The 543495-nt window shown below is 41.3% G+C and overlaps 6 protein-coding genes across 14 annotated transcripts; all 6 read left to right on the top strand.

The window, feature by feature from the left end:
* Positions 1-51611: 51611 nt before the first annotated feature.
* On the top strand, positions 51612-123203 carry LOC125903571 (gamma-aminobutyric acid receptor subunit pi). Of its 4 annotated transcripts, none has more exons than XM_049600565.1 (11): positions 51612-51739; positions 55011-55110; positions 71692-71781; positions 102300-102412; positions 105929-105996; positions 107463-107680; positions 111634-111716; positions 117805-117942; positions 118114-118266; positions 119734-119924; positions 120180-123203. In XM_049600565.1, the coding sequence occupies exons 3-11, from the start codon at positions 71729-71731 to the stop codon at positions 120540-120542; spliced, it is 1380 nt and encodes a 459-aa protein (XP_049456522.1). In that variant the 5' UTR covers positions 51612-51739; positions 55011-55110; positions 71692-71728; the 3' UTR covers positions 120543-123203. The 4 variants fall into 4 exon arrangements, with proteins under 4 accessions (XP_049456522.1, XP_049456521.1, XP_049456523.1 ...); XM_049600564.1 differs by having other exon boundaries at positions 51612-51805; XM_049600566.1 differs by lacking the exon at positions 55011-55110.
* Positions 123204-177563: 54360 nt separating this feature from the next.
* Positions 177564-420893, top strand: LOC125903568 (adhesion G protein-coupled receptor A3). 2 transcript variants are annotated; one of them, XM_049600559.1, is made up of 19 exons: positions 177564-178293; positions 197643-197714; positions 222434-222505; positions 226507-226578; positions 226758-226829; positions 227220-227383; positions 241411-241624; positions 261386-261550; positions 267209-267428; positions 267905-268054; positions 269550-269711; positions 270060-270293; positions 345030-345240; positions 345772-345980; positions 373854-373981; positions 384341-384464; positions 398942-399087; positions 414751-414846; positions 415077-420893. In XM_049600559.1, exons 1-19 carry the CDS (start codon positions 178076-178078, stop codon positions 416503-416505), a joined length of 4158 nt encoding a protein of 1385 aa, XP_049456516.1. In that variant the 5' UTR covers positions 177564-178075; the 3' UTR covers positions 416506-420893. The 2 variants fall into 2 exon arrangements, with proteins under 2 accessions (XP_049456516.1, XP_049456517.1); XM_049600560.1 differs by lacking the exons at positions 345030-345240; positions 345772-345980.
* Positions 420894-450181: 29288 nt separating this feature from the next.
* On the top strand, positions 450182-509687 carry LOC125903567 (kinase non-catalytic C-lobe domain-containing protein 1). Of its 5 annotated transcripts, none has more exons than XM_049600554.1 (31): positions 450192-450691; positions 457159-457357; positions 460949-461007; positions 465689-465835; positions 468357-468474; positions 468565-468704; positions 471367-471993; positions 473722-473836; positions 474121-474192; positions 474374-474435; positions 474532-474690; positions 477634-477711; positions 477878-477962; positions 478968-479160; positions 480877-481595; positions 482515-482653; positions 486709-486968; positions 489175-489530; positions 491091-491184; positions 491276-491373; positions 491456-491640; positions 493627-493737; positions 493920-494067; positions 495498-495653; positions 496160-496366; positions 496511-496593; positions 500105-500297; positions 502174-502296; positions 502662-502721; positions 503168-503325; positions 505008-509687. In XM_049600554.1, the coding sequence occupies exons 1-31, from the start codon at positions 450587-450589 to the stop codon at positions 505234-505236; spliced, it is 5478 nt and encodes a 1825-aa protein (XP_049456511.1). In that variant the 5' UTR covers positions 450192-450586; the 3' UTR covers positions 505237-509687. The 5 variants fall into 5 exon arrangements, 4 of the variants coding, with proteins under 4 accessions (XP_049456511.1, XP_049456512.1, XP_049456513.1 ...); XM_049600555.1 differs by having other exon boundaries at positions 450193-450691; positions 500144-500297; XM_049600556.1 differs by lacking the exons at positions 450192-450691; positions 457159-457357; positions 460949-461007 and adding an exon at positions 462915-463070 and having other exon boundaries at positions 505008-509686.
* Positions 509688-512785: 3098 nt separating this feature from the next.
* On the top strand, positions 512786-516063 carry LOC125903579 (pinin-like). Its single transcript, XM_049600578.1, has 2 exons — positions 512786-512852; positions 513893-516063. The coding sequence occupies exon 2, from the start codon at positions 514150-514152 to the stop codon at positions 514660-514662; it is 513 nt and encodes a 170-aa protein (XP_049456535.1). The 5' UTR covers positions 512786-512852; positions 513893-514149; the 3' UTR covers positions 514663-516063.
* Positions 516064-523888: 7825 nt separating this feature from the next.
* On the top strand, positions 523889-524921 carry vox (ventral homeobox). The gene is made up of 3 exons (XM_049600582.1): positions 523889-524219; positions 524327-524559; positions 524670-524921. Exons 1-3 carry the CDS (start codon positions 523949-523951, stop codon positions 524913-524915), a joined length of 750 nt encoding a protein of 249 aa, XP_049456539.1. The 5' UTR covers positions 523889-523948; the 3' UTR covers positions 524916-524921.
* Positions 524922-527080: 2159 nt separating this feature from the next.
* Positions 527081-527867, top strand: vent (ventral expressed homeobox). The gene is made up of 3 exons (XM_049601059.1): positions 527081-527135; positions 527240-527439; positions 527613-527867. The coding sequence occupies exons 1-3, from the start codon at positions 527081-527083 to the stop codon at positions 527865-527867; spliced, it is 510 nt and encodes a 169-aa protein (XP_049457016.1).
* The last annotated feature ends 15628 nt before the right edge of the window (positions 527868-543495 follow it).

Here is a 543495-nt window from a genome sequence, read left to right as displayed (position 1 = left end):
ATATCCACACTCCGAGTCAGGAAGGCGGTATTGCATTTACAAGCTGGTTGCCAACCGCCAGAAAACATAGAAGGAGAAGAATGCGAGACTTGTTTTGTTTCCGGTTCTACGGAAAACTCGCAGGAGTTTGTAGTTTTCACCAAAGTCTGTACATTTAATGGAAACACACAGGATTTGTATTTCTTTTAATGCACATTTCCCAATGATTTGAATCACTTTTGCATGGAAACATAGCTTATGACGCTTGCTGAATGTTCAAATGTCCCCATACTTCCAGACCTGAAGACTTACCAAGGAACAGATGCAGTGATTTTTCTTCAGTGATTCAACGAGTTCTGGTGTTGGCATCAGGTGTCTGGTACATCAACTGTTGTTGATTTTTTGGGGCAGAAAAATACCTGCCTAAAAAGAAAGTAACTAACCTTAAGACTATGTCAGATTAAATATGAAGTAAAATGAAAAGGCTTTGGGCTATGTCTGAAAGGTCAGATTGACAAATGTTGTTTTTTAGCCAACTAAGAAAAAATCAAACCACCTATGAGTGCAAGGATCAAACAGACGTTTCACTGTGCAGACCATATATTACAGTATCTGTGCCCAGTTCAAATGTTATCACTCTATTACGTAACCATTAGTAGTAGTAGTGGTTATCAGTGTTATAGATACAGGACAGAAGGTTTAGAATATTACTTTATTAGAGGGAATGGTGGATTGTGTGACATCTAGCTGCCAAGCTGCTGACCACTGTTTGAGACCAACAAACAACAATGGTTGTGCATTAGCGACACATTGAGGTGTTTACAGTGGCATTTTGGCTCCCAAATGAGGGTGTTTTATTCAGCGACCAGTTTATGTGTTACTGTCAGCCACTGGGCTCTAATGTGGTGTATTTCCTGTGTCTTTTGTGCCACCAAACATGGCTTTTAATAGCTATTCAGAAAAGTCTCACTCAGTACGTGTTCTTCAATCAACCTGTTTCATTGCATATTTTCAATTTGTGCATAAAACAATGAAGTGGAAATGCCAGTAAAGAAACAAAGAGTCCAAGCTGAGTTATTACCAAAAGTCTGACAAAGGTGAAAAACAAAATGCTACACAACTAGAATAGAAATGGTCTTAGCAAAAAAACACGACGTACATGAAGCATCAAACTGAAACATCACTTCAACAGAAGAGACAAAACATCAGATCTGGGTGGAACGATGAGGAGACTTTGACCATCCTCAAATTAATACATGAAACAAACAGTCATGCCATATTTGATTTTTCATCTTTTGAAGTTTGACGGGTGCTTTTTTAATCTCATCATCTCATTGCACACTCTTCTTCTGCAATGGTTTATTGGCAACCTGCTTGAGAATTCACACCACCAGCTGTTTATCTTGTTGTGCCCAAATACTAAAACTCACATAACATTAGTGAATGGAAACATGCATTAATTCACATTTTCTTTTGCTGATCTTCTGTAAATGTTGTCTGAATGAACATTTGGGAGAAAACTCGGATAGTGAGACATATGTGGCTAACATGTTGGAGCTCGTGGTATCCGGGACAATAAATTAGACCCTTTTGACTTTAAACTTTTGCCCCACACATGGTAACAATCAAAAATAGCAAAGCTGTCTCTCTATTTTTATCTAACAACTTTTCTGACGTCTAATGATCATTACAGCCTCACAGCGCTGCAGAATGCCTACACACTTTATTTCTTTAAGTTTCCATTTAAGTTGCTGAAGGCATCAGTCTGCCGATTGATCTTGTTAAGAGGTTCCAACACCTCCATCTCTAACCCATTCACTCAGCACATAGACAGGGTGCCGGTTGTGATTAGCCACACTGGGGTAACCCTTTGACAGGCATCAATAAACCACTTAAAGACACACGCTGGTCACACTTTTACCTCCCATCTCCTGCCGCCTAGCAGTGCTTTAGTACAGCTTGACCTGAACATAAACCTTATCTCATATTCATAGACATAACTGCACCATGAGTCACTTCACCAAGGGGATTATCACTCATGCTCGGTGACATAAATATTCTGTACTCTCCCCATTTACTCCCCATAGCCTCCCATCATCACGTTGTACTGTTTCTTAAGAGTTGTGCTTCTCTACAGCCTGATGGAGGGGTGTGATTAACGGTCTGGTGATGGGATTGGTATTTGAAATCTTTTAATCTTCTTGTCAGATGAGACAATAGTGTTGACGTTCGAAAGGAGTGGTATAAAGTATTGACCGCCAAAACTAGAGGATTGTTGTTGTATTTGGTATTTGTCAGCTTCACTGTGAGAATTTATAGTCAAATCTAAAACAAAGCAAAAGGGAAACAGACAGCCATTTCTGACAGTCCATCACAGAGCTATGCAGATAGACCTACAAGTAGTTAAGGCCATGTCAAAAGCACCTAGTACCTTACATAAGAGGCTTTTGAGTGACTGACTGTAATATGCTTACAGGTTCATTGTTTATTAATCTCTATAAACAGGTACCTGCATATGTATGCAGAATCTGTAGGCCATGGGACACGACTGGTATCAAAAGCTTTCTGATTTCTATTTGTGGTCCATTTGTTGTCCGAGTAGAATTAACTAATCACATTTGAGCAGCACGTAAACAGTCCGTGTTGGGAGGCTGTATGCATTGGCTGAAACGCAATTTTGGAACTCACAGGTTATGTCTGACCACGATTTAGCTTGTAACTGCATCCATGCGCAGATATCTGTGTGTAGAGATAAGCTGAAATGAAGAGTAAGTCTTTGCCCAGATATCCGCTTGTTACGTGAGATCTCTGGAAATATTGGCTGTTGCCCCCAGAGGCTTATTGTCATCAAACCGATAGCTGACGGGTTCCAAGAGTTCGACTTGCCCTGTAGACTGTGTAAAGTTTTCCAGCATCATGGCTGTTTATTTGTACCATGTTCAGTGGTAGATTAATCTCTAACCAGATTTTTGGTTTGATGGTCTCAGTATGCTTTCTATAATCTAACATCATACATCAGTTAGTTTTGACCAAGTGATGTGATTAGACAAGAAGCAGGGCTGATATAGAGTACATCAGTGGGACTATTAAGTATGCATGTATCACTCAGTTCTAAAGGTGTTCTAAACCAGTGGTTCTCAACCTTTCTCATGTCAAAGACCCCTACCTTAGTACATATTAGGTCACAGATCCCCATTTGATAAGATTTCAATTCAGGGATCTTGGACCAAAATGGTGACTCCTGTGACTCTCACTCACATTGGGCTCTCTTCTATAGTAAATTTAACCATGGTAATATACTATTTCTCAAGTTTCTGCAACATGTTCTCACTCCCAATAAAATATTGCTGTGTGGTCAGTAGACGTTCACGTCTACATATGATGCACTAGGTAACCTGGGTGCATCAGTTGTTGATGTTTCAGGATGCCATTACAATTTACGCCTGTTACACGCGTTGTGTCCTTTCAAAATACACCACTGTTTTTGCAGGACATATGTAGTTTCTACTTGTTACATTCATATAGTCTTTTTTCAAATAAACTTACAACATTGGTAAAACACCTCATATGTTTATTTCCTTTCGCGACAAAACATCATGGTTTGGCGCAACATCAATACAGGAAGTGAACACAGGGCTCCTGGATGAACACTGTTGCTTGCCGGTCCCATCCGTCGCCCCTGCTGTCTAGCCTGTGGGGACTTTCAAGCTCCTTAAATCACATTGTTATCCGGCAGCATTTCAAACTGATACTGGCTGGGGTCGTATTATACTGCCACACAACAATGTCTTTTTTTCTTTGGTGTCTGATGCCAAAATCATTAACCAGGCTCCAGTATTTGACGACTTCTGAATGAGAACAGATTGGTTTCTGGGGACCCCTGGAATTCCCTCAAGGACACCAGGGGATACCCAGACGTCTGCTTGATCATTCTAAACCATTAATTACATAATCCATTAATAATTAATGGTCGTCGTATTAAACTTTGCAACACAAAGATGAACATATTTCCACAAATAACATTTGAGTTAAATTAGGAATGGTTGTTAGACTCGGATGAAGAGAAAGAAAGACATCTGGATACTTCACTGGAAACCTCCAGGTGTGCTCATGTGACTTCGGCCGATGTCGCAGTACTGTTTGATCAAGCTGTTAACTCCTCAGAATCAAACATGCCACCATGCCATTTCGTTGGTGGAACAATAAACTGAAACACGCAGAAAAATGTGCATGATACAAGTAGCTGGCCTGTGGTAATGTTCCAACCATGCATGAAGTAGGAGTGTTTATGTGTTGCTTGGCAAAAGTCCATTTCCAGTCCAACTACGTAACAATTTGTGTTTGTGTAAATTATTAAATTAACAATGAAGTCATAACCAGTTTTGTTTACTACTGTACGGTTGAACTGTTGTATAAAAGTAATATAACACTCCAGGTTGTGCTGTTGTAGTGAATATCAGCACGGCTGTGAGCACAAGGCTAAATCACTGTTGTGCTTACATTCAGTCCAAGAGCACAACCTCAGGTGTGATACTGCTTAATTAGCTACCATATTCTTTGCTTGAGCTGTGGCCCAGTACTTCCAAAAGGACAATCATTTGCACAGCCAAGTGAATAATACCTCAAATATGTTGTATGCCATTATATGCCAGAATTTTTACTTGGCTCATTGAGTTCACTGCCTTTCATGTAAGACATATGAGAAATGTGTTTCCAAATGTGTCAGTATAACTGATACAGACAGGAGTGATACATGATGGCACAGGTGTTGGTTTCAGTATGATTCAGTGTGCCATGCTTTAAATTGCCTGGGTAAACAGATGCTTTCAATTCACCATTACATATTCATTCATATTATTCATGCTGGTATTCCAAGAACAGTGCACCCTCCTTGCATGCAAATTCCCCACAGTTAGACATCTTAAATACACTCTGGAGTGTTTCTTTATGGCAGGGCTGATAATGCTTTATAAATTGTAAGCAATGACAAGAAAAAGAAACATGGTTTAATGCACAGTGTCATGGTGCTTTCCAAATTCCATAGCTATCTGACTCGACTTTATCAACTGTGACAAAATCTGACACCATGCTTTCAAAAAAGAGATGAAACTGATACATTTTATGAATATTTCAGGAGGAACTTGTCATTCACAGAATGCTACCCTTGACTAATGAGACCCTGTATTTCATCATGCTGTTATATCAGTTTGTGTCTGTGTGTATGTGGTACTGTGCATGAATGTATCTCTCTTCTCAGGTGGCTGATGTGTTTATCCAGCCAGGTGCTGGTCCTGCCAGGATGTGGAGGGGGAGCAGCCTGCGTCTGGAAGAGTTGGATGAAAAGCAAAAGGACCCTCAGTGATATTTAATACTTCTGCAACATCGCCAAGCTCAGGTACCATGGTAACCAGCCAGAACCGCCCTCCTCCCTCTGACACTGTCCCATTTTATCTTCTTTCCCTCTATTTCCCTATTCTCACACTTAAAATCTGACTGCATTCTAACCCCTGTAGAAACACATGTATCAGTAAGCAACTGGTCATCAAGCAGTATCAGGCTGATAATTTACAGTACAGATATCTGCTTAAGAACTGTTGACATGCTACACTGAAGACAAAGTTCACATCGCGGTCACATTATGAAAGCAATTTCTGAGGGAGCAGCTCCCTTTCTCCCCCTCCTCTTCTCGCTCTTCACTCTTTCTCCCTTTTTTCTCTTTGATGATAAGAAAAGTAACATGTGCTTGAAGAAACTTATAATGCAATGCTGTCACAATATGATTGAAAAAAAGGAACAATCTTGTGTCAAAGAACAAAATTTAAAAGAAACTAATTTGGATCAGTCATAAGTTATATTTAAACATTTTGGAGGAAAGTGTAGAGTATTTCCTTTAAGCATTATTTTTCTTAAAACAGCCCGGTGCGCTGTCTTTTCTCTGTTGCTGCTTGGCTGTTTGCCCAACAGATTGGCTCTCGCCTCAGGACACACGCCAAAAAAAAAGGCTTCCCACTGGTCCTCACTGCATGATTATTCTAAATAGAGCAAATCACAATTTAATAACAGGAAAGTCAAAGTAAGTCCTAATAAACTTAAACTGCTCCCATTGTGTTTTTTTTCAATATTCCATATTATTCTTCAAAGGAAGGGCACTGGTATATTTGAATTAAAAAGAAAAAAAAATACAAACTCAATCAAAGCTGCAGGAAATCATGATCTAATATAAGAGTGGGATGGATAATGGAGATGTAATTACAGTATAGTCCTTTAAGGATATAGGTTGCACTTTACATTATGTGTACAGCACCAGAGCAACTGGCAAACGAATGCATTCAATGTCTTTAAGCCCAGCCCTCCATACTGCTGCTACCCCTGTCAAGCATTCCCTTCTCACATGGCACATATGGAGCTCACGGCAGGGACAGATTACCATAAAATTCTTAGTGTTTAAAAAAAGATGGCTACATACATGATATAATGCTAAAAGACTGAGGCTAAAACTACAAGTCCCAGACAAAAAAGTCAGCATCCTCAACAGCTGGTTATTCAAGACACAGAAATAAGAAACAAAGGTTACATTATGGTAAACTTAGTTCTATTAGCACAGGCTGAGCTCTCTACTGGACTTAATGGGCTCTAGTTTCCCGGCGCAGCGCAGGGTGGCACAGGGTGGCGAACCCCGAGCAGAGCTAGTTTCGAGCAGCGCAACCCAAGGCGCGCTCAGTTTGGTAGATTGGCAGACCGAGGTGCGCTGAGATGGGTGTGGCGGCACAGCAGGGGGAGGTGTCGACAGATCCAGCTTGGCGCAGTGACAGTTTCTTACCAAAAGCTTCGCCGAAGGTGCGCTTAAAGCTTGCCAGCTGAAACCACGTCAGCTACTGTCAGCGCAGGGGGAGCGCAGCCGTAAGCTGAAGTTTGGCTGACCGGCTGACAGTGCGCACACGTCACCAAAACCTCACAGGCAGGTTTCCAGAATGTCAGGCACATTAACGATGCAATAAATACCCAAAAAACACTATTCAATACAACTATCTGCAGTCAGCACATAAATGTATCTCTATATCGACTGTCCCGTCACATCTGATGTCAGATCAAAGGGGATTGGCACTGTTTGGCACGTTTGGCACGTTTGGCACGCGTAATGGAAACCCAACTTGATTTGATTAACACAGCAGCAAACTAATGAGTTCACATCCCTCTCAGCCAACCACAAACAGCCACAGCATCAGATAGGGAGTATATATTCAGCATCTGTCATCTTAGAAAAGTCAAAAGAAAAGAAACAGAGTGAGACTGCGAGAAAGAAAGAGAGAGCGTGCGCACGAGAGAAACGCAACAATGATTTACAATTGTGGTGACCTCCTCCCAGGCTACCTTTGCATCATCAGCCTGTGGAGGTCTGTTTGCAGTTCCGTATATTCAGACACTGCGAACTTGGACCTCCCGGACCAAAACATCAGGTTCCTCCTGGGAGAAGTTTGGCCATCTGACGCTGCTGCTCTCTTCTGCCATGGCGAATTGAGTAAACTCTCATTACGCCTTCGCGCAGCGCATTTAAGGGCGAGGAAAGGGGCTCATTTGATTGGTGTGATGTGTGTAAAACCCACTCCACGCCTTCTCTCCTCCCTCTTTCCGACTTGCGCAGGTAGGAGGGACGGAGGTGGGAAAGAGGAGTAGCTGCGCCAGGCACACGGTGTGCCAAACTTGCAAAATCCGCCTGGATTTTGTGCCAACTGGGTGTGGCCTCGCCACACCCTGGGTGTGGCCTCGCCCGGTCTGCGAAACTAGAGCCCATTGTGTTATACCCTCCTCCGATGACGAGCATACATTCGCCCACTGAAATTAGTATAAACGTAGCCAGTTAATCAGGATAAGTGGGCCCCCAAGTATATAAAGCTGCACACGCTGTCTGCAATCCTTCATCCTTTTCAGTACGGGCTGTAGGAGCAACAGGACCGCTGTGTAGAGGGCTCTGTCTATGTTAATAGAACTAGGGTTACAACAGCCCTTTTTACCCAGGGACTGCACTATGGGGCTGCTACAAAGTCCTGTCTTTATGCCTCCTTTCAGTTTTACACAGAACCAAATAACGGTTGCATCATCCTCTCCAGTGTGTGTTACATGCCAACATCGTGGAATCGGAAGGAGGATGATGGGTTTGACATTTAACACGACCACATCAGCCTCTAGTGTGACATAAAACATATGCGTCATAACATGACGTGATGTTGCATTAATGTAATAAATGCAACATAATGCTGATCTTGTCCTCTGCTTGGAGGGTAAGGAGCTCCTGAATCTCATTGTTTTCCCAATTTGCGGACTTGTAGCGCTGCTGTTCTTCTTTAAGTTAGTCGCTAACTGCTATTAGCTGCTTTTTAATTCTCTCACGGTGAGTCCCAAGCATAATATGTCGACAAAATGTCACACCCCTCCTGCCCATAGTCCTGTCCTGCTAGCTATCCTGTTTATACAGACACTGTTAAGGTGCTGTTACTACCTCCCATGGCCTCCACTCTGTCTCTCCATTCCATACCCTATGTACAGTATACGATATTCCCACCTTGAACAGTGTGTGAAAGTTATTAAGTTGTTCACTAAGGGGGTTAAGCCTTGGGGTACCCTTTGCCCCTGTCCTGACGCCTAGATTTGTGAATACAGCTTCATAACTTAATTTGTTTATAGTATATAATAGTGTATACATATAACTTGTATGTCTACTTTTTGTCAGTAAAACTTGCAAATATAAATGGACTGTGTGGTTATGGCATAGACTGTAAAGCTTAGTGACTTGGGTATTGCTACACTTTTGACCCTCCTGAGGTCAGTGTGCAATTACACACAGGCCTCCCCAAAATGCATGCACTCTGTTTAATCAGATGTTATTTTTCATATTAAGAGTTGTACAGTATTTCTACAACTTCCATCAATCAAAGTTGCTAACTATATTGGTGTGATTAATGTACTTGTCAACAGGGACATTATCTGATAGTATGCTTTGTTTGAAATCAATGTGAAAACAGTTGCTTGACTGTATTACAACCATAGTTCACACATCATACAGGGTCCACTTTCGGTTTAATTGCTCACGACTTGTTTTCTCTTTTGAAAAAATTTAAGTGGTTTGTGATAGCAGACACATGTAGGTCATTAAGGTCAAAGAATCCATGATAAAAAAGTGAAAAGTAGAAAATGTTATAATTATGGCGACTCCTCACAGCAAACAAGTTTTTTTGGAAGAACGACTTTAAATGCAGTTGGTTGTTCTTCTTTAAGTGGAAATATACCATCCAGTTGGTTCAGTATTGATGGACAGACAAGTTCTACAGCAGCTGCAGCCATCTTTGTTGTTTTTGAAAATGACTGAACATTGTTCCTCTTTGTGTCAAACACGTCCCATGTTAGAAAAACTATTGTGATTGGCCTGGCACGTCTCAAACTGCTGGAAATCTGTCCAAAATGGAGGGGGACCAGACATATCTGCCAGAGCACATAAAACATAAGCTCGCAGATTCGTCCAGTTCCCAGGCAACCTTGCCCCGCCTGTGGCACAAACACTCCTTGTGTGTGAACAGCTATGCGCCTTTTGGCTTTGACTTTTATGTTGGACCACTTCTTTGTTCTTTCAGAGAGGGTCCGACCTTCAGAGCTGGCAGCATTCGGTGCCTCCAGCACATGCTGCCAATCTGTAGCCTTTTTTTGGCATTTGTAGTGCCCACACGGTGTCCATCAAACAACATATTCTTCCTTGCCTCCCCAACAAGTACTTCGATCTCACACAGGGTGAAACTTCTTTTTTTAAGCCTTTTTCTCTGAATTCACCATCTTTCTCAACATGTAGTCAGTATTGATCACTATTACTCAGGGATGTTTCACTGACTGTATGGAGGATGATTAGGATTTATAACAGGAAATCACCATGGGGTTTGCATATGCACTGTTATAAATCAGAATATTTTTGTCCATATTCACTTGTTGCATCTGTAAGCAACTTTTTGATGTGAATTATATACACAGATTTAAAAATAAGATCCCTGGTATTTACAGTGAAGTCACTCCTGAAGCCTACTGTAGTTAAGGATGACAGCCAGGGATCAAAAAAAAAGAACAGTAGAGTGGAGGGGAGGGAGGCAGGATACCTCTTTGTCATCACATGCCCTTAGGATGGTCCCAGCTTTTTTACGGTTCACATGGCTTTTATTTCACCAGACTGAATGGCACAGATTAGGGCATTTCCCTCTCAATTCACAATCCCACTTGAGGGGAAACACTTTATGTAAGGGGACAGATGGGCTCTTATGCTCCTGAAAACCTATCCCCTGTGAGCCAAGACATCAAGTTCAACCTTACGCAGGCTATCCCCATCGCCTCCCTCCCTCCCCTCCTGTCCTTTGCTGTCTCCCTCTCTCATGTCCACACCCTCCATAACTCTGTCGCTCAATTGACTCTTTTGAGGAGCCTGCAGGGGGTGAGTGTTCTGAGCCATGCACGGCCCTATAAAAAGACCACCCCCCCATCCTCCACCCTCCTCCTCTTCCTACGACACACTGACCTTGCTGGCCAAGTGCTGACTGCTTGCTTCATCCAGTGACCCTTGCCAATTTTTTTTTCCCCTAAAGGTCATGCTGTCACTCCCTTACTTCTTCATTCAGTGTTTCCTTGGATCAGAGTTACTCTGGCTAAGCTGTCATGGTCCTGTCATGTTGCCAGCAAAGTCCGGTCATGACCCGAGCATCACACAGTTTCTTTTTAGGCTTTAGTCAGAGCATGCACAGGCTTGACAGCGATATAAAAAACTGATACAGATTGAAGAGACATACAGTAAGGCAGACTGTTGGCTGGAGTATAGAAGAATTATTTTTGTATTTCATATTGTGATAGAAATAATGCTGAACAAGTGTAAAAAAAATACACTTGAAAAATATGCAAGCTTTTTGCTTGGAACCAAATCAGACCAACTGAGCTTTTATTTATTTTTATTTATTTATTTTTTTTGATAAGAATTAGTTCAGATCCTTTGTGAAACTTGTGCCCGAACCCCGCAGATCCTGGGGGCTCAGATCCCAGCTTGATGCGTATTATGTTGTGGAAGGATGTTGAAGACACCTCCTGTGAACAGACAGCCTCTCTGCTGCTTACAGCAGATGCAAAGACATCAAACTGAAAACACTGCTGGCTATAGCCTATTAAACTTACATTGTGTACTTTTGTTTTTATGTTGCGCTAGGTGCCATCACAGATGTTCTCCATTTCAACTACTGAGAAAGGGGTGTTTTTGTTCACAAATGCTGAGCTGACTAAGATCACATGAACACAACCAAACTGCAGTTATAATGTTCTTGCTGGTGGTTTGGTTGTATGTCCCTGTACTGCATTTCCAAGACATTATCAATTACACAGTATGTTCTGGACTCTTCCATCTTTGTTTTCTGATGTACATTTAGGTGGTCCTCCAGAAAACGATTGTGCCTAAGCCTGAAGTTTATTTGAATCTGAATCGATCATTGTGGATAAAAGATAAAAACATTACTGCAGAAGATTTTCTACTATATGCATGCAATGTGTTTTTGACATCACAAGCTTAACGAGAGTTCAATCGAGGAGACTATCATCATGCTCATGATTTATTTAGGTTTTATTTCCTTTTGGGCTTTCAACTCAATCAGCTGACTAGTGGCGTTCACACTTCTTCCTCCAATCAGTTAGATCCACTACAACCTCTGTAAGCTGTCTATATCATCATCTGTCCAACTATAAAGTGTGTTCCTTTCTCTGCTACTGTCAGTTATCATTTCACAGTCCTATCTTTGGACCCCCGAGTGTTGTGTCGTTCACTTTTGGGTGAACAAGCTGACCTGAATCACTCTCTGAAATGATGCATTCATTTCTCAGTTCAGTTGAGCTCTCAGTCAGTTACAGTACAAGCAAAAATGCAGGGACCTACAGAGTGAGTGGTTCAGTGACCTGACTTCAAGATCCTCAAGGGTGACCGTTCCTGGTTGATTAGATGGCGAGCTGAACTGATTTTTCTGCCATATTTTAGTTCAGAGAGTAGGGGTCCTGTATCAGGTTGAGTGACCCAAAAAGGTGATTGGTGTTGGGTCCAGTAGGTGCAGGTGCGGAGCTCAAGCATTGTGAGGGAACAGTGCATGTTCGGTGATTTGCTCACTGTACTTTCAACACAGTGAGCCCTGGGTGAGTTGCTCAAGCCCGCCCCTCTCCCTCCCTCTTACTGTATGTGTTGAGGTCTCAAAGTAAGAGGTAGTAAACATGTGATAAAATACTCATTACTCCTTTCAAAAGTAATAACATTTCTTTACATATTACACCCTGCCAACAGTAATTCATTACACTACTCGTTATATCGCTTTCCCGTTACAACCTACAAAACTGGAAATTACGTATCTCCCCACAATTGTGTGAATGTCAGGTGCCGGTACGTGTGGCTAATGCTAGGTAGCGTGCAAATTATTATTATTATCATTATTTGTTATCTGGGGGTCTTCAGATGCCTGTGACAAGTATTTTCCCAAAGCTCTGCCTGAAAGACTGAGAGTCACACATGGAGCAACACACAACACACCCGACCACAAGCTTCATTATTTCTTTTTAGCTGCAGCTGCCCACGCATAAAATCCAGTTTTGGTTGTTTAGCCAGTGTAGCACTACAGCCGACCTCTGTGGCCAAGGAGGGCTCACCTTTGGTGGGGTGCATTTCCTGAAGCTTCATGTTGCTGTGCTGTTGGTCGTAGACGTTGTTTCAGACCAGAGGTTGGAGGTCATGTTTTCTGCAGTGGAAAGTTTTAGTATGACTACCCGCAGCAATAGTGTTCTTGTTATATTTCCTCCTAACAAAATCAAAGTATGGGAATATTTTCCACCCACTTAAGGTAAGCATTTCCATCTTCCAAACTAGCTTGCTGCTTTGTGACATGCCCGCACAGCGTGTCAATTACGAAAATGATTCTGGTGATTCAGTGCACTAAAAGAACTGCTTTGCCCATCACTAGGACTCACCCCCACTACTCCATTGCTAGTTTTCATCACAACCAACTGTCCAATTGATTCTTCATAGTGACCTCAGAGGAATTGTGCTCCACGTACATCCAGATCTTCAGCCACAGCAGACTGTTCTTCTCTTCTTCACCACACAAAGAAAGAGAGAAAGAGAGAGACTCCAATAAAACCTGGATTTTATTGGTATTTATATTGGTAATCTGGTCTCTAAAAGTTCGAGAGGCTGATGAATTTGGTCAGTCACAAAAGATTCCAATAGCGACAAGATTTTGAGGTGGGAAAAAAATGTCTTTAAGAAAATGCCTAAAACAACACTGCTTTATTTTCACCTCTATGCTGTCCATCTGTTTGCACAGCATATTCAAAACAGTCACATTTTGCCAGAATATGGATACATAGAAAGCTTCTGTGTGTTGTGCTATTATCCTCCAGTGGATAGAGTATCACTTAAAATCAAACAATACTATGAAAACTGCAATTTAGTTACCTGCTGGTTCTTAATTGGCAATCCTGTTTTATGTCACAATAGCACTTTCATTACATTTCATTGCACAGCAGGATGCAACCATTGTTTTCAGCTCAAACAGGAACCATGCCATTGGCATAGTTGTGGTATGAATATGCAATTGTTTTTTTGTGATTTTGTAGAAAAGATCATGTCATGTGTGATACAAACCATCCCCTGCCATCCCTTCTCATGGTAGCTGCCATAACACACTGGCAAAGTGACACTGGGGTTTTTCTGTGTGCTACACTTCTTTGAGTCATTCATGATGAAGTGGGGCATGATGTGTGACACAAATCTCAAGACAGCTCTCATGCCAAAGTTAGCTACAAAGGACAAAGAGCAAGAAAACCATGTCATTCAGTTTCAATGTAATGCTGGAGGAAAATGCTTCAAATTACAATTGCACAAAATTTGACGTTTCTGCTTATATATGTGTATGGGTGATGAAAAATGCCTTTGTCACATTAACAATCGCAGCATATTGTATTGTGACACATTCTACATTTGGAGTACAGGAAGGAGTGCAGCAAAAACAGCAGCATGCATACCACCAGCCTGTTTTTCTGTAAACATATCAGCAGAAAATATTTGCCATGCAACCCTGAGCAAATTAGAATTTCTCGCTCTCATCCTCTCCACTCTCACCACCCACCCTCTCTGTCCTCCTACCATATGCATCCCAAAATGATCAGTGAATCTCAGCTCCTGATGGAGCCCGTTACACTCACATGTACTCACACACACATTTTCTCTCTCGCCCTCTTGCTTTCTCACTAACACATAAAAACACGCACAATGCCACTCAGTAGTGGAGTGGCTATATTCTCTTTTACAAGTGAGAAAGCTGTGGGCTAAATGTTATTAATAAACGCTGGTATTGGACAGATCGTTTTCCAACCTTTCTTTCCAGCACATGCAGTGTAGATACATTTTTACACTTATTTACCCAATCAGGTAAGATGAATCCAAGCACATAGCTGGACACAATTTTTGTCGTTGAACAGCTGCCATTCATTCTCCTGCAGTCTGACCACAACTTTGACAGAGCGAGACCGCAACAGTAAGCATCCACTTTTAATTTGATTTTGGCAAAGTCTATTTAATCTTCCCTCAGCTGAGTGTTTTCATATCAGTGCTGTAATACCCTGCACTCTGTTTGCTGTCAATCGCTGGATGCACACAGAAGGACTGGATGGAAACAATTCCTCAAAAGCAAATTGCATTTCAAACCCTGTCACTGTTTTAATTGAAACAGCTCTCTTTGGTGGGATAGCATGTAATGTCAAGGTAAATCTTAACTTTGTAAAGTTTTTTCCATCTTGTTCTGTTGATGACATTGCTTCAAAGCATCACAGATCAACCGGACTGGAAAGAACAAACATGCTAAATAAAGTAACACTTAACCATTTGCTGCCATTTGTGATAGATGCAAAGTTATTGTTTGGCATTTTAAAGGCTAAAAATACAGTTTCTTCCTCAGCATCTGACTTTAGGTGACAGGGTCCTACATGATCATAGAAGTTAGAATATTACTGGAGATTTCAGCATTTGTGTTTTTCTTACCCAGCCTAGTATTCCCAGGAATTACATCCAATTCTGACAATTTTCATCCAATGCCGGAGTTTAATGCAAGTGCAGGAAACAGTGTGCTCTTTATGTAGTGAAGTGTGCTGGATGGGCTGTAGTGCATCAGACTATAATGTAGAAGACTAGAGTTTGTGTCCAATTACTAACGTTGTCTGTTTTGTTAAAGACATTTTTTCAACAGATAACAGGATCAATAGTTTTCTTATGTATGCAAATATGAAGCTTAGGCCAATCAGCTGGCTAACTTAGCGTAACACAAAGATTGGTGACAAGGGGAAAAGGAGCCTAGTCACCAGAGGAAGATTTTGGCATTATACATTTGCAATGCACAGATACATTACATTGTCACATATGTATCATCATGGGTGCAGATCTGATGACAAGTTTGGGGGGGACACAATCAGTTTTTTTTTTAAATTGCATGCATGCAAATCATGTCCACAGAGCGCTTGAGATTGCCAGCATATTTCATGATTTCATAGAGGCTCATCACCATCACCAAGTCATTCAAAAAGCACTACAAAGAGAATCATATGCTTACCTTTACTGTTTATTTCTCTTAAACAGCCAGTAGTACATGGAACCAGCCATCACCCTCCTTTTCACTGCTTCGCTGTTAGTTAATGCTACTTCTAGTTTCAGGTTCTCAGGCATGTTATGTCCACTCACGTTCTCATCTCTCACCTCTCACGGATTCCCATTTCTCCTCATCATCTTCCCTTTCTCCCAGTAATATAGGACTACTGTATACATTTGTTCAACTTCAATCATTTAAGCTATTTAGAATTGGGGGGGACAATTTGTGTTTTTCAGAATTTGGGGGGGGGGACATGTCCCCCCCATCCCCCCCGGGATCTGCACCCATGTGTATCATATAAAATTCTGAAGTGATGTAGTTTTGATAAAAATGTACATGAGCTGACTTTGTCATCAGGAGGTGGAGGGGATGGTGGATGACGTGACACCTAGGTACGACGACTGTCAAGCTGCAGTCAACTGTTGTGAAGTGGACTGCAAACTACTTACTGAAGCACAACAGCAAAACTTTTTTTTTTTTCTTTAGCAAGACACTGGAAGCATTTCCAGCGGTGATTGTGCCACCACAAGCAGCTGTTTCTAGCAAGACATTGGAAGCATTTCTAGTGGAAATTGTGCCATCAAAACCAGCTGCTTTTAGCAAGACATTGGAACAACTGCCAGTGGCATTTGTGCCACCAAAACCAGTTGTTTTCAGCACGACACTGGTTGTATTTCCAGCGGCAATTGTGCCACCAAAAGCAGGTGTTTTTTAGCAATATATTGGTGACATGTCCAGCAGTGATTGTGCCACTACAACCAGCTGTTTTTAGCAAGACACTGGAGGCATTTCCAGCGGAGATTGTGCCACCAAAAGCAGATATTTTTCAGCAAGACATCAGTGGCACTTTCCAGACGATTGTGCCACCACAAGCTGTGTGTTTTAGCAAGATATTGGCAGCATGTCCAGCAGCAGTTTTGCTACCAAACACGTGTGTTTTATAGCAAGACATCGGTGGCATTTGCAGCCCTGACTGTGCCATCAAAGCTGGCCGTGTTTTTAGAGAGATATCAACAGCAATTGCAGTTGTGATTGCGCAACCAAAAGCAGCTGTGTATTAGCAACACCTCTGTGCCATTTGCAGCTATAATTGTGCTACCAAACTGGCTGTTTTTTAGTGAGACATCAGCAGCATTTCCAGCCAAGATTTTAGCACAAAAAAACAAACATTTTAAACCAAAACATGATCTTTTCCTAACCATAACCAAGTGGGTTTTGTGCCTAAACATAACCACACATTAACCACAGCATTGTTGAAACATAAATATAAAACAGAAACATAAAATTTTAACATATCTGCCACATAATAAACAACAGATGTTACATATCCATGGTTTGCACAAACTTAAATGGGAATGGGAAATATGGACTTCACGTCAACCTCATGGTGATGACAGGACTCCAGGAAATAGTGTTAAGCTGCCCAACCTTACCCATAGTTTGTCTTTCCCTTACCTTAAGTGTTGTGTGGTTGGCATGTGCAGATATTATATCAAATGTAATTGTAGAAATACAAGACAAAATGTCAGCATTGAACTTACAGAAACAAGTCATTGAAAACCAATCTGTGTTTTTGTCCAACATCAATATTCTTGTCCCCTAATTAGGTTTGGGGTGAGCAAGGCTTTGTTGGAATAAGATGTCATTAAGATGTCATTCCACCGACCAACTACGTTACAATCAAATTATGTGAAGCAGAATTCAATGACAGTCATTCATGACAGTCTTGAAGAAACAAGTTAGACCTGAACTTTTCTCATTTCTAATTCTAATTCTAATTTATCAATTAATCATTTCAAACTTTTCAACAGCTGATCATTTTCTCCAGAATATTCCATTTTAAAAAGAAAATCTTGCGCTTTAAGTCTATATATAATAAACTAACTGTCACATTAAAAAAAAAACCAAAAAAACAAAAACATTAATAACTAAATTCACAACAGCAACAGCTAAGCCGCCACTTCTCCCCAGGCTGTAACTCAGGCATTCTCATTAAACATTTGAGAGCAGCTGCTGTTTACTTTGCTGTCACATATTGCGTGACCTGTTTGCGCTGTACAGAGGACTCTGCCATTGTCTGCATATGGCTGTGATTACCAGGCATATGCTTTTTCCAAAAACCTGCTGAACTGTGTCAGTTTGGCTCTGCAGTGTTTGTAGGACCTCGGACAGAGAGTGGGTGGGTGGCTGTATCTGTGCTGACAGAACTCAGTGTGTGGGTGACGGGGGAGAGAGAATGATTATTCCTGAGTGTCCGCTGGTGTTTTGCATTCTTCCACTTCTTTCCTCTCCTTGGGCTCTGCTGTGTATTCCTCCTAGTGACAGAGACTACAGCCCTGCTTGCCAAATGGCCTCGGCTGCATGTGAACTGCTAGAGACAGAGGCACACACACACACACACACACACACACACACACACACACACACACACACACACACACACACACACACACATTAACTTTCACTAGACTGATACCCCTCATCATTAAGGGCTTAGCTGAAATATTGCTTCGCATTTTTATTAAAGACCTGTAATATGGCAGGAGATCTGTCAATACATGAACAGATGGGGTGTTATATTCATGCTGTCTTCCATCTGCAATAATCACAAATTCTTACCCAACTTGAGCTTTTCTTTATTCGAATCATGGCGTGACAAAGGAAATCATGTAATAGGGGATATGTTTGAAGATAACATCTTGATGTCCTTTCACCAGCCTCAAGACAAATTTAATCTCCCCAAAGATAACTTTTTTTTTTTTTTTTTTTTTTTTTTTTTTTAATATTTACAATTGAGACATTTTATTTAATGAGTTCCAAAGCCGCAGAGTACATCTCCATCTACAGTGAGGCAGAAAAGTGTCTTCATTAGCAGAAGGATTTAAAAATATTACTTTTCTATTTAGTAATTTAATCTATCAATAAATATGACACGAACCAAATTCTCACAATAATGGGAAGAGGACCTGAATACAGTGAAGAAGATTGGCAGGAGGCGGTAAATATGCTGCAATCAACCTTCACTTGGGATAGACTCATGGAGATTCAATATAAAACATTACATAGACTCCATAAAGCCATTGTTACCCTCTTCAAAAAATCCCCAACCATCTCTCCCATTCACTGTGAGTGTAAAACAGACCTTGGGGCTTCCCACTGAGCAATAGACGGATATTAGACGTCTAGTTATTTTTTAGACCTAATTTCAACCGTCTGTATTCCGTCTATTTTTAGACGGAATTTAAACGTTGCACTTTAATCCAGTATTCGATAACTATTAATTAAAAAACCAGCTGTAAGGTGCATAACTGATCTCCTAATACTTAATTAAAATAATAATGATAGCCGTTGAGCGATATACAGTATAGTATAGATATAGTCGAGATTTAGACGTCTAAAAAACTTTAATTTCTATACCCCCGATAGACCAATTTTAGACTAGACGTCTAAGGAACATTTAGACGTATATTAGACGTATAATAGACCTAAAAAAAAACAAAGTGGAGAGATTTCAGAGTGAGGGGGGGCTGCCTTGGTCAGGCGCCCCCAGCGGTTGGGGTTTGGTTCCTTGCTCAAGGGCACCTCGGCAGTGCCCAGAAGGTGAACTGGCACCTCTCCAGCTACCAGTCCACGCTCCATATTATGTCCGGACGGGGACTTGAACAGGTGACCCTCCGGTTCCCAACCCAAGTTCCTATGGACTGAGCTACTGTAATTTACCTTAGAATGAGCCGTTCATACATAGCAAGCAGGTCCTCACCTACAGATATCACCATGTTGCACCACCATGTTTTTACGGTAGCCCAGAATGGACTAACCACTGGTTGAAATTAGGCTACGTGCTCCATATGGTATGTAGAGGAAGAGAGATGTCTGCAGATAACTCAGTTCCTGGTAAAACCCTCCCGAATTCCTGGATCTTAAGTTATCAGAGAAAAAAGGTAAGCACATGGTAGTAGGTTGGAGAAACACTGATTTGTAATGTCAAACTGCTTTATTCAGTAGTTTTGTTGGTTTAAATCACCAGGTTTGTTCATTTTGGAGTGAAAGAGACCTCTGTGGAAAAAAACTCTGGAATTTCTGGATCCAACCTGGTCTCACTCTGAAGTGCAGAAGTCTGGCACTTGGGCAGTGATTTGCAGTGTTTAATGTGGCCATGATCCTCAGCCAGTCACAATTATAGCTTAATGGCGGCCAGCTGCGTCAAGGGGAAACGCGGCGGGACAAGAATGAAAGTTAACCCCCAATTTCCACCAGATGCTGTTGGTTGCGCCTGCGCTCCGGCATGGCAGCGGAGCCGATAGGATTCAATTCTAGTCAATGTGTGTGTTTCCACCGGCTGCAGCTGTGCTGCGTTCCGGCTCCGTCTCAGCTGCGGCACTCCGGAGCCCTCCACAACAGATATGCAGGACTTCTATTTTTGCTGGACGCCAGAGCACAACGCAGCAATTCAGCACAGAGCAGATCGTGTGGGGCAGGAAGTCGTGCACAGAAACAAAATATAACATCCGGTTAATTTTCAAAATAAAATACAGTGTTCATGGCGGATCATATTTCCCTGCACTACACCTTGAAAACTACATAATGGGCAGAGGCAGGCCTGAAGTCAACAGGTCAGAGGACGAGGAGATATTAATCATGGAGGTGCACCGAGATGTCTTCCAGCGGAGCTGCACCGCTCCGCACAGCAAACGCAGCGGTGGGTGTTGATGGACGGCGGAGCACGCAGCGGATAACCAGCGCTGCCGTTCCGCAACGGACACGCATCCAGTGGAATTGGGCAGGGTGGGCAGGATCAGTGGTGGATGGGTCCAACAAACACCGACTTTCACCTGGGAGACCAGTGCGTGTGTCCTGTAAGATTATAAAGCCAAACCCTCAACCACGTGTTTATGTTGCCTAAACCCAACCACGCGTTTGTTGTTAAAGGAAAAAAAGAAAGTGTATTTTGAAAGAAGTCAATGCATCGAACAGACAGAACTTGACACAGTCTCCCAGAACATCAACAACCAACGCACCCAGGGTACCTCGCACGTCCTATCTGGATATGGATCGATCGATATGTGACAAGGTTAGAGTTAGAATGTGTTGCTCGTTCAGAAATAAAGAGAGCATACATTAAGTTATCAGAGAAAAAAGGTGAACAGACATTAGCAGGTGCCAAACATCATAGAAGAAATACTGGTTTTGTTAATGTGAAACTGCTTTATTTATGTTTTTACCAGTTTAAAGCACCTGATGTGGTTCAGCCGGATGCAACCTGCAGTCCTCACTGCTAGACACCACTAAATCTCCTGAAATCTTACACAATGTTCCTTTAAGACCGCAATGGGAAAGGATCCCCGGTTATTCCTACTTAAACTGCCCTCGAAAGAAGTAGCACTCTCCCATAATCATTTCAAATCACTCAACTTCTGCTCCCTGCTGGTAAATGCATCCTGTAAAGATGGGTTACAGATACTCCACCCACAGTAATGTTTTGGTACAGGGAGGTTTTTAGTGTTTTGTCTCATGAAAGTATAAGTGCGGTCCTTAGGGATAATGAGGGCTTATTTTTTTAAGATCTGGAACCCCATCCTAAATTATTTACCACCAGAGCTCAAACACACTCAGTTGAAAGGCCTAATACCCTCAGAGTGGAAACAAATTGTGCCTAATGGCCTCTTAGATCACCTTTTACCATTCACTATGACAGAGAGTCACAGGACAAGATACTGTCACTAATACTATTGAGTATCAAGTGTTGGTTTTAGCTTTCAGCAGCTTTAGTCCAAAAAGTACTGGAGCCAGCCTTTAAACCCATTTTCTTCAGTCCACCTCTGACGAATAAAAACGAAGATGGAAATCCAGTCAAAGCGCAGAGACAACAGAGTGGAAGGTAAGATATCAGCTGGAACAGAGACTTCATGCCTTGTTAACTCGGAGAATTTAGCAGACAGGTGTTTTGTTGTGGTGGAGGTGTAAGCTGTTTGTTTTTTTTTGCAGAAATAGAAACTCATGCGAGCTGTTAAGGAGCTTTATCCCCTGTTTCACGCCTCGCCCCAGCATTTGACATTCTTCTCAGACCTCTGTTTGTCTTGTGTCTTGTTGGGGCAGTAATGAAGTTTTAAAAGTATTTGACTGAATTGCTGCAAAGTCGCTTCTTCTTTTCAGTGGATTGCTTCTCAGTAGTCTCATGTGTGCACCAATGCTTCTTGTTTTTTTACTGAATTTGAGAAAGACAGCAAGAGAAGAAGGAATTGCCAGTATTCTGTTGTGCGTGTGCTAGAAAGAGAGACACTTATGCCACTTATGCAATACACACACGTACCTCCATCTGGGTGATACGTGTAGCATTTGTAAACAACATTCTGAGGTTAGTAAAGAACAGACACCATTGTTCAGGTGATTGAGAGCCCCTGTCTAATCCCATTTGTATGATAATCCTGGGGATTTCTACTGGTACCTGAACAGCACACATATCAAGGCATGAAAAGAATCTCCATAAGTGAGACAGTTGGTAAGGGTTATTAATGATCAGTGCTGCCGTAGGCTCTATTAGCATTATTCATTACCAGTGAGAACGCATCACTCACACAATACACTCATGAAATGATATCTGATATCTGTTTGTTTTGTTTTTTCAATCTTCATATTCTAATCTAACTCTTACGTTCACTTTTTCCTATGGCATGTTGTATGACCCTTGTATGAAAATGTTTCACATGTACATAATATATGTATGATAACATTAAAGCTGTGCTTATCAGAAATGTTGCTGTTAACTATGTATAATGTCACAGCCATCACTTGTAGTAACAAACCAAAATGGAATTATCACTGAGCAGTTCCCCTCAGCTTTATGAATTGTTTTAGTGTTTTTTAGCTATACTTACTTTGTTTTTGCAGCCCACAGATTTACTGTTTTGTTTTACCTGTTGTTTTTCCCTACTCTCAGTGTGCACTTCTGACCTGCCATAGAGTACATGCCATCGTCTTAGCGGGAGTGTTTCTATGTTTCCCGGGTTCTATGTTCCCCACTTAACCCTGCAAAAAAGGTTCTGTGTTCCCCGCTTACACAAAAAGGTTCTATGTTCCCCACTTAACCCTGCAAAAAAGGTTCTATGTTCCCCGCTTACACAAAAAGGTTCTATGTTTCCCGGGTTTTATGTTCCCCACTCAACCAAGCGGGGAACATAGAACCTTTTTTGCAGGGTTAACCGGGAAACGTAGAACCCTGGAAACATAGGGATGACCCCGTCTTAGCTCACTCAGTAGTTTTTCACTCACACCACCTCCCCACCATACCTACCTACCAGCCTATCACCTATCCACACATTTCCCGCTCCTGTCAGTCCACTGCACCTGCTTCATCAAGCTAACTCCACTCACCTGTGGATCATTACTCTGCCACTGAAAAGATTCCCTTATTCCAGATTGTTCTTCGCCATATCCATGTAAGAATTTCCAGCGTTTTCCCTGGACTGCTTCCCTGTTGCCGACCTCGCCTGCCTCTGATTCTCCTGCTTCGTCTGCTCCCTGGTAAACCACTCAGCCTTATGTCCTCAACCAAGAGCTCTGCTTCCACATTCCTGGTTTGTGTTTGCCTGTTCCCCGTGGCTGTATGGAGAGACTGTCACTCAGCTCTACGTTGTGAGTTTACCTGTTCTTCTGCCTGTGGTTACCTGTGCTGTGGATTACCTTGCTGTGTGTGATCATAGTTCTTATTCTTATAAGAGGAACCACGAGTGACATAAGTGTACTGCAATTGGTTCATAGAGTGTTGGAAAAAAAATTAAGGCAAAATATCCTGCATACGGCTTCTGACATCTTGTAATGCTGATGTCATTTGGAGCCAGAGTTTGCACAGTAGTGATCTCTGTGGTGTCAACTTTCCATCCAAACACTTGTCCAACCTAATTGCTAGCAGCACCACTGATTGCTAGCACACCGATGCCTATCTTGATGTATAATAACTAATTAAACCCAAACTTACCAGAAAATTAACACTTGAAAATACAGCAATGTGACAAGAAAAAAAATGCCAGAAACCATCTTTTGGAAAAATGTATTTGACATGTACTTTGAGTTTTTAGTTTGGCCCATGTCCCATCCGCTAACATTGAGGGGGCAGGCTTTATAACCTATACTGCGGCCAGCTACTATGGGGTGATTGTAATGCTTTGACTTCACTTTTGGGGAGTCATGCCATCCATCCATCTTTTTTTATACAGTCTATAGTTCAGACGCAAGTATAAGTTAATTGGCCAGTGCACCAGCAATCACCATTTTTAAAATCCTGTTAGCCATGTAAATAACAGATGACACAAAACAAAAACAACAGCGTGTAATGAAAAAAATGGACCGACAGTGAAGTCCAGGCTTTACTGAGCATATATGTGATGGTGAAAATACAAGGTGATTTTGATTTGTGAAAACAAAAATGATGGCTGGCTTAAGGCCAATTTCCACCAGATGCGTGTTGGCTGCGTCTCCGCTCCGGCACGGCAGCAGAGCCGATAGGATTCCATTCTAGTCAATGTGTGTGTTTCCACCGGCTGCGGCTGTGCTGCGTTCCGGCTCCGTCTCAGCTCCGGCACTCCGGAGCCCCCTGCAACAGATACGCAGGACTTCTATTTTTGCCGGATGCCGGAGCACAACGCAGCAATTCAGCACAGAGCAGATCGTGCGGGGCAGGAAGCCGTGCACAGAAACAAAATAAAACATCCGGTTAATTTTCAAAATAAAATACACAGTGTACAGGGCGGATCATATTTCCCTGCACTACATCTTAAAAACTACATAATGGGCAGAGGCAGGCCTGACGTCAACAGGTCAGAGGTTTTCAGATGTCATTTCACCCCGTTGACAACATGGACGAGGAGATACTAATCCTGGCAGAGCACCGAGATGTCTTCCGGTGAGCTGCACCACTCCACACAGCAAACGCAGCTGGTGGGTATTGACGGACGGCGGAGCACACAACGGATAACCAGTGCTGCCATTCCACAACGGACACGCATCCAGTGGAAATCCGGCATTACAGCATTCCCGGTGACCATAAGAATTACAGAAAAAAAAAGGACTTTCAAGGTTTGTAGTTCTCGGGGGGCTGCCCTGTAGGGAGTTCCTCCCAGGGAGTTCCCAGTACTGTTTCATCTAAAAATGCGTATTGTGAATAATTTAGCAGCCAAAGAGTTAGAGACTTCCCTCGGGAGCTGGTGGAGACCAACAGAGAGTTTAAGGGAGTGACTTTTGGACTTATCGTTGAAGCCAGAGCTTTAAATTAATGCTGATGTGGCTCTGTTTCTGCTGAATGTCGAAACAGGCATCTGTTGGGTAGCATGTTCTCGATGTCTACATTACTGTATAAGGTAATAATATGCCAGTGTTACATTTACAGCTTATTGCACTGTCCCCATGTGTTGGTGTTGAAAAGAAAAATATAGCTTTCACATTTGAATAAATGAGAAAATTACTTTGCAACAAATAATGGAGGTTTAAATTGTGCATCACAAGCCTCATCACAATGCCAACAACAGATCTAAACACAACAATTACAGATTCTGCTCTTGTACAGTGTCTTTTTTCATCTTTTCACACAATCTACAAGCATCAGATGAAGCTGTCTAAAAGAAATTTTGTGCTTCATTTAACATACTGTCACATTTGCATTCAGCAGCTTGTCCCACCTGTGCTTACCTGTAATTTTTTGGCAATGCTACTGGGCCTGCAGAAGAAAAACAGCAATCTAAATACTGCCGCTTAACAAACTGATATCTGTATGCGAATAAACACTGAATTTAGATACCACTTTAGTGCTCTGACTGCAGGGACTGTTTTATCTCCCCTTGTTTCCCCATATTCACTGTTAGCTATAATGCTATTATGTAACATATAATAGATGAATGCTTCACATGCTGCACTGTAGCACTTTTAACATTGGAACTTTATCAAAAGAAAGCCAAATCTGTTGATTTTCATATCACGACTCTCACAGATACACATGCTTAGACTCCATTAATCATATCTGGACAACTGTTTAGTAGCAAGCTGTTCTGGGGATTGCCAGTTTTTCTGCTATCGTGGATGTTCATAAACCAAGAAGTAATCACTCATAGTTTTTCTGTCTGCCATGCTCATGACATGATACTAATAGTGCTTTCAGAGTACATTTAATTGATTGTGTAGACTCTTAAGTGTTCAGAATTCCAAAACAGCCACATAGACTTTCATGGTAATATTAAACTAAAGCAGGGCAGAGGTATGTTCGGTGTATGTCACAGCATAACAGAAGTTGATATTCAGCTTCCATGCCTCACCCTTTCAACTAATTTCTTCTTTTATCTTAGTTGTCTGGGTGTCTTCACTCTTAAACATTTTTCCATTTATGTCAACTGCTTTCTGTTTGTCTAAGTAATTCATGTTTAATTGATCCTGACGACCCAAGACATGTATTAATCATCAGTCAGAAAGGAACTACAAATACCACACCTTCTGTGTACAAATGCACAAACTTTGTTTTCAGATTTCTCGTGTTTCTTGACCCACTTAAAAAAGATGCAAGCGGGAGACATAATATAATTGGCTGCACAAAAGTAGGTCACCCACTGAGCTTTGAAGAGTCAATTTATGGTGTTTTGGAGCCGTGGAAACTAGCTCCTCTTCATCGTGAACTTTCTAGATGTTCTCCCGCTCCCTCTTTAGCTTTGATTAAGCCATGTTTTGAAAGGAGAATCTGTTCAATGGTGTTCATGGTGTCGAAGAAACATCAAGTGCAGAAATCTCTCAGGAGGTGGACTCCCAGTAAGATGGATGGATATTACGGGAAAATTGTGAGGAAATAGCCTTCTGTCTTCAGCCTGGGGTAGCCCTTTAGCATCAATAATTTGCTGATAATTTTAGCTGGAATAATTACATAAAAAATTATGCAATGCTGCAGTATTCTAAACTAGATCTGCCCTCCCCTCCCATAGGAAGGATTTGTCTAATAACAGCTGCACCAGCTGTGGCTGTCTACCATTTGTCATCTCCTGATGATATTTCCTTTTAATGACTGATCTTCTGTAATTAGCGGTCACGACTGCAAATCTATGCTGTCCTTTCCTTGTATGAACCCAGAGCAGCCAACCTGATTTGGTTGAACCTGGAAGTAAAGAAGAATGGTCCCTCTGCTTTATTCTCTTTTTTTGTGGCGTTGCAGAAAAAAAAACAGCTGCTGTGTCCTGCGGCAGAGTTTGTACTGAGAGATTATACAGTGAGCCTCTCTGGCACTTGACAGGGCTTTGTAGTCTCCCACACATATCTGGATAATGTGGCAGACTTGCTAATCTGACATGGTGTACACCCCTGTCACCTGATCACTGGCAGAATCCTGATATTAAAAAGACAGCATCCCAATGTGAGGGAGACAGATGGTGAAAGAGAGAGACAATACATATGAGGAGAGAGAAAAAAATGGAATGAATCCCCAGACAGATGGTGCATGCATGATAGATGAGCAATGCAAGGCAATAAATTTTACACAGGGTGCAAGCTTAGACAGACTTAAACTTGCCCATTGCGTTGAAGTGATAAGCCATATGTTTAACTTTAGTTACAAGCTCTCATAAACTTTATATACAGTATACTACATTATAAACTCTCCAGCTTATGGAGAGGAGATTCTATTTTTCACTTTGAGCCTTGAAGACATGATGGATTATAACTACTGTAGATACGGGAGGTACATAAAGAACTCTTATTCATTTTACATGTTCCTGAGAAACTAAAGCCCTACAGGTTCCGCTAACAGAAAAGTATATCTCTGGTTGTCTACAGATTGCTGAGTTCCATGGAAGCCTTGAAAGGCTGCGGTAGGACGTTTTTCTCAGGGCCATTTCTGTAAGAAAAAACAAGGTTCTTCAGTGGCTGTGACCACAACTCTTAGGCCAGGCTATACCTGGCTGGGGTTGTAGCCATGGTTACACCTTATGGTTGTTTCTATGGTTATTCTATGCTACGCAAATGCTATGCAGATGCTACGCTATGACTATGGGTGCATTCACACCTCACTACTCCATGTCAGCCCACAAGGCATTTTCCAACTTTTTCTTTCTTAACCTTTGCCTCTCCTGGTTCGCGCTTTTGGCTTCTGCCCAAAATGCACTGCGAGATTTTGATTTGTTGTGGAAAATTCATAATCCACTGTGGTTGATTACTATGCCAATATTACAAAGAAGGATGACACTTTAATGGTTTTCTCCATTTTGTTTTCCATATCGAAGCTAACATTAGCTAATGCACTAAAAAGCTAGCGTTACGGAGAAATCCAATTTTCTTCTTAATACCTCCCCACTTTCTAATTAAGTGGACATGATAACCCTTAATACACATAACATTATTCATCCCCACAACAGTAAATATGTACTTTTTCCTTAACCTGATATGGTGTATGCTGCACATGCGAGCATTTTTGCTGATCGTCTCCATCCAGTCCTCTCATCTTATTGCATTTAACTCTAGTTGTTTTTGTTGAAGGGCTGTGGCAGCTGGTACGTGATCAAATTTAAGTTTTGAGCCAGGACTTCTATTCTAGCACCCGATAACACAACAAGATGACATTTTAAGACTCCTATGTAGCCTACAGCCCTGTGGCGAGTCGTGTTTTGCCTCCAGCTTATAAACTGACATCATTGTGATGTCGGCCCGAAGAAGCTCTATGGCTATGCTGTGGCTATGACTTTATGACTATTGGTAGACTGAGGCAAAAGTTGTAGCCACGGCTGTTTCTATGGCATGGCAATAGTTTTAGCTACGACCCTATGGCTAGGCTATGGTTAATGCTGTAGCTAGGGCTGGTCCAATGGCAATTACCATGATCAAGGCTAAAGCCGTGGATAGATCTGTTTCTTATGGCTGAGTCTTAAAGCTGCAGTAGGTAGAAAGCCTGAAAATGGTTGATTTGTGAGTCTCATCTGTGTTAGGTTTCATTCGTCTCCACCCTGAGCCCCTCCTACCAGACGAGCACGCGAGTATTTTTTCCTACTTGGTTCTATTTCTCCTTCTCTGGGAGCCTCAGCTCTCCCTCACCGCACAGCAGCCCACGATCCTGATTGTTTAGAGGCTGAACACAGAGTCATGGTGAGGTGCAGAAACCTATTGTTTGTCTCAGACCACTTCATTTACATTATGCTTAGAGGATATTATAAAATTTTTACTCAATTATACCAAAACAATGTTGCCTACTGGAGCTTTAATGTGTGGCTACCCTTTATAATACACAGTTACAGTAGGAGGAATATAGCTTTGTCAATTCACTCATCCCTCACAACTTCTACATGTTATTTACATACTTTTAAGGCATATGAGTAATAGACTTGGAATCTTAACAGCCACAGCCATAATCATACCATATCCATAATTACAGCAACAGCTTATAATCACAGCTACAGCCACAATGGTGGCTATAACCTACAGCCATAGCCACAGCCTGTCACAATCACAGCAACAGCAGCAGCCAGTTGTACGGCACTGTAGCTGTGTATGAATCCAAAAAGTTCAGGGTTATCACAGTTACCTTCACCACAGTGTTCTGATGATCTCATGTTGAGTTTGCCTATCCCTGATCATGTTCATACCCCTCTTACTGAAACAGTGAGGGCATGCTGTAATGACCAATTAAGAGGAGCCTACAGTATGTCTTTTTAAGCCTGAAATACTGTACTTGTTACATTGAAACTATACCGCTACAGTAAGCTGTTTAGTAACCTAGTTTGCCTAGTTGCTAGTTTGCCCTGCTCTCCTAGATAAAGATGTTATGTGTGGAGGACAGGGTCTTATTTAAATGTGTTTGATGTGCATGTAGGTCAGAGTAAGGCCATATACTGCTTCATCCCTGCTTAGAATTCGAATGTACAGATCTTTTTGCTCACAGCATGCGCTTATGCCTTTATCTCAGGGGATGCTGATAGCTGGCATAAGGCAATATTCCATGTATGGAAATGCAGCGAGACAGCTTTATCAGATTGTTAATTTTTGATACACTGTGGCTAGATTTAAGTCTCAAATGTTCTGTGAGCTTCTTTTACCTCCACAATCAAGCTGTTGAGCTTTTAAGGTACTGCATCAACTCAATAGCTTACTCTCCACAGGAAGAAGGCATTTGTTTCAACATTTTGACAAATGAAATCTCATAATAATACTCTGAAAAGTATTTGCTAATAACTCAGATTACCACATTACAGCAGCTTAAGTCAATCTTACTCAGATGAATGTTCAGGGAAAGCAATGTGAACTGAAACATAGTATGACTGCAAGATTTAGATGTCTCTTCTCAAGTATACCACAGTTTTTAGCCATACTAGCAGCATGGCCCCGCAGATTGCAGTGTTGGTTGGTCCACTGCATTGGCCCAGACTGTCCCACAAACACCACCATATCATTGACATATGTGCGTTTGAGTGAAATATTGGAGCAATGGATTGCCATAAAATTTGTAAATTTGTCCCCCACAAAATAAATTGTTTTCTGACTTTTCATTTTTGTGACAACATCAGATCAAGTTCATCAGATCAATATTTCACAGTGTTAAATTTGACAGCTATTTCAGATTTAGTCTTAGTCTTGAGATGAAAATGCTTATTAGTTTTGTGTACCTTTTTAGTAATTTTTATCCTTCATAGTTTTAGTCTAGTTATAGTTGAGAGTTAAATTCAAAAGGTTTTACTTGACAGAAATTCAAAACAGTTTAGTCAATGAAAATTAACTACATTTTAGTCAACTTTTAGTCATTATGTTTTTTGTACTGTATATATATATATATATATATATATATATATATATATATATATATATATATATTCTTTAAACTGATCCAGTTAGGCTAATTTAGATATCACAATTATCACAGTTTTTGACAGGTTTAAGAGATGATTTAAGAGCATACACTTAATGATCATCATTTGAAAAGCTCAACATTTCTCTTTTTTATGGTCTCAAAAACTTTGACACCACAAACAACTAGCCTGAGACAACAAGGGTTTGTACCCAGGTTCATTGTAAACTCTGACTGATCAGTCTCACTGTTAAGAAGCAGAAAAATAACTTAATTAAAAGCTGAATTCTTTCTTAATCCACAACATGTTTGTCTGGAGGTTTAAACTTGTGCCTCTCACAGAGTCAGTGATTAAAACTAAACTTTCAGTTCTGTGAGAGAAAACTGATCTGAGTTTAGACTGTTTTCTTGCAGCCCACTAACAAATAACTGAGACACCTGCATGCCTGTCGAACAGCATTAAACCATTCTCGAGGCCGGACTGAGTTGTGAAGTCTGGTGGCCAGTAGCTGCTTGCTCTGTGCCATTCAGTGGCTAGCGAAACATCCTGGCGCAGACTGTTTACTGGAGTTTGCCAGCCTGTTGCTCATGCTGCGTTTGAAGGTAATTACAAGCATGGCTGTTTTCAGCTTTCAATGTCTGACAGTCCACCACTAACATTTTCGCGTCTCGTCTCGTCAACGAAAATGAAACATAGATTTCATCTTAGTTTTTATTTTCAAGTTCTATTTTTAGTTCATCAACGACTCATTTTGCTTATGGAAAAAATGTGGTTGATGAAAAATTTTCGTTGTAGTTTTTGTCAACAAAATTATCACCAGTGTTTCACATCAAGAACTTCTTATTGTCCTCCTTCACTTTAAAATGTATTTTTTTTTATGTTTATGCTCCCTAAATTGTCTGACCTGTGCTGACTTGTATTTGTGCAAAGTTTGTCACTAGAGAGGTGTTTTCACGTTCCTCTAATGAAGGGAGTGATGTCTGTGCACTTCATTAAAGTCTGAGGTTCATAGCATTAGCATAGTGAAGGTTTTGACAGCAAACATGGTAGTGTTTAGTCGTTGGATGTTAACCAGACCCTACAGCTTTCTCCCACTATCTACCAAAGACCTCATTGTAGCAGAGGTATTGTATTAATCACAAATGCCAACAGAGTGTCGGCCAGTTAGCCTGTAAGCTAAAAAAAAATCAACAAACAACATAAATAAAAGATGCTAACTACACATAAGCCCCATTTCCACCAAACACTTTCAGTATGTGGAAACAAAAGTAATGCTTCAGACATGGTACAATTTTCTGAACAAAATAAAACAGACTGCAGTGAGAGTCTCTCTCAATGGGGTATTTAAAAATAGCGGGTTTATGTGTAACCCCCATAAATTAGACACATATCAGGTTGATTTAAAATGATAAGGTTGTGCATGTAGTTACACTTAAATTCCAAAAGGGGGTGCATAACGTCCACAAATGAGGTCAAAAGTCAGAAACAAAGAGGAGGAAAAGTAGGAAGTGAAAACGAAACTTAAAGTACAATGAATGCAGTGGAAACACTAGTGCAGCTTTTCGTAAGCAGAGTGGAGTAAATGTTGTTGAACCCGAACCGTCATCTGCGAGGAAAAGAAGACACAACTTCACTCCTTGTGATGCACTCTCTGCGGCGCTTTTCCTCCTGATGATATATTTCCCCAGCGATGGTAGAGTTGCACCGAATCCCATTCTGTGCATTCAGCCTCTCTTCTCGCCCGCTCAGCATCACACACATGGAGTTCCTCATCTGTATGCTCCGGCTAAACCAGGTATGGCTCTGGGTCTGTGTCCGCTACAAGAAACTCTTCAAAATCACGTTCAAAGTCGTCCATTGCAGCTTCTGTAGTCCGGAGATATTGCTAGGCTAAATAAACAGATGAGTTTTGTTTACAGGCTACGCTGACAGTCAGTGTGCGGGCTGGAGATTGGTGGAGCAGAGAGGGGAGGGCTGCCCCGCTGGGTACTGTAAGTGAGTATGTGTGTATGGAGTGTGTGTGTTACGCTAGAAGAGTCAGAGTTTGGGACGGAGTCTTTTACCCCCTGGAGTGTTACCGGAGTTTTTGGAGTGCTCAAATAAATGGGCCTTTTTCCCGAACGCTCCTCTGGTCTCCTGCTTGTGAGGCATTCATTACAATATCGTAAGATGGTTTAGATTTCTAAACAAATATTCACCTCGTCGCTAGATAGACCTACTCCTGAAAAACTTGTGCGCAAGGCTTTTGTCCCTACAAGGCCACTGTCATTTACCTGACGGGAGGGGTGAGCGAGTGAGCCCTGCAATCTGGAATTTGACCACTGATGTCACTGTTTTCAACCCATTTTACACACTGGCCCTTTAAGTATAACAGAAGGTGAACCAGCACAGTCTGAGAGAAGTGTTTAATTTATTTTTCTATAAATAAATGCACCCAGTTATTGCACAAAGTCGTTGTTGTGTTTTGCTTAACATCCTCCGACCAGAACCTAGATTTTAGACATTGTTGTTTTGCTATTACTCCCTTACAGTTAGTGTTACATATGCATGTAGTCCTTCTATAAGGCAAGCTTGGGGGTTTAGTGTTACCTAAGCCCGCTGTTCCGAATGAGAGTTAAGGGCAGTCCACACCAAGAACTATAACTATAAATATAACTATAAATATACAGTTTTAAAAATCGTTCTAAACTCAAGTGGAAGGCAGCGTCCACACTACAACTATAACGACAACGATAGCGGTGGACGATATCGTTCGGATCACTTTCAGAGCGATTTGATCAACGATAGAAACACTGACAGCCAATCAAAATCCATCCAAAATGACAGGTCGAGACGTTCATCACGTCACTACGTCACTCACAGACTCATTCAACATGGCGGACGACGTAGGAGAGAGGCTAATCACCGAGGTACAAAAAAATCCACCCCTCTATGATAAGAGTGAGCGACTTTATAAAGATGCGACCAAGAAGAGGGACATCTGGGACGCAATCGGGCGCACCCTTGGCAAGTGGTGAATGTTTTTGTTCACGGAGATAACGTGAACGTAGCGTTTATGAATAGCCAACGCTAGCTGTTATGCTAACTAGCATTACCTCATGTAGCTAAACATGAATGACAACAACTGTCTCTCCTCCTTATGATTATTATCACCACCGTTCACGGACCAAAATTAGGACCATTTAACGTTACCAGCTGAATGCTGGTGAAATATGCAAGTGGCTGGTAGATTTGCTGCGCTCATCCCTCCCCTGCCTATTTAAGGTGTGTTGACTGATTCACTTAGTCACCTAATGCACTGAGTAACATTACAAGTTAAGGTTCCAGAGTAAGTCACTGGCAGCTGGCCTAGCTGTTGCACAAGGCAGCAATACATACTTTCATTTTATAGTTACAGTTTACTAACTAAAAAAGCACTCAGAGGGGCGTCGGTGGCTTAGTGGTAGAGCAGGCGCCCCATGTACAAGGCTGTTGCCGCAGCGGCCCAGGTTCGACTCCAGCCTGTGGCCCTTTGCTGCATGTCCTTCCCTCTCTCTCTCTCTCCCCCTTCATGCTTAAGCTGTCCTATCAATTAAAGGCTAAAATGCCCAAAAAATATCTTTTAAAAAAAAAGAAAAAAAAAAAGAAAAGCACTCAGAGAGTGCAGACCTCCGCCAAGTAAGTGATATTCCCTCCTCCTCTGCATCAGATTTTGCAGCCTGCATCACAATTAGGTTATTTGCATCACTATCATTATTAGGTTATATATGCCTTCACCATGGAGACATTGTGGTGCATTTGTTTTTATTTTGTACCAACACAGAATATAATATGTTTTTTTGTATTTTTCACTTTCTTTTTTCCAACACAGAACATTAATTTCAACTTTAGAATTACAACAATATTTAGCAAGTAGAACAAGACGTGCTTTCCGGCCACCAGACGGCGCTATTTTCACCGTCTTAATTGCTGCTGAGGCTGTCAGACGTAGACTTTATCATTTTATCCATTTTGCTTCAACCGATCACCACCAAAATTTTATCATCTGTTCCTTGTCCCATTATCCACCTTTCCTGAAAATTTCATCAACATCCGTTCATAACTTTTTGAGTTATTTTACAGACAAACAAACAAACAAACAAACAGACAGACAGACCAACGCCGACGAAAACATAACCTCCTTGACAGAGGTAATAAAACTCTCCACGGTATGAACAGTGGTTACATGAGCCTCAAAACCAGCCACTACTCAGCCCTGAGCAAAAAATGGTAACGATACAGAACTGTTCCATTGGTACAATCCACAACTTTTCACAGTGGGAATGGAAAAAAGTGTACCGAACTGAAGTGTACCATACCGCACTGCTCGGTGGAAACAGGGCTATAGGATACTTTAAAATCTGTCTCAAGAGTGACTGTAATGTTCATAAACCTTATGCTGATAATGCAAACATTTCAGGATGGATGTGACTGTGGATGGTCTCCATCAAAATAATGTGATGGTATGGAGGCAACAGACATGTGGCTAGCGACTATAGTAACTGTATGGTTCATTTGAGAATCTTAAATAAATATTTGTGTAACGTACCTGTGAAACACTTTCAATAGCATTTTTATATGATCATGCTCTACAGATAAACGAGAGTAGAGGATGCTGCATTATCATGAAACAGGAGATTTTAGACAATCCATTATTCAGAGTTCACAGTCATTGAATCAGATCACATTCTTAATCACGCTGCAACATATTACAGAAAAACGGTGCTGCAGAGACAATGTCTGGCCCATTTAGGACATTTAAAGAAGCAAGATCAAGTTTGTGTCACACATTTAAGAATTCATTTTGTTCTCTCTCCCCCACTCCCCTAAGGGTGCTTTAAGAGAACAATGTTATAAAATTAATTTCTAATGAATAATATAAGAGTATTAAAAATGTTTTCTAAGATGGAACAATCCTTCCTTTCGTCTTCCCTCCCTCTGCAGCAAAATAATTTTTTTCAATTAGCTTTGATGTGTTTGAATTCCCGGCAAATTTCATGATTTAACATATAGACTTAGTCCTAATTAAATGTCATCATGTGACACAGCAACTTAAATTACCACTGACATAAATGTATCATCATTTTAATTGGGGCTGTCATATATAAAAGTCAGGGAAGGTGGGGGATCCATGGAGAATGCTGTGAGATAAAACTGATTCATTTATCTTCATGTAGCACATTCAAAGTAAGAGTCTTTGTTCACTTTACTTGAGAAGGTCATCATGCATTGTTTCAGGACAATTTGTATACACACAAACCAATACTGCAATGTTATATTTCGCAAGTAACCAAGGTCCATTAGTTTTGGTGGTCATTAATCAATGTGATTTCTTTATAATTGGTTGCTGCTGTGGTGTGGAATTCTCATTTATTGATAAAAGAATCTACATCGTTTTACAGCGTGAGCAGCTGGTGGAGAGTGTATTGATGCTTGTTGTGCATGTTCTGTAATTACTTGCAGAGCCACATACCGTAGATAGGCTACCCTAAAAAAAGACTCTTACTCTATAACCGTGCGGGTTATTAATCACACTTCACAGACATAAAGACAATTTCTTATCTGGAAATGTGTCCCTACAAGTGGCCCATCCCTGCTTGGATTTGAGTGTCACAACATGCTCTGAGAGACACACTTTCACAGAGACCATGCTACCTTATGAAAGCCAAGAGACTCCACGATGAGACTTTAATTGTTCACATTTGCTTTGAGCATATTTATATCTTTTTCACAAACTATTTCAGGTAACTTTGAACATTTTTAGTCACTTTGAAAAGCAACTTCAAATACACAGCGCAAAAACACAGTACTCTTAGACATCTTCTGGTATACTCTGGAATAATAATTCATGCTGTGAGTCAGAAGGTTATCAGCTTTTTATTTGCAATGCTTTATTCAAACCTCAGTTCGGCATTATTCATATATGCAAATGTCCATATGTCGTTCATAGATGTGACTGTACATGCAGCATGTTTGAGATTAATTACTGGACAACATTCACTGAATTTTCTGTGTGTTTGTGCAGCACACACGAGTTTATTCGCTTATGAATGCTTGTCTATAGTATATATATATATATATATATATATATATATATATACACAGCGTGTGTGTTTCTTGGCTTTCCCTCTGTCTCATGATGCCAGAGACAGTATGATGGATTCTCCCTCATGGTGACACTTTATGCAAAACTGTGTCCTAATTACAACCCATAAAAAATGTGGAGCAGACAGTCCCCGAATGCAGGCGAAGCAGACTGTGAAAAGGCGTGTAAATAATTCCAGTATAGCTGCAGCCCTCATCCATCATCATCAATCATCCGTCACTCAGTGACAAACAACACGTGAGTTACGCCCAAACCCTTTAATCTCTTCTGCATCAATGGTATTCTCTAGTTTCCTCAGGAAATTAGAGAATACACGTCTTAGGCGGCACAGTGGTGCAGTGGTAAGCATGTGTCGCCTCACTGCAAGAGGGTTCCTGGTTTGACTCCGGGGTGGGGGAGTCCTTCTGTGTGGAGTCTGCATGTTTTGTGTCAGTGTGGGTTTTCTACAGGTACTCCATCTTTTTTCCCACAGTCCAAAGACAAGCAGGCTGGAATCATTGGCCCTAGGTGTGAATGTGAGTGTGAATGGTTGTCTGTCTCTATGTATCAGCCCTGTGATAGTCTGGTGACCTGTCCAGGATGTACCCCAGTGGTAACAGAAATGGAATGACAGAATGAATGAATTAACATGTCTTCTTTGTAAATTATTTATTTTCTTTTTAGATTGTTTCGTTTAAGAGTCCCATACTCACCCTGGACAAAATCCGCCTGTCCATCACAGCACACAAGTCACTTACTCTGCATTCACGAGAATTTCATGACAGCTGTAAGATCATATTGAATTCTTAGTTGTCGCACAGGTGGAGAAGATACATGAAGTTAGTGAACTTTCTCAGTAATGTGCGATATATGACAACATTAACCTCATGTTAACTAACATTAGCTTGAACCAGCCATCGTACTAAGCTACTGGCAGAGGTGGGTAGTAACTAGTTACATTTACTCAGTTACATTTACTTGAGTAACTTTTTGGATAAATTGTATTTTTCAGAGTAATTTTAATCCAAAATACTTTTTACTTTTACTTGAGTTATATTGTTTCAAAGCAACAATACTCTTACTTGAGTACAATATTTGGCTACTCTACCCACCTCTGAGTACATAATTACATATATATATGTATGTATATATATATATATATATATATATATATACATACATATATATATGTACAGTATATATAAGAATATATTTGTGTTTCTTGTGCCTTGATTTATGTTATGTTTGTAAAGATTTAATTTATTTTTGTTTTAGTTAAAGGGGTATCATTTAAAATACATGAATTTGCAGATTATTATTTTTGATTGATTGATTGCGTTCATGTTCTTATTTTACAAATAAATCCGACGTTACTCAACAGTTACTCAGTACTTGAGTAGTTTTTTCACCAAATACTCTTTTACTCTTACTCAAGTAATTATTTGGATGACTACTTTTTACTTTTACTTGACTAATATTGTTATGATATAACATTGAAACCAAATATGATGTATTTTTTATATTTGTTAATGAAACACATACATGTGTTTATTTATTTAAAAATCCATCCACTGATGAAGGCCATGCTATGTGTTTAAAAAAGCTCTGGGATAGATATCTCTCTCTGGATATCTCCATACTGCTCGTCTGTAGTGATCCAAGTGTCCTGAAGCCCGGACGAGCAGTATGGAGATATTTTGTGGTTTAAATTATGTGTTTTTGGACGTTTTAATCTGGGGCGCCGTCAGCCTGCATTAGGTGGAGTTGTGCTGCTGCCAACTCCCCCCTGGGATCTCCGCAAGTGATGTGAGGACTCTAAAACTTCACCAGAGCCTCCCTCAGCATGAGGGTGAGTAGATAATGGCTGAATTTTCATTTTTGGGTGCAATATCCCTTTAAGATTGGACATTAAAGCTCAAGATGTTTTCATTTGTTTTTAATACATTATAAACTATGATTGATGGGAACATGCTGATAAAATTCCTGATGTTTGGCAGGTACATTCTTAACCATGCTCACCATCTTTAGTGCGTTAGCATGCTAACACACTAAACATTTAGTTGCTAGTTTGCAGGTATTTGGCCAAAAAAACAAAACAAAAAACAAATTATTTTTTACCCGACGATGGTGCTTATTGAAAAGTGAGGTGAACTTTTCAAATACATGTAAACATGTTCATCCAACTGAAATCAAATTTCTCAAAGCTGGACTAACACACCCAGATAATGTAACTGGAAGATAAATTCCTCCCGCATGTATACAGTGAATTGGACCCAAACTGGTCAAGGCGCTCTGTGCATGCTCCACAGTTTCCGGCCCAGGCTTTGACATGGAAGTTGAATGGCACTGAATGTGAAACAGAAGAAGAAGCCAGTAACAACATGGTGAAACCTACACCAGAGCCATGCATTTATGGACGGATGAGGAGACACAGTTCATGCTGTGTCAGCTGACAAATATTGTCAAATATTTTAAATATGTGGATAGGAGGAAAATACAGAATGGTGACCTGTTCAAAAAATGTTGGAATAGGTGAACCGGAAAAAGGTCCAATACTAACAAGCAGGCATATCACCACCTATTATAGCAGAGTCGGACATAGTTTGGTCAATAAATCGATTCCCCCCTTTGCTTGTATATTGGGACAAGGATAGTAGCCCACTCGAGCTATAACCATAGCTTGACTTAACTGTGCATGTAAATGTACTGACTCATTCACAAACATCTTGATGCTACAGCTCATCCTTGCATACTGTAATCTGTGTAGGTGTGACCGTGGCTTAGCGCTATGTGATGTTTCGTTGCTCTGACTGGTTGTAGGTCTGTCCAATTGTGTCCAGAGGCAGTTCTGTATCTATTGGTATGGAAATTGAAAATTAAGACAAACTCATTGGCAGTGGCAAATTGGTCTGATGATGCCAGGCTACAATATATGTACAACTTGTTTGATTGTCCTTAAATTGCCTGAGGTAAGAAACACTTAAGTTTCAAAACTCATACTGACACACAGGGTTTAAGAATGACAGAAAATGCAGGTGACAGTTGAGTGCAAGGCACAATTCCTAATTTAGAGTCAAATCTGAATTTTTATCCCAAGGTGAGGAGAGGAAAAGTGGAAAAGATCGAGTATTCTGCACAGGTCTGATACCTGCGGGCTGGTTCCTGGATGGCATTAGCTGAATAATACATTCAGTTGTTGGACAAAAAAACATTTTCCACACTATAGATCTATACAGACAATACAACAGTACTTAACAAAAGCTCTGCAGTAAATCCTACTTTACCTTGTATGATTTTTGTTGAGACTGATTTTTGAGGTTGTAGTTTGTGATTAAATTGCGCTGATAGTAAGGCTTTCTGCCACAGCAGCGTCTTGTTATTGTAACCTGATCAGATATTTCCATGCTGGTTCTCCAAGACAGTCCCTACCCAACATGTGATACATTACTAATGTTTGTTTGTCTGACCCTTTAGCTGAATGCTTGTTACACATTTCTCCTGGTACCCTCTTACTGTTTATTTCAGCAGCCGCAATCTCCCAGAAAACTGAAGCACCAGCAACAAACTATGTGCCAGATATCCAACAGAAAGTTCTCGCTCTCCCAGGAGATTATTAATGCACCGAACTTTTCTGTGCCAACTAGCAGTGATAGAAATACAAATATTTACAGAAGCTCTTTGAACCTGTGGATTCAATTCAGCTGTAACTTCCAGTCACTAAGAATAGAGTTATTTACACTTAGGCCCTGAACAGGCCGTGCTTCACTCCTTTGTTCTGTGAGTTGAAATATTTATTTTCCGGGGTTTGAAATCTTTACAGATACAGTAGAGGTGGCTTGGGTTTTAAATTTTAGTTGGCGTTAGCAGCTTATTATTTACTGACAGGCGCCTTACCTATAGCCTGGAGTATGCAGCTGATTTGCAACCCCTCTGAATAATATATGTGGGTATGAGCCAGTGGTCCTGAGATCTTTGTTTTCTCACACATCTATTTTTCAACTTTTTTTTGTCTGATATTCAGAGGGAGGGAGAGTGTGTGAGAGAGAGAATGAAAATTGGAGGAAAGAGACAGATGGGGGAGGAAGTAAATATACATACAAAGAGGTGCCAACAGTTCCACTCTGTCACACAAATGCTGCCGAGGTGCCAAAATTTGCTCAAATGCAAATGCTGCCCGAACAATAGTCCAGGAACAGCAAAATGAAACTGTCCTGTGGAACTGAAGCTGGCTCATCCTGTAGTGTGATTTGTCCTTTGCTGATGATGCTTGGAGCATTTACATACAAGCTCCGGTCTGTTTAAGGTCGCAGCTGGGATATGTTGTTTTAAAGCCTCTTCTTATGCTATTCATCAATATCCCTGCAGACATCAATGCACGGCATATTCAGAATGTTACCATGGAAACAAAACATGCTCTGCACGGACCAACAGTAAATTGTAAATTTGCCTTGGTATATTTTAGTGTTTAATTGGTCTACTTGTCAAACAAAACAAGCACATTGGGAGTGTACTTGCTAATATTGTTCTACAAAACTGAACTGAATGTTAATGTGTTATGTTAATATGTGGAAGTGAGAAAAGGACCAAACTAAGAATAAACCGCTCCAACTGCAGTTTTTTACCTGTTTATGAAATTTGTGCTACATGGTAATATGTCAGATCTACACCCTAATAACTTAGTGTACTTCGTTGTGTCTTTCATGCAATGTCTGTTCAATGGTTTTCATCATATCATCAGTGCAAGAGCTGGTAGAGATACTGCTCAAGGAAGCCTTGACAGAATGCAACCCTAGATATTCCAGTATTTTCTCTTTACCCACCCCGCCATCCTTCCATCCATCTGGCTGTGGCAAACACTGAAGTATTCGGTGCAAATCCAATGTGCCTTTTCTTCAAATACAACAGGACTGCATTCACACTGGATTTGCAGCGTAGTATGTCGATATGTGGATTTCAAATACTACCTTTTGCTTCCTTGTGAGAGTTAGATGAGAAGAATGATACCACCTTTATATCTGTGCATTGAACCTGCAATAACTGATTTTTTTGGTCACTTGGGGAGGGATATTGTGAATTCTGTTTCTGTCTACCTGGCAAATGTAAGCCCAATTAAGCCCAATATCAGTTTTGTTGTGGACTCCTTAAAGGTTCAGTGTGTAGACGGATGTATTGGCAGAAAGGGAATATAATATTCATAACATGTTTTCATTAGTTTATAATCACCAGCAACTAAGAATTGTGTTTTTGTTAGAATGAGCCAATTATATCTACCTTTTGGAGCAGGTCCTCTTCAGTGGAGTCCACCATGTTGTTTCTATAGTAGCCCAGAACTGAGAAACCATACACTGGCTGTAGATAGGGCCATTTGTGTTTTTGCCTTTTCATGTTGGCCACCATAGTTCTTGACACACTGGAGATGTTTCATTTGGTTGCAATCTGTAACCTCACTGCTAGATACCACTAAACCTTACACATTCAACCTTTACATAGATGCTCCTCTAGGTTCACCTGCAAGTCGAATAATTACACACATGGGTGGCGGGTAATGAAGGCTAGGGAAGGTTAAGCCTTCCCAAATTTTATGCTGGAAATCATATATAATTATGTGCACATTATATATTATGTGTGTGAGGTTGTCGCTACAGCTGCCCCCTGGTGATAATCAGCTGCGGCAGGGTGATTATGAGTAGGGCAGGCTAAAAAAAATAAAAAGCATTGTAAATAGCCAATCAAATCCTGTGCTGGCCACAATGGCGCAAAGCATTGTTGTGTAAACATCCGCCTGCCATTTTCATTCGCTTTGGCGCGTGATTTTTGAAAATGAGTCAAAGCAAAATGGATATACGGTCTTTTTTCAAAGCAAAAGATAAACATAGTCAAAGTAATTCAGAAGCGGTCGGCAGCACCGGCGACCGGGACCCGCCCGCGGCAGCCGCAGCGAGTGCTGGGTGTGGACATGCTAACCGCGGATCACCTGCAGCCACCTGCAGGCCTGTGAGGAGTGATCAGCCGAGAGAGGGATGCAGCCACGTGGCCCACGCCAGCCAGAGCTCTGGAGTCAATGCTGCTGGCGCTAGTAGTCTAACTTACACTGACTTGGGAGAAAAAGACAGTGGTCCTTCCCAGCCAATCCTGCCAGAATATCCCAAAAGAGATTTCGGGAAACAGAATGGCAGGGAGATCGATTTTTTGTTTCATTCTGGCGCTATGTATAATATTTGGTTAGATACTAGCCTTCCCTAACGTCAGGCTTACGCGCCGCCTATACTCACACAGAGCATCTGTCTGTTGCTTGATAGTGAACAGGTAGTGTACCAGGGGCGATTCTAGGATCAGAGGTTTAGGAGTGCTGAACACCCAGAGAGCTGCCCGGCCAGGCAAGATATTTTTTCACTGTTTTGTACATTTTAACTCAATTTCATTCCCACATTTGTGAAAGAAAAGCACAACACTTTTTGGGAAAGTCTGTGACTAAACCATCAAATCTGATAAAGGTTATTTAAATGCTGAGCCACAGCAAAAGAGGAATGGATTGGAATCATAAAAGAAACATATCGTAACCCTAATTTCTGGGGGAAGACAACTCATTTTGATACAGCAGCTCCTCAACATACACATAAACAGTATGCATGTTTCTGGAGTAAACCAGCCCCCTATAGTGAGTACCAAAAATAATAATAAGAATACTAATAAATAAAGTCCTCCTACTGCTCCTCTCTCTCTCTTTGTACTGTCAACCAAAAGTGTATTATATAAGTGTAAAGCTGTATTTTTGTTGTTAAAATATTACGTTTCAACCAAGTACTGTATAGTTTTGACACTTTTCTAGCTTGTTAAAAAGGACATACAGTAAAATAAATAAATAAATAAATAAAAAAATCTCTCAAATTTTAGGGGTGCTGGGGTTCAATTTAGGGGTGCTTCAGCACCCCCAAAAATGGGCTAGAAATGCCTATGTAGTGTACAGTGAGTTTTTAGGGTGTTTGTTGTTGAAGACAGCTGCCTGCTTCACCCCAAAATGATGCTATTAGAGAGTAAACAAAAACACATCAAGTCCTGTAACCATACGACCACAGAGGTTGGTAAATGCAGAACTTTAAGCCTTAATATAATGTAAACAGGTGAGTTATTAAAAATTCATTCCTGTACAGTTGTAATGAAGGGATAATTAGCAAAAGAAACGAAAATAGTTTTTTGTACCAGGCTGTAAACATGCTTGTTTCTGCTGTAAAGTTGTGCATTTTAACATGTCGATAGGGACTGACTGGCTTTTGGAGCCAGCCTCAAGTGGCCATTAGAGGAACTGCAGTTTTTGGCACTTCTATGCCAAAAAAGGGTGAGGGGGCTGCTGGGTTGTAATAAGCTGTTTGTACAAATGACCAAGTTAGGGGAAGACAGTTTCCAAAAACAGTAAAGTTAAGTGCCTCTTCTGGTTGCCTCATAGCTATGACAAGACTTCTTGAAGTTCCTACGTCCAGCTGTTGTTTGCTAAAAGGTAATAGTAGTAGCTTACCCCCAGCCTCTGGTCTTTATGCTAAGCTATGCTAATCACCTCCTGGCTCTTCCGTACTTAACACACAGACATCAAAGTGGCACTGATCTTCTCTTCTGACTCTTGGCAAGAAAGTGAATACATGTTAAACTATTTCTTCAAGAGAATTCTGCAGAATTTACCCCATTAATTAGGTGTTTTTTTTCTTTTGGAATGCACAAAATGCACACCTCCTTCAAGAAAACACAGGTGTTGGTGGTTTAAGGTCAACAGGCTGAAGGTAAGACAAATGAAAACATCAGCAAACCGCAGTCTGGGCTGAAGCTCATGTTCAGTCATTTTCAGTGCATTCTTAAGTAACCAGGGAACACCAGGGAAGAAGATCTCAGAAAAGACCAGATAGGATTGCGTCATCTAGAATTACATTTGCTCTGGCAATATCTCTAACCTACAGGGACAACAAGTCACTAACTCTCAAACTACCTTTGAGCCCTTGTGACTGTTTTTGCAAGCACAGGGTCATTTGTAACTGAGCAGCTCTGGATGAAGCAAATGTTTCTACAACGGTTTGGAGTGGAGAAAAAGAAACCGAAGGTGTGAGCGCTCAAAGTGGGATGGTCTCCAGTGGACTCGGATGACTCACATTTTAGTACAATAACTTCAGCATGATTCCACTGTAGGTGTAATATTTGCTCTCATCTTTTTATAGTGTTTTGTTTACTTCAGTCTCTGCAAAGTTGGTTTGTCAAATGGCAGTACTGTACTGTTTTGACTTGATGGATTTATATCTGTAGCAATTTTCGTTTGAAGGTAAAATCTAGAGTATCAAATTAACAAGCTGACAGACTGACAGGTGATGTAACCTCAAGGCTATTCTGACAGGAAATGAGATAAAAAGGGATGTTACTTTTACAACATAAAAGAAAGTTTTTTCCTTTCTCCAGGTAGATGTGTCTATTAGTAGCAAATCCTTATATTTGATGCTTGCCAGTCTGAATGTGTCTGGATTCTCTTTCTGCCCAATAAGCAATGTCAAGCTTTTCCTGGGTATGTGTGGGCAAACGTACGTGAGTAAAACAAAGGCAGAGAGAAAGACAAAGACAGGGAGCAGGGTTGAATGAGTGAGGGATCAAATGGGGAAAATATTTACACAGAGGAGTGAGAGATGAAGGATGTCACAGGAAGGGAGAAAGGGAAGGAAACAGGAAAATGTGTTGTGGGAACCAATTAAAGTTGTGCTTCTACCTGCTCCACGGATGCTTGAATTAGTAGTGTCTATGGGTAACTTTTACAAAAATGATCACCTTCTTATGTCCCTGTTTAAAATTCATTTCTTTAATAAAAAAAGTAAGAAAGTACGTACTTTTAATGACTCAAGATCCCTTCTAGCTATGCAAAATAAATGACATGCATAGTTTAACATTATTTAGCTGGAAAGTGACACGATTTTTTAGCAGTGCAATTACTTTCTCAGCTAATGACACACCATTGCAACATGCGTGTTCTGATTTATTCATCAACCCAGCACGGCTGTTTTGTGACACATCATTCTTGCTTTGTACACCGGGTTATTCCAGTTATCACAGCGCCGGTGTCGGGGAACACTTGACACAAAAACAATTTAATATGAACACACCAGAAAAATGAAAGGATAGAAACCTCAGGTGGAATGACAAGGCAGTCAGCTCCCTCTCTGACATCTGTTCCTGTGAAAGGAAAGCAAGGACGCCACTAACAGTTTACCCCAGATACCACAGTCCCCTCTGGCAGCAGCATCTGTCTAATGAGGGTGCACAGTAGCTCCTGTGAAGCCAGACATAACGGCGCTTTGATATCACGGAGTTTCCAACTTTTCAAGAAGGCACGACGTAATGAGGATGAAAAAGCTCAAATGCTAAAATGTAAGATGTCTCAGAGATCCAATGTCAAAAAATCTAATTCCACCAATCTGTATCCAGATGCTTCATCTCGTATTGCATTTGCAAAAATCTATCCGAGACTTTGCACGGGGAACATCTTGAGTGTGTGCTACTAGTCAATATTTCTTTGTCTAGTTTGCAGGGTACAAGCGAGCGCCGGGCATATAATGAATTGGACGTGGTTAAAGTTTAATGTGGTGGTTTTTGCTGGCTGCCCGTCAGGGGCTCCAACCTGACAATAAATCTAGAAGGTGTGACTGACAGATAAATAAGGGAAACTGTGGTCTTACGCCATTAAAGATAATCAATACTTCAACACCTCTTAATAGGCTACACAAGATAGTAGATAGATAGAACAAATTGTAAATGATTAATAGTTATATTGTTTATTTACTGTAAATGAATGCCAAATAAACAACTTTAAATATCACAATATGTAAAAATATCAATAAAAACTGGAATACAGCCATGGACAAATTATGAAACGATGGATATCTGGATAGAGACTTGTAAAATACCCCAGACCCTTCGTACATATCATATGAACACCAACTAACGACAGTGTTTGTTTGTAATTATTTTGAGTGTCATTGTGGTAATTTTCTGTCCCTCTATAGTCATTTACATCTCTCTGTAGTCATTCAGGGCCAGGAGCCCGAGGCCTGTGCCCGGTTGGCCACATCAGTAAAATATCTATGATACTGTTAAGCCAACTACCTATCACCTTCTGACCCTGCTCTATGGTAGGGTGCTCGACACTTTTGATGAGTGTTGTTCATCAGAAATGAAACAGTCATGCTTTGTTATCAATTAATGCTTCAGCAAAATGTTTTAAGTCTTCTCCATGGTAACCAAAGACTCCCTGTGTTTTCTTGTGGTCTGAGTCTATTGCTGTCACATTCAGTGAACCATCATCTGCACAGACAGCTGTTTAAAATCACACAAATATCAAGCTGTTTATGTTTTTAACTTACTAACCATATCTACGTTGGCTGATCAGCTCCCAGTCTGTGTGAGTGGCAGATTCCCCTCACTCACTACAGTAGGCTGGGAAATAACATCAATGAATCAGTAAATACAAACACTGTTGATTTCTTCCCGTGGTCGTGTCATGAAAAATATTTTGGCTGAGTAAATATCTGCTGTCAGTCAGCCTGGTGAAGGCAGTTTGACCTGCCTCTGTCCTCTCAGCTCGCCAGGAGCTGCTGCAGACATATGGCTGCTTCAGTGGAAGGAGACGCTGAATGCAGGTCAGAGTGGACACAAAACTACTATCTCTATGGGGACAATAGTAACACTTGCAACTACAACGCGTGACAAAATATGATTTTGGCGACATAAAATTGTTCAAGTGCACAATGTGACACTTTGTTTCCATCGAAAATAAGTCATTTCTGTTGAGCGACACCCTTCAAAAGTATCTAGCGCCCAAACATGGCTGTGTTCAGAAATACTAACTCTGGCACAAACTGGACTGTCAACAAATTTGGAAGTCTTTTGGAAAGTACCACTCAGTTTTTCATAACGCCACACTCTTGGAGCTGCAGGGCAGACTCTGGGCACACTGTCTGGGAGGATGGGGCAGCAAAGCACCAAGTGGAAGAAATGTGTAATTGACTCAAGTGTTCATTAATTCATGTAGAAATAGAACGCAAACAACAGGATTTACAAACACACACCCATATATCAGGCTTTATGGGGGCATTTAAGACAAGATAAGGTAAGGTAAGGTAAGGTAAGATCAGATCAGATCAGATAAGATAATACTTTATTGTCTGTTTGCACAGAAATTTGTCTTGCTTGGCTGGATGGCCAATCAGATTCTGGGGCCATGCCTCCCTTGAACACTCCCTTGTATGTGGCTGCACATGCTACTAAACCAGCTGGCTAACTAGCTTGAAACAATTGTGAGCTTAGTTTATTACTCTTAATAGACAGTGTTAAGGCAGCAGCCAACATTTGCTGATTTATTCAGTTACTTCTGCCACTTTTTGAATGTTTGAATGTAAAAAAAAAGTTGATCCTCACCTAGTGTGTTGGCTGGCTAGGTAGGTAGTATGCCTGCTAGAGGTCTGATACTGTGTCTGTGTATTGTGTTTATTTACAGCAGCAGCAGCAGTTGGTTCAAAATATGAATATGAAGTGACATCCAGTAAAGTTCATCAGGAAAATAAATTATGAAATAACATTTGACATATTTAATTTTTAATAATTTCCCAAGTTTCAAATTGTTAAAAAAAATTCAAATTTATTTAGATTTTTATTTTATTCATTATTGAAATTATTCTTTCTTACATATAGGCCTATATGACACAGTGATTTCATGTGATTATTATGTATTCAATTTTTTTTTTTTTAAATTTAATGATGAACTGTTTGCATGTCCATGGTTCTAAATTATTCCAAATATAAAGTCAAGATAAATCTCTGCTACATAAAATGATTGTCAGTTAAAAATAATGATGCTATAATAGTACAGAGATTGTTGCCATATGGATATTGATCTTCACCTATCCGAGTGAAGGACGGCTGATGACAAGGAACCAGCTCTGCAGAGCCTACCCTCTTGTGCGTTTGATAAATTGCGGATGAGTGATTTCTGAGGCTTTGCACTGAAATCCATCACGCAGATGGAGAGGGCAAGGTCACCTTGCAGCTGAATGAAAATGCTTTTTCAAATAGATGAATTGTTTAAAGGTAAAGATTGTATTTGTTGGAATGTTGCATAATGCATGGCCATGCCAATATCCCAGAAAGCTCTACTTGTTCTGTGGTCAAATGTTAAATGACTGGACATGACAGAGACTGTGGAGATTGAAACATTACAACAACTTACTTCACTGCCACACTGAAAAAATGTATCTTTACTGCTACATTTCTGTAAATACAGTAGAACTCATTGAATATGAATAATGTATCACACAGTTGACCCCTTGAGAGCTCAAGAGATCATTGGACAAATGCATAAAAGCTTTTGGTTTCAGGGTGCACCTTTAATCTGAGCTCCTCTGGTGACCCGGGTCTAAGTGATGGAACTCGGAGAACACAGCCCACATAAATCATGCATAAAACATGCACATGGCCATATAACCCTGGGTAAAACGGTTCGGTGAGAGCAGCAGCAGATGAATGAGGGCTCAGGTGGATGTGGGGAAATACCAGGATTCAAATGTGACAGAGAAGATGTAAGGGGGAGATTCATCACAAGCAGACCTGTCGTTTCAGCAAAAGGTTGAGAGCTGGGTGTCCTTCAAGTTAGAGGCCTCATCTTTTCACCTCTTACATGCATAAAGAATGACATGGGGACAGTCCCCGGTTGGAATTTCAAGGATATTCAGAAGCCTGTTACATACTACAAGTACAGCAAGTGAGGGCAGGCGGCAATCATTTCTGGATGTGAATTTTATGTCTTTGTTAATTGCCGGGATTGATGAATGGACAGAGCACTAACAAGATTTTAACAGTCATGACTATACTCTATTATCTTCTACTGTTCGACATAGAGTGTGTTTGAAAAAGTGAATATTTTTGCAGCCAATCTCACAAACTACTGGACCAATCAGCTTCATATTTTGTGTGCATGATTATGACTGTATGCTCAAGGACCTCTTGTGGTTGTGGTGATTCACAATTGTTGAAAAACCTGCTTTATTAACCGTTTTATACCGCCATACCGACTCCTCACTCTGCTTAACCGTCTGCTGGGGGCTGCAGGTTTTCAAGATATCAGCTCAGCTAAAAACAACAAGCCTTACCTAGTCTGTTGCGTGCCACATTTTGGCCTTTGTGTGGCTCAAAAACTGACATCCATAGAAAAATTAGGTCTCATTTTAAACTGAAGCATCTACAGATTAATGGCGCAGTACCTTGACTACAACAGAGCCTTCCCTGATTTATCGAGCTGTAGCATACAGACAAAGTTAATACTGCTAAAAGCCCAGTATATTTCACATACAGTGCCTGTTAGCAGGAGAACTCAATCTGCTCTGTGCAATGTGCCTCAACTTTGTCATAAAAAGATAAGATGCATATTTTTTTAGCTTCTGGGATGCCTCTGAAATGTGCCATGATGCGTCTGCTGGAATAACAAGAATTGTCTGGACGCAATCAGCTCAGGCATCTGCCTGGCAGAGATCTGCACTGTACTGAGTGCACTTTTCTGGTTAATATAAAGTCATATCTTAATATGATGAACAAAAATCATGGTCATGTATTTTCTGATATTTTTTTTTTCTTTGCAGTGTTTATGAAAACATACCAGGCACATTCATTCCCTTATTTATTTATTTTTTTAAATTCCCTAACATTCAAAATAGAGGTGGGAGAGGGTGGCATGTGGCAAAAGTGCAAGGCCAAATTCAAACTAATGATGTCACATCCACAGAGTCTGAGTTGCCAGGTCACAGCGCTTTTGACCTTTAGACTTTTCAGCACCCTCTGGCAAAAGTAAGCGTAAAGGAGTGTCAATGTTGCTAAAATGCCACTTCCCCTGACTGTAAAACTCTCTGTGGTCATTTTGCATAACCCAAAATATTGTTTTTGAGATTTTAAGTTTATTCACAAGTTCTTTGAATACCAAGACATTTGTATTAGATTTTTTTTTCCTGTTTTTCTCTCACTGAACTCAACCAACAAAATGCATCCAGTAAATCTCTGCTTCTTTGAAAATACAATCTATAGTGTAGCTCCATTCTGCTAATGCTTCAAAGATCCCTACAGGGAACTCATCCTGTTCTCTCTTCCTTCCACAGTATGGTCAGGGATCAAGGATCAGCTAGAGAGCAGCCTCCCTGGAGGTTGAAGCTAATACATCAATGGGTGGAAGGGATTCTTTGTCCTACTTAAGCATGCTTCAGCTGAGTGGCTTGAACCCTCTCCCGCTTGAATGGTGGTCTCTAGCACTCTCCTGCCCTACCATGCAGCCACTGAGTGGCAACAGTTATGGCACACGTGTGCTAAGATCGGATCAGATGCTGCCTGACTGACCGCCCCTCACGCCCCTTGGGGTGCTTTGGATGGAAGTGTTCCCGGTATACCGCGCAGAGGCAAAGAGGTGAGGCCTAAGGAAGGTTGTCGAGCTCCATCCATCAAGGGTCAACACCTTGGCACAAGGTCCTCCATCCTGACTTGTAGCCCCTGAGCGTTCTGCCCTGAATTTTTAACCCAACTTATTTTTCTCTCTAAGGAGCAGATTAGAAAGTATAATAGCTTGAAGTGCTGCTGTGAAGCGTTAAATGTGCACTGACAGGATTAATGTCACTTGATTTCTTCAAAGTACCAAAATAGAGAAGGAATGATAACATACAGCATGTGTTGTGTGTCATAATAGATTATTATTCCACTGTGATTCCTTTGATTTAAAATATGTGAATCGCTGTTGAGTGTTTCAGTCAAATACTCATTAAATTTCTGGTTGTCTCATGTGAAGGTATTGATGGGAAAAAAAAGCCTTAGTTGTGGCTTAAAATATCGCTTCCCCCCTCATACTGTAATAGAAGGGCAATGCACAGTCGACATCATCATGACAGATATTTTTGGCATTCATCTTGGGCAGCTTTGGAGACTCCAAATCAGCCGCGAGTCCATGGCGTGCGTCATTGCGCAGCGGCGCGTCCAGCCCATAATGGTTAATGGGAATCCGCTGACGGAGCACAACCAGTTGTTCGTGCGGGCATATGTATGCGCGGATCAGCAGGTGCTGTGCTTAACAAAACTGGATGGAAGTCACGGTTACAAGCACGCCGATCTGAGGGGACATTCTCACGGTACGGACTCTTATTTCCAGGATGCGCTGACATATATGACATGCTCACGGCGATCGGCAGTCACAGGTAAAGTTCGGATTTTAACTTTATTTTCCTGGATGTTTTTTTGTTGAAATGGTGGGCGGCAACCTGTTCATGTTTGCTGCGCCTCAAATTTTGGAGACGTTTGTCGTCTTGTCGTGCGCCTTTTTCCTCACCAGCGCGCCTTTGAATAGAGCGTGCCGTCTAATTCAGGCTGGATACAAAAGTCCGCTGATGATTTCAACTTTGAAGTATGGAGTGATCTTTTGTTTAAGTCCGAAAATATCCAAAAATATGTAAAAATCTTCATGCGAAGTCTACAATTTCAGGCGTATCTCGGTGTTACTTAACAGCCAAATGCATGGTTTGCCTCTGTGTGTGCGTGTGTGTGTGTGTATCCATACGCGCACACACACACGCTCCCTAAATCCTGCTGCTTTCAATTAATTCTGTCTGTGTAAACTGTTGGTGCACCAGTGCATAGATGATGCTCTTTCTTGATGTGATTGAGGGTTAGGAGGTTAACAAGTTTTTGCTTAACCACGCAAGCCACTTTGATTGATTTTTCCCCATAGGGACATTTTTTGGAGATTGTGCTCAGTTTATAATAGGTGCAACATTCCAGTATTCCAGCTGTGGTCAAGCTCATCAAGCAAACTGTAACCTTTAGGTGAGCACTGGAGGGATTTTAAGAATGATGGTTATCAAAGTGGCATGAAGATGAAGGTTATGGTATTAATTTAATACACACCCTTAGGGTGATGTGGAACCTGCCTTATAGTGGTGTCTTTATAGGAAGTGTGTGTTACCAGGAGACTAAATGGAGAATTTATCTGGGTTAAACACTACAGCCTGTAGACATTCACAAGCCAGTCTAACCTTGTGTATTAGATAGTTCTTATCAACGGTGGTGTCTACTTTGGCCAATCTTTACCCAGCAGCTCCACATCAGATAAAAACAGTTAAGCTGTCAAGTCAACAGACAAATGCTCCCAGCAATGCTATGATTCCACTCTGATAAAAACTAATTAAAATCAACGCTAACACTCCATGAAGCCTTGTGATGAGTTTCCCCAAGTCCTCTTCTAATTTCTGAAACTATATTTACCGCGATGATAATGCCTGTAATCAGCAGAATAAGCACAGACTGTAAGACGTACTTAATTGGTGCAGATTTTTGTTCTCTCTCTGGGTATAAACTGCCAGCTGCCTTTCAGATTTAGCTCTCACAGTGCAGGCCAGTCAACACAACCAGGCACGGAAAGGGAGAGGAATGAGATTTACATAAATAGAGTTGTGTAGAGATAATGGAAAGGCTCTCTGTTATCATCAAAACCCCAGAGCTGGGGGTGCGTTTTCTATCTCAGATAGACAACATAGAAGAATCAAAATATGGCAGCCTTAAACAACATATTGAAGTATTGGAGTGGCTTCGTTTTGAGTTTTCTCGTTCCGTATTGATTTATCCCCCTCTCCTGTTTGCTTCTGTTACCTGCTTATTGACTGCTTTCTGTGGTTTATTAAGCTAAATAGGAGCGTTGCCTTGTGGAGCACATCCCATATGACAGGTGCAGACCTTATGACCCCACTTTTTGTTCCGTTTGATATTTGGCACTGAATTCAAAACATTTTAGACTCACCAGGTTTGTTTGCAGTGCAGGTGCATCATGGCAGCAGTTGTGTCACTCTCTGCTTTTAGTCTCATGGGTTCTTGCCTTGGCTCAAGGGCACAGCGTCATGTGTCATCGGTAATACAATCTGATGGCCTAAGTCCTTCTGGTAATGTCCATTCTCGAGCTGTCACAGTGTCCACATGTGTCTTCAGATCGACTGGATTCCCCTCAGGCTTTTCTTTTCAAAGATTACACGTAATAACATGTGAAATGTGGCCAAAGCCCAGAGGGGTGGTCATACAGGACCAGAAGCTCGCAAACAGTTATATGCAGTGTGTGAATGAGTTATTTCTTGGAGGAAAAGTTTGACGTTATTGGTCAATATGCTTTTTCACTTTCGTTCAGAAATAGCATTCTATAGATTAATAATAGCCTCTTGGATAATGCTGGCATTTTTCTACCATGTGTATTTAGTAATTTGCAATGTCCCTTCTCAAATAAATAAAACTGCGACTAAAACTCAGAGTTTAACATATCTTGATACAACATTTTGTATGTTATCAAACAAATCAGTTACTGGTTTTGTTAGGTTTAGGAAGAGAAGCATGGTCAGATATCGTCACATTACGTACATGTTGTAAAGTTACATAGGTTAGGTTTCAGAAAAGAAACATGGATAGGATCATCATTAAGTACCTGAAGTTATGCACTTAATGTTACGTTATGTAATGTGATGATGTGACGATGTACCTTAAATAACTCAAAATTCCCTGGTTTCAAACAGGACATGAAAAGTAGTCTCCTGGGGTAAAGTCCTGTGTTTATGTGACCCACCACCCCAACCTGTCTCCTTACTTGGACTTTGGCACTACTTCCTTCTTTACTTCCATAGTGCATTGGTCATGTGATTACAGCTTTCATGAGTACATGGGTTGTATTTGAAATAGGGTACATTACTTCTGGCAGGTATACATACAAACAGTCTGCAATGTTACCTAACATAGAAACAGAATTCCTCTGTACAGTGACCCATGTTATAGCATGATTAGCAAATTAATTAATCTTTGTCTCTGAAAAATCACATTTTGTCCAATACTTTGGTTTGGTGTGTGGCTCTGAATACTCCAGTTTTCATGACCCTTTGCTGCTGTTGCTATGAAGAAAACGCCAGATATAGAAGCACAAATCAGAGCAGTAGTAAATTCCAAACACTTTGTTGTTGCAGCTGGGAATTCATCCAAAACTGAGTCAGAATCCAAAAGTGAATGAACTTTATCTTAAGATTTTTATAGTTTTCTCCACAGTGAACTTTAAAGGGATAGTGCACCCAAAAATGAAAATTCAGCCATTATCTACTCACCCATATGCCGACGGAGGCTCTGGTGAAGTTTTAGAGTCCTCACATCCCTTGCGGAGATCGGCGGGGGGAGCGGCGAGCACACCTAATGGCTGACGGCGCCCCAGACTAACGTCCAAGAACACAAAATTGAAACCACAAAATATCTCCAACATGCTCATCCGTAGTGATCCAAGTGTCCTGAAGCCCCGACATAAAAAGTTGTTTCGAAAAACATCATTTGAACTCTGTTTTTAGCCTCACTGTAGCCTGTAGCTCTAACTGCTTCTCTGTGCTCTAGGGCGCCGTCAGCCATTAGGTGTGCTAGCCGCTCCCCCCGCCGATCTCCGCAAGGGATGTGAGGACTCTAAAACTTCACCAGAGCCTCCGTCGGCATATGGGTGAGTAGATAATGGCTGAATTTTCATTTTTGGGTGCACTATCCCTTTAACTCCCTGACAATGAAGCCAAAACATCTCGGTTGCCCCCTGGTGGCTGGCTGGGGTATAGGTCATAGACCCAGCCCCCTCCAAGTTAGCAGACATGGGCCAAAATGAAAAAAAACAACAAACAAACAAAAAATAGCACAACTTCAATTGTGAAGTAACATTGTCTTGATGAAAAATAAATGAGATTTTTACATCTGGAACCAAGGGCGTTCGAAATAGATCCTTGCAACTTTGCAGCTCTATAATGATTAATTAGTTAGCGTTTTAGGTGGAGCTTTGGACAGAGCCAGGCTAGCTGTCTTTGTGCTAAGCTAACCCTATCCAATAACATTCTTCTCTTCTAACTTTTGGCAAGAGGGCCAAAAAGTGTTTTTCCTGCAATTTGGAACAATCCTTTAAACACCATCCCTACTTCATCATTATAACATCCATTTTATAGCTTTTCCATCTCCTCTGATTCCTCCTCCTCATCATCTTCACCACTATCATCACTGCTCTAATTGCAAGCCCGCAAATTCCCTCCCCATACAATACGTTTGAGCGGCAACACTGCTGACTCATCCCAATAATAATGCAGAGCGATGGACACTAGAGACCTGTCTGAGATGATGAGAAGTAGAAGTCACTCAGAGCCTGAATCAACTCGAGACTTCTAAACCCACAGATGAAACAGGGGAGGAGAGGCCTCCGCCTAGTTGAAGTCCATAGAGTCCCTAATGTTTCTGTGAGACGTTGCCCTGGCGTGTTTGAAAGAGAGAAGGAGATAGAGCAAGAAAGAAAGCAAGAGTGAAAGGTCTCTGTTGGGCTGTGTGCTGAGGAGTACACAGAGTAAAGTCACTTTTATAAAATAAGAAGTGTTGGTGAGACTGTGGCAAGAACCTTAAAGACCCTACACTGACAACATCACTTAGATTTTTTGATGACAGATGAAATTATTCTACCACACAGTGAAATACTCCATTAGTCTTTCCCATCACTCTCACATTAGGGATTCTTTAAGAGCTTTTTTTGTTCCAGTATAGTTGTGGAATTTCTAAAGAAATCTATGATAAGCGAACTAGACTGAAGTTTGAGTGCATGGAAGAGTACTTTCATGCTGTGTGTATGAAGCATATTGGCTGAAATGGTGTCAGAGTCAGATATTTTTAATTTTTTTTCCCTTTTCTTAGATTATGGATGGATTGTGGCAGAAGGCTGTATCAAGTTCATTAATTGTTGGCATATGTTTCACCATATCTTTAGTCACCTTTGTCTCATAGTTTTTCTCCTAGATTGAATAGATCAGTTACATATCATAAACTCTGGTGAAAAACTGAAAAAAATAAACTAGAGGAGCTCAAGCTGTTAGAGCAGAGATGGTCTAATGTTGCCAAGGCCTAGAAATTACCGATGCTGGTAGGTGAGATAAGACAATAACGTGCCATCTCTGGCTGAAATGCGGTCAGAGCTGATCCCTATGAGAGCATTTGTGTCTGCTTGGTAGCCTACTCAGTAGCCTATTTGCTGATTCCCTAAGTTGAGGTATCAAAATCAGTGTTGTAAACATGTGGATTTGTTAATGCTTTAAACCTGGACTGAAGGTTACAAAAACGAGCCATAAAAAACACGTAGCAAGGAACCCAAAATACTTTTCTTATTACTACCTATAATGATGTACGGGTTGACCTACAGTCAGCACCGTGGATCAGCTGGTTTGGTTAAGCTTCAAAATATGACAGTGTTCTGAGTACGTTATGATAAATTGAAACATTATGCAATAATCCAACTTCCACCCTCTCTTCACCTCTTTCTGTCTCTCTCACACAACAAGCAGCTTTATCATCAGCATTGCTGTGCGCAGGCTTTCCGTTATTCTGCTTCTGACCAGTAAAATCAGCTCAAGTCCAAACATACTTAAATCGCTTCACTCATAATGTCCAGTAAAAACTTTTCCCTCTGGAAATATATGCCTAACACCATGTCCTAGCAGCAAGCGTCTCTCTCTGTTCACACTGAATCAGCACTTCTGTAACGTCATGTAAACAAACCACAATAGTTATCAGCTGTGTGATCGAGATCATAGGCTTAAAATGCAACCAATTAAAAGATGGGTCAATAGGCAACTTGCTCTCTCTCTGGTACTTTTTAAAAGGGAAAACACACGTTTTGTGATATTTTCGGGAAATGATATCCATGGGTTCCATCCATCAATGATATCATGATATCCAACAGCAAGTTGGTCATTACCAGAAATGTTCAGCCCCAGTTGGCTCTCATATAGTTGATTGGTGCGTGCTTTAAAAAACCCTGAACCATGAATGACTACCACCTTCAGTGAATTATATTTAATTTCCCCCTATGCCTGAATTGTAAGTGAAATATTCACTTTATAGTGTAAAATAACATGGGAAAAATGTGCACATAGCATGCAGGCTATACAAATTTGGCTCAAAGCTCCCCCTTGCAATGTTTTGGGTTAAAAAAAAAGTAGTGTAAATAGGTCTTTTTTCCATTGCAAAAAAACAAAACAAAAAAACACTACTGCTTGCCTACTCACCTAGACAAAACTACTCAGTGTTTGTTTTGTAACTATTAGTAAAAGAGTGAACAAGGAAGCCATTTTGGACATGATTTGGTTGGCCTATTCGGTAAGTGTATTGAAAACTTGTTTTTAGCATGGTTAGCTAGCTGGCTAGCTAAGAGGACCACTTGTGTTAACGCTGAGATAAAAAATAAAATGTTGGCAAATGAATACAGCTGTTTTAACATGTGTCATGCTAACAAGTAATTACTAGCTTTTAGCTAGCAGAGGATATGTTAGGGTTAGTACATTGTTTACATATGCTCTTGTTTACAGAACAACGATGGCTAGCTAACCAGACACTATATCTATTCTGGATAATGATTTCCCTCTTCCTGCTGTAGCGGCTTTGGTTCCAGCTGGTTACACTTAAGGCAAAGAGCAGAAATTAGCCATGTATGAAAAGCTTTTCTGTTGTCATTTTGTCTTGGGTTTCATCAGAACCTTTGAATATTGAATGAAAAAGAAAAAGAAAACTTTTACTGCATGGATAATTTCAATAGCTGCCTCTAGTGTAACCAGTGTGCATCAGGGCCACTAGGGGAGATCAGGGGCAGTTGTAACATCTCAAATTGCACCAATCAGAAATGAGACAGAACCATGAATGAAACTCATTATGCATGTTAATTCATAATGCATTATGCATGTTAATGCATGTGGCATCACATGACGGCAGCGTCATTGACATGAGTCAAGTGCCACCCCCAGCACACACAGAAAGCATCGCACTGCGGGGCGTCAATTGGAATTCCTTTGCACACTCCACTCCACTAGGTGGCGGTAATGTGACTAGCTGGTTGCCAACCGCCAATTAGAACAAGAGACGAGGAAGTGAGTTGCTTAAGCTAGATGGTGCCAAAGTTCTTCTTCTCTGCTCTTCAACATAGCTGCTACCACGGGAGCTGGGAAGTGCAAAATAGGCTTTTCTCTGAACAAGAAGCGCTTTTTCAAGGGCAGTGACGCTGGAAAATAGGACAATAGTGAGAAGTGCTGTAAAAAGAGAATAATAGGGGCGTCTTTTTTGACGTGCGTCATACGGCGCCGGTGTGTTTTAGCCTTTATACATCTTATACGTCTCTAATAATCCCTGTATGCCTGACAAAGGACAAAATGATGTCTCATAGGCTGCTTGTCAAAGTGTTTCTGCCAGGACTCATCTTTAAAGTATTAAAGTATTTTTTTCCATCTACAATCTTCCTCATACGGTCTTAACCTTTTATGTCTATGAATAAATCTGTTTAGTTTTGATGACCATTCAGTTGTCCACCATTCAATATATTTGTCAAATATTAGCTCCATTGTTACTAGCCAGCAGGGTAGCTTGTGTCATGGGGGTACAGTCAGGATCAGTTGCAATTGACCCTCACACCAGCAAAATGGTGTCCAGCTTAGCAACGGCATCAAAATAGGTTCACTTTTTTTCTAATTATTTTAGGAAAGTGTTTTGTGTTCACTTAAATGTTTGTAATTACTGTGTTACCTATATATTTTGTGGCATAGATAGTCCAATAAATAGTCTAGTGGGAAAATATTTTGCCTCTCAATCTTGGGACCTTGGTTCAATTCCCAGTAAGAGCCAGTTTCTCATGCTTTTAAATCTTTACTGTCTGTAAATGGGAAGCTGTCTTGGACCCCCACTGTAGCTGTCTTAACATTGCCATATTGGCTGAAAATTACCTTATTTGTCAACTACTATTTCTGGTTTGTGATAGTTGTCTAGTATTGATACTCAGATTCAAAACCTGGTTTGAGCCATTTCAATTTTACATATTTTATAAGGGCCATTTGTAACATCTCAAACTGCATCAGTGAAACCCAAGGTAAGGTAAGGTTATTTAATATTTACCTGTGGGTACATTTGGTTTGTACTAGAGACGAGGTATGACCAACCTGATCTCACAGAAAAACCTGATCTCACAGAAATACGTGAAATGACCACGACCTCTTAACACCGCATTCCGTGGTGGCAGCACGTAATGGGTTGAAATTACGTGCTGCCACCATGGAAACAATGCCAATGTAAAGTCAATTAGGATCCTCTCCCGTGGTGGACACACGGGTTCCCTGATTCAATCACGTCACGTCAACCTCGTTTTCCTCAGTGATATCTTTAACATTCCTGTATACACACAAAAACGCAGAAGTGTCCTTGATAACTCAACAATATGACAGGTTAATGTCAAGGCCATAAAATAAAATAAATGTATTTTGCCAGCTTTTGATAACGTAGGGCTTTAAGAGCATTGTACTGTGGGCGGATGGGGCGCGTTTCACTACTTTTTTTTAGCTGCTGTCCGCTGTCTGTGGGCTTCATTCCATTTCAGATTGCCATCCGTCTGCCGTAACTGAATCCAAACGCCACTGATAAATAAATAAATAAATAAATAAATAAATAAGAAGATAAAAATAAGGCTGAGCATGGAAGAACCAGAGAGGAAACACCATCATATGGAGCCGTCTGCCCCTGGCAACCCAGCCACCCTCCACTCCACCAGGGGAGAGTGGACCCCAAGCCAGCGCCACAGAACCAGCGGCTGCCCCGCTGGTTATACCTCCAACCGTGGCAGCTGTCACACAAACCGCTGCTGAAAATTATACATTTTGATACAGGTAGGCTATATACATATTGCAAAACTCTGTAAAAGTACACCAAAACATATTTTCGTTTCCAAATATTTATTTGAAAATGAAACCATTCATACGGTCAATATAAAACATTTTGTTAGTAATAAAAAACAAATGTAATCTCAATGTGACCACGCCAGCTGGCGGGACTGTGGCTGAACCACTTCCAATGTTCATTCATTCATTCATTCATTCATTCATTCAATCGTGTGTTCAGTGTGTGTGTGTGTGTGTGTGTGTGTGTCAGAGAGGAGTATCAATAAAAAAAAGTAATTATTTTGGTGTTTATTTCTTTTATTCTTCCGTTTTTTTTGCTTAAAATGCATAAAATAGCCAACAATATTATAGACCAAATGTTAATCTAATTATTATTGTAGAATGTATTTAGCAAATCACCACTCTCAACTGGAGGCAGCAGCAAAAAAAAAAAAAAAAATTATAAAAAGCCGACAAGTAGCGTTAATTAATTGACGTGAGACGTGGAAGATGTTGTCTCCACAGTCTGTAATTTTTTTTTTTTTTGTATCATAACTTCTCGGAAATTACTCAAAAGTAGAATATGCTAAAAGTAAATACAATAATAGGCTAAATAGTATCTAAGCAATAATAAAGTGTCTAAACAATAATAAATATTATCTAAGTTATCTATTAGGCTACCATTCCACTCTGTAAATAGATTTTAAAATTTCAATATGATTTTAATATTATTTTTGCTTATTTCATTAGGATGACTCATGTTAGTAACTATCTTCAGTAAAAAAGATAAAAACAAGCAAAGAAACAAACAAAACTCATTTTATACACTGGGCCTTCGAAGTGCTCTCTGAAACTACACCTGGCATGGCTTGTGTCCAAAAAATGAAAAAATCTAAACTTTGTCGTAGAGCTAAACCAAATACATCATTGGAAAGGTCTCAACCTGGAGAGTAACATATGTCAGTATGAAGATTCTACATGGCTCCTGCTTTCAGCCATTGACCTTTGAACCTTGACCTCAGTGCATGTTTGAGGGCTTATAACTCAGCAACTAAAGGGGGTACAGACATGGGACCAACTGTTATAGAGAGCTCTTGACCTCAGCTATCATGTGAGTGTAGTCAACAACTGAGGGTGCTGTCAGATATGGATAAAATATGGATAAAATTAATTTTCACCCATTTAGAAATTAGATATTTAAAATCTGATTTCACAAATGTGTTTACCATCCCCTTAAAGTCCACAGTGTACTCTCAATTCAGTGTTTACAACTTCCAAATCTGGGAAAAACACTTAGATTTTTAAAAAACTACAATTCCCTGGGACCACGCCACGCAGTTTGATACATATCAGCAACATAGTTGTAGTTCTTCTGATTTGCAAAGTAGGGCTTTAAATAGGGTTGTAAAAAGATATATCTACTGAATAAATCTAATATCTAGTAAAGCCGAAGTAATTATTACACTGCACCTAGATGAACTATGTTAAGAAAAAAAGCAAGGATGTTGGCTAATCGTAGTTATTTTAGATAGTACTCTAAAGCAGCGTTTTTGGGACGGTAGTTTTTTTGCGGCTTGTTGTAAAACAGGGTTGTAAAAAGATACATCTACTGAATATATCAAATGTCTAGTAAAGCTGAACTAGTAATGACATTGCACCTAGATGAAATATGTTAAGAAAAAGTAGGCATGATGGTTCATTTCAGATATTTTAGCAAGTTCTCTAGAAACGGCGTTTTTGGGATTGAATATTTGAATAGGCTATAACAAATATCTAGAACAGCCGAATTATCACGTTATTATCAATATTATTATTATTGGTGGGAAATTATAACAGAGGAATGTATTTGCCGTTTTAATATCAAGGACACTTCCGCGTTTTTGTATGTATACAGGAATGTTAAAGATATCATTGAGGAAAACAAGGTTGACGTGACGTGATTGAATCAGGGAATCCGTGTGTCCACCACGGGAGAGGACCCTAACTGACTTTACATTGGCATTGTTTTTGTGGTGGCAGCACGTAATTTCAACCCATTACGTGCTGCCACCACGGAATGCGGTGTTAAGAGGTTGTGGTCATTTCACGTATTTCTGTGAGATCAGGTTGCGTATGACTCTTTAACAAACAACACTTTGGTAATTGCTCTCTGCCTGCCAACTGATGTCTCACACTTGATATGGCTAATTCTTCTTTTTAAATTAATTGTTTATTGGATATTAAATTGTTTAAACTATATCTATATTCTTGGAAGTTGGGCTAGTTGTTGTCCTTGCTATTTATATGAAGGTATTAAGTATACTGTTACAATTGCCCACATTTGTTGTTACAGTCCTCCCTGCACATGAGGGCAGATATAATATTTAACTTATAATGTTTCAATCAGTGTTGTGACTCAGACTCAGTGTAGAATACAGATACAAGTTACATAAATTAAAATTGTATCCCAATAGCTCACAAGGTTTTTCAGTAATAACATCAAAATATTCTTTTTTTTTTTTTTTTTACAATTGACCCTGGCTTCCCTACAACAGGAATCAATCTCTGTTATAACTATGGTGACTGGTTAGCTAGTTATCACCTGTTAACAATAGCATAAACAATGTTCTCTTACGCGAGCTTGAAAATCACTGCCATCATTCAGTAAGTAATGGCTATTATGAAGAGAAATGAAAATAACTGGGGTAAAGGGTGAATTTGAGTATGGACAAGCAGCTTAGAGGCCACAAAGGTTGACATGCTATTGATGTGACTCATCCAGTATGCCTAGAATAAGTACCTTGAAGAGCGACAAAAGAGAGAAAAGCCAGAGAATTAGATGAAGTGACTCAGTTCTGCCTGACACATCTTTTTATATTCGCTCCTGCCCTTTTCAAGTCAGCTTAAAATCAAATTGCCAGCAGTTGGAGTCACAGCTGAAAGACAGGCTTCACTTTGGAGGGCTGTTACCCATCCTCCCACATTGGAGTGTCCTTCATCACGATGGTCACTGAGCCTGGGCAGATGCAAGAGCAGATTTGACAGACGAACATGGGCTGAAGAGTGGAGATATCTGTGCATTAGATGAAACGCTGCCTGACCTGGGACGCTGATAAACCATGGTCTCATCTCCTAAAATAACAAGTAAGCAAATATTTAGTGCTTTGAAGATTAGGGTCAAAACTGCAGTCGTCAATAGCCAGCTTTCTTTGTGCACAGTTTTACATCTGAGTGTGTTTACAAGTACATTCTATTCTGAAGTTTTGTATCGTGAATGTTAAACAAGGCCACAAAAGCTTGACTGAAATCTGTAATGTATTCACTTTATTTATAAATCAAAACATTGTTGACAGACAGTGACAGATGAATTCAATTACAACTGATAGTGAGAAAACAAAAAATAAATTATTATGTGCTTTTCCCATTTACTGTTTGATCCATCAGCTCCATTCACTGAGTAACTGGGGCATATACAGACAATGATACAATCTTACGTCCAGTCATTTTAATGATGGAAGTCAAAAACTTTGTTACAAAAGGAGCACTGATGTGAATTTTGTCATTATTTTGCCACCTTATTTTGAGTCCAGGGGTGTGCTTCATTATGCTAACTTAGGGCCTGTGTCAGCATTGTGTTTTCTTCTGAGTGCCAGCATCTTTATGCATCTGTGCCGGTGATAGCCATGGCTGGAGGCATTATGTTTAGGCTAGTCCGTTCATCTGTCCATCCCATTCTCGTGAATGCAATATGTTAAGTTCACGTAAAGATAATTTCTTCAAATTTGACACAAACATCTACTACGACTCAAGGATCAACTGATTACACTTTGGTGGTCAGGGGTTAAAGGTCACGGTCACTGTGACCTTGCGTCTGTCTAATTTCATGAACCTGATATCTCAAGAAGGAGATATCCTTTTCCATTTGAGGGAATTCCCTCAAATCTGATTGTGCAGATCTTCTGTGCTGCCATTTGCTAATTTGGGTACTGTCTATCCTGAGATGTATGATATGTCAGTCAGACACTACAACAAATACAGAAAGTAGAGTATTTTGCTTTAATCTCAGTATACTTTGTAAGCTTGTTGTTGACTGTGTAGTAAACCCTCAAAGTAGATAGCTATGTGGACACCCAACTTTATGCCTCCTTGCGTCCTCTCTACTCTACTAGAAAACGGGATCACACAACATCAGTATAACACGTAATTTGTAGTTCTGCGTTGAATCGTTGTGTAGGTTACAGCATAGACTCCACGACGATTTGGAGCCTACGCTGTAACCTATGCCGTAGCCTAATGTGCACCTCCCCAGAATTGTAACTACGTGTCGCAGTGACGCAGACCTCTGGTCTGTTGTGGTATACTGAAACCATTTCCCTCAGGGGAAACAAAGCTTGTATTTACTTGTAGTTCACTGATAAGAAACAATAAATTGTGAAGACAGTAAAGCCTCCACTACAATAGCATTGTAAGTCTTGTGTGACTTATCCTTCAGGAATTTATACGTTGGGATTTATCCAGGTTTCATATGAGAAGAGGGAAAGATCGCCGGCTGCTAGGCTAATCTATACAATGTAAAATGCCGTACACTTGTGCTAATAATGTTAGCATGTTGTATTTGCTTAAAAAACGTGTTTAGTACAGGACAGTTGTTTTGTCAATGAACTTTGTGAGTTGTAATGGAGCAAAACTGTGTAACCCTAACCCTTTGTTAAATGTTGCTGTTGTCCCTGGTTTTATATGAGAAGAGGGAAAGATCGCTAGTTGCTAGGCTAATTTATACAATGTAAAATGCCATAGGCTTGTGATAATAATGTTAGCATGTTGTATTTGTGGGGAATATGTGTCCGGATTAACACAAGTGTTAATGCTGCGAGTTGTAGTGAAGCCAATTTGTGTACTTGTTTTTCAAACAGTCTCTATTAAGCCATGTTTATGTGTGTTTTGGGTGCGTTTTGAATCAACTAAACTTTACAGCACTTCACAGAAACCTCCGCTGCTGACTAGTGTTTTGGAGGTGTAACTGCAGAGTGACACAGACACACCACTGCAGAAGTAAAAATGCTCACAATGGAATAGGCGACGTGCGTAGGCAACGTAAGTAGGGTCTGCGCACAACCATCACAACCAAATCTCCTTTAAGCCTGCCTTCACTGGCTTCCTGTCTGTTTTAGGATTGATTTTAAGATTTTATTGCTTGTTAATAAGGGTTTAAAGGGTCTGGTGCCACCTTATCTAGCAGAATTATTGTATTTTCATACTCCAGTTAGGGCACTGAGGTCGACCGATCAGATGCTCCAGGATGTTCCAAGAAAAGGCCCTAAATGCCTTATCCTCTGTTGTGCTGCAATTTTCTCTTTTATATTTATCTTCTCTTCTGTTCCTTATTCTTGTTTGTTTCTGTATTTATCTGTTTTTATACTTGATGACTATTAAGCACTTTAGTCAATTGCGATTGATTTTAAATGTGCTCTACAAATAAAATTTGATTGACTTGACTTGACTCCCACCACCCGGTAATCATTCCCCCTGCGTCGCCATGGAGGATCTTCCAATCCCATAAGTGTACCTTGAGGAGAAGAGGAGTGAGGAAACACAGGTGTCACTTCCTCTCACCTCTCTATCGCACCTTGCAAGGAGGAGATAAGACACAAGTGAGGGAAGCGAGTGAGATACATAGGCATAATTAAAAGCACCTCATGACTCTAGCTGGTTAAAAGTCTGTTGCTGTATTATGTTAATTTGAGTGTCTTCTCACATGCAGTTAAGTTTTCCTTGTCTTGCACTGGGGTAAAAACTAATTTGGATCAATATGTGATGGGTGATGCTGTCATCTATGCACTGAAGCATGCAAATCATCTTTTTGCAGGATGCTCTCCAGAGTTCAATAATCCACATTAACCGCACATACTGTCTCATATCACATTACACCTTCCATCTTTTTCATTCTGTTGGTTTGTATTTTGAATGTAAAACCATTCAGATGAGAAATATTTTTACTCTACAACTATCCTCTTGACATTCCTTCTTAAAATATAAAGCGATATCAGATGCAGTCAAGCATTTGCATTGAATGCCCAGTCTAAGTTTTAAAAGGGTATCCCTCATGCCATGAATAGTTCCCCTGGTTATGCGCTGCGATGCACTGACTGAATTGCTTCCATATGAGTGGGCGTCATTCAGCCCTTTTAATGCATTACCAGGCTGCATGTGTAATCATTTATAATGGCAGTCCACAGTAGGGGTCCAAGCATAAAGTGCTGATAAAAGAAACAGAATGTCTAATACATGTAATTGAAGTATTTAACATACAAAATAGCAACTTGTAATTAGTATTTGCTGGAGCAGGAGAAAAACTGAACGTGGTCCGTATCAAAATATTTTAGAGCTCTGGATTCTCACGCTTTTAAAATGCTGAAAATACATTCCCACTAATTCCTCTAACTCTGCTGCCCGCTGAGTGCGTTTCAGTTTATACTGTCTCTAGCGCATCAGTCCAAAAGTAACACTTTCATATTTGGTTTTTAATATCCTTCATTGAGCTTAAATCACTGTGAAGTGGTGCACCCTGGGGTGTAAGTGGAGCATTCGCTCAGTCTTCTGTGACTGACAGGTCAGCCAAGAGATTGACGCAGTGGAAATACAGTATGATGACTGACCTTTTTTCTTGCTAATGTACAGCATTGAAAAAATATTGCTTTCGCAGCAGCTGTTAATTTGAAAGGAGTTTAAATGATTAGGCTATACACAATGGTAATATCCTTTATTATTCATTCAGCTCACTTCACTGGACTACCACACACAACGTGTACGATTGGGCTGCTTCCTCAAATGAGCAATGCATGGATTTTTTAATGTTAACCTCTCACAAGGAAAACATAAAGTCCAGTTAAATTCATTGTGCACTAATGCTACAGATAGTTAAGGGACTGTTTAACTTACTAATACTGTAGCTGAAGACATATCACCAAGAAACAAACAATAGCCCATGAGACATCAGTTTGTCAACTTGACTTCTTGTTTGTTGCGCGTTTGCTGCTCATTGACTACTGCTTTTGTTCTGTATTTTGTACTTTTGTACACTAACACTTGGTATCATTTGTATTTTGAATGAAAACCTTTCTTCCTTGCAACTAAATGTCAGCCCATCAAACTATTTGATCATGATTTTCAATCGTGACACCACTCCTACTGTGTTAAAGATTGTCCTGGTAACCCAGTCAGCAGAATAAATGTTGGCATTATCTGCAAACCACGGATATCTTACATGTATATGTGTCATGTGAAGCAAATATGTTAGACCTTTATGTTTCAATGTTCTGTTGTGACAACACTTTGGTTAATGTGTGGTTAGGTTTAGGCACAAAAACCATTTAGTTAGGGTTTGGACTTAAAATACCCTTTATTGTTGCCACAAACACAGCTGGAAATGTCCTGAACTGTCGTTACACCTGCTTTTGTGGTCTTAAATATCCTCTTTCTTCTAAAATTTGTGCGTGTTAAAAACAGGTGATAGACTCCTTTCCCATTGCCTCCTGATGAGAGGCTCAGTTCATATACATGCGATCTGAGCAATGTTACACACATCAAACATACAGCTATGACGTGGTTTAAAGACACGTACAGTGCCAACAGTTTTATTCTGGCGACTGGGCTGGTTCTGGCCAACCTCATCAGGCTGACATAAGAGGGTCGTTGCCTTGATTAAGCTCGCCTGGGCCTTCCAGGCTGTAAAAGCTGCCCCGTGTGTTAACTCTTTTTCTCCCTTCCTACAGTAGAAATCCACCCTGTATCATTGCCTTTTGCTTTTGCATCTTCAACACCTCCACAGCTCACTTGACCAACATCCATGCCTGGCTTTCATTACTGACTTTGTTAATCTACACAGTTCATAGTTCATTTCAATTAACCGTAGTTTACAATTATGTTTCTCTTAAGTATGACCTTACATAGACTCCCTGTTTGTCACATTTCCGGAGCCAGTTTCTGAAAAATGAGGGCTCATCCAAGACAATACATTGACTGGCCAATGTAAGAAACGCAGGCTAGTTTTAAAACAATTGGTCACACATTACAGCAGCAATTGGACTCCCAATTTAACAGGGTTTTCTTGTGGCTTAGAGTTGTTGTACAAAATGATTGATGAAATTGACGCAGATGTGATTCTTAGGCTGGGACATTTGTTGCACTGCCATCTCTCTCCCATCATCTCCTGTCAGCTCTTAACTGTCTCATAGTGTACCTGAAATAAAGGCAAATTACAGAAAATACCACAATGTCACATGTGATTGCAGGATTTATTGTTGCAGGATTATTTCCATGACAAAATGTGTGCTGAATTTAGACTGCACACATCATTCACATTAACAGAGTTGCTCATGAGTTGTAATGCATGGCTGTTGAACGAGCTCATCAGCAGTGAGTGACAACTTTAAACATTCCTGCACCTCTTCAGGGACACACTTGTCATTAATTGCAGTCCGTTTGACTGTGACAAAGTTGGCAGCAAAGGGACAAACAGAAAATTGCTCAGTATGTAGATAAGTCTTAATTGTAGCAGTTTGCAGTGTGTTTTGGTAGATGACTGCTCACTTGGCTACCAGAATTGTAGCTGGTGAGGTGTAGCACTGAGAATTAATGTCAGGAATGTCAGAAAAATCTAGTTTTGAACAGATGTATGTAAAATCAAAAATGGATATTGTATTTTGTTACTGTGATATGCATCTGTCCAAAGCAGACTACGTAAACTACCATGATTAATTAAAGGCATTACATAAATGGTAGTAAAGTCCAGTGTCAGTTGTACTGGTAACCCTAGCAGTGATAATGCCATGTCCACTGTAAGGAAGTAACTAGTTACATATAACAGCATTACAATTGCTTACCAAAATGTTGGTGTCTACAAAGGGGATTCAGCCAAATATGTTCTTTTTGCTAAAAACGCTTATGAGTGGAATGTAACATTCATTCTGTTGTTTTGTATTTTTTGCCGTGCAGGAATGTCTCCTTCTGACATATTTGGTCCTGTTGGGACATATTTGGGTGCAACACCATCATGGGTAGGATGGCTTATGAGGAGTTGTCTCTACGTCCAGGCAGCCTCCATCCATTTGGCATTATGCGCTGAAATTTTGAGAAATGTTTTTGATCAGTTTTCTTTTTGAAATTTGCATCACCTCTTATTTGCCAGTTAAAAAGTGCATTGTTCTTAAGCTAAGTTCCCTGTACTGTCCACATTACACAGCTTGTTATCTTGTATTCCAACACATTCTCACTCCGACCTCATCACATATCCACATTTTGTCACAGACTTTCCACGTCCAGATATTACGTGCAACATACCCTGAGTGCTTTGTATCTTGGTGTTCTGGGTGCTGTGTTGAGTTCTGCCTGTTACGTGCATTGTCATCTTTCAAAACACACTTATGTTTTCAGATGAAAGTTACCATTTGCATGCAGTCTCTTTCAAAATAAACACAGTATGTCAATACAACACCGAAAATTGACATTTTTTCTGTTGGGTTTAGGAAAAAAAAGTTTTGGCTTGGGATACGAACACTACTCTCCCAGGTGAAAGTCGATGTTTGTTAGACCCTTCCCCACCCCTCACGCCCGCCTTATTTGAACCTTGCTTTGCTTTAACTTTCGTTCTTGTCCTGTTAAGGAACTTTTTTTTCCATTGGTATCTAACACAAGTCACTGCTCAAGTGCCAGATTTCAAAGACTTCAGAGTGAAACTGGCTTGTGTATTCCAGAGTCTTTAAGTGGTTTTCACACTATATGACTGACCACTACGGGATCCTTCACCAAGAGGAATCCCTGATGAGTATGTCATGTGATGCATGGGTTGACCCACAACTTGGTTGGAGGGAGGTGCTTATGAAAAAATATCAAAGTCAAAACGTGACAAAGCAGCATCCTGAGTAAGTTATTATTAGAAATATTGTGTGCAATAGTCTGCCGCCCACCTTCTCCCATCCCCTCTCTCAGTCACTCTCACTGTCAAACACACACACACACACAGTGGAAAGCACTGCTTGTCTCTGTCCTCAACATGTGTCTTGCGCTGTCACTGGCCATAGCTCGCTGATGAAGTCCCCAACAGGTCCAGATATTCAGTATGCAAAATATCTGGGGAGCATCTGCGATGCATCTGCAAGGCTCCCTGCTCGCACCTTTGAATAATTCACATATAGCAGCACATTGTCAGGGAACTCCAAAAACTGTTGGCGAGCAGAAAATCAGGGCTTAGGCTGTGAAGTGTGAACTTGATGTGAGCAGTCTGCGACCAGCTGACCATGCATATTTATGTTTTTAGGATTTTTCAGCTTTACTGCCCAGTTTGCTGTAAAACATTTGTTAGAAAAATGATCAGAAAATAATCAAATGTAATAAGTCATCTTACTTTAATTGAGTAATTAAAATAGATTCATTGCTTATTACATTTTGAACAGGCTAACTAATAATCTGTAACTATATTTCAAAAGCAACCTTCCCAACACAGGCCATGTCTTACCTGCTACAGAACCACACACTGCGTATTATGTAACCAAAGCTGCAGCCAAAGATGTTACATTACCACCAAAGGGTGGTACTGTATTTCAAGCCTACTCCACTGTAAAGTCACTTCTAACACCACAGCCACGGAAGCTAACTTTCAACTTTACATTAAATATTTCCATAGCCCAGCTTGCCGTCCACATTAGTCAGGTCTCAGTGGTTAAGTCATTCTGGTCTCTGAAGGGTTTCTGTCTGCTTTCATCTTAAAAGAGGCATGAGGGATGGAGGGAGAGAGAGAGAGAGAGAGAGAGAGAGAGAGAGAGAGAGGGAGAGAGAGAGAGCATGGAGATATAGGGGAGAAGACAACTCTCTTTGAAGGAGACTGCTTTATTACTTTTCACCCAAGTCTGGAGCTTACTGTGCCAGACTTGGAGTCAGGGGGTGTCAGCAACAAGAGGTCATTGTGCTGTTAAGAGAATGTCCCTCAGGCATGTCAGTGCTGAGTCTTGCTATTGTGTGATTTAGAAATATAACTTCAAAAATTGTCCTACATTACAGTGTCCATGAGAGAATTTGTGAAAGATAAGTAAGTAGCACTGTTACCTGGGTGATAGATATCATCTCAGTAAAAAAAGTATTTGTGGAAGTGTGGACTGTAAAGATTAAAAATAGGGAAGGGGGCACAAACCATCTGTGATGTGTGCTAGCTGAAGACTCTGAAAAAAGAAAGTGTAGGAGTCACTTGAGCAGCACAAGAATCATCTTAAGTCCATGCTGAGATGCATCCATGGATCTTGGTTTTCGAAGCAAACACTATTCGTGTTTTCTGAATCTTCTATCATCACCTACATCTCTCTAAATTGCATGTTATTGACCTTTGTGTGCTTTTATTGCAGATAAACTCCACCTGGCATCTCCACTCCCTCGGTAGCCATGGCTTTCGCTGTATCTGGAGGGACCGTGTTCACCATCCTTCTCATTAGCAGGTAAGACTGCTTACGGAAATATACAACCACTGGGATCTGCAGCCACAAAGCTATCTTAACAGGCAGGGAGCATGTAATCAACTCATGTCAGTTTTTAATTTGTAACAACACCAGCACTTTGTATGCAGTGAGCTGAAGAGGAGATAGAGAGGTACTCAGTATTATCATTTTCTCGTGAACCATCAACACCAAAATAACAACTCCGCGTGCATCAGACAAGAAGCATTGAAATTCCATTGCCACGTTCACGGTGCTGCTGAGCGGAGACGATGCAGCAGGATCCAGCACCACATGTATCAGTCGTTGCATACAATTGGTGTTATAATCCCTGTAGAGGTCACACAGAGAGAATGATGGGATGTTTTGGTGCACATTTGTCTGTTACCGTGAAGAGATGCCTCTCCCTTTCTTACAGTGAATTTCCAGAGCTCAGAATGCACTTTGCACATTTTAGATAAGGCAAACCCTCTGGGTCTCACTGAATCCTGCTATAAGATATTCTCTGTATAGTGCAGCGCTTCTTTGTACAATTAGCTCTGGGATTAATGCGCTGTAGCAGGTTGCCTGCCACACGAGTATGTTGCCAAATGCATGCTTTTAGTGTACACACCATATGCCAGACTTTGACCACTCCAGCATTAAATTTATTAATTTATTACATGAATCTCTGAGCTTTCAAACATCCCATACAGATTATTTTACATTGATCATTGTCGTGTTTGAGTGAAGTCTCCTCTCCTGCATGGTGGATATTATAACACTGATGCATGTCAGTCAAGGCTGAGAGAGAATATACAATTGTACAAGTCATCTCTGTTATTTAATAATTTGTAAAATAAATAAATAAATAAATGTTGTTTTATTGTGAAAATATCAATTTAAAATGTAATTGTAGCGGCCAATATTTGCATTTTTTTTATTAAAGGTATACTGAGTTTAGGCATATTGGTTAACTGAGAATATACTGTGTACATTGTTAATGAGTTGCTCATTTTGTATTCAACTAAGCTAATGGTTTGCTACAGATTCAGTTCCCACTTCCAAAAACTTGATATTCACAAAGGAACTGAAACCCTGATCGTGAGTCTGACCAGGTACAAAGTATGTATTCAGTCTAATCTGTAGGTTCCTGCTGTATTGCAGTGGGTCTTGGCTCTGTGTCTCAGTTTGACTGAAACCAATTTAAGCAGACTCACTATCAGCACTGAAGACATTGATTGTATACTAACACTGGTAATTCTGGATGGAGTTTTATTATCCTTGGGTCTAGTCAGACCGGGTCAGAGTGTCCTCAGTTCTCTTTTAGTTGGCTTTGCCTTTGAATGAGCACCTGCTTTGGCCTGAGTTCCTGCTTGCAAGTGGAAAACTGAACAAAGTAATTTTCTTTCTGTGTCTCAGTGCAGCGACGTGCAGCCCACCATAAAAAAGGGCTCTTTTGGAAAATTTGAATTTAATCTAGTGACGAGTGACCACTGAGACTTGTGCTTTGCAGCATTTCAGCCTCAAACCTTTGCATATATGGAGGAAAAACTTTGACTTTGACAACTTTTTGTCCGTAAATGACATCCAGGAGGAATTTTAGGAAAATTTGTGCTATTTAAGGAGAAAATCCTGCTCAGTATGCGCTCTAAAATTCTTTTAAATTCCAGAGCTATACATTAATGCAACAATGCAATGAATCAGAATCTTGTTTTGCTTTTAACCTTTTTAATTTAGCGTTTGATAAACAAAAGCTAATCCTGTGTAATTTATGATGGAAATTCAGTGATTACAAATGTTAACAAACAACTGTATGTATGTAATAAAACTGTTGTGACCTCCATGACATTGTGTGTATGAAGACCCTGGAAAGATGATTTACTGTGACCTGTAGCCAATCAGCAAACCCTGCCAGCATGAGCTGCTCAGCTCACAGGCCTTGATAGCTCTGGTGATTTAGTGATTAGAAAACACTGCTTGCCAGTGGAATACAAATGTGCTACAACCATTTTCACTATATGGCCACATTATTGACCTGAACAGCTTTATGATGCGATCCATGACCTTGACGATGTTGAAACTGCCAGGACCCTCACCTAACAGCAAAGGAAAGCTTATAGGGGTCATGAAAGTCTCACATTCATCTAGCAGAACAGGCTCACAGGGACATAAATGACGTGCTTGAACTCTGTGGAAAGATTAATGTCTTGCTTTATGTTGAGGATACTGTACACCACCAATGCAGCTGGATTCCACAACACTTTGGCAAATACATAAGTGTCAAACTGGCCTCGGAAAACTTCCTCCGCTCTTGTTCTTGTGGCGCTCAGTGAAAACCCTGGCAGCGTTGGAGCTTTGTTTTACTCCCCGAGTCAAAAGAACAAAGCAAGAAATTCAAGAGGATCACAGCTGAGCTTGCTATTTAAAATAGAAAAAAAAGCTGCTGCTTAAAAAAAACTGAGTCTTTGTCACCTGAGGCAGTCAGCCATGGATCTGGCTGGCACATCAACATTCAATGGTGCAAACTACATATGCTTAAAGTAATTTTAAAGCATATCCTGTTAAGTTCTTGGATGTCTCGTATGCAGTTAACAATTATAGTGGTGGAAGATTCACCACTTTTAACTCTTAGTAATTTTCCTCAGAAAGAGGTAAACAAAAGCAGGTTGCTCATTTGTTACTGGTGACTGTCGACTGTCAGCTCAAAATGACAACTGTCACGTACAGATAGTGTTAGCAGTAGTTAGCTAGCAAATCAAATTAACACTAGCTCTATGAAAATTAGGTGAAAATTCCATCTCTGGCTGACTTTTTAATGTCTGCAGCTGACTTGTGTTAGAAAAAAGAACCTTGAAAAGCAGCCCTAAATAAGGTTTTGATGGCTACATACATGATATGTTTGATGCCAAAATACTGAAGCTAACTTAAGGTGCAGTGCAAGCTCTGTTTGCCATCAACTGAGCTGCTTTCCCATCAGAAGATGGTGAGGTTAACTGAGGCCCTGTCTACACATATACAAATATATATACATATATGTTCTCCAATGTTTTGGCCTCTTGTCCACATGAAAACAGAGTTTTAGGTCACTAGAACAGAGATTTTCTAAAATGCCTTTTAAGGTGTAGATTTTTCAAAACTTGGGTGGTGTTGCTTTGTGTAAAGACCATGCAAAGGGACTATAACAACAACTACAGACTACTAGTTTGTTTCAGTTTTGGGCAGTCTGCTCAACCTGATCACCCAGTGTTATTTGGTCCACCAGATATGATCAGGCCTGGTTGAACCAGCAGATTGACAGACAATTTCGGGAGTGGGATTGTTGTCAGTAAGGAAGGGAAGGAAAACTTTCACTTCTCCAGAACATCACTTCCATCCAATCATTGTTTTGAAAATGGTAGCATTACCTTGTGCACGTTGCTATCTTCACTATGATAGGAGACTGCAGGAGACAACTAACGCTGGCAAGTGTCTGAAGTTGTTTTTCTGTTGTACTGTGTTTGTGTGTTCATGAACTTGAGGCTTCCAGTCAACAGCTGTTATCAGTTAGAATGAAGTTAAACTGTTGCCATTATGCCTTTAAATGTGAGGATTTATTCACTGTGAGCTAGCAACAAATTAGCTCTCCAGGTCATACATTTTTAGTATTTATAAGTCATACTGGTGATTTGTGGAACAAAATGCAACTAAATAGTTGTGGTATGGAGCCCTACAGGTACAAAGACATGCGCTTTGTCTGCTCACACTATTGTTTAATTCATCAAGTTAAAGGGCTCTAGTTTCGCAGACCGGGCGCGGCGGCGGCGCAGCGCACCTGCGTTTCGCCAACTGGGTGTGGCCAGGCGGATTTTGTAAGTTTGGCACACTGTGCACCCTGGCGAAGCTACTCCTCTATCCCACCTCCGTCCCTCCTACCTGCCCAAGTCGTAAAAAGGGAGGAGAGAAGGCGTGGAGTGGGTTTTACACACATCACACCAATCAAATGAGCCCCTCTCCTCGCCCTTAAATGCGCCGCGCGAAGGCGTAATGAGAGTTTACTCAATTCGCCATGGCAGAAGAGAGCAGCAGCGTCAGACGGCCAAACTTCTCCCAGGAGGAAACTGATGTTTTGGTCCGGGAGGTCCAAGCTCGCAGTGTCCGAATATACAGAACTGTGAGCAGACCTCCACGGGCTGATGATGCAAAGGTAGCCTGGGAGGAGGTCACCACAATTGTAAATCAATGTTGCGTTTCTCTCGTGCGCGCACTCTCTCTCTTTCTCTCTCACAGTCTCACTCTGTTTCTTTTCTTTTGACTTTTCTAAGATGACAGATGCTGAATATATACTCCCTATCTGATGCTGTGGCTGTTTGTGGTTGGCTGAGAGGGATGTGAACTCATTAGTTTGTAGCTGTGTTAATCAAATCAGGTTGGGTTTCCATTACGCGTGCCAAACGGTGCCAATCCCCTTTGATCTGACATCAGATGTGACGGGACAGTCGATATAGAGATACATTTATGTGCTGATAGCAGATAGTTGCATTGAATAGTGTTTTGGGGTATTTATTGCATCGTTAATGTGCCTGACATTCTGGAAACCTGCCTGTGAGGTTTTGGTGACATGTGCGCACTGTCCGCCGGTCAGCCAAACCTCGGGTTGCACTGCTCGAAACTAGCTCTGCGTGGGGTTCGCCACCCTGCGCTGCGCTGGGAAACTAGAGCCCAAACTGTTGCTGTGGTGTCGTTAAACATGAGGATTTATTCAATGTAAGCTGGAAACAAACCAACAGCTCTCAGACCCATATATATAATTATATTTTCAAGTCACATTGGTGCTCCATGGTTGCAACATGGTAGCAGACACTATAGCTCAGGAGAAAGTAGTCTGGATGGGTGGAGAAGTGTGTGTGTGTGTGTGTGTGTGATGTATCATGTTCATGAGTCTTTCTTTTTGTGTGTGTCTGTGAGAGGGAGAGAGCCATAGGAGAAAGTGAGAGAACCGTAACGTCTCATGCAGGTGGCTTAACAAAACTGATGTGACAATTTAAAGTGGGTATTCCCAACATGGTCATTTTATACATCCCACCCCGAGTTGTAGTGTGTATGGAGATATTTTGTAAAATGAAGGTTGAATGGACAGTTTTTTTTTAACAGGGGGAAAATATCCAGGTTTTTTTTTAATATCTGTAGACGGGGCCTGATGCCGTGGAAATTTTAAAAAGGGTGAAGGAAAACTGAAGCTTTCTCTGGTGGATGCTATTTTTCTTTAAACAGTATCAGCTGCAGGACAAAACATACCACATTCTGTTTTGTGTACTTGCATAACTTTTTCTCTTAAGACAGTAATAAGGTCATTCCCAAAAGCAAGTGTTAACTAAAGTAAGAGTGACCCAGAAAATGGGTTTAGCGAGACAGTTTTTAAATGGTCCAAAAATAATCCAAAATATTCTTCATTCATTATCCGTAACCATTTATCCTATCCAAAGTATTAAAAATGTGTTCACTTAAGATTACTTAACTCAAGTAATCTAATGGGACATGTTACAGATTACATTTTTTAGGGCATGTATTGTGTAATTTGTAGTGGGATGCATTTTGATTTAACACTGATGAGGACTAAATGTGTTTAGCAAACATATTTCAGGTAGCTAGTAAAGTATAAACTTTACCAAATTCAGTAAAGAGCTGTTAATGTTAAGCTATCCATAAGAGTGTAAATACCATACACATGGGATGTGCTAGTCATAAACAGGACTTTTTCATGTGTTTCAGCATGAGGACAAATCAAAAGCTTTTCATGCATGCCATGGTTAGTTATGGTTGCTAAACTATAATTAATCAATCACTGTTTGAGGGAGGGGTTTTGCCTTAATAGTATAATCCATAATTAAGTCAAAAAATAATCTAAATAAATGATTCTATATAGCCGTCCTTGGATTTACAATAATCTGTAAAAGTCATTGTTCCAACAGCCACAGGGTAGAAAGGACATATTTATCATTTTGTAGCCAAACATAACTGCATTCCTCTGCAAGGCATTTAGCAGCCCACATTTACAAACCAGGCTTGATTTTTCATTTAATCTCTTTCAATAGAGGCTTAACAATATGAAGTAACACCATAATACTGTATATAGGAAGCGATGGTTTCACGGCACTGGTTACAGAAAGCATGGATAAAATTTTACTGAAGCCTATTACAGGCAGATTAAAGGCTTACAGTATGCTTTTCTTGCCTTTACTGGAGAGACACGACTTATTCCTGTATAGAAATCCATTCCATGTCAGCTTTTTTATTGATTGTCACTGGAAGGATTAGTGTAGCCCTATGCTGAGATAATTACATGACTGAATTGTCTCAAACCACCACAAAAGGGAACATTTCAGTGGCACATGAGGGGGGAGATCATCGGTTTTAGAAACTTTTGTACAATAGACTTTGTTTTTCTATATTAAAGTAAAAATAAAAAGTGTTTTAGAGTACCTTAGGGACTGTTTGTTATGTATGAGGGAAAAGGGAGAAGGGAGACATGTCAAATAACATTTTAAGCACTGGGGTGAGACTTAAATATGTTTATATTTTTATATTGGCTTAGCAAAGTGACCTGCATATTCAAATGGTTGTGTATTGTATTTATTTTTAAAACCCTCTGAACCCCAGCCCCTTGGCAAGTTTGAAAGGTATGTTTTCTTTAAAAATTGCCAAAAATAAAGCAATCATCATAGCCAGAAACATTGGCTCCAATGGCTACATTTGGTGTGAATATATAAAAAACTGAAGTTACACCTCAGCCACCATCCTATCCTCTGATGACAGCCTGTTCTCATTCTAAACTCGTCAAAAACCGCAGCGTGGTCAATGATTTCAGCGTCAGACACCAATGCCAAAGGCCACCTTTTGCAGTGGTATGATACAAATGCCGGCTGGTCGGATGGCACCTGTAGTGGCTGTATGATACCTGGACGGGTAGCGTCACTTAATATCACAGCCAGATAGTACCTGTCGTGGCAGTATGATACACCACTAGACGGTCTCAGTTGGAAACACTTCTGGTAACGACATAATATAAGGAGCTGGAGGGTCTGTGTAGGGTCCAACAAACCCTGAGGGTGCCAACAAGGTGTTTCACTGACATTGTAACTTCATTTTTTACTGTGTGCAGAAACTATACATTTCCTGTGAAAACTGAAGTATATGTCACAATGCATTTCACAGGTGTAAAATGACATCAACAACAAATGCAGGAGGATAGCTACTGTAGATGTGATCATGTCATATGTAGATGTAAACGACACTGACGAAGCTACAGTATTTGACGAGTTGGGATGAGAACCTGTTGCTGATGAATAAAGAACAATATGTGTCTATGAGGAATTGTTCAGGTTTTTGATTCAAAGGATTAGACAATGTCAGACCATGTCTCTTCATGCGGTTTGAAGGTATGTTAAACTGTGAGCTTCCTGGAGATCATATAAAAAAAATTGAGATTGGACTCCAACAAGTGATTTGGCACATTGATTTGGAAGAGTGATCCTCAATTTTACTACTTCTGACAAGTTAATGCTGGAGGCTGCTCTCTGATCTCACTTGTCAAGGGTCACCAAAATATAACGCTGATGTTTCAGAGCTGATGCCATGGTCCATTTAAAACTTGACTGAAAGACAAAATACACATAAGTTCAGATTTTAGCTTTTATACTGAGTGGCTTAAAACTGCAACCACAGTTGTTGCCATCATTGCAGCTGTTGCTATAGAAACGCGAGATAACCTGTGTTACTATATCCATTCGTTTGTAAGTGATTTTACTGAAAGTTTCAGGTTGGTGATGGAGGGTTGTTAGAAATAAGTTTACAGTTATTGACGGCTGAAGAGCTTCCTAGTCAGGTCAAGGAAAAAGTCTTAAATAGAGAATGTTTCAGCTTTTTTACTCAAAGAACCACAGTGCCTTTTCCTCAGAGTTAAATGAGGAGGCAATTGAGATTCTTTTAAATTTAACAAAATCCTCTTTTGTCTCTACTACAGCGGCTGTTAGAAATTCCCTTGCCTCGCCTATTTGAAATCCATCATTTATCACTTTGTGCAGCAGAGAGAACTGAAAACCAGTTTTTCATGTTCATTAAGTTTAATTGTAGGTCCCCTATCTGGAACAATATCTTCCCTCTGTTGGGTTCCTCTGCCATTTCCATTTTCACAGCGGTTTGTCATGGTACTATCGTCACATATATTTCCCTCAGCAAGGCATTCTCTCACTAGAGACCTGATTATTCTATACCGCTAAAATTTCTGAACCTCATTGGCCTCTTTATTTTGATGAGAGAAACTTGTCGTCAACTCCTAACAGAACACTGGGGAACAATAAAAACGCTTACTACCACTATGATTTGTGAAAGAATATGAGCGTTTCTTGACAGGGTTAAACATATTCTTCTGAGCCGAGTCATCTTTAACAAATGATATGATGTTAAATTTGCATGAGGAGTTGGTTTCAGTGCCTGCTGCAGATGACAAGTGACAGATGTTCCCCATTTAGAAGTGGCACATTTTTGGGCACATGATTTGAAGTCTAACGTTTTAACCACAAAAGTCATTTGAATATTGTGAATTTCATTTGCAAAGTTAGAACATGCATGCATTTATTCTGCTAATCCTGTTACTGACAATCCCTCCTGAGCTATGGTGCTCTGTCCATCCCAGTATCTCCAGGATTTATGTTCACATTGGAATATTCAGCACCTCACAATTTACACCCGGTGTCAATATAGGAAATAGTGTGCCCATTATGAAGCAAAATGAAAAGTTAGATAGCTGGGGTGAGTTGGCCAGTGGCATGTTCAACTTTCTTTTTCTCGGAGTTTCAACCTGTTCTATCTGTCACAGCTGCTTTGTCACACCCCTCAGCATGTTTATGTTGATGCCAAAAGCACCCTCAAGCATCTTAATGTGACGAAGGGGGCTTTCAACTAACTCCAATGTAAAGGAGATTGCAGTTCGTGTCCTGTGTGAAACCAAAAGTCCATGTTGTTTAAATGTGACAGAATTTACATATAGTCGTGCACTCATGTCAATCACGTTACGTTTTACGTCACATCACATTACGTAACACACATACTTATTATAACCCAAAACATGATGTTTTTTCTAAACCTAACCAAGTGCTTTTGTTGCCTAAACCAAACCCTAGACGTTTCACAGTGACAATCACGTTAGAATGTGTTTCAGGTGTGAGTCACATAGATTCGTTAAAGGGTGGCCTGTGCATCCCTATAAGATGCCAAGTGTTGGTATTTACAACCTCAGAATGAGAACGGATTGGGAGTTTGCACCCCATCGTAGTCCTGCAGTTTTCTTTTGCTTTTATTTTAACCTACCAGTAACCTACCAAACCTTACTCAGGTGTTTTCATTGCTGGTTGTTAGATTAACTTAACAGTAACTTAACGTTAACTAGCTAATTTGCCACAACCACAACTTCTCTCTAATTGAAACCATACCATTGCTCTGTTCAAATAGTGTAGAAAGATGGACTTGAAGATTAAATAACACAACAGACATTTTAACAGTTTTATGCTTTTACCCTAAAACGTGTCAAATTCACAGAAGTCTTAACCAGGAAAAATGTGTTGTGTATCACTTGTTTAAGTCGGTTGAATGCCACCTGTTCATGAGGAGGTGCATGTTCGTGTGAGTTCATCATTACCATAACACATCCACACCCCTTAAATTGCCAGTAAGGGTGCAAAAAGACATTGTGGGCAAATTATATTGGAGATATGAGACAGGAATATTACAGCCTACACTGTCAGGTGTAACAAAGGATGATACTGAACAATGCACCAAAGCCACCTGCATTACAAGGCAAAATAAGCCAATAAAAATCATTAAATCTGAAAACCCTCTCAATAAATTGACAAGACACAAGGATAATGATATGTTAAACAGAATATAGCTTCCATTCTGTTTTTGTTATATATTTGATTTTAATTGGGTTTCATCTCACATTTAAACTCCAAAATCATTCACATTATGATTGTTAATTGGGGTTGCCCTGTCCCTATGCTTCATTACAACTGAATATGGCAAATTATATCCCTTTTTTTCTGGCGCTGAACAAAATTGATTGCAGAGCCTATTAAATAAATCATAATTAACATGCTTCCATAGAGTATCACAGTTGTACAACTTTGCATTTGTTCATGTTTACTTGCTGGAATTTAATACAGCTTGTACATAATTTACAATATTTTCTTTTTATGTTAGAGAAACATGTTAATTCAGTGACTACCAATAAATTATATATATATTTCAATTAAAATACAAACTGTTAACTTGTAAATATTTGTCAAACATAATCCCAACATCCTGTATACACTGTACACACTTTCATATCCACCTACTTCATGTATGTACGCAAATTGTTACATTAATTGTTCTATATGTATTCCTTTGCACTATTGTTTGCCTGTTTACTGTCCTTGTTTAGCTGTATGTCTCCTCTGTATATGCCCATCCAGAACACCAGAAGAACAGAGTCAAATACCTTGCGCACTCTCTCTCCCTCTCGCAGTCTCACTCTGTTTCTTTTCTTTTGACTTTTCTAAGATGACAGATGCTGAATATATACTCCCTATCTGATGCTGTGGCTGTTTGTGGTTGGCTGAGAGGGATGTGAACTCATTAGTTTGCAGCTGTGTTAATCAAATCAGGTTGGGTTTCCATTACGCGTGCCAAACAAGCCAAACAGTGCCAAACGGTGCCAATCCCCTTTGATCTGACATCAGATGTGACGGGACAGTCGATATAGAGATATATTTATGTGCTGATTGCAGATAGTTGCATTGAATAGTGTTTTTTGGGTATTTATTACATCGTTAATGTGCCTGATATTCTGGAAACCTGCCTGTGAGGTTTTGGTGACGTGTGCGCACTGTCAGCCGGTCAGCCAAACTTCGGCTTACACCGGCTACGCTCCACCTGCACTGACAGTCGACCTGGTTTCAGTTGGTGAGCTTTCAGCGCACCTTCGGCGAAGCCTTTTGGCACGAAACTGTCACTGCGCCAAGCTGGATCTGTCGACACCTCCCCCTGCTGTGCCGCCACACCCATCTCAGTGCACCTCCGTCTGCCAAACTACCAAACTGAGCGCGCCTCGGGTTGCGCTGCTCGAAACTAACTCTGCATGGGGTTCGCCACCCTGCGCCACCCTGCGCTGCGCCGGGAAACCAGAGCCCATTGTGTTTTATATCGACGTGTACATATCTTTTCTTAATTTTTAGTTTATTTTGCCTTGTTACCTCCAATATCACTTCACCTGTGAACTCCTCTCTTGAAACACTGTTCACAAATGACCAGATTTTCCTGACTGGCTCAGTCCCGTGGTTTGATTTCTTTATCTGTGACATATACACTGGAGCGGTCAGCACTGCATCTCCTGCACCCCTTTTTGACAGCCATTGGCTGGCTTGGTTTGGTTTGGGCCATCAGCCAAATGCGGCAGGGATTAGCATTTCCATTACAACACGGCTACCCACTTCAAGGTGTATCTTTAAGTTATGCTGGCTTGTCTTGACTGATGATGTTTAAAAGCAGAGTGCTGATCCAAAATTCCCTGTTACTTTTGCTGCATGTGTTTTTCCATCACGCAGCAGGGCAGGTAAAAGAAGTTCACCTGTTGGAGGTGACCTGTTTTCAGAGGTGCAGTAAGAGCCTGATGTCTGCAGCTCTACATCAACTCTCTCTTTTACTCTTCCTCCCTGCAGTAGCATTAGACATGCCTTTATTAAAGAAGAGCTGCTAACAAAGTTCGGCTAATTCAGTGATAAACACATTTCATTTGTCGTAGATTTTTTACAGCAAAAGTCCCTCGTTATTTTGCATGTGAAAACTTTTATTGTGAAGCACCAAAATAAGGAAATGTAGAGTTTTTGAGCAGCAACATCACACAACTTCTAATACAGCTGATTGCAAACATAAAACATTAAAATAAAGCAGGTATCTAATATCAGGACGCAGGAGAGAAACTAAACTCCAGACCAGCGAGTTAGAAGTTACAAGCTACAAAAGTAGCTGTCACCTGCAGACAGAGGTGAGTACAGTCTTGCAACACACACGGCTTGTCTAAGGGGGAGAAGTGGGGTTGTCAACAGTAAGCTGTGGTCCTCTACCTGCTTAAAGGGCAGGCGGCCCAGCTTTTGGACCTACTTTGAAGAGGGTCCATCTCTGGCAGCTTGGTGTGGCACGATGCCTCTAAATTGAAAAATGTAAATTGGCATGGCATGGCTTGACTCAGAGTGGACAAAATTTACAGTGAAAAAGGCCCATTAGACAACATTAAATCAAAAAACTAAGGTGTCACTTACAGCCTGCAAGCTACCATGCCAGTGTGTGGATGTGATTTATTTTTTTTTATGAATTTATGAAGTCAGTATCCAATGAGAAAATTTAAATAGCTAAGCCCATACAGTATATACAGTATCTCTGCAACTCCCCCAAAGCTCCATTTCATATTACAAGACTACAAAGCTGGAGCTAGGGATAAGGCTCTTATTACCATGATAACACTTTGTAGTGTCATTTTAATTAATACTAACTGAGATCTTATTTTGGTCTTCCTTTGAGCTCCTAAAATCTCAGAGCTCATGTAAAAAAAAAAAAAAGAAGATTTAATAAAGAAAGCACATGCTCGCCTTAACAAGAATGTGACTGTAGCTGTTGACTTATCCCATTGGACAGGGACTCGGAACTCAAGATCACAGAGGTTTACTTTGTATCTCCCTCACCAACGGGACCCTCTTTCTCAAGGTTAGAAGCCACTTGCAAACAGATTGTCATGCGACTGGATGTCTCATACACCAGAGCTTTACAGGCTTCACTTCCTGATGATCCCAGGATAAAGTTCAAGAGTAACAGTGTAATTGAATCATTGTCTGAGGGCACGGAAAGTGCAAGCTGAGAAACTTCAAAGATTTTCACAGATTGGATTTTTACAGTCTGCCTGTTAATGTAATTAATTAATTATGATGTATAATGTAATTATGTAACCCCCATGATGGATGGTGTTGAATACCAGTGATTTCAAGGTACATGAAAAAAAATCAAAAATCAATTACTCATTGCATAACATTACTCTTTACATTACTTTCAGCTCTGTCAAAACATCTGCAGTATTTACCTGTTATAGAATTAAAAAACATGACATTAAAACAAGCAGTCAGCCTATGGTTTAAGAGAATTTAACACCCCAGTTGCCAGAAAAAAGGTTGGCTATATGTGTCTGCAAAATATGGATATGTTTTATTTACACATTATTATGTAGTGGATTCGTTGAAACTTTACATTTCAACAATGCTGTGGTTAACATGTGGTTAGGTTTAGGCACAAAAACTACTTGTTTATGGTTAGGTAAAGATCGTGTTTTGGCTTAAAATACAGTGCTTGGGGACACAAAGCCAGCAATAAAGGCAGCAATATCTTGGTAAAAAACAATCACTTCTTGTGGCATGATTTCCACCACCAGGTGCCACAAAACACTTGTGTTTCAAGCCTAAAAAGCTGATTGAAATACACAGACATGCTGCAACACAACACCCATATAAAGCATTTAAGACAGTGCAACTCTGGCAGCGGGCATGAGACGAGTGCAACCACAGCAGGTTCACAGGATAGTGCCTGCTTGTTGCTCTGCCTGTCAGAGAGCATGAGCCTCGCTACCTGCCCACTCACCTCTCATTGAAAATGAATGACGAGGTGTGTCAATCACTCCCCGTCTGACAAGACCTTAACACATAGCTACTGGAGGTCCGTCCAACACAGAGAGACCAAACTGATATCAATCATCCATCAACAGCATAGCTTCCGGTAAGACAGCAAACAATATGACATCCAAAATGACCATCCCAATAACACAGCCTTGTTATTACAAAAAAAAAAAAAAAATCACATTTCTGTGAGACATCACTGAGTAAGATTTCAGAAGATTCTATCAACAAAGGCTGGAGCTTATATACAATAAAAGGAAAAATGGAAGACAAAGTTCAGATGCCTTTGATAACTTTATTTAATCCTTCAGAATTTCTAGCTTCTGCTGTAGCTTAACAAGAAAACATGCTGTTGTCTCCACAATATCCCTCTCGTTGCTTTCAGTCCTTCATATCTCACTGTGCAGTACCTCTCGGGAGCTGTATGAACTTTTTACCTGATGGCGTCATGAATTTGAGTCTTCCATCTAGTTTTTAGTTTCTGCAGGCGTATTCTGACTAAACTCTGAAGGTGGCTGATTTAACTTATTAGCTTATCTGCTCAACGTTGTGATTTTGTAGTGAAAAGCTCCATGAAGAGGATCACAGTTTTTCAGATGGTATAGTGGGAATAACCTCCAGGTGTGCTGGTAAAGGTTTTGATGAATGCAATTGCCCTTTAACAGGAAAACCAAGAAAAGTCACATCTAATAAAAGTGATATTAATGATCCACACCTTCCAGCTCATTTACCAAAATAAAATGTAGCAGGTGCATTCAGGGAGAATTACTCTTGCGACCTGTTGTCACAGAGCACATGCTTCAGCTTTTCAAGCCAAAGTCCTCAATTCAAGGTTTCTTTTGCAGAATATAAATGCTTCACAGATAGCTGAGTGTGTGTGCTTTGTGCAGCATGGAGACTTAATGCAGCATGTAACTGTGATGATAGTTCTTCCTCCATAATGAATCCATCCAAACTTTGAAAAAAAGCTATATTAAACAAAATTATGCATTACAAATCCCTGCCTTAAAAATTAATCTGCACAATGATACAGTAGTAGGTTGGTGGCTTTTGGAGAATATAATTAGACTCTTATTAAACTTGCCCTGCAGATATACTCATTCTCCATACCTACCTTAATGTTTCAGCTCGGCAAAAACTCTATTAAGCGTTGCTTGACTAACCCTGGAATACCCTGGGGATCTGATTTAATGTGCTGTCTTATGGATGTGACGAAACTGCTGCCAACTCTTCTCAACTGTTATGGTCTTTGACAGCAGCTCCACTCACTTTTGACAGCCTTTAATTAGAGAGTTGGGGGTGGTGGAGGAGGTGTTTCAACCTGGACAACTGTGAACTTCAGTGTGTGGTTGATCTTCAAATGTCTCTGGCTTGACAATAGTGATTTCAGCCCTTTAACACACACCCTTATGAGTTTGGAAATACACCTTTGTTATTCCACAATTCAGTCCTGAATAAAGTGCTGGTGTGTTGTGCATCCAGATTTTGGTGCAGCAGCTCTTATTAGCTGTCTATTTTTATTATTTATCTGTATCCAAACACATTTCCCGATCCTGACATTAAACATTCAAAGATTTGTTTTTTTTCCGAGGTTGGATAAAAATGTCACACGAAACTTCATTGTTGTCAGTAACATGGTTGTTTACTATACGATAGCCCTGAATTCAGCATAAATTTGCATGTTATGTGTGAACAGGTTTGGTAGAGGCATCCATTAACATGCTTGTTACTCTGTTTCATCTGGCACTGAAAAGAAAACAGTTGATTATCCTGCTGATGGGATTTTTCTGGATGGTTAAATATTTCTTCATAACTAATGACATTTTCCTCAGTAATGGCTTAACTCTGCATGTAATGGGCAGGGAGAAAATGCTAAGAGTACTTATAGATTACCCAGAGAGGCATAAAATGTATCTTATATGATTTCCCTTAATGAAAATCCAACTCTTGGTAGGATGACGTCTACAGTTTCTGTCCATTGAACATTAAGTTTCTGTGTAATATCTCAGTCCATTTCATTCGATTAGATTTATGTTCTTTAAGCAAATATTTTAAGCAAATTTCAATTCTGTCCATAGTTCAGCTTAAGTTAGTAAGACTTCAAAACACATACGTGACAAATCTTACTACCTTCTACTACCACCCCAGCTTGCCTCCTTACAGACCACTTGGGACAGCATTCTAGTTTACTCCCATTGGCACACTGGTATTGTGATCACTGCCTTCCAAAATACATGGGTTTTGCATGAATTACTGGCTCATGATTATGTGGGATATATGCAAATGTGGGTGCATTACCTCTCTTAGGAAAACATACAAACAGTTTATGGGAACCGTCTGAATTTTGAATGCAGTGTCCTGGGGGAAAGTCCTGTAACAGAAAGTTGTGTTTGTACCGGTCTCCATATGCGGACTACCTCCTTCTTCACCCCTGTGCATTACTCACATGATCGCAGCCTTTCCAGTGAGCCTTGGCTCATGATTACATGGGATATATTTGAACTGTGGTGTATTATTTTTATAGGAATATGTACAAACAGTGCATGGTAATAGCCTGTGTATATTGTGCTTTAATAATTAGTACTCTGCGCCCTGCGCTTTTTCTGAAACCAGAACACACTAAACTAAATTGAACTGCCAGGGTTTAGACGGATGCCATGATCACAAAACACAATAACAGTCCCTTAATGACCTGACAGATGTGGGGTGTTGGGAACACAACTGAACAACAGCTTCATCAGTTGCTTGCCTTATCCTGCATAGTGTGTCTTAATAAAAGAAAAGCAGCGCAGCATTAGGGACACTTTATGATCTCCTGACTAACAGACAGCTAAAGGAAATATCATTAGTTTTGTAGGGAGGTTTGGTCATAAACCAGAGAATTTAAAATTTGACCCGATGGAAGCCGTAAAAGCTAAAAGGTAGAGGTGAGACAGATGAGACATTTCACCTTTTATTTACGTTTCACACAAAACAACTAATTGCTGGTCGTGCCACAGGAACTGTCAGGAGGTCACCAAAGTCTTTAGGGTGCATTAAGTACATTTCTGAAGTTTGAAAAAAACTTGAAATGTCATAAAAATGTTTAGAGGCTTGGCAGGGGTGAAAAAGTTGATGTACTGATTTAAACAAATGTGACAGAAGGCATTGGAAAGAGACTTGGTGAATATATCATGACAAAAATGGAGCATGTGCCTGAAATGTCAGTCAAGCTTCCACTGAAGAGACAAAAACATCAGATCTGTTTGACTGTAACCTTCATCAAATGAATACATCATGTTTTCTACATTGTTTTCCAGCATTTGAGATTTGACTTATGCCCTTTTAGCTACGTCTTCCCGTTGGGTTCTCTTCTTCTGCAATGGTCTAATGAAGATTTAACTGGAGATTTAGCAGCACAAGCTGTTTATCTCAATAATCCACTCCTAATATTTCCCCAACAGTGGATTGAAACGCACACTAAACTGACAGACGGGAACTGCCCATTGGTTCGACAGCCCATTGGTTAGATATCCCATTGTTCCAACCATATTAAACTCATTGTTCCTAAGTCCGTTCTGAAATCATCATGATGCCCTGTGGTTAAGGTCTGGTTAGGTTTAGGCACAAAAACCACTTGGTTAGGGTCAGGAAAAGATCATGGTGTGGGTTAAAATGAAAAATAAAGTGACAAACACATAAGCCGTGAGTCTGCTTCGCCTCAAGCCGGTCACAGCGCACCATACGCCCGCCGCGAGCCGTTCAGCACCGCGGACAGTTGGACTAATGGGATGTCGAACCACTGGGCTGTCGAACCAATGACATGGACCCCTGACAGACAGACCTTACCATCCTCAGAGCTGATAGCCTGGCAATAAGGAAACATTCTTCGCATTAGTAGTGTTGTCCTTTGGATGCACTCACACCCATGCAGGCATGTATTTTCAGACTTCCTTCATTTTTGCACCAAAGAAGAATGTGAAACTTGGATAAATTGCTTGGCTTCTCATGAATCCTTTTTTCAAGTCTTGTCAAACACAGCCGTCCTGTGAGTGTGGCACTGTCTCTAATTAAAACAGACATAATTCAGTCTTCCAAACCGGTCAGTAAAAAATGCGCTTAGTCAGTTCATCAACATGATGCTATACCTATAAATTGTATGGCTCATGGCTCGTTGAAGTCTGAGTTACCTCACGTCAGTTAAACCATCTTCCTAAGAGCCATTCAAATTTGCATCAGTGTTTTGCAGGCAGAGGAAATTGCATTATCTTGCAGAACTGGCCTTCATTTTCTTTAGCACTGATGGAACGTAGTAAGGGACCCGCTTGCCTGCATGACAACCCACAACCCACTCAGGAGACCGTGCACACATTCAATCAATTACTCATGGCTGATTCTCAGGCCACTATCTCGCTGTAACTGCATAAAGAGACGTGAGCAAGAGTTTGAATCTATAAACATCAGACTGAAAGCAGACCAGCAGTGTTGGCCACCGCCTGCTAGATTTGTCTCACAGCAGGCTCACAAAAGCTGTGTTCAGTCACTCTGAAAAACATTTTGTTGAATTGCACTTGTCAAATCGTGCACCGCTTGTTGTTTAGACAGCCATATGTGTGTTTTATCCTTTTATGTGTTTGTTTTGTTATTTTCTCTTTGTTGAGATGCAGTTTTTCAGTACAATGACACCTTCTTACTGTTGTTCGCACGAATAATACACTTACACACACATGAACTTTCACATCTTTGCAGCCCCTCGGGTGACAAACTACCTGTGGAGAGCCATGTTCATTAAAAACAGCAGCTGATGTACATGAATAACACAATTAACACACGGACATGCTGTTAAGCTTACACAAGTAATCCAGTCAATTTACTGTATGATTCAGGATACTGGTTCATTTCTGATTGTGCTGTAATTGATTAAACACTGTGTAGATATAGGAGGGCATGACATGTTGATAGTGCAAAGTGAGCAATACTTCAGCTTAATTGGCTGGGGGTGATGGAGCAGAGCACTTCATTGACAAATCTCACTCTGGCCCTTCAATAATCAGCAGAGCAGAGTTTCCAGGCCTGCATGAAATGTTAATGAAAACGAGGTCAGAATAATATAATGAAATGAGCAAAGCGCCATCTATATCTGTAATGATTAAGAAATGGTAGTTTAACATTAAAGTAGAGCTATCAGGATTTTTAAGCACATGCAGCCTTGTAATCCGGGATGAATGTAAGACAGGAATGATAAAAATTTTCCTTCCTCTGGTTAACTACAACCAGTTTGCCAAGATTATTCTACAGCAGGCGTCTTCTTATTTTTCTCCAAGTTTTGAGGCTATGAGACTAAAGTAGCCAAACCCGTACAAAAGTGCGCCATCTGAGACTCGTTTTTTTACGTAACAACTCACATGTTTTTTCGTGAGATTCAGTCTTATGAAGACAGTAAATGTTCAGTATTTGTCAGGAGGGAGTTCTTCAATTCTCTTATGTGGAGGGGCTTAGGGGAGCTGCCTGGGATAGCATGAAAGGGAGAAACAGCTGCTTTTATCCACAAAAGCCTGCGACATGAACTCAGGAGGACTTTCTTCGTGCTGCCTGCTTGCCTGCCTCTGCATCTCCGAGCCTGGAGTGGCTGAGGGGTCTGAGGGAGCCTCGAAAGTCCCTGATGAGCGAGAGAATAATCTCTGTATATGAGAGCAGCAGCGACTTTCCTCAAATCCCATTTCACAGCGGCAAAAAATGAATATTCTCAGCAAAAGAAGAAAAGAAGACATTTAATGCAACTTGACAGGCGAAGCATCCAGTGTGGAGCGAATGTTTCTAGCACACCTTGAGGATTGAGCTAATGCCGTATGTTTTACCTGTTCTCTCCAGCAGCCTGTCACCAGACAATGGATGCCTCCTCTGACTTACGTAGCTACTGTACCAAGGAAGTCACGAGGGTACCTTTCATGCTGGGAAGCAGTGTCATTTCAGCCCTGTATGGAGGGAAAATGAACCAATTTCTATGGCTTACCATTTGATCTGGGGCTGTGAATGAAGGCGCAAATGTCATTAGTTGTCACTTGAATATGAATGGGCTTGATTCTCCGACCTTGAAGGTCAACTGAGGACCTGCCTCATTTCATACGCTGTGTTGAATAGCTAATCATCATACATCCATGACCTTATTTAAATCATGATGACATAACCAACATAATTGGAACCCTCAAATTGTACCATTTAGCAAGTGTGATTAAGTGCTTTGTCTTACTAATTTGATTGATTGTAAAAGGGAGAATGGTAATTTATCCTACAGCAGAATCTATACAACTGATTGACTGCAACAAAGCAGGAAACTCAACTCAGGAAAAAGTATCAGGGGACCTGTGCGTGTGCCACTTTGAGGGAATGTGTAACAGAAAAGTGATGGAGCTGCACTCTCGTCTGATTAAATCCCACTCTTTTCAGCTGATTTGTACATGCCCCTGAATGGGAAATGGTTCAATCATAATACTCCCTGTGCACATACAGAACACACATGTTGTGCGCCTTTGTAAAGCTCGAGCGTCATGTCATGCCAATGGCTGCAGGGATATCTACAGCAGAGAGGAGGCTAGCTGTGGGAGTTTGGGGAATAAGAAATGACATGAATGAAAGAGAGAGGAGTGAGAAGCGGGTTGGAGATGAACGTGCTGCCGAGTGGGAGAAGGAATGGAAAAGGGGGGTCCACAGAGAGCGTTACTCAGCTCTCTGCAGGGGTTATGTTCAACTGAATTAATCTGTTGTGAAATGTGCAAGTGCTGCCTAGACTGATGCCTTGAGAGATTGGTAAGAAGAATAAGATTGGGGTATCTAGGGAGGCTATGTCATGAAACAGGATCTGAAAAGGCAAATTTCCCCACAGGGTTTAAGTTCTCCAGTCCAAGCCACCCTGTCACCCCAGTATTACTCTGTCTGAACCTATTTCTCCACCCACGCATCCCACATCAAAACACAAGACACATCGGCATAGCCTATAGGCCATCAAATGTATTCTGTGGTGGTGGAGACCGCTCATGGCTCTACCACATCAGCTGGCACAGGTCTTCCTTTATGTAGAGGCTTCCCCTATACTTCCTTCAACTATGGGCTGCCCCATGTTACTGCCACAATACTTCCTCATGTTGTAAAGATTATTTTAATAAGTGCTTTAGATTGGGTGCCTTGGAGAAGGCAAAATGAATGCAGCACCCTTTATTTTAAAGCAAGTGGTTTGGTTGGCTATGTGTCCATATTAAGACAACAACAGATACTGTATAGGCAATTGCTAGCAGGCTAGGTAGCATAAAATGAAGTAAGTGAAATGTTCACACTGGTTTGATATTAACAGCCAGATCGGACTGGACCGGTGTGCCGAATCTTACAGACTTGACTCAGTAGTTTTGTTTTTTTTTTTGAAGGTTTTCTTATATTCAGACAGAACAGGATGTAAGGAGATGTGTTTCACCTGCTTGAGACTCAAGTCTTCCTCAAAAGCGTCATCCGACATGCTGCTGATGTGTCATATATTAGCTGGTAGGCCTGACAGACCAGTCAGAGTCTGTCAGGCCTACCCCGCCTCACCGCGTCAACATACAATTCACACACAAAGAGGAAATAAACCGGACCATATCATTTCTGGACATGAACATTCACCACAGGGAAGACAGCAGCATCAAGATCACAGTTTACAGGAAACCCACTCTCACGGACCAGTACCTCCTCTGGACATCAGAACACCCCACAGTGCACAAACTCTCAGTTATCAGAACACTGTATGAACAGGCCAGCATCATAACCGAAGATAAAGACAGACAGGAGGAGGAAAAACACATACAGCATGCACTCACACTCTGCCAATATCCCAGATGGGCCATAAACAAAGGAAAACAACAAGTCAAAAACAAAGAAAAGAAGCAAAAAGAAAGGAAAACAAAACACACAAAGAAAACAGACGACAAAAACAAAAACACAATAACCATACCATATATCAGGGGGATAACAGAACCAATACAATGGATCATGAAAAAACATCACATCAATACAGCCGTGAAACCACACACAAAACTCCGTCAGCTACTAGTACACCCAAAGGACAAAATAGAACCGGACAAGAAATGCAACATCATATATGAAATACCATGCAAATCATGCACAAAACATACATCGGGGAAAGAGACAGCGGGGCGATTCACAAGGACACAAAAAGACAAAGCAGAACAGGAAAACCTCAAATCAGCCATCACTGATCACTGCAGAAGAAATAACCACATCATGGACTGGGACAGGAGCAAAATAATCGCATCAGAGACCAATAAATTCAAACGGTGGATAAAAGAGGCCATTGAGATCAGGAAGTGGGCAAGTGGCACCATCAACCGGGACCAGGGGGCGTACACCCTCTCACATACCTGGGATTCCCTACTCCAGAAAACAAACAACGACACGGGAGGCAGGGTAGGCCTGACAGACTCTGATTGGTCTGTCAGGCCTACCAGCTAATATATGACACGTCAGCAGCACGTCGGATGACGCTTCTGAGTAAGACTGGAGTCTCAGTCGAAACTGTCAAGCAGCTAAAACACATCTCCTTACATCCTGTTCTGTCTGAATATAAGAAAACCTTCAAATATTCTAAATAAGAAGACAGTATGAACCTTATCAATCTGACTCAGTAGTTGCTCTCGAGTGGAACATGACACCACAAATAGCATTTGACCATTTTCATGTTGCATTGAGTAACATATGAGCTCTCTGTCCACATTGAACGCATAAAATTAGGCCTATCAGCTGTGCACTTCAGATCAGATTATAGACATAACCAATTAAACAATTGGTAATAATAATAAAGTAGCATACTTGCTATCTTCCTATGTTTGTAACATTACTTTTTGAAACAGAAAACACATGTTTTATACAGTGATATTTACTGGAAATGACATATAATATAGCCAACAGCAAGTAGCCTAGCTTGTTATTAGCGATGGTCATTTACCTTTCAGCTTGCTGGCAAACTACCTCAAGCCAGCCGCCATCCATGTTGTTTTTGTCGTGAAATATGCCGGGATTGTTTCGATCATTTCTCTTTTCAATCTCAAGAAACAGCCATTTTTTTTATCAATTGCGGCCTTTCAAAGCAAGGAAGCCTATAAATAGGAACAGGGGGTGTGACAAAAGTTCAGCTCTAAACATCATGCCTCATCACCTGCAGCCAGTCAGGACACCTCTTTCATCGACCTGAAATCCAAAATGTTGCCTTATTGCTGCAGTTTTAATTTTCTTGACAGACTAACTCTGCCCTGCCTTGTCTCGTCACCCCAAAAAACACATGAAAGCCCGAATGAACAAACACAGCGAGCGCAGCTTTGCACCTCCCACAACTCAAGATCTCAACTGAAATTTCAGTCCCCTTCATGTTGCCGTGTTCGGCTCACAGCCTGTCAGACAGTGTGGTCTACTTTAGTCCATTCATAAACACAATATTCATCATGCTATCATATTGCTTATTACTAATGCAATACAAATTGGATTTAGCACTGTGACGCTGTTGACACAGGTTGTAGGTTACTTTTTAAAGTGCCAGAACATGTATTTCCCAAATCTTGAACTATTCAGCGGTTTGTACACAGTAATTAAACAACTTTAATCTTGTTCACCTACTGGTGACCAGTAAATCAACCCAATGCTATTGTGAATATCCTTGGACCATACACAAACAATGTTAAATCATGAAGTAGCTTATAGTTTGAGTAGTTAATTGACCAGGGACTTTTTACTTTTACTTGAGTAGGTTTGTCATATGGTAATTTTTACTTTTACTTTACTTTTTTTTAAGTAATTGTATTTTTTTTTACTAAAGGTTTATTGAATTTCAAATTTTTCAACAACAATCCACCTCAAAAGGCAAAAAAACCCAAAACAAAACAAAAAAAACAAGCTCCCCAAACAACACCAGACAGAAGACAGAAAAAAATGATAAATGAATAAAATAAGGACTGACTTATACTAATAGATAAAATAGGAGCAAAAACCATAATGATAAAAACAATAAACTGAGGTAAATCAAAATAACAGTATTAACATGACAAGTAAATGTGTCAGATGCCAACCATACCACAGTCCATAAAAGATAAGTGTCAAAAAGTGCCCATGTAATAGTGTTTTGATAATGTATTTCTAGTTCCATGACAGATCAAGCCCACAGATATCAGCTGCATTCATTACATCCCTGTTGAGCTTGAAGTTATGTATTAATCTGCTAGACAAATTATCTCTGTATATTTACAAATACACATAACATTTTGTAACAAACAAATCAATATATGAACACCAGCCTGGTACTTAGCAAGATCACTCCCCCTATGCCCAAATAAGAGTGTTCACTGCCCCCCCCCCCCCCCCCCCCCTTGTAGTGAGTGGAACAGCAGAAACATTCCCCATTTATTATATTATTCTACCTCATTTATTAGGCTATAGGATGAGTAATTGTATTTTTAATTGAGTAAAGATTTACCAACCAGTTCACTGTTTTAGAAAATATTACTTTATTTCCTAAACTGAAGTGAGAGTATCAGTATCAGTCCCATGTCAGTGGATATGAGCTGGAGCCAGGAAGCTTAGCATGAAGAGACACGGGGGGAACAGCTAACCTGACTCTCTTCAACACTTCAATGCTCACTAATATGTATCTCAATCGATGAACCTTTACTTAAAAAAGACATGAAATGAGGATCAGTGGTTGTAGAGTGATGTATATACTTGAACTATCTCTTCTTATATTGGTTCAAACAAGCTGCAACATGTAATTTGGTCAGCATTAGAGTTACTGTTGGGTGTATTACTCCCATGCTTGCAGTCTTAATGCTAAGCTACAGCAGGCTAATCACATGGCTGTAGCTCCATACTCACACAGACACGAGACTGATATCCATCCATGTATCTATAAGTATTTCCCAAAATCTTGAACTATTCAAGTTACACAGTAATCAATTAAGCATTGTTCTGGAGCTACTGGTGACCAGTTCAATAATTGGCAGTTTCTGATTTCTTCCTTTTTCTTTCATTGGTGATTACGGAGTATTTATAAGTGTTACTGGTGTTTTTATGCTAATTTCTCACTGTAGATACAGTTTAGCAGGCAGTCATATGATGGTTGTAATATTTTGACTAATTACCTTCATCATGGCACAGTGAAGCAACTCAGACATCAATTGTTGTGAGACTGAGAAAGACACGGGAAGACAAACGAGAGATGAGGGGAGAAATAATGATGAAGCTGGACAGGAGAGAGGCAGAGCACAATAAGCAAACCAAAGGGCTCATTACTGTGGATAGTCGAAGTCTCTGATCGTGACAGAAAGAGACAGACTGATCATTGTCTCCTGCTGGCACTTCCTCCCCACCAAGTTCAGAAGGCTAAGAAGCAATCAGTTGGGACTGTGTGATTCTGGGAGAGTTCTAGAAGATCTATCCTTTCTTTTTCCATTGTCATGTGTCTGTGCAGATAATGTAGCTGTTTCTAGTTCCATGACAGATCAAGCCCTCAGATATCAGCTGATGGCACGTGTTAACATTCTGTTGAGCTTGAAGTTAAAGTATTAATCTGCTAGATGCACCAATGAAGTTATTCTGCATCTCTTTAGTGTCACTGTAAGTGTTTGTTACTCTGGTATTTTTGCTTTACACATACCAGAGGTCACTTGCCAGTCACTTGGTTCAATGGGATTCAATAATGTTGATTAGCATGTCACAAATGGCAAATGTAATGATACAAACGATGCACTCATCCATCCATTTTAAAAATAGCTTGCTGTGTTCAAGGTTGTGAGGGGGCTGGAGCCCATCTCAGCATGCAATGGGTCAAAGGCCGAGTGCTCCCTGGACAGGCTGTCAGTCCTTATAGACAGAAAAACACACTCGTACCTACGGGCAATTCAAATATAATCTGCATGTGTTTAGTCTGTGGGTGGACACCCAGTTGGTGCATTCACATGATGAATTGTGAGGTGACAATGCTTTGGAGCCTCTGCATGTAAAAATTATTTTTAAATCAAAATAAGATCATACATCTACAAATCAGCGCCCCACAAATTATGTTAGGTAGGAAATGAAAATCTACCGAGGTTAGCTTCAGGCGATTTAGGTTACTGTGGTTAGGTTTAGGAAAAGACATACCTTAAAAGGACTGGAAGTCTCCTGGGGAAATTTCAGAAGGAATATCCCGTGTTTTGTGACCATTCCACGGGGACCACTTTTTTACTCCCATCAGCACATTGGTCACGTGATCGCAGCCTTACAAAATATGTGGATTATACATAAAATTTTTTGACCCATGCTTGTGAGGATATCTTCAAATTTTGGTATTCTTGATAGGCAGCCTGGTGGGCAGGTGTGTCAGGTCTGTCAGCTTGCATTCTGGGAAATTGTGCACTCCGCAGACTGTGCTTTCATCTGGGGAGAAAGGGACCCTACATTACATAAATATGAGTGATGTTTGTTTGTGTGAGTGCGTATGTGTGTGTACGGTGTAAATGTGTGTGTGTGTGGTCCCCACTGCGGCACGCAACCTAAATATCCTCTTGTTTTCATGATCATGCTGCCTTGCACATGAATAACAAAGAGGAGTTGCTAATATTAGCAGCCTGTGTGATTCTGGGAGAGTTCTAAGGATCTATCCTTTTCTTTTTTTCCATTGTCAGGGCTCAGTGGATAGCGACTGTTTGGCAGGTTGGAGAGCTGAGGTCTCATCCCCGTCTGCAGGTGAAGGTTTAGACAGCCAACAGTTAGAGAGTCTGGGGATTTACAGAGATGGATTGCGTGAGAGCAGGTGAAAGCTCTTAGCACACATCCTGGTCAAAGAAGCTGTGTTTCATTGTTACACTGTTAAATGCTGACAAACATCAAAGATGAACAGCTCTGTTGCTGTCAGTAAGTGCTGGGAAATCTATTCCATGATGTATGACAAATGTAGCTGTATGTTTCTGCATTTGCCTCAAATCCTACACCACTGCAGAGACTAGAATACACACATGAACGCTCACACAGTTACACAAATGCAAAACCATTTGTGGATGTAATGAGGGTCACAGAGGGTAACCCAGATTGATAATGCAGTGAGCCAAAGGCAGGGTGCTGCCACTACCATCACTAACATGGCTTTCCCATCCAAGTCAATTGCCTGCTGAAACAACAGGCTGCAAGCCATGTGAGTGAGACTTTATGCAGCATAGCAACAGTGTGCAGGGAGCGAGTTACCCCACTGTCTAAGCTGATTTGACACAGTCAGGTGAAACAAGTTCTGAGTTGTGTGGGGGAAGACTTTTTCTGTGCTTTTCGATTTTGCAGAAGCCTGTCTTGTTTAGAGGTTCAGCTCTCTGGCCGTGTGGTGGATTCATTCACCAGAAGAACAGCCTGTCCTCTCATGGGTAAAAAATGGAAAGGACAATTGATTCCTTTATACTTGGATTTGGACATTCTGGGCTCTAGTTTCGCAGACCGGGCGCGGCGGGGGCGCAGCGCACCTGCGCTTCGCCAACTGGGTGTGGCCAGGCGAATTTTGTAAGTTTGGCACACTGTGCGCCCTGGCGCAGCTACTCCTCTTTCCCACCTCCGTCCCTCCTACCTGCGCAAGTCGGAAAGAGGGAGGAGAGAAGGCGTGGAGTGGGTTTTACACACATCACACCAATCAAAAGAGCCTCTCTCCTCGCCCTTAAATGCGCCGCGCGAACTCCTATCTGATGCTGTGGCTGTTTGTGGTTGGCTGAGAGGGATGTGAACTCATTAGTTTGCAGCTGTGTTAATCAAATCAGGTTGGGTTTCCATTACACGTGCCAAACGGTGCCAATCCCCTTTGATCTGACATCAGATGTGACGGGACAGTTGATATAGAGATACATTTATGTGCTGACTGCAGATAGTTGCATTGAATAGTGTTTTTTGGGCTATTTATTGCATCGTTAATGTGCCTGATATTCTGGAAACCTGCCTGTGAGGTTTTGGTGACGTGCGCACACTGTCAGCCGGTCAGCCAAACTTCGACTTACACCAGCTGCGCTCCCCCTGCGCTGACAGTAGACCTGGTTTCAGCTGGTGAGCTTTTAGCGCACCTTCGGCGAAGCCTTTTGGCACGAAACTGTCACTGCGCCAAGCTGGATCTGTCGACACCTCCCCCTGCTGTGCCGCCACACCCATCTCAGCGCACCTCGGTCTGCCAAACTACCAAACTGAGCGCGCCTCGGGTTGCGCTGCTCGAAACTAGCTCTGCGCGGGGTTCGCCACCCTGCGCTGCGCCGGGGAACTAGAGCCCTATGTGTGAAGTGATTTTGTAAAGAAAAAAATACTTATCAAATCTACACTATTGTACCTTTCTATGTTTCTTTCTTTTTTAACCAACCATAAGCTGTTGGTTAAAATAGACTGGTTATTTTAGAAAACAAAAGGCCTAAGGCAACATTTTTAGATTAAGTGAACAATTCTAAGTAATATTTGTTAAAGGCCTACACATGGGTCAAATCACACTTTCTAGCTACGCTAGCATTAGAACCTGAAATATCTCCTTAACTACTGGATGGATTGGAGTGATCTTTGGTTCAAACAAACATAATCCCAAGAGGAAGTATAAATGACTTTGGTGATCCCCTGACTTTACCTCGAGCACCACTATGATGTTGACATTCTTTGGGGTTTTTTGTGAAATGTCTTGACAAATACTGAATGGATTTCTACTGAATTTGGCACAGATAATCAAGGTCAGAGAATGAATCTTAATGAGTGGTTTCTTGGCTTTTCATCTAGCACCACAGCCAACCATTTCTCATTCCTAGGTTGTCAAATACCAACACTTTGGAGTCTTATTGGGACGCACAAGATATTCTTTAGCATCTGTGTAGCTGTCTCCATTGTAACACATGGTTAGCGTTGTCATAGGGTTGCTTTTAGATTTAGGCAACAAAACTACTTGATTAAGTTTACAAAAAACATGATGTTTTGGATTAAATAAGTAAGTTACATACCTATGTAACTTATGTACCATTACGTTAAAACAATGTTTATTTTTGGTTTTACATGGGACACGAACAGTAGTCTCGTGGATGAAAGTCCATGTTTGTTTCAACCATTTAAGACATTTGCCCACCATATGCTGACTGAGTTTCTGGCTCTTTATACTATGTAAGTTGTTCTCATTGTCAAACATACCCATGGATGGATTTACACTGAGTGAGTTGAAAGCCCAGTGCTTCTCATATAGATGCCAAAGAGTGGTATATAACCTAGGAGTGATAACGGGCTGTGCTAGCAGGTTGATGTTGTTGGTTTAGAACAAAATGTCTCAAACCTTACTGGATGCATTGTCGTTTACTTGGAACAGATATCTGTGTTCTTCTCCGGCCATCATGAGGCTTAAATATCACTTGGTCCATCACTTTGGTTTATGAATGAAGACCTCCAAAACTAATGACATTACCATCTGCTTAACAAAGATGATGAACATGGGATACAGTACCTGGTCATTATCAGTCTGTTAGTATTGTCACTGTGAACATGTTGCCATGCTAACATTAGCATTCAGCTCAAAGCACTGCTGTGTCTAAGTATAGCCTTAAAGAGCTGCTGGCATGGCTGTGGACCTTTTAGACTGTAGCTTTGTTCTATAACATGCAATGAATGTGTCTCCCTACAGGAAACTATAATGGGTTACATGCAGGATTTTATCATCAATAAATTATTACATTTGTCTTGAGACGTTTCTATAATTAACATATACAAACAAGGTCATCACCAAGTAGAAACTGTGTACCACAGGGTCACAGATAGCAGGAAAGCTACGCAAATGCTTCACAACAAAAGGACATTGCTTTCCAGCACCTTGTGACAAGAAGTTTATAGAATAAACAGTGACACTGGCATGGGATTAAAACTACTAGTCACATAGATCCAAGTCCATTAACTTGTTTACAGTAATTAATGCACCAACATTCATTTTCAATAACATAGTGATGCTTTTAAACACGTGGCATGTGTGGCATGTTCACCCTAACGATGAATGACTGAATGTGTGGGTATTTGATGATGCTTTGTGATAAGAAAAGCATCCCGACTTGCTTCTATATTCTTGCTCTCCTTGTCACTCATTTGACTACAGCAGCATACAAGTGACAGAGGGGGCTCTGAAATGCTGCCAGCATATGGAGATGAATGTTTTCTGCCTCTGCACATGGCCTGATCTGTCTTGCCTCAGCCTCTCTTACATCATGGCACGTGCCCTGGGGCTTTCTCTACAGAGCCGGCGTTCTGTATTTAGAGCCTGATTTATGCACAAACACACATACCACTGGGGAAGACGCAATGAGTGTTCTTTTCCCCCGCCGCAATTGCCAGCAATATAATCATCTTCCCACACTTCAATGTGCCTTTAAGGATAGCATTCAGAAACAACAGGAAAACAAATCTCATGAAAGCAAATGGAAATTTTAAAGACATAACTGAATGGAAAAACAGAGAGATGGATGGTTTAAAATATTTTGAACCGGGTCAATTCAAGGTAATCAAATAATTAAAAGAAGCAGGGCTTTTATTTTGTTCTTTTATTCCTCTTCCATAGTTTTATAGATCCATGTTGCCATTTTAATCTCCTGTCTTTTCTCCCACTCAACATGGCTTCCAAGATTTGCTCTGGAACTCAATCGACACCCTGCAGACTCCCTGAATAGTGAGACGCTCGTGAAGAGGAATCCACCTGGTAGATGCACAACGGGAGGAGAAATGAAAAATAATTTTTTTTTTTATTTCTGTGTTTCCCTACCTCTTTCTTTCTCTCCCTGTCTTTGTTCTAAGGTTGTTAGAGAGCTCGTTGCTCAACGCAGAAGTGAAGGAAGGAGAGATCCTGCCTCCTACCATTCAGAGGCTGATGAAAGGATACAACAAGTACCTCAGGCCTTTCTTTGACAGTAAGGAAACTGCAGACACATGCAGCCATGGAAATGACAGAACACTCAAGGGAAATGTGTGTTCAACAGAGAACGAGAGGGGCTCATATTGCAGTTTTGTGCTTGCCTATCCCTTCTGAGTAATATTCGCTGACATTTAAATTTACTGCATATGTATATAATGACATGAGATGAAGTCAGATTTATCTTTGAAATTGGTTTGTCCCATGATTGTGTTTTATGTAATGAAATGATAATAAAGAAAAACAAACACTGATATGAGGCCAGTAAAAGAATGCATGATATACTTAGATCTAAATATCCATATAAATCTAAAAATATAATGTGTTAGTGGCTTAACCAGGATCCGAGCTGCTAATATGTGCTGTGATTTAGATTCCAATTTCCAGCAGGCGTCTAATTTTGTTCCAGTAGAGAAGCAAAGTCTATCTCAGTGTACGCTCTCACAGGAACGATATTATGTCATTCCCTGCAAATCCCTCGCCACCGTTATTGTTCTAGGCTCTGGGAATCCGTCACAATGTGATTATGGTTTGTTTACTCGCTGTATGATTTGTAATAACACCTCGGACTTTACCAAGGCGAATGCCATTCAGCATAATCACTCCCGCCTAGGAGCATACGTTTTGTACACACTGATGGCAAAAGCACTGCAAACACATGCATTCACACACCCACGCACATGTATTTGCATTGCACTGTGAGAACTTCCAATGATTTTATTCATTCCCTAACCCAGAAATGCTTCACCAGATATGTGACACTTGTAGCGCTGTCATCATGCACTCCTACGCTATGCTTTGTGTTTTTACTGCATTTTTAGCCACACATATAATGCAAGTTAAAATATTTTTGGTACAAGGTGCAGGGTTTTACTGCTTGTCAATGTCACCTTCCAGCCAGACAGCTGCAGGCACAGCCAGCAGGTTTGCTCAGTGCAGTCGGACCAGACAATTCTGGAGCAGATCGCCCCCTTACTCAAAACTTTATCATTATTTCTAATGCTGAAGTACTGTAAGGATTAGTTTGACGTTTTGGGTAATACGCTTATTCACTTTTATTTTTTTGCCCAGAGTTAGATGAGGAGATTAACACCACTCTATATGTTTGTAGGCTGATTATAAAGCTACAGCAGACAGTTTAGTAGAAAGACTGGAAGCGGTGGAAACAGTATGGCTCTGTCCAAAGGAAAAATTCAGACCGAAGTGTTTGGTTTTCAACATAGAAATAGAATGAGAGTAGAACAGACATTCCCATTCAAAACAATGTAGCAGGATGGTTTATGTGTAGCATTGCCACTGCAACTGTTGTAGCAGGCTTGTGGCAAGTCACCAATTCACAAGTCACAAACTCACTGAGCCGAGGTTTTGCAGTAATGGCCAAATGAGCAATGGACTAGTATGTTTAAACTATGCAATCTGTTGGGGCGACCTGCAGTTTAACTGGTAGCGTGTGTGCCCATACAGGCTGATTCCTTTGCAGTAGCCCAGTGTCACAGCCTAGGCTCAGTGAGCTTGACAAAGAGGGAGATCACACAAGATTAAAGTAATTAAAACAATATTTTTATTTGAAACTTAACCAGAGGGATGATAAATTAGTCTGTAGTCTGTGAACCAGTGGTGTTTGTAATATGGTATGGTGTCCATGAGGCAAAACATAAAGAGGAAACCAAACAAAAAGGCCTAGATAACCAAAGGCTCAGCATGCCCAGGTGGAATGATCAAGCTGATGGCTCCGTCCATCTCTACCTGCACACAACCTGCAAAGGTCAGGGCCATCACCCTCAGGTACAATTCAGACCTGTGGCCCTTTGCTGCTTATCACGTCGCTTTCTCTCCCACCTTTCCTGTCAAGTCTTCAGCTGCACTACCATTAAAAGGCAAAAACACCCAAAACATAATTATAAAAAAGTAATAATAAAAAATAAAAATACAATCTTTTAAAAGATGACCAAAGCTGTTATTTCCCTTTTTTTGCAGAAATGAAAGTTGTATCTAACTTCTTATCTAACCACCAGAAATTGAATGATCATATCTCCCAAAATGGTGACCTATCCTTTTAAAGCTAAGCTCCAGTAAAAGTATATGACTTAATTTTAAGTTTTTTGTAATTGTTTGATGCTGTGTGAAGGCATTAACTGTGAAGAAATACACAAACACTTGCTTACAGTAAATGCACGTACATGTAAATATACCCCCATACTGACAAACCTACAGTAGACACACACAAAGACATATACAGTATCTGCAATATGACAACAGGCTCATTAGACTTTCTCACAGAAATAAAGATTGATAAGTGAGCGTAGGGAGAACTGGGGAGATGAAACATAGGACAGCAGCAAAGTTACCCCTCTTTGATGGTGAATCAGGGAGAACTAATTCCCTCAAGGAGGTTCATACTCGACCGACTGCAGCTGTTGATGTGCCAGCAATGTGGGGTCTTAAGCGTTTTTGAAAAATGCTGTCCTTCAAGAACCTTTTCATTATACAACACTATGCTTTATTATACAACCCTATATCCTTATGCCTCCTCAGTATACCCTGGTACCTCATATATCTCAGTCACATGTACTGTAGTAGCCATCTGTATGTATTAGTGGTGTAACAGTACACAAAAGTGAGTGTTTAGGAATCACGGTTCAGTGCCACAGAGGATCTGTTTCATTTCATTTATTTTGAACTGATAGTAGCGCTAGTATCAAAGACAGATATAATCCTCCTGCTGAGAACTGAGGTAACATTTTGTTTACTGACAACTTCAGTAAACTGTTTTCATCATAAAAATAAGGGACACCTCTGTATTACACTGTACGAACACTGAACAAATGCTTCCCAAAAGGCAACAGGTCACAACAGGCTGTAAAACTAAAAAGCATCTCTTATGCTATGAAAAAAAAACAAAAAAAACCAAAAACATACATAGCATAATACTTGTGTGCATTCGGAATAGTCAGTTCCTTCCTTTGCTTTTATTTAACCATTCAAAGCACCCAAACATTCGGGTGATCACCACATCTTGGTGATGCCATTGGATGTGTGTAGGCATGTTCAATGTGTTACCATTTACATCCTCTTCACAGGTGGAGCAACACCATTACAGCATTCTTGTCTTCTACACAACTTTCCCTCTGTTGCTGGTGTAGCTGACCGAGAGTTCCAGCATTTCATTTGCACTTGCCATAGTTTGACTGACTCATACGCCAGTCAGCTTGTTGTGCCAGCCTCAGTGGGTGCTGCTAATGGCGTAGGGCTTAACATCTCTGGGCCGAACTCATGCCTATTAACTTTGGCTCCACATTACATGCATCAGTCTACATACCGTGTATTCCTCAGTGTTTCTGTGTGCACCTGACCTTGACCCCTGTTTCTTGACAGTGCGGTGCAAATATGCTAACCATTGATATTCATGCATTAACGCTTACACACACAGGTATATATTCAAATGGTGGGGAATATGTAATGTGTAGACATACAACAGATGAAACATCCAGCAATTTTTCATTCTTGTTTCTAGATGGTCCTGTAACAGTGGGTATGAGCCTGGACATTGCCAGCATTGACACCATCTCAGAGATCAACATGGTAAGACAATGATTTTCATGCACAGCAACAGACCCAGAACCACACAAATAATGTGTGTGTAGCTGTTCAATTTAGGGTTTGTTGTTTTTACCAACATTTCTTTATGCTCTGTTTACCTCACTTAACCTTTTTTATCCCAAGGCTCCAAATTGTGTTTTTGTTTTAGTTCCACTGATCTACCTCTCAAGTTCCAAACAGATGTATTACACCTTTTCACAATAACCATGTTGTTTTAAAATGCTTTGATGTGAATCGTTGCAGTCAGTATTTGCCTTGAAAAACCCATTTACACAATGCTTGTTTTAGAATTCTGGAGGTGTCAAATACCAAAGCTCATTACAGAACACTAATCCAACTAATCGGTGAAATCTGTGAGGGTTTAAGTATTAACAGGCAGTAAATATGAGCACATAAATAATACAAGCCAAAATCCATCAAGAGCAACAACAAGATGCAACTGAAAGTAACTTTTAGTCAACTTTTTAAGTCAGATCACGTTACTGAATCTTTTTACTTCATATGTGACAAGGGTCAATACATTTGTAAAGAAGGTGAATTGTTAATAAAAACACCATTCAATAGATCAGTCAGTAGATAAATGATTATTAATTGAAGTCATTTACAGCTTTTCAGATGTGAATATTTTTAGATTTTCTTTGTTTTCAATGACAGTAAACTGCATCTTTGTGTTTAGGACTCTTGATTGTGCAGAACAAGCAGTTTTAAGATGTCAACTAATGCTCTGAGAAATTGTGACTTTTGAATATTTTACAGACCCAACTATTAATGGAGAAAGTAGTTGGTAAATTAAATGATAAGGAATCCAATTGTTATTTACTGTACAATCAACTACTGACACAGGCAATAGTGAACCCCTTAGAGCCTCCCCACAACTTAGGAGTAAGGCTCAACCAAACCTGATATGCAAATGTTGCTTTGATCTCAATAACAACCCACAAGGATAGATTACAACAAAGCATGGTAGCTCACAGCACATTAGGACACACAATAGCAATAGGACACTGACATGTTGATTGACAGAAATACACCTGTCAACATCATGGGTAGCCTCAGTTTAACAGTGGACGAGATGATAGCATTCCACTGGGGCTGATTATTTCTTGTGGGTCTGAACATGTTTTCCCTCACAGCTTGTTGCCGCACAGCAGAAGAAAATGATTACGAAGCTGTACACAAAATATGTTCAGTGTCATAAAAACCTGAACAGACTTGCTGACGTGAAGCAATGCTGTGGATTACTATTGCTTGAGGCACAGAAGGGCTCAGGGACCTGACACCATCAATACCCAACAATGCAAAAAAAAAGCCACTGGCTGATTAATGAAATACGGATACATGGGAGAGGCCTGGTTTGCAAAAACCTCACTTGCTTGTCAGCATATTATTGACATGCTTGTTAAATTGTCAGTTAGCTCTGTTGTGACCTTTGAGCCTGAATCCTGCAGGACTACACCGCCACCATATTCCTCCGCCAGCGCTGGACGGACGAGCGCTTGGTGTTTGAGGGCAACAAGAGCTTGAGTCTTGACGGGCGCCTGGTGGAGCTGCTCTGGGTTCCTGACACCTTCATCGTCGACTCCAAGAAGTCCTTCCTCCATGACATCACCGTGGCGAACAGGCTGATTCGCATCTTCCCCAACGGGACCGTCCTTTACGCGCTGAGGTGGGATAACGAACAAGCGTAATTGTTCATTGGTTGTTTGTTTCTTTCTGCTCCAACAGACAATGAAAAGTAAGCCAGGGAATGGAGGAGAAATTGGCCTGGGGGTGGAAGCGTGGGTTAAATTTGAGATAATGTGATTGCGCAGCAGGGAGTTATGTCAATTCTATTACTTGGGTATTGGATTTTATGAATACAAGAGCATGTGATCTGTCAATACAAAGAGCTGTGGGCTATCAAAGCAACAGCAAGGTCCCGTTAGCATCTTTCAAGCATTGATTGCTCTGTGCGCAAGGGCTTGACAAGCTCTTGGCAAGCTTCTGAAACATGAATTACCTTGGCTTTCTGATTAGACACTGGGCCAAGCAGACAGGTTATAGACAGAGAGGTTAAAGATGATCCAGCAAGTGAATGTGTTGAGCTGTTTAAAGCCTGTGATGATGGGATTTACACATCCTACTGTATTTGGTCACAGGCTTTAACCTCAGCTTGTCTATGGATTGTATAAGAGCTGTCCGTGGTGCTGATTAGACCTTGATCTCAGTGGTCCTGAACTTGTTTTTACACTTTAGCAGTGGTTATACATGGTCTGGCTACACAATGAAAGAGAAAAAAAGCATCACATGGGAGACATTCTCACTGTTTTAATGGCAACTTTGTGACTATCATGGGGAGAAGAATGTACGTGGGTGTCATGTTATAGTAAATTGGGCTGGGTATTCAGGCTCAGTTCAGTCTGGCCTCACAGTTAATCATGTCTCTGCACACTGTAAACATCAAGAGGGCACTGCATTGCTCTCTGGTGTGTGAGCATGCCTGTCTGCAATTTTTGATTTACGCTTTTATTTTTAACAAGTGTGTGACATTGTTATGTACAGTGTGACTTCATTTGTTGATTTATGTTGTTCTGAATGTGTGTGCCTGCCCTGGTTGTTATGGACGTTTGCCTCCAGACAGAGAACTGCACAGTTTCTGGGCTTTAACCAGACAGAGGGGATGTGGAGGAGGGTAGGGCTTTACATTCCGAGAGCAGGACTAGTGAGAGTAAAACAAGCCAAAAAAAGATAGTCAGGAGAGGGATGGACACCCCGGGGAATTGGTGCTGTGAAAAGGGACAGAGTGAAGTGAGAGATGTGAGGTGTTGAAGGATAGGACAGCTGTGGTAAATGTTTCAGTGCTGCGCCAGGGGGATTACATGAGAAAGCACTGAGGTGATCGGAGTTAAAGGTTGAGCAGTTAAAAGGGCAGATTCAATTAGAATTACTGTGTGCTACTTTGATGGTACAGGAGGTCCGGTTCATATTTGGAATGGAAAATATCATAAAGCCAGAAATCAGTGATGTCAGTGAGATGGATTTTCTGAGGGTCCATCTCCACTTTCCCATTTTTAAGTCAGTTGTGCTGCAGCTCTCTGATTATAAATCTTGATTATGTGAGAAATTTCTAAGGAATTGTTCGAAAGACTTCCGAGTAAAAACATTCTAGTAAAACTTTGAAGCTCTGCAACTTCTTAGCAAAGTGTGATTCTCAAGTGCTGACAGCAGTGACTCCTATGTGTTATGAAATATGGATTTAAGGTATGTCTGTCTAAAATACTGACCCCCAAGCACTGAATCAATAGCAAGCCTCCAGAGATTATGTGTCATAGCTACATCACATCAATCATCAAAACTTAATACACACCTTGTCATGATTGAGACTGTTCATCATTAACTGTATCAAATTCTTACATTACTCAGTATTGGCAAGAGGAAAGCTTACAGAACACACTGTACTTCCCCAACAATTAAGTTAACAATATGAATACATGCAATTTAGTAATATTATTCATCAAAGCTTAAATAAAGCAACCATTTTAATGATTCTTATCTGTTACATGTGAATCAAATATATGTTTAATTGTCTCTATTGCTAGAATATGTAAAGTGTGTAGCCCATGCGTCTGCCTCACTTCTAACTGATTAAGGAGACCTCTCTTTAATAAGCCGAGACCAAGTCTTATCAATAAGGCATTTAGACCTAATTCATATCACTCACCATTTACAACATGACATCATTTACTCATATCATATTTATATATCATACATACTTATTTTATAATTTATATAAACATAATATTAAATTGTATTCAATAGTGTCTATGTATAAAAAAATAAATATATTAATGTCTGCATACTTTATTGCATACATTATATAGACATTACACATACTTATTTAGTTTAATTTTATTTATGAAGCCCAATATCACAGAGCATAATTTGCCGCAGAGGGGTTTTCAGCATAGGACATCCCTCTGTCCTGGGACCCTTACTGTGGATAAGGACAACAAAAAGATAGAAATCTCAGGAAGAGCAACAGGGGGGTGGGAGGTGTAATAATGGTAGAAGAATGACTAATTCAGTGTGTCATAGGAAGCCCCCCAGCAGACTAGGCCTACATTAGCCTAACTAGGGGCCGGTCCAAGGCAAGCCTGAGCCAGCCCTAACTATAAGCTTTATCAAAGAAGAAAGTCTTAAGTCTACTCGAATGTAGAGGTGGTGTCTGTATCCCAGACCGAAACTGGAAGATGATTCCATAAAAGAGGAGCCTGATAGCTGAAGGCTCTGGCTCCTGTTCTACTTTTGGAGACTTTAGGGACCACAAGTAACCCTGCACTGTCAGAGCACAGTGTTGTGGTGAGATAATAGTTTACTATGAGCTCTGTAACTGAGGAGAAGGATTCTAAATTTTTAGATGTTTGTGATATTGTGCAATTATCCTGTATATGAAAAAGGGTTTGTATACATATTGCCAGATCTATAAAGACCATTTCCATGGAAATGCATTGCTAGACAACAGCTTAGGTCCATGTTTACTTCCTGTCAGCTGATGTTGTGCACTGAATCATTGTGACCTTGCATGAACAACAGCAATCACTTCTGAGCAGACAACTGGTAGCTGATTACAACTGGGGAGTATGTAAAATTGGCGAACTCGTTTATTTCTGTTATCATTTTCAGCCATGACAGTAATGTTTAAAGACATATAGTTAAACACTGTAGTCCGACCCACCTGACGTTTCTGCTAGGCTTGTTTTATGTACTACTGCTAAATGATTGTTTTTCTCAGTGGTGTTTGGTTGCTTTGATATAAAAGCTTCAGTGCCCTGTCAGAAAAGGCTGTCTGACAGTAAGGTAAAGCTGTGAAAATGTTCTTAATATAGCATATACTTAAACTGATATACATTTTTTGGGGGGGGGTAGCCTTTGTAGGTGGATAAAAACTAACTCATTGAGGCAGGGTCTGCTCAGCACTGTTTGATTCCATGTACTTGAAGCAAGAATTTTCCACCTGCAAGTTATTGTAAATAAACATTGTGATCCAGTCTGTTCACAAACACTGCACAACATTCCAACAGGAAATACAAAGGGACCCATTTAGAATGCGCATGTTGTTTTTGTGTCAAGTTTGAAATGGTCTGTAAGGAAAGGGTGTACATAATGTATATAGTTGTTTTCATATTTCTTTTAAAAACCTGTTTCATTTTTATTCATCATTAAATCCCTTTTCCCCCTTTGCTTTGGGCTCCTCAGCTGCTGTAACAAGTGAATTCCCCCTGTGTGGAATTAATTTAGTATGTCTTATCTTAATTTAATTCTAAGACCAAAAACGGCATAATTTTTAGAATTTTATTACCAAAATCATACTGTGAGAGGCTTTCATACATACTGACCCAGATTTACAGTATGACATCAATGCAAAGCAAAGACTTCATTCTCCTTTTCAAGTGTTCTTCAGTCATGTGCCACAGAGGGCTTGATTCATGCATAATTTTATATCCACCAAAAACTAAGACAGCCAACTCCAATTCCATCCATCAGCACATTTTTTAACCATAGAACGGGGAAATAATATGTTGTAGCCACTGTGCTAGAATAACTGCAAAAATAACATTTATTACTTTTTTGTTTTTGTAGGATTACCACCACCGTGGCTTGCAACATGGATCTGACCAAGTATCCCATGGACAAGCAGACCTGCACACTACAACTGGAGAGCTGTAAGGACACTTCATACTTAATAAAGAAAATCCGAACTGTGCAGCTTGAAGCTGTGGCAGTGACTTGGTGGGTGGGCGTGATGTCAAATGAATCTGATCAAACCGAAGGATCAAACAGATCACTTTCTCTCATCTTCTAAACTGCTGGTGTGTGTACGTGCCTGCGTGCATGTGTGTAAGACTGCATGGTTATGTCACACAGCAGACAGATACTGCAGGGGCAATCCTGGTCATGATGGAGTATTCTCTTGCGTTATGTTTTATTGTCATAAATTACTGTCAAGAAAATGAAGATCAAGCTGGAGGGTAAGTCATACGAAAGTTAACTATCCCTTAAAGAAATGGTTCAACTGTGTGGAAAATATGCCTCGTTACTTTCTAGCCCAGAGTTATACATGTATGAGAAGATAGATGCCTCTCTTATGTCTGTCAGTATAAGCCCAAAGCAAGAAACCATTACCTTAGCCTTAAGACAGAGCTAGGCTAGCAGTTTGTCCTGCTTCTAGTCTTTTTGCTAAGCTAAACAAATGGCCTCCTGGCTCTGGTGCCATAGTTTAAGGTTCCCTGTGGAATTTTTGACCATTGGTCAGGCCTGAAATGGCTGATTTCACAGCAGATTTTCTAAAAAAAAATTGCAGTGCATGTTGCAATGTTTTGAGGTGTTCTTTTTATCATAAGATTTTTTCAAGCTTTTTAAAAAATACAATTTCATTAAATGCACATTGTGACATGATGCATTTTCAGAGCCAATGTTGACATAAAATAAAACAGACAGACATTAATAAAAATCTTTACAGGTCTAAAATGATCTCTTTTATACATTAGAGCCAGTCAGGAAGATCTAGAAGGCAACACCGAGGTCCATGAGGTTGAAACAGACCTACCTGATTGTAAAGACAGTGATCAACAGTAAAATTAAGCTACATTAAAAATAAGGCAGACACTGCAGTGGTGTTCAGCATCAGATGAGAGAGAAACCATCTTGCACCTTGCAGCTTCACCATCAGGTGAGGGGCAGCCTGTTGTGCCCTTCACAGCTTGACATTGGTTATACCACTTTATAGTTTGTAAAGTTAAAAAGCTCCAACAGTTACTCAGTGCAATAATATGTGTACAGTGTTCTAAAGTGGTCTGTTAAATTTGGTTGTGTGTTTGAAATGATAAGTGTCCTCAAAATGAAAGGTGTTAAAATTTGCCTGCTCCGTGCTGCAGGACAGGGCCCCACTCGGAGTAAGCTGCGGGGGGCTGCTTACACTGACACCGAATTGGCTCAACTCAGTCATTAAACCCAGTAATAACTGTTGGGTAATATTAGCTGTGTGATGCTAGCAGTCATCCCTGTCAGTGTGTGTGACTCTGTACCAGGTGCAGCAGTAGTCTTGTGATAAGCAGAGAGAGGGGCAAGAAGGGGCTGAGCAGGTCAACAAAATAAATGAGTTCTAAAATGAAATTAGATTTTACCCATTTTAAAAAAACTTATGGGAAGGTTGCGGTGACTGGACAAAATTGCAAAGTTGCGCAAAATTAACAGGGAATGGCTAAATTTGCGATTGCATCATGGCAAAATCCCGGAGGGACTGATTAGCAGCACTATGGAGAATTTTTTGAGTGTCTTTAAGCTATTCACACCCACCTTTACAACACATTATTATGGATCCCACAGCATGCTGCAACTGGCTAGCACTCATCATATTGATTCATTGAGGTTGGAGTGGTCAGGATTAGGCCAAAGAGGTCATTGTTAGGATTAGTTCTAGCCAATCCCAGATAGTCTCTCAGTCTATGTCTAAAATGATAAATGAGGACAATGGGTAAGTAGGTTAAGCAAAGGACTTTTGAACAGGAGACTGGGGTTTGAGTCCCATGTGTGTCACTATTGGCTTATTGTTTCTGGACATAGTTGACTATGTTGTTGAGTTGAATAAAGCTGCTGAATCCACACTGTGTACATAAACTGTAGTGGAATAGCTGAATTCACCCATTCATGTTAATGTTTCGACACTGCCAGGACACCCAGGGATATACTGCTGGGTGTAAATAGTCAGTGGTGCAAATAGCATTGTTGGCTACACACACCTGGGTGCTTCCCTCTGCCATGATGCTATATACACCTGGGTGTAAATAGCCACATTGGTTATTCGACCCCCGGCGCAAATAGCATTGTTGGTTACAAACACCTGGGTGCAAATAGCATCTGCCTTGTTTTTATATGTCAGTCCCCTTTCTTTTTGTGTCACGCACACGGTTGGTGGAAGTAACATGCAATGAAACATGGTTATGGGATAACAACAGGAAGGGAAATGAAGACTGCCAACAAACAAACATGGGTGTAAACACTGCATAATTTGATTATTCAAAAAATCTTCCACAGGGCTCCATAATACACAGATTTCAGAGCAATGTTCAGTGGATGACCTTCCCATAGGCAACATAGGCATGAGAGTAAATGGCAAAAGTTTGCACATGCCATAATCTTTTATTGTTTGATACATATTATTATTGCTAATTAGCTAACATGTTTGATTTGTAATTAGCTCTTATAGTTGTTTGTAAAAAACACAAGGGGAGGCTTGCCTAGGGTGCCAGATGTGCCAACGCTGGTGATATTCCCATCAACAAAAAGATTATTTCCCAAAATGTCGAACATTTTCCCCTGAGCCCTTAGGCAACATATTTTAAGGTTGGTCCTGTCCGTGACAACAAACCCACCTACATTTACAAATCCTTTAAACTCATATTGATATTTTAAGTATGGAAACAGCTGCCAGTAGTGTTCACTTGTTAAAAATTCTGAAATTTGTTGACATTTTCCTGAAATAAGAGGAGTGATTTGCCTAATTTTGACATGTTTTGATTGGTTTCTAGTGGAAATGCGGTGGCAGTATGTTTATGATGTTTATAATTAAAGAAAATTGCAATTAAGCTTAAATAAGGTGGCAAGATGGATTTTTTGCTAGTGCAAGGGATAGAGGAGGAAGACGTTGCCCCCTCCCCCCCATCTTCCCTCACTCTTCTGCCATATTTGCTTTCCAAGTCGCTTCTGCTCCATGCTATTAGACGACAGCCAGCCACGCTAAGCTAAGTCTGATCCCTGCCAGAAGCCCACCAGGACCTCAGTGCCAAATAAAACATTTAACGGCAGCTCCAGTCCCACTTAGCAGACAAAAAGACATCTGGAGGTTAAAGTTAGGTAACTGAGAGAATGATGGATCCATCCTCCGCTGCTTCAATAATTCCAGGCTAAATATCTGCATCTTTCTCTCTGTCTGTCTCTCTTTTCCACCCTCTCTTACAATCTCTCTCATCCTGCTGCTCCATCTCTGCCGTTTTCTCTCTGTCTCCCTCTCCTTTCCTCCTCTCCCTCAATCTCTACCTCCCTCTTGCTCTGTCCCTTTATGAAGATGTATATTCAAGGATTTATTTCTTTTAATGCTGTGCCAAAAGTGGATCCTCTGCACAGGAGGATGGTTTAAAGAGAGCGTCGTTGTGGGAGGGTGCGGGGTGTTTAGATCGGGATTGCGGTAAAATATTTAGTGCGTTATGACAGCAGAAAGAGTCAGAAGATATGACAGTCTTTTGTGATCTTTGCTTTATTAACTTTAGGTGGTAGCTCTGGAAAAAAAAATGTGGATATACTTGTTTTCAAGGGGCGACAGGGCACTGCAAGGTTGATTGTACCCCCATGTAACTCTTTCCATGCTATTGCACAGCATGTCACTACCCATTTGTGTCTCTAATTTGTACTGTAATGTCAGAGCTTTAGGTCAGGAAAATAATGAGTTCTTCCAGTAAGAGGAGTACAATGAGAGAGAAAACAATGAATTTTACAGGACCTTTCAGCATCGGAGTCAACAGTGCCCTTCGTTAGGGGCCTGCTCCCAGACTATAACTAACCTTGGTCAATTATACATGGCTCCATATGGGTTTATGTAGGGAGGGCAACAGCAAATTACTGAGCATCTCATGTACAACAGATCATAGAGGTGTATTTCAGCTTCAGCCAACAGCACTTCCTCCTACTTTCCTTATTCTCTTGCTCCCTCTGCAGATAAATGAGAAAAATACACCAAAGGTTGTTAATCACACCTTTTTGTCCTTAATAAATTACATCTTGAGAGCCATACCAGTTCTTATTAATTGATGTCAATGTAGCTATATTGTGCTATCAAAAGCACTGCCACACTTAGCCGTGGCATCTTTGACCATATTCATTTTGCATGCCTTCTCATTCCAAGATTTATTTGGGTTATCAGGGCTCTCGAGGGCCCAGTGCAATATGCATGATTAGTCTGTTATGGTATGATGCAAGAGTTAAGCTCTTCATCAGGACTCTTTGAAGATGTTAACATGGACACCACAAATGCATTTCCATTAGCAAATCCTGTTGGATCTCTGTGTGTCAAACTGTGTTAGAGTGAAGAACAGGAGAGTATTCTATTCTATGACTCTAACAACATACATGAAACATTAACATTGTCTTTGAAGTGTTTAAAGTGTCGTGTTGTTTAACAGCAGATGCAGGACTTGAGAGTTGCACAGTGTAAACCTTACCCATCTGCTTCACGGGGGTAACGTTACGTCTTGAACTAGATTTTCAAAGGTTTTCTCGCTCCCTTTGGTTCTTGCCAAATGTTCCTCTTGTGCTGAAATTTAGTATTAGAGGGAATTTACCACCTACTATGGGCTGCAATCCCCAACAACTCAACCATAAGAGGATCAGGCATTTGCATAGCTTGAGCAATTAACCTTCCCAGCTGTTCCCTCCATAGCTACTTTGGGGTTTAGTAAACTTATTAATGCTGTTTCTATATCATCATCATCATCATCATCATCATGGCAATAATTTGGAATTATAGCAGGTTTTGTAATGTGAAATGTTCTTGTCGTATTTCTCATCTGCACAAGCAAACAGCTGCTTATATAAACATCCAGCAGACATGGAGCAGCATTAGCATTCATTTGAAGTGGTGATTGTGCCCACTTGACAAATATAAGTCAGATATTCACTCTCCTTTAAGCAGGTCCAGTCGACTCCTGCAGGAAATATCTGGTTCTTTAGCTGCGAAATGCTCCGCTGTGTTAACCAGCTCGTCGCTATCTTTGTTTTACCACTATTAGCTGCTGAGTAGGTGGTGTACAGAGGGTTTATCAGAGCTTTTTTTTTTTTCGCTGAAAACAACTGTTTGCTGTCTGCAGCTAGGAATAAGGTCAATGAGAGTGGTGAGTCTGAACCAAAGCTTGCACCAAGTTGTACAACTGAGTGACACTTAAGGACTGGGATTGATTGTTGATTGTTAATGTAAAGTAATTAGTGCAGCTTCATTTTATTCATTCCATTTTAGCACCTGTCTCTTTAAGCCCCACTTCTGATAAAACCCACTCTGCTCTGACTGGTGAGCATTTTCAGGGCTTGTGTATCTCAGCATCTCTGAACTTCAGTCAGTGCAGCCGGTGAATGACTGTAATGGAGAATAGCGGCGCTTTTTAATGTGAAAAATCACTAATAAAAGCCTCTAAACACATGCAGACATGTTCCAGCAGGGATATGATCCTAAATAGGGGAGAAGTTAACAACATCAGCAAACAGGATTCCAGGTTTGCCTGATGTTAGCATATAGCTACATGTAGCAGTGTACTTGCAAATGGGAAATGACTTTGTATAGCAGCACTTTCTACTGTGAAAAAGCGTATCAACACAACACGACCTGTCCCAGCAAGAATATGATCGAAAATCTTGGAGAAATTAATAACACTGGCAACCAAGATTTCGGGTTTTTCTGACATTAGCATGTAGCTACACATAGCAGTGTAGGCTATGTCAAGTAGACCTTTGCAGTAGCATAGCTGTAGGATTCCATTACAAGCTGACATCAGCTTGTCTCGAAAGTAGAAAAGAGGGTTTTGCTCACAGGAATTACTTTTATGTTTGTTAACCATATTATCTGAGACGTTGGCCACAGTTAATATGAACATCCAACACTGTAACATTATACATGACAGAAAATAATGAAAAGCATAAGAAGTCCCCTTTAGGTATTTGCTGTAATCTTCCTCAGAAAGTAATTTCCATCTCTTTTCTCTCCTGCAGGGGGTTACAACGTCAATGATGTCATGTTCTACTGGACCAGAGGAAATGAGTCTGTCAGTGGTTTAGACACTCTACAGCTGGCTCAGTACACAGTAGAGGACCACTACACATCTGTCTCAGAGGCCGTTTATGAAACTGGTAACAATGCCCTTCAAAACCATTGCTTAATGTTATTCCCAAGGCTATACTAATGTTTCATCACTCATTAAATATTATTTTAAAAAAGAGCCCTTATGGGTAGGATTTCTGATTCAGAACACATTTTCTCTTATCAAGTACACTGACAGACTTTTGTCCCTCTTGTCAAAGGCAATTACCCGAAGCTGGTCTTCCACTTTGAGCTGAAGAGGAGCATTCTGTACTTCATCCTTGAGACTTATGTCCCCTCGAGCCTGCTTGTTGTCCTCTCATGGGTTTCCTTCTGGATTTCCCTGTCCTCTGTTCCAGCACGTATTTGTATAGGTATAAGACTAAGCATCCTTTTCTATACTCAAATGTGAAAAGCAAATGTCATACTGTTTTCATATTGCACCAGATCTTATCTAGGTATTGTGTGTCACTGTAGGTGCTATGTACTGTTGTTGAGAGATAAATATTTCACTATATTTCTCTTCCTCACCAGTTATCAGTAGTGTGTTTAGTACCAAACAAATGTAAGAGACTTCTACTCTCTTATGGGTGAACACAAATGTTGGTTTGGGTTTGATTTTAGAGGGCTGAGGGTTGAAGAGAGCATGTGTGACACTGTGTTATCGAGTGGGAACATCCAAACATAGATGTTGCATTGAATTAAATCCACCACTACTGCAGGGGCCTTTGAGAACACAAAGTTCCCAAAACAAACAAAACAACAAGATATGTTATTCAGTGGAGTGCTGGGTATCTGTGGTTACATGTCAAGGCTTGAATGATTCTTCCTATGGATATTTCTGTCAGCCAGCTGTGGCCTTCAGAAACTTTTTTTGCAGCCTGCTGTATGTGATATGGAATGCATGCATTATATTTAGATCATCTGTGGTGGACTGTCAGGTTAGGGATGACAGTTTGTAGAAAACTGCTGGTTGCATGACAATTACTGGCACCTCCTGGGTTTTTCAGGGAATTACGTTCTATAATCTGTGCTAGTGCTGTTAGCTAAATTTAGGAGAAAAGGCTTTAGGAAAAAAGGACTGACTTGTCAGACCTCAAGGGAGAGATTAAGTGATCTGCCTTATCTGCAAACAGGTGAACTCAGTGTTCAAGGAATTTTATGTTAATTATAGCTGCTGCACAGCGATGGGTTGGGTCCGGGCGTTTTTAGGCAATTCTGAGCAACAAGCAGAAGAATTGGAAGACATTTAGGAATTTAGCAACACAATCTGCCATTTGCATCAGCTGAGGCTTGAACTCACAACCTCTGAGACTAAGAATCAATTTCTATCTCCATCAGTGACAATTGATGTGTAGCTTCACAAATTGACTAAGCCAGACGTGCAGGTTTAGCAGCCGTCCATGCATGGAAAAGCAGATGTCAAACCACTGTAAAAAATTCAGTTATCTAAACAAAAATCTGAAAATACACATATTGCATCTAGACAGCATGGAGAATGCCATGATAATTTGTTTGTAACAATGATTGATTTGCTCCATAAGTGAAAAACTGATGTTTAAAATTGCCATTTTTACATGGCAATTTTAAACATAGTTTAAACATAGTAAACATAGTTTTTGTAGGACAGTCTGAAGATGCTCTGTAGCAAGTTTGGTGTCAATTGAGCAAAAATTGTGGGAGGAGATAGGTTTAAGAAGTTTTACAGTTTTTTGAAAAAAACAGTGATGAACTTCATAATTTTTAATAGGTTAACACCAAAGATATCCTTTAATGGTCTTTTGTGTGAGTAATGGACTAATCCATATTTCACCAGTGTCTCCTTGTGTTTTTTGTGCCAGGAGTTACCACAGTACTGACCATGACCACTCTGATGATGGGCGCCCGGACATCACTGCCCAACGCCAACTGCTTCATTAAAGCCATTGATGTTTACTTAGGGATTTGCTTCAGTTTTATCTTTGGAGCGCTCATTGAGTACGCCGTGGCCCACTTCTGCACCCTCACTCACACCGACTCACACATGCTCATGGTGAGACCCTCCTGGATATCCTTTGATATTTTTTAATTGTCATTGATGTTGTTGTGGTCCCAGTCATTGTCTTCATAATGGTGGTCATTGTCACCGTCGTCATCACCATCATTATCATCATCATCATCATCATCATGTCATCATGAGCACTCAGGGGTGAGTTGAACAAGTGCTACGAGTTCTCAAATTTAGATGTACAATTTTTTTTCCCCCGATTAAAAACTCATCTGTTCTTTGGTTCTCACTCTCTTGCAGTATTCCCACCATTTGCACGACCTTGACGACGAAATGAACGGCATCATCACCACCATCGCCAATCACAACAGGGCCAAGAGACGCAAGGAGGCTGCCGCGACTCCCACACCGGCCCCTGCCTCTCTAGAACTCACTGTCAGCCCGTCCAGCCCCTCGGGCAGTGAGCCTAAGCCCGAGGCATCGCCTCCGGAACCTACCAACTGGTGCCTCACTGCTCTGGCCACCGTCCGCAAAGTGCTTCGCTCCATAAATTGCTGTCACGTGGAGAACCCTCACCACATAGACAACTACTCCAGAGTCACCTTCCCCCTCTCTTTTGTCATGGTTAATCTGCTCTACTGGACATATTATCTGTACTTTTAGCGTCGGCTTGAGCGCAGCACGTGTCCCAGAGAGTGTGAGACGGAGAGTGTATGTAGTCAAGAAGTGTATTTTACTGTATGTATGTACAGTAAGTGTTATTTAGGTTTGTTTCAAGATGAGTGTGTAAAATTTCTGCATTTGGATTCATGAGCGAAGTAGCATACTTATATAGGGTTGTCTTCGAGGAAAAGTAATGGTTATAATTACAGCTCCATTTTTAAATATTGTATACTCAAACTGACAAAGTTTTATACAGCGGTCTTCTTAAAACTGGGCGAGATTTGATCAATGCTCATACAACCTGAGATGAAAAGAACATTGCTTAGAAAGAAAGACTTCGCGAGTTTGCATCTTTTTCGCTGTAGTATATTCATTTTAGGTCTATCACTGTGCAGGTTGTTACTGTTGGACGCACAGAAGATGGAGCTGTAATTTAAGGCTTTATGGCATAATATGCTAGCATTGCTGAGGGAGAGCAAAAGCCCGCTCCACTTTCATTCCCTGTTGTGATGGATTGATTATTGAACTTTACAACTTCATCTTCCATTTCTGCCTGCAGGTACAACATTTAGAGGGAAATAGCAAAAATAATGGATGGGAGACGAGAGACGAGGGAGCAAATAACTCAACGAGGAGAGTGTGTTAAAAACTATAAACCAGTCTCCCAAGGACGACCGCTTCCGTTCGCTGTTGAAACCTCTCTGTCTTCCGTGTCCTTCTGTGAGTTATTTTTAATTCACTGAGCAGTGCTGACTCTCTTTGCCTGCATTTATTTTTTTCATTGACACTATAAATGTAGTGGCCTTTGATCCCTTCAGTTGTATTTTGGAAATCTGGCCACCATAGACAGTATTATGGCACTTGTCATCTCACAAATCTGTTCTGCAGATTCACGAGGAAGGAAATGAAACTGAAACATGATGACCAATAAATTACACGGCATAAATATCACACCATGGAATTAATAATGATATGAATAAATAGAGTGAAATATAGATAAGATTTGAAATTATTTCTAAAATATTATTTTATTTAAAGGGGGCCTTTTATGCTTTAACATATTTTGTGTCTTATATATAGAGTTAGTGTCAGAAATTCATATTAAATGTAGTTAAAGTTTTAAATTTTGAGGTAAAAGTAAGTAAAAGTAATCCCTCTGAGCAAAATCCTCAGGTTGCATACCTTTCTGAACACTCCACTTCCAACGGTTTTTCAATACTCTGGCAACAGTTTGACACCAAAGTGTCACCGATTTCTTTATATGGTCATCTGCTCCAGGCATGCCGCTGCAAGTGCTCACATTATGTAGCCTTCACTGCTACATGTAGCTACATGCTAATGTCAGCAAAATATGTAATCTTGGTTGCCAGTGTTGGTAATTTCTCTTTGATTTCAGATCATATTCCTGCTAGAACATTGTCAGATTGTGAGGATTTTGGCATAAAAGCTTTTATTGGTGATTTTTCACAGTTCAGGGTGCCGCTATTCTCCATTACTGCAAGTACACTGCTATATGTAGCTCCATGCTAACAGCAGGAAAACATGTAAACTTGATTATCGATGTTGTACAGTATATTTCTCTCAGATATCGGACTGTATTCCTGTTGTAACATGTCTGATTGGGTTTAGAAGCTTTAATTGGAGAATTTTCATTCCCCAGGTGAAAGTACACTGATAGTGTACATATAGCTACGTGCTAACGCCAGGGAAACATGTAATCTTTGCTGCTGATGTTATTAATTTCTCCTCAATTTCAGATCATATTTCTGTTGGAACATGTCCGGTTATCTTAAGAATCTTTTACTGGTGATTTTTGTGGCAGGAAGTGCAACTATTCTCCATTACAGTCACTTCCCTGGCTGCTATGACAGTACAGAGATGCAAATATACGAAACCTGAAAATGCTGACAAATCAGAGCAGAATGGGCTTTTTCAGGAGAGCGGCTTAAAGAGACAGGTGTAACAGAAAGAGGGTGAATGCAGGTGTTCCAGCGCAGGCAGTGTAAGGAAAATGAAGTGTTTTTTTGTTTTGTTTTGTTTTGTTTTGTTTTTTTTATAAAGCATGTCAATATGTTCTATTAGAAACCCCAAATACAAGTATGAACCTGAAAATGGGCTTAATAGGTCCCCTTTAATCTTTTTTCTTTTTCATTATAGGTATAAAAATAACATAGTAATGGGATGAGTTTTAATAATAAATAACATTATTTTACTATTTATTGGTTGATTTGTAAATGTCACTTTATTTATTCACATGAGTTTGTATTTTAGTATGTTTCATTTACTTATTTAATGTGGGCTTTGTGTTTTATATTAACTAGACATGTGTAATGCAACATTGTGACATACAGGGCAACAACACCAAGACAGACACATAATAGTGATATACACAGCACTCTTTATTTGCTGCTGGTAGTGTTTCTCTGTCTTTGTAAAACTTAACACAGCAGTCAGACCTAGATGTGTTAGACACTGTAGAGTGATTTGAATATGAATGAAATGGCCAAAATATTTCAACAGGATGTCATCATCTGTGCATTATCCAAATGGAAAAAGGCCTGGATATGCTACACTTGAGGTTTCACTTCTCTCCTCAGTTTTTAGGCTGTTGTCATCTCTCGCTGTGTGACTATTGAGTATTTCAGTTCAGGTGATATGGTACGTTTGTGAACCAAAGAGCCAAAGATTCCGATTTTATTTCCTTTTTCTTTCCCTTTAGTTCTTCAACTAGGAGAATTTAAGTGCATTTTCAAATATCATGTTTGTTATTGATAGGATCATTCTGAAATAGCATGCAGTCAATGAGCAGATGAACATAACACTTTACATTTCAGACAGAAAACATGATTCAGTTTAAATACAGGGATGCATGTTTATTTATTGCTGTATTCAATTATTACTGTGACATATGCTCACTCATTCCATCTCATTTTTAAGAACTACCATTTGATGTGTATTAAACATTAGCTACATTTGTATCTATTTATATTTCATTGCCTTTTAATCTGTTTATGTTCCTATTTTATCTACATTCTTTCTCATGTTTAATCTATTTTTGAATATGTCATCAACTGACAAATGTTTTGATTGCTCTCCTTGCCTGATGATAATAGAAAAGTAGGATTTACTTTTGTTTCCGTTTTTTCTGCATGGTTAGCAAGTGCAACTTTACTTTCCTCTGCTTTGCTTGATTTGTTTTTTGGAGAATCATCATAAAATGCTCAACTGAGGCTGTTGAAAGGATTAGATCTGTGATTGCTAATGATGCAGCTTTGAATTTGGGTCTCATCTGAGTCCAAAAGTGCAGGATGTTTGAACTTCTGTTCTCATTTTCAGTTATTTGAAAGGATGAGTGATCAGTGACAGTGTTCATTTGCCTTTGAGCTGTGTCTGCTCAGCAGAAGTTGGTGAGCACCAGCCAATTGAAAAAGGTTAATATGATTAAACAGACAATTAAACAGCTTTTATACAATATTGCACCATGGTGGTAGTTTTGATAGTCATCTTCTCGGTGAACAGTACAAGAAATGAATGCCAATATGGAGCCAAAGAACCACAAGAGCAACCACAGAGAACGTTTTTTTTTTTTTTTTCACGTGGTGATGAAGTTGGTCCATACACAAAGCTTAAGGGTATCAATTGTCCGATGGCTCCACGGTCGCAACTACATTATCAGCGCTGGTTTGCTCTGAACGAACAGCATTTTGGATGGTTACAGAAAACCAAGGATGGTGATAAAACATTGTAGAAACAAAGGTATGACATTTTGGGCAACATTGCCAGAGCATTTGTGGAGCAACAACAGAAAAATGGAACATGGCTACCGTTGGAGTGCCCTTTCTTTCCTGTTGTGGGACATGTCTAATAATGCCTCAAGGTGATGTTGGCTACCAACCTCACAGTTCCTGGGACATCTTCATGTGAAATGTATTTATATACTGTAGTACCATGCTGATATAGGCATCGATTTGCTTAACCTGTTGTAAATAAATAGTAACACTGTGCATGATCATTTGGTGTATGAATATGAATGATAGCAATAAAAGAGGTTAATGTGTGTATTGGTGACACTTTATACATCTTACTTATTGCATTCATGTTAGATGTGAGTAAAGACGGAAAAGCAGATTCAAAAAAATGATAATTGTCCAAAATTTAAATTCAGGGGACAGACTAGTTAGCCTGCAGACATGCAAATGTGTGTGTTTGTGTGTTGCAGATGTTGAGGCAGCATGTCCCAGTGGGAGTGATGGAGAAGTGAGTATTAATTCCTTGCAGCTGCATTAGCTCTGAGTCAGCAGAATACAGAATGAGAGGATGATGTGAGATCATACAGTACATACCCACACAGAATTCCTTTATGGGTGAATCCTGTAAGATGTTTTCCTTAAAAAATGTACTAAGGCACTTTGCTCCTTGGCAGCTCCAAGTGAAAGCAAACATAGCTGAATTTTTCATTACTTGAAGTGTGTAGTTGTCTACAAACTAAATTTTATCTTATTGAGATGTTGTTGTAGCTGATCCCTGGACAGATTGATTCTTTAGTTGTTTATGTTCTTGGTCAGTCCGACCATCTACAGGCCATGCACACAGTTTGTTTTGTTCAATACGCTGTGCTGTATGGAAGCAAATAAGAGAATTTTGACACGCATTGAAAACTTAATATTAAACACCAAAGAATTCATAGCATTTAAATATTTTATTTTGAAACCGTATATCTAAATATATCTGTTCCAAATCTACCTCTTTTAAATTAAAATATAAAATTATCTGATTTGCAATTTCAAATTGAATTTTTTTTTTCACTGTTCACAAATTCAGAACCAAACTAATTTAAAGGCGCTGTATGTAAGAATGTGGCCAAAACGGTTACTGCACTCAAATTCAAAATACTGCCGCGAGTCGTGTCCCCCCCCCCCCCCCCCTCCCCTACAGATTTGAGGTTGCTGGACAGCGGCACGCTGGAGACTGATTTGTTTGCCCACAGGCAGCTGCCGTAGCAGGGCCGCGTCGCTGCGTCCTTGATCTTCGGTTTTCCAGTGGACCGTTTGAGCAAGTCCGACTTCTCTGCTGCTAACGCTGCTGCCGGGATACAGCTGAGGAGACTGCTAATGCTATGTACTGGGACACTGCTAATGCTGCTTGCCGTGCTGCTGTAGCTCAGTCGTAACTGTAACTGATGCTGAGACTCTACTGACTGCGTGACTGGTAGACGGCGGTGGGTGGCGCAACAGGCCAAAACACAAATTCAAAACATAAACATGTAAAAACAATTTTTTTAATGCAAATATTCTGGCTGTACTATTGCTGTCGGTGAGGTCAGTATGTTATATGAACATTATTCCTTAGTCTCTATGACATATTAGGATGATTTTACGACTGTTTGCTTTAGATTTCTTACATATAGCACCTTTAAGTTTCAGAATTAAAAAATCCAAAATAAAAATAAAAATGGACTTCTATTTCTGGATCTGATTTTAACCTGATTTTTTTAAAAAAAAAAAAAATCTAAATCAGATTTTAATTTCAAAGAGGTGAATTTAGAACAAATACGTTCAGAAACAAATCAATACATTTTTAAAGTAATGTTTTAATTTAAAGTTTTCAGTGGCTGTTAAAATTCAAATACTTATAGCTTTATTTGCTTCCTGGATTTGCCATACTAAAAAAGCAAGGAGGAAATATATAGTATAAACTTTTAAACAAAAGTTCACTTATATCGGCAAAGTCTGATTACATAGATATTGCACATTTAAATACGTTGACATGTAGGCTAAACCAGTGTCACAAGAAATCTAGTGTAATGAAGGGCCTTAATTATGAATGCCTTACAGCCTGTCAGTGTCACCTAAATTCAATGCCATTGCTGCCTGAAAGTTAAAACTGAAATGGAAATACTGTGTGCTCTAATGCCTTCTGTAATCCTCATACTGTAAATCCTGATCCTCAATCAATCTCTGTAAATTCAAAAATCCATTTAAAAAGAGATCATCGTTGGAACATGGCACATATCAAAGCTGCAGGTCTTCACCCTCTCAAGTATTCTCTACTGCAGATATTTAATGTGCAGCTTTGATCATAAATGGAGTGTCAGGTGGTCAAGGCAGTTTTCAATCATACCCTGTCAATATATGTAGTGCTGTAGCTATCCCTGCACTTCTCACATTCTCCTATTAATGTGCAGCTGACAAACTAATGCCTAATAGTATCCACTGCATATAAAAAAAATGACTGTCAGTTTCCTGAAATAGTATCCACAATGCACCCCGACATGTCATCATACAATAATAACAAGGCAGCCACTATCAGGCCAAAGCTCCACAATGTGTCCCATAAGGAGACAACCAATTCTCAGCCTAGCATAGATCAAACAGTTGGCTATTAACAGGTTGATTATTTACAGACAACACTTAGCCTAGTGATACCTGGTGATTCAATCAAATATCTTTAGATGTCTTAATAAGCAATATCCAGCCACTATGCTGGGTCACTGATCCACTTCTGATGTGGATGAACGCTCTTATTTGGTGCTACTTGATCTTGATCTCTTGAGCGCAGCTTTTAGTACAGCATCCTTACTGAAATTCTTTTCCAGGGCTATCTTGGGAAGCGACCTGGACTGGTTCTCCTCCCTTCCCTCTGATAGGAGTTCTTCCGTGTCACCTGTTCCCTATATGTCTAAACTGCTGCTATTCCTTGTGGTGTGCCACAGGGTTCTGTCTTGGGTCCTCTATTAATTGCGTTATAGCCTATATGCTTCCCTTAAGTCATATTATTAACAAATTTAAAGGCATCTCTTATAGCACTGGTGCACTGATGATATCCAGAAGCAGCCAATGACTCTTTTGAGCCTAATGAGATTTGCACAATCATCTGACTGGATGGCTGACAACAGCTCAACACAAATAAGACTGAGGTCCTAATCATTGCTTCAGATGGCATAGCTTCTGACACTGCTCAGTGTATTGTGTCCCTTAACTTAGCTATACAGTGTAATCTTAGAAATCTGTGTTATATTTTATCAGCATATCAAACTGTTAACCCGTACATGTGTTTTCCGTTTAAAAAACATTGCCAGACTCAGGTCTGTTTTATCACAACCTGAGCTAAAGATGATCCTTCATGATTTTATATTGTCCCAGATAAACTACTGCAATTACCTTTTCACCTCCCTCAGTAAGTCATCCATGGACATCTACCAGTGGTCTAGATTGCTGCTGCAAGGATGTTGACCGGGTCCAGCAGGACGACTCACATCACACCCATCTTATCTTCTTTAAATTGACTTTCCATCAAGTTCAGGAATCATTCTAAGGTTCTTGTTCTCACATATGGAGCCCTACATGCTCAGTTAGACACCAGAGCACATATCTGACCTGCTCCATCCTTATATCACCATATGTCACCGAGTGCTCTGACCAGGGCTTATAGGTCGTCCCTCATGCTCGACTAAAAACAAAAGATGTCTGTGGCTTTGAAGCTGTGACTCCAACACCATGCAAGGATTGACTGGTCTGTCTGTCATTGCGTCATCACAAAGACCACACTCCCCTCTGGAGGAAGATCAAACAGTTGGCTGTTAACAGGTTGCGTATAACAGACAACACATAACTGAATGTCTGATGATTCCATCAAATATATAAAAATGTCCAGATAAGCAATATCCAGCTGCTGTGTTGGATCATTGATCCTATTGGGCAGGGGAAAACTGACAAGACTCAACAGCAATGAACCTGAATTTCTGAAGGTATTGCGAACGGTCAGATTCAGTCAAGGTAGCAAGGTAGCATTATTAGACATGTCTATAAAACAAATGTTTGTTTAACAAGAAATAAATGCAATCAGTTGTGTCAAAATTAGGATTCAAACATATGTCAAATTGTATTGACATCTGATCTTCAGTTTTCTTTGCCTAAAAAAGGGGTGTGGCCTTGACGTTTTGCAAAGAACCCATAGACATATATACATAGACGCCGCATTGACTACCACTGCCTATTGGAGCTGACGTCCTCGCCGGCCGCCATCTTGGATGGGTCTCGCTTCGCCTCCACAGTGCATTCACTTCTACTGAGGAAGGAGCTGTAAGCACAAGTAAAATAGAATAACTCACTGAATTTTCAACTGATTTTCACGAGGTTTGATTTGTTACAAACGGCACACGTAGTTATGATACAGGATGCTTTCGTACATTAAAAAATGCGGGATTTCATGCTTTAATACTTTCTGCAGATAGCAACAGCGTGTTATTTAGGTCACAACACAGTTATTTTATTCACCTCAACCCTAGAGTGGGATATATATATATATATGTGTGTGTGTATATATATATATATATATATATATATATACATATATATATATATGTATCATCCTTTTTTCAAATTATCTTGACCACAGTCCCATTTTCATAGTTATAATACCAATACCAAAATTAATTTCAGTGTTTATGTAAATACTGAAAATGTTTTTTACTACTTTTGAGGAATCACAGCAGTCAGTGTAATAAGAATAAGAACTTTATTAATCCCCAAAAAGAAAATTTCAAAGAAGTCTGTAAGATCATCTATTTAACAAAGAATTATTAAGTCTGATAGCTGTGGGTATAAAAGAGAGTGGGTGTGTGTGAGAAATAAGAAATAAACTCAATCAACAATCAAGCTTTTTCTTTATTAAAATATATTAATACATTTATTAATATGCTATACTGTGTTTTGTATTGTGTATTTTGTGTTTATACAGTATTTATATGTGTGTGTATATATCTATGTCTATATATATGTATATGTATATATATCCATCCCACTCTGGGGTTGAGGTGAATAAAATAACTGTGTTGTGACCTAAATAACATGCTGTTGCTATCTGCAGAAAGTATTAAAGCATGAAATCCCGCATTTTTAATGTACGAAAGCATCCTGTATCATAACTACATGTGTGCCTTTTGTAACAAACCAAACCGCATGAAAATCAGTTGAAAATTCAGTGAGTTATTCTATTTTACTTGTGCTTACAGCTCCTTCCTCAATAGAAGTGAATGCACTGTGGAGGCGAAGCGAAACCCATCCAAGATGGCGGCCAGCGAGGACGCGCTCAGGCAGTCAATGCGGCGTCTATGTATATATGTCTATGCAAAGAAGCCTTATGTGATGGCCTCCAGGGCCAATGGGTGAGCCAGAGGGGAAAATGAAGAGGAGGTGCAATATTAGGACTTTTTTAATGAGCTAATGAGCTACCAGGTAATGTTTTCTATTTTACGTTTAGAAGCGCTGTTTGGTAGTTTGCTATCTCAAGGTAATGTTGCCTGCCCATGATTAGCTTGCTAGCTAGCTAAACTATTAGCAGACACGCTAATGTAGCATGGGATTTGTTGACCCATTCCCAAATATCGAAACAAAACAGTTACAGTACAGTTACTATAAATAAACACTGAAATTACATGCAGAATTGCTGCTCAGGTGTTTTGGTTCCTGCAGTAAGCAAATTGTCTTTTATCTATGAAAAGCAAACACAAAATGGTTGGTACTTCTCTTTGCAAATCACAAAATTAATCAATGTTGCATTTTAAAAAACATAACCTTTACGTGATCCAAACCCTGGACAAAAAAAAAAAACAGTATAAGCAAGGAATTGTGAAGAGGTTTTTTGCTTTTGATAACACAATAAAAGTTACTTTTCAAAGGTGATAATCTTGTAATGTAACAAACACTGATTGGAATGGCCACAAACAGCACAAACTATAGGCTTTCCTGTAGTGATGGTGGTTGTTACCTCAGAACCTGCCTCCATTTACCTGCCCTCCATCTGGAAAGTGCGCTGATTTGTGATGTCATATGCAAAGCAGCCATAAGCAATGTGTGCCAATACTCCTCTGAGGACTGAGCTGTTATTTGGGTTATGTACTTTGTACAAGAAGGACATCATCATCATTTGCACAAGGAAACTTTTTTGAGCCCAAGCAATTATAAAGTACAGTAAAATCTAAATGGTGTCAACCCACTGTCAAATATGTAAAAGTAATAGAACACATTGTTTGACTTCTAAAAAAGAGACTATAACAATCCCAATGAAATGACCAATGGCCCCTGGAGTGACTTTGACTGTAGACACAATGATTTTTACCATTTGCTGTTATCTTTTCTTACAGTCAGAGCGTATCTGTATCAGGGCTGTATGGCACTATGAAATATCAGTTACATCAGTGTAAAGACTGATAAGAGAGTCATATTGCGGAGTCTGTTACTCTCCCTGCAGCACAGCGAGTGTGAATGTGGTTTGAAGGAGCATGGCTGGGAAAGTTATCAAAGCATCAAAACAGATCTCAGGGTGGCAGATTCAGCATGAGTGAGACTGATATGGCACTGGTCTCATCAGAAAAGTCACACATAAATGTGAAATAATGGGTGCAGTCATTTTCTCCTCACAGTCCGTGGAATATCGATAGCGGTCCAATCAAACATACAGTAGCAGGAGTTAGAGGCCACGAGTAATTACAGTATTACTGAGGAGATAAATGTCAAAAGTCATCCAGAATATTGACACAGAATTGATAAGACCTTTTGAAAGCATGCAAGAAATTGATGCAGTTTAAGTTTATGTGTGTGTGTGTGTGTGATGGTGGATGATGGATTCTGGAAAGACTGCCTTAAAGCCATCCATAAGTATACCTGTGTGCAGTGGTGGTATGAATATGAGTACTATAAGTACATTCACTCAACCACTGTACTTGCACAACAATTTTAGGTACTTTAGGGTACTTCATGCTACTTTGTACTTTGTACAGATATTGTACATTTTACCGCACTACATTTGTTTTGATAGCCTAGGTACTTTACAGTATGAGATTAATAATGCAATATATAAATCATTTAATGAATTATGATATATTTATAGAGGTTGAGCTGGCCGACAGTATGTGTAAGTAATCATGAACATTAATGCGTCACTAATTATAAACCATTAATATAGTATTTATGATTCTGGGTCATCCTGTATAGTGAGCACTTGTAGATGTAGATGTATATGTGTGTATAGATAGATAGATACTATCTACTATCATATGTCTATACTGTAGTAGGGGAGAACAGGTATGGTTGTAACAGCAGGATGGTTTTAACAGCGCTTTCATCAGTAATGGACCCTGTCATCATGTGATAGGTTTATTGTATGACCACTTCTTTTCTGACATCGCATGGGAGGTTTTATAGCTGTGTGAAGAAATGTGCAGATTACAGTCAAAATACAAATTTTTAGGTATGAAAGTAGTTTTTAAATCAAGTCTATGCTTTAATTAGTACTTTTAGTGATGACATTAGAATTTCGTCACTTGTATAAGATTAGAGAGTAGTCTTGAGAATAAAAAGTGAGGCATTTAATCTTTGATAATTTCAAACTATCGTGCTGCTACAGCTAGCTAAACAATGGCTGACGGGGGTGGTGATAAATGTAACACCAATTTGAAAAAAGTGTAACAACTAACCCTAATGGCAACTAAACACACATCTTCCATCTACCTTGCATGCTTGAGTGTGAAAACCTGACAGGAGTGTGCTTGCACATGTACTAAAATCTGCAACAGATGAGGTGAGGCAAAGAAAGGCAGTAATGTCTGTCAACCAAAGAATACTCTATCTGCCATGTGATACTGAAGAAGAGGATCAACGCAGCTGCCCTGTGTCACAAAGTCTTCACTGTGCAGCAAGAGTATGTTGTGACTTGTACTTGACTGAGGCAGCAGACTTGTAATTTGGACTCACTCCACATGAGGTACTAAGCATCTGACAGGTACAGGTAAGCCCAGGCTGTTACAACTCTTTACAACAATGGAACTCTTTGTATTTAACATCAATCAATCAATATCTGTAATATAGTTGGAGAAGTTGGAAACACTGCAATGTGTAGTAGACACATAAGAATACTTTGTGATTAGATTTGAGTGCTCTAACACAGAAATTGAATGAGTTATAGATGTTGAGCCAAATGGTGATACAACCACACTCTGTCTCCCCTATTGCTACTTTTACTTCAGTTAAAGATCTGAGTACTTCTTCCACAGCTCTCCATGTGTCTTGTCTTGAGGCCTGCCAAATTACCCACTTGTTTTGATTGTGCCTACAGCTTTGATCATCAAACCCATTATTAAGCTCCACATGGCTGCTTTTAATATTAGAGAGTAAAAGGTGTGACGTGTCCATAGCCGGCTAATTCTGTAAACAGTCACACTACAAATTTAAATCAGTAAACCACTTAACCTTGTAATACCATAACATGTTCTTCTGACACAGCCAGCAGAGTGAACTGTGCTGCTCCGAGTCACCACGAGATGGCGGTGTGGAATCACATTTTACCATCAAATCCACTGCAGTGCAAAGGAGCTGCACCGTACAACAAAAGCGTGAGAGCATTGAGATTCACTCACATGTTGATGCACTGAGGAAGTATCAGCTGTTATCAGAATTTATTGACAATCCCCCTTTAATGTTTTAAGCAGATTACATGTGTGAGACTTGTGTTTCTTGTTCAGCTGTTGTTTGATTCCCAGTGTTGCTCTCCTGAGGGAGCTGCAGGTGACAGTCACAGGAGGAAACCGGAAAAAATGATACTCATTAAAATAGGTTCAGCTTGGGTGATGGGATCGTTTAAGCAGATTATAAAGCTGCAGTGTTGACAAGCAACTTAATGAATTTATGAGACTAAAAGATTGATCGACTGATTGATTGAATTCTGTAATATTTACTGATATTACACACAAAGATATTACTGCTTAATGCAAAAGAGCAAATTCTGAATTCATATTGCTGCTGCCTTAAAAGCAACAGTTGATTTTTTTATTAACTGTTCATTTGTAAACAATATCTTACTGACAGTGTGAACCAAAAACAAATAACACATTATTATATTATAAGCAGTCTAATTAGTGTGGTAGCACTTCTTCTGTGCAATTGATTTTCTCACCCATAACTTCAAAACCTTTTATGCTCTTTATGCTGTTCACTATCAGATACATGTGTATTTTGCACTGTTTCCTGTTGCATACTTCACACATTTTCATATTTAACAAGATGTCCCTGAACAACATGATAAATTAATGATACTTTCAATTCCTAAAGTTTTAATGCTTCCAGTAAACAATAAGTACATTACATCATGTCTAATTCTTGACGTATTAGTCACTTTGCTTCTGTTTTGGCAGCACGTAGAGCCGAACACCAGCCCAATCGTCAGAAGAAAATGTTGGCATTGTGCGCTTCTGCACACCACAAATACACTACATTTGCATACATATTCATTTGGAAGATGGAGGATGGTGTGACATCTAGGTGAGATGTCTGCTAAGCTGCAGACCACTGTTTGAGACCAACAAACAACCAAACCAGTTGTGATTAAGTGAGTTATTGCTGTGATTCAACAGCATTTTAGGCATGAAAAGCAGTTTTCTGCAAAGACATTGCTGCTTTTCCAGCTAAGATTATGCCCTTTACACCTGGTATATTATGCCCAAACAAGACCTTTTCCAAACCATGACCAAGTGGTTTTTTTTTTGGCCACCATGTTCATGGTGTTGAAAGGTAGTTTCATTTATCTGCTACATAATAACATGCAAATGTAATATATTAGTGGTTTGCAGAAATGTACAGTGCCAAAAAGAAACAATACTTCTACACTGCACTTTACATTACACTTAAGGCTGTCTTTATGCATGTAACACCACTTAAAAACATGAGCTGTTACGTGGCCAGCACAGGCAGCTGGAATGCTTTAATGTTTTCTGTGTAGACAGCCAATACAGCCAAATGAAAAGAGTGAGTTTGATATTATCAGAAATCATGCCAATCAGCGTCAGTGCACATTTTCTCAAGGAAATGCTTCTTCAGATGTTTTTACTGTTGCATTTTCCTGTGTAAACTGACATCATGAAAGTTTATAATCAGTAGCGTTGCTTTAAAGCTGTGGTGGGCAGTTTAATTTTGGTGTCATTGGGCAGTAATCCTATAATAACCTTAGAGCATTTTGTAATTCAAGTGGTCTGAGAGAAAACTTGACTTCTGCACCTCCTCTGGACTCTGTTTTCAGGCTATAGCTAACCCATGATGAGAGACTTTGGCTAATCACAGGTAATAAATAAAACATATGTCAATATCGGAGAAGCGTTTCAGAGAGAAGATGTTGCGAATAGTTTAGCCATCTGCTAACCAAAACCAGAAACTCATAGCTGCAGCTTCAAGTTCACATTTATGTTTCACAATATGTCCACCTCATTTCCCACCACTACAGATCCCATTAGCAAGAGAAAAGCTGCCAGCAATTCTGGAAGCAGACCCCCAGTCAGTGGCCACAGCAAACTGAATCCAGCCAGTCCAAACCCCAGCTTCAGGCAACCGAACAGCCTTGAGTCCCCGCCAAATCAGCAAACTTTCTGTTGCTGCCATTACACAGGTTAGACCTGATGCTGCAGCTGGCCATTAGCCTGCTGTGACACCTGTAGGGTTTGTTCAAGCTGAATATGAGCCATTTTAGCACTAACTTTTGGTTGGCACTATAGACAGTAGCAGTCCACAGCAGCAGAGAGTGAGGCGAACGGACTGTGGAGTGGCTAGCGAGCTGATTCTTGTCTCATTTGTGGTGTGATAAACAAAGAGTGGGGTAAGGAGGGGCAAATGTGCTGTGTGCAACTCTACAATGAAATAGGATAAAATAAAGCAGTGTATGGGAAACACTGGGTTAGTGTATGCAGCGCATGTATGTACCCGTGGTTGTCTGGAAGGAGGAGCATAGGACAGAGAGGTGAGAGTTGCAGGAGGAGGGTGTATTTTCAAATTCTGCCAATTTTTGCATTTTCCAGATATCTGCTTACCCCAGCTTAAACTCCTCGATTTGCATTTGAAATATCATATACTCAAATAAATGTCATTTTTGGTTCTAATATTATTGTGATCAAATGACAGTATAAGACCAAACTGTTGGAAAATGAGCTGAAAAAGCAGAGTTATAAAGGAGATTTCACAGAACATCAGTACCACTGTGAGAGAAAGGTGGGCATGTAGGACGTATATGTACCTGCGTGCACTTAATGCAGTTAATTTGACTGAGTAAAATTATTCACATATAGATTAAAACATAAAGAAGTGAAGAATGAAACTGCTCTGGCACAAGTGCCTGCAACCTGCTTGCAGCTACACCACTAAATATAACGTTACCCACTTCTTATAGCCTATTCCATGTCAATCAGATTTCCCTGTAATTTGCAAATTTGGACCATTGGGACCATTACCCTGCAAATTGAATTTCAATCAAACCTTTTAATCTCTTGGCGTTCAGCTTACTATGCTTAACACACTCCCAAGTTTTTCATAACACTAACTTGTAGGTCTGATGATGTCCATGGGGTATTTTAGAGGCTTTCAAAGGCTTCCTATAAAGTTGGATATAGATATTATACATGATATCTTCAGTTTAGTTTGATGCATACAGATGTAAAAATAGCCAAAAGAAACTCTAGGAGCCTGTTTTGTAATCATCTGCTATGGAATGGAAGCATCCTCATATTGTTAGCCTTACTGTGTGTGAAATCGTCATCATTTCACCACAGCTTTCCAGCTGGAGGACATTTCTCACATACCTCAGTTGTGGTATTAAAATGGACTGGATAAGAACAAACCGTTGAGGCCCATGTGGTGCTGTGACACACCACAGAAACTGTGCAGACTGTTTGACTTTTCATAGTAGGAAAAGCACAGGTGTTACTAATCACATCAACGATGGCCCGTTCTATTCAAGTGTGCTAATAAGCCATGACAGTGTGACAGTGAGCCGGCATGCACAAAACCAGGACTCTGGAACTTAAGAGGCTAAATGTACTGTAATTCAGCCATCATTCATTTTATTAGTAACAATTAATACTTGTTAAAAACTGTGTTTCCCCTACAGTGAAATGTCACAATGTGTTCTTTGAAAAATTAAAGGGACACCTCTGACCTGTAGTGCTTATTATCAGTCTGGATGTTTTTGGTGTGACTGCTGAGTGTTGGGGATATTGTATCGGCTGTAGATATGTGTGGTCTCTCTCAAATATACCTAAATGGGACTCGGCTTGTGCGACTCAAAGCCCCCCCCCCCACCCCGCGCCCAAAATCCACAGAACTTGCTGTGAGCAGTTTGATGTAGGAACTTTTTTCTTTTTACCCATCTACACCCACCAGCTATATTACTGTGCAGCGTGCATCTACTGCTAGCTCACCTAGCACCACTGAGCTAGCTTAGCCATTGATGCTTACTTCTCATGCTGTTACAGGCACAAGCCTCTCATCCATGAGTAGATGCACACTTCCTTCTACACCAACACATTCTCACTACAACCTCGTCACATTTCGATGTTTGGTCATGGGCTTTCCATGTCCTGATACAACTTGCAAGGTACCACAGGTGCATTGCTTGTTGATGATCTGGGACGCCATGTCAAGTTCTGCCTGTTAGATGCATTGTCTTCTTTCAAAATACACTTCCCTTTTCCCAGGAAGTTTATCATTTACACAGCAACAATAGCACATGGTGAGGTTTAGGAAAATAGAATAGGGTTTGGCTTTATAATCTTACGGGATGCAGGTGAAAGTCTGTTTGTTGGACCTATCCACCACCCCTCCTGCCCGCCCTCGTCAGACTGCGTTTCCCCCTGATGCCACAGAACACCATTAAAATGTAACAGCGACCGACCACATATCAAAGGTCGGTGTCTGATGCTGCAAATCACTGCCCAAGTGCCAGATTTTGACAACTTCATAGTGAGACTGGGTTGTCTGCACAGTGATGCAGTTAATAACGGTTTGGTAGAGAGAAAGTAGTTCCTATATGAAACTGCTCACAACAAGGTCTGTGATCTTGAGTAACTGGGTCATGATTTCTGGAAAGAGACATTGCTGTTGAGTTTTTTTAAATGTATTTTTTGACACTGTGAGCACCCCAAGCTGAGTGACATCTAGTTCCATTATTTTGGAGAAGGCAGACATCTCTATGGCCGATATCTCCAACACTGAGTGACTCGCATCGTAACATTCTAGACTGATAAACAGCACTGCAGCTAAGAAGAAATACATGAATTTTTGATTTGGGGCTGAACTGTCTCTTTAATGTAACATGGGGTGGGAGTAGCTCGGCCCATAGGTACCTGGGTTGGGAAACTGAGAGAGGGCTTCCTGGGCCCTTGAGCAAGACGCAGAACCCCCAACTGCTTGGGGCGCCATCCATGGGCAGGCCCCTCGCTCTGACATCTCCCTATTTACTGCATGTATAGGTCCTGTTGGTGCATGTGTGTGTACTTTGGGCCTGTGTGTATATGACAACAGAGTGAAAAACTTGAATTTCCCCTCTGGGATTAAGAAAGTATTTCTCCTTCTTCTGCTGTTGTTAATGACAGCGGTTCTTTTGTTTGGCACCAGCATTTTCTGCCACTTTCCATCTGTTGAGGGATAGATTGAAACTACTCTGTCACTCAAGAGGGTCCAACTGCACATATGGAGACCCCAGGCCTGTGAGCCAATGGGAGGAAAGTACGGTCCCAAATTGTGAGATCATCCTCTTCTCTCCCACAGAAGTATAAAAGCAAAAAAACTACTTTCACTAAATTGCTCACTGCTGTCAGTGAGAAATAAACAGTATCTGCTGTGTAAAGAATCAGCTGTTAGTCAAACAGAAATCTAAGAAAGCTGCACAAATAATAAAATGTTCAGGTTTTAGTTGGCAAACAAGACTTTATCCTCTATAAAGGCATTTGTAACAAACATTAGTATTTAATATTAGCAAAGAGCGGGAAAAAACAGGCACAAACTTAATGTAGATATTAAACGTTTGCCAGCTAATGTGCTGTTAAAAATGAGCTTGTTGCACAGGGCCACATGCTAACTTTATCCCTAAGGTGTACTCCATTGTTTTCCTAAATGAAAACATTTAGGAGCACACAAAGACATTTAGGAGCACTGTGAAAATCCAAGTTAAACAGTGTGTTACATATATATTTATACTGTGTGTGTGCTCCTTTTCCTTGTGTGCAATAATGATGTGAAAACCACTGAAGGACTGCGGAAATACCCTCGTATCCAGACGCTAGGCAGGGGCCTTAAAATATTGACAAACCATTTTAAAACATTGAAACAGATTTTTCAAAAAATTTGACATATTGAAAATTGGTTTTGAAACACTGACACAGTTTTTTCAATAAAATATGTCTAGAGCTGTTTAAAACATTTGACAGTTTTTTGGATTCACTGAAGCACTGAAACAACGTTTTGAAACATTGGAACAGTTTTTAAAATATTGACACTGCATTTTAATAAATGTGTTGGTTCTGCTGTGCTTTTACTCATTGTGTGTGTGTGTGTGTGTGTGTGTGTGTGTATACTATAATTGCACAAAACTTGCAGAATATGATGTTTTCGACTTGAAATCGTACAGTAGGGACATTTTGAGCCACTTTGCATAAAATCTATATGTTCTCTCTCCGCCAGCCTCAGTGGACGATGAAGTGACAGCGAGGGTCACAGTAGCTGTGCTAACATTGTTCTCAGTCGCCCTGTCATTACTACCTGCCATACTAACAATAATGTTTGCTGCCTCAGTAACAGTTTTAAACATATGAATCCCCTCTCATAGGTAGGTATGGCAAATTTTCTAATTAATGCAAGCCCTCTGTTCAGTCCAAAATGGCAGCGACTGCAGTGTTGCATTGATGAACAATGGAGTGTCCCCTCTTATCATTATAACATCTTTGCTTATAGGCTATCATACCAATACTTCTTTCAGTGCTGTTAACCTTTCTCTCACTTTATACCAGCTGTGTCATCCCAGAAAACTTTGTATGATTGGCACGTTGCTGCTTGGAATTGAGAGACTTGTAGTTTTAAACCAAGTAGCATCTTGGGGAAAAAAAAGATTACAGTAGGTTGTGATCTTAACCCGTATAGTGTGCTTCGAGGGATTTTCCAGTTCGCACAGATCTATTTTTGGGGACAAATATGAGTGAAATACTTGTACTGTAGAGTCGTGCGGTATATGGTGATTTTGTGTTTGTCAAACCTTTTAATCTTGAGCGGGAAGGAGTTAAAGAAAAAAAAAAGAAAATATATAGAAATAGAAATAGAAAGCCTATTTCTAATTGATAAAGTATCATCAATAGGTATGAAAGGGGCATTCTAAAAAGGCTCAGTTGTTTGCAAGCAAGGACGGCACAAGGTTTACCACTTTGTATAAAAACCGTGTGCGCAGATAGTCCAACAATTTAAGAACAACCTTTCTCAATGCACAATTGCAAGAGATTTATGGATTTCACTGTGTACAATCCATAATATCATCAAAAGACCCAGGGAAAGACTGAAAACCAATATTAAATGGCCTTGACCTATGATCCCTCAGCTGGCACTGCAGAAAAAAACAACATGACTGTATATAGGATATTACGACACGGGCTCAGGCCAATTTGGAAAACCACTGTCAGTAAACAGTTCATTGCTGCATCAACAAATGCAAGTGAAAGCCATATATCAACAACATCCAGAGATGCTGCTGACTTCTCTGGGCCAGAGCTTACCTGAGATGGACTGATCCAAAGTGGAAAAGTTGAAAACTGTTTTTGGAAATTATGTCCTACGGGCTAAAAAGGAAAAAGACCATCCAGATTGTTACCAGCGTAAAGTTTAAAGCCAGCATCTGTGATGTTGTGGGGGTTTGTTAGTGTCCGTGGCATCATGGGTAACTTGCACGTCTGTGACGGCACCATGAATGCTGAAAGGTATATGCAGGTTTTGGAGTAACACATGCTGCCACCCAAACGACGTCTTTTCAGGGACATCCCTGCTTACTCCAGCGAGACAATGCCAAGCCACATTCTTCATGTGTTACAACAGCGTGGCTTCATAGTAAAAGAGTGCAGGTACTAGACTGACCTGTCTGCAGTCCAGACCTGATTCTCATAGAAATATGTGGCCCATTATGAAGCGCAACATATGACACCAGAGAACCCGTACTGTTGAACAACTGAGGTCATATATCAAGCAAGAATAAATAAATTTCGCTTTTAAAACTTCAACAGTAAGCGTGTCCTCAGTTCCCAAACACTTACTGAGTGTTGTCAAGAGAAAAGGTGACGTAACGTACTGAGAAACACGCCACTGTCCCAACTTTTTTGAAATGTGTTGCAGGCATCAAATTCAGAATGAGCGCATATTTAAGAAAAAAACAATAAAGTTTATCAGTTTGAACATTACATATCTTGTCTTTCTATTGAAATGAAATGGAAATAGACCAGAAAGAATTTGCATGTCATTGCACTTGTTATTTACATGTTACAGAGCATCATAGCTTTTCTGATATTGGGGTTGTGTGTTACATTCTTCAACAGCGACAGGCCAACACACTACAAGAAGGAATATTTTGATAATTTTAATGACACAAATGATCACTTTGTTACATTACTGTAGCTGTCTTGCTACCCCTGTGAGTTCCCCAGCACAGACGCACAGGTTCAGCACTCCGTTTGAATGCAATACGTTTTTTTCCTGCTGCCCAGCACACAACAACAACAAAATCAGTCAACAACATGTCTCCCAGTCCATCCAGTCTTAAACCAAAAACTCAGACAGTGTCCTTCTCCTTGGTCTGGACTGCAGTCCTCTGAGGGCCAGCACACTACTGCATTAAAAGAGAGAGATGTAATCAGAGCAAACCAGCAGCTGTGTCAATCAACTCACCTGGTTCTACTCCCATGAGCCAACCCCCCCACACCTCTCCCCTGCATCTGACTACTAACCACACCCACCTCCACAAAGGTTTTACAGTAAGCACAGCCGGCCAGCCAGCATGAACACAAATGACTCATCTAAACAGAATGCAGTGTTAATGGAATTAATAAAACTTGTGCTGCTCCTGCAATGACATCCAAGTGTCTGCTTTGAAACAGGCCTCTACCAAAATTATGAAAAAAAAGAAAAAAAAGGCTCCATAAAAGGCTTGAAATACTTTTTTAATGATGCAAAATGTGCTCACTATCCACTTTGCTGTGTGGCAGGGTCACCATATGAAGAATTTAGGGTGCCACACACTGATTCTGCAGCAATTCAGGGAATTTTGACGGACTTTGCACCATTGTTTGATCATAACATTATGTAACTTGCAGTGGGTTATTGTGGTATGGCAGCATCTGCACCTTTTTCTTCTATTTACAGAACCCAAGTGCGTCAGAATGTGGTCACTTACCAGGTTTCTGTAAACTGAGGAAGTGGTTTCACAATTTCTGCTGTGGTTATCACGTCTCCCTCAGTTATTCAGTTCTACACAATCAAACACAACAGTCTTATCAGATGGGACTCTTTAGCACCAAATCTTATTGAATGCCTGCTCGTTTTCATGTGCAGCCTCAGAGCATGAACAAATCCTCATACTCACTGCCTCATCCACCTGCACACTGACACATTCACACATACACACAGACACACACCTTGCTCTATCTGCCCCCCACTTTGACCATCTACGAGATCACAGCCGAATGGCAACATTTAGCCTCTATTGAGAGCCCCCGTGCTGGGCATGCTGGAGTGATCCCTAATCTGCCCTGAGATCTGTGTTTCTCCCCATGGCCTGTGAGCACCATGTAATTGGGCTCAAATTGGAAGCAGGATCTGAGCTTGTTTATGTAACAAGCATTTGGTGTGATAAGGCCACTGTGCTGTCTGTCGCTCTGTCCGTTTGTCCGTCTCTTTTCCCTGTTGACTTGCATCCAAAGCTCCAGTGAGGCTCTGAAGCATCAGGAGTAGCCACATTATTGATGGTGTACAGTATCTAACAAACAATAGACATTAAAAGCAAGGAGAAGTGTGTACGGTCAGGTAGCTTCAACTCTGCAAGCTTTATGTCCTTATAATGTCTTTTTCTCTGTGTGTCTCTTCCTCTCCCTCTGAGTCTTCTTCCTCTTTAGCTGGATATTTTCTCAGAGGTTATTTTAGTGGAGCGGCTACGACCTGGCGGTGGATTTCAAGCCCATGTTCACGCGCTTGTTAAGCCTGTTCCTCTTGGTATGTCTCTCTGCCGCTCTGTCTGCCTGTATTCTTTTGTGTCTGACCTCAGAGATCTCGCTGAGAGCCCATGATGAGTCATAGCTCAGTCTGGAGCCTCTGCATCACAGTGGGGAGTCGGGAATACACAGCAGCGCCGGCGTTTTTACCAACACACACATGCACATGGATGAAGGCGGACAAACAGACAGAGGAGCAGGGAATATGACTGGAGGAGAGATTCACAAGTAACATGATGCTGCACTCGTCCAAATATGCGCAGACACACAGGGTATGTGGGAGAAGTGTGCGTGTGCATTTCAGATGAAGCCAGAGAGATGCTGCAGTAGAAGGATTGTTTTCAAAGGTGAACGCATTTGACAAGGTGTGAGCTCATGAGCCATACCTTCCAATTAAAAAAAAAAAAAGAAGAATATTCATGGACACACTCTCACACATGCATACATACACACACACTCACAGACATTGTTATTCATAATAATGCCTCATCCCCAGCAGCAGATTATCTTATTGTCTAACCCTGATCCTGTAATACGCAGCACTGTGACGTTCCTGTGATCTTATTCACTTTTGCTGGAATCGTCAAGAGCCCTCCACGTCCCTGATTAATTTCACTCTGCGCTGTGATTGAAATTCACGCTACCACCTAACACACCGCTACATTAAGACAGTTTCCGCTGTTGTATCCTTGCCATCTCTCACCGCGCAGTATTTGAGTTTCATCTCTCTGTGACTAAAGAGCGTGTTTTCCATTCTCCCACCCCTGCACCTCCCGAGACTGCAGTGGGATCTCAAAAGAACAGCATGCTGTGATGTATATTTCAGCTACTTCCTTCAGCAAACCCTATCTTAAACCCCCTTTTTTTTTTTGCTCCCGCTCTTTCTCTTCTCCCGCTTCCCTCTTGTGCTGCAGTGGTGGCTATGTAGTCGTGACATCGACCCTGAAAACTGTTTAGCTGAAGAGCTTCTGCGTCGGCGAGGCTCTTTTTTCATCTTAAACAAGTTTCCTCCGCTCCCCTGATCAATGACTTGGGTTTGAGCTATGTGATACCACGCATCAGAAGTGAATAAAGGGGTGCAGAGATGAGAACTGTCTCCAATTTACCCAGGTGAGCCTCACTGGGAGTTTGAATGCATGTGGCCTCCAGCAAGCGAAAGTGTAGAGATGAGTCATGATTCAGACACATTCTGGCATCATGCAAATATGCCACATGTCCTGCAGCAACACAATACAGTCCACAAATAATGCCAGGTGGTCTACTCACAGTTGCATTTACTAAACAAATCAGGTATTTAAACATGAAGCACCTGGGTCTCTGTTGTAGAACACACACTGCCTTGTGAACTCACTGTAACACTGCAGTATGACTGCACGGTAGCGAAAAAGCAATAAGCTTAAACCACCTTCTTGGATGTCAGCCTGCGCATGTCTTAGCACCTTAATACACACACACACACACACACACACACACACACACACACACACACACACACACACCTGCAGACCAAGTTGTGGCTTTAAGTATGGATTTAAAGAGGTGCTCCAGCAATTTAATATTGCACTTTCATAAAGTTGTGGGACTTGCAAGAGACAGATTAAAAAAAAGAACAGACAAAATTGATGCAGCAGAAGTCAAGACATTCTGACATTTAGTCCTTAGCACTGGTCAAGCTACAAAACCGCTGAATCCTACATTTCAGATGATGCAACTCAACAGCGTGTTTCGTTAGACCATCCCTGACTGATCAATGCCCACATCTAATAAACTCCGTGCTAAGATTTGAAGTCTCCCAGCTCGAGCTGAGATAACCCTGATGACATCACTGTGACATTGTCAGGGTTATTTTCTTCACATAATGCCTTCAGTGCTGCTGAAGACGTAATACACAGGCTGGGTTGCTGGTTGCCTGGTAACCTCATGGTGACGACAAGACTGCAGGAACTCACCGTACCTGGAGACAATTCGGCACAGATCCCTCCATAAAACAACAAAATGTCATTTTTACACTCTGGCTTTTTGTACAGATTAAACAGAATAAATACAGTGTGCTATTTGGTGAACTTTAAATGGTGCTGGCATGCAGATTTGTGTTCTCTGAACAGAGCCAGGCTCGCTGTTTCTCCCTTTTTCCAGTCTTTTCACTAAGCTAAGCTAAGTAACCCTTTGCTAAGCCACGCCCCTTTGTGATGGTCCGACAAGCTTGGAGGCTCCACAGTAACTAACTGCACTCCCTGAAGAAATATTATCATATTTTTGGAAAACTGAAACAGTGATTCGAGAGAGAAGCAGACAGAGGGGTCTACAGTCTGTGCTTGAAGGATATATCCAGGATGTCAAACTGACTCAGCAGCAACAACAGGTTAAAAAGACAAAGATAGTTAGAAGCCTAACTATAGGCTACAGATCACAGTGTAAAAGTAAACCACCACATCACTGCTGATCGCTACAGTGTTCATCTGCGCACAATGCGATGACACACAGCTGGTTCGATATAACTAAAATTTCCCTGCTTCCCTTCACTGGTTCCTGTACAGCAGGGTCAGACTTTTTTTTCATTGTTATAATCATTAACAAGCAAAAGCAGCATGTGTATACATTCAGTAGGCTATATCTTCAGTAGCTAGCTAGCTAACCCGACACTTTTCAGGGTCTGATTTTGGTTTTGAAACAGGGAAGAAACATAAATCTCCTTCCTACGTCTCCAGGTAACGAGTATCATTAATATACGACGTGCCCCAGGCACAACATTTAGCTCTAAATCCACAAAACCAGCCTGAAAATGAAGGAAATCTGAAATGACTGCATTCGAGTCAATGGAGAACAGCTGTGTGGTTATCGGACCCTGGTCTGAGCCATTCCAATACTATGTTATGATTGGCCAGTCCGCATCTGGGGGCGGGACTTAGCAAAGGGTCAATTGGCTGGGGTGGGGGAGCCCTTCTGTGCAGCTGCTGTCCATTGTCAGCATGGGTTTGTGGCTTACTTCCACAGTCCAAAGACATGCAGATTAATTGGTAACTCTAAATTGTCCGTAGGTGTGAATGTGAGTGTGAATGGTTGCCAGTCTCTATATGTTAGCCCTGTGATAGAATGGCGACCTGTCCTGGGTGTACCCTGCATCTCACCTGATGTCAGCTGGGATAGGCTCCAGCCCCCCTGTTATCTCTGACAGGATAAGAGGTTATTGAAAACAAATGAATGAATGACTTGAAGAATGAATGGAAAACTTTTATGACCTGGTCGTCATGCTGAAAACATCCAAGCCAAAACAAGCAATGCCCACTGGCCAGAGCAGACCTTCTCATGTTACAGCTAAACAGTACACTGAAATACGTTTCTGAAAACATTTGAGAAAAGAAATAGGCAATGCAGTAACACAATCTTGATTCATATTCGATCAGTGCTGCCTGGTTTGATCACAGTTCACGAGCAGTGACTGACATGATGGACAGCTGCATTAGAGACTCTGCAGCTCTGCTTGGTTGTTTCCAGCAGCAACAGTGGATTCTAGTGAATGCCATTAGAAGGCAAACATTAAACATCCTATTTCCTCAAAGCAAGATTGCCTCACCAATTATGGTGACATTATATCTTGTGCTTCCCTTGAACTTTTCCATGCATCTCTTTTCTGCAAAATCTAGATCTACATAGAAACATGGAGTCTATGCAGACTAAAGACTTCTCAAGATAAGAAAAAGGGCATCATCATTCGTCATCATTACACAAGTACTAAGACATAGTTAATCGACTACAAAAAATCTTTAAAGAAAATTAAAATTAAATTATAATACAATACTAGATTAGAGCACTGGTCCAAATGGATATTCTCTGAAGTCCACACACACACATTCCCACCACACACACACAAAGACCTGTACTTCCCATAAAGCACACAGTCACTGGCTTCTATTTTCTGCCTCTAAGTGGTCTTCCCATGATTCATAAGAGGCAAACTGAGGGATAAAAACAATCCACAGAGTCAAGCTCCTCCAGACGACTAGCTTTCAGTCTGAGGAGCTCTGTAGTAACTTCCTCTTGAGTGTTTACTGTACAGATCTTCATCTGTTTGATCCCCCAGTATCATCAAACTCTTTTAGACTGATTATGTTTAACTAAGAAGATCCTTGTAAGGACTTGAGGAAAAAGGCACACAACTCAAAAGATGCTCATAATGGTTGGGTAGCTTTTGATCAGCCTATTTTTGGGTTTCCTCTTTATACGCCAGGGATCTTGAGTGCCCTGTCGAATATGGCATTTTTCTTGCTTTTATTTCATTTTCTATAAAAGTTTTCTTGCATAAATGAAAACTGTCGTAGCGAGGCATCATGCCATAATGAAGATCAAAGTAACACATTTTAACAGAAGAGTGTTTTCATGGAATTTTGAATCCTCCTCTTTTCATAAATTTCAAACACATATTTAAGTTTGCTGAGGGCAAGCAACAGCATCTTTCATGCCTATGCAATTTTTCATAAAGAACCTTTCAAAATGGCTTCTTCCATGTGAGACACAGAGAGGTGTGAAATGTCAAGAGACTGAAAAAAACCCTCCCCAACAACAAAGAAAGCAATTCCACACCTGTGGAATTCATATGCCATCTTTGCTGCTCCACAGATACTGTTGAAATTGTCAGTGAATGCCGCACACAAGGGGGTGAGGGCAAAGAGTGGCAGCAGCAGCAGCAGTAGAAGAAGAAGAAGAAGAAGAAGAAAAAAAAGTCTATGTTCTTGAAATCTCTCATATCACATTTCATCGGCCGTCTGCTCCATGTGTTGAGCTGGAGAAAATGGAGAAAGTGGGTTTTTATGGCATACCCCTGTAGAGTAATCAGAAGCAGTGGCTAAGCAGAAGTGACAGCAGCGGTTTGGGATTAGGGTCAGTAGCTGCACACAGCTCGCTGCTGAGAGGGAGAGAGGAAAAGGGGAGGAGGGGAGGGTGTGCCAGTGGGCAGGGGCCAGCTGGCGGAGGGATGGCCTCAAGGCCTGGGTTAAATCAGAAAGTTTCGGTCCCATATTTATCTGAAATAACACATCTGCAGCTAAGGCTGATTAACCACCCACTCGCTTGGAAAGGGAGGTGCTGTGGTTTTTGACTTGTGTGCAGGACCGCGTTAATTAGCAGGTGTCAGAGGACTTTTTATAAAGTGAAGATTATGACAGGACCCTATTTCATTTTGGACTCTGTGTGACCTTGTGCTCATTAATGGGGTGCTGCAATCAAATGTTAATGCTCCTCTGGGTTTTTGGATAATGTTCGGCCCATAACCAGGGCGCTCATGTAATGCAGCCATAAACGCTAATATTTGGCTTTGGGTGACACTCGTGATGGGTCTAAATCCTTTTGCAATCAGTTTATTTTGGGACAGACACTGTACAAGTTCAAGCAAATGGAAAAGAGTAGACCACTCTGAGATTAGAAACAGCATGAATATGCTTGGTATTAGATACTCTTTCCTCCACCACTCTACTTACCTCCCAGTGTCTATTAGCCTTTATTTTTGTTATCTATTTTTTATTAAATCAGGTTAGTCCCACTGTGAGCACAATGACTTTATAAGGAAGAAGAATAAACTCTCTTCATGCAGTATAACAGACAAGATGGGACAAAATGAGGGAGACAAAGAAAAAGACACACAAGAGCAACTGAAACTGCCTCTTAAGAGTGAACATAATGAAAGCCTTGACAGTCTCCGATGCATTCACCCGATATAACCCTGACAAATACTTCAAATTTGGTATGACTAGTCGGTTTTTCGATGCAGAGGAGGCAGACTTTACTGTAAAAATAACGGCTGTCATCTAGTATTCTGAAAAACTCTGAGGTGTGATGTGTGCATTTTTAGCATCTAGAAATCATTACCATATTAAGAGAAATGGTGCAGGAAAAACCATATCCCCCTCATGTCCTTTATAAAAGACGCAATGATTATCCACATGGTGACTTTATTTGCAGACATTAAATTTGCAACTGCCGTGGGGGGGCTGTTTGGATGACTTGTCAACAAAGGACAGTGTTGGAAGAAGAAGAAATAAATGTTAAAGTCTGGCTTTCAGAGGTTTACTGCTGTTAACGTACAAAAGTATTATCAGCAAAAAGTGGCGTCCCTGAGGGTTGATATGATAGGTGCCCACCCCCACACCAATAGCCCCTTGGCGAAAATATTTGGAGGTTGATATTACTGTCTGTAAAATGCTCTGATATGTTCATTTTTTTAGATCTAGCCTCTCAGGGTAGTTGTATCTTGTGACATTAGACAACCAAAGGCATCCATTAGTATCAACCATGTCAGTGGCTTTCAAACTTAGTCTAAATTTTGGCGAGAGAACAACAGGCATTACCATTTTCAAAGGGGATCCCTTGAACTCTTAGCCTGGTAAGACCATCCTGATGACGTGAGCTCAACATTCTGTATCAGTTTGGGTGTGCTTTTTTTAATTGATGACGTTAAATACAGGTTGTCGCTTGCAGAACAGTAATGGTGGCTCCCAAAGCAGCAAGCGCTAACTTTAACATTAGTAGAAAACACAGCAATAAGTGAAGTTATTGCAGAAATAGAGTCAATAACAACAATTAAACAAGAACGAGAGCATGCACTCGCAGACGTTTTCACAAATTTGTGTTATTGGTGACTGTGAATGGGGGCAGCAGCAAAACATATTTTAGCCACATAAAAATATAACCAACAAAATCAAATCAACATCATTTTAAGTGTACACTATATTTAGTATATTTTCAGGGCTTCATCTTACCGTCAGGCAGCCCACTACAATGGGAAACTGACAAACGTATACTCTCATCAAAGCCACCAGACTCCAAAACACAGAACACGTCTCTGGTCTTCTGCTGCCCCTCAATCGGGTATTGTTTTTTTATTTATACAATTTATTGTCATCACATTTTATGCACGCATTGTACATATTTTTGCAATCTACTATGGATAAGAAAAGAAAAAAGATGACAATTTCTTTTTTTTTCTTTTTTTTGACAAGATGTGAGTAAGTGTACCACCCAGTGATATGTTAAACCAATCAATATAACAGCAAAAAACCTAAATAAATACTAAAAATACTGACATTTCATTTCCATGTGTTCAGTCAATCTAAGGTTCATAACAGTAAGAATTAAAAGCAAAACAAATCAAATACATCCTTGATTCTTTTTCCACCTAAGAAAATCTTATTTCATAAATCTATTTTTTCCTTTATCGAGGTCTCTCATCTACCTCAATATTAACAAGAAACACATAAATAAATAAATAAATAAATAAAATAAAATAAAATAAATATAAATAAATAAATGAAAATAAATAAATAAATAAATAAATGAAAAAAAAAATTAAAATAAATAAATAAATAAAAAAATAAAAATAAATTGGGTATTGTGTTCTTAATAAAGGTTTAGTCATGAAGGATGCACAGTGACGTCCTTACCAGGGCTTGCCTTGCGCCTGCCCCGGGCCCAGCCGGTGTCTGTGCAATTCTCGCCTTAGGAATCCAAATAAAAATGGGTGCTGTGGGTACCCATGAGTGTCCCCTAAACTTGCAAGGGCTTATTCCAGGTAAATGATTTGTTCCTACTATCAATATACTCCTTAAAATTAAAGCAGTATATTTGTCGTCTTAAGAAAAAAGGACAACCAGCCCCTTTTTATGAACAATGAATCACCTAACATGTATATACAGATACATAACACATTAAAACAGGATTGTTTTAGAACTCAAAATGTAAAGTGTAACTGTATTAGTCTATGCACATCAGCTAATTACTAATATTAACTGTAAAATAAGAAACCAAAGAATATCAGTGTGCAATTCTTTAACTCTCCATATTGACATGTTTTCGACTAGCCTATATGCTTCAGCAGCATAAGTGAATTCATTAAATTCAGTTATGGCTTTGGAAGCTTCAATGTCCGGAAAATGTTCTTAAATTATCAAAAGGATAAAGTACAGAATTAAATAATCATTGAAAAAGAAAGTAACAATATCATATGTACGTACATTCATTAGAGGTGTTAAATCATACATCCTGAATAAAAACTATCCACCACCTGCTGTCATTTGGACCGTTGCTACTGGCACTCGCTTGCAGACAGCTCAGAGATTTAGTTTATCTGTTTTTTTTTGTTTTTTTTTTCAATAATGAATTAAATGAAGAATGAAATGGTAAATTATTACTTGGAATCATTCCTCAACACCTGTAGAGCAACAGCAGCACAGAGCCATAAACACCCTGCCAGAGAATCTTCTGATCCTTTTCCTCTGAGTGTTTCTGGAGCTGGTAGCTGAGACTGCGTTAGAGCTGATGTGGGCGTCAGCGGAGTCAGCCAGTAAAGGTGCAAAAGGAGCTTTACTGGAGGAACTACTGACTGAAGCTCTCTCTGTTTCAGTCATGGGCACTGTGATTGAAGCTTCATCTGTTGTGAGTGCACCACTATCAGCTGAAACAATGTCGTACAGGTTGGTTGTAGAGGCAACAGTTGAAGCTTCTGAAGAGGCAGAGGTGACTGTAGCTCAAGCTCTGTCAGCTCTGTCTACTGGAGATGAATCACAGTTTTCTTTTGGCTCTCCATCAGTGTGGTTGTGGGTAACAGAGGTGTTGACTTTCTCTGTTGATTCCACAGCTGGAGAGTCTTCATCACCTTCCAGCTCGCTCAGCGTTATAAATGGATATATCAGAACTTCCCTTGGCGTGATTCACCTGTTAAGATTCCGATGCAACATCTCACGGAGGAGGCTGACAAACCTCATCCTGGCCTCAAAGTTCTCCTCTGGCATGGGAACAAAGTCAAATATTATTTGAATTAATACACTGCAGAGGGTTGGTGTTAATTCTTTGCTTGTACAGTAAAACAAGGGCCACCTACCATCACCAGGTCATCCAGATGGATAAACCTTGTTGAGAACACCTGTTCCACTTCATGCAGCTCAAGATGAAGTTACATACCTTCAGTGCTGACCCTGTGCTTTGTGCTGAATGCAGCTGGAAGCCAATTTCTCCTTGTGTCTGTATCTGTACTTCCTTCCTGTCCTCAACCTGATCTCACAGTGTTCCTGACATTTATTTTAACAAATGAATTAGTACTTAGTGCTTAGTTAGTACTATAGAGCCCACAGACTCCTCCTTTCTAAGTAACACTTCACTGTACAAAAGTCTGGTGGCTCAACCAACCTTCAAAGAAAAAAAGACCCTCAAAAAATAACATGAACTTTGTCACAAAGAGAGTAACCGAAGAATCGATGTGGCAACATTTTTCAACATTTACAGAAGGATCATGACATTTTGCAGTGTATGTGAGACTGTGCTGGTGTGTTTAGTCTCTCTCACCTGTTTGACCTCAGGTCCCTGGTGACTGCAGGTTTCTCTCTCTCACAGTTGAAAGGGACATTTTGATGTTTTGCAAAATTCAAAGCACATGAACAATTTCATTTTGAGATTGTTTTTGTTTCTCCTGTCTGAACAGATGATACTGAAACGATTTCTGACTGAGGTCCCAACTTATAAACCTGATGTGACTTTATTGACTTCTGTTTTATGAAATGATATGTGTAATGATTCTAACTGAAACTACAAACAATTAAAAAAAAACAACAACATTTGGGTTTTTAAGTTAAGAGACAGATGGATACTGGACAGACAGACACTTAACACTGATGCTGACAGAGTTGGGTTGGGGGGTGCTGGCACCAGACGTCAAAATGAAGTCAGATAGACTTTGGACTCTTGCACTGAACAGACGTTAAATTTTGATTTGAATGAAAATCAGGTTGATGATATTCTAAATATGAAATGATTTGGACGTTAACATTATGACGCTTTGCAGATGGATTTTGAAAGATGAATCAATGTTGATTTTGTAATGTTGTTTCATAAACTGGATTCAAGTCTTTCTGAAAATTTCAATGTTGATTTATGAGAATTGTGTTAACCTTTTTACAACCATCAGAATTAAATGTTGTTTTAATGCTGTTTTAATGTTGAAACAACTGACATAATTTCAACCACATTTCAATGCTGTGTGCCAGCTGGGGTATAACTTACAACTAAATGCTGTTATTCTCCTTTAAGATGGCACTGGCATGAGACATTTGGAACCATTTGATTTTGGTTGTTTAACAACACAACATAAAACCAATAAAATGTCAATGTCATCTGTCATCAGTATACACTGAATCTTGGTCACCTGATAACACAACATAAAGTCAACTTAATACGTCTAATTCTGTTGGTGACCAGCTGGGTTATATGCAGTTTACTGTTACCTAACAAAAAGCAACATCAATGTCATTCAGGCTATAAGGAGAGTCACTCCCCACTCCTCTCTTCTCTTGAAAGAGTTTAACCAACAATAAATAAAAAGTCACTAAAAGGCCACTGACTTTTGGCCAATGACAGTGCGTGGAAGTACAGTGAGGGCCTGCCCGCTGTTACTGTAGTGGGAGAGTGAGCGTTGAGTCTTGTGAATTGCGTTAGCATCATGCTGAACGAGGTGGATTATTTTAAATGCTGTCTATTGAGCGGGACCTCATCCAAAAATCATCAGACTTAAATGACTTGGTGATTAACCTGTTTGCATCCCAGAAAGGCCGTCGATGTGAGCTTCTCTTCAAATAAGGTAAGCCCAAGTAGGGCTGAGCGGTATTCGCGGTGACGGTAACTTAAACCGTTAACTTAAACATGAGCCGCGGTAGCCTACTGCTTTTGTGGTTACCGTCATACCGCAGTACTCCGGCTATGGTGGCAGAGCGGGCCCCGGCGGCTGGCACCTCCCTCGCTTTGCGATGGAGGTGGCCTGGCTGACCTCACCAAACCCAGGCCCATGGGAGATGGGGGCCCGGGAGCCACCAGCCCACCCTCTTCCCTCTAACGTTTATACATAATGTTAGTACGTTTGTATACACAATAACAGATGGATTAGCAACCGTTTTACTTGTGACGATAAATAGTTTCCATCCTAGACTTGTATGGCTTTTTAAATTGTTTTATTTAAGGTGTAAAAAAAGAAGAGAGAAGATGATACCGCGATATCATACCGTCACCGCATTCCCCCAAAATAATACCATGATATTGATTTTAGGCCCCAGCCCTAACCTCTTATTAAAGGAGCATTACTCCTTTCCTTTCTTTACCTTTCCTGTCTGTGTGTACAGCAGAAAATAATCAGTGTGTGTGTGTGTGTGTGTGTGTGTGTGTGTGTGTGAGAGAGAGAGAGAGAGAGAGAGGAGGGAGAGGGAGAGAGAGCCTGATGCATTAGCCGTCCCACCCAATTTCACCACGAGCCGCTCCTGCATATAGAGCTGGAACCATATTTGACATTTTTGGTTGATAATTGCTTGTAAATCACAATTGTCGTCAGCTAACTAATTTATTTTTCTGCAAACTAACTAATCAATTAAACAACTGTTCCAGCACTCAGTTAATTTGTATTTAGTTGCACACATGCATTAACCATATATTTTTTTAATTTGACAAGCTGTGTTTTCTTTTAATTTATTATACAGCTTTTAATAACTAGTGCAGAATATTAATGTTAGATTTCAGTGCTCCCTCACAGAAATTGGTGTGAGACATGTCAAAGTGTGCTCTTAGATCACATTGATCAGAGCAGTGTAGGAATATATGAATGTCGGATACTCGCATAAAAGGTCCCACCGGAGCGAAAACACAAGAATTTAATGATGCATCGGTGCAGCGTGGGCTGTGTGGAGACTGTAAGAACTGTGATTGGTCTTCTCTGGCAGCTGCATGCTGTCCCTTACATGTTTCCAGCAGTAGCGACTGTTTATCGCAAAGACTAATAACTTCGCCAACTTCGGAAAGCAATTTCCTCTGAAAGAGCAGGTTGAACAACCAAGTAATCTTCACCTTTTCTGTAAAGTAAGACACATTTACATTTTGTGATATAGCAGAGCTGTTCCCAGTGCAAACCTTCCCCTTGCTGTGATTGTCATTCTTCATGACAAAGTGAATACAAGCATGTAAAACTTCAGATATATAACAAATGCACAACACTGCCTGATAATGCACAACACATCCATCATGTGTTTCAGTGGCACGGCAACAGCCAGCAGGTGAAATACCTCTCCGCTTGCAGTGAAATGAACAGCCTAGTGGATATTGCAGAATTGGTGGAAACAAATGGGAGCTTTACTGTACACTGTAAACTGAATTGATTTTTTTTCTGTAAATACACGTAGCATTAAAGCTTGTTACAACACCCACAATAAAAGCAGTGGAGCTTTTTGTGCCACGGTGCTAGATTTAGTGGTACATGTGTTGGATTGCCAAAACAGGAAAAAAGAATCTAACAAAAACTGAAGTAAAGCTTTCAGAGTCTGTGTCAACAGTGAAAGGGCTGATGGAAAAACACATTTATCCTCTTTCGTCAAGACAAAAACAGAGTGATGACGGGTAAAACAGAGCTGATGTAGTCTACACATAGTCTCCTTTGTTTGCAGTGATGCAGCAGAAGTGTCATAATTATTTTGACAATAACACATTGATTAGTTGTCATTTCCTTGATACTAGTAAAGAGACAGTTGAGATTTTATTGACTTGGCAATAACTGACACCATCTTCTGCTGTTGCTGTAAGGAAAAAGCATATAAGATTAAATGTGTGACTGAATCATTTGATTCATTTTATGTGATACTTGGAGTGCAATACCTCGAGCCAAATATCATGTTTACATTTAAATCTTATCCACCCTCATGTGTTCTGACCCAGAGAAAACAAATCAGTCATCGCTTCCACGCCGGCTGTGTCACCCTTGACTGTTACCATCTCGACAGCAATCTAAGTGAGATTTGGCAGCCGCTGGGCTGCGCTTGCCTCACCTCGCTGAATCATGATGTATGATGTTTATATAGCCATAAAATCCCCTCCAGAACCGCAATGCTCACTGCTTCCCCTAATTAAGAGCAAGTAGATATAAACATAGACACAGCCTCACACAACGCAGGCACGCACACATATGCAAGGAGGGGAAATACACAATTACATGTGTGTGACTTAACACTCGCATAAACACACAGGCGGATACAGAAAATGACACAAAGATGCACACAGCATATTATATTATATTAGATAGATATCACAGTTAGTGAGCGTCAGGTTTCCAGCCTGTAAACATCAGCAGGAACATATTAAGATGGGACAGATGCCTCCCCTGGTACTCTTTATACTCAAACACACTAATAGGAAGTTGTTGATCAATACAGTGTAAATCCTTTAATATTCCCACTCAAGTAATACTACCTGCCTGTCTCCTCAATTCATTATATGGGATTGGAGGCATCTGGGGACAGTAAAAGCAGGGTCAGTGTAATATTTATAGGTGGGGATGGGAAGGTGTTGAAAGAGCTATGATTTTATTGTCAGAGCTTGCAGTGAAGTGTGTGTGTGCTGCACAAACACCTGGTGCAGACATGCCTTCATCACACACGCACACTCAAAGGAATAAGTCCAGCTGAAGAGCAGCCCTCTCAAGATTAACTTGTCACTGAAGCTGAGGGCAACAGTCCTCAAGGGGTGTCTTATCCGTGGGCAGATTGGCCCACTGGCTGCTCCTTGTTATTTAGTAAGCTCTTATCTGCCACTCCGGACCCAGGCAAGTCAAACCAGTATGGGCCCACATAGCTGCTATCTCCAATATGCTGCCAAAAAATAAAAACACTTGCAGCGTCATTCAATCTCAAAGCCTTAATTGTAAAGCAGCAGTGTTTCCAATGCAGCATGAACATAATCTTAAATAATTTTAGAAATGAGATATGTTTTACATTTCAGGAACTTTTGAATTGTGGATATTAATATAATGTGTTTGTGTTTTTCATACAATTTAACTGTGAAATTTGCATTCATACTATTTGTAAATGAAGTGCCATTTATCTGTTAATATCAGCCATTTATTTCAACCATGTGTCCATTACTCTTTGCAAACTATTTCACATCATGTATCTCTTTTAGCCTACTAATTGAAACTATCCATTACTTTTACCCAGGTATTTCACATTAATTATGTTTAGCCAACTACTTTCAACCATGTGTCCATTTCTTTAAAGGGATAGTTCAACATTTTGGCAAATTCGCCTATTGCCGTAATCCCTATAGTCATATGAGTAGGTACATTACCTTTAATTGTCAGTGCGTGCTGTTCTGAGATCGGTGGGACAGAGCTGCCCACTGAAATGGAGGTGAACGGTACAGGTCCCTCTCTCCCTCAAAACTAATCAAATACACCATCAAATGACTCCAAAACGCTCTAGTGAACAACACATGGCTTGCGCATTCCCCACGCTATGAAATAATAATGTATAATTAAGTAACATTATGACACATGAAGCAAATACTCGGAACTACTTTCATGAGTAAACCACTGGGCGGAGCGACACAGTGCGCAGCTGAGACAGTGCCGTTGTTATTGCTTGTAGCCATTTGTGGTATCGTCAGCTGGACGCACCAGAAGGTTTGAGGAAAGTTTACAAGTGTTTTTGTAAATCATGGTTTACACATGTATTGTAAAAGGTTGCAGTAACAAGCCGAAGGCATGGAGCAGAGTGAAGTTTCACGTAGTTCCAACCAGTAATACAGACAGGATGAAACAATGGCTATTTGTGCTGGACATCGACCCCAACATGCCTGTGGAAATGGTCCGGAAAATGTTTGTGTGCTCCTGCAATTTTTCACCGGAGGACTACAGTGAAAGGATGGTGATTATTTTGAGGCGTACTCTATATTTATATTGCACAGGTGTACCTAATAAAGTGGCCAGTAAGCCCCACATTTACACTACCGACTCTGGGTCTCCCCTCAGCCCCTGGTTGCTCGGCAGCCCCAACCTCTCTTCTTGCTCTCTCTTCTTCCAAAACCTGTAACTCTTCCTCTGTATATTCTGGCTTCTTTTCAACAAACTTGTTGTTTTGATGACGGGAGTAACTGCACTAAACATACACTGTTTGAAATCACTCCGCCCAGCAAGTACTGTATGTCTGGAATGTAGCTCCGGCTCTGCATTTGGCTTCAAAACAACTCTGTCTCGTAATATTACATTATTATTTCATAGCGTGGTGAATGTGTAAGCTACAAGTTGTCCACAAGAACGTTTTGGAGTCATTTGATGGTGTATTTGATTAGTTTTGAGGGAGAGAGGGACCTGTACCGTTCGCGAATATGCTTTTCGTAGGTGGAATCCGGGGAAATCATGAATATTAATGAGGGGATAGCCGGAGATTATCAAATCATGTTGGTTAAGTCCCTGATCCAATCCAAAAAGGCCAAAATCCGTCACGTGACTGCGTCGCTTGCTCGCTCGCGCTTCATCGCAGGGAAGGAGACTGTGATTGTAATGAGATTGTAATGAATATTTATTATTAAACTAACGTTACTCAAACGGATTTCTCTGATTCGCATGTGTGACCACCCCTATAAGAGGACAGGGAGGAAGCCAGCCGCTCCTCACAGCTTGGCTCACTGTGTGGAAGCCAATATGTCCCTAGGTGGAACACATTGATATACTATTAATAAAAATTTGAGAGTGCTAATTTTTTCTACCCTTCTACCTATGATTGTGATGCAGAAGTTGGACTGTGTAGGCCGTGTTCTATATATATATATATCCATGATGTAGGCTACTAGTTTGACTTCAGAGTCTGATCTGACATGATATTATCCAGTTTTGCAATACTGTGCGGGCTGATCTGATCACCTACCACAATTCAAATAGCCTAGGTCTAAGCCAAGCACATTAGAATAATTATTCAATATATAAATAATTTCTACATAATGGTATTATAGCAATGCAAGTAATTATTCAATATATAAATAAGTTCTACATAATCAAAATATAGTAATGCAAGTATTCAATATATAAATAAGTTCTACATAATCCAGATATAGTAATGCAAGTATATACATCCCTACCAGCCCACTAATGTACATTATCCATTACTTTTACCCAGGTATTTAACATTAATTACTATTAGCCAACCATTTCAACCATGTGTCCTTACTCTTAGGCAACTATTTTACATCATCCATTATTTTTAGCCAACAATTTCACACCATACATCACTTTTAGCCAAATATATTACATCATCTAATGCTTTTAGCCAACTATATTACATCATTTAATGCTTTTAGCCAACTCTTTTTTTTACATCATCCATCACTTAAAGCCAACTATTTCACATTATCCACCACTTGTAGCCAACTTATCCATTACTTTTAGCTAGCTGTCTCACATTATCCACTGGGCTAACATTTGACCAACTGTTTTCTAATATCATTACTTACTTTTTTTTCTCAATTTTCCATTTCTTTTAGCCAACTATTTAAACCATTTATCCATTACTCTTGTCCCATTTATTTTGCATTGTCCATTACCTTGAGCCAGCTATTTCAAATGATGTTGTAGCAAACAATGTAGCAAACTATCTACATACCCACTGTCAGCTGCAGAGCTGGTTGTGAATCACTGCTTTAAGGCACCATGGAGTGACAAAGTCAGAAGTGAGGTACATCTCGTCTCAGCCCCGAGAGACAAGAGAGCTTGATGGGTGATAAAATGCCTCAACAACCACTGAGTTGGAAAACTGTCAGCTGCATAGACAGAGGCATAGTAATAACATTTCAATGAAAGATGTGCAGCATGAGTAAAGGTCAAGCCGAATTTTCCATCCCACAAGCTGTAGAGACGTTGTGTTACAGGTGAAGAATGAATAAAGTAAAAAAGAGAGAGAGAGAGACTCTGACCCACTTTTGACTGACAGGCCCTGTGCGACACACAAACATTTTTTGGCCTTTACTGGAGTGTAAGGATGGGTGTAAGTACTGGGCAGCTGCAATTTCATGTATATTCATCAGCTTTCATTTAAATTAGCCCCATATATCAGAACAACAACTTAGCAGAGAAGATATATCTGCAAGAGGTACTGGTGGTGAATACAGCTGAGGGAGGGAGTGTGAGATTAAGATCAGATACATATCAAGACAGATTTTAAATGACTATAAATCTCATTTATTCAATCACTTTGGATCAGCAATGACTCAGATTCGCAGTAGGACTTTCATTTTTCAAGCTAATTTGAATCAGCAACTTCTCTGAAATGCAGTTCAAACTTGTTTATCCAAATGAGTCAGAACAAGGACACAGTTCTAAGATGCCTGGAAAAAATGAGAAGGGCCAGGGGTTTAGTGGTAGTTGATATGGTACTGAGGAGGAAGTGGGTATACTCTACTATATATTTCAATGGCTTTTTGGCTGATAGGTGAGTATTCTGAACGTGGCAAGAAAAAAAGGTGGGTATATTCTGTATACCTGCGTATACCCTCCACTACACCACTGCTGAGGGCATCAAATACAGCTTTGTCATGGTGCTTGGCGTGGGATGTCAATGGCAACTGAGAGCAACTGAAGTGGTATTAAAAGTGAGAAAGTCTGTGTAGGGTGGAAGGGTCAAACCAAGGGCATAGGTTTCATGTTAAAATTGGTGTGGACACATGTTAAGTGGGGGATCTGAGGGTTCTCCCCCAGGAAATTTTGAGCATCAAATACATCATGTCCTGTTTTCTGGTGAAGTTGTATGCACAAAGTTATGGTGAAAATGTTTCTATGTATGTAAAGGAAAACACTGAATTCAGGCCACAGTTGATGATTCAAAAGATTTTGCTATAATGGAATATAATGCATTAAGGCTGTCAGTCATTCTGTATTGCTTTCAAATATCTATTTTCCTGGAGATTAACATTTCTCATTTAGTGTTTTCTCTGCTGAGTCAGCACACAGGAAGGCATAGTTTGCTTCAAATATGCATGTGGCACCTATTCACACCAATGAATTCTGATCATGTTCAAATCTTTCTGCACATTCAAAACATACCCCACATATGTTTCTCTGAGAAGTCGAAGATAAAGACATATTTGGGATAGAAAGTTGTAATATTACGCAAATAAATTTGTAATTTAATGCCAATAAAGTCATAATGTTTCAAGAAATAAATCTACCTGCCCTGTAGTCCACTGTACATTACATCATTGCTCTGCGCTCTCCTCTTCAGACAGTCTGACAGACACAGAACCTCGTGTGGGACTTCCTTTGTAGCTGTGCGTATCTCTTTATCGGAGCAGGTATACTAACAGAAAACACTTTTGATTAGGCATAATATGGGATCGTCCTGTATTTAAAAAGCAGATGCACTATTACTGAATAAATACAAGATGTGATTTGTCTCAACTTTTTATACACAAAACTGTGAAATTGGGGATAATGTGAACGACCTTGCTCAAATATTGATCCAACACAATCCTGTCCTCCTAAAATGATGGTAGGAACACGTCCCTACCATACATATTGCAACCTATAGGCCTACATCCTTTGGTCAAACAAAACTGGACTTTCATCGAGTAGACCACAGTTCATGTCCCGTGCAAAACCAAAAGTCAGTGTTGTCCATATGTTTTATTTATGTACATTCATCTCTTATGTGACATATTGACATCATGTAACATGATGTAACAATTTGAATCCAAAACATGATCCTAAACCTACAGCAACCAAAATGACGTTTACAACACAATTGCGTATTACAGTGTGTTTCAGCTGTGTTGTGCTGCATGCGTTTGAATTTTTAGCAGACCTAAAGAGAGAATTGTCTGAGAGATCTCAGACAATTTGATTTGTGTAGTTTAGAAGCCCGGTGAGGTAAAACTATGCAGAATTTCAAGAGACAAAAGCTTAGAAAAATGTCTAAAAAATATACTTGCATGTATCATTACTTTGTTTTTAATTATTACCAACCCTGCAACTGCTCGCCTATATTACCAATTCTGGATTCAATATCAGTATTGATATCCAAAGGTCACAGATGTTGAATGAAGATATTTTGCCCAATATCTTCTCCATCTTTGTTTTACAAGCACATACAGTATGTTTTCTACTGATTATTTTGTCCACTTGGGGGCAGAACACAACTTGTTAGCAATCAGTTGCCTATTTACTCATCCTGCCATACCGACTGTGACATTTTAGTTAAAAAAAAAAACTAAAAACTTCATAGATGTACAGTGTGAAAAATATGAAATGGCGTAACGTCTCTAAATGATCTTAATCATATGTAGTGTTTCTTAGCTCAGTAACCATGATTTTATCCTACCCTGGTGACATGGCGGTGCATTTTAGATTCAAGCACTTGAAAGAGGTTTTCAGTACTCTGCATGAAGTCCAAAGAATCAACACTTCTTGACTTCTCATAGTAAAAAGGCAGTTTGAATGTAAAATTGAAACACTAATAAAGCAAGCTAAACTGGGTAGGCCTATTCATTTTCAGTATTTTGCACAGAGATAAAATTATGTTAATTGTGTCTGGTGGTTTGAGGATAATGTGGTTTGGCTTAGTAATGACACCCAGCATACGCAATTAGTCACATATAGTCAAAATATTTTTTTCTCTCAATGTTTACCAACCCATGACAGGACTGGCTGGTGTTAAGTTATTATCTCTTGTGACTCACACGTCTGGACTAAAGTCTGCTGTTCTTCTTATAGTTTTCCTCTAATTGTAAGTTGTGTTTTTCTTGGTGGTATGGAGGCAGTCAGAGAGACTTGATTGGGATGTTACTGGCCCACTTTCTCGTCTGTTCAGCTCTGTGTCCTCAACACAATGACAGGATGTGATGTCACACAGTACCAGTCTCCAGGCTGCAGGCAGCTTGGGCTGGGGCCTGCTGGCATCTGGGGTACAGCGGTGACCAGTTACCCACAAATGAAGAATCTATAAAGAGCTCAGTTGTATACAAAAACAGTGGAGAGGAATCAACGGTTCAGATGTTTTTTTTTCAGTCCATATTTAGAAAGTCTGGGTACTTCTCTGTGAATATGCTTGTGAAAAAATGAGTTTATTTTTGAATGTTTAGTGAATTTCTTCAATTTTGTTGAATGAAAGGAGGTCAAGTGTGCTCATTTGGTGTCTTCAATGCTGAATTAGTTTTTTCCACTGGAGGCTCTGAGAATAGCTTGACCCCTTGGTGACTGACCAGCAGGCACATTAGACATGTCAAGCCTCTTTGAAGATAAATCCTGTTGGACCGTCTCCTTGGAGACTCTGGGACAGACAGTGCGGAAGTTATTTTAAAAAGTAAAATCAGAAAAAATTGTCTTAAGACTGAAACAGACTTCTGTCTATTTTTTGATTTGTAAAATCTGTCCTGATGCATCAGCAAGTTCTATAAGGTATGCTACCTGTTGGCTCTCCACAGCCAGTTGTAGCTTGCTGCTGCTTATGGCCAAAGCCAAGGCCCTGCAGAACCAGCTTTACGAGTGACGCCAGGGAATCAGGGTCAACATTTTGCTTGGCAGGTTTCCAGTGTCATGAACTGGAGGGAGTGAAAGGGAAGGGAAAGGAATGAGGAGAAAAAAAAAGAGAACAGGAAAAAGAGCTAATATTTTTAACTCCTGCAGTGCGTCACTGAGATGTATGGGCCCGTCTGCTGAGGATAAGAGCGGCCAGAAAGAGGAGTATCCTCAGCCAGGATCTTTCATCAGCTTCTGAAGTCATTCACAACATTCAGTTTGCCTCAGGTTATGTTTCCATGATGTCCATAAGAGGTAGTAAATATCGCCTTGTCTATTTTTGTAGCCATATTTTTTATAGCCTTCCTTTTCTGTGTATATATATTTAAAAGACTGAGATGCTGTGCATGTGGGTCTGTCTGACTGAGCCGTTTTCTGTGCATCGACTGTTGATTCAGCTGGAGCCTCCTGAATGCCTGACAGCCAACTGACATCCTCTGTCACTGGGCGCCGGTGCGCAATCATGACTCAATAAGCCCAGGAAATCAGGGGAGAGCGAGAGAGTGAAAAAAACACACACATCAGGGCCAAGCAGAATAGAGAGCAGCGGAGCAGAGGTTAGACGGCCTCGGGGGTTTGAGGACTCCGGCAGTGGGCTTCAAGTTACATCCATCTTGTTCCAAGACCTCCCTGGAGAGTACAGTATGTGTGAACATGAGAAACCCTTTGGGGTGAGTTGACTTTAACCAGGGTTAATATGCTCTCCATAGGAACATACTGCCCTGCAAAACCAAATACACTATGTATATTTGGACAGAATCAAGTTACGTCTCAAATCTCACTTTCTGGCACCTGTTTTACCACATATTGTGCAATAGGAATGACAAACTAAATTTACGAACTACAAAACAACCAAAAAATTAAAACCAGTCACAGTAGTTAAATTACCACTCTGAGTTTGTATTGCTGCCCAGTTTATTGTCAGAGCCTGGTCCAACTCCTAGGACATCAAAATACACTACTTGAGCAGTGTCCTTTGTGTTACTATAGTGACGTCGGGGATTACATTTAGCATCTGTAAGAGACACAACAGGCTTTCCACAAACTGCAATGTAAACCCATTCATGCAGCCTGGTCTCACTCAGAAAGTTGTCAAAATCCGGAGTTTGCGCAGAGACTTCCAGTATCAAACACCGATGAAGACAAGCTGTCCTTTCACATTGTCATGACACGCAGCCGGTCACTGTTATAGTTTAATGGCGCCCAGCAGTGTCAGGGGGAAACACGGCGGGGTAAGGACAAAAGTTATGGTGCCGAAAGTCTGAATAGGCAGGAGGGGTGGTGGATGGGTCCAACATACACTGGGTATCCCTGGGAGGCCAGTGTTCGCTTCGCGTAAGATTGTAAAGCGAAACCCCGGTAGGCCTATATTTCTCTAAACCCAACCATGTGCTTCGGTTATTAAAGGAAAAAAACAAACATAAATTTGTGGTTTTGTACTGACGTAGTGTGTTTATTCATGTAAACATGAAACATTTCCTCTGAAAATGTGTATTTTGAAAAAGGACAATGCATGTAACAGGCTAAACTTGGCTAAACATTACAGAACGTCAACAGCCAACACAGTCAGGGTACCTTGCACGTCATGTCTGGACATGGAAAGTCCATAACCAAATATCGATACATGACGAGGTCAGACTGAAAAAGTGTTGATCCACGTCATTATCTGACACTCAGAGCAGTGGATGTAGTTTAAAGAGTCCGCTCAGGGTGGGCGGTAGGTGGATGGGTCCAGCAAATACCAGACTTTGACCCAGGAGACAGGAGACATTTGTGGTGTTTTTGCCACTCAAAGCCAGGTTTTGCAACACACGGGTGCCTCTCTTACACCTGCCAACTCCCTCTTATTGCCACGTTAGTGCCAGTCAGAGCCAGGTGTTTTTTTAAGCAACATCAGCTATCTTTTCCTCTTGATAACCAAGTAATAGTTTTGTTGCCTAAACCCAATCGCTGGCCCCTAGTTACCACTGACCTCTTCTGCGTCAATGCACAAGACAGCCCTTGGAGTAATGCCCGAAGCTTCTGCCCAAGTGACAAAATATGACAAATAGGAAAGAGATCATGTTGAGTGTTAAAGAGACAAACAACTAGAAAACTACAGCAAGAGAGCTAGCATTATAATAAGTGCTAGCTAGGCTGGTGTGTGGTAGCCGGGTCCATGTCATTGGTCCGACAGCTCATTGGTCCGACATCCCATTAGTCCAATGGTCCGCGGTGCTGAACGGCTCCCGGCGGGCGTATTTCTACCTTGATGGTGCGCCGCGACCAGCTCTGGGTCAGCTGGGAAAGGCTTGAGGCGGAGCAGGCTCACAGCTTATGTGTTTGTCACTTTCTTTTTCATTTTAACCCACACCATGATCTTTTCCTGACCCTAACCAAGTGGTTTTTGTGCCTAAACCTAACCAGACCTTAACCACAGGGCATCATGATGATTTCGGAACAACGGGACTTCAGAACAATGGGTTTAATATGGTCGGAACAATGGGATGTTGGACCAATGGGTTGTCGGACCAATGGGCAGTTCCCGTGGTAGCCAAGACTAGTTAGCTAAAGCTACAATTTAACTTCCCTATTGCTTTCTCCCTAACTGTGATCTAATGCCCATTTGGATGAACTGACTGACTTTGTATTTCACTTTGTTTCTCCACATAACTAAGTGAGCTGAATAGCTAAATCCAATCATGATGGATTCAAACCTAGCTAAACCTCTGCTAATGCTAACAAGCAGCAGAGTGGCAGTAATCATCTGGCAGTGCCATCTCTGTTTTTGAGTGGATTGGTGTGGTTAAACAACTTTATCATATGTCAATATACAGATTTATTTAAATCAATCTACCATTGAATTCAGTATAATATATAGTATAGTGGACAAACATGTAAACAGAGATGGGCCTACATGTTGTCCCTATAAGTCAAAACTCAAATTCAAAGTGAAGTTTATTTTCTTTAAGTAGTAAAGGTTAAAAGGGATAGATGAGAAAAATAAGAATATTCAGGTATTGTGCAGTATCTGCAGATTTATATGTTTTATGGCAACAATTTTTGGGGGGGAATAATCTTAAATGGCAGAATATTAAGGCAAATTATATTTTCCCCTCCATTTCACAGTGTCTGTAGTTACTGCTCTCTGCCTTTGTAGGGCAGCAGATGTCAACGCAGGGCACCATCAGGTGCATGGTCCCCCCTTTGAAAACATGAAGATGCCATTAGTCCAAAGACCTCAGCACCCATCTGTTGAAGCACCTCTTGCATTCTGTCCTTCATTAATGCTCTTGCTCACTGAGTTCAAGACTGAAAAAGGGGTCATTTTCCTGTGTGGAGTTGAAGAAAGTATTATGTGAGCCTGTCTGTGAAAAATACGTTTATTTCAAACTGCAACCATTAACGTTAAATTTTCAGTGAGGTCAGAAAAAGGGTGCTCTGCTCAATAATTCCAGCAAAATCCAGTCATAAAAATCCTGCAGTTGCTTAGAGGCCCTCTGCTACAGCGTCCAAAAAACTTGGGGGACTGACATCTTTATTGCCTCATGACAATTACGTAACAAAAGTAATAAATTCCCCGCTTATTCATGTGTTAAACTTATGTAGCTATTTTAACAGTGCACTTGTCCATAAAGTCCTAAGTTGTTGAGAGACTTATTTAACTGAAACTCTGCCTGGTTTCATGTCTATATTTTGGAGAGCACAGGGAATTAATTGACATGAATAGTAAAATAAAAGAACGTTGCTGAAATACTTGTTGTATTTCAGTCAATAAAACATGTCAATGGTCTAGTAAGTGAAGAATGAAGCCCAGACAGGGTCAATAGAAACTGCAAATTAGTAAATGGAGACAGATGGGTGGAGATTTCCTGCTAAAGACACTGAAAAGAGACTATCAGAGAAAAGTACCAGAGAGTGATTTTTTTTTTACATTTTCTGCGGGTGACAACATACTTAACACTATCTGGATTTTCCCAGTTTGGTAAGCTCCATCTGGTACTCAAAGTAGTCAAAATGAATTATTCACAACTGCACACAAGTCTGTTTTTACCTGTAGTCAGTTGCCAAATACTCAGCACATGCTGAGTGCTCAGTGCAGTGATCAGGGATAGCCTGAAACACCATCTAGTTTCAGTGCTGGAAGTGGATTTACTCTGTTCTGCCAGATTGGATGATTCTTGTTGGTACAGTATATTGTTATGTTAGGTTTCTGTGCAACCTTGCCAAGAGGCAACAGGGGCAGCAAATAAAATACAGGTATGATAGCCGCTCTGCCTTCCAGCAGCAGAGTCAGTCACTGATTCACCTGATTTAATAAGAAGAACCATCTCGATTTTCTCACAGAGGCCCTCAGATCTAATGAGCTCAGCTGTTCAAGGCCCTCTGCTGTTTTAGCTCATCTGGGAATGCTCCATGTATGACCCTCTGGTTTTTGAGGCCATGATTTTTTTTTCTCCTGGCAATGCCAGCCACGCCCCTCCTCCTTATGCCCACAGCCCGCTGCATCCTCCCAGTCTTTGCTGTGGCAGAGCAGCGGCGGAACATTCTGTGGGGAGGCCGAGCCGCATGAGCCAAATAAGCGGTTTTGACCAATTAGAGAGCGTTTTGAGCGCAGGGTTTGGTTTGGATGGCAGACTGAGGGGCTCGCGAAAGTGCGAAAGCGTTGCAGCAGTCGGACGCAGGCGGAGGAAGAAGGCCACGAGCTCATCCTGACCATGAAATGCCCATGAGAATGTGTTGCTGAAAAGCCCAGAGCTGCTTCGCTCTCTTGGCGAGCTGTCTTTTGGTGAGGCAGGGCTTAGCTGGAGGTTCCTGCGGTGAAAGACATATGCTTTCTTGATTTCCTCCTATCCATCCTCTTTGATGGGGGCGGAAAACAGAAAAGAGATGTTTCTGTATGAAGGCCATGTCAAAGATGAGTGGATTTGCAATGAATTAGGGATGGTTAAAAAAAGAAGCACTTACTGGGAGCACAGCGTAGTGCAGCGAGGACGGGCCTGGATACACTTGCACCAAAGAGTCCAGCTTTAACCTCGCTCAGCTGCAGAATGAGGCAAAGCATGTCTTTTTAATAAAGAGGGAGGCAGAGAGATAAAGAGAAATCTACCAACAGGCGTGAAATATCTGCCATGGGAGAGTCTCAGCTCTGACTCTGTGATGACCTATCTCACCACTGAGAACAAGTAGCAATTATGCTACAGAAATGGACTTGATAGAGCAGGCTATGGGAGCCCTGCCTGTTGCCCTTTGCTATTCTAAGTTTACAGCCATCGGGGTCAGGGTTCACATGCAAGCTGGCCCCAAGGGCTGCTTTTAGATTCAACCTATCAGACAATACATCTTTGTTTGAAAGAAGTCCAAAATAGATTCTGGTAACATATGCTCATTTTAAACATGTTTTCGCTTTTCCGTTTCCTGTTCATTGTTTTCGCTATAAACAGTGAAAAGCCAGTAAGCCAGTGTATGAAACTCTTTTGGTTTTTGTAGCTCATCTTCATCCTTCAAAACAATACAATATAGAGTTGTTTCCCTCTCTTTCTCCAATAGGGCCCAGTACTGTCACTTCATTCCCATTTCCATGATTGGATCACACTGGCGGGACTGTTTGTCTGTGAATATGTCTCTCTTTCTCGTTTTCAGTGTGTGTGCATGCATGTGTCCTGCCCTCCCCCAGCTCTGTGAACTAGACAGTACTACACACAGTCCAAGAATATCTCAAATGACAAGTAAAGATAATTGTTTTTTATACTGCAACAAAAAATGTCAATAGAAATAAATCTGTTATTCTAAAATCTTTAGAAAGAGGAAAAAGCCACAGGAAGACATCTTTACACCCAAGGAACGGCGTGATATGTTTTGCAAAACTGTTCCTTGTTTTAAAGGGAACTGAGATGAGCTCAAAGGTGCAAGTGAATTTGATGCACCCTGCTAGCAGATTGTTTTCAATGTTTTGTTTTAGGAAAAAATCTTATTTTAAGACTGGAAACATGATAAAATGACTTGTTGAAATAGTATTTCTTTTGCAATGCCCTTTCCCTCCTTCTCTTCTGCCAGGAAACGTTCCCATGGTACTTCATCTCCTCATTGGGTCCCCACTCACGCAGGCCGGATTATGGATGGAGACTAGAATACTTATAAGGCCGGGTTCACTGCTGCACCACAGACAGAGCTGGGCTACGTAGTCCCTATCTCTCCACCAATCCTGTGTGTCAAAACAACAAAATAAAAGCCACAGTAAACAGCCTTGAATCACTCCGAGCCAAAATAGCTTTTATTTGTGTCAAACTTATTGTTGAGGATCGGCAGACGGGAGCGGAGTGACCTCCATCAACGCTAATGATGACAAACGAGCGAGCTGATGAAATTTCACGATGATCGTATTGAGATGTGAAAACAAGCGAGGAGTTTATGTGCAGCGCCTTTATGAGACTTGAGGGGAAACAGTGATTACAAATGAATATACTCGACTTCTTGTCCGCAGCCTCCCTTGAAAACAATTTTGTGAAAAAGCTGTCATGTGCCCAGATTGTAAATGAGGTGAGAACGACTGGAGCTCAAACTCATTGTTGGCATCTGGTTTGTGATGGGGTGCTGATATTCTCAGGCGAGGGAAAGTGGAAGACGGCTGTGTGGAGGCAATAACAAATCCACACTCTCATCAAGGGGCCTCAGAAGATTAATTCCAGTAGTCTCTGTTTAGATCATTATACATGCTCCAAACCTTCACAGAAGTCCTTGTGCCGTACCCTGGTGGTTGGTGGTCAGTGGGTCCACCCTGCTGCTGTAGGAACACTAACACGCCAGCTCACACCACATCATCCTCCATTCTCAAGTTTAAAAGTAGCACTGGTTTCCCGAAATCCTCTTGGCACCTTATTATAGTGAGTCTCAGTTTATTGATGGTAAATTCATCCCAGGACCCCCTTTAACCAAGAGAGGAAGCCAGATTGTCCAGTGCATAACATGTAATTAGCTTTTTATACAGCCTTGTTGCTTTACTTGTTGCTCTCTGGTTAGAATTAGCATTGTTGCTTTTTTGGACTGTGGCAGCATTGGCGCAGATGCTGACTAGGGATTAATATTTCTTTCCCAAAAATGAGACATTTTTCTCCTTTGAGGCAGGAGCACATCATCCTGGGAATCCTGGGAAACTTATTTGTTTTAAGGTTTAACTTCAGCCACAGTCAAAACGCACTGGTCATATTTCCAGCAACACTCAATGCAGTGTTAGAGAGTAACTAGTTACATGTATTTATATTTCAAAATAAATGTAATTGTAATTAGTGACAGTTACTATCTGTAACCCAACACTGACTAAATGCAACAAGGAGAAATATGCATAAACCTATCAAATCCAACCTATTTGCTTTCGTGTATCTGGTGGTATTAACAATTATAAAGGCAAAGAACAGCAGTTATGTTTATCCACTGTGATGCAAAGGTTGAACCACAATTTATGCATAATTTGTACATATCAAAGTATTTGATTTATGCATGCAACATAACTAGTTATCCATGTTTTCCCATTATTAGTTTAGATGTGTATTCACAGGAATCCAGTTACCTGGAATCAACTCTAATGCTGACCACTCAGAGACATTAGCAAAGTCACAAACTACATCTCCCTTTCCTTTGTTCTCTAAAGATGTTTTATAAAGTGCTTTATAAATAAATCTGACTTGATTTGACTTGACTTGTCTTGACCAAAATCCTCTGGGCTTCAAGCTGGTTAAAAGCCATGGGCTCATGTTGATGTTCAGTGTGTCAAAACAATACATGTCACAGGTGCCCACTGCCCACTCACATTTCATCAAACTTCCAGCAGCACATGTTAATATGAGGAACAGAAAGATTGAGTGAATATGCTGATTAAATGTCTGGATAACTCCTGTGTGACTCACGGAAAACCAATGGATTGTGACCTTCAGGGATTCGGATATGAACCTCATTTCTCACTCTGCCTGAATGGATATTAAACTACGTTAAATTAATATACTGTATGTGTAAAAAGCAGTGTGTTGCAGGTGTGCATGTAAAATACCCAGACAGAGCAAAAAAAGGTTAAACAGGAGAAAAAAGATTCCCACTTAAATGAATACAGACAACCATTGACACAGGTCATGTTAGACATATTGTGTCTGGGTGTTTCACAGAAATTTCACATTGAAAGCTGATTCTGATAATTCTTAAAGATCTTTAAGCTGTAAACACAAGACTGACATATTATCACCTCAAAAAACATGACGCAAACAGCTGCCATTTACACACCAAGAAAACACATAGAACCTTTGTATTAGCATTCATTTGGAGTCATGTTTGTAACCTTCTGGAAACTTTAGTTTTGGTCTCCACCAACCCCTGAGGGAAACACTGGGCTCTTTAGCTGTTAAATGTGTCACAATGCTGGGCAGATAGTGTAGAGTGATTTTTATTTATTCTTTGTTAATACCAGCTGATTCTTGAATTAATTCTTTGTGGGTTGATTACAATGAACAACTCATCTGACACTTTATGTAGTAACTCACAGTGTTCTCATGCACTGCTCATATGCATACCTATGAAAAGTTATGTACCAGAATGAAGGCTGTGATCATGTGACGAATGTGCTTAAGGGAGTAAAGAACAAAGTAGTACGGGTATGGGAGGTATGGGTGGTGGATAGGTCAAATAAACACAGGACTTTTCCCCAGGAGACAGGTGCTTGTGTCTTCTGTGAAACCAAGTGAACTTGTACCTTTACTTCCCTAAACCTAACCTATGTAACTTTATGTTAAGTACGTAAAGTGAAGTTGCCCAGCCATGATTCTTTTTTCTAAACCTAACCTAACAAGTGCTAATTAATTGGGTGCTAAATCAGCAGATATCATATGAATCATTGTATGAGGATACAACACATTCTCACTCCAACCTTCAACGTTTGGTCATGGATTTTCCACACTGACATGACATACAAGGTACCCTGGGTGTGTTGGTTGTTGACGTTCTAGGATGGTGTGTTGACGTCAGCCTGTTAGATGCGTTGTCTGTTTTCAAAATACACTTCCATTGATACAACACTGTGAATTGACGTTTGTTTCCTTCAACAACAAATGCATGTGGTTACATTTGGCCAACACATGCACTTGGTTGGGTTCAGGAAGAAAGAACAGGGTTGGCTTTACAATCACACTGGAAGCAAACACCAGCCTCCCGGGTGAAAGTCAGTGTTTGTTGGACCCATCCACCAGCCCTCCTGACTACCCGACTCGGACTTTCGCCCCCTTCATTTGCATTGTTGTTCCGCTGTGTTTCCCCCTGACGCCGCTGGGCGACGTTACAAAATAACAATGACTGAAAGTTGGCCTTTTTTGCAGTGGGTCACCATCCAAGCACCGGTATTCGACGACTTTGGAGTGAGAATGGGTTTAAGGATTCGTTGAATCATTTAATCCACTGATAATATAAAAATATGGACAAATTAGTACCAATAATATGTAAATATTAACTGTTATACAAAAGATAGCTTTATTTTACATGAACAGACATGATGATGACAAAAAGAAAAAGGAAATCGTCACATGTTCTGGTGTAGGACACAATATGTCCACATATCTGAACCTCAGCTGACTCTCTTCAGGCCAAAACACTGAGGGAGCGTTATGGCCTCTTTTTACTGTTTTACACCCTACGGATAACACCAATATTAATGACTGTGCAAACCACCTGTCACATTTGCTAAAAGCCAAAACATCACCGTCTTTTGCACTATATCAACAACACGGTCCATAAAACCAGAAGAAGCTAAAATGCTGCGAGCCTTTATCCCAAAAGTCATGGAGTAATAATGAGAGTCTGTCATCCTGCTGTAGCCTGGCCTCTTCAAGTGGAGCAGGTAAATATTTAGTGAGGACTGTGATTGCCGCTGGCCATAGCCTATTCATCTCTGTCACCAAGTAATAATGGAGAGCCGTGAACACTAATGTGAGAGAGGGAAAACATGAGAACATGCTCTGCAGAGGCACACTGTTTGCATTGCTCCAATACAATTGACTCCATCCCTCCATTGTGCGCTAATGAGTCTTGATCTTGAAATAACGCTGCAGTCTGGAGTGGTTTTAACGATTATGCTAAACTGTAAAGTATTTTATAGTTTAAATAATGTTGTTTGTGCTGATTAGTGATCCCTTTCAAAACAGGCTGTCGGTGTGAAAATACAGCCCCTGCCAGAAAGAAAACCTTTATAGAACGGGCTCGTGTTCATGGTTCTGTTTTCCATTAAGAGCATACAAGTAGCTCAGTGAACAGCCATGGCGCTCATCCAAGGAAATGTTTCTGCAGGCTCCATTAAAGATGGATCACTTCAAATGGTAATGTCAGCTACGCCGGGTGGCTTCCCTATGGCTTCCTGGGGGTCAGCTGGCGGGAAGATCCTCCTCTGCACTTACACTCACAAGGTAAATATACATCTGTGTAAACAAGCATGAGTGACAGTCCGAGAGGGCGTCATGGGAGCACAATAAGGAGGGAATAAGGCCTCCATATGTGGATAAACACAGAGGGGAGGTATGTGTCCTGCCCTGTGCAGCCTGCTCCTGTGGGGAGAATGGAGTCCATGTTTGCCTGTCAGAGAGTAGAATGGGGAACACGGTGGGAGCGGCTTCAAATCCTCCTTTGTGCTCTCAGGCCTGCGTCGGAGACAATGTGGATAATGAGGGAGGAATTTTGGCGCGGGGTGCAGTGCGCGCACACTCACACTCACACACAAACACACACACAGGGGAAGCACCTCGCCCTGGCCCCGGGGAGCCCAACCAGCCAGCTGTCTCAGCTTCTGTCTCCCCGGGGCAAGACACTTTATACACAGGATCCACAATCAACAGATTTGATTGATGTCATTGAATGCACCGTGTGGGTCACTTAAACTCTCCATCCACTGATAACAATAAGTGTAACTTCTTGGCCTCATTGTCTGCTTTTTGTGTCAAGAGTCATCAAGTAGCTGGGACTTGAATGGCTTTTACTGGTACACAATGGTGATAATGAAAGCCGAACCTTTATTACTATCTGTACTTATACCTCTCAATCAACATGTACCAGAGCCAGACAACTTTTTTTCCAGGTCACGCTCGCTTGTTCAGACTGCAAGAACAGAAGGACATTACTAAGACGATTATCTTTCTTTTGAGACCGTTTTTGAAATATTTCAAGTTCAGCTCTAAAGAAGCAAACCATTAATCACCTCCATGAGTCCAACCTTGTGTTACTGTGTCAACCTGGTCACTTTCCAACTCATATTCTTTATTTATTGCCATCAATTAAAATGAATGTCAGGTTTACAAGTGTGTCCTCTGCTCGTAAAGTGCCCGATGCCTGCAGCAGCTTCTCATTGCAGCTAATCAAAGCAGAGTAATATGGATCTTGATACATTTATATGACACTGCAATGTACTGTAAAAAAGCACAATTTTTTTCTCTTTTTATTCTACAGACCACATGAATAAAAGAATGATTTTAGGATTCTGTATGAATCCTTATTTTTCTTTTATTTAACCATAAGGTCCCATTTAGATACAACATCCCTTCTGCCATGGAGTCCTGGTCCAGATGATGGGCAGGAAAATTAAAACTTTCAAATACAAGTGCAAACCGGGATAGATAGCATCATAAAAAACAACAAACAAAAAAATTTATGAAAATACAACAACCAGAGTTTGGTATAATGCGTTACAAAGTAACTTTGATTACTTTTTGCAGTGACGAGTAACCTAAGCACGAAGCTTGTGGCTAGCTACGTGGTAGATGAAATGCTGCCATTGTCTATGGTGGAGTCTAAAACATTTTGCAGGATCATCAGTAAAATCCCCACGACTCAATATATGGAGGAGGACTCGCTGACAGACAGGTCAGACTCAGGACTTGCATTATGCCTGGTACACACTACACAACTTTTCTGCCCGCTCTGAAAGTCACTATGTCACATTACACGACTGTCATAAAATTGTGCCGTGACTTGGCCGACAGACATGACACACTACACGATGGTAACGTTACTCACCAATTATCCCCGGTCATCTTTCACAGCGTGTGTGATGTCATCGGGTTATTCTTATCCTATTTCTTTACTTTTACTATTATTTCAGTCACTGTGTGTGTTCATGTGCCAGCCGACATGTTGTTGAAGTCACCTAAAAGCATCAGAAGATGGCAGGAGCTACATTTGAAGCACCGTACGCAAACATTCAAGCTACTGTATCCTCCACAACAAGTTCATACAAATGTTTCAGAATAAAAGTCTATTTAGAAAATGAAGGGATTCTCTCAGCCGAGGTTATAAGGGGCTTTTCATTTGAAACAAGTGTTGAGTTTGAAATGACGGTGCAATATGTTAACTTTACAAAGACAACAGAGCGGATAAAAAGTAAATATATAAACACACAGAGGGATTAATAAATAACGGACCGTCTGTAATGTAGTTTGTTTCAAATGGAGCTGGGAGCCTCTGCAGTTGTGGTGAGTAAAAGCCCCGCCGCTATTTGTTAATGTTACTACTTTATGTCCATCTCCATCATGAAGAAATAACATTGTTTGCTAGCTTGATGCTAATGACAGTAACATCAGTGGGTTGACAAAGTGCCTCTGCTGTTTCACACCATCATTTCCCCCTTTTACTCTGTGTGGTAACATCCCTAGAGGAAATATTAAAAACACTGGGGTGTTGTTGTCATACAGTTGTCTACGGTAGCAGATCGTTCTGTGTTTCTACTGGTCAGAGTGACAGCTGTGATGGGAGAACTGGATCTCAGTGAAGGGCAAGTGGTCCATAACTTTAATTTTGGAGACAAAAAAATGTAGGCTTAGCGCCCTGTGGTCCATTGCCCAATAGGAAATGTAGAATACTCAAAAGTACTTTAAAAGTACTTGAGTAACTTTTTTCAGGGAGCAATGTTGGAAGTACTTTAAAAGTACTTGAGTTACTTTACTGAGGGAGTAACTTTGTAAAGTAACTGGTTATTTTTCAAAAAAGTAAGGCAGTAAAGTACTTTGATTACTTTTAAAATAACCCTTACCCAACACTGACAACAACAGACACAAAACATACAGGAATCCAGTGCCAGACCTAACACATCGACAAAAAAATGTTACATGATACATGGCCAGTTGCTGTTTTTGTCGTAAGCGTGATACCCAGCATCGTCAGGGGGAAACGTGGCGGGACAAGAACGAAAGTTAAGGCGCCAAAAGTCCAGGGAGGGCGGGAGCAGTGGTGGATGGGTCCAACAAACACTGACTTTCACCCAGGAGAGCGATGTCCGTGTCCCGAAAATTATTATACCAAACCCTGCTCATTTTTTCGCAACCCAACCACCTGTTTTTGTTGCCGAAACCTTACCACGTGCATTTGTTGTTGAAGAAAAAAAAATAGTCAATTTGTGGTGTTGTACTGCCGTAGTGTGTTTATTTTGAGAGAGAGATTGTATGTAAATGGTAAATTTTCTGTGAAAACATAAGTGTATATTGAAAACAGACAATGCATGCAACAGGTAGAACTTGACCCGGCATCCCAGGACGTCAACAACCAATGCACCAAGGGTACTTTGCACATCGTATCTGGACATAGAAAATCCATGACCAAACTTTGATATGTGTTGAGGTCAGAGTGATAATGTGGTGCCCCGCCCCCCATCTGGGTGGTGCCCTAAGTGGCCGCCCATACATAGTCTAGTAAGATCCACCACTGCAGGAATCAGGGGCGAGAAGGACTATCGCAAATAATGGCATTTATTAAAAGCAATAACATTGTTCTGTAAAAACTGATTTAAAAACATGTCAAGAGAGCATAAAGTTTCTAAGATCAGTTTCCACTGCAGTTCATTCAAGGCTTGTGGGGCATGAAAGGAAAAGGCAGATTTACCCACCTCTGTTAGGGTGGTTGAGACCATGAGGAGAATCTGTACTGATGACCTAGTGTTATAGCTTCTAGAGCATTATGTCAGTATTATGGATATGTACTGCAGTAATTCACCCAGTAAAGCTTTTGCAATAAGAGTTAACATATTGGTTTTTCTCACAGTGAAGAATATCATCACAGGAGTATTTATAGGGGCATGAAAACTACTGTAGACTTTTTATGAAACAGTTGTGGGAGTATCGCAGTGATTCAGAAGTGATTCAAGGTTTAGATCATTTTCAGTTTGTGTACAGGCCACAGAAAGTGGATACAAACAGTTCCTTTGCAGCTGTGCCCGAGTAAATGACAAGAATAAAACAAACAGCCACACTTTTCATCAGGCGATGTAAATGTTTGTGTTTGAGAAATCATGCCTGACGCACATGCAGTGCACACTGCTGCAGATCCCAAACTGGGGCCCAGGGACCTCCAGGGACCCTTGGGAGTGGCACAGCAGAGAAATAGTTTAATTCGATTACTATTTCATCCTGTAATAACTGCCTGGATCAGATACTCCCATTTCACTTTTGCTTCATAGGAACGTATGTGAAAGGCATTAAAGGAAACTGTCTTTTCTAGTGTGGTTTATTGATATCAGATGTTATGAAATGGGTGTCTGTGGCCTCGTGTGTCTGTCTGGGGTGTGAGAGCCCACGCTGGAGTCCGTCAGGACTCGGCGGGGAGGGACTTTCTGGACACTGCGCAACAAGTCCTGGGGCGCAAGAAGTGGATGATAAGAGTGAATGGCAGCACGGCATGCAGCAGCTCTAACAGGAGAGGGGTTTTATTGGATGATTAGGTACGATTTGCTACCTCCACTACATATTTCATTCATATATCCTGCCGCTTGGAAAGGATGTGTCGCAGTAAAGTTTATCCGGACTTTAAAAGCGCGCCGCTGGAAGTTTTCGCGCATGTCACCGCACAGAAACACTCTGGAGGACCTGTTGTGACACAGAATGGCAGAGATACAGCGTTCCATAGCTCGGATGGTTTACTTTCTTCTCGGGTTTAATCGCAAAAGTAGCGCAGAAAGTTTCCAGCTGTTGGGGACGCAGCAGGTGACCAGCAGGGCATGAGGTTTGGACTGCAGCTCGATCACAGGCTGGACTTGAATGTGACGGAAGGCAATGTGAAATGGTCCCGACTTGTCCCCGAAGCTGGGAGGATATAACTTGAAAGGAGCAAGTATTTAAAATAAAAAAAAAAGAGGAATCTCAGTCCACCATGAGAGCGCTGACTTTACTGTGCGTAATAGTCGGGCTGTGGGAGACGAGCCTGAGCAACAGAAACTGTCCGGACCTGATCGTTGACAGCTGTCACTGCTCTGCGGAGAGGTCCAAAGAACTGAGCAGGCAGCACGTCAGAGTCAAAGTTGTGTGTGATGATGTGGACCTGATGGACACCCTGCAGCCCAGCTTCTTACCCAACAGGACTGTGTCCCTGTAAGTACGTTTAACGAACATATCACTGTCAACACCTTCCACCTGAATTAGAGGGACAGCATGTGTCCCTGGCAGCCCAGTCGCATTGTAGATTTTTTAAAATGTTGTCTTGAGTCAGGTGACTATTTAAACCTTTTGGGGAAATAAAAGTGATAAGTTATTTTTTATTCTCAACTAGCATACTGTCTAATGGATGGAATTTTTCTCGGGGGCCTTGGAGCTCTCTTAAGGGCCCCTGGAGATCCTTAAACTCCAGTTATGGGACCTGAATGCATGGTCAAGAGCATTAAGTGTTATAAATTGATTCCACAAGGTTAAAAAGCTTTGACACAATTCAGCAGTACTGTAAGTCTTTTATAAAGGATGCATTAGTTTTTATAGGGGTGCACAAATTAAAGAAATCAATAAACTGCAACTTACATTCTTCATATTATTATCCTACAAAAATATTGTAGTACAATGATACCTAGTAGGAAGGGTGGACGTTGTGTTTCGCCAGAAAATTTTGAGTATTAAACACTTAATTTGGTTAATATTTATGCACCAAATTTATGACATTTTGCATCAATTAATGGTCTAAATGCCTTACATTTTTATCAAAATAAAAGTTTGGCTGCTTTCATTTTTCTACTGGGGGAGACAAATGTTCATGTTTTAAATATTGAGAGGGAGGTTTGCCCTGCAGCCCCCTGAAATCTACGCCTATGCCCACAGGTTCAAATATCACAACTGGTTGCTAAATTCACCTCATATACCTCTAATTAGGATAGTAAAGGAAAACATAAAATAGATCACTTTGATTAACTCATTGAAAAAGTCAGACTGCCACAATGCTATTTTGTCATTGTATTACATTCAGAACCTTTCTAAAGTGCTTGTGTTTAACGCTTTTCAAAATCAAAGACAAACTAATTCATCATTTTACAGATTTGATAAAATTTAGATCCATAATTAATTCCATGTATATAAAACCTGAAAAAATTAGTAATGTAATTGATAGGAAAATTAATGGACAACTACTCTAATAATTGATTAATTGTTTAAGTTATTAAATTTACCCCAAAATTCCAAGCCAATGCCATATGTGTCGATTCCAGCCTCTCAGTTGTGTGCATTTACTGCTTCTTTTGTGGATAAAATTTTGAATTTTGAGACTGTTGTTTAGACAAAATAAGACATTTGAGATGTCACCACAGCCTCTCAGAACAGACTAAGCAAGTAATCAAAAAAACAATCAACAGATGTATCAATAATGTAGATCGTTTCTGCAATAATTTAACAGGTTATCTGTTATCTGTTTTGCTAGAAAATCTGATTACAGCAGAAGAAATAAGAACAGCGATAAGACACACAGTCACACAAGCACATTCAAACAGCATCAGAAACAATAATAAACATTTTTAAAATGGACCAAAATATAAAGTTTAACTTCTTTCAGTGGGTTGTGATGCTTAAGTTTTACCGTCTGTGGTAACTCATTCTATTTGAAAAAAATTAGAGGGCAACATTTCAGTATTTACTGGTGGGGTATCAATAGTCATCTCACTCTGAGATCTGCCCTGATGAGCAGTAGTTTCATATTGGAGAAGAGATGTAATATACCGAGGCAGCTTTAGTAGGAGACATTTATAAACTAAAATGATAGTGTGTAGTGCTCTTCTTGTTGCTGGTGAGGACCAAAATACTTTTTCATATAGCACACAGCCATTCTGTCTGCACTGCAAGTCCTTGTAAAATCTCGCTGTTATTACTGAACAGCTGATTGAAATAATGGCAAAGAAAACTCATGTGGAATCTTAGCGGTCCCCAGGACCCACGTTTGAGAACCGCCATCCCTTTGTAAGCCACATTAGAGCCTCACCTGTCTTGTGTTGTTACCACCTCCCCCTCTTTAGGGATATTATTTGCATTGTATTCAAAGTTATTCAAACATAGATCTTGCGCTTCGACGGGGACTTTGAGAAACCTCCCTTAGTATTCATCTGCGCCTCTCTTGTAGATGAAATAGCACTTCAAACACTCGAGGGGTTGATAACTTTCCCCACACGTTACCCCCCCCCCCTTTTCTCTCTCTCTGCAGGTGCACAGATTGACTGCTAGATTAATAGACTGTTTTATTCTTGGAAACTTGAGGTCTGCCTCTCGGAGTGTAAAAGCAAATACTAAATGTAAAGGCCCTTGACAAGTTGCAGCCGACCACTAATTCTGAACTAAGAGCACAGTTGATTAATGGTAGCACTTTGCTTACTGCAATTTATTTGGAGTGCTGTTTGCTTCCGTGTAGGCAGGGGTGCTTTTGTTCCTTTAAGTGGAGAATGGTTAAAGGCTTTGTTTTGTATGCAACATTCATCAAAGTGGGGCGGTTTTTGTAGCTTGCAGGTACTAACGAAGTTTGATTTTTAAATTGGGCGATGTAGATAAACTGAGGCTTAAGGTTTTCCTCAGAAATATCCACTACGTATCAAACCAACCGCAGCTTGAAGCATCACAGAATGACACCTTTTCCTCAGTTCACTTGAGAAATGCTGTGTTATGATTAGATCAGTACAAATAAGCCCATTCCTCACTCCGTCCTATTCCTTGGTGAGCTAAATCCTACAGCAGAGCCCTCACCGGACAGGAAGCAGTTTTCCTGCGTTAGGAAATGTGACCTTTGTCAGGCTGAAGTGGCCTCCCTGCTCGCTCTTTTGTTTAGATGTGCTGTGCAAATAAACAGATATGTCAGGGGAAGTATGCACATACCGATCCCCCCCTGTAGACTGCCCAACAAATCTCCCGAATGTCTCCCCACGTGCTCCCTTCATTTCTCTCCTGTTCTCACCACCTACAGTATGAGCTCCTTGTAGAGCCATTTCCTCTATGACAACTGTGTCACGTTCAAGTACACTAACCCAGATTCAAAATGCCACCTCTAATTAAAGGCGCAGATTGAGCTTTGTTGCTTCTCTTTTTCCCTTTATTATTGCATCTATAAAATGTTTATGAGGAACGAACCTTGCAATAGTGCAGCGCCTTGCAAATGCCAAGAAAAACAACTTAACAAGCAAATAAAAGAACATTAGCATAAACAAGAAAGATGAAACTGGACTGTATGTAAGAGTGGGTCAGTAACTCTCTGTCCAGCACAACAGCCTGGATTTACACCTCTGACTGTTTTCCTTATCGTCCATGGGAGGGATCGGGAGTCAAGGAGTTTGGAGCGTGGTCTGACAGCTCTGTTGACCTTGGGATCTATCTGGTGGAATGGTTTCAGTGCTGCTGAGCAGCAGAGGCACTGCCTCTCTGCACAGCATAGCAGCTGAGATTGTAGCCGACACCTGTCTCAGGCAGAGCTCTTTAACAGGAAGACGCACCGCTTGTCCAGGGGAGAAGGGGGACAGATTGTGGAAGAGACAAGGGGATAGAGTGAAGATGGAAGGTAGACATGGGGAAGCAGTGAAAGAGCCATTAGAGGAATAGAGGGACTGACAGAGAGGATGCTGGGAAAGTGGGGACAGGAAGTGTTTGGTTAAAATGTAACTTGATAGCTGAGGCTGACTGAGATGATGTGGCAGCTACTAACATGTTGTTTGGTTGGGGAGGTGCCTGTCGCACAGTAACAGCTGATTGTAACTGAGCGTCTGAGTCTCTTCACTGCTGGAAACTGCATGCAAAGAGAAACACACTGTGCACTTACATAACTAAAAACTTCTTACAAACTTCTTATAAAGTGTTACAACTGCTGCTGTTTTCCCTCTTGCTGAGCTGTTGGGTTGCAACTAGACCTGGTTGTATCATTTGCATATATTACCTGCTGAGTGTAGCCAGCCCACTGTTTGGGGTTTGAAATGACTTTAACATTTTTAAATGCAATTGTCACAGATCCAGGAGTACTATCCTGTACTGTAATCAAAATTATTTTAGTGCAGCAAAAAACATTGGGAAGTTTGGCACCTGAATTTGATACTGATTTAAACCTTTGAAAAAAAGAGTTATATCAGTTGAAGTTAGGGATAGGGAATTCTGCTTATTTTTTGCGATTCTTTATCGATTCCCTTTTTGATTCCTGATACAATTTCTGTGTTGATATTGCAACAGTATTGTAAGGTTGACTTTTGGGGCTTCCACAAAAAAATTACACAATGAGATTTTTGACAAATAGTTATCAGTAATGTGGATATGATGATATTATAGTGGGTAAAGGCAAATAATGAAACAGCTAGAACAGTCTGGTCAGTTCAGAAAATTACATCACTTCACTGTAATGCAGCCTTTCAAAGCAGGAAACTGTTATGATATCACAGTATTCGATTTTATGTTTCCTCTTTAAAACTGAAAAGAAAGGACAATCAAATAATTTAAAGGAGTCAGAAGAAGTGAAAGATTAAAGTGATTTACTTACAACCTTAGCAAACTTCACAGCGAGGTCTCCAAATTTGGGGGTAGATGGGACATAGTGATTGAGCCAAACCAAAGAAATCAATCTGACAAAACCAGGCCTTACAAGCTCTACCTCTGAAAACAAATCACAAACCAAAAACTGAACTGTCTTTAAAAACAAAGAGCTTCATGCTGGCATTGATAAAAGGATTGATAAACTTGGAGGAATACATTTCCCATGGACTGGGCAATTTGGAACTGCATCTCAAGTAGAAAACGTTCTCGAGTCCCATCCCTAGTTGAGGTCACATTTTAGTCATTTGATTATTGATACTTTTCACCCAGCTAAAACATCAGATATGATAGCAGGAATAATTCTTTAGTAAACATTGATCAGAAGATTGAAATTGTTGACAGCTGGTTAATTTAGCCAATTTAAAGTACTGTTAAAGCAACGGTCAATACTTTTATTTCAACAATAGCTCAAACAACTAAATATATGTGATGGGTCACCAGCAGTAATGAACCTACAGAGAATTATTACCTGATTACAGTTCTCCTCAACTTTGTATGATTTTTTAATGGTTCACTATCACCGCTCTCGTAGTCATCTTTTTCGGCATCATGCGGGTTGTATTTAGCAAGAAAAGCCCCAATGGTATATTCCAGCTATTCTGTTGCCACTTCTTCTATAATTTGTAGTAGGACTGTGCGTGTGCTCAAGCCTTTAATTTGTTTCCAAGAACTGGCAACAGGCCATGTGGCTAAATCAGCCACTGAGATAGAGATACTTCCTGGCAGCTAAGGATCCGTTTTTCCAATCGGGAGCTACAGTAAAATGTACGATTTCGCAGGTCATTGAAGAAGACTTTGCGTCAAAATAATAATTGCTAATTTCTCAAAAAAAGTACTTTTATTTATGGGTGAATCATTTTTTGAATGACTGTTGTAGCAATGCAGGACTCGCAATGTTTCTGATTTACTGTACTTTCAGCTGCTGAAAGTGATCCTCTTCTGGATTTGCACATGTTCTTTGATGGAACCACACTAAGCTCCTCTAAAGCCCTGTTGACTCTTTTTCGAAGGAGAGAAAACGAGGGCATTTGGTCTGGAACAGACCCAAATCTGGAGGTGTTTGGCATAAAGTAGCCTGCTCTGTGGGCCCTCATCATCATCATCATCATCCTTCTAGAGACAGACAGGAGGGGCTGTTTGTGGTGTCTAGAGGGAAGTGATCAGGACGGGACTGTGGCTGCCTCCAAACCACTACAAGAACATGTCAGTCATCGTACCAGGGTAGAGAAAGACCCAGGAGGCACCGCAGGAAGCATGGCTGTAAAATAGCTGGTGGTTTTACATCATGTGCTGTGGCACTGTAGGTGGACAACTTGTGATATCATCTATAGCATGATCAAAAGAGTCAGAGGCTAGTATTGATCTGTGTGAGCAAACCTGGCATGTCAGAACACAATTCATTCTTGTTTCTTTTCCTAAAATGGCTTTCTGCATTCTCTCATCTTATTTTTTTGTATCGCTATAAATATAATTCTGTGTATCCTCCCCCCTCCTCCTCTCTTATTCACTCCCTCTCTCTTATTTTCCCTCGCTGTTATTCCTTGGGGGCTTTTTTCTCGTCTGCCGAGGTGCTGTTTGTGCTCTACCTTCTTCAGAGTTCTGAGTACTTCTGCATGAATATTTCATTGACATGCACACATAGCCTGTCCATATTCTCCTGTGCATTACCTCACTGACAAACCCTGCGAGTGCACACACATTCACAGTGTAAAATGCCCTAAATGATGTGTCACGCGTATACATAGAGTCCTGGCTGTTAATCTAAAGAGACGTGACCAAAATGACCCCGATAGAATGTGTTGTATCTAACATCTCACGCTGCGAAGAGTCATGCCAATCTCCCTTTCTCTCTCTGTCCCTCTGCTGGCTTCTCTCGCGTTTATCTCCAGTGATATGGAAGATTTAAAGAAAGCAAAAGGTTCATCTTTAGATGAGTGCACTCTCCAATATCAGTCGACTAAGCCCCAGAGGGTGTAATACTTTTAGATCCCCAGCCCTCTCCCCTCTGCGGTAGCTAAAGCCAAGAACATTTGCCCTTGAGTTATCCGTGCGCTCAAGAACTGTGAGGTCAGGGCCTGATCTGTAATGTTGCTACATGTTCGAAGCCGCCATTCTCCTTAATAAGCACCTATTGATTCATCTCTTTACCATAAAGGGGTTAGCATTCTGTCAAGGTTTCAACTTGGGTTCTGTAGATTTCTATTGATACACTGCTCACATTGGCTGCCTAAAAAGCTCTGTAACTACCGCTCATGTGGTGGGCTTCAAAGAAACAGCTGATCGGTTTTGCTTTCGGCAATAATGATTCACTGATCGAGAGTTCATGACCACGACGGGGAGAGACGAGTCTGTAAATTCTGCTATAGCCTTGAAAAACCAAGAATGTGTCGAAAGCCAGACTTAACATCTAAAAATATTAGGTAAAGATAAATACAGTGTCTGCCAAGGATACGTCTCTGCTCTGCTATCCTTGCCTCCTCCCTATACCGCTGAGTAAAAGTTACTTAGAGGGTCATAAATTTGAGAGCAGAGGAGAGTAACTTACAGCTTGTTGTCTTTTCCCTGTTTTCTGACTCATTGTAAAACAAGGTGATTAAAACCCTGATGTGTGTTGCTTCTGTTGCAGGGTGTGATCACAGTGGGAAGCATATTAGCTCTCCTTCCCATCTAGCAGGGGCCTTGGCAGGCCTTTATCAATGCCGTGTGCTGGTGTGTGTGTGTGTGTGTGTGTGTTCACATGCCGGTCTGTGTGTGTGTGTGTCCATGATGTGTGTGAATCAGGGAGTGACACTGCAAGGATACAGGGTGTTTATGTAAAAGTCTTGACATGTGTCATGTTGTATATTTGTCAATTAATATGCCCCCTCAGCTCAATCAATGCAAGTCACTGATGTTGTATGGTTAAATCACAGGGTAATGAGCTGAATACTTTTAGATCTCTCATGACTCTAAGTGGTTACAGGTAGCTGTAGGGTTTTAAGGAAATGCTCTTAAATGTGCTTGAGAGCATTTTAAACATCAACTCTACATCTTTTTGTCTTTGGACAATCAGCTGATGATTCATGGTCTAGCTCACTGGGCACCTCTATCTCATATTGACCCTGTGTATACTTGGTTTTGAAATGTACTTTGGGCAACCAGGTCACAAGTGGACAATGCTAAATACAAGCGTAAACAACCAGCAAGATGCATCGTGATCTGATCACTCAGACCATTTTACCCAGGTGGTCTGGGATGCATTTGACCACATATCTTTTATAGTATGAAAACTAATGTATCCCGATAGGCCTTCCCTGTCAAAGTGGAAGATTCTAAGAAGTCAAGCAGTCTTTTTTTCAAGCAGTGTGCGGTGGACTTCTTCAGCCCCCAGATAGAGCTGGAGAGTGAGCGCTCCTTGCTTTCATGCTGCTCCTCTGTGCAGGCAGCTGCAGACCCAGGGTGAGTCTAAGTGAGTCTGAGGCAGATGCCTGGAGGAAGACAGGCTTTGCCCAGTCAGGCTCCGAGATAACATTATCTTCTGCCTCTTGCTCAAAGAGGTGAGTTTATGGCTTGCAGCAACAGCCTCTGGCTTTTGCTTGATGTTTGGTGATGGCAAAAAAATGTGTTTGCACGTTTCGGATCCATCATTTGCGTAATTAGCACGCATTAGTTTGGAGGGCTAACTTGGCTTGTTTAATATATTATGTGAATGTTTTTGTCACCCTGAAGTCAAACCCGTTCAAACTCTATATGGAATGAATAGTTGAATATTTGTATTGAACAGCCAAATCTGATTTGATTGATTTGACTGACAAGGACTATGTCATCAGTGCTGGATGAGGTGACTGTTTTGGGTCCATGTCATTGGTCTGACATCCCATTAGTCCGGCGGTCCGTGGATCTGAATGGCTCCCAGCGGGCATATTTTTACCTTGATGGTGCGCCGCGACTGGCTCTGGGTCAGCTGGGAAAGGCTTGAGGCGGAGCAGGCTCACGGCTTATGTGTTTGCCACTTTCTTTTTCATTTTAACCCACACCATGATCTTTTCCTGACCCTAACCAAGTGGTTTTTGTGCCTAAACCTAACCAGACCTTAACCACAGGGCATCATGATGATTTCGGAACAACGGGACTTCGGAACAATGGGTTTAATATGGTCAGAACAATGGGCTGTCGGACCAATGGGCAGTTCCCATCTGTTTTTTGGTTAGAGTGAGCTAACACTCTACATTGGCCCATTTTAGAACAAGTTGGATGTAGTGTTGTGCGAATGCTGATCGATTTGTGCGATGGAAGGAGATGTGTTGGATACTGCTGACATTGATATCCGGCAATACCTACACACCTGCTAATGTGACTGGTGAGAGTGTGGATAACTGTGTGTGGGGCCCTTTGTCCTTCTTGCAGAAGTGATGTAGGCAGTAATGAAATGGTCAGCTGATAGATGTAGGTGTGAAAGCGATGTGGCATGAGATGTGTACACCAGGTCAAGATGAAAAACAATTCTTGGGTGTGTTGAAAAGTATTTTATTGAATCTGAATCCACTTTTGAATCCATCCAACTTATCAGATTCATTTAGGTTTAACTTTCAACATTTGTATCTGACTAGTTTTTTATCAAATAAATTCAAAGGCGGGAAAATCTCAATCACGCTTTGTTGTAGGCATTAAAAGACTGGAGGTCCTGATACAAAATTGTTAGGTTGGTAAAATATTCCTGTAATTGCAGTAAGAGTCTGAAAGTACTGAAAGTGATGTGATGCGACCCCAACACTATTCGGTACTACATTTCCCATGTGCCCACTTATTTTGCGTCAAGTGAAGGAATTTGCTGTATTTTGTGCAGTGAGGAAATTCAGCAGTGGCACACAATGTAAAACTGCAGTGTGAAGGTTGGACAAGCCTCCAATCTCCAGCAATAATGTTTTTTATCAGTTTAATGCCAGCTAACCAATACCTTAATTTCATATTTAGTGTCAAAGTGATATACCCATAACATTTCTTTCCTGGAAAGAAACAAGTTACAGTATCCTGAAGCTAGCCAGAATGAGGTAACACACTTTAAACTATATTCTGTGATTCAAGGGAATTCTTGAAAGAAATGAGTGAAGACATCTCATTCATTTGGCCCATTTGTACCATTAAAACTCCTGACTTCACATTGTGGTCTGTCATATAACGGGTTGCATCCGAAGCAGATGTGCTCTGTTAATATGTACATCTGTAGGTAACCCCTGAAGCAATGTCTGTTTCCTGTCCAAGGTCAATGTTAGTAGATATGAAATATGTTATTTTGGTTAGCAGCGTCTAGTAACTCGATCTTCTAAAATAACAGAGGCTTTGGCTGCTTGAAGAGAAGTGGCTAGAAATCTTGAGGCCAGCGGATCCAAATGTTTGTAATAGTTCACATTGTGATCTTTACTCCACTTGGTCCTTGTGATTGGTGCGTTGGATGGCGTCTGTTGGAGCTATTTTTGAATCTCTTCTCCTGTAATAATATAGTTGGATGTCTCTGGTGCATGGCAGCCTGGCTAGTTTCTAGAGCACTGACTTTTTAGTTGGACCTCACAGAAATATCCCAGCTGTGGCGTGGAGGGAGAATGAAAGCCAGGGCTCCTGTTTTAGGGACGAATTGATATGGATCTCACTCACTGTGTTTAATCACTTCTGTAGCCTCAAAGCTTAAGGACTGAAGCAGACTGAGACTTTGGAATTATGAGATGTAGGGGTGCAGCTATAGATTCTTTATCAGTTAATCTGTTGATTACCTTGTCTCTAAAATGTCATACAATAATGAAAAATACTGATCACAACTCCCGAAAGCATAAGGCCAATTCTTTAAATTTCTTGTCTTGTCTGGGCAACAGCCCAGATTTTCTTTTCTTTTCTAGTTTACTATTATATAAGACCAAGAAATGCAGCAAATCTACACATTTTAGAAGGTTGAACCAACAAATGTTTGCAATATTTTAGAGAAAGTACTTCCCTGATATCAAAAAAGGTGTTAACTTTCTGAAGTAAAAAGAATAAGAAATAAACTCCAAAAAATGTATAAACAATAAATATATGCTATTCTATGACAGGCAACCACCCGGCACAGTTCAAAATGATCATTAGCAAATAAAATTCTCATCATAAATAAATTTAATAAACTGCCATACCAGTTCTGTGCCATACCAGTTCTGGTATAACAGCGTACTGCAGTTCTGTGTAGTATTTGTTTGTAAGTGTTGTTGCCATACCCCAGCAGAACACAGCTCATGAGCTATTCAACTAATGTTAGCATCTCTATTACGTTATATTTGCCCCCTCCCATATTGACTCCGTGGCTATGGCCTTGAATAAACTGTCCAACTACATGAACTTTTCAACTTTATAATTTTAAGCACAAACACGTCCAATGCCATATGGGAGAATTGTGAAAGTACAGCGTTTACAAGTTATAAACTCGTGGTCACACTTCTTCTATGTATACACGTCTGGCTGTGGTTCCCACTGACACACAGTAAGCAATGACATAAACCATTTGCTGCTACCCACAGACACAATACTGAATCTGTACACTCCTCCCTCATTGAAAGCAGCTTATCCACAGTGAACATAATTGATAATGTAAATAGAGAGTTGGACGGATGCTCCAGAAGTTTGTCATGGGCTGTTTACATAATGTTCAATTCTGTTTTTCCTGTGATTTCCTGGACGTTACGCAGAAGCCTGAGATAGGCATGCAGAGGTCGGCGAGCAGACGCGCACACACAAACACACACATCTACGCGCAGCATAGCACAGCACAGGACACGCTTGAGTTTGCACAAACAGAGGCTGCCTGTCCCTGAGTGGGACGTCCGTCCGCAGAGGGAGGTGTAGTGGTCTGTGGAACAGAAGAGAGACCTGGGACAAAACACAGTGACAGCATTAGTATCTCATGATCTCAGTGTTGACTACCTTCACTTCATCACACTGTCCATGTGTGGCTTAAAAAAGAGCTGCTGTAGGTTTTCGGAGCTTAAAATGATATGTTGTAGAGTAAGGCCCTGGACATAGAAGAATAAACTCCACTGGGTGGCTGAAACTGAACCTGTTTTGATGGCTTTGGTTATTTTTCAATAAATCTGTGTGTGAAATATTGTGAAATTGACCCATTAAGTCTTCCAAGTAGTTTCTCACCATGTCCAGTTGACTCCATGCTGGCTCATATCTGCTGCAATTTTCTGCTCTCGGAGAGCTTTGTGTCAAGATGAATCCAAACTGACAGAAGCCCAGTAGGATATTGATGTCTGGATCAACAACAATATAAATCCATATGAATTGTTGCTTACTCACTTTTTGCCTCCCCAAATGGCTGCCCGTAAATCTTGTGGTTCATTCCCACACAGCTTAGGTAGGCCTATTCTGATTGATTTGTGGAAGAAGAGAGGTATTTTGAACACTGAATTTTACAAGCTCTCACATGCCTGATTCCTGTTTGCCAATCCTCGCCCCTTAAGACTGATTGTCCAATAGCAACTGTAACTAGCCACAGCAGGCCTGTCAAGCTTTGGATATCTCAAACACTAGCATGGCTCGCTCAGGCCCCCAGGAAGTGTGCCGTGCTTTGAAGTAAATTTTCATAATGGCCAAACAATGGAATCACAAATGATGCTGCTGAGCCCAACGAGACTGTTTCCCATAGACTTACATTGTGAAAGAGACATCTGTAAAGCAGTGTAATTAAATCATTCTATCCCCATTCAAGTTAGCAGAGGGCTAATCCAGAAGTAAGCCGATTGGCTTGGGAACATCTATACTGTGTTTGCACTATGGGCCCATTGATGCAGATGATCTGGGTAATCTCAATCCCAGAGAGTTGAATTTATTTGGCTACAGGAACCACTGTGCAACTTTAATAGGAATGATCAGGTTCCTGCATCGAACACTGTAGTTCATTCATGGTCTGGCTAACTGTCTTACTACTTACAGTACCTTAGCATTATTTACAAAGACAAGAGGCCTGACATTAGCTACCTATGTTATTATGGGGTCACAGGTTTATTTGCTTAAGTAGCAATAGTGTATTTCTATTTTTTGGTTTGGGGAGTCGTCCGGTAGGCTATTTCCACTGTTGTCTCGTAAAAGTGAAGCCATTTGAAATTACGAAGCATAAATCTAACCACCATGTTGCTTGTCCAGGTTAGTTTATGTAGGCTTACGCTTTGAAATGATTCCTGTGTTAAGTTAGAATGAGTTTTTTGATTACGTATTAATTAAGAATACTGTAATATAATACAAAGGCTAACAATGCCATATATGAACAACTTACTCTATGTCTTCCAGATGCTAACCTTGGCCTAGTACTTAGCTTTAGTCGCCATCTTTTTGCAATATATCCAGTAGGTACAGTAGCTACCATTGGCTTATTTAACAGACCTTTTATAGGCTATTTTGGTGCCTAGGGTTCTGGATGGCACCCTAGGCTGCTGCCTATGCTGCCTGTAGGAGGATCTGCCACTGGAAATGAATCAGCAGGAAACATCAAAAAGTCAGCAAATATAGTTTTCAACTACCTCACAGAGTTTTAGCATTTTTAGCTAAAATATTTTAGTGACAATCGGAAAATTCAGTTGATAAAATCCACGGCCATCGGCTTGAAAGGAAAAGTCTGCTTTAGTTTATGACTGTATGAAATCAATAATCTTTTTTAGATTTGTACAAATCTTGAGTGTTATATCTGCCTGTGTTATCACTGCAAACTGCATATATGATAAGATGAGATGAGATTAGATAAGATAATCCTTTATTCATCCCACAGCGGGGAAATTTGCAAGAATATGTATATTCTAATATAGCAACAGCAACTAAGGGATGCAGGGCTAGGAATCAGCCGGTTATCTTTTCTAATAGCCATCAGCCCAGATGACCAAATGATTCTTCTGATCTGGCTCTGCTAATTTAGTCCTGATACTTGCTCAGCACTGTCTTTTGTGATTTGACTTTTGGCCACTAGTCCTTTGTAAATATGTTTAACTCCGAAGTAATTGAGATGTGATATTCTCAGAAGTTTACTTTTGGGGCAGACCCAAGTGTAAATACAATCTTGGATGTTGACATGAATTTGCTGACACGAGTTTGTGTCCATCCTGGCCTTTGGCTGAGAGGGGACTTCCTAGATTCAGTCCTGCTTCTTGTGCCAAGACAACTGTTATCACTCTGGGGAGAGATCGGTACTTTCCCTCTAAGAATATGCAAGCTTGTTAAAGTAAGTAACAAAATATACTTGAACAAATGCAAAATGTGCAGCATGTATTTTTTTCTGTTTTGTCCAGACAAAAAAATGCATTTTCATACCTTCTTGTGACCAAATTGTTTCTTTTTGTTGGGCTATGACCAGCTCACATATCTGTTTGTGCAGTGTGAGTCTTCACCATGACATTTTCAGTATACACACTTCCGCTCTGCTCCCCTAGCAGTTTGGCCAGCAATTTGCCCGTTCAGCACAATGCACTGTGGGATCCCACTCCTTAATCCTAGGGTTAAAATTGAGTATACGTTCCCTGCCATAACGAGTGCTCTGTCGTCAAAGAGGAGAGCGGTGACACATCCCAATTACCCCTTTCCATCTAAACCTGACCAATCACTCCCAGAACCTTGTTAAAAGAAGATGGGAAAGTGGTGGGGGAGTGTGACAAAAGGATCTGACCTTGTGCAAGTGTGTGTATGCTTATGTGTGTAGGTGGTCATATGCTGACAGGAGATACGCGACATCACACATGCAAAGAAGGGCTCTGTTGCCAGCAGATCACATGGGCATGCACAAATCCACAGCGTCACAGAGACAGAGCAGCCCTGCAGTGGATGATTTAAGAGCTGGCTGAAGCAATCAATATTTCAGCAGATATGAAATCTAGAAACGCCATCCAAGGTGTATTTAAAATGATGTGAATCTGGGCAGTAGAATAAGCGCAATATAAATCATTAGCTGCTCGCCCTGTTGTAATGTAGCTTACAGCTTTGTATGAAATTGTGTGTTTGTGTGGGTGAGGAAAGGGGAAGCAAGATTTTACAGGATTTTAAAAGTGACTATATGGAGTTTATAAATATTCAGTGTATTGCTACTATAACCATCACCACTACTACTGCTACCTCCAAGTATTGCCACAAATATTAAAGTGAGAAAGAGCAGCTATTTTGATCTGTGCCTTCAGTTAAGACCCTGGAATATTGGTTTCATATCTGCAGATTATAAATATTCAGGACTTTTTGGTCATGGAACATCACAGTTGAACCTGCATTCATTGATTTATTTTCACCTTGCGAGAGTACAACAAGCTCTCAACACAATATTGACATAATATCACCTGGTACGTTGAGACAGAAAATGTGTTTGCAAACTTATACATATCCAGAAGACACAGAGCAATGCTAGCAGTCATTTAAAGTGATGTTGCTAACTACACCACAAACAGAAGTCCAGTATTTGCTCTACTTTTAGCTCTGTTTTAGTCTCCACCAGGTCTTTAGTTGCTAACTGTTCTGGTGTGTCACTAACTTTGTCCAAATGCTTGTCGATGCTGGGACTAAAAACAACCACCTGCCGTGCTAATGACAGTAGTAAAGCTGAATAATAACAGTATATATCCCTAAGCTAAAACATTCAAGGACAACTGTGGAGTTGGATATGATTTTCTGTGGGTTTGTCACTGCGAGTGACTCCTTAATCATTATTAACGGCCAACTGATCCATTGTTGATAAAAAAAATGTGTAGCTTTAAAGTTTACGTGGGTATTTTTAAAGCATTAAACCCTTCAAACTCAGGAAATCTGCTTTATCAGGACTGTATTGGAGTGGTTTGTTCAGATATTGTTGACCGCTTGCAACATGAGAAACGACGTCACAAATGGAGCGATGCCTGCCAGCTAGTTGAGGCAGTCAACTCGAGCTGCGCTGATCCATACACACGTCATCCTTCACTCTCCATATGTCATCTACAAGACACACCCTCCCAAATTGACGGTCCTTTTAAATCTTCCCAGATCTCTCTTTGCATTGTCTATGCCGCTACTGCCCTGCATCAGTACTGCTGCATGTGCTTTCAGCCCCACCCCCACCCTAGCATCCACCTGCAGGCTTCAGCTAAGGGGGGGGGATATTTAATCATCACTCTACGGGAGCGATGAGGCTGGAGTCTACATGCCAAACTCTAACTATGTTCTGCTGTTGAAATAAACATTTAAGACGTGAGTTGCCTGACTGAACTATCATTACATTTTGACTGAAAGAAAAAAAAAATCTAAATACTGATTGGCAGGGATCGTGCACCGATCTGACTTCCTGATACCAATACCTGGGCTTTTAGTGTCAGCTGATTCCGAGATCTGATTTGATGTCAGTTTCTAATTAATAAGCTATATGCGTGACTTTGTGGTGTTGACTTTGCTCATTCTTTTATGAATAAAGTACATCAGGCTGGACTTAAACATTGCTTTCCTAACTTTGTAAAACAAAATATAACAAATGAATACATATAATAAATAAATATACATTTGAAATAACTTTAAACAGATGACATGTTTGTATTTAGCTCCCTCAGCTATGCATTCTACTGATGCATGACTTAGTGCCAAAGATACTAGATTACTACAAGATGGCCCACCTACAATATACCCCCATTGTATGAAATGGTATATATTTCCGGTCTCCTAAGTAGGTGTTGTCACCCATAGCCCAATCAAAGACAATGGAGAACCGCCAATCAAAGACGAGTACTATCCCCAACCTCGCTTGGTTATCGTAGATTAGCTGGGCTAACCGTTAGCCATTAGTGGTGTCTGTAATAACTCAGTAACTCAATAAACGGTCCGTGAAAAAAATATTTTTTCCAGCGGATATCTTAGTTACAACATGATTGAGCTAACAAAACAGTTTTGTGTTGCTATGCGTGGCATTTATTCAGTTTTGGGAAATCACGATGTCTAGAAAGCATCAGTGGCTGCGGCTGACAGGGACAGCTAACAGCAGCAGCAAAGCTAACATCAGGACGTCATCTGTTCAAAGTCTCCCGTTGTTGGATACGACATGAAACTACTTCAGATAGCTCAATCATGTTGTAACTAAGACATCCGCTGGGAAAAAATATTTTTTAGTAATCCAGTATCTTTGGTGAAACTGCACTGATTTCAGCACCAGAGAGGAGATATCTGTTGCCAGATCTTGCGAGAGTGTGTTGTTGAGACAGAAACAGGTCTTGAACAAAGTAAATTTTCTCCTGATATGTCCGTCTGAAATTTGCCATTTTGGTGTCGGAATGTTCTGAAGATATGTGGCTTGTGATAAATGGGTCCAATATTTGCTTCCGTGACTATGGGGCGAAACAGTCTGCCATAATCTGTAATCACGTTCATTTCTCCCACTGAAGTCAATGGACTCAGGACCTGCTGTTAGTCTCCTAAAGGGGCGTGGTGGTCGCGAATCCCACGTGACACTGATACAGGAAACTGACTCGCAGTGGACCGTCTTGGTTTATCCACCATCTTTGTTACCAAGCAGCAACCCCCAGGGCTGAAGAAGAAGCCCCACAGTGCCAAAAACTGCGGTTCCTTAAATGTCCACTTGAGACATGTCAATCCCCATAGAACTTTACAGTGGAAAATAATGTGTTTTTCACCCTGGTACAAAAAAGGATTTTGGCCTCTTAAGCTAATTTTTCTGTTTATGACAACTGTAAGGGGGTAATTCACCAGTTTAAATGTTATTAAGGCTTAAAGTTATGAATAACTAGGGGCGGGGCTGCTTTAAGTGACAGGCTGTCAACGAGGTGTCATCACAGCATATCAGTCAAATCCACTCCTTGCTCCACCACAGCTCCATCCTCTTGTCCAAATATGGTCACCTTTGGCTCCCAAAATCCAAGATGGCGATGGCCAAAATGTCGAACCTAAGGCTTCAAAAGTCCACAAACCATCAGTGATGATATTCCAGCTATTTCAGTCAGTGTCGGCCTGATATCTGATATCAGAATCAGATCAGTGCATCCCTACTGATTGGTGAACAGACGTATGTGACATTGCCTGAATCATGTGAACCTCAAACCAGTGAGAAGACCTCTGAAGAAACAGCACAGATTGAAATCTTTCAAGAGAAACTCGTGGCCTCATTACCGATGCCGAGAGGCTGATTTGGAAATATATTTCAGGGCCTTAAGCTTTGGTTAGTTCATGACTGTCATGACCCGTCAAGTTACCTAGATTCATGTTTATTTATCATCCCTGTGTTTCCTGTTTTATTTTGGTAACCATTGTCTCATCTCGTTTCAGATCCCATGTCCTGTCAAATTTCCCTCCTTTGTGATTCCTTGCCCCGCTCTAATGCGTTTCACCTGTGTGTCAATGTGTTTCACCTGTGTCTCACTGTCTCCCTTGTCTTAGTTTATCTAAGTCCCTGTCTCCCCCTTGTTTGTTGCCAGATCGTCTTTACCCTTGAGTTAGAGGCATAGCGTTTCCCTAGTGTTCCCTTTGTGTGTGTTTTTGCTTGCGACCACCCTTTTTGCCTGTCGTTTTTGGATACTTTTGCCTGTGTGAATGACCACTCGTGTACTGACCTTTGCTTGATTAAAAAACCCTGAACTTTCATCTAAGTCTGTGAGTCTGCTTAGTGAGTCCATCTCCAGTTTGTGCTTGATAACAGCTGCACTAAAACTTGTGTATTCCTTGTGTCTATTGTACGAAATTTCATCTCATTTATAGTTTGCCTTATGTAGAATATTTTTAACTGTTGAAAAGGATTCACACAAACCTGGCTTGCCTTTCCTATAACCAACCAAAACATTTCTTAAACCTTATGTGATGTACTGCACTATCTATGAAGTCCTGCTGTATTACAGTGTTTGGACAAACGGTGGATGTTATTAGCCGGGTGGATGAGTAGACAAGACACTCCAACAGCGGGTAACACAGGCCTTAGGTAGTCTAACAAGTCACAGTGGGATCATAACACTGGACTGTACTGTACGTGCTGTAGTGTGTGTGTTTTAGTGTTGTTGCACCTCCTGTTAAGTTAACGATTGCCGTTCTTGTTTCAAGATTCAGGTTTTTTGGGTTAAAGGTTAAAGTTAACCATAGAGTGCTGATGAGTAAGGGGCGCTGGAGAAAATATACAGAAAGACCTCACAAGTATAGGAGTATCCGTGGAGGTGTGCTTCTGTGTGTGTCGGTGTGCGTGCGTGTGTGTATGTCTGTGTTTGCAGTCTGGTGTGTTTCGGGGAAAACTCAAGCTCCAAGGCCCAGTGTGTTGAGTAACGTGACTTGATTTTGTCTGTGTGTATGTGCCTGCCAGTAATACACTCAGCAGGAAGTCCTGTCCAAGCATGACTTTTCGTCTCTTGCCAGACAAATCCATCACTTGAAGAACATATGGTTCTTTACCATCCGGCACAGACATAATTCATCTGAAAAAGTAAAACCAAAAGGGAAACATAGCGACGTCTGTCAGTGAAATAATCAAAATGAAGGCGCTGCATCGCCTTTGAATATTTATTCATCACTTAAAGATCCCTGTGGTGCGTTTCATCGATTTGTTTGCTGTTGTAATGTGAGCAATGGATGATTGAAATCTGCTGAACTGGCGTTTCTTTAAGCTTTTCTATTAGGCCAATATTTTGACATGGAGTAGTGGAGGGTGGGGGGTAGGGTTGGATCATTACCCATCTTAACCACAGACGGCCATAAACAAGACGGAGACGTGGCTGGGATGAGTAATTTACAGCCGCAATCTCATCAGACATAAATTCTTATCTTTTCCCAGCATATTGACAGTCAGAGGATAAACAATTTATCAGCAATTTTAATAATTTTTTCCTGCAGCTCTATACATGTGATATTTACAAATGTACCTCCCTTCACTCATTCTGTATGCTCACCTCATCCTCTCTCCCTCATATCTTTTTTTTTTCCCTCCTAAACAGAAACCTGAGTAACAACAAGATCTCCCTGCTGAGGAATGGCTCCTTCTATGGCTTGGCTGCCCTGGAAAAACTGTGAGTACTTAAATCAAGCTCTTTACTGTTTTGTCCTCCCCAGAGTCCTAATAGCTGTCATCACAGGAGCCGTATCGCTCTGTAGCGGGGAAAAGGCAAAGGGGGGGACATGGTGGGAATTAGGAGATCCTTGTCGAAGGTTTACCCTGCAGAATTCTTGCCAGCGATTTTCACCTTTCAGCCTTCGTGCTTAACCTCAATTGCCACAGTAAATGTCTTAAAGGGGCTAATATATGGCATCATATAAAGGCCTAATGCAGTGCGCTTTGACAGATGGACTGACGGCACTGAGTCCATGTTGATGAGTCCCACATCATATACAATGTCCCGGAGGGCTGTATGCGTGCAGCCTGATGATGAGCTCTGTGATGGCTGTCTTTTCCAGCCTGCCCCCTGAAGTCAACTATTGATTGCCTTCACCTCCATCCAGCACCAGTGATCACTGCTTCTCTACCTGATGGTGACACTGACATTGGCTGATGATGAGGAAATCACAGAGGGGCTGAAATCACACAGAGAGGAAGGCTTAATAACTCTCTCCCTTTCAGTCAATCATCCTCAGATGTATGCATGCACACTCTCGCTCACACTTATAAGCACGCATATTAAGCTCACACACACACACACACACACACACACACACACACACACACACACACACGCACGCTACATCAGCAGCTGCTTTGAATATTATTCGAGTCGGTTGGCCCCACATCTCCCTGACTACTTGACAGTAAAATTCAGATTGTAATGTCAGTGGAGTAATTCTGCCCCTCTTCCACTCCTTTTTGGGTGGCTGTGTCGCCGCTCGACCTACAGGATGATGTCACCTGTCTCCCCGGGCCTTATTAGTGCCATTAAACCGTTCCACCGTCATCCCTCCAGCTCCACAGTGATGGAGAGATGATTGCGAGGCTTTTAAGGATGCTCAGCCAAAGGTTTGTCGAGGCTGACCTCTTGGAGCAGCGTTTTGCAGGGCCTATCCCTTCCTTCACCTCGCTCTCTGGGTACAGCCTGTCCATCCGTTGCTGCCACATGCGGTATTTGGCAGAGATATGTTTGTCGCTAGCAGTTGATGCTAAGCCAGGTAGCCTCAGTGAGTTGAAAGTGGCGGCCAGCTGTTCTCTCGTCTGGCCCAGATGACTGACTGCCTGCCTGCCCGGCTGGCTGATTGACTGGATCCGAGGGTTGCGGTGAATTGGCAGCTGATTGACAAGCTTAATAACGTATGGGTGTGTGTTTGCACCACTCGTGCTGCAGCTGTGGACATTGTGGGGCAGGAATGGAAACATGGTGATCCCAGAGCAAGTTTTTCTTTGTTTGAAATGGAAATGAAATTAGGCTCTCTTCATTTAAGGGCTAGTTTGGCCAAACTCCACAAAATATTTTCCTGTTAACTACTGGTGGCATCTAGCCATGCAGATGATTTTGGATTAATTTGTTCTGGTGTTAAGACAGTCTTCTGCCCCCACTCTGATACAAAGGAGGTGATAAGAATTTAATTTAGTGCTAAATGATAAATTGTATTTTCATACTCATTGCTGTGGGTGGATCATGAAAAAACAGAACCCTAAACAAAGACATGCAAAAGGCCCCAACACCTCTTCTACAGAAGAGCAAAACACAGAGAGCCTGTTGTTTTTTCCTTATCTTTCTTTGGTTTTGTATCTCTTTGTAGTCATTTTGTTTTTAAATGTGGTTGTTTTGTGTCATGTTGTAGTTGCTTCATGTCTTATTGAGGTAATTTTGTGTCTCTTTGCAGTTCCTTTGCATCTCTCCATGGTCATGTCGAGCCTTGTTCTGGTTGATACATGTTAATTTCAGTGACATTCTAATGGGGTGCAACTCAATTAATCGCTAAGTTTGGTCTATAAATTACAAGAAAATGGAAAAACATGTAGATTAGTGTTCCCCAAAGCCCAAGATGATGTTCTCAAATGTCTTGTTTTGTCCACAACCTAAAGATACTGATGTTAATGTAAAAAAGCAAAGAAACCAGAAGATATTCACATTTAAAAAGCTGGAATTAAGAAATACTGACTCCTTATGCCTCCCTGCAAAAGTGGCCAGAGGCATTACATCTTCAGGTTGTCCGTCTGACCTATTCTTGTGAACGCAATATCACACCCTGAGGGAATATCTTCAGATTTGGCACAAACATCCATTTGGACTCAGTGGTGAACTGATTAGATTTTGGTGATCATAGGTCAAAGGTCAAGGTCCTGTGACCTTACAAAATATATATTTGGTCGTAACACAAGAATTAATTGACAAAATTTCACACAGATGCTTAACAGATTAAATTAATTATGAAGTGGTGATATTTTATATCCAAAAGGTCAAAGGTCAACTTAACTGTGACATCATAATGTCCTGCCAAAACACTTTTCTGGCCATGATTCAACTCACGCACAGAAGGGGACACATTTGGTCAGATCCTGAATTAGTGACACTAATCTTGGGTGCCCACCTTGAAACTGTATTACCTGTATGGCTCTTCTGTGCTGCTGGGGGGATGATGTGTGTGAAGCATCCATGTTTTCACTGACGTGAATGTGAATTATAGATGAACTTACAGAGACATGCAACTGAGAGGTGGTAATTCTAGTTTTTATGATAAATTACTTAAACTGATGAATCGATCATCAGATTAGTTGGCGAGTCATGTAATAGTTTACAACTAATCAGTAAATCATTGCAGCTCTAGACAGTTTGCAGGTGAAGGCCAGGGGGGCCCTGACACTTATGGCCCCTGGGCCTGGACCCAGTAGGCCTGTTCAAGTAATCCATTCATGGTCATCATGATATGATCATTCATTATTAACACACTAAGACTGCAAGAAATGCAATGAGTAAGAAAAATAACTTTTATTAACAACTGCAATCAGGGTCTGAAAATTATTGCTATCATGCACCAAATAGGGTAGATTTTATTTTTGGTGAGTAAATCTAAGAGGGCACACTGGCTGGTAAATGTCTGTACCAAATTAGTCATGTAATACAAAAACCATGCAAAGAGTCTCTACTGTGTTTTGGTATCATTTACAGCCATGCCACACTTTGACACTCATAGGAACAGGGACTTTGTGCATTCAGGTGCACCTTGTAAACTCTGGAATCTACATTGCTTTGTAAGGCAAAGTGTGTATGGACTTCATGATGCATTCAAGCGCACCTTTTAAACTAAGCAATCTACGCTGAAATGGCAACAAAAGTTGTTTAAAACAGAAAGTTGTGATTTTTTCATATTTTCCTTAGTTAAAATACATGGCTTATAGACTTATATCCGTCATTACTTTCTTGTTCTTACACTACAGCATTTTCAATAATTAGATGCTAAAATATAAGAATATCCATTCATTTCTATAAAGGAAACTTTTTAAAAATCTTAAAAAAAAAAAAATCTAATTAAACTGTTTCCAGCAAACACTACAATATTCTTATACAACAGGTCCCCAAGTACTTCTGTGATAACTTTTAAAATTCTTTTACTGCAGCGTTTTTATATGATTAAGTACTAAAGTCATACCCCATATACATTTTAGCTAGTAAAAATATGCATGTTCAAAATCATGTATTTTATTTCTTTATTCAGTGGATATAGGTTAATCTTTGTTTGTGGTATTTATTGCAAGTCATATTTTCATCGCAACACTGAACAATGTTATCACAGATTTTCCTCAAATCATGCAGGGCTAATTTAATTGCAAGATATCTAGTTACTGTAGATATCACTAAGGGTAAAATAGAAATGTGTTTTTTCCTAATACTTGGGCTAACCAACCTTTTAATCAAAGGTCAGAGGGTGTAAAGCTGGAAGCTCTCCATGATGGTGCATCATCCTGTAGCATTGCCACATTTGCTGATCTGCCCTAATACTTATTGCCACCATCATCATGGCAGTCAAAAGCGCACCGGCAACTTTATTAATCCCCCCAGGGACGACACTTTTAATGTGATTTGCCTCTATAGCTGAGAGAATGTCCTCTTAATGGAGCGTCCCTGTATGTTGGAAGATGGCCTGGATCCCCCCATATGGACACAAGCCCATTACCATCAGCCAAACTGGGTCCCATGGGAGCAAAGCAGGAACAAAGCCCATCACTGTTCTCTTGTCAGACTCTGAATCTAGCTTTTGCCGCTTCATCATGGGTTCCCACCGCAAAAGCCCTCAGTCTGTGAAGAATCTGTGAGAAACGGATGAGGCTGGCATATTTTTGACTGCATCAAATTTGACACTGTGGCATGATAATTTTTTTTTTAGATATGCTGGATTTGAAATACATTTCACCAATGTTATTTACAATGTAGTTAACTACATGGAATATCTGCACCACCCGTATCACGTAGAATCAGTCAGAGAGTCAGACGAAGAAGTGCTCCTGACTGTTCCCTCTACACATTTTCAGACATAGGATAGAAAAAAGAAATGTATTGTTACACAGTACAATACAATCATTTTTAACCACAAAATAAAAGCTGCAGTTCAGGATTAAATATTGATATAATGATAGTGGTGTTTTCGGATAGTCGAATGTACACACAGCTGTTGAGAAGCACACTCCTATTGTCCACAAGCATATTGTGTGTCTTTACAGTCAGGGTTATTTCTATTGTTGTGGCGGTGGATGTGACAGCAGCTTTATTCTCAGCAGACTGTCTAAGTGTTTTATATTGAGAGCACCGGGTCTATTTTTTGTCTATTTGACCAAACGTTATTTATCCAGCCTGAGGAATTTGGAGGCAGGCTGAATAGACTGAGTGGACCTCGGCTGAGGGCAGAGACTGTATCAGGATTCATAATGGCGCCTGCAATTGCTCATTCTGAAAAGTAGATGTCAGAGAAGGCGTCCTTTGAAAAGTTTCCTGTTGTTCCCATTGCGGAGGTGGCGTTTATTCAGTCCTCCTCGTGAATGCGTCTCCTTGGGAGGTGATTGATGAGTGCGTGGTTAACCGCTGAGGGATGCGTCCTCTGGCTTGTTGAGCATAAGAATGTGTGACAGACTGTGGAGCAGGTTGGAAAAACTCAATGATCACATGATCACAAGCCAAACTGACCCTGAGGTTACCCTTAGTGGGTCAAAGGTCAGAGGTTATTAACAGGGACAGCAGAAAAGTTGAGTATTATTGACCTGCTGAGATCAATAACACTTGATTAAAGCAGCAGACACTCAATCCAAGATTTTAAATACATATTAGAATGTCACTTTGTCAATATGGTGCCATGATGTCCCTGTAAAAAACAATTTTAACTGAGATTCCTGAAATGAAAAATAGAAATGAAGTAAACTGATGACTTTTTTGGTCTCATACTTAAATTATGAACCATTACAATTTCGACCTCTATTAATATTGACAAGACTTTGTCATTTTTTTTATTAAGGACACTAAAAGGTGCAATTAATTCATCAGATTAAAATCGCAGAACATTTTTTCTGGCCAATTTCACAGCTACCTTTTTGATGTTTTTTGAATGTATTCACAATCAATTAGGGATGCATCGATTGTGAAATGCTGGACTAATACGAGTGTTTATATTAAAAATTTGGCCAATACCAATTGCTTTGTTTGTTTGTTTGTTTGTTTTGTTTTTGTTGTAATTTATCCCCCCCTTTTGTGCCAGGGAAACAAAGAAATCCTCATTATAGAAAAAAATCCAAGCTGCTTTCAAGTCACTCAGCCTTCATTACACTCAGTGTTGAGTAAGCACAGTTCAATCATACAAATTAATGAAATAACCTTTAAAATAAACGTCTTTCACATTAAAGACATCTTCAAAAGAACTGCTCCAGAAGCTGTTTTTACCCCCTATTTTATTTTACTGTGGAAACATCAACAAAATTCTTCTTCAGATTTTAGTATTTATTCAAGTTCCTTACCCAGAGAGTATATTTGAGCACATCATGATAATTTTATAATAAACCATTGCCCAATACAATACAAATTTCTACTGGATAGATCTTGAACGCATCAAAATCCAGTTCAATTCAACCTCCGTAAGCAGATCGGGGAAACAACAGGGTGTGCTGCCTGACACGTTGACAGTGAGTTTACTGCTTCCTTTTGTCCCAAGGGCATCCCAAACATGCTTTCTGGTGATGGGATGACATTAGTCTCAAGCTGTGCTTTTTAGTCTGCACAAAATTGATGTGACACAACAGAAAAACATCCGCCACTGCCATAAGTGAATGCCATCTGATTTGCAGATAGGCCGATGGCAGTCTGCAAGGTGAATAATGGCTGATACCAATACTGAGTGCATCTCTAAAATGAATCTATATTTAGGGTGTAATTAAAGGTCAAGTGTGTGGGATTTGGACTAATCTATTGAACGCATTCCAGTTGCAATTGACTTTTTTTCCCTTCAACATTGAACACTCACACATGGTTGGGTTTGGAAAAAATCTGACAGGAAGTGAACACCATGGTGTTCACTTCCTGTCAGATTTTTTTCCTAAGAGAAAGGCTGCAGCCTCATGTGAAAGTCAGTGGTTATTTGACATATCCATGACCCCTCCCGCCCACCCTACTTGGATTTTTGCTGCCATAACTTTAGTTGTTGTCCCCTGCGATGCAGCCAAGCGCCATATCATGCCAACATGAAAGGACAACTTTTTCGTCAGTGTCTGACACCGGAACGCATTGACCAAGTGCTAGATTTCGACGACTCTGGAGTGAGAACGGGTTGATCTGTTGGCAGAAATGGAATGAGATATTTATTACCATATTTTAATTAGTGTATAATTACCTGAAACTAAAAAAAAACATTGTGTTTTCATTACCTGAGAATGAGCTGCTTATATCTACTTACAGAGCGGATCCTCGTTCGCTGTGTTGTTCTACAGTAGCCCAGAACGGACAAACAAACCACTGGCTCCAGATAAAGCCATTTGCATTTTTTGCATCAGCCATCATAGTTTTCCTGCATGCTTAGTACACAGTAGAAGTTTCAGTTGGTTGCAATCTGCAACCTCACCACTAGATGCCAATAAATCCGAGAAACTAGACCGTTAAGTTGTAGTTTCTTCTTTTTTTTTCTTATTTTCTTTTTAATTCTGCTTCAGCATGTGACTGCTCCACAGTAGTTTGGATGTTGGAAAGCTGTTATATACTTCACCAATGGTGAGGTAGCTCCATTTCCCTTTACTGTGTAAAAGTCTGGGTGTTTTTTATCTGTTTACCTGAGAGGACATGATGTTAGATCAAGCATTAAATGGATCAAAGCATAGTCTTGAAATATGAATGGTTTTATTGTTATTTTATTGGAGTCTGTTGCTGGGTCACAGTTGAGGCAAAACATGTGAGCCCCATGACTGTCCATGTTTGGAGAGAGAGAGAAAACACTCATCAGAGCAATTACAAAAGTAGCAGATGAATGCTGGAAACCTGATATTTTTGTAGAAAGATTTACAATATTTATTTCCATCTTGGGAGTAATTTCTTGTTTTGTTTTGTTATGCTATGCTATTTAAAAAAACAGCAGGAGAGCAAGAGGCCATGGATCAAAAGCATCTCCTGGAAGAATTAGCTTCACACTCTCCTTGAACTTTTGCTTTGTTCTGATAGAAATATCTCATACTGATGAGAGCAGTAGTTCCAAAATAGGACACAGTTGCTAAGTTGTTAACCAAGACAGTATCTTCACAGTTCAGGGTTTCTCAGAGCTTTTTCTCCATCTGCTGTAAAATTGCTTCTGTTGGTTTCATGTGACTGATTTAATTTTGCGCGTTGGCTGAAATGAAGGCGTCCTCACAGAAGTGACTCGCTTTGTTTTCACTCTTTTCTGTAATCTCTGAGAAAATCACAGCAAATATCCCATAAGCACTGCTTATCCACCCGCAAGGAATAAATTGCACTCCAGCGGTGTTTGAGAAATGTTAATCATCGCCCCAACTGGGTAAAGACTGTGGAGATGTTTAAGTGACAAAGATTTTGTTTCTTGAAAAACCTGTGTGACTTTACACACACTGTAAAATATATGCAAAATACTAGCAGCTTTACACTGATTTGTGTTGACTGTTTCAAATAGGCCATTTGATTGTGCTGTATGTCTTGCCAAGAAGACTGACTAATTAATTTATGCTGTAGGCCTTCAGCCCTTAGTGTATGTAATATTTCCATAATGCAAACACAGATAGAGTAAAAGTCTGTAGCCCTTTGATGCTCTGGCAGCAGTAGCTACAAACCTGTCACAAAGCATACACAGTCAGCCTGTTCAATTGGACTGAACTGTCTGAGTGTCCACCTTTTTCCCCCCCTCCTCATTGAGCTTTCAGCACATATAAATTTACAATCCAGTAGGTGGTTATCTGTCTCGGTGAGTTTTTGCTGTAATTCAAAGCGTGTGGCCAGGCCTTCCCTCAAAGCATCTGCAAACTGACCTATGAATATTTAACACGTGAATAAATGGTTTTAATAAACAGATTCCACATTAGCATCAAAGTTGGTGCCAATACATGTTACACTTACTCTTGTTTGGCATAGCCAGTTAGGTTGTTTTTTTTACAGTGAGGATGAGACATGTGAAGTGAAGGATTTGTTGAATGCTTTTCAGCTGCATAGCTGCGAAAAAACAGGTCACCTGCTTTGCTACTGTGTATACAGTATCTGCCTCTATCTTGGTATCTCCACTCAGAACCCTACAGAATGAAAGATTTATACTCACAACTACTGATTACTTTATAATCAGTGAATCTAGGAATTATATTTTGTTTTATTATTTAGTTTATAAAACATCTAAAGAGTCTACAACCACTCTGGTGGCTCAGTGACGCTGTAGTTAAGGCTATATGCTAACATCAGCATGCTAACATGCTCACAGTTATGTCATATTCACACCAAACGCAATGTGAATTTTCACATTGTGTTACTAACAAGAGTTTGAATGATAGAATGTTTTGTGTTGACTCTCTTCATACGCGCGAATAACTCGTGTTATGTGCGCACAAAAACACTGAATTGATTAATTAACTTCCACCAGTACGTCCTGGCCTTCATATGCCCACGGAGGATCTCAGTGCTGATTGGCTATTGCAGCACAAATTGGTAACTGAAGTTTAGATTCTTCAACTCTCGTGGATAGACCTATGACACAATTTGTGCTACTTGTTTCATTTCGCTTAATTCATGTTTTTTTCATCATTAATGTCGCATCCATCACCCAAAACAAAAATGCCATAACTGCATTTTAGGAATTCTACTATGCTGTTATAGTATATTGACAAGTTGAAAACTACATTACGACAATTAGAAGAGTTACGGAATCACATACTGATGTAGGCCTACTTTGATTTCTTATTACCTGTTACTAATTATCTTATATGCATAGACTAACATCAGTGCAGTTACCATTTTGAGTTTGAAAACAATGCCTAGTTGTCTTTTTCCTTAAAAAGACAAATATGCAGCTTTAATTTAAAGGACTGCATTAATTGTAAGAACAAACCATTTAGTGGAAACAAGTCTTCTCAAGTTTAGGGGAGACTTGTGTGAACCCATAAAACCTGTTTTCACTCAGGTTTCTTCAGGTGAGAGTTCTAGGGACCCCTTTGAAAATGCCAATTCCAGTTGTTCCCTCAGCAAAATTTTGCCAAACTTTGGAGCATTATTTAGCCCCCCTCCTGACAAACCATGCTGACATGGTTGGTACCAACAGATGCCTTAGGTTGACCTCCATGTTAGCTTAAAGAACAACTGCAACAATTGTATTAGAGTGGCCATGACCTTATTGGATAAATTAAGATTTTGACCTAAGGAAATATTAAGTGCTCACCAAATTTATTACACTTCATCCTGAGGATGACATGAAAGTCTGCACCAAATTTCATGGTTAATCATTGTATAGTTGCTGAGGCATTTCATTCAAAGCCACAAATGTCAACTGTATGGCAGTGCTAAAGGTACTGAATCATGAACTTTGATAGGATTCATCACCTGGGAACCATGTAGGTCTGTGCCATTTTTTTATTCCAAAAAGTTTAGTAAATATTGAGATATTTCACTGGATAAATGGAACTGTTAACCTGCTAGTGTCTCTAGAGGAACAGCCAAGAGATCAATATGATTCAGTCAGTACAGTTTATCCTCTGGTAACCATGAATGTCTGTACAAAATTTCTAATCCAATACGACCACCAGTAAAAATGTTTGCATCGTACATTTCAGCAAATCATCAATATGCTACCATTGTACAGTATTTTTTAGTGGATATGTTAAAACTTAACATTTCACAGCAATGCTGAGGTGAAGGTGTGGTTAGGTTTAGATACAGAAACCAATTGGTCATGTTTTGGCTTAAAACTTCCACGTCTGGTGGCACAAAACCACTGGAAAGATGACAAGGGACAAGTGAAAACATCTTTGTTTCGTGACTCAAGGCCTCTGGAAAAGACTGATGTTTTAGGGAGAAACACTCAGGTTTGGTGCCACAAACCTAGCCTGGTGAAACCATCCTAATCTCGCGAGCTCATATTCTATTTCGCTCCGCAGATCAGTCTGGCCATGTAGTCATAAACGTGCATTCTGGCATCAGTTAAAGCTTACCGGGCCAATCACAACCATTTATTACTTTGAGGTGGGCACGTCATCAGAATAGGAGGGACAAGGAACGGAGTGAATGCATTTCGGCTGCACTGAAAGCTTTTATTGAAAAAAAGGATGTGTTCGCCGCCCTTCCTACGGTGTGTGGTAAGAGTTTAATTTACCATCTGGCTCTGTTGATTGGGAAAAAGATGGGACCCAGTGAAAACCCAGTGGCTATTGTTGTTTCTCCGCTAGTTGCTCTCAGGGAGGAGCAGGTCAGAGAAGTGACCAAGCTGGGAATCACAGCCATGCAACTCAGAGTCCACAGTGAGGAGGAAATCCGCAAAGACGGCAACACTCTTTCCCAGACATCATCACAGCTCATCTCTGCTGTAGCTTGCTGGTCTGTTTACAGTGGATTTGTGCTAGCCTACGTCACACATTTCATTTACTCTGATTGGTTTTCCGTGTTTCCAATTGTGTGAAGGGGCACTTTGAGTGACAGCCGTTAACACTGCCCCTCGGGAATAGAGGAGATGTACACTCCGCGTCCAGACCCATTCATGTTTTGCAAATTGGGTCTGGCAACGTGAGGCTACCACAAACCAGGCTGTTCGCAGAAAGTTTTTTCGTACTAGAAGCAATGCGCCCTAAATCCGTACATATCTCATGTTTTGAAAGGCTGCGATCATGTGACTAATGTGCTGACCAGAGAATGTGAACGGAGCGGGTGAAAATTTCCGCTTCTCGCTCGCAGACCTGTCACTTTGCACCGCTCGTCCGCTCCGCTTGGTTCTGAGCATTCTTCGCTCCGCTCCATCATAAATTTTATCCCGCTCCACTCGCTCACCACTCCGCTCAAAACAACTGTGTCATACTACCCTAACCTGTAATCTTCTATTCACAAATAAAACGGGGTCTGCCCATTTTTCCAACAGCCCATTGGTCCGACATCCCATTGTTCCGACCATATTAAACCCTTTGTTCATGATGCCCTGTGGTTAAGGTCTAGGCACAGGTGGTTAGGTTTAGGCACAAAAACCACTTGGTTAGGGTCAGGAAAAAATCATGGTGTGGGTTAAAATGAAAAAGAAAGTGAAACACACATAAGCTGTGAGCCTGCTTCACCTCAAGCCTTTCCCAGTTGACCCAGTGCCGGAGCGGCGCACCATCAAGGCAGAAATACGCCCGCCGGGAGCCGTTCAGCACTGCAGAGAGCTCCCCACATAACCCGCACCCCAGAGTTAATAACAGGAGGTTATAGTGTTTCATTCTCTCCTCTCTATGACACTTGTATCTCAACCAGTAGCCTACTTTTGTTGCATTGCTGATCCTCTATGGTACATAAATAGGCTACAGTAATAATCACATATCGGAAAAACGGGACGTCGGGCTAATGAGAGGTCGGAACAATGAGAGGTCGGAACAATGCTACGGCACCAATAAAACATGAGCTTGGTAGATTCTCCGGGGAAGCCCTCTCCCCGCAGTTAGGGACCGTTCTACACGGTACAGCTGGCAGGGTGGAAATAGTCAAAGTGTGGAGGAGACGGACCAGGTTAAGCAGCCGACCTCCGAAGCCCTCTCGCCTCTCCCCACAGTTAGGGACCATTCTCCAAGGTACCGCTGCTTCTCTTAGTTTCTTTTCTGGAGTACACAGTAAACTCCATAGTTTTGAAAGAAAATAGTGTGGGTGTGCGCAGGTGCAAAGATGCATTCTGGGTGGGGCATGAGCGACCGGAGCGAAATTGAAGCGAGAGATAAGGCTCCGGTCCACCTTTTAAAAAAATAGCCGCTCCTCGCTCAACACAAAATCCTCCCGCTCCCCGCTCCGCCCCGCTCACATGCACTGGTGCTGACAGCAGTAAAAAAGGAAGCAGTCCTAAGCACTTGTAGGGACCGAGGTTGGGGTGGTGGATGGGTCACAAAAAATAGGACTTTTGCCTGGGACTTTCCCCTGGAGTCACGTGTTCAGATCATGTGAATTTTAAGTGAACTTTGTATCATAGGTCCTCACCATGTTTCCTCTCCTAAACCTAACCTCAGTAACTTTACTTGCCTAAACCCATACACCCAACCATGTTTCTTTTCCTAACGTAAATCACAGTAACTTTTATTGCCAAAACCTAACCTCTGTACCACTAACCACTTTACATTGATTATGTAACTGTATGTTAAGGATGTAAGGACCAATAATGGAAAAATAGATGAAAATAAAAACGATATAGTGTTACCCAAGGTACCAAAGGTTCCTTTACAGAGTAGAACAACTAGTGTTGTTTTTTTTTTTTTAAATCTTGAACAGTAGCCTGTAGCTTGGCAGTCTTGCCTTGGTGTCAGGCCAACCACCATCCACATCTTATGGGTGACAAAATTAGCTCATATACGACGTCACTTTAAAAAGGTAGATATGCTACATATGAAACATAAAATGTGCCTGTGGTTTCCAGAAATGTACAATGTGAACATTTTCCTCTCACAGATGGGCCAAAAATTTCATAGAAAAGTCCTCGAGATATTTCAGTTGGGAGGAAAGTAGCGGGCAGATTGACCTTGGCCTTGCTAGAGCCATGGCCCTGATGTTTTGAGAACTCAAGGTGATGTGTTCAAATGTCTTGTTTGGTCCAACCAACAGCACAAAACCCCCAAGCTCTTCAGTATACAGTCATATAAAAGAGTAAAAAGCAGCAAATCCTCACATTTATGGAGTTGGAACCAGCAAATATATTTTTGTTGGATGAAACAACTAAAATAAGAAATTATCAAAATCACTGCAGACTTCTGTCAGTCGACTAAACGACTAATTGTTTTAACTCTACTCTCCACTTCCTAGCATGAAATATAAAAAACAGGATGAAGTTGGTTTGTGTGTGTGTGTGTGTGTGTGTGTGTGTGTGTGTGTGTGTGTGTGTGTGTGCGTGTGTGTGTGTTCACTGCTCTGACCTGATTGTTAGCCCTCCACATGATGTGAGATTCTTATTGTTTACTTGTAACAAGGTGCATTTATGCACACACACTTTGCTGTAGACATCAACATGCCACTGAGAAATATGATGCAAGTTATACTAATGAATGTATTGTATGTCATCGTCTCATTTCATTAAGTGCGCATACAATGGAGTACATCACGCAGCATCACTTTCCATTTGGATGAGTGCCCAAGTGGCTGCAGCAAGCCACAGTTTTATTTGCTTACGTACTTCATGTAGAATGTGACCTTTTGTGAATCTGATTTTGATAATGACATCAACATTGAGATCTATTTAATGAGACTCTGCATGATTAAATACTGTTTGCTCTCAAAGAGAAAGCAGTGCTCTATCTCGAGGCTGTGCCTGCAGCATTGTGTGTGGTCTGGTCAGTGTTACTGTGTGCATTTTTACTCACACTGAATGCATGTGTGTGTACACACCTCCGCTTCAGTGTGACTGTGTGATGTGGTAATCATCGAGATTCAGGGAGGAATCTGCCCATTAGTGTCACATAGTGAGCAGGCTGATGTCCTCGGGGTCACATGGCTCGAGAGAAATTGAGCAGGCTAAGATATACAGTGCAGTTTAAATTAATTGGGAAGCACTTCAGTAGCTTTTCAAACATTAACCACAAATGTTGGAGTTTATACTGAGGGCTGCTCCTGCTCTTCAAACATGCAGGGCCGGGGGAGTGGAAAATGGTTATTGTTTAAACATTCATCTCATTTGAGCTGCTCCAGCTGTATCTACAGTGGATATGTGGGGCAAGTCTCCCCAAAGGTAGTTATCATTTGTTTGTGTGTGTGTGTGTGTGTGTGTGAGTGCCATAAATTCTCAAATAATGGCCAGGGCTTTTGTTTACCTCAGCTAAAGAGAGAAACAGGTCTTTGTTTGACACAGACTATTATCAGAGGCAGTACTTAGATTTTATTTCCCCTGTTCCAAAAGTATATTTAATATAGTGCATTCAGAAGACTCCCTGTTTTCTGATTTGCTCCACTTTGCAGTTAATATGTTGGTGCTTTTTGCTGTTACTGCAAATTCAGTGCATTCTGTATCTGTTTTACATTAAAAGAGTCCCCGGAAGGCCTTTATTGTGAAATATTGGAAATATGGACTGTCATTAACAGCAGCATTTTAAAGTAGAACTGAATAATCAAATTGAGAAGAGCAACAGCAGAGTATTCCTGAAAAAAAAAAGCCAAAGTTAAGCCACCAGAGTGGTGAGTATTCCACTAATAGAAACATCATTGTGGAAATGTAGATTATGCTGAATTTATAATGCAAATCATTATTGTACCGGTCATTTTACTTTTTGTGGCCTTTACTTAATTTTACCTGAGTATTTATGGCTATGATATTGAGCATGTGAGCATCTGCTATAGTACATGTGTCACAGTGTGCTTTTGCACAAGACCCTTCTATAAATTGTCGGGTCTTGCTGGACAGGTGAAAATGTATGTTGATGCAACTCAATGTTTCCCAACTGGTAGGATGCATCCCAAAGGTTGGCCATGGGCCTGTTATGAGAGGATTGCAGTGGAGTTGCAAACACATGGATCTACTTTGTAAAAAATATATACATATATTTTTTGAAGCACTGCAATGAGCAGTTCAAAAGTCCAAGTAGCCTATGAATTCTGGCACCGGATTGTAAACCTCCCCAAAACAGACACTGTCATTACTCTAACAGTACAAATAAACCTGTAAATATAATTACTTAATGTCATGCCCCTTGTCTTTGTAAATATTGCTAGGTAACTGTAAGTAGCCAGACCATGGATGTAAAAAGAGAACTGCAGTGTTTGAGGGAGGACATTCCTGAAAGTTGCACAGTGGTGCATGGAGCCAAAAAAGTTCAACTTTCTGAGTATAAAATTGTCCACATCATCCGCATTATTGAGCCCATAGAGCAAGCGCACTACAGACTTGTGTGAGCCCAGCAGCTCATTTCTGTGGCTGAGAGGCTAACTTGCAGTTTACCCTCCTGTAACTTGAATGTGGATAAAATGATTTAATCCTGCAGCTCTTGTAGACTTTCGAAATGCTACTGGACCGAATGGATTAAAACTCAATGTAAAATCATTTAACGTGAGGTGTGATGCTCCAAAAAAAAGGCTAATGGCATCACGTAATAGAAGCTGTAGTTACACAGTTTGGCCACCATGTCAAGTTGGCTTCAAAGTCCAGTGCACTTCTGGGGGCCTGGTTGTAATAATCCTCCTGCTGGTAGCCAAATCATAAAAGAAGCTAGCCCCCTTAAATGACTTAACACAAGTATGACATAGAATATTTTAAACGCTTACTGTTCTCTTTATTCTTTTCTTTTAATTGAGCTTTTCCTTGGCCCTTTAAAAGGTTGTTCTCTAAAGGCAGTTTCAGAATCCTGTGTAGGCCTGAATTAGTTAGCTTCGTGGCTGTACATCTGTAAATGCAGCGCAGGCAGGACTCTCTTTTTTATCCCTTCAGCAGCAGTTTGTGGAGTTTTGAGTTGTGGGATGGATAATCAATCAGTCGATCTAATCAGAGCTGATCAGACCGATGGATAAGAGGAGCAGCTGTTAGTAAGTGGAAGCAAACTTTAGGCCCAACACACTGAAGGTTAAGTTTCACTTTAACTGCGCCTGCCATTCTGCTGCTCTTTCCATGCCCTTCATCTGTGGAGTGAATAATAACTCAACAGTATATATTCTAATGGCAAACCTAATGAATGGTCCAGCTCCAAAAATAGAAAATCTAAACATAGCGGCATGCCACAAATTAATGAATGTGTGGGCTACTCTGGGCTGTAACCCAGAGAGGAGGTTCTGGGTTTGATTCAGTCAGCCACCTGAATGTTCTGTGCAGAGTTTGCAGTTCCTCCATAGTCCAAAGCCAAGCAGGTAGGTGAATTAAAAGCTCTTAACTACTGGTAGTTTGTCACCTGTGTGTTACACTAGTGAGCTGTCCAGATGCACCCGTTGTCAGTATGCACTGGGATTGGCTCCAGCATCTCTAAAGGGTCTGTTTGCAACATTCAGAGAATTAATGAAGTCATGCTGCCTCTGTGTGTTTTGTAATCTGAGCTTCTCTGTGGTTTGATGTGGGAAGCCAGTCTGCCAGCAGCATGTGCATGTTAGTGTGTGTGTATATATCCCACTGGCCACTTTGCACCACTGTAGTCCCCCCCGGTTAACACGTTAGCTTTGTCAGCACAGTTTCTGTTGTTTAACGTTGTGTATGGAGTTACCACAGTTAGCTGCTAGCTGTCGGCTTGGCCATGTTGAGAACTGTGCCTAGAGGGCCTATAACAGGATAGGTGGAAATGAGTCTGAATGGGTGTTAAGTAGGGTTGGGAATCTCTCTGTGATAGACGATTCGATACGTATCTAGATACATGGTTACGATACGATTCAAAAATTATATATTTTTAATACAGAACGATTCAATACGATTCGATACAGTGTAGGAACATTACAATTCGATACGATTTGATACCATTCTGTGGTTAACATTTGTTGATGTAGACATTAATCATACATTATAAAATAAAGAAGCCAATTCTATAAAAGTGACATTCTTACAGTATTTTCAAATTTGTAAAAGACCACATCCCCAAGCATTGTTGCTGTATGGCACTGGCAAAAATAAAATAAAAAGACAAACAACAACAAAATCACACATTGTCTGTGTTTTTGTATGTATCTTATATGAACTTGAGTCTGAAATAAAGTTTATCATAACGCTGTACAATATAAACATAAAGCAGAATAAAATAATAACATGCAATGTAGGGGCAGAATCTGACATCTCCTGTGATTAGTTGATATCATGGACTGTGATGACTAGCAGCTTATCACTGACAGCATGTCAGACTATTTCTCTGTGTTTGCTACACTCTGTCATTTATAAAAAGATAAATCACTTTTCTATAATACATCAATGATATTTCAATGGAATAAATTACTTACTGACTTATTCATACTTCAAAAACAGCATCAATAAGTGATTAAAGGACAACTTAGGTATTTTTCAACCTGGGCTCTATTTCCCCATGTGTATGTGTGCGTATGATTCATGGGTACCACTCGTTCTAAAATTGGTTCAGTATTGAGGCGCGAAACGAGCTAAAACAGTAATGGGGGCAAATGAATCCCGTATAAAAGTGCTTTTTTCGCCACTGACCAGTTCAGATCGCCAGTGCTATCTCTGTAAATAGCATATGGTAGCGGCCCTGGGGCAGTGGTGAGTATGAATGGGTGGAGTCAGCTGTCAGTCAGTGTTGGAGCAGAAAGGCGGAAGGTGTCCCCGCTCGGTATTGTAAATGAGTATGTGTGTGTGAAGTGTGTGTTTTTCGCCACTGTCCGGTTCAGATCGCCAGTGCTATCTCTGTAAATAGCATGCTAACTTAGCCTTTCCTTTACCTCTGGGCTGTGTGATGTCACGAGCTTTGCTCCACTGTGTCTGTAGCTCTCTCTACTCGTGGGACAGCCGTTTTCTTGAGGAAGAGGTGTTTCGGGATTGGATGTCTTCTCTTCTTCGGCTGGCAGTAGTCATCTTGGGAGAAGTGAGCACTGCAGACCCGATGGTCTGCAAGGCACAGTGTCTGGAGAGGAGTGTTAGCATCCATTTGTAGCACAACTAGCCACAACTTCAGCATCTCGCCGTCCGACAAAGGCAGCCTATGAAAGCTGTACGGGGTGTTGCACGACATCCTGTTCTTGCGTTCGGGAAAAAGGCCCATTTATTTGAGCACTCCAAAAACTCCGGTAACACTCCAGGGGGTAGCACATAAAAGACTCCATCCTCTGACTGATCTAGTGTAACATACACTTCACACACACATACTCATTTACATTACCAAGCGGGGACACCCTCCGCCTCTCTGCTCCAACACTGACTGACAGCTGACTCCACTCATTCACACTCACCACTGCCCCAGGGCCGCTACCATATGCTATTTACAGAGATAACACTGGCGATCTGAACTGGTCAGTGGCAAAAAAAAAGCACTTTTTTGCGGGGCGCATTTGCCCCCATTATCATTTTAGCTCGTTTCGCGGCTCCTCGCCTGACAAGTAAAGAACAGTCCCTAAAGTGCGGTGAGGTTTGTGGAAATGTGTTTCTCCTCCAACACGTTACATACCTGTATGCCGCCACGGCTCGGCTGTTCAGGTATTTTTGGGCAGTCATGACACCGACGAAGACTTCTTGGACCTGGAGCCGGGCTTCTCGGTCGCCGGCAAGCCGTTATCTTGCGCCGCGGAGCACTATGGCCGCTGTATTTGACAGGAATACGTATTTCTATCTGTGTCTGTGACCCCCGTTCAACCCACAACCGGCAGGATTCGTCTTTACGGCCGGGCTCCACCGGCTGCAAACATAAGCGTCATGTCAGCGTAGCATCGCAGCGTATTCATTTGGGCTCCACTGACTGCGTACTGAAGCGACACGTAGAGAAGCCAGCGGGGTTGTTTACCGTTTGCCGAGCCGAGAGGCTGCATATATGGCCGCATGAAATGTTAAAGCATTTTCCACCTAAGTTATTAGGCCTACATATATTTGAGTTATCTACAGGTTTACTGTACTGTTTGTCATCTACTCTTTCAAATGTCCTCCACGGACATTTACACAATGTCACGGATAAACATGGGTAAATGCATGAAAAAAAATCATCACATATCACCTCTGATAATGGTTTATTCATTTAATTGTTTTAGAGATGCAAACTGTTAAAGCCAGTCAACCGATTGCTAGTCTCGCAATACCCAATCCATGACTCTACAATCGATTCATCTAAGGATTCATGGCTGATTCGTATCGATTGAGGAGGCTGCTACCGATGCAACCGATCTCTTGCTTGTCAAACCGGATATCCGCTCGTATCGGTTAATCGTTCCCAACCCTAGTTTTAAGGTAGCTATTTTGTGAACTTTGTACCATTGACTGAGAAGAAATATGGATCTCAGGAGCCAGACTAGTTGGGAACTCATGGCAGTGCCCTTGTTTGCGTGTGTGCAGACAGAGGCGGAGGACAACGGAAAAGGGAGGGAGACCTCTTGAACTCATGACTAATGTTCCTTCCTAAACGCAAAGGAGGTGGTATACCAAGGACAGGTTAAATAGTTAAAAAGTGTTGAGAGTAGGACTGGAGACATTATTAAATTCTATCCAGCGTCCACAAAAAACAACAGCAAATATTTCACTCCATTGTGACAGTGTGAGGCCATAAGGTGTGCTCGGCAAATAACTTACAGTTTGTTTTATCCTGTTTAGAGTACCCGATGTGTGGAGTTTACCGACTGAGGATGTTACAGATCATGCCACACAGTTAATCACAGAAAAGCATGCAGAATTGGATGCTAAATGGACTTTCAGAAAGTTTCCTCTAATTGTTGAATCTTTTTGGCATCCATTCTGTTGTATTATGTGAGACACCCCACCCATCTGGAGCCTCAGCAGTTTATAAGACACAACCATAACTTATAACATTTATTAACAGATAGTTGTTGGCTCGGGTCTGACGGCTGTAAAACGCTGTTGTGTTGCCTGTGATACCATCACTTGTTTTATGTTCCTTTAAAAATGACCTCATACAGGAAGCCAGTAATTCACAATTATTTTGCAGTGATTATTATGATAGTGATATATGATAGCATCTGGAGGGGACTGAGGCATGCTTGTCTAAAGATTCAAGGTCAAAATTCAAAGCTGCAATTTCAAATCTTCAGTTTTTAATATTTCAGTTTAAATATGCTTATTAGGGGTGTAACGGTACACAAAGGTCACAAGTTAAGTATAGCAGGACAAAAAAAATCCAAGTGCATAAGGGTACAATGCTTTTCATTTATTTTGATCTGACAGCAGTGCCAGTGTCCAAGACAGACAAAATACTCTTGCTGGGGACTGAGGTAAAATTTTGCCCACTAACAACTTTGGTAACTATCATAAAGTAAGAGTCATTTCAAACACTCCTGTATTACACTGTACAAACCCTACACAAACACTTTCCCAAAAGGCAACAGGTCACAAAGACTATAAAACTGAAAAGCATCTCTGATGATATAAAATTGAAAATCCCAAAATACAACAAAAGAATACAATGTGTGCCTTATGAGGAGTATGTCAGTTATGTTTACCTTGGCTATATTTAAACATTCACCCATACAAGCACCCATACCTTGATCGTTTTGCTTATTGGCTAACCCAGTCTCAGTCCAAAGTCATCATAATCTAGTGCTTGCGCAGTGACTTGCGGTATCAGACACTGACAAAAAAGTCGTCCTTTAAGATCTGCATGATACATGGCTGGGCACTGTTATAGTTAAATGGCGCCCAGCAGCATCAGGGGGAAACGCGGCGGCACAAGTACGAAAGTTAAGGCAGTGAAAGTGGGTGGGGAGGATGGTGGATTGGTCCAACACACAACAGCTTTCACCCAGGAGAGATGTGTCCCTTGAGATTATAAAGCCAAACCCTGTTCTTTTTTCCTTGATATAAACACGTACTTTTGTTGCTTAAACCCACACTCGTGTTTGTTGTTGAAGGGGGAAAAAAAGTCAATTTGTGGTGTTGTACTGACGTAGTGTGTTTATTTTGAAAGACAGTGAGTGCGTTTACATGGACAGTTTAATTCCCTTTTCATTTGGAATGAAAGTTCATTCCTATTAAAAGTGATCTTGTAAACATCTAATTCGGAATGAAAATTGCCAATGCGATTGAAAATTCATTCCGATGTAAGGGGCTGGAATATTCTGTTTCTAATTCCGAATGAAAGAATTTCTCGCACTTGTATACACTCATTCCTCTTTAAGTTCATTCCGGTCTTTCTGTGCATGCTCATTTCCTTGCCCTTCTGGCGCGATGACGTATGTAGCGCACATAGCAACGGGCTGAGATAGAGCAGTTGGACTTGTTGAACTCCCCGGTTTCCATTTGCCACAGCATGGTCTTCTATCTCCCTTCTTCGACCTTCTACCTCCCTTTTCCTCCTCAACAGACGAAGCATTAGCAGAGCAAGGTTGTTGTCGTACTGCTGCTTTATGAATATAAGCAAAACAAGCCCCAAAAAGGCACTAAGAACGGCGTCGTCAAGCATCTTGTTATCCGGAGCAAGGACTACAGTGTTTTCTTCCGATAGATGTAAACACATAACATCCGCCCCGCCCCCTGTCCAATCAGAAACCTTCCCCGCCCCAAACCTTGTGCGGACCCGAATAAAGGCGATTAAACTGATCTCCCGTGTAAACCCTCATTCGGAATGAATATTTCCCATGTAAACTACCTGGAAAAACTTTAATTCCAAATGATTTCATTCAGATTTATTTAATTCCGAATGAGAAGCCATCATGTAACCGCACCCGTATGTAAGCGGTAAACTTCCTGTGAAAACGTAAGTGTATTTTGAAAGGGCCGAACTTGACACGGTGGCCCAGAACATCAACAACAAACACACCCAGGGTACCTTGCACGTCATATCTGAACGTGGAAAGTCCATGACCAAACATTGATTTGTGATGAGGTTGGAGTGAGAATGTGTTGGATTGGCACATCTAAATGGTTCTGTCAAGTGCACGTTAGCATGTTGGATGTGTTTCCATTCAGATACCCTACAACTGTGGAGCAACGCTGATACACCCTCCTCGTCTTATACGCAACTCTCTCTCGCCATTGCTGTTGCAGCAGACAGGCAGGTCTTGTAGCTTTGATTTACACTCACCTTGGTGTGTCTGACTCACACACTAATCTTCTTGTTTTGTTTCTCTGCATATGTTGCTATTGCTGTATAGATACAAGTTTCCGGGCAGAACATGTGCTTGAGAACTTTGGTTTGAGCAGAAATGTACATACTGTGTATTCTGTGTATGGCTGTGTGCATTAGACCATGACCCCTGTACCGTGATGGTTTTAAATACCTAGGTCTGATTATTAATTTGTTTTTGGTTCAGGTTGAGAAAGCCATTCCAGGCAATTAGTAAAGGTAAATGGATAGCACCTTTCTAGTCCCCTGACCTCTTAAAAGCACCTTTACACTACATGTAACATTCATTTACACACACAATCATACACTGGTGGCATACACAGGTGGTTACAAGTGTTTGCACTCACATAATGATGGCACAATCATTGGAAGCAATTTACAGTTCAGTTTTTTGCCAAAGGAAACTTTGACATACGGACATATGGACTGGAGGCATCACAGATCGACCTGCTGATCTGGTGGATGACCCGGTCTACCTCTTGAGCCACAGCCATCTCATGAAGGCCGTTGGAGTTCTTATAGAAGTGTATGATCATCTCGTTTTATGTACATTATAGATATGGATTCAGCAACCTTTGATATTTTTTGTACAGTATTAAATTTCCTGTATGTTGACTTACTGAGCAGTGACCTCTGCCCCGTCATGAGGCCGTCAGTCGATAAGGTGGGAAGTTCTGAACATTCAGCAAATTCAAAGAGGGTTGCGCAGTGGGCTGCGAGATGGTTCAGGATAAAAGGAGGTGCTGCAGGCACAACGGATGACCTTCTGACCTCCACCCTGAGCCTGCTCTTTTGTAGCGTATTGTACATGATCAAAGACAACTTTGGATGAGAGCGGAGATGAGAGTCAGCCCTTGGCCGAACTGACTGGACTGGGAGGTTAGTCTGTCAGGAAGGCAACTTCAGTGCTCTTCCTAAGGCGTGCTACACCTTGCTGCGTGAATGACGACTCCTGGAGGATGTCTACAGAAAGTCTTATTAGTAATTCTTCTTGTGAAAAGTCAGCAGAAATAGAAAGCTGGTGTGTACAGGTGTTGAGCTCAAATCCAGCACTCAGATACATTCAAATACCAGATTAAGAAAAAGACGTGAAGCCCTCTCTGACTAAAAAACACAAATACAGGAGGTGCGTTTCAGTTACACATAGTTTTTTGCAAAAAGACCTTTAGTCTGGCCACAACCTGGTTGGAGGGGTGTTAGGGAGTCCTAATGGTGCAGACAGAGTGTGTTTTAACCATGGGCTGTACAATTTAACACATGATACAGATCATTAACCCCAGATGGAAGTCATTTTTCTGCTGCTAATGATGGCTTGTCTCCTGTATGTGTAGTTAATGTTTTACATCAACCAAATGAACATCAGTTACTGAAACACAACCACAATGTTCATACAGTACATTTAGTGGATCGACATCCATGCATCCAATCTCTAGAGTAATTCTGCATTACTTTATGGCTCCTTTAAATCTTTCATTCTGCACTGACTGTCGTATGGTGAGTTATTTAGCTTCTGCTTTGATGAGGTAATGGGGAGCATTTTGCTACCAAACTGTCCCACGTGTCCAAAAAGAGTTTTAGCATTACTTTTATTTTCACTCTGGGACAATGGCTGTGGCTCTGATAGTCCTACTGGTCTTGCTTTGTTTCTTTTGGCTGGCCCTGCTCTGGCCTTTGTGATTGTTAATTAAAAAACAAAAAAAAAAAGTTTTGTTGCTCTCATTTGGAAAAAGGCACTACCCTTCTTCTCATTCACATCACACTGGACATACAGTACAGAGTTAGAGGAAACCAGGGACACAATTTCAGGAAGTTTTCTTTGGCCTGCAGAGAAAACCAGAGAGGAGATTTTTCTGAGATCCATTTTTAGTAGCGTCGGAGGTTTTGGGGTGAGCGGTGGGGGTGGACAAGGAGCGCCTGGCTGAAACCTCAACATGTGTGTGTTTTTGCCTCTTGGCTGGATGTGGTCTGGGTCTCAAGCATGCAGGAAATGGTCTATGCTGTCCAGCTAACAGGTGCAAGTTAAAGCACCAGTGAGTGGTCCCAGTATTTCCCAACTGGAATAATACATGAACTAAGGTCGAATTCTGATTGGAAATTAAGCACAATTACTGAAGTTGTCACTTGGAATGCTTTGGTCTACATGTGATATCAGTTAAAGCTGTCCTTAAGCAAGACTACATACTTTTTTGATTCCTCTAGCTTGAAACACAGAGCCCTTCCCTTTATTCCCAACTAGCGAACCATTATTCTGTGAACTGTGCTCTACTGTGTGAATAATATAAACATCCTTATCTCCATTTGAATGAATCATGTTTCCTTGGAAAGTTTACACGGTCAGCAAGCATGAGCTTGAGTGAATTTCATGTCAAAACTAATGCCTGACCACTACTTAATGTCAGCAGACAGACAGACAGATATGTAGATAGATAGTAATCACTGACTTAACTGTCGTCCCTGACTCTTTCTCTCTCTGTCTCTCTTCTCCAGGGACCTGAAGAATAATTTGATAAGTACAGTGGAGCCCGGGGCCTTCCGTGGTCTGCTGGCTCTGAGGAGACTGTAAGTATGATGAAGCCTTGTAATAGCCTTCTCCAGGGGACATGGGGACAAGTCCTCTGGCTTTAGAGACAGTGAGAGGGAGTGTCTAAAGTACAGAGTGAAGAGAGGACTGAAGCATTTAACTGATGCGAAAGTGCTGAAACTACTCTTTCAGCCTTTTCTGAGCTTTCTTTGTCCAGACAGTGCAAAGTGAGGGCACAGTGCCCTGTCTTAAGCAAGGCCTTCCTTTATGTTAATACAGACACATTCACATGTCGGAGCTGCCTGGTGTGACCACAATCTGCAGGATTTAGAGGTTTTCATGTTTTGCTGGAGGGCACAACAGCGGGAGGTGTTAAGGAAAGGGAGAGCATTTGTCATTCACTTTCTCCGCTGAGATTGTGGGGGATTAGAACCACTGATCTTCTGCTGCTTAGTGTGTTAGAGAAAGACTTTGTAACCTTTGCTAAAGGCATACTGAATTTCCTCCCATTTCCCATCATCCTTGACTCAGTTGTTTTGAAGACATAACCAGCAACTTGACGGAGTTAAATGTTTAACAAGAGCACAGGTAAAAAAAAAGAGCCATGAAGTCAGTAAACTGATGCACACATTAGTAATGTACACAGTGAAATGTAGCTGCAGCTCACTTATAATCACCATAGGGAAACTCAAGATGGACTGCTGCAACCTACAAGACAAGGCCTGGTTGCCAAAAGAGTTAACACATTCTTTAGAGATTTTCATGCTGTGTTCTACAACATAAAATAAGTCAGTTAATACCCCACTTATAAACTGTGAAGCTTTTATGCGTCTCTGAAAAGGCGGTTGCTTACAGTTGACTTAATGATACTAAACAATCACGCCACAAATGGCTTTACAGCCTCGTTGTGGTGGTGACGTTAAGTCATGTGACCATAGTGTAGTTTGTTTATAGCCTAAGGTAAGCTTTTTATTTCTGGCGACTGTATTTATGCTTCAAAAATCATAAAAGTGGTGTACATTTGTGAGGATTATCTTGCTGTGCAAAACCCATAAATATCATAAACTTTTGTTTGCCACAGAGCTTGTTTTCTGCCATACTTTTCTTGTTTTCTGTCATACTTGCAGAACTCTATGAAGTTAGCCTTTAGACTGTATAATAAGGATGGATGACATGACAGCTCCCCAAAGTGAAGCCAAAACATCCTGATTGCCCCCTGGTGGCTGGCTGCAGTATAGGTCATAAACCCCGCCCCCTTAATGTTAGTGGATGGGATTTGGACAAATTAAAAAAAATCAAAGTACATGTCAAATAAATTTTTCCCAAAGATAGTTAAAGTCATTTTAGGTATTTCTTATCATGCTGATGTATGTTCATTTTTTCAGATAAATTTGGTTTTAATTTGTTATGTGATGCTATGAAAAGGGGTTTTTGCTGATTGTTCCCACTGCAATCAGTGGAGTTGCTCAGGATTGGCTGAATGGGTGTGTGAGTGTAAACTCGATGCCACGGAAATCACTACTGCACAGACTCTGGCTCCAAATCAAGATGGCAGCAGCTGTATCCAGGTTATTTTTATACTTGTAGCAGGGAAGGGCAACGGCCCAGCACTAGGACCCAGGCAAGTGGGCGGAGTCTATAAAGGGGAAGGGGAACTCACCTGGGCCTGTCTGTCTGGGAGTAGAGCGGAGGCCTGCAATTGTTTGCTGCTTAATTTGGGTCAGTCTATTTGAGGTAAAACCTTGGTGTGGTTGTTGAAGCATGCCAGCCATGAAGTAAGAATCCAATCACCTGCAAGCCTCTGACTGAGAGGAACAACTTTCTTCTTGTTTTACAAGCTAGAACCAACACCTATATAGAGAAGCCAACCACTGTTTTTCCAACAATTAGTTGATTTTGTTGCACTTTTAATTTATTAATTTAGTGCGCCATTTATTTTGTTCTGTTGTGTGAGGCCTTGCCGCATTGAAAGGGGAGACCAGTTAGTAGTGCAGCAAACCTGTTTTTGCTTTGTGTGCTTTGAGTTATTTTTTTAGAAGTGGGTAAATTTTCAGTGTTGTGGATTAATTTGATCTATATTGACTAATTTGTCTGTTGTGTTTTAATCCATAGTTTGCCTACATAATTTATGACTTATTTGTTTGTTTTTTTCATTTTTTATTGCATAGCCCTTCCCCAGCCTCCCTCATGGTGTAGCATGGCCCTCCCATTTTCTGGTTTCATTTTGTTTAGTTGATTAATCACCTTAATCAATTATTTAATTACATTATTGCTGTTAGTTTAATAGTTTCATTTGAGTTCATGTTAAAACTTTGTTGCTCCTCCGTTGAATCAAAATATATTTTATGCTACGCATTAATAAAAGAACAGTCTCTGGTTTGAGTCCTTAACGGTCTTAAATAATTTACCTGATTCGGTCACATACTGTCTGAGTTAGCTGAGTTAGTGCTAATGGTAGTAGTCTAATCCGCTGCCTGCTGACCACTTCTGTAATGTTGTGTGAGTCTTCATTGAAAAAATTAACATGGACACATCCCAGTGGGACTTGATAATAAATCTGTCTGAACAGAGCTTGTGGAAGTCTTCTGCTGAGTGACAGACCCACATACCAAAGCTTCAGTTATGATATAAGTGTAATAAAACAACTGATTTATCATTTATTGAGCCTTTAATGTGGTTTTCAGAATATGATCATATTTGGCAGGTGGGTCAGGCTTTCTACAAAGTTTGTTCCTCCATTAAACATTTAGTCCATACGAAAAATTTAGCATTGTTCGTATCACTATTGTTAAATAGAGCTTAACGAATAAAGAAATGTGGGAGGTTGAAGAACAAACTTTACTGCATCTTTACCTTTGCTGTGAAAAGTCTTAGGCTACTAATTTTTAGAGAGAGTTGTGTTGTGTGTCATACCTTCTTCTACATTACAAGTAGGCTAATAAGAAATTCACCTGCTGATACATTTGGGCATTTGTTGTGTGACCCTCACCTTGAATATCATAATGGTCCAATTAAAGTGTTTCATTCACCATAAACTACTGGTCATATTAAACAAAGGCTGTAAATGGCAATAAGTGTAGCTATTGAATTAAGCAAGGTTGAGTTCTTGCTTATGAATACAACTTTTCATTTGAAAAGTAAGTTTGCATTATTTCCCTTTTTAAAAGTGAAATCTTTAGAGAAAATATCTCAAAGGGCAGCTTTACCAGCCTGTTTTTAAGAATATGACAGCATGCATTTTAATTGGAACAAAGCAACTTTATTTCTCCGGGTTTTTATTATCCAACTTGGACTTTCAAAGTTACATAAGACTTAAATGTCTTATGAACTTGCAATGTAAACATGCACCAAGTAATAACTTTGGCCGCAGAAAAAAGTCTGAGTTTTTTTTCTTTGTTTCTGGTTTCTTTTACTAGAGTAATTTTCTCGACGATTGCTCTCGTTCTGGCTTTCTACATATAGGCTTCAGAGTGAGTGACATGATTGCAGCCTGATAGTTAGTGGGATCCGGGCTGGCAGGGATGCAGGCAGTGAGTTAGCCGTGCTGATTCGGGGCGCGTGTGCGCCAAGCTCAGGGAGCAGCAGAGTGCTAATTTAAGTGCTCCCCAACTGGTGATTACTCGAGTGCTCTGCTTATTTTCCCACAGCTGCTCCAGCAAAGCAGCTCTTTAATTACAGAGTGCGAGGGCACGGAGCCACGGACGCGACAGTGCTTTGCCACTCGCACACGGAAGCCCACTGCATTTGCACGTGGGTGTGTGTGGATGTGTGTGTGCCAGCAATTGTTATATGAGGAGTAAAAGGTTACAGAAGATCAGGACACATATTCCAGGAAGTTTAATCGATGAATGAACACTGTATACAACGGCTTTCGCAGCTGTTTAAGTTGTCTGTTTTTTAAAAAGGCATGCGTGAACACAGACACTAACACAGAAACATATTCTAAATTCTCTTGTTTTGATTGTAATATTAATAAAACTGATGTTCACTATATGAACTTGAGACTCTTCTCCTCCCTTTACCTTTTTTGTCCTTATAGGGACCTGTCCAACAACAGGATTGGCTGTCTCTCGCCTGAAATGTTTCTAGATCTGGGCAGCCTCTCAAAATTGTGAGTAATCCCTAAATTAAAAGCACGTGTTACACCGCTTTATGCTAATTTTGCTCTGTCTGCACAGAGTGGTGTTTGATATGAATTTAGTGCAACATGGCAAAATACAGTTGTGTGGCTTTAGTGCAAGTGAGGACGGACCTGTTGTCGAATAAATGTCTGTGTTTGAACCGTTCCAGGAATTTATCTGGGAACATCTTCTCCACTTTGACCGTGGGACTCTTCACACATCTCGTGGCTCTCAGAGTGCTGTAAGGCAAACATGCATATCATGTACATAATATGTTAAGTTATTTAAGCTGTGGTTAAAAATACATTTAAAGCTCTGTTTTTCTTGCTCAGGTCACAGTTTTAAGTTAAAGGCTGTTTTTGTTGCGGATATTATTATAGCAGGAAAGGCACAGCTGTGACTAATGTCATTAATGATGGCTCAGTTAAATGTAGGTAGGTTAGTAAGCAGTGAGTCATTGTCTACACTGCCCTGGAACTGCCACACATAACTTAAATAAAACCATCATTAACTATCAAATAAACCTTTTTCCTGTTGCTGTGACAAACCCTCATTAGATGAATTAAGTCGCTCATATCCAGTAAAACAAGCACACAGGTTGTAGCTAACTGTGCGCTGGTTTTCCCGCCAGGCACTTCAGCACTGAGACATTGTTCTGTGACTGTCAGCTGAAGTGGCTGCTCCTCTGGGCTCGAAGCAGCTCGGTGAGGATTGGCAATGACACGGTGTGCATGTTCCCCACTCACCTTCACGGACTGGAGTTTCGCAACCTACGTGAACAACAGCTCAAATGTGGTAAGGACTTACAATAATGGTGTGGGGTTAACATAGAGTTGCCACTTATGGGTGTTTGTTAACGCTTAAAATTGATTAATTGATTTAGGCAAAAACAAGGGAGTTCAATTTAAAAGAAAAGGGGAAAAAATCTATTTAAAAAGCACATTATTGTAATAAAGTGTGGAGGATGTGATAGCTAACATTGTTCTCAAGCAAAAAAAAATATACATATATATAAAAAAAAATTAACATTCCAGCAATTAAATGTATTTCTTATTAGCTTGCACATTAGTAAGATAAAAATACAGTACAGGCCAAAAGTTTGGACACACCTTCTCATTCAATGCGTTTTCTTTATTTTCATGACTATTTACATTGTAGATTCTCACTGAAGGCATCAAAACTATGAATGAACACATGTGGAGTTATGTACTTAACAAAAAAAGGTGAAATAACTGAAAACATGTTTTATATTCTAGTTTCTTCAAAATAGCCACCCTTTGCTCTGATTACTGCTTTGCACACTCTTGGCATTCTCTCCATGAGCTTCAAGAGGTAGTCACCTGAAATGGTTTTCCAACAGTCTTGAAGGAGTTCCCAGAGGTGTTTAGCACTTGTTGGCCCCTTTGCCTTCACTCTGCGGTCCAGCTCACCCCAAACCATCTCCATTGGGTTCAGGTCCGGTGACTGTGGAGGCCAGGTCATCTGCCGCAGCACTCCATCACTCTCCTTCTTGGTCAAATAGCCCTTACACAGCCTGGAGGTGTGTTTGGGGTCATTGTCCTGTTGAAAAATAAATGATCGTCCAACTAAATGCAAACCGGATGGGATGGCATGTCGCTGCAGGATGCTGTGGTAGCCATGCTGGTTCAGTGTGCCTTCAATTTTGAATAAATCCCCAACAGTGTCACCAGCAAAACACCCCACACCATCACACCTCCTCCTCCATGCTTCACAGTGGGAACCAGGCATGTGGAATCCATCCGTTCACCTTTTCTGCGTCTCACAAAGACACGGCGGTTGGAACCAAAGATCTCAAATTTGGACTCATCAGACCAAAGCACAGATTTCCACTGGTCTGATGTCCATTCCTTGTGTTACTTGGCCCAAACAAATCTCTTCTGCTTGTTGCCTCTCCTTAGCAGTGGTTTCCTAGCAGCTATTTGACCATGAAGGCCTGATTCGCGCAGTCTCCTCTTAACAGTTGTTCTAGAGATGGGTCTGCTGCTAGAACTCTGTGTGGCATTCATCTGGTCTCTGATCTGAACTGCTGTTAACTTGCGATTTCTGAGGCTGGTGACTCGGATGAACTTATCCTCAGAAGCAGAGGTGACTCTTGGTCTTCCTTTCCTGGGTCGGTCCTCATGTGTGCCAGTTTTGTTGTAGCGCTTGATGGTTTTTGCGACTCCACTTGGGGACACATTTAAAGTTTTTGCAATTTTCCGGACTGACTGACCTTCATTTCTTAAAGTAATGATGGCCACTGGTTTTTCTTTAGTTAGCTGATTGGTTCTTGCCATAATATGAATTTTAACAGTTGTCCAATAGGGCTGTCGGCTGTGTATTAACCTGACTTCTGCACAACACAACTGATGGTCCCAACCCCATTGATAAAGCAAGAAATTCCACTAATTAACCCTGATAAGGCACACCTGTGAAGTGGAAACCATTTCAGGTGACTACCTCTTGAAGCTCATGGAGAGAATGCCAAGAGTGTGCAAAGCAGTAATCAGAGCAAAGGGTGGCTATTCTGAAGAAACTAGAATATAAAACATGTTTTCAGTTATTTCACCTTTTTTTGTTAAGTACATAACTCCACATGTGTTCATTCATAGTTTTGATGCCTTCAGTGAGAATCTACAATGTAAATAGTCGTGAAAATAAAGAAAACGCATTGAATGAGAAGGTGTGTCCAAACTTTTGGCCTGTACTGTAGCTGCAGGGCTACTGTTTTTGCTTGTTGTTAGCTTTACACCAGGCCCCAGGAAAGCAGCTCAGCCTTGCAGCACATCTTTCCCAATGGCCACTCACGGTATTGCAGCAAAAAAAAAAAAAAATAAATAAATAAATAAATAAATCATCTGCGGCCCAAAAAGCATTTTCCCCATAGACCACCACTGTAAAAGAGATGCCTGTAAAACTGTTAACAGGACACCTTGAACTGCAAACATGGTCAATTATGACTCTTTCTATTCTAAATTTTTAGTCATGGTGGTTATATATTAAGCTGAGAAATGTAATTTAAAAATCTGTGACATCATCACAATGTTGAGTCTTTGAGCCAAGCGGGAACTTGCAGGCAGGGGTGAGTGAAGCTGGAGCTGATGAGTGAGTCGATCGGCTGCTTGGGAGGACGCTGGCGCTGTCTGTTCGCCGCTTCTCCAGTCGAGCCAAAATAACGTAGAGTTTTTAAGAAGCAAACTTTTTAAATAACCCTTTACCATCTGCGCCACCAACCAGTGGACCTTTGTGGATAGTTACCAGGTAGATCCTATTCGAGTCTAGCGGTGGCCTACCTGTTGCTGCTAGCACAACACCGCTCGGAGACTCCCTGGAACTGGTTATTTTCGCCGCTGCTACCGCGGCCAAAAAAAAAAAAAAATCTCCTCCTGGACAGCCTGGACTCATCTTGTCCCTGCCATCGTGAAGTGCACCTGGGAAGCCTGAAATCACCCATCGCCGCTGCCGCCGCAGAGTTGGAAGTCCGTGTAGCATCCTGGCTACACAGCTAAAAACAACCTGCACTCCTTCCATGCTGGCACCACTATGTTGAGTTACTCCGTCAACCAGCTGATGAATCTCAACAGTTTCTTCACTCCACCGTGCATTACAGTGATTAAACAACTAGGACTTCTCCGCCGTCCATGCTACAGCCACAGAAGCTCCCACAGAAAGTTTGTCTACTCACAGACAAGTCCTACCATCCCGGCTCTCTGGTCAGTAACGCGAACTGTCGCTCCTCGCACACGTCATCAGAGCGCTGTCTCCAACAGGACAAGTAGTTTGGGCGTCTCCATGGCAACACCTTTCAGTGAGCGGAATGGAAAACGTGGAGTGGACTCCAGTCTGCTACGGCCAGTGCAAAGACTTGTTGCATCATCAAGTAGCAAAATTGAACTTTTAAATGCACAATCTATTACAAACAAATCGTGCCTCATTCATGACCATATCCTGAATAAATGTCTGGATTTTATGTGCATTACAGAGACCTGGCACCAACCAGATACTTTTCTCTCTTTAAATGAGAGCTGTCCCCCAGGATATAGCTACCTCCAGAAAGCTCGCAGCACAGGACGTGGTGGTGGCCTGTCTGTCATCCATCGCAGCGATCTGGAGTTATCTTTGCAGCCATTACCTGAACTGTCTTCATTTGAATGCCTTGCATTTAAATGTAGGTCCCCTTCCCCTGTGCTGTTCCTCCTCATTTACCGACCACCAAAACCAAACTCATCATTTATCACTGAGATGTCAAATCTTCTCACAGCTTTCTGCACATCCTCTGCTGATGTTATAATTTTAGGTGATATGAACATCCACATTGACACGCCTTCCTGCCGCTTTGCAGCTGAATTTCTGCAACTACTGGACTGCTTTAATTTAAAGCAACTTGTTGATGTCCCCACACACACCAGGGGGCACACCTTGGACCTGGTCATCACAAACTCTGCCCCTCTCACCAACCTGCAGGTGTATGACCTAGGTGTGTCTGATCACAAGGCCATTTCTATGGAGTTGCCATCCCCATCCAGCCTCTCCAAGCCTAAACGGAATATCAGTTTCAGAAACCTAAAAAAACATAAACCCAGAACTCCTGGCAGCAGACTTTCAGCATCTTTCCACACATTTTTCATCAGCCGACAAAGCAGTGGACTACTACAACAGCCATCTAAGCAGCCTCTTGGACCTTCACGCCCCTGTTAAAACCAGAACAGTCACCTTCATCCACTCAGCCCCCTGGTTCACAGATCAGCTTCTTAAGATGAAGGCAGCAGGGCAGGTCCTTGAGCGGCGCTACAAAGCCTCTGCCCTCACTATCCATAAACAAATTTACCGTGAGCACCAACAAAAATATGCACAGTCCCTCAAAGAGGCAAGGTCACAGTTTTACTCCGATGCCATCAGAAACAGTCCAGGAAATTCCAAGCAGCTTTTCTCCACTGTCAACCACCTTCTCAAACCACAATCCCCCCACTTACTGGTACTAAGAGCAGTGCAATAATTTCATGGATTTTTTCACATCAAAAATAGCACATATTCGCTCTGCCCTCTCTGGTCCTCCCACCCTAACTGTTTCCCCAACATATGCCATCTCCCAACCCCTAAACTCCTTTCCTGAGTTTTCATCAGAAGAGGTGTAGAACATCATCAGGACGATGAAACCCTCCACCTGTGCCCTGGACCCTCTCCCAACCCCCCCTGGTAAAAACAAATCCACACACAGTCACTTGCGGTGTCCCCCAGGGATCAGTCCTTGGCCCCATCCTCTTCATCCTCTATCTCATCCCCCTTGGTCAAGTCATCAGCCGCCACGAAATTTCATTCCACTGCTATGCCGATGACACACAGCTCTATGTAAATGCCACAACTGCAACCCCTCCCTCATCATCACAGTCATCCCTGTCAAAACTCACCACCTGTCTGGAGGAGATAGAGGTATGGATGGAGCACAAGTTCCTCCAACTCAACAGCTCCAAAACCGAAGCCATCCTGGTTGGCACCCCTCACCAGACCAAATCATCATCCATAACTAGCATCACCTTTTCTGGCTCCAACATCCCCCCTCATCAACAGTCACAAATCTTGGTGTAAAAATGGACCCCCAGCTTACCTTTGAATCCGATATAATCCACCTTTGCAAGACCTCCCTCTACCACTTCCGTAACATTGCCAAACTCTGCCCCATTCTCTCCCTCTTAGATGCAGAAAAGCTGGTTCATGCCTTTATCTCCTCCAGACTGGATTACTGTAACGCACTTCTCATCGGGATCCCTAGCAAGAGCCTGCAGACGCTTCAGTACATCCAAAACTCTGCAGCTAGGATCCTGATGAGAGTGTGGAAGCATGAGCACATCACCCCCATCCTCTACTCACTCCACTGGCTTCCTGTCTCCACCAGGATTGAGTACAAGGTTTCCCTCCTCACACATCAATGTATCCATGGACATGCCCCCTTTTAAATAACTGCTTATCTTGTTTTTAATCCCCCCTATTCCCTTTTTTATTATTATTATTTGTTATCGTTCTTTGTTTTTAACCTGTACTGTAGCACTTTGAGATCTCTTGATGAAAAGGGCATTATAAGTAAAATGTATTATTATTATTTTATTAGGGCCAGCAGGAGAAACACTACTGCGCATATTCGGTGTTCAGCATCCTGTGGAAGTAAATCCAAAGGCTAGAAAACGTTTTTTTTTACATATGCGAAGGTGAACAACTCCATTGAAATGAATAGGCGCCATCTTGGCATTCAGTATCTAGTTATTAGTAAAAATCTATGCTTTACACCTAGCTGGCTAACACTGTTTGAGCCAGACCACAATAGCTGTAGGGTTAGCCTTGTAGCTAATAGTAGCTAAGCTAAAATCTTGAACATTTTTTGTTTTTCATATTACCAGATACTTGTAGCTTTTTGCTCAAAATACAGTATCATATGACTGATTATCACTAATAATTTCTTTGTAAAAAAAGCAGTTCAAAGTAATGCTACAAATAGTAAATGTAATGCCATTATCATTCACTGTTATTCTTTCTATTCTAAATAACTGAATGAGTATTGTAATGTAATGTCTTACAGAATCTTGCATAAAAATTATAGCTATAATTATAGCCCGGGTACTTCATTTTTTCATTTTAATTTTTTCCTGCATCAGACTAAATTTGTAGCATCAAATTGATGTCTTACCCATAGTCCCCAAATAATGTTCCTCCAAATTAGCACTTTTGTTAATTAGTTGATTAATTGATTCCACCTGGCGTCCCAGGTGTACATTATTATTTGAGTCTGAGGCCATAATGAAAGCCAGCATGTCTCTGAGATCTGAAATCGTCTGTCTCACAAACAGTCAGATAAGAAATGCCTGAAAAGTTTTACTTTCTTTGAAGGGACACATTCTCACGATGTGGATTTTATCAAGAAAAACAACTACAGAGTACAGCATACAAATGCTTCTTGGCTTAGTTTATCATTCACAAAAGAGGCTCCAAAGTCATCTTGATTTTTTAAGATTAGTAGGTTGGAATTGTAATTAATTACAACTCCTGAGGGGATTAAGCTCGGGGAGAAATTAACATACCCTTGAAGAAAGTAACAGGTAGTGACGTTGAGTCTTTTATTTCAGAGACTGATGCTAGGGCTATGTGGTTCTGCTTGGTGTTTACTTATCTACTTAAAAAAAATGTAAATATGATGTGATTTTGAATCCATTAAATTCAAGAAATTACTGAAAGAGAAAACTCTTTAAATGATCTACATGAGTGAAAATTAGTGTAGCCCTTTTTTAAAGTAAAGTGAGGAACATATTTTAAATCAAACCTCTAACCACTGAATATTGGAGGTTTTTTTCTTTTTCTTTTTTTTTTGCTGCAAAATATAGTTGACTTGTTTTGAGTTTATATGGATTATATGATGACTATAGATGACTTAACTGAAGTTCATGTTACATGCCTTGTATTAATTAGCAATTGAGATAAAAATTGTATACAAAGGACATTCAGCATCTGTTCCAGTCAAGCTCCAGTATAATTCGACATCTACTTAAAGATCTACAGCTTCAAGACAAAAAAATGTTACTTCAAGTTTTAGTCTTTCTTAGTCTTTAGTCTAATCTCAACTTGATTATGGGACAAAATATCTCATTATATCTTATTATATCTCACTTTTGTTTGTATGAGTGTGCAAGGTTCTTTACTACTCTGTGCCTGTATGAATGTAATGTCAGGGACCAATTTGATCTTGGTTGCCAATGTTGTTGTATTCCCCTCAATTCGGATCATAGTACCTCCTGTTTGTGTAGATTTTGGTTTAGAATCTTTTATTCTTGATTTGTCATGGTAGAAAGTGCCGCTGTTACAGTCATTCCTTGCTGCAAGTACACTGCTAAATGTAGCAACATGCTAACGCCACGGAAATTTGCATGCTAGTCTTGGTTGCTGATGTTGTTCATATTCCTGCTGAAACATGTTCAGTTATGCCTGAAGCTTTTTCATATTATACAGTGCAGCTATAGCCTACTTGGTTGCAGTCATTAGCCTGGCTGTGATTACTGTGCAGTGTGGAGACGTCAACAAATGGAAGACCCAGAAATGCAGACCAGTCAATGCAGACTAGGCTTTTTCAGCCTTAAAGAGACAGGCACTGAAAAAGTGTTTCAGGTGTTTTAGCACAGACGGTATGAGGGAAATAAAGTATTTTTGACCATTAAAATATGAAAGCATTTTCTATTACAAGTATGAAACCTGAAAATGAGCATGATAGGTCCCCTTTAAGATGGACATTTTGCTAAGCTCTGATGAAAAGTTATCTATAAGATAAGGGGTATCTTTACACTTGGGAAATGCCTCCTGAGACTTCTCATTAACAAGAAACAGTTTCATTTCACTAACATTGCATTTTCAAGTGATTAGCACAATGAGAACATGATTAAGTAATCTATTCTGATAATAGGTTTCCCTCTCCACTGTTATCTCTCCACCTGCTGTGAACTGTTTGACAGGCCTAATATAAGGCAGTGATTTAGTGCAAAATTGCCAGAGAGAAAGCCCCAGGCAAAAATTGTCTCATGATACAGTCTTTGTACAGTCTTTGCCACATTATGTGCCACTTGTGTTGGGGGCAGCTATAGCCTTACAGCCCAGAGGAAGGTGCTTGTGCTGCAAAGATGGCTCGTTCAGATCCTCAGATCAGCTGAAGAAGTGCCAGGAAAATAAATGAGCTACACTTTCTTCAAAGCTCTTCCAGTAAAACATATAACACTTGAGCTGGTAGTTGTTACACTGAAGTTGCTCTGTTGCTAGTGGCAGGAGACTAGTTGTGCTGGGCAGATGCCAGTTATGAAAATGTCTGAATATGCAGCAAGAGGTTGGTGGAAAAGATCAGGTGTGCTCAGCAAAACCGTCCTTATAATTACAGTTTTGGAGAATGGGGGGGGGGGTCCTTCATATGAAAACTTCACAGCATGGTGTGTGTTTGCCCTTACCTACAGCAGACTAGAAGAGAAACACAAGAAATGCTGAGAAAGACAGAAAAAATAAAGAAGATTGCATAGCGAGACAAAACTTATCTGTCCTTGTTTCATTTTTAGAATGCTAGTGGAGTTGTACAGTGTGTTTCAAGAGGCTGATGAATTTGTAGAAGTTTTAATATGCACGCTACTTGTAAACTATAACACTTAAAAAACTAAATGAATCTAAAGACTGAAAGATAGAGACAGACAAAGTTGCAGTGGGTGCTTCAAACAGAGTTTTTAAGCAGAACAAAATGGCCTCTTTGTGACTGGAAGCTGTTAGCTACAGTTAGAAATCCAAGAGTCTTTACTTTCTTTTTTCTGAAAGACTGGTTACAGACAGGCAATCTCCACGTGCCTCCCTCCCTGTCTCCCCTCCATTGCTCTATCTCCCTGCTCCGTGCTGCAGTCCACAGGGGAATTGTATCTCATATGTGATAGAATCATCCTCCTCTTCTCCTTACATCTGGTTCACGCAGGGGATATTGCTCTGGAATGAGAAAATCATTGGTTAGTAGTAGGGTATGCCTGTGTGTGTTTGTGCATGTGTGTATGTGTGAAGTGAGGGGACATTATATGAAGATGCACTGTATGCATGATGTGACACAGTTTGCAGAGAAGTAATGAGGAAAAATGTGTCCCAATCTGCAGCATATACATGCCCCCCCCGCCCCCCCACGGTGCAGTTTACGTGCACAGACAGACAGCGCTGTCCTGAGACGTCTGCACCGCAGACACTCTGGAGTTATTCTATGTAATCCTAATTGTATGTGTTTTTCATTTACACAGAACAATCCAAAGCAATTACAAGGTAATTCTGCGCAGTCCACAGACAAAGAGCCATGAGTGGAATCCAGTGGCGGGACGAGGAGCGCTCCTTTCAGGCCCTAAAGCATCCATTATGGGATTACAATGATAACGTTCTGGGCTCCCTGCTCTCACCATGCTTGGATCCATCCACCTCTCCACAGCACAACTCCATCTTACAATACCTTATTCATTCACTTGGCAACAAACAATTTTCAATTGGACACAGTGCAGTGCTCTAATGTTATTTGATGGTTATTATTTTCATAAGGCTTTACTTGGTAAAGGAATGTCGTCCAGCCGTGTACACCGGCCAGGACCTTGTTAAGGCTCCGCGTATAGGATATCGCTCAGCACCTGATGCAAGGTTCTTGTTATCAACAAAAATGATGGGATAGGAGGAAAATATCTCTCTTCCACACTCACATACCATCGAAAATATTAATATTTCTCCGCAGAGATTTTCCCCCCATTGTTTTTATGAAGACGTGTCACAGAAGATGCATCTGTTTCTTTCTCCAGCGGCCTCAGCGTGATGGGTAGCAGATGTCTGCACCATACATTCCAGCAATGAGCCCATGTCCCTACGCTGATACAGGTCGGGTACTGCCTGCAAATGAGGGGGAACGGAGGAGCGCACGCAGTTTCCTGCCAGGATCAGGTGCTTCCTGTGTTGAGGTCAGGGCAGGCGTCTGCTGGACTCATCTAGTCACGTCCTTCTGTTTCTTTAAAACTGCTGGGGTGAGAGCCACAGCACAGACATAAAGTCCGGAGCTAACATGGTGTGTTATGCACTGCAGGACAAGCCTCTGCTTTCTATAGCAGTATTTATTGCATGATGACACAGCAGTGCAATTGCCCTTTATGGGCATCATGTCATTAAATTAAATTTCACATGCAGGCCCATTTCTTTTAGCCTGTGGTGTGTCTCTAATGATTTAATGATTTCAAAATAACATGAAATATAACTCAGTACAGTCTGTCGTAGGGGTCTTTGAAGTTTAGCCACATCACACCTTGTTTACAATCTGTTGCTTTGAGAAAGAAATAATGAAGTGACTATAGTAGCAGCATAGGGACACCAGTAAGGAGTATGTCTGCTCAAAATTCAAAAGTTAAACCTTTGTTGTGTGAGTAAACAAGGAATGAAAAGGAACCCATCAATCACTTATAGCTGCCTATCCATACCATTATTCATTTTTACAAAAAAAAAAAAAAAAGTATTGTCAGTGGACTTAAAAATCCCAACAATTGCCATAATAACTGTAATAGTAACAGGTGCAGAGAATTATGGAGCCTGGCATGGGTAGGGATGGGAATTGATAGGATTTTATTGATATCAGTGCCATTATCGATTCTGCTTATCGATCCGATTCTTTATCGATTCCCTTATCGATTCCTCCTGTGAATTAATGATATACCTCCTGTTGTTTGTGACCCAAGACATCTGCTTTCATAATGTTTTATTATGAACCTTAAAGCCATGGTCTAGTTTAGAAACATGATGAGAAAGATTTGAAAAAAAGCACAGCTGGCCAATCAAAGCTCCTGTTGTCTCCCTGTGGGTTGGACATTAAATTTTTAAGTGACATGCTGCACACACATAATGTTAAAACATTAAAGCGTGTAAATGTTAAAGCAGGAAATAAATGAAGATGAATATGATATGTATATAACTATAATGACTATATAATATGTATATGAATGTGAGATGGAGTATGATAGGCATACAGTTAAGTAAATCAAACAATGCAAAGTACATTTTTAAAAGTATTTAAACAAATTTTGTGATTCAGTTTTGAAATTCAAAGACAGAACAGAAATAAAATTATTGCCTGGCAAATTTAAAATCCTTGAGATTTGGGGTAAAAAATTAAGCTCTGTAATGATCACGGTCTTGTTTTGTAGCACATTTTTGATTGATTGCCGTCACTGCTACCTGCTGTAACAAACACATTACATATCCCGTGGCTACTTCACAATAAGAACTGTTTAATGTGAAGCAGCAGCAATAGGATGTTCCATTAGCATCAGCAGTAACTTAATACAGCTCTGATATAGTGTGAAGAGAGCAAACAGTAAACTGTGAGGCTGTTATCAATGAGATAAAAATGAGCTTGATTACATGCATGCAGTATGAAGGCAGTCTGAATCCATTAATATCATCAAAACGGGCTTTGATTTCATCAGACATTTAAATGGGATATATTATGCTTATTTTTAGGTCTGTATCTGTACTTTGGGTTTCTACGAGAACATGTTTACATGTTTAATGGTCAAACAATACTTAATTTTCCTCATACTGTCTGTGCTGGGACACTGTTCACCCTATGTCTGAAGTGCTCCATGTTAGTACCTGTTCCTCTAACTCCCCTCCACTTCTGTAAAAACATTTTTCAGGTCTTCTGTATCTTGGCATCTATACAGTCTGCACTGTCATTGCAGCCAGGTAATGATTGTAATAGAGTACAGCGGTACTTTCTGCTGTGAAAAATCACCAATAAAAGCTTTTAAACACATCCGGACATGTTCCAGCAGGATCATGATCTGAAATCAGGGAGAAATGAACAACATCAGCATCCAAGATTACATGTTTCCCTGATGTTAGCACATAGCTACATGTAGCAGTGTATTTGCAGCAGGGAATAATTGTAAAAAATCACCAATAAAAGCTTTTAAACACATCCTGACATGTTCCAGCAGGATCATGATCTGAAATCAGGAACATATGAACAACATCAGCATCCAAGATTACATGTTTCCCTGATGTTAGCACGTAGCTACATGTAGCAGTGTATTTGCAGCTGGAATAACTGTAAAAAATAACCAATTAAAGCTTCTAAAACAAAATCTTAACAACCTGACATTTTCCAGCAGGAATATGATTCAAAATTGAGGAGAAATTAACATCTGCAACCAAGATTACCAGTTTCCCTGACGTCAGCTCGGAGCTACATGTAGCAGTATAGGCTACGTAATGTAAACACTTGCAGTAGGGTGACCAGAGCAAATGACCATATAAAGAAATCCATCGCGAGCTGACTCGACAGTTTAAAAATCATTGGAAACAGAGTATTCATAATAGTTCTTGCTCACATGGATTACTTTTACATATGTTGACCTCATTATTTGGAACTTTGGCCACGATTAATATGAACAACCAACTCTGTAACGTTATATATATGACAATAAATAAGGAAAAGCATAATAGATCCCCTTAAAGGATTTAAAGAATTTGCTGTTTAATTAATACTGTAAAAGCACACTGGAGGCTCCATTGTGAAAGACTGGTACTGTTAATAAATTAGCTGTACGCTAACAAAGCCCTGTTAGTCAGGATGCATCAGTGTTTGTTCTGCAGACTGAGCCACACTGCTAATATACTCACACTCACACATACAGGCATACATATCATTATGCCTCTGTCCCGGTCTCCATCTCTCTTCCTCTCCTTCTGCTACACACACACACACACACACACAACCAGTAATTGCATTTTGCTCTGGCAGTGTCCAACGGGCGAAGGCAAGCAGCCACACTCTGATCCTTGGCTCAAAGCGTTGTTTCAACAGTATCAGCATCAGCCAAGTCAACAGTCAATGGCCCCCATGCTGTTTCTGCTGTGTGCCACCCGCGGGAGATAACAAAGCCTCAGCTACCGTCGCCGAAGACTATCATAGAGTCTTAGCACTCTAACAGGGTCAGCTCAAGTAATTACACAGAGATGTCATCATGGAAGGGCCAATATTAGTGACAGATTTTTAATGTTACTCTCGAAATCATGGCACTTTTGATTATGCACCTATGATTATGAATTACTTATGTAGAAAATTGAGGTCAAAGCTCTGCATGTGTTAATATCCGTGATTGCTTAGCGGGTTATGCATTACCATAAACATGCTTGCGACTCTTTTCTGCCCAAGGGAAATGTTAAGTTGTGGGCTGCAGATATTCAGCCACATCACCTGACATGGATCCTCCAGTATTCTTTTCTTTTTTCCAACCAATACACGGAGCAATAAAAGATTTTATGACCCCCTATATCGAATTGCCTGTCAGCAGAAACATCCACAATTGATTGGAATACAAGTGAAGGCAAAGTGCTTGCTTACGCTGCTCTTTGGAGCACGGCCAAGGAAATGTCTTGTATGAACAAACGCGCTCCGAAGGAATTCCCGAGCTGGCAAGGCACATGGCTTATCCTGGATAAAAAAAAAAAAGGTACATGGCCAGTACTATGCTCACTTAACCAGGCAACACTGATACATCTCCACAGGTTCATCATGATAAGAAACACTGCATTGTCTTGTATGTTATGTATCTGTGGTAAGATTAGATCAATCATCTCCAGAAGGATTTTCACAAAAAAATCAACCCCCCTTTCCATATTCTGGCACCGAGCTAAACACTCTCCCTTGCTTTCTAATCTCATTCTTATCGTAGCCGTATTCTCTGGCAAAAAGGCTTGAGGACTTAGCCAGCTGCTAGGTAAGTAATCCTATCACTGGTGTTGCGGCAGGCTTCCATTGTGAACATGTAAGGAGTCAAGGAGAGTCCAGCGGAGCGCTCAAGGCTGTTCTTCTTTATCAGTTGCTGTTCATCTCACACAGCAACAGCAACAACATGTGGGAACGTCGGGGGAGGAGTGTGACCTTGACAGAATGTGTTTGTGTGTGTATGTGTATGTGTATGTGTTGACGATATTTTGGGAGCTTGCACACGTAATTGTGTGTAGGTGCATGGGGTAGGGTTTGTGGTAATATGTGCAGGGTTGATATGAGTCTGATTTCAATCCATGCATGTAATTCTGCATTTGTAAATTTAAACATCTCTTGCAAGAGAGGCAAAATCCCACCGAACACGTATCCTTTCAAACCCTCCATTCTGCCTCTGTCTTCTTCTCCCAAGGATGGAAGAATGACCTCTATGAAAGACTCTCTGCCTTCCCTCCTCTGGAAGGGGGAAGGGAAGGTTTACAAGCTGACCTTCCTGTTTTATCCTCTCGTCGTCTTCCAGATGGACCTCTGGAGATGCCCCTCTTCCAGCTCATCCCCTCCCAGAGGCAGCTGGTTTTTCGTGGAGACCGCCTACCCCTGCAGTGCACCGCCTCCTACCTGGACCCCTCGGTGGAGTTGCGGTGGCGTCACAACGGCCACATTGTGACCACGCAGGAGGACCGGGGTGTCTACGTGGAGGAAACCCTGCTTCACGACTGCTGCCTGCTCACCAGGTACACGCATGGAGGAGAGAGGAGGGGGAGGCGAGGAGGGAGGAAGGATGGGGGAATGTGAACTGAGAGCTGATTAGCTGCTAACTGGCCTGTTGCACTGTCACACATACACACACTTCCAAGGATGTTTTTAAGACCGCTCATGCAGATAAAAATACACATGCAAATAATCTGCTGCATAAACAGACTCATCGTGTTACATAGAGAAACACGCACATGTGCACTTGCAAACAATGTACATCACAGATGTTCATTCATTCAGCCCACACATGTTCACGGGGGTCACTGCAAGTCACACACAGACACAGATGTAATGTATACACACACACAGACATCCCTGTCTCTATCCCTCACTCACCCATAGGAGCTGTGATTTACCTTTTGTTATTGGCGCCCTTGATAAGGATCTGAAAGGACAGGACAGAATTGGCTTGGCGGTGTGCCAACACCTCAGAGCAATCTGCGGCTTGTCTCTAGAGGTTGGCCATGCAGCCGCTCCCCCAGCGCCGGCGCTAGCTGATCACACGCTAAGGGGAACAGATGCTGAATCATAATTGCGGTGATAAAGTAGACTGGCAACGCTGGTTTCGCACATTTTTTGATAGAAGACATTGCCGCAAGCCTCCATCCTCTTCCTGTCTTTGTTTTCTTGGTGGTCTGCAGCGCGTACAGATGTGAGTGTGTGTGTCTGTGTGTGTGCGTTACAGTAAGTGCATTTGACGTAATGCTGTGGCAACAGGGCTCAGACGCAGGAGCACATTGCTGTTGATTAGTTTAACTGCTGCCTGCTCTGACTCGGCCTCTCTAACATAAATATTGATGGAGTGCTGACAGAAATATGTATCCCTGTGTCAACAGGGCCAGAACGCCTCTTGTTGTGTGGTTTATTTGGCAACAAGAATGCCAGCTACTTTTCCGCTCCATTTCTGGGAAGGTATACCATTCCCCTGACTGAAAACGCTACAAATATCAATATTTTTTCTTTTCATTATGTACCAGCTCAGTGTTTGACATTCTCAGTGATCCCTGTGGTGAAAGCACTGCCTTGAATAATTGGATTACAGTGTAGAGAGAGATCTTTTAGTGAGGTTTCAGTGTCTCAGCAGTGATGTTTCTTGGCATGGTCTATTTTTATTGAGGCATTCATCAATAAGGGTCAATGTAATACTGTGTCATTCACCACTTAGTGCCTACCATTATCAACAGTGGTGGAGACTGAGATACTGTACTTGAGTACAATTTTGAGGTACTTATATCACCTTTCTGCTACTTTACACTTAATTACCTCAGTGCGTTTCAAGGAGAAATGTTAGATTTTTTAACTGACTACATTTCATTTGACAGCTATATTCACTAGTTATTTTGCAGATTTAGATTTTACATGCAAAACCATCAGCTTAAAAAAGATAACACATGCAATGATGCATAGTTTCAATATCTAAAAGCAAACACTACCTAGCTCCATCTTTTGCTTCAACAACAGCTGCTTACAGAGCAAGCAACTTAAACTAAATTAATAATAACATAAGTAACATAAATTCATGTTACTAGCAGAGTTGGGTAGAGTACTTTGATTACTTTTTGCAGTAACGAGTAACCTAACACGTTAGCTTGCTGTTTGAGTAATCAAATACTTAAGTACATTTTCAAACAAGACATAAGTTACTTCCGTTACTTTTAGAACGCTGGTCTTTCAGCTCCGAAACAGCAACGGCTGTCGTTTGGTTCTAATAACGGAGATAACGTTAAACCTATCAGTCTGAAAGAAGCCACGGAGCTTGTGGCTCGCTACGTGGTCAGAGAAATGCTGCCGTTGTCTATGGTGGTGTCTGAATAGGTGGAGTAGGACTCGCTGACAGACATATTTCAGACTCAGGACTTGCATTATGCCTGGTACACGCTACACGTTGGTACTCACCAATTATCCCCGGTCGTCTTTCACGGCGTGTGTGATGTCATCAGGTTATTCTTGTCCTGTTTTATCACTTTCACTATTATTTGAATCACTGTGTCTGTTGATGTGCCAGCCGACATGTTGTTGTAATCACCTAAAAGCGTCAGCAGATGGCAGGAGCTACATTTGAAGCGCCACACGTAAACTGTCAAGCTACTGTATCTTCCACAGGAAGTTCTGACATGTTTCAGAATAAAAGTCTATTTAGAAAATGGAGGGATTCGCTAGCCGAGGTCATAAGGGACTTTTAATTTGAAACAAGTGTTGAGTTTGAAATGACGGTGCGATATGTTAACTTTACAAAGACGACGGAGCGGATAAAAAGTAAATATATAAACACACAGAGGGATTAATAAATAACGGACCGTCTATAATGTAGTTTGTTTCAAATGAAGCTGGGAGCCTCTGCAGTTGTGGTGAGTAAATGTTATTGTTGTTAATGTTATTACTTTATGTCCGACCGTGAGGATGTACCATTGTTTGCTAGCTTGATGCTAATGACAGTAACATCAGTGGGTTGACAAAGTGCCTCTGCTGTTTCACACCATCATTTCCCCCTTTTACTCTGTGTAGTAACATTCCTATAGGAAATATTAAAGATGCTGGGGTGTTGTTGTCATACAGTTGTCTACGGCAGCAGATCGTTGTGTGTTTCTACTGGTCAAAGTGACGGCTGTGATGGGAGAATTGGATCTCAGTGAAGGGCAAGTGGTCCATAACTTTAATTTTGGAGACAAAAAAATGTAGGCTTAGCGCCCTGTGGTTCATTGCCCAGTAGGAAATGTAGAATACTCAAAAGTACTTTAAAAGTGCTTGAGTTACTTTTCTCAGGGAGGAACATTGGAAGTACTTTTAAAGTAATTGAGTTACTTTACTCAGGGAGTAACGCAGTAAAGTAACTGGTTACTTTTTAAAAAAGTAACGCAGTAACGTACTTTGAATGCTTTTAAAGTAACCCTTACCCAACACTGGTTACTAGTAATGTAACACTGTAAAAGGTGCTTTGTTGAAAGTACCTCTGTACGTACTTGAAGCTGTGTGTGTGTGTAAGAAAGTCAAACCCAGTGGTTCCCAACTGGTCCATCCACAGGGACCAGATTTCTCCTTAGTCATTAATTCAAGGTCCACACAGTTTAATACATTTAGCTTCATACTTGTGTTTGGCCATGTTGTTGAGCTAGTTTGCTGTCTCTGTCAAGTAGCTGTGCGTTTGTCACTCACTCTACGGCAGAAAATGGCACTTCAAAATAAAAGCTCTGTGCTGCAAATTTACTGTACGCTAAAATAAAGTGTGTATTTTTACAAACGTTTGTGAGTCACGGTCCATACAGAATGGGCCCGTGACTTAGTTTTGGACTGCGATTTACCAGTTGGGAACCACTGGTCTAACCAAGAGATAACTATCAACTATCTTTTAGCTAATTGTTTTGGTTTTCTGACCCGTAGCTTACTGTTTTGATTCACTCCCACCGCTCTCATCAGGGTTGTTTCCGATCACAGCAGGTAGCTGTTTTACTGAAAAAGCTCTTATGAACCAACTGTACACTAGAGACGGCTTGGGCTGCATATATCCATCCAGACCCGACCAGAGCCCAAAAGAAGACTAGCCGAACCCGACCTGAGCCTGATACAGTTAAAGTACTGAGTATGTCCTTGTCACTGTACTGTTGTTTCAGTACTTGCCTGTATACTGGGACCATCCAAAGGCACTGTTTTATATCAGCTATAGGTAGACTTTAACTTACAGATCACACACGTTCTGCATTGTCATCAGCAATTATAAATAATAAAATTTTAGTCTTACAGTTTTGGGCCTATGTCAAGTCGTCTTAAACTGTTCTTCCAGTAACTGGTCTATTTACATAATCCAACTATTGTGGTTTATTTGGAATTATCATAGAGGAAGCGGATTGCATCCACTGTTGATGTCGTCAGTGCTATTCTCTTCTCTGTTCGATCAGTCTTTCAGAAACGGTAAAGTTCCATTCATTGCTGCCAGCAGGGATGGCTAGAACACCCTGAGTAAGAACTGAAATTCGGATCATGTTAGGTAATGACAAATTTTGTTTGACGTCCTCCATTGTTTGAGAGCTAATGTTAACTTACATTAATGTTTACTGGCTGAAATAGCTTATGTGTTGCCTTCAGATGTTGTCACATAAATAACAAACCTCAGCACTGAAAAAGAGGTAGCCCAACACAGACAGTAAGTCTGTCATTTTAGGCTGAACATGACCTAAAACAGAACACCAAAGTTGTCTGAATCTGAATCTGAATATTTGTCTGACCCGGCCAGACCTGTTGGGTCCCATTGGGTCCCATTGGGTCCCATTGGGCTTTGGTCGGGTATCCACGCTCTAATTTACACTATCTGCCCAGCGTTTGTGACTAGCTGATGAAAATGTGGAACATTTCGAAGCTTAAGAGCCAGGTATTTCCCTCAGGAGTAGGTGGAGACCAAAAACAGAGCTAATAGAATCTCAATATTGGACCTACATTCATCATGTTGACACAAGCACAATAGAGACAGAATGATAAAATTGCTCCATGTCAGACAGATGTTTCAATAAGCCACTGTTTGCTAACACATTTGCCTTATTAACTTTATAAGGTATGCGAATATTGTCTTGGTGTCTTATGTAAAAGTGCTTGAAAAATAAAAGTTTATGAAACATTTTAAATGCAGCACTTTTATCTGTAATGCAGTTTTTTCTTGCTGTGTCATAGGTACTATTGATAAAGGTGTGCAGTGTAGAATTTAAAGAAAGCTCTGACTCTGGTACCTTCAGTGTTAGTATCAAAAAAGAAACTGTGGCATGGACAGGGTTGGACTAAGAAAAAAATTCAGTCCTGGCATTTTCCCTTTGGGCCGGCCTCATTGCTACCTGCTTGCACTGAGCGTCTATGGTCAGAACTGCATCCAAAACAACGGTCTGTTGTTCATAGTAGCGGTCTGCTATTCAGTTACAGTCTGTAAAATTAATTTAAAACATGGATTTACAGGTGAAACCATGTGAGTGGTACAACATTGGCACTGGCAGCACTTCTGTAACTTGCTAGCTCCTTGAACTGTCACTACGTGAACAAGATGAGCACCAGCGGCATCACCTGCTGAGAGGTCGTTGTCTTCAGCAGCGGGCAGCGACCTTCTCCTCTTGCCCCTGGTCTGTAACCTTACTCCACTGGTTTCAGCGAGTGGCTGCTGCTCATGTGTCCTCATTACTCTTTCCTCCTCTTCATTTGGTGGCACCGGCAGGCTGTTGTTATTGTTATCACTGCTGCTAATGTTAGAAACACTTTGCAGCATTAGCCTCAAGTACTTTTTTCTTTTGTCTCTGACCTTTCCTGCTCCACCCTTCAGTTTTTAGCTCTTTAATCCATCTAATTTGTATTTACATTCCACACACTCAGCTCTTTCTGTCGTGATTTCATTAATTTCCCGCTCTGACATTACATGATGGACCGATCCACTTAATGGGTTTGGGGAAGGTGATGACAGCCAGTACAGCTGCAACTTCCTTACAGTATAGGTAGTACTGAAAATTTTGGGACCGTGTAACCCCTGATTAGATGGACTGTTCCATATGGCATGTGCCAGAATTGCCTGATGGCCAGTCTAAGCCTGGACATGGGATAAAATCAACACATAGGGTCCTATTTTTACGATCTAATGTCACAAAATCTGGACGCAAAGTAAGGCACAAGCATGTTGTGATTCTGCCTGTAGACACATCTTATTGTCTGAATAACCTGCCCGTTAAATAGCAGGGAAATACTCTACCATTCTGACTTTTATCAGTGGCACAGTCTCTCTCTGGTCCCTCAGAAAAAGCACCGCGGCAACAATGTTTCTGACCACACCTCATTTTAAGACCCACAATCCCAGGAGTGCACAGATGAGCACAAGTACATTACACAACATGGGCGCTGACCAAGAAAATGACAAGTGCTCAGTCTGAAACGAGCAATGACTGTTGCACTGCACTGTGCACTCAGAATTTTGACTCTACTTTTGTAGCTCACCTGCTCTCCTCTTGTATACACAAATAATGCAGTTTTCTCCCCCAAGTGGAACCCATTCGGGTCATGTTGCTCTTGGCACCTAAAATGTCTCCCTCATGTTGAAAACCTGCAAGGAGCAGACATCATTTCCATAACTGATGACTGTGTAACAGCTCGGTCCAACAAAAACAATCTGCTGTGCCTGGTCTGAACTTCACCCTTCGCCCTGAGCTCTATCTTAAATTGCAGTGTTGAGAGAGACGTGTGGGGAAAATAAAAAGTCGTGTGATTTCACTTGTCCAGCGCTCGTTAAGATGAAAAAAAAACCTAACTAATGTTTTGGCCTTTGACACGCCAGACGCTGTCAATGCTGGTTTAGCCACAGTGGACAATATATTAGTCATTACGGCCCGTGTTGATGTCGTTCACCTTGGATAAATGTCCTCTGAGTCAGTCAGCCTCGCCCTGCATGCCCCATCAGAGGGGAAAGACTGAACACACAGGATTTAGCATGTGGCTTAAAGCCCTTGTCTGGATTTGTCGCACAGTTTTGCAGCAACGCGAGCGGAGATGCCAAAGCCTCAGTGAAGTGACCTCTTTGAAGGTGAACCCAAAATGTTTTGCAGCTATTTTCTCAGCTAAATTCTGCTTATCCTGCTTTAGGCTGCATCAGGCAAACGGCCAGTGTAGACATTCAAAACATCACATGATCATTGCTTACTGAAACAGGCATGATGTTATGAAATGTCATCTCTGTTTGTTTGTATCTTTTGTGTTGTATTATATTATTGTATCTTTCAGCTCCCTCCCACTTTCACACTGTGCCGTGTCATTATAGCCTCTTATTCACTGGCGCAGGTGGGCCGATAAGCTGATCCGTTTACATTGCTCACAGTGAGCAACAGCAAAAAACCAGGCCCCATGAGACCTGGTGGTGCTGCGATGTGGGCCAGACTCCTGCTGAGTAATGGTGTCAAGCCAAACTCCCAGTATTAGCTATGCTAGCGGCAGCAGTGGGACCAGCCTGTGATTCATGTTTCATTAATCAAACATTTTAGAGCCCTGTAGCTAGCTACGGCAGACACTTTGGATGTATCTTACTTAATCCTCTCCATTTTTAATCAGGCTAATCTTGCACAAAATGAAGAACCTGGTTCGGAAATATTACTGAAGGCAAAGGAAAATGTCTGCCTCTGCTTCTTCCCTGGTGTCTGCTGGTGTTCTCTCTCATGCTCTTCCTGTTGTTTGTTGTTTTTATGTAGAACTCTCTGCTTTTGCTTACAAACATAAACTTTGATTTCTTCAAATACCCCTTGCATCTCTTTCTCTTTTTATTGCGTTTTACTGTGGGTTCTTTAATTTTTTTGACTCTGTTGCACATTTTGCAGCTTTGTCTAATTTTCTGTCTTGACTTTGGTATGTTTATAAGCTGTTCTGCAAAATCAGCTGCTAGGGAGACCAAATTTGGTTATGTCTACATACATAATTTCAATTCCTTGGTTCATCACTTTACTACATCCCGGTTTCATTCAATAAATAAAAATTAAAGCTGTTATTTACATGAAAAGTGAAATGTAAATGATGAACAGTCTACATAATATACTGTGGAGACTTATAGATGGAGTCTTTAAGACAAGGAGATAATTTGATATGGATGCTGCTCCGACGGGGATATTATCTTCATTATATTAGAGTAAATTATGCCACTATGTGTGTATGTATGTGTGCATAATAAAGATGCACATGTGCACCTGAATGTACATGTATTACTCTTGGCATCAAAATATTCAAGAAAACAGTCGAGGTGTTTCAAAATTGCTCGTTTCTAATACACTGTCCTCACAAGCTGCGATAAAACACAAATTCACCAGCGAGCGAGCTTGCATGAAAATGTCCCAGCTTTGGAACATTTGTTGGGTAGAGGGGACAGATTGAAAGTTTACAGTCCCGTAAGCAACATTATGTAAACAAATTGTTAAATATCAGCATGCAAGCATAAATGTTCCTAATGAGTCCTTGGGGAGCTGCTCCACAATGGTGCAGTGTTACTGTGGATGTAGGTCAGTGCTTTGTGTATGGCTTAGTGTGCCCCTGCCCTACTGCTTTTCACATACCGGAGCCATTTCTTCATATGTTTATTATGTGAGGATGACCTTTTTTTCTGCAAACTGGACTGGCTGTTGGATGGTTTCCTCGGCTCCCCTTGTTTTGTCTGGGTGCAGCAGTTCAGCGGGGACGTTGGTGATCAGGCTGCAGCAGAATTTGCCTTCAGCAGTGAAGTTTTTTGTTGGTGAGGCAGGCGGCGGGAGACAGGGAGGGAGTAGCAGAGGGAGAGGAGAGGTGGGCGTTTGGGTGTGTATGTGTGTTGGGGTGGGGGTGGGGGGGTATTTCCCTGTGTATTTCCCAGCATTCAGACAGTTGGCCCATGTTCAGCGATGATGTAACTGTCCCCTCTGCAGACTATTCATGGTTAGCGAGGACAAGTGCAGCAGCTCCGTCATACACGCCTGCATGCATATAATCACACAGTCGCAAGCACACATGCTAACACCCAACCCCACCACCTCCTCTTCCATCATCCTTATCATTGTCAACAACATCCACAAAAATGTAAATTAATCTGTTTGTTATATGCACTGTACAAGGACACCTACAGTCATAATTTATGTGAACAGTAACCCAGTGTTTCTGAATACATTTAATTGAACATTGGTAATCATTCAAAAACCTTTCTACACACCTGGAGACATTTGGTGACTTATAAAATGGCCACATTCATTTTTGCTGTTGGGGGTAGGGGCTTAACTATTTAGTGTGGGGTTGTTAAGGTTGCAGTAAATACATGATAAACAAAGCTACGTACATGTGAATTTTAAGTATCATCCCTACTACAGGCAGCACTGTGATTGCATGTTCTCCAGGGGTCAGTGTGGGTTTCCTCCAGGTACTCCGGCTTCCTCCCACAATCCAAAGACATGCAGGGTAGGTTAAATGGTAACTCTAAATTGCCCATAGGTGTGAGTGTGAATGGTTCTGTCTCTATGTGTCAGCCCTGTGATAGACTGGCGACCTGTCCAGGGTGTACCCTGCCTCTCGCCTAATGTCAGCTGGGACAGGCTCCAGCCCCCCTGCGACACTTAACAGGATAAGAGGTTATGGAAAATGAATAAAGGAATATCCTTACTACAGTACAAAAAGACAATAATGCACACTTACAAATGCAGATAGAAGGCAGACAAATGCAACAATAGGTAACAGTTAACTTTAGAAAAGTCTGATAGAAAAATTATAGAGAGAATACACAGACTGTGTAAAATAATGAATATAGCCACCATGACATATTGTTTTGTGGACTCCTGTTTTGAAGCCTCGAGTTTGGCATTACTTGCAATTTTGGAGCCAAAAGTAACCATATTTGGACCAGAAGAGAGGAGATAACCCAGACACTAGATGCTAACGTATTTAACGCTGCTCATTTAAAGCTATGGTTAACAGTCATAATATTGATGCTAATGCTACTAGCGAAAAACTGGCGTAAAACCATTAAAACAAAATGTACTTACTGGAAATACTGAATACCCGACTCCTTAGAGGGTCTTTTAGTTCAACTGAATGCCGAACAAGACTTTTAGGTGACCAAAACATTGCAGTTAAAGCAGCTGTGCGGAACTTTTCGTTTTTGTTGATTATAGCGCCCCTTTGGTCGAAGTGGTATGACACCCACAGCCTGGTGTCGTAAAATTCCAACTGCAGCCGGCTAGTACCGCATGCATTTGTTTTGGAGAACGAGAGGATTAACTAACGTCAGGTCAGTCCAAGTAATTAGTGGAAACAGCAAAATTACTCAGTAAATTCTCCTGTCGTGTTTCTGTTCTGATCTAATCTAATCTGTTGTGTATTTTGAGCTACTAAGGCTACCGTAGTAGTGTGAGCCTCAAGTTATTCTGGGTAATGTAGTAACCATTGTTGTGCTACTAGAAACAATGAGAAGCAGCCGTGTACGTTAGGTGTAAGGAGGAATAAACAGTTAACAAGTCATCTGCTGAGTCCGCATTATTATGTGAAAAGAATACTCCAACGATTTGGGAGTTATGCCCTTGCTCTATCATTTTCATATTGAGACAACAAGATGGATATCTTGGCGCTTGTAGGCGGTCAGTACATCTTGCGTGGAGGGATACACCGGTGAGCAACAGCTGCAGCTGGCTCTGGGACAGGTTCGCTAGGTTACTCGGTAAAAGCAAACAAAGAGACGACACGGACGATATTACTCACCCGACTGAAAGCTGTCCATCAGCTCCTGCAGGCCAGGATGTTTTTTCCAGTTTATCTTAGGAACATGTAAAAAGTTTTAATCATGCCAGGATAGTGATTGCTGCAAAGTTTTCACTCCTTGTGATGCACTCTCTGCGGCACTTTTCCTCCTGATGATACAGTACAGGCCAAAAGTTTGGACACACCTTCTCATTCAATGCATTTTCTTTATTTTCATGACTATTTACATTGTAGATTCTCACTGAAGGCATCAAAACTATGAATGAACACATGTGGAGTTATGTACTTAACAAAAAAAGGTGAAATAACTGAAAACATGTTTTATATTCTAGTTTCTTCAAAATAGCCACCCTTTGCTCTGATTACTGCTTTGCACACTCTTGGCATTCTCTCCATGAGCTTCAAAAGGTAGTCACCTGAAATGGTTTTCCAACAGTCTTGAAGGAGTTCCCAGAGGTGTTTAGCACTTGTTGGCCCCTTTGCCTTCACTCTGCGGTCCAGCTCACCCCAAACCATCTGGATTGGGTTCAGGTCCGGTGACTGTGGAGGCCAGGTCATCTGCTGCAGCACTCCATCACTCTCCTTCTTGGTCAAATAGCCCTTACACAGCCTGGAGGTGTGTTTGGGGTCATTGTCCTGTTGAAAAATAAATGATCGTCCAACTAAACGCATAAACCGGATGGGATGGCATGTCGCTGCAGGATGCTGTGGTAGCCATGCTGGTTCAGTGTGCCTTCAATTTTGAATAAATCCCCAACAGTGTCACCAGCAAAACACCCCCACACCATCACACCTCCTCCTCCATGCTTCACAGTGGGAACCAGGCATGTGGAATCCATCCGTTCACCTTTTCTGCGCCTCACAAAGACACGGCGGTTGGAACCAAAGATCTCAAATTTGGACTCATCAGACCAAAGCACAGATTTCCACTGGTCTAATGTCCATTCCTTGTGTTTCTTGGCCCAAACAAATCTCTTCTGCTTGTTGCCTCTCCTTAGCAGTGGTTTCCTAGCAGCTATTTGACCATGAAGGCCTGATTCACACAGTCTCCTCTTAACAGTTGTTCTAGAGATGGGTCTGCTGCTAGAACTCTGTGTGGCATTCATCTGGTCTCTGATCTGAGGTGCTGTTAACTTGCGATTTCTGAGGCTGGTGACTCGGATGAACTTATCCTCAGAAGCAGAGGTGACTCTTGGTCTTCCTTTCCTGGGTCGGTCCTCATGTGTGCCAGTTTCGTTGTAGCGCTTGATGGTTTTTGCGACTCCACTTGGGGACACATTTAAAGTTTTTGCAATTTTCCGGACTGACTGACCTTCATTTCTTAAAGTAATGATGGCCACTGGTTTTTCTTTAGTTAGCTGATTGGTTCTTGCCATAATATGAATTTTAACAGTTGTCCAATAGGGCTGTCGGCTGTGTATTAACCTGACTTCTGCACAACACAACTGATGGTCCCAACCCCATTGATAAAGCAAGAAATTCCACTAATTAACCCTGATAAGGCACACCTGTGAAGTGGAAACCATTTCAGGTGACTACCTCTTGAAGCTCATGGAGAGAATGCCAAGAGTGTGCAAAGCAGTAATCAGAGCAAAGGGTGGCTATTTTGAAGAAACTAGAATATAAAACATGTTTTCAGTTATTTCACCTTTTTTTGTTAAGTACATAACTCCACATGTGTTCATTCATAGTTTTGATGCCTTCAGTGAGAATCTACAATGTAAATAGTCGTGAAAATAAAGAAAACGCATTGAATGAGAAGGTGTGTCCAAACTTTTGGCCTGTACTGTATATCTCCCCAACGATGGTAGCACCGAGTCCCATTCTGTGCAGCAAAATGGGAGTGGAGGATTCAGCCTCTCTTCTCGCCCGCTCAGCATCCAACACATGGAGTTCCTCATCTGTATGCTCCGGCTCAAACAGGTATGGCTCTGGATCTGTGTCTGCTACAAGAAACTCTTCAAAATCGCGTTCAAAGTCGTCCATTGCAGCTACTATAGTCCGGATATATCGCTAGGCTAAATAAACAGCTGAGTTTTGTTTACAACCTGCATCTGTGCCTGCTCACCGGTGTATCCCTCCGCGGATCACAGCGCAGGATGTACTGACCCCCTATAAGCGCAATGCTAACCGCTGAGACCCAGCCACTGGACGTACAGACACAAAAAAGATATCGATCTTGTTGTCTCAATATGAAAATGATCGAGAAAGGGCATAACTCCCAAATCGTCAGAATATTCTTTTATGTGAAGATACACAGTGAAGACATAACATAATCCTAACACAGCATAGCTGTTACCTGCAGCCTTCGCTTGCAAAGCTAACGCTACTAACGTTAGGTCAGTCCAAGTAATTAGTGGAAACATGCTAACATGCTAACGTTACACACAAATTAGTAGTAAAGTAAGACCTGTTCATAAATGTTCTAGTGTAGCTCTGAATTTCTTATAAACTGAGGACAACTGCCTGCTGTATATTTGTGTTCATGGTCACAGTCACAGATAATTTTACATGATGCTCCTTCGCTATCCGCCATGACATCAAAAGTACAACCAAGTCCTCATAGATACATCTCTGGTAAAACTGTTAGGTGTTATGTGTTCAGCAATGCCCGTTGCGTACTGCTTACACAAAGAACACTGTAAACACGGCTCCTTCTTCTTCTGTGGTTTAATCGCTGCGGGCCGCTGCAGGCAAGCAGAATCACTTCCGCCTCCGGTGCCGTATTCTGGTTCACTGTGTGTCTGACCCGAGTGAGGCTACGCTAAATACCCATATAGAGAAAGGCTTTTTTGTCGCTGTTGGGTTCAAATAAATATGCGGATCTTCAAGGGGGGGTGATACGAACTTGGGGCAGTTTTATTAATGGTAAAAAGTTCCACACAGCTGCTTTAATTTTTATGAACTGAACATGGACTGAATTAGCGATAGCTGCGGCTACACCTGTACTCCCTGAATCTGGGGTGACACCATGTTAATGCTACCTAAACGACATTGTCACTGTGGTAATGACTTGTCAACATATGGCACCCACCTGTCACTCAAAGCTTCCCAGGCCTTAACTATTCATAACTTTATTCCTAACATGCTTATGACAGTTGTCATAAACAGGATTGAGGCCAAAATGTTCTTTTGTATCAGGCTATGAACGTGTTTATTCCCACTGTAAAGTTGGCCAATTTAACATGGGTGTTTACAGTGACTGACTTGCTCCTGGAGCCAGCCTCAAGTGACCATAAGAGGAACTGTAGTTTTTGGCTCTTAGCTTCGGCCTTGAGACCACGATTCTCTCTATGTTATTTCATGAATAGCACTTAATTTAAAGCTGACCTGGGGTGTTTCTGACTTCTGGTAATGCTAGTTTCCTCAATGAATGGGTCCCTGTTTTGTTTGTTCTGCACACACACACACACACACACACACACACACAGATGCAATGCATCAGCAAAAGCAGTAAAGTCGACTGACTGAAAGGAATGATGGATGTAAAAAATTATTTCAAATTTAGAAGGAGAGTCAGCTTTGCAAATGTTTTATGAGAAAGGACATGTGCTTGATAGACATCAATGATACGCATGATGCAGTTTGGTGAGTAACACTGAGAGCAACACAGGAAATCAGACAGGATTCTGGATGTCAAGTGTCCTGTAATTTCTTGGTGGGCTTCTGTTGAGCTATTGGACTTCCTGGTGGGGTTACAGCTCCATCAGTCCCCACCTGAGCATTTCCTATACCCACATTTCTCTGATGAAAATAGATTTCCACTAATAATCCTCTGCAAATGATCTTCTCTTTTTGTTTTCAATCTAGTGGAGTCTGTAGAGGAATGTCTTGAATGCTCAAATCCCTCAAGTTCTGTGCGGCTAAATCGATAAGCAAAGTGGAAAATCTTGGCTTTATACAGAATATTTGTAACATGGACATAAACTGGTACTTCCTACCAATTTCATTATCCTGTGTGACAATGAAAATCAGTTTGAGGGGTATTCTATGAATTACTGCCATCCCTGTGTAATAACGCTGTGCAAATAGAGTCTGATAGAGTCCAATGTGTCATCTACTGTATATTATCTGTTTAGATTAGCTTTTCAGACAGCATACGTCCTCATTGTGGTTTGTTATATAACTTCACTGCAGAGGCAAGCTGATAGCTCGACTGAACCCAGAGGGTTTCAATTTACAGCCCAACCACACTTAAAACTCAACTTGCGTCCCGTGGAAGAGGGAGGATGTTGTTTTAAAGAGGGACGAGGAGGAGGCTGACAGAGAGAGTGAGTGATTGGAAGAGTGAGGGATATTGTGTGTGAGGTAGTATGATTATGTGAAAGAAAGGTAAGAGTTTGGGACATCATCACAGTTGGAGAGTGACTGATTTCTACAGTAAGATTCTAACAGTGTATCAGAAGTTTATAGAAATCTGTTTTAATGACAATACAGCAAAAAGCTCCTGTCCACACTATTAAATAATTGGTGCAAAAATCCCTCTAAACTACCGTAAAATGCCCAGAAGTGCTTTTCAGACAACAGTCAATGTACTTACATGCAAAAACCCCTCACATGTATTTACAGACGACACACACACAGACACACACACACTTGTTCTCTAGCCCAGAATGTCATCATCTCAGTCAAGCGTTCAAATCTGATTTAGGGCCTTTTAGAAAAGCAATCAGAAAAGACAGCTTTAGTGGAACACAGAAGATGAAATCAGGACTTATTTTATTCATTTTCATAACTCGCCCGCACAAAGTCATCGGAGCAAAGTCACGGGTCTGTTCGGTACAGGGTACGTTGACAGCATTCTCTGATTTCCGCTCGTCTTCTCCGACAATACATACAGCAGTGGAGACGAGTTCACAGCAGAGCACACCATGATTTCATTTGGAGGTTTGTAGGTATGCGCAAATAACCTCTCTATTAGATTCAAAAGGCTACAGCTTGTTTGTTACTTTGGTATAGACTGAAACCATTTGACTTTTGTGGCTGTATTATGAGACAATGAACCACTGGGCACAGACATGCAAAAGGCCCCACCACATCTCCTACACAGGAGCGAGACACAGGTTTTGTGGTGGTTTTTCTTCTTTTTGTTTTGGTGCTTTGCATATCTTTGTAGTTGTAATGCATCTTTATGTGGTTTTGTGTCTCCTTGTGGTTGTTTTATGTCTCTTTGAGATAATGGGTCTTTTTTGGTTGGTTTTGGGGTCATTTTAAATCTCCTCCTAGTCAATTCCTGTTAGTTTGAGTGACATTTGCTGGGGGGTCCTGACACTTTGGACCCCTGGGCCTCTCACCTGTAGGCCTATCAAGTAATTAATCCATGTTTGAATCATATATTGAACACATATGAGTCAAAATAAATCCTAGTGCACATAAAGGCTTTGAAATTGGCTGTTGTATTTCTGGAACTTTTGATATTTAGTAGGGTATTATTTAGATTCCTGAGGCATAGATTTACAAGGTAATTCAGGAACTCTTGACATTTCCATCAGTCTCCGCTTTACTTTTTGTTTTCTGCTGATTAGCAATTGTTAGCATGCTAACATGCTAAATCAAGATGATGTATATTGTAAATATTAGCATGATGGTGTTAGCATTTAGCACCAAGTACTGCTATGATGAAGTACATCCTCGCAAAGCCACTGCTATGGCTGTGAGCTCTTTGTCAAATGCACTCAGCATGGCATTACATTAAGATCATAGAACATAACTACAGTGGAGTTTCGTCAAACAAACTTTTTTCACTCTCTAAAACATTAGCAGCAAATGTCAGGTCTATGTGTCTGGAAGAATCAAAGGGCAAAGCCCTCTGACTAAATGCACTGCTTGGGACTGATGATCAAAAGACTTACAGGGAGAAATCCATGGTAGAGGAGGCGAAGATGCCAATTTTCGCACTCAGTAGACCAGAGTGTAATGCAGTCACAAGTCATATTATATTTAGTCATATTTGTACTCCTAATGCAAAGATAATCCTCAGTCTACATTTAACCCTAAACCCTTTTTGTCTTCACACTCGCTGTCTCTCACTAACACTACTCCTCTCTGCACTTTCATGTGCATTCAAAGGTTGAACAGGTACTACAAGTCTGAAAAGACTAAAAACTGACGCCCTCTCACATCTACGGACAATTTGAGTTTTTAGTAACACACTGCACGATTTTGCAAAGGCTGGAGATCTTGCAGGTTCACTATTTGCAAAACTACAACTAGATTCCTTTTGAGATTATTTCCCATCCTGCTCCTGGTGGAAAATATGATGCCAAACTTCCTTAAAGAAGTATGACATATTTACATTACCTTACATGTCCGCAAAAACACACAACTCTAGAAACACAAGCTAGGAGATGTGATATGTCGACAGTGTTCTTGTTAATTCAGCATCAGTAGAATCTATAAAGATGTATACTGTATTTTGTCCCCTTAACTTGCTACCAACTTCCATTGGTTAGCCGTGCTATTTAAGTGAAAGGAGACCGTGGGAACGAGAGGCAAAAATTCAGATTTCTTACTCCACCAGTTTCTCCTCCTTTTCCAAATTCCAGGAAAACCTGGACTTGTTCATGTCCCCTCCCTGTCTACCCTGTTTGCTGCTTCTTGTTTGGTGCTGGGGAGAGTGAACCTATTAGCCCCTTTTACTGTGCGTTCACACCGGGTGCGAGTGAAGCGAATTACTCACGCAAGTAACACACCGCGCGTAACGCGTGAGTTTGGACGCTGGACCATTTTATTAATGCGCCTTATCGCATCAGTTGCGCGAGGAGCGAGCCTGCCCATTTTCACTAGATAACAACATCTGGCCCGCCATTCTCTCCTCAACCATGGCTGAGATAACCACCATCGCTGCTTTGTACCTGCTCTGGAAGTCCCAGATGCATTGGAGGGCCAAACGCCGTCGTTTTTGGGTTCACCCTATCCTGCAGAAGCGCATCCAGCTTGGCGAGTTTCACCACCTCCTCCAGGAACGCCGTCTGGATGATAGCCGCTTTCAGCGGTACTTCAGGCTGACTGGGGCCCAGTTTGAAGACCTGTTGGCGAGGGTTGGCGCCAGGATCTCCCAGCAGGACACCAACTACAGGCGCTCCATTTCAGCTGCGGAGCGTCTGTCCATCTGTCTCCTGTGAGTAGCAGTTTATTGTTGTGTCAACAGCTGGACGTCAGGGCGTCAAGACGTCACTGACGTCATGACGCCAGTGACGTCATGACGTCCATCGTGCCGCCTGGCGCGAATTCGCGTCTAATCGCGTCTTTGCATTGACTTTGTATGTAATCTCGATGCGCAAATTTGCAAATTTGTGCTCGGTGTGAACGCACAGTTACACTGCCAGATATTCTGCGAATGTTGGGCCGTTTAGACACACAGAGCCGGATTGGCAAGTTGATCCGAGGTGCCCAATTTTCCGCCTCATAGACATATTGGCAGAACCCTTTTAGTGTAAAAAGACTGAGGCAGCCTTCCGCAACGGGAGGGGCTATTGAAGACTTGTGGGAGGAGCTGTTGATGACGCCACACATGCGAGCCACTGGCGGTGGATAAACAGGAAACAGCTGATAGCAGGGATTAGCGAGCAGCTAGTAGCAAGAGGGAAACGCAAACCTGACAGACACTGTAAAGATGAGCAACTGGGGAGACAAGGAATTGCGTGCCCTCCTTGTCCTCGCAAAACGAAGAGGCCATTAACCGTCAGATGACGGGGACGGTGAAGAACGGGCCGACTTACGAGAGAACCGCCGAAGGACTGACCTGCTACAGCTTCCCTCCCACATCACTGTTTATGTCACATGCTGAGCTACACATTTTGTTACTTGCTCACGCCCCCCATTGCCCCAAAAAAGGCGCATTCTGTATAAACAAAAGTAGGTAGGCGGCATTTTGCCGCACTCCCCCATTTTGTTTTTATACTTCCCATGCTGAAAGAAGACTGATTGGGTGCTCCTGCAAATTTGCACAACTCCTATCTAAAAAGGGCTATTGGTTGTTGAAAATATTTACATCATTAGACTTCACTATTTGCAGGGGCAAAGATTAAAAATATACAGTAATATTAAAAATGTTTTATAATAAAGAAAAAAAGACTGACCTAAGAAAGATTGGACTGAGATCACAAAGCATGCCACAACTCTAGCAAACCTCTAAGGATTTCTTTCTTACACTGGAAATTCGTCTGTGACAGTGAAATCATTTGAAAAGTGATTAGGTGCATGACTGCCATGAATCAGGCCCTTTGTGTGTGCTCTTGTGACTGGATGTTCATGTGGGTCAGGCGCTCCAGTTCTTTTCCACAGTCCAAACACGCTGATCAGGTGAATTTGAAACTCTCAATTACCAGTAGGTGTGATGTGTTTGTGTTCATGTGTTAGTCCTGTGATGGGACAGAGTGTTCCCAGTGCATGCTGGGACAGACTGTGGCTGAAAATAGTTGTTCTAGTAATAAGCATATTGAGACAGAAACAGGAGAAGGAGAGAAAGAGACAGAGAGAGGCAGACAAAATGAAGGCATTTAATGTTTCTGAATAATATTTCTCTCACATCCTCTGAGAAACGTTTTCTGGGATTACAGCTTCTCCACATCAGAGCCGCTCAGCCACTAATCATCTTTTCTCTGAAAGATTGCAGTTTCTTGTCCAGCCTGTCGCTTATAATTTTTTATGTCAACTGTCGTACGTTCCTCTTGTGGATCATTGTTCCCTAAGTCGCATTTAAAAACTTTGTACAGTATTGTGGGAGTATACTGTGACTTTTATTAAGAACACACACAGCTTAATTGAATCACAAAAATAAGCATTAGCTCTTTAAGTGCACGTAACGCAAATTTGACTACAACTGAATTGTATGTAGAAATTAAACAGTCGGCATTTCTGAAGGAGGTAGTATTTCCATGGTGATAATGCTCGTTGCTTAGCAATCTCTGCCGGCTTTTATCCTTTTTTTTTTTCACAAGGAGTAAAATCCTCAAGATTAGTCGCCTTGGCAAATGGCCTGCATTGGCTCTTTGTCACTGTTTCACCATCCTTTGTTTAATCAGGCATTTTCCATTGAGATAGGAATCGCTGTGACAAAGTAGGAAAGATAAGCATGAGTAATGATCATCTTAAGTCACGGCCAACATTTTAAGCCACTGCATACTCATACACGCACGAGGGTCTCTTGAATGGATTAGATTTTGAGAAGCATACACATGCACACACGTTTCTGTGGTCCCATCCTGATGAGGAGCTTCCACTGACTGCAGAATCCTTAAGATGTCGCCCTAACCTTAACCCTCCCCACTGCATGACTAACTTAAATCCTTAGCCTTATCCAAAAATAATCCAAACCACCCCAAATTCAAGTCCAAACACAAAGATAATCCTCCATCTACATTTAACCCTAAACCCAGGACCAAATCCTAATCCAGCACCTTGTCCAAACCTTTTAAGGACATTTGAAGCTCATAGGAAAAACTCCACCAACACACACATCACATCACACAGACACGCAATCCTCACACTCACACTCACAGTTTTACGCCTCTGTTCTCCTCCTCCAGTGAGGTCATCCTCTCCAACATTGACGTGGGCATCGCTGGCATCTGGGAGTGCCTGGTGACCAGTTCCCGTGGCAACACTTCTCAGGAAATGGAGATAGTTGTTCTGGAGACGTCAGCACCGTACTGCCCCACTGAGAGAGTCACTAACAACAAGGGGGACTTCAGGTGAGTCACTTCTCAGTGGTCACGTGCGGCCGCTCGACTATGTGTGTTCAGCTCCCAACACTATCAGCTCCAGCATGTTGAAACAAAGAGGACTTAAAGAAATAGTTTGACATTTTGGGAAATATACTTATTCACTTTATTGGCAAGAGTTTGTCGAAAAGATTGATCCCACTCTCATTTCTGTAGGGTGAATAAAGCTGCCAGCAGCTTAGCACACAGACTGGAAACAAGGGCAAACAACAGGCCTGGCTCTGTCCAAAGGTGACAGAATCCACCTACCAGCACCTGTAAAGCTCTCTAATCAATGTAATATATCGCTTATGTAATCTGTACAAAATTCAAAGTGTAAACCTGGTTTAATGGGGACTTACGTGCCAGAAGTCACTGCAGCCTGCCAAGAAATGTGGCATGCTCTATCAGCATCACTCAGATGTCCCAATAGAGGTGGGTGACATATGGATTATGCTCGATGTATCATGGCTTGTTCCACGTGGGATGTACAAAATGACTATAGCGCGAATATCGAGTATAAATTGTCACATCATTTTTTAAGCCAGAGGCATGAGACTTGCTTTGGCATTTTGGTTCTCTGTCTCTCTCCTATGGCTTTCTCCCTCTCACAGACACACACATAAGGAAAGACTCACAAACATGATATGTCACACGCTGTTCCACCCATCCAGATCACTTTTTCCTGAGCGATAACGTGTGAGCGGGCGAGGCATGTGTTTCTGTATCCGCAGGGCACCAGACTGCGATTGTAAAGTCACATTTTGCAACCATGGAGCACCAATGTGACTTGCTAATATACTTAATATATGAACTGGAGAGCTGTTAGTTTGTTTCCATCTGACAGCGAATGAATCCTCAAGTTTAAAGGTGTAGCTGCAACAGCTCAACTTTCTGCTATCTGCTAACATCTGACTGTTGACCGGAAGCTTCAAGTTCACATCAAAATCATCAACACTTCCAGCCCAGGACAAGCCGGGTGCTTCAAAATAAAAGCACCAGTGGTTCCACTTTGATTTATTCCATTATTACAATACTTTCTTTAACTATAATAACAACAGTACTTTATTTAACTTATAGTATTACAGTAGCTATATTGTTTGAATTTACTGTGGTTCATTTAGTAGTTCAGTATTTTAGTAGTATAGAGTAGTTTAGAGGAGATTTCAAAAATCAAGATATATCATGTATCGCAGTATAGCCTAAAAATATTGCAGTTGTTTAAGTCATAACGCCCAGCCCTATGTCCCTAGGGCTCATTTCTAGATAAACACAAATTCATGCCAACATCTCAATTTTTGGTCATGTTGGAGTTTTGTTTTGATCGAATTTAGTGATTTTTAAATAAACAAGGTCTTGGCTTTCATAATATGAAACTCCTCATTCAGATGATTAATACAAACTCTGAAGCTTGTAAAGGCATAATGACAAGCTAGCAACAACTCTGGTCCTACTCAGCGCTTCTATCCCTCCCTCCAGCTATGTCTCCCCGATATTATAAAAAGAAAGGCTTAACATTATAGTAACAAGGAAGGCCTGTGGGTATTCATCTTATTTTAAAGTCCTGACTTTATGAATATTAAAACTTTTTAAAACCCACATGAAAACCCATATAAAAAATATGAATGTTTAATGTTGAATTTTGTCGATATGGACATGCTACATATCATTAGCTTGATTAGGTTCTTCACATTCAAACTTTAGATTTGATTAATGGAAACCATGACCGCATAAGCATAATTAATTCAGATGTACTGGCATGGTAAACAAGAGAGAGGGAAAACAAGTGCTGACCCCCTTTGAAGCAACCATGAGGTCAGAGTGGTATCCTGGAAAATTCCTCAGTTAACTAAAACTAAAATGAATCTATGTTGTATAAATTGTCATGTGACGTCCATTGCTAACTGTAAGCTAACTTTGAATGTCAGACATAGTTCTCCTTACATAAACAATACTTTCTTATTTTTCACCTGAGGACCGCCCCTTGAGAACGGCATGAGTTCCCAGTTTGGAAAGCCGATGGGCTCTGTGTCTTTAAGGCCACCATACTACAAACTTTGAAGGCTTTTTCTCAAACTCATGGCTCGATGACAGTCATTATGTAATATGATGTATTTTGCTCAATATTCGGAGTTCGAAGACAATACAGATATCATTAGAAAGCTAAATCTCATCTTTTCAGTGATGCATAGTTTTTCAGGATCAATGTGACTGAAAATGATAGAGCAAGATTTAAATGCTCCATAATCACAGAACCCACAACATGTCAGTTGTAGACGAGTTAAAACAAAGGAGATATAAAGTGTTAATTAGTGGGCCCAGAACAGAACCAGGTTAGTTGTTTCCCCATGTTTCCAGTCTTTGTGATAAGCTAAGCTGACTGGCTACTGGCTGTAGCATCACATCTGTATACATACAAACATGGTGGTATCGATTTCTCTATCAAACTCACGGATAGAAAGAATTTCTCAAGATCACATCAAACTATTTTTTTTAACAGCAACATTTTTGCTTCCTTCAGGTAAAAAAATAAAGATTATATTCAGCCCACATCACAATTCTTAAGTGTAGTTTTCATTTACCAGCTAGTTGTGTGTAATTAGTGGTAATGGACAGTAATAGCTGGTTTTCAAAGTTGATACCAGGAGGTCTCCAGCAAGATAAGGCAGGAGTTTAACCTCACTATAATTTAAGTCACCAGTCCCAATCACACAGTCTACTCTATCAAAATTAATACTGTAATCAGTGCTCTCACTCTCTCTGCTATTATCTCTACATGTACAGTGCAGTTGAGGTACTTAAGTCTGCTTCTTGGCGGTGTCGTGCTGGTTTTTATTCCACCTGACAAAAATCTGCCACACCTGGCCTGCCTCGCACCAGATGTGGCTCATTAACTGTCAAAGACCAAAAAATGAGACCGTACAGTAGAGCCTGGACATATATTTTAATAATAATTGGATATGTGATGTGAAAACTCCCACAAACATTATAGCTCAGTATAGCCCAGCTTTATAGCAAGACTATAAAAAACAAGAGCAGTTTTTCCATGACTAAGGTTTCACATAGAAAGAGGAACAATGCCACACATCTCCTCGCCCTCCATCTGTCCTCCTTTTTCCTGTCCTCCGCTCCTTGTGACCACCTTGAAACCTTGTGGTTGTACACACACACACACTCACATGCTCCACCTCTCCTCCCCTGTGGGTGTGCTGCTGTCGTGTATTCTCCTTTGTAGCCGCTGTACTTTACAGCCTGCTTCCAGTGCAGCGAGCACAGAGGCTTTGTTTCTGCTGGAGCATTGGAGTAATGGGCTGGAAAATGAGCCCCCTATTTTGTTGGGGGCGAAATTAACGCCATTTATTACTAAGTAGCTGCTGCTGCTGCAACAACATGGATGGAGAAAGAGGGGAAAAAAGAGGATGGGGGTGGGGAGCGGCAGGATGGCAGGTCTCTAACAGATTACCTGCCTCCTGAGTGCGCTGCTCCTTTATATTCATTTAGATGAAGTCAAAAGTGTTGCCACATTAAGCATTACTTTCGCTACTTTTCTGCAGCAGTATCTCCAACGTCAGCTTAAGGAGAAAATGTCAAAACATAAGACGCATGTTTCTCCTCTGATTGTAGACAAATTGATCAATATGTGTAAGCACAAACAACTCTTTCCTAAGGCTGCAGAGGCATAGAAACAAGACCTTTAATCTGCAAGAGCGCCAAGAAACAAAACCTGGAGTGCTTTTATTATCTGGAAAATGGAGGCTAATGTCGAGGGCTGTGAATGTCTGGCTGACTTTTTACACTCAAACGAGCTTTATTTTATTGAAACACTAACAGGCATTACCCAGAAAATGAAAATTTTCCATTTCCCATAAAATCACCCTGGCCCCTATCACAGGTTGGTCAGTAGAGCAGTTCCAGGGCTTGGCTCTTGACGACATTATTGACAAAGTCTCATTTCTTGCTTCACAGGAGACTTCATTGAACTTTGCATGGCCATACGAACAACACTTATAATTACTCTTTTAGGCTGAATTTCCCCTTCAGGAAGACTGAAACAGTTTTCTTCTGCATATATATACACATCCTTTTCTGTCGTTTTCCATCTGTAGCAATTCAGTATTATATATTTATTAAGTTTTAGGGGACAAATAAAAGAATTAAGGGTCAACAATGAACAGCAGAAGTTTAGATATCCTGAAATTATGACCTAGTATGGGTGAAGCTCCAAAACACTCAATCCTACATTTCCCATGATTTAGTTTGATAGCATATTTTGTTAGACCTTTGCTTTCTAATAAGTTCCCATGACTTTCAAAATCCATGCCCCCGGTTTGTAACAAAGCTTTCAGTTTAAAATTTTGTATCTCCATAGCATAACCAAAAATATCCCCAATGAAGTCATTAGGGTTAATTTTGTTAGGACTTCAGAAAGCTCATCCAGTGCCACAGAGAACATTATCAGCCCAGTTGCTGAAGAAAGGTTTGGCAGTGTATGTTTCTGCAAACAAAGAATATGCTGCATGTGTGCATTTCATATGTATTATAAACATTTCCAAAGTGACAAAGTGTATCAGCTGACTTTATAGGCAGGTGGAGGGAATAATGGATGGTGTGTCACCTGGGTGACATGCCTGCCAAGCAGCAGACCACTACAAACCACTGTTTAAGACAAACAACAAAACTGATTGTATTTTTAAAGTCATTGCTGTCTTCCCAGCAGCTTTATAGCCACCACACGTTGGTGTTTTTTAACCACCTGTCAATGTGTTTTAAATGGGAAGAGTCCCATGAAAGCCTTTTTTCTTACAGATACATTGCTACCGTTCCTGCCAGGATAGTGCCACAGAAAGCAGTTGACTTTATCGTTTCCTGCCGGGATGAAAGCTCTTGTTTTTTATACCAAGACATTTTAATGTTTCCTGCTGGGATAGTGCCACTGCACCTGAGATATGGTTGTGTTACCAGTAGGGATAGTGCCACGAAAATTGTTTCTTTTACCAAGACGTCACTGTGTTTCCTGCCAGGATAGTGCCATAAAAAACATTTGTTGTACGGAGACATTACTGCACTATCTTAATCCAAAGCATGGTGTTTTCCTAACCATCACCAACTGGTTTTTGTGCCAAAATATCACCGCACAATGACCACAGCATTGTTAAAACATAAGGTGTCAATGTATCCGCTACATAATAACGTACAAATGTAATGTATCCATGGTTTCCAAAAAAGTACAATGCCAACGTTTATCCTGGTAATTGGGTTGACGTTATACAACTGTTCTCACAGGCAGTAGTACTCTCTATTACTGGTAAACTAATCTTGATGCATAAAATTGGTGGAGTGCCCCTTTAAGTACATATTATCATTCAGCATAAATGTTTAGTTTCATTGTGCACAGAGTGGAAAGGCAGTAAAGTTGATTAATAAAGTTAGTAACTAAAGTTAATTAAGTCAGAAGTCATCACTAAGACAACGCATTGTTTCACAATCAACTATCAGAATCTGGCAGTCTTCTGCAAAAATAATTAGAGCTAGCTGTAAATCAAATATGCAAATTAATAATTTCCTAAGTACAGGGAGTATGAAATTGCCATCTGGTGCAGTGATTGTAGATTCCTAAACTCACTTCATTGCTGAAATCTTGTGTGGCAGGTGGCCAAAGACTTTAGCTGGCATCCTTGCCTTCCTGCCCTGTGCTCCTGCCACCTTTGGCTCCGCCCCCCACCCCTCTGGCAGCGTTCCTCACCCCTCCGGCCAGAAGGAGAAGAAGGCGTGGCGGAGCTGCGACCGGGCTGGACGGTGGGCTGAAGAGGACTACACTCAGTGCCCATATGCCAGTGAACTGACACGTGTGCTGCATGAGCTCACTCAGGTACATAAATTTATTCTCAGTGTCTCTTCCAGTGTCTTTTTTTCCTTTGTCAGTGCATCAGTTCTAATTTTGCGTGTTGATGTTCAACATGTTGACTTTTACATATTTGCCAACCTACTCAGTGTTTAACAGCGAGATTTGATAACTTCATACTCCTAGAATACAGAAACAAACTTCTCCTCTGATTCATATGCAGCCTGCAGGTGTTTGAAGATCTGTACGTGTAAGCCTTTATACACATAATACAAACTGACTGATGATGAGCTGTTTCATTCTACATTACTCATGGGATTACTGAGCCACATTAAAGTATTCAAGTTCAAAACTACATGCATGGCGTGAAATAGCACTACAGTGATTTATTATTTATCATGTGATGTCAGAGCTGTTTCATGTTATGTCTCTGTTGAATTGTGATGGTGAGCTGTGTGATCATCCTCTCTGAACATCGCTGTACATTTGCCTTTGTATTCCAGATAACTATTAACACCACCAATGCTCAGCCTTTGGGCCAGCAGTTAGTGGCGTTCACCAGCAGGGCGGCACACTTCACTGATGTCATGGATGTCATCTTTGTCACACACCTGGTGGAGAGACTGACGAGGCTGGTGGAGAAACGTAGAGATGTAAGAGTGAAAACAGAGGTGCATCATGTACATAACATGTGACCTAAAGGTCCACACACACCAAAGCAACATCAAATAACCAGTTGCGATGAAGACCCAACTGATGCATTGTCTCACATTGCCTGTATCTTGGCCAAAGCGTTGCACTTAAACACACCACCAAGACCAAATCGGAACAGAGACAGGACAGATTCAAGGCTCTTGTTAGCCAGTTAGCACATTAAGAACCCAATGTTGAAAGAACAAAGGATATTAGCCATGCGCCAGTGTATGCTAACAAAAACAAATTATGGACTGCATCTGCTAAAGAGCTCAATGGTTAAAAATGATCTCACCTAATATAACTTTGTTTCAATCTCACACCTTTTTGACCTTAGTTGTTTGTTTGCCTTCCCCACTACCTTTCTCTTCTTGTGCTCTGAGCTGAGCTGCTGTGATTTCTCTCACCAGCGGGTTAGGCCTCCGATTCAGCATGCTGAATCAGCCAAAATACAGCCAACAAGTGCCAACTAGTGCCAGTGGTGTGGAACACACTGCAAAAACAGGGACGACAGGTGTGACAGATGCTCACCAACTGCCAAAGATTGACTGATGGCTAGCCTGGTGTATCAAGGCCCGTAGCCATAGAACCAGATACGACAGTATAAAAAACTGTTTCCTTTGAAGCACAGGTTTTCAAAGTCTGATATTACAGTATTCATGCGCATGTTCATTCACCGTTTTCTTTGCCACTGACCAGAGCACTAACTGAGCAAACAGGAAAGGACACTTCAGAGGCAGCGGGACATGGCAAAAGACATGGCAACACGCGGTCATCCTGGCTTCAGTCCTTCAATCGATTCCAGACAGCTTAACTTTTCACCTCATGTGCTTTCCTCTTGCCCATGGCGGCGTTGGACCTGAATGGCAATTATGGTTATGAAGATGCATCTCTTTTTGGACAAGCCGTGTTTTACCTTAAGTGAACTCCTCCTCTGTCTGTGGCCGGAGGCAAACTGAGGGCTTTACGTCATACTGAAGGTCAGGTTTTGCGAGGGGAAGGTGTTGAGCTTAGTCAGTAAAAAGAATCAATATTAGCTCTCACTTGTCCAATTACTCTTCATAGGTCACTCGGGAGAAGATATTATTAGGAGATGCTTAGAGTTTTATCATTCCTGAGACAATGCTGATGAGACCACCCTCATTCATCCAATAAAGAACAGTCAAATGAAGCAACAATGAAAAGTACAGTAAGTAAATAGCGAACTGCCATCCCAAGGAAGTGATTATGCCCCATTGGAGCTGCTAATCTAAATTAAATCTCCCTATAATGAATGAAGCCACCATTGCCTCCCTCACAATTCTGACTGGAGATTATAAATGTGCCTGTTGTTGCAGATATGATTGATGTGCATGATGAGTCTGCCTCTGTGTGTGTGTGGGGGGGGGGGGAATTTGCATGTACAGTTTGTGTAGTTGTATCCATTTGCATACATGTCTTGTTTTGTTTCCACAGCTCGGGGACTATATATCAGACATAGCCAGTAACATGATGCTAGTGGAGGAGCATATCCTGTGGATGGCACAGAATGAGGCCAGAGCGTGCACTCGGATCGTCCAGTGCGTGGAGCGCATTGCTGACCTGGCACTGACTGGAGACAATCGGGTCATTTCTAAGGTATGGCTGGACTTTGAAACAGTAACACCCACGCTCTTGGCCACACTCAGTCAGGGCAAAGGTTGATTATCTGACTAAATGTCCCGCAGCTTTACCTTTTTTCTTGCAGCGTAGAATAATGAGAAGTTAATTTGGCTCTAGCAGATAGCTCGAATAAGGCAAGAGAAAGATAAATTGCTTCCTTTGTTTCTTCTTGCTTCCGTCTATTTTTTTCCCTCTATGCTGTCACTTGGGATAAAAGCATCTGCTAAATGACTAATATAAAAATCTCTGCCCTTCCTCCTTCCGCTACCCTCCAACCCCTCCCCATCTCTACCCAACTCCTAATTCTTGGCCCTCTCCCCTTAGGTATCTGCTAACATAGCTCTGGAGGCCTTTCTGATCCGCCCATCTAACTTCCTCGGTCTGTCCTGTACGGCACTTCAACGCCCCCCATCATCTGCCACGTCGCCCCTCCCTGACAGCCACTCCCACACTGACAAGGACATGAGCAGAGAGCGTGATGCCATGGGGGACTCGTTGCTCAACTTCAAATGCCACACTGTCAACAACAGTGGCTCACCGGCCAGTCAGCTCAGCAAGGTAAGGAGCAAGTTAATAAACGGTGTGAAACTTTCTAAAATATGCCACCCCGTTCTTTTGCTCGGCTCTGTTGGCAAAATCCACCGAATCCAGCCCAGGGTCAGGAAACAACGTTCTTTGACTGCTTCTCTTTCTCATTCCCAACAGGTTTTTTTCTAAAGGCCACACACTTTTGTATTTTTTGACACCATGTTCACATTCAGGAGTGAGAGAAGAAGGAGAGGGAGGAGAAAAGAAAGCAACTGAGTGAGAAATAAAATATGAGAGAGAGAACAGCTTGTACAGCAGCTCGTGGGCACAATAAAATGAATTCTCCAACACCACACAGTTGAAGCATGCGGGAAGGATTACCACCTGCCCTTAAGTCTGTTGTTGCCTATTTGTCCCAGCAAGATGACACCTTGTTTGGGTTTGTTGGCACGCTGTAGATCAGCTGGTGATAGGTGGGGTTGTAGTGGGGGCAGGGCCTGCAAATAAGAAGGTAATCTGGGAGTCAGCAAACGCAGGCCACTCCCATGTGATGAATAAGATGGCCTTGCGTCCCTGTCACTTTATATCAACTACAGCCCCACCATGGCTCCAGTTGTGGCCGTCCCAAATGACAAACGTCAACAGATGAAGGGGCACTGTGCATCTGCAGACGGCAGGCAAGACATTCAACTCCCCTGGCACTGAAGTGGCATAGTTCTGCAACATTTGAACAGTTTGCACCCTCTAGCTATTAAGTGTGCCAATGAATTCATAAGTGTGCATGTGAGTGTACCCTGTCTGTGCATGTTAATGTGTGTCTGCAGGAGAGAGTGGACGTGTGTGTGTTTGTCTTTCAGTCTGCGTGCTTATTTCATTTCCCTCATCCTCGTCGTCTTCTCTGGTGCGATGGTGTCAAGTCTCTGCGGTTTTGTCAGCAATTACAGCACTTAGTTCCAGCCCCAGGCTGTGTGTAGAATGCGTCTATATATGTAAGTATGTATGCATTTCTGGAAGCTGAGCTAAGTCAGCTTTATCACGGGGAGGACAATACTCCAGTCCTAGAGGCCATTCCACAAATTTGTTCAAAATCACCACTTGATGACTTCCAGATGGACTTTGTCAAATTAGATGGCAAATGTGGAGAAAGCTTTCTTTTTTTTCGGTTTACACTGAGAACACATCTCCATGCCTGCACTTCATAGTTTTGACAGGTTTCTCCACGTTCTCAACTTGAATCCAGAACAAAAAAAAAATCTGTTGATTTCTCTGTGCTAAAGTTGGGTTGTTGGGCATAGCCTCAAGTCTTGGCACTGTGTGTCCTGTGTGTACGATGGATTTGGCTTTTCACAAACTGTAAATATGAGTGGATGTGGTGACGTGTGGTGCACTCCGGGGCTTCTAATCATAGCCTAATCTCAAGGAAGAGTCTTTCTCTTAAGGCAGCCCAGAAAATATTGGTATTTAAGACAGAAAACTCCTATCTGTCTTCTTCGTTAAAGTCATCCTGTTTGAGCTTGCAGAGTTGTTTTTTGGTGTAAATCATGACAAATGAAAGGGGCTCTCTGTAAAATTCAGAGCATATGAATTGTCTGGCCATGGTTGTTGACATGTGATGACTAGCAGCTAATAATGCTAACGCTATGAATAGTGATAAACAATGGTAAAATGCTGACAGAGCTAACGGTGCTAATCTGGGCAAAGTAGAGGGTGGGCACTATGTTTTAGTGTGCAAAGTGGTGCTGATGAGCTAGCCAGTGGGATACACACCTGCACTAACATGCACATGCAGTTGGACTGGCTCTCCACAACAAACCACAAAGAAGTAGCAGGACTTCATACTCTCACAAACAAACAGAACCAGATTCTGGTTAAGTGTGACTTGAGCTGTGGGTTTAAGTTAAGTTTAAGTTAAGTTTAAGTTTAAATTAAGTTTATTTACTTTATTAATCCCCTGAGGGGAAATTCAATGTTTTCACTCTTGCTTGTCAATTACACACAGGTCTGAAAGACACACACGTACACAAACAGGACCTATACATGCACAAAGTGGAGAGATCTCAGAGTAAGGGGGCTGCCTTTTGGGTGCTGGTGTGTCTCCTCGTGGGATTTGGTGGGTAGGTCTGGGTCCAAAGTTCCATGTCAATTTACTTCTGTTAGCAACAACCAATGTACAAAGCAATCCAGCTGTCATTTAGCTACAGCAAATATGCATCACAACATAGAAGCAGCAACTACTTCCTTGAATATGCATCTACTGTAGCGTACAATAGTCAGAGTATAACCTGGTGTCAGTTTGCTTGCCCTCCACTTGCTCCGGCTCATGACACTGGCTTGTAGGCATGTAAAATCCAGCTTGTCATGTGGATAGAGTCCTGCTGGAAGCTCTCCGCCTTTTGCTTTACTGCGTCAGATGCATTTCTCACCCCAAATTTTTACTTGAGCACCTCTTCAGCTCAGTCCACGCTTTTTGTGTCCATCTCTTGACTCTGCATGCTGTCTGTAATTACTTTTTTCTCCAAGCGAAGTAAGACAAATGCCTGTTTCATTGCAGTTCTTGCAGCAACAATGCAAAGTTGCCGTATTAGAGATTTTCCATCACGTTATACAAAAAAATGAAGATGTGTACTGGTGTAGAGAAATCATAATAACAGTAGGATTGCAGAACATTAGAGGCTAAAGCAATAATGTGTCTCCATTTAGTTAATTTTGATTTAACAAGAAACGTTGAGTATGAACGCCACATAAATGAAGTACCCAGCTCACAGTGGGATTCTGGAGGAGTGCTTGTAGGTGGTGAGAGGGTTACATTCAGTTTCAGTCAGACTCAAAGGTGCTTTACTTGAATGTTGCTCAAGTATGACTAAGACAATAAACACATAAACATATTAACCAAAGAGGATGATGCTTTGAAGAGATATTATTGCAGAATTGTTCTGCACAACAGTCCACAACAAAAAGAGATATCATTGGAATGAATCTTAGTACCCACTAGCTGTGCTTAGATTTGGCAAATGTGCTGCTATTATTCTGCATTTTGGCATTTATTTCAGGAGGGACAGCCAGTTTTTTTCCAGTGGCACTCTTACTTTAAAATGCTTGATATATTTGGGTAGTTTTTAGGAGAAAAAAGTCTCTTGAAAGGTCAGTTTTTGAGCGTGAGATGAAGAAGTGTAATACTATTTCCACCTCATTTAGCATGCAGAATGAACACAGCTCATCCTCCCTGGGCGATTCACACTCTCACACCTACAAGCTGCCTAGTTTCCACAGCTCCTGCTCCCCTGGAACAGTTGTGGGGTGAAGAGTGGCGCCCTGCTCGAGAGCACTTTAATGGTAATTGTTGAGGGACACGAAAGTGACTTCAACAGCTTATAAAAGGGCTCTAATCTATTGGAGGTATCACCACCCTGCAACAACATCTCTCTGTTTCTCCCCCCTCTCTCTCTCTCCACCGTTCACAGGGCATGTGGGAAAGACTTTGCCAATTACTGATAATCTGAGAAAGTCTCAGAGGCTGAATACTTTAGCACATGCTCTGGCAAGCAGTCACACAAAAACAAAGACGACCATGCATACACAAGGAATTCATATCCAATTAATTTACGCTGTGTAATTTTTGGGACGGTGTGTTGACAAATCCTGAAATTTCATCATGAAATGTGATGATTCTTTCCCCTCTATTTGTACTTTAGTCTAATTTTTTTGTCTGACTTTTTATTTTTTAGAATAATTATTAAAATTATTAAATATTAGATGGTAATTTATTGACAGTAAATATTTCAAAATGTGTAAAAATGCTGTTAGTATTTATTTGGGGTGGGGGAAAAAATCGATACAGCATAGCATCGCGATATTTCTGTGTGGCAAAATCGTATCGTCACACAGTGCCAGGCATTGATTTTTTATCATAAAGATTATAAATATTAGAAATACAAATTAAACCTTATGTAGCCTACAAGAATACAATCAATCTAATATAATCAATTGCTTTTTCAACCCAGTAGATACATTTTGCTGCTGTAAAAAATGGCTGAAGTGAGATGAGATGACTTAAAACCTTATTTTATGAGATTAAATAGATGCTGAAAAAGTTTTCCTTTGGGAACGCAATTTACAGTTAAATAAAGGTAATAAAACGCAAAATATCGCAATACATTTAAAATCGCAGTAATATTGTATGGTGATTTAAGTATCGTTATAATATCATATCATGGATCCTCTGGTGATTCCCACCCCTACTAGTTATCTTTTTGAATTTCACAAAGTTAGTATTTAAACTGTATGCATGTAATGTAGACACCATGTGGGAAAGTGGCTTTCAGGTCAGACGCTTGGTAGTACTCTTTGCTTCTGCTGCCCAGAATCAGTGGACAGGACTTTATTTCATCCCCCTGTTTTACTCTCAGTTGTGTTCCTTCAGTATTTGCTGCCAAGTAGGAAGGTGTTCGTGTCACTAAAAAGGTGTACTTTGTATTAAGAGTTTATTATTAAGTAATTTTGTAATGCTGCACCAACACCAGATAAGATAATAGCCTCTCCCTAGAATCACTGTTCCAGATTCCAGGCTGGTCTGAACAGATGATCTGTCCAAGTGATCCTGTAGTGTGAGCAGTTTACAGACATAATCGTAACGTACTGGATCAGAGTCTCTCCAACTTGCAATCATGTAGTGTGAAAGGAATAAAAGTGAAATATTGAGCAGAAACCTGCAATAACTAATTAGAGTAAGCTGACCGGGAGGTGTCACCAACACGTTTGAGACGAACAATAAAGTCTTATTTCCAACTCACCTCCAGTTCATGATGCAAAAGCCATGCTGATTCCATTTTCACAGTCATGACTTCATCCACAGTTTTTTTTCTCTCTCTCTCTTTTTTTTCTGGTGCAAAACAGCACACACAAGTGCAACCTGCTGACGGCGACAGCCTGCTTCCACTTTGATTTTTTTCTGAAGTCACATTTGATCATGCATATTTTTTTCTGATCTCAAGTCCCTGGAATTGACACTCTGAAATCATTTAGTACAAATGCTAAGTGTGTGTTCCTGTCTTGACTGAATTGTATTGTGCTCTTAAGATTCCTATATTAAAATTTGGTTAAATCTGTCATCTGGGGTCTCCCACATTTTAAAATCAGTTAAGATTTGATAATCCCCCTAGTGTGCACCAGCCACAAGACACTCATTCAGTCCAGATGTCACATATTTAGTACATAAAATTCCTAAATTCATGTGTTTTTACAGCCATTTTGATGCCATTACAAGGAGAGACACACTTAAAGAATGGCTTAAAGAGTGATTAAGTCCATCTATTTGACAGTGTGTATGACAGGAATATTTAAAGTGATATCTGTGGAGTCCTTGGTGATTAGATGGTCATGGTGTGACTCACACAGAAATATCCCCCAAGTCTAGACATAGGTGGTGAAAGAACGACGTACAGCCCAGCTGACGGTCTGTATGGATCCGTCTGGATGTAATCTAAAGCAGAATTTCTGATAGCTCACTGAACAGCTGGTTCTGATGAAAACCGGAGGTGGATGGGTGGAGTAGGGTTGCATCGATCTGAGAGTGGGACAAAAACAAAAAACAGCAGAGAAAGGAACAATTTTAATGACAGAGGTCGTGGCAGACATCCCTCAGTCAGCTGATTTAATTGGAAGCATAAAATCAAGGATAAAAATCAAAGCAAATAGAGTAAGCATGATGATAGTCTCCCTTAGTGAACTTTTGCTGAGCTTCTCATAGACACAAACTGAGGCTAACTCTCTTCACTTACACACCTATTATCAAGTTTATATTACTATCCTACAGCATGCAAAATAAGAGGTTAAATAATGTGGGTGTGGGTTTGATGTACTGAAATTAAATTGTTAATCAATTTTAATTGCATCATGCAAATGTCAAGAGTCAGCGGAGCAATGAGCTTCTTGCTAATGCTGTGCCATACAGCTGCTGAATGGAATATTATTAGGAGAAACCCAGAGTATTCTCTGCTTTATAGGCTACAGCCTGCATGATAAATGAGATTAATGTGACCTGAAGCGCTTTGTTCTAGGGTGTAATCTATATCTGTTTTTTAATTGTGTTTGTTAAATGTTGATTCTTTAATTAACACTATGTTTTTGACTAAAGAATTGGATCCCTTTAATCAACACTAAATGCCTTATTGAACTCATGCTGCTGAGCTTGACATAATTTAAGTTAGAGTTTTCTGCTAGTTTCCTAAAAACTATATGTGAAGAAAGTCACATTTCACTATCAGTGAATGTATACTTGCAACATATCCTCATACAGCGGTTCATATGATATCTTATATTGTGTTCACACCAAATGCGATGCTAATTTTCGCACTGCGTTACTGGCGTGAGTTTAAACGCGAGAATACTTTGTGTTGATTCACTGCATATGCATGAATAACTTGAGTCAGACATGCCTGAAATCAGAAATCACTCGAATAAGCGCATGACACGAAGTCATGCTTCTCGCTTAATTCGTGCCTCTTAATTTGTGTATTTCGCGTTATTCCCATTATTTGCATCGCATCTATCATGCCGCCCAGCAGGCATTAACATCTTTACATTGACTTTACATGTAATTGGCGAAAATTTTTATTTGTTCCCGCAGTGAACACAACATTACAAAAATACAGCAATAAAAAAATATGAAACATTTATTCAGTTGGATGTGTTACAGGCACACTGAATTATACAGACGTAATCTGATAAATTAAAAATGTTATGTGACTGAAGAGTCCAAAATAGTAAAACCACCTCCGCGGTTCGTGTGCACGTGTGCGCTCTCTCTTTCTCTCTCGCAGTTTCACTCTGTTTCTTTTCTTTTGACTTTTCTAATCAGAATCAGAATCAGAAATACTTTATTGATCCCCGAGGGGAAATTGTTTATGTTACAGGTGCTCCTTGCAAGAGAGGAAAGATACGTGAAAATATAAGAAATTTAAACAATAGTATTAACAAATATAGAGTTAAATAAACAGGAATTATTAACAAACATAAACTTAAATAAATATATATATATACATATATATATATTGTAAACTGAACAAGATTATTTACACAAACAAAATATATACAGTCAGGGTGAATGGGGTTATTGCACAAGTTAGATTAAATTATTGTAGTGGGTGAAATAGTCACAGGGCCACTCAGAGGGAGGAGTTGTACAGTTTGATGGCCACAGGCAGGAATGATTTCCTGTGGCGCTCAGTGGTACATCTTGGTGGTATGAGTCTCCCACTGAAAGTACTCCTGTGCCTGACCAGCACATGGTGGAGTGGATGTGAGACATTGTCCAAGATAGTTCGTAGCTTAGACAGCATCCTCCTCTCTGACACCACCATCAGAGATTCACATTCCATTCCCACGACGTCACTGGCCTTGCAGATTAGTTTGTTGAGTCTGTTGGCGTCCCCAACCCTCAGCTTGCTGCCCCAGCTCACAACAGCATAGAGGATAGCACTGGCCACCACAGACTCATAGAAAATCCTGAGCATAGTCCGGCAGATGTTGAAGGACCTCAGTCGCCTCAGAAAATAGAGACGACTCTGGCCCTTCCTGTAGAGAGCGTTAGTGTTCTTAACCCAGTCCGGTTTATTGTCAATGTGTACCCCCAGGTACTTATAGCTCTCCACAATGTCCACACTGACCCCCTGGATGGAAACAGGGGTCACCGGTGTCTTGGTCCTCCTCAGATCCGCCGCCAATTCCTTTGTCTTTGCCACATTGAGCTGCAGATGGTTCTGCTCACACCATGTGACAAAGTCATCCACAACAGCCCTGTACTCATCCTCATCACCCTTGGTGATACATCCAACTATAGCAGAGTCATCAGAAAACTTCTGAAGATGGCAGGTCTCAGTGCGATAGCTGAAGTCCGTGGTGTAGAGGGTGAAGAGGAAGGAGAGAGGACAGTCCTCATGGGCCCCAGTATTGCTGACCACTCTGTCTGACACACAGCGTTGCAAGCGCACATACTGTGGTATGCCAGTCAAGTAGTCTACAATCCAGGACACCAGGGGGGCATTCACCTGCATTGCTGTCAGCTTGCCACCCAGTAGAGCTGGACGGATGGTGTTGAACTCACTAGAGAAGTCAAAAACATGACCCTCACAGTGCTCACCGGCTTATCCAGATGGGTGTAGACACGGTTGAGCAGGTAGATGATGGCATCCTCAACTCCAAGTCGGGGCTGATAGGCGAACTGGAGGGGGTCCAAAAGTGGCTTGACCATGGGCCGGAGCTGCTCCAAGACAAGTCTCTCCAGGATCTTCATGATGTGGGAGGTCAGTGCCACGGGTCTGTAGTCCTTGGAGCCACTGGGACGCGACGTCTTAGGCACAGGAACGAGGCAGGATGTCTTCCACAGCAAGGGGACCCTCTGGAGACTCAGGCTCATGTTGAAGACATGCTGAAGTACTCCACATAGCTGGGGGGCACAGGCTTTGAGCACCCTGGGGCTGACACCATCAGGGCCTGCAGCCTTATTTGAGTGGAGTCTCATCAGCTGTCTTCTCACATGGTCAGCAGTGAAGCACACTGTGGAGGTGACGACACGTGGGGGAGGGGTGTAGTCCTCATGATGGAGAGAGCAGTCAGTGTGACCACGGGGGGAGGAGGTGTGAGGAGGAGGAGGAGGGGGGGTCAAGCAGGAGGGTGTTGAGGTGTGAGAGGGAGGAGCGGGGGAGGAGGGTGGAGTGGGAGATGGTTGACCAAGACAGACCACAGAAGAGTCGGGGGGGGGCAGGTCCAGCAGTGTCAAATCTGTTAAAAAACAGATTCAGTTCATTGGCCCTGTCCACGCTGCCTTCAACTCCTCTGTGGTTGTTGGTCCTGAAGCCAGTGATGGTCCTCATTCCACTCCAGACCTCTCTCATGTTGTTCTGCTGGAGTTTCCTCTCCAGCTTCCTCCTGTACCTCTCCTTAGCTTCCCTTATCTTCATCTTCAGCTCCCCCTGTATTGTTCTCACCTCCTCCCTGTTACCAGCTCTGAAGGCCCTCTTCTTTGCATTTAGGATGGCTTTGATATCCTTTGTTACCCACGGTTTGTTATTTGGGTAACAATGGACAGTCCTGGCTGGGACAGTGGAGTCCACACAGAAGCTGATGTAGTCCGTGATGCATTCTGTGAGCCCGTCGATGTCCTCCCCATGTGGCTCACAGAGTGCCTGCCAGTCTGTCACACCAAAACAGCCCTGCAGTGTCTCATAAGCCTCCTCCGACCATCTCCTCACTGTCCTCATGGTCGCTGGCTGGCTCTTGACTAGTGGTACATAGCAGGGGTTGAGGTGCACCAGGTTGTGGTCTGACCTACCCAGAGGGGGGAGGGGAGAACAGCTGTATGCATCTTTGGCGTTTGCATACAGCAAGTCCAGTGTCCTCTCCTCTCTGGTAGGGCAGCTCACATACTGTGTAAATGTGGGTAATGTTGTTGCCATGGTGACCTGGTTGAAGTCACCCGAGATAGCTATGAAGGCACTTGGGTGTTTAGTCTGCAGGCGGGCTATGGCGGAGTGAATGACGTCACATGCCAACGTCGGGTTGGCAGAGGGGGGGATGTAAACAGTCACAATAATGGCATGTGAAAACTCCCTGGGCAAATAATACGGCCTGAGTCCAACAGCAAACAGTTCAATGTCCGGGCAACAGATTCGTTCTTTAATAGAAATATGGTCAGGACTGCACCAGCTGTTATTTACGAGAACAGCAAGCCCCCCTCCTTTGCGCTTACCGCTCTCGGTGCAGTCCCGGTCAGCCCGAACAGTCTGAAAGCCGCTCCTTCTGACTTTTGGCGACCGCTGTCAGCTCGTCCATCTTATTTGCCAGCGACCTCACGTTGCCCATGATGAGAGAGGGGAGACACGGCTTATATCTTCTCTTCTCCGTAAGCCTCCGTTGTCTCAACCCTGCTTTTTTCCGCCACTGTTTACTTCCTCCCCTGCATCCTCTGTGTGTTTTCCTCCACAGTTCAGCTGTTATCTCCGATGTTCCGGCCGCCAAGCCGGCCGGCTCAGCGCGATCAGCTGATCTCTGGAGTAAACAATGCGGCCATGAAGTTGTTGCGCAATGGTGCCGGGTCCGAATGAAATAAGTAATTCCAGGGTGAGGAAAACGAGTACAACTCTCTCAATCAGCATGTTTTGAGAGGGCGCAGTTTCAAAATTACATCACAAAAAGCAAGCACAAATACCAAACTTAGTAAAGCAAAAAAGTAAGAAAACTGAGAAAAACGAGCAGGAGCGACTGCAACAGGCTGCACGCGCGGGCGCATGCGCACTAGATCATTAAGATGACAGATGCTGAATATATACTCCCTATCTGATGCTGTGGCTGTTTGTGATTGGCTGAGAGGGATGTGAACTCATTAGTTTGCAGCTGTGTTAATCAAATCAGGTTGGGTTTCCATTATGTGTGCCAAACGTGCCAAATGGTGCCAGTCCCCTTTGATTTGACATCAGATGTGACAGGACAGTCGATATAGAGATACATTTATGTGCTGATTGCAGATAGTTGCATTGAATAGTGTTTTTTTGGGTATTTATTACATCGTTAATGTGCCTGATATTCTGGAAGCCTGCCTGTGAGGTTTTGGTGACGTGTGCGCACTGTCCGCCGGTCAGCCAAACTTCGGCTTACACCGGCTGCACTCCCCCTGCGCTGACAGTAGACCTGGTTTCAGCTGGCGAGCTTTTAGCGCACCTTCGGCGAAGCCTTTTGGCACGAAACTGTCACTGCGCCAAGCTGGATCTGTCGACACCTCCCCCTGCTGCGCCGCCACACCCATCTCAGCGCACCTCGGTCTGCCAAACTACCAAACTGAGTGAGCCTCGGGTTGCGCTGCTCGAAACTAGCTCTGTGCGGGGTTCGCCACCCTGCGCCACCCTGCGCTGCGCCGGGGAACTAGAGCCCATAGGGTTACGTTTAGGAAAAGAAACATGGGTGGGCGTTGTCACATTATGTACTTAACATAAAGCTACATACTTAATGTAACTTCACAAAGTGACAAAACAGCTTTAAATAGCTCAAAGTTCACTTGGTTTCCACCAGGATACAAACATCTGTCTCCTGGGGGAAAGTCCTGTGTTTGTTTGTCCCATACACCACCCCAACCTACTTCCTTATGCATACTTCCGCTCTTCTATTTTTACTCCTGTCACTGCATTGGTCACATGATCGCAGCCTTCCCAAGTACATGGGATGATTTGGTTCCATTTCTTTAGTGTAGTGTTGACACTGCAGCTGAAGGTTTTTCAACGCTCTTTTTCCCCCCCACACCTTAGGCTCGGGGTCTTACGTAATCTTATATTAGAATGCTCAAAGCATCATGTGTAAGTGTTGCCATGACAATAAGTAAACCGCACATCATTCAGCTGAGACAAATCTCATAATTGTGGGTCTCACAGCAGGCTGCCTAAGCCAGTGTTAAGTTGGAGGATGAAGGAAAGCTTATACACCAACTAGTCTTTTAAAAGATGCATCCAATTTAAACCGAAACCACTGTGTGTTCGGATGAGGCAGAAGTATAGATGTAAAAGGAGATATCATAGCAGACAATCTAAAATAACACAAGCAGCCATTCTGAATTGAAAGTGAAGGCCTGTTGTGTGAAAGTAGCCATCTTTTCTCCCACCAGGAAGGCGGCATGTGTGTTCACAGTGTGAACTCGTGAGATAAATACATTTGGTATATCTGGAGGAGCACAGAAAAAAATGCACATAATGCACACACACACAGACACACTCCCCAATGACTCATCAGTCAGCCTGTCTGACACTGCTCAGTTTAACAGCACACTGTGAAGGCTGCAATAGACACACAGCACCGTCGCTTGTTATCGAGCAAAGGAGAGTCTACAAAGATACAAACAGGCAGAAAAGTAGGACTAAGCGGGGAAAAATCATCATATAATCATGATTCTCATCTAAACCATGCTGTTTTACATTCAAGTTTGAACCAGTAGTTTTATGTTTTATTTTGGTTGTCATGTTGTTTGGCTTTCTTTTCAGTGTCATGTGGAGGCCATGTACGGTGCCTGTAGAGTGGCAGACCAGGGTGGTGGTTCCCATTTGTAAAAAAGGGGAACAGAGAATGTGCTCCAATTACCTGGGTATCACACTGCTCAGCCTCCCTGGGAAAGTTTATTACAGGGTGCTAGAAAGGAGGCTCAGAACAATTGTTGAACCTCAGGTTCAGAAGGAGCAAGCCGTGCTCCATCCTGGCTGTGGCACAGTGGACCAGCTCTTTACCCTTGCAGGGCTGATGGAGGGGTCGTGGGAGTTTGCCTATCCAGCCAGCTACTTGGAGAAAGCTTATGTTCTTGTCCCTCGAGTCCTGTGGGAGGTTCTGCAGAAATACAGGGTACCATGGACGTTGCTTCGAGCCATCTGGTCCTTGTAAAGCCAAAATGAGAGCTGTGCCTGTATACTTGGCACAAAGTAAAACATGTTTTCAGTGGGCGTTGGTCACCGCCAGGGTTGTCACTGATTCTGTTAGAGATATTCATGGACAGGATCTTAAGGCACAGCCGGAGAAGGACAGTGTCAGGTTAAGGGACCTCAGAATTGACTCTGCTCTTTGGAGATGATGTGGTTCAGTTAGCCGTGAACTTTAGCATAGATGGGTGCAGTTTGCAGCTGACTTTCAAGCGGTCGGGATGAGAGTCAGTATATCCCATTCTAAAGCCATGGTTTTCTGCTTGAAAATGGTGGATTGCCTCGTCTGGGTTGGGAGAGAATTACTGCCCCAAGTGGAGGAGTTTAAGCATCTCTGGGTCTGTCAGGGGTTTGGTGCGGCATCAGCAGTGATGCAGGCATTGCACCTGACTGTTGTGGTGAAGAGGGAGCTGAGCCAGAAGGCAAAGCTTTCTATCTATGTTCTGACCCTCACCTATGGTCATGAGCTTTGGGTAGTGACCAAAAAAATGAGAACACGGATACAAGCAGACAAAATTAGTTTCTTCCATAGGTGGGCTAGGCTGAACCTTAAAGACAGGGTGAGGAGTTCAGACATTTGGTTGGAGCACAGAGAAAAGCCACTGCTCCTTTGCTTGGAAAGGGGCCAGTTGAAGTGGTCTGGGCATCTGATTAGAACGCCTCTTACGTGCCTCCAATTTTCCAACCAAGTCCAACTGGTAGGAGGCCCCGCGGTAGACCCAGAACAGGCTGGAGGGATTATATATCTCATCTGGCCTGGGAATGCCTCAGGATCCCCCAGTAGGAGCTGGAAAGCGTTGCTAGGGAAAGGGAGTACCATGCTCAGCTTTCTGCCCCCCCCCCAAAAAAAAATCAAATTACAATTGAATTGTGTATACAGTAAATCAAAATGTAAGTGAAGTTAAAGTTATGAGGTTGTGTGAAGTTGACATACATGTCTTCATTGACTTCCAGTGTCTTTGCCAAAAGCAGCCGGGTGCCTGAGTGTCATTAACTAGAACAGTGGCACACAAACTTTTTAAGAAGGGCTTTAAAAGTGATTAATAGGCTAGCTCCTAAAACCCCGCAGACTTCCCCATAAACTGGGCTTCTTTTCCAGGCTGTTCCCTCCATCCTCATGTAGCTGACTGACTGGCTGAGTGATCTGCTCTCTGTCTCACTCTGGCAGAAGCTCAGCACCGTTTAGAGCCATTTGGGTCCAACTGGACTAAGACACACAGCATATGGCCCTGCTGTGCCAACACCTTGCCAAAAAGTGGCGTAATAAAACACAGCCTTACAACATCGGCACCTTACATAATGCACTCTATTGCAAAAGTATTTGTCTTCTGATTGATTTTCTGTATTTTCACAGATGAATTTTGTCACATAGTTTTATATTGTTATAGAGGAGGGTAAAAAGCAAGAAGAATCTTAACCAACTGTATCTTTTTCCTTTTTTTGTTTTGGAGGTTCTTGTCCTGGGTTAAAAATTAATAATGAAGTAGTACATCATAATGTCCCTGTTGTACTTGTATACCATAAAAAAGAGGAAATCATCCTTAAAAAAACTTCAGGGTTTTTAATAGAAATCATAAATCACACGTGTGTCATGAGCATCCCAGTGGTCTGATGTAACGAGTCCGGTTTGGACTGTGTGTCATCTCTTCCTCTTTCTCCCAGTGTTTCTTGTTGCTCTCTGTCAGCTCTCAAATAAACACTAAAATACCAAAGAAAAAAACAGGAATTTTATCTTACACTCTAGACCACTAAAGCAGCAGAGATGCTCCAACCTGGAAACACAGTAAAATTTACTGAAGCAACCTGGTGCAGTTTTGCTGACATATTCATTCTGTAGGTGTTAACAATATAAACATGCTGATGTTTAGGAGGTATAATGTTTTCCATGTTCATTGCTCAGTTTGACGTATTATTATTAACATTAGCTAATTAGCACTAAACACAAAGTACAGCTGTGGCTGTTGGGAATGTTATTAGTTCAACAAGGGTTTGATCATAAACCAAAGTACTGGTCCAACTCTTTTCAAATTTTGAACTGATGATGGCGCTAAATGAAAAGTTAAGGGTTTACTATGCAGGGTTTTCCTGGAAAACAGCGTATGAGCTCATATAAAAGTATCCCTTCTTAATCATTTCTTGTGAATCAATAGAAATGTGTTGTAGTTTATTTATCTGCAGAGACCCTGCTGGGCTGTGCTCTGAATGTTCCTGGGCACAGCGCGCAGGTGAGGTTGGGACTTTATAAAATGGTAGCAATCAGGTGCCAGACTGTAGGCAGCACGCAAGCAAGAGAAAGGTATGGAAATTGTGGACACAGCACTGAAAAAATTGGACAAAGCTTGGGTTGGCTTTCACTTGCACTTTTTCCTGGCGGTACCATTTACAGACAGTCACTGACAATCCTGCATCGTATACCTTCAAGAGAACACCAAAATCATTTTATCCATCATGGGGGTATAATCAACTTTTGACATGGAAATATATCCAACAGTTGCTGAGACAGAAGAAAGGACAGGGAATTACCAAAGTCATTAGAGTTCATCCTCAAAGAACTATAAATGTCAGTATGAAATTTGGTGCCAATCCATCAAGTCAACGTTTATGGTATTAGTTAAACTTTGACAAGAGTCAGACAAAAGATTCTCACACTGTATTCACTGTTTACACTGTACTCTTGGTCAGGGCTCGTCTCTGTAAGATTAAAACACTGTATATTTAAAATTGCTGGGAGCTTCTAATACAGCATGCAGATCTTTTGTCTGATTCTAGCTTTAGTATAATTTCTTTTTTATCCAGCACCCATAAAGGTTTTTTGGATGTGCGGACCCGACAGCCTGTTTTTCATAACTTTGAGAAGAAGAGGCAGGCAATCACCAAAGTCAGAGGGATTTATCCTCTTGGCACCATTGATATCTGTACTAAATTTCATTGCAGTTCATCTGATAGCTAGTGGGAAATTTCAGTCTGGACCCAAGCAGTATATAAACAGACGCTTCAAGTTGCCTCCTTTTCAGCTCCACTAAATTTGTGCCAAATTCATGCACTTGTCTATTTTGCAAGTGTTGATGGTGCTTTTTGTGGTTTGCTTTGGACAGTGATGGCTTGCAGCTGGGAGTCACTCATCGAGATGAGGAAATGAACTCACCAGTTTGTAAACTCTCCTCCTGCTACTGCTGAGCTAGCTGCAAGGTAGCCAGGTCAGGGTTTTTTAATGTAAACACCTGTAAACATCAAGGAGAGGATGGAGAAGAAATGGGCACCTGATGACTTTGCATCCTGCAGTTATTGTACGGACGTTGAAAAATAAACTGGATGACCTCCATGCCGCATCAGTTTCCAAGGGGATGTCAGGAAGTGTCATATCCTTTTATACACTGAAACATGGCTAAATTCTGGACAGCGCCATTCAACCAGATGACTCTTTTTCTATATGCCAATCTGACAGATCAGAGGACTCTGGTGATAAGAAAAAGAGGTGTGTGCTACATGGTGATTAAGGCCTGGTGTAACGGTAGGAACGTGAGGTGTTGTCCTGTTCCTGTTGTGGATTACTGCTATATAAACCATGGATTACCGGAACCATCTCAAAGGACTGACAATTCTAAGGCAGCAGCCAACAATGTAAGGAAACCCACAAAAGGACTAAAATCACAGTGCACAAGGTAAAGGAGCTGGTGGGATCACATTTCACTAGAGCTGTACCTTGTGTAATTCCATGTGACAAATAGATGATTGATTTATTGATGGATTGCTGGACCAACCACCTGACTGACATTTCCATAAAGCAACACCGTGTCTGTATGTAGGATACACATTGATTAAAAAGGAGATTGTCCATCAATCCTTTAAAAAGCAATGGGTGTCAGTTTACAGTTCAGTCATTATCCATTTGCTATGAATTTGTCATATAAGATAGATAAAGATAAATGTGCATGCTCAAATCATACCTGAATATCAACCAAAATATTCACTTGTGGACCTGATTTTCCATTTAACTGGGTTAAGTGAACGAGGTGGGGTAATTACAGTGTCATACTTGACATTTACAGGTTTTACATCCTCTTTATGGAGCTTCTTTTCTATATTTATTCAAGAGTGTGGTCAAAGACCTGCCCTCACACTGTTAACAGCAGCACTATGTCTAACCTTTGTAACAGCAGCAACAGAAAGTCTGCTGAGGCAGGGGTCAGGGCAGTCTGCTCTTCTCCCACAGAGGTAGTCTTTTTTTTTTTTTTTTTTTTTAAAGATAATTATTTGTGGCTTTTTGACTTTATTAGATACGACATTGTCTGCATGAATGGGGAAGAGAGAGGGGGTGACATGCAGCAAAAGGTTGGAAGCAGACCTGCAGCCACTGTGGCAAAGACATAGCCTTTCTACATAGGGTGCCCGCTCTACCAGGTGAGCCACTGGATGCCCCTGACAAAACTGTTTCCAGCAGGGAGTGAGGCGAAGGGATGCATTTGCTAGCTAATTCTTGTCTCATCCGAGGTCTGATGAATTCATCAAAATTCTGTATCTGTCATATTTTGCGGGACCTTCGCAAGCACTGTTGAGTAGAATGCTGTCATAAAGTAAGTAAGGGAACCACATATAATAAAGAGGAAGAAGTAAAGCAAATGCGCCGGCAATGAGGCAGGGTTTTTGGACAAAAAATCTGAACGCAGAGGAGAAATCTGAGGACAGATGTTTCAGGAGCACACAGAAGCAGCCTGAGTGCAAGTAGAAGTGCTGAAGCTAGAGGGCAGAAAATCTGTGCAGGCAACAATGTATCTGCATGCAAGCATACCGTTTGAGCAGAAGCAGAGCGAATCTAAGCGTAAGCAGAGGCTATTTGAGTGCGAGGACAGGGTTTTGAGGGAAAGCATTACAAAATCTGAACGTGAAATCAGTGAGTCATGCGCTCAAATTGAAAGACCACGCTCTTGAATAAAGATGGGGGGAAAGAAAGTCCCATACCTCTTACATCAACCAAATATGAGAGACATCTTTTGTTCCCCAGGTTCTCAGTAGAATTTTATTTTCACTTCTCTGTGTGTCGAATATCTCACCCACATATTAATATTACAACACTGCACAAATGTAGTATATGTAAATGAAGACACATTTTTCTATAGTCACCGAGTCACTTACTCAGTTGCTTTTGATCTCAGACCACATTCCTATCAGACACATGCTGTTACAAAGGTCTGCTTTAAACCTAATTGGTAGGGATAAATCTGACATAGCGAATGCTTATTGAACTTTTCCAAAAAGTCACCATCAAAATCTGTATGCCTTCAGTGTCTTCACACGCAGTAGAAAGTTGGCTTTGACACTTGCGCTTCAAATATTTAAAAGATGAACACTTTCTGCAACAAATTTTTGGCACAGATTGAAATCGTCACTCTCTTGAAGCTTTCTTGTGTGTTTGAGCTGAAAAAAAGGTCAAGTGAGGTGATGTGTTCAGTACTGGGTTGTGTATATTTAGGTGATTGACAGTTTTCAGGGTATTTATGGTGCAACGACAAAGGTTTTATTTGACTTTTCAGAACAGCATTGATTCCCAACGCAAGCGGCAAGAATTCTGAGGGATAGGAACTATGTTTTATGATATCTACAACAGAAAAGTAAGATAAAAATAGTCAACACTGCCATTTTTTTCTGATAACATAGGGCATCCTGTTGCCAAGTGACCATAAGCAGAAAATAGCCTCCAAATTTATTATGATTATTTATTGCATTATGTGAAACACCTGCCATGAAACTACCATGCTGATAGTATAGATCTGTGCTGTTGGGTTGGAGATGTGTGTATATCATTAATGTTTCAGAATATGTAGCTTCTTTGCAGCATCATCCATAGCCTATATGAAGCACTGCCAACTGTCACGGCTGCATGCGAGTCTGGAGAGACATAGATGTAAATTGTAACTTCAACTTGACTTGATTGTGGAGGCATGCAACTGCTGGTAGAAACTGTATCTAAGGAAGAAGAAGAACAAAAAAACAAATTTGTAATGGTAAAAATATTAGGATTCAGTCATCGATATTGTCAATAAAAATGGTCTCCATATCTTATGGCAGCTCTGTAAAGATCTTCACAGAGAGATCCTCAATTTATCCAGCTTTACATTGTACATTGCCGCTTCTGGGTTGAGAGTGAGATACTGCTCTAAGTGAAGGAGTTCAAGTATCTAGAGATCTTGTACATCAATAAGGGTAAAGTAGAGTGTGAGATGGAGAGGCGGTTTGGTGCGGCCTGAGTAGTGATGCAGGCATTTATATATATATATATATATATATATATATATATATATATATATATAATTTAATATACAAGATCTCTTCTTCCAGAGAGTCCTAATCAAGATGATGGCACAATCAGAATAATCAGTTTCACTTAAAAAAAATAAATAGAGTCACACAGTAAAAGGGAAAATACTGAGAGAAGAGGAGTATACAGGCCATAGCAATGACATCCATTCACATCCTACCTAGGTCAAGGACTAAATAAAACAGCAACATGTTTTCTTCAGGGCGGTTTTTAAAAAAACCTTTAAAAGTGTTCAAGGAAGGGAGCACTTCCAAGGTAACAAGATGTTGAGGCTCAATCCATGCCCAGGGTGCATAGAGAAAACAGTTTTACCAAGCTGTGTGCTCATCCTGGGGACATTTAAAAGAATATGATTTTTTGAGGAACAAGTGCAACAGTTGCTGGTAAGAGAGGATAGAAGGCTGGAGATATATATATATATATATATATATATATATATATATATCTGTTACAAAGAACACCATCCCGAATATTCATATAGAATGCAATGGTGAGTGTGTGAGCCTGCATCTCTGACAAAACATAATGCAGAATGATATGCAGAATCCAGTTTTAAGTCAAGGCTGCAGGCACTGAATGGTTGTGGTGAGGAGGGAGCTGAGCCAAAAGGCAAAGCTCTGGATTAACCAGTCCATATATATTTCAACCCTCACCTGTGGTTTGTGACCAAAATAATAAGATCGCAGACACAAGAGGCCAAAATGAGTTTCCTTAGCTTTAGCCGAGCCTTAGAGATAGGGTGAGGAAAAGAGCTCGGAGTATATGGATGAATGGAGAACCTCCTTGATCCACAGATCATAAGACGGAGGCAAAGCGTGCTTACAGTCTAAAAGAATTTAATGTCTGGCAAGCAGGGTGCTGAATGCTATGGCACTGCATGACCCAACTGAGAGCTCCTTGTTAAGGTGGATTTATACTGGTGTGCTAGCTCTACACACACCATAGCCTATACAAATGGCCTAGGCTGTTGTGAGCCTTTATGCTTGTGCAGAGGTGTGCCTTTGCTACTCTGCAGTTACACCTCTAAAACACTAGTCAGTGTTAGGGTTTCTGTGAATTGCTGGAATGTTTAGTCGATTCAAAACACACATTAAACACACATTAAACATGGCTTAATAGAGATGATTTCAAATTTAAGCACACAAATTGGCTTCACTATAACTTGCACGATTCACAGACAAAGCGCATGCCTTTTGCTGGACACATTTTCCCCACAAATACAACACGTTAACGTTATTAGCACAAGTCTATGGCATTTTCATTTTACATTGTATAAATTAGCCTCGCAGCTAGCGGAGATTTTCTCTTCTCACATGAAGCCAGGGACAACAGCAACATTTAACAAAGGTAAGGCAGTATAAATCCTGCTTTAGGTGGGATGCCAAAAATGTCAGAGACCAGGTCAAGGATGTTGTCCCATTGGTCATCATCTATGCTGAGCCCTACATTCTGCTCCCATGCTTCTCTAGTTGATGGGGGAAAGCCGAGCTCACAGAGTCCACGGAGTTGTAGATATGTTAAATATTCCCTCTTTACTGTAATTGGGGTCTACAGTAATAACAGTTTCAATTAATGTTTTAGGAGGGCAATTTGTTTCTGAATATAATGTCTAAAAGAAAGAAACAAAAGAGCTGGGATGTGGGTAGCTAAAATTTTGCCAACAGGTGGGCAAAGCACACAAAGATTTCCTCATCATATCAGTCATTCACAGATGTTCTACCCCTCTTTAACCAAAACTTAACTGCAGAGGCTATATTAGATGGCTTAAAATGGTGATTGTTAATTATTGGGGCGAGAGTAGGAGATCTGTGCAGGCTAAGATGGTTTCTAAAGGTCTTGCATAGCTTAGGTAGAGACTAGGTAACCACTGGACTAACGCTGATGGTAGAGACAGGCAGTTGGGTATACAGTAGTTGGGTGTACAGACGTGACTGTAGAGAAATCTGAGTGGATGACGCCTCAGTCTGGGCTCAGGCAAGCTGGTATACAGTTAATTCACCCCTTTAGTATAAAGCTTTTGAACACTGGCTGCTCAATAGACTATACAAAACTGTGAAGGGCAAGGTCACCTTAAAATTCAGGAAGCTGCAAGATTTTCTTCTGAATATGCACCATTTTATTGGCCCAAAGAAATTTAGATTCTGACTTGTTTCGTTCAGTAAAAAGGTATTTTGTAATTAGTATGAGAATATGTTGAAAAAGATCAAGAAATTTGGGTGAAACCATTTTGATCCGATCTATCCGGCCCGCAAAGGTCCAATCAACATATTTTAATTGAACACCTCATTTTATCCATTGACTAATTCTATTGTTTGTCTGCTTCACGTCCAAAACTAAATCTTTACATCTGCAATTAAAGTGAACTTTGGAAACAGGAACTTTTTTTTCCCTTCATTTTTTCAGCATCTTCACTGATTACTGCGTGTCTGCCGGCTGACCTTTACTTGGTATCACACAGTTTAATACCACAGTGTCACTTTGTTTGGAACAGATTTGGAACTAATTGTGCCTGAATTACACAAACATATGGCATCTTATCCTATTTCCCAAGTCAGTGGGCATTATCCTTGAACTGAATTGCGGAGTGTATGGTTCATTGAGGATGACAGTTTGGGACAATATTTACCACTTTAGATCTCCCTCTTCCTTGTCATTGACAGGTAATTAGTGGAAGCCTTTAGGCTGAACGGGTGGAGTATTCCCACCTCCCTCTCTCCTCAGATAGCCTCTCTCTGCTCCACAGAGCTCCACTGCTTTTTAATTACAACCACCCAGCTCTGCGTGGGTGTGTGTTTGTGTTTGCTTTTTTTTTTATATTATTATTTCAAGGGGGTATGTGGATGTGTTTGTGCTATTTGGTGTGAGGGTGTGTTCGGATGTGTGTATGCGTCAGCCACCCTCCAGGTTAAGACTCTATCAGGGGACACTGTTGCAGCAGAATAGAGCCGGAGGCAGCCGCACAGTAAACGAATCCTCTGTGTCAGCACAGGCATCTAAGACAACCAAATATGACCCAGTTTGTCCCGATACAGTAAACATGGCGCTTTATGAATGTGAATGCTTAATGTCTTGATAATTTGCTTCTAATTGGAATATGTTAGGGATGCTTTGTGTACAGCTCTCTAATAAGCTATGGAGGATTTAAAGTACTTAACTCCAACACGAACAGAGCAAGGACTCTTCATTAGCTCGTTGACCTGCGTCTCTGTGTGGAGGGGGCACAGATTGAAGAAATCTTCCCTCCATATTTGACATGCAAATGACTGGAGGTTAATTGTATGGGTGTTGAACTGCAGTTAAGTGTCAAAGTCAAATGGCAATGGGCATTAACACTGGATGGTTATTAAGGTTTTACTAGTTCATGTTATGCTTCATAATGGATAGCGGGTGTGTTGTTCATGTGTGCTGTCTTTAGTGTGTGTATGAATCTGAAAGCTTCTGTGTGTCTTTATAGGTGAAAATATTTATGTATGCAAACTTGCATCATGTTGTTTGCGTGTGCATGCAAGGATATGAATATTAAGCATTTCTGCGTATGTGATTTTGTGCACATGCATTACGCTCCACAGTGAGAAGGCATATAGAAATTTTACTTCATCCCTGGGGAATCGCATCTTTTTTTTCCCTCTCTCTCTCTCTCTCTCTCTCTCTCTCTCTCTCTCTCTCTCACTCTCTTTGCAGCTCGGTGAAACAAACAGGCCTGTGATGCAGCAGTGAGAGGCCTTGAATGCTAAACACATCATAAGAGAGGAAGGCAGTTGAGAGGAGGAGGAGGGTGGGAGAAAGAGAAAGAGAACTGGAATTGAAATAGAACGAGAGAGGATGTGATACAGCAAAAAGTAGCAAATGAAGGGCCAGAGACAGACAGGTGGACATATCCAGGAAATAGAGTCTGAGAAGTGAGATGGTGAGACTAAGCAGGGAACAAGGGAGAGTGATGCTAGGAGAATGAGAAAGAAAAAGTGTCCTATCAGTGGCTGGAGATCAGCGGGCCTTGGGGATCTCTGTCCATTTCTACTGAATGAGAGACAGAGATTTATTTCCCTTTGTAGAGGAGTAGAGTTGATTCTTTACTCCCTGTGTACAATGTGTGCTGGACAAGTTGTCCCTACCTGAACTATTCGTCCCATCTTATCTGCCCAGGTAACTTCTGACTCCTTTATCAGAGCCCATGGAGCACCCACACCTTCACTTTCCTTCCTGCCCCTCCCAATTCCTCCAGTTATTTCATCGACAGTTCTGTTGAATCACGCAGGATCCTCTGCTGTGGAATTTAATGCAGTGCTTACCAAGCCTCTCTGTTGGCTTTGTTATCCAATGCAGTCTTTCACTGCTGCACAACAATGTTTTTTCTCACTCTGCACCACACCAAGGAGATGAATGGACTCACTCGCTCATCACTGACTGTCCTCTTTTTTCATACATTTAGCCAAGATCTAATTTTCTCTGTGGTGTGCCACACTCTTATCAGGCGAGCTGTGCCATATTCCCAGCCAGCTACGTCCTGACAGCTACTGTAGAAATGACAGCTCCGGCCTGCCCACCGCTTTAGGAAAACATAATCCTTTAAGAATTAGGTCATTTTCAATTATATATTGTATCAGAATCTTAATAGTGTCTCCTGTAATCATGTCAAAGAGAGTATGGTAGAGATTTCCCCTAGCCATAGCCACAATGTAAACCTGCATCACTCATAACAGTGTCACCTCCAATGAGCAGAGAAGTTTCACAGTGTAATATGAAATGGAAAACTTCAGCTATGGAAATACCTTTTAAAAACAGTTTTGAAAACTGGCAGTGGAGAGATATTTAGGTTCTGATTTCACGAATCAAAGCAGGTAGCAGGAATGAAAAACGCGGGATGTCATTTTGACTTTCATTTCAATGCTACAGTATATTTACACATGTCAGTGCAGGCCACACAGTCGACTCTATTCAAAGTCAGAACGTTTGCTGAGCTCTGTCATGTGGCAGACAAAGGGCCAAAAGGCCAAACATATGTTTTGAGGTCACTTTAAAGTTTTTTTTTGTTGCAGGTTCAACATAATTTTGTGTATCCAGATTTCATAAATGTCAAGAAAAATGACATGTACTTTTTGAGCCAGTGTTGTTAAAGCTTGTGATGAAGAGATGGAAAACTGTTTTAAGGCCGACAGGGTGTTATCATGGTTTTTAATCAGAGGGATTTTTTCCCAATTTTGACAATATTTTTTTGTCGACCTTTGTGAGCTTTCGGTAGCCAACCACAACGCCTCAGGTTTGACTCAGGCCAGAGACCACTGTTGTCTTCCATCCCACTCTCTGGCCGCATTTTCTGCCTGTATCTCTATCAAATAAAGACAAAATGTGGAAAAAATATTTGGTATTAAAACATTAAACTCCACATGTAGACGATACGACAGTGTTTAAGTAGATGTTTCTCAACTGTAATATCAATGCCATATTGTCACATACAGTGTGTGTGCTGTGATAGATAGATAGATAGATAGATAGATAGATAGATAGATAGATAGATAGATAGATAGATTCTGTTTGGATATTTCTTATTAGACCTTATTCAGAATTTGGCATTCAAGTTTGCGATAATTTCCTCAGACCTTCATAAGGAAAAGAGAGGAAAAGCAAGTGCCAGTCAGGCATCAGTATGATGACCAGCCTTTTGTTGTAGCCAGAGTGGCTAGAGCTAGACAGACAAGGAGCCTGGTTCTCTGTTCTGTTATGGCTGCTGGGCCTCTGTTTGACTGGTTAAGAAAAAAAGGTCCCTTGTGGCTAATCAAAACCAAACTGCTGATGACGGCTGGAGCGCTGTGCTGTGTTCACTGTGCCCTCTGAAAATGACAATAATCACGGTAATGATGGTGATAGAAATTGTTGGCTGTATTATTACCATGAGAATGTTTCACCATGGTATATTGTAAAACCTGTATACTGGCACATCTCGGTCTGTGATAGATATAAAATTCCATTTACTGTCACAGAGGATTTTATTCGTATTGCTCACTCTGCTGTTTCATTTTTGACTTCACTTGTGGGATTACATGGTCGTCTATGGGTTGAGAAAATTTCTCTGCCTTCTGACACCCTACCATTTTTATATGCACAGTTAAATTTGAATATTTGTCGTGCTGAACACAAGGCTGTTTTCCTGGAGAATGGATGTTGATTTTGTTGATACAAAGGTTTTCTGCCAACAGTGGCAATATGGTTCATGTCTCAGTGTGACTCTGAAAGTGAATGAGCAACATCTTTCCTCCCTAAATAACAAATGAAGCCAGCACTAGAAGACTGGCCAGCATTGGAGGCCTGTTGCACTGGGCAGCTGCCAGCTGTTTATGTGTGTCACTCCAAATGTGAGGCAAGACTTTACTGAAAACATTCCCATGTGTGCTGAGCAAACTTTATCCAGATATAAATGTTATAGGTCTAAATATTACATCTCCTGATTGCAGAAGTTTAAATGACTTTGTCAACTTCTGTGACAGCTGCTGACATTTCATCTCTGGAGCCAGTTAACTGTGCTTTCAGTTTGACATGACACTAGGTCATTATGGCCCAGTCATGAGCTGGGCTTCCTCCTCCTCTACAGTCAGACAGCATTCATCATCCCCTGCCCTCTCATTGGCACTTATCTGACCCTTGCTCCAGTAATAAAGAAGCATGTTTGTGCATCGGCATTTTCCAATCTAGACACTAGTAACAGTCCCGCATTTCATATTCGCACAGTTGTGTGATCTCTTGCCCTTTTTCACTGTCTCATTATCTCTCAAACACACTCACACACACACACACACACACACACTAATACTTTAATGTACATCTAATGCTTTCAATGACACAAGATTCAAATGTTGCAGAGGTTAAACAACAAGAAGTGCGAATAATAGCGTTAAAGCTCTAATGCATTTGATGCCATCTAGAACATTACAGTATAATGCTCTGCTTCCTACACACACTATTCAGCAGTTAATATATACACTACTTTATAAACTATCAACACAGTAGTGTTAAGCACACAAATCCAAGCGCACACACACATTTCAACTATTCCTCTCACTCCCTGCTCTCCCTCCGCCTGCCCTCATCCTTCTTCTCTGGCTCTTTTCATGTGGCTAAAAGCAGCAAATGCTGAGCCAACTGGCTGAGTTTGCCTCCCATGCCTCCCATGCGCTAGTTAATCTGGCCTGTCCCGCTTTATCTTCCACCTTTGCTTCTGGTCTACAAATCACAGCTCAATTGACTCCCGTTTCTATTCTCCTTTCTCTCCCTCTGCCCTCCTTCATGTCCTACAGTAGGTGCCTCCTCCTAAAAGTGGAATGCAGCAGCAGCAGGGAGTCCTTTGCAATTCATCTCTTCTTCGTCTGCCCCCCCCATCCCCCCACACACCCCCCGTGTTTCTCTCAGCCTGCTGGAAAGCTGCTTTTATCCTCTCACCTACATCCTGCTCTACGTGGGGTAATTAGAGGTAAATTAATAGAGCTTTAGGATGCTGTAAGAGCAGGTTACCCAAGGTCGGGGCCAGCAGTGTATGAAGAATGCGAGAATTAATAACTGCCTGTGTTGACTCGATATGATATACAATGCTACCTCACATGACTTGCGTTAAGACAGTCTGGCAAACCACAGAATCCCTGAAAACTGACTTTGAACAGCTGTTGAAATGACAGCCAGCATCAAAAACCCACGTAAACACTGCAGCAAAATGAAAGTTAAGTGGTTATTGGTCGTCTATAGCTACTACCTGCATTGCTTTTGAAACTAAGACCTGAATATATATTACACGTCAGCTCTAGGTAGTGTTCCATGTGGCTTGGGTTGACGTTGAACTCTTCTTTTTCCCACATGTTACTGTGAAATGCTTGCTGAAGAAGTGCTGACATATGGGGAACATATGGACACCTGGACTTTTGTCACATGTGTGATGCATGTGTCAGGGACAACATGTTGCTGTGTTGGTACTCAAGCAATGTGGACCTAGTCCTGCGGGTGTAAATCTATCATCGGCTGCCTATTTCAGACGATCCCCGCTGCGACATGAAACTAGTCTTGCATAGACAGACCTATCTTAACACTTCATTTTAGTGTTTTGTGTGAAACAACAACAATAATCCCTGAGCTAGCAACCTAAAGACTAAAACCCCTTTTAATGCCTTATGAAGCGTTTTGTGTGTTATTTTAATGCCATTTTTAATTTCCAATCCCCACTACAGATGTTCCACCAAAATAAATTCCCTCCCAACACTATTTTGCAAGAGCACTGTTGCCACATTCTAGGCATAGCAACGCTCAAGATGATTGTGATTGGTTTAAAGAAATACAAACAACCCAGAGCATTTTTATTTTACATTAATGTGGTTAAGTCCGGCCCCTTTTCACTCTATGCTCCAGACTAATTTGGAGCAAAGTTTGAGTTCTGATTGGGCAGAGACGGACAATATTTTGTGGTGACATTTCACAGGTAAAGAGGCTAAAATTAGCATGTCAACATGGATGTTGTGTTTCCATCTATGCCAGTAGGAGCAAGAGCCAATTAATACCTGTGACTACTGCAGAGTCATTTGACTTGGGCGTGAATGCCAATTGTAACCTTCCCCATTACATTAAAAAGCCAAATGTGTTGTTAGCAGGGTTTTTGGGCATTGGAAAAATGGCTTAAAATATGCTTTATGCTAGGCTTGTTTATGTTGGAAAGAAAACCAATGGTGAAGATAGTTAAAAGATGTGGCTGGGGGACTGTCACAATCTTCACAAACTCAAACAGTCCCATCTTAAGGTAGCTAATGTTAGCAAAACACTAGCAAACTAGCTAACTAAGATTTAGCTTCATGAAGAGGGGTTAGCTTGATGTCAGATCAACAACATCAACCAGATTTGCCTCCTTACTTCTGTGGTAATGTGAAAGAGATTTGGAAAGGACACATAGGTTAATTGCTGACATATGTTTAAGGATGACAGAAATGATCATTAGCCAGAAAATATCAAGGATAACATTTCTTTTCTTACATTATCTCTGTCAAGCTAGTCTTCTCATCGCAGTTCTCTATGCAAACAATGTGTGCCTTCTCCCTTTTTGATGAGATTGGGTTGTTTTGCCTTGTTCGTAACAGTCAGCGTCACAAAGCTCTCAGCTTCTCGAAGCTGTATTACCTGACACCCAGACACTATGTAATAAACACTGCAGCAACTGGCTGAATGGAACTGGCATTGCCATGTTTCTTTGTGTCAGGCTTGTCCGACCCATGGAAGTATAAAGAGAACTGATATATTGTCTGAGGCAGGGTACCGTTCATTCCTATAGAAGTTGCTTAGTGGTTTGTGAAGGCAAAACAGACTGACTTCCATGTGTAAAATTATACAGATCTTCAGTTCTGCTTCCACATCTTGGGGCCCATAGAGCAGACACACTTTTGCCGGCTGAGTGGACTGAATACTGATAGTGAAACAAGTCATTTTATGAGAGTTGTAGTGCTCAAAAACATGTATCCACTGATTTACGGACTTCTCTTGTACGATTTAGGTCTATGAGAAAAAGTCTTTTTGGGGTCAATGGCATCATATTAAGTTGTAATTCCATGGTTTGGCCACTATGTTAATTTGGCTTTGAAACCCTGCACTGTTCATGGGTGCTTGGCCGGACCAAGTGACAGTAACTAAGGAGGGCAGGATTTAGGATTGGTCAATTATGATGGATTATGCCAGACATTTCTCCTGCGCTGGCACAGTGCGAGATATGTCTGGCTATACGAGACTAATGTAGATGTTACACTTTGTACCTGCATGAATGGGAAGCACTGAAAAAGCCTCCATGCTGAGCAACAGTCTTTCCTCTGTGAACGCTCACACACATATTTGAGAAAAACACATCTGTCACTTCTCATGCTAATCTTTTCACCCCCTCCTGCGAGTCACTCTTTTCTCTGACTTCCCCGTCTTCTATCAGCACCATCCACATCATGTGTTGGGGAAACAGCCTCCTCTAATACCCATGAAAAGGGGAGGAAGAAATGACTTTTTATAATTTCTCTGCAGTGTGTTTGCATGTTGCACCATCTGTGGAGCTTCTGCCGCTCTCTCAATTAGAATTCTTAGATCAACGAGATTGGAGTTTTACTGCACCGCCAGTGTTTGCTCAGATGGAATCTGCCGCAAGAGCACCGGCTTTCACAAGTTATAATTACAGTAACACTGTGCTCCTCTCTCAACAGTGGGATCTGTCTCTCTCTCTCTCTGTCTCTCTCTCTCCCTCTCTCTCTCTCTCTCTCTCTCTCTCTCTGTCTCTTACTCTCTCTCTATCGTATATTTTTCTCTAATTATTGTTATTCCTCATGTGGAAATGGTAGTTTTCACCCCCCTACTGTATCTGTTACTGCACTGTGCAAAGCTGTAAATTTGGCACTGCAGTTACGAGTCCTCCCACGGAGTGTCCATAATTTGGGATTTACTGAAACAATATAAGCTGCTTATTTTTGATGAAACGTGTGTGTGTGTGTCTCATTCAGGAGGAGTGGAACAAACAAATGGGTACACATGCTGAGTGCACACACACACACACAGCCTTTAACCCATGTTGTATGCAGGGTTTGAAGGTATCCCTTAGTCCTTAAAGATGTTTTAGCCACTGAACCTGTATGTATTGTACCATACGGTTCAAACAAATGCGTGTCTGTTTGATTTGGTTCATTTAGACCAGGGTGAGTTTTGTGAGGACTAAACTGGTCTGGTTGTTGTCCAAACAAATTCTAGTGAGATTTGTTTGTAGTGTGAGAGGAAAGCAGACCAAACAAATTGGATTTTCCAAGAATGGATATGTAATATTTGCATGAATTCAAAAGCGGAACTCTTATTGAATCCATCTGCTGAACAAAAGGGACCTCCCTATATTGCTATAAGAGATATATGTGTAATCCCAAGTGATGCTGTGAAAATAGCAGCATAGGAAAATAAAGTCCTCTTTAAGGCTCTTAATATCTTAGCTCATCTTGTCATTGTCTCCTCCATGTAGTTAACAAATCTTTTCCAATGTGATCTCACAGAAATACATGAAATGACCATGACCTCTTGATGCAATATGACATAGTTGTGGCGCGTAATGTGTTAAATCAAGTAGTGGTGGCGGCATGGTTGGGTTTAGACACCAAATCTACTTGCTTAGGTAACAATAAAAAAGGTTTTGTTTAAAATAAAATATACCTACCTTTGTTATGTATGGGACATTAAGTAGGTAAAGTTAAAAGAAGTTAACTTTGACTTTTAGGTTTACCCAGGACACAAACAGTGATCTCGTGGGTTCTTTGTTTGTTTGACTCATCCACTATCCTGACCTCATCCAAATACGACCTTTCTTGCTCTTTATACTATGGGGTTGTAACATTAACCACAGCCCATTGCATGATGTCATTGAAGCAAGGAATTTGTATGTCAGCCAAGACAAAGGATCCTGACTGACTTTCCATTGGCATTGTCTTGGTGCCACCACCACGTATTGCAGTGTTGTGAGGTTGTGATCATTGCATGTATTTGCTGACACTTGCTAGTGTCAAGTATAGAGGAAGTACAAACACAAACATGTTCAGACCAGTGAGCCTCCTCTTATGTCCAGCCCACACAACCATAATTCCAAAATTCTAAATTTCTGGTCCAGAATTTTTAATAAAAATGAACAACTCCCTCCAAAATCCTAAAACTAGAGAGCTAAAACTGGAATTTGTGATGTCACAGGGTAGAGGTGTGGAATGGCTCCATAGACAGTGAATGGTAAAAGATGTTCTCAATGACACTGAGATTAACCAGGGGTATGTTAGGAGTACATACTCTGTTTCAGGACTGAGAACACTACAACAGAATAAAGCTCATTTAGGTATAAAAAAGGAAACAGATCTTCTGTGGGTCTGTAAAATGAGGCTCCCATTAATTGTCTATGGAGCAGCTCTAGAGTTTAAATCCTACAACATCATAAGTTTGAGACTTACTGCTCTGGTATCTGGCTTTGAGACAACCATGAACATGATTGAACTTTTCTAGACCATGGGGATATCATTGGAATTCTTAATTTAGGTGCTATTCCCCTTTAAGGCTAGGGAAAGATGGTAATGACTGAGAAAAAGGGGAATATTGTTACCAAGTCTAAACCTCTTCACACCGCTTTACATGGTGGTGGCACATTATGTGTCAAAATGATGTGTTGGGACCGCAGAAACAATGCCAATGGAAAGTAAATGGTAAATGGACTGCACTTGTATAGCACTTTTCTAGACTTCAGACCACTCAAAGCACTTTTATACTATATGACACATTCACCTGTTCACATACACAGTCACACACTGGTGGCCAAGGCTACCATACATGGTGTCACCTGCTACTCAGTAACCATTAACATGCACTCACACACTGATGGAACAGCCATTGGGAGCAATTTGGGGGTCAGTATCTTGCCCAAGGATACCTAAACATGAAGAGCCAGGGATCGAACAGCCAAACTTGTGATTAGTGGACGACCCGCTCAACCTCTGAGCCACAGTCAGACTCAGGATCCTTCTCTAGTTCAACAACATTACACGATAGGCGTAGGTTAATGTTACCACCTCATAGATACTGTAGTATAAAAAGCAAGAAATTCTCCGTAGGAAGATGGTCAGGGTGGTGGACATAGGACTTTCATCCAGGAGACTACTGTTTGTGTGTACCATGTGAAATTAAAAGTCGACTTCTTTAAACTTTACATACTTGCATCCTTTTGATAGTTAATCCCCCACTTTACCTATTTACGCACTTTTCGCAGTTAATCCCAGAAATCATGACCTCTTTCTAAACCTAACCAAGTAGCTGTGGTGCCTAAACCCAACTGTGCCACCACCACAAAATGCCATGTTAAGTGGCCATGGTCATTTCACGTATATCTGTGAGATCACTTTAAGAGCAAACTACTTACTGAATTAGCTCAGATCAGCTCAGATCTACTGAGTCCTCTGACAGGTGACACCATTCTCTGATAAAACTGTCTTCCAACTTTATGTTTGCAGCTCATGGTCATTTATGATAGGCCACTCTGCAAAACAGACCGAAATCAAAGGCAGCAATGTATCATGAAAAATCCAGTTTAACTGTGCGTCAACACAAAGAATATAGGAGGCCTTCCTTTAGTTTGCTTTGTTTGGATGAGTGATACCATCCAGTAGCCACCCTAATTCTTACCAGAGTGATCTATTATATTTCTAAGAGAGGCTGCTTTTAGGAATCAGAATGCAATCCGAACACACTGTAATTTCGGAGGTCTTTGGGGTTTAATAAGAAATATATCGACGTCCGGCAGCCAGCAGTTGCACGTTCTTATAAAGCATAACATTAGAAAATGAACTGAGGACAAACCACAGTCTCAAATCTATCATGCTTAGATTAAAGTTACAGGGGCTGGGATCAGATTTGTTTTGATTCCCTATCTGCGGAGATGACAGCTCAGCCAAACTCTGTCCAGTTAATGAGCTACTTCTGAGCCTGTGGACTTTTGTTTACATGCGCTGCTGTGGGTCTAATTGTGATCCTAAATGAACTAAACACTAAAAAAAGTTCTTCGCTCCAGGGTAAAGCAAACAAACAGCAGGTATTGCTGAATGTTTAGGTTAATGCATAGCTTGTATTGCAATACCTGAAAGTACAAATAAAAGCTGAACATCATGTCAGACATTTCCTGCAAATGATTTACAAGCTATATTAAGTCTGATTTTGATTCATTTGTCATAAATCTGTATCACAGTAACACTAAAAGCATTTTAACAGTCCTAAATGAGGCTTTCCAAGAGCTGCAGACAGTTGTGGTGCAGTGGTTTACAGCTGTATAACAAATCCCCACCTTGTTTTCCTCTCAGCCCAGTAGCGCCATACATTATACAGAGGGTGATGCTGCATCCACAGAATCCACAATACATGTATTATTCTGTGCTATGACGGCAGAAACCTGGAATCCTTAGTCCTCATTCACACTCACCTCTTGAGTTCAACGCTGCGTCTGCCCACCCACTCCTGCTGCAGTCTTCTTCTCCCACACACTCCTTCACAAACACCCTGTTATCACTTTGAGTCGGACTCAGAATGCACATTAGCTTCCCCCATTGCATAAATACAGACCATTTGCTGTAGTTTTATTGTCCAGTAGATTCAGTGGTCAATATGCTGTGGAGCTGCATCAGGGGAATATAACAGAAGCCTAACATATACATTCAGTAGCACATTGTCTGTCCAGTTGCTAGTGTTTAACCTGCTGTTTATTGCATTAGTATGTGACGTCTTGTTTCTCTTGCACCTTATAGGTCATTATGTATTCTGATCCAGATTCCCTCTGATTCTAGAGATACCTGCAGTGAAATGGCTAGCATGTTGACTGTGTTCAGTGTAATAGCTACCTGCAGTAGATACAGTATGGAGCAGGAGTGGACCGCAGTAATTACAATAGGGGAGACTGATCCTGCTCCACAGGCCTGGAATGTTAATGCCTTATCAGGCCCGGTGCATACGACTGCAGCTGTAGAAGGAAGACAAGGAAACTGATCTATGTTTTTAGCAGCCTTAAAAGTTGAAATCCAAGGGGACATTTTGGGGTTTGCATTGTCAAAGATGCATTTATCACCAGGTTGGTTGGTGTTTATCGTGTGTTATGAGTTATCTTGAAGGACAAAAAAAAAATCAGTGCTGAAAGATAACTCTCTTTGTCTTTTATTGAAAGCTGGCATCTGTCTTCCTCTGCCTTAAAAATACTTTGGAGCAAGTGGAATTGCATGAGCAAGGACTAATACTTACTGGCTTGTTTTGAAATATACAATTTAAAGCTACAACAGTAAATTACATACAATTTATGACAAGTACTACACACATTTATTTCTAACATTTAGTTTGTAATGGTCACATTTGTTCAGATCCATCATACTCAGAGGTAAAAACTGGTGATTTTTTTCCCTTATTGTTCCATGAAATCCTGTGAAAAGACCCAAACCATTTCAGTGATCCTCCAGCATGTGTGTGGTTCTCAGCTCTGAGTCTTTTTATTCCCTTTGAAGATGTAAATCTCTAAAAAGGGGTCACTCAAAAGTATTTCCTAAAACAGCTGGGCATAGTTTTTTGCTCATGCTTATTTATGGCTGTCTTCTAATGGTATATGTTGACAATTAGAAAAATACAAACAAATTCTCACTGCTGGGTGGCATCAGTTTATAACATCACCAGACAATGTCATTTTGAAACGCTGCTGCACAACAATGTAATTTAAGGTGCTAGAGAGTCCCCATAGGACGGGCGAGAGGTGTGGTGAATGCGTCCAACAAAAACTGGAGCACAGCAGCTGAGTATTTGGTTTCCATATGAAGGTTGAGCCCAACTATAGCAGTGCATAGGTTTTTTTCCAAACCTATGCACTGGCTTTTGTTGCATTAACCTAACCACATGCATTCGTTGCACAAGGAAGTTCATTTGAAAAAGACTGTTTGCATCTAACAAGCAGAAACTGTACATTTCCTGTGAAAACTGAAGTGTATTTTGAGAGGACACAATGCATGTAACAGGCATAAATTGACACATCGGGCTCTAGTTTCACAGACCGGGCGAGGCGGAGGCGCAGCTACTCCTCTTTCCCACCTCCATCCCTCCTACCTGCACAAGTTGGAAAGAAGGAGGAGAGAAGGCGTGGAGTGGGTTTTACACAGCTGATTCACATCACACCAATCAAACGAGCCCCTCTCCTCGCCCTTAAATGCGCCGCACGAAGGCGTAATGAGAGTTTACTCAATTCGCCATGGCAGAAGAGAGCAGCAGCGTCAGACGGCCAAACTTCTCCCAGGAGGAAACTGATGTTTTAGTCCAGGAGGTCCAAGCTCGCAGTGTCCAAATATACGGAACTGCGAGCAGACCTCCACGGGCTGATGATGCAAAGGTAGCCTGGGAGGAGGTCACCACAATTGTAAATTAATGTTGCGTCTCTCTCGTGCGCACGTGCGCTCTCTCTTTCTCTCTCGCAGTTTCACTCTGTTTCTTTTCTTTTGACTTTTCTAAGATGACAGATGCTGAATATATACTCCCTATCTGATGCTGTGGCTGTTTGTGGTTGGCTGAGAGGGATGTGAACTCAGTTTGCAGCTGTGTTAATCAAATCAGATTGGGTTTCCATTACACGTGCCAAACGTGCCAAACGGCACCAATCCCCTTTGATCTGACATCAGATGCAGACCTGCCAACCTGTACGCATTTTGCGTACCAGGCACGCATTTTGACATCAAAGTACGCTGGTACGATTTGATGCTCTAAAAGTACGCCTATCACTTGATCGCGCATTTCGCCGGTTTCAGTGTATTTGTCTATGCAAGATGTCACTCAAGTTGATACCCGGTGAAAGATTTCAGATTTCAGCCAATCAGATTGCTGCATATTGACCACGCACAAGTGTCTGGTAAGGTGGTACTCATAACCTTTCTTCAAGGTTGGCAGGTCTGCAGATGTGACGAGACAGTCGATACAGAGATACATTTATGTGCTGATTGCAGGTAGTTGCATTGAATAGTGGTTTTGTGGGTATTTATTGCATCGTTAATGTGCCTGATATTCTGGAAACCTGCCTGTGAGGTTTTGGTGACATGTGCGCACTGTCCCCCGGTCAGCCAAACCTTGGCTTACACCGGCTGCGTTCCGCCTGCGCTGACAGTAGACCTGGTGTCAGCTGGCGAGCTTTTAGTGCAGCACGAAACTGTCACTGTGCCAAGCTGGATCTGTCAACACCTCCCCCTGCTGCGCCGCCACACCCATCTCAGTGCACCTCGGTCTGCCAAACTACCAAACTGAGCATGCCTCAGGTTGCGCTGCTCTGCGCGGGGTTCACCACCCTGTGCCACCCTGCGCTGCGCTGGGAAACTAGAGTCCATAGTCCCAGAGGGTCAACAACAGATGCACCCAGGATACTTATTGTATCATATGTAGACATCAAAGTTCATGCAGCAATATATGATGAGTTGGGTACATGAAGTGAGAACATGTTGCACTAGCAATGTATGCAACACACAATACGTTGTTATTAAAATAAGTTGAACTCTTGGATTCACATTGGACAGGTACAGCAAGACTTTCAGTCTCCCGGTTGAAAGTCCAGACTTTGTTTGACCCATTCACCTTCACTACCTTATGTGGACTTCCTTGCTCTTCATACTGAGGTAATTGCCCAGAGCATCTAAAAATGCCTCTGCCTGGTATGTCTCAAACTACCACTGACCAAACATCTGTATTTGATGAGCTAGTGAGACCAGGTTGAAATTATAGAATATCACCAGTCTTATCCTTTATTCAACAATATCATATTGATCTGCATGTAATTGCAGATTTGCTGACCTCTGGTCAAAGACCTGACTTTCTTTGGTCTATGTCTGACTCCACTCATGTGGTCTTGACTTCATCTTTTATAACAGGTATGATATTACTAAATTATCCATGTTCATTAAAAATATAATTGAATTGCTGCCTGTAGTACAATATCTGCTAACAATCCAGATCACATTGTGTCAGGCAATGGGCCACTGTGATTAACTTCTTTCTTACTGCTAATTAAAACCAGAATCTGAGCACACTAATTACCAAATTACAATAAATACACAGGAATTTGTCTTGGTGATGTGGAGTGTGGATGTGGTGAGTGGAGAAACATTACACATACAAAGTAGGGTCCAGGAAATGGTTCATTTATCCAAGTAAACAGAGCACGAGTTCCAGTAATATTCCCATCCAGTCTACACCTGTCTGACTGTACTGTCAGAGAGAGGAAAGGTAGACTTCTCTAATTATCTTTGCTGCTGTGAGCTTGTTCTTCCTGTTCATCCCTCTCTCAGGCGCACTGAAGTGTGTAACCTTTTCCCCAGCTGTGTAATCCAGTGTGGCGCTGCTCTGTGTTCTCCTGAAGAGCATAAGCAACTCCCAGCCCCACTAATCCATACTGGAGCTCTCAACTCTTTCTATGCACAGCACCCGACTCGAATCCTAAGACGAGGGATCATCTGTATGTATTTGCCAGCAGCTCGGCTCATCTCGTTAGCTGACTTACTTTGCATTCACGCTGCTTCCAGCCATATTGTTCTGCTACTGTCTGATGACATAAGGTAGCTGACAGCCTTCCTCACATTGCCAGGATTAAAATTCTGGTTGGGAAATACTGTACTCTCTACCTTTGTGTTCGCCTAAAAGTAGTCAAATTTTCAATCCAAAAATATGGGAACTGGCTTATAAAATTCCACAATGTTTTGTTTTTTCATCGCATGACGTCAGTACCTTCGATAGTAGCCACAGCCCTCACAGCTACTTTGTGCTGCTAAGCAGTTAGGGCTGGGTAATATATCGATATTATATTGACATTGTGATATAAGACTGGATATTGTCTTAGAGTTTGGATAATGTTATACCATGAGTGTGTCTTTTGCTCGTTTTTAAGGCTGCATTACAGTAAATTGATACAATTTCTGAACCTACCAGACTGTTCTAGCTGTCTCTTTTTCAGCCTTTGCTCACTTAGGCATCATATCCTCTTAACCTTTGATTATTAATCAATAATCTAATTGTGTAAATATTTTGTGAAAGCGCCAATAGTCAACCCTACAATTTCAATATCAATCAGCAGTCCAGCAGATTTTCTACTGAATCTGATCTTGCATCATACACATGTATGTGCTTATACTGGAAGGCAGCAAGCACACTAAATGTGCTGCACTTCTGAGCATGCTGTTGTGAATACTATGCTCCCATAATGCAATGCAAAAATAAAATGGAAGAAACAACCATGGCTGAAAAAAACTTAAAGAAATTGTGACCTGTGATGATCAGCTTCTGCAACAAATTTCTTTTTTTATGATGTTTAAATGCTCTGTGTGGAGTATTTTTGCCTCGGGTATCACCATGAAGCTCTTTATCTTTTGCATGAGGACACGCACACAGGTGACACAGTTCATGGCGATACCTAGGCACAGTGGTGTTTTGAGCTTAATACTAATGTCAGCCTGGCAACTCAATGAACTCAGTGAACACAGTAGCATGTTGATGTTTTTAGAGGTGAAATAATGTTAACTATTGATCACCAACTCAGCTTTTAACATAAATGGACATGCATTTGCAAAGCACCTTTCTAGTCTTCAAACCACTCAAGGTGCTTTTACACTACATGTCACATTCACCCATTCACACACATTCATACACTGGTAGCAAAGGCTACCATTGAATGTACCACCTGTTGCTCAGTTAGACATTCACACTCACTAATAACCCAGCCATCATGAGCAATTTGGGGTTCAGTTTTTGCTGAAGGATGCTTTAACATGCAGACTGGAGAAGCCAGGGATCGGACCGCTGATTTTCTGATTAGTGGACGACCCACTCTATCTCCTTAACCACAGCCACCTCTTTTAGGTAGCATGCTAGCATTTCCAAACACTAGATAGTACAAGGTACAATTGGAGGTGATGATATTGTCAGTTTTGCTGATATTTGGTCATATACCAAAGTATAAGGCAGAAAATATCTTGGCTTGATGATGGCACCAGATTAAAGGGCAAAGGATCACTGGGGCGTCGGTAGTGTAGTGGATAGTGCCGGCGCCGGGAAATGTTCAACCAAGGTGGTGGAGCAGCTGACTATTGCCATCCTGACAGCTACTTCATTTAGGTTTGGCTAAGAGTGAAATGTCTTTGGAAAGAAAGAGGGATTTCCATATAGCTTGGTTTCATCCCTAGAGGCCTGCTCTAAAGAAAGTTAATATTAACATCAGTACACAGACATACTCTACACTAACAATATGTAGTATAGATCTGGGACTATATGATACAGTTAAACACTGGTAGTAGGCTTTTATTGGTCCCGGTGTACTGCACTCCATTGTTTACAGTTATTTTATTGTTTCAAAATTACAGGAATATGGTACACATTAAAGCTGAACATGTAGTAAATGAATAAGTTGTGAGAAAATGTTTCTCTTGTGGGGAAAATTATGCTTGCAAACCTTAAACTACAATTTACTCAATAAACAATTTGATCCCAGTTGAATCTTCATCAGGTCAAGTTTGACCTGGAGTCAGTCTGCAGGCTATACTTTCATATTGACAAGGTTTCTCTTGTGACAGTGCTTGTGGTGTGTTTGGGTTGACGTTTGGCCAGCAGATGGGTGATTTGTGTGCGTCACACCACAAGTTTCAGGGCGGGTGGAGGTCACAACAGTTTAAATAATTCATCCCAGAGGTCTACGGAACAAGGTGTTTCTGACTGGATTGCAGTACCTCTCCTCTCTGAGCTGCTTCAACAGAGAGGCAGGCAGACAGTGAGATGTGTTCCTGTCCAGCCCGCCGGACAGTAAACGTTCATAATTCATGAGAGTTTGATAAGGAACTAAAATCTAAAAGCTTTCCCTTACTTAGACAAAAAGCAGGTGACAGAGAGGTAGAGGGACGAGGAGCCAGATGGTGGAGAGGAAAGAGAGTCCATCAGGCGGAGAAAATTAAGGAGTATGGAGCGAAGGCACCGAAAGGCAGAGAAAAAGGTGAGGGTAATTATAAATGTGGAGGACTGAGAGGAAGAGACAGAGGTAGACATGAATAAAGCATGCATGAAGGAGAGAGAGAGAGTGAATTTAAAACGTTTTTTTTTCCTCCCTTGAGAAAGCTCAGGTAGCCATTTTCACCACATATCCCAAGATGCTGTTTGGGCCACCAGAGAGTAAAATAGTCCACCACTGAGTCCTCTTGCACAATAACCTGCAAAACCTGTACCAGCACTACGTCAACACAAAATACACATTTCACAGATAGAGGGATTCTGAAGGACACAGCCATCCTGTAAAGATCTTCTCCAATTGAATTTAAATAGGATGATTATTGATAGCCTTCAACAGACTTCTGAAACATACAAAAATTGTGATCCCCCCCTCCTCTGTCCCTATAAGCACTCTGGTTTTTCCATGTCTTTCTGTGCCTGTGTGTCCCTGGCTCTGCTTCAGTGGCAGTGGGCGATCATTAGAGCTCTTTGCTCCTGGCATCCGCACAGTGGTCCGAGGATCTGGCTGTTGTCTGGAAAGCCCGGAGCATGAGGCCGCAGCCAATCCCACCGGACTACAGCAGGAGAGGAGGCGCGAGCCACGTTCCCTGCGCAATGATTGGTGCATTGTTTCAAGGCACTCGCTGCCTGGCAGATTGACGGAGTGGGATGCATTGAAAGAGGCCGATAGGAAGGGGAGAAGGTGAGCAGTGAAGGATGGAGGGAAAAAAGTGTCTGCTGCCTGCTGCTCTTTTAGATAACAGGTTTCTTTGCAATCGTACTTTCAGTTTTGGAGGACATTTGATGAGACCTGTGTGATTATGTGAATAGAGGTGCACTTCCATGATATGTAAGGTCTCTCTAAAGGAAACAAATCAGAGGAGACTTCGAGGGTAATCCCCCTCATATTTGTGTAATTTTGACTATCTGTTATGATTGAATTGTACTGACGAAAGCGATTGTCCAATCGTAGCCCAGCAACCGTGACAAGACATGGCCGGCTGTCAAGGTCTTGGCTTTTCAAGGTGTTCGACAAGATCAATACTCAGGGGTGAATTCATAAAGAATAGATTGCGGCCTCTGATAGCACCATGAAATGTTCATCACTTGCAACTGCTATCTGCCCATCTCAAGGTCCAATTCACAAAAGATATTGCACCATTACAGTGCAAACACGCCCATAAATTTTTGTTGCTGAATCAGATTTGCCCTTTTTCTGTGTCTCATTGCAGTCATTCATGTAGCAAAGAATACTGCTCATAAAAAATTACTGGAACACTTAAATCACACATCAGATCTTGCTGAATCAATTATTCAAGATGAAAATCTTTACTGATGTACACTGTATAATTTGTTAAGAACAAAATGATGTAACCAGCAGTCAATGGAAACCAAAGTCATTAACCCACTTAAGGCTGGATTCAATATCCCCCAAAAATTTGTTGATCCAAATTGTGTTTATTTTAACACAGCAACTCTTAATGTGACTCAGTAGTGTGTATGGGCTCTGTGCCTCTACGTAATCCCAACAACATCTGGGCATGCTCCTGATGAGTCGGCGGATGGTGTCCTGGCAGATCTCCTCCCAGATCTGGATCAGGGCATCACTGAGCTCCTGGACAGTCTGTAGCAGTCTGTGATACATAACGTCTCATAGGTGCTCAACTGGATTTAGGTGAGGGGAATGAGAGGGTCAGTCAATGGCATCAGTGCCTTCATCATCCAGGAACTGCCTACACACTCTGGCCACATGAGGCCGGGCATTGTCCTGCACCAGGAAGAACCCAGGGCCCAATTTATCCTGGTTCCTAACAGCCATCAGGGTACCGTTGGCTACGACATGGAGGTCTGTGCAACCTCCAAGAATATGCCTCCCCAGACCATCACTGACCCACCACCAAACTAATAATGCTGGGTGATGATACAGGCAGCATAACGTTCACCACGGCATCTCCAGACTCTTTCACACCTGTCACGTGTGCTCAATGTGAACCTGCTCTCATCTGTGAAGAGAACGGGGCACCAGTGGTAGACCTGCCAATCCTGGTGTTCTCTGGCGAATGCCACTTGAAGTGCGCAGTGCTGTGATGTGAGCACATGTCCCAGTGCCACCCTCATGGAGTCTGTTTCTGACAGTTTGGTCAAAAATATGCACACTAGACACAAAATGCTGGAGGTCATTTTGTAGGGCTCTGGCAGTGCTCCTCCTGTTCCTTCTTGCACAGAGGAGCAGATACTGGCCCTGCTGCTGGGTTGATGCAATTCTGCGGCCCTGTCCAGCTCTCCTCTTGTAATGGCCAGTCTCATGGTATCTCCTCCATGCTCTTGAGACTGTGCTCGGAGACGCAGCAAACCTTCTTGGGACTGGAGGAGCTGGGCTACCTGTGCAACCTCATTGGGCTGCAGGTACCGCCTCAATGCTACCAGTCGTGACAAGGACACCAGCAGATCATAAAACTAGAGGAGAATCAGTCAGGAAGGATAAGGAGAGAGCGACTGTGGTCTGTGGTCACCACATGTAGAACCATTCCTTTTCGGGAGGTTGTCTTGCTGTTGCCTCTCCATTGCACCTGCTGTCACTTTCGTTTGCACCAAAGCAGGTGAAACTGATTCACAGTCACTTGTGCTTCATAAATGGACAGATTCAAATCCCTGAAGTTTAACTGACTTGGTGTTACACTGAGACAATAAGTGTTCCCTTAATTTTTTTGAGCAGTTTAAAGTGTTGTCTTTGTTCCAAGAACACTGTAGGCAGAAAAATGGCAGTGAGATAAAAAATAAACATTTCACAACCCCATCTACAGATTCTGACCAAAATAACATACACAATGCTTTAGTTACACAATAATTATACACAATAATAACTGATCTGATGACTGATGATTATTGATAATAGCTGATCATTGTGACTTGGACTGTTTTTGCATTGAGGCTTATTTGCATAGCAAGGGGCTAGCTCTGTGCCAAATGTATGCATATGACCTAATTTATTTACAGGCAAAAGCAGGAGAACCGAGACAATATTTGTTTGGCAGTACAGTTAGGGGTGCGTTTGGGGTCATCCCTATGTTCCCAGGGTCAAATATTCCTGGAGTCCTGTGTCTCTGATATAAACTCACATTGTGAGAGAATTGGCACAGGCTGGCCTCGCAGTTTAAATTGCAAAGCATGAGTAGTTATGGAAGTTTCAATGCTGTTTAAATGGTGAAAGTCTGGTCAGCCACTGTGGCGATATCTATAGCCCCCTCCACACCTTGCATTACAATGCATCTCAGATAGTGAATGCATTCAGATAGTGTCTATATATGACTGAACCTTATACATTTACATCTGGTATTAATATCTGTCTCCTGTGTCCACACTGAGATATGATTGAGATCGGATTGCTCTGTCCAGCTCAACCAAACTCGGTCCAAACAAGCCCTGCCCCCACCTGTCAACAACTCTTATGATCAGAAAAAAAGTTTTTATCATAAAAAAAATGTCTGCATTTTTTGAGACATTATTGGCTCAAAACTAAAACAGATATTTAAAAAGATATTTGCTGATCCATAGGTTTCTTTGTTATATACGTCAGAGCCAGTCAGGAAGATTCAGAAGGCAACAGCAAGGTGGATGAGGATGAAACAGGCCCAGCTGATTGTAAAGACTGTGATCGACAGGAAGAACGCATTTCAGATGAGGGAGACACCACAGTGGCGTCAGTATCTGATGAAAGAGGGACGATTGTGCACCTTGCAGCTTCAGTGTCAGACGAGGGAGAGTTGCTGTTGCCTTGTTGGTTTAAAGAGTTGCACGCTACCTATTTGTTCAATGAGGTCACAGTGTGTTCCTGACCATGTCTAAAGTTGGTTTGGACGATTGGATCACAATCCATCCATAATGCATCTTGGGTTTATTGACACCTGTACTTTCTTGTGATCAAGCACTATCCAACTGGAGTCCAATCACCCAAAATACATTTAAATACAAGATGCTCAGGGGGTCTATGTCTATAATCAAAAAAATGTCTTGCTTGTAAATTTGAGGATGTAAGTTTCAAGGAGTATAACATCAGTAGGCAATAAACTGTAGGTGGGTGATTTTAACATACTGAAACATACACTCACTCAGTGGTTCAAGATGATACAAAGGCAAATCACCACTTGTTACAACCAAGGTCTGCAGAAGACCATCTCTGAACTAACAGCATGTCAAACCTTGAAGCAGATGGGCTACAGCAGCAAAGGACCACACCCGGTGCCACTCCTGTCAGCTAACAACAGGGAACTGAGGCTACAACTCGCATGGACTCACAAAACTTGGACAATAGAACACTGGAAAAACATTGCCTGGTCTGATGAGTCTTGATTTCTGTTGTGACATTCAGATGGTAGGGTCAGAATTTTGCATGAACAACATGAAAGCATGGATCCATCCTGCCTTGTATCAGCGGTTCAAGCTGCTGGTGGTGGTGTAATGATGTGGGGGATATTTTCTTGGCACACTTAGTACCAACTGAACATCTTTTAAACACCACAGCCTACCTGAGTGTTGCTGACCATGTCCATCCCTTTATGACTACAGTGTACCCATCTTCTGATGGCTACGTCCAGCAGGACAACGTCACAAAACTCAAATCATCTCAAACTGCTTTCTTGAACATGACAACGAGTTCACTGTACTCCAACGGCCTCCACAGTCACCAGATCTCAATCCAATAGAGCACCTTTGGGATGTGGTGGAACAGGAGATTTGCATCATGAATGTGCAGCAGCTGCGTGATGCTATCATGTCAATATGGACCAGAATCTCTGTTTCCAGCACCCTGTTGAATCCATGTCACAAAGAGTTAAGGCAGGTCTGAAGGCAAAAGGGGGTCCAACCAGGTTCTAGCAAGGCATACCAAACAAAGTGGTGGTTGACAAGGCATATTAAGAGGACATGGAGCTGGGGAACATAGGACCCTGGAAACATAGGCACACTCCCATGCATTTCACCTTTTGCTGGTGCTTTGAGAATAGCACAGAGTTATTACACAGTTTGGAGCGTGGTGTCTTCTTTTTAAGCTTTTTCAAAAGGCAAAACACAAGAGCAAAAGTCTGAGGAATGGATTAACCTGTGTATTTGTCACATAAACATGATCGTTAACGTCTGGCTAACTAGCTGACTACAGTTGGAACTAAGCATTTCTTCAAAAATATTGCTGTAATGCTGTAGGCCAAGCTGTATTTATAGGTACATAAAAGTCCATAATGCACTCTTTTAATTCTGTGCTCATTGTTTAGTGTGTTTGCCCAGCTGCTCTGAGTCTTTATGGGGCAAGCGGCTGTATGAAAATGACACGGCTATGTGACATGGAGATCTCTTATTTCCTCATTCCTCAGGACATGTACTGTCACATCCCATTATGGCGCTGCAGCATTGGGAATAGAACAGGGCCTGACAGACTGAGATGAATTTAGATGTAGCGATCTTGTCTGGGATAAGCTTTAATAGATTACATTTTATGGTGATGCGCCCTGTCCCTTGTCGCTCAATGTGCACTTATCCTCTGAGCTTTACACATGCATGGCCGCGCACACAAACACACAATCCCAAACAAACACACACCCGCCCACTCTCTATCAATCCCTATCGCTTCCTCACTGTCTATTACTCTGTCTCTCACTTGTCGCTTCATCACAATATTACACCGCGGTGTTTGGCTCGCGCTCTCCACCTGTGCCTCCTCTCTGATGAGATTTGGAAGCTCCCTGAGTGATGCGTCTGTTTGCTTTGACATTAAGGAATCAGATGGGCTAATGTTAACGGCACTATAATTGCACAGATTGAATACGGTGTTGTTCCGATTCGCCCTTGTCTCTCCACTCTATTTTTATCAGGACAGGCCCCGGAGCGACGGGGCTGTTAGCAGCTAATGGTGGCAAAGCAACAAAAACCTCAAATTACATTTGGCACTGGGGATTTAATGGTTCAATAAAAATCAGTTTTACCCACCACTGCCCTCCTGCCCACCCATCCAACCAGCCACGAGCTCTCCTACTCCACTCCAATGGTCTCCTCACATCTGTGCACTCCAATAACACTCTTGATGTGGACCAGCTTTTTTATGGCCGTGCAGCTATCCACACTCTAGATAGCTTTTCAATTAAGACAATTGGCTCCAGATGATGTGGCCTTAACTTGTTGGGGCATTGATTTTCAGCTCAGTAACCCTGCTACCCTTAGTTCACTGTGAACTTCTTTTGATATTGGTGAGCGCTATATCAAATACCCATCTGTCTTACCCCAGATGATGCCTCAGTCAGTGTTACTGTGGTGAATGGTTTTATTGTTGCCCAGGGTGAGTGACTTCACGCCTGTTGTTTTAGTGTACCTGAGTGACCTTTGTGAAAATGGCCAAACCTCTCTTCATGGTGATTTAATTTATGTGAGTATTAAGACAGCATAAATAATAGGATGTACACACTGTGAAATTCTGGGGGGGATAGACGATACCAGTGTTCTTGTTGTTCTTGTTGTTAATTTGTTTTTTATTGTTATTTCTTTCCCCGTTTGTGTCAGGGAAACAAAGAAATATTCATTATCAAAAATAACAAATGTTTAGTCATTCAGCCCTTTATTATGGTACCTTTTAAATGAGCATTAAGTCAATCACATTCATGAAACAACCATTAATGTAAGCTTTGATGTGAAAAACATGTTTAAAAAAATAAGAATAACTGCTTCCAAAACCTTTTTACTATATATATATATCGTAATTCCTTCTTTCATGTCTGTTTTATATCACTGTGAAAACATCAACTAATTTCTCCTACAGACATCTTTTATTTAGTGAAGTTTCTAACCAAAAACTGAATTTACAAGACTACTTTGGAGCACATCATGACAGCATCATGGCTAAATCCTAATTTCTTTGTGGGCGCGTACCTGGGAAATCTGGGAGTGCTTAGAGCTGTCCAAATCTACAATTCAGCCATCCACAAGGGGCCTAAAGTGGGCTGTATACAGACTTCCAGAGGGGCCGTGTGGGGTGCAGACTTGGGCAGACTTTACTGATTTAATTGCCCACAATTCATAGTGATACGGACGGTTTTTTTTGTTTTGGTTTTTTTTTTTGCAATAGCTGACTAAAAAAAAAAAAAAAAAGTATGTTTATGTAAAACAGTTACTGTAACCTTGAATCATATAGGCCAGAAAATTTTAACAACATCATGATACATAAATATATAGAAATATAGGCTATAGAGAGGAATCAAATGCATTGTATTTTTGCAGCCTACCCTGCAGGTTGCGCCTTGGAATGCCAAATATATAGGTTAGAAAAGTGATCAAAGAACTAAAGAAGTTCTTCTGATGTAACTATGAATATCTATAAGTCTTATAGAGATTTTTTTTTGTTCACTCACAAAACAAACTTACTCTCTTTATCTGTAGGCACAGATGAGGACACAGAATATGACGGCAGTGTTCACCATGTAAACGACTGATATCCGCTTGAACATTCTCATGGCAAAGAGCAAAACAGACTTAAAGCCCATCTATCAGCAGCTTGCGGTCTCTGCCCTCGTAGACTTTACGTGACGACGGTGAACTCCTCACAGTACGTACCACTGAAGTCCACAAGGGCTCAGTCCGCAATTCCAGAGGGTGAACATTTGGTTGCAGCCTATCAATACTTTTTCTTGATAGAGCTTAAATGCATCATGTTACACAATGCAGCCTGCATTAGCTGTCATTTCTGGCAACTGGTACCTAACCGCTAACGGTAACTAGCTAGGATTTTTTATTCACATGTAGCGTTACCAGGGAGAAAATAGGCTGCATCCCCCGATGTGTTAATAGTAAGTTTACTGCGCCTTTTCGTCCCATCCTAGGGAAGATCTCTGTTTGTCCCAGACATGTTACCTATTGTCCCCAGGATGACAGGACAACATAAGTCTTGAGCCCTGCTTTTTAGCCTGCACAATTTTTATGTGACACAACAGAAAATCATCGGCCACTGCCATCAGTGAATGGCAGTCAACAAGGCAAATACTGGCTGATACCGATCATCGTTACCGATAGATGCATCCCTAAAGTAAGACTCACATTTAAAGCCAAAAATGAGGGACACATTTTGAGGACAAATAGACTCTGACAGGATCACTGATGTAATTTACAGAAGATTATAGTTTCAAAGTATGAAGCAAAATCTGCCATTTAAGCACTCACTCAAACCTTTTTTGCCTCCTGGGGGAAAACCCAGTGCCTCCCGATCCAGCCAGTCTTAATTTATTCATTAAAAGCCGTTATCTGATTATCTCCATTAATCAGCATCATGTGTTCCTGTAAACAGAGCGTGAGGACAAAGAAGAGATCCACCTGAACTTGTTTCCAGCTCCTCACGCCTGCGGCACAGGAGGAGAGCCAGCAAGATTTGGGTAGTGAGTGAGTGCGGGCGTCGATTAAGAATTTATAATGTGAGAAGTGGGGGTGGATAGGGCCCGTGTAACAGGGGACGCTAAACAAAACAAGCCAGTGCCAAACATGGAGCCAAGCCTCTCCTCGAGCCCATGAATAATGTAGCGGAGGAAAACACTACATTCTGTTGTCGCACCGCAGCGGTAAACAGACAATTAACATAATAACAGACACACACACACACACCCATGCAAACCACACAGTGGAAGGTGTGCCCTCGCCGTGCGGGGTACTACTAATTGTGACTAAGCACTGCAAATGAACCGGGTTTACATTCAGGTGAAACCAAACCTCAGCATACAGTATGAAAAGGAACTTTATTTTTTTCTCTTTGTTGGTCCTCTTTGCAGACTTTCAGTTTACCCTGCTTTGAAAATCTGTCCTCCAAAAAGTATCTTTGTTCTATATTTATCCTAATGCCCTCATTCTTATTCAGTCCGGGCCTTCTCATAGATTTCCTTATTCAGTACTTATTTGAATGGGATTTTCAAGGCTGCTCTCCTCCCACTGCAAGTGCAGGACTTTGGTTATCATCACTAGGCGGTGGTGTAGTATCGCTGGTGTTCTCCTCATTTATTTGGGTCAATTAAGGCATTAGCCCATTAAACAGGGTCAAATTTGGGGCAGGGTCAAATCCTTTCTCTCTCTTTACATCTTTGAAGTACCACATTGTACCTAAATATAGCTCAATTTGAGATTACTCTCTCTCTCTTTATCCTTCTTTTAATATGAACCAAAGCTCTGCAACCAAGTGAATTATCCTAATTATAAAATATGTTTTAAGCCTTAATTCTAAAACTAAGAGAGCATAGTGGTATTTGATTTGTTTGTAACATAAAAGTTTGATTACATCTCCACAATAACCAGCCTGCCCTTAAAGCTGTAATCCTTAAGATTTTGCTTTCAGCAGCTACTTAGTCAGAAATATAACAGAAGAGCAACTGCTGTCTCTGTTTACAGTGCAACTAAACAAACTCACATTGTTTAAATGAACACTGCAAACACAATCCGACTTCATGATGTGCACTGGGCAATTAGTTTTCCACATAACAGCTCTCTTCATCTAACAGCTCACTGTGGCTGCTCTTTCTTGTTCCATCACTCCCTTGAACAAATTAAAAGTGATCCGCTGCCAAAAAGAAAATACAAAAAAAAAAAAAGCAGTTATCTTGTTTTGTAGCTGCATTTTAGACAAATAATGATGGTGGGTGCCAACTGCTGTGACAAATTGATGTGGAAAAACTTGTGCTCTCAGTCAGTCTTTATTTTGATGAATAGTTAAATGAACTTGTTGAGCCACAGTTTACTTGAATATATGTTTAATACAAATCTGATCAGGCAAGTTTTGGGAACAGCACACTGACAAAGACATTCCAAAAACTTAAAGTAACAGAACAATGATTCAGCCTTATAGCATATTTCCAACATACAGATGTGTCTTACAGTGGAGTCTTAACATCTACAAGATCACAGTATATTACAGTATATTTACCTTCAGACACCCTGGAGCCTCGTCACACGCCTGTGTGCAGACAGTGAAGGACTTGGGAAATACATCAATCATACATTCATACAGTTATTATTAATGATGAGATTCAGATGCTTTAATATTGAATAATTTTTCCATGACACAGATACATTTATTTCCAATCTTATCACCAGATAAAATGCATTATACATTTCTGCAAACCATAGATCCATGCATTAAATTTGTATGAAGTGGATAAGTTGAAACTTTACATTTCTTAATGTTTTAGCAACACTAGTTAATGTGTGGTTAGATGTAAGCAAAAAAACACTTGATTATGGTTGGGAAAAGATCAATATTGGGCTTTTCGTGGCACTTTCCCCGGTGGAAAAACAGCGACTGGTCCCTAAAAAACACTCTCGTTTTATTGCTATAAAGTCACTGGAAACACAGCAATGACTCATTAGAAAACATCTGATATTGATACCTCCATATAGAGAGGTACAGTAATGACAGATAACTAAATATATTGCTGAAAAAATGTAGACCACAAATAGTATCACAAACAGGGTTTCATACTGTAAAAATGTTAAGAATTGTATCTGGTGTATTATTTTAACAGTCAACACCCACGTCAAGATCTTACACTCAAAATATTTATCCCATCGTCAAGTCACAGTGTGAGCTTTCCCAGGAGCCTCTGGCCAGTGAGCAGGCAACAGTGAAGTATATGGATAAAATACCTTACCATGGTTTTACACTGACAAGAATCTTGTCCCCTCCAGGAGCATTGATTGACAGCGCCTGTTTACACACACGGAGCAGTTTGGGGCGTGGATCTGGGTCCTGAAGCCCCTGGAGTATACTTTGGCCAGGATTGGCAGCTCTGCAAAGAGCTGTAGTTGTAAATGAGAAGGTAGATGTGATCCATTGTGGCCTAGAGGAAAGAGATGGATGGCAGAGTGTGTTGAGGTTAAGTCTTGTAGATACAGACCTAGGCTGGAGTTCCCGTCGGGAGCCAACAAAGGTCGATGGTGTTTGGGATCGCATGAGGAGTCAGCCAGTGCACCTCTCTCTTTCTCCCTCTCTTCCTGCCCTCCCCTGCCCTGGGATCGGGGACTGAGGGCTGTCTATGGAAGGTCATGTAGATAAGGTGGAATGTTGTTCGGCTGTGGAGATAGGGCACTGCTGCAATTACTGCCGCGTCAATGGAAAGGCCTTTAAATATCTGCAGCTTTCTGATGAGGGGGAGGTGGGGACACCTCCTACCAAATTGCTCCCTTACTGCGTTGTGAAAACTAAAATCTCAACAGGTCATTTGATTTTATTTCATTTTTTCTGAGAAGATGTGAACATGCCTTAATTTCTCCTCAGATATTATTCAGACTTTTCTTTTTAAAAGGTCTTTTTGAAGTATGTCATTGCATTGTATGTTTCCTATACTTTATCGGACTGTATCATTGTTCAAAAAACTTGAACATTTACATATAATATGATGCAGAAACTGTGTCCCACAGCCACTCCGTCAGAGAAAGAGTACAGCAAATACATTATAAGAAGGGATATGAAATACATTATTAAAAAGGTAATATCTCATTGCTTCAAAATCACTGTTGGGAATAAAAGCCTCTCATTTCAAAGAGACAGAGATTCTGCTCCATTTATAAGATGTCTGGTAGCAGAAACCAGTAGAAAAAAAAAAACAACTAGGAAGGGATGCCCATTTTAAAGGATTTCCTTAATTGATTATTGGGCAAGTTAACAATCAATAGTCAGTTAATCATTAAAAAGGATGTACACATTTCTCCATAATGAGTCAATAACAGCATTTTTAAACTACTGGCATGGCCCATATTCACCATAATATCTATAGAAAGTGCCTTCGCTTAAAATTGCAGTAGTTTGACTGCCTTCTGTTAATCATGACATGAGAAGTTTAAAAATCTTTGAAAAGCAAATAGTGCTGCACAGCTTCCAGTTTTTATTGTAGCACAATTTAGATGAGATTAAACATGCTGATAAGATCTTGTATCGCATGTTGTATTCTTCAAGGCATATAGTTGTCACTGGCAAACACAAAATAACTTGTATTGATCTCTCCACTTACCATCCCAGGGAATCTGTAGCATTTTGTATCGACCAGTAAATTGGATTTACAACCAAAGAATGGGAATGACGCTTAGAAATCAAGTCAATTTTATTTATATAGCTCAATATCACAAATCATAAATTTGACTCAAGAGGCTTTACAATCAGTACAGCGTAGGAAATCCTATGTCCCTGTACCTTCTGTTCGACCTTCTAGAAATCATCCAAGTGGAAAAAACGTCAGAAACAAGGGATCCCTCTCCCAAGACGGACAGACATGCAATATATATCAAATAGCCCCTTTAAACCTTGCATTAATCTGCATTTAGGGTGATCAGATTGCAGTTGGATAGTGCTTGATCACAAGAAAGTACAGGTGTAAATAAACCAAAAACTCAATGAGGACAGATTGTTATCCAGTCGGCCAAACCAGCGATTCATTGTGAACACATTGAACACAAGTGTAAATACCATTGTATTTTCAAGCTACATACAACTGCTACACTGGTAGAGATACCTATGGACCACCAGAAATTCTTTTAATATTATATTTACACCAGTATCCATCAATCCATTTTCAACCGCTTTTCTGAAGCCAGGTGCCGGGGGCAGCAGGCTGAGCATGTTACTCCAAATATCCCTCTCCCCAGCAATGCTTTCCAGCTTGTCTTGGGGGATCCTGGGGTGTTCCCAGGCCAGACGAGATATATCATCCCTCCAGCATGTTCTGGATCTGCCCCAGGGCCTCCCACCAGTTGGATGTGTCCAGAACACCTCTAACAGGAGGTGCCCAGGAGGCATCCTGATCAGATGCCCGCACCACCTCAACTGGCTCCTTTTCACACAAAGGAGCAGTGGCTCTACTCCAAGCTCCCTCCGGATGTCCGAGCTCCTTACTCTATCTCTAAGGCTGAGCCCAGCTGCCCTTTGGAGGAAACTCATCTTGGTCGCTTATATGCACGATTTTATTTTTTGGGTCATTACCCATGACCACAAGTGAAGGATGGAATGTAGATGGACCAGTAACACGAAAGCTTTGCCCTGTGGCTCAGCTCTCTCTTCACCACAACACAGCACCCGCATCACTGCCAGTGCCGTGCCAAACCGCAGATCCATCTCACGCTCCATTCTACCCTCACTTGTGAGCAAGACCCTGAGACACTCGAATATGGCCCTGAATATAAACAATAGCACCCTATGTAAATGTAATTGTAAGCACTTTTTAAAGAAAAATCTGACAATAGTTGATGCCCGGCTGATAGTTGTTGACAGGCAGGGGCAGGGCCTGTTTGGACTGTGGGGATATACTTTATGGACCAGAGTCAGGACAAGAATGCAAGTGTCTGCTTTCAAGTTGGTCCAGCGAAAGTATACAAGTAAATCTTGGCAATACATTTTCCAACTGAACCATTTATGAAGCAATGGCTAAGCAAATGGTGGAAAACGACAACCGTTTAGTTATCTGAGCTGGACAGAGCGTTTGGATCTCAGTGTAAACACCTAAGACACAGGGGGTCATAATAAAATTACGGTACGGACAATCGGGATGACAAAACTAATGATAGATTGTTAACATATTGGAAGCATATGGATCTGGAAGGAGCAATTTCAGGTGTCAGCAAATTAAAGTTCCTGACTTTTTGATATTTCAGCGTAGCGCAGCTAACGTTAGCACAGTAACGTTAGCTGTGGTCTCAGGTATCTGCTGCACAGCTCCCCAGCCTGTGGTGACTGACTTGCTGTAAACTGGTTCTATAAACCTACGATTCTTGATAGCTAGCTAAACCACCAGACCATCAGTGAGATGTAATTACTTTGCTTCTGTGGAGGGATATTCCATGTGTTAGGCCCTTACAGGTGGTCAACACACACGTCACCTCATCATCCTAGGTTGTCAGTTAATATTTTTAGTCAGTTAAACAATTAACGAGAATTAACAGGTAATTGTTGACATTCTTACAACAAGCTTATTATACTATGATATTACAGCACAGTTGAATACATATCTTAACCTTTTTGGAAATAGTATTGAACGTATGAGACAGATATTTCCTCTAAACTCTCATATTGGTGAGGTGCTTCAACGGGTTGTGGGATCTAACGGTCAGAATATTGGCTGTGTGAAATTGCATTTGACCCCTCAGTGGTATATGTATTGTGTGGATGAAAGACAGCAGTGAATGTTTCGTGCATTGTGCTCATATGGGACAAATTACAGGTGATACAGCACCTCTACAGCATGCACTCGTGCGTGCCTGCATGTATGCATACAAACATATCCACAGATTGTCTCACACTGATTTAATTTCTCATGTCGGCTCTGTGCTGCATTCTCTCTCTGACTCTCGCTCTCACACCTTAATCCGGAGTCTGAGGCAAGGAGGTACCTGAGGTGCTTTAGCTGAGTGAAAATTACATTTACACTGACATGGAAAGGCAGGTCCATCCCTGGAGTGGAACTAAAGTCTGGCTGGTGCTAGCCGCTGTCAAGCATCCATTCTCATACAAATCTCCCTGGAGGCTGCAGGTTTGCAGCTCACTTTTGAGCAGCTTGTTTGAGGGAGACATGTCACAATCACCACCGTGCTCTCATTCAGCTGCTTTCTCATTGTCTCACCTACAACCTTGGGTTGTTGATGTGTATGAGTAAGTGGATGTGACTAATCTGATGCAGCACAAGTGCAGCGTCTGCACATTTTCCTCTTCTCTCCTGTCTGATTGATTGAGTTTGTTAAGATCTACTTTATACAACCATGTACTGCATGCGCATGGTGTACGACGAAAGATTGCACCCATATTTATTTGTTCATATATGACCTAAATATGAAAACGTCCATAAATAGTGAAAAGACAGGAGTTGTATGTCACATGTGGTTCACTAATGGAAAACCCAGCATTTCTGAAGTAAAATGAAAGCGACCTGATGTCAGTGAAGCTATTAGAGTTGATCATAGTCCTGTAGTAGTCTGCACAGACAGATACTGTGATTGCAGTTGCTGGTGATGGTTTAAAGCAGCACCAATCAATATTTTTTATCATCAATGGATCAAATAACCTTGTGTAATGAGAAAAGGTGTTGCTTGTATTGACGAACCTACAGAAAATGATCTCTAAACCCTGCAATCTCCTCAATTCAGTAGATCCTGGTTTTTTTTGTATGTTTTGTCATGGTTGTGGATTTCTTGAAAAATTCTACTATCACCAGCATCATTTCTGGCTCCAACAGGCAGCTGTTTTCAGTGATACACCAACGATACACTACCTGCCCAGTGCCAAACGTGACAGGAGAACATAGTGGAGCAGTTAAAGAGACAAATATTTCCCTCAATAGTTGGTGGAGACCAAAACAGAGCTTATCCGCTGTGAGGGTCCAAGGACAGAGGCAGACAGATGTCATATGCTGTAAAGCCCTCTGAGGCATATTGTGATTTGTGATATTGGGCTTTATAAACAAAATTGAATTGAACTGAATTAAATTAGTGCTAACATTTCTGTTTGTTGGCTGTAACAGGAAACTGTTTGCTGACATTAGAATTAAGTGGTTATTTGTTTGTATTTCCAACTTGTGGCAGGCAGCCTATCCTCATATTCAAGAAACTGGAAATGTTTGTCGTTTTACTTGAAAAATTGCTTAAACAATGAATCCATCATCACAATGGTTGCCTAGTTTTCTATTGATTAAGTAATCCATTATTCAGCTGTTTGTTTCAGCATTAACATACGGTCAGTGCTGCACTTAAGGTTCAATGGCTGGAGCAATGGCTTGAGGTAAAGAAACAGAAGAACTGGGGAGTTAACACCGCCTTCTGATTGTCTGGGGACACTCCTTTCTAAAGTGTGTTTAACACACCGGCGAAAACGGCCAGCATCAAAGTAACGCCTCTTGCATTTTTGAAAAGGACACGCCTTCTCGGAAATGTGCGCTCCCCCTTTTCTCGTCCACAAGGAAACAAACACACAGAGAGCTTGAAAATGGATGCAGAGAGATTTAACTCCGTTTTATCAGACGTGTGCTCATCTGTGAAGAAAATATTTTTTCCAGCGGATGTCTTAGTTACAACATGATTGAGCTAACTGGAGTAGTTTCATGTCGTATCCGACAACGGGAGGGTTTTAACAGATCACGTCCTGATGTTAGCTTTGCTGCTGCTGTTAGCTGTCCCTGTCAGCTGCAACCACTGATGCTTTCTAGACATCATGATTTCCCAAAACTGAATAAATACCACACATAGCAACACAAAACTGCTTTGCTAGCGCAATCATGTTGTAACTAAGATATCCGCTGGAAAAGATATTTTTTTCACGGACCGTTTAATGAGTTATTGCCTATTACAGACACTGCTAACGGCTAAGAAATAACGTTAGTAATGTTTGTTCAATCATTGTGTTTATAGACTTTACAAACATCGGATTAGTCTAAATGGTAATACAGTGATGTGAAAAATGTGATACATATATATATATATATATATATATATATATATATAGCTAAAAGCTCTGCTGGTTTTCTACCCGGAAGTATTTGTAAACAACAAGGCGATTCCCTCTATAGTCTGGCCGGAGGGATGAGTCAAAGATTATATTTGTTTCTTTTACTTGACGAGAATGTGTCGCCGCAAACGCAACAAACAACTACTAACTTTGACTGCGTTTTCTGCGAGCGCGGCTGAGCCATTTTGTACCGCTACACGTGTTTCTAGTGGGACTATGTTAACGAGCACAAGAGTTCAGCGAGCCATCGAAGGACCACCCTGCAGATTTACTATTGGTTCTGCAACGTAGGGAGTTTTTTAAACTCTGAAGTTGTATCCGCCCATCTAAACACAAAATCAGGGGGAAAGTCATCAGTCTTTAGTTAAGCGAAGCGTCTAAAGACTGACTTGTGAGTCTACACAAGCAGTAACAGCTACCAGGGCTGAACAGACAAAGAAATGTTGAAACCCAAACTCCATCAACAGATAATTCAAGGAAACACTGCCAATATTGACAACTAAACTATTGGAAAAGCAATTCACAAACTTGATCGCAAGCACAGCACTTAGCTCAGTACCGTCAGCCTTTTTTTTTCAGTGGCGATCTCGTGGATGACCTCTTTCAGGACATAGAAACCTGAAGTAATATTGCTTGACTAGAGGAGCATTAAACAGCTAGATTGACTTCTAAATGAATCTGAGGTCGAAGCAAGGAGCACATCTTTGTATCCGCCCCAAAATAGCTACTTCGGTCAAATCTCTCGTTGTAATGATGCCTTGATGACAGCGCTAACCTCTTCTGAAGAGAGTGGCTGAGACAGACTCACTGCCATAAAGTGACCAATTAGCTCCCACCCCTGAGATCCATGTAGCTCAGATGCTGGGACATCGCTGATGGCATGTGGCAGGCTCTTTAGTCTGATGGAGCTGGAGATGGCCGGCAGTGGTAGCCTGGGGTCAAGGGATCGCGGGCAAACAGCTAGATAGTGTCTCTCTCAGGACAGAGGGGACAGCAGCAATGAGCTTGTTGGTATAAATCACCCCCAACACACACCAGTATTCCCTCCACCATTACCGCAGTTGAATCCTACTCCAGTCTGACACTGGAGAGGAGAGTCAAGGTGGAGTATGTCTTGTGTCTCTTCATGGGAAATGCCATGCTGTACGTCCATGCATACATTATGAGGTTTATTTACCTAATAGTCTTGTTGAGTTCAAGGAGCTTTCTAAGGACATTGCTACAAAAATATCCATCTTAAGTCTTGTTAGATGGATAATTTCATTTTGTGTAGAGCTGAGAGTATTCAAGATAATGATTACATCCTGCAAATTACAGTATAGACATTTTGTACATATGAAATACCAATTATTACTTGCTAGTTACACACTGCTAGGTGCACATCATTTTACAGCCTGCATATCCTGTGCACTATAATTACAGAGAAAACTGGTAAGTGTTTCATCCCTCAAACCACAGGCTTCCTTATAATGAGGGTTATCTCCCACATTTTTGATGCTTCTTCTTGATTGTACTATACTGCAGAGGCGTTAGCAAGTCGCACATGTGCGGTCACAAGCAAGTGTCAAGTTACTGCGGTGAGAATCAAGTTGACTCCCTACTATAAATCAAGCAAGACAAGTCATTGCTCAGCTCAAGCAAATCACAAGTCAAGTCATTTGCATTAGCTTTCTAGGTTATGTTTGACCAGATAAAAAAAAAAAAAACACACACATTCACAAAAGATACGATTGTTCTCTTCTTACTACCATTATCAACAAAATAGTCCTCGAATACAGATTTTATTTTTTGACAAGCCCCCGTATGATAGCCGCTTCATGCGTTTCCCTCTGTTGTATCCAAGTGGGTTGTCAGGTTTGTGTGCATTGCACTAGAAATCATCCAAGTCATGTGTCAAAAACAGGGGCAGAAATCCCGGGGGGGACAGGGGGGACATGACCCCCTCTGCAGTAAAGACGTGCAGTTTAACCGACGAGGAGCGGTCATTACACGCGACTATTATGCGCGGTTGTGAGGTGCGCAGCGGCAGATCTCACAGCACACTGTTTATAAACCAGTTTACCAGTTTAATTGCAGGAAATGTTTAGTTGTTAAGCCATTTCACACAAGTATAGACATGTATATCCACTTTTCTACATGTGGCTGCTGCTGGCTTGAGTCTTGACTCCAAAAAAAGTAATTTATTACGAACAGGTCAATAAAACAGGTTTCAAAATTCAAAATACCTTGTAAACAAATAAAATATTCAGTATTACACATTTTCTTTGGTTACTTTTCTTTCAAACACTTATGATCTCACTGCTGGTTAAAAAATAGGATGAACTCAACTGGAGACTCCATTGTAGATGCTGGAGACTCCATTGTAGATGCTGGTTGGAAATGTAGATGGCTCACAGCTTCCTGTTTAAAATAGTTACGTATGCGTGAACGTAACCAATGCGGTGATGTAGTGAGTGCCGTCCCAGTTCCTAGGGAAAGATTTCAACCCCTACCCCTTGTTGCTTCATTTCGAGGGCCAAGGGCTAAGGGGTAGTGGACAAGGGGGGTATCAAGTCTCATGTCAAGCTACCAAGTCAAATTGGCAACTCGAGTCTGACTCAAGTCCCTCACCCCTGGTGTGCTGTCACTGTTAAACATATTACCTATTACATTAGAAGGAATTAAAAAAACAAAACAAAACAACTTTGATAAAATTAACGTTTCATTTGTTGAAATTATGAATACACACTGTTCCTTATATTTTGTCCAATGAATATTTAAAAAAAAATGTGATAAGAAGTATTTTTATTTAATTATCTGATTGTTAGAGAGCTTGTCCTACATTAGTTTCCAAAATTACATTACTGCCTCTCAGTATTTTGTCGCCATTTTAAAACATACACATAACTATTTTATAGCTATAGCTATAAAGGTAGACCCTAATGTTTTGCAGCACAAAATATATACACCATATTAGTAAGTACTCAATATTTTAAAATGTTTTTCATTATTATTTATTGTATAAATTGTATTTTGTGTAAATGTTTCAAAACATTTAAATAAATTATATTCTAATTACTGTTATTGCAATATCAGTACACGTTGTGCATGTGTTAATAATCAACCAGTGACCATTGTGCATACAAACAGTTCACTTTAGCCATGCTGGACTGTGGAGTTTTCACAGAATGGATGGTGAGAAAGAGCAGACTGTATGCTCCTAAACTAAGCCAGAGAGGTAAATCATCGATTGCATGGTCCAACTTGGAACAAGCACAAAAATCAATCAAAAACAATCGCTTCAAATCTCTTTGTTCTACCTTTTTCAAGGCTCCAATGCTTGGATCAAGGATGATTGTAGCATTCTGAAGCATATGTTAAGCGGGGCGATGAGACAAAGGTCAGTGGGTTGTTAACACCATTACTTTGCTTGTTTCCTAATCAGGGTGAAAACAAATCTCTGATGAATGACTTCTCCCCCACCACCTCCCTCCGTCTCTGTCTCTCTGTGGTCACTGTGTACACTAAGTGGGATGGCTAATAAGTCCCCGTTGGGTTACATGGCTGGCTCCCAGCTAATCACTTTTTGAGACAGAATCTTCAAAGTGTGCCCTCTTGTCTGATGCTAATCTGGGCCAAGTGGGGGCTCTGTAGATGGATGAGTGTGTGCTGTGGGTAGATTGGCTCGAGTCAGCTCTGCTCCATCCAAATCATCTGTCCGTTTATTTCAGTGATGTTATATGGGTGACTGTGTAAAAGCCTGATAAATGGACATCTAACACTTACATTATTATGTGCAGCCATTAATTATAGATACTGACCTTGGGCCTTGGTCTAAGACAAGTAAAATGCTGCATTTGTTTTTACGTGCTTGGCGACAAATACAGAATACACAAGGGAAATGGTGTCTGATTAACTAGAGGTTAATTAAAAGACTCATGATGGAATGGATCAACTTATAAAGAAACAGTTTTCCCACCAGAGTCTCACCAACACCAACACAACAAGCACTACAACTGACAGAGATTGTAGCTTTTTCGTGATATTTTGTGGTATCCATTGTTAACTTTTATAGTACCTTGTAATAACATAGTATTTTCTTTTGAGGAGTTTGACACTTTCCCAGGTGATGACCTGCCTCCTCACATGGTCCAGTGAGCACAGACAAATCTAAAGGTAATCATATGCTGCAGATAAATAGTGTTGGATTACTTCTTGACGCACATTGTTGCTCATTGTAGTCCTTATGCTGTATGTAGCACATGTGTGACCCATTAAAATGGCATGAAGAATGTATGAACATCTCAGATCATCTGGATTTCCCAGCTGTGCTACACTATGAGCAACAAATCAACAGCAGGGTGAAGTATAACATCGCTGGTATATTATTGCTCAAGTGCTCATTAATGTAGTTATGTCATCATGGGCTGGTGTGTGTTCGCTTCTTGCAACAGAGAACCTTGACTGAACATCATCTAAAGTTTGTATCTGGTATAAACATATCTTACCTTTTGAGCAACATTTTTTTATATATATATATGTACTTTATGAATCCCCCTGAGGGGAAATTCAATTTTTTCACTCCGTTGTCATTAACACACAGGTCCGAAATACACACACATGTACAAGCAGGACCTATACATGCACAAAGTGGAGAGATGTCAGAGTGAGGGGGGGCTGCCCTTGGTCAGGCGCCCCGAGCAGTTGGGGGGTTCAGTGCCTTGCTCAAGGGCACCCCGGCAGTGCCCAGGAGGTGAACTGGCGCCTCTCCAGCTACCAGTCCACGCTCCGCATTTGGTCCGGACAGGGACTTGAGCCGGCAACCCTCCAGTTCCCAACCCAAGTCCCTATGGACTGAGCTGCTTCCGCCCCATTTTAACATCACATGTCACCGCCCTATTGGAGGGCACAATGCACATTAGATTAGATTTAGACTTTATTGTTATTGTACAGAACAGACAACGAAATTCAGTTGCATTCAAGATCGATATTCTTAATACATCATGATTTAAGTCCAGCTCGGGCCCTTTGTTGAATGCCATTCCAGATTTATCTTTCCCCTCATTTCCTGTTAGCTGTCTACTATCTAATAACTTAATAAAATTCCTCACAAAAATACATCAAAAAGGAATAATCAGCTAAAGAGAATGGGTGTTTGTATGTAAATCTGTGAGTATGTCTCTCCTATAGGGTATTTTTATCATCATTTTATGTATAGGGTTCCTTAGGGGTACTGCCTACACAGTGCATGTCTGTGCATTTGTAGTTCAGCCAGGCATTTTAATATATTTTGAGTCACATGAGCATGTCAGTAGTGCACACCACCTCTATTACCACATGGCTCAGGCCAGGATTTTACTGCCATTGTGATAAACAGGCAGTAGATTGACACCAGTTTATCACCCCTGTTTAACAGATTAAATGGCTGACGAATCGAGCGCAGATCCCGGGGGGGTTTCATTTGCTCATAGTAAGCTCAGATCATCATCTTTTTTTTATCTTATTAAGAGAATTGCCATTCCCATCATGACCATCGCCATCATGGCACTGGAGAAATTGCTGCCTGCCAGATCGTTGGAATGATGGTCCTGATTGAGAAATACATGCCTCCTCCTGCTCTTTTCACTACACATATGAGTCAGTTGGCTCTGGTCCCACTGTAGCTGGAGGGGGGGTTGGGTTGACTATAGACAGGACCTTCATTGATCAGAACATGGAGGGGATGGGGGAAGCTGAGCAGTCAAAGCGAGCTGACTATGGTAATGCTTCAACAGATCGATTAAAGGGATGTGCGTTTGAGGCACAAGAGCGCTCCAATAAATCCTCTGTCCTAACCTAGCTCACGTTGAAGTGTCTTGGATTCCTCAGCATGACCAAGACTGGGCGACTGGTACAGAACAGCAGCTGTGGACAAACACATCAAAAGTACAGGCATTATATAAAAACTGGTAAATAAAACTCTGAGGAGGCGTTTATTTCTTGTTACTTTAGCAAATTTGTAACTGCCACTTGTGAAAAATAAGTTAACTTGCTTACAAAATACAAAATAAATACCATATGCAAAAAGAGAGAACTACATTTAAATGACAGTAAAACTCAACTAAAAATCTATCTTTTGAGCATCAAATACTCACCACCTGTAGGCTTTAAAGGAACAGTTCAATATTTTTTGAAATATGCTCATGGCCAGAGTTAGATGGGAAGATCAATACCACTAAATCTGTCTGTTCAGTATGAAGCAGGAGCCAGGAGACAGTTGGCTTAGTTTAACATCGAGACTGGAAACAGCGGGAGACAGCTAGCCAGGCTCTGTCCAAAGGTATAAAAATCCACTCAACAATACCTCTAAAGCTCACTAATTAATCGGTTGTATCTTATTTGTTTAATCTACTTAAAAAGTGTAAAAACACTTCGTGATTTTATGGGACTTCTTGGAGGATTGGTGTTATCAGAGACTCCTGATTTGAACTCTTAGCAAGAAAGCTAATAGGATTATTTCCCATTATGTCCAACTACTCCTTCAAAGATGATTGTGAAACATATGTAGCTGCATCTTCGTGGAGGACAGCAGCAGTACAAGTTAAAGCTTGTCTGCACAAGAGTTGTTTCAGTCATCTGTCTCACACGTGTCTGACAGAACAGATAGGCCTCTATTTTAATCATTACAGCTGTCTATACAGCCCACATAGCATATTTTTACCCTTCAAGTCGAAGTTAAGGACAGTAATTATGTGTTAGGCTCTGGCTGCTGTCAAAATGCAGGTGACCTACACTCAGAAAAGACTCATTGAGAACCTTCCGAAAACCAGTGTGCATAATTTTAACAACATGAGAAAGAGGACCAGAACAGACCCAAGGACAGTCACACCTGGTCGAAGACCCAAAGATAATCAGATCTGAACAACCGAACAATTCTACATAGCGAGGGACCACCACCACTGGCAGCAGCACTATGCGTAGGTTTGACAAAGCCATTGTTTTGTCGATTACAAGTGCATCTTTTACCAGATCATTTAATGTACTACCCACTGTTAACAATCCAGCCTTTTCTTCTGCTTCTTGCCTACTGGTTCCTGACTGCAGCTTGTTCCTGATTCTGACTGTCTGCTCATTCCCTTGCTGACTCATTCCCTTTTGTGGAACTCTTCCTTGAACTTCTTACCGAATGAACAATTGATTGCCTTCAACTGCCTTTGAGACCACATTTCTGTGTGCAGAACTGTTACAAACAGGCTCCAATTCAAAGTGACATCACAAGTCATTGGTCAAAGTCAAGTTTTAAGTTTGTTAAGTTGTTGGATTCCTGTCGCAAGTCTGCAAGTCATGTGGCTCAGGTTCACAACTGAGGCACGATGCAGTGCTTGTCCACGACCAAGATCTTACCCTACATGTCCTGACGTGGACCTTTCCAACTTGGGTCAAGGGTCAGGTCTTAGTTGCTATAAGAGTAAGAGATACTTTGGTGCAAGTATCATAGGCCCTGTTTATACCTGGTATTAACATGTTCCTTGGGTGGCCTGATCACAAGTGGACAACACTAAATAATGTAAATTACAACCAAGACACATTTTGATCCATCAATGATCACTCAAATTACTTGCCGCATTTGTCCACATATCTTTTGTAGGATAAATACTAATGTGCCCTGATGTGTCCTGAACAAGGATTACATCATCAGTGCAGGATATGGTGGTTGTATTGATTACAATACAATAACTCTCTTTAATTTGCCCATTTTACGAAGATTTGGAAGAAGTGTTGAGACATGTTGAATTCTGCTGACAGCGATATTTCCAGTTGTACCAACACAACTGCTAACATGACTAGTAAGCGTGCTAGCAAACACCTAGCATGAGCGTGGCTGAAGTGTCATGGGTAGTAACAAAGTCTGAACACAGTGGTCAGTTGGATAGACACAGGTGTCTCGGCTGTCCATTTGTGTTTGAATCACCAAAACGCATGTTATTACCAGGTGTAAACAGGCTTGAAAAGTAGTTGCTTAGTCCTTTCATCACTATTAAACAGTAAGGCTTTGAAGCTTTAAAGAGATGCAAAAGAGAGGAGCATTTAGCTATATTATGGAGAACCTATGAAAATTTGAAACACAGTACAAGAAAAAGTTTCTACAGTTTTTACTTTTTTTGCCACGACCTTTCAGAGCCTACACTTCTGATGGAATATTCTTTTAGGTGTAGATAAGTTAATAATATGTTTCCAGCTATGACTGTGTGAAGAAACACAACCTTTGTTGACTTTAAAAATGTGGAGGCTCGAATTTTAATAAAGCCAATGTTATGTGACTAAGCACAGTGGGCGGAAGCTTATCCTGGGTGGGTTTGGTTTGGTGAATACACTTATTCTTGTTTTTCTGACTTGCTTTGGATCACATTCACAGTGTTACACACATCCATGTCTACAAACTGCACAATACAACCTCTTCTTTAACTGAGACGTTTGGCACGGATACAGATCTGTCCTGTTGCTCTGATGTCTCTGTTACTCCTCTGTCTTTTATGTGTAAACTGTGAAGGAGTGCACATGTTCTGAGCTCATAACTGTACCTTCACAGACCACATGCTATAATATCAGAGACACTGAGTGAAACAATATATGAGCGTAATAAACATACTACTGGCTTGGGAATGAGTTTGTCATTGTTGCCAGTGAGTTCATCATCAGCCCGATGAGATAAAGATGACCACCAAAGCCATCACAGTTTTATTTGGTGCAGCTAAAGGATTAGTAGGAAGGGATTAATATGGTAAAAGGAGGCCATAAATATACTGCACTCTCCTTCTCCCCCTTTTTTGGGCTTTAATTTTCTTCCCAGATCCAATAGATTTGCCCTGGCAATGCCCATGGGCATTTTTTCAGGCAAGAAGTTAAATGCAAAATGAGAGAAACAGGCCACTGAAGACAGGCACATCTCTAGACAATGCTAATGGTAGCTTAAATACCTTTAAGCTAAGCAATGCCTCGTTTTTCATATTCATATTTGAAATTGCTGTGCTGGTTAACAAATGGCTCTATAATTGACAATTAACACCTTTTTTAAGCATGTAGCACTACCTGATTGTTCTTAATGTTATTATAGTGTGAAGGCTTTAATGATGATTTGCCATGTAATGTTCTCAGTGCAGCCTTTGCATTTGTGTGCGTCCTGATTGGTTCACTGCCTCCTTGATGCAGGGTTCAGATGGAAGCAGTCAGCTTGTTGCATCATCTACCAAGATGACAGGACCGTAGAAGTCCCGTTATGGCGTTTAGGCATGTGTGCGTGGAAGTGATTTATTCCAAAGCTTTGCTCTTTCTCCTCAGCGTGATTTGTCTGTGCTATGCAGACGGTGGCGACCCCTGGATCTGGCGTCTCATCCATTAATACAACAACAAGTGTGTGTAGGTGCAATGCAAGGGACGATACGCCACTGCGCAGGAGAAATCTTATAGAGCCACTGCCTGTGTTGAATTATCACCGATGAACGCTTCTCAGAGCACTCTATATCTTGCATCATCGAGCTCACACGAAAATTTACACTTTCCCAAGGGTTGATCAAATCACATATAAAAATTTAATTATGTCTGCTTTTTTTTCTCCAAATCTTTGAAATCTTAACAGTTTGATCTCTGCTGAAGAGGAGGTTGAGAGGGTAGTTAATCATGTTCCCATGTGGAGGTCTGCAGCCAGGCATCTCACTGTAGCATGCTGGACTCTGGTTTTGCTGATGAATGAACCCCAGCTCCCCACAGTCATGCATATTCATGCATACCCATGTTGATGTAAAGGCACTTAACACACAAAGCGCCAACAAGCCCCCTGCTCTGCCACTGTGGAGGGAAATTGTAAAGTCACTCAGATTCATAGGCAGGTTACCATGGAGACTCTTAGACAGCTCTATACCTTCTTGCCAGTGAATCATAAATGGGAGGAGGCACTATGGGCCAACACGCCGTATCTCAATGGTTATTACTATCAGCAAACACACACTATACATCATGCCAAGGAGACAAGATACACATCTTAAATCATCTGTGTGCCTACGTGTGTGTGTGTGTGTGTGTGTGTGTGTGTTTGTGTTAGAGCATGAAAAACAACTGTTAGGGTCACACTGCGCGGCATAATTATTTCATTCCAGTTAATTCATCGAGTTCACCTTTTCCCCCCGAACTGCAAACAGCGCAATGGCATACGTTTGTGAGATCAATACTTGGCCTTGACTCGCCAAAAAGGAGAGATTGTCATAAACACCACACACGAGGAAAATCAAATAGCGACTGAAAAGTAATTGAATGATTCAATCTGCACAAGCGCACACGCCAGTTCACATTCATTTCACCTCCGAGCCGAATCTCAAATTACAATCTGAAAAGGGCCCAAAGAGACTGCAATTGTTCTACCCTCCTCTCTCTTCAAATGGAGATCTACTTTAATCACGTTGTTGGAGTGGAATGCACACTTTCTGGTTGAATCTACCGTTCTGACGGCGGTGCGAGGGACAGACGAGCTGTGACATTTGATATCATAGCACTACAGTTGTTTCTGGCTCGAGACGCAGCATGTCTGAAATAAGACCATTCGACAGGTGCAACAGAAAAGAGAAATCTATTGATGAATTAGTGGCTCAACATGACCTTGATTGTATCACTGTCTTGTGCTTTTCTTCATCAGACCAGTGACCCAAAATAAGTGAAAGCTAATCTGGGAGCAATTGGAAAAACAGAGCTCATGGATGTACTGAATTAAGGGGGACTCATACGTTTATCCCTGCGGCCTAATCCAAAGTTATGACTGTGTTTCACCTCTCGGGCAGTGCTCACACACCCACTTTGTGTGATAGCCAACTGTTATTGCTGCACCAAATGACCGCCCATTAATCCTGTCTCTCCTGCCCTGCAGCTGAATCAAACTTGAGAAGCGCGAGCGTGGGAGAGAAAATGTGGTGATAGTAAAACACGACCTGGACCAACTCCAAAAGGACCACATGACTGTTTGTGTGAGTGTGTGTGCGTGTGGGTGAAATTCTTTCTCAACCTACGGTAAAAAGGTATATTGTTGAGGACCGGACGCTGACTCTTTTCTTGGGATTCCAGTCAGGCCAATTCAGTCTTCTTCACAAACAGGCCAATTATAGCTCATTCAGCAGTATTCAAAGTGAGGTTGTTGGAGAATAAACAGGTAATGAATGGTTTAGAGACTGAATGAATACATGAATAGATAAAAGGCTGGGGTTTTGTCATTGGCTCTCTCTGTAGGCGCTTGCTGGGGAGCCATTTCTTCACCTCCAGTGGACAAGAATATGAATGTTATTTTCTCAATGATGCAAATCTCTGTCTGCTCATTAACAACGAGATGATGTCATGTTTTCAGTTTTGATTTCTTAAAACACAGTGAGCTCTCTGAGAAACACTTATTATGAAGTGCTTGGATTTTCTAAGCCGAAGCTTCCAAAGGTAAAACCGGAGAGAAAACATGTTAAAAATCATTTCAGTTGAACTGAAATGTAAATTGAACATCCATCAAACTTCCCCTCAAAGACAACAAAGATTGATTTATAATAAAGGACTGGCTCATCCAAATTGAAAAACAACATTTTCTCTTAAATGGTATCCAGCCATGCAGATAGTTTGTGCTTTATTTCTCCAGGTTTTGAGAAATCCCCACCTCTGCAATAAAGTGTGGGACTGATAATAAGAAACAGAGGCTGCAGTGGTTGTTATGAGAAGCTAAGATAAATATATTGCAAGAATTGCAAGAATTAATGTGCGTCTCCTTAACAAAAAATTACATTGATTCCATAGCAGTAGTCTCAGTAACGAGCAATCTAATCACCAGGATAAATGTTGACATTGTACCATTCTCCAAACCACAACTGGTGCATTATTATGTCCCGTATTTTGAAACTTTTTGTTTTTTTCTGTTTCGTCAGCTCTGTGGTTGGTGTGTGGTTATGTGTTGGCACAAAAAACACTTGGTCATGGTTAGGAAAAGATCATGTTTTGTCTTAAATTACCCAGTCTGGGCATCACAATGTGTTTTCCACAGAACCGGAAACAAAACAAGTCTCACATTCTTCTTCTTCTATGTTTTCTGGCGCTTGGCAACTAGCTTGTAAGTGCGCTACGTCAGACTTTCGAACATAACTGTTTCCATCCCCCGTTTTGCGAATCAACATTTTTTCGAATCAACCAAAACCTGGCTAAAGCGAGCTTATTTTAGTTTGTGCGAATTAGGGGATTTTAATTCACATTTTGGCATTTCCATCATAATTTTCCGATGCAATATTTCTAGATGCGCATCTAAACAGGCTGATGGAAACATGGCTATTGTTTGTTGGTCTCGAATGTTGGCCTGCAGCATGGCAGCCATCTTGCCAAAGTGTCCCATATATATATTGTTTGTCATGATAATGGACGATTTAGAGCTGTTATTTTGGACATCTGTCTTACAGAAACCTGTACAACATGACTGATCTCATCTACACTCCCTGCCATTTTTCTGTCACTGTTGTTCATGGATGTAGCTACTTTTTTGGGCTCTGATACAGGAAGATTATGTCCCTGTTCCCAATCAGACCCACAAAGCTCAGATTGGCTTAGTTATTCCCCAACTGGAAATCAACCATCATCATCAGTGAATACAAAAAACAGACCTATCTGAACTACTGAAAAAGTTGGAAATGTGGCCATTAAAGCAGGTACTGAACCATGCTAATACAGCAGAAGTCAATGTAACTTAACGTGTGGTGCTCACAGTGTGTCCGTTACTGCTTGCTACATGCTACAGTGTCCTGCCAAATTAAATATGTGTTTATAGGAAATCTAGTTTTTGGCAAGTACTTTGGATTTAGCCAACAAAAGTACTTATGTAACTTCACTTATGTAAGTTAAGGGATATCTCACATGATGTACGTGATGTATGTCACATGATATCAACTGCACTATGTACTTAAAAAAACCTCAACCTTAACTTTCACACACGGGACACAAACACCGGTCTCCTGGGTGAGAGTCCCGTTTGTGTTTAACCCATCCACTACCCTTGCCTCCCTCCTACCCGCACAGACTGTCACAGTCTTAAAGGGATAGTGCATCCAAAAATAAAAATTCATCCATTATCTACTCACCCATATGCCGATGGAGGCTCAGGTGAAGTTTTAGAGTCCTCACAACACTTGTGGAGATACCAGGGGAGAGGGGGTAGCAACAAACTCCACCTAATGGAGGCTTACGGTGCCCCAGATTCAAACGTCCAAAAACACATAATTGAAACCACAAAATGTCTCCATACTGCTCGTCCGTAGTGATCCAAGTGTCCTGAAGCCCTGAGGTAAAGGACATTTTTCCAAACAACTTTTTATGTCGGGGCTTCAGGAAACTTGGATCACTATGGACGAGCAGTATGGAGATACTTTATGGTTTCAATTATATAATCCAGTGTTTTTTGCAGAATCATCCTATGTCAACCTTTTTTTCTGGTTATAAGGATGCGCTCCACAAACTGTGTTCTTTTCACTGTAGATAAATCTACAGTCATCGCTGTAAACAGCTGTCATTGGACCTATTATCTATGTAAAGCACTACTACTGTACTACTGTAGTTGAATCTCAAAGATCAGGTGGCTATCTTCAAATCTCTGCACACTGAAGAGAAGTATTTGCACGACTAGATGCCACCACATACCACAAAGTTAGAATATGTTGTTTTGTAATTTAGGTGAACTGACTCTTTAAGAAAATGGGAGATGACTCAGAGGAATGAAATAATGTTTGTTTTTTCTTTGTGTGCCCAAATTGTTTCTTATCATTACAGTGCTGACTGAAAATATGTGCCTTTTCAAGAGACATTCTGTACTGAGTCACAGTCATCTTTGCTTTCACTAATAATGGGCATGCAGGCTGCATTGACGTGGCACCAGGAGACTGATGAGACAAACTCATTTATACAGAGGAAGCTGACGATGGCAAATAAGGTTCTGCAGAAAGAGTCATGTATTTGCATTAATTAACGCCAAAAACTTCCCTTTTAATATCTGTTTTGTCTCAAAGGCTTGGCTCCTTTTGCCTCATTATCTATCACCCTGCAGCTAATATGTTGTTATGCTTTTACACACAATAAACTCATTAATTTGTAATCCACAATGCCTCTTTAGTCAAACAATGTTGTCCATCTGTTGCAGCCTCTTGAATGGTTTTGTTAAGACTCAACCCTGCGATGTGACAGTTTGAGTCAGAGCTGACTGAGGAGAGTGTAGCTGACAGCTGAAGCACATCCCTGCCTCTCCAAAAAGCCTGGTTTCCTGCTTCAAATCTGCTCAAATGTCCCCCCCAACACAACCCGTCTGGAGGAAACAGACTCCTGTTGGCATGGAAACCGCGTAGGACTGTGTTTAATTTCTCTTGATAAGTAATGCTAACAACACTACAACATAATGATGCTCAGGAGGAAAACGCCTTTCAAGCTGCAACCATGGCAATCACTTTTGTAGAATTATGTTTCCTTTGTTTGTATTTTTTTTTAATTTCAGGCAATAAAAGCTTGAAGGTAGCTCCAGGAGAGGCATGTGCACCAGGTCTTGCTAATTGTTGCTTGTGAGCATTCATATTCAGACTCTGTAGAAATGACCGCTGAAGTCTACCTATTTGTCATGGTCATTGCGTCTTTGACCACGTCTGCGCTGACAGGACTACCAATGATTACACACAAAAAAGAAAAATTATGCAAATCTCCCATCCTGCTCGTCAGCAGTTCTTCTCGGCTGGGGCCGAGCTCAGCGGGCTGCCCTTTAAACTAAATTCATTTCATTTATAGTTAATTTTCAAGTTGCCGCCTGCGCAAATAAATAAATTTATCTCTCCCACAGATATATCTACAAAGGCACAGAGCCGTAGCTTTTTCTAATTTTGGATTATGCAATAAAAGCACACTTGCTGGCTCTTAATTTTCACCCCTTTGTCTAAACACACATCGGCAGTAATCCCCCTGTGAAGTCAAGGAGCCATGTTTAAGCGTGATGTTTATGCTGTGATTTGGTGGCTGCCCCGGGTCAAACAGCGCTGTTGTGTTTTGCCCTGCAGGCTGTTTTGCAGCTTTGTGGTTCAATCAAGCAGGGCTGTGCATCAAGGAGCAGGTGGGGGAGGACGGAGGAAGGGAGGTGGAGGAGAGGGAACAGCCTGAAATAGGAGCTGACATTCACCTGGATGCCCTCTGTAAGGAAAGGAAGAAGTGGAAAAAAAAAAACGGAGAGGAGAATGATCCCGAGGCTAGAGCAAGAAACGGAGGGGAGTGTGTGATTATGGTTACTAAGGCTACAGCATGCTGCCCTGTTGGAAAGGCTGGGGCTCGGAGGAAGGTCAGACGGCTGAGGTACAACCAGCTAAATCAACTCTGAAGTGTGAGGTCCCCAGTGGCGTTGGGGTTGAGGAAATGTAGCTGTTTAGGTTGCTCAGGAGGAACATAGATTGTCGCTTAGAACGGGACCTTGCACACGCCGTGGCTTATAGCACACCCTCTGGGCTGTAAATCCCTTTGATACGCCACATAAAAGAGGATAAAAGATGTAGAAAGAGATGAGGAGACAAGTATACGAGATAAGATTTCTTTTTGTGAGTTGTATGCCTTAAAAACACCCCCCCAGGGGATAGGGGTCACCTGACGTGTGTTCTCCGTATGAGGAAGAACCTTAACTCTCCCATCTCGATGGTCACCGAGGCTCAAACCCTCTCCGCCTCTGTCTCTGATGTCTGTATCTCATGACGTCTCGGAAACAGACTGCCAAGCTTGAGCTGTTTGGAGAAAGGAAATGATGCAACATAAATTTCAAGGCAAGGATTCTCTGTCTTTCTTCCTTTCCCCACACATACACACACTGCAGGATGAAAATCAATAGTCTTTCAAGAGTGAGTCAATGCAGAAACTAATAGCGAACAAACCCAGTGCTGTAAAAATCACCACTGGCTCCTCACACACGGTGGGTGTAATGTAAGGGAATTGTGCTTAAGCACGTCATGCTCTTTGTCATCTATGTAAAATTATTTTGCAGGATCATAGAAGGGCCAGGAGGAGCAAATAACCCAGACTCTTGTATCTGAGGGGGCCATGAAGCCTGTCATCGCCATGACACAAGGAATGTCAACTGTCGAGAATGTTTTTGACCGGTTACACATGTCAGCGTTCATTTTGCTGCTCTTGAGCTTACTGCACTGCACACCATCCAGGTCTGATGGGAGCTGGCTAGTGATGCTGCTCAATTGGCGATTACTGCTAGTCATGGTATCCCGACACAACAGCATTGCTGTGGACACATTGTGCCCACCCTCCAGTCTCCCCCCGGTTGCCTCACTAAGTAAGTGGCTTACTTTTGAACCACAAACCCCCTTTAGCATTGTTAACGAAGCCTATGTTGCCACTGTTAGCTCTGTTAGCACTGTTAGCAGTGTCAGCACAGTTAGTGGTGCTACCATACATTAGTTAAGTATGCTAAAGCGGCTTTTTGGCTCAAAATGAAGCTGCTTACTTACCAGGCTAGCTGGGGAAAGACTGGAGGGTGGCCACTATGTTTCCATAGCAATGTCATCCCAGTGGTGGTACAAGCTGTAATTGCAAATGAGTGGCGCTGCTAGCTAGCTGCCACCTAACCCAGGTGGTGCGCAGTGCAGAGTCAGCCCCCCAAGAATTGTGCTAGGCTTTGAAGTCAATTGTTGTCGTGACCAAGCAGTGGTATATCAACTTTCGAGTCTGTCACATGATGCCATTGGGCCCAAAAGACTTTTCACATAGACTTACATTGAGCGTCACAGCCCTCGGGAAATGACTTGTTTTACATCACAATTTGATCCATTTGGCCAAATTACATTTTGAAAGTCTAGAAGAGCAGCAAGATTTGTCCCAATTCAGTTTTGTGTAGGGCTAAACCAGAAGTAACTGGCTCGGCCGGTGGAAGTCTAGCGTGCCTGCTCTATGGGCCCAATGATGAGGAAGCAGCATTGATCATTTAATTTTATACATAGCAGTGGAACATTTTTGGCTTCTTGCACCACAGAACAACTTTCATAGGAGTGAACAGAGTCTTGCCTCCAACTCTGTATTTAGTGCTCTTTACACATCCACAAGTAGAGTGGCCACGGCTAAAGTTAGCTAACCAGTGAAGACTGGACGGTGGGTTGTGGGCACTATGTTTCCACGTCAGTGCAGCTAACTGTCAACTATATCACAAAACATTAAAATGTCGCACCTCTAAAGGGATAGCACATTCAAATGTGGTGCTAAAGCTCACAGACTGTATGGAGTGCCGGACTTAAAGGAAAATCCTCCTGTATAGTTTTATTATTTTCTTAAAAATTAACTGGTTCATTACTGCTTAATGGGTGCCGGGCTATCGAAAGCAAAATAAATCAAAACCGACATCCTTACACAGCACCCACATTTAACAGACACCACAACACTGTAGCCAGCACGGGGAACATAAGAATGGACAAAGCAGCTCTTGTTTAACTTGATTAAGAAATTTGGCCGTCTTTCTCCCCAGCATTGATTGGGCTGAGCGACTGACTAAGCAGCTCCCCGTTAACGGTAAGGGCACTTTATGGGCATCTACATTCATCCCGGACAGGAAGCTTCCCTCCCCTCTAGGCTCAAAGCGCTGATCCCCTCACACTGTCGGGTGACGTGATTGAAAGCTGAACAAAACATTTGGAAACACAGTCATTATCTTTACTATGAGCACATCATCACCTAGTCATTAGCATCTTTCTCAATTAGGGTCACTTAATGGATAAATGGTGTTTTTGCTTCTTCCTAGAAATATGTCCATGGTGCAGAAATGTGTTAATAACCTCAGCTGTTGAATAAACAGTTCCTGTAATCATCAATAAAGAGGATATCAGCCTGTTTTGGGCTTTCAAGTGTTTCATACTTCCATGAAGGTCACCGACCAGAGGATTAGCACTTTTCTGAATAAATTTCAGCTGAGATCATGTGTGCAGAAGCCTTTCCTTTCCAATAACATGTTTATATGCCTTGGCAAGTACACTGTTGTTCTTCTTCATGTATGAAATGTTGAGCACATTAGACCTGATGCAGTGACATCACCTGTTAGGATGCACAGAGTGAAGCGTGTCTAGGTCCTATGTGCTGACAGCACCGCTTTGAAAGCTTTTTTTATTATTAAACTTGATCTCTTGGCAGGGTTAAGTGCCGTCTCTCCTGTAAGTGCAGCCAGTTACCGGTCCACACACCCTTGAACAACATTTCTGTCCACCAGGGGCGTCAGTTCACTAAAGCTGTGGCAAAGTTCCTGCAGCTGTTATCATGCAGCTCCAAAAAGGCTGGTTCCTGATTTTTAGCACAGATTTTCTTGGGACAGCAGGGGGGACAGACTCCTGACTGCTAATATGTCATTTGTTCAACATGCAAAATCATCAGCTACAGGTCATAACAGATCAGAGGGATTGTGGATCTTGAATGCAACTCTGGTGGGATTGCTGGTTATGGCTGCTCAGGGGATTCCTGGAGGGGCTTTGCTTGCAGTTACAGCAATAAAAAGCAAGTTTACAAGATCAGTTTGGATTCACTTGTGCTCAAAGATGGCGGGTCTCTACACCTTGACACACAAGCCATGCTTTTCTCCTAGAAACCTTTTTTTTCCCCAAATGTTGCCAGGGATGTTTTTTTCGGGGGTTCTATGGTGTTTATAGTCGGTGAAAAGAAGATAAAGTCAGACCGGTTGTCTCTTTAAATCAAGCTGCAGTGTTGATGTGCCCTCAAGCTGAAATGGTAAGAACCATTTCCACCTCTGCGGCAGGGAGCCTGACCAAATAGGCGCACTAGAGCGCTTCAAACGTGATTCTCATTCCCTTGGTCACTTGTGGTTTATGGTCGCCTCCACTCCTGGAGAGGAAAGCAATTTGTCAGTCTTTTTCTATGGGAGTTTGTTTTTTCTTTCCCCCCTGCGCATCTCGGGAGACATTATTTAATTTTTATTTTCCTCTCTTTTTTTGTTCCATCCGCAGAACTCAGTGGCAGTCGCCTCAATCCATTTACCGCTGGCTGGTACGCCTATCTCCTCCTCTACGTTGCAATCTGTTGATAACTCCACTTGCAAGCTGCAGTTTATTGTGTTTCGCAATGGGAAACTCTTTCCTTGCACGGGGAATTCGTCAAATCTCGCAGACGATGGGAAGCGTAGGAGCGTTTCAACACCAGTTGCTTTCACCAAATTAGGTAAGAGGAAATCCATTTTTATCATCATGCTTGTGATGTCAACGCTGTATGTGTTGCCGACATGCTTACACACACAGAGAGAGAACCACACACACACACACACACACACACACACACACACACACACACACAGTCTATCAGTTTGTTCTGCGCAACACGTTGAAACACGCTTTGCAGCCATAGTGTGCTTGTTGCCAAAATGAATCAAAGCTCACTGTTTATATCATTTAAATGAATGAAACCACTGCATGATTGTTCACATCACATCACCGCTGCATGTCTGTTTCTGGGGGGAAAGGGAGATTAGTTTCGGTTTTATCTGAGATTAAAGTTTATGCACAACACTTCACACAACAGTCTGTCAACTGCAGTAACAGTCTGACACTTGAGCAATGTCTACATAACGCTCGCGCGCGCGTGTGTGTTTGTATGTGGATGTGCGCGCACCCATGTCCACGCTTGTTTCGGCCATGGCGCTTACACACTTTCCACTTGGCTTCCTTAATTGAATGTGTTTCTTTTTCTTTGCAGATGGGTGCAGCCTCGGGAGCGCCGTGCACTCCGTTACTATTGCTCTCAGGCACTTCGCACTGGGTGTAGACCCCACCGCAGCCTATTGGGATTTTGACCTGCTGGATGGACACGGTGGCTGGAGGGCAGAGGGCTGCCACATAACAGGCTCCGGGGGCAACACGACCACTATTCATTGCACCCATCATAATAACTTTGCTGTGCTAATGGTGAGTAGTCTACTGTGTGGTACCAGTGTCATTCATTTTAGCACCGCCAGTGCCCCCACATAACGCGTCTCCCACTGCTTAGGGCCTATTATGGATCAAATGCATCTTTTTTTCCACCATGGAATAGATGGAGTCACGTGTTTTAAGAGGCACTTCATGCAGGGACCTTTAAAGGCTTCATTTATTGTTGCTCCTCAGCAGAGGGAAAGGATTTGTCAAATGCGCTACGGGGGATTTATTGGCTTTGGAGTGTGCGCTACGCTAAATTCCCCCCTCCCTATATCCTGGAAATGAGAAGTTGCGTGTGTTGTATAGTCTGCCACCTTTTTCCAAAAAGCAGCACAGCAGCTGCAATAGAAGCGAGGCTCAAGAGAAGGAGCGCCTTGTCAGGAGCTATTCGCCTCCGAGCGCAAGTGGTGTGCTAATTGGTTGCAACCATCGGCGAGCGAAAATGTTGGACTGTAAAGCGTAGCATCGCTCATCTGTGTCGCTCTCAAGTTGGTCTCGACGGCGCCGAGATGCCTTCTCCTGACGACGTCCCCCTGTTCAAATTGATTTCATGAGGATAATACCAAAAGCGCAATGGCATCGCATCGCCCAGTCGCTCCATAGAGCCGCTGCGCCTGGTCCGCTTTTTTGGATGAAAAGAAATCCTCCGGATGTTTACCGAAGAGTGGGATTCGTTAGACTGGGAGGTCAGTTCTCAGTAGAGCATGAAAAGTGATGTGCTTGAGATGTCGGTGCTTTCCGAGTTGCCTTTTTACCTGCATATTTTATGAAGCCGCTGTTCAATTCCGTTGTTGTTCGTGTGTGGAAATAAGCTGCTGCTCGAGAAAAAAAAAGCCGCATAGGAATGAGAAAGAGTGGGGTACAGAGGGAAAGCGGCATAGAAAAACGGCATGGGGTGCTCAGAAGGAGAGAGCAGGGTGTCTGTGGAGAATACTAAGCTGTTGTCAGATGGGGAGCAGATGTCAGATTGTCATTGTGCATGTATTTGTCTATCAAACACGGGCTTGGGGAGGCGCACCGTCAATGGGCACCTTGTGACTGTCGGAATAAAGCGAGATCGGCAAATTTGTCAAATTGCCTGGCAGCCGATTTATGATTTGAACTTCAAGACACGTCCGACAAGTAGAAGGTAGTCATAGCGATGGTGGAAAGCCGTCACAGGAATGTCCACATCATGGTCTTATGCGAGCGTTTGCGCCGGGGATTGCGCGTCTACTAATGCAGTCACCACACCCGCCTGGTCTCTGCAGTGCCCGAGAAAAGGACCCTTATTTACGGACTTGTGACATCATTCTCCTGTTGGCCTCATCTAAAATACTGTATATTGCAACAATGACCCTTAGGGTGGCTTCTGCAAGTACTAGACCTGTTGCATAATCTTTTCATGTCAAACTGAGAGGAATTGCCTATTACTGCCTGACTGCAAGTTGACCATTTTTAATTTACAGTATTTATAAGTAAGAAGGCTTCATCAGTGAAGCTCTCATTTGTCACGAGTTGCAAATGAAAGCACTGGGAAGAGAATAAAGCTGCTTTGGTGTTCTGAGGGAAAAATCATGGTAACAAGTGACAAAGTCTATATGACCAAAGTTGGATCTCAGCTTCTGTGACAATGTTAGAAAAGGCGACAGTGGAGCTTGCATTTTTCCTGAGTATGAAGTGTGCTTTGTACCCTGATCTTGGCAGTCACATCAGTATCTAATATAGCTATATCACCTTCCTCGCTTCTAAATGATACAGCTGAATTCCTCCTTAGATCAGCTGTCTGCAACACACAGTGTAAGAATCCATCTCATGGTGCATCTGTGATGTTGAGCAAACTGACAGAGGGTTAGCCACAAAGCATGACAGCTTTGAAAGATGAATAATGCAACAAAATAATTTCAAAGAATACAGGCGGGGGGGCCGAGGCGGGAAATAGATGCCTGAAAGGCACAACGCCTTTCAATATGCAATATCCAATTCCTGTTGATCCAGACCCTTTCACATTAAGCTCTTATGGGGCTAGTGTGTGTATGTGTGTGTGTGAAGATGATTAGTCTACAAATAGCATGACAACCCAATACAGTTGTCCCTGGGGACTGAGGTTTGGGATATAAAAAGCACTTTAATGAGAATCTTTTTGACTTGGCTCAGAAAGAATTACATGGTAGAGAATCTCCCTCCCCTGGCTTTGTGATCAGAATGCCAAATAACCGACTTGGGACGGCATCTGTGTGGAAAAACTCAACAGCAAAGCTTTTGTTTGGGCATATATTACACTCCCCCTGCTGTGGATTTTGAAGCTCGGTAGGTGTAATAAATGCATCATTTTGTTTTTCTCGCATTAGAAAGCAGGTCAATTACTGACCTGTAACACTCAAACTGGTGATACTGATTGTTTCAGATGTGGGTCAGGTATTGAAAGACAGCATGCCTCTATTTTGATTTTTTTTTTTTCTCCACTGCACTGAGCTGAACTTGAAGCTGTTAGAAAGCAGCCGTTCCAGATTTCAGCACCGGGGACAGTTCCCATGCATTTCCCTGTCTCCCTCCCTCTGTCCCGCCTCCGCCTCCCCCTCCGCCTCCCACAGCCCTGTGTCTGTCTGAAGGGAGGGCTGACTCACTCGTTTACAGCAATGCAGCCTCATCATCTGTCTTCATCACAGTGACAAGTCTCACCCCCCCACCATATCTTCCCGCCCGCCTTTTAACCCCCTCCAAAAAACCCCCACCTCCTCCCTGCAACCACCTTGTGTACTCTGTGCTCTTATTGTCTCAGAGGTGGTTAATTTTATTCATTTATTTATTCATTGAAGTGGTAACATAGATGAAGGAGTTCCTGCATTTGATTGCAGCAACACTCCAGTCTGTTTAATATGCAAGAGCAGACCTTTAGAACGAGAGACACACGGAGGGGGTGGCTGGCTTTTTGTTAGTATCCAATCATAACAAAGGCCCTAAGGCCGCGGTCCAATAAGAGAAGAGCTATTCAGAGATGTATTCCCATACACTGTACAGGATATAATGAGTATGTGAAGTGAAGTGGATTCCTGGAAACAGGAGGTTCCTTTAGTGATGCCTCTGCATCACAGTTACAGTAGAACAGGTTACGTTTTGGTTGAACATGGTGGAGACACACAGTGTGGATGAAGGCATCTGTGGAAGTGGACAGTCGTGGTTATTGTTGATGATGGTTTGCAGGGAAGTAAATGAAGAAGACAGATGAAGAGAGAGAAGTGGTGGAAGGTGTATTCAAATCCTTTACTTCAGTAAAACTACCAGTATTGGATACTTTTACACTTATTTGGGCCTCTAACAGTTATGTAAAGGAATATGACTGAGAAGACTGGTTGGGAAATGTCTCTTTTGGTGGAACTGCTAACAACTCATAGACACTGGAAACATGACAAGGTGCCCTAACTACACACTGTAAGAGGTCACAAGCCAAAACTTTTGGGAACCTCTGATAATCATTTAATAAGTAAGTAGTAACTAGAGCGCCAAATTAATGTAGTGGAATAAAAGACATAATATTTTCCTCATAAATGTAGTTAAATTTAATGACAACCGAGTACAAGTGCCTCAAAATTCTAGTGAAGTATAGTATTAAGTAAATGCACTGAGTTACCCTCCACCACTGGACTAGTCTGAGATGATGTACAAATGTTAGCAGGATAGGAAGTGGCTATATTACTGCAGACGTGCGCCAGACCTGATGTTTCTTAATAACAGGACTTAACACCTAATTTGATTCAAGTATGTTACTGAAATCCATCACCATGACTGTCACGTTGACTTGACTATTTCCTATTTTATAATGGACTGCCTCTGGGTTGCAACAAATGATGATTTTCATTCTCTATTAACCTTCTAATTATTTTCTCAATTCATGTTTTAGTCTGAAATGAAAACTAATGGCAAAAAATTGGCCATCAAAATTTCCCAAAGCCCCAGATGACATGCAACCAACAGTCCAAAACTCAAAGATGTTCACTTTGCAATCATGTAAAACAAAGCAAAGCAGCAAAAAAAAATCACATTTTAGGAGATGGAACCAGAGAATAATTGGCATTTTTGGCTGATTAATGACTGAAGCAAACAGCAGAATAGTCACAGATGACTTTTCTGTTGATTGACTAAATGATAATCAAGTAATTATTGTTGCTTAGCTTAATGTCAAACCATTGCTTTTTTATTTCTGTCATGGTGCTGCATTGCCAGCTGTAGTAATATGTTCTCACTATTTGGGTCCCCTATTAGGACTACTATGTTTTTGTTTGTTTATGTCCGATAGCAGGACTGCAATAAATCTGGCCCATAAAAGGAGCAGACCAGGCCGCCTCGTATAGCATTCTAATAACATAATATTATGGTCATATGAAAATGTTCCCACATGAGGCCGTTGGCCTCACTTCTCTTTCAGCCTTGTTACCAGAATGAAATGTTGGCACTACATGTTTCTGCAAACCTCTGTATGTTATATATGTATGTTACATACATATGATATAGATATGTCTAAAGTGACATAGTTCAGATCACATGTATATGATATGAGTTTCTCATCAGCAGGAGGAAGGGATGGTGGGTGGTGTGAGATCTATGCAAGACAGCTTCCCCATTTCTAGCCCAACAAAACTGGGTGTTTTTTGACAGCTGTGTTTATGGTGACAAAACAAAGGGCCGGATCCACAAACATTCTGACAACACTCTTAGAGAGCTGCTAATTTAGCCTAAATTTTTTCAGTAAGGAGTCATAGCATTTGAATGATACAGGAAAATTCTCCGCGCAACTGTGAGCAAGGGCAGGACAGACACTTTTACCTTAGTGAGGAGGTGTGGTTGACCCTGTTGCTGGGTGTGATGATTTTAACAGATGTGATTGGTTGTCAGAGACGCACCCTTTTGTGAGCCTGCAAGGTGTGCACACCCAGTGGAAATGAAATGAAGTGCTGACTGTGAAAGTGTTCTCACTGTTAGTGTGATCACTCTGCTGTTGGAAGGTTGAGACAGCTCGAAGTCGTCACTGTCGCACACTCATTTTTCCAGTTTTTCAAATATCTTAGTGTTGTGATCATTTTATTTCTGGCGTTATAGCATGGTCAGCACATTTCTGACTGTGTTTCTGGCAACAAAAGCGGGTGTTTTTAAACAACACGTGGACATTTCCAGCTGTGTTTGTGGTGACAGACTTGGATTTGTTAACGACATGATGCATTTTCAGATGTATTGTAGTGTTTGTGTGTATTTTTTAATGACACATTGGGACATTTCCAGCCATGTATTGGGTATTTTAAGCCAAACAAGATTGTTTCTGAATCGAACCAAGTGGTTTTTGTACCTAAACCTAACCACACATTAACCACTGCATTGTTACAACATAAAAACCCTTCAAATTTAACTTATCAGTTGTTTGCAGAGACGTGCAATGCCAAGGTCATCTCATTCTGAGGCTTCAGGGTCTCAGCGGGGGTATCTGCTGTTTAAAAGTCACCAAACACACCACAATTCACTTGTCTTCGCTCCTGCACCTCCATCTTGAAGCAAACCAACCACGACAGGATCCCATCTTGATACATTAGTTCTCATTGGCTGAGCCTTGTACAGGCTCGATACCAGTGTGACATTACTGCTGACTGCTGGAGCTGACCACAAGGTCTTGTCTCCCATGCAGAGGAACAAACACAGCACAGCAACTGTGAGAATCCACCCATTCTCTAAACTGCTTATCCTGATGACTGTGGGAATACACAGACAGTCAAGCTGCAAACAATACATCAGCATTACATTGTGTTTTGGTGCAAAATGTTTATTGCCTACTCAGTCAGTATTATTGTCAGTCAAAAGGTAGTAACTTGGAGGAAATGGAGGATTAATGGATGGTAGGAGGGAAGAGGAGATGAAATTAAAAAGTCTTCTGTGCTTCAGTGAAGAGGAAACACCAACAGATTGTGAGAGTATTCTTAAAAAACGTCCTTTAAAAGGAGTTGTTTTTTCAAATCCAATCAACATTTGGAGCGTTCTTGTTTGGCAATTATAGCTAATACACACATACTGTAAGTTATGTGAGATATGTGTTGCTAATTGAAAATAACCTCCTGGCAACCTTCAGATCTTCTGCGGCTCAGAAACAGTGTTTGTGTCTCATTTTCTCTGTCTGTTTTCCAGCATATAGCAATCTCAGAGCTGTGTGTCCTCATTAGTCCTTTGTCCACATCCTCGCCCAAGGCAGACATAATGAGACAACAAGCCAGTTTTTAGTGTTCACCCACAAGCAGGCCAAGCTTCAGTGGGGTTAACTTTATCCGCATGCTGTTGACTCTTCTATCTCTGAGACATGTTCTTACTAAAGGAGCTTTGGTGTGTGTGTTTAAGGAGATGAAGGGATTTACAGTGATAATGACGATGACCTGTTTAGATATACAACCGCATCTCACAGCACTGTGTTGGCATTTACTGTTGTATTCTAGCGGGAGGGGACAAGGGAAGGGGCGATGACCAACTGTGATATCAACAGAGAGGGATGAAGCCTTGTGGTTGTGTGTTTGTTAGCTGATAGTAGATTTAAGAAAAGAGGGTCTGTGCTAGAGGAACAGGGCACCACACAATAAGGACCCGGAGCCTCTGGAGAAGAGACTAAGGTTCCTGAAATACCAAGCCGATGAGCATCTGCCTTGTTTTTGTGGTGTGTCCTGCACCGTTGGCATAAGTCAGCCTTTGACGGCTTTTTTCCCCCGGCTGATTCAGCACATCTTAATCGCCCTCGAAGATAGCGAAGCCCGTCAGTGAGAGATATTCCTCTGATTGGCAGTTCAGGTCAGTGCACGAGAGGAGAATTGGAAGTGAGGAAAGTAAACAAAGGACTAAAGTCAAGAGGGCGTGAGATCAAAACAGACTTGTTATATTAGGTAAGGTTATTTTTTTAGCCATTTAGCAGACACAATTTGTAATTGTTCATTGGCACACAGTAAATAGAATTTCTTCTTTCAACATCTTGCTGTGTTTCTAATGTGATAACTGGCTAGTTAGCATCGCAAATCTTTCCTGCCAGTCTTCTGGCTTTCCTTTCTTGATGAAGAATACAGACCTGCTGTTATGGAGATTTATTTTTTCTTGCACAGGTGCAAAACGTATGTGCTAGTTGGCCGTTGGCTGTAGGCTTTGTAGTGTGTTCAAGTGCAGCGTTTTGGCTGAGGCACAGGCTATGTGAGGCAACAGAGTCATCTGCCTTTGTCGTCACTAGGTCTTTGATGTTGGTTTGGTGTATCTTGGCCTAAAGAGGTAACCTAATTGTGAGCAAACAGTCTGACAGACTATCCCCCATAAAATCACAATGTGTCTTTTATTTACACTTTTTTTGGTACAGACTAAACAAGCTAGATATAATGTGTAAATAAGTGAGCTTTGAGGTGGCAGTAGCTGGATTTTGTTATCTTTAGACAGAGCCAGACCACCTGTTTCCCCTGTTCTCAGTCTTTACGCTACACGGGTCAAGCTTTATATTTACCAAAAAGACATGAGATTTGCATTGATTTGCTCATCTAACTCTCAACAAGACAGCAAATGAGTGTATTTCCCAACATGTTGAACTGCTCCTTTAATGTGTTTTTGTTAAAGATGGTGATTGAATGAGAGAGACATCTTCTGTAAACTTGGTAAATAACTTAAAAAGGTGTAATGTGATTTTTTGTGGATGTAGCGTAAGCCACAAATGGAACTAAAAGTAACCACAGAGTTTTCACAGGATATGAGTAATCAGTAATGCGTAATGTGTTTGTGTTGGTGTTAAGCTTTGTCATAATTACGCAGCTTAAGCTAATTCTTAGAGCAAATGCTAATTATTTGTAGCCCACTTAGCATCAGCTACCTTTCACCCTTTACCTCACTTGCACTCGTTCCGAATGTGGCAGCTGACAGACGAGCACTAATCCACCTCCATCGGAGAGTAGGCAGCCGTGCAGCCTCCTCACCAGCCGCTGACTTAACCAGTAACACTGAGGGCTTAGGTCTGTGCTGTGCTGTGTGAACTTAACTGCACATGAGCTGACGTTTGGCTTAGGTTAATATTTAATACATGCACTCATGTTCCATTTGTAAGCATTAACTTAAATTTGATGTCAGGCATGATTACTTGAGTGCGTGGGGGATTGCTGTGTGTGAGGGGAGTGTGTGTGCTTGCTGAAACCCCATCGCCACTGCAGACTTTCTTCCGTGGCTACTGATTTACCCTCTCAGTGTTTGCTGACTGCGGACTTGTTTTGGTGTGAAAGGGGAAGGGTCTGGCTCATCCACCAGTCTACCCCCAACCCTACCCTGCACTCCCAGAACAGATTGCTGTTGGCCAATAACCTGACATGTGATGCAGATTGTTTTCTCTCTGACTAATGAGTTCAGAGCTCACAGACCACCATTTATCTGAGACATCAACAGTTTTGCCATGGCATTGCTAGACTGAGCCGATACTTACTATTGGCCGTTTTCCCCAACGCTCTGTATTGGTCGCTCTATTTTTAATGCAGTGTGTATTCGTCTTTTAGCCTGGATACAAATTGCATTGCTTTAACCTATTGTTATTCAAATTATGTATGCTCCTCAGCTAAGTGTATGACAGATTATAATAGTGCTGCTCACAGCAGAAGGGATTGTTGCACTTAATGTGTGTGCCTGTGTGTTTGTGTAAAGAAAGTTAATAGGCTATGCGATGGTGTCATGGTTTTGATGTTGTTTATATACAGTCACTGATTAATTGGCAGCCAAAACTGTGCTCCGTTTTTTTTTTAGAGAGAGGCAAACCGCTTGCTTGAAATGTAAAACTGTCCTTGCTGACAAGCAAGTCTTTATGAAAGATAATGATGTAGTCGCATTTTAATTTTATTTCGAAGTTGATGATTTTGGCACACATTTTCTCAGACAATTAGGGAGATATGAACACTTGGATGAGGTATAAATGAGTTGTTTATTTTTTCTTAATAGCAATACTGTGAAGACTGGCATACATCTGCCGCACCGTCTATGATGAAATGATTGAAATGAAACAGGTCCTGCTTGTCCTCTGCATGTGACAGAGGCCATCTGACATACATGATTCATGTCCTAGAGCGCTGTCGGTACACACAGTCTCAACCAAACAGTTCTCAAGCAAAGAGAAAAAAAAGAACTGTTCACATCATAATATGGCATCTGATCTGAAACTGTCCGTGTTCAAAGGCCCCCCCCCCCCCCCCCCTCCCCCACCAGCTGTTCCCTAGTCGACAGTGCGACCCTCTCTGAACCCCAGAGACAGCTTGGTAGAAATGAGGGCATGCCGTGTAAACAGCCTCTCTCTCTCTCTCTCTCTCTCTCTCTCTCTCTCTCTCTCTCTTTCTATCTTTCTCTTCCTCCTCTCTCTGCCTCTATTTGAGTTTCTGTCACTGGCTTTCAATTGGGTTGCTGTATTTGTGCAATGCGTTTAACTGAACTGGACAGCACCTCATTTGCACAATGCTGGGCAGTCTAGACAAACACATTAAGAACAGATTTTTTTTTTCTCTATTAGGGCAGTGCAGAAAGTGATCCAGCCCTGTGGCAGTCTGCATGTCCACCTCTGTTGTCAGCCAAGACAGCAGCTCCCAGAATGTCCGCCTCTGCCCCTCCATTTCACTGCTGCTGCTCTGCTGCTGCTCTGCTGCTGCTGCTGCTGCTGCCGCTGCTGCCAGGCTCTGATTAGCAAAAGTGTATCACTGGGGGAAAAAAAAAAAAAAAAGGCCAAAGGTTAAAGGCGATGGTCACTTTCATAACGGAGTTGAAAAATTAAGCTCTCGCAAGTGGTTTATTATACATCATGGCCTTTTCTGCCACAGCTAATCATGATCACTGTGACCTTTTGACATTTAACCCCGTGACGCATATCGCTTTGTAAAAGTACATTCTTCTCCGCAGCGTCAGAGAGTACAGCCATGCCCTGCAGTTGCGTCTTTTTTAATTCTACTGTAAGGGTGTGGAGCTGCTGCTGCTGGTTGCTGGGCTTATAATTAGGGAGCAGCTATTGATGCAACGTGGCCCCCTGTGCACTTCTATGGAGGAGATAAGGACAGCAGAAAATGAGACTTGCGTAATTTGAAGGGGACGCGATAACATGACAGACAACGGGGTATATCTTTAGGCAAGGTCTATTAAGAACCCTTAAGATTTTTAGTAGAGGTCTCACCGTTTTGATTTTTTTAGGATGTGTTTTTAATATATATCAGTGTTTTCATGCAGGAAAGTATACTCTTGTTGGCTACTGGAGGCTGCTAAAGGTTTATTAGATTAGATCCAACCTTACAAATTGTTCACAATTTTCAGTTTTTTCATATCCAATCATGAACTGCAAGAACACCTGATGATATCTGGGACAGACAATTCCACAGACAGAGCAGTCCAACCATGCGTTTGTGCTCTCTGATAGGACAAACCACGAAGTAGTGAGAACCATTTAACAAGAATGCAGCAGCCTTGAATGATAACACTGGCGATATTCATTTCTTCCTGTTTTCTCTACAAATCCAATGAAAAGACCAAAAACAACAATGTTTTTTTCCCTCTAACAATTATTGTCTGTGTAACCAAAGCCTGATATACCTGCAGCTTATTCCTTTGTGCCCCAGAGCTCAGTGATTGTCCAGAGATGCATCAGTGAGCCACATGGTTTCTTCATTGCCATGAAAACACACACAGTAGTTTATTAAGGCTGTTCTCATGCACTGTTTGGACATTTTCCTATAACAAGTAATGCACCAAAAGTCATACATATCCCATGTTATTATGAGCCAGTAATTTATATATAACCCATGTATTTCGGAAGGCTGTGATCATGTGATGAATGTGCTTACGAAAGTAAAGAAAGAAGCGGTCCCTGTAAGGACGCAGGCTGGGATGGTGGATGGGTCACAAAACACTGGACTTTCACCCAGAATACCGGCGTTTGGAACCATGTGAACTTTGAGTAATTTTAAGGTACCTTGTCACCATATTTCTTTTTGTAAACCTAATCTAATTATACACTGAATACATATCATCATTCCTGGGTTGCTAATTTGTAGGATTTCATATAAACTGTTGTAGTAGGATACATTGGTCTGTTTGAAGTTATTTCAAATTCAGTGCCCTGATGCTGTAAATACTCATTAGTGTATATTATTGTTATTATGGTGTGAAAAGTCCCAGTAAATCCACTATTCACTCTTGTTTTAGTAATACTTGCTTTAAACTACGCTTCCCTACTGTTATCACCGAGACTTGAAAAAAAACTGTATGTTTGTGACCGGTTTTAAAGATTTGTCTCCTCATCAAAAGCAAATAGATGTGGGACTAACAAACATAAGTTGGGGAAGTAGAACAGTTGGCCCCATGAATGACGTTTCATCCTTAATATAAAGTTACATGACTGGTAAGGTTTAGGCATGTAACGTTACTGTGGTTGGGTTTAGGAAAAGAAACTCAGTGAAGACACACCTTAAAATGACTCAGAGTTCACTCAGCATTCACACAGTTATGAACATGTGTCTCTAGGGCAAAGTCTTGGAGAAAAGTCTGCGTTTTTGTGACCCATCCACCACCCCAACCTGCCTCCTTCTGAGACCACAGTCTGAGACCGCAGTCTGAGACTGCAGTCTTTCAAAAAACATTAGATTTGTACAAATTTAGGTGCCTTACTTTTCATAGGACAAATGTACAAAAAGTTTTTGAGAACAGCCTGAGGCCAGCCTTGACCTTGAAGAAGGAGTGGTACTGGCCATTTAAGCTACTTGGATCTTAATTACTATTATAGAGGATTGATCATACATTGACAGGGCTGTAGAAAGTCCAAGATAAGGCCTCGAAAGTCAGATTTGTTTGAATAGCCCAATATCACATACAGTACAATGTCTCACAGGACTTTACACAGGGCCCAAGACAGCGGAAAGGAATAACTCCTCAAACAACCTCAGCACAGAAGGGAGAAAAAGGAGGAAACCTCAGGAGAGTCTATTCAAAGAGAGATTCTTCCTTCTTGGACAGCTGGGTGTGCAACAGCTGCTGTAGGTGGAAAAAAATGACTATTAACAATGAACAGATAGTCGTAACAGTAATAGAAGATGAAAGACACACTATGCAACAATGGGATTACAACTGAACAATGTGATCATAAAATCTCTAATCTGATAGAAGAAGTCCAATTATGTAAGTCTAAGGAAAGGGTCCATTGAAATGAGTCCATGACAGATCCAAGATTAGTTGTAGGGTGCCAGCTGGGTGGGGTCAGTGGGCAGTTTGGAGTAGCAGCAAGGTAGTTTGAAAGAACACTCTTGATGTTGGCGAACATGAAGACCAATGTTAGCTTGATGGATGGCAGTAGGGATTATTTTAAAAGGAAATCTTTCTCCATTGGGTTTATCTGCAGTGCTGAGTGGCATTGTATCCTCAAGTGTTTTCTCTGTGCATCCATCTTGGTATGAGCTCATGTATACTGATGAAGATATGTATGTCGGAGTGAATTACCCATCCATAGACGGGCCTTTCTAACGCTGGATGAGCGATGCGCTCTGCTATGAAAGGTGAAAACTAATCTTGGCGCTTAAATTCCCTCCCCTTTCACTGTCCTGACACTTTGCCTTTGCCGTACAAATGGCCCTAACGAGATGCAAACATGTAAATTGCTGGTGGAGGAGATGGAGCGTCCACTTAGGCCTAAATGGCACAGATAGCACAACTGTCAGATCGTAAAATGGAACTGGGCTGAGATCACAGCGAGCAATCTGTAATCAAAAATGGAGGAAAATTGCATTGCGGTTGGGGGATGGAGGGATGGGAAAAGAAACCGAGAGAGATCTGAGTCAGACATACAGTAGCTTCCTGGGCTGAAGGGGTAATGATTTACCTATCTGGCCTGCTCCCTCCATCTGTCTCCATGCTTTTTGTCTATATAATCACTCTTCATCTCCTTATCTCCCCTATCACTGCTTTTCATTGTTGTCCCCGCTACAAGCTGTTTTCTGTCTGATGCACTACATATTCTTCATGCATTTACTCTTTGCACGGTTGACTGCAGTCATTCAGGAACATCCCTTACACCCCCTTCACTCTCAGCACCTTTGTCTCAGGGGGCTAAATGCTACCACAGTTAGAAAACATGGTAGCAATTGTCCAACACTGGCTACACTACAACACTTCCTTACAGTGCTTAAAAAAGCATCACAACAAGGCCATTTATTTTTTTTAAGGTGTTTATTCTGGCTTTTCAGGGAGGTGGGTGTACAGTCTTGAAACCCATCAGGTATCAGTGTGAAGACAAGAAGCCTCTGTGGGCAACGAACAATACTTTGGGAGATTTGACAACCCAGTTTCACTACCACCTTGTCAAGTATCGACGCTTGGTCAGTGGCCCCTGACATCAGATACAGACACGCAAAGGCACCCTTTAGCTGGGGTATAAAATGCAGCGGACTCTGTGGCAGTTTTTGATGCTCTAAGTAACTGCCATGATATAAAGAGAGAGAAATTGTGCATAGGGCAGGCGGGAGGGGAGGTGAATGGGTCAAACAAACTCCGGACTTTCACCCAAGAGGCCACTGTTCATTTCCTGTGTGAAACCAAAAGTCAGTTGAAGTATTTTAATGACAGCATAATTTACCATGATGTGTAGCATAGGAATGAGGCTACATTACGTTAGGAACATACATAATTTTTTTCTTAAGTCAAAAATGTATTTTGTCTATACCTGCGTGCTTTGGTTGCCTAAACCTAAGGAAGTAAGCCTAAGAACAAAGTTTTATATTTATGTTCTTATTTTTTATTTATGTTATTTATGTTGAGTTTAATTTGAAAGAGACTACATGTTTTTAGCTAGCATAAAATGTACGTTTCCCATGAAAAGTTTAATTTGAAAAGACACAATGACATACAAAATGACCAAAACTGCCACTGGAGGGGTACCTAGAGCGTCATCGTTTCATGTGTGGGGCCACTGTCCAAGTGTCAGTATTTGATGAGCTGGGAGTGAGGATGTGTTGGTTTTGATGTTGCAATTGGATATCTAGGCCAAGACTTCCTTTTCCATACTACGGTAATCTAGGCTGATCTCTATAAACAGATATCTGCGTATGAATACAGATCAATGAATTTAGAAAAAGGCTAATACAGGCTTAATCATTGTCAATCACCAAAGGGTTCAGAGATTGCGTTTTGGCCAATGAGTTCCACCTGTCCACACAAATTCACAGACTCTGTTTACCTTCCACTCAGAGGTCAATGCTACTCGGACTACAAATGGAAACGAGTATGCTCCCAGTACAGAGATCTTGTCCTGTTGTCTACAGATGCTGCATATATATGCAGATATTGGTTTACAGAGATTACTATTAGCAAAACTCCAACGTGCATTGCGGTTTCTATGGCAATGCTAATGGTGCCAGTCAATGCCCAGCATTGCTCAGGTGCTTTTTATGTAGTCAGCCAGCACTATAAGAGCTGTTAGAGGCTTGTACTGGAGACAGAGAGAGGGCATGTGAAAATGGTGGACAGCAACAGATGTGTGTGTGAGAGAACTCTGCAAAGGCACCAGCTCGGCGCTGTTAAGCACCACACACGCAAACGTAAGCTTATTTACCCACTGAGACCTCCATTGCCAGAGAGCAATGCATTCTGTTAGAGAGGCTGTTTGCATTGTGTTGCTTGCAGAGGCTGGGTTTACAGTGCATCCTCTGTGCTGCGCCGTCTTTAACAGAGCAGAACCTGTGGAGCGCTGCCCTATTCTTGTCCATTGTTACAAGGAAAAAAATGGCATGTTTTGGTACAACGTATCGACCGGCAAGGGAACGAGGTGCGGACTGGTGTAATGTATGCTCCCACTCTGTGTGCTGAACAGCATGCTGTCTCAGGAACCTGAAGACAGAGCGTGAGCAGTGTGTGTAAGAGGGCTGAGGTGTTTCTGGCATTTGTGTATGTGAGTGTGTGCTTGGATTTGCCCTTGTGTGTGCTTCTGTATCCACACCTGTGACTCTGAGTGTGTGTGTATGTGAACACACACAGACCCCCATCCACTGAGCATTCTGTGGCGTGTAGCGATTGGAAGAGATGAGTCACCCTTCTCAGACAACACCTACCAACCACCACACCTCCCTCTCCCTCTCTCGTGTACACACTCACGTGCAAAGACGATGAGAGACATGATGTTGGCAGGCAGAGTTTCAGGTTTGCTCATATAGTGACTTTAAAAAGGAGAGGTTAGTCTCATTCAGCCTCTTTGCTCTACATTTTACACCAGTCTTCTTTCAGATTTACTTTTATTGATACATGTCCCCAGACTGAGGAGATGGGAGGTTTTCTTACCAGTAAGAAGGAGCAGGGTGGTGGCTTAAATCTTCTGTTTGGATTGAGAAATCTCACCATGGACTTTGGGTTGGGTTCTGATGGGAAGTGCCATTTTGGATTCGATTCCTGGTTGGCAAGACATCTGGATTGAGGAAAATCAAGGGCTAACAAATATCTTAAGTGATCTTTTATCACTCTTTGCTTATTTTTATTAACAGAGCAATATGTAAAACATTAAGGTAACAGGTTTCTTATTTTTAGCTGGCACTTACTGTCACTTTGGTGGTTGAAATGACAGATTGTATCAGCAGTAGCTAATTTATGTTAATTCGGTGATTAATCTTAGCAGAATTTTAAATTAATCTTGGTTATTGTCAGCATGCCCTCTGAAAGCTGGTGTCTTTGCTTGGGCAAAGATTATTTTTCAGGGATAAGTAACACCACTTTGTGAAGCCACTCTGTGATTGCAAGTAGATCTATACATCATGTTTTAATTATCATAAAGGGTTGTTTCTTTTTTTCTAGCTATGGTAGGAACATCAGTCTGTTTCTTAGTCAATCAGTCGTTCTAGCACTTGGTCCACACTGAAACTTGAAATATCTCCATTTACCACATACTATAAGATTGGTTGGTATGCACTGTGTACAGACATTCCTGGTCCTCGGAGGATGAATCCTACTGGCTATCCCCTGACTTTCTCTCTTGCACCACCACAAGATTGACATTTTTGGTTTTAACTGAAATGTCCCAACAACTATTGAGTGAATTTACATTAAATTTGGTACATGTATGCCAACAGAGGATAATTTATAATACATTTAGTGAACTCTTAACATTTCATCTAGCAACATCTTCAAAGGTCAAAATTTCCGTTTGTCCAAATTGAAATATTCATGACCATATACCTACGAAACTAACTACAAAACTATATTTCCATCAACCTTACAGGGTTTATTGCTTATTAGCAATTGTAAACATGCTGAACTAAGATAGTGATCATGGTAACCATTATACCATCTTAGCATGTTAACATTGTCATTGTGAGCATTGTGGAAGTTGGCTGTATACTCAAAGGCTGCATCTGAAATCTTATACTAACAAACTGACTGAAACTGACTGAAACCTCAGTAAGAAACCAATAGCATGTCACTTGCATACTATTTAATTTTCTTTCTTTTTTTTTTAAGGTTTTTTTTTTTTTTGGCTTTTTGCCTTTAATGGACTGGACAGAGTGAAATGGGAAGAGAGAGTGGGGGGACAACATGCAGCAGGGGGTTGCAAGCCAAATTCGAACTCGCCACTGCTGCAGCGAGGCATCACCTCTATACATGGGGCGCCGGCACTATCTACTAAGATTCCAACGCCCCTTGCATACTATTTCTGTTGAAATATTACAGTTTGCAAACACTGGACACTACACTGACAATAATATATCCCACAATGCAACATGGTAGGCGACAAAGTTCACAATTGACAGTGGTTGACAGCGACCATGACAGCTCCGTGACATCAGTAATGATTCAATGTGTATGTATAAGATTTCACTTTGCTAGCTGTAATAAATATTTTTTCAATTATTCTTAAATTGCCAGTAGAGTTGAAGTTGGCTCAGGTTACCATGGTAATGCATCTCCAACCAGTATAGAGGCTTGTAGGAAGTAACGTGGTAATTTAGTACATCCAAAAAGATGTATGAATATGAATATCATGAAGAGATATTGTAGGGTTGACTATTGTTGCATTTAAAAAAAACATTTACACAATGAGATTTGACAAATAATCATCAGTAATGTGGATTTCACGACTAAGTGAGTAAGACAACCAGGCTTTCCCACACATTCATTCATTTGTGGCAGCTCGCCACGATTGAAACATGTGCAGCAACATTTTGATTTTCTATTTTTGGAGCTGGCCTGTTAATTAGGTGTGCTGTTAGAATATATGTATATACTGTTCTGTCATCAATTGCTCTACACTGTTGCAGTGCAGAGTATACTCTGATCACAGATGAAGCAGCAGAGCGTCAGGCTCAGTGAAAGTGACACTTAACCTTTCATTGTGCTAGGTCTAAAACAAACACAAACAGCTGCTTCTCTGATCCATTGATCTGATCAGATCATCTCTGATGGGATCAACTGATCAATATCCATCCTGTGACCTAAAACTCTAAAAACTACTGGCAAGGGGGAAAAAGAGTTAGGCCTGCACTAAATTCATAGACCCCAATAAAACCCGAATATACAGAGGGTACACAGACTCAACATAACAGGGATGTATTGCCCAGCTCTAATTCACACAAAAGTATGTCGAGTGACAGCACACATATTGGGTATGTAGTGCATAGTATGTGATTTCGGACACAGCAATAGTCTTGCTAACTGATATCAATCAACTTGCTACTTTAGTTTGTCAATTAAACTTCACACAGAGAAAACTAATTGTTTTTACAAGCATTTGATAGCACAAAACCTTTCAACAGCACCACATAATACAACCCTTAAAAAATGATCAAACATTTGAATTAACACCTCTCAAAAACTTCCAGCAAACACTAAACATTTAATTCTTCATCAGTTTTACCTTGGTGTGCCTAATAAACTGGCAACTGAGGGTATATTCTGCAAGGAAAGCAAAAGGATTCAAATTCAGTATTGGATTAAGATCTGATGAAATGTTATTGCAGCTCGGCCCTAAATGAAACATGTCGGTGTGTCAGGGAGCTTTCGAGCACAGTGGAGCTCCTCAGTAAACAGCAGTCAGTCTGTGGTAAAATTGGGTAGCTCCCAGTAGCCATGTGTTTTTACTGTATGACTGTGAAAGGAGGCATCATGCTCAGCAAATCTTCCGTGGATAAATAAAAAGCAAGAGAAAGAAAGAGATTAGAGTCATTCCAGTGTCTCCGTTCTATATTAAAAAGCTATCTTCTCCCTGCTTTCACATTTGTTCATATTGATTCTTTCTGTTCGCAGCAGACGTGAGTGTTCACGTCTCTTTGTTCCAACTGCAGAGGGGGTTTTGCCTACAGTGAATTATGAGCTTGTACTCTGTTTGCAAGGTTGAGCAGAGCACAAGGCTCATTTATTTGATAGTCACGCTTTAAATATCTCCACAGAACAGCGATTACAATAACTTTTGTATAGGAATTTGAATAGCCTAAAGCTACATACAACACTTCTAATCTGAGGCTCTAGAGAAATTAATGCTAATGAAACAATGCCCCCTTGATGTTTGAGGAGATAAATACACCCCGACTGATACGTCTGAGCCTCAAATGACGGTGCTCATCTAGAGGGTTCCTCATCAGCTCATAATGTTTGTTGATTTGATGGATGTGTGCTTGATTCCACGTGATTTGATTACTCTTTTCACGGTGGGCCTTGTTTGCCTCCGCTGTTGAACATTCTCCGGGTGAGGCGCTGATTACAAGCACGACCGTATCTCAAAGCTACGAGCTGAGTGACAGCCACAAGGTGCAGCAGAAACACTGATGACCTGCGTTAATGGCGCATGACCGTTTTTCTGACTGTTGTCAAGTCCGGAGGTTATTCTGTCCCGCCGCTGTCCTGTCTCTCCCTGTTATCCGCTGGTGTACGGGCGAGCCAGAGTGGGTTTGATTTGCACACTCACTCCGGTTCTGTTCCGGCGTTCACGCGACCACTCAAGGATGATAAAATACAGTGCTGGATGGGAGCTGGGAGCCGGGCGCCCGCAGGCTGTTCACTAGAGGATTTTAATTTTGTTTTTCACTCACTCCCTTTCTCTTCCCTCTCTCCCACAATGTTTGTGCATTCTTGCGTGCACCAATGTGATTACAACAGGGAAAGGAGCACATTTGCAAGGACATATGTCACAGATTGGTTTACAGATTCTGCGGCATCAATTAAAAGCAAAATGCATTACAATTGCAAGAGTTTGGCTACTACAGGTTGCGGGGTTCATCATCATAACCCATCGCTAGGCTGAAACAAGACACTGAGCCTGTAAGTCCTCTCACATCAACAGTGTATTTGTCCCATTTTATTTTGCAGGCCTGATAACCTTGCACCCACTGTGCCTGTGCGCTGAGATTATGGATCAACTTTAATTGACTCTGGTAATCTGATTTTGGCATGGGGAGGGAGGATCCTGGATTAAAGTTGTAACTACAACACAAACAGGGGATCAGGGGCCTGTTTAGCCGCAGGGGCTAGGGGACAATGGAGGCATGTTTAGACGTAACATGCCAGCGCTAATCCAGAATAGGCAAAGCTAAGCTGCCCTGTATGGTAATATTGTTGCCTCTCTGTAATGAAATGCGCCATCAGAGGGCTGGTCACATTGTCCTGCCACACAGACACAGTAATAAAGTGGCCAGTGGTGCCGTGATGTAATACGATAGCAATAATCATAATAGCCAGAGTGGTGGAATCGCATTTGAAGCTGGCTGCTTCTGTCCCCAGCTGACATTCTGCTATTGGCTTCTGCGAGGAAGAGTACAACAGGGAAGAGTTGTTTAGAGCACGCCGCAAGCTACGCCAATGGCCTATCAGTCATCATGACAGCCGGGTCAACAAGGGAATTGCAACTTTACAGTCTGTATCTGTTGCACAGCATGCTGAGATCTATACATAACTGAAATGTACAGGAGTCAGAGTAAAACTCAAATGCAGCCTTTAAGAGACACAAATGTAAGAAAATCTGCCTGCGCTTTCAAGACAGTGATTAATCGCTGGATAATAACAACAGTGCGGAGACTACAGCACTTGAGTCAGTGTTCAGTATATACAGTTTGCATCCCGCTCAAGCCGTCTTTGCTGAATGTGCTGCAGCAGTTTGCCTCACATCACCCCGGGAGCATAAACACTGCTTCTAGGAGCCATATGAACGATTTGTTCAGGGCACCCTGTAGTCCGCCTCACCATTTTTCTTTGGGCCCATCCATCTGCTAAAAGGGACAGTCTCCCTTCATCCTTCTTCCCTTTTCTCTCTATTCTCCCCCCTAGCTTTTTTTTTTTAACCTTTATTTGTCCAGGGGAGGGTTCTGCTGAGCATGCACGCTCTATTCCAGCTTTGCCCTTCTTTGCTTTCATACTCTCCTGCTGTATATGCTGCCCCATAAAATGGCAGTTCCTCTATTGTTGGCCTCTGAGCAGCTGTTCGGCACCTTGCACAAGGGTACCTCTGTAGTAGGTGTTGAAGAAGGGGTTGTTAGTAATTCACTTTCAGCCAGGCTTGTTCCCCCGGCCAGCCGGCTTCTTCTCAAAGCTTTAGGCTACTGCTGTCCTTGTTTGGCTGGTCTGGAAGCTGCCTGGTCCACCAGCTTTTCTGTGTGTTTGTTATGCAGGCCTTGCACCAAATGACTTTTTGTGCAAATTTTCAATGTCGGAATAAAATCAAGACAGTTTTTCCTCAGTTCCTCACTCCTCTGGTCTCGATCGATTGGTGTAAGGTCGTCATAAAACTCAGTCCAAGCTGTCTCAAGTTAGTCTGTCGTCTTGTAGTTGAGATAAAATCAAACATGGTTAATATTATAGTTAGTTTTTAGTCTTGACTCATGCAAATACTGAATTTTATGACATAACATGGTTAACAACCAAACAGGAATATTGATGATGATGCTGAACTGACAAAAATACTCTTGAAATATGACATCATTTATCTTGTATTTCTAGAGTTATGTGTTAATTATGGAATTGTTAATATGTTATATGTCTTTAAGTGAGGTTGGCATAATATTTTCCAACAGGAGCAGGATGTGAAAAAATCTGATAATAATGACCCTACAAGATCTGATTTTTAATGGTCTATGGCTCAGTCTATGTGGCCCTCTACACAATATTTGTTCATCAAGCAAGATCACTTTGCATTTTTCTGTTCACCTCACAGTGGCAGGGCTATTATAGAGTTTGTAGACATGCACCAACTAGGAATTACGCAGGTGGAACCAATGTGTTTACACAATCAGACAGCAAACAAGTGAACGGCTACCTAAGAGTAGACATTTCCTGCAAAATGCCAGATGTGGCAACAGCAAAGAAGGGCTGGCGCTTTGTGGAGCGTTGGAAAGTTGAATATGTTTTCAGTAAAGGTGGAACAGTTGCATTTGTCTCATTTGTGTGGCTTTTTTTCTTATAACCCATGTGATGGGCGAAACAGCTGGACCCCAAAGTATTTTCGCATTATCTAATGTGGCCTCCATTAAAAATTGTTTGGACACCACTGTCTTATAGTGTGTGACTAAATACCCACATTGTCTTTATGCAGAAGGGTGTCAAACTTTAGTCTTCTAGCGAATAGGAGGCATCGAACTCATGAAGTTGTCTTGTATAGTTTTTGTGGTACTCTTGATTCAGTGTAACAGGGCTGCACTAAATGATTAATCGATTATAAAAATTGTTGCAGACTGATTTCTGTTTGACTTACTGATTCATTGTTTCAGCTCTATTGTGTATCCCACATTTGTTTGCCCCACCTTTTGAGGGTGGTGACATTTTACATCATGTCACATGCTCCATTGCCTTTCACTTTTTTATGGGTGTACTATAATTTAAGAGATTCTTATTGTGGAGGTCTGTCGCTAGCAATCTTACTATATAATGACGAAAACTCTGTCTGTGGGTGTATCTGTCTGTGTCTCTGTTCCACGCTTTTCTCCTCACTGACTTGGTCAGTCCATGTGAAATTTGGCACAGTGGTAGAGGGTCATGGGAGGATGCGAATGAAGCAATATTACATCAATTGGCCAAAGGGGGGCGCTATAACAACTGATTGAAATTGCAAACTTTGAAAGGGCATATCTCATGTCCCGTATGTCGTAGAGACATGAAACTTTGCACAGAGATGCCTCTCCTCATGAGAAACAAATTTGGTTCAAGAACCCATAACTTCTGGTCATATAGATTTTCCGCCATTTTGAATTTTTTGAAAAACACTTAAAATCAATCTTTTCCTAGGAAGTTTGACTGATCTGCATGAAACTCGATGAACATAATCTAGGGACCAATATCTAAAGTTCCCTCTTGGCAAAAGTTGGAAAACTTACTAAAACTGAGCTTCTATAAGGCAGTGAATATTGCAGAGGGCGTGGCTCATCACATAAAGGTGTATAACATCTCAAGGGTTTCACCGATCACCACGCAACTTTGTAGGCATATGACCACACATAATCTGAGGGGACCCCTCCATTATTGGCCCGATCAAACAAAATGGGGGCGCTAAAGAGCTAATTTCTTATCTAGGCCTAATCGCCATATCGATTTTTACTTAACTTGGTTGATAAGTAGAACAGGACGCCTCAAGGTGACTGGAGAAATTGAACTCTAATTGGCAACTGGGTGGCGCTATAACAATAGAAAAATGCTTAAAAATTGCTAAAATGCAACCGATCGCTGTGGCTCCCCCTGTGGCCCAGTGTTTTTGTTTATTCTTCTAATTTTTGGTATGACAAAGTCATGGTATGGTATGCTGTACATAGTCACGGAAACTGTCAGTGTGTCATTCTGTCAGTCAGTCATTCTGTCTGTCCCATGTTTTTTCTACTCACTGACGTGGTCAATCTATGTGAAACTGCACATAACAAATAACTAGGCCATACCCATTGGTAGCTTTGTCACCTTCTACCTCTGCCTATTACCAATTATGTCAATTTTCTCAATTACTCATTAATTTGGTCAGTAAGATATTAGAAAACATATTTTCCATATTCCACATTGACATATTTAAACTACTTGTTTTACCATCCAAGATCCAAAGACATTCAGTTTACTGTCATAGAGGATAGAAGAGAAAACCAGCAAATAATCTGTTCACAGCTGAGAAGCTGGAAGCACAGGATATTTTGCACCATTCCCTTAAATGTTAACAGTATGTGGAGGACCCCAAACCTTTCATTTCATATGTGCCCCCCACTCTCAGCGTTAAAACGAAACCTGCACCCTTGCTTGGTGTAATCAGTCCTTGGATTCCTGGTAGCCCACTGTCCATTTCTTACAGTTAATTGAAAACAGCAGCTACTGACTTGTCACTGAAGGTGTTAATATCTCCTACAGCAGTAAGTTCAGACCTCAGCAGGTCCTGCGTGCGTACGTCCTGTCTTACTGTTCAGATATGAACACCTTTTCCTCTTCTGCAGCTTTAGTCACACCTGATCTTTAGCTCCACTGACGACAGCTCAGCTATGATGGTGATGTTCCTCTGTCTTGGTTCACTTATGCTGGGGATAGTACATCCTGCTGCTGGCTGAGCTTTTAGGCTTTTAATAAACTCCAAATGTGTTTCAAGCATGTAGCACATACACAGGGAAAATAAATTAAGTATACTCAAAATTGTCAGCACGCATAATTACATTGCTTGATTTTTGAATGTGGTGTTAATGGGCACTACTGTCTCACAATGCATTGTCTGACAAAAATGGAGGAGCTAGAAATGGTGAGGAGTGAAAAGATGGCAGCCAGTGCTGTTATAAATGAATAAATTAAAGTTAAAGAAATGCAGCACATTTTGAAACACAGTTTCTAAAAGCTGTTTTTAAAATGTTTCCTAATTTGAAATAGCATTCAGAGTCGCAGCAGTTGTCGTCTGCCGGTGCACTTTTTGTGCAGAGTACATTGATTTCTTGTATACTAAAATTCAATTTACCACTTTTTAGTAATAAGGCACTGGGGCCCACGTATGGTTTTGTGAGTACTTCTAAGATGCATGACATCTTGAGGAAAGCAGCTCAGCACAGCTGTGGGCTTGTGAGCTTTATTTGTTGGGGTGAGAAATAGTTAAAGACTCTGGAGGCGAGAGGCGGACATTCCCAGCAAACATTATAAGCCCAGTGATGATGATAATATATCCCATGAGAACGCTTGACTTCCTCCTTCACACCTAAAGCCATTTAACCACGGCTGCCGTCACTCACCATGTGACGCTTAGCATCACACTGAACCACTCAATATGTCTGAGCACAATTTAGTTTTTACCAATGCAGTAACTGATTCCCTCGGGAACGTTTTCTCTGTGACCTTTGGTTAAGTTGATGTTTGTGTGGGGTTATTTTTCATGATCTAAGCCCATATGAAGTGTTATTTGCTCTTTAAGTATATAAATCAGCTTAGTGACTTAAAAGCTTCATTGCAGCAGGATTTCTTGCTGATGCTTCAGGCCTTGATTTTTTTCCAGCAACATCAATTCATTGAGCTGTAATTAACACCCGTTTTCATTGTCCTTCCATGACATCGCTCCAGGGACAAATACAAACTTAATAATTCCCTGTAAATCTGTAGCTACCAAATTATGAGAAGCTATTTACAATTTTGGAATATGTTTGTCATGTGTTTTCCTCCAAAAGGGCCACCCCCTCGCTGTCCTTTCCTTCTCTTTGACATGTTTTTTTCCCTTCCTCTATCTGTCTGTGTGCTGCTGTGCTTCCAAATGATGGTACATTTTATTGCTCAGGTCTAATTACAGTTGTCTCTCCCCATCCTTCTCGTTTGTCATTTTTGATTTTCTGGCCAAGCTACAAGCTGAAAACCTATAATGTCTGTATTTTTAAAGATCAGTGATTTTTTTCATTCACCACCTTTCAAAGTTAGCCAAGAGTAGTTCTTCAGAGGTAATATGGTTAGCATTAAAGCTGCTCCAATCAATATTTTTGTATTAGCAATGGATCAAATGACTACATGTATCTTGAAAGAGTTGGGCACAGTTATAAATTCACAGACAGTTATCATCCTACTGCAGTTCCCCTTAGCTCTGTGGTGTGTTATAGCGTCTTTCAACTTCTGGTTTTGGTTTGACAGCCCCCAACTTAAAGCTGTAGCTGATAACTTTTATAAATAATAACTTTTTAACACAACTGCTGAAACTGTCACAATAGCCACTCAGTAGTACATGAGCAGGTAATCTGTGGGGGAAAAAATCACATTATTCTGCCTCCTCACAGTGCTTCTAATGGCATTTGCAAGAATCCACTGCATGCGAACGAAAACAACCAATCAGAGCAAAGTAGTCTATGATGCAGCTGTCAATCATGTCAGTCAGTCAGTGCTTGTGAACTGTGGTCAAAATGTCAATTGGCTGCCATGTTGAAAACAGTTGAGCCAAAAAAAAGGCTGGCGCAAATGTTCTCATGTCACAGCTAAACAGTACACTAAAGTAAAGTTATGAAAACATTTGAGGTGAGAAAGAGGCTGTGTACTAACAGAGTCATGACTCAAATTTGATTAGCATAGCCTAGTTTGACAGTTTGATCGCAGTTCACAAGCAGTCATTCGCATGATTGACAGCTGCGTTAAAGACTTCTCAGCTCTGATTGGTTGTGTTCCTGCCGCTGCGTTGGCCTCTACCAAATACCACTGGATGCACAACAAGGAGGCAGCAAAACATTATTTTTCTTCACAGCATATCTGTCTGTTCTGTTACTGTGTGGATGTAATGATATTTTCAGCAAATGTGACAAAAAGTTGTTCTTACAAAAGTTACCAACTGCAGCTTTAACTGTTTTGATCTAGTCTCATTATTGTCACCAGCCATGCCTTCAGAGGCAGCAGGCAGCTGTTTCCAGCAAAAAGAGCTCTGATGAAACCAACTGTGCATGACGTTTTTAGCAGTAAACAACAGACAAAGTTAGTAACTAGTTGGGAAAGAAAGTGAAGCTTTTAATGGCTAAAGAGGACATAAAGAGCTGAAAGAAGAGTGCACACTAATGATACAACCTATGACTAGTTAGCGCAAGTTTTACCGCCCAGTTGGGACCTTGTTGGTGCCATTCTTTGTGAGTTAGAATTTTCTCCTGGTGTCTGTGTTCGTGTAATTTCCTTTGGGTGCTATGGTTTCCTCCCTAAATCCCAAAGGCAGCATGTTTGCAGTTTAAAATGATAACAATGGCAGATTTATCACTTCCAAATACGTAGCAATATTTGAAACAATGGTTTCCTGATTATAGAAGTAGACAAAAGCAGACATCTTGTTTCTAGCTGCCAGTTTTGCCACTTGAAACTGCAATTGTTGGAACTATGCTAGCTAATTAAGCTAACATTAACTCTATGGGTTGGTTGAAAACACCTTCACTGGCTGATATTTGTAATGATTGTTTAAGAAGTAGTAGTAGTAGAGTAGCCTAAATGGTTGTGTGTCTATATGTGTTAGCCCTGTGATTGACTGCTGAGCTGCCCAACCCTTCCCCTTGACTACTGTGAGCTGGATAAAGCCGTCAGCCCACAACAGGCCTGTAAAGGGTAACTGTATATATGATGGATGGACAGATGGATGCATAGATGGGAACATGTTGTAATGCATCAGAATTTATGTATTTTATATAGTTTGCAGTTTACAAAAAATGACCAGATCTCTTGAAAGTAGCATAACAGCATCAGAGTGGTGACTTTTCATACCTCCAAAAAAGCCGCAAAAGTGAGCAGCAGAAATTCCTTAAATATAAATCTTGGCACCAACTCTTTGACTTTCTTTTTACTTTTCCCTCTTTAAACACACAGGAAAGCCTTTATTAGCCTGATGAGTGTTGGACTGAGTGTCTGTACCACACACTCTTCTGCTCTACATCTCCCCAGCGTCCTGTCCCCCAAACCTTTTATTTCATCTCGGGCCACTACTTTACAACCGTGCTTATAAATACCCCGTTGAAGGTCAGGACCCCTCACAGGCCCCGACAGGCTCATCAGCCTTTGGATAAACACAGAAAGAGAATATCCCACTTGGCTACTCACCGAGACAATGATGGAGTCAGACAGTGTGTGTGTGTGTGTGTGTGTGTGTAGATCACTCTCGCAGACACAAACTCCAGCTCTGCTGAGCTGGCGGGGTTATGGAGATAAGGTGCACTTTATTTAGCAACGTCAACACGATGGAGCCTAAATTGTGACGTCACTGTTGAATGGGTTTAGAGATTTTACAGTAGCTTGTTTTGCCTCTTAAAACAACAGATCTAAAGCTCACCCATACCATAAACTGAAGTATTAAAAAGTTGTCTCTACTTTGAGAGTTATAAGCTGTAGCTGTCAGAATGCGTGCCGCAGAAGTTGAAGGAGTTTGTCTTGTAGACTTCGTGTAGAATAAATTACCAAGCAAAATGGACTGTGATGTTGATAAGGGCTTAATGAGCGTCTGTTAACAATGTGTCTTTTACAGACACAAAAAGCGACTTAACTTTGTTTTCATTTTTTTTCTCTTTTTGCCTGGCTGCTATCCATTTTTGTTTTGCTTTTTATGTTGGCAGACTAGGAAGATTATGCTATTGTTGCACTCAGTCGCTCCGACTAAGAGTGTCTGCTAAATGCCTGAAATGCAAAATGTAAATGCAGGGGGAAGAATATTCACTCGACAGGGTTGTTACTCTTTTATGCTGATTTGGACAGCGTTCTGACTCGGAGACATTTCCTTGACATTCATTTGTATTTCGCTTGCATATCTCGTCGGCGCAGTTTACTGTGCCTATGCATGTGGAGAGCTCATCATCTTCGTCTTTCGGGTGGATTGTCAGGAGCGCCGTCACTGTGCAGGCCTGGTTCTTGCTCAGTGATTATATTTATGATACTGTATTTATGATGGCTTCTGTCTGATCCTCACTTTTCCTCTCTCATCTTTTGCTTTAGGATCTGAAGAAGGTGCTGTCTTTCCCCCCATTCCCTGGGGAGTTTTTGCACCCGGTCGTGTATGCCTGCACGGCGGTCATGTTGCTCTGCCTCTTCGCCTCCATCATCACGTACATAGTGCACCACAGGTAAGGAAAAAAGTCTGTTGAAATATACCTTTAAACTTCCCGCAGCTTTTCATTTCAACATGTGGACACTTGGGCAAACACTTTAATAATCTCTCACCTTTTTTTTCCTTCATGGTTTGTGGTTTATTTTTGACTCCTCTGTCACAGATCCTGGGTGTGAGTCAGATGCTTTAGGCTGGCGTAAGCACTGCAGCCTGTCTGCCTAAGAGGATCTAAAACACATACACAGATGGGTGTGTTTTTGACAGTCATAGCAGAAATGTATGCTTCCAATGTATTCTGTGGGGCACTGAGGCTGCCTTTACTCGTGTTTTTCCATATTGCGATGAAGACAGAGAATGGTTTTGCACTGGGGCGTCTGTCTTCTCTTCTTAAGTTCACCTGCTGTGGATGCTGTTATTAAAGCAGAGGGAGCCTGTCTGGCATATTATTTCAGCAAGCCAATTCATCATCTGTTTTGTTGTAGAGCATCAGTCACTTTATCATGTCCGTGGCATTAATGTGGTGTTATTGTAATAGCTCCCCATCCATTTTAATATAAAGGCAATAGGAAATGTCTCAAATGTCACATTTTCAAAGAAATATGGTTTTATTCTCAGAATAACACAGTTGACTGACATTCTCTCAGACAGAAATACTTTTTATTTATGTTTTCATGTTCTTACTGTGACTGAAGCTCCAAATGCATGAAACCGTGTGAACGCACAGCAGCAATTGCAGTTTGCATCCATCTGTGACACCTGGGACAGAGACAGGGTGCGTCCTTCTGCAGTCAGACAGTGATGACAGCATCTGGGGCTCCAAACAGCAGCATCACTTATACTGTTGTCTAGCACTGCAGTATTGACTGAAGGAAAAATTGAAACTGCGATACAGGCAGGAGCAATTCCAAAATTGCAGAAGATTGAGATTTTTGATTTGAGTAAAATGTAAACAGTCTCCAAACGCCACTGGAGGATCTTGTGTTTTGTGCAGGATTAGTGTGTTGTTAGTGAAACTCAGTGGAAAAATACAATACGCAGCCATGATCCATATGATTTAAAGACATATTAATCAGAATGAAATGAAAAAGAGTGTTTTTTATGAAGGGTGCCAAAAAAAATCTTTCTTTTAAAATGAATCTTTGAATAGACATTGTAGAAGCTAAACTACTAGTTGCTACGAAGTAACACAGTTTGAAGTGTTGATTTGTTGTTGATTCATAATACTGGAGAAACATAAAAGGGCTGCAGATATTTTACAAGATTTGCAATCATATTTCATAACTGATGAATAGGATAGGGTCTGTGTTTCATTTATAATTTATATTGGAAGACATTTCTGAGAAAGAAATTGCATATACTGTCATGCAATAATGCCTTTTGCAATTTTGTCAGATGTATTAATATTACTGTCAGAGCAGACTAAGTATGTTTACATGCACATTAGTATTTCGGTCTTAGGGCTGGGACACATGCCACATCTTTTACTGCCTTTAAAACGTGAGGTTGGGCACTGGGTACTACTCTTGTGCCTGCTGTGCCAACTTTCAAGGGCACAGAAGCAGGTTGTGCCTGGTGTTGCAAAGTGACCATAACCAGCACCGTATCACAGCCTACCCACCAGAAATCCAGAGTGCAGAGCTGAGCTTCTTTCAGGTATTGTTTTTTAAGTGTGCCTTGGGCCTGAAATGTAGTCCATGGAGGGTCCATGTCATTGGTCCGACAGCCCATTGGTTCGACATCCCATTAGTCCGACGGTCTGTGGTGCTGAGCGGCTCGCAGTGGGCGTATTTCTGCCTTGATGGTGTGCCGCAACCGGCACTGGGTCAGCTGCGAAAGGCCTGAGGCGGAGCAGGCTCACGGCTTATGTGTTTGTCACTTTCTTTTTCATTTTAACCCACACCATGATCTTTTCCTGACCCTAACCAAGTGGTTTTTGTGCCTAAACCTAACCAGACCTTAACCACAGGGCATCATGATGATTTCGGAACAACGGGACTTTGGAACAATGGGTTTAATATGGTCGGAACAATGGGATGTCGAACCAATAGGCTGTCGGACCAATGGGCAGTTCCCGTCCATGGAACAGGTGTAAAGCTGTGGGTAGCCCTGCACTAAAATGACCAACCTCTCCTTCATATTTACCATGGACTGATATTTACATAGGAAATGGAAGAAAGGAAATATATCTACTGGCTGTGTGCGGTTGTTCTTTGTCTTTTTGCATTGCAGCATTTAAGCTTATTTGATTTCACAGTGCAGCCGTTGCACCCTAAAAAAACAGGCGCTTGGAAATGCTTGCACACATTTGTTCAGCCCTTAACCCTGGTTTTGTTCATATCAGGGTTGGGTCGGTTCTCGGTAATACCAATTCGGTTCAGTACTCTGTCTTGGACTGGGTTTTTTTTTTTTTTGAGACTGACCGGACCGCATACGTCATTTTACAGCCTGTACCCAGGCAGAACGTATGCGGAGCGGACTCCGCGGACGTCCACAAGCCCCGTGCATGCAAAGCTCAAATTATACAACCGCGCGGACATTTTAGGAAACTACAACGCAGAAGTGTGCTCGACTATGGAAGCCCGAATGACTGCGGACATTCCTTGCGGAATCCGCTCTGCTTATCCACCTTATTTTCAAACACGGAAGTAAATAGTGATCAACTTCCGTGTTTTTGTGCGTGACTTCTGGTCAGCCGCTTTCCCTCATGCTTTCCCTCACTGGAGCTAACGGTGCAAGCTAATTTTGTCAATTTTCAATTGTTTATGTTAGTCAATCAGTTAGTTAGTTAGTCTGTGTATTTTATATAGATAACTGTGCCCACGTTTCCGTTATCCGGTAATTGCCGGTAAAAATAATTCCCTCTAAACGCGAATAAATCGCACGTCAATCAAAAACTATGAACCCAAAAAGCACAATCTATCCCGAGTGAGACAAACTGCTTGATCCCTGTCTCCAGTGTACCAGCAGAGAACCTGCAGAACCGAATCAGCGAAAAAACCACACCGGGCTACACAGCCTCTCTGCCTGAGCAGCTGAAGCTGCGGCTCGCACCCTCGGCACACAGACACACAGACGGTGCTTCTGCATGCCAACATGTGCACACCTGTGAGAAATAAATATGTAAAGTGTACGCTGCTTTTCTATCTTTTTTTTTCCTTTTCTTTCTTTCTTTCTTTCTGTCGGCGACATACACTCCTAACACACGACGGGTTGTTTTTATTGACTGAGTTGATTATTAAGCCATAGTGATGCGTGGATCTGCTCTGATAGCACCCGAATCAGCATGTACGCATCAACTATCCAGCCGTTACAACATGATTGAGCTAGCAAAGCAGTTTTGTGTTGCTATGTGTGGTATTTATTCAGTTTTGGAAAATCACGATGTCTAGAAAGCATCAGTGGCTGCAGCTGACAGGGACAGCTAACGTTAACACTAGCAGCAAAGCTAACATCAGGACGTCATCTGTTAAAAGCCTCCCGTTGTCGGATACGACATGAAACTACTCCAGTTAGCTCAATCATGTTGTAACTAAGACATCCGCTGGAAAAAATATTTTTTTCACAGACCGTTTATTGAGTTATTACAGACACTACTAACGGCTAACGGCTAACAGCTAACGGTTAGCCCAGCTAATCTACGATAACGATATTATAAATTACAAAACGTGCACACATAAATGTTTGTTCAATCATTGTGTTTATAGACTTTACAAACATCAGATTAGTCTAAACGGTGATATAGTGACGTGAAAAATGTGATATATATATATACGTATATATATAGCTAAACTCAACAAAGTAAACAACAAGGCAATTCCCATTTACACAGTGGTCAAGAGTGCTGGACCTGAAGTGTCGCACAAAAAAACGGAAGCTGGCTGCGTTCTGTTTTGCCTCCGTGTTTCCGTGAAATATAAAGTGAATAGTACGTCCGAGTCTGTGAGCATCTGTCCGCCTCTTCACCAAGCGCACAGCAAGCAGGAGAGAGGGGGGGCTGAGCTAGGGGGTGCGAGTGTGCATGCACCGAGACCTCTATTGTAGCCTGGAGTTTGTTTAACAGTGACGGGGAGTCAATAATGGCGGACAATTTAGTCTCGAAGAAATCAAAGAATGCGCCAATATGGCAACACTTTGGCTTTGAGCCAGACGAAGGAGGCAACCCTTGTTTGCACTGATTGAGTAAGCTAAACCTGCATATTTATTTGTAAGGAATAAAAGAAACAACGTGTTACTGTCACTCTGTTGTCCTATGGTCGTTTTTATTTTAAATGAGTCAATTGCACCCCTAAGTGGCGAAAATCCAGTATTACCGACTTGATGCATTTTTTGACAAAAACTGGACCATTGTTTTTTTTTTGTTTTTTTTTCTCATGCCGACCCAACCCTAGTTCATATTTGGGAAATTTACTTTATATGTAACAGAAACCTGGTTACACATATCCCTGTTTAGACAAACATAGCAGTATCCAAGTTCCTGATTGCCTGCCTGCTGCTGTGTCTTCACCTGGAAAAGATGTTTATGTGCAGTCGTAGCCTATTTCTATGGAAGTCCTCCAGCTGGCATATGAACACTGGTAAGGTCTTATCAAAATTTCTGAAACCAGGATGAGTTGTTTACATTGGTAAAACATAACTGGTATACTCCAAAATACGATGCTAGTGTTCATGTAAACACACTCATTCCTCACAAAGTGCTTTTCAGCAATAAGACATTAATTCCAGTCCAAACTAGAGAGAGAAAAAGCCCATATTTAAGATATGAAGCCAGAGCTTTTGTGGTGTCTGTCACACACAGGGGAGGGTTAGAGGGTTTTTCTTTCAACAGCGCTCACATTAACAAAATCCAACACCTACTCATCCTCCACACCTCCCTCTAGGCACTCCCCAGCACTAAAACACATCTCTGTTTAGTAACACTTTAGTTATGTAGTATCACTCCAGCTGACTGACAGTATCGGAGCCGCGAAGCCCCGGGACTGCGTGTTAAATGGGCAGAATGCGAGGGAGGCTGTTAAAGGATCGGCACAGTAGATTGTGCATGTTTGAATTTGTCATTTTCTCACTTCAGCTCACTGACACATACACACATGCATAAATATATGCATACAGCATGTGCTGTTGGTTCTCTCTCTGCCAGCGAGATAAGCCAAGATAGAATCTGATCTGTGATTATGGGTGCAATGCTGATGCGTGATGTATGAGTTGCGTATAACAGAGTGGGGGCTGTCTGTAGGGCTGGTATCTTTTAAAAAATGCCATTACCAGTAGAGTTATGCCAATACCAGTAGAGTGCTTCATTTGCTTCATTCGATACCCATCATGTGAATGGAAGCATTCAGCTGCATAAAATGCCACCAGACGCCACAGGCATATAATACATCCATACTTTCGACAGTTTGGTCGACATACTGAACTACCAACTCCATCAAATACACCACACCACACCACAGACTTTATGGGTTTTAGCTGCTGCTGTAGTTGGTCAAACACACATTGCACACCTGTGATAATTGGCTGCAAGCAAAACCACCTCTTTTTTTCTAGATCTGGGTACAAAAAGGATCAAATAAAGGTGTCATTTGAAATAAGTTTCAACACTACTTGGTACCAGGTTATTGGTCAATACCTTAAAAGTACTGAGTCACGATATCCTGCTCTAGTATCATGTCTTTGAACCCAAAGTGCTTTGGCGCAATATGTGTCAAAAGGACAAACATCTGTAAATCTACTGAGAATTCATAGGATGCGTCTTATCACTTCAGACCATCATGCCTTTTCTCTTCTTTAAAAACTTGTTGATTGTTGCCTGCACATTCTGGTTACAGGGACAGTTGGCAGCAGATACAGCATGACTTTCCATGGTGCAGATCTACCAGAATGCAAAGACATGTTGCATAGGCAGAAAAAAACAAAAACCTCTCACTGCTAACTGCCTGACTCCATGGCAACGTTACTCTTTCTGTTTAACCAAAGCCTGATGGGAATCTTGATGGAAGAATTACTTGTAATCAATCCCATAAAGAGAGATACAATAGGGATGAAAAAACGTTTTATCTTATGGATACATTTTGTGACAGTATTAAGGTACTGAGTGTCATAAGCCTGTAATCAAAGGGAGTAAAATCAGCGCGTTGTTGCTGATTATGCTTAGAGAATAATAGAGGACATAAGAACCCTAAAATAAAAGACATATGCTCATATAAAGCTGGGGCTTATACTTCAATTATATTATTTCAGCTTCTAGTGGAATCATAATGACAATATGATCATATTGTTTTATGTTTTTCCATCCATATTAATGATATGCAAGCTACAACATGAGATACTTAAAGCTGCTCTGTTATGTTGATGTGAAAGGTTCTCTATTAATGTAGCAGTAAATCACTACTTGCTATGTAAAGATTTAGTTGAGCAAAGTCTGTGTGTGTGTTGTAGTCTTGTCTGCACTTTGATGTGGTAGCCAGTCCAGCCGTGCATGCAGGTTAGTGCAGGTGTGTTTCTCACTGGCTGGCTCATTGCTGCTGTTTTGCACTGCCTCATGTGGCAGTTCCTGCTAATATTGGGACAGGACTGTTGCAAAGGTGTACTGGTCACCCTTCAGTTTGCCCCTGGTGAAGACCATTAGCTCTGTCAGCATCGTTTAGCCAAGCCAAGCCAAGCGTTTAGCTAAGATTAGCTTAGCCATTTCCACATTGAAAACTGTGTCCATACAACTCATATGCTTTTAATTTTGCATAGAGCCCCTTTAACAACGAGCTGACTATGTGTAGTCTAACTCTGCAGCTCTGTAGTGTCTTTCAGCTCACTGATTTAAGTTTACAGCCTTTACTGTTTTGGTTGAGTCTCATAGCTCTTACGCAGCACAGTTTCCTGCCACAGCAAGCAGCTGTTTCTATCTGTGAATAAGCTCTGATAGACCTCTGCACACCACCTGTTCAGCACCAAGCAACAGACAGACAACGTTTGCAGCTTGCTAGTGAACACAGTGGAGCATGCAGCAGCTAAAGAGCTAAATATTTCCCTCAGGAGTTGGTGGAGACCTAACTAGAGCCAAAAAATATTGTGCTTACACTCATCAAGTATGCAATAACGTGAGTCCAAAAGAATGCTAATTCCCCACGAGTAAGGTGACCAGTAGGTCATTGCTGTATTAACAGCTTGCTGCTATCCCTAGCTTGTTGTGATGTAATATGGCCAAACACAGTTCATTGCACTGAACATAAATTCGCATTTTCATATGCGACTTGCCATACTGTTAGACATATATTAGTATCAGAACTATTGTTTATATCCTGTTATTGATTTCAGCCATATAGCCCAGGCCTTTTGCTGCCAGATTGCTCCCGTTTCTCCATCATAATTAGCATGAAAACACTTCCATTGCTCCGTTTAACAGTGCTGCTACCTATGGTTTATGGGACTTATCAGCATGTTTGGAACCTGTCCTCCACCAATGAAACGGCTTGGGTGAAACTACCCATTGTATAATGTGCCATATTATACTCTGCATAGCTTTATTGTCCCTTACAGTTGGCTCAGCAGTGGGTGCAGGGTGAGAGACCAGATGCAGAGAGAGGACAGTTTTATCCCCCCCCCTACCCTCTGGGAGATGGGGATGTGGAGGGTTGCCAGGTTAATGTACTTGACCCAATGAAAGCCCAGAGCAGAGCCTATGAAAACCCCCTTCCAGGGAGGCCAGGAGCCGGCCTGATTTATGGCCTCTTTGCTGGATGGAGTTCAGTACTTGGACCGCGGCATAGGCATCGACAACAGCAGCTTTAACTCTCCCTCCTCTTACACAGAGCAGTGAAGCCCAGCCCCAGACACGCCTCATAGCTCACTGCTGAGCCACTGCTTCATCTACAGTTGACTCACGTGCAGCCGGGGCTCCGCTCCTCCATTTTGGGGAGTGGAGATTTCCAGAACAAGGTTATATAATTTCAAATGGTGACAGTGACTGTATGCGTGGAGGGAGGGAGCTGACACAGGAAAGTAATTAAAAGAATGGATGGTCTGTTAATTCACACAGTACGACAAATATGTTAGTATTGTCTGTCCTATTTAGTCTATTTTCCAACAGCTGGATGGAATATAGTAATGTGGGTTAAGTGCCCTGCCCAAGACTGTGTGACCCCCCGGCTGATGCCATATTTCACAAAGTGCATATGAGTGCATAGTTTTACATTGTGGAAACCTCAATTGGCCCAGCCAACTGGAAGCAATCTCTCTTTTTATTTCATCATCAAACCAGCAGAGTGATTTCTGTTTATGTGCATATACAACATGTATTGTACAGTAGGCTACAGTATGTGTGTAAACTGTGAGTAGCCTCTGCCTGAGGTCCATCAGCCTAAAATAAAGATTATACAGTTTGTTTAAAGTGTTAGCATTTTGCCAGCTGAAGTTTTAAATTCAAAAATTACTTTTAAATTATTCATAACCTTTTTCATGCCATATTGTCTTTTACTGCAGACACGTAGGGTTTGACCTTTTGAAAAGTGTAGATCTTAATACTGATTCTTTACATTTTTTTCTTTGAGCTTTCGTTTCATTGTCTGATTTACAAAAAAACACTCCTGTAAACACTGCTCCTCTGAAGTTCAATCAAAATGAACTTAAAAGCAGTACGCCTCTGTCACCGAATGGCATAGATCTTCTTCGAATGTTTGTGTTGTTTTAGCTTTTTCATAAAGGAAATCTTATGAGGAAACCATTTGTGTTTTGTACAGTAGCTCCCAAAGTAAAAGACAGCAATATGATATCTAGATATACTTCTTTCTAGCAGATAATCAGATAGTATAACTGCAAAAATAGTGAGGTCATAGTAATTCACATTTTGACTTTGCCTTTGACTCTTACTTATTCATGGAGTCTAGATTTTTAATTTTCCAATTTGACCAAAATGTTATCATTTATTTGAATTTAATTAAGTCTTTGATGGAGGCCAAATTTTGAAAATCTGTTTAAGAGTCTAAAATGTATAGTTTGTATGAGTTCATATTGCATGATTGATGTTGTGTGCATGGTGGATGACATTACCCAGTTATATATTAGTTAATAGTTAGTAGTTAGTTAATATAGTTAGTTAAAAAAAATGCATAAATATAGTTAGTTAAAAAAAATGCATTTTGTCAGTCATGAAACATCATGTTGTTCTTAATCAACAAAATAGCACTCGCTAAGTATAGTAATATGGTAGTACAATATTGTACTATTTGATTTACTAACAACCATAAAAAGGAAATGGTATATCACAGTAAAAAACAGGTCTTCTAAATGATCTGCCTTAAAGGGACAGTTCACTCCAAAATCAAAACTACATATTTTTCCTCTTACCTGTAGTGCTAATTATCAATCTAGATTTTTTTGGTGAGTTGTTGCGTGTTGGATGTATCAGTAGTAGCGTTGTTGGCTTTCTCTCAGATATAATGGAACTAGATGGCGCGCAGCCTGTGGTACCTGAAAATAGCAATAGCAATGTCTGTTTCCAGAAATCAGTTTGAAGTGTGCATCTGCTCATTGACTAGAGGCTCGTGCTCAGCCCAAGATCTAAACATTAATGGCTTCCTTCTCAGTTGAGCTGTAATGTTAGCTAGCTCAGTGGTGCTAGGTGAGCTAGCAGTAGATGCACGCTTCCGTCTTTGTGGTGATACAATTGGTTGGTGTCGTTTGGTAGAAAGAAAATGAATCCTACATGAAACTGCTCATTACAAGGTCTGTGGATTATCTTGAGTAATGATATCTGCAAAGAGACATTTCTGTTGAGTTTTTCAAATGTGTTTTTTTGGCTTTGATCACCACACGCCAAATGTCATCTGTTTCCATTGTATTGGAGAGAAGGCAGACATACTGTATCTATGGCCGATACCTCCAACACTGGATAACTCACCCCAAAACAATAAATGTGTATTTTTAATTCCAGGGTGAGCTGTCTCTATAACTTCAAAAAAAGAAGTATTTTTTTTGTTGGATGAATTATGTTGACTAAACTTCAAAGTATTTAATGTGAATAGTTACTTTGCAAAGTTGAGCCAAGGTTAAAATGTTTTCAATATACTTGAAAACATTCCATTATTCAGCACATGTATTGGCAGTGGAGTATGTAATGGCTTGTTTGCAGTATTCAAAGTCTATGAGCTGCATTCCCTGGGCTCCCCTGTGGTTGTTAATCTATATGGCAGTAGCAAGATAAAAGAAAAGGGCAATTTATGCAGACCTTGTAAAAGACTGTCTTAAATCATACTTGAAGTGACTGATGGGCAATATACCTTGAAAACTGAATCTCAATGAGATTTTACTTTATTATAAGACACAAAACACTGTGGGGTATGGTATTTACCTGCTAATTATTTTGATTCTTGGTCTCTTTTGGCAGCGCAATCCGCATCAGTCGGAAGGGATGGCATATGCTTCTCAACTTCTGTTTCCACACGGCTCTGACCTTTGCTGTGTTTGCCGGCGGCATCAATCGAATCAAATACCCCATCATCTGTCAAGCAGTAAGTGCATTCCCTTTTCATTCGTCCCACTCTCAAAGCTTTCCAGAAAATTGATTATGAATGTCTATTCAGATGTTGGCAACCAGAACCAGTGAGTGCAGTATGTGGACATATAGTAACCCAGTTTTATGTGTCTTTTATGCTTCAGCTGCATGCAGGGTCTACTCTCTCTTTCAGCAAAGTGTTGACACAATGAGCACTGATGATTCAGGCTTTCACGTCATGAATGCATTCACTCTCTGTGTCCCTATTGTCTGTGTCCACTTTAGTTGCCTGAGGTTAGTGGTGGGCGTCGTAACCCAAATGTTATTTCATTTTTGTGGACATTTTGGAAAGTGCTGGGTATCAAACTTTCTCTGGTCGTTAAAATTCCATACAGAAGTTTAACTTCGCAGACACCATGTCACTGTTCATTAAATATCAGTATCACAGGTATTATGACATTTTTACTGTAATGCACAGTTTGGGATGAACCAAAAACAAAAGGCTTGGTCACACTCATGCACAGGTTTTGTCTGTTGGTAATCAACACTGGGTCAGTGGTGTTCAGACACCCTGCAAAGACTGTTACACCCAAAGCTTGCAGATGATTTTACTTCTTAGTGTTAGGTTTTGTCCACAATATTGGATGACTGCCTTTTTTAGTCATTTTAGCAGCACGGCTTTATGGATGCCAGTCTGTCAATCAGTTTTGGTTTGAAATATCTCAGCAACTACTGGATGGATTGCTGTGATATTCATGGTTTAGCCAAAGGATTCAAAGGATTAGCCCCAATGACTTTACCTGTAGGGCCACCACCATGTCACAGTTTTCACTTTTCCTAACAGCTCAACATTAGCTAGAGGGATTTGGTTCAGATATTCCTGGTTCCCAGAGGATGTATCGTACTGACTTTTATTTAGCTCTAATGATCATGTCAGAAATCACATCTTGGCAATATTGTGTTTTAAGACTTTGTGGTAAATTGGTAATGTTAGAATGCTAGCATGCTAAACTAAGATGATGAAGATGATAAACATTCTACTTTCTAAACATCAGCATGTTAGCATTGTCATTGTTAGCATCCCCTTACATAGGCCAAAGTACAGACTCAGACAGCTGTCACCGTGGCTGTTGCATGTTCAATCTGTTGTCTTTGATTCAGTTGCAGATTAGTCTTATCTTGATCCACTCACCAGAATAAGTAGATAGATAGATAGATAGATAGATAGATAGATTATTTGTCTTGACTTGTGTGCAAAGTCATCTGGACCAACACAACACAATACAACACAATACAAACAAAAAGCAACACATATCATCAAGCAACACAGCAACATATATCATCAAGCATCATGCCAGCATCATGAACAAAGTAGGGTTGTTTAGGTGAGTCCTATTAAAGTACTGATTTAATGAATAAACAGAAATTACATTTACACGCAGAGCTGAGGTGCTTGTTCAGGAGCCCAATACTAGTGGGGACAAATGACCTCTGCGCTCGGGCTTGTAGCCTAGGTACAGTAAACCATCATCCCGATCTCATAAGGTCATATTGATTGAATAGCGGATAACTTACGTCTCCAGTGATAGCCTTCCCTTTTTTCAGGACCCAGACCTCGTACAGTGATGTCATGTTGTTAAGTTGCACCCCAGCTATCCTGCTGGAGATGTTAATGACCTTATGGAGTTTGGTTTTGTTACTCACAGATAGTGCACCATACCAAGCAACAAAAAAAAAGTTAGTGCACTCTCTACAAAGGCTAGATAAAAGAGAAGCATTAAACTTCTGTCCACCCCATACTGCCTCAGCCTGTGCATAAAATGCAGTCTCTGCTGACTCTTCTTATAAATATCATTCATGTTGGTAATAAGTATATGTTGGTGTGTGCGAGCGTTGGTCCTAAAATCAATGATCATTTCCTTAGTTTTCTTAACATTAAACTGTAGGTAACTATTCTCACACCAACCAACAAACTCATTTACTCTCTTCAGATAATTTGTCTTGTTGTCATGAATAAGACCAACGATGGCCGTGTCATCTGCAAATTTCACGATACAGGTGTCATCAGATCACTCCTGCAGTGGCTTGTATACAGAGTGAACAGAACCGGTGAGAAGTATTGGCATTGTATATTTCTGTCAACCACAGATACATTAAATTTGTATGTTATTTTATAGCAAATACTTTGAAACTTTACATTTCAGAAATGCTGTGTTTAAGTGTGGTTAGGTTTAGGCACAGAAACCACTGTTATGGTTAGTAAAAAATCATGGTTTGGCTTGAATACCAGCTTTTAGTGGCACACTCCTGGCTGACTATACAGCCATGTTTCTGTAATTACCAACTTTTCATGACACTATCTTGGAGTGGATGTACTGATGTCTCAGGGAAAAAAATGAAGAACAGGAAAACAAACACCCACATTTGGTGGCCAAGAAGCCACTGAAAACGCTGGGACAACTCACTAAGAAATAACCAGTTTCAGTGTTTGTTTGTCTCAAACAGTGGTCTGCAGCTTGGCAGGCGTCTCGCCTGGGTTTCACGCCATTCACCATCCTCTTCATCTCCCAATCACAAAATCAGCTCAAACATAACATAACTTTGGAAACGTTGATATGATACGTATGAAACATGCAAATGTGATGTATCCATGGTTTGAAGAAATGTACAATACCCCATGTTCTCCTGGTGACTGGGCTGATTACCTTCACTTCCATCAAGCTTCATCTCTCTGATACATAAAGGCATCTATGTGGGTGTAACTTGTAAAGGAGTTCCCTCTACATGTTTTCAGACTTTCCGACATAAGAAATACTCAGCTTTCAGCCTGGAAAATATAAATAGACAAAGGGGGGAAAATGGTTGCCTGAGGTCTCTCTGGATCATCTCACATGCAATACCATCTACTGCTGCCTAAGATGATGGATAAAGGGAAGCCGGCCCCATCTTGTGATTTAGCGCCGTGTCCCTTCAGTTGGACTTTCTGACCCTTTGCAATCAGTGTGTGTGGCCACATGGGTGGTGGCTCCATCTCTGCAGAACACAGTTATGAATGAGTGAGCGAGGCTTGTGGAGAGACGTGGAGATTTGGGATGTCAGGATAGATTTGGAAACGGGTCAGAGGAAAGCTTTCTTGCCTTCTGGCACCTCGCTATTTTTAGGTTGTTACACATCAAGAATGGAGGCGTAACAAGGGTGGAGACCGTAAAGTATAGTAAATACGTAATGTATATGACATTGGAAAGGAACAGAGAAAAGAGATTGTTGTTGTAAGAGCTAGAGTATTAATTTGAGTGTACTGTTGATGGAAATAGCTTAACCATTTTGAAGTGACGGATAAGACATGACATATGTTTGGAGGAGTTGAAATCTGTGTTGTGATAAATGTCAAAAAGAGAAAAAGTGAAAATAAAAAGGTAATATGTTTCTTTTTTTACTTTTTCACATGGTTAGAAAGCCATATAGTCCCAGTGGATTTCCTCTCCACTTGATTGATAGCTGGACCTGCTCAGGTTGCGAGCATGAAACATCAGCTGGAGCAGAGCATCTTCCACTGTCAGCTCACCTGAGCAGGGCTGCATTTACTGTACGTAGCTGCAAAGAGATTGATGCACACTCCTTTTCTACTTTTCACTCACAGTTTCAACTGCCTTCACTCACTCTCTGTTCTCTATCAGCGGGCCTTGTTCGGTCTGGGACTCAGCTGCTTCTCCTGCTGTCATAACCGCTTTAGGTGGCCCTCTTATTCCGTAGTGTAAAGACTCCACCTCTACATGTTGAAATGCAGAGCATCATATTTCATGCCTGAGCTGCCTAGCACGAGGCATGACAGGGAAGTCTGTAAGAAGTCAACATTCGTGTCACGGCCATCAATTCTTTTGCAAAAGGCAGCTTCCCTCGCACACCTGCTCCCTGTCATTTAACATCCCATTAATAACTTAACCATATATAGTAACTATTTGACTCTTAAGTCTCCTGACACTCATTTGGAGGATGTGGTTCATACTCTAAATACTCCCCACTGCGAAATCAGAAGACAGCAACACCGAAATGCAGTTTAATAGTGTGTTGATGCTGTAAATTATCAGCATTTGTAATGAAGCATCACTTTGTTGAGGGTTAGTGAATTGAGCTTAAGCATGACCAATAAATTGTCAGTCCTGTATTAATTGATATTGTTTAATCTGCTCTGGCTTGTATGTCAGCTCGTAAGAAACAAAAAGTTTAAGCCGATACGGTGCTGTAGGAATATGTCGAGGTGTAGAGACCTTTTAAGTCTCCAACCACACCTTCCTCACTCATGTTAGGGCAGTATGTTGAGGACACAGAAGAGACAGACAGTTTTTGATGACTAACATCAAACACACACCTCTGGATTAGTTACTTGCCCCAAATCACATTAGCTTGGATACATTTGGTCCTAGTGCTGGATGAGTCATCAGAAATATTTGACTGTGTTTCAGATGGAGAAAAGAGAGGAAATTGATAAAGCAATACTCAGAAATGAGTTTTTGATATATATTTGCCACTCCAAGAGATAACTGAGCAATTAACACTGGGACACAAATTAAAAATTGTAGGCTTTGCGTTTCTCATAACACTGCAACAGCCAATCGTTTTTGGAGGCAGTCAAAATAAAACTTTGTGGTATCATCACCTTTTATGTAGACGTGACAAATTATTACGGAGCAACATTATCATCCATCTGAGGTCATGTTTGGTCACCCTGGTGAATTTAAGCCCATTGTTGACTCTCTTTTAGCTCTGTTTTTGGTCTCTACCAACTCCTGAGAAAAATATCTGACTCTTTAGCTGCTATATGCTCCTATGCATCCAACCAGCTCGTCCCTAACTGTGTCTCTCTGTTTGGTGTTGAGCAGGTAATGAGTGTACAGTGGGTTTTCAGAGCTTTTTTGTTGAAAACAGCTGCATGCTTTGGCCAAAATCGACACTATGAGAGCTGAAAGAGTGAACCAAGACAGTAAAGTTGTGGGCCACATAGCTGAACAGTTAACTGAGACTTGCTATATACAGCTCTGTAAGGCCAAGAGGAGCGGCAGATTAAATTTACAATTGTCTGTAGGTCCTTTACTACAAGCAACTCCTTTCACCCCTAGTGACACATTATTTTTACATTATTCATACATTTTTATTACAAAATATTAATTATGGCTGCTTTAATGCTGTATTGACCAGAAGTAGGGCATTAGAGAGGAGAGCTTTTGGGTTGTGATCCCTTTGGCTGTGCATTGTCATTATTTACCAGCTCTTTAATACATCTTGATTGCTTATTAGAACATGAGAAATCCATTTTATTGACTTACTAACATTAATAACTGAAATTAACGGCTACTGGGTTATAAAAGTAATACATTTTTCATTTTATAATAAGCCGTCAGAGACTTGCAGTTATAAATATTAGTAGGCCCTTGTTAAATCATTCTTCCAGTGCAATCGCAGTCGATTTGAGTCAGTTGTTCTTTTGGCCTGGATATTCTTCTTTTCAGGAGGTGAGTAGTTGAATTGTTGGTTTAAGTTCTGATGAATTTAAGATCTAGTTAATAGGACAATTTTAAAGGATTTTTCACAGCATGGCAACCCAAAGCACCTACAAGGAACTTTCATGTTGTGTTGATTTTGGCGCCCTCTATGGACAAAAGCAGAGGTCTTTCTCCACATAAACACTGCATTTTTTGCATTAGCACCCCCCCTCATGTCATTAAGGTCTTGATCTGGCTAGCACATGCATTTATTTAAGAAGCGAGTGAAAGAAAGAAACATATTTTTGATATTTTTTTCTTTTTCTAAAAACAGTTGTTTGCAGGATGCATAGCCATGACATAATGTACCTACAGTATTTGTTTCTATGGAGGATTAATTGTAATGTGACAATGGTGAAACAATGTAAACTTAGCTACATTCAGCTAACAGTTGCAAAAGTGTTATCTAGCTTTGATTTAGCCACAAATGTAAATTCATATATTGATATAATATCACATCTCGCAATGTATTTTATAAATAAGAGACATATTATGTACACGTTTAGGATAGAAGGAAGGGGGCCAGTTCATGGGGTTTTAATCTCCTCAAACCCCACAATTCTTTCCATTTGGTGAATGAGCAACCAGGGTTGACTGTGTTGCCCATGCTCTATCACTGTTCCTTTTAGCTTTTGTTGTTCTTTGGTCTTTTCTTTTCTTTTTCTCTTTTCTGATCCTGTCCCAGTATCAACCATAACCACAAAATTTTCTCCAAATATTCTTTGACGAAAAATCTCCTGCTGCTTTTTAACTCGCTAACGTGCTCACTGCAAAGGTTTGCCTGGGAAAATGTAAACGTAGGCTCTTCCAGTCTTCGTGCTGTAAATCGTTTTGTCTGATTTCATGGGGAATCAGACGTTATAGCAGCCATTAAGAATAAGTATATCGAAATAGCCAATCTTCTCTGTGATGGTCTCGTTTGCTTATGTAGACCATACAGAGGCATCAATATGGAACTGGGAGTGTTTCAAAACCAGTTAAAAACTCCTTGTAGCTGCTTTAAATGCTCACACTACTCTGATCTAAACATCAATACATTATTTATTAAATTAAATTAAATCCATTAGTTAAAACTTATAACCCTTCATAAGGTGTGCCGTATTAGAAAATAAATGTTAGTGAAGTCTACCCATGTAGCACATCTCCTGCAGTTTGAGTGCAGGTGTTGTTGGCAAAGCCATGTAACTTAGTCGGCCCTGCTGTCGCTCTTTAACTTATTTAACATTCATTCATTTATCTAATTTTATCCCGGGGCCTTTGAATGTTTCTTGCTGCTCCTCCTTTACCCAATCACCGCTAACAGGACAACTCTCCGCAGATTTGGGCAGGAGCCCAGATTGTCTGCTGTTCCACTGGGATGGAGGCAGGCCCCACCAGACACAATTTGGGATAATTACAGGACTGCTTGAGGAGATGTGTGATCGCACGACGCACACGGACACATACACACACTGAAATGCACACACTCGTACACGCAGTGCCTGCTGAGCTCTCTCCCCAATCATCCCACCTCCCCTCTATACACACACACATGCACCCCCCTTTCCCTCCTCCCAGGGGGACACATAAGTACATGCTCTCCCTCCGACAGAGGGAACTTCAAGGAGCTCTGAAACTAGCTCTGGCAGCTCTCGCAGCACTTCAAGCATGCACTCCCCATCCAGCCCTCCGCCCCTCACCCTCCTCCCTTACCATCCCCACCTGCATCCTATACTCATCTTCCTGCTCTCTATCTGTATGCCACTCTTCAGTCTTGCACTGCCTCCCCGCCCACTGTGGCACTGCCGCTATGCAGCATCCGATGTCTTTATGGCCTCAAAGTCAAAGTCATCTCTGATCTCTATTTCTATCTTTTCCTCCAACAAGGCTCGTTTTGTCATTGATTTGAGCAACGCCCCAGCTGTCACACTACATCTTCTGTTTGCTTGTATTAAGCACAACAACATACAGTATACCCTTGTTTTGCCTCGCCTCGCCTCACCTCATCTTACCTTAGACCATCAACATTTGGATTAGTTGATTGTTCAGTGAGTGTGACCAGCATTAAATAACCTATTAATTTAGCAAAGAGCTTGGCTAAGGATGTGACCTAGATCTGAGGTTACATCCAACTGTCAGCTTAAAGATGCTTTACAGAGGATTTCCTCATTAGTGTTCCACTGTGAAATTAGTTGTGACGGCAACCGCTAGGAAAAAAAAAAGCCCTACATATTACAGTATCTGCAGTGATTTGCCTTGTACTTCCATTGGGTCCAATTTGAGTGTTCCTGAGCTCATTCCCCCACATGTGAAATGCTTCCGGTAGACTGGTTACTTGTGCATCTAAAACAGTGGGGAGCCGATATAATGAATATGCCCATAGAAGACAGCTTAGAGGGACCTTTGAATTGAGTGTGGTGTTAGCATATGCCAAAACTGTTACAACAATTCATCTGACAGTGTTAACTTTAAAGGCAGTGTGAGACTACACCAAAGCTAAAAGGTGTCACTCTAAATACACTCTAAAAGAACTGAGGTGTAAGGCTGAGCACAAAATGATGTCAGGAATGTCAGCTACACGTCAATAACTGAATATGGAGTGAGTTACTCAGTGTTTAAATGGCAGCATATTAGGTCCTGAGCAAACAATTGGTTTGCTTTGTTTTCCAGGCAATTAGATCTGCCCACAGCTCACCATCTGCGTTATCTGTGTTCCACTATAACTATCTGGTACTACTGTTTTTGTACCATTTTACACTGTCGGTAGTGGTTTTTTACTGGTGTACACTGTCTTACTGTTAAAGGGACACTTCACCCCAATTTTAAAAAAAATACATATTTCTTTCGTACCTTTTGTGCTAGTTATCAATCTAGGGTGTTGGAGATATTTGCTGAGAGAGTCACCTTCTCTTGAATATAATGGAACTTGATGGCACTCGGCTTGTGGTGCTCAAAGCGGCATAAAAATATATATGGAAAAACTTAAACAGCAATGTCTCTTTCCAGAAACCATGACCTGGTTGCTCAAGATAATCCACAGACCTTGTTATGAGCAGTTTCATGTAGTAACTGCTTTCTTTCTACCAAACTGCACCTGCTAACTGTGTCACTGCACAGAAGGAAGTGTGCATCTACTCATGGATGAGATGTTCCTGCTTGTTAAAGTGCGAGATGTAAAAATTAACAAATCCTTCGGCTGAGCTGTAACCTTAGCAAGCTCAGTGGTGCTAGGTGAGCTAGCAGTAGATGCATGCTTCCTCCTGCACGGAGATATGGTTGGCTGGTTTAGATCGGTAGAAATAAAATAGTTCCTACATGAAACTGCTCACAACAAGGTCTGTGGATTATCTTGGATAAGCAGGTCATGATTTATGGAAAGAGACATTGCTGTTGAGTTTGTTTTTTTTTTCACATGTATTTTTTGGTGTTTTGAGCACCCCAAGCCAAGTGCCATCTAGTTCCATTATTTTGAAGGAAAGGCAAACATCTCTATGGCTGATATCTCCAACACTCGACTACTCACACTAAAACTATCAGTGTTGATAAGTAGCACTAAAGGTATAAGGGAAAAATGTGTATTCTGGATTTTGGGGTGAACTGTCCCTTTAAATGGTGCCAGGTGCTGGCATACTCTTTCATACAGTTGATAGACTTTTATTGATATTCTGTGCTGCTGTGTGAAGTCAGGGGGTACGTCATATTGCACCTTTCTTTTGATTAAATCATAGCACAACATCTCAAATTCCATATTCTCCTTTGTTGTGTATTTGATATATAAACATAGGATCCCAACTGACTGTATGTTGGAAATGATTAATTAACAAAAGGCACAATGTACAATAAAGTCAAATATAGTAAAGAGTTAAGTGACACACATTGTAATGAGACCTCCTCATAACTCATTGTAAATTCACGTTTTGTCATCCCACTGAATCACCTTTTGTCTTGCTCCTTCTGTGTGTTGTAGTCATATATCTTTCTTATGTCTTAATGTGATAAGTAAGTTATAACATTGACTAAAAAATACTAGTGCACTGTGAGCCTAGAGTTCATCACCTGTTGTAGTGTGCTGTGTTTGTAGCACATTAAGTGCAGAAGGATGCACAGCCTGTTGTGGTGACTCCTCATTAATTTCACATTAAGTCATACTCTGTCTCTTCCAACTGAAGACATCAGGACTTGACTTGTATCAAACATGACATCTTTGTCTTTGTCTTGTCACATCAGTTGCTGTTTTACACAACTGACCGTGAAGGGGCACTTACCTAAAAGCACTGCAGAGCTAACAAGCTAACTGCAGCTAAGAAGGTGACTGTATGCTGTCCTATAACATGTGTGTTGAATTTAAAGCTGTGTATTGATACTGCAGAGACACACATTTGTTTTAATGTCCTCGCGTTTATGCAGCCTACATGATTACTTTTCAGCTGTCACGATTTTACGAGTCTAAATCAAACTACTTTTTTCAGTGGTGTGCAGTTTGATTAATTCATGCATCATTGACACCCATCCTACGTGATGTAAGAGGCAGTTTGAGGTGACAGAAGCTGTGGCTTTTTAACGGGGACACATTGATCAGGTTTTCTGGGGCCGTTTCCAGCTTCCTGTTGTGTTAACTGTGTGATCATTGTGCTGCTCACTGAGCCGATGACTGACTGCTATGTGTATTTTCCCAGATTTTCTTCTAACAAAGGGACATCAGGTGAAAGCACACAGCAAGTGTGAATAGTAAAATATCAAAATGGGACTGAGCTTGGCAGGCTGTCCTAATCAACCTGCGCTGATTGATTATAGGTGTTATCTAAACATACGAACCCATTTAATCCAAAACCTTTCTCAGGTGCAAAATTGGTGCAAAATTATATTCATTTTGGCAATCTCATCACTCACAAACTGAATGGAAAAACAGTGAAAACGAGTGTGACCAAACATGAAACATAAAGAAAACATTTAACAAAAAAGAAAGAAAACATGAGCAATGTGGTAGTTTTTTTGGTGACACTGGTGTCTGAGTGGCATTGTGTGTCACCTATTTGGCAGGCTGCTGTTCTTGTTGGATGTACCATTTTCTGTCCTGGTAGGCGACCTGATTTTGGGTTTGGCATCATTATTTGATTGCTCACCAGTCTGAGATCAGTGGATGTGCTCATCATGGGATTTTCTAGTCAAGTTGTATTGATTGTCTCATGCAGGGTTGGGCCAGTGTAATCATTTTCAAAGCGGTTTCATATTAAATCAAACACCAGAACAGTGTACCTAATTTTACCAGGTGTCGCACTTGAATCAGCAGCCGCTCCCGAGTTCAACATAATGACACTGTGTCCCATCAGAAAATGAGCGTTTGACTATCATGCTGCATTGCAAAAATCAGAGCTCTGTGTTCGCTGGAAAACATTGTACCACCCAAGTGGCTATCAGCTGTGTGCTCCAGATCAGACGGAAGACAGAACCACTTAAAAGATTGCTGAGTAGCCTACTTGCTAACTTCCCACATTTGTAGCATTTAAAGAGAAAACAAATGTTTACATTGTGATATTTACTGAAAATGACATGCATTTTAGCCAGAAGGAAGTAGCCTAGCTTGCTCCTTAGCGATCTCTCTACAGCCTTCTGCCACCTTATAGGTTTTTGTAGTGAAATTAGAAGGAATCATATACATAACTCCTCCATTCAACTTCATAAGTCAGCCATTGCTCATCCATTGCAGCGCTTTCAAATTGAGACTGGAAATGAGACAGGTGTCCAGCAAAATCTTAGCTCAAAAGGACAGTGCTACATCACCTGCAGCCAGTTAGGACACCTCTGTTTTTTGGAAGAAAAAGGTAGCAGGAGCGCTAATGGTGTTCCTCAAACCAGTGGCGCTCATGGAAGGGTATGCTTCAAAAAAAGAGAGGAAGACTTACTGGATGTAGAGACATGCAGGTGTCACTGAGTGTCACTACACCCTGAGGAAGGCGCAAGCCAATACATCCTCTTTCTTTGGCTTTCTTGAGAGACTAACTCTGCCATGTTTCATGATCACCCCAAAAATAACATGAACTTTCCAGTAAATAAACACAACATGTGCACCACTCATCCCCCTCACACCTCCAATGAAATTTGATCTCCCCTATGTTGCCAGTGCTCGGCTCTGCAGTAAATTGTGCACAGCATGTCAGACACTAGTGGCTCCATTAGTCCATTTATAAAGATATAAACATAATCTTATGTTAATCACATTATCATACTGCTCATTACTAATGAAAGACAAGCTGGGTTTATCACCACGACACCGTCAGCACAGGCTACTGATGTGGGTTACTTTTTAATTTGTCAGAACACGTCATAATGACAAATGTCAGTTCAGCTGGTATGCATAAACCAAATCAGTTTTAAGCTTATATGCCTGACCAGACCAGCAAAACCAGAAATCATCCCAACTCTGTCATATATTTATTCTTCGAGCATGAGCAATCTAACAGACCATGGGTTTCCATGGTTGTCCGCCTGAGAGATAACTGCGTTGTTGCAAGTTGCCTCTGAAGGCTCATCTTGATGGAGGATGTCCAAAACCAGACTTAAAGTCAATCTAAAATAACAAAGAGAATTGATACATAGAACACTACTTACACACCTCAGATGTACAACTATAGGACTTGTCCAATGGACCATCTCTGGAATCTGGCCAAAGCATGTCTGTCCAACTCTAACTGGGTTGTTGTGTCATCAGATGAGCTTTGTTATCATTATTCATAATGCAAGTAAAGAAACAGCCTGAAGAGCAATACATATTTCATATGTATGCAAATAATTTAATTCACTGTGACGGTCAAAGCGTACAGTAAAATCAGACAACAAAAGTCCCACCTTCAAGCATGTAGCCCTGTTGTATGGAGATGAATATGCTCACTATGCTGGGCAGACATGCCAAGTCAAACCAAGTCAAGCCAAGCCAGGACATGTGTATGGAAATGGGCTACTATAGTCTGAAAATTGTGATTAAATGTTTTAATCGCATAATGGTACTGTATTTGCTTGACAACCAAGCAGCAACCTCTGAGGGTGACAAATGAAGCCAATGTGGAAGTGCCAGATACTGCAGTTCCCTGAACGGCTCCGAAACAGAGTCAGTTCCCATTGACTCCCATGGTAAAATGCCTAACTTTACAGCAGAAATAAACATGTTTACAGCCTGGTACAAAAAACAGTTTTGGGCTTTTAGGCTGATTGCAACATTCACTACAGCTGTACAGGCAGTAATTTACAACTCCCATGTTTAAGTTTTCTCAATGCCCAAAGCTCTGCATGTATAAAGGAGGGGCCACTTGAGTACAATCTGCAAGGGCTCATCACAGTTTGTGAGTCAGATCCGACTCTAGCTCCTCCATGGCTCCAACTTCTCTCCAAACATGTTGACCAAACTCAAGGCTTCAAAACAGCAGTCCATAAACCAATGGGTGACGTACATCCATTATTCATACAGTCTATGTTGACAACAAATGTCCAGGCTGCAGTTATGTAATCCGTATTAGATATTTTGAGAAACAGTCAGATGGACAACACGGCTGTTTTGTTTTATCTATTCTGACTAATGCATTTTGACTTCCTACATTACAGGGGATTTTTTTGTTTTTGTTTTTGTTTTGTTTATTCTCCTTTACCAGGAGAAGTTGCCCTTTACCAGGAAGTTCAAACTTAGGGCCTGTGTCCACATAGCATTTGTTTTTTCTGGGTGCCAGCATCTTTTTGCAATTGTTCCCAACGAGGAGAGAGCGTATGCAGCCGCATGTGTCATCACTGCAGCTCCTTTAGCTACCATCTCTCCTAAGGTGTATAATATGTCCATCACAACAAAGACAGAAAAGCCCATTTGTGTGAGCAGATCAGCCAGACAGTTAATGCTGCTGGTGAGTGTAGTGTTTTTATCACCATACATATTGTAAGGTTGTTGTTAATGTAGCATCACGTTAGCGACTTTTCAGCTGAGGGAAAGAGCTATGTGGACACAGGCCCTTAATCAGCCAATTCTGATCAATGTGTACCCCTACCTGTACCATCTCTGTTCATTTGAGAACCCCTGCTCTCCCCTCATTTCCATATTACAAACATACTTCCTTTCTATCTGTTCTCAGCACTAATGAAGCTCTGAAGTGTGCGAAACTCCGCAGCAGTGATTGACTTACCACCCGCTCTTTGCTCTCTCAACCAGCTCAAGGACACTTCCAATTAGCATCTGGACTGTGCTCCACTAGCTCCAGTCCCTAAGCCTACAAGGCTAGAGAGAAGCCATTTGATTGGGTGTCTCAGGTTGCTCACCTCATGAACAAACTGACTGGGTGGAGAGAAGACTCAGCGCATTTTAATTTTCTCCTTTCTCTCTCTCTCTCTTTCTCTTTTTTCTGTAACTCTCCTCTCTCTCTGCTCTTTCTATGAGCCAGCAAAGCCTTTAAACAAAGTTAGATCAGTTCCCCCATTCAAACATAATTCATGAATATTAAAATGAGGAAGAGCGAAGATATGTATACAGTGCATTTTGGAAAACAATCACACGCTGATAGTTGTCAACGTGACTATCATTTATATTCAGATTTGTTATTCACAGTGCACACCTCGTGTCCTCTAACTCAACTGATAAGGAGCTGCTCAGTATCCACCGGTATAACCTCACCATAATGCGCTTATCCCAAACAACCTTGATGATTCAATAGCACTTTTTTGAACCTGTCTTTCCATTCTTGTATTATTGTCTTTTAGTGAAGGATGAGACAAAGCAGGCAGGTCTTGAAGGAAAACGTCTATGGAGACACCCTTGGAGTGACATTGATGATGAGTTTGAGAGAGGAGTGACAGCTCTTCCCGAACATCTTTGCTTTGAGTTACAGGAACATAATCAAGCCTGACTGTTTTCAGAGAGACATACTGTACAGTGTATAGAAGCAAAAGTTCAGAAAAGTCAAATAAACAACTTCATGTACCTTCTTTCACCCTGTATCAGGTCGGGGTTGTGCTGCACTACTCGTCTCTGTCGACCATGTTGTGGCTCGGGGTGACGGCCAGGAACATTTACAAACAGGTGACCAAGAAGCCTCCGCAGAGCCAAGATGGCGACCCGCCGCCGCCCCCTAAACAGCCCTTGTTGAGGTAAGCACAAAAATCCTTGCAACCCTCCTCAACCCTGACTGCCTCAAGATAGAAAAGCACATAAACAGCTATGTATGTGGGCACATGTGTTTTTGTATTTGTGTATGCGTGTGTGTAGCCGGTATTTTTGATCCTACTTGCACTCTTTGTGCTGCTTGCTGTGTGTGTATCTTCAGAGGCCAGGGACTGGTTCACTGCACAATTATTTGCTTCCTTATTTCATATTTTCTAGTCAGTACATGACCTGACTGAGACTGTGAGATGTAAGTAGAAGTCTTACACAATCGCTGGCTATTTCTGTACCAACTTGTAATTATGATTTTAAGCTGTGGAGGAAAGACTGTATTCAGATTCTTGATTAAAGTAAAAGTAACAACACAGCAATGTAAATATACTTCAATAGAGGACAACCCTTGTAACTAATATATTGTCAGGTTGTTGATGCATCAGTGTGTAGGTTGCATTTTACTGTTACAGCTGCTTGAGGTTTTAATTTCTTTATATACACTTAGTGAGGTAGTGTCGTGCAGTGGTTCCCAAACAAGTGGTCAGGCCAAGTGGGCTGAAAAATGAAACCAACGCTCAAGTGCAAAAAACTGCAGTTCCTCTAATGACCACTTGAGGCAAGATAATCCCCATAGCCACCCCACAGACTGTAAATCAAGTCCAGTCCACAGCTCCACCTTCTCATCCAAATGTGGCCATTTCTGGCTCCAAAATACCAAGATGGCAATGGCCGAAATGCCGAACTAGGGCCTCCAAAACTGCAGTCCACAAACCACTTACAATTTTGATAGGTTATAGTAGCTATGTCCATTATTTTATACAGCCTATGGGTCAGGCCTCCTCCAAAGGTACATCTTGGGGGTCACAAAATGTTTAATGTGAAAAGAAAAAAGAAAAAAAAAGTCATGCTGCACAAATTTGTCTTAATTTTCTTTGGACTTTGGACTGATTCTTTGCTTCTTGTTTGGGGGGTCAATATATTGGAGTGTTTAAGCTTTTCAGTCCGTCAAACAAATGCCGTTAAAGGGATAGTGCACCCAAAAATGAAAATTCAGCCATTATCTAGTCACCCATACGCCGATGGAGGCTCAGGTGAAGTTTTACAGTCCTCACAACACTTGTGGAGATCCCAGGGGAGAGGGGGTAGCAACACAACTCCACCTAATAGAAGCTTAGGGCACCCCAGATTCAAACATCCCAAAACACATAATTGAAGCCACAAAGTATCTCCATACTGCTTGTCTGTAGTGATCCAAGTGTCCTGAAGCCCCGACATAAAACACTGTTTGGAAAAACATCATTTGAACTCTGTTTTTAGCCTCATTGTAGCCTTGGTGTTTTCAATTATGTGTTTTTGGAAGTTTGAATCTGGAGTGCCTTAAGCCTCCATTAGGTGGAGTTGTGTTGCTACCCCCTCTCCCCTGGGATCTCCGCAAGGGATGTGAGGACTCTAAAACTTCACCTGAGCCTCCATCGGCATATGGGTGAGAAGACAATGGCTGAATTTTCATTTTTGGGTGCACCATCCCTTTAAAGGGAACAATCACACTACGGTGGTACTGCTAACATGTGACAAGTGGCCTTTACTAAGCATAGGGGTTATTTGTATGGGGTCACAAGCCAAAAAGACTGGAGCTTCTTGTTTGATATTTTATGATTAGTGTATATTTTACAAGCTTATCTCTTTTTTTTAACATAAAACCCTTACCTGATAATTAACTGGAGCTGTCAAATGAATGTAATGTAAGTGTAATGTATTTACTTTCCACAACAGATTCTTTTACAAATCTCAGTGTGAATGTGGTTTAACTTAAGTGTGTATTTACTCATTTGTGTGTTTGTCATGTAATTGTCCGTCTCTCGTCTGTGTGTGCAGAGGTGTGTGTATCGACTATGTATTTGAGCATGTGCATATTTGCATTTTTCTTGATTTATGCTAGTTTATGCATTTTTTTTAGGTGTTTGCTGGCTCATGTTTCCTTCAGACAGCAACAACAGCTGTACACAGATGAGTTATTGCATCGTTTATCTGCAGAGACATCCACAGCTAGTTTGCATTTTTTCAAGCCTCTGGCTTTGTTCACTCTGCAGTGACATAGCTGTCAGGTCTTCCTATTTATACCATTTTGGTTCTCCTTGTGGACTTCTTCAACATTTGCTCATGTTAAGAAATTGCATTTTTAATCTGAGTCGCTGTCAGCCACAAGGAAAGATGTTTAGCTTTTAAATGGTGATGGTAAGTGAAAATTAGTCTGTTAAATGGCAGAGATTAGAGGAGCCAAGTGAATTCCTTCCAATCAGTCAAATTTGTGGTCTGAGGTCTATTTAGCTCAGACTCACCTGTTACAGGTGATAGTGGAGCTGCAAACTGCTGCTTAGCAACAGTAACTCTGACAGAGGATTTGTAGAACACTGACGAGCGTGTGTATAACATTTCTGATCAGTCAGTTAATATAAATTAGTATTAATGTCATTCATCAGTAGCACTCAGCAGAGCTTTTCTTGTCTTCCATGATGTGCTTGTCTGCTCATCCAACTAGGATTCTCATGAAGTTCAAAGAAAGTTTAATTGAAGCTATTTAAATAGAGCAGCGGTTAGGTTAGAGGGAACTATATTGGCGGCTGTTTTAATCTCATTACCTTAAGCATGGCCATCACCATTATCTGGTGGTCCTTCCCAGTGATTCCCAGCCAGGTGTACTTGTATTAATTGTAAGAAAACAGAAATTATGATATGATGAAAAAGCACGTGGAAAAAAATGAGTATCCAAATTGAATTACAATTTTGTGCGCTACAGATCTTCCTGATTCATGAATACTTAGTATGTCATGAGAGAAATTGGATTTAGACATAAAGGTTTCCTTATAGAAAATACAAAGCGCAGAAACAGGCATAAACTGCATAGCACAGACCAGTGCAAACATATATGTGCAGCACAGCCCCTCATTTCACACTGTTCTTATATTTTGAGGATAGATGATTGCCTGATAGAGAGATGAAAGAGTTTTTATAATTATTCAGGTATCTGCTATATGTAATTCAGACCCTTAAGTGTCTACCTGATGGGAGAAGTCTGTTCTAAATACTGGACATGACATTAACTTAACTGATGTTGGGGCTGGGTAATATGACCAGTATGTATGATATATCAATATATTTTCTAGCAAGATCTAGATTTAGACAATGCCGTTTATATCAATATAGGATCAAGTTGTGTTACATAATGCCATTCTGCTGAAAAGCCATGCCAGTGTGCATCTCCTCTCTCCTCTCCGCACAGATCCGCCCCCCTCACTCACTCACAAGTTCTCCAGCAACACTTAGAGAGACACAAAGCTGCTACTCTGTTAAATCTGTCTGTTAATTAGGCTGCAGTGTGACATCTGCCTATATGTTGCACATGCTACGCTGAACAGTCTGTGAGATGAATGCAATGAATGCCGTAGCACACGTGCAACCCAGCTCTGTGCTGCGTGTGTGGGAGACAGAGATGCCTGATTGTGTCATGTGAGAATTTGTTGGCTAGTTTGTGTGTGAGGTAGATCATAGTGCATCACTGTTCCCCCAATCTGTGACATTGAGACAGTGCCTGGAAGTGTGCGACAGATGTGTTTTAAAAATGCAGTGACAATTCATATATATTTCATAAGATGTATGTAATGAGGACAAAACAACAACTGGAAAACAACTTTTTAACTCCCCTCATGAAGATTTTAAATTGTTCAAACTACAATGGATTTAGGCTGACTTGACACTTCTACACTCATGTTATAGTTTTGTGTCCTGTGCTGCAAACCTTTAAACCTCTGTAGCTCCAGTGCTGTGTGCAGAAAGTTAACGCACAGCCCTGCTATTTATTTTATATCATTTTTCATTTACATGTTGTGCAGCTGTATATTTTCAAACAGGGAAAAAAAGTCCTGTGTCTGCACTTAATTTTGATCACAGTGTTTTATATTTAAGTGCTTGTGACATCTAAAATGTATCTTTGACTTGCAACGTAACAGCCCATTTTGTAGAAAATACCAAGATATATATTATGTATCACCATTCAGCCTGGAAAAATCAAGATTGGAATTTTTGTCCATATCGCCCAGTCCTAACTGATGTATTACCCAGCCAAGCTGAGATTTCATGAAGTTTCTGGATCCTAGTGCATACAGAATTCACATGAACATAGCATGACAGATTACAGTCAATATGTGCACCCAAATATTAGTAAGAATGAACCTGTGTAATACAATTGGAACGGACCAATAGTGGAGAATGATGTCCTGGATCCAGGACACCTATTTAATATTGGGGCAACCATTTTTTATTGACACCTTCTGTGACCCAACCCTCGGTGGGGTTCCAGGAGGAAAATTTAATAGCTAAACTCACTGTTTTGGAGCATTTTGAAACCAAAATCTTATAGGGCTTCTCAAAGTTTTGATGACTGAGTGCCAGTGCCAGGATGCCAGCATATGATTAAGGGCCGCTAAGGGAAATTGTACACACTCTGACTTCTTTTGACTTTTTATGACATACTATACTATGACTTTTCAAACCCTTTTTATGACATTTTTTACGACTTATTAACACATCACAAAAACTATAACAATTGACAGGGATATAATCCACGCAACACTCATATTCCACTTTTTATGACATTAGAGAGTAATGAAATAGAGGCTCAATTGATGCAGACACCTCAACTGATGTACTTAAACCAGCTGAGCAACTGCTTCTGCTGGGGCCCTACAGCAACACCACTTGCACAAACCCCATAGACCTGCAGTAGGAAAGTTTGCTTTGCCTGGTGGGCAGTGCTTCCCTTTGGTTTGACTGTTTTCAACATGGTGGCCAGGTCACAAACGTTCTCATTTTACAGCTAAACAGCACTAAAATATGTTTTCCAAATAGGCAATGCAGCTACAGAATCTTGATTCATGTTTGATCAGTGCTGCCTAGTTTGACAGTTTGACCGCAGATCATGAGCAGTGACTGACATGATTGGCAGCTGCTCTCTCTGGTAATGGCCTGTGATTGGCCAAAGTCTCCCATCACAGGCTAGATTTTCTCAGGTCTGAAAACAGAGCCAAACAGAGGTGCAGAAGTCAAGATTTTTCTCAGACCACGTGAATTAGAAGTTTAATATGGGATTTTTGCCATATGACACCAAAACTAAAACGCCTTCCGGAGCTTTCAGTAAATTGATTGTCACAATAACCAGTAGGCTACCAACTATGATAGGCTGACAATGCGTTACACACTTTTGCCAACCAGAGTCAGAGGAGCACCGTAAGGAGAAGAGATTGCATGAAAATTTGTTGGCCAGTGCTGGCCTGTGGCATAGGCAGTATAGGCAAATGCTAAGGGCACCGTCATCCATAGGGTGCGCCACAAATGGGGAAGGAAAAATAATCAAAATGTTTAACTTTTACTATCTTTTACTAACACTATTACAGCTATTATTTTGAAATATTACATAAGGCCACAACAACATACATAGCAAAGCCTACTGAATAATAGAGAGACCTGATGTCACATGATCCTCGCATCAAAACGACAAAACCTCTCTGGTACCTGCTCAACTACCACTACTCTACTGAGAGGAGTGTATGAGGAGAGGTAGTTATTGTTACCTCTAAGCAGCCAGTATCCACAACAAACAGCTCACAGAGGTTGCCTTTATTTACATCATGAAGCGTTAAAGCTTTATTCAGTAAAAATGACTATTGGGTGAAGGTAAATCACAGTGATGTCATGATATGTTCAATGTAATCTTGTGAAATGCAGCAGCTGTTTTGAAGGAGAATTTGGCTTGGGGGGGGGGGGGAGGGGGGGGGCTTGCCTAGGGCGTCAAATGTGCTAGGGCCACCACTGTAGTTTGCAAGTGAACAGAGAATTCGAAATACTTACCTAAAACTAATTGATAAACAGCTGAAATACTAGCTAAATAAAAGGGTTAAACTGTTAAAATAATTCCATAAAGTTACACCACAACATGGTGAAATAGTTTGCTAAAAGTAATGGGTGAACAGTTGAAAAACAGATAGCTAACATGACAGGTGGTGTTGAGTTGTTCATCTGATAGGGCTTTGGGGATACATCAGATAAAATGAGGTTAGAAACCACTGCTCCAGCCTGACAATGATTTATATTTTTTTGTAGTTTTAAAACATTTTGAAGGCTCAGATTCTGCACTTTTCCCACAGGTATAGATACACATTCTTGCAGGCATTTGTTGGAGGAAAATGTCTGGAATAGTTGAACTGGGTGTGCAGTAAATGTTTTGGCTCAGTTATTCTGTTTGAGGCCTCTTACTACCCTGTAAGGCAAAAAGAATGGAGGGCAAATGAATGTCAGGAAGAGGAGGAGGAGGAAGGAGGAAGATGCGAATGACTTAAACCAACCTGTTACTATGGCATCACCCCTACGCTATAACTAATTACCTCAATCACCCAGGAGGCTGCTGAGCCAGGAGCTTTATCACAAATCTAAATGCATTTAGCCTTTTGACCCATTAAATTCCTATTCGCTCAGACGCACACATCAGATTGAATTTCTGCTTTTTGTGATTTTTTTTTTTTCCCAACTCATTCTCCACTTCATTCGTTTTCTGCTTACTCACGACATTTGGCATGTTTAAGAGGATCAGCTTTTGGACACATACGGTGCTCTTCCTCTGCGGTGAGAAGGTGCTGTGTGAGCTCTTCTGCGCATTGCAACTGTGCCGCAGAGCTGAACTCCAGAAGCTTCAACGAGAAATCCTTTTAAGGGAAGGTTTGAGAGCGGAGATATGGAGGCAAACAGAGGGTGCACCGTAACAAATGCCTGTTTGTCATTTAATCTTGTATTCACTTTTAGAGTGCCATTTCCTTAAAGCTGCTGGAAAAATCAAGTGGCCATTTCCACTGCCTGAATTTTCTTGAAATGTATTAAATATATTGAAGAATACATGGTGAATGACCCCACACAAGAAAATGATTTGAACATGTGGAGTTGCACTGGATATGAACCCACTTGACTATTTGCTTTCAGATTTGCTTTCTACGGGCTGTTATAGAGTATTATTGGGACACATGTAGCACTCACATGAATATTTATCAACCATAACACAGGCAAAGTTTGTACTGAACCCCCTGGTGGCCATAGCGAAAAGTGTATGTAGGAATTAAAATATTATCTATATTTTTTATAATGCAATCCCTTGCAGGGATACAGGGATGTGGACAACTGTTTTAATTTATTAACATACAAAATATACAATTAACAGGTAATGTATTGCTGGGATGATTTCAATGTAGATGTCCTCCACACAGTCAGAAACACAGCCTCTGATGGTGGACGGACTCAAAACAAGGTATCATAGACAGCTAGCAGAGGGCTAACAACAACAGCTGCTTTCAGCACACAAAAAAATGGATAAATAACCACAAAAGACATTCATTGTCAGATTTGTCATTGTGAATTTATTTTACAAAGTCTCCAAAAAGAGACTTTAAGGCTGGATTACAAAGCTTCTGAAGGGATACGATCGCAACTGAGCCCTCATTGGAATGATACATGGACTGTACAAGAAGATGGATGACACATTTACACTTACCCCTACTGGACAAAAATTAAGCGATGAACGAACCATCTTACGCTGGTGACGTTATTTGGAAGCAGATTTTGCACAGTAGTGATCTCCACAGTATTGAGTACGTGCCCAAAAACCCACCAGATCAAACACAAGCAGCACTATCACAAGCATTTGGCACATGTAGCTGTCAATCATGATGTCAAGCCCCCTTTTTATAGCATCAAATAAACTAATGAAAAACAAATTTATCAGAGAAATGAATAATTGAACATACAGCAGTGTGATAAGAACTGCCTAAAATGACAGAAACTGTACGTTGGATTTTTTGTTTGATTTATGTCCCACCCACCAAAATGGAGGGGGTTGGCTCTGACCTATACTGCAGCCAACCACCAGGGGGCAATCAAGATGTCTTTGCTTCCCTATTGGGGAGCTGTCATGCCCAATTTTTTTATACAATCTATGGGATGCAACATCAGCAAACGTTTTTTGCTGAACCCATTAACATTGTAAATGGGTTCAAGTTTATTTCTTGTTGGAATGTTTGTGAATGCAGTCAGTAGCTGACAGGACATAAAGGCATTCCACTTGCCCGAACACAGAGTTTACTTGCCCCAGACAAGCGCTAATGTTGAGCCCTGATGCTAATAAGTGGAATCTGTATCTATTTTTGTTTGTACAAGTTCGGTTTCTACGGTAATTCCTGCAATATTTCATCACTCATTGGGCATATTAGTTGGAATATAACACTGCACCAGCTGGTGTCCTGGTTGTTCATTTTCATTTAAGCGAAGCCTCTGTTGAACACATAAAGTTTCCTCTAGATTTTTTTTTTTGAACCTCCAACCTTAAAGTTCAATCTGCGCTAGTACCCATATACCTCAAACTAATATCTGTAAAAATCTATAAATGAGCAGTATCATATGGCTGACATTATTAAAATCTGCTCAATAATGTATTCCTGAGGAGTCACTGAAAGTCACTGAGGATAAGGACCCCACCAGATAAAGATCCCCTCAGCCTATAAGCAGCACTTTCCTTGCAAAGCAAATCCTCAGACACCTGCATGATTGGGGGCTTTAATATGGAACGTTCTCGAGGCTCTCCCATCATGCACCGCTTGTGAATGAGATAATTTGTCTGGGGGCAGGCAGAGGGATCGTGTGGCGCGGCAGTCGAGTTGATCCACAGTGATTGACTGTAATGCTCCCCGTCAGACAGGCTCATGCAATGAGACTTAGCAGCTGGAGACAAATCAATTTCTCCTCTGAGCATCTCCCCCCCCCACCACCTCCCTACAACCGACCTCCTCGTCTACCTCTTTGCCTGTCCCTTCTCTCCTGACAGCATCTGATGGCATATCCAGCAGACCATCACACTGACCCTCTGTCAGAAATCTGCTACGCTGTGTTGGACCACACACGTCAAATGCCTCTGTTCATGCCATTAACTGACAGTCATCTGCTGTGATGGGTGCAGATGATTCCTCTAAAGCAACACTTCACTTTGAAAGAACATTTTCCCTTCTAGTGTAGAATCCCCAACATCTGCTGAATGTCACCATCAGCATTTCTCTCCAGCTGTCAATACTAAGAAGTCCAAACAGGCAATTTCAGTTCTTAAAAGCCCATTCTGAGACACAAAATAAAGTAATATCACATAGATCTGCTTTTCTTAGTTTTTCAAAGGGAAATGGCGAGTACCAGTGACTGGTGATGCATGAACTATGAAATAAGTGCATTAAAAAATGAAATGGTCCAGTGAGGTTTAATATCTCTCTTAAAATCACAAAATGGCCCAACACCTCTGGAAAGAACATTAAATTAATATAGTAGACTGTTTCATGTTGCACTTTTAGGCAGTATTTTGATGTTTTCAGAAATACATTTTATTTGTTTCTTGCTGAGTCCGATGAGAGACTGGTGCCACTCTCATATCTGTCTATTAAATATAAGGCTACTGCTAGCATCCGATTAGTTTAGCTTAGCTGAACTTCTGGATGGGTAAGGATGGCCTCTGGGGCTTCAAATGTTTTCTCAAAAGCCCTGAATCTTTTAGGGCTCTAGATATGATTTGTGTTTTAAGCCATTAAGCTCTTTAACAGAAATGGTTTGTATCCTTTGTTCTCTTAAAATTGGGTTGCGTTGTTGATGTGCTAACTGGCTAACTAGCATCTTGAATCAGTCCTGCCATCCTTCCCGTTTCTCTTTTTTCACTGACTAATACAGATTAACACTGCCTGCTGGCATGGAGAGTTACTTCTTCTCATGCATGTGCAGAACAAAGGTGATAGTTGGCTGTCTTTGGGGTGTGCTCAGATGCAACTTTGTGGCCGAGACACAGGCAACAACAGTCAGCCTTTGAAGCCACTACTTTTCTAATGTCAGTTTAGTGTGCCTGGGCCTTTAGGTTTTTAAAATACCTTCAATTTTGTGTCATTCAGATAATAGTAAATGCCCATGTTCCTCATCCTATGCTATTCCCTAAAGAAATCTAATATAATTGAGTAGATATTCTCCTGTGGGCCCTCAGCTCAGAGTATTGAAGATTGCATTTACTTTGCGTTGTTGGGGATCCTTGATTTGCAATTAGAGCAGCCCAGATTATTATGGCATGGATACCAGTGTAGCAGCTGTATCAGCTTAACATTCATTCTGAATGATAAAGACAGTTGGAGAACAGTTAGATACAAAATAGGGTGTAGACTCTAGAGGATCATTTTTTTCCCTTGGTAACTAATGTTTTTCCCAGTTGTACAGATTTTTAGACATTGTACATTATTATCTTAAATGGCTGAACAAATAGTAACTACTATAGCTGCCATTAAAAAGAAAAAAACTCCATAGGAGAGCATAATCCCAGATCCCCCCTAGGTTTCATTCGAGCCCTGATTGTTTACAATGTCTGGCTCTGCCCTTTTATAGATTTGAAAACAGAGGGAAATGGCTAGCTTAGCTCTGTCCCTAGGGTTATAATATCTACCTGAACAAGAGATAGTGCCATAAGTAACCCCTCATTAAACCACAACCTATATATATATATATATTTTTTTTATAGTTTCTGTGCAAATTCAATGCAGTGTGTTAATTCGAGAGCTTTTGTATTGCTATTACCTTCGGACAGTGCTGGGTTAGCTGTTTTCCCACTATTTTCAGAGGAAACAGCTAACCCAGCTAACATTACTGTACGTTCACACCAAAAGCTTCCAAAGCGGTGGAAGTCATTCATTTTCAATGAGAGCCCGGCGGCTTGGGCGACCTGGTTGTCAGCTGCGCATCTTTAGCAAAGCAACTGGAGCGGCTCCTGAGGGGATTTAAAACTCGTTTAACTTTATGGTAATGAGCTCTGACGCGGTTCGGCGGCAACCAATTGGAATGCTGACGTACTTCAATGAAGCGGGTCCCAGAGAACAAGCCATGTAACTTTGGTTCCTACAGCACACTTGTTCCAACAATGGATATTGCAAAGTTTATTACTTGCATTTGCGCTCACTCAGTCCTTTATAATGTGTCGCTGTTCAGTTACAGAGACCAAAATAAAAAGAATGAGGCTTGGGAGCACGTCACGGAGGTAGTTGGTTGGTCTGGTGAGTTTTAGTGTGTAATGTTAGTAATAGAGGAGAGAATTGCAGGCTAATGTTGCGAAGTAGCATGCAAGTGTTTCTTGCTTGGTTTGAATGGGATGACATACGTTTCTGTTTTCACTGACCAAACATAACTTTCTGTAGGCCAACTATGAGCTTTTTGATTGGACAACAGCAAGCAGCAACTACCCTGCTTTCAAGCCTGTAGTCCACTTTGCGGCTCCTTTAAATTGACAAGCACAATTGAATGCTCAATGATTCGTGATGAGCGACAAGAGCGACCAAAGCTGCCACAAATATTTTTGACAGTCATGCTTCTTGGGCATCTGCGACAGACTTTGCCTCTTTGGAAGCTTCTGGTGTGGACTTACTGTTATGCTTTATGCTAGCTAACGTTATGCTAAGCATAGCTAACTGGCTGCCGATATTATCTTTAAGTCTACCGCGACGTTGTTACTGATCTTTTCATTAACTCTTAGCATTTAAGTGAGTGAGCGTCTTTCCCAAAATGTTGAATTATTCCTTTAAATTTAGCTCACTCAACACATGCAGGATTTTAGTTTCAGGTGAGCACATTACCGTTGCATTTTCCAGCTTTACCTATAAGCCTCTGCCCTGTGCTGGAGCTGTATGACCATTGGTTGTCCCCAACTGTGCTATGTATATCCTGGACTAGGTCCAGAGAGAGGACAGTGCATAGTCACAAAACAGAGGACAGTGCATAAGCAGAGGAACAAGGATGGGAGGGGAGAGTCACTGTGTAGCTGCTGGCTAAAAAGCACTTCAGGGTCTATTTATATCAGATGATTGCTCTTCCTAAACTCTCTCAAAAGCAAAACTCTGCATACACAGCCATTTTGTTAGAGTTTGAAGGCCTTCTTTAATAGAATGGCCAACAAAATTGTGTGTGTGTGTCAAAGTGCGCAAGGCTTTGTGTGTGTGTTTACACAAGAGCGAGCGCATTGGGAAGAATTTTAATGTGAAGGCGCACCTTTTTGAATAAAACAGGACGGCATGCAGATGGTAATTTGATCACACGTGCTATACAGTTTTTGCATGGCCACGACGTGTTTTCTTGGGGAGAGGCCTGTAGGAAACACAAGCAGGCTTTTCTAGAGGGGATAAAGGGGAATGAAGCTTATAAAGCGCAGGGTGCTTTAACATCCACTAGTTTCTCTCATTTATGCTTATCTGGCTGACGGGTGTGTAAATGGCTTTCTGTTGGAGGAGAGTCCCCCGGGGGAACCGTTCCACTCAGAGACAGTGACAGGCCGGTAATGCCGCCACCACCAACACCCCCCCTCCTCTTCCATCCACCCAACCAACCCTCTCCAAACCAGCCCAGACAAACATCTTGATTGTAATTGAATTTTTGCGACGGGTTCTGTGTGGCCGAGGACAGATTGGGAGAGAGCGAAGGGGTGGAAGGGAGGAAACTGAGGATGAAGATGGAGGAAGATGGAGTGGTGGAAAGGTTACAGCAGTGACAGAGGTTGAGATTGAACTGGCAGGAAGAGGAAATAGCATAGTGTTATATAGAAAAGTGACAGCGCAGAGAGCAGGGACAAGGACAGTGCAGAGAGGGAGCTGCTGGGGATTAGCTTTGTTCCTGCGCTGAATTCTTAAGGCTCATGATATGTATACTGTGACGTAAGTGCATTGTTCAGATACTTGCCTGTGTACTGTGTATACCTGAAGAATTAAAAAGTGTATTCACTAGGCAGCAGATGAGGGCTGAATCATCTCAAGCTGACATTAGAATACCTTTCGTGAGAACTTCCAATTTTGCACCACTTAAGCATAACTAATCATGGCGATACCAGAGGGAGTTACAATCATGTCAATGTTAATAGCATGGCAGAGAAAACAGCAACATAGTCGCTTCTCTGCAAAACTGTCTTTCCACTGTTATTGTCATTTGTTCACAGTCTGCTGCTGACCTTACTTTACATTCTCATTCACCTTGCCTTTATGTGTTTAATTACATCTTGCAGATGTTAGTTACTCGATGACTGTTCAAACAATCGGCTCACTCATACGTTGTCTTGTCTGAATGATGCAGTGCCACTGCTCATTCTCCCTTTTACCTGTCGTGCTACTTATCAGTCTAGATAGTTCTGGTGCGAGTTGCAGAGTGTTGGAGATATCCGCTGTAAAGATGTCTGCCTTGTCTTACATATTTAATGGAACTTGATGGCAGTCGGCTTGTGGTGCTCAAAACACCAAAAATTACAGAAATCACGACCTGGTTAATCAGAATAATCCACACACCTTGTTGTGAGCAGTTTTATGTGGGAATTATTTTCTTTCTACCAAACTACACCCTCCAACTGTATCAACTGGCTGGGGGAAGTGTGCATCTACTGCAAGCTCTCCTAGAAGCACTGAGCTAGCTAATGTTACAGTTCAGCCAAAAAGGGCACCATTAATGTTTGCATCTTGCACTGTCACGAGAATTAGCCACTTGTCCATGAGTAGATGCACGCTTGCTTCTGCAGGGTGATACAGTTAGCAGGTGTGGTTTGTTTTGTTTTTTTCAAGTGTATTTTTTTGGTGCTGTGAGCACCACAAGCTGAGTGCCATCTGGTTCCATTATATTGGAGAGAAGGCAGACATCTCTATGGCCAATATCTCCAACACTCGGCAACTCACACCAAAACTATTTAGACTGATAAATAGCACTACAGATAAGAGGAAAAATATGTATTTTTGATTTTGGGGTGACTTGTCCCTTTAATAAGCCTTTTCTTAGGTCATTATTTTGTCTTTCGGAGGTGCTCTTTATTTGAGGTAATGCACGGCACCTCCTGCATTAACAAGTTGAACAAATCTCTCATTTTCTAAATGTTGATGAACTATATCTTTAACAACCTGTCAAGGGCCACAGTTTCACTGCGAGCATACAGAGGTGCAGTGTACAGGGAAATTAAATGAATCATTAAATTAATTCAAAAGCAACCCCATTTCCTACCTGTATACTACCAATAGAGCTTATAAGAGCACTTTTTTTCTCTCACTGAGTTCTTGGTATTAGTAGGCGTGGCGAGGACAGTTTGTTCTGCAGCCATCCTGACAGCTCCTCAGGAGCTGCGCTGCTAACAGGACAGCTGGTTCTGAGGGCAGTGATGCCATAACGAAGGTCGGAGTCAGTTCTGTTTGAAGGGATGGACAGAGGGTGGTAGTGCTTATGCACCACTGACTTCTTGCATCTGATGTGAATTCCTAGTAAGAGTGTGTTCACACTTTTAATCTTTAGTGTGGTTCGTGTGGAAAGAGGAAGCCAGACCCTCTTATACCCATGTTTCACGAAAATTATTGCACGTACATGTATTTTTTTAGACACGGGTAACCCCAATAAAAATAGGCTATAGACTCCTTTCCATTGTCAGTATGTCTTTCTGTGTGTGAGAGGAGTTTTTTGGTGTGGAAAAGTCCAGAAAACAGGTTAGTAAACAGTAGAAATCAGCACGGAAGCCAGTGAAAATGTTTAGTTGTTAGTTCTTCTTTATATATTTCTTATTTATTCAGTCTCTCAAATTTGCATTGATGTTTGAGTGCCGCTTTGTGGTGGCGCGTCACTGCATCTCGCCGGTGAAGGGGCTAAAATTAGTGCGCTGACCTGGGTGTTATGTTTCCATCAATGCTGATTAGAGCCAGAGTTGATGAATATCTGTAACTATGGCAGAGCCATTTGACCCTGGTGTAAATGATGATTGTAACCTTTCCCATTACATTAAAAAAAAATCAGATGTTACAGGGTGGTAGCAGGTTTTTATGCAGTGGAAACAGGACTTCACTTGAAAATGTTTGTATGTCGATTTGTCATTCAAGATCACTGCAAAATATCCCAGTCTAACTGTGTCTCAACCTCAGAATGAAAGATTCTTCAAGCGTAAGTGTATTCATGTTGACATCTGACTGTAAGAAACTTTTGATGCTTTGCAATCTAAAACCGAATTTAAATTCAATGTCTCCTACTCCACAAATCCAGGTTTCTCTTCACGTCTCCTGAGCTGTTATGATCAGCAGATGCCGAAAATTGCAGCAATGAACGCTGACAAGTCAATCATGCTTACATCGTCGGGAAACAGATTTGTTTTCAGAGTAAAAATCACACTTTAGTTTGCAGCAAAGAAAACAAACTGTAGGTGTGATCGCACCCGTTGAGTGTGATCACAAACACATTGACAAGCTCAAAAGTCATATTTGAGGGAAGTGGGGAAAGGATAGCTGACAGATATGTTCTCATGCCTGTTCCTTGGTGTCACTGTTTGTTTGTTGTGAGCTTCACTCGCTGCACAAGTCTGTAATCTTATTTGTCTGTTTGGACTGTATGGTTATTATCTTTCTCTTGTGTCTAAAACTGGTTTTCAATCATATTTTTGACAGCGCATTGTTGTAATCCAGATGTGAGATATGGGATTTGTAAATGCCTTTTCACGCCAAACTATCTTATGCTTTATTTTTCTCTCTGCCTCTGTTTGTCCCTCTGTCACCTCACAGATTTTATTTAGTCAGTGGTGGAGTGCCCCTCATCATCTGTGGGGTCACGGCAGCTGTCAATATAGACAACTATGGCAGCGGGGAGCAAGCGCCGTAGTAAGTCGGACATTTGTTTCTGCTCTCAAGGTTAAAGCACACACTGTGATGATGCTTTTTAAACAAGCCTGCATGTGTGCATACAAGACATGTGGTTATATTTGCTGTTTGCGCTGTGTGTACACTGCGCTAAAGCTTTCGTTGGAACATGTTAAACTAATTAATATATTCTACATAATATCTACATACATCTAAGTATTAAAGTGTGCTGGTATTCATGTGTGTTGCAGCTGCTGGATGGCATGGGAGCCCAGCCTGGGAGCCTTCTTTGGCCCTGTGGCCTTCATCATCCTGGTGACATGCATCTACTTCCTCTGCACCTTCATCCAGCTGCGGCGACATCCCGAAAAGAAATATGAGCTCAAGCAGCTGACGGAGGAGCAGCAGAGGCTGGCCGCCGTCGATGTACCGACCCACTGCCACCAGGGAGCCGAGCCCGGAGCCCTGGCAGCCCCAACTGGTGGGGGCCACTGTCCTGCTGGCTGCCCAGGCGTTCCCATCAACCCCGCGCTGCTGGCCAATGAGCACTCCTTCAAGGCTCAGTTACGAACGGCGGCCTTTACTCTTTTCCTGTTCCTGGCCACGTGGACTTTTGGGGCGCTAGCCGTGTCCCAGGGCCACTTCCTGGATATGATCTTCAGCTGCCTTTATGGTGCCTTCTCTGTCACCCTTGGCCTCTTCATCCTCATCCATCACTGTGCCAAGCGTGATGATGTCTGGCATTGCTGGTGTTCCTGTTGTCCCGGACGACAAGCCAACGCCTGCTCTGGCGCCCATGGGCCTGCTCAACCACGGCCCAAGGTCAACGTGAATGGAGACACCCCCGGGCACGGCCATGGTCACAGCCACTGCCACCATGACTCACCATGTCCAGGCAAAGCACTGATGAGCTGCAGTCATGGAAGTATAGGTCACTGTAAACATGCCACCCTTCCCTCCTCGCAAAATCACGTTACATGTTTGGCACCAGTGACGCCGTGCTGCGCCGCCCTGCATAGCCAGCAGCTGATGGAAGAGGAGCCGGCAGCTACACATGTGCTGCTACACGCTGACCCAGAGGGTTACCGGCCAGGGATCCAGTTGCACCCCTGCCTAAAGAGCAGCACCAGGACTAAAGGCCGTCACTTCAGCCGCCGGGGCGGGGCTGCTGCTTGTGGAGCAGGGGGTGAGAGGGAATACGCCTATCACATCCCCTCCAGTGTTGATGGGGGCAGCGTGCACAGCTCACACACTGACAGCCCCCACAGCACACATGAGCGTCACGCCCACATCTGTCCACATCTGGCCCACGAAGGCCACCATGATGGGCATCACACATGCCACGCCGCTGCAGCCGCCACGCACGAGGCCCTGGCATGCCATAATCCCTGCCACAGGCATATCTGCTGTGCCAAGGCAGACCTTTTCCCTTCCCTGTGCCCGGCAGAGGCCGGCGACACAGGCATGTTCCTGTGCGGCTGCGGCAAAGTGGCCGAGCAGGACCCGATGGCGACACATCACCATCTGGAGATGCATGCCCCGCGCAGACAATCCTACCCCCAGAACCCACCCAATCAGAATGGGATTCTAAAGGGGGGCCTGCACGAAGGACTCCTGTACGCATCGGACAGCACAGGGAATATACGCACTGGACCCTGGAAGAATGAAACTACTGTGTAGTGTGGGATACAGGGGAGATGGGCAGCACCCCTGCCTCGTCCCGCCAAAAATAAACCCTCGCCTCCCTTTCTAGAATTTAAAAAAAAAATGAATTGAACATTTTAAACATCACAATCAGCGTGGGATATTTTTATTTTAATGTCCTCATGTTTTTATGTGTGCTGTTTTACTGTACAGAAATCTGATATCATGTAAATGCTCCCTGAAGAGCATCCATACACAGAACAGAATCTCCTCCATCCAGAAGAATTTATGAATTGTGTGTCACATCATGCCATCAGATGTAATTGAAGGTATTTCCACTGTTCCATATTACTACAGATCTCTCTATATATATATACAAGAAAATGAATGGTTGTATGTATGAATATGTGTGTGTTCGTGCTCAAAGGCAACACGCTGCAAGATTTTTTTACACTTTGAATCTGAATCCATCCAATAGTCTACGATGACAGTGAACCTCCAGTACTTTAAAGGACTCTTGGCATCCATGTTTTAGACGACTAAACCAGCAATTTTAGACTTCATGGGTATTTTTGCCATTCAGTCAAGCAACTGTGAACATCTACTAGAGATTTTCTAAATAATATACAAGGATACTGTCGCTTGCCAGAGATGTATGTGGATGCCAGTTGAGTGGTGAAAATTCAAAGCAACAGAAAAAAGAGACGTGAAATTAAGCATCCTCTTCCAGGTTGGTATTGATCGTGCTGTCTGTATGATGTCTTCACTGTTGTGTCCCTTTTTTTCTGGAGAGAAGTAAATAACGGCAGCATCAACAGCGACAGCGTGGCCGTTGTGAATAGAGAGCTGGTGTCAGTGACTCATTGGATCCAGTGCAATTTTTTATTAACACTGTGCCACACAGAGCCAGGTCCTCACAGCGGGGTCATTGCCAAACTAGCGTGCAGGTTTTTTCATTCTCCAGCTCAGCTTGCACATGCTATCAGACATTTTCAAATCAGCATACAGGTCTGTGGAAAATCAAACACTCAAAAGGTTTTAGGATAAAAAGAGTGTCAATGTGATTAGACAAGAAACAACAAGATGCTTTGGGAAACCTGCCTGTCATATGTGTAGTACTGCCGGAGTGCATCAAACGACGCTTTACCACTTTTTTTTTCCTTATAAGGTAATATAATATCTGCAGCACACATCATGCAGTTTAAATTCATATACGTTATTTTAAGCACTTGAGACAGTACGAACAAATGGAATGGTTAGAGTTGTCATATTGACATTTCAGGTGTGTTGATTCACAGTGTCAACTTAGGCATTGAGTAACATGCAACAAAACATTCCACCTTAAGGTGCAGTGTGTAGGATTTAGGAGGATATATTGGCAGAACTAGAATATACTATACTGAGTAGTTTTCTTTAGTGTATACTCAACATAAAATAAGTGTGTTTTCGTTACATTAGAATGAGCTGTTTATCGACATAGGATGCGGGGTCCTTGTCCACAGAGATTGCCATGTTGCGTCAGTGACGAGGTGAACAGTGTAGGAGAGACCTTGATTTGTAATGTGAAACTGCTTTATTCAGTGTTTTCACAGGTTATAATCACTTGGTTTGTTTGTTTTTGGAGAGGAAAAACCTCTGTGGATGATTTAGCTCCTAGTAAAAACCTCCTGAACAATGAACATTGAAGAAAGTCTAACCGGTAGACATTTGATCTGGTTGCAATCTGCAATCTTCACCACTAGATGTCACTCAGTCCCCCTAAATCTTACTCACTGGACCCTTAAATGTTGCCAGTAGCTGCTGGCTGTAGCCTTTGAGCGGCACAGTGAATTTAATAAATTTTTCTTAGTCTATAGCTCTCTTACTGTTAACTGGTAAAGATGAAAAGGCAACAAAACATCCTTTACATTTATTTTATAATTTACAATGATATAACATGAGGTTAACAACAATAAAACCAGGTCCATGCCCACCTGGGGCTAGCTAACAGTTGTCGATGACTACAACATAGGCCCAGTTCCAAAACAAAATGCATCTGAGATGAGGGCCACACCTGTCCCCTAAAAATCCAGTCTGGCTAAATACTACTACCTACAGAGATAAAGGAGCATAATAGGACTTAAAGGTCTATGGTGTAGGAATCAGTGCCATCTAGTGGTGAGGTTACAGAATTTAAACTTCTCCCATGTGCAAAGCGTGTAGGAGTATACGAGTGACCGATGCAAAAATGCAAATGGCCCTGTCTAAAGTTAGTGTTTAGTTTGATCATTCTGGGCAACTGTAGAAACAACATGGTGGACTCAGTGTAAAAGGACTTGCTCCATTTGTAGATTTAAACAGCTCATTCTAAGGTAAACAGTATTATACACTAATGAAAACATAGTAATGAATGTTATATTCCATCTCTGCCAATATATATCCCCTTAAATCCTTCACACTGACAATTAAAAAATGTAATATTTACAACACAATGAAAGTAATCATAAATCAACATTTGATCGTGTGGCCAGTTACAGTTGACTAATCTAGGCCTCTGTATACTTGCCACCATTGGAACAGTGGTTAAATAACCTTTGAAACAAACCACAGCTTAATTGTACATGTGCGTGCATGCCGTCATAGGTGCGCTCCGGTACTTAAAAATAGCACTACACCCCTGCTGCCTGTGACCAATGTCCTATTATTTTCCCTCAATAAAAGCTAATAAAACATTTTAGCAAACCTCACCCACTATTTCCTAAAGCCACAAAGTGACACATGGCAGCAATTGGTGCAAATACTGCCCCTTTAAATTTTATTTACTTTTCATTTGTCTCCTGAAAGCCCCAAAGCATGCATGCCTTGTTGTAGGTAGCTATGCGCTATATTTCAGCCATGTAAATGAATGCCCATCCACAAGCATATGATTTGCCTCGACTGCTGCAGCTTGTCGTGTATCATTTTTCTCACACCTTTAGATTTAGTTCCCAACAAATACTGTATTATTTCCCAATGGTGACCAAGTTTATCTGAGAATCCAGTCTGGAAAATTTGAATGCTCTTGGTTTTGTGGTTCTGCTTTGGTAACTTGTGTCAAGAGAGGCCAGGGTTGAAGTATGGATTTTCCTTTTTTTTTTTTTTTGTTACCATGAAGGTCACATTCTCTTTGAAGAATTGCCACTCCAAAAGAGAAAGCAAAAGAGGCTCTGTATTGATTCAGAAGCACTTGTTTGTTTTATGAATGATGATATTGAGTGTGATACTCCCGGCAAAACCACTCAAACATTTCGTCAGAAAAGCCAAACTTAAAAAAAAAATATATATAAGAAAAACGCACACCCAAGCAGTGCATATAATCTCACAGCAAAACCCGCTCTCGCGAAACCACCTCGGCATGCACACCGTCTCTTTATCCATCCTGTGCACTCTTGTCTGTGTATATAGAATCAGTTTCTGATGAATTATTTTATATGAGATTTAAGATATTTAAGAATAAAATAAGTCTATATGTAAAGAAAGTTGTATGGGGAAAAAAAACCTGACCTCTCAATGTTAATACTCAGTATCTGAGTTTAGAAATGTCCTTTTCGTTTTCTAATGCCTTTTTTTCTGTTGCAATTTGAGTTGACTTCATAAAGTATGCAGACTCGCCATGTGTTGTGAGTTTATCCTGTCATATCAGAAATAGAAATGCACTACCCATAATAATGTTTGGCCTGTCAGAAAAGAATTTGTCACTTACAGTATGTTTATTATAAAAATGTTTGTTCAGACAGAACTATTTGAATTAAAAAAAAAAGTGACGAGAAAAGCGAAATATTTATGTGATACTCCCTTTATTTAGATGGCAGGCACTGAGTAGTGGAAGGAGGCCCTAGTAGACAGCAAAGATGATGCATGAACCTCATAGCTTTGCACAGGGCCACAAGTTATTTCCAGGGTCTGGGACAAAATGGGATATTATGGGCTCAACTTATGAGTTATAAAACAGTGGCCCACGATTGATCACACAGTGCGGGCTCCTTTGAGCCGCCTTAGATGCTGGCAGTCAGTGGCCCTGGCTTTATAGTTATTGGAAAGGGATTTGTAACAGTATCACAACAAAACATTTGAAATCAGCCTCTCCCACTAAACCCACATTAAACTGAGAGAACATTGGGCTAGGTTAATTGCTGTACAACATGTGTATTTGCTGGTGGTGTGTCTTAGAAGCAGCCTGAGCTTTTCAGTGTCTGTGAGACAATGTGTTTGGTATCATGGGCCACCGTAGGCCAACTTCTCTGTTGTCATCAGTAGCAGATGTACTGCCCTAAACAAGCTTGCTGACTTAGTTTTGGCTCACCGGATGGCTGCTGGAATACTCACCTGTGGTACTGTGACAAAACCTAAAGCCAGTTTTCACTTTTTTCTACATTGACACAGATTCCAATAAATGTATTTTTTCACCATGCAACGGATGAGAGCATCTTTGGCTTGTGTTTGTGTGTCCGCCGTGTGTGTGTGAGCACAGAGTGCATTCAACTTACATGACGATGAATGTGACTGAAAGAAAAAGCCTGTTTTGTTTTGTTTTTTTGTCTCAATTCTCGCTGTAATGTGTTTATTTCTTCTGACAGCGTGATGGAGATTGAGATGCCTTACAGAGCCACCACAGGGGAGGAATTCAAATGATACCAGGCTTGACTGCCGCTGTGTGTGTGTGTGATGTGTGTCCGTGTGTCTGTGTGTGTGTATGCCCAGACCTTGTACACATACATGCACAGGCGTCCACGTATGCTCACATCGCTCAGGAAATGAGACAGTGTGTCTTCCGTGCATCACAAATCACACCCAGGTTTGACAGGCCATGAAACGCCTGAGCACATTTAATATGCAGCTGGATTTTTTTTTTTTTTTTCCAAGGCTGCACGGCTCCCCCCTCCCTCCTTCCCGACCATCAGATTATTCGTCTGACTGAAAGCCATGTGAAATGTCAGACCCCATCTTTCCTTCTCCGTCTGCTATGAAGACCCAGACTGAACATGAATACTGCAGGGTGTCCATTAAAGGTGAGTCATGGACGTTTGAAGCCAGTATCTTTCAAAAAAAAAAAAAAAAAAAGTGCCAAATGAGCTGCCCTGGTGATTATATAGATAATGAGTATAAGGCTATGATGGCTTTAATTATCTGGGGTGTCTTTGAACCAATGAGTGTGTTTTTCCAGAAAGATGCTGTCACTTTAACCACAGAGGCTCAGTAAAGCAAAAGGATGCTTCTTCACCATGTGGTTGTAAGACTGCAGGCCGCGGTAGGTTGGGCCGCGGTGGTTGGCGGAGGGAGAAATTGGCCCAGGATGGCATCTGTTTCATTAAAAATTCATCTGCTTTTAGTAACACAGATGTGTGTTTATGATACAATTAACTGTGTTTTAATTTCCTGTTGTAATAAATAGGTGTGTAAATCGAGAGTATGAGCAGAGAGAGAGAGGGGGAGACCAAGGCCGTACCTAGGGAGTCAACACTGGGGGGCCAGTGGTGTCTGGAAGCCCCCCACTGCAGAAAAAATGGTCAAAATTCCTATTATCCTGTATTCTATATTATTTATCGTAAGAAAGTACAGCTATACAGTACATATAAAAGTATGCAATAAATGAAAACTACTACAATTATGCTGGATTTATACTTCAAATCTACGTCGTGGCCTGACATGTGCCTCCTGTCTATTTTTGTAAGCTGAAACCATTTCCCTCAGTGGAAACAAAGCTTTTATTTACTTTTATTTCACAGATAAAGATAAAGCCTCCACAAAATGACATTTTAAGTCTTGTTTGTGATTTATCCTGGCTTCATGTGGGTAAAGGAAATCTCCACTAGTTGCTAGGCTAATTTATACAATTTAAAATGCCATAAGCTTGTGCTAATAATGTTAGCATGTTGTATTTGTTTGGAAAACGTGTTTAGTATAAGACATTTATTTTGTCGGTGACCTTGTGAGCTGTAATTGAGACAAAAATTGTACCATTACCTTTGTTAAATGTTGCTGTTTTCCCTGGCTTCATATGAGTAGGAAAAATGTCCACTAGCCAGTAAGCTAAATTATACAATGTAAAATGCCATAGGCTCGCGCTAATAACATTACCATGTTGTATTTGTGGGGAAAATGTGTCCAGATTAAGTGCTTTTTTGTGAATCCTACAAGTAAAAATGAAGCCAATTTGTGTACTTGTGTTTGAAATTGTCTCTATTAAGCCATGATTAATGTGTATTTTGTATGTGTTTTGAATCATCTGCACTCCACAGCACTTCACAGAAACCCCACTGCTGACTCGTGTTTTGGAGATGTAACTGCGGAGTGACACAGACACACCACTGCACAAGTATAAATGCTCACAGCGGTGTAGCCCACGTGCACAGGCTACGGCGTAGGCTGATGCACATGTGTAAATCTGCCTTTAAGCCCCACCAGGATTTTGCAGGCTGGTTTTTGGGACTGTTGCGGCCAAATGTGCCTGATTTCACAGCAGCCTTTTTAAAAATTGCGATGCATGTTGTGATGTTTTTTGGCTTTTTTGTTTGTTTGTTTGTTTTTTTGGCAAGTGAATGTTGCCAAAAAAAGTTGTGATGCTCTCTCAAATTTGGAGCCCATTATCATGACCATTCATAGTTGCACAGGGTGGGGGGCAGCAACAGCTGAGCAGCTGTTGTTGCTGTGAGCTGCTCTCCCCTGCTCCCTCTGCCTGGTTAGCACAAGCTAACACAGCACAACGTGATCTCACCCCTACTCGTCATATTTTGCCACTTGGGCAAAAGCCCAGCAGCAGCGCTTAATATCCATCACTGACCTGGTAATCTCACAGCAACACCGAAATGGCTGGACTCTGTTGTTAACCTGGTGAATAACTGTTGGGTAACATTAGCTGTGTGATGCTAACAGCTCACCCTATCACTGTGTGTGTGTGTGACTCTGTCCCAGACACTGAGCTCTGATCCCGCAGCAATAGTCTCGTGATAAACATGCTGTGTGTAACTCTACAATGAAATGAGATTATAACTGTCTTAAATGGTCAAATATGTGGTAAAGTTGTTTTGACAGAATTGCAAGGTCGTGCAGAATTCACAGGGATTGGCTGAATTTGCGTTAATTGTTGTGATCACAACATCGTAACATCCTGGAAGAACTGTACTATCTACATAGATTACACGTGCAGTGCAACACAAGTGATTGGCACTTTAACACTCATATTACATTCTAGTTTTACACTTTTTCATACATTTGAAAGTAATGAAATATAGAGACATTTAAGTGTTTGACCTTGACTGTACCCACAGCAGTTCAGCGACGGCTTCTGCTGGGGTATGGCAACACCAGTTGGACAAACCATATGCAGAACTGCAGTACACCATAATAGAAGGAAGGAATGAGTCCTAAACCTCAAATTGAGTTAGCATTTTAGCACTCGCGGTTCCCTCGTCTCAAAGTCAACGAGTTTTTTGAATAGGCTTTTGGTTAGATGCCTGAAATAAGGTCTGTGGTTCACACATGCTTAAGAGACTTTCACGTTTTGTTCGAAAATATGTCACTGAAAACACCTCTCGTGAACAAGTGGCTCAATGAGACTACAGAATGTTGCCAATAGTGTAGTTTGTTTATAGCCTTGCATTAGCTTTTTACCTGTGGCGATTGCATTTAGGCTTCAATAATCATGAAAGTGGTGTTCATTTGTTAACATTATTATTAAACAACACATGTAACATGTATCAAAAACATGTGTTTGCCACAGAGCTTATTTTCAGCTATAATACAAAATCCAATGGAAAAATCCCATTGACTTTTGAAGAGGGAACAAGTGCGAAGCTAACTACCGCATCAGCCTACAGAATATCTTCATCCCTGGGGCTCTCTATATGAGAACCAGTAGTAATAATATGGCAATTTGTTTAGTTTAATTATGATTATGATTACATTTGCTAATGATTAATTTGGATGGCAGTGCATTGTTGCTTGCCATTGCATAACATTTTTTTTCTTTATGGGGATGTGTTCCCCCCAGTATATATTATAATTATTGCCATGTTGAAGACGAGGTTGGGATGTGCCTGAAAAAATGTACAAAATACAAAACAAAACATATGCTTCTGAGAAAACAATAAGTTGCACATATTCACACATATTTTTTTCCTGTGGGCACACATGAGTAATCAGATCTGGAATAACAAGCAGGAATTCATACATACAGCCGCATGTGATTTCAATGAGGGTTTCATATAATGATGTAGGAGCTGTACATGTGACGGGGGCATGATTTCAGAGTCTCTTTGTTGGTCTGTCTCTTGACATTTGTGAAAAATGCTTTTGTCTTTCATTGACAGAGAGTGAGAGGTGCTGATTCTAGTGTGTAGATCAACCCGACAACGCAAATGGATTATGTTTTTCTTTAATGTAGACACATGTATGCTTTGTCTTACGTAATCACAAATCATCTTCAATTTCTTATTGGCCGTGTTATCCTGTCTCTGCATGCCCTCGGCTCCCTCCCTCCCTCTCTCTCTTTTTACATTTGGCATGTTTAGTCGCTCTCTCTCCACCCTAATAACGAAGCCTGCTCCTCCGGCTCCAGCCTTGGCAGACAAGACTTGTGATAGAAGGCTGTGATCGTCATGCTAATGCTGTCCTTGACTTAAATAACATGCCGGAGACTCGCAGGGCGGGAGAGCGAGGCAGAGCCGCAGAGTGAACGGAGAGAGACAGAGAAGGGGGGGATTTGGATGGATAGTTTGAGGCTTACAGGAAGAAAGAAACAGAAGGAGTGAGGTGGTGAGATCAAAGAGGGAGAGAAGACAGAAAGAGGTGGGCAAAACTTCTTATTAGATATCATCACTTGGGTTCTTGGAAGCTACATTTCTAATGGGGGCTGTGTGTGTGTTCATGAAATCTCTCCATGTGTGCTGGGATGTGTGTGTGTCTAAGGCTACAAACTTAGTACATTCTCAAATGCCACAGAATAAGTCAAAAATTTTACCCATGAACAATCATTTACTGATCTTTGGAAGCATGACTGAGCCCGTGAAAACTGTTGTAGGCTGTAGTGTCATCTGTGGCTCTGGAGGAGCTTTGACAAGTCTGAGAAAATAACCCTGATGATGTCATAATTATGTCATCAGGGTTATTTCAGCTTGGACTTACAGGCCTTAAGTCCCTTCCAGACATGTTTTAAAGGTCCAGTGTGTAAGATTTAGGGCCATCTATTGGCAGAAATACAATATAATATTCATATCATTGTATTCATTTGAATATAACAGCCTGAAAATGTTAATTAATGAGCCATAATATACACACAGAGCAGGTCCTCTTCCACAGGATATGTTATACAGTAACCCAGTTTGTCACTGTAGTACTCTGGCACACTTAGCTTTCAGTTCTGCAACCTCACCACTAGATGACACTAAATCCTCCATACCGGACCTTTAAACTTTAGGCCCGTTTCCACTGAAGAAGTTCCTGGTACTATTTGGGGGGCAGGAACTACTACAGGAAAGTCCTCTCGCTCGGCCTTTTCAACCGCTGTGTCTCCACTGAGTATGAGGAAGGGTCCTGTAAAGTTACGGGCTCTGGATGTGACGTAATCGTTGCGCAACCATTTACCGGGGCGACGTAGGGATGCCATTAGCTGTTAGCCCTTAGCGGTGTCTGTAATAACTCACTAAATGGCCCGTGAAAAAAATATTTTTTCCAGCGGATGTCTTAGTTACAACATGATTGAACGGGACAACGGGAGGCTTTTAACAGATCACATCTTGATGTTAGCTTTGCTGCTGCTGTTAGCTGTCCCTGTCAGCTGATGCTTTCTAGACATTGTGATTCCCCAAAACTGAATAAATACCACACATATCAACACAAAACTGCTTTGCTAGCTCAATCATGTTGTTACTAAGATATCCACTGGAAAAAAATATCTTTTTCACGGGCCATTTAGTGAGTTTTTTTTTTACATGGCGGCGGAAGCTATATGAACGAGCTAACCCTCGTCTGCTGAGTTTTAAAAATGCCGGCTATTTTGTTGCTTTCTGTTGACATCACATCCCTCCTTGAGTATATCCAATCAGCACCAAGTAATCCCCAAGCTCCAGCCAGGAGTCTTTCGGAGCCATTCTGAGTACCTACCCCGAGGCAGGGACTTGTTTAGCCCCCGTAAAAGTTCCGGAACTCTGTCCTTCGGGGTGGTTCCTGCGGTGGAGACACGCACCAACGGCCCTGGCCCTGTAAAATTACCCTGAAGTTCCTGCGGTGGAAACGGGCCTTATGTAACAACACCTACTGGCTATTACCAATACTTTTTGACAGTTATTCCATGCACAACACCTCTTCCTAACAACAAGTGAGCAGTTATACTACTAGCAATAGTAACAATAACAGGCTGATCGAGCCCAAAGAACGGCTCGCTGTTGCTTTGACAATTGGCTGGAGGTGCGTGAAGCTATGCAAAAATACAGCCAGGGCGAGCGTTTTTTTTTTTTCAAACCAGTGACCTGTCGCTTAGCCTGTTTTCTGATGCACGGAACAAGTTAGGGCATTTTCATTGGAAAAAAAACTTTAACAGTCTGATGTTAGCTTGTTCACATTGTGTCCAGTTAAGCAGAAATGAATCAATTAAAAAAACTGAAAAGAGGCTGGGAGCATATTATTCTCGCTCACTGAGAAATTCTGGATGTGGCCTCGCACCCACCACTGCTATTTGTGATTGATTTCGCTTTCACTTTGCGCTTTCTCGAGCATTGCTTGTGCAAGATTAACTGGTGAAAGAGCAGCCATCAAGATGGCTAGCATTAGCATTAAAGGAAAATATTGGAGAGATTACATGTTTGAGCCTCAGTCAGACCCAGACTCAGATAAGGAGTCTGTTGTGCAACAAAATCAGCGACTATAGGTGTAAGTGTAGCATGTTGTATTTATGTTGTTATCTTTTAGGTTAACTGGCAGCGGCTGACACAGTGCTAGCATTTATGAAACACACAATAATATCTGCTACAATGGAGTTTTTGGTACATAGTAGAAGGGAGCTCCAGCGTCCGGTTTACATCCAAATACTGCACACTTTGTGTTTGCTGTCAAAATGTTCACTACAAGTCCGCTCTGTGCTGGAGGTTTGGGGTTGTTTTTGCTATTGTTGTATCAAGGTCTGTTCCCCTGTGAGACAGACAGTAATTGGCTTTCCCATTAGTGACGTATCCAATCTCACTCGCCTGGCCTACGTTTGAATCTCAGATTTAAGGGAAGGGCTCAAATATCTCCACTTTTAGGTGAAAACACCTCAGATACAACTCAGTATAGTAAGGGTCTGACATTTTCTAAGACATAAACATAAGAAAAACACATTTTTGAGTGGAGGGGAATTTTAAATATTTTATGTAAAGCCTCCGGGTTTACGGTTTTAAAGCTATGGGCATTTACATGGCAGGAAGGATCTATTAAAAACACAGTTGCATTTTGGGAAGTGTAGTTATTTTGACAATTTTTAAATCCTTGAACTTGAAACATAGATATTCCTTTCCATGTTTTGCTACTTAATACTTCAAACTCATTACATTTCAGGGGGGAAATATTGCACTTTTTAATGCTCCTTTCTCACAGCTGACCGCTACAGTTACTTTTTACATGCAAACTATATGATGTTTCTAAAAACCATTCAACTACCTAACAGTGTAGTGTAGTTTAGGTTCATTAAAATGCTTCTTTTACTTTAATGCACCTATAATAATAACCTAATAATATAATTTATATAATCATACAAAACTCTTAATATAATGAGTATTTTAACTTTTATGTCTATTTTACTCATATTTTAAATGTGCTTTTATCCTTAATGGAGAAAATTATTACAAGGCCCTTTTCACAGCATTTTAATATGCCACAGTAGGAAAAACACAGGTGCAAATAATACAGTTATTTATGGCTGAATTCAATTTAGCTGTGTTAATTAAGTCCTGCTGTTGTGCATGCTGGCTCACTGTCATAGCTTACTGGTACACCATTATTTACAGTATGTTATTAGTAACACTAGTTGTGGTGAAAGTGTTAGCCAACAGTGTCCTGTAGCAACATTAGCATTCATTTGGAGTTGTGTTTCTGGCCACCTGATGAATGTAAGTCCAATATTTATCCTGCTCTCCATTTAGCTCTGTTTTAGTCTCCACCAGGCTTGAAAAAAAAAGTACTGCACTCTTTAACTTGCTTCAGACTCCACTATCTTTAGCTTGTTGAAAACTGCTGCCTGCTGTCATTAATATGACAACTATTGATTTGTGCAACTATATATAAAGATCTGAAACTTTCCAGCACTCCACCGTAGCATCGGTGATGATGCAGTTGTTGTGACGCAGTAATTGGTAGTGACGTACACGCCCACAAAGTATGTTGCTCTGTCATCCTACATATTCACAGACACAGCCTGCTCTTCCCTACACACACGTGTGTACTGTAGCTTGTTGTTTGTCTGGCGGGCAAAGGATAGGATGTATGCTAATGCAGTGCACAGGGGCTCCAGACGTGGGAAAACAAAAACAGCCCCACTGGTTTCTTGCTTGTCATAGCTATGTTTCGCCTCAGTATATGTCTCCCTCTGCAGAGGTTGCCTTCCAGCCAATTGCCATCTCTCAGCTTCCCTCAAGAAGACCTCTGAAGACTTACATTGCCTGTCAAAGCACATGAAAGTAATGAACAAAAACCCCAACCTGTTTTACCAAGCTCAACCCCATTCTGCTATTTCACAGTGGCTTACTGTCAACATAGCCGCACCTGATTTTCAGTCTATGATGTGACAATCCGAGGAAGCTCCTCATTCTGCGAAAAAAATAAAAAGACTTTGACGTGTCGTTGAGTGACATGTCTGAATATTTCCTTTAACTTGTTTTCTTGTCACAGCCATTGGCCCCTGCTGCGCTGCTGAATTTCTTAATGCATCAAATCCTTTGTGAGTATTGTGATGCGTGCCAAAGACTAAGTCAGGTAAGTGTGAATATTACTGTGCTCTCTAACTCAGAGCTGCGTGTTGGGTTCGTAGGGAGCCAGTAGCTGCCAATCTGTGTCATTCCATGTGTTTGACGTTCCTGTGTCTCCCCTCCCTCCCCTGCAGCCCCTCTTTGTTATTTATAGCTTCCACAAATGGTGACGCAACATGGTACAACTGGAAGGGAGCAAAGAATCGTGTGATGGTTTTAATGCAACAATCCAGTGGATTATGGTGGCCTAAGAGGGTGCTACTGCAGCCTGTAACATCAAGGCGCAAACATGACAGCCAAGCATGCAGGGCTGAAGCTGGCCAGCTCCTTCCTTCCCTCTCCACCTCTCCCCCCTCTTCCTCCCTCCTTCAGTAGAGAGAACAGGACAGCTGGGGACGGCATGGCGGGCGAAGGACCAGGGAGCAGGGAGAAGAACTGAGAGGATGGAGAGGGAGGAGTGAAGCCAGGAGATTACGCTACAGTAGCTGTTTGTTATGGGTGTGTTAAATCCTACACACAGCTGCCAATAACCAGTGTCCACCTCCTTTATATCCAGAAAATGAAGGTTTATCCTCGGAACAGAAGAATCATTTAACAAAGTTTGTAAAGGGAACTGCAATCACTTATCCAATATCTCATTAAAAAACACTGTAGCAGCTCTGCATTGAGGTGCTGCTCAAAATCAAACATGATACCAGTGCACTACAATTTGCCTGCGGTAAGTTTTTCATTTCTCCAAATTTTGGTGTTTTGGCAAGCCTGTCAAGACTTTTCTGTCTAGAAGTTAACCATTATACATAATTGGCATTGGTATCCATTTTTAAGACCCATTGTGTGCAAAGCAGACCACTTTTTGGGCCAACAAAATAAAAAATAAAGATTTCAGATTTGAGTTCCCAGAGCTGTCAAAAGGCAGTGAAAGGTTATCAAAACAAAGCGTAACTCAATAAATGATATTGTTGCTTAAATTATTAAAGTGTATTGTTGAAATAATTGTAAACCTTTAGTCATTTCCTGTAACCTCCAATTAGTTGGTAAAAACACGACAAGGTGTTTTTATTTCTTTTTCTATTTAACTTCTCATCAGTTAAATGACAATGTAATTTATTTGACTTTATTTTTCTGTTACTAACTCATTTAATTTTTATGTCCTCACTTTTTCATTTAATATTTTTCATTTTTATTTATTTATTAACTGTCAAAGCACAGATTTAATGATTTTGTATTCTCCATTTTACCCAAGCAACATTTCCAATTTCCTGTAAAGATCCAATGTGTACTAATTAGGGGCATTTAATAACAAAAAAGGAATTATAATAAAAATAATTGCTGTGTTTTTGTTACCTTAGAATGGGCCACATGTATCTACATACAGAGCGTGTTCTCTTCCAAGGAGTCCGCCATGGTGTTCTACAGTAATCCAGAATGGAAAACATTGGCTCTACACTGGGCCATTTGTGTTTTTGCGTTGGCCACTGTAGTTCTCCTATGTTTGGCACATGGGAGACGTTTCAACTCTGTGACCTTGCCACTAAATGCCACTAAAATCCCACGGACTTTTTAAAGGAAATGGCCACTCTAGAATGAAAATACAGACAGTACTTACTGACCCTCATACCGACAAGAAGTCCAGTGTAGTTTTTTAATCCACAAAACTCGTTCAGGGTATCGGAGGATAACATCTAGCCGGAATAACAGCTACACTTGAAGTGCATGGAACCCACATTTTGAAAATGTTATAAAACTCCGCTAATGCATTTCAAAAACATCAGAACGGCTCGTCTGTCGTAATCCAAGTGCCCTGAAGCCGCGGCATGCAAAATTGACTTGAAAAGACATAATTTACTCCACTTTTATGGCATAATTTTTCACCATGGTCAGTGTGGTGTGCAGTGTTTACATGGCAACTCACGCAAGACTCGTTAATGGCTAGTGGTGGTGCTAGTTCTCGAGTCTCGTGCGAGGGGGGGTTCCATGCACTTCAAGTGTAGCTGTTATCCTCTGATACCCAGAACGAATTTTGTTCAAGGTTCAGTTAGCACTTCTGGAGAAGGATAGCTGATTGTTGAGTCTCATTCCCAGGTCATCAAATACCGATGACTTTGGGTTTGTGGTCAGACCAAGCTGCCAACCCTAAGCGTTACTATCTGACGATCCGGGAATGAGACTCAATAACTTTTTGCCCACAATTACATACTGCAACCTTGAGCTTATATGATAATGAGATTGGCACTTCCATGTATAAACAGAAGAACACTGCACAGATATATTGCATAAAATGTGCAAGACAAAAATGGCAACAATTTGCAGACAAATTTGCAGTCTAATTTTTTTCAAGTTAGAGAGTGTGTCCATGTATGCCCAGGGCAAAGTGTTGATCTAGTGGATGAGTGTGTGGCATCATCCAATGCATCCTCATACAACAGTTCATAGGTTGAGAAATTAGCGCCCAATCAGTTTGCTCCCATACCAGTTAAGTTAGGTTTAGGAAAAGAATCATGGCTGGCCATTGTTACGTTACGTACTTAATGTAAAGTAAAGCAGGTTGACTTCATGAACATCACAAAACATGGTGATGAAGTACCTTAAAATAATTGAGAGATCACTTGGTTTCACACAGTTCTCATCACCAGTCTCCTGGGGTAAAGTTGTGTGTTTGTTTGACCCCTACACTGCCTCAAGGTGACTCCCTATGGGGACTTTCACTCTTTATAATGCTTCCTTCCTTACTCCCATCTGTGCATTGTCCTCAGATTGGGTCATATGACATCCTGCGAAAATGCACACACAACAGTTAGTATATCCTGAGTTAGCATCCCACGAATGACACTAAGTCCTTAACGTACAGTTACAGAGGTTAGGTCTGGGCAAGTAAAGCTACTGGAGTAAGGTTTAGGAAATGGAACATGGTGAGGACGTACCTTCACATGACTCAAACCTTGCACAGTTCTCAACACACATCTCCAGAGGAAAGTCCTGGAGGAAAGTCTCTGTTTTTGTGACCCATCCACTACGACAACCTGCCTCCTTATAGACCATTGGGGAATGCTTCCTTGTTTACCTCCATCAGCACATTGGTCCCGTGATCCCAGCCTTCATTATTGCCTCGGTTATATACAAACTCTGATGCATTACTTTTCATAGTTCTACATATGAACAGTGCATGAAAATAGCCTGTATCAGTGATGATGCCACCCAGCTGCATCTAGCTTTCATCATATAACTACACCAGATAATGCAGAGAATGTTAATCATGTCTGGTGTAAAAGCTTTTACTGCCTTTTGTCAGGTTCAGAGCTCTTGAAAAACCATTAGGACCCTAATTTTGGGAAATCAAATTTACAGAGTGTAAAGTGGCACTGCACAGATCACTAAAGGGGTTAAGGCACCCGCCATGAACTGCAATGTCCCCAGTTAGCATCCAGCATTGGCCTTTGCTGCATCCTACTCCCCATCTCTCTCTCCTCTCATTCCTTCCACTGTTTCTGACTTATAAAGGAAAAATGCCAAAAAACTAAAATAGAAAAAAAGGTTTATAGTCTTAATTTTCTGTGAGTGGTCCTCATCCTGGCTACGACTGTGGGTACAGTTTTTCATTGTAGACTCTATATTCCCTCATTAAGGATTCATAGTACTGACTGTGTGCTCCAGAAAGTCAATCTGTCATCACTTTCATTTGTTTTCATGAGCTCTGGGAATCTCAGATTGCAAATGTGCACTGGACTCTTAAAGGCTTTAAGCATGTGGTCAAATGTGAGTTGCAAAATGGAGCTCTCTCTCAGAGAGCTCCTCCGGGTTTTCCTCTCAGCGTGACAGAAATCAAGTCCTCACTTACATAGATGCTGTGAGCCGGCAAGAGCTACTGCCTGGGAAATGGAAGGAGAAAAAAAAAAACCAGACAGTGACGTTAATGCATGATGTAACGTAGCTGGTAGTGGCTTCAACTGTCAACAGGGCAAACGCAGTGAAACATCTGATTGCCACTCCTGTCTTTGGTTTCAGAGTTGTGCTCTTCTCTGCTCTCTATACTGGAATGCCATCTAGTGGTTACATTTGGTAGTTTGAAGGACACAAGTGGGTGTCTGTGAATAGCCTTTATTTACAGCAGCTGTGAATTTGAGACAGAGGTCAACAGGCAGGTTAATGCATGAGTTGTGGTAGGAGAAGGATTTTCTACAAAGACTAACTCATAAACCAGACAAGAGATGATCTCTGCTGCTGCCACTGCCACACAAAAACACAACAAATTATGCAAATGGCTGAGGTCAAAACATGAGTCAATTTTAAATTTCCACATGTATGGAAGTGTAATTGCAAGACTGATCTTCTAGTCACAAAACAGTGTCGCGGCCAAGTGTGGCAGACACACTGGGGCATTGTCTCTCTAAATCGCGTCCCGCTTACACCCAGACAGGCCCCTTTAATAGATTTTTATTAAGTGAAAGATTAGCGAGCTGAAGTAATTAAGTGTTCAGATGGAGGTGAAAAATGGGGGCCTCTGCTGAACTCAACCCCCCAGCCAAATGCAAATGTATGCAGAGATACACTCTCACTCCTTCCTTTCTGTCTTCCTGTGAAGCATTATCATGTGGCAAGTCCATGGGCTGAGTTCATAAATGTTTGTCTTACTGTAACATATCAAGTCTTACTGCAGCTATTTGGAGATTATGATTTTGTCTGCGAGGCCTGATGAATATGCATTTTTTCCCCTCACCGACTTTTATGCCTGAGTGCTTCCTCGCCCTCACACAAGCACAGACACACTCAGACATACACAAAGATCCATTTGAGCACAACACCAATCTGCATGCATACAACACTTTTACTCACAGCTACATGTCAGAATGTAATGCATTCAATAATGCACTTTACTGGAGATACATTTTTCATTACATTTATTGCTGTGTATTGCAGCAATACCATTATGGCTGATACACTAATTAATTTCCTAATTACAAGTTTGTCATAATTATGTATGATTTATGTTAATGATGAAAATATTGTAACTATTATTGTCATATTGAACACTGCTGAATCCAACATTAGAATCATATCCTCAAGACTGTGAACTAGTAGCTGTAAGAGAGACTCAACAACAGTGGAGATGATACAAAAACTATGAACCAAATAAGTAAAGTAATTGCTTTTTTTTTTTTTTTTTTTTTAGTAATACCGGGGAACAGTGGAATAAACTACAGTACTTAATCCTTAAACACACTGGGGCGGCAGTAGCTATGAGTAGTTGTCATGGGCAGTAGCTCACTCCATAGGGACTTCGGCTGGGAACTGGAGGGTCGCCTGTTCAAGTCCCCGTCTGGAACAAAATATGGAGCGTGGACTGGTAGCTGGAGAGATGCCACTTCACCTCCTGGCCACTACCGCGACGCACTTGAACCCCCCAACCGCTCGGAGCGCCTGTCAGGTCAGCCCCACTCTGCCATCTCTCCACTTAGTGCATCCTGTTTGTGCATATGTGTGTTTGGACCCTCGGGGATTAACAAAGTATATAAAATTAAATTAAAAAATACTTTAGGCCTAGGTTTTTTCAAAGTTTGACACCCCCTGGTGCGTTGAGTTTCCCTGGTACAATGAGAAACTTTCTCAAATTAATGACTTAGTATCTCAAAATAATGAGAAAAACAAAAAAACTGACTTACAGTCTCAAGAATAATATAAGAATCTTGAAACAATGACTTAATATGTTGAAATAATGAGAAACTTTTTGAAATTAGTTATCTCAAAAGTTCTCAAAATGAAAAGTTAGTATTTCAAAAGAACAAGACACTATCAAAATAATAAATAAATATCTCAAAATTATAATTTAGTTTTGCAAAAATAATGAGAAACTTTCTCAAAATAATGAATTAGTCTCTCAAAAAAATGACTGCAATAACAAAAGCTTGCAAACACATGACATTGTGTTGGTAAATCCCAAGTCAAAATGTTGAGAAAATTTCTCATTATTTTGAGATACTAAGTCATCATCTCAAAAAGAGTCTCATTATGTTACATTACTAATTATTTTGAGATATTACATCATTTTTTTGCGAAACTAAGTAATTACTTTGAAATAAGAAGTCGTTATTTTGAGATGCTAAGTTATTATTATAGAAACTTTCACATTATGTTGCAATACTAAGTCGTTATTTTGAGATAACAAGTCATTATTTCTGAAATACTCATTATTTTGAGAAAGTTTCTCCTTATAATGACTTACAGGATCTTTTTAGTGGCAGAAACAGTTTTCCATACTTCCTTAATTGTCCGCAGGAAGTATAAATGTTGCCATCAGTGGAAATACCTCAACTTGAGCCCCAGTTTTTTTTTTTTTGCCTGTATTTGTTTACATTGGCAAACTAGCACTCATTAAAATATGCTGAATTACCAATCAGCATTGCAATTCCTATTTGCAATGTAAGCACAGTTGTACAAACAGCTACCTGTGGAGATACTGAAAAAAGTGGAGTCTCTATGAATTCTAAGTGGATTTATAGATCCTTATTTGGGATGGACATTGCAGATAACATCATCTGAAAGTGTGAGTCACACTGGATCTAAAAATACACATGTGTATCATATCAGTGTGTTCACATTTAATTGATGACTCAGAGATAGAGTGCTGTTTTTTATGCAAGCTGCAGGGCCAAATCAGCGGGTCAGAATACAGAACACTGGCATGCAGCTGTCTCTTTCACCTCAAGCGGTATCTTTGCCTCAGGTGACTGATTTGTCGTTACTGGTGTGACTAATTTGTGTTTGATAGGGTCAGTCATTTAGCAGCCGGGGTAAAAATATGTTAATAAACATACTAGTCGTGTTTGAAGATAAAAATAAATTCTCAAAATGACAGTTCGGGCATGAAAAATGAGCAGAAAAATGAATATAAATATGTTTTGTATGGTTTATTTTTGTAAATACTACGTTAAGAATAGTTTTCAGTCACAGCTGTTTTAATCTGTAGCTCACTATGTGTTATTTAAGAAACAAGTCTCTAAAGACTAGAGACTTGTGATCTGATTCAGTGAGCTAAAGTGTGTATTTTCAGATTTAGCTTTAAACAGTGGACTGACTGTGTTGCCCTGAGCTCCACCTCCAGTGGCATGGAGACCCAAAGCATCTCCTCCGTAAGTCTCCATCCTGTTTATGGGAATAGCTTTCAACATCATGTAGTGACTACTGCAATCAAGACAGTTTCCATTTATTTTCTTTTGCCAGTGTTTGATTATGTAATTCCCCAGATATTACTGTAGGTCTACCCACTGAAAGCTTGTCACGCTAAATGAAATTGGAAGAGTTACAAGGCGAGCATAGTTGCCTTGTAGCAAGTGTTTTACTGTGTGTGACCCTATGTGTGTGCTGTTCACAGGGTTTATGTAGCTCCCCGTCTGGCCAAAGGGACCAAATAGGTTTCTTTTTTCCCCTACTTTTTAACAAGGTCCTGGGAAAACAGGGGCCACCATCGCTGTTGTCAGATACATCTCTCTTTGTGGATGTCTAAACCCTGAACACACAGTATTTTCAAGGAGAGGAGCTGAGAGTAAAGGTGAGAGTAGGACAGACCTCTAGGGGAGCTGATGGAACTTGTGGTAAAGCTACAACTTCAAGACACTGCTCACCACATCAAATCCTGCAAGGACAACTGTGATGTATGTCGTGCTTCAAATGTTGATGTCAAGAGCTATACAGGGAGGGAATGGAGGAGTGAACTAAAAAGAAAAATAAGAGTATATAGCCTTGTTTTCCATCAAGCAGTCTGGTTCAGTTCAGTTCAATTTGGTTCACATTACAACAGTTATTTTTCTGTTTCTATAGTAAAAAAAATATGAATGGTATCAATTAAACCATTCCCATTTTGGTAATTCCTCTATTGGGGTACCCAGAACACTGCTCTGGTACTAAAAGCTGGAGCTAGAAAGACTGCAGTCCATTGATTGCTCAGTAGAGAACTGCTCAGAGCTGTGTTGTGGCTGGTTTTGAAGGTTATGTTTCCACTGTTCATACTGTGGCAAGTTTTTCATATATTAATAAACTATAACTATAAAACAAAAGGATGCTTTGTTGCCTTTAGCAGCAGCTATAGACTGAGAAAAAATAATTCAATTCACTGGGCTGATTCCCAGCAGCTAGCCCCAGTTTTTAGGACGGAACGTTCACTTGTAATGCTACTTAATGCCTGAGTTGACGACATGAATCAATCAACACACCTTAAATGTCATAGTGACAACTCTGACCATTCAATTTGTTTTTATTTTGTCTCTTAGATGACATACACTTTAGTAATAATTGGATCTTTGAGCGTTAAAAAATGTATATGACTTTCAACTAAAAGGTATTCTAATCCTCAGTCAGAGAAAAAGGGTGGCAGAGCGCTGTTCCACTCCGGCAGCACTACAGCCCTGCTCTTGCCTGACAAGGACTCAAGGCACAAACCCGCTATTTTTACATATCCCATTGAGAGAGACTGTCACTCAAGCCTGTTCTTTTTTGTTCCGAAAATGTCTACATGCCTACCCCATTCTGTGGACGATAAACGAGGTGCAGATATTCCTCCTTCACCAGTGAAGCTGAATGGAATAACTCTGCCTACATTTAAGAGTACCATCTGCAGTGGAAAGCCTAAACATTTTAGGTACATGTCTTGGCATTACGTTTGGTTATATAGGTTCTATACCCAAAGTTTTGGGTGAAAATGGGGCTACATGATGTACTGAATCTTGTTTTTCTACAATAGGCTGTTTTGTCATTATTAACCTTAACTGTAACTTCTGAACTTTCAGATGTATTATATGGCATTTATTCTGCCAAGACCACATGCACTATCTTGTAATGTTTACGAAAGTGAAAAATAATTTGCATATCCGCCCCATGAATCAGATCCATTTCAAAATGAAATGAGTTTTTCACCATCCAATGCCACACTCTTCAACTAAGCTTCATGAAAATTGGGCCCATAGTTTTGTGATTCTGCACAAACAGACAAACCAAACTAACGCAAAAACATAACCTTCTTGGCCGAGGTAAATACAAAAAATACCTCCACCTTTGCCAGCTGCAACATTAGTAACACTTAAACATGAATGCATCACTAATTCTAATCCAGTGATATATATATATATATATATAATGCCAAGACATGTACCTAAAATGTTTAGGCTTTCCACTGCAGATGGTACTCTTAAATGTAGGCAGAGTTATTCCATTCAGCTTCACTGGTGAAGGAGGAATATCTGCACCTCGTTTATCGTCCACAGAATGGGGTAAAAATAGCGGGTTTGTGCCTTGAGTCCTTGTCAGGCAAGAGCAGGGCTGTAGTGCTGCCGGAGTGGAACAGCGCTCTGCCACCCTTTTTCTCTGACTGAGGATTAGAATACCTTTTAGTTGAAAGTCATATACATTTTTTAACGCTCAAAGATCCAATTATTACTATTATTATATATATATGGTATTCATTCATTCATTCATGGTACATGAAATGTACCATTCTGCATAATGACTGTTACTTTTGGTACTTTATGTATATTTTGATGCAAAAGCTTTTTTTCACATGCAGAACTTTTCCTTGTAACAGAGTATTTTTACATCGCGGTATTCCTTCATTTAAGATCAGAGTTTTAATACTGTGCAGCAGTGTTGAGACAATGGGTCTTTAACTTCAGTCAAAAGTATATTCACATTTCTACTCGAATACCATTTTACCAGATGAAATGATGACTGGCAGATTTTATCAGCTGCAGCTCTCCAGCTAGTTCAGCTGAAGTTAGCTCCCTGTGGTGTTAAACACACTGACTATTTAATGTTTCTATGACATAAAATAAAAGAAGAATATTGTAAAAGCAGTCATAAATATGCATTCATTGACTACATTCATAATATCATGCTAAAGGACAGGGGATAAAGCTGTATGTACCAGGCAAAAGTCTAACATCCTCACTAGTTTGTCATCTGTGTGTCCAACTGTGTGGCATGAGGTACAGAGACAACACATGTGACAGAACTGTCACTTTTTCACTTTTTTTTCATATTTTTTGCAAATATGCAGTTTCACTTTCATGACAAATTGTCTTCCCCCAAAGGGGGGCATGACAAAAAAAGTTTGAGTTTTGGTTTACGTACTTGTTTTGTGGTCTGAGGAAGGGTAATCCTAATCAAAAACTGTCATTCCAATTAAGTACAAATTTGAACTGAATTTCTGGAAAACTTTAGACTGAAATTGACGGACCAAATTTCAAATGCAAATTCGTCTGGATCATTTTTAGTTAACACGGGGCATCATCAGCGGCCATAGACCCAAAAACCTCTGGATGCAACTGGTTAGCCCTGCAACCCATAAAATCAAACGTCACATATTGCTATGCAACGGACAAATGTAAACAGACTACAGCATGCAGAGATGAGCTGTGATAGTGTTGCATCTGTATGTCTGAACGAGTGTTGCCATTTTTGCCATCAGATCGAGATCGAGATCAGATTGAAAAGAGTAAGACAGTTTCTTGGTTGCTTTCAAATGGCTCAAATGCACTACACATTGCTGAGCTAGGTTTATGCTAGCCATAGTGTCCCTGCCCTGAGGGTGTTACGTCAGCAGTTATTTTTCCGTAATGTTTGCAGGCTCCGCAAGTTGGCAGTCACTGTATGAAACCTACCTCATATTAGATAACGGTTATGTATGGCTGGAAATGTCCTTGTACGGAGGGGGATGCATCTGCCACAGCAAATAAAACATGAGCTCACAGACTGGTCTGGTTCCCAGGCTAAGAAAATCTGTAAAGAAGAAGAAGAAGGTGCAATTAATTTGAAGGACACCACTAAAATGATAGAAAACCATGCAGAAAACGTGATGGAAATATGGTATTATGTTTGTTTCATGGATTAATTTTAGGAAGGATACAGTCTCTTCATCACTCCACACAGATCTGATGTTTTTGTCTCTTCAGTGGGAGCTTGAGTGATTATTCAGTTTGATGCTTCATGTCAGTCATGGTTTATTTACTTAGTCTATTTCAGTTGAACCTGATTGCATTTTGTGTTCATGGATACACAAGCTTTTCCACCTCTGTCAAGCATAAAACTGCAATATTTCCACTTAAAAAAATCTGCCATTTCCTCATGGATTTTTTATGCATGCCTAGATACACAAGAGGTAAGATAGATTTCTGTAACTTGGGTGAACTGACATTCAAAATGCCTAGTTCTAGGGTACACCAGCAAACATTACAAATGTGCTACAAACTTTGCTCATTTCTCCAGCTCTTTGGATTTCAGCAGGTGAGGTCCAAAACCAGTCCATCTGTTTAACCTAATATGATTCTCTGTTGCTGGTATTATTCTGAAATGTGATGTACTATGGGGCATTCAACATCTGCAAATTCCTAGCATAAAATCAATACAACATGCTGCTAAATGTGGTTTCATCTGGTTCCACACACTGCTCTCACTCATTTAAACACAACGCTTCAACGCTCGCATACCTCAACATCCCAAAGCCTTTCTGGCTGCTTTGCTAAGTCAGATATTCTCACAGGAGTTTCCCCACTGAGACACAACCCTGAGCTACCCACTTTTAAAGCATCACACTGGAACTGTCGGCTCCAAGAACTTTTGACGCCTCGCAGGGTTTTTTCTGGGGCACATCTGCCAGTATTCACCGTTCCCACAGGGCTGACAACTGTCCACACGCTTGACCTTCCAGCTTCGTCATGGTTCTGCTCCGGAACAATACTGTCCAGACTGCATAGGTCAGCCAGCCTGGGATACACACAGTGTCCCAATTATGGGTCGCAGCCCTCTTTTTCTGTTTGTCTGTTTTTGGAATCTGTTCTTTCCTGTGTTTTTATGTGAATATTAAAAGGGGAAATAACACATTTACAAGACTAGTAAACAGGGAAACTTTTAAATATGTGTTGTATGTTCTGTATGGAACAGAGCATTTGTTGGCATAAATGTAAAATTAAGTTCTTGTTTACATGATATAAAAACCATAAAGAAAAAGTCAAATGATCTCATCTCATGAAATCTACTGTGCAGTTATTTGCAAAAATCTTTTGATGTGTTTGAGCCCTCTATGAATAATGAAGGCACAGTGTCGGCACATTCGTCCATTTTCTGGAAACACTACACCAAATATGAGCTGGCTCTGATCCATGTGTTTTATGATTTGGCCCAAGTTTGGAGGTGCGAACAGGTTTAGAATCAGCTCCAGTTAGCAGCTCTCATGCCAGCTTTGGTCCAGTTTTTGGCAGCTGGAATTAGATCATGGTACTTGGGTCAGTCCTGGCAGGTATTTCATCACAAGTCTAGCATTTGTCCAGTAATCAGATCACTGTTGGTCCAGGCCATTTTGGCGACCTAGATAAGATTTCTGCTGCATGATGTCTCACTTACATCAGCCTTTTGGAAAACTTTCAACACTCTGATTGAATTCACTAGTTTGGGACAGTTTGGACCCGAGAGCATGACTCACAGATGGCGAACAGAGTACAAAAAGGGTTCTTGTGTGATGTGGCAGATAAACATGTGCAACAGGTAAGCAGTCAAAACAGGAAATTAGGTTAAAAGGGGCATAAACTGCAGGCAGGAGGATAGAGACACTATGATTTGGATGTTGCCTGATATCAGACAATTATTAACTCATTACACTCTGTTTCCATCTTCAGTCTGACATTGTGTCTAACTGATTTCTGTAGGGGAGAGGGACTCGATTCTCCCTAACCAATCACTATCCATACCCACCTGAATCTAATGCCATTTTAAGACCACACTGATGCATAGCCTTGCTAACATACTGGTTTTGCCAGGGTTTTAAGAGTGGAGAAAAGTGAAGTAAAACAAACAACGATGCCAGACGATATTGAGAACACATGTTGATTTAGAACAGCCTCGTTAGCAGTATCTGTCTTGTCTATAGCGCTCGCCTTTCTTGTTATTACTCCTCATTGGTTCAGGCCCACCACTTGACAATGCTTGACAGCAGCTTGGCAATGGCGTTAGTCCCTCTCGTGGCACTGATTGGCTAATTGAGTCTCCCCCGCGGTGCTAATTGGTCATTTTTATTCTAAGCAAGGAACCGCAGTTTCTTGTCACGATGCAAGATGAAACAGTCAACCTGAACTCAGTGGAGTGCCTTACTCAAAAGTCTAGACCCAGAAAAATTTATATAGCTCAAGTAATCTGAAAAAATGTGGGTGGAAATGGGCAGGCACTATGAGGGTAACTAAGGAAGTAGAAGCACATGTGTGGGTGGCTTTTGGGATCGCATGACTGGAACCGGCAGGAAAACACTAAAGGCAACTGCATGTCAATGTACTGCATGGATTTCACTTGTATAGCGCTTTTCCAGTCTTCCGACCAGTCAAAGCGCTTCTTACACTTCATGTCACATTCACCCATTCACACACAGTCACACACTGATGGCCAAGGCCACCGTACATGGTGCTACTTGCTACTCAGTAACCAGTCACACACACTCACACACAGATGAACAGCCATTTGGAGCAATTTGGGGTTCAGTATCTTGCCCGAGGATGCCTTCACATGTGGACTGCATGTTAGATTGGGAGGTGACAGGTGAGCTATCACAATGGATAGTACTCTAATCTTATTGCAACACTGGCAACACTCCAGTTCATGATATAACTGCTCCCATCAGCTGTAAAAGACAAAACACCTGCTGTGGCACTGGCATGGGGTGAAAGTTGCCTGGTATGGTCCGGTACTACATACTGCTGCAAGATTCAGTACTGGTAGGCACTACTGGAAAAAGGGGCCAGTAGCTGCCTGTCTAAACCAGTTAGATAAAGTTGGAAGATATTTACAGATTCAAACTTCATGGATCAATAACTCATTAGCAAAATGTTGTTAAATCACAAAGGATGCGTCCCCCCAACTGTAGTAAAGTAAACAATGAGCTGCGACCTTTTTTTTTTTTTTTCAAAACAAGCCGTCCTCTGAACTGGACACTTAACATTGCTCTCTATGTGCAGCCAGCTGCAAGACAAGTGCGCAGGGATCATCTGCAAAGTGCAACACCAGAGAGAAGTACCATAAAAGTATTCAATAATTTCCCTCTCATACAGTGCAGTGTCCCCAGAAGCACTTCACATATCACTTGTCTCCTGTTGGTCATACTACAACACTTGGTTTGTGGTGGTAATTTTCTTCTAATTTAAAACAAAACAGTTTATGATTTCTAAAGTGTTGTCAACGCTCACAAAATATTCTCTGGCATTTACACCACTGAAATAAACCATTTGCTGTGTTTCTCATATCTTTCTAACCCATATGGGCATTAAAAAATTGAATGCATGTGTTCAGGGATGCATGTAGCTGGGGGTAAGAACAATATGAAACGATGAAGTTCGGGGTAGTAGTACAGGCAAGAACTTCAATCTATTTTAACCCCTGTGCTATGACATCATTGATTGGGTGTGGCATGAAGTGCAAAATTGCTTGAATGTTTTAATCCCAAAAGATAATTAACCATTTGACATTCAGTGTTTATTTGCCTTTTAAATAGATCTGTCTGGAGTTATCATATTCCTAAAAAGAGCAAAAAGATGTGGCCAAATCTGCGAGAAGTTAAAATTAGAATGAAGAAAAATAGATGTCTGTGTCTAATAAATGGGAATAGACAGAACTGAGTAATCACAATACAATAAGATAACTTCAGATTCCAACATCAGGCCCATCCTTGCCAAGTGCTTCCTCACTGGTAATGATTCAGCTGTTAGCAGCTGTGAGGAGCTGTGCAGTATTTCCACATTAAGAGATAATCCTTTTGAAGATGAAACACCTTCTGAATGCATCTCTCAGCTGGCTACCGTACAATGCCAACAAGGATCAAATAGGCCGCCTTGTTCTCAAGTAATAAGTCATTGAGGAGATACGCCAGAATATGTATGATCGCATTAATTGCCTGGCTGCTGAAGTTAAAGTATTTCTGTCTATTATCTCAACATGCCAGAACGCTGAGCAGTCAACAAATCTAATAGTGGTTCCCCTCTGCCTGGCCAGAGAGGCCTCTCTATCACTGCTCAGCAGCCACAGGGCACTGCAGGCATAATAGCAATCTCATTCTTCGCCACCCTGGGCTCAGCAGGCACCCAGACAGGCTTTCCATCATCACTAGCACGCAGCACAAGATGATATTCAAATAGAGTGGGCAATTAAGATGGATCAGAGTGTGTACAAATAGTATTGATCCAGAACAAGTGTGCAAGAGTGTGACTGCATTAGTAATATGGAAGCAAGAAGGGCTGCATAGCTAAGGAGCTCATATTCCTCAAGAGAGCTGACGTGCTTTATACCACGCCAGTAAAATAAATTAAATCCGCAGGATGCTACCAGGTACCGTCAGGGTTGAAGTACTATGCTCTCCAGCTATGCACTTGCTTGTTTTTCAAAGTAGGTCACCATGTATCAAGACTGAGGGCTGTGGTTTAAGCCTGGCATATAGCAAGACTGAGAAAGTCTGCAAAGCGTAGGCAAATATCAAGGAAGAACACTGGTCAAATGTCAATAGGTCAATATTTCTAGAAGCAGAGTAGGGATTTCTGGCACAACTTCCAATGTGGACGGCAAAGGGAAAAGTCTGAGGAGGTAAAACTCCAGCAACACCTGTAAAAAGTTTCAGTTTTGGCTTGTGGCCTTCATCAGGGTCATCATAAAGCACATAACAAGGAACATTTAGATAAGATGAGCATGAAGAAAAACCTGTTTAAAAGGTTATACAAATATAGAAGACAATCAATGTCAGCCAATTGGGTCCCACACCGATAGGCTGGGTATGTGGCCATGTGGCTTTGGGCTATTCATATTTCCAACATGGCAGAGAAGTACAGGAGTGCCCAAAAATAGACATGGGGTGACACCATATTTGGTCCATAAACAGCAGAAGCGCATCTAAAGGGCAATACTTGAGCTTGTATAGTGTGGTGCAGAGATGACATGTTTTATAGGCCAACAAAGCTGTAAAGCCACATTCAGTGACGACCTCTGCAGTTTCATTTAGCCACTTGTAAGCAACCATGTTTTTGAATAATTAAGAGCTTAAAATTTCACAATACTGACATATGTTATGCCGTAAAACCAAATGCGAAAATCTCTTAAACTTGTGTTAAGAACAGGTGGCATTTCATCAAAAACATATTGAAAAATCCCACTGACTTCAAGGCAAGGGCACCTGAAGTGCAAAACTGCTAACTCATTTTTGCGATTTGGCACTCTGTAAAGAAAATTTCAACCCAAAATGGGCCTATAATGTAGCACTTTGAAAAGCACTTTACAAATATATATATATACATACTAGGATAGCTAAGTGGTTCTTAATGTTGCTAGCTTTAAAACTGCAGACACAAGAGTCATACTGGTTCGGACGTCGCCTTGGTCAACAAGTTTTCCATCAGCCATTGAGGAAGCATGGCAACCTGATGAGAAATGGGCTGCTGGAACAAGACATAGATGGGGTTTTATATATATATGTATATATATATATATATATATATATATATATATATATATATACAGTACAGGCCAAAAGTTTGGACACACCTTCTCATTCAATGCGTTTTCTTTATTTTCATGACTATTTACATTGTAGATTCTCACTGAAGGCATCAAAACTATGAATGAACACATGTGGAGTTATGTACTTAACAAAAAAAGGTAAAATAACTGAAAACATGTTTTATATTCTAGTTTCTTCAAAATAGCCACCCTTTGCTCTGATTACTGCTTTGCACACTCTTGGCATTCTCTCCATGAGCTTCAAGAGGTAGTCACCTGAAATGGTTTTCCAACAGTCTTGAAGGAGTTCCCAGAGGTGTTTAGCACTTGTTGGCCCCTTTGCCTTCACTCTGCGGTCCAGCTCACCCCAAACCATCTCCATTGGGTTCAGGTCCGGTGACTGTGGAGGCCAGGTCATCTGCCGCAGCACTCCATCACTCTCCTTCTTGGTCAAATAGCCCTTACACAGCCTGGAGGTGTGTTTGGGGTCATTGTCCTGTTGAAAAATAAATGATCGTCCAACTAAACGCAAACCGGATGGGATGGCATGTCGCTGCAGGATGCTGTGGTAGCCATGCTGGTTCAGTGTGCCTTCAATTTTGAATAAATCCCCAACAGTGTCACCAGCAAAACACCCCCACACCATCACACCTCCTCCTCCATGCTTCACAGTGGGAACCAGGCATGTTGAATCCATCTGTTCACCTTTTCTGCGTCTCACAAAGACACGGCGGTTGGAACCAAAGATCTCAAATTTGGACTCATCAGACCAAAGCACAGATTTCCACTGGTCTAATGTCCATTCCTTGTGTTTCTTGGCCCAAACAAATCTCTTCTGCTTGTTGCCTCTCCTTAGCAGTGGTTTCCTAGCAGCTATTTGACCATGAAGGCCTGTCTCCTCTTAACAGTTGTTCTAGAGATGGGTCTGCTGCTAGAACTCTGTGTGGCATTCATCTGGTCTCTGATCTGAGCTGCTGTTAACTTGCGATTTCTGAGGCTGGTGACTCAGATGAACTTATCCTCAGAAGCAGAGGTGACTCTTGGTCTTCCTTTCCTGGGTCGGTCCTCATGTGTGCCAGTTTCGTTGTAGCGCTTGATGGTTTTTGCGACTCCACTTGGGGACACATTTAAAGTTTTTGCAATTTTCCGGACTGACTGACCTTCATTTCTTAAAGTAATGATGGCCACTCGTTTTTCTTTAGTTAGCTGATTGGTTCTTGCCATAATATGAATTTTAACAGTTGTCCAATAGGGCTGTCGGCTGTGTATTAACCTGACTTCTGCACAACACAACTGATGGTCCCAACCTCATTGATAAAGCAAGAAATTCCACTAATTAACCCTGATAAGGCACACCTGTGAAGTGGAAACCATTTCAGGTGACTACCTCTTGAAGCTCATGGAGAGAATGCCAAGAGTGTGCAAAGCAGTAATCAGAGCAAAGGGTGGCTATTTTGAAGAAACTAAAATATAAAACATGTTTTCAGTTATTTCACCTTTTTTTGTTAAGTACATAACTCCACATGTGTTCATTCATAGTTTTGATGCCTTCAGTGAGAATCTACAATGTAAATAGTCATGAAAATAAAGAAAACGCATTGAATGAGAAGGTGTGTCCAAACTTTTGGCCTGTACTGTATATATAAAATATACACACAAAAATATATACACAAAACACAAGTGTCTTCAAAAATGTAAAAGCAAAGATACAATGCAAAAAAGGAAGAGGTCATAAGATCAAACTACAAAACTAAAAAACATTTGGAAGCAGAGCACTTTTCCCAGAAAACCGATATTACCACATCTTTGGTTGGACTTACATAATCATTTCTATGTCTATAAAAAATAAAGATAAAATGTGATGTTGCATTTCATTGAAATGTCTTGCAACAGGACTGGTTACATCATTTCACTTAATGGAGCTTATTTGTTCAGTGATACGCTCTTTAAAGGAAAGTGAGATCTCGCCTGTGTGTATTACCACAGGGCGCTGTATCTTCAAAACACTATTTTGTTTTGCAGGTAATGAAATCCTTAATGCTGGTGGTCTTTCCAAAGGCAGGAGGGTTAAAAGACTTGAGACTTTTGGTATAGTGGGAGTTTATGCAGGCTCCACACTTAAAATTGCCTTGAGGAGGTGTTTAGTTGTGATACCGTTAAAGACTTCAAAATGTTGACATGCTCAAACAACTCTGTCATTTGTGTTTCTTCCTCCATAGGTAGGTCTTTAAAGGTTTCTAAAGGTGGGTCATTTTAGAGGTGCAGGTCACAGGAATACCTTTATAGGAAGTTGAATGTTTGACAGAATGGCTGGGAATGACTGGTAGCAACTGAAAGGTCAGTTCACCCAAATGGCATAAAAATTCGGATGCTCAGCACTTGGAAAATGACATCTTCAATGAACTATAAATAACTGTGTTACTCTGGATAAACCACAGAGCACACTGCTGAGCAAATAGGGTCTATTTCTATGGTAGAAAACTGTTTAAATGGAAACTATGAGCAATTTCCATTACAACCTGTAATCCTCTAGGTCAGTAGATTTCAAAAGATTCCTCTAAATAAATCCAAAATTATCTGCATTGCTACCACCAGGTGTCATGGTGGCAGCCTCTTCATTATTATTCTGTCAGCTTCTAACGTCTGACATTTTGTCTTGTCAAAGCAGAAGCAGAGCAGGTGTGCAATTAATGACTGCTCTACTCTATTTAGGTGTTTATGCGATGTACACGTCCCACAGGAGCTATAGCAATTTTGAGTTTCAAACTTGTAAATAGGGTTTACATCAACATCCAAGACTGGGAAACTTTGAGTTTCTAAAAGCAAACAAACATGGACGACAACCAATAGTCGTATATTGTCAGTGGAAGATATTTCTGACTCTTACGTGACCAAGTCTGTATTCATAAAATCATCTTGAGTTTCCACTGGTGTATGTAGGGCCTGGAATTGTGCATGCTTACACTTCATTGGAACTACGCCATTGTTAATGGTATTATTAGATTCAAAATGTCTGCTATAAAAAAGATGTATTTTAAACCTTGCCATTCCCTCCCTGTCTAATAATTTTCCAGAGTGTGTTCCATTCTTTAGTTTCAAGTCCTTTATTTCGAATGCACAAGAATAACAGAGAAGCAGTCAGTGGATCTCAGGCTCTGTTCAACAATGCTCATTAAATATGTATGTATAAAAAAGACAGTTGTGCAAGTAAGAAAAAACACAATGAGAATCTAGGACATATGATTGTGCAAATTAAAATATAGGGACAAACAAAAATAAAATATAAAATAAAAAATATGTAAATGTAATCATGATCTCCACGCCCACCTGCCCTCCACTGGTGAAAAATACTAGAAATACAGCAAGTGCTGGATAAAGCAGTGAGTGACAACAACCTTGCTCACATTAAAGAGTACTGTTTGCGGTGGAAACTGTGTCTGAGGGGTTATTTTTGGTTCCAATTTTACTGTAGTGAAAGTTTTTGGTGGAAACGGGTCTTTGGTTTCACACAGGACACAAACACTGATCTCCTGGGGGAAAGTCCTGTCCTGTAAACCACTCCAACCTGCCTCCTTGCGCGGACGTTTACTCTTAATACTACTTCCTTCTTTACTTCTGTCAGCACACTGGTCATGTTGCAGCCTTTACCAATTATGTGCATTAGGCCTATAGACACATTCTGGTGCATTCCATCTGTAGGTATACATGCCAACAGTGCATGAAACCAGCCTGTTTCACTCTAACTGCCCAGCCCACAACCTGCTTACCTGGACTACTACACCAGGGGTAAATGGGATTTTTTTGGGTAGTACTGACCTTTTAAAGAGAGGGCTGCAAGAGGATGTAGGGTAAGCCAGTGACACTTGCACTCTTATTTCAATTCATGATTATTTTTGGATCGATAACCTTTGACCTGTGGGTCTATAGTTTGGGTATCAGTCAGGTCTTTGCCACAGGAATGACAAAAAAAACTACAATATTTCTACAATAAATATAGCTGTACTTAAATTCAATTGTATAATGATGAATGTCTCATTATGATTTTTGTTTTTAGAATTTTGGCAGAATTATAGCAGGCTTAACAAAGACCATTTGCAAACAGACACACAGACAGTACAGTGGAATAATGGAACTGACAGCACATGCATTAATGGCATAATCAAATCCAGTCAAATCCAGATCACAGGAATAAGAGGAGATAACAAAGTGTTGAATATGAGTCACTCACACGGCTCTGTGAGCGGAGGCGTGCAGCCAACTGTAGCATGCAGGCAGCTCTGCCAGCACTGGCTCCTCCACTCGGAGGGGAGGATTCACTAAACTGCAGCTCATGATCGCCTTCGCTGTGTCGCCTGTATGTGTGGAGGTGTAGTAGTCATGACAGCCTCAAACACCGGCCAGCTCCCCCCACCACCTCCGCCTCCTCCCACGGCTCGCTGTGGACGCTCCTCTCAGGCGCATTGCTGCGCTTCCCTCGTTCTCCCCGGCGTTGTTTTTGGACCATAGTGTCCCGCAGTGACCATCGACTGACTGCCGGGACTGCAGCAAATAGTGTGTGTGCTCGGTGTACCCAGAGAGCTCAGGCATGCCATCTGTCTCGACTGGAAACACTGTTGTCTGGGCCGACGTTCGCTTTACTACTTGAGGGAATCAAAGTTGCTGCAATGGAGACTTCGGAGTGTGATGCAGCGGTCACATACTTGGGGAAAACTGAGGACAGAGACGGCTATTATGATCTGGAGCATCTGCCACCTCTGCTGGAGGATGAGGTGAGACTGACTTTATATGGATGTTATAGTAAATGTTGTGATTCATTTTTATTTTATGTTTAAGAGGTAAATCAGTTGCAGAGGCTCTCTTAAGGCCTTTGGCTAGGCTGTAAGAATATTGGAATTGCACATTAGCTGCCTCAGAACTCAGAATTTCATGATGAAATGTCAAAGGTCTGCACCACATTGATGCTGCATTCTTTGTGTCACCCAAGCAGCAGTCACAACTTCTTCCTAATACCAGAGACAGAAGTATTTAGAGTAAGGTAGAAGTACCAATAATCTAAAAAAAAAATAAGCAAAAGGCCTGCATTCGAAAATCTACTGAAGGAAAAGTACAATGGTATAAGCACATGCATTTGTTTTCATTCTTTGGACATTGGACTGAATTATTTCTCTCTCTTTTTCCGTGAAATATTGAATAATTTAACCTAGTGTGGGGCAATGTACAGAAAATTAAATTATTTAAAATATTTTTTTATGAAATATTGCATCCATATTGTAGGGTTGACTATTGGTGCTTTCGCAAGGTATTTATAGAATAAAAAAAAAATCATTAGTATTGTTGGTGTAATGACTAAGTGGGTGAAGGCAAATAATAGAGGAGCCAGAACAGTCTGTAAGTTAAAAAAAATGACATCAATTTACTTTAATGCAGCCTTTAAAACCAGGAGAAGACAACACTTTATCTTAATTCTGAGATGACATCTAGTCTGATATCACGATATTGATATAATATCAATATTGCCCAGCCCTAATATTACCTATTTCAGCCTTGAACCGCTATTAAAATGAAATGAAAGTTTGGAGGGTAAATCACTCTTTGGTAGAACTGCAAACAACTCGTAAACATGTTAAATGTGACGAGACTTGTGTCACAAGCCAATGTATTGTATTTTGAAAGCTTACCATTATGTATAAACTTTAGCAGTAAAATAAATGTAGCGCAGTAAAAAGTACAATATTTCCATCTGATATGTAACTGAGTTGAAACATAAAGCAGCATAAAATTGATGTACTCAAGTGAAGTGCAAGTATCTGAAAACTGTACTTGAGTAATGTGCGTTTGAAAGTGTTACGGAACTTCAGTCAAACACTAATACATTGACTACTGCCACTTTCCTCCACTGTTCCTCTCAGTCTCAGCATGCACACCCCCTGTCTAATCAGAACCTTGGAGCTCAGAGGCAAACTTATGTAGGACAGCATATTTAACTTGAGGGGGGTGAGAGAGACTTCCAGCTTTCCTCTGCACTGTTCTCAAGGGAAACTATCTATTTATGGGGCTGCTGCTGCTGCTGCTGCTGCTGCTTGAAGTGGCACTTTTCTGCCCTGTAATTGTGCTCAACCCCACTAGATCACATCGATATGCTTTGTTCACAATCTGCCGCAACTCTCCTGCACCTACAAGAGAGTCATAGAGCAATTCAGATAGACACTTCTGCTGCAGCCAGTCAGAGATAATACAGTCATTTTCAGTTGTTGAAAGACAATCCAGGCATTAAGACTTTCACAGTCAAGAGTAAAAATAAGTTCCTATTGAGGGATACTCTGGTGTGGCATAAATAATGTCATGGAAGATAAAGTACTGGATATAGTGTTTGACAGTTGCTGCTTTGTGATACCCCACACTCCCGTCTCCCACCCCTCTGTCTGAGTTAAGGCCAGCTTTTGTGCTCACTTGCAAACCGAACAGAAGATTCTGTAATGATGAGACCACAGCATTATGCCGGATGTCGTGTGGAATATCTGAGATCACTGCGCCTGCCAGGATAAATGGGGCCATTTGGTAATAGTGGATCACAGATGATGTAGTGTGTTCATGTGGGTGTGTAAAGTCACTTCATGGTGTAAAAAGTGTGTGTGTATGTGTACAGGATGTACTTTGTGTACCAAATGCCCTTGCTACTAAAGAAAATTCAGGATTTTCTGCTGCTAGTGTAAAAATTAGAACACTGTTCAAGGTGATGTTTTTAATAAAATATGACCATAGACCAGGCAGAGGTGAGCCAAGTCAGTGTTCTGCAAGTCACAAGTAAGGGCCGTTTCATAGTCGACGCACGCAACGTGAGCAAGCGACGCAAGTGATGTGAGCAACGCACTTGCTTTCACAGTCAACACACTGAACGCAAGTGACGCAGGCGATACTTGAAATGCAATACATCGCTCGCACAATAGGGGGTAGCAGAGTCACCGGTACATTCTGGCTAGCTAGTACTGCTGTAGCTAGCTAGTACGGCTAGAATGCAGGGCACCAGAACTGTCATATAAATGGGGGTGTACCTGTACGAGTTCACAAAGTTTTTCCTCCTGGCCCGCCATATCTCATACCTGCTTCTTCTGTGAATAACAAAAAGTGGTTAATTTCAAGTACGTCGCTTGCATTATCACCCCCGCTGGCAACGCATGGTATTACACGCGCCGCTGCGTCGCGCATCAAAAAATGGACAACACATTTTGAGACGCAAGCATGCATCATGGTGGCCAATGCATCTCGATGCGTCCCAGTGCATTCGCGTCTGCGTGCCTTTGCGTCGACTATGAAACTGCCCTAAGTCTCAGGTCTCTGCCAACAAGTTCCAAGTCAAGACAGGTGAGTCCCAAATCCAAAACTTTGAGTTTCAAGTCCTAAACAAGTCATAACGCACTCTACATCAAATGTAGTGCCATTTTACACCATGGTCATATTACCTAACCAACGTTATTGCATCATCAGGTGAGTTATATGACACTTACCCGGTTACAGTTGTCATGAATGGGAAATAAGCTATAGAGACCTAAACCATTTTTGTTTTTTGTACATGACTGTAGACATGTTTATTTCTGCTGTAAAGTTGGGCATTTTAACATGGAGGTTGAGGCCTCAGATGACCATTTGATGAGTTTTTGCATCTTCATTTTTCAGCCCGGGGGTTACTGCTTGAATTTGACACAGGCGGGACTATTCACAGTTTCTCATAATTAAGACCATACTTTTATATAATGACTCTGCTGTCAGTCCTACAGGCTGTCATGTTGCAGTGGATAGATCATTTCCACAAAACTAACATCTTTGTGCTGTGGGCTTTATTATGTGAAATTCTAGCCCACAGGTGTTGTCTCGAAAATTAGATAAATGTCTCAAGAGAAGCCTGAGGTTTGCATTTACTTCTTCATTCTTAATTACAACGCAAGATGTCAGCATGTCAGTTTTTGTTTCATTAAAAAATTCAAGCTTATTCAGTGGGTATGATATTGGAGCCTGTGAGCGAGTTCAGGCCAACAGCCTGGTTCATGCTGCAGTCATGTGATACCCTGTGTATTCTGCAGCACATTTCCAGTATCTATACATATGACAACATATACTATGAGATGACAGAAATACTGTGTCTTAACCTGCAGAGACTTTGATATCCAGCATATGCAGAGGTAACTCTCTGTTCAATATCCATAAGGACCTCAAACCACCAACCTGTGACACAAATTGACCACTACACTATACACACCATACTACACACACTGACATGTTTATTGTACAATACAGCTGGCAAATGTACTTAAAAAAACTGTTGAAATATTAGATTTTCTAGCAAGGCTCCAAATGTGACTTGCCACGACACATTAAGCACAGCCTGAGCTCAGGCAAGATACAATGTCAAGCTCAGCTCACATCCCAGCTACATCAGCTGATCTCAAGCAGCTCAGTCAACTAATGGAGCAGCTGATTGATGAAAGGGTGATAGCTGATAGATTACATGATTCCTTATTATGCAACCAATTGGAAAATCTCATTCAGGGTGCTCTATTAAAACTGCTCTGGGCTGCCTACTGTTGCTGCTTCCTCTGTGAGCTGCTTTGCAACCCAACTCCACCCCAGCTCCTCCTTTTCATGTTGTGTCGGACTTATCAGTGTCATTTCTGTTTGTCATTGATGCTTGCTCTGTTATGGTCCCGGGGGGTCTTTGCTGCTGCTCTCCCTGCTTTAGGCTTTCCATGTAGGCGCATGGAAGAGCAGGGAGGTTTGCTCTCTCTGTGCCTCAGGCTTTCCTCGTGGTCCTGACTGAATTATATTTATTGCAGTGCACCTGACATTATTCTGTCTCTTTCTACACCTAAAACAAAGGTTGAGCTATAGAGGACAGACAGTTTCAAGAGAGGTGAACAACTGCTTCTTTCTCAAGGACAAACGCAGCTTCCACCTTTCTCAGCTACATAGAGAAAGATGGAGTTCTCCAGGAGTACAATCTCAAACAGCATCACTGAACATACACATCAGTATGACAGGTGTGGTGAAAGATGACTTTCTCAGCCTTAGAGTGAATACAGTTCAAATGTATTGCTGAACAAAAACATGAGGTTTTATTTTGTTGTTCTTGAAGAAGTTTCTCCATCCTCCAGAGACCTGAACTTTTGTTTGGTATGCATTTTTAATTTCTCCTAGCTATTTGGAATTAGTCGGACCAGATAAGTATAAAAAAAGACCCTAAACATTTTCAATGATAATAGAGTCCCAATATCCTCAAACAAGACGAGCTTAAAGTCTCAATGTCCTCAAATGAACTGATGATAAATTCCCAGTATCTTCAAAGAAGTACTTTCTAATTAACAGCGTCTTAGCTTTTTACCATTGCTAAACTTAGTCAAATTGCATATCAATGGCATATCAAACAACAAACATAAGTAATCATTAGTAAACAAGTTTCAACCATTAAATCTGAGCAGGTTTTGTACCTTGACCACTTTTGCGTCGAGATCAGCTGCAGACTGACTTGGCAGACATTGCTGTTTTTACATTTTTACATGGAGTAGTGTATTGTGCTTTTGCTACCACTAGATGCAACAAAAAAAGTGTCCACAAATGAGGACAGCAGGTCTTAGTTAAGCAGAATGAAGTATAAGGTGCAGGAAACCCAAAATGTAATGTCCTCATACAAGGACACAGAGTCTTAGGGGGCTATTAGAGAACAAACTGGGCAGTAGCAACCAGGTAATCTGAATTTGAGACCCCTGTATTTCACCATTGCATACAGTGCTATAAATCATTGAGACAGGATTTTTTTAAGCTCTGGTTGTGCAATGTAACAGTTTTTCTATGGTCAGCAGTTTTACCCTATGGTTACACTACAGAGGTGGCAGTAATGACCCAAGATAAGCAAAAATACATCACAAAGGCAGAAAAGAAAAAGACGGTTTGCTAGTTAACATGGACATAAACAATGGTGAAGATAAAATACTTAAAAATTGACACTGCTAATGTTTTACAAGGAAGTTCAAAAAGTTAAAATATTTTAATTTTGAACGACAGTGCCGCCTACCATTACTGTTGTGGATATTTTTACCGGCCTAACCTAATTTGACCGTCCTGCTCTCATCCACTAAAATGAAAAAAATCTATATATAAAAAAATCTATCTATCGTCTCCCTGATTTTATGTGAACGCAGCATTAGACCTCAGATGCCAACATTGCATTGTCACTGTGTTATGTAGTACTCATCTCCACCTCAGCATCCACCTGTAAGGTCTAGTTTCTCCAGGCTTTAGGCAGAACTTTGTTATCTCCCTCCAGCTCCCCGCTGTGCTGCAGAGAGTGATGAGGTCAGAGCCTTAACGCCACACTTTAACTTTGCACACTCTGTATTTACATTTTAATAAATCCGTTCCACATGAGTCGGCTGACTGGAGCGCAGTAGAGAGCAGGGACTGTTTTGAAAACTCTTGTTTGGTGGTGCGTTTAGGTGCTCATGGGATGGAAGGAAACGTGAATGCTCTGCCTTCTGGTCTCTATGGCTTGACATTAAAATGTATGATGTGCTGCAGAGAGTCCCCTCCCCATTAAAACTGCTTTCTGAAGTAGCTGAATCATTATATTAAAGTAGTTTGCCGGACTTGACTTGGAAGTTTCTAGTTTCTATGTCTGTGTAAGTATCCACATAGCAGACACATTTAGGCCTAATCTGGGACACTTTTGGCACTTAGGACTCAGTTACGGCATCTGCAAGTGTTGCGTGAGCCCGACAGGGCCCACATGTAAAGAGCCGGGGCCTGATTTGGGTTATGGTAAGTGTTGTGTGGGTCAGACGTGGTCCAAATATCACATGCCCAACTTGACATGAATTACTGCAAGTGTTGTGTGGGTTCAGCTCTAATTAGTTGTTGCGCTCTGCCTCCTTCTGTCCCCTATTGTTTTGAGACAACAGCAAATGGCCGACCTAGCTAAATGCTAAATAGTTACAAGCTAAGAAAATTTGACAAAAGGGATTAATAGAGTTCCTATTAACATTTGCCCTCCTATAAGCACTGGATTAAACGAGAGCACTGATGCAGATCAGGGTTGAAGAAATTCAAACAACCTAATTCTTTTTTCTTTTTTCTTTTTTTTTTTTTTTTACAGTGTAATACAACTAACATAGTGTGTGTGTGTGTGTGTGTGTGTGTGTGTGTGTGTGTGTGCTTACCTGGACATCCTTGTATGTGTGTCTGTCTGCAGGAGAATGTATCTTTGGCAGACATCCTGTCTTTGCGGGACAGCTGTCTGTCTGAGGAGGAGGTGTGGGCGGTGTGTGCAGAGTGCGTCCTGGCGCTGCAGAGCATCCGACCCTCCCACCTCTTCCACACCCTGTGCATAACACCGGACACTCTGGCCTTCAACGCTCATGGGAATGTTTGCTTCATGGAGCAGCTCAGTGGTGAGTCTACAGCACACACGGTCATTTACACATTTGTGTAATAATGAAACCACTTTTGGGACATTGTTTGCCCTTTAATTAGCATTTTTTGCATGATATTTGGCTTATATCCTGCCTTCATCTTACATGCTACTGATCAAGTTGACTGGTATCTTGTTTTTCTCATTACTCAGATCTTCTCATGTCTGCACATTTAGCAACCAGAAATCAAAACATTTCAGATCAGACCTGCATTGCAGAGTTTAAATGTGACGTTGAGAGTGAGACCCTTTTTTCACTTTAGTGATTTGTCGCCCTGATTTGTCTAAGTTTTCCTCCTTCTAATTCCTGCTTGAAAATACATAAGTGTCTCACTGTTGGACTTTGGCTCTGCTCTGATTTGCACGGACAACATCCTTCTCTTTCACAGCTCGTCCCGTGACATCCAATGAAAAACAGTGTCAGGAATTATTATTCCTCACCTCTTCTCATCTTCTGCCCTCTCTTGTCATTCCTTTTTCTCTGATATTCTCTGTTTTTCTTTCTCATTCACTCTCCATCTCCACACTTGTGGCACGCACTTATCCCATGCCGTGATGCCAAACATCAAAAAATTGATAAGCATTGATTAGTTCACCAGTAGTTAGACATGCCAGGGGGGGTCGTTGTTGTGGTAACAGCTTGGTTTGCCTATCAGCAGTCAACTTGCGCTCACATACACACACATGGCATCCTTCAAAGTGTCGCATCCATTCTTGTTTTTTTTTTTGTTTTTTTTATCGCAACACAAATCTCCAGTCAGTTATACAGAAACTTTGAAGAGTTGTTTTGATTACTTTGTCAGCTGAAATCCTTCGCAGCCTCATTTGTTGTCATGCTTTATTGGATTGTGTTGAGTCCTTGGGCTGTGATTCATCCCGTGGATAGAAAAAGAATCTGCAGTGCCGACATTACCCTTCTTGTGTTGGTTGTTCATGCTGAACACAGTGCATCTACATCATTAATCAAAACACTGCGCAATCCGCTTTACTTGCTGCACAGTTTCCCATTCATTGCTTTTAATTGAGCTCTTTGTGCGATAGTGATGAAATTTCAAGCTGACTCACACTTCGACGACCAATCCCATGCTCCCACACAAACAGGCTCCCCCTGTACAGCTGTATAATAGAGTGACCTTGAGCGCTGTGGTGATGAATCTCAGCGAGAATAGCTGTTGCCACAACGACTCATCAATAGTGTTCATTTCAGCTAATTAATGACTGCAGTAATAGCAGGAAGGTAGTTGTTCGTGACTGTGGGTGTTGTGGCAGCGCTGGCACCAGCAGCCAGACAGAGTAACAAAATGTCCTCTGATGGTTTTCTTACAACGATGACCAAGGAATACTGCCAAGGTTAAGCATCACAAGCTGTTCCATTTCTGATAAAACCTGTCTGGGACTGTCTGTGCTCTGTGGGAAATCTGATCAGCCTATTTGCAAAGTGTGTGGAATCAGTAATATTTCTCAGCTCTTACTACCTGTTGTGCTAAAATGCTGAGGGCATTCATGACTCACCAAGCTCTCACCATCACCCCAGAGGCAACTGCGTCACTGACAACGCCTGCCTTTTTTTTCTATAATTCACCACCTATTTCACCATGTTACAGTTCCTCCTGACTACAAAGGGTCTAAATATCTTGTCTCCCTCTTTTCCTCCCATCTGTCCCTTTCCACTTGTTTGTTTGAACTGTCAACCTCTCTGAGAGGAGAGGAGATGGAAAAAGCATGGAAGGGGAGGAAAGAAAAATGGTGACGTGAGGAATGGAAAGAGGAGGCAAGAGGAGACGAAAAAAAGGCAAAAGACGGGAAGAAATTAAAAGGTGTGGAGAGAAGAGAGTGGGAAAAGAAAGAGATGAGTGAAAGAAAGGTAATGAAAGAAGGAAGTACTAATTGGAAGGGAAGGAAAGGGAAAGGGGGAGGACAGGTGAAGAGACTAAATGAAAAATGCTAAGAAGTGGAGGAATTAAAGGAGGTGGCTACAGGTAGAGAAAAGAAATTAAAAAGAAGCGATGAAAGGAAGGGAAAGAAAAAGTGAGGAGAGGAGAGGGGAATAGGCAGGAAAGAGAAGGAAAGGAAATTGGGAAGGATAGGCAAGTAAAGGAAAAAGGGAAACGGAAAATGAGGAGAGATGAAAAAAGGCTAATTAGGAAAGGAAGCTGAAAAGGTGATAAGTGGAAAGGAAACGTGGGAAAGGAAATGAAAAGGAAGAGAAGTTAATAGTAAAGAAAAGGGAAGGGGAGAAAGAATAGAAAGAAGGGAAAGGAAGAAATGGGTAGTTAAAGAAAAAGAAGGGGTGAGGAAATTAAGAGAGGAGAGGAGAAAATGGTGGGAAATGGGGAAAGGAAAGGGAAGGAAATGGGAAGTAAAGAGGTGAGTAAAACAAAGATAAGGGGAGAGGAAAGGACTGAAAGGAGGGGGCTTGAAAGGGAAGGGAAGGAAAAGGGGCAGGATAGGTTAGGAGACTAGATTAAAAAAGGCTTGTGAGGAGTGGAAGTTAAGAAGGTGGGGAGAGGAATGGAAAGGTAACGACAGGTAGGGAAAAGAACTGAACAAGAGGAGTGCAATGGAAGGAAAAGGAAAACTGAGGAAAGGAAAGATGAGATGAGAAGAGAGAGATAGCAGGAAAGAAAAATGGGGAGGATGGGCAAGTAAATGAAAAAGAATGGGGAAAAGAGGACAGGATATGAAAAAAAGGCTAGGAGGAGAGGAAGTTAAAAAGGTGATGAGAGGAAAGGAAAGGTAGGGAAAGGAAAAATTTGGAAAGATAAAGAAAGGCAAGGGGTAAGGAATTTCAGAGAGGAAAGGAAGAATGTAAGAAAATGAGGAAAGGAAAGACCCAAGGCAATAAATGGGAAGGAAAGGAAAATGGGAAGCATAGGATAGGAAAGAAGAAGAGGAGAGGAGATGAAAACGGCTAAGGAGGAGAGGAGAAATGGAGATCGGCCTCACTACACCTGGGAGGGGATATCATAACTCCAGCAGACAAACCCAGATCTGTCATGACCCACTTTACTCCCCTCCTTCCCTTCCCTTCTCTCTTCCTCCTCCAGCCCTGCCTACAACCTCTCTCTCCCTCTGTCTCCACGTGCATCTCTCCCTCACTTGTCCTAAGTCCAGTCAAGGGAGAACATGTTTGTGGTGGTGTTTTCATGTCTCTGTTTGTCCTGCTTGTAGCCAGAGCAGTGGCCTATTTGAGGAGGAGAAAGAGGAGGGGGAGGGGGAGATGGAGGAGGATGCCACGCTGCTCCTCAGCGGCTGCCTCATCTTCTGATCTGCAGATAGCTCCTGTCTTGTTTGTCAGGGATTATCTCTGACACATGAATTAAGCAAATGAAGGGAAACGGCTGCACTAGCTCACTGGACTGTTGTGGTTTAACATATTCCTCTGATTTGCATCTCATTACCGTGGAGGCTTAGCAAGTAGGTTACAGTACAGAACTGACATGGCAATACATCACAGTGTTCACATCAAACAACAACTGCTCCGTTTGTTCCCTTTGTGGTGACAGATATGCCATACGCTTTTCAGACATGCTTAATGGTGCAGTTAATTGGTACGTTTTCGTCCTTGCAGATGATCCGGAAGGGTCCTTTGTGCCACCTGAATTTGACAACACGGGCAGCACGTTCGAGGTGAGAGATGCCAAATCTTCTTATAGATTTTATTCTGGTCACAGATGCACACACCCCTGGGAGATTCTCAGTACACACCGCACAGTCACAGTCACCTTGATGATATTTGCTGAGGGAGGAGAGAGTCTTTCCTCACAGAGAATCCCCCACATAAGCCAGCAATCATTCAGCTACAAGCTCACCTCTGTCACCTCTATCTGACCATGTGAAATAGGGAGGAGGCAATTCTCTAACATGCAGGATTTGTAATTGTACAAGAGTATTGCATCTGCCACTAATCAATACCATGGCATTTTAGGGTCACTGCAGGTCAAAAACAAATATACGGAGCCAGGGGAAGGAGGTAATATCCAGAGAAAAAAGTGGTCGGTTTACAAAAATAAAGTTGGATTTTCTTTAAGATGAAAGTGTTACATTTATGGGAAAAAACTCACAAATTACCTGCCAGAAAGTCAGGTGACGCAGAGAGTGACAATGTCCATGTGGGGAGGAAGTGGTGGCAGATGAGTGGGTCAAGCACAGGACTTTAACACAGAAGACTGGGGTTTGTGTCCTATGCAAATCAGTGTTGACTTCTTATTTTTCTTATTATCTATCAGTTTTTAGGATATATAAAGCTGCTGAATGCACACTGTACATAAACCTCAGCAGAATAGCCAAATAGGCCTATTCATGTTAATGTCATATTTCAACGTTGGTACTGTAGGACATCCGGGAATGACCAGCTGATGGGCATGTAATATCCTGGATGTCGGCTCAACTTTCTTTTGGAACTATTTTTGGACCAAATGGGCATCTTGATGTACGTTTAAACTTGCATTCAGCAGCTTTATACATCCTAAACTGACAATAATAAATCCACCAAGTCTAAAAATGATGAGCCCATGTCGACTCACATGGGACACAAATCCTGGTCTCTTAGTTGAAAGTCCTTTGCTTGACCTATCCATCGACCTCAACTTCCTCCCCATGTGGACTTTGTTGCTCTTTATACGATGTCACCTGACTTCCTAGCAGGTAAAGCTACTCTTACCTTTCTTGCATTTCACACAGCACAAAAATTTAAACAATCACAACTCCTGCCTCCCTCCAAAGGCCTACTCCCCCTCCTCCATTATGTCCTTATTACGTCTATGATAGACATAGGCGTTGGCAAGGTAACGTTAGATACACGGAAGAGGAGGGCGAGTGAAACGTTACAACCAAGACAGTCAATCGCAACCCCGGAGTTTTAAAACTCAACCGGAGTCAGTGATGACTGATGAGTTTTAGAATAAGGTTACAGTGCTAACATTAGATAGTAATGTTAAAGTTACTAGTAAATGGAAACGCACAAGGAAGATAATGTTAATGTTTCAGAGGCTACGCTACAGTCAGGCTAATGTTAGCCATTAACAACTGGATGCTGTGTTGTTATAACGTTATATGTTATATTAGAAGCAAACTAAACATAACATTACCTGTCCTGCACAGTCAAACGCAACCCCGGAGTTTTGAAACTTATCCGGGGTCAGTGATGACTGAGATGTTACTCGAATGTCAGTCGGAGGCCTCCACATGGGGAAGACAGGCTCAGCCAATCATTCCATTTGGTCGGAATGCAATGATTGGTGGGAGTTTTCTTACAACCACATGAGAGTGGTATAATTATTAGTTTTTATCTCTGGTGGAATTCACTTACATTTTAGTGTGCCATCAGTTTATTAATAGCATTTTAACCTAAACAAAGAAAAGTGTAAAATTTACACTTGCTTTAATTTGTGAGTATTTATTTTTTCTTACATAGATGTATAATAATTGCTAGCTGGATCCCAAGATGGCGCCGATTCATTCCAGTGGAGCTCACCTCGCGATGACGTCATGGATTTTAAAATAGATTTTGCCGACTCAGGGAAAGTTTTACAAATATAAAACCTCCATGGAACTAAAAACTAAGACGAAATCTTTGTTTTATTTTCGTTGTCGAGACGAGACGTGACAAAGATGTTCGTGGTGGACTATCGGACTTTGAAAGCGGTAACAGCCATGCTTGTCATTATCTTCAAATGCTGCGTGAGCAACAGGTTGGTAAACTCCAGTAAATAGTCTGCGCCAGGATGTTTGGCCAGCCAGCAAAAACACTCACACCGGAGCAACGTCCGCCATTAGTGTGAGTTGTGAGCTGTCATTCAGAAGCAGATAAACAGCCGTGTGTGTCTGACCGTGCATGGTAGAGCTGCTGAATGGATTTGCAGAGTATGCTAGTTACTAGCGTTAGCTGTTAGCAGTTAGCTCCGGTTGTTAGCAGCTCAGTCGCAGCGAAACGAGCAGCCAGCGGCCGCCCGGACTTCACGTCTGTTGATCCCCCCGCAGGACAAGAAGGTTTATGGGTTGGTGCTGTTTGACAGGCAGGTAGGAAGCTCAGTTATCTGTGAGTGTAACTTAGCTGTGCTGTGAGTTAATAGTCTGAACTCAGATCAATTTTCTCTGACAGAGATGAAAGTCTAGTTTTAATTACCAGCTCCATAAGAACTCTAAACCTCCAGACTGTCATGTTTACAGAATTCAGGCTTTAATTAGGATATTTTTCTGCTTCTAAACAGTGAGATTGATCAGTCAGAGTTTCCTAGTTGTCTTAGATTAGTTATTTGTGGTGTCAAAGTTTGTCAGAACATAAATAGAGGAATGCTGAGGTTTTCAAATGGTGATCAGTAAGTGTGTGCTCATAAACCACCCCTTAAATCTGTCAAACACTGCTGGAGAAATGACAGATTAAGTGTGTGGAGTTTATTTGTAGTTGTAGAAAAAAATGTCTAAATATTTTTTTTTTAATACAACCTGTTACCTTGATTCCAATTTGTGATACCTGCATTAGTCTAACTGGATTAGTTGAACGATTTAAAAAAACATAATGACTAAAAATTAATCACGACATCTTTAATTTTCTAATTTTTTTAATTTTCTTTAATTTTCTGAAGGATAAAAGTGACTTAAATGTGACTAAAACTAATAAGCATTTTCGTCTTAAGACTATGACTAAAACTAAATTTAAAATAGCTGTCAAAATGAATCCTGCAATGATCCATAATAAAAAGTTCTAACAGACCTTTGAGCTATTTTGTCAACAGTTTTACAAGTTGACACTGGGAGAAACTGGCAGCAAGGTTGAGCAGCTTTCTTTGGGCCCTGTTTCTTTATATTTTTTCTTAAATTTACCACATTAATCTTGGAAATTCTATTTTTTTTTCTCACATTTTTACCCCCCTTCCCCTGCTCCACAAATTTATTTTCAGTTTTTTTTACTTACAGTAGCCCCATCACCATTGTAGATCAGGTCTTATCTCTTCTCTTGCTCTCTTAAAATAATGCTAGTCAGGCTTGTGTAGTTTTTTCATGGGTCCATTTCAAATAATAACGCTGGAGCCACTATGGTTGTGCACATACACAGTTTTCCTGTGGAAATATGCATTATAAGCAATATTTCAGGTTCACTGAAGGCTCACTTTCTGTGGCTGAGATAATTGAGCTAACAGTGTCTTTTGTTTAAAACCTGTAAGATCACCTGACGTCCCATGTTTCATGCCCATCAGTACAACATTATCTGACCAAACCCATGTCAGGCCATAATGCCCACAGCTACAATAATAAGACCTCAGCTGGAATTAACTGTAATTATCCTTTAGTGGTCACCCATTGAATCTTATTACAAATCTTGTTGTAACGTTATTATACCTGCAGCCTCTTGTATGAATGTGTCTGTGTATATGTATCATCTTTCTGCAGCAGGTCTCTCACTGGGTCCTTTTTGTTGGCTAATTGCATTACTCTAAATGACTATTGCAGGTTTATTCATGTTTAAATACATTATGTATGCTCTTTCAATGTTAGTAGGTGAATGTCTGTAACCTTTACACTCATCCTTAGATACATACATCCGTGTCTGCTGCGCTATGAGTCTCTATGCAGCCTTTGATTCAACTGGATTCCAAAGGTTTTGGCATCCTGTGTGGAAAAAATGCAGCATAAAAATGTGAAGCTCACACATTCCCATTGACTGCTGTCACTGTTCTCACCATCACATGAATAAATTTACAGTAGGCTTATGTAACTAAAAACTGTGCATGCCAGTTTTGCTGTCTGTCAAAGTACGCAAGATGTCTGACAAAAACGCACCTCTTCTTCTTCTTCTTCTTCTTCTTCTTCTTCTTCCTCTTCTAAAGTGTTTTTCTCAAGTGTGTTTTTCCAGAGGGAGATATTACGCATTGCCAAAGTAATTGTGTAAGCAAAACAGGAGTTAAGACCTTCAACTGAGTATTTCTGTGACTATTTTGGTGACTCACACTGGGATCCGCCTTGCACATGTGTTTACCACATAAGTATGGGTGCAGTCCACTTCAATTGTTGGGAGTGATCGTTACATCTGCGATGTGAACTCAGAAGCACCTGGTTCAAATCCGCTGCTGCCGTACAGCTGACCATAATACCCACTGTCAATGTAGCAAAGCAAAACAAAAGCTGTGTCATAAATATCTACAATACGTGACAATTACTGCCCAGAATGGTAAGAAGATCCTGTGTTTTCTTAGGCTTTTCTGTCGTCATTCACAGATTGAGATCTCTGCACTTACTGTAATTCACAGCTGCAGCCGGCTCCTGATGATGATGATAATAGTGTTTTCTCCTCCTGTATTCCTGGCTGCAGGGCCATGTTTACTCTCTGGGCTCCACGCTTTCTGCTGCACTGAACTTTGTCATCGAGCCAGAGCTGGAGGCAGAGCTGGGAGAAGAAATCCAGAGGCTGTTGGAGCAGATGCAGGAGGAGAACCCTGAGGACAGGCCGCTCCTGCAGGTACAAACACCCTGCTGGCTCTCTCTCTTACGGCTAGGAAGATTTATGGAAAGGTGTGAAAAGTGTGGAATAATTAGAGATCTCTCTTGAGCAATTGTGTTGCCATGGTATCCAGCTAAAAAATAAGTGCCTGAAATAAAGTTGATTTATTTCCATTTCAATGCAAATGTAAAAATGAGTTTGCTTTACATTTAGCGATTAAGAAAACACCAACTTAACAGTAAAATGAGAAACTAAGGATTAAAAAATGAAGTAAATGGTAATGTGATCAGTAAATATTGAGGTTCATTTCAGTTCATTCTAAAATTGTTAGGAAATCCTCAATACCTAAAAAAAAACCCCAAAAAACTAACATAAGCCATAGACTCATTATGACTCAAGTAGATGAATGGTGATACAGCAGCACGTGTGTGGCCAGCCAACAAGATTATAGAATATATTCCAGTGTAGCATGGTGTGTTTATTTTTGGATGATTTTGGCTCCAGCATTAATTTAAGTCTATTTTTCCACCTTTGACCATTAGATGAAGTTCAATTATTGGCACTGCATATAGTGAGTCAGTGCTCTTGAGCAGCATCAAGTGGAAATGCTGTGTCAGTGCAAGTGTCAGTGTTCACTCTGGTATAATCACAGTCTGGGGAAAAAAAAGAAAAATACTAAATAAAATATATATAAATATATGCACAATGTGCTGCTCAGTGCCTTTCAAAATAAAACTAAGAAAAGAACAGACAAGTCATACGTGCATTAAATTGACTTGAAAATTTGTGAATAAAAAAGAAATAATGGTTTTGGCTCATAATGTTATACATAACATACCTTGAAAGTGTGTTACAAGTTTCAAAGTACACTCATGCATGTTATGTTTTCAATACACTAGAAGATTTTGCAAAGATGTTTAAAAGACTAAAGTCTGACACAATGTCACACCTAAAGACAATGTGAGTTTTTAGTCACAGAGTAAAAGATTTTGGAAAGACTGGGCATCTTGCAGGGTCATTATTTAAAAGACTACAACTAGATTCCTTTTGAGATAATTTCCTGTCCTGCTCCTGGAGGAAAAATTTACTCCAGACTCCCTTTAAGGAATATGACATATTAATGATTCCTTATGATGATGCCTGCAAAAACACATAAATCTATAAACACAAGATAAAAGTCATTGCATGTTGACAGTATTCTTGTTAATTCCACATCATTATCATCTATCAAGATAAAATGTATCTGCGAACAAACTTTACATTTTGGATTTTCTGTTGCCTCACCTCGCTACCAGCTTCTGTTGGTTAGCTGTGCTATTTTAGTGGTAGGAGACTGTGGGAATGAGATTCAAACCATTTCAGAAATTAAATTTCCTCACTAAAATAAGTGCAGGTTGGTGGATCAGATAAACTGAATTAAACATGGAGTCTTGTTTATTCCACAGTTTCTCCTCATTTTCCACAGTCATAAGACGACTGAGACTTGTTTATGTTCTTGTGCCTCCCCAAAGTCCCCTCCACTAGAGAGAGCGCACCCATTGGTTGTTGACAATGTTCACGTCATTTAACCTCGCTATTTAGACTTACGATTATATAAAACATGTTTGATTGTGTCGGAATGTCAGGATGAGAAAAAGAGTGACTTAATAGTCAAGATAATGGGAGTGCACCACAACTATAGAAAAACTTGCATGATTTTATTCCAACCCTGGAACTGCGACAGTGAAATTGCTTATAAAGTCATTTGTTGCAGAGCCAGCATTAGATGCATTTTTTCTTTACATAGAGAAAGCAGATAATCAAATGTGTGGAGGTAGATGGGTATGCAGGTGAATAAGTGACAAAAAAATCTGTTCCCGCTCACTGTTTACACTTAGGATAGATTTATTGAATAGCTACATTTTGGTTAAGTGACCTTTGCTTGGCATTTCATGAAACAAATGACCACAAGCCTGCAGATACACTGTAGGATAGTCTATTCATATCAAGGAAACCAGCAAACAACCCGAGGTACCAAGCAGTCAGTCATCCGTAAAAAGAAACACATGGGAAGGGAAAGGTGAGGAGAAAACAGATTTTAAAGCCACTGTAACGGACCCTACAAAAATTTAAAGATATATTTCTATCGATAATGTCAGCTAATTCCAAACAAGAACAAAATTACATCAACTTCCTGAACAATAGCTATGCACAAGTTGATGGGTTTAATTCTTAAACTAGAGAACTGCATACATGTACCAAAATAGCATAGCAAATACAGAAAAGTGAAGAAATAAACTGGAACCCACACAATATCTGTAGAAAACAGCAATTATCATAATGAGTCAATAGGTGAATAACCCAGCGAACATTCATACTATATGATAACATGACTGATGGAAGCATCTTTCCAAATATACATATATGCACACAGTATGCATCCTGTTGTGTTCTGCCTCTACCCACAGATGGTTTTCCTTCCTTAACAGATTTGTACAAATGTAAAACATAAACATTTTTTCTTGAATTTTGCAAACCAGCAACTTTGATTCTCCCACAGGACATCCTGTCTCTGGCTGAAGCCAGGCTGTCTCATATCTCCTCTGCAGCTGTGTGCCGGAAACTGTCTTCGGTTGGGCGACGGGTGCTTTCTATCGAATCAGTGTCAGCCTTTCAAGGTCATGTTTTTCACCTCGATTTACACATCGCTGTTTGGTCTCTGCTGTGGTGTCCCCCTGGTACTAATTGCTTTCTTTGTTTATCCACAGATGGACAGGAAGGCTCCTGGGAGGCGAGATGGCAGCATCCCAAACCCAGATGTCTGCTTAAAAGACTGAGCTTGGAAGACAATACCAAAGACCTGTGTGTTGACAGTTCTGTTAAAGCTAATGGTCTGTCCAGGCAGCAGGTATGTGACAGTCTGAAGTTATAAACGTTTGTTTATAGCATTTTAAAAAGGTGATGTCAGCTTGTATGAGATGTTGCTGCAGTTAGACTTGAAGAGCGCAGAAGCCTCTTAATATTTGATGTCATCATATTGGATGCCGGCACTATAATACGATTTAATGAGCTTCAGGGATCATGAAAAGAGACTCTGTGCACCTGTTTGTGATATTTTACTTTCCCCCGAACAATTATAAATATAACAATGTGACGCATTTCCCATCTAAAGCCATTCAGCCACCAGGGCTAGGGGTGATGTTGGGTTTCAGGATTCTTAATTTCATACCTGATTCTCTATTGAATGAATTTGAATGGGGTGCACTATTTTTAGGCTCTTACTCCACTGATTTACAATATGAAGCATAAGTGGCTGGTTGAGCTAACTGGTCATGATGACGGTCACTTTCTCACCAAAAAGAAAAAAAAAAAAATGTGTGAGCATGCAGCTTTTTAAATGTCTTTACTCAACCAGAGTTGGCTGTAGTGTGTGCTGGTAGGCTGGTCTTGTTTGTTAGTACTGGAATTCAGTGCTCCACTCCACTAATGTATCTAGACTCCGTGTAATGGGGTAGCCTGGAAATCCAGACCCAAATCTAGAAAGATTTAGGGTCTGGCTATGAGTAATGCAAATGGCCCAACTCGAGTGGCGGCACCAAGCATGCATTTGTAAATATCACTGCACGCAATTGGATAACACTACGACCAATCAGCAAAATACACGGGGTGACGTATACGCTTAGCTACCAGCGGAGCTAACTGGTAGATTAGACTCTTGCCGTATCCGGTCGGCAAAGCAGCAAAAACGTCCTTCTTGCAAAGGAAAGACTTGAGCGCCGTCTTCTGTTCCTCTTTTAGAGAAAAAGTCAAGTCTAACTTGTTCATTGTAGCGGCCAAAGTTGTTTGAAACAACTGGTGTTCATCTGTAGCCATCTTGCAATGTTCACTGAGTGATTCCGGACTTCGTCATCGCAGCGCTGTCGTCATCTGTTTAGCTCGCCTCTGGCCCGCCTATATCAGATACACCGATGTGATTGGTGCAGCTCGGTTTCATGGGCATAGGTAATGAGCATCATTACTGATTGCCAGAGTGACTCGCTAAGCAAATTCAAATTGTGCTCTCACGAGAACTCTGGATTTCCAGGGTAGTAATGGGGTACAAAGTATGCATAAAATATAGTATGTGATGTATATGTAAAGCTAATTACCTAGGCCAGGTGTAAGCCTTGACGGGATCACGCTGCTGCAAAAGGTGCCTCTTTGCATTGGTTTTTGACACCGAAATCAGTGACAAAACGGTGGTATTTGATGAGTTGGGACTGAGAGTCTGCTGTCTGTCCACAGCTAATCTGGCATACTACTGGAACAATCGGCCTAATATTTTGTGTGCGTATATACGTATGACCATATGCTCACCTCTCGGCATTGCTGTGATCACAATTATTTAAAAAGATCTGTTTTATTTACTGTTTTATTCTGTCATAATAACTGCCGACTCTTCACTCCTCTTGAGCAGCCAGTAGGGACTGCAAGTCATCAACAAAATCAAAAGCAAAAAGAAAAGGCATTTCTGGAAATCTTAGCTAAAAACAAGCCTTACCATCTTTTGCAGGCCACATTTTGACCTTCGTCAAGCCTCGAGAGAACTGACATCCATTAAAAAGTTTGGTTTCTCTCTGATCATAGCATCTGCAGCTTGATTTTGTACCCGATATGTTATGATTCACTATGTTAAGCAAGATTCTTGACTGCGTCTTGACTGTAAGCCAGGAGGGACTTTTCCACTGGGTGCTTCAATGCTGCGTGTATGTAGAGAGGTTGCAGTCAGCTCTGGGGGTTGCTTCCTAGTTAAGTTATTACATCCAAAATGCACCCAGACTCTTCCTTCTTTGAAGATGAACTACAAGATACATAATTGTGTGTATGCGCTGCACATCATCCAGGTGCTGCACTGTACTCTTGCAGAGCTCTGCTGTTTCTGTTTGGTGAACATAACTTCATTAACAGCGTACCAAAAATTATTTTTGGCATTTACAAGAATCCTAGAAGGTAACAATTGTGATGTGAATAGTTTTCCCAACCCTCAACCCCTATCCTCCACCCTAGTTGTCATTGTGTCGCACTCCAAACTCTAAACTCATGTCAGACTGATCACTGGGGCATTAATCATCGTGCCTGATACTTTTCCATTATTCTACAAACGAGTCATAAACAAGCAGCAATAGTGTGAGCTGTCTTACTTTAAACCAGGCATTTCTTCCTCATCAATTTCTGTAATCCACCACCTTATTAAAACCCAGGGCCAGACACAATCTCCAGATACTAATGGTTAATTGCTGAAAGAGAGGTTTCTGTACTGGGGTAATGAACGTTGTCCACTCATTACTGAAAACAACACCTTATGTTGATCTTTCCATTAGCTCTCAGTCACTCTTGTTTATGTTCCAGCCATAGACCCTGTGCGTGTGCAGCATCTCAATTGTGACAAAATCGACCAAGGTTTCTTTATCTGTGTTTCAATTTTGCAGTTAAAAAATCTGTTTTACACCCATTAATGTATAACTAGAATTATTATTTTGCATTCAGAACAGCTGAAATAGAGGACTGTATACTAACAACTCAATCTGCAGGTGTGCGGGGGCTGGGATTCCTCCCTCTGGGCAGAGGATATGGAAAGTGGTGAAGGAGACGGGATGATCTTGGCAGATGAGTTGGACTGCAGGTCCCACAACAGCTCTCCAGTGCGGAGGAGAGCCCAGCAGAGGCTGAACAGGGTGAGGGGGGCTCTGAACCGCTCCTGCTCTGTCCCAGATTCCAACAACCCCCCTTGTTTCACCCCTCAAACCCACGGAGATATCAGTGTACCTGTATCCGACCTCACTGAGATAGGAGCGGACGAACACTTGAGCTGCACGTCTGTGTGGAGTAACAGACTTCAGAGACTGAACCGGGGCAAGTCCTGTGAGTCTTACCCACACAGTAGCACTGAGGATTGTGTGAACTCAGTTGTGGACAGCCAAATGTCACGAGGAAATGAGGATGCTGCAGAGACATTATGCTGCGGAGGAACACAGATTCAGGGGTGCCAGGAATGTGAATCTAAGGACTGCACCCAGGATTCAGCCTCTTCCTGTGCCTCCTGTCAGGAGCTGGACATGGAACAGGAGGACCAGAGCACATTGATCCCCAGCCTCTACATTCCTAATAACTACATGACCAAAAGCATGCTGTGCCTCAATGAAGAATCTCAGGATGAGGTTAGACAGAGCCAAATGGCTCTCAAATTTCTGACTTTGCTGGCTGTCTGTAAATAAGAATAACTGTGAGAGGGAACGATAGAAACATAAAAAGGTTCTTGTGGGGAGGGGTGTATTTGTGTTTGGAAATGGGAACTAGAATTTTTAAATGTAGTGTCTCCAAAGTGCTAAGTAGTAGCTTGAGAAGAAGCTGAGCTATCTGTTAGACTGACAAAATAACCTAAATCAAGGTCCATGTTTACAACTGTATCTTCATCAGCAGATGGAGTTTGCTTAGTTGACATGGAGTCGTTGTGTTATCATCATGGGACCTAAGTATAAAAGTTAGTGTGATAACAGCTAGTTGATGGTGAGGCATGATAGCAAGGGGACCTTGTGTTAAAATGAAAGGATAGTTAAGATTTTTTAAAGCGGGGTATTACGAGGTACTTATCCATACTCGGTGTGTTGCCTATATGGCAGTCGGCACTGCCAGTTTGGAGAAGTGGCAGTAGTTTTGATCAGGAAGCTAAGCGGTGCACTGTTGTGGATGGGGGCAGCAGCAAAATGTATTTTAGCCACCCAAAAAAAATATAAACAGTTTAACTCTACACTATATTGAGAAGATTTTCACCGCTTTATCTTTCCATCAGACAGCCTGTTCCAATGGGATAGCCGTTAATGGCTACAGTTCCCCATCTATGCTCTTGTCAAAGCCACCAGACTCCATTAAAAAAACAGTAATTGTGGCTGACTTGATATGGGGGCTGCTGGTCTACTGTTGCCTTGATCTTTTTGTTAGTTTGTGTTATTTTTGTGACTTTGGTGAACGCTTATAAATGCCAAAATCACACAGCAACACAAGCAAGCTAACTGATCGAGGCAGCGATAGACCAGCAGCTCCTGTGTTCAGCAATGTTAAATTCTCAATGGAATCTGGCTTTCAAGGGAGCGATATAACAGCTTCATTCCTTGTCTGATATCGCTGACTCAAAGGCAAGGTAAAGCAATAAAAGTATACTTAATAGTGTGCACTGAAAGTGATATTAATTTTTTTAGGTTGGACATTTTTTGGGTGGCTAAAATACATTTTGTTGCTGCCCCTACACAGCAGTACATTGCTTTTCCGAGTTCAGCCTGCTTCTTTAAACCGGGGGCATGTTGACTGACATCTACTCTATGTAATACACTGACTGTGGGTAAGTACCTCATACAACTCCACTTCAAAAGATCCGAACTAACCCTTTAATTTTTGACCACTATTTCTACTTTGTCTACTTTAATCTCCCACTATTTCCAGAGTCAAGAATGAACTTGAACTTTTATTTCAAAGCAGCTCTTTTTAGCTCTATAGCTAGTTAGGAAGCCAGCAAGCTAACTTGCTCACTGGCTAAGTAGCTAAACAAGTTTTATTCAGGATACTTCACGGCTTCTTAGTGCAAAAATAAATTTGCCATGATACATGATGCTGAGGACTGCTTAGCTTTTTTAATTTCCATAAAGAAACTCTGCCCATTAAAATCTTTTGCCATAAAGAAACCATGCCTATTACAAGCTTTTGCTAGAGTCTGTTACTAAAGCCTATAATGAAACTTCCATAAGACAAATCACTGCTGAAGGTTGGAACATTCAAAAATAAATTTGGAGAAAGTCAAGTTAGGGATTACTTCAGTTTGAGTTAATGAGGCCTGCTCAGCTCAGTAACTTATTCCTGTTTTAAACTGAGTTTGTTCTTTATTTTCTGTGCAGTGGATCTCTCTGAGAGAGTTACTGACTCGGTGTGGACGGAGGCTGACAGTTAATGAGCTGTGGGCTCTGTGCTACACCTGCCTGTCCACACTGCAGACCTACATTGACTTTCCAGGTGATTTCAACCTTCTTTATGCTTGAAACCAGAACTTAATATTAACTGCTCCCCTGCAAGAACAATGGAGGTCTCAGCATGTATTATGTAAGAATAAATGGTGTATTTTGTATCTTTCTATTTTATTAGTGTTCATGTTTTTGTGGTCATTTAAGATCTTCTACAGTTAATGTTGGGCTGGCAGAGGGAAAATCAAAAACTGTGTGAATTACATTATGTTCCTTGGCCTGCGTTTTTGTTGCCTACAATTTTCCTGTACAGCTGATTTCTCTCTTTTCCATTAGCCTACCTATGCCTGGACACACTGCATGTTGGCTGTGAGGGAGAAGTACTTTTCCTGAAACCTAAAAACATTGGTAGGTTTCCTTCAGTCCTGTGCTGTAGTCTGATGTTCTCCTGCAGAGCAATAGAGCCCAGCAGCCAAACAGTATTCCATTTATTTTAATATTGCAGAATAGATGTTGAGAATGCATTCCTTACCAAAGTATATAAGTGTCTGGAGGCTTTTCACTAACTGACTTTCTGTGTTCTTTGCAGGATCCCGAGATGAATTTTATCTTGCCCCTGAATATCAAGAACATGGAATTGTGACTGAGAAGGTTTGTCTTCCACAAGTTATTTTTTTAAAACTTTCACCAGTCATTTGCTTTGGTTGAAGGTTTTTCCCTCTAATACTCTTTTCTGTCTTGGCTCAGGTTTGTGTGTATGGGGTTGCTGCTATTCTATGGGCTACAGCCAAGTTCAGTTTATCACCTAATCAAAAACTGGCAATGCCTCGCAAACTGAAGAGACTGCTTCTGGAGATGGCAAAGAGGACGCCCATTGAGAGACCTACCATCATCATGGCTAAAAAAGTTTGTATTTTATCCGTTACTTAAAAAGCAGGAATTGCTCCCAAGTTGGCTTTTTGTTTTTCAAAGTTTCAGCAAAGCTCCCTGGCTAACACTGACAGACTAGAAAAGTTATGCTTCATATGTAGTTGCCAGTTTTCTTCTTTTACTGGGCACAGGCTACTGCAATTTGCAAATCTCTACTGCATTTGCTTGAAAGTATCTGCCATTAGAGCATTTCAACCATTCCATTACTTTTCTGATTCCTGTACTCCAGCTGAACTTAAACTCCCAGTCAACACTATTTCTGTTTTCAACTCCTGTTATAATGCCGACGTAGCAGCAGGCTCGATTTAAATGTACTAAAGCACTAAATATACCAGCAAATTACAAGAGACAAAAGTCAGTTTGACTGCGAGAATGGCTTTGATTAATATTTCTGCTTCAGTTTTATTATTAAAATATAAACTGGGTTGTGTGTTTTGAACTGTTTGAGAACAAACAAGCTGACAGCTCAAACCGAAGCCTCGCCTTCCAGTTTTGTTTCATACTCAAACAGAATTGGGGGAACTGGTGATATTTATACAGGGAGGCTGAAGTAGTGGAATATTGACTTGGGGTTTCAGTTCTTTTGAATGCTGTTCAGATGCAATACCAGACTTCCTACAGTTACATTTTACAGGCCTCCAAGTCTTATTGCATCTCTTGTCTGAGATTAACTATCACTAGTTTATGCCCACTGCAGGTGTTATATGAACAACCCTTATGTTTTTAACCATGCTAGTGACATGGCTCAAAGAATGGCAGTGGTGGTCTGCTGTCCAGCTAGTTGGTCCCACCAGTTTTGTAGCACAACTAGGCTACATGAGATTACCCTTTTTCTGATTCTAGTGACATTTCTCAGTAACTATTGGATGTATTGCCATTGAATGTATTGATGAACCCTACTTACTTGCCCTACCTATTTCTTACTAGCAGGTTGAACATCTTACTTTTCTTTTAAGACATCTAAATATCATCAAGATAGATTGGCACAGATGTTTTGAGCAGAATTTGTGGTCCCCTCAGGATGAATCAAATACCTGTAAAAATCATGACATTTACATCAGCTTTAGTGTTATTTGCCAAGCACATGTGTAGCAGTAGTTGGAGATAGCAGCTCTGTAACGTTGAAGCAAGGCAGTGTTTTAAAGGGGAACTAATGTTTTTTCAACCTGGGCCCTATTTTCCGATCTACTTTTGTCTAAATGAGTGATAGGGTGTTCAATATTTGACATTTCTCCAGTACGAAGCTAGGGCTGACCTGCCCGCAGCCCGTGAGCATGCGCTATATTAAATAATAGGGCACTCAGACAGCGTCAAACAGCGTCAAATACATCCACTAAAAGTGCATTTTTTTCACACAGGCTCGGATTGTTAGTATAATTATCCGACAGCATAACGGAAGGGAGAAATGAACATCTGTGTTTACCTTTAGCTGCATTCGGACATGTTCCTCTGCCTGTTGCTGCTCCCTCTCTCCTCGTCTGCTCTTCAATTTCAGTGAGCTCTGCGTCCATGTACGTCCGTGTACTCTGGTTCAAATAGATACGGGCGGTGAAAGTGAAAGTCTGGCTCTGAAACCTCACGTCTCGCGAGATTTGAGTTGTTGCAGGAAGTTACCGCTGGAGTGACCTTACAAACGCAAAGAGTTACTCTGTTTGGAGTAGTCATGGCTGAATTTTTACCCGATTTTGACCAACTGGATCTGGATGAGCCATTTGAATTTGATGATGGCCCGTATTTTGAACAAGGCGTTCACGGACATACACGGACGCAGAGCTCATTGAAATTGAAGAGTGGACAACGTGAGAAAGTGAGCAGCAACGGGCAGAGGAACATGTCCGAATCCAACTAAAGGTAAACACAGACGTTTGTTTCTCCTTTCCGTTATGTTGTTGGATAATTATACTATCTGTGTGAAAAAAATGCACTTCTAGCGGACGTATTTTGAAGTTGTTTGACGCTGTCTGAGTGCCCTATTATTTAATATAGTGCGCGCTCACGAGCTGCAGGCAGGTCAGTCCTAGCTTCATACTGGAGAAATGTCAAAAACTGAGCATCCTATCACTCATTTAGACGTAAGTAGATCAGAAAATAGGGCCCAGGTTGAAAAAAACATTAGTTCCCCTTTAAGCTAATTTCCTAATGTCAGTTTAACATGAAACATGCTCACCATACATGCTAACATGATAAACTGAGACATGGTAAATTTTGCCTGCTAAAAATCTGACTGTTAGCATTGTCATTGTGAGCATGTTAGCATGTTGACATTAGCATTTAGGTCAAAAAGCCACTGTGTACAACCTCACAGAGCTGCTAGCATGGCTGTAGCCTCTAGACTCTCAGTTAATTTTATGAAGGATGTTGTTTATGTTATGTTCATGTTTAGGCTATTGATCATTTCTTATAAGACAATGGTCAGTGTACCTAGTGAAAGTACATTTTGGAAAAAAATATTACGATCAGGCATCTTAATTTTCTTTTAATATTTTTTTAATTTATTTTCTACTTTTACATTTGGTTTTATTTTTTAATGCTGACTTTTATTTTGTCTTTCTGTCTTTTATGTTTCACTCTTGAAAGCACATAAAGGCCTGATTTTATTTTTGCATATCAGTGTGCACAACTTCAGAAAGGAGCACCTTTCTAAATAGATGTATCCTTTTTTAAAGAAAAGTGCTTTGTCATTCAGTCATAAAAGACTCTCCAACAAAATACCATAATTTCCTTTTATTTTTATGCTGTCAGTCATTTAGTAAAAGTAGCTGTGAGTTCTTCAAATACTGGAGTTTTTATTTTCCACTCAAACACTTGAGTTATTTCAGGGCACAATTAATTCTGACATTATTATTGGTGTCTGTGTGTGACTGTGTGTGAAGTGCCCTATATTGTTATCTCATTTGTTTTCATGTGGATCTGTTCCAGAGCTGTCGTGACTACTTAGCATGTCAAGGGACGAATGCTGAGACAGTGTGGAACGACCTCATCAGCAGAGTTCACCCGGTAAATGTTGCTTTGTTTTATCCCACAGATGCACCTTTGTGCTTATTAACTGTAATTCATTTAAGTCTCAATGTCAGAGTGAGTTTGTTTCTATTTGATCATCCTCTTAATGTCTGTCCTGTTTTTTCTGTCTCGATTGTATTGACCCAATTCTATTTTCTTCCAGTCAGCCTCTAAATCCAGTGATGCTGATGATTTAAGCACAACTGAAACTAAACAAAGCTCATGTGAAGAGTCCGCACAAAACAGCGGTAGGACATCTTCAATTTAGTATGAACGACCCTCATGCAATATAGATTACCTTGAAAGTGTCCAGTATATTATACGCTGAATGTGCCACATATTAAAATGAACCTTTGGATTGTGCTATCAAGAAGCACAACCAATTTTTTTTGTCTTAAAATTGTCACTTCTTTTGACATTCACGACAGAAATTGATTCAGTAAAGACAGAAGCTTGGCTTTAAACTGGGATCGAACCATGGTGGCTAATATTTTACACGTTCTGGGAGGAATTCACAAAGAATGGATTTTGGCTGCTGATAGCACCATGAATTGCGCATCATTTGCAACCGCTGTCTGCATTGTCTAATTTGTAAGAGATATTGTGCTAATAATATTACAGCACAAACACGCTCATAAAGTTTTAAAGCTGAGTGCAATGTGCCACATGGGTAATTGCAATCAAAAGCTTAAAAAGGACAAAGAATAAACATTGGTTTTGCACCAGGGACACTGTAGGCAGGGAGAAAATAAAACTGAAATTTTCTACAGGTCCTGACAGGTTTGGTGTAGAGGCACGCATTGCATGTAGATGTTGTCTCCTGGCTGCATCACTGCTGCTATGATCACTGTTAAGTGTGGATATGACACCCCTTATAAATGTGCTTCGGTTACCATTAACTCTGTGAAGACGTTATAATTTCACCGTAACTGTGTGTGGCTGTAAGCGCTGGTATTTGTGAATTGGACTGTTTTTGCAATGAAGCTTATTTGCTTAGACTTGGGCTAATATTGCACCCAGTATACAGTATGCATTTACCTAATTTAAATATATACAAATATCACAGGAGCATCAAGCAGCTATTTGCTTGGCAGCGCAGTTAGGAGGCATTTCACCCTTCGCCGGTGCTCTGAGTGGCTCCAAAAGCCGTGCACTCCTTTTGTGAATCCGCCCCTCTTGTGTACTTTACCGATGTGCATTGCATGAGACAATATCACTGATATTGTATCTGGCATTGTTGTAACTGTGCGTAGGCTTTGTGCCCATGGCCACTGAGAGCCGACTGGCTCCTGTGCCTGGCCCTGTTCCCCACAGCTATCCAGTCACTAAGAAGCTCCAACTACCAGAAGCCTTCACTTCCACTGCCACACACTTCACCCCCATCATCCTGACCAATGACGGGGACTCAGAGGAGGAGAGCCAACACCTTGGAGCTGCCATTGATAGGTAGGATATTCCAGATAATCATATGTTCTGTCACTTTACATTTTGTCTTTTGTTTTAAAAAGCATTAATTTCGGTAAAAATGATTCATATGATTTAGTAGTAGTTTTTAGTAGAAGTTTGACATTTTTGTAAATGCTTTCTTGTTGACAGTTAAATGAGAAGACATTTGCTTTGCTTAGCACAAAGAAACTGGTGAAAATAAGGCTTGCTCTGTCTGCAGTCACATGGTGTGTTTGTGAGTAACTCATTGTTTAACAGCCACCCTGTTTGTAATGATTGTGTATGGGATAATTCTTTTCTGGCCAGTGTATGTCATGTGATCCTGCTATACAGAGTGTGGCCACAACGCCCAAATCATCTCACAGCCCCATGTAGGTATAGTTATGGCTGGAGCAGCTACATGACCCACCCTCCATACCCACACATAGTCCACAATCGGCCCCCTTTGCCTGCAAGCACAAACCCTGAAGAAAATGCCAAGTTTGAATTAAACAAGCTATCAAGTGTTAGGTTAAAGTGACAGCCATAGCAGCTTCACAGGAGATGCTTTGGACAGCTGCATGGCTTCCTCTTAGCTTCTTAGCACACTGAACGTAATTGTCAAGTTTCCATGTGTCAGAAATCCAGTGAGCTGTGGCTGTCTCATGCATGTGTGGCCAGCACAGTCCATCTGTCTGTGGTAAGAGTGAGTAAAAAGATAAGTATCCTTTAGTATAGTCTTTATGTTTTTAATGTGTGGTGTCATCTGTGACACCTCCGCTGGTTGGGTGGCAAGCTAACATTAGCAGGTGTGTCTGGAGATTCGCTGTTGATGTAGAGTAAGACAAATGCTTTGTGCAAAGTCAACAAACAGCCTTGTCTTTGGTAGCTGATTTCCCATCTACGGTGTAGAACCCAAAATACTTCCATACAGTGTTTCTCAGATGCTTTGGTGTCATGATTGTCCTCTCAGGATGGCTTGGCTTGCCAGTGTCCTCAGTGCAACAGGTCAAGCTGATAGTGAAACTTTAGAGCACCCTCTGCTGGATGACAAGGCAAACTACTTTAAATGGTCTGCTGTCTTATAAATAGTCTGCTGCACAAATTAAACAGGTCATTGCAGTTCATAAATTAATTATGTTTGGATTAGGGATTGAATTTTGAATAAATAGTGACAGCCCTATTACAGCGTCATATTGTAGCATGCTTCAAATAACCATTGCAGTGGAGGATTTGTCTTGCACTGGTGGCCGGAGTTTGTCGGGGTGTGTTGTGCAGGGTCTGCCTGGAATATCTGCAGCTAGACATGTGTCTACAGTCCAGCTCTGGTCCGTGGGAGCTTGGGCCGGGTGCAGTGGTTTTCTGAAGTCCCCACTGGTTGCCTGGCAACTTCACAGAAATAAAAGAACTCCAGGAAATCCCTGAGTCTAGCCAATAAATAGTCAATATATAATCCCCCATAAAAACACACATATTGTTTTGTCTTTATGCTAAGCTAAGCTAGTCAGCTGCTGGCTAGAACTATATTTATATTAAATGGACAGAAATAAGAGCTGTACTAATCTTCTCATGAAAATCTCAACAGGAAAGGGAGTAATTGTATTTTCCATAATGCTGAACCGTTTCTGTACATGACATAATTTATATTTAAAAGGAAAAAAAATACAAGAAGAGACATCAGTAAAACTATTACATATACATAAAAAGAAAGCTTAGTAGGGATTGTTTATTTTACAGGACTGTGGATGGATTCACAAAAAGCAGTGACTACATCGAGGAAAGGGACCTCGATTTCACGTCACACTCTGAGTACCCACACCCTACACCGACTGAGCCCAGTCTGCATCCACAGGAGCTGCCTGTTAATCAAGCAAACATAACTACAACTTTTACAACTTCCAGTGACGAGATGCCGGTCAACTCTACTTCTCCTCTCCCTGATATTTCCTGTCTTGAAGTCTCTCTTCCTCCACCATTATCCACTAACCTCAGCGGTTGTGGTGTTTTCAACAATTACCTCTTCCGTCAGGATCCCACAACAGGACATCTTTCCTTAGTGCCTGTGCAAGTGAGGGCTCCCGAGGCTCTCCTCGGGTTGGATATAAATCTCTCCCTGGTGCCACAGGCTTTGCAGGGACTAATCACAGTTCCAGAGAGTACTGATGGTCCATTTATTAACTGTCTGAATGTGCCTGTGAGGCCTGGACCCCAGGATTATGGCCCACCATCATCCTGTTTCAATGGCAGCTCCATCATTTCTTACAGCCCTTTGGAGCACAGTGTGCCCAGAGCGTACAATGGACAAACAAATCCAGGAGCACAAGGTGAGAGCCAGTCTCCTTCAGAGTTCATCTCCCCTAAAGTTCACCCTGCCCTACAGGAGGTGATTGACCTGCTCAGGGGAGAGTTTTCACTTGATGGGTATTTGGACAATGGACATGAGGACATCGACATGGGTATGTATCTTTACAGCATTACAGCATTACATTGTTTTATTACTGTTTTATTTGCTTTACACAGCAACGGAATGGTGAAATACCTTCTGTATCCGTTTTATGCCTCCACACCAGTGATCACCGTGACAGAAGGCATTACGTTTTCAGGTTGTCTATCCGTCTGTCCCTTTCCATGAACTGATATCTCAAGAACACCTTGACTGATTTCTTTCAAATTTAGCACAACCATCCATTTGGACTCCAGATAAACTGTGTAGAATTTGGTAGTCAAAGGTCAAGGTCACTGTGACCTTGCGTCCCTCTCATTCTGGTGAATGCCGTAATATCGTAAGAATGCCTTGAGGGAATTACTCAGATTTGGCACAAAAGTCTGCTTGGACTCAAGGATGAACTGATTAGAATGTGATGATCAAAGGTCAAGGTCACTGTGACCTCATGTCTAATTGGATAAAATGATGAAGTGCTGACATTTTATATTCAAAAGGTCAAAGGTCAGCTTCATTGTGACAACATAATATTCTGTAAAAATACTTGTCTGACCATTATTCAACATCATAAGAAATAGTAGGGGAGACATTTGATCAGATACTGAATTGGTGACACTAATCTTGAGTGTTCATCTTAAAACTGTGCTGATTGTATAGATATTCTGTGAAGCCTCCACACTTGAGATTATGTAGCTTCTTTGCAGCAGCATTCATATTTGATGCATTGTCCACTGTCATGGCTACATATGGGTCTGGACAGACATGGATTTAAACTGTGCCTGTAACTTACCTGGTTAGCGAGGCATACAACCAAGAGGCAGTTATTGTGGTTTTTTTTTTCTGAAATCACAGAACAGTGACTCACTCCATCGTTCTGTTTTGACTTGTTCACACATACTAATTTAGAAAATGGTCTTTTTCTTTTTTCCGAGGGGAGTACATCTTCTCTTTGAAGGACCTCCAGTACAAAACGTTTGCCAGCGTTGTGAAGGAGAGGTTCAGTGATCTGTATTGGGAAGACGACTTGCTGGGTGTATTGCACTGCCTCGTTAACTACAGCCCATCCACACTGTGAGTGGGACTTCAAACACTTGTCTCTCTTTAAACTCTTCTTTCTCAATTTGGACCACACAAAGGACATTTTGTCAGTGTAGCCAGTGGCACAGCATTGGCTTTGGTTCACGAAGTGTTTACTCAGTAAAGAGAGCAGGCTGAAATGTCTAGCTGTGCCTCAAGCATCCTACATCCTGATACAATGAAACATAATCCCTAACACTTTATAATAAGGGTACAGTTACTTCATATATTAATTTATCTAATTGATGTATGAAATTAATGTATGAAGTATATGGACTATTAGCTGGAATCAGAAATATGACGCTGTTTTTATCAAACTGGTGGTCAGATGGAAACATCGACATGTAGTTGGATGATCCAACTCTCATTGTTGTAAATGTCACATTTACAAGCCAGGCAGGAACATGAGTTGTTTTTTTGGTCATTTTATTATTATATTTTTTTGTTATTGTTGAGAGAAGTGGAATGGAGCGTGAACATGGAAGAGTGCACTGAAACCAAAAGCATCTCAGCTGACTATTCAGGGGAGGAGAGACAGACAACTGACCACTCAGTCATGCAGCAACATGTAGATGTTTGCATCTGACTGTCAGATTCATGCATTAAATACCCATGACTCATGAATCAGTTACGCATACTAAAGCGTGTGTTTTGTGCCTTTATTATGAAGTGAATATACAGTGTATTAAGACCGGGATGGTTGGATTGGTTAATTGATTAGTCAATTGACAGACTACTAATCAACAACAATCAAATAAATAATGTTTTTTTATATTTCTATATTTTATACATATTTAAAGACCAAGGGCTCTAGTTTCCCAGTGCAGCGCAGGGTGGCACAGGGTGGCGAACCCCTTGCAGAGCTAGTTTCGAGCAGCGCAACCCGAGGCGCGCTCAGTTTGGTCGTTTGGCAGACCGAGGTGTGCTGAGATGGGTGTGGTGGCGCAGCAGGGGGAGGTGTCGACAGATCCAGCTTGGCGCAGTGACAGTTTCGTGCCAAAAGGCTTCGCCGAAGGTGCGCTAAAAGCTCGCCAACTGAAACCATGTCTACTGTCAGCGCAGGGGTAGCGCAGCCGGTGTAAGCCGAAGTTTGGCTGACCAGCGGACAGTGTGCACACGTCACCAAAACCTCACAGGCAGGTTTCCAGAATATCAGGCACATTAACGATGTAATAAATAGCCAAAAAACACTATTCAATGCAACTATCTGCAATCAGCACATGAATGTATCTCTATATCAACTGTCCCGTCACATCACTGATTTGATTAACACAGCAGCAAACTAACGAGTTCACATCCCTCTCAGCCAACCACAAACAGCCACAGCATCAGATAGGGAGTATATATTCAGCATCTGTCATCTTAGAAAAGTCAAAAGAAAAGAAACAGAGTGAAACTGCGAGAGAGAAAGAGAGAGCGCACGCACGAGAGAAACACAACATTGATTTACAATTGTGGTGACCTCCTCCCAGGCTACCTTTGCATCATCAGCCCGTGGAGGTCTGCTCGCAGTTCCGTATATTCGGACACTGCGAGCTTGGACCTCCCGGACCAAAACATCAGTTTCCTCCTGGGAGAAGTTTGGCCGTCTGACGCTGCTGCTCTCTTCCGCCATGGCGAATTGAGTAAACTCTCATTACGCCTTCGCGTGGCGCATTTAAGGGCGAGGAGAGGGGCTCATTTGATTGGTGTGATGTGTGTAAAACCCACTCCACGCCTTCTCTCCTCCCTCTTTCTGACTTGCGCCGGTAGGAGGGACAGAGGTGGGATAGAGGAGTAGCTGCGCCAGGGCGCATGGTGTGCCAAACTTACAAAATCCGCCTGGCCACACCCAGTTGGCGAAGTGCAGGTGCGCTGCGCCTCCGCCGCGCCCGGTCTGTGAAACTAGAGCCCCAACTAAACCCCAGAGTTTTGGGTGAAGTGCCTCTACCCTGGAAACACAAAAAAAGCCTCTAGCATCAGCAGGGCAGGGCTGGTAGGGAACACGTGATGCCATTGAGCCCAAAAGACTCACACTGTGAAAGCAACATCAGTAAATCAGTGGATGCATTTTTTATTGAGCACCACAACTCCTGTGAAATGACTCGTTTCACTATCAGGATGTAAAACAGCTGGTCTGATACCATTTTAAAACTGTAGAAGAGCTGTGTGATTAAATACATTTCTCCCTATTCAAGTTCGTGGAGGGCTAAACTGGAAGTTAGCCACTCGGCTGGTGAAGGTCTCTGTACTCTTGCTCTGTGGGCCAAGTAATGCGGAAGATCCGCTTTATTTTATCTCCTTATACATCTATTGTTAGTTGTTGATGAAAGCTACCACCATATATGTGTATGTCACCTGCCACCAGATCAGCCAATAGCAAAATTCAATTGCAGTAGCCTGGTTTCGACCAGTAGAGTGCAGTCGTTATGACTATTTCTGACACCATATGTGTAATTCAAATACTTATAAAATGTCAAGATTTGGACCTGGATCCAGCAATAATAGAACTTAATAACTATAAACATTGGTTTCAGCTAAAAATAGGTATGGTTGGGGGATTTAGTCACTCTTTAATTGTTGATTGAATACTTTTTGAGGTTTAGCAATCTGAAGACTTCACCTTGACTTTTAAGAAACTGTGTGCATTACTTTACTATTTTGACATGTTGGCATTTTAAAAACTAGAAAATTACTCCAACAAAAGATAATCAGAAGCATCTACTAATAAATAATCAGTCCATATCTGTCTGGAGGACCACAGAAGCCCACAAGTGGCACCTGGTTAGCCTGCTTTTAGACATGAATCACTTTTCAGTCATTAACGTGAAATGTTACATGTATATTTCAGTTTACTGACTGAGCTATCCACAGTGCATATCAGATTCTGAAATATTTATTTTATTATCATGATCAACATCAGTTTTTAATCCTTAAAATGAATGTCTCTTTTTCAGGAAGTGGGCCGGCTAATGAATCCAATCAGCACAGTTAGCCTACATTATGAGTTAAAGAGATTATCTTTGGTGCCAGAATAATTACCCTAAATTGAAAAAGGATATCTTGTTAACAATAAAACAGCCAGAACTGCCATCTAAACAGTGAAATGAAAACGTGTCTGCTTGTGGTCAGATTTTTCATTTATTCTCACGTGGATTCTGAAGAGTTGAATGATGCTGTTCTCACTGAGCATGACCCCCACACACATACACAGCATTAATACAATATGCACTTCATACACAAACGTATGCCTGCAGCTTAAAGAGTCCCTATGGTAACCGATACATCCGTGAGTGAAGGGGAGGATGTGTGGCAACACTGAAGATACAAATAAAGCCTCTTCTGCATTGTCAGTGTGTCTTAAGTGTGTGAATGAATACATGAATGAAGGCAACAAATTCCATGCCTCACACTTCTCTTTGCATTTAAGTGTAAGCTAGAGACGAGTGGAGGGACGAGCCTGCCAGCTGTCATAGACATCTTTTTATCCAGCCGTTGCTCTGCTCTTATGCTCAGGGCAATATGTGGAGAGATCATTTAATCTGCTGTGGTAGGCAGACATCACAGCTTTGCATAGAGATAGACACTCTTCCTCGGGCTGTGTGCTCGTTCAGAGGGCTCAGCTGTGGAGGGTTATTTTTTTCCCCCCTGTTCCAGTTTCTCTGAGGGGATGGCAGGAGGACTGTGGGCTCTCTATTGACAGATGAGACGGTGTCCTGTGCGGGTGCAATTACATTTTATTGATCGATTGGTGTGATTTGCAAGTGCTTCTGATCTACAAGCTGCAAGATACTTGAAATGAGTCTTTGACGGCTTTTTGTTTGGTTCTTCATGATTGTTGCTATGGGCGACTGTGTTCTGCTGTGTTTTCACATTAAAGCAGTAAACACACTGCTGTGAAAGTTGTACGCGGTACTCTGGACTGTTTTGTTTTGGCTGTTATCTTCCAATTGTCTTTTTTATTACATACTTAAATGCATCTGATTGTCATTGTTTGCTTTAGTGCTAACTGTGGCTAGCTTTGACCTCACACTATGTGTGTTTTCCCTCTCCTATTGCACCTCCTGCAGCCGCTCTAATGAGCAGCCTCCATCAAAGGCTGTGAAAAGGGCAGCCTTTACCCCACCCTTAATAGCCGCTGTCTGGGGAGGGAAGAGAGAAGTTTGTCTGCACAAGTGTCTCGACCTGAATGGAAACATTCACACGACCAGTCCTGCTGCCGTGGATTCTTGGGAAGGAACCGAGGCCCAGTCCTGTCACGGAGAAAATGAGGCTGCACTTGAAGGTTTTGCCTTAAGATCAGAGGAGAGTCAACGCTGCATCTTTCAAGGTAGGAGAGAGACTACTCAGTATTATTTTTGATTCCATGTAAGTTACAATGTTTGATAATGATTTAAAAGTCTTGGTCATGGGGAAATACATCTGTTGGGTTGAGTGCAGATGGCCAGTTCAAATTTTGATCTGGTGCCAAGTTTATGAATAATAATCTTTGAATGCTAATTTTTAAGAACATAAACTCAAAGATGACTTAATAATAGCCTAAAATCTCCAAATTGTTGAAAGCATTTATGTAACTGTACTGCAGTGGTGGAGGTACTTTTAGGATTTTTACTTAAAGGTTCTGTTTCCCACATTTAGAGCATTAATATTGCAGCAAGCCACTGATTGCTATATAAAGACATAGCAGAGTTATGCAGAGAATGGTGTCACACTACCTCTGTGTGTTTTGTACGGTAATCTGAGTTTCTCTGTGGTTCAATGTGGGAAGCCGGTTCGGCCTCATATGCATGTTAGTGCCTGTTTGTAGTACACTAGCTGGCTCATCGCCACCGCTTTGCTCTGTGCCCATACGTCAGTTACCGCTGATATCGGGACTGTCACTGCAGAAGTGTAGCACCAACCCTCCAGTTCCCTCCTGGTTAACACCTTAGCTCTGTCAGCATTGTTGCTAATGTTTAAAACTATGTTGGTATTATTAGTAAAAAATACTGAAATTTAAATGTCCAGTATCTAGGATTTAGGGGGATATATTAGCAGAAGTTGAGTACAAACCATACATAACCATAACCATGTTTTTATTAGTTTAAGAATAGTTCTGTTTTCATTAGCTTACAATGAGCCGTATTTATCTACATAGGGAGCAGGTCCTTTCTTAATGGAGTCTGCCATGTTGTTTCTACAGTAGCCCAGAGTGGACAAACACTAGCTTGAGATATGGCCATTCCCATTTTCACGTAAGACACCATAGTTGTACATGTGGCACATGGGAGAAGTTTCAGTTGGTTGTATCCTGCAAACTCACCACTAATCCTTCACACTTTAAAGACCTTGTATATATTATAAATCGGTCATCTGTTTTGTATACTTTATCTGTTAAAAAAAAAAAAAAAAAAGGTGGTAAAGCTGTCATATGAATTTAACACTGTAAAAAGTACAATATTTTCCCTGAATTGTAGTGTAGCATTTCAATTTCAGTCTTTTTGATCCTCCTACTCCAGGGGTCGGCAACCTTTACTATCAAAAGAGCCATTTTTGCTTAGATTTAGATAATCTATTTTCCCTCGAGACTTTTTCCATTGTGGGTTTGGAAATCCACAGCTAGCCCAGCTAGGAAGATTCAAGACTACTGATGTTTTTAGGGGAAAAGGCGCCAGGCCAGACGTATGATGCACATTTTAGTTGACATAATGATAAATTTTTTTTTTTTTTTTTTAAGTCGGGGTATACGCTACGCATTGGCTAAAGATCAGCAGTTCTGGAGCCACAGGTTGCCTACCCCTGCTCTACTCAATCAAGTACATCAAATTTGTACATACAGTAAACGTACTTAGTGACACTCCACCACTGCTGCACCGAGCAGAGTCTAAACACTTTTTTTTTTTTGCTAAGAAAGTGTCTCCTCCTCAAGCAAACTACCAAAATAGATTCACTAAGGGGATCTAGGGATGGGGATTTCTTGAGGATTTTCATGTGATAATTAGAGTAAATACTGGTTTCAGCTTTGGAAAAAGTACTATTGAACCAACCCATGTGTGATGTTTTGATAAGTTTCACTTGATCTGGCTGCTGACTGAGGTCATGAGAGCTGTGACTGGCTGTTGGATGCGGTTCTTAAGACTGAAGCACATTCATAAGAGTCCAAGGCATGCTAGCTAACTCTAAAGAGTCTTTTCTCCTCTGGGACTCATTCCTGGCCAGTGACATTCACAAACACACCCTTGCATCTGCTTTTGTTGTGCTATTGAATTATGCTGGACATGTGGTCTTGATTACACACTGGCTCTTACATGATACTTGAGATAAAGAGATGGCAATACTTAGAAATTAAACATAAATTGCCTTTAAGCTTTTTCTCTTTAACAGTGGGCGTATTGTTTGGTCATGACGGGGTTAGCAGCAAATACCCCCAGCACCACCCTTGGATATCTGGTGGTGTTATTTCTTTACAAATCCAGTTTGTTCGACATGTGATTCAGTCCCTCTCTCTTTCTCTTCTCTTCCCACTCTCTCTCCACTGCCCCTGTTTACTGGTCGAGGCGTGAGCACTGACAGTTCGGAAGCGGGGGTCATGGAGGGAGGAGATCATTCAGCGGGGGGCAGCGATGAAAGCCCCTCTGAAGCTGAGTTTTTATCGGGGAGAGACGAAGGGCTGACGGAAGCCCACGACGAACAGATGAGCCCCGACTGCTCGGTGGACATGGAGGATAGCGACTCTCTGGTGTCGGAGCGACTTCTCTCACCCTCATCCAGAGCAGAGGGGCTGGGGCTCAGCTGCAGCCCAGCCTGGGCCTTGGCCTTCTTTGGAGAAGAATGTTTCAGTCCAGAGGTGATCCAGTATGCAGTGAATCTGGGGCAGCACACAGGATCACCATGTCTGGATGGGAAAACACAGGTGAGTGCTCACTGCCAGTGAGTCATATTTGACCTTAACCCTGTGTGTTTGAACAAACAGCAGACGGCATGCTTTATTTATCAGATTATATTACACTAACGCAGTGACATATGCATCATAAAGTACATGTGTTTGTATGTAATGTGTGCTGCAATAATAAGGAGGGAGAGTTGTGAATGTTGATGCAAAAGCTGATATTCTTATTCTGATATCATTTGGTGGTACAGGTTTTCACTTACAAAAAAAAGGTATTATTGGTAAAATTGGTATATGTCCATCAAAATATTCCCTGAATTTATTTCTTTGTGTGTCATTAATTTATGTTTATAAACTTCAGATTAAATGAATTAATGATGTATTTAAATGAGCACTGTGTAAGATTTAGGGTGAGTTAGTGACATCTAGTGGTGAGGATTGCAGAATGTAGAATCCCTTTACTGTTCATCGTTCAGTAGGTTTATATTGGCAGCCGAATTATCCGCAAAGACCTCTCTAGCCCCATTAGCCCAGCGCCTGCTAATCTGTGTTCACCTTTATATCTGACTAACAACTTAATGTTATGTTGTTGTTTTTTTTTTTTTTTTGGTTGGGTTTTTTTTTTTTTGGGACCCAGAAGTTCAAGAGGTTTTTACCGTAAACTGCTTTTTACAAAACAGTGCTCGTTGTGGATGGGCGTCTAACCACGTTGGCTGCTGCGAAAATGCGAATGGCCCTATCTAGAGCCAGTGTTTGGTTTGTCCATTCTGGGCCACTGTAGAAACATGGCAGTGCAACATGGTGATCTCTATAGATGAGGACCTGCTCTGTATGTAGATATAAATGGCTCATTCTAAGGTAATGAAAGCAAATCGATTCTCATTTTCAGGTGCTTATAGACTAAAAAAAAACATATTGATTATATTATACTCCATTTCTGCCAATATACCCCCCTAAATCCTACACTGGACCTTTCCATTTCATTTTTCATTTCCAGTCTGTCTGCATTTTATCCATATTATTATGTTACATTACACAAGTGCTTATTGAATGCAGCTTCACTTCCTAGTTTCATTCAGCCCCCTAACAGTGTTGGGTTTTATGAATAAGTGCAGGAATTATTTTCCTATCTGTAATGAAGTGGGACACGGTCAGGCTTTGGGGTAAATAGGACGAGAACATGTTGGGGACTTTAAGATAATTGGCATATTATTCTCTCCAAACTGGATCTGAATATTAATATGTTGAACTCGGCCCTTGGCAAAGGAAGTTATTATCATTTGGAAAAGAATATTAATGAATAGTCTTTGTGTTTGCACACTTTGATGTACCACTGCTTCTTCACAACATTTGTGTAACAGCTAATAACACACCTTAAGTGGTATGCTGCTGCCCTTCTCACTCACTTCACTTCAAAAGAGCTGTTGCGTTGTGTTGCCAGGGTGAAGAGAGAAAGCGAGAGGAAAAAAAAAAGAAAACGCTGCTTCGTACGCACTGGAAACACCCAAAGGGTCCTTTCAGAGAGAGGCATGTGGTGTTATTTTAGGGCCTTTTGTGTGATTTTGCGTGATTTCCTTTGAACAGGAACTGCAGCAGCAGCTGATGATTGAAACAAGGAATCTAAAGAAAACGAGAAATTTCTACCAGAAGCTGCTTCAACAAGAGAGAAAAAACAAAGGTTGGGTAGCCATTTTATAACACTGCTAGTATACAGACATTACATGTGTAGTTTCCAGTGTGATCTATAAAATGGTATTTGTTTCCCAAAGGTTCTGACAACAAACTGATGCTATCCAAGCTCAAGTCCCAGCTTGAAGAACTCAGATCCAAAGTGGTTTTCTTGGATTGTGTGAAGAAGTACCTTGAGGTACTGTAGCAACAGTGCTGTTTTTCATTTCCGAACAACCTGGCTCTTCTATGCTTTGATATGATTTCTTGTATTTCTGCAGATTCTGAGTGTAGACCAGTGGGGTTTGGAGGTGTCTTTACTGTCTTCTTTGGCGGTCTGTGGACCTGGCTCTTTGGACTTCCAGACCTCTGAGGACCCATCTGTTCTGAGCTTTGGTACATGTAAAGGGAAGAGCACTCTGCAAGCTGGGTCTCCTCTGGGCCTCATGGCTTACCTCTACTCCAGGTATTATTGATGAGGGTATAAATTTGATATGTGTTAGCCTCGCTTTACTCTCGTCAAATCATGAGGTTGAATGAACTGTAGTCTCTCAAAGTGTTGTGTAGCCTGTGTGATTCGTTTTGTGTGTTCTGTAATTTACCCTCCCTGCTGTTTTTGATCCATCCAACAAGGTGCTATGCCAGTATTCCAACAGACCATTATTCCAAACCCCCATAGTGTCCTGTTTTTCTGTTTGGTTTTTGGGATAATGGACCATCGGAAAAATGGGCAGGTCCCTCCAGCCCCAATGAAAGGATTTCATTGATCAGACAATTATCAAATTACAGCAAGCGACTGATATAAATGTTCGTTCAACAGACATATTCTTCTAAAAATTAGGACTTGAATTACAGCTAGTTTCGCAGCCATACATAGCTGGTAGCTCTGATGTCTAATGGCTCTAATAGCTTAATAAGTATTTGAAGCATTGCCATGAAATTCTGAACATTCATGGTCCCCAGAGGATGAATCCTACCGACTTTGGTGTTCCCCTGACTTTCTATCTACCCCTACCAGCAGGTTAACATTTAACTTTTGGTTTTGGTTTATGACCAAAAAATAATACCAAATGCTGTCAAAACTAATGCATTTTCATTATGAGTACCTATTGCTGAAGTTAGCATTTAGCTCAAAGCACCGCTGTGCCAAAGTACCCCCTCACAGAGCTGCTATCATGGCTGTAGCCTCTCAGTCCTGTTAATTAAACGCTGAAGGATAAAGCTGGCTTTAATCTATTTTGTTCTTATTGTCAAGAAATCTCATGAAAAAAAAAACAAATGGCAACACAATGACTTCCAACTCCTCCCCAAATCCACTCATTCCCACTAAAGAATTTAATCTCATCTTCATTCTCATTTTTAAAAGGGCACAGTAGCTTTCTGTAGTTTATTGGTTTTGTAATGAGGAAAATTCAGAATATCACCATCCTTAGTCTTTTAATATATCCATATGTACATCAGCAGCAGCTGAGATTGCCATCCCCAATTCTAATCTGATCTGATCTGTAAACAAAGACACTATCACTGTTGTTCTGAAGTGTGACATTTCAGCATCTGTTTGGTGTCGGTTTCCAGGGGAACCACATCAACAACCAGAGAAACAGGGACATAATCCATCATAACTTTTTTTTTAGCCACTTAATTCCACTGCCTCAAGCTGAAGCTCTTTTTATTTACTTTTAAAGGCAGCGATAAGGCTTGTTTTCAGTTAATGTCCTCAGATGTGGCCTATTTAACAGCTTAGTAAATGTGTTAGCATTTCAGTCAAACTACAGAATCATTTACAGTAAGAAGTAAACTATCCTCTGAGGATTGGAGGGTCATGTCCACCTCACTTTTCAAAATCCTATTTTTATTCCCCTCTCTTTTACAGTTTCTCGATTCATTCACTGAAAGATCAAAAAAGCATTAGTATCATATCTCTATCAATAAATTATAGATGATTGTTGGGGTAGTGCATCATTATAATGCAGCAATTTATCTGGCTTTTTGTATCATGACATTATTATAGAAATTGAATCACAGTTTATGATTATTATGTATAAACTTTGATTTTTGTTGAAGATTCTCTGACTTTGTTGATCTTTATGAATACCCCTTTGTCTGGCAGCTCACATGATACCGACTACAACTAACACTGTAGTGGGGTGGGCGTGGGGATGGTTGTATGGTACAACTCACACTGAAAGGAGCCATTTAAAGTAATTCAAGGCACCTACTGAGGATTCCCCAGTGACATCTCTTTTTGAAAATGTTCTGGGCACAGCTAAATGGAGGAGACCCTGGGCCAGACAAGCAGAAGGTATTACATCTCCCACATGGTGTGAGAGTGCTTAAAGGGTCCCTCCAGAGGGAGCTGAGGGAATATGTTGGGAATATTAGGGTTGACCCAGGATAAGGACCTGGATAGAAAAGGCAATTCTCTAAATTTATTTCTGTGTTTTTGTCACAGAAATGCTGCAGTGGAGGGCTACATCCAGCAGTTCCTGTATACCTATCGTTTCTTCTGCACTCCTGAGCAGCTACTGCAGTTCATAATGGAAAAATTCATCAGTGCTGCAAGGTACTGTATACCCAGATGATCATGATTACACACAGTAGAGAAACAGCTGTGTAAAGTACAGTGCAGTGTGTCAAGCAAACCCATGAGAATCTCCAGTCCAGCCTCACCTGTAAACTACAAAACACAATCACACACAGATCTTGCACAGATTGTATTATGGATATGTTTGTTTTCCATGCCAGACAAGGTCCAGACCTGTCAGGAGACAGTGAAAAGATCTTCCATCGCAGTTTGGACCTGCTCCAGTTGTGGATAACAGACTGTAAACAGGTGGACTTCACACCTAAGTCCAGCATTGTGGATACGTTAGAGAACTTCCTTAATACTGAGGTAACTACATAAGCCTACACTTTGCTTTGCACTTGACGGATATGACTTGTCAGTCAAATGGCTGTGCTGTGACACACAGTATTTTCTGTCTAAAATGTGTTCCTGAAGGGGTCTGTTTCTGCCCATTGCACCAACACAGTCCATCTTCTGTTAACTCTAATCTTTCTGCTGATGGAAGCATCAAACTTCCTGTGTGTCAGCATATTTTACAGGTGATAAGACCATCGGACACTGGGTGTTAAAGTCAAAGTCAAATTTTTCATGAGGCATACAACTAACATCACCAGTGCAGCATCTTATTTTATGATGGAGTGGAGCAAGCAGCATCAGTTAAGACATGTATTTGTTATAAGATGTAGTTAAAGCTGTTCATAGCCTACATAAAAATAATGGGCATAGTCACCATGATGTCACCAATTGGTTTGTAGACTCCCATTCTCAAGCCTTCATTTTAGCCATCTTGGATTTTGGAGCCACAAGTGACCATATTTGGACAAGAGGGTGAAGCTAACCCTAATGCTAGCTGTTCATGTGGTTAGCACAGTGCATTTACACCTACGGTAAACTGTGATAATGCTAATGCTAATTTTCATAGTAAAAACAGACTTAAACCCATTAAAACATGCACTTGACTGAACATCTGACTCTTAAAGTTTTTTTTTTGCAAAACCAAATACTGAACAAGACATTAACTTTTATGAACTGAAAAGACACTGAAATAGCAACAGCTAAACAGTAACGACTTGTCAACGGACGGCATCATCCTCCTGGATACCAGATCCAGAGCATGTGAGCGGAGCGGAGCGGGTGAAAATTTCCGCTCCTCGCTCGCGGACCTGTCACTTTGCGCCGCTCGTCCGCTCCGCTTGGATCTGCGCATTCTTTGCTCCACTCCATCATAAATTTTATCCCGCTCCACTCGCTCACCACTCAGCTCAAAAAACCTGCGTCGTACTACCCTAACCTGTAATCTTGTATACGCCAATAAAACATGAGCTTGGTAGATTCTCCGGGGAAGCCCTCTCCCCGCAGTTAGGGACTGTTCTACACGGTACAGGGTGGAAATAGTCAAAGTGTGGAGGAGACGGACCAGGTTAAGCGGCCGACCTCCAAAGCCCTCTTGCCTCTCCCCGCAGTTAGGGACCATTCTCCAAGGTACCGCTGCTTCTCTTCTCAGTTTTTTTGGCTGTCACTCAAGGCGGCTACGCCTCTAACTATGCATAGCATTTAAATGGTGAGTTACATGAAAACTCTTCCTTGTACAGTTAAATGGGAAAATTATCTACAGAGGCCAAATATGCTTTTGGACTCAGCCTCAAGTGCTTGAAGACCTGCAGGTTTTATACTTGTGTGTTGGCTTTATTTTTGCCTCTTGGAGACGATCAAACACTATTTATGTTCTGTATTTCCCTTTTTTTTTTCAATCACAGGTGATTCCTGTTGATTGTCGAGGTGAGGCCCTCCTTGCTGCTCTCCACAACCCTCCTTGTACGACATGGAGCCAAGGAAGAGGAAGCCTAACCAGCTTTGATGAAGATGATGATTCTATGTGTTTGCATTCATCTACTGAGGATCTTGGGAGAAAGGTAATTATAAAATGGCGACAAGTTTGCAAACACTCTCCTCTGTCATCAAAATAATAAAAGTAATCTAAAGACTAACTCTGCTCTCCCCAGTCTTTTAAGGTTTTATATAGTAACCAATTACAATGCAAATTAATATTGTCGTTTGATGCTACCAAGTAGTGGCAGGTTCAGCCCTTGCTGAGATTTTCTGGAGCAAGCTTTTACTTTGGTTGGTGACAACACACATGCATAACAAAATCTGTATGTGACAACTAAATTTAATCAGGGCAAATATAGAAAACCAATTTTTTTTATTCAGAGAAGATCTGTTGCAGTCTGACTTCCTGGTGACAGCAAACTTAAATATAAATCTAATTTATTGATTCTCCTGTCTCGCAGCTGTTGAACAAGAGCACCCTGCATGCAATACAAAACAGCATTCCTTCCGCTGTTGCTGTATTGTCAGTGCATTTACATAATTCAACACATGAATCCTCTCTTGTCAAATATCTTTCTCATCTCTTCAGTGGAGATTCCCAAGAGTAGTGGAGCCCTCTGCACCCCTGCCTAAAGAAAGGGCCTTCTCCATTGCCTCAGCACTGCCTATGCCTTGCTACGGCTCCCTGGTGGATGACCTCTCCAACGTCTGCCTGCACAGCGAAGAGCGAGTGCCCTTCAGCCAGAATGAATACAGCGCACAGCACATAACCCAGCAGCTCACCCTCCTGCAGCAGGTACACACGTCCACTCCCACATCTAAGTGTTGTTGTCTCTTTTTACCACTAGAGGGAGACATGCCTTAATAAATGCAAAGTAAGATGCTGATGAATACAGGAAACTTTTGATCTGATACTAAAGTTAGATCTTTTGTAACACAGCAAATGTTCCAAGGTTGTCACCCGGTTCATTTCCTCAACTCCAGAATACAAGGAGTCAGGGACAAGGTCTCTGCACCGAACAAGTAAGTGTGATGCTCCAGGTTTACGCTCTGTTTGCGTACAGATTGGTGACAAATTCAAGAAAAAACAGAAAGTATATTAGTGAGGTGTTCAGGGCTCCTTGGCACAGATCTTTTGAGTCCCTCCAAAAAAAATTCCCTCATTTAGTTGTTTGACGTTGGCTCTAAAAATCTCTTGTGGATTACTGAGGCACTTGTCTCCTGTATGCAACACTGCTTATGTTTCTCCACTGATTTATTCTGTTTGTTCCTGTGATTTGTCACCTACTTATGTATATTATCAGAGGGCAGAAGTGCTGAAGTGAGTATTTAGCTCGAGCGCAGAAGGAAGCATGCATCTGCTTATTGATGAGAGGCTAGTGCTTTAGCAAAAAAAGGATACAGTGTAATAGGGGTGTCCCCGACTAAGAATTTTCATAGTCGAATCTGATTTGACAGATTTTTCCTTTAGCCGACTAATTGTCGAATCATGTTGTTTTCCCTCTCATTAATTAATGAGCTCATTTGCGTCAGTTTCCGCTCCAGAGAAAAGAGCTAAAACACCTAAATAAACAAATTTAATTCTTCAGTTGGCATAATAAGATAATAGTAATAAAAGTAAAAGGGTTATCAATTATCTTTATCTTTATTCCTTTCACTTCATCAAGGTATGATGCTCTAGATGTATGGAGCTACATTAGGGTCAAAGGTTTTGTACTTGAAAAAATAAAATTTGAAACTGAAAATTCATATGTTGATCTTGAATTTTGAAAAATACAACAATTCAAAATAAAAATAGGCATATGAAACATTTTTTCAGGTTAAATATAATTTTGATTCACTTTTGTAATTCTTTTGAATGAATAATTTATTTTCACTTTTCACTTCCATATATATTTTAACATTTGAGGTCTTATTTTTTTCAGTTGCATGTTTTATCTTTTCAGATTCAGATCTTATTTTTTACAGTTTTCAAATCTTATTTTTTCAATTTCAAATCTTTTTTCCAGTTTCAGATCTTTTTTTTTTTTTTTCAGTTTCAAATTTTTTTTTCAGTTTCAGACTTTTGACCCTGATGTGGCGTGGGGGGTGTGGCATCAACTGAGAGGGGTGTGGAATCATGAGTGACAGTGCCTTCAGGGAACGTAGGAACTAAAAAAATTCTGACTCAACACTTATATACACCATATTCATATGATTGGCAATGTAAAAATTGATGCCAGTGACAAACTTCCATTTAGAAATCTGTTTTAGACAGTACTGAGCACCAATTGCGGTATGAGAGTGATAAATTATGCCAAATTTTGCAGTTCAACAGCCATTTTAAGTGCTGATATGTCCGATTTCCTCATAGCACTGTGAACGCAGTGTAGTGTCCGTTTTGCTTGCGATGATGGCGTCCGGTTGGTCGGGTCAATCTGCTGGAGCCCATGCATCCAGCACACAGGTGAGAAATGTTAACTAAGTTTTGGGAAATCATAACAAACATCAAGGGGTTGTTTTTGTGACATTTTCATTCACAAATAAATATCCAAAAACGTCATCAAAAGGTTTAGAAACAGTTTTCCTTCTTTCTGACTTCAAGTTACTTCACTAATCAACTCAGGTTCATACAAATTCATCCACACGGACTGTGCGTCACCGCTCTGTTGTTTGGCCACATCGGACAAAAAGTTGCCAAATAAAAAATCAGAGTCTATCAAGAAAACAATCAGCAGTGAAATTCGTTTCAAGATACTTCAGGTAAATGAATAATCCTTCAAAAAAGTTTGATTTGAGAGCACATACGTCCTCCAAAGTGTTTGTTTATGCGCTCCGCCACGCAAAGTAGCCAAATAAAAAACCAGAGTCTGTCAAGAAAACAATCAGCGGTGAAAATCGTTTCAAGACACTTCAGATAAACGAATAATAGGACATTCTCATCTCCATCCATCCTTTTCCTTATCTCACTCATTAGGCTGCTACAAGAAAAGTCTGCCACCAGGTGACTGACAGAGGTAACGAGCGTACCGTAGGCCTTGATACTGCTCTGATGGTCCTGCAGCGCACTCACTCACCTCTGCTTATTTGGATCGAGCAACTGGGTGATTTATTCATGCGTAGTAATGATTATGCCTACTGATTAAACGCACGTGTCATTTTCAATTTTTTATTAACAGAAATTAGTCTGATGTTTGCATCAAAATAGGCTATATATCATGAATTACTATAAAACAAATACATTCTATGTCAAATCAAGATATTCAGCAGCAGTGAGCACCCCCATATAGTCAGAATGGTACGGTCTTGTTTCATAACCACATTTTGCAACGATTCGACGGTGAGACTGGCAGTCGAATCAGACTTCTCCGAATCAAATCACCAAATCATCCACTGTTCGGGGTCACCCCATATTTTTGTGGGCAATATCGTATTGTCACACAGTGCCAAGTATCAATTTTTTGATTATATAAATTATTGATATTGCAAATACAAATTAAACTTGAATAAATAGCACACTTGAATAATGGAATCAGTTGCTTTTTCAGTCCACCATATACATTTTGCTGCAAAAAATGACTGAAGTGAGATGAACAGACTGAAAACTAAATCTTTTTAGATAATACAGATGTTGACAAAATTTTCCTTTGGGGACATTATTTTCTGTTAAAAACAGGTAATAAATCGGCATATCACAATATGTTTAAAATCGCAATAATATTGTATTGTGACTAAAATATCATGATGATAGCGTATCGTGGATCCTCTGGTGATTGCCACCCCTATTGAGCAAGTGCGAGATGTAAATATTACTTCCTTGGCTGTGCTGTAAGGTTAGCTAGCTTTGTGGTGCTAGGTGAATAGCAGTTGATGTCCATTTCCTTGTGCACAGTGATACAGTTTGTGGGTGTAGTTTGGTAAAAAGAAAATAGTTCCTACACGAAACTGCTCACAACAAGGTCTGTGGATTATCTTAAGTAACTGGGTCATGATTTCTGGAGAGAGACATTACTGTTTAGGTTTTTCAAATGTATTTTTTGGTGCTTTGAGCACCACAAGCCCAGTGCCTTCCAGTTCCATTAAATACTTGAGAGAAGGCAGACATCATTAAGGCCGATATCTCCAACGCTCGGCAAAACAATCTAAATTGATAAATAGCAAAAAAAAAAAAAAAACAACTAAACTAAACATATTGAAAACATACTGTATTGACTCCATTGTGTGGTGAAATATTTTGAATTCTATAATTAGTAGCATAGAAATATGTTGAAAATGTTGGCAGTTATCTGGTAAACAAAAAAATAGAAAAATACCTACCACAAATCCAAAAGCCTAAGGTGACATCTTTAGAGTGCTTTTTTTTTCAACCAACAGTTCAAAACTCACAGACATATACAAAAAAAGAAAAGAAAAGAAAGATACCTCACATTTCAATCTTCAACCATCAGATGTTTGGCATTTTTCCTGAATGATTAACTAAAACATTGAATCAATTATCCAAATTTCTGTCAGATAATTGTATGGTGATTAACAAATCAATGTATTACTTTTTCAGGTATAGATTTTCCGACATCTTGTGGTTTCCCCCCTCCAGGAATGTGTCTCAGCATATCCCGCCAGCAGAGGGCAGCAGTCTACTTGTGTGTGAGGAGACACCATCAGACAGCTACCTTCAGCAGCTGCTGACATATGCTGACAGTGTTGCTAACTGGATCTCTGCTGAAATAGTCATCTGTGACTCCGTCAAGGTGAGAGGAGACTTGAAGGTAACAGGGTCAGCTGGAGAAAAAAGAGGCAGCCATTACTGTCACTGCCTGTGATTTGATTTCTCATCGGACACGGACTCTCGTGTCAGTCACACATATGTGCTTCCCGTTGCCTCTCTTGTCTCATGGTTGAATGGTTTAGGAACAAGAGAGTGTGGGTCTAAAACCTGAAACAGTTCTTTATAAAATGTTTTTAGGCTTCATAAACAGTCATCCTCTTACAAAAAGATGAGAAACTAAATGAAAATTGATTAGATTTCTTAAAGACATCTGTGCATCCATACAGATATTTTTCATACTGACATGACAGCCCAAACACTCCAACTCACACTTCAGCTATGTTCAGTGTACCTATCTCTGGTGCTTCAACGTTACATTAAATTCCAACCGACATTTTTACTGCTTTCACCTTTTACTCTTTAAATGACAGTTCAACTCCTTTCATCACAAGCTGACAGTTCAGCTGCTTTTACCTCTTAAGGTCTTTACACACCAGGGGTGAAAGGAATAAATAACAAATAACATAAATAACATGGCTTTGCAACAACTACTGGGATCCTACTGAGCGGTGCAGCCGGTTGAGTGTACACTGCATCGCGGCTTTGCAGAATCAAAAGAGGTGTAACGGTTGTGACATGTCACACTTTGACCTCTTGTGTGACATATAACGCATCGGCAGCACTTACTAAACAACAACAATGGCATTAAAGTGTCAACAACATATAGCGTCCCAGTTATATGGCAGCTGATCTGGTCCTCTTCTCGAAGGGTAAGGAGCTCCCGCATCTCACTGTTTTCCCCATTTGCAGACATTTACGACCAATATTTGTCTTCTTTGAGTTAGCTGCTAACTGCTGCTTTTTAAATCTCCTGTGGTGGAGCATGCCACCCATGATCCCATCCCGTAGACTGTCCTGCTTATACAAACACCGTTTCAGCACTGTTACTACATCCCATGGCAGATTAAAGGCAAGACCACTATCATTCAGCAGTCCTACCTTATATACAGCCCGGCAAGGTGGCTTAATGGCCGTGATATTCCCATCTTGAACAGGCAGGGTAAAGGAGGGTTACATGTATGTTGAGGACTTTTATTGTGAAAGGTAAGATTGGAAGGAGTGGATCTGGTATGTACTGCAGTTGTCAAGGTTGAAAGAAGTAATAAAGTTAGCCATTTTGCTTTGGACTATGAAGCCCTCGTGTATTAATACTCTTAAGCATAGGCTCAACATGATTGGCTGATGCCTTACATTGTGGTGTTAAAGCTAAAAAAAAAATCAACCTTGTTGTTCGCCACCTAATATTTGTGTTTTGTGTTAAAGTACTCATGACAAAAACAACAGTTTGAAAATTTGCTGACATGTGAATTAATAACTGCTGTGAAAAGACCTTTACTCTGCATAACAGTTCAGCTGCTTTCATCTTTCACCCTTCAACTACTTTAGTGCTTGCATACAAGCTGACAGTTTATCTGTTTACAGGGCTTAAACCTGCAGTTAAAATTTCAAACACTTTGAACAATTACAATTCAACTGATTTCAGCTGCTTTCAGGTCTTCACTTCAAAGGTGATTCAGTGCTTTAATTGAAACTGCGACACATACTCAAAACCTCAAATGCAATTAACATTTTAAGACACGTTTGCAGCTGCAGTTTTCAGCATAACACAGCACATTGTCATTGGACAGCATATAATACATTAATAACTTTGGATCCATGCAGTATTTTTCTTGTTCTTGTTTCCAGTGGACATGCTTCATTATACAGCCTCCTGTGGCCTCCGCCAGTGGGAAGACCCACTAGGTTTTTGCATTTTGCCTTGTTAAGCATCTTTTCCTCAATTTTCTTCCCCCTCGCAGACACAAGTTGCTTTGCTGACCAAGTATCTGTGGATAGGAAAACACTGCTACGAGTCAAGGAACTTTGCCACAGCCATGCAGGTCCTCGGAGGCCTGGAGAACGTGATTGTCAGGCAATTACCAGTAAGGCTGCATCTCATAAATTCCTCCTCAGACAAACTCTGAGTTTCTGTAATAAGTCAGATGCCCTCGAGCTAAATGTTTTCTTCAGCTGTGATAGAATTGGGTGGTGTTTAATTAGTTTCACAAATGAGGAATTTGCATTAATGCATTCAAATATGATGTAGAAAGTGTGCGCAGTGAGGAGGAATGTGGCCCGAGAATAGGAGTAATTTAAAAAATCTACAATTAAAAGACACCAGTGTTGAGAATGTATAAGGTATTTCCATATTACCATGGGTTATATTCATTGACTCTTGTGTTGAGGGGTATAATTAGTCTTCCTTTTTGGAGCTACTAAATAAAGCGTCCTCCTTTCTTGCCAACAGGCTTGGAAACATCTGTCTTCCAAGGTGTGCGAGATCCTGGAGGAGCTTCGAGCTGTGCAGGTGTGTGCATGTGTGTGTGTTTGAGCAAGCACACACACACATGTTGTTTGTAACTGAAGGCTAGGCTGGTCACATATTGTGAAACTGGGCTGCAGGGCAAACAAATCAATAGAAAAACAGCTTCAAGCAACTTGCCTGTTTGCTGAGAGCTTACAGCTGGCTCTGCTTCTGAAAGTTACCCTCTGAAGAACCTGATGCATCAAACAACATGCACCGCTCTCTTGCCAACTTTCCTGTTTAGCTGTAATAAAGAGAATCATGTATGCTTTCTCGGCTTTGAAATGTAAAGACGTTAGATTTATTGAAAATCCTCGTAGAGTCTTTCAGTCACATGAAACCGCTACATTGGACACGCTTATTACTGTGTCAAGCACCTGAGACTGGCTTAATTGGAATCATTCTAAATTTAAATTCTTCACTGTATGGATAAACTGCTCTCTCCTCAGGTGTTTCTGAAGAGTGACGACCTGTGTCTGATGGGAGGAGAGCACACAAGGAGGAGGCCCACCCTGCCGTCAGCGCACATCCTGGCCATGCACATCCAGCAGCTGGAGATCGGAGCCTTTACACTCACTACTGGGGCTTACAAGTGGACCAAGCTCAGGTGAGGGGGAATCTGGATCATTTTAGATGTTTAATAAGCTTCTATTGAACTTAAAGGATGGTTCAGATTTTTGAAGTGGGGTTGTTTGAGGTACTTAGTGTATTACCTACAGTAGATGTCAGTCGGCATGCCTCCAGTGTGGAGAAGCAGCAGGAGTACCGCAAATGGGGGTTAGCAGCAAAACACATTTTAGCCAAATAAAACTATCAGTTGAAGTGTATGTTATATTTAGAATATTTTCACTGCTTTACATTTCTGTCACACTGAGATTTTTCATTATATCGATCTCTTCAAAGCCAGACTCCATTGAGAAAAACAGTGATGTAACACCACTGAAGGACCTGCAGGTCCCTGATCAGTTAGTTTATTTTATTTTGTTACTTTGGTGTTTTAAAGGGTTAGTTTGGATTCACAAATGTCACACAGTAACACAAACTAATAACTAACTGATCGTCAACAGCATGCTCAGCAAGTTAAAATTTACTGGTTTGTTCATGGTCCAGTACAGTTAGCTATAGCCAGCTGCTATAGCCTTAACCTCCATGTTAAGAACTGTATCCAGATAACCAGGGCTGCCCTCTAGTAGTTGACCAAATGTTAGCTTACCAAAATTGATTTGTTTGATGATATAAAAACGAATATTCCATCAAACAAGCTTGCAAAAGATGTGGTTGGATCCGAGAAACTTTATGCTCCACAATTAAGTTATATAAATCTGTGTGAAAATCCTGCATTGTGCAACAGTTTAACTGCATTAAAAGCCCACTGAGTCGCCTCTGGGCAGTCCATGTTTTGGATAAAGAAATATTGTATTAGCATATGTTTTTAATGTCACACGTTCATTTTCTGTAATATGCCTATACACAAAACATACTAACACATTCTGATCCGTCAACATGACTCTTGTCTAATAACGAGACTAGCTGATCCCAAAACTGTAAAGGGAGCTCATCTAATTAGCTCTGCTTCGCCTATTCATAGCAACCAATATGTTTCTAACATGCTCAGTCCCCTCCCTTCCTCCAACATTACAACCATGATTTTACTGCATGCTGGAATTTGCGCCTGTTTTATTTTTTTTAGAGGTGTGCTATATTACTGCCAGTGAAATTATCCTGATACGTATCCTTGCAGTGACACAATATAATAACAGGTAGTGTCATTAACTGCAAATGAGCTCTCTCCCCCATCCCAAGAATCCATCTATTACAAAGTCGGCCAACTCGCTACTAGGACGCATTTTCCTGTGTCCTTCTCCTCCACTTCAATATGGCTGACCAGATGCTGAGGTCACAACAAGTGGCGGTTGGATGGTAATGGCACAGCTGTTGGATTTGGGTTGTTGATACGGGTGCCAGTGTAGCACCAGATGGTGCCTGTGGGATGGGGTTTGATTGGAAAAGAGGTTTTGGGCCAGATGCTGAGAGGGGACTGGCTATAGCCAGATGCTGGGGTCAAGAGATCTAGCAGGGAAAGGCAGAGACACAGCTGGTTACTGTGGACCCACGGTTATCCCTGCTTTCTCCAAATCAGGTCACAGCAGAGGCTGATGATGCTGCCAGGATGGAAACTTAGATATAATATGCATCTAGATATACATTCTTTTTATGCTTTCACTTATCCTTTTGTTTTTTATTCTATTTCATGTTGCTCCGTCCTCACACCTTCGTCCTTGGCTCAAGGAGCATAGCAAAGGTTGTGAGTCAGGTCCATGCCTTCCAAGAGGCTGTTTACCCCTACAGCCCGGACCGAGATCTGCAGGCCTACCTTCGGCGCCGCATCATCCGGTTCGCCACCTCTGACATCCACCTCTTGGCCGCTGACAGCGATGCCAACTTCCAGCAGTCCAGTGAGCGGCAAACACGGAGGATCCACGACAGGATGAAGAGGGTTAAAGCCACTTTCCAATGAGCCCTCCACCAGTCACATGTCACAGCCCAGAGCAAGACACCATCACCAGGTCAACACTTCATGTCCAAGTTCAAACTGAGGCTCCATGGCTAAGCAACAACCCTAAGATGCCTCTGTTGTCTTGGCAGCAGAGCCTTGTGGACTGGAAAACTTATTCTGCAGACATATGTTCACGATCTGTCACATGCCCTTTAACTTACGTCAGCTCAGACTCCCAGGCAAACCTTATGTAGGGCTCACACCCTGAAGATGAAACAGGTTTGTTTCTCTCACAGATCTGTTTGGTTATGATGTTAGCATTTTACTTCCACAAACAGAAGTGATGTTTATGATTTGCAGTGATTCTTTCGCAGCTCATATTTTGACATTTTCTATCATTATTTGTAGATTGATCTGTAATTTAACTGTTAAGGCCTACTACGTGGACTGAACATGGCAGCAATGTAGATCGTGTGTCCAACATAACAAAGAGGGCAGCTGCATGAGACCTTGAGACCCCCAGGGGCCTCCAAAAGCCACATATTTGCAGTGTAGCAATGTGGTTATATGGTCAAATGTACATTTGTTTAGGAATATGCACCACTAAAGTACAACTGACACAATGAGGGCCTTTAGGTGGAATCCTGCTTCTGAGCCAGGGCTCTAAGAATGTCTGTCCATCAATCCGCTACTTTGGTCCAGGCTGAAATATCTCAGGAGGTTTGTTACATAGATTTCCATGAAATTTAGTACAAATATTCATGGTCCCCAGAGGATGAATTCTAAGGACTCAGGTCATCCCCTGACTCTTCCTCTGGCTGACCGTGAGGTTGACATTTGTGGTTTTCAGTGAAATGTCTCGTCAAGTATTGGATAGATCGCCATTAAATTTGGTACGGATAATCATGTCCCAATCAGGATAAATATTAGCATGCTAAACTGCTAAACCAAGATCATGAACACTAAGCATTAAGCTTAAAACCGCTGTATCTAAGTATAGCCTCACAAAGTTTGTGTAGCTGAAGACTCTAAAGCTTTGTTTCCGCCAAGCAGTTCAGTTCAGCTCTGATTGTTACACATTACACAGTTAGTTTTGCATTTCCATTGTCAAAAGTTTGTTGACGGTAGAAGTTGCCATTTGTTTGTAGGCCAACACAAACAACAAACTCGCTGACTTCAAGACAAGGTCTTGCTGAAATGCAAAATGATTACTGGTTTTAGGACTCATTCCTGTACCACTCTATGGAACCACTCCATCCTGTTTTTTATTACCCCTCTGTTGAGGTACCTAGTGCACCGGTCCGATAGAAACAGTGCACTGGTCGAGAGAATCGTCACTCTTGCTTGATGAGGATTGAATGCACAAACCCACTATTTTTAAATACCCCATCGATTGTGACAGAGAATCTTAACACACTAGCCTGGTCTCTCTTTTTCTCCCAGAAAAGATCAGGGCACAGCCTCTATCTATGGACAATAAGTGAAACGCGGATGCTCCTTTGCATTGTCAGTGAAAAGGAAATACAGCAGGAGCTGAATGGAGCAGTTATGTGTCTGTTACCATCCTGTAACAACCCAGCCTAAATTTAAAAGTACTGTAATAGACCTTGTCTCAGATGTGAGGCTTAGAAAGCCTGCACACAGAATATCTCTACTGTGCACACAGACAGTAATCTCCTGAGCTCTATGCCCCCTAAGTGCCACTCACACTGGCCAAAACAAGTGTACAGGGGCTCACGCCAATATAGATCACCACAGAGGAATTACACCCCTTTAGGGCACTGCAACCAAACACTGCATTGCAATTGACTCCAGAATAACAACCTTCTCAGGGCACAACACACCATACTGCACCACAAACACACCTGTGCTATCAGGGCACACATGCAGCAACCCCGCAGGATTTATTTAGGCACCTTTAACTGTTTGCCCCCACCCTGGTACTCTGGCTCTTAGCTGCTCTTTAAAATCAGTAACATCTGACAATAAATTACACCAGCTATAAACAAAGCAGCAGCTCAGGGGTCTGAGCTTTGGCGCTGGTCCGGCTTCAGTCACACTCTGGTGTGGAGACAACCAGTGGTCCAGTGCAGTGAGGCCTCCCCACAGACAGCAGGAGAGCCCCTTCACAGGCTGGAGAGCAGACAAAAGCACTCCAAATTCCCTGCTAACTCTCCCCTCACGCAGGAACGTCTCCCTGACCCCACATACTATCTTCACCTTCTTCGAATGGTACCCGCCCCCGGTTATGAGTGCACAATACAGCTGGCTCGGCTGGACTTCTGCCCTGTAACGTTCGCCGAACACTCCGCTCTCCAGAGACACATGCGCCCGCTCACTCTCCTACTTTCAATACTTCTTTGTCTAAGACACTCCCTCCCACAGGTGCAGTCACTTCCTCTCCTCATCTCATGTGCAGTCACACATCCTGCTCTCTTCCGCCTCCTTCCCTGATACACAGCATCACTCACTACAGTACCGTCTTGGGTGAAAATGCAAATCATAGTGCCTAAAATGAAACTTAACCCTAAAGTGTTTGATGAAAATGTGACTGAAGGGCTGGGTTATTTGAGAAAAAAAGTAGTTCCTACCTCATGTCTCACCACATTGGAAGGCAAAAACATTAAAGCTAACTTGAATGGCCACCCTTGAACACATAGCGAAAAGCCTGCCATCACAGAGAGGGGCAAGAAACCATAATCATTTAAACATGGAGTTAACTGTGCATAGTTCCAAACTGTGTCTTCTGGTCATCATTCAGTGTTGGAGTCAGTGATACACACTAAAAGTGACAGAGACAGTAGTGTAAGGAATGAAAAACGAGATCTAGAGAGAGAAGTTGAAAGCCTGGCTCCTCTCACCTCTGCACACCTGGCCACTTACTGTGTGAAGTGGAGGCGAATGTTGGACTGTCGGTTTCAGAAGGTTACAGAAATTGTCGGCTGCTGAGTTCTGAAGCTGTTCAACCATGCGACAACCGGTTCTGATGGTCTGGCGCCTTGTTACTGACTCTCGAGGCCCTGTCTTAGAAGGACCTTGTGTCAGGATCTAGCTTCAAGACTTTCATCATTTCAGCTGATACTGTGCTTATAAGGTGCATATTCCTAAATTAGATTACATGTAATCATATCACTACACAGCAAACCTGGGAATGTGAGTCATTTGAGCAGAGGAACAGTGTGCATGTGGCACAGAAAGGGGGGTAAATAGGGCCCAGCAGCGAGGGTTTCCCCCAGGCGGCCTAACAGGTAAATCCATCCATGTCAGACATTCAGATAAAATCTATTTGATGTTGCTGAAACATGTTTGACTTACAGGAAATGAGATGCATAATTTGTTAAATTTAATAAAGGGTTTATTGATCATATATTTTGCTAAACCTGTTTGTTTACCAATTAGGAGCTCACCAAATGAGATTTATACAACTAGATTGGTAACTTAATATCTAATATTAACCCCATTCAAACAGCACAGTGTGAGATAATTGCATTTATTACCCGTAGTGTTTTGTGAAGGGTGAAAGCGAGACGACTGTCCCGACAATACCTTACCGTCACAGAGAAAATGATAGAACATAATGAGATGTCAGTGTGCAAAATGTTATTTGAGGAATGATGTTCAGTCAATGTCTATTTTTCTATTTTCCTGCCCGCTCTTTCTCTCCATGGTCTTCTGTCGTGAGACGCACCGTGGAGATGGAATGTGACGTGCTATGAAGATTTGCTTAATTTAGCCAAATAAATGAGATTTTATAAGCCCTCTCTTGCCAAAGCGTATTATTGTCAGACAATATCTATGACAGAATGGCTGTGTGGCAGGTTACAGTCCCGCTACATCTGTCAGGGGAGGTGAAAGGTGGTGGGAGGAGCTGAGGCTGCTCTTCCTGTCCTCCTGTAGGGATGTGCATGGTAATGACTGCATAGTGAAGTTAATGTGCTTTCTGGCATTTCCTCCTCTTAATTATCACCGGAGGATTTGCTGTGGTCTGGTGGCTCCATCATATTTTAAGCAAGAATACTAAACCTAACCACATGGATATGTTCTCACCTGTCATGATATTTGGACATATTCATTATCAATGTATTTTGTTGACATTGGCTTTACTTGCTCAAGACTGTGTGTGTAAGAAACAATCAACCCACTGTATAGAGAAGTAATGAGGTGGTAACCCCTTTGCCTCAAACTGGGCTTGCCTATTTGATAAAGGGGATTTTGTATTTTATATGAGCTGTGCACTTGTTCTAAATATTTAGGGGCATGTGCCCCAGAATCTACACCTGTTTGTAGGGGGTACTGCTGTCTAAACAGTACTGTCAACTCCAACACAGATACTTAAAGTACATTAAGCCAATAAAACTGATGAATGCAGTATACTGTTACTTACAATGGAGTGTGTGGTATTGCTACTTTTACTTAAGTAAAGGACCGACTTCTTCCATGGATGACTTTCATATGTCTTGTATTGACTTTTAATGGCTTTTTGTATCTAACATTTAATGCTTAAGTTGCACTTGCTTAGTGTTTGTGTTTATAAAGGTTTTATGGTATAAAATAATTCTTAGTTTCTTAAGGCTTTAATGTCCTTTTCCTCATCATGGCCCAGAAAGTGATTAAGGGGACACACTAATAATCAGTCTTTCAGAATAAAAGCACTTAGCTATAGCCACAATTAGCACAGTGTGCATGAACCCTCCCCCACCCTCCAGTATATTGATTAAAAAAAAATAACAAAAAATGTGGCTATGCAACAACAGACAACCGTACTGCTGTCTAAAATAATTATGAGCAAATGTAATTATAATCAAATATAAAGTAGACTAATTATCATTATCATTATTACTGCTGGTTCTGGTATTACAGTGTGCTGCAGATCTGTGTGTGAATTGTCCAAGTGGTGTTGCCATACCTCAGCAGAAGCTGTTACTGAACTGCTGGTAGGTACAGTCACTGTCACACTGTGCTGTCATTACTTTTAGATGTGTTATAAAATGGAAAACTAGAATATGGGTGTCACAGTGTCACGTAGGCTACATTAATGTTGTGCTGCATGTGTAATCTATGTAGACATTAGCTGTCATTCATTGTATATTCATAAAGGTTAGCTGCACTTTGCTCTGATAAATAATATAAAATATAGACTAATTTGATTTATTTATTAATTCTATTTTATTTCATTTTATTTATTGTATTTTAGTGTCAACACTGGGTGGATCTGGCAGATTTTGTTCCCCCCAGTGTTGACCCCATGGCTACAGCCTTGCTACATTATAATGCTAAGGGTGGCTATGCTTTGATTTATAATGTTTAGTTATTTATGCAGCAGTAATTAGCCTACACAGAAGCAGCAGCTACACTGTCATAAAAGAGAGAGAGATGCTAATGAAATTAAGTGAAAAATAAAAGACACAGGTAGCCTAAAAATAAAACTAAGATATGAACAAATATGAAAATATAACTGAATAATGTCAGTCTTTCTGTCTCAGTCACGCGCACGCGCGTCGTGTTTCTATGACATCAAATGTCAAATCAAATGACATCAAATGTCATAGAAACAGAACGGTGACCCTGCCGAGGTCACGTTTATAAGGCCTTCAGATCATTGTGATCTCTCACTTTGCACTTGGATTTGGACCAGAACCAACCTGTGGAAAGATTACTCTGAGATTTGAGCAGAAAGCGAACTTTTTGGAAAACACTTTTCAACCTTTCGGACCACTCAACTTTGCCGAGAACCCGAAGATGGCTCCCAGGGACTTAGATCTGGGTAAGACAACTTCTAGATTTATTTTAGCATTTTAATGGTTGACACGACCTCTGAAATTGTTAGTTATCAGTTTAAAAGTTGAACAGTTCACAGCATTATTAGGTCTGTTGGAAAACTCCAGATTTGATGAAAACAGACGCTAACTTCTCATGATCACATTCGTTATCACACTAATTCACGGTTTGTCTGTAAACTGATGTATTTGATGGACAGGATGTATTAAATCTACCGGGACAGGTGCGGAATGTGTTAATAATTAATGTAGTGATTTGAAAACACCGCTAATTGTGTTTGAGGGTATCAAAATATTGACATGTGACAATGTGTGATCAGTTCTACTTAAAAAAAAATGGCGACCGGGCTGAATTTTAAACGTTATCAAGATGTTATCATGTTGTGCGCCATGGCAACGATGGCACTGGGAGCGAACGTCAGGACGTGAGGATGCACAGGTGTAATCAGACCAGGGCACGATGTCCTGAGTTCGTTTGTTTTGATTGTTGAAGCCTGGCTTTTTGTATCTTAGTGTCAAAGTATATCATATTAAATAAACCTACTTTTTACCATTCAATATTGAAATGCGCTTCGCTCCTTAGTGTGATATTTTGTTTGCAAGAGACGGATTTGTTATGTAACTGTGACTGACTGTGTGCGCGTCCTGCGTCCAGGATGAGATCACCTGCTACACGCACTGTGATTTGCAGCTCATACACTTTGAGAATAATGTGTTATAAACTTGTAGTTGGGTCTGCACCGAGCTCACTGAGGTATTTTTTGGATTTATGTTGCCATGGTGCACTGTACGTAATGACGCATGTAGTGCGACGCATGTGAAATACATTTACGCTGTTTACTGCAAACCATGGGCCGTGTTGTCATCACTGAAGTGATGTGGATTGATCACATTGTTACTGCAGCTTTGTTTGATGCTATATAATCCAGCATGAATTGATTATCATGCTGTCATCTGTTCAAACTGGAGGCTGAACTGCACAGTATTTGATATTACTGTTAGAAGGTGTAGCCCCTTGTGTGTTGGTGAGCTTTGATACTGATGTAGTGCAGCTGTATTTACCTAGCATATGTGTATGTTGGAGTGTTTTCCAGTTTAAATTTTGATTGCTGCTTATTTAATCCAAATATTTAAAGAGTGGCTTAATCAGAAATCCTTATAATATATGGCTAATACATTATAAGATAAGGGCTATTTTCACCCTGGTACAAATATCAACATATTGCTATTTGTACCGGGTACAATTAGAAGCGGATGCTATTCCTACACTGGATTATAGTGATGTGTGCTGCTTATACCCACCTTGGTGCAATGTAGGCTTCCCTCATTTTGTACAACTTAACTATTAGGCCCATCTTCTCAACCTCAACCCTCAGGACCCAGTTTAGCTATAGCTAATTATCCTACCATTACAATGCAACCATGCCAAGTGTCTTTTCCTTAAGCGGATGTATTGCTGTGCGTAGACCATACGCACGTCGCCCACGCCGTTGGTAGTCATAGACATATGGTTGTAGCGGTGTGTCTGTGTCACTCTGCAGTTACACCTCCAACACACTAGTCGGCAGCGGAGGTTTCTGTGAAGTGCTGTAGATGATTCAAAACACACCCAAAACACTCATTAAACTCGTCTTAATAGAGGCAATTTCAAACACAAGTACACAAATGAGCTTCAATCTAACTCCCAGCATTCACAGACAAACACGTGTGTTAATCCGTACACATTTTCCCCACAAATACAACATGCTAACGTTATTAGCACAAGCCTATGGCATTTTACATTGTATGAATTAGCCGAGCAACTAGCGATCTTTCCCTCTTCTCATATAAAACCAGGGACAACAGCAACATTCAACAACGGTAACGGCACACAGTTTTGCTCCATTACAACTCACAAAGTTCACTGACAAAACAGCTGTCCTGTACTAAACACGTTTTCCAAACAAATATAACATGCTAACGTAATTAGCACAAACCTATGGCATTTTACATTGTATAGGTTAGCCTAGTGGCTGGCGATCTTTTCCTCTTCTCATATAAAACCAAGGACAACAGCAACATTTAACAAAGGTGACGGCACACGGTTTGGCTCCATTATAACTCACAAGATTCACCGACAAACCAACTTTAATACTAAACAGGTTTTCCAAACAAATACAAAATGCTAACGTTATTAGCACAAGCCTATGGCATTTTACATTGTATAAATTAGCCTAGCGACAAGCGGAGGTTTCCTCTGTTCATATGAAACCTATAAATCCCTGAAGGATAAATCATACACAAGACTTAAAATACTATTTTAGTGGAGGCTTTACTGTCTTCACAGTTTATAGTTTCTTATCTGTGAAAGAAGAGTAAATACAAGCTTTGTTTCCACTGAGGGAAATGGTTTCAGTATACAGAAACAAACAGGAGGTCTGCATCAGTTAGGTTTTTTGTACGCGCAAAGTTTGTTGTCACACGTCATACAGGGGTGAAAATAGCCCAGTTAAGAGGCCAAGAATAAGAATAAGAATGAGAATAATCTTTATTGTCATTGCACAAAACAATTAAATTCTGTTGGAGCAGTCCTCCAGCTGCCCAGGCTTATAAAGATAAAAATAAGTAAAAACAAAGAGACATATATACAGTAGGGCACAATATCAAGAATATAAAATAAAAAACTGAGAAAGAAAGAAAAGTCCAAGTCCTTAAAGTGCCATTAGTACTGTGTGTATGTCTGTGTGTCTGTGTGTGTATTGATGTGAAGAGAGGGAAGAGGGCGGTGGGGGCTCCTGAGGAGTAGGGCGGGTGTGTGAGAGAGAGGGGAGAGGGGTAGAGTTCAGGATTTATTTATACTGGGGTGCAAATAGTCAGTCTGATATTATAATTTGAGTATTTGATTTTTTCCCCTGCCTCAGATGGCGTGTCCTTCGTCATCGAGTACCCGGCAGATGGCTCCCCTGAAGTCATCTGGATCCTCGATGATGATGAAGGTGAGGTTCAGGTAGGTGATGTACAGGTAGGTGACTTCATTCCCCAAGTTTACTCTGATGAAGAGGATGAGGCTGAGGAGGACTACCATGAAGACACTGAGGATGAAGACATTGACGAGATAGACTTTGACGATGAGGACTGGGATGTCCTGGTGAGTGACGATGATTCTGGGTACGGGTCCATGAGCGAGGAGGAAGAGGAGGACGTAGAGGATGAAGAGGAGCCTCCTGCACAGCCAGTGGAGCGTCCTGAAGATTTGCCCCCAGTCTCTCCTCAGTCTGAAGACTCTGCTCCCCCAGCCTCCGGCCTCAGCTCATCCACCAAGAGATGCAGGGAGGACAGCGACACACTTCAGGTAAGTGTGAAGAGGCAGAGGTGGATCTGTGAGGACTGCGACTGTGAGCCAAGACCCTCCACTTCAGGCCTCAGCTCTGCCACAAAGAGAAGCAGGGAGGACAGCGATACTCCTCAGGTAAGTGGGAAGAGGCAGAGGAAGACCTGTGAGGACTGCGATGAAGAGCCAAGACCCTCCACTTCAGGCCACAGCTCCTCCACACACAGAAGCGGAGAAGAGGACTACAGGAACTCTGCACCCTCCACTTCTGGCTCCAGCTCCTCCATGCCCCGAAGATATTGGCCGAGTTCTTTCCAGTACCCGAGGAGGCCCGATGACAGCGACTCCGATGAAGACTGACGGCCCTGATTGGGAAACCTTTGTGTCTGGAAGGACTGATAATGGCCCATGCAGCCTCTGTGTCTGGCGAGGCTAGCACAGCCCTCGGTAGCGTCTTGCACCAGGGCTTTTTATTTACATTTGACTCTTTTATTATAGTTGATATTGTTGGATGCATTTACCAGTGATTGGGTAAAGTCCCAGGCAGCCTTTGTGTCTGGCGAGGCTAGCACAGCCCTCGGTAGCCTCTTGCACCAGGGCTTTTTATTTACATTTAACTTTTTCCATTATAGTTGACACTGAGTGGATGTTCCAGTGCTAAGTTAATAATTATAATACATTATACTTATATAGCGCTTTCCAAAGCACTCAGAGACAATTTACAAATTCAGAGACAAAACAACAACAAAAAAAGGCAAGGAACAAACAAGAGAACAAATAAGGGATGAGCAGAAGAAACTGTCAATGATTTAAAGTGTTAAACAGGTGAGGCTTGAGTGATTTTTTGAATATGGAGAGAGAGGGGGAGTCTTGGACGGATTTGGGGAGTGAGTTCCAGAGGACAGGAGCAGCGATGGAGAAGTCCCTGTCCCCCAGGATTTGTGTTTTGTTCCTGATGGAGGAGGAACAGGAGGTTGGCATCGGCAGAGCGGAGTGTGCCATTGGAATGTGATAGTGGAGGAGCTCAGACAGGTATTTGTATGTTATGAGGAGAGTTTTGAAATCCTGCAGCTTAGGAGGAGAGGGATGGACGGAGGCGGGCGATGTTCCTGAGGTGAAAGAAGGCTGATTTGGTGATGTGTTTGATGTGCTGGTCGAAGGACAGGAATTAATCGAAAATGATGCTAAGATGTGAATGAGGTGGATACTGTGGAGCCATCGATGTTGAGGGTGAAGTTATGGGTGGATTTGGTGACTGCTTTTGGTACAATGATGATAATTTAGGATTTGTGGCAGTTTAATTGGAGGAAGTTGGTTTGAAGCCAGGATTTTATTTCAGTGATGCAGTCTGTCAGGGTTGAGTGGGTGGCAGTGGAGATTGTCTTGGTGGAGATTAGGAGCTGGATATCATCGACGATGCAGTGGAACTGGACACCATGACGGCGGATTATGTGACCAAGGGGGAAAGGTACAGGATGAAGCGGAGGGGACCAAACTGAATCTTGGGGGACACCTTGGAGGAGGAGAGCAGTGGGGCATTTGCAGTTATTGATGGAGATGAACTGAAGTCTGTCTGAAGTCTGATGGATGGAGGGATTGATGGTGTCAAAGGCGGCACTGAGGTTGAGGAGGATGAGAATGTTGAGGTTTCTGGCATCAGAGGAGAGAAAGAGGTCGTTAGTGATTTTAAGCAGGGCAGTTTCAGTACTATGGTTTGATCAAAATCAGGATTGGAATGTTTCATACATGTCACTGACAGAGAGGTGGTGTTTCAGTTGGGAGGTTACAGCATCTTTCAGTAGTCTGGACAGAAAGGGTAGGTTGGAGATTGGCCCGAAGTTACTTGGGATGTCAGGTTTGAGTCTAGTTAACAAGTGAAGCATGCTATTGTTATCTATTTTCCTTTATAAAGTATAGGTGGCTATACCAGAGAAAGGTGAGTCTATTCATGACAACATCCACACAAGTATTTCTGTCACTGACTAGTATAATAATATCACATTGTATTTTTGCCCACTCTGCTGCATTGTCCTGTGTTTTCAGGTGGAGGTGGATACAACAAACAGAGGGAAAGTAATTATTACTAACAGAAAGAAAAGTCTCCAAGTCTCTTTTTCTCAGGTATTTATAGGTGTACCAGATCCCCCCACACAAGATGCGACAGCGTGAAAGACCAAGACAGGACCAGATGAGAAGGATGGATGAGTCCAGGACCAGATGGATAGTGATGGGCGTCTTTCATTCAGTGGGTTCAGTAAGTAATCCCCTCACTAAGACTACAAAAGTACCATAGTGACATAAAGCGGTGCTGAGATAAAGTTAACTATACATATGTGAATTATTTTTATTACAGGAGCCTTGTGAAATATTATTCATTGATTATAATATCATTCCATGTATAGTTGAGTTCAAAAGTCTTCATTACTTGTGTTTCTGTTTTACAGGACAGGACTCCTCTGAGGTTTTGGTGCTCCTGGGGCAGCTGAGAGTGGACGTCAATCATCTCAGGTAGACCCCACGCCACAGCAGACCACTGACCCACTCTCAGCACTCGAGTGAGTCCAGAATGTCCCTGCACCTCCACCTCAACCCAGGAGACCACCCTCTTCACCCACCAGATGAAACAATGAGTGTCCTGTCTTCACCAGCTCAGAGGACGCTGTCAGTGACTGCTCCCTCTGTATTGGTGGATTCATGGCGCTCCTCACATGCACCTACAAACACACACAAATAGCTATTATAATAATAGTAATAATAATAGTAATAACAATAATAATAACAGTAATAGTAATAATAGTAATATTATTGGTAATAATAATAACAATCATAATAATAGTAATAGTAGTAATATTATTGGTAATAATAGTAATAATAATAGTGATAATTAAAATATAATAGTAATATTATTGGTAATAATAATAATAATAATAATGCATGAAAATAAGACAATAATTACAATAGAATATTTAAAAAACAATAATGATAATTATAATAATAATAATAGTAATATTATTGGTAATAATAATAATAATAATGCATGAAAATAAGCCAATAATTACAAGAAAATATTTAAAAAACATAATAATGATAATTATAATAATAATAATAATAATAGTAATATTATTGGTAATAATAATAATGCATGAAAATAAGACAATAATTACAAGAGAATATTTAAAAAACATAATAATGATAATAATAATAATAATAGTAATATTATTGGTAATAATAATAATAATGCATGAAAATATGACAATAATTACAATAAAATATTTAAAAAACATAATGTGACTCTGTGTGTGTGTGTGTGTGTGTGTGTGTGTGTGTGTGTGTGTGTGTGTGTGTGTGTGTGTTGTAAAGTTGGCCTATCTACAGTATGGGGTACACCAGTGTACAGGTTTCTGTGGATTTACAAAGAGTGATGTTCACCTCAGTTTTTCTCAGACCACACTGTGCCGTCTCTTCCTGTCAAACACCTGATGTGTACCTCATTCACTCCTCCTCTGCTGCAGACCTGTTACGTGTTTTTTTCTCACAGAGAAACATCCAAATGGGTCAATGATCTGTGACACCCATGAGCTCTATAGTACACTAAAATAAGACCCATTCCACAGGAGAGCTGAGTGTGACACTAGACTATTGAAAATGTACATACGACACTCAGAGAAGCTCATAACATCACTTAAAAACTTGTTACAAAGACCTAGGGCTGTACAATATCTTCCTAAATACAAGTAAAACGTGTGTGCACGGGGTTTAATGGTAACAGCAGAACTGTCTGGGAAAACTGCTGTCTTATATTGGACACATTTTCCAAACAAATGCTAACATTATTAGCACAAGCCTATGGCATTTTACACTGTATAAATTAGCCTAGCGACTGCAAAGATTTACTCTCCTTATGAAGCCAGGATAAATAACACAGTAGTTACATTTTTGGGAAGGTGCATGGTCAGGTTACAGCATAGGGTACAGTGTAGCCTCTGCGTTGACGCAGAGAGTCTGCCATAGGTATGGCATAAAAATCCTGCTTGGGGGGAAATAGCAGGTCAGCAGTAGATGCCATATTCAAGAAGTATACACCATATATAAGCTGGGAACCTGAAGATTAATTTGATAATAATAAACGCTATAATAAATGTTATATTCTGGTTAGGCGCCAGTTATTACTGTGATAATCCTAGAGGTCACAATAGGTCATTTAGTACAGTGAGATCATTTAAAAAATGGTCTCATTAAAATAGTCAGTTATGGGGTCTTACATCATCACAGATGAATACAATTGGTCTCACTGGATCCACAAGAGTCTCAGACATCCAGTAATGTCTAACTTACAGTATGCAATCCCAAGACTGTTTAGGGACCCCAGTATGCAGAAATGGTCAAATACACATAGGTGAGAAGAACACACGTACTGCATGTGAAGAACTGCATGTTTTTTACTGTGTGAGATGAACTGACAACCTCTGATTGTGATCCAGGTGAGCTATCTGAGCTGGGAAACCCCTACGGATAAACAAACTGTGTGTAAAGCCTGATAGCTAAACTAAACACACATATGGAGAAGAGTTTAGAAAGGGAGGAAGAAGAATAAAATGAAAAGAAGGGGAGGATGAGGAGGAGGAAAATGAAGAAGAGGAGGAAGACAAATAACTAATACAGGAGGATCAGCTTTCTGGGCCAACACATTATTAATCCTTGAAATAGCTTTGAAATCATGTGTTTCTAACCGACACAGCAAACTGGAGGAACAATGTTTCATCTGCATCAGAGACTTGATCTCACAGCTTTTAGGAACCAACAGCAAAGTGTTATCAAGTTATCGAGTTACCTCACCAGGGTAGAGTTTAGTGGCGACTTAACATTAACACAATAACCACCAGGGGGCAGCATAACTAACTAGTGTCAAAAATACAAATACAGTTATCAAGACAAAATTCTGAGAGTTTGCATACTTTATCTAGACAACATAGAAAACATCTGAAATGTATTTTTACAAAAAGTTAGTGATCCATAAGTTAAGAAATGATACTTAGAGATGCTCTGTTCCCATTGGCTGATAAAGGCTACATGATACCAGAATTCAAAATAATGTCAAAAATTCAGTTTTTGGCGTACAATTCTGAAATAAAACACGTCTAATCTCCCCTGACAGCAAAATATTGTCTTTTTTCATGACCACTGGAGGTTTATTTAGTGAGAAATTGCATTAGCTGTTTACAAGTCCATGGTGACACATTTTGATTCACTGTGGGCTCAATTTTTGATCAGTCGAAAATCTATGTAATGTGTTTGTGTAGAACAGTCTGAAGATGCTGTGTAGCAAGTGTGGGAGCAGATAGGTTTCATTCGTTTTAGTAAAAACAGAGTGATGGACTTAATAATTTGCACTAAGTTGGAATTTACAAAAGAGTCTCTACTCCGATCCTGTGAAATAATAACAGTATTAATACAGTAAACAGTTGGTTTAGGACATTTATTAGGAACTGTAAGAGACCATGACCAAAATTTGGCGAGTTGCAGTTACCTTTAGGGCTCATTTATGCTCAACGTTAAATACGGATCCGGATACGGATGGAGCCTTCTGTCCGTGCTCCGCGTTCATTTCGTCCGTATTTCTGCACGTTTCCATAAAGCTTACGGATACGGGCCAAACGGAGCAGTACCACCGGAAGCCGTGGGGGCAGTGTTGCTGTCACTACCCGATACGTAGCTCTAGTGAGACACGAAGTAGGCAGTACTAGAGAAAATAGTTCTCTTTCCTCCAGTCGCGATGTATTTAACGGCCTCACCGACCACCGCCTCCTATAACGCTGCCTCTGTTTTTGTCTTTTATGCAAGAGGTACATTATCAATATCTCCTCCACAGTCGCCGTGTTTGTTTTTGAGTTTGTTGGTGTCAAAGCTTTTGACGCTGGGCTGCCCCCTGGTGGATATATTGGTTAACATCCATGCCAACGTAAAGGGCGCATGGAAGTATGTGGGCAGTGACGGTAACATCATTTGAAACGGACGTATACATTTTCGTACGTAAAGGGAGCATAAATGAGCCCTTGGATCAAGGAGGGCTGGCAGTCCCCAGCATTTAACTATAACAGATTCTCATTTTCAGTATCTGGTAGATTGGGTATGAAATGATCCAGATTCTTAGTCTGGTTAGATATTAAAGTATTCAGTCTGAGTAAACCATTAACACTGGCTGGTCTCATATTTATTTTGAATTGGAAAGAATTAGAGATTACAGATGGTAATTTAATTGTTACATTTAAACTAAAGCATCAGGATATGATTAGGAAATGGGAATAAAAGAACTGATGTAGTATCACCAATAACTCAAATACAAAAAAAAATCCTCCAGGGATGACAGATAATGGGTTTTCTATGTAGAAAAATGCAGCTGTTACAGTTTTGAAAAACTTACTTGAAAGAGACAGTATGATGTCATTTGACCAACTAACTGAAACATTAAGCACCTTAAACACATTTTTAGGTTTCTACAAGTTAAAAGATTTTTACAGCTTAATAAAAGACAAAACAATAGCTTTATAGTAAGGGGATGTTATGAGGCCCTGTACAAGTCCAGCAAAGTGAACTGTGCAATCTTGCAAACATGGGCTCAGGACACTGGGGTGCAGACAGATGAAGCTACAGGAATAGATATTAAGGATCATGCTCATAACATATCCATATGCAAACGGACAAAGGAACAACAGTTCATGCTGTTGCATCGCCTTCAGATATCTCTTCAACTGAGACACAAGATGGACCCCAAGAAGTCAGCTCTGTGTATGAAGTGTAGTGAGGAGGTTGGTCGTTTTATACACACTATATGGACATGTGTATATATTCAGAGGTTTTGGGTGAAAGCTGTTTCAAAGTTGAATTTGGTTTTCGATAAAGAATTAGATTTGGATCCACTTTGCCTTCTGCTATGAATGCCACACCTACAAAGGGTTTACAGAAGAAAGTGTTGAGTGTGTTAACATATGCTGCACGTAAATGTATGTCACTGAAATGGATTTTAAACAAGCCACCAACTCTCCTACCCGTGGAATATGTGACATACTGGTCTAGAGGAACATTTGGTGTATTTCATCATGTAAGGACGCCATTCCTTGACTATGCAGGACCTAGATTATCATATATTATCTGGAAGCCACTTCCTAGGTGTTTCTGTATACAGAATATACCTATAGGTATGAGGTTGATAAATGCAAAATATTCCAATATGTGAAACTGATAAAGTGGATGCAGAATTACTAATAAAAATATGTTCCCAAAAAGTGTCATCACAACTGGGCTTAGAGTTTAGTGAAAATTGCAGGTGATCTGTTAGGAATTTTTGAAAAACTTTTCTTAAAACAGTCGCTGTAGCGCCACCATCAGGACTATTCCTGTTGAGGAATTTTGGCATGGGACTCAGCCTACTGTATGTTACCTTATTATCATGCATGGGAAGTTAGATTTCCTTGGAAGAAGAAGAAGAAGAAGAATATTGACATATGCAAGAACAGGCCCCTAATAAAAAATACCAGAAACAAACTCTGCAAACTCTGGCCCCTTGAACCTGTCTTGGGGCGTTTTAGGAGGAATGTGGATCAGAGAAATGTTGGGATACACATACACAAACAAACCAGGACAGTAAATATTTCTTTGAATAACCTGAAAAGGCTCCTTTACAAACACTAGAAATCCCCAGATGCCTTGATTTTATTTACTTTGTGAGTTATAAAAGATACAGGATTGCTATGCCACTTCCAAACAGCACCAATACTAGCCATCAGATGATTTGCTTTGGGCTCCAGTCTCCCAGTAGAAATTAGAATACAGTAACCTTTCCTCTGTGACAGACAGAGCCCATGCAGGCAGAGCTGAGGAAATAGGCGCAGTGTGAAGGCGACGTCCCAGGCGCTTTTTATTGTTATCTAACGGGATCAGGGCGCATCTTCAAAGCTTCACAGATAAAGAGCTCCAAAAGGCTGAGGGGACTCCTGCCTCCACAGCGACAGATCACCGATAACGGAGACAACCAGGCCCGACCTCTTATCTGCTTTGTCATATAACTAAACGATCAGTTTAGTGGCATTGTCCCTGAGCTGCTGCATGTGGAGATCTCTGAAGGGGCGCTGCAGATCCCAAAGGTTAGGCGCTGTCTGCTGGACAGACGCGTCTCGGGTTATTTGGCAGCTAATGGACACGGTGTGATACTGTCACCATGTTAACAGAGAGCAGAGATGGCTGAACATTTAAATCCAGCCCGAATGAAAAGTGTAGTGTGATCCTACCTATACCTAACCGATTATTAATATGTGCAGCCTTTGGTGTGTGAAGGAGTCAATTGTCGGATTACCTCGTCCCTCTGTGGGCTTGTTTGCGCTCACGGGCTTTCCCCAGCTTCCTCGCAGCTTGTTTTAGCATATTTACATATGAACGGGCCGACAATCAGCCGTAATTGTGTTGCTACTGTAATACTTTTGATCTGTAATGTTTGAAGCGCCTGTGCCAAATGCTGGCTCTCAGGGTAGTCGGCGCCAGCTCCTCACCAGGGTATCAAAGACATGTCAATACGGTGGAGGATTGCTTGTCTTTCCCCCAGTTTGACTGCAGAAGTACCAGCCAGACGTCTATCCACTTGTAATAGGCCTGCATTGTGGAGTAAGTACTCAAATTTGGAGCTGCTTCTTGAAAATACTTTATTATAGTGTCATATTATATAGTGGAAGAAGTATTCACATCGTTTATTTATGTTAAAGTAGCCTAATACCTGGTATTGGGGATCACACGTGGCCTTCTTTCACAATTTAAAGCTCTCAACATGCAGAATAGCCTGTCCCACTGGTATAATAATATATTGTTGCATTATTACTGATACATGAATGTGTAAGCATTACTTCAGTTTTGTTATTGGTCAAGGAGGAGCATATTATAACTCATTTGTAAAGACTGGGGGTAGTTTAATCAGAAGCAAAGCGTCTCCTTCATTATTTAGAACATGCATCTGTCACCTTCAAAAACAACATGAAAGTAGCAGAAAAATAAAGACATGTACACTATAAACTGATGTAGAAAACTCACAGTGTGTGCACAGAGATTCATCAGAATACAGGGAATTAGGTGTTTAATGCTCAGTGCTTCTTTCCACCAATCTTGATGCTTTAAATTTCAACTATATTGGATAACTCATACAGAGATTAAATAATACATTAGATCAGTCATATAGTTCAAAATGAGAGCCCTGACTGAGCCCAGCCTTAGAAGTCTGGCCATTCTGACACCTTTCCTCCGGTGCTACTGTATGCAGCAGCAACATGAAAGCATGTCTCCACCTCTGCACGACATGCAGCTGTTTCTGCAGAGCCCCTGGTTTCAGTCGGGGCGGACAAATGTATGAGCTCAGGAGGGTTCTCACAGACTCGGCGGCGCCAGGTCTTCACACCCTCACAGGATATGTAAAGACTTCAATAACGAGCCATTAACCTCTAATCATCGGGATCGATCAGGCGTTAACAAGGGCCTCTACATATGCAAATTGTAAGCAAGCAAGGGGCCAGGGCCCCTATAAAAAGCTGACCCTGGACAGAGGCTACCACCACACACTCCCTCTGGCATTCAGTGGATTTACAGGTCACTGAGCAGCACTGCGAACATGGTGAAATACTTTTCTGTGGACTGGCTGGCCCAGAGCCATCACCACAACGCGCCGTCTGAGGACCACGGAGCTGGCACGGACACCTCGTCGACCTGCAGACCCCATATTCCCTGCATGGTGCAGCCGCGCCCGCCGACTTTTGGCAAGGGTTACCTGCAGCCCAAACCCAAAGCATTAAAGCCCGCTGAACACACGGAGCTAGTGGAGAGCAGCGGGCAGGACTCCAGCCTGTGCTCACTTTCTCATCCCACAAGCTGCGCCTCACCAAGTAAGTACTCAGTAGTATAGTAGCCTAAAAGTCCTCAATTCAATCCAAACTATATTGTGCGTCTTTACGCATGAGCAGTGTTTGTAACCACATTTTCCGTTTCTCAGTTTCAGAGATCAGTGGGTATTCATCCGGGTATGACAGCGAGGCGAATTCCTCTGAGTGTCTCTCGGTGGATGAGGGGAGCGACATGGAGAAGGACGGACCGCAGCGTCGCGTGCGCACTAAGTTCACCCCAGAGCAGATCAGCAAACTGGAAAAGATCTTCAACAAGCACAAATATCTGGATGCTGGAGAGAGAGTGAAGACAGCGCAGAAGCTCAACCTCACAGAAACTCAGGTAAGCCGAGACTATGCATCAGTGTATTTATATAAAGTTTTAATTTAGTGTAATAACTCTGAGTGATAAGTATTGCTGTGGACGCTGACTGTATTTTTGCTTCCTCTCAGGTCAGGACCTGGTTCCAGAACAGGAGGATGAAGCTGAAACGGGAGGTGCAGGACCACCTCGCCCCTCAAATGCCGCCGCTGATGTTCCAGCCTCTGCCCCCGGTGCAGTACCACAGCGTGGCCGGACAGCGACCTCATTACCCTGCGACAGGTCCGGCCTTTTACCCGCTGCCAGTCCCGCAGCTGGTCCAGATGCCTCATCACAACCCTCCTCACCTCATGATCCACAACCCACGTTTCTACTGATTAGCTGCCAACTATAGACTTTTCCTACTGAAACACTTAAAATCCAAACAAGTGCAATCCAGAGTTGTTTTATCTGATGTGTGATTTTTATTATATGTGATATAAAAGTTGTATATAATTTACATAAAGTCTATTTATTGTTGAATAAAGTCTATTCGCTTCGCTGCAGCAACAGACTGTCTTTTTTGTGCTTTGCATACATAACATCTAAGCTATTGGATGAGACCTCAACACTGGATTCTTAAAGATAAAGGTGATGATGTTATCTTTATTGCAGGATTAGCTCAACATGAATAGATCATCCTCTCTTTCATCTTAAGGCGGGACGAGGTTAAAAGAAAGAGCTGATAAGATGGGAGTTGTCCATTAAAGCTGAGCCTTATCACATCTCATTGTATGGCATCTGTTTATCTCATAATATCAGGTGATGAGAGGCCAAAGCACAGTCAGGCCAATCCATATAAACAAATCATAATAAATTAAATCACTCAGGACTGTGCGTTGTGTAGGCTGATATACATGCCACAGTCCCCAAATTCTTAATGAGCGTCTAATACAGACATTGTGGCTTTTCCCCTCACCTGTCAACACAGACTGACCATATGCTCCGCTTTCAAATGCGTTGTTTGCCCCCCATCTCTGCACTTCAAAGGCCAGCTAACGGGGAGATCATGGTCAACAATTAGTCCTAATTAAGCCGCTCATTGATGAGTTTACACCGGGCCCTCCGGCCTGGCTCCAGAGAGTCTGGGCTTTTGTGTGGCTCACAAATCTGAGCTCTGGTTTGAAGTCTGAGGCCTGCGGATAAAACCTGATTGTGTGATGAGATCTGGAGATAGACACACTTGATTCAGAGTTATTTTCAAATAATTAAGTGGTCACATGCGGCTGTATTTACACTTTACTTAACTCAGGACCCTTATTCAATATTTCCACTCAAATATAGCTGATGCAAGTGAAAGGAAATAATTGGTTGATGACTTTTTTTGTTGTATAATTTATTTGATAACAATGTAGTACTGCTTCAATTTGCTGCCAGAGGTGTAGGTTTCATTTAAACACTGGAGGGACACATGAAATGGGGGATTGGGGGTGTCCTTCGCCAGAAAATTTAAGGCATCAAACAATTTATTTCCTGCATTCTGGCATGGGCAGATTATGAGGCAAAGGGCCCCTGAGCACAGATATGTAAAGAGCCCCACCACTTCTCTTACACAGGGGCAAGACACAGACTTTGTGGTGGTTTTGCATCTCTAGTTGATATGTATCTTTTGGTGGGGTTGTGGTTTCATATGGTCATTTTGAGCATTTGGGGGGGGGATGTACATGTTCTAAATACTGGTGGTGGTGGTGTCCCTTGCATTCCCCCCCCCCATGAGCTACACTAATTCAGGTTACCTGCTGTATGGGGTTTGAAGGGCCTAAGAGGCTCCTCAGCAAATGTCTCATTCAAATAAAGTCAACAAAGATCAAACAGAACTTTCTCACTTTCAGACTGCGGTCACACCCTCCCTGTCCCAGCATAACAAAGGCTTCATCATCACCAGGCTGCCTGATCCTCAGACAGCTGGGCGCATCTGTCTGTGTCTGCAAGGGCCAATCACAGATTTGACAGCCAGGGTTGAGGCATTTGATTTCGGGAGATTTCGATGTCTTCAAATCCCAACATATGGCTGGATTATTAGATGTAAAGTGATGAATTGATGTGGCCAGTGGCAAAATAAATCGTACAGCTTACTATAAACAGTTCTTTAAGCGCGCCTCATATCTGATATTTCAGATAACCGCCTAGTATTCATAGCGGATACCGCCCTGAATCACTTCATGCAGAGATCATTCAGTCTGAGATGCCGGCTAACTGATACTCAGACTCACTGGCGCCGGAGCATCACAGCCAGCCATGGACGTGAGAAAAACCACAGTCCGGCCTCTATTAACCTCAATTACAACCAACCATCAAGTTTCTATCGTTCCGTTGAGAAGCCTTTGCATATGCAAATAAAGACGTGTGTCCCTCCTATATAGGGGCCAAGAGTCACCCAAGGGGACACAACACACACACCTGAAGCTCACTGCTGGGACACATCATGGCAAACTTCTCTGTAGAATGGCTTTCCAAGAGTTATTATGAGGATGCTGCGCGTCATCCAAAAGTCCACAGCGAAATGGAGGATTTTACAAAGGGACCAAGAAGCCAATACTCTCCAAGCTCGCCAAACAGTAAGTTGACTGATAAAGCTTGTTATAAGCGCTGAGATCGACATGTCCTTGTGTGAATGTCGATTTTGAGTTGAATTAATTAAGCGCTCTGTTGTTCCTTTCAGATAGCTGCGGTTACACTTCGGGCTCTGAGAGCGAGGTTGGGGATGACAGTGAGGGAGAAGCCGCCCAGCAACGAAGGATGAGGACCAAGTTCACCTCCGAGCAAATCGGCAAACTGGAGAAGGAGTTCAGCAAGCACAGATACCTGGGTGCAATGCAGAGGAGGAAGATTGCCGAGAAGCTGAACCTCTCTGAAACTCAGGTGAGTTTAGAGCAGTGGGTCTAGAGACCTCCGGTAACATTGCTGAGGTCATCAAAAAAGTGCCAGCAAAATGGGGAACAGTTGTGTGATGTGGGGCTCCTGGTGTGTGTTTTCAGTTCAAAATCACAAGTGAACATGCGTTACATGTGTTAATAGCTGGTTTGTACCCCCAGGTGAAAACATGGTTCCAAAACAGGAGGATGAAGCTGAAACGGGAGGTCCAGGAGCTGCGTCCCGAGTACCTGTCTGTCCCTATGAGCGCTCTGCTGCCGCCTCTGCTGTTTCAGCACCCCGTCCTGAGTGGACAGCTCCCCGCCGGCAGCGGCTTCTACCCACAGCTGCAGCCGCTCCACAGGTCGGCCCTGCCGGCTCCTTTGCACCACCAGCACCGCTCCATGGCTGTCTCGATGCCCCCACACTTCTACTAAACTCTGACACCCCCCCCAAAACATGTTGTCTAGAATCTAGATACTTTTCCAATGCTCTCTCTGAAAGAGGGGTTTATACGATGTTTAATATATCCAAAGCACTACTGTAGATGTTGATGTAATTTTTATGTATGATTTAAAAAATGTTAATGTATTTACAGCAAATATTATATGCTCTATGTCACAAATAAAACAAATAAAAACCAGAGACCGCCGTTTTGCGCCATTGCTTGGAATATTGACGATATATTTTGTTATACTTACCAATGTACAATGAACAATGAACAAACACAACAACTAAAATGTTAAATTAAAAGATATAAAACACATACACCTTTTATAGGGCCCTTTTGTTTGGGGCCCAGTACCAGACTCCATCAAGAAATCACTTTGTGAGCTGTTGAGTGGTTGGGTTTAGGGGCTGGGTGACAGAATAGTGAGTAAAATATTCGGACACCTTTTACATCTCATTTTATCTCTTCCCAAAGTAACGTAAGAGATAAAACACATGAACTCTTGGCCATATAATCAAAGCCACTATTAAACCAGTAGATCCCGTGTGTTGCCATCTGTTGCAACATTGATGTTAACTTTTAACAAAAGGAACAAATGGCGCAGTGTTCCTGTTTCCACCATATTGCGCTTTATTCTCAGGCTTTGTGTGTCTCTCTGCATCTTTTTCCTTGAAGAAACTTCACAGCAGTAATGGAGGATCATAGACACGCAAAGTGACCAGTTTTCTCACGCTCCTATTTATGAGAGTATCTGTACATATTGGGATGAAGTTTGGGGTATCACAGGCTCTGGCCAGCCTGTCTCTCGCTCCTGTCTCCGGCTGCTGTAGGCAAATATTTTTGCTTTGGACGTCCGGTGGTGTGGCTCCGAGCTGCGATGGCTCTCTGCTCGTTGTAGATTTGCATCTTCAAAGGGACATCAAAGCGGAGGTAACTGCTAGATCATTGAGATCCATTGAGCTCTATTGTCTCCCGATTGAACCATTCGCACTTAGCTGAGAGACGCGCTGGGACGGCGCCCTCCAGTCTGCCCGAGGTGTATATTGCCTCACGTTAAAGTCATTAGTTGACACCAGCTAAATAGGTAACTGATTGAGTCACTCTGTCATAAAGCAGCAATGCCTTGTTCACTCATGATTTGCAGTTTGGATTAATACCTGCTGGTGGAGTGATTACATTGACTGCAGGTGAGCAGGCGCTGACATATGCTGTGTCAGTCAGAGCTGGGCTCCTTTGGCAGGTTTTAGGATGAGCAGCTGATTCAAAAGAGGACTGGGGTTGTTCAGGAAAGCCTGCTCCTGCAAAAACCAGTAGGTTTAAAAGGAAAATAAATACTGACACCTCCCACCAGGAGGCACAATTACCAAAGGAGACGATTAGAATTCCATGCACCAGGCAGCAGCGACTATAATGAAAAGAACATTATTCATTTAAAGGCTTATTGGACCATATATCCATTTATGCAGCACCTCTATACAAAGCAGCAGCCATTGCAAAGGCCTCAGTCTGCAGCATTAACTGGGACAGTTCCTGGCACTAATGGCAACATGAGCATCAATAAATGATCCGTTGTGAGAAGAGGTCAGAGAACTGGTGACTTGAATGACAATGAGCGTTTCACTGATCCCTTTGACTAAAGGTGAGTGGCTGGGTGGAGAGGTGCTAACTGTCTCACTAAAGCTGCAGCTGGATGGCAGCAGACAGACTGGAGCCAAAGCTGGATGATGGGGAGAGGCCAAAGGTTGTTCACCAAGTTCAGCGAGAGAGAGCCGCTAATGAGATCTGCAACATGGACAGATGATTATAATGATGGAATCAAGCCGAAAGTGTATGGCTGTCAGGGAAATTACTTCAGCTGTTCCACATGTGGATAATCACTCAAGAAATGTGTGCTCGGTTATGAAAATAGTTGTGCCCTGAAAACTCCCCAGAAGTTACAATTTAATGATATAATACAGTGGCCTAATTATTCAAGTTGTCTTGTTGTGAGTGTGTACAGTTTGAAGGTGCCTGAACTGGGTATTTGCTTGATATTCTATGTCAGTTTACACTTTCACTCCACTACAATTCAAAGAGTAATATTAACATGTTAGTACTTGTGACTCAGCTGGATAAATGTGGCAGACATAGTTTTTTACAGATTAAAATTTTTACATTCATGAACATGGATGGATTACTGAACAGGCCCAGGGGCCTAAAGTGTCCCCCCTGGCCTTTACTTGCAAAATGTCACTCAAATCAACACGTACCAACAAGGAAGAGATGCAAAATGACCACAAAAAGATGCAAAGGAACTGCAAAGAGACACTGAATTACTCCCAAAAGGATTAAAACAACCACAAAGAGACACAACACAAGCAAAAAGGAAAGACGAGATGACTACAAAGCAACCAAAAAAAACATAAAATTATCTTTAAGAGACACAAAACCACAAAAAATGCATAACAACAAAGAGATGCAAAACATCACAAAGACAGTGTGTGTCTTGCTTATATGAAGTAGAGGCAGTAGGGCCTCTTGGATGTCAGTGTCCAGGGGCCCATTGTTTATTATTTGACCATGCTGAGTGTCTATATCCATATATTTACTTACTGTTTTACAGCTGTTTACACCTCTTTGTATAAATATACTGCAGTTATACCTATTATGCATATAGGTTCCTCTTTACCTTCAGTTTATTCATTTGCAATTACTGTTTAATTTATATTATTTCATGTTATATTTTATTTATGGTATATTTTGTCCCTTACCAGTATCCTTACTTGCATTATGTTATGTTTAGATTCTTTCTGTGTTTTTACTTACGTGATCTTCTGCCTCTTTTTCTACATATTTAATGAGCACTGTTGGAGGGAGCCTGAGACTCGACATTTTCATTGCCAACAACTGCCTTTCTGTTATTGTTGTGTATACGATAAATAAAGACCTTGAACCTGATATAATGTAGTGCATCTCTAAAGATTAAACCAGTGGTCCCAACCTTTTAGGACTGTTTGACTCTTTGTCACATTTCAGATATTTATGATCTCTGTATTTTCCATGAAAGAGACATTTTCTCTCCTCTAACATGGTTTCATTTAAATGAAATGTTCAAGGCCCAGAGAGGTCAAATGATCTCATTCTGTTTGTTGACTGTCCAGCCAAATGTGTTATAGGTAGAGAGGTGACAATGCACTTATTACATAGGCATTCATGAAGTAATTTGTATGCCTAAAAACAATGATTAATGATTTGACCTATGACCCCTAAAATGCACTAAAGTTGTGTTACTGCATCCGGTCTTTGTATTAACTCATAGGTAACATAAAGGCAAAGTGCAGTGACTACATTTTTAGTGTCTTTGATATCATAGCTGATGCTCAAAGCATCAAGCTTTTTTAATTTCTTACTAGATTGTATTTGTTTAATCTGGCCGTAGATGTCTGTTTCAAAATAGCAACAGAGGGAACTTAGAGCAGAATAATATTATCATATTCACTTCATCAGGTTTGATCTACATTAAGATTACTTGACATCATCATCTGCATCACTGATCTTGCTGTTATCACTGTCACATTATCAGTTATTTTGTCACTGGCATCGTCCTCATTCTCACTTTCACCGTTTGCCGTAATATACTTACTGCAGTTTTCCGTGGTCTGATAGAATCTCAAATCTCAGGGAACCCAAGGCAAACTGCAGTAAATACATTTCCTGCAGTTTGCTTTGGATTTTGGTTGGATTTTGTAGATGCTGCAATTTTTAAACCCTATTTGCTCTGGAGCTGAACATGATTGAATTCTGTCACAAGATAAAACAGATATCCAAAAGTCTGATTTCAGTCTTAACTCAGTTTTGGCCAGGATTGTAGTTACTGCGGTGAACCTTTGAAAGGCAGAGAAGTTCACATCAAAGCCAAAAACAAAGCAAAGTTGTGCAGCAAAATGTGTAACGGATTTTTTTTTTACGTCTTTCCAAGCCCATCAATCATCTCACTCCCTCTCAGATTTATCTGGTGAGCCTTTGAAGGACCCCGAGTCATAGGTTGGAAACCACTGAACAAAAGTATGTCACTGTATTTAAAGTAGTTAAAACCCACTTCACCCGGAGCAGCTACAACAGGAAAATTATATGTACTTATGCATCAGCAGTCAACGTGTCTATTTTCCTGCAGATCTTTACTTTTGATACTTTAAGCATATTTTGCAGTAAAGGGGTTTTAATTTATAACCCTAACTTGTAATGGAGCATTTATATAATGCTGGTATTTTCACTTAAGGACCTGAGTACTTCCCCCGCCACTGCTTTTTGTTTCAGCCTTTTCACTGAGGGTGAAAAAGATAATTATACAATCTAAGACTTGAAGAACACACAAGAACAAATGGAAGCTTTAGTAGACTATTAGTTATTTGGTGGTGACACACTGACATTTTTATTAAACCTTTTATTTGCTGCTAAAAGTGTTGTAATTGTATACTGCCAAAACTGCCCAGAGTCTGTTTAAGATGTCTTGTTTTTATGGTGTTAAAGCAGCAATACTGAGGCAATTTCTTGGGCACTGTTGCCCATCAGAGTTGCCCAAAAAAACTGCCTAGTGTATCACCACCTTAAGTCATTTATATGCAGTTAAAAATAAGAATATACTCAACTTAAAGACACCCACTACTTAGAGTCTAAAAAGCGAGAATGCATAAATGTCATATCCAGTATTTAATGCCAAGATTTCTTTATTCAAACACATCAACAAACAAATTATTCAGATGCAAACGTGTGTTATATAAACAATAATGTAGTGGAAATGCAACTCTACACACATAATGTCATCATGAATAAATATGATCAAATTTGAGTTATGATAATACACAGAAATCAATCACAGAGACACAATATTCACCTGAGGTCAGTGTGTCATATTTTACACTTAGCAGTCTTCCGCCGTCTATGTAGTAAGTCCATGGCAGGCAGGAGCCTGGGGTGTATGTGTGTGTGTGTGAGTGTGTGAGTGCTTTCAGGTCAGCTGTCATGCGGAGAGGATGATGAAATGGTTGTCTGCCTGGTGGAATACCTCTGCAGCCCCATTTTCCCATGCCCTATGCCTCTTTAAAGTTACATCTGAAAGAGGTATATGCATAGGAAAAAGGAACAGCGAGTGCAAAGAGCCATGTCGCCCTGTCGCTGCACGCTGGAGCCTGGAGGGCAAGGAGGAAAAAGAGCTGGTCAGTGACATGACTGCACGTACAACAGGAGTAATAACTCAGATATTCTTTGGCTGTTTGACCAGGTGAGACTGCTTGACTGTAGAGGCAGCAGGCTGAATGTTAAATATGAAAATGAAAGAAAATGCAGCTTATAAAAACAATGCTTGTAAGTAAATGTTTGGACATTTTTCTAGTTTACAACCAAGTTTTAAAATGAATGAGGCATAAAGAGGACTTACCCTGCAAAGCTCCAGATGAGTCTCTCCTGAGAAGGCACCTCCTCTTGGCCATTTATTCCTCCACAGGGACCTTGAAGATGTTTGAGGAAGACAGAGTAGCTGTTATGTGTGCTCACTCAGCACTTCTCCTCCCTCCTTGGTTTGGAGCCATGGCGACACACCTGCGGACACCACAGATGCTTCTGGAGAGGAAAAAAAACAACTCTGATACACATTGTTCATTGTCTGCTGTGGCCGGATCACTCTGGTTAACAGTGAACTTGTTACAGTTGTCATTATCTCCTATCTGCACATGCTGCAGACGTCACAGACGGAGCATGGAAGAGGGGAAACGTTAAGGACGGCTCGTTCCTGCCGGTGGAGAAGTTTCTTATCTGTTCAGGGTTTTTTTATTTTTTCGCTCCCTTTCTCTCTCCCAGAACAGGGGCCCCCATGCTTTTTAGCACTCAAGGTCTCTGGACAAGGACTCTCAGGGTGTGCTGGTGTGAGACACTGACACACACACACACACACACACACACACACACACACGCACACACACATGCAGTGTACTGTGTAGTGGAGGGAGTGTTATGACATGTCAAGGCCAGTGCAACCAGGCGAGGATGAAACTGTGCTCTCGTTTCGGAGCCTCTGAGTTTGCACAGTTTGGAGCAGCGGTCATATATCACAGGGTTTAATAAAAGGAGATATAACTTAGATGATCATGTTGGCCCAGTTGAGGTCATCTCACACCACAGTGTATCTCTGGGCTGAAGAATCTAATGATGAGCAGCACGAGGAGAGGTGCATTAAATTAAAATCTTATTTCAATACTTGGATGTTGACTTTTGGTCAATAAATGCATGTTTATTTTGTTATTGTAAATGTGTACAGCCCTCAAATTAATTATGTGCGATTCAATTTTGAAGGTAAATGGTTAGAAGCCGTGGTGCCCACAGAAATCTTTCATAGGAGCGGCCAGATGGGGACACTGAAAACCTTAGGGTGGCAAACCAAAAGTCATAACTGAATATCAGGTATTTGATTATGCTTTTGAAGTATAGAGGCCAGCTCGAGGCTGCTATGAGAGTTAAGGAGTTGCATGCTAATATACTTTAGTTTCTCGTTTTCCTAATTATCTTATGTGCATAGACTAATAAGAGTACAGTTAACATTTTGAGGTCCACAACAATCCTGCTTTAATATGTTATGTATCTATCAGACTATCTCATGCACAGTTTGTATGTTTACCTATGAAAAGCAATGCACCAAAATTCGAACATATCCCACATAATGATGAGCCAGTAATTTATGCATAACCCAAGTATTCTGGAAGGCTGCAATCATGAGACCAGTGTGCTGATGGGAGTTAAGAGGGATGCAGTCCTACGCAGTTAGGAGGCAGGTTATTGTGGTGGATGGCTTTCAAAACTCAGGAATTTCTCCCAGGAGACCAGTGTTCGTAAGTGTGTAAGTTATTCTACAGTATGTCCTCAGCAAGTTTCTTTCCCCAAACCTAATCTCAGTAACTTTACTTGCCAAAAGCTAACCTCTACCTCTGCTATGTTGGTTGGTAGGTTGATATTGTCTGTGATTTATTGTTCCCTTAAATGCACTGGTTGTCCTTTTCCTTAAAAAAGACAAATTCGCAACTTTATCTTGAAGGAGTGTATTGATTGTAAGGGACAAAACAGCCTTCCTAATTTAAGAAGAGACACATAGGTACCCATAGAACCCATTTTCATTCTGATATCTTGAGGTGAGAGTTCAGGGGACCCCTTTGAAAATGGGCAGCAATTGTATTAGGATGGCCATGGCCCCCTCCTGGCCACCCTTGGGGGCACCACTGGCTGGAAGATATATCTTGTCAAATCCAGAATTAAGGACATATATGCATATTTAACATCTCACTCATATAAAAGCCTTTGGGCTCAACATTAAAATTCAGATTGAAAATTATTATTTAGGAGGAAAACAGATTATGTGAGCTCTGATTTGGGGGAAATGGAAAGTGAGTTCAGTTTTCCTTTATGGTGCTGATTTAACGCTGTCAATTGTCTATGAAATGGTGCAAAAACAGTCTGAAACGTTCTGGTGTACAGATGATAAAACATTTGTCTAACTTAGTCCCTAAAGCCTTTGAAAAGACTATTAATTATTGCAATTTAATTTTTCATTATTGTAATTATACAGTACATGTGTTAGGGATTTATGCATTGTGCTGTGAACAATATTTGACTGGTTTTCTTTAATTTTAGTGTCTTTGTAGATGTATATGTGGGATTCTGGAGTTTATTAATGTGTGGGGTCTTGAAGGCTGTGCAATAAAAATGTAATAATTAGTAATTCCTGTATCAGTAATAAAATTATTTCTTTTAAAGAGTGTAAAGACAGTGGCTTTACTTTTCATACATAGACTAAATTATTTTAATAATATGTTATTGATGCATACAAGCTCTGACCTTTTTCCTGACAGACTGAAATATAAGTTCTTACAACCACCACTTGGTGGCAGCAGTTTCAAACTCTGACTGGCAGCAGACTGAGGTCAAAAACTATTTGTATGTAGTATGGTGCAATTATAAATATTTATTTTAATGCACTAACATGCAGGTAAGGTACACTACAATGACTGCAGTGAAGTGAAATACCCACACTGACAGTGTCTGAGCGATGCTGTGAGTTGTGCCCTTTAGGTGAGATAAACACAAAGCTGTGTGATCAAGGTCCTGTGAGCAGGGGCATATTTGTGCTCTGACGGTGGAATGTGCAGTAGTCATGGAGAGCCTGTGTTTACTGTTAGCAATTACTGTACTTATACAGTAAATCCAAGACACAGCATCCTCTCCTCACTACTCTCACTTACTACTTTAACGCAACGTTTCCCCCTACATCAAAATGTCGGACTCATTTCCCCCACGTCTCATGAGGGACTGCTCTTAATTGGGTACACTTTAACATGCAGCTTTTAAAATCCAGTCTTGTTCTTTTTTTGTTTTTTGTTTTTTTTCTTGCAGTGTGTTTCATTTAAGCGGGGCAAATTTGCAGAGTTAAGCAGAAAAACGAAACAGCAACAAAAGCTGCTTGTTCATCTAAACACATCTGCCACGGACCAGGAGCGAGTTCACTCAGCACAATGTTTCGGAGGCGAATCGTGGTTTAAGAATCTGACAGCTTGACAGGTTGTAAGGGTGTGATATTTCCTCAACTGCAACATAACAAACACCTGTAGTTGTCCTTAGGCTCAAATTGGCATTTTGTGAGATGTGCTATGCTCATTAGCAACAAATGGAGGTGCTAAGGTTTGACTCAGAAATACCTCCTGTGCAGGTTTGTATATTAATGTAAGAAGAATGTACAAGTCACTTTCTCGATATACACTAATGCAAGCCGGTGTGTGAAGACGTTATTATCAGCCATGATATAGCAGCTTAGCTCTGGTCAGCCTGTCAACTGGTCCACTGATTCTTCAGGTATCTCTACTTATAATTAGTAGGCTGTAGTTATAATTGCTAATTATTTGTTAAAACTACTCGATGGATGACATGGTCCCCAGAGCAGAAAGCCTTTAGTGATCCCCTGCTTTCCCTCTAATGTCACCATGAGGTCCACAGTTTGTTTTTTAATCAAATGTCTTGAAATGTTTTGGATAAATAACCATGAATTCAGATATTTAGAGTCAAACATTTAGTTCAGATTGACTACAGATATTGTATGTTCTCTGGAGGATGAATCCTAATGACTTTGGTGATCCCCCGACTTTTCATCTAGCGCCACCAGCAGGTCAAAAATTGCTCTTCTATCTACAAAATGGATTGGCACACACTTTTGTACAGACATTCATGGTCCCCAGCATAGCTTCTCATTGTCATCATTGTTACAAAGAGAGACTTTGACTATGGCATAGATCAAACTAATGATCAGACTTCAGATAGACTACGTCCAAATTAATCCATCGCATAAAACTGTCTGCTGCCACAGACTGTAACAAAATTCTTGCCATTCTGAAGCCTCATATCTGGCATTTTTTTTGACATCTTGAATTTTTGGAGTCAGAAGAGGCCACATTTGGGTCAAAAGGTTGGAGCTGTGGACTAGCGAGGGGTTGACCTGAATCAAAAGCCCTTTCTACAGAGAGGTTGAGCTATAGAGCCACTACAAGTCCTTTCCTCAGGCCACCTCTGCATTTTTACACAGAACTAAACAATTGCGGCATCATGTTTGTCCCGTGTGTGATTGTAGACTGCATCCCTGCATTACGGATTTAAAAAGAAGTGTGAGGGGCATGACATGAAACACAGCAGCAGCCTCAGGTGTGACATATAACACATGCTTCAGCAGTGCTTAAAAAACCCCAGTGCCATTAACATGACAATAACAATCATTTACCATCTCTGTTATACCGTGACTGTACCTCACATACAGAAAGTCGAGGCCACATAATGGTGCAAGATTCCTGCCTTGCAGGCAGTGTAAAAGGGGCTAGAGCCTGTGGTTGCACCTCACAGACAGTCTGTCACAGCACCCACTCCCTGAATTATGCAGAACTTTAAGCCTAAATAACATTAAAAGCGGCGAGTTACAGTTGTCATGAAGGGGAAAATTAGCTATAGAGACCAAAACCTTTTTTTTGTACCAGGCTGTAAACATGTTTTTTTCTGCTGTTAAGTTGGACATTGCAACATTGGGGCCTATGGGGACTGACTGGCTTTTGGAGCCAGCCTCAAGTGGCCATTAGAGGGACTGCAGTTTTTGGCACTTAAGTGTTGGCTTATTTTTCAGCCTGAGAGAATGCTGCTTTTCTGATACAAATTAAAAAGTGACTAATAATATCCCCACTGCTGTATATTTCCAACGGGTTACTAAGCTGTCTAAAAAGTGGTTTCACAATATTATTAGAAATCCATAAATTAAGGAGCCATGTTGTCTTCTTCTGTCATTTGGTGCCATTGCTAACCAGGTGCCACTGATTGTTACCATGGAAATGTGGGCCTTATCCCTAAGTCAGGCTAGGCTGCTCACTGTTTAGGGTTAAAATAAGTTGAATCCAACCATTGGATGAACCCAAGAGCGAAAATAAAGACTGGCATAACAATACAGACCAGGCTAAAATGCCTGTCAACCTGGCCCCACATCAAGATTCCAATTTGTACAATTTTTGGTTTATGGCCAAATGTCAACAAATAATGACATTCCCATCAGCCTCAGCTGCATTTTATCTTTATTGCTACTTGTACCAAGGACTGTACTTTGCGTAGGAACACATGAGCTAAACAAACTGTAATAGCACCATTTGCCAATATTAGCAAAACATGTTTTTCCTGCTGGAACAGGATACTTACTGCTCAAGATCATAAACTTAACTTGGACCTGAACTTTTATTCAGCACTTCCTTTGCACCAGTGTCAGAACCTCTCAGAGCTGCTTGTGCGGCTGTTGACTCTTGGTCTTGTTTTTGGCTGAAGCTGCCCCGGGAGCTATGGTTCAAAATGTCACAGTATGACATATTGAATGTTCAACATGTATTAACTTTAGAAAAACAAAGTATTGCATTTATCACAGTGCCACTGACTGAACCATGAAGGATGACCGCCTTCGGCTTCTATGTGAACTGGTCCAAAGTCAAGTTAGATACAAAGAATGCTTTCAGTGGGAAAGCCAAGTCAAGCACTTGCTATTATTCTAACATTCTTTTCAGTGTGAAAGTGCTGCTTTGTTGCACATCTCTGTGAGCCTGTGTGAAACTGTGTCTCCCTCTTCCTTTCCTTCTCCCAGTGGTTTGTGAATTTTAACTTCCCCTCCCTCCAGTTTCCTACTTGAGTTGTGCTTTGTGCAGGATGCTGGGGATACAGTTAAACAGATGGAGACGGGGGGGGGGGGGCTTCCGTGGGCCCCTCATGTAGGGGCCAATCTGCATCAGGCAGGGGGGCTGACAGAATAAGGCCATGGGGAGGTGAGACAAGCACCTCAACCAGGTCCTCTGGGGAGCTGGGCCACCACGCTGCCACCTGGCTCCCAATAGGAGGCCCGTGAGTTCAAGCATGCAGAGGCTGAAAGTTCTCCTCACCTCTGAGCGATTGTGGCTCTTTTCATCTGTTCTGCATACTGTAGGTGTGTCTGAGAGAGGAGGATGAGGATCGGGGTAAGAGAATGATAGAGCCTGATGAGAAGCAGTTGAATAAAACAATGATTACAGGAGGTCAGATGTATCTCAGCCTCTGCTTCTAAAACACAGCTAAGCTGCAAAAACAGAACAGATGCAAACCAATAGAGGCCAATATTTCCCTAACACATTTGCGTGCCGTGAACATTTTGAGAGCATAACCTCATTTTACATTTAAATGAATATCTCTGGTTTCATTCTGCTGCTTGTGTGTTTGTAAATGGTCTGTCTCTGCTCTCTGCAATGCGCAGGAATCTTTTTGTTGTTCATAGCCAGCTGTAATGGAGACCAGGCAGCGTTTGACCTCAAGCTTTGTCATGACTCTAATTCATGTGCTCATATCATTCAAGGCCGTGGAACACACTGCCTGCAACCATCTCTTCTTCTTCTATTTGACTCCAGGCATTTATTGTATCTGATGCAGAGTTACTGACAAAGAGGGCAACAGCGACAGAGGCTTTGCCTCCATGATTGCAGGCACAGTGTTGTATGTTAGGAGATTTTTCTTTTTTTTCAGTAGCAATAGATAAGCTGTTCTTTTCCCATATATCCTGGAGACAACATTATTCAAGGTTGGACATGTTATATATGTGAAAACCATACCATGAAAAGACTGGCGGTAAAATCCATGATATACTTGATGGAAAACTGATTAAGGCTCATGTCACCACAAACCTATAGGGGACACAGGCTGCCGCCTAGGGGGCCAAATAGACGGGGGCACCAAAATACCTCACACCCACCCAAAAAAACCTCTTAAAAAACTTGTAACGTTTTTTCTTAGCCTAAAAGCAGTGGCAGGGCGCTGGGGAGTGCCTCATCTGAACATTTCATAAAGAGGGGCCCCCAGCACTTTTTAAAAACGATATGCTGCAGGTGGATTTTGTTTCTATGATAATTTCTTTACATTAACATTAGCTAGGTAGCTAACCCAATGCTATGACTCAGTTACCAACAAGCAACAATGGCAGTGATAAAAGCACAAGATTAGCAACATTCAGCATCCATTGCCAGATCTGTTCCCACTATAGCATCGCTAAAGGAGCAGCAGTGACATCACGAACTGCTTTCTGTGAAGTTCAGAGATTTTCAACCAGATGCTCTCAAAGCAGCCAAAAAAGAACCTGGAGTGCTCTGAAAAAAAGATGCTGGGCATTACACTTTTTCTCTAGGCAGCCGCATGAGCGCACATATGCTCTCTCCTCTTTGGGAAGAACTGAAAAATAGACATTGGTGCTGAGAAACAATTGCTATGTGGACACAGGCCCAAAGAGAAAATGAAAAGGCAAATGTCATCCAGGGCGCAGTACAAAAACAAAAAGAGGAAAAAGAAGAAGACGAAATTTACAATTTATTTATTATAATTGATTGTCATTGCTAATTTGTGTTGATTTCTCATTAGTTCATGCTCTTTTTTGTAATAAATACAATAGCTTGCCAAGAATATGCTAGGTCCGGCATTGGACAGGCAATAAATGCAAGCTTATTGCCTCTCTTTTAACAGTAACAGTAATTACATTGAGATGACATTATAACAAATCTGTGAAATTGCCCTTTTTCTACCCTTGTTACTTTCACTTTCTCTGTCTCAATCTCCTTCTCCCTGTCTCCCTCTTATTCTCCGTCCCTGAAGGTGGCTCAATCAGACGACAGCGGTGGCTGTCTGTCGTCGTCAAAAGACATTTCAATTTGGCGACCCTCCCTCGGGTTCGGGCAAATTACCACTTCAAAAGGCTTCAAGTCCCCAGGTCGCTCCCAGTGGGGTCGGCCCAGTACGCTCTCTCCCTCTCCCTCTCTCTCACCCCGCTGCTCAGCAATGCTGATGAGGGCCCAGGCCCCCTTGAGCATGCTCATTCCTCCATACTAAACAAAACTCTCTCCAGGAGAACGGGGAGCATGCTTCATTATTCTGCACGAATAGTGTAATGTCTTTAACTCGTGTGAGGTGGAATGTGTATGCAGTTTTTTTAACCAGAATTGAGCAAATGGGGAAAATGTTACAATTACTTATTTGAAGTTGTGACTGAAGATGTGAACTTTTAGGTTAAATTTAAGGTGAGTTTTTTCCGTAAATAATATTCTTTTCAAGGTAGTTTATTTGTGCAGCTGATACAGATTACTGGGTGACCAAACATACTTGACAGGTTCAATCCCAGTTAAACCTTGGCCAATCAACAGCCATTTGTCCTACATAATACGTCCTTATAACTGCTATTATACAGTGTGATCATATAAATTTTGTCCATAGAAAAATAATAATTCCATTGAAATATGGTCTAGTCCAGTGCTTCTCAACCAGGGGCCCTTGAGGGAGATCCAGGGGTCCTCAGAAAAATGGAGGACAGTTTATTTTTCCCTGTTTAATTCACTACAGAAGTGAGCTCAATGTGAGTAAGAGTCATAAGAGTGACTGTTCTGGTCATATGTTTCCTCTATGATTATCCACTCAACTGCAGCTGACAGCTATAGAATTCTGCTCTTAATCATATTTAACAACCAAAATCTTTTCAGATGGAGGTCCCTGAAGCAAAATTGTATCAAATGAGGGTCCCTGACCTCATGTGTATCAATTTAGGGGTCCTTGACATAGAAAAGGTTGAGAACCACTGGTCTCGTTTATACGTTCTGTTACAGTATCTTTTTTCACCAGGCTGTTCTCACGCACTGTTCATACTATTAAAGTATTGCACAACAATTTATACGTAACCCACGTAATCTTGAGTTAGTAATTCGTGTATAACCCACACAATTGGGAAGGCTGCAATCACATGACCGATGCACTGACAGGAGTAAAGAAGGAAATAGTCCATATAACGAAAGGTGGTGTGGGTCACAAAACACTGGACTTTCCCCCAGGAGACCAGTGATCAGAACCAATCAAGCCATCACTATGTTTCTTTTCCCAAATCTAACCAAAATTAACTTGCCTAGACCTAGACCAACCTGACTTTATGTTTAGTAAGTACATAACGTCATTCTTGAGGCGCTAATTCATTAGTTCATACGAACCATTGTATGAGTAAAAGGTTGTTTTGATACGACCACTTGGAGTCATGTAGGTTAGAAATTTTTCATCTTACTTTTCAGGGAAATTTCTGTATTCACTTTCTTGAGTTAGAGAGACAGGCTAATTGATACAACCCCCATGCCTGTATGTTAAACACAAAGCTAAAGCTAACAAGCAGTTAGCTTAGCTTAACGCAAAGACTGGGAGCAGAGGAAAACAGCTAGCCTTGTACTGTTTACATTTTTGTACAGATTGATAAACAAAATGTAACACATTAGCTTTAAAGGTGCTGTCTCCTCCTCTGGCCTTCATGCTAAAGCTAAGCTGCAACGATGTTACGAATTCTGTGAGATTTTTGCAGATTTCCTGTGGGCCTAATCATAAGCCTAGATAAGGTAAGATATGAGATTGGTATGAAGAAAGAAAGAAAGTACTTTTTTCCCACAAAATAATACTTATTTCAAGCAAAGCAGGCAGACATTTGTAGCAGTAGACAATACAAGCATTTAGAAGTAAAGACCTCAATTTTGCAAGCGCTGCTACAATGGTGAGCTGGATTAGGTCACAGGTGAATCAAAAGCACAACTCTGTTTTGATTTAAATCTGTGCTATTGATCTTTGTCTCTTTGTCAGTGCAGGTTGTTGTAATCATTTTCAGGACTAATCATCATGTCAAACAATTGTGCAATTTCTTTGAACAATGCAACTGTAATTTGAACACTGATGGACTTGTCTCATGCTGCTTTGAAAACTCACATACCAAACTGCTGATTGTCAAATATCTTTTGTACCTGACAACAACCATTAACTGGAATTCAATCTAATAACACCCACGATGGATCAAGTTCATGTTCACAGCTGTTATTCATTACATACAGCTATCCATTTACACTGTGAAGTGTTAATTTTGTGTTGCCCATTTAGTGACCATGAGACATTTGACACACTACAAACAGTGTCAATTATGTAATCATCCTGTTATTTTTGAGAGGAGAGTTGAAAGTGCAATTTCACAATATTTCTTTCTGTCTATACCATCATACCTC

The sequence above is a fragment of the Epinephelus fuscoguttatus genome, linkage group LG16 (genome assembly GCF_011397635.1).
Source record: "Epinephelus fuscoguttatus linkage group LG16, E.fuscoguttatus.final_Chr_v1".
NCBI classification, from domain to species: Eukaryota; Metazoa; Chordata; class Actinopteri; order Perciformes; family Serranidae; genus Epinephelus; species Epinephelus fuscoguttatus.
Note: the sequence above shows the minus strand (reverse complement) of the source record. Positions and strands in the feature narration are given on the sequence as shown.

Excerpts from the sequence above, each read along its gene's own strand:
- vent (XM_049601059.1), top strand. The coding sequence starts at position 527,081 with ATGGAGGATTTTACAAAGGGACCAAGAAGCCAATACTCTCCAAGCTCG. Across the intron at positions 527,136-527,239 it reads CTCTCCAAGCTCGCCAAACA|ATAGCTGCGGTTACACTTCG; the intron begins GTAAGTTGACTG and ends TGTTCCTTTCAG. Across the intron at positions 527,440-527,612 it reads TGAACCTCTCTGAAACTCAG|GTGAAAACATGGTTCCAAAA; the intron begins GTGAGTTTAGAG and ends TTGTACCCCCAG.
- vox (XM_049600582.1), top strand. The coding sequence starts at position 523,949 with ATGGTGAAATACTTTTCTGTGGACTGGCTGGCCCAGAGCCATCACCAC. Across the intron at positions 524,220-524,326 it reads CACAAGCTGCGCCTCACCAA|TTTCAGAGATCAGTGGGTAT; the intron begins GTAAGTACTCAG and ends TCCGTTTCTCAG. Across the intron at positions 524,560-524,669 it reads TCAACCTCACAGAAACTCAG|GTCAGGACCTGGTTCCAGAA; the intron begins GTAAGCCGAGAC and ends GCTTCCTCTCAG.
- LOC125903579 (XM_049600578.1), top strand. The coding sequence starts at position 514,150 with ATGAGCGAGGAGGAAGAGGAGGACGTAGAGGATGAAGAGGAGCCTCCT.
- LOC125903567 (XM_049600554.1), top strand. The coding sequence starts at position 450,587 with ATGGAGACTTCGGAGTGTGATGCAGCGGTCACATACTTGGGGAAAACT. Across the intron at positions 468,475-468,564 it reads ATCAGTGTCAGCCTTTCAAG|ATGGACAGGAAGGCTCCTGG; the intron begins GTCATGTTTTTC and ends GTTTATCCACAG. Across the intron at positions 502,297-502,661 it reads TGATTGTCAGGCAATTACCA|GCTTGGAAACATCTGTCTTC; the intron begins GTAAGGCTGCAT and ends TCTTGCCAACAG.
- LOC125903568 (XM_049600559.1), top strand. The coding sequence starts at position 178,076 with ATGAGAGCGCTGACTTTACTGTGCGTAATAGTCGGGCTGTGGGAGACG. Across the intron at positions 267,429-267,904 it reads TGCTGCATGAGCTCACTCAG|ATAACTATTAACACCACCAA; the intron begins GTACATAAATTT and ends TTTGTATTCCAG. Across the intron at positions 345,981-373,853 it reads ATAACTTTGCTGTGCTAATG|GATCTGAAGAAGGTGCTGTC; the intron begins GTGAGTAGTCTA and ends CTTTTGCTTTAG.
- LOC125903571 (XM_049600566.1), top strand. The coding sequence starts at position 71,729 with ATGGCTTTCGCTGTATCTGGAGGGACCGTGTTCACCATCCTTCTCATT. Across the intron at positions 102,413-105,928 it reads CCTCAGGCCTTTCTTTGACA|ATGGTCCTGTAACAGTGGGT; the intron begins GTAAGGAAACTG and ends TCTTGTTTCTAG. Across the intron at positions 119,925-120,179 it reads CCGACTCACACATGCTCATG|TATTCCCACCATTTGCACGA; the intron begins GTGAGACCCTCC and ends ACTCTCTTGCAG.